Source organism: Odocoileus virginianus, chromosome 8, assembly GCF_023699985.2.
Source record: "Odocoileus virginianus isolate 20LAN1187 ecotype Illinois chromosome 8, Ovbor_1.2, whole genome shotgun sequence".
In the NCBI taxonomy this organism is placed as follows: Eukaryota; Metazoa; Chordata; class Mammalia; order Artiodactyla; family Cervidae; genus Odocoileus; species Odocoileus virginianus.
The window spans coordinates 56,735,657-57,312,372 of NC_069681.1; the positions used below are offsets into that span (position 1 = coordinate 56,735,657).

The window sequence follows — 576,716 nt, forward strand, 5'->3', positions numbered from 1 at the left end:
GATTTCTCACATAGAAACACTCTTATAAACGACAACAACAAAAAACAACCCTCTCTGATCCTGCCCTGAATCCAGCTATGATCCCGTTTTGCTTCTTTTCTCAACCAAGTGCCTTGAAGGTGGTGTCTGTGCTTCCTGAATCTGTATTTTCACCCTCTGTTCATATCCCAACCCACTGCAGGATGGTTCAATCACCTACTGGATATCATCTGGTGTCTACTACATATGAAGCACTGAACCAGACTCAGGATAAAATGATGTACAAGAAACACTGTCTTTGCCTTCGAATGAGTATTTTCAAAATTGTTTTGACATAGATCACCACTGACTCCCTAAATCACCAGTTTCAGTAAGCACTTTTCTTTCATTATTTAGGAGACTCCAGTTGTCTTCCTAGGTCAGACAGCAAAGAGATTTTGCATTTTGTTAAATGCAAAACAATACTACTCTTCTCACTAACTTTTTAAAAGGAAATAGCTATTTTAATCGAAATGTTATCTGTTAACTTGCAAGGTATTTATTTTTACTTTAAAATACATTAATATTCTTAAAATTATGATTTAAATTTATGACTTACAAATCAACTGATATAACTTATAAAGTTCCTCTGGGCTTTCGACTTTCGGCTCAGAGGAGGCAAAGGTGCAACTTTCTTCGGTGGCCCGGAATCTGGGTTCACCTGACACCAGCCGCCTCCACCATACTGGCTAAGCATGTGTTAGTCACTCAGTCGTGTCCAACTCTTTGCGACCCCATGGGGTCACAAAGTAGCCTGCCAGGCTCCTCTGACCATGGAATTTTTCAAGCAAGAATACCAGAGTGAGTTGCCATCCCTTCTCCAAGGCATCTTCCTGACCCAGGGTTTGAACTTAGGTCTCCTGCATTGGGTGCAAATTTTTTACCAACTGAGCCACCAAGCCCAATGAGGTCAAAGTCGTGTACTTGTGGTGTACTGGTGGGGAAGTTGGTGTCGGGTCTGCCCTGGCCCCCAAGATTGGCCCCCTGGGTCTGTCTCCAAAAGAGGTTGATGGTGACACCACCAAGGCAACTGGTGTTTGGAAGGGTCTGAGGATTAAAATGAAAATGACAATTCAGAACAGACAGGCCCAGACTGAGGTGGTACCTTCTGCTTCTGCCCTTATCATCAAAGCCCTCAAGGAACTGCCAAGAGACAGAAGCAGAAAAATGTTAAGCACAGTGGAAATGTCACTTTCGATGAGATGATCAACATTGCCCAGCAGATATGGCATCAGTCTCTACCCAGAGAACTCTCTGGAACCATTAAAGAGATCCTGGCAACTGGTCAGTCTGTGGGCTGCAATACTGATGGTCGCCACCCTCACAACATTAGATGACATCAACAGTGGTGCGGTAGGGTGCCCAACTGGTTAAGAACTACAGAGAAAAGAAAAATAATAAAGAGTTGACAACCAGTGGATAAAAAAAAACAAAGTCCTCTGAGCTCCTCAAAATTTTGCGTGTTAAGGCTTCAAAGATAGAAATGTTCCCATTTTAGATCCCATTTTAGAACCAGGTTAGTTGCTGAAAAAATCCTTAATACCTACATAGCTATCAACTATAGAATTATATTGGAGGGATATGAATAAACTGGCCTAAGCATTTTCCCTCCTATTTTTATTAATTTGGCTAAAGAAGTCACTTTCTCAAGGCATTCCATGCACTGTAAGGAAACACTAGATGATACTAGCCTTGGGAAATTAAGAGCCTCCACTGGGGTCCTTGTATCAAACGAGATACATGGATTCTGAAAATGGAAAAAAGCAAGGCAAAAACAAAAACAGTAAGGTGAATGGCTTTAAACATTCCATGTTGATTTTGCCCACAAGTCATATTTTGTAAAATTCTTAAAGTCAGCACTGCTGTACTCTTATCTTGAATACTTCATATGCAGCTGATTATTAAGTCACACCAGAATATAGCTGTGAAGTCAAATATTCACGTTAAAATGAAGAAATATTTAAGGCATGTGCATTTTGTTTATAAAAGAAGTCAGATCTTCATAAGAATGCATCTTTTAAATTATACCCAGACCACAAAATATTCTTTGGTCTCAGTGGTTAAAATAAAAAAAAAAAGATGGACAATGTAACATTCCCATTAACTGTATACACGATTATCAAATGTGTATACTTCTACAGTGGTGATGGAGGATGGGAGGAACCTCTGCCTTCAAATACTTAGTATGCATGGCAGAATAAAGAAAAATAACTTTCTACTACTGAACCTTAAGGAAAATTCAAATGCAGTTTTTTTGTCCATCGTCTAATATTAAGGTAAACTCTCAATATGCAGTGCAACTTTTCAGCAGATAGGTTTTACAACATTTTAAAATAATAGTCTAAATTGACAACTTTTGAATGTGCTTCAAGTCTTTCATGTTTTGCTTTTGCTCAGTCGTTCAGTCTTATTGGGCTCTTTGTGACCCCATGGACTGCAGGGGGACTACCAGGCCTCCCTGTCCTTCACCATCTCCTGGAGTTTGCTGAAAACTCATGTCCATTGATTCTGTGATGCCATCCAACTATCTCATCCTCTGTCGTCCCCTTCTCCTCCTGCCTTCAATCTTTCCCAGCATCAAGGTCTTTTCCAATGAGTTGGTTCTTTGCATCAGTTGGCCAAAGTATTGAAGCTTCAGCTTCAGCATCAGTCCCTCCAGTGGATAGTCAGAATTGATTTCCTTTAGGATTGACTGGTTTGATCTCCTTGCTGTCCAAGGGACTCTCAACAGTCTTCTCCAATACCACAGGTTGAAAGCAATTCTTCAGTGTTCAGCCTTCCTTATGTTCCAACTCTCATATATGTGTACATAACTACTGGAAAAACCATAGCTTTGACAATACAGACCTTTGTCGGCAAAGAAACATCTCTGCTTTTTAATATGCTGTCTAGGTTTGCCATAGCTTTTCTTCCAAGGAGCAAGTGTCTTAATTTCATGACTGTAGGCACTATCCACAGTGATTATGGAGCCCAAGAAAAGAAAGTCTGTCACTGTCTCCATTGTTTCCCCATCTATTTGCCATGAAGTGATGGGACCTGATGCCATGATATTTGTTTTTTGAATGTTGAATTTTAAGCTAGCTTTTTCACTCTCCTCTTTCACTTTCATTAAGAAGCTTTTTAGTTCTTCTTTGCTTTCTGCCATAATGGAGGTGTCATCTGCATATCTGAGGTTACTGATATTTCTCTGGGCAATCTTGATTCCTGCTTGTGCTTCATCCAGCCTGGCACTTTGCATGATGTACTCTGCATAGAAGTTAAATAAGCAGGGTGACAATATACAGCCTTGACGTATTCCTTTCCCAATTTGGAACCAGTCTGTTGTTCCATGTTTGGTTCTAACTGTTGCTTCTTGACCTGCATACAGATTTCTCAGGAGGCAGGTATGGTATGGTATTTCCTTCTCTTTAAGAATTTTCCACAGTTTGTTGTGATACACACAGTCAAAGGCTTTAGCGTAGTCAAGGAAGCAGAAGTTTTTCAGAATTCTCTTGTTTTTTCTATGATCCAGTTGATGCTGGCAATTTGATCTCTTTCATGTTTTAAGACACAAATAAAACTTCAGGCAATTTGTTTTCATCTTGTCCTCACTGAACATGTGCAGGACAGAGCTCCTATCCTTTAGCTATTAAAGAATAAACTATTGAAAATAACTTATTTAAATACCAACTATGTTTACATGTTATAAAGGCATAATTTCGAATGAACTAAAATGTATCATTCGTATCATTTGGGGCTTATTCTTCAACATGTGGATTTTTATTTTAATTCAATTACACTCATATCTGTTTTATAGATTAGAATGGCTCTACTATATACTTCTATGCATATTAAAATCACTATATTAAATCATTCATTTTGCAAAATAGCTTTTATTATTGATTATGTACATTCAGTGCCTCTAAATCAAGGATTCCCAACCATGCTATCCATTAGACAGGAAATTAATGCTCAAAACTTATAGCATTTGCTGTCTACAAAGCCTCCTGTATAATATCTGGGCATGGAAGACCTCTTGGAGGACGGTGTGGCAACCCACTCCAGTACTCTTGCCTGGAGAATCCCATGAACAGAGGAGCTTGGCGGTCTATGATCCATAGGGTCACAAAGAGTCAGACATGACTGAGCAACTTAGAACATAGACATGCAATGTATGTAAGGGGTCAAAATTTGAAATCAAAAGAAACAATGGAAATGACAAAACTTATTTTCTCCTATCTGAAAACTCAGTATATTCCACATTTGGTTTTTGGTAGTAATCTTGTTGACAGCATAAGGAATCTAAGATTTTACTAGAGAATTTCATAAGTCTAAAACATTACTAACATTTACATGTGGACAAGTCTAAATTAGCTCTAAAAACTTTACAATGATTACACACTTCTCAGAGTGGTTTTACTTTAACTTCAGTCAGGGATTTTCATAATGTACAGAGAGTTTTAGACCAAAGTTAGTTTCCTATTCAAGATATGAATGTGTATGTACATATATACATGCATGTATGTGTATATATACATAAATATATACACATATATACTTGTTAATTCCCAGATAATTTATACACACCCATGCAAATACACCTATGAACATATATATATATATATATATAAAAACTTTCCCTAGAAGAAATAATTTCTATAAATAGAAAAGTATTTTTAAAAGTAACTTAAAGTATTTTTAAAAGTAATTAAACTATGCCTCTTTGCAATTTTCTACAAGCATCAATATATGTCTCTTAAGCCTATAGATGCTTCTTTTGAAAACTACAGTAGTAGTTAAACATTAATGGCTAAAAGTCTCTTTTAAACTATATTATTTTCATTAAATGAAATAAGCAGGTTTGTTGCACACAGCCCAGCTATAAAGCTTACCAAATAAGCACTGTCTGTACACAAATCTAAGATGGAAATTAAATTTAAATCAGATTTCTTTGTTTAAATAACTCATACTGAATTAAAGATATAATTTAATTACATATACTATATATGGTTTTCATTTAAGATATACAGGCTTCCCCTGTGGCTCAGCAGTAAAGAATCCACCTGCAATGCAGGAGATGCAGGATGAGCAGTTTCGATCCTTGGGTCAGGAAGATCCCCTGGAGGAGGGCATGGCAACCCACCGCAGTATTCTTGTCCGGAGAATCCTATGCACAGAGGAGCCTGACGGGCTACAGTGCATGGGGTCACAAAGAGTCAGACACGACTGAAGCAAATGAGCATGCACACACGCAAAGTTTGATTCACCATAGAACACAGATAACTTTTGTTTTAGTCACAAATGAACACAAAATATTAGGAGTTAAACCTTGTAGAGTTCATAAGTTTCCTCTGATTCAGTAATTTAAAGCAAATCACTACGGCCGGTGAAAGGTGATGTTTAGTCAACTCTTAAAAGTCCACCAAGAAAAACATTTAAAGTTTCATTTTAATCTCACTTCCCCAAAACATATTATGGTCCTCAACAGCAACATGCAGAAATGACTCATAACTAGACATACAAATAGACACATGAAGAGGGGCTCCACATTGCTTGCACTGCTGTGCTCAGTCATAGCTTACTCTTTGCAACCCAAGGGACTTTAGCCCAGGCTCCTCTGTCCATGGGAATTTCCAAGGAAAAGTACGGGAGTGGGTAGCTATTTCCTTCTCCAGGGGGTCTTCCTGACCCAGGGATTGAACTCGTGTCTTTTGCATCTCCTGCATTGGTAGGCTGATTCTTCACCACTGGACTACCTGGGAAGCCCAGGGAAATACAATTGAAAACCACAATGAGATATCACCTCATGCCTGTCAGAGTGGCTACCATGAAAAGAACCACAAATGACCAGTGTTGGTGAGGATGTGGAGAAAAGGAAACCCTCATACACTGTTGGTGGGAAAGTAAATTGGTGCAGTCACTATGGAAAACAGTATGGAGGTTCCTCAACTAAAAATAGAACTGCCATATGATCCAGCAAGTCCACTCCTGAATGTATAGCTGAAGAAAACAAAAACACTAATTCAAAAAATAAATGCACCCCAATATCCATAGCAGCTTTATTTACAGTTGCCAAGATATGGAAACAACCAAACTGCATATCAACAGATGAATGGATAAAGAAGATGTGCTATCTATACAACAGAATAATATTCAGCCAAAAAGGATGAGATTTTGCCATCTGCAACAACATGGATGGACCTAGAAGGTATTATGTTTAGGGAAATTTCAGACAGAGAAAAACAAATACTCTGTGTTATAACTGATATGTGGAATCTAAAAAAAATAAAATGAAGGAATGAATATAACAAAACAGGAAAAGATTCACAAAACAAACTAGTGGTTATCAGTCGGGAGTAAGGAAGGAAAGGGAGGAGGGGCGAGACAGGAATAGGGATTAAGAGACTCTCATGTGTAAAATAAATAAGCTATAAGGATACCCTGTACAGCACATGAAATGTAACAAATATCTTAGGATAACTCTAAATGGAGTGTAATCTATGATTTCAAATGATGTTGTACACCTGAAACATGCTCAGTTGCTCAGTCATGTCCGACTCTTTGCAACTCCATGGACTATAGTCACCAGGCTCCTCTGTCCATGGGCTTTCCCAGGCAAGAAAACTAGAGTGGGGTGCCATTTCCGACTCCAGGGCATCTTCCCAACCCAGGGATCAAACCCATGTTTCTTGCATCTCCTGCATTGGCAGGATCTTTACCACTGAGCCACTTGAGAAGCTCCATACACTTAAAACATACTGTAAATTAAATATAACAATAAAAAATATTAAGCTTTTTTTAAAGTTAGTGTTCAACCTAGAAAACTTTGAGAAACTACATAAATTCTTGCTAATATGTCATTAAGAACTAAGAAATTATATAGGAGAAACCCAGCAAGGCAACAGGCAGAACACTGCTTAGGAATATTTAAAATATTTAAGATGATATACAAGACAAATGTGTGTACAAAATGCAAACAGTATAACAACAACAACAAAAAAACCAGAACACTTGGTTGTTGTTATTGGCATGACAAACATCATCTCTATATGCCATCCATTTATAGAACTGTTTCCGATTTTTTCTTCATCCTTACTGCCAACATTTCATTCAGGCCCTCTTCAACATACATGGGTAGTAAATTTAATAGACAGGTCCAAAATGACTTAATAGTCAATTTTTTTCTAATCTGGTGCTTCCCAAACTTAATATGACTCACTCAGGGATCTTAAAACACTGGTTCTGATTCAGTCTCACAAGTTCCCTAGGTAATGTTGATGTAACCACACTTTGAATAACAAAAATTCCATGTACTCAACAAGCCTATCACTTCAAAAAAAAAGGGGGGGGTGTCTTTTTTTAGGTTGTGTCTGGTCTTAGCTGCAGCACGCAGGATATTTTATTGCAGCCCACCGGCTTCTAATCACGGCATGCAGGCCCCGTAGTTGGGCACCTGGGCTTAGCTGCCTTGTGCCATGTGGGATCAGAGTTCCCCGAACAGGGATCAAATCTGTGTCTCCTCCATTGCAAGGTGGATTCCTAACCACTGGACCACCGGGGAAGCCCCTATTACTTTTCTAAGTTATACAATAGATTTAACGTATGTATTGCAAAATCACTACTACCACAGTGTTAGCTAACACCTGCATCAAGTTACCTACCATTTTCTTTAATTTTAATTAACGTATAGTTGGTTTACAATGTTGTATTAGTTTTGCCATGCAGCAAAGTGAACTAATTATACGCATACAAATACCCACACTTTTTTAGCCTTTTTTTTTGGCTGCGCTGTGCAGTATGGAAGATCTTAGTTCCTCAGACCAGGCACCGAACCCTGCCTTGGGAGGGCAAAGTCTTAACCAGTGGACCATCAGGGAAGCCTCTGTTTCATATTTTTAAAACACCACTTATCTCATGTTACAGCCTCAGGAATCCACCCCAACTCAGTGAAGCATGTATCAACATCTACATTCAACTTTATGGGTTCAGAACTTCATTTTGGATCAATTTAATCTGTTTCCTAACTGCTATTCCCATTTCAGTTCATTTCTGCCGTTTTTTGTTTTTTGGGGTAAAATATATATACAATGAAGTAACAATTCAATGAGTTTTGCTAAATGCATACACAGTGTAACCAATGTTCTCCTAAAAAGATGGACCATTACACCAACCCTGTGCCTTGACCTAACTCTACAAATACCTTTCCACCTTCCCCCTATCCTTTTAAGTTCCTTATTAAAAACACACCCAAATTTACCCAGGTATCTTTCTAAATTACTACTAATTTTAAGACCCTAGCCATCATCATCTGTCACTGAACTAAAGCAGTGGGCTTCTCACAAGTCTCTCTACTCCTTTTCTTATCCCCTCCCCCCAATTTATTATCCACAAAGTAATCAATGACCTAAAATTATAAACCAAATCAGGTCTCTTTCCTGTGTAAAACACTCCATGGCTCACCTTCACACCTGTGCCAAGTCCAAATGCCTTTTCCTGTATTCCTGTATCACTAAGCTCTCCAACTCTGACCTCCTCTCTTGGATATTCCCCCTTACTCTCAATGCTCTGGTTATATGAACTTTTTTTTTTTCCTGGTCCTGAAACCCAGCAAGACTTGTCTACTTTAGGAACTCTGCAGGATATAGTCCCTCTACTCTCCCCCACCATCTTCCTATCACTAGCTATGTTTAGCTGCTTAGAGCTCAACTTCAAAGTTACCTCTCACAGAAACCTTCTCTAAACACAATAACCTACAGGATCCACTCAGTCACTAACACAAATCTAACTTTTTCTGCATTGCTGTTATTATTGGTATATATCTTATTAATGTGCTTGTGTGTCTGTGTGTGTGTGTGGGGGGGGGTTCATTCACAAAGTACTGTCTGACTCTTGACAACCCGAAGAATGGTAGCCTGCCAGGCTCCTCTGTCCATGGGATTTTCCAGGCAAGAATACTGGAGTGGGCTGCCATTTCCTCCTCCAGTGGATCCTCCCAACACCAGGATTGAATCTGCATCTCTTGCCTGCGTCTCCTGTGTTAGCAGGTGGGTTCTTTACCATTTGAGCCACCTAGGAAGCCCCATTAATGTGTTTATCATTTGTCTGTTCTCACAGGAACACGAGCTTCATGACTATGGAACTTGCTATTGTGTTCACTGTTAACGCCAGCCCCCAGAACAGTATCCAGCTCATTACAAATAGATGATAATGTCTGTTAAATAAATATGTATGTTCATACTGTGCATATGGAAATTGTGCCTGTGTACCAATACAGACTCTCCTATGAAATTCAAAGAGAATAAGAAAGATACTGTTAGTCATCCAACAAGGCAAATCCTTCACAAGAAAGACAGGGAAGAAAAGAACTGAAGCTTTAATTTGGGGCAAAAAATAATATAAAACACAGATTAAGTCAAAGTTTAGTTCACATAAAGTTTAATCAGTCAAGTTAATGAAAATATCAAAATTTGTGAGTTAGTGTCTGGCAGAGGAAATTTAATTTTGTTGCAAATAATACAGTATTTGGTGTTTCCATTCTGGATGGGCTATGCTGCAGAAAGAGCAATGGCATTGAATCTCAGTTCATCAGGGTCACGTTCCATAAACTTCTTGCAAACTTCTATGGCATCCTAGAGGGAAAAAAGATACATAATCTTTCAGTTTAAAAACATGTGTTTTACTTACAAATGATAAATAAAATGTTTCATAGCTTCCTAATTCATAGTAATTTTATACTGCAGACTTCTTCTCTCAAATGCAAAATAACTCAGAGGACACCAGAAAGTAAATAGCTGGTGGCCTAATTTGCTTAGTACAAAGAAATATGCTAAGTGTTCTTTCTTAAAAAGTTTTTAACCTGAAAATTACATGTTTCATTGATTCTAAGCCTTACTATTTGTTCATAAATTTTAAAATCTTTAAAATCAAGAAACAAATGATGGTACCTTGGATTTAATGAAACATGGGATATGATGTGCAACTGTTTGTTTTCAAATTTGATACTTGTTTACACCAAGAGTTCTCCAAACCTCTTTCATTGGCTGTAAATTTTTAACACTAGTTCAAATTTTTCTTTTTGGATTTTTTTCCAGAAAGCCAGGACAAGAAGATATACAGAGAAAAGTTACACCAGTTCTCTTTAGAGATGTTTTAAAGGTAACAAGAATATTAATAAACTGAAGGTGGGCCAACAGGTTTTACTGTTACCTCTAATAAAGTTTCATCACTAGTTTCCCCATGGTTAATTGGAAATGGTTTCCGTCCATCTGTGGAAAAATAAACAAACAGGTGAATGGTTAGTTGTTTGCATAGGATAATATGTTTTTTTAATAATATAAACAATTAATGACATTTATTTCATTTAGAAATTTTTCCAGCTGACCCAGAGATATCCTTTATTCATGCTGTTTTGTTCTATGTGGGATCTAATCAAGAATCACATATTCTATTCAGTTGTCCTATCTCTTTAGTCTCCATTAATTAAGAATGACAGGATAATGCATTAATACTTTCAACTCCCATTTTCCTCTTCCCATAGTGAGGCAAAAGCTAAAAGGTAAAGTAATATATCCTAGAACAAACCCTTTAAAGGTGCTATATATGAGTATTTTTAACACGAACGGTTATTTAGAACCTTGCTTACATGTTTGAATATCTAAATTAACTTCATAAACAGATGCTATTAGAAATAAACACTATTGGCTTTAATTTCCTAAAAAGAATATGCAAGACAAAATGTCAGCTTTTAAAAAATTACAACCATCAGAAACATAAGAAATCTCAGGACTTCCCTGGTGGTCCAGTGGCTAACTCTCCAGAACACTCCCAATTCAGGAGGTCAGGCTTTGATCCCTGGTCAGGGAACTAGATCCCACAAGTTGCAACCAAGAGTTCATATGCTGCAACTAGAGATCTGGCATAGCCAAATAAATATTTTTTTTAAAAAGGAAATATAAAAAATTTCTTTCTTCACTTTAAAGCCTTCTGATAAAGGCTCCTAAGTATAACTGACATTTATACCAATGAAAGGGAACTACTGCAAGGTTTATATATTACTACTACTAACCATGTACCAAAGTAGGAACACAGAACAACAATCGCAATAACCTAGGATTATTTTATTGAACACCAAGAGCATTATCACCTTGAATAAAGTAGTACTTTTTCAACACTATGAAAAAATTAAAAAGTTCAGAATTACATAAACTCATGCAAACCCAAAGTTAACTGATACTCTATATCCAAGTCTATAATTTCAGATGTTTTATAAGTGGCACTTCAAGTTCAAGCCATAAAACACAATCCCCCCTATAATTTCATGGCTTCTAAACATAATAAAAATTTTTGAATCAGTATGCATGCACAGTGATAGACCTGGACTAAAAGACACTACATTTAAAGAAAAATATGAGTGAAAATGAACCAAACAAACCAAAAAGCAAAACAGGACAGTTATTAAATCCAGAGAAATAAAAAAGTGAAAAAGTACATTAACTATGGCTCATCTGAGAAAAACATTTCTGCAGTCATAAAAATCTAAACAATTATATACTATATAACACAGGGATCTATAGTCAATATCTTGTAATAACCTACAATAAAAAAAAATCTAAAAAATAATATATGTGTGTGTGTATAACTGAATCACCTGAAACACTGTAAGGCAACTATACCCCAATAAAGTCTATATATTAAAAAAAAAGAATCTAAACAACTGTAACAACAGGAAAAAGTAAGTATGTATTTTGTGATTGGGAGACAGAAGTAGGTCAAGAGAGGGACAAAGGAAAGAGATTTGTATCTTCATTGTGGGAGGCCAAGGAGTAACAGTTAGATAACCTCCTTCTCCAGCCAGGATGAAATAATGTCCTGGACTGGGCTTTCCATCGAAAACAACTAAAGACCTTGACAAAATACCTGAAATGGTTGTATTACAGACTGGGAAATATGTAACTCAGAACTGTTAGGTAAGCCTAACAATAATACTAGTTCTCTGCCAGTGAGAGAACTGGCAGAAGGAGGGAGACCCAAGCAGCCTACAGCCACCTTAATTAGGAGACCAAAGAAAAAGAGGGCAGAGTTTGAGGGGAGCAGAGTTCAAGGAGGCCGAGGCAGTTGGAATCTGCACAATGCCAGGAAGAAGGCAGCTACACACTTGGGAGAGCTCCGGCTATTTCTCTGGGCCAGGCCAGGATCAGGGGGCCAGGTGGGGGCGGGAAGCAGTGTATCTGGAACGGAGCTTTAGGCTGAGCAGCCAAGAGCTTGTTTATATATCAGGGAAGGCGTAAGTCAAAAAATACATAAAGGACAATGAGAGCTAGATTTCCTCTGCTCAGGAAAGGAAGTCACAAATATGGTAACACTAGCACAAAATGTATAATATTGGCTTAGAATTAGAAATGTGGATGTAAATAAATGCTCTTTAATATAGAGAAACATGTAACTAATTGATTGTGTGTCCCTGTATATTCTTATTCACATATGGGTGTCTATTTAGATCATACATACAAGTATTTCCTAGCTCTGTCCTCTGAGAAAGCCTAAAAGTGACAGCATCTTAATCACCACGAGCTCACTGAGCACCCAGATCTTGGTTCTAATCATCACCTTCCAACAGAAAGAACCAGGGCTCCTTGGAGAAGGAGCTGAACCCAGGGCTTAGGCACGGAAAATAAAAGATGAGTCAGGAAACGCTGCTCTACTACAAAGTTAGAAAGAGCGCAAAGAATGACAGGGACAAATCAAAAGGACATATACCAGGAACTACTTGAAGCCCTATGGACAAGGAAGGGGTAATAAAAGAAACATGAATAACTCAGTCCCTTCCGTTAGTTAACCTTACAATTGGGTACAGAATGGACATATTAAAGGTCCATTAAAGGTTAATGGACATATTAACCACTACCCTCTGTTATATAATGGTTCTGCAGAAATTCACCTGTACCATGTCTATAATCATGCAGTCTTATTTTAAAAATTAAAGGTATTCAGAAATAATTTTTTCCTTAAAAACCATATGCTGTTCTCTTAACCACTATTTTCTAAGAACTAACTCAATACTTCTCTTGTTCAATGTTCCTTTTAAATTAGGAATTTGCATCAGGGATACCACCAATTCCCCTTGCAATGAGTCAGTAACTGTCCATCTTCATTTGTCTTGTATTAGTATTTATCCCTATCCTCTATGACATCTCAAAGATTCCTGCTATTCTTTAGAACTTGGAAATTCTTTTAAACTCATTTAAAGAATGTAATTCCCAAAGGGCTCTAATTCTCTATCAGCCACATTGATCATTCTTCCTGCTAAAGAATACTTGAACCAAACAAGACCTTAGTAGTTCCTTTCTTTTCTGATGTTCTTACATCAAGCCAATTTCAAGATCCTTTCGTGTTGATCTTGGCGTGCTACAAAAGAGAACCATTCCCGCACATGTAGCCAACCCCTGATATATGTCTTTCCTTCCACTGCCCTTTAGCCTCTGAGCTCAGAGAGCCAGCTCATCAGTCAAACTGGGTTTTCAGACAACGGATTCCTTCCCATCGAGATAATCACAGATTTTTATCCTCTAAGTATCTTTTACTGTTGTTTGTTCTATTATTAAGCCTCCCATTCTGAAAGTCACCATTACATTTTTATAATCTCTGGTTATGGGTCATATTTATCACTCCTCTGGCCTTTCCTAAATCTATGAGAATGTGTCTGATTCAGTCTCAGTGATCTCTTTAAGACCTCCACTTCTACCAGTTATTCTTTAAAAAATACACACACACACACACACACACACACACACTTCTTATTTCTTTTGGCTGTGCTGGGTCTGTTTTTTGTGTGTGCTGGGTCTTCATTGCTGTGTTTCTCTAGTTGTGGCAAGCAAGGGCTACTCTCCAGTTGTGGTGCAAAGGTTTCTCTTGGTGAAGAGCAGAGGCTCTAGGATGCTAGGACTTCGGTAGTTGCAGCACACGGGCGCAACAGTTGTGGCTCCCGAGCTTGAGAGCACAGGCTCAACAGTGGGCGTGCATGGGCGCAGCTGATCTGCGTCATGTGGTATCTTCCCAGATGAGGAATGGAACCTCTGTCTTCTGCACTGGCAGGTGCATCCTTTACCACTGAGACAGCAGGGAAGCCCTACTAGTTACTCTTTAAGAGTGGAAAACTAGCTTCCAGCAATCGGACATTTGAAATCCCCAATTCCTATTACATCTTATCTCTATGTAAGTTCCAGAGGCTGAATTGAGAAAGAATACCTTCTAAATTGCCCAGCAGGTCTGTTATATAATCCCATGACAAGGACTTCATTTTAGCTTGATTCCTACTCAAATCACTCTACTGCTGTAGATGATCCACAGGGTTGTACACTTCTTTCCTTTCCTTGTCCCCTTTAACAGACCCCTCTTTTAAATAACGTATATGATTCTGTTGCTGCATTCCAAATATAGAATCCATCTAAATTTTATGGACCACATTTACAGTCACACTCAGAGTCCTTTCTGAACTTTTCTGTCTTTAAATAAGTTAAAGAAAAGGAAAGTGTGAAAGTGTAAAGTTAATATTTAACAGCAAATGAGAAGAGAACTAAAAATCATGGTATCTAGAAACTGAAAAGGACTTCACTCTTTTATTTTCTTTATTTGGTCTTTTTTCTAATCTAAGAAGTTTTCATAGAGGGCTCATAAGTACTGTAAGTATTATGAAAGAATCATAACAAACTTATTATGCTTGAATGACCCTATTAAAATTAGAAGAATCTCCTCCGAATAGTCCCTGAAGTAGTCCACTGATAGTTAAACTTTTAAAAGATAAATGCAAGTATAGGCCAATACCAAGTAATTAATCATGGGGATTTTGGCACATGCCTGAAGGAACTGTTGCCAGAAAACACAGAGTCCTGTAAAGTCTTTTGAAAAATCAGATGTGATACAAAAGGATGTTACAAAAGCTTGAAAACTAGTGATACTCCTAGTTGAATACAAACACTAATCATTATGAATAATAAACTATGTTTTAAAACTAGTTTCAGGATCAAGAAACTAATTTTAATGGTCATCCAAGATGCTGCTGAAAACCAATTCAAAAATTTAGTAAAGAATTCTGAAGTGATTATAGGAGTTTCCTATAATAATTTTTACTTGCCTGTTTTACAAAGGTGGTTGCAAGCATTCTTGAATTATATTAATAAGTTACTTGAACAACAAAACATTTTTGTTTTTTCTAGTAAGAAATCTTAAACGGAAAACTGTTATTATGCCAACTCAGTGCTGTAAGGTAATCAATTTAAGTGAACACAATAAATATCAGCAGTCATGTTTTCATAAATACAGATTTTCCCATTTACTATTTTTTCCCCAGGATAAATTAAAATAGTTCTTACCTAATTCATAGAGATGCCCATCTACATGAACTAATGCAATAAAATGAAGATCTACTTTTTCATCTATATTTGGTGCCTAGGAGGGGAAAATACATAGTATGTATGTTAGTAGTCAAAACAAATCAATCGACTTACAGGTAAACACATCTAAATAATATTAAATGACATGAAAAAACATTCATTAACAATATGATTCAAGGCTTAGTCTTTGATATGGTGGACAGAGAGTGAACATGCCTACATTTATAACAAATGTGTTCACCCATCAACAAAGAAAACACTGACTCTACATCTCTGAAAACTACACTGAAAACTACATCTCTCTTAATCTCAACTGACCTAAAAACCTAAGGTTCTATTCACTTTGGAAGCTTCAGCTCCTAGCACAATGCCTGGTACACAGTAGACGTACAATGTTTATTTGCTAAATGATATGAATTCATGAACTAATCTGTCTAATTTTTGAAATTCAAATAAACTTTTTAGAAGTTGAATAGCATAAAATGAGTTAAAGAAACTCTCTTCAAGTTAAATTTTAAGACATCAAGAAAGTAAGTTTTTTCCCTTAATGATTTAACCTTAATAATCTCATTTTTTGAATAATGCAATATAGACTTAAGAGTATTTTTTATTCATCCTAGATTCAAAAAGTGTATTCATCCTAGATTAAAAAATCTAACTGGTTTGAAATGAAATATAATCACTGCTAAATGCAAGTACAAATTTTAGAGGTAAAGAGGCAGAAATCAAATTATATCTCATATCATTTAATATCCAGTAAGCAACACAAAGTATATAGGACTGATGCTGAAGCTGAGGCTCTGATACTTTGGCCACCTGATGTGAAGATTTGACTCACTGGAAACACCCTGATACTTGGAAAGATTGAAAACAGGAGGAGAAGGGGACAAGAAAGGATGAGATGGTTGGATAGCATCACCAACTCAATGGACATGAGTCTGAGCAAACTCCAGGAGACAGTGAAGGACAGGGAAGTCTGGCGTGCTGCAGTCCATAGGGCTGCAAAGAGTCAGACACAATGACTGAACAACAACACAAAGTTAACTTCTGCTAACTTTGTTAACTCAAATTTTTATTTTTTCACCCTCAAATAATTATATAATTTTAAGTTTTAAGTAATACAAAGTTTTCAGATAAAGAAATTGAAAGGTACAGAATAAACACCGCTATCCTGGGTTTACTGGGTGGGTACTTAGTCGTGTCTAACTCTGTGACTCCATGGACTGTGACTTGTCAGGCTCCTCTGTCCATGAGATTTTCCAGGCAAGAATACTGGAGTGGGTTGCCAATTCTTCCTCCAGGCAATTTTCCCAACCCAGGGATCGAACCTACGTCTCCTGTGACTCTTGAATTGACAGGTGGATTCTTTACCACTGAATCACCTGGTAAGCCACCTTGGATTTACTGGATGCTTCTAAAAATATTTACAGATAGTGACTCACGTAAACTCACATTATTCTTCAGAGATTACTTCCCTCAAATTTCGAATGGGTGTAACACAACATGCATTGCTGTCGCAAACTGCTGCTGCTGCTGCTGCTAAGTCGCTTCAGTTATGTCCGACTCTGTGCGACCCCATAGACGGCAGCCCACCAGGCTCTGCTGTCCCTGGGATTCTCCAGGCAAGAACACTGGAGTGGGCTGCCATTTCCTTCTCCAATGCATGAAAGTGAAAAGTGAAGGTGAAGTCGCTCAGTCGTGTCCGACTCTTAGCGACCCCATGGACTGAATGAAGCCATGGGGTTTTCCAGGAAGAAGAGTACTGGAGTGGGTTGCCATTGCCTTCTCCAGCTGTGGCAAACTAGCTCTTCTTGAACTTGACCTAGAGCTAAAGAATCCCACAGTTGATAGGAAACACAGTCATGCAGAATCACTGTTGTTCTGACACTAGGCTGCTCTGGACTGCAGCCCATTCATGGCAGCCCCGCCAACAACAGGGACCTGCCACTAGGTTTTCAGGTAGTCATTTCCATTTGGACAGTTTTGTTAGAATTATCCCACCTGCTGAGGCACAAAATGTTTCCCAGTATTTTCCGCCATCTTAAAAAAGACTAATCCCTCTTGAACATGGTATTTCTCCAAACACTTAGATAGTAATAATGAGTTCCCTTATTTTACTGGTCAGAGAATCAAAAATTTTAGTGATCCCTCAAACCTAGTACCCCCATTGTAGCAATGACCAGAGAGAATCCAATTTTTCAAGGCTAAATCTAGGCAATTCGACAAACTATAAATTCAATTCTTTACTAGAAAGAATTCCTTATAAAATCAAGCCCCAGGAAAGGGGCTTGATTTACTTCTTTTAAGATGCAATTCTCCAATAGGACATCAAGTATTTTAAACTTTTAAGCTATTATGTTTTTAAAAATTATCACTTATTTTTACACTGTCTCTTAAGAATAATATCTCTTATATAATAGCTTCTGTTTTTCACATTTTGTAAGTAAATACAACTGTGCTAGAGGTAAAAGTAATGCAACGGAATCAGAGACCTGACTATGTACTCAACCCCCGAGTACTGGGTTTCTTACCCGTTTTCAGGTTTAAATGAAATTCATGAGAGTACTCTGTTAACTGTAACATGCCCTATAAACATTATATATTATTATAATATTAACACTACATTATCACAAATGTAAGAAATCACTAAATCTAAGTGACTCAAAATTGTGAGTCATTGTACCTTTTATCCAAAAGTGCATACTAAAAATCCAAACTGCTAAAAGAAGGTATGAAAAATCTTCAAACCATTATAAAAGATAAGAAATGCTCAAAACTTCTACCCTTTCCACAAAACCTCAGTACCTATTACAAGCCTTTTCCTTTGGTCAGCTTCAATTAATCAGGGTCTTAAATCTATACTTATGCAACTGCTTAAGCATTACTCCAGTAGAAGCAAGACAATCAGTAAAAAACAAATTCCAGATTAGATAATCTTTGCCTACATTTTTATATATTATTTTTACAAAGTTTCTTAATTTAGAACACACTTCTTACTACCATGAAGAATCAAAAAGTGATGTGACAAATCAATTAGATACAAAATTAAATACTAAATAGAAATTTAAAAAGCTAAATAGAAATTTCAAATTATAAGAAATAGCTTAAATTTAATTTATAATTGTGGTACTAAATATATACCAGATATTGTTCTAAGCACTTTATAAGAACTGACTAATTAATAGTCATATGGACCCTATGAGGTAAGTAATACAGTTATATCCACAGTACTCACTGTCACATAGACCCTATGAGGTAGGTAATATAGTCACATCCACTGCACTCATTGTCACATAGGCCCTATGAGGTAGGTAATATAGTTACATCCACTGTACTCTCAATCGACACACAGAAGCATTAAGTAACATGCTCTAGGTCACAAAGCTAGTAAGTGATAGAATCTGGTTTCAAGTCCAGGCAATGTCATTCTAGAATACACATTCTTAGTCACTAGGCTATGAAAACACTTGTAAAATTACAAAGCAGTGATTAATATGGAGCAAACATTAATATTACATAAAAATATAAAACTGGAAATGTCAATTTTTATGACATGTTCATTGATATTTAAAATATTTTTAAGTACAAAGGAATTCATTCCTATTTAGAATCAACTGTGCCCAAGTAAGAATTTATAAATTAGGGTTTTACTCTGATCATCTGATTCACTTGCATCTCTTCCTATTGTGCCAGTGTATGGCATGGTAGGAAAGCAATAAATATCAGGTGGATAAATAAATAAAAATGACAAATGCATGTTTGTGACCCAATGAGGATAATGAAATAGAGAGACACCAGTCTGCTGATCAAAGGCTATTTTGGTGACCATACTGGTATCTGATGGAAGATGTTTAAGGAAAAGTGCCAAGACTCCACTTTATAGGAATAGCTCTAAAACAGTAAATAAGCAGAAGGAAAGAATGTTTGACACCAATTTTTAATTTTCTTAAGCATTAAAGTATGTGTAATCAGACTTCCTCTGGCTTCAAAAGTAACAATGATTTCCTCAAGTGTTAAGTTTCTTATAAATGTATGGCATACACCAAGTCTTTCAGATGTAGCATTTCTAGGTAGGCTCTGCCAAACAACAATCATTACCATTTTCTAAAACATCAGAAAGACAAGAACTATAGTTGCCAATCTTGCATTTTATTTCAATTATGAGAATTACTAGAATTCCATCATCAACCTTCACATTTAAGGTAATCAGCACAATTACAAGAACAAATGTACTTTTTTTTTTTTTTTCACAAATGTACTTTTTAACAGTTTGCTAACATTACCAACTTAAGAAGGAGAAATTATGAAATTTGTGGGAATCCTATATCAATTCACAAGGAGAAAATCTTCATCTCCTGCTTGAGAAAAGATCTTCAGAAACTGAATAGGCAGGGAAGATTGGATCAAGATTAAACCAAGTACCTGAGCCACCTCAGGGAATAAAATAGTTTAGATGAACACCCTACACCACGAAGGATTAGATTAAGGACAGAGTAAGTAAAAGTAACCCCAGAGCATGACAAGAGACCAAAGTCATGGTCAGAAACATGAAAAAAAAAAATAAAGGAAGAGATGGCAAAGAACGCAGAAGGTACACAGCATTTGTTGACCTGAGTCAACTAAATGAAACTGGAAAGATGAAGGGTAAGAGAATACATATTCACCTGAACAACTGACAGGAACTTAAACATTATCATGAATGTCGATCAGCACTCATCAAAAGACAGGGACCTTTATGTTGGCAGGATATGGAGTGGAAAGATGGATGTTCACCAAGGCGCTGGTGAAAGTCAAGCTGAACTGCAAAGCATAGAGGTATGCTTGCAATCTTATCAGGGGAGAAAAAGCTAATGGCTGATGAACCAAGAGAAAAGCACTCTGAAGACTGAAGAAATTTAAGGGAAAAAATGGACTACCCCTGTCACTGGAAGAAGAGATGGAAGATTGACTACACTTACAACAGAATGGAGACCCAAAGGTGGCAGACGTAAGAAGGGTCGCCAGCGACGAAGACGGAGAGATGGACTGGTAGCCTTTGCAGGGCCTACATGGTTACGTTTGACCCAGGGCAGGGATGCATGGTGACACAATGATGAGGCCTTCGTTCTGCAGTGGCTAGAATGAGGCTGTGATGAGGATGGCGAGGAGGACTACATAATTAAAAAAGAGAACATTTTACTTAGACCACGTTACTGGGAGATCAGTTATTCTTAAAAGCAACGTATGGTCATACTTCGATTTATATGGTCTAGTACTTTTAACCAATCATTAATCTAGAAAAGGATTGTCAATGAACATTAGTTAAAGGCATACAAAGTGGAAATACATAACCACGGTATCAGGTTATATTCCACAGCTTCTATTAAATGCACATCTAAAATATTTACATATCCTCATTTGTATAGCACAGATTCATGGAATTACTTAAAAGCCACAAATACCGATTACAGCAAATTCTTTTAAAAAAGAACACACACACAAAACATGTAACATATACAAAGAATTACATGTAAAAGAAAACTGCATGGTGATAGGCACTGGTAAAAAGATTTTCTTAGAAGGAATAAGTGATAAGAAAAAAAGCCACTTCAAAATCCCTCAGAAACAGGATGCCACGCATAAATTATCCTCTTACTCATGCCGACAAGTTAAATGGAAACTATCATGGCTTACTAGTCATCTTTTAGTGATTAGGACTTCTCTGGTGGCTCAGAAGGTAAAGCATCTGCCTATAATGTGGGAGACCCAGGTTCCATCCCTGGGTTAGGAAGATCCCCTGGAGAAGGAAATGGAAACCCACTCCAGTACTCTTACCTGAAAAATCCCATGGACGGAGGAGCCTGGTAGGCTACAGTCCATGGGGTTGCAAAGAGTCGGACACGACTGAGCGACTTCACTTTAGTATTAGTTAAAATATACATCGTTTATTTTTGTGCTAAGCATCCTTTTAAGCACTTTACATGAATTAATTCATTTAAGCTCCCAGTAACCCATGAGATAGTTGTTGTAATTATTTTCATTTTACAAAAGAGGAATCAGGACAAAGAGGTGAAGTAACATAACCCAGGTCACACTGCCAGGAAGTAGCAGGGCTGGGATTCAAACACAGGAAATCTGGTTCTAGAATCCAATGATCTTAATCACCAGGGTGTATTACCTAAGTGGCCAAGAAAAAGATTTTAATACTAAATTATTAGACTAGCTTCCACGAGAGGTGTAATCCTCTTAAAGTTAGATTTTGGGGAGTCATCCTACCACACTACTACTACTGTACCACACTACTGTACCACAAAAGGCAATCTGACCCAAGAGTTTCCCATGAAATGTACATGCTGAATAGTAATTGACTTATTCACGGTAATCCAAATGATAAATTGACAACTGTCACCTCCAATAAATGATGCCAGTACATGAAACTAAGTTTAAAGCAGTATGATAAAGTTACAGTCATTAACAACCATAGTAAGAGGTAAAAAGAGAAGTGGTATAAATCCTGGCTTAGTGATAATGGGTTTCACTAACCACAACTTATTCTCTTAAGGAAAATGAAGGGGTTTTCCCTGAATGATTTCTAAGATTCTTTCAACCCTGAAAATTCTATGATCCTACTTAGCACTTTTGATCTATGTAAACAATACAACAACTGAAAGCTATCATTGTGATGAGGGTTTTAAACTTGTTTGTGAACACTTTAGCTGCTCATAATAATCATCAATCAGTTAGAAATACACAAATGAATGCTTTACTTGGCTCTTCATGGGAACAATGGTGTATATAATAAAGTGTTTGCTCTCACAAACACAGTCTGAGGGCAACACAGAGGGCCCAGACGGATGGCTGCACACACAATGGGCTGCATGCCTAGTATTTACTGAGTTCTTACTGTGGTGGCTCCGGCAGAAAAGAATCTGTCTGCAGTGCAGGAGACACAGGTTCAAGCCCCGGGTTGGGAAGATCCCCTGGAGGAAGGCGCAGGAACCCACTCCAGTGTTCTTGGAGAATCCCATGGACAGATTAGCCTGGCAGGCTACGGTCCATGGGGTCACAAAGAGTTGGACACGACTGAACGACTAACACTTTCATTTTCATAAAACTAAAAAGAGTATACAGGAAACACCTACATCTACCTATGACATTTTATCCTAATTTCCTTCACCATCTGTGCCTACACTCTCTCTTCCTGTCTCTCTACACAGTTCTTTTTCTTTGCTGCACCATTTGAGGGTAAGTTACATATATCATGGTCTTTTACCCTGAAATACTTTTATGTAACAGCAGTTATCATCTGCAAAATTTCATACAGATATGAGCGGTGCTAGGAAGGATTTAAGTTCGGTGTCACATTAGACTTTGGTCTAACCTTCCGGCGACTGGACTGGACTGAGCCTTCCGTCCACATTTTCATTTTTCAGTCGATCCACTCCTGTCCTCTGCAGCAGTTTTCCTCAGGATCAAATCTGGGAGCAGGTACTGGAATTTCTCACGTCTTGTTAGTGTTCTTTAAGGAGGTAGCGCCAGTAGCCCTGACTTTTTGTGACATTAACACACAAACCCTTCCCCCATCTTTTACGTAAAAATTCATGCTCTCTGTGAATACAGACATCTCTCTATTTCTTCCTTTCCGATCCATATGCCCTTTATTTCTTTTTCGTGCCTTACTGCATTGGCTACAGGACCTCTAGAATAATGAATTTCACTGATTTTCACTTTCAATTATTTCTTCCTTTTGCATGCTTTAGGTTTAAGTTGCTCTTTTTTTTTTGCTACCTTAAGGTAAAAACTGACTTGAAGATTTTTTCTTTTCTTCTATAAGCATTTACTGCTATAGACTTTTCTCTAACCCCTGCCTTTTCTTTCCTACTATAAGCACTTAATGTTATAGATTCTTCTCTAAATCCTGCTTTAGCTGTAACTTGCAAATTATTATGTTTAAGTTGTTTTCACTCAAAATGTTTTCTAGAAAATAAATTTATGGTTACCAAAGTGGGAAGGGATAAATCAGGAGTTTGGAATTGGCAGACATGAACTATAAAATACTACATATAAATACAGACACTACATATAAAAAAATAAACAGCAAGATCCTGATGTAGAGCACAGGGAACTCTACTCAGTATTCTGTAATAAACCATAATGGAAAATAGTTTGAAAAAAAAATATGTGTAACTGGACCACTTTGATGTACACCAGAAACTAACACAGCATCATAAATCAACTATAATTCAATTAAAGTAATATTTTTAATATGTTTTCTATTTTTCTTGGTAACTTCCTCTTTGATCTATGAGCTACTTGGAAATGTGCTGTTTAATTTCTAAATATTTGGAAATTTCCCAGACACTTTTTGCTGCTACTAATCTTTAGTTTAATTCCACTGTGGTTAGAAAACATTCTTTGTATAATTTTTTTTAACCTCATTTTTATTTTTTTTACTTTACAATATTGTATTGGTTTTGCCATACACTGACATGAATCTGCCACAGGTGTACATGTGTTCCCCATCCTGAACCCCCCTCCCACCTCCTTCCCCACCCCATCCCTCTGGGTCATCCCAGTGCACCAGCCCCGAGCATCCTGTTTCATGCATGGACTGGCGATTTGTTTCACATGTGATAACTTACATGATTCAGTGCCATTCTTCCATATCATCCTGCCCTCACCCTCTCCCACAGAATTCAAAAGACTGTTCTATACATCTGTGTCTCTTTTGCTGTCTCGCACACAGGGTTTTCGTTACCATCTTTCTAAATTCCATATATATGCGTTAGTATACTGTATTGGTGTTTTTCTTTCTGGCTTACTTCACTCTGTATAATAGGCTCCAGTTTCATTCACCTCATTAGAACTGATTCAAATGTATTCTTTTTAATGGCTGAGTAATATTCCATTGTGTATATGTACCACAGCTTTCTTATCCATTCGTCTGCTGATGGACATCTAGGTTGCTTCCATGTCTTGGCTATTATAAACAGTGCTGAAATGAATACTGGAGTACATGTGTCTCTTTCAATTCTGGCTTCTTACCTTCCAAGGAGCAAGCATCTTTTAATTTCATGGCTGCAGTCACCATCTGCAGTGATTTTGGAGCCCCCCAAAATAAAGTCTTCTCACTATTTCCACTGTTTCCCCATCTATCTGCCATGAAGTGATGGGACCCGATGCCATGATCTTAGTTTTCTGAATGTTGAACTTTAAGCCACTTTTTTCACTCTCCTCTTTCACTTTAGTCAAGAGGCTCTTTAACTCTTCTTCACTTTCTGCCATAAGAGTGGTGTTACCTGCATATCTGAGGTGATTGATATTTCTCCCGGCAATCTTGATTCCAACTTGTGCTTCATCCAGCCCATCGTTTCTCATGATGTACTCTGCATATAAATTAAATAAGCAGGGTGACAATATACAGCCTTTACGTACTCCTTTTACTATTTGATACCAGTCTGTTGTTCCATGTCCGGTTCTAACTGTTGCTTCTTGACCTGCATACAGATTTCTCAAGAGGCAGGTCAGGTGGTCTGGTATTCTCATCTCTTTCAGAATTTTCCAGTTTGTTGTGATCCACACAGTCAAAAACACTTTGGCATAGTCAATAAAGTAGAAATTTCACAATTTATCTTCACATTTACTTCACATCTTTTCTTCTACTTTGTTGAGTCTATTGGCAAACCCATTAAAGGCATTCTTTGTCTCTGCTATTATGCTTTTCATTTCTAGATTTCCACTCGATTCTTTCTTATAGTTTCCAACTCTGTTGCTATTCCCCATCTGTTGGTACATACTGCTACCTTTTCTACTTGAGCCTTTAACATATTAAACCGCTTACCAGTTGGCACTAATCATAAAGAATCCACCTCCAATACAGCAGACACAAGAGACACAGGTTCAATCCCTGGGTCAGGAAATGCCACCCCCCTCCAGTATTCTTGCCTGGAAAATCCCATGGACAGAGGAGCTTGGCTGGCTACAGTCCACGAGGCTGCAGGGAGTTGGACACGACTGCATGACTAAGCACACGCAGCAGTAAATAGTCACACTAGTTCATATGGTCGTTAGGCAACAATATTAACAGCTAACACTGAGCGCTTACCACTGCATACTAAATGTTCTATATAGATTCTTACAATGATCCCACTAAGGTAGAGATTACTATCATTTCTATTTAAAGACGAAGATATGTGCTTCCCTGGTGGCTCAATGGTAAAGAATCTGCCTGCCAAAGCAGGGGATATGGATTCAATCCCTGACCCAGGAACATCCCCCAAGCCTTGGGGCAACGAAACTTGTACACCACAACTACTGAGCTGTGCTCTAGAGCCTGGGGGCTGCAACTACTGAAGCCTGTGTGCCCTAAAGCTTGGACTCCACAACCAGAGAAGCCACTGCAATGAGAAGCCCGCGCACTGCAACTAAAGAGTAGCCCCTGCTCGCTGCAAACAGAGAAAAGCTCGTGCTGCCACAAAGACCCAGGACAGCCAAAAATAAATAAATAAACAAAATTATCTAAAAAAAAAAAAAAAACTGTTAAGGGAAACTTCCTAAGACTCCATGCTCCCAATGAAGGGGGCCCAGATTCAATCCCTGGTCAAGGAACTGTATCCCACGTGTCGCAGCTAAGAGCGAGTGTTAAACAGTGTGTGTGTGTGTGTGTGTGTGTGTGTTTTAAAGAAAAACTGTTTAAAAACTTAAGATACTATTTTCTCCCAAACATGATCAGACTATCTATGGGTAATTTTAGCCCTTTTTGTTCATCATGTTTACCAGATACAAGGGAAAGGAATGAAAAAAAGACAGGATATGTTCAAAAGCACAACCTCCTGAATAAGTTTCATATACTAAAGTTCATGAGTGTATGCATGTATTTCTACTTGGCAAGTATTCTACAGTATCAAAAACGTTACTATATTATGACTGTCTTACTTATAACTGCTTTGTAATGCACTTAGGAAAATCTTTTATCTACTGTCATACTGCTAGCATACTAAATATTGTTTTTGTAAGTAAATGACTATGTTGAGATGTTAGGCATTAGAACCAATAATTTTAAATTTTTACTCATACTTATTTCTACTGCCTAAAGCTATAGGAACACAATATATACACATTTTCTCCAACTGTACAATTTATAAAGATAATTTAACTCATAATACAGATATAACAGTGTGCATCATAAATACTTTCAATTCCAATGAAAAGTTTATATGGTAATTCAGAAAGGACTTTCAAGTATTATTTTAAGAGATGAAAAGACTTTGATATAAAGAATGTTATTACGGCATCTTAAACTTCATAGGCTCGCTCTTAGAATTACAAAGATTAAAGACATATTCACCAACTTTTACACTGTAGTATTAGTTACTTAAGCAATTGCACTGACAGCTAAGTCAGCTTTGCTTTCAAATATGAAAATTTAAACTGTGAGCAGAATCTTCAGAATAAATATCCAATTTCCTTTCCATACTAATTGGAAAAGATCAGATACTGACAACTTATTCTTGAGTCTTTCTGAAGATTTTAATCAAGAGCTCACTTTCTGGAGCACCTGAATAAAGAACTCACTTACTCAGTTTTTCAGCTCTGGTAGAGGAATCCAAAATTGTTAAAAATTATGTACTTCATTAGAATTATTAATAATATCAATGTCTGCCAGAACATTAACACTGAACCCATGCCCTTTCTACTTACTGTGGGGGTTTGCAACAGTATAATGTGACTTCATACATACCACTGCCCATGCAATATAAATCTATCTCTTCATTACAGTTTGGAAAATCCCAGAGTAGCCTTTTCAGAAACCCTAGGAATTAAATGCTTTGTTCTTCAGAAAGAACTCTGAGTTTAACCATTTCTGCATAAAGGAATTAGGTATAGACTTTCATTTTGAGTTTTTTTTTTTTAACCATTCTGATTATGACTTAAACCCTCTGAGTTTTAAAAAAAATTACAGTTAGCTATTTGGATACAGTCCATAAGCATCATGACCGTGTTAGCACTTTTCAGAGGCACAAGGGCTCAGCTGACTTGCCCAAAGCATGTAAGTAGTGACCAAATGTAGAGGCTGAACCTATGACTCTCGACTCCAATTTCAGTGTTTTCATTACGCACAAATCCACCCACCTGTCAACTGCCAAGTACCTTATTCATAGAGGCAAACCTATTACTATCTCTATCTATAGTCCCAATCAATGGCTCAAATCTTTCTATTTTCAAACTCAAGAGTTCAGTTCAGTTGCTCAGTCGTGTCCTACTCTTTGCGACCCCATGGACTGCAGCATGCAAAGCTTCTCTGTCCATCACCAACTGCCAAAGCCTGCTCAAACTCATGTCCATCGAGCCAGTGATGCCATCCAACTATTTTATCCTCTGTGGCCCCCTTCTTCTCCTGCCTTCAATCTTTCCCAGCATCAGGGTCTTTTCAAATGAGTCAGTTATTCACATCAGGTGGGCAAACTATTGGAGTTTCAGCTTCAGCATCAGTCCTTCCAATGAATATTCAGGACTGATTTCCTTTAGGATGGACTGGTTGGACTGCTTTGCAGTCCAAGGGACTCTCAAGGGTCTTCTCCAACACCACAGTTCAAAAGCATCAATTCTTCAGCACTCAGCTTTCTTTATGGTCCAACTCTCACACCCATACATGACTACTGGAAAATCCATAGCTGGTTGACGACAGACCTTGGTTGGCAGAGTAATGTCTCTGCTTTTCAATGTGCTGTCTAGGTTGGTCATAGCTTTTCTTCTAAGGAGCAAGCATCTTTTAATTTCATGGCTGCAGTCACCATCTGCAGTGATTTTGGAACTGAAGAAAATAAAGTCTTCTCACTGTTTCCATTGTTTCCCCTTCTATTTGCTATGAAGTGATGGGACGGGATGCCATGATCCTAGGTTTCTGAATGTTGAGTTTTAAGCCATCTTTTTCACTCTCCTCTTTCACTTTCATCAAGAGGCTCTTTAGTTCCTCTTCACTTTCTGCTATTAGGGTGGTGTCATCTGCCTATTTGAGGTTACTGGCATTTCTCCTGGCAGTCTTGATTCCAGCTTGTGCTTCATCCAGCCCAACATTTTGCACAAGGTACTCTGCATATAAGTTAAATAAGCGGGGTCACAATATACAGCCTTGACGTACTCCTTACCTAATTTGGAACCAGTCTGTTGTTCCATGTCCAGTTCTAACTGTTGCTTCCTGACCTGCACACAGATTTCTCAGGAGGCAGGTAAGGTGGTCTGGTATTTCCATTTATGGAAATTGAAAGAATTTTCCATAGTTTGTTGTGATCCACACAGTCAAAGGATTTGGTGTAGTCAATAAAGCAGAAGTAGAGGTTTTTCTGGAACTCTCTTGCTTTTTCGATGATCCAACGGATGTTGGCAATTTGATCTCCATTCCTCTGCCTCTTCTAAATCCAGCCTGAACACCTGGAAGTTCACAGTTCACGTACTGTTGAAGCCTGGCTTGGAGAATTTTTGAGCATTATTTTGCTAGCATGTGAGATGAGTGCAATTGTGCAGTAGTTTGAACATTCTTTGGCATTGCCTTTCTTTGGGGTTGGAATGAAATACAATCCTTTTCCAGTCCTGTGGCCACTGCTGAGTTTTCCAAATTTGCTGGCATATTGAGTTCAGCACTTTCACAGCATCATCTTTTAGGATTTGAAATAGCTCAACTGGAATTCCATCACCTCCACTAGCTTTGTTCGTAGTGATGTTTCCTAAGGCCCACTTGACTTCACATTCCAGGATGTCTGGTTCTAGGTGAGTGATCACACCGTTGGGGTTATATGGGTCATGAAGGCCTTTTCGGATAGTTCTTCTGTGTATTCTTGCCATCTCTTCTTAACATCTTCTGCTTCTCTGGTCCATATCATTTCTGTCCTTTATTGTGCCCATCTATGCATGAAATGTTCCCTTGGTATCTCTAATTTTCTTGAAGAGATCTCTAGTCTTTTCCATTCTATTGTTATCCTCTATTTCTTTGCACTGATCACTGAGGAAGGCTTTCTTATCTCTCTGTGCTATTCTCTGGAAATCTGCATTCAGACGGGTATATCTTTCCTTTTCTCCTTTGCCTTTAGCTTCTCTTCTTTTCTCAACTATTTGTAATCCCTCCTCAGACAACCATTTTGTCTTTTTGCATTCCTTTTTCTTGGAGATGGTCTTGATAACTGCCTCCTATACAATGTTACAAACCTCTGTCCATAGTTCCTCAGGCACTCTATCAGATCTAATCCCTTAAATCTCTTTGTCACTTCCACTGTGTAATAGTAAGGAATTTGATTTAAGTCATACCTGAATGGTCTAGTGGTTTGCCCTACTTTCTTCACTTTTAAGTCTGAATTTTGCAATAAGGAGTTCAAACTTATAACTAGTTCAGAAAAAAAAAACAACCCAACAAACAAATACCTGGGTTTTAAAAGGTCAGATTACTCTCCCTTCACAGTTAATGCGTATGTCATTTTGTATATGAAAAAATGAGTCAATTACTCTATAAACTGTTTAATAACCACAAAATTAGAAATGCCATGGAGACTTAAAAAATATTTCAAGCCTTTAATAAAAAGGTTTTCTTTCGAGTATGTGATTTAAAAAGTCAAATTACTTTTCCTTCAGTTAGTATACATGTCTCTGTGAGTATGAAAAATAAAGAGATTACTCTTTAAAGTACTTAATAATAACTAAAGAATCAGAAATGCAATCAGCACTAAAAAGAAATGATATGGACCTTTTAACAAAGGGGGCAGAAGGTGGGACTAATGTTAATTCTCTATTAAGACATCAACTGGTAGTTTATCTTAAGTGCTTAAATCTAAATTATTCTAAAATGTTAAAGTAAGTAGATTGTTGGTTTAATGTTTTCCCATTTAAACATTCCCCAAAATGTTTTCCCATTTAAAAGGGGAACATGTTATTAAGAAAAATATCATTATAACCATGTAATTTCCTAAATATAAAGGGATCATTGGTTGGTAGACACTTTAATGACTATTTTCCAAAATACACATAACATAGTTACCAAAATACTGGTTGGTTTATGGGCAAGATTTTAGGTTTAACATAAGGAAAACTCTATTACTGACTAGGAGCTAATTGAGCTATAAAGGCAACAAAGAACAAAGTATTCGGCACAATGCCGAACAGTCATTTATAATTCATTACACAGTGGTATTATTTGCTGTATCTAACCTTGCTTTTAGGAAAACTAAAAATTATAAAAACTTCACTTTGTTTTTGTTTCTTTTAGCAATTTTGATTCACTAATACATTTTGTTGCCTCAAGAGCATGGGCAGTACTTATGAGCTGTGTGACTTTGGCAAGTTAATAATTTCTTAGTCTTTCAGTCTGTAAAAGGGGGTAGTATCTAACTTTCAGAACTGAAAAGATTAGAATAGGATACACACTGCACTGAATATAATGCCCACCACATAAGATGTATTTAGTAAATGGTAACCATCGTTATAAGAAGACAGAAATACTTTTAAAAGCAATGAGATTGAAGAGAATACTTGGAAAATGATATGCATGTCAGCAGTCAGTTTTAATTGTATTTACCCATAAATGACATAAGAATAGTCACGACTGATCCTGTAACATCCCAAAGTGATTCCCAATGTTTCCAGCAACCCCAGGTATCTCATGGTGAGAATCTTTTGGCTTGAATACCTACCTACTAAATCACTCTTTTAATTGCCTTGTTGATAAAATATACACTTAATCGTGAAATTAAATTTATTTCCAGAATAGGACATGTCCTTTCCAGCTTTAAAGACACCACTGAGTCTAAAAAATGGCACATGGAAAGGAAAAAAAAATAAGGAACTTCTCTAGGGCTGTCAAATGCCATGAAAATAAGTAAAATTACAAAGGTGGCCATATGTGTATGAGAATATATACACATATAGAAAACTTTAAAAGTTTAGAATCAAAATTATAAATTAATTCCAAAGGAATTCCTGTAGACTTGAAAAAATTTCAGTGTAATATATTGAATCACACTAAATTTGAGGTACAAATTTAAAACAGGATTAACTAGATTCATTGCAAAAGATGCAAATTTCCTACAAAGTATCCATGTTCAGTTGGCAAAGAAGTCAAAGTGAAACATGGGCTAGATATCAAAATACACAAAATATGACTACCTGTTCCATGGAAAAGGGCAAATGTCTTCATTTTGCTCACCTAATAAATCAAGATACCCACAGATTTCTAGATATTATTTAGAGATTTGTTTCTCTTACTGGTTTAACAACTGTGTTTTCTCACTTCCATTAACAATTCTTCATGTCAGAAATCCCTATCAATATAATGACCTATATATATTACATTAAACAACTCAAACTTACCATAGTTTAGCTGACCAGACTAAGTCCCAGAAATTCCTTTTTTTTTTTTTTTTACAATTTGAGAGTAGCTCCAAATAAGACTCTCACTGACTACAAACAAAAACAAGTAAATCTCAAAATAAGCATTTGCTTTGGAAAGCTGAGGTTTACAATCAAACAAACAGAAAAGCCCCCCATCCTCAAATACAACTTCAAGTCTATTTTTATTGTTGAAGACGTTTTTAAATAGAAGAGTTACTTCTAGTCAGGTCTGGAAGAGTAAACTGACCAAGTTCAATATAAGTTCAATACAAGAACTTGTGCTCGATTAATCATGTCTGATTCTTTGCAACCCCATAGACTGTAGCTCTTCAAGCTCCTCTGTCTATGGAAATTTCTAGGCAAGAATACTGGCATGGCTTGCCATTTCCTACTCCATGTAAGAACTTACTTTAAAGTAATAATAGCAATATATCTCCATTTCCAAAGCCCTGATACTGGAGAAAAAAAGATGATGCAGAAAGCATAAAAAAGAAAAATAGACTACTTTAACTCATTTGAACAAAATACTTGATAACCTAAAAGAAAGGGGAAAAAAGTGTAAACAGGACAGAGTAGTAACTACACTCTGACCCTTTTCATAACAAATTTAATTTACTTAACCATTGTCTATTTTCAAGTGATTTTAGATAAAGAAGAACTGATTACATGTATGGAGGCACAATATCACTGCATGAAAACAAAAGACCAGAAAAAAACAACCATTTCAATATTTCCCCCCAATATGACTAATTTTAATTTGTACTTCCACCTTCAAATTTAGCTCTCCCACTCAACTCCACACATAATCTAAACTGGTTTCTATTTAGGAATGATATACTGAAAAAATGATAACAGAAACAAAGAAAAAAGCAAAAGAGTATGAAATTACAAGTTCCAGAGCAATTCTCAATTTTATGACGTAAAGTTGTTCATGTTTGAATGAAATAAAGAAAAAGGGATATGGGAAATAAATGGGGGGAAAAAAGAAAGATCAGAAAGATGCAATTTCAGATTTCCTGACAAAACAATATAGCTTAAAATGCAAGATACTTTTTATCAGAATTTCATTTACTGTTCCCATCTGATTCTCCCAAGACAATCAGGTATTTAAATTGTACATTATATAAGAACTCAATTTTTTCCTAATATTTTCAGTTTTTTTCAAAGTCAAGGAAAGAAAATAAATCCCTAAAAAAGGAAAATAAATGTAAACATCTTGACTCTTTGTAACTCTAACATAATCAAAATAATGACAAACTATACTTCAGAGTAAAATGAAGTCATGCAAATAATTCTTAAACATCTAATGAAGATAAAACTTGACACAGTCTCTCCCTGCATTGCAGACAGTCTGCACTGACTGGGCCAAAAAAGCCAACTACATACACAGACACACACAATTTATCTTAAATTGATAAATTGTGTATACATACACCTGAAATCAGAATTTACCCACTGCTTACCTAACAGTCAAAAAAACCTTCTAAGACAACACTAACCAAAATAAATTACATTTACAATTTAATTTCATTGTTGAAATTCATTTCAGAAACTTTTAAAACAACAGATCTTCAAATGACCTTAGCAATCAACCATATTATTTCCCTCTATTAAACAAGCCAAAACTTAAAAACAGAGTTCAACATGGACAACAGCTAATTTTGAGACTATTTCCACTGAAATAAGATATCCTGAAGACACAAATTGCATCTTATTTATCTCTGTATATATAGTTTCCAGTACCATACTTGGCATAGTAGGTGCTCAAACAAATCACTTGGTCAATCAAATGAAAGAAGGACAGTAATTTCATATTATGTAACAAAAACTTTAAAAACGTTCATCCCTTTGATTCAAGGTAATTCTATTTACAAGAAATAACCTTAAACAAAGGACCTAGAATGAATACAAGAACAAAGATATTCAATGAAGTTATATTTTTAGCTTAAAAAATTGAAAATAATCTAAATATCAAAAGTTAAGGAAACTAGAAAGTAAATTATGATTCATTCACATGAGAGTACACTGCCATGAGGAATTATTTATTAAAGAGGGTTTTGATGAAATAAGAAAATACTCATGATAAAATATTAAGAAAAAAATCCCACAAAAGTGTTTGATCCCAACTGTTTTTTTAAAAAAAAATCTAAGAAAAGATGTGAAGGAAATATAAACACAAATATTAAAAGCATTTTTGCCACATTTTCCATATTGGCCAGTTTATTTAAATACACAGATAAAGCAACTGTGCCAGTTTCTATTATTTTTCAATATTACTATAAATTTGTATGGAGGTTCCTGGGCAATACAATAATTTTGGTTTTTTTGTGAAAAGCTAAACAAATTATGAGGAGATGTCTACTCATACTTGGGCTGGCTCCTAAATTAATATGGACAAATCACAAACATTAGAAATTGCTTTACCCATGAAATAAAACTGGAGTTTGAAGGCAAATAAAACACTCTTTCGGATTTTTATTTTCTTTGCTTTATATTTGAATTGCAAGTTGTTTCCATTATAGCATCGCTGATATTTCTTCACAATTTAAAAGACACTTTAATCTCCTCATATTCTACTGTTGTTCTTTTACTTTCCCAATCTCAAGTGAAACATGAAAGCAGTAACTTTCAGTATAAGCTAATGAAGCATAAATGAGGTGGGGCTACTGTCCAAATTTCTGGATTAGCCAAAGTGTGCTGGACAATTATGATGGGATGGGAAAAAAAATACAAGGAAACAACTACTCTGTGGCCACAGGTTATGGCCTGTCTTCTAAAAGGACTACTGTGTTTTGGTGGCTCATCTTTACTGATGTCTCAATTAGTCTGTAAATCTCTGCGTGCAATGAGGCTCCTACCTACTCCATTCCCATGAAAATGTTCTGAAAGACAGTATCAATGATGTCCATTGTTATTACACTGCTATTATCAGCTCTTCTTCTACCCACTCCTTTAACATCCAGGTACCCGAGGGGTTCACTACGGTTCACACTATTCTCCCTCAGTAGAATCTCACGGTTCTAACTACTTCCAGACAAGATATTGGGTTGGTCAAAAAGTTTGTTCAGGTTCTTCCATAAACTGTTACAGAAAAACATGAATGAATTTTTTGGCCAACCCAATATAAGACACCAGGTATCTCCCTGGAGCTTTAGACTCCACATTCAATTTCTACACAGGTGATGCGTTAAATCACTTTAAACTTGATATGCTGAACACTAAACATGCCACTTTTGGTGACTCTCCGTTGTTTATAAAATTCAAGCCCTTAAACTGGCTTCACTCTACTGTTCAGCTTCATCCTCTGCCATCCATGTTTGTTTTTCTGAAAGCCTAGTAAAATAAAATTACTACCTAGTATTTATTGAAGGCCCATTAAATACCAGGTACTATTCTAAGCACTTTATACGATTAATTCATGAATCTTCACAGCAATTCCATAAGGTAGATGCTATTATTTTCATTTTATGTTGAGGAAAGTATCTTGCCTAAGCTATCTACATCCTGTGCTCCTTATTTAATACTGTGCAATTTTTCATAAATGCCTGCATAAATGCAGGACACCAAGCATTGTCCTGGAGATTCAAGGTAAATATGACAAAGATGACCCATATCCTCATGGGATCATATTCTAGTAAATATATGGAATAACAAACAAACAAAGAAGTATTGTAGACTTTAAAATCCCAGGAAGAAAATCAAAAGGATTTTATGACAGAAAATTCACTGAGATGGCCCTACTTAACAGTAATGAAAGAAAGCCTCTCTGAAAAATGACTTTTAAGGTGAGAGAGGGTGCCAACTATGCAAACCGGAAGGTATATCCAGACAAAGACTGGACCTTACAAAGCACAAAAGTGGTGTTAAGGACTGAATGGTAATCTCCCGGAATTCATATGCTGAAGCCTGAATCCCCACCATGATTTTGCTTGGAGAAAGGGCTTTTAAGGAGTGATTAAGGTTAAATGAGGTCATAAGGATGAGGCCCTAATCTTATAGAGCTGGTATCCTTACGAAAAGAGGAAGAGACACTAGAGACTTCTCTCTCCAAGTGCACAGAAAAGAAAAGCCACTTAAGGACACAGTGAAAAGGTACCATCCACAAGGCAGGAAGAGTGGCCCCGCCAGAAACCAACCTTTATGGCACCCTGATGTTGAGCTCCAGCCTATGGAACAGTGAGCAAATAAATTTCCGGGACTTCCCTGGTGGTACAGTGGATAAGAATGCACCTGCCAATGCAGGGGACAAGAAGATCACAGAGCCACTAAGCCGCAGAGCAACTAAGCCTGAGAGCTGCAGCCACTGAAGCCCGTGTGCCTAGAGCCGGTGCTTCACAACAGGAGAAGCCACCGCTAGCTGCAACTAGAGAAAGCCCTCGGGCAGCAACAAAGATCCAGTGCAACCAAAAATTTTAAAAATAAAAACTAACTAATTTTTAAAAAAGAAAGAAAATAAGCTTGCTAGGTCATTCAAGTCTACGGTATTTTGTTATGGCAGTCCAACCAAACAAATACAAATGGGAAAGACAGAAGTGCTTTGTAGAAACTGACCAAAAAACAGTGTACTGGAATATAGAGAGCAATGCAGATAATAAGATGTCAAAGACTCTTACGTCCACATATGGTAGATAAACCAGAAATAAAAGATCACAAAAACTGTCCCTGGTGCAGGGGTTTTAGGCTAGCTAATTCCAAAAATTCGGAAATGTATGGTATGGGTTTTTGTTCTCTCAGTGACTAGAAGTCACTGACATATAATGTCTAGAATATAATAATCTATATTCCACCTTGAAATGCACAAAACAACCCCTACAATAAAGAACTGAACTCTTCACAAAATGTTAACTGTGCCCTGTTGAGGAATAGTGGCTAATAGTATGTTTAGTTTTCTCAAGGACTACAGAAGGCCAAGATTCAGCCTTTTTTGGTAGTTCTTACACCACTAAGGATAGTTTTGAGCTAATTCTGGAGAATTAATAAATATGTGTTTTACCTATGCACCAGGAATGGTGTTGGGTACTCTGGAGTGTACTCAAAGGAATCCAACAACAATTCTAGGTCTAAGGACCAGAGTCAGAAGATATGACACCACATTTCAAAGCATATAAGGCACCACTGGCTTGAAGATGTAACAACTTATGTACCACTAAAGAAGGTACTGTCACCAAGTAAATTATGACATCAATGGTAAGATACACCATAACTTTAGAGCTGCTGAAATATGAAAAAATACACATCTTAGAAAAATGAAAAAGAGTATGAAAACAGCTAAAATGCAAATAGTAAGAGTCATATAAAAAAAGCCCATAGAAGGCAAGAAGTTTCAGTCTGGAGAAAGAGATGTGAACATCATCTAAAAGGAGGTATTAAAAATCGTAATTTGGATAAAGGCCAAAAAGAAAGCAAGAAAGGTACTGTAAAGACAACTTTTAAAGTAAACATGTATTAAAGTATTTAATTATTTATTACAAATAATGGTTTTCATATTTTATGATAATCTCATGCTGATCTTCATTGCATTGCTATTTTTAACACTACAAATTTACAAACAAAAGAGCAAAGCATAGTAAAGATGAAGAACATGCTCAAGACCACATCGTTGCTCTTCAGTCGCCCAGTCATGTCTGAGTCTTTGCGATGCCATGGGCTGCAGCACGAGATCATATAAAACAATGCAAAAAGCAGTGTCCCATTTATTTCCAACCTGGTGCCGAAACCCCTTGGACATGCCCTTTGGGTGTGTGCATAAACTTAGTCAAAAAGACAATGGTTCAGGGGCCTCCCTGGGGGCTCAGGTCCCCCACTTGCCGCAACTAGAGAAAAGCCCCCATAGCCATGAAGACCCAGCACAGCCAAAAATAAATAAATAAAATTTAAAAAAATAAAGAGCAATGAATGGTTCACACCTTTGAAAGCAGAACCTGACAGCAACCAAGAAGGTATAATATAATTATAGGGACATAAATTCCTAGGTTTATGTTTATTTATGTTATTATAAACATTCACAGTTAACAGAGCTATAAAAAACTGAAGTCATATCATGGTATCAAACTGTTTTCTCCTTCAAAAAATTTTTTTTGAAGATCATAGGAATATTTATGTTCAATACTCTTAAATCAATAATTTTTAAGTATTTTTAAAGCACAGAGGAAATGTTATCTTTGTAAATAAAAAAGCATGGCTCCAAGTCACACATGGGATAACAATGAAGAAAGTCTATAATTCTCTGGTGTTAACACTTAAATGTTTTTATAAATACACTAAATGATTTTAAGTAAATTTTATTCATTTTGACTGAAAAATCTTCTGATAAACCTCCCCCAAGAGTGGGAGAATGAGGTTTGTAGGGAAGAAAAAGGAGAAATGGAAGGAGGGAATGAGGGAAGCCCTCAGGAAAAAGAGACCCTTGTGAAAAAAGGGGCAAGAGAAGCAGAAAGGTGACCTAGCTCAATAAATGACTAGCTAACAGTAGAGATGGTAAAGTTCATCACATTGCCCAGAACAGATTTCCCGAGTATGCAGAGTATATCATGAGAAACGCTGGGCTGGATGAAGCACAAGCTAGAATCAAGATTGTTGGGAGAAATATCAATTACCTCAGATATGCAGATGACACCAACCTTACGGCAGAAAGCAAAGAGGAACTAAAAGAGTCTCTTGATGAAAGTGAAAAAGAGCGAACAAGTTGGCTTAAAACCCAACATTCAGAAAACTAAGGTAATGGCATCTAGCTCCATCACTTCATGGCAAATAGATGGGGAAACAATGGAAACAGTGACAGACTTTATTTTTGGGGGCTCCAAAATCACTGCAGATGGTGACCGTAGCCATGAAATTAAAAGATGCTTGCTCCTTGGAAGAAAAGCTATGAGCAACCTAGACAGCATATTAAAGAGCAGAGACATACTAGCTATCTACCTTTACTACAGTGCAGGTATTTTTTTTTTTTTTTAATACCTGCAAGTCAAAGGAAACTGATGGGGAAGACTCAGGCCATCTGTTAGCCAAGGCAAAGAACATACAGTTTGCAATCTGTCTCAATGATTAGACTGAAATGGCTATTATCAAAGATCATGTTCATGGTTGGTCAACACACATTCTTGGGCTACTTCGTGACTACTTTTACATAAGCAAATTCCCTCAAAGGAAAAAAAAATATCCAAGTAATTTTCCAAACTGTGTCATACAATAATACTGTGATTAAACTCACACATGGCAGGAAAAGTTTTGAAAAATGTGAAATACCTCAGTCTGACCTTCATGGGCACTGGTCTCATGAGTAACTCGAATGGCCTGTAATAAGAATATAAAGTATTAATAGAAAAAAATGATTATATTCAACTTTTTGAATGAAAAACAACAATACCAAATTTAAACATCTAAAGCCTTGTTAAGAAACAGCAGACTGGAGGAGATTTCTGGAACAGTTTAACACTAAATATTTAAGAATGACTTCTGAGTAACCAAATGAATTGCTCTGCTTTCCAACCCACAAATCTCCAAAGCCTCAGGAAACTGAGTATCTGCTTATTTGCAATTGCCAGTGGTAAGTGGGGGTCATTTATGTTGTTTAACTGTTAGAACTAACATTTAACACTTTATTCAACTGAGACTAAAGTAAGCATCTCACAGATAGAGACTGAAAAAGCTTAGCTCATCTGTTTCTCCAGGTCACATGCTATTCTGCAGCTCTGGCTCTATTTATGCTTAATCATGCAGCATCAGTCAGCACTTTAGAAATATGGAGCAAAAAGCATGCATTTATCAGACGCTAGAGATTTCAGGTTCCTGAACTTGAAAAAAAATGCTCTTGTAATATCCACTATTAGCAAAGATGAAGAGAAACGGACAAAGAAGTAAATTACAGGTGAAAGTAGAACCTTTACGACTGGCAATTTGGCAATAATGTCAAAGCTTTAAAAAAACATGCAATCTGTTTGATCTATCAATTTCTTTTCTAGTTTATATATTTAATTATAACTCTACACAATCATATATAACTAATATTTGCAAAGATTTAGCTACAATGATATACCTTGCAGTATTTTTTCAAATGTTGAAAAAACAGGGAAAAATATTAAACTTCTGACAATAATTTATTGATTAAATAAAATACTACACAATGGAAAGCTAGGCAGCCATTAAATGATGATGTCAAATATATACTTACTGGTATGTAATACGTTTGTGATAAGTGAAAAAAGCAAGTTATAAAATAATATTACAGTGTGATCAAATTTTGTGTATATACTTATATACTCCCTATAAAAAGTAGTAATGATGGCTACCTGTCACTGGTGGGACTATTGGTGAATTTTATATTGTTTACTTTTATGTAAAATAAAGATGTTTCATGAGATCTGCAGGTTTTTTTAAGAAAATAACTTAATCAATGTATATGAGAATGTTAAAACAACATAATCAAATCAATGGATTTACTGGGCTTAAACTCTGCATAACATTGTTCTAGCCAAGTAATTTTTTACACAATACTGTTTACAGTTTCAAAGAATGTACAATCCACTTAATGTCATTAAAAAGTAAAAAGCCTTCAAAAGCAAAATAGATTTCAAATATAATAAATGTAAATACCACTCTTAAAAAAATTCTATGATATGGTATAATCATTTAAAACTAGACTATGTGGCCTGTGTCCTCACACATGAAAAAATATTACTATACTGATAAAATAGGTAGAGAATGTTCTGACATCTACCATTAAACCTTTATTTTTTCCATTCACTGGTCTTCAGCCTTGTTCCAAATTCCCAGTGAAAGACACACAGGGTATTGCCAAAGATATATTTACCATAGGAAGGGAATGGTAAGGAATGGTCAACTATAAGATATTTTATAAATTTGCAAATCAAACTGCCTTTTTCCTCTCATTCAGCTCTGCACATAGAAAAGAAGTGACAATTTATCAACATTTATGGTTATTTCAGATAATGTTACCTGAAAAGTACAAAAGGTCTTTTTTAATGGATACGACCAAATCCTTAATTGCTCAAAACTGTAGTTTCAAGACAAACTCCCAAACAGAATCTACAATTCCACAGAACTTTGCCCACATTATGAGAGCAAGGCAGAAAAAGGTACCGACGTCATAGTTCTCCAGGTATCTGGCTCGTTCTTCAGGGCTCATTGATGCAGACTCCTCCAGGAATTTTTTCAAGGTTGATCCAGATTCTGAGAATATTAAAGATGATAAAACTGAAAAGGCCTGGTATCTCAAAGAGACTGAGACACGAAAATATGAGAAGCAAGCTAACTATTTTTCAGGTTAAAGCCCTTTCATTGGTAAGTAAGGAATGTAAGATAAATGACAGGGCTTAAACCTCTGTTTATCAACAACATAGAAGAATCGGAAGGATTAAAATTTTCCCTAATAGGAAATATGTACATTCCCATTATAAAAGAAAGAAGGGAGGAAAAGCTTTATTTACTATTTCAAAGAAAGAACTAGAGCACCACCTACTGCTCAATAAGTTAACTTACAACTTAAGGAGGGGGAAGAGCGCAGTAATGAAAAACTGTTTATACCAAAGTGCATCTTGTCTTTATTGTTGGCAATAGCATGGATTAGTCCAATTGTCCCACAGGCATTGCTGATTGTTTGCTTCATGAAATATACTGACGATGTAACATCTTGTCCCCGAGATTTTATTTTTTCCTCTTCTTCTGTTCTGAATACTTCATACTATTAAATAAAAAAGGTCTACATGTGAAAAATAATACATTAAAAAGGACTCAAATGTAAATTTGGAAAAACTCTATACATCGGTGGAGATATAATTAACATGGCATATTTTAACGCATTTTAAAAAGAATAAGATGGATTTACATATTCTGACTCAGAAATCTGTCCATTATTATAGAGTAGTTTTAGGTCAGTATATATTAATATGATTCTCAATTATGTTTGCACTGAAAAGTGATTAAGGATATAAACTTAACAGAGGTTATCTCTGGGCTAAGATATTACAGGAGAATTTTTATTTTCTATTTTTCACATTTCTGTATTGTTACATCATATTAACAAAATTCATACTATATTTATAACCATATGATATTCATAACATTAACCATTATCTATAACAACTGACAGTAAAAACAATACGGTACAATTAGGTCAAAAGTGTGTGCTCTACATCTGATTGCCTGAACCTACCACCATTATAAGCTGTGAAACTCCAGCAAGTTATTTTTTTAATTGTAAAAAGCATTAAAAATTATGAGGTTAAAAAATGAGGGGGGACAGAATAAAACGTTGTAAATCAATTACACCTGAAGAAAATGGATTTTTAAAAACTGAGTAAAGAGAACGAAGAGTAGAAAGATAATTTTATTGTTTTGATGTTTTCCTGTAATTTTCAGATTCCAATAGAGTAGGGAGTCTTACTATAGCCCACAAGCTACAGGCCACATCTGGCCCACTGCCTGATTTCATAGATAAAGTTTTAGCTTTGTTTTGTCTATGGCTGTCTTTATACTAAAAGGCAAAGTTAAATATTGATAGCAAGATTATTAGGCTTGCAAAGTTGAAAATATTTACTAGCTGACCCTTCACAGAAAAAGTCTGCTGACCCCTGCAATAACAGAAATAAATGATGCCTATTAAAAACCCATAATTAAGGAACTGCTTTTAACAACAAATGCACCTATGCCTTAAAAAATAATTTCTGTGAATGTGCTTCTAAATCAAACTTTAAAATAATATTTTCTGAATAAATTCTGAACCATTAATTCAGGCATATAGTCCAACTGATAAAATCTGAAAGGTTCAATACAGTAAGGTCTTGTGCTGAAATGTTTATACAATCCTTCCATTTAGTCTGCTATTGTTGTTGTCTAATATCAATTCTCCTTGGTGACAAAGCAAAATGAGATTTGATAACTTCTTAAGATTTAATGTTTAGAAAAAAAATCCTAAAATGACACAGAGCAGGTTTAGGAAAAAAGGAAAAGCAATTGTGGCAGACTACAGTGCAAACAGAGAGTCAAGAGACAACAAAACTATTAATATGAGAGAGAAATGAATTTACAGCTTCTTCACCTGTGATTCATTGGCTGGTAAGCACTACAACGTAGCATATTTAAAACACTGTAACTGACTTTATTTAAAGCATAATGAGGTATCCATGACAGTTCTTTTTCTATTAGTATGCTGAAGCCATTCACAGCTACATAATCAGTTTCTAAATTAAAACACTTTATAGCTCCTAAAATATCCATAGATATCCTCTGTGACTTTATTATGTCACTTCTTATGAGCTGAAAGAGGGATCTACCAAATTGTAAGAGAGACCAAAAAGTGGCAGATCACTATATTCTCTACTTATATAAGTAAGTATAAATACTTACTCATTTCTCTCACATCTTTCCAAGCACTTACTCCATTTTTTACAATGCTGAGCTCATCCTATTATCTCGAAGTTTAAAAAGAAAAATCAGAAGGCTATAGTCTCGAAGTCATTTTAAAATGAGCTTAAAATTTCTGGCTCCACAATACCAACATTTACATGATTATCATTCTAGAAGAAAGGCTGAAATGAGAGATCTGAATTTGGATACCGAGATCTAAGAATAGCTATTTAGAATCCCCAACACATTCTAAATCTGCAGATTAAACTGTATATTAAGCTTAAAGATTTCCACCCAAATCAAGTTTTTTCTGAAAATAATGTAACCCACGTCATTAGTTATATTTGCCTCCTTAAAACAAAGATTTGTTTATACATATATATGATGTGCTGAAAAAATTTACATATTTTATATAGTGAAAATTTGAATAGATGTTCTGTATTCATATACTTTCTAAGACACATTTAAGATTATCCATTTCTAAAGTATATACAACAAAATGTGATTAAATGTCACATCAAAACAGGTAAGGCATATTAACCATATTTTAAAAAAAAACTATCCAAGTTTAAAAGACTTACCCAGGGCTTCTCTGTCAATCTACAAATCAAAATCTAAATATATTTCCTTAATAAAATTAGATTTTTAAGATGTCCCTACTCCTAGATTTCCTCATTTTACGCAAGAATAGAGTTATGTGTGCTCAAAGAAGAGCACAGGTTGAACTCAACAATGAAAAAGAACTCTGCATTTCCCAGAAACTCTCTTACTTAACAGTCACCTTTTCTGTAATAGGGAAGAGAAGTAACACTGCACACACTGGTCTTGGTACCATGCTGAGGAGTTCAGGATCCATTCCATACACATCAACAAACTGCCAGTTAGGATGCAGACCTAATTGTTTGAGAAACTGGGAAAAGAGGAAAAAAACAGGGAAAGTATTTTTATAACAGGGAAATAACCAATGTGTATATACTATGTATCTGATATACAAAAGGGAATGGAAGGTACGAATATTACTGATGTTCAATAAGAATAAAGTAAAGCAGGTTCTTCATGAATTATGTGAGAAGAGATAGCAATTGATTCATTCACTTAACAAACATTTAAAATTTATAACGTATGAAGCAAAACTCCTTCCCTGCCCTCCACCCAATCCATTACTTTGGGATTGAACAGCCAGGACCTCCCCAAACATATACAAGGTGGCTTGGCTGATATCTTAAAACTCATTCTCAACATTTGATTTTTAAGGAAATGCATCTAAGTTCTAGTATATGAAGACTTAGTAGTAAATCAGCAGTTTATCCTAATTATAAAAAATGATCCCTGAGGTTTAAAGAGCAATATCACAAGTTTTATCAATGAGCAAAAGAGTATATAAAGCCAAAAAATTCAAGTGAATTGTGTGAATACCAGAAAGTGCTTGATATAGTCACCTACTGGCTCTCTGACTTCCAGTACACAATGAAACCTACTCAAGTTCACTGTCTCGCTTACATTTGACGAAACAACTGTAACAAAAGAGGAATGGTTTCTTGAGTCGTGGAAAATTCATAGGGAAATAAAATATCAGACCCTAATCTATCTACTGCAGAGAGAAAAAGAGCATAATAATGAGAATGATGTCAATTTCACAATAAACTCATATGTCTGTATGGAATGAAATTGATGATTTTAAAAAGTGCACCATCACAAAATAAATTTTACATGACAGAAATAAAGGAGCAGAGGAAACAAGAAACTTATTAAAAATGCATCATTATACCTTACCTCAAGAATACATTATAGTATCTACTGGTCTAACATTATGTGAGATTTAAAAATAAAAAAGTGCCTTGGGTATTTCTCCCTAAAGAACAATCACAGGTACTTAGATAATGACACTTTGCAAAACCAATGGAAGCCATGCCCTATTACATGAACAGTCTTACTCATCTCAGTCAGGTTCTCCAAGAAATGACTTTTCTGATGAAAAGATGACCACTGTCCACATCCCTCCACCTCCTGGCTTGCAGAAGAAACACTACTTAATGATAATATGGTTGGCCAGAAATAATGTCCTTGATATGTTTAATAAGAAACATACTGAACTTAAAAACTTCTCTCAGCAGAATGTGCTCAATATCCACGGATTCATTAACATGCTCGGCAACAGTCTGGGGCCACAGAAATCAACAGACTCCTCTAGTTAATACCAATTCTTCATCTGATTCTTATTTTTGATTCAAGACTTTAATATAAAGTTCAATGAAGTATTCCAAACTACTTCCTCTCCCTTCTTCACTGCCTCTGAAATTCTTAGTCTCAGCCCTCCTCAATATTCAATTCTATCTATAAACCAAAAAAGGACTAAAATTGACTGCAGAGCCCAGGGAAGGAACTTCGTCTTATTCATCTTTTTAATTCCATACCACAGACACTCAAGTTATATTTATGGAACCAGCAACAAATTTGTTGAATTTGTTGAAAACTGTATATTTTAATCTAGTCATCTGTATGTGGGCATATGTCTGTTAAGCTGTGTTAATAATGAATATTTAACATATATTTGGTTTCATTTGTGCCAAGTTAAAGAGGTAGGAGAGATACATTTGGCTTCTAATCTGAAACCAGACATTTATTTTATCAGCTCCACATACTCCTGATACCAAATACTACCTGCACAGAACTGACAGCTCTAAAAGGCACACTGTCAAGGAAAAGTATCATAAACCCTCATTAGATAATTTAAATTTATTGGTTAATTTTATGTAATCCCAAGTCATATTGCTATAAAGTTATAAAACAAAATGTACATGTAAGACAGGAAATTTTCACATCTGTGCTGTAAACAGAAAGTAACAGTTAAACATTTTAGTGAAAAAACAATCTGGACAAAACTGGCAAATTACCTTGAAGTTGTAGACTTATTCCATGCCAGCCAAAGCTAAAGAGTATAAATATTACCAAGCTCCAAAGGCGGCTGGTTGTAGTGAGTGCTAAGTACTGGACTGAGGACACATTAACGATTAAATTAAATATATTAAAATGATTAAAACTTAACTGTAATCATACTTCTTAACTTTCTACTCATAGTTTATCAAATAAGATTGATCAAAAGAAGTTAAATTTAGTTAATATATATGAAGTACATCAATGCAACCTTTGTTGCAGACATTGTTATGAGTCAGACTCGCCCAGGAAGTCATCACAAGCACAGAAAGAAAGCTTCGCTGTGCTGAGTCGCTCAGTCGTGTCCCACTCTCGGCAACCCCACGGGCTGTAGCCAACCCAGGAATACTGGAGTGGGCTGCCATGCCCTCCTCCAGGGGACTGTCCCAACCCAGGGATCGAACCCAGGTCTCCCGCATCGCAGGCAGATTCTTTAACGTCTGAGCGACCAGGGAAGCCCAACAGAAAGAATAAAAGCAGCTATTTACAGTAACTACCTCTGGGCAGTGGAAAAAAGGTGAGGAAAACGGCTTTCAACTTTGCCGAGTATCCTACTTTTACTATTAAAAGGGGAAAAAAAAAAAAGAACCTACCTGCAATGTGATAATCAAAAACAGAGAAAGATTAAAAAGTAAATATTAACAGCAACTAGCGTGGGCAGTATGAACTCAACTTTTTATTTTCCAGTACTTTCAAAAAGTGTCATTTTTACAATAGTTAGATGTAGTTTCTAAGATAAAATCTATAGAACTGATACGCATGTTATCTTCTTTAAATTTACAAAATTGAGAGAAGACAAAATACCAGTAGTAAAACTACTCCAAAAAACTCTCTTCAGACTACTCATAAAGTAGTCCACATGCTACAGGCACTTGCACAGACCTCTGTACACAATTATTAATAGAAAACATCTTGCTTGTATCAAGTATAATAAAGGGATTTATAACCTCTAACATTAGTCTTTTGGCTTGTTTAAACACTGGATAATAAAATAACAAAAAATTCTGACTGACTAGCACACTGAATCTTCATAATGCCACTAATGTTTGGCTTATCAAGAAAAATAATTAACAAAATAGATTATGTGCCCCCAAAAGGTCTTGGTTAACTCATTCTTTTTATTCTTTGGGCCAAAGAGAGTATTTCCACTAGATGCAGAGTTCTTTAAATTATGTGTCAACATTTTTAGAGAGAATCCTGTAACAGAAACTATGCTGGGAGCTTTAATGCACTTTACTTTTACCGCAACGGGCAAAAGAGGTTTTATTACATCCTTTCACCAACGAGAAAACGGAGCCTGGGAGATTCTGTGACTTTGTGAGGTCATGTCGCCAGGGCTGCCACACGCAGCTCTGGACGCCCTGGCACTTATTTACCTGTCTCTCACGGCTTGAAGTATCTTTTTGTACTTGGTCCTCTAACCACAGCCACAGTGAGCTCGCCTCCAGTTCTCTAAGGGTTGACAACCATCGCTTACCTTGTTTTTGCACGTGAACTGGACTTCTCTCTATTGGAAAAACTGTTAGCCTCTCCTTGCCATTTTTAATGAATTCCTCCTTATTCTTTAGGTGACAGTCAGGTTAGCAAAAACTCTGACTACATATATGTAAAAAAAGAGAGAAAAATTAAAACTACCTTCCTTTTAAATCTGTTCTAAAGCCACTTGCTCTGATCTCTAATGGGCAGTTCAGGACAGCAATATATTCTGCCTCACTACTAATTTACTAATCCTTTAGGTTATGACAGAAATTATACTTATCCAGTAATTGTGTGATATCACCACTAGTAAAAATATACTAGTAGTAACTGCTGGATGTTACTAGGACTAGGAAAATAACCAAGAGCTAAATGAGAAAACAATGGTTCCTAAAGTCTGGAAATGAGTAAAATGAATTTTAATAGATATTCAATAAACAAAGAATAATAAAATTATTTAAGTACAGAATGGGGAAATAGTAAAAATATTTTATGTAGGGACTCGAAAAAAGGGGAGTTCAAGGTTACGTCACTGCAGGCTCAATATGGAGTGACTACACAACTGTCAAAATAATGATGCAATGCTGATCTGCTTTAAAAGTTGGATTACTCAGGATAATGTAGTAATCCACTATTTCAACACAGACTATGCAGAGTGAAACATGAATCAGCTCTGGGAGGCCTATTTTATGAAGGATGATGACAAACAGAAGCAGGCTCAAGGAAAGGTGACCAGGAATAATAAGGTTTTGGAAGACACCACAGCTGGAGAGTCTGGGCATGTTCTGAGAAGACTTAAATTATTATAATCCTTTTCCCCAAATATTTTCAGTAACATCACAAAGGAGCAATTAGATTTACTCTGCATGATTTCAATGGGAGGATGACAGACAACTGGAGGAAGTTACAGAAGAGCAGATTTTGTTTCAATATAAAGAAATATAAATATAATTCTTCTAATTATGTATTATACATTACTTCTCATAATAAAACTAAACCACTTTAATGAGATAGAATACTGTCACTGAAATATTCAAGCCAAAGACTCATGACCACATTAAAGGTAATCTTAAGAAAGATTTTCTGGAGCACAAAAGCAGCTATATAAGATTTAGTCATTCTTCCACCCAGTAACTTATTTGTTGAGAGCCCTCTATGGGCCACACACCACTCTCAGTACTTCAGACATGTCCTTTCTCTCACAGAACTTACATGCTAGGGGTGGGATACATACGATAAACAAGCAGACACAAAGACAAGGTAATTTCACAAGGTGATTAAGTATTATGAAGAAAATAAAACAAGAGATGACGTCAGTGGAGACTCAGGGTGGATGGTGGGAGGAGGAAGGGACATTACCTTAATAATCAGGAAAGACTTATTGAGGAGGTAACTTTAATATACAAACAATAAGAAAGAATCAGCCATGAAATAACTAAGATCGTAATGATTCAAGCAAAGGATGAGCTATACGAAGACTGAAGCAGCAACAGGCTTGGCACTCAAAGGCTGCAGCCCAGCGAAAGCGGGAGACAGGCACAGTACCTCCCTATCAAGTCAGAGTAAGCAGCCTGAATGTATTCTAAGGACAAGCAGAAGAAGGCTGTTTTGTGTTTTCAGTGTTTTAGGCAGGGAAACACAAGTTGTGACTTGCATTTTTATAAAATCTCCCTGGATAAACATTGGGAACAGATTTTAGGGTGGCATATGGAGAAACAGAAAAACTAGTTAGGAAGATACTGCATTGTTCAGACTAAGGACGACAGTGGCTTGGGATGCAGCAGTAGAAATGAACAGAATGGGCAGATTTGGGATAGATTCTGAAAAAAGTCTACCAGAGTTGCAGATCATTGGATCTGAAAGATCAGGAAAAAAGAGAAATTTATTTAATCCTTACAATTTTGCAAGATCAGCAGAGGTTGTGAGAAACTAGGGCTTCCCAGGTGGCACCAGTGGTGAAACGCCCATGGGCCAGTGCAGGAGAGATGCAGGTTCCGTCCCTGGGTCAGGAAGCTCCCCTGGAGAAAAGACAGACCACTCACTCCAGGATTCTTGGGCTTCCCTGGTGGCTCAGATCGTAAAGCATCCACCTGCAATGCCAGAGACCTGGGTTCGATCCCTGGTTTGGGAAGATCCCCTGGAGGAGGGCATGGCAACCCACTCCAGTATCCTTGCCTGGAGAACTCCATGCAGAGGAGCCTGGTGGGCTATGGTCCATAGGGTTGCAAAGAACTGGACATGACTGAAGAGATTTAGCACCCATGAGAAACTAAGAAACTGAGGTACAAAGAGGTTAGATAACTGCCCATGATCTCAGAGCAGAGATTCAAACCGAAGAAATTAAAATCAATACATGAATGGCCTCTCTAAATTAGTATAGCGGTGCAATCAATGACATCGACTTGAGCACTGGATAAATGGCACTACCCTGAAAAGACTCGGGAAGCAGATTTGGAGGAGAGATGAGAGGATGTAAATTCAGATTTCTTTTTCAGCCATGTTAAGTTTGAGATACCTATATCTAAATGGAGATATCAAAGTGGTGGCTGAATATATTAGTTTCCAATTCTGTACAGAAGTCAGGACTTGGGGGAACATTGGATCAAACATGTGACAGCTGATGATATTAATGCTCTACAACAGAAAAGATTAGCAATCTAGACAAGGCCCTGAGGAACTCTTCAGAAATTGGAAGGGAGATGATCCAGCAATAGCAAATCTAGGAAGCAGTCAGAGAAACAGGAGGCAAGCAGAATTATCACAGAAGCCAACGGAGTGGGTACTCTACCAAGTGTTGCTGAGAGATCGAGAAAGTGGTGAGAGAAAAGTGAATGCTAGATCTGACAAAGTGGTGATTAGTAAACTTGAGAAAAGTAGTTACCGTGAAATGGTGAGGATAGGGGTGAATAAAGGAAAAAATTGCAGATAAAAGCAGCGAGAGCATCTATGGACAATTTTTTTGTGGAAATTTTACAAAGAAGGGAAGCAGAAAGGAGACAGTAGCTAGAGGAGGACAGGGTAACAAGCATGTTTTTCCCAAGAAGGGAAACCCCAACTAACAAATGTTTGCATCTTCATGCAAACTATCCAGCACATGACTTCTAATTCTTTTTCCAACACTAAGCAACTAAATACAATAATAATGTTGAAGTAAATTTCTTTTCCTTCAGCCTCTTCTTGGGCTTCCCTTGGGGTTCAGCTGGTAAACAATCTGCCTGCAATGCAGGAGACCTGGGTTCAATCCCTGGGTTGGGACGATCCCCTAGAGAAGGAAAGGCTACTCACTCCAGTATTCTGGCCTGGAGAATTCCATGGACTGTATAATCCATGGGGCTGCAAAGAGTCAGACACAACTGAGTGACTTTCACTTTCTTCACTTTTGGCCTCTTCAATAAAATCCACAATGAGGAATATTTCTAGGAAATTGTCATATCAGAAATCAATGGGTCTAAAACACAACAATATTCAAAACTATAAACTGTGGCCGTGTAATACTCAAATCACAAAACATAATCAAGATGAAAATCTAGTGTGATCATAAAAATAAATGCTATGATTGTCCATAGCACAGAATGTTCTTTGTAAAAAATGTTATAATTCCTGATGCTTAATTACTTGTAACTTTCCACTGGCCTTAAGCTATCAGTTCTGTAAATGCATATATAAACAGAATAGAGCTTAAGTTTTTCCAATGATTTTTTTCTGTCATTGAACTGATTTTATTCTAGGTAAGTTCTACCTAGAGTAAGACAAAATATCCTGAGAAGAGATTGATGATTGCATAGTAAGCAACAAAAGAAATTACTACTTACCACACCTACTGAGACATGTGGTTACCAGTTAACATGCAACAGTTAATAACGATCTTCAAATAGTTGACATGTATTAATCATTCTTATACAAACTAGTCAACATTAAACAGTGTTTGCTGACACCGAGTACAATAATAACACATGCAACCACCAAATGGTAACAGAGTGAAACCAAGATAAGTAAAAGGCCTAGGGTTCCATTAAATTGAGGAAATAAGAAAAGGTGGAGGTGGATATGGTTGTTGGGATTAATCTATGGCTGTGAGTTAATTCAATTTCTATTCATTTTAGATTCTCAGTTCTGCCACTAACACAAAGAGAATAAAGAAACAACTACAAAAATTTTGGTTAAAACTAATCACTTTTTAGATTACTTGTCCATTCTCCCACTAAATGTGCATTACTTCTTTAAATAATAAATTTAAAACAAACGTAATCACACCAAAGCATGCCAGAAACTGTACAATCATATACTAATAATATCTTTCTCTGTTTATGTCACTCAGAATGGCCTCCTGTCACCATTCAACTTAGTATGTTTTCCCTGATGGTCTTCATCACTGTACCGTTAATTTTCTCCACTGCACTTATAATAAGTGCTGTTTCCTTTTTTCTTTTACTTGTTTATTGTCTGTCTTCCCAAAGGACTGAAAAGCAGAAAACGATAAATGTTTTCATCACCAAATATAACCAGCTCCTTCTCAGGTACCTGGTATTCCAAAAGGTGTCCCCCAAATATTAGTTAATTGATGTGAATAAGTGAATGGGTTTCACAGTCTACCAAGATCTAAGTTTCCAATTATAAAAGCTTCCATTTTATTAAGGTAACAATATTGTCTAAAAATGATTGTTTTTAAGTCTGTTGATAGTTAATAGTGAGCCAGCTTTACAATACTAGAATAAACTGTTCTTAGGATATACTATCCTTTTTATACATTGCTACATTCTCTTTGCAAATATTCAGCAGAGGATTTCTACATACATGTTCATGAGGGATATTAGTCTGCAGTTTTTCTTATTATGGCTTGCCTGGGAATGCTGGTCATAAAAAGAGTTGAGAAGTGCCCCTCCTTCTATGTTTTTGTAGGACTGGTATTACTTCTTCCTTAAATGATAACCTCAAGAGACACAGGAAAGCCATTTGAGAAAATTCAACATTGATCCATAATAAAAAATCTCAGCAAATTCAGAAAAGGGAACTTCCTTAACATGATAAAAAATATCTACCAAAACCCTACAACTAACATATCTAAAGACGAAAGATCAAATGTTTTCCCTCTAAGATCCTGAACAAGACAAGGGTGTCCTCTCTCTCCATTCTACTCAATTTTGTATTAAAGGTCCTAATCAGTGCAACAAGAAGAATGAATAAAAGGCATTCAGACTGAAAAGGGAAAAATAAAACAGTCTAATCACAGAGACTATGACTGTCTATTTAGAAAATCTCAAAGCATCTACCAAAAACAGCCACTAAAGTAAATGAATTAGCACAGCATTAGGCTACGAAGTGAATATGCAAAAATAACGTCTATTTCTCTATATAGCAACAGACAACAAGAAAATAAAATTTTAAAACAGTACCATTTACAGTAGTGCCAAAAAGTCATTAAATACTTAGGTATAAACAAACAAAAAGTGCAAGACCAACATGCCAAAACAACATTCTACTTTTGAAAGAAATCAAAGAAGACCCAAACAAATGATGAGATGCACCATCTTCATGAAACGCAAAACTCGATACTGTTAAGATGTTGCTACTGCGGCGGCTAAGTCACATCAGTCGTATCCGACTCTGTGCGACCCCATAGACAGCAGCCCACCAGGCTCCCGTTCCTCGGATTCTCCAGGCAAGAATACTGGAGTGGGTTGCCATCTGTTTCTCCAGTGCATGAAAGTGAAAAGTTAAGTCGCTCAGTCCTGACTCTTCGAGACCCAATGGACTGCAGCCCACCAGGCTCCTCTGTCCATGGGATTTCCCAGGCAAGAATACTGGAGTGGGGGCCATTGCCTTCTCTGGTTAAGATGTTAATTTTCTCCAAAATGTACCTATAGACTTAGTTACACATTCACTATCAAAATCATAGCAGAATTTTTTGTATAAATTTCTTAATTTACACAAATCTTTCCATCAGGTTCTCAGCTGATTCTAAAATTTATACTGAAAGACAAAGAAGCTAAAACAGCCTAAACAATTTTGAAAAGGAGTGAAGTTTGAGAATTCATACTATTATTTTCAAGACTTACTATAAAACTACAATAATGAAAACAGACACATAGATCAACAGAACAGAGTCCAGATATATGGCAAATTGATTTTTCACTAAAGCTATAGAAAAATTGAGGGATTAAGTCTGAGAGAAATATGCTTCTTTCCTATGGCACTAAATCAGAAGTTGGAAATACCAACTTCTTTGGCCTCAAGATTTTTCTTAAAAAAAGCATCAAAATGTTGTAGGGGGGGAAATGAACAACCACCAAAGGAGGTAAAACAAAAGAAAATTAACACTGATTGGAAATGCCACCTTAACAATAATGTAAAAGATATATGCTGTGTTCCAAGCTTTGTACATTTCTAGATTAGTAAAGAAACAAAAGTTGAGGGACAAATGATCATTTCAGAAGTGTAAAATAAAGCTGAATTAAAAAATAAAGGGTTTGATACACACCAAGGAAACCAGATCTGAAAGAGACACGTGCACCCCAATGTTCATCGCAGCACTGTTTATAATAGCCAGGACATGGAAGCAACCCAGATGCCCATCAGCAGACGAATGGATGAGGAAGCTGTGGTACATATACACCATGGAATATTACTCAGCCATTAAAAAGAATTCATTTGAATCAGTTCTAATGAGATGGATGAAACTGGAGCCCATTATACAGAGCGAAGTAAGCCAGAAAGATAAAGACCATTACAGTATACTAACACATATATATGGACTTTAGAAAGATGGTAACGATAACCCTATATGCAAAACAGAAAAAGAGACTCAGATGTATGGAACAGACTTGTGGACTCTGGGAGAAGGAGAGGGTGGGATGTTTCAGGAGAACAGCATTGAAACATGTATATTATCTAGGGTGAAACAGATCACCAGCCTTGGTTGGGTGCATGAGACAAGTGCTTGGACGTGGTGCACTGGGAAGACCCAGAGGGATCGGGTGGAGAGGGAGGTGGGAGGGGGGACTGGGATGGGGAGTACATGTAAATCCATGGCTAATTCATATCAATGTATAACAAAAACTACTGTAATGATGTAAAGTAATTAGCCTCCAACTAATAAAAATTTAAAAAAAAAAAAAAAAAAAAAAAAAAAAAAAAAAAAAAAAAAATAAAGGGTTTGTTGACTACCCTGAGATAAAGCATTCTATCTGCTTTCTTTATATAAGGAATTTTCTACAACCTTTCAAAACCAAAAACTAAGTACCAAAAATAATGAATCATTATTCCTTGGTGATGAATAGGAAGGTTAAGGAGGTGGAAAACTGTACCATATGATAAAATAAGAGGGCAGTAAAAAGTAAACCTGTTGTTGAGAATGAAAAAGAGGATAAGACAAAATACACCTAAGCAAATAAAGTTTATACCTGGTACTACTTATTGTCCTTTTAATCGAGTGGCTGGGAGAGGTTCCCTCTTCCCTCCCCATCCAACACCCAAACGAATTTAAAGAGTTGAAGGTGGCAAAGGATGACGTGGGAACTGAGCTTTCCTATGGCATAAAAAATTGAATTCCACTTTTAAGGAACTGGAAGAGAAAGGGGGTGTGGTGGGAAAGGGATGTTGACTTGATGGGGCAAGAGATGACTGAAGATGGTTTCACAGAGCAGGTGGCGCAGGAAATTACAAGGACTGGGTGGGCGAGTTTACAAAGCTTAGAGTCAGGTACTGGAGGGAAATTAGTCACCTGGAAGGTATAGGGGTGGGACAATTATGGATTCGGCACTAGCAGAAGGCAAGACTTCGAGGAAAGAGAAATAGGATTACAGGGTGAATGTCCCTCAAACCTCCGACCCTGAAATCCCAGGAAACGTGATGACGGGGAATAGGACCAGAGACAGCTGGGAGCATCTTTCCAGGAACCAGGAGGGATGCAGGCAGCCATAAAAAAAAAAAAAAAAAAAAAAAAGCACGCCCGTCTAAAGCTGAGCAAGAGGGACCCGCACGAAGTTAAATCCCAGACTCCAAGGGAGTGCGGGGCTGTAGGCAGCCAAGGAAGGCTCCCGGGTCCAGAGCGACAAGACACCTCACTCACCTGGTTGGTGACCTGAAAACGAAACAGAGAACACAATTTAGCGACAAACTGCCCGGGACGATCTGCAACAGCCCGGTCCCCTCCGCCCCTGCCCGCGGCCTCAGGCCGAGACCGGAGCCGCGCTCACCTCAGGATTGGCCTCCAGCGGCAGCCAGCGCTGACCCTCCATGGCCGCTCCGCCCGGCCCCTCTCCAGTTCTGACAGCCGCCGCCGTCGCCGCCGCCGCTTCCGCCCCCGCGGCCCTGACCTGGGACTGTCCACCCTGCGCCCCCTGGGAGGGGTGTCCGAAGACAAAGAAAAGTTTAATGACACTCTAGGTCCTTTCTAGCTCCATATAGAACCATAATTCAAGACTTAAACTTTAAGTTAAGAAATAATGAGAGATTAAAAGATAGGATCCAGCTTCCTATTGCAGAAGGGAAAAGAATCTTAGCTCGCTCCACAGCTCGCTCCCCTCACGCTTGGACTCTTCTGAGCCCAAGGGTGCGCTCGCGTGCCACGCATGCGCCAAGCGCGAGTCTAAGACCGCGTGCTCACCGGCGCCCTCCCATTCCTGCAGAATCAGCCCGAGGCGCTAGGGGGCGTGCCGCTGAGTCCTATTCATCCACAGAGAAGCCGGGCACTGCCCTCCAGGAGGCCCCACAGCCAGAGGGTGACGGAGTCATGCCAAGAAGCTCCTTTACCACGGTACAGAAGTGATGTCTTGGCCTTGCCTGCTGTTACAGAGTCGGGGGTATTTGTATGTACCTACACAGTTCCTTTTGACAAAAAAATGTCAAGTACCTATTATGATTCAAACGCTGTAATTGGATACAATAAGCTGAGCTCACCATAGTGTGGAAGAAGTGGGCAAAAGAACGAAGAATCACAGTACATGTGATACGTGTTATAATGTTAGCATGAGGTGGGCGAAACTACAGAAAAAGGCAGCTAAAGGGGGGAGTTTCCAGAAGGCTTCCTGGAGGAGGTGGACAGCTGGAGCGAGCCCTTAAAAAAGTAGATGTTAGCCATTCAGAGAAGAGGGTGCTCTGAAGAAGGGAGAGTGTGCACTGTGGCTATGGAACCTGCAAGACTGAAGGGCAGTGGTTAGAAGCGATGCTGGAGAGATAGGCAGGGACTTCCCTGGTGGCTCAGATGGTAAAAAATCCGCCGGCAATGCAGGAGACCAGGCTTGGATCCCTAGGTTTGGAAGATCCCTGGGGAAGGAAATGGCAACCCACTCCAGTATTCTTGCCTGGAGAATTCCATGGACCGAGGAGCTCGGCGGGCTACAGTTCATGGAGTCACAAAAGAGTGGGACAGGACTGACTAACACATTCACTTTCAGCTGGTCCAAACATCAGGGCTTCATCCTGAAAACAAGGGGGAACCTCTGAAAGATTTTAAGAAGGATTTTCATCTCTCTTTTCAGGCTAATTCCGTAAGGCCTGAAGTACTTTTTTTTTTCCCTTCACATTGTTTTCCCCAAAGCCTAACCCAATGCCTGATACACAGTAGATGCTGAATAAATATTTGAGGAATGAATGGAATAATCAGATATGCAGAAATGCTATTTTCAGTAATGTGGGAAATTTGCCAGAGTAAAATGACGAGAGACTTAACTAAGGCAATAGCCATGGAGACGGAGGGGCAGACACAGATTAACGAGATTCTGTTGGAAGGGAGTATCCTTCTGTTGAGCCGTGGTTGTCATTGATGACACCAGAGATCTGACTTGGGATAGAGTGTATTACTGCTGCACCCAAGAGAGGGAAAGCAGGAAGATGAGCAGTTAGGGAGTGGGCAAAAGACTATTACATTGAGTTGGCCTTGCTTGAGGAACTTCTAGTTCTCCCACTTATGTTCTTATGAAGAATGGCCACCATTCTTCAACTTCCAAGGAATTTCCAAGAGTCCCCATTCTCTATCCATCTGAGAGACTGTTGCTATATCCACCCAGCTGCGAGTTGTTAAATCTGAGATGCCCAGCTCATGATGAGCAGCCACAGTTGCATCATCACTTCTGTTGCACAGCCAGGCTCTTAGTGGCATGCCAGGGGCTGTTTTTCAGATGACCTGTTGTCAGGGGAATGATGTTTCTCCAGAATCATGAGGTCCTGCACTCTGACGCTCCTATTATGGCTTGCCTAGGACTCCCAGCAGCATGGACCTCTCTAGTACCATTGGATCTGCTGAGAGATAGGGTCAAACAGAAGGCAGCTTGTATTCCAGCATGGACTTGCTATAGAGCACTGTCTTGCTCAGGGACCTACTGCAACCGGCAGCCAGCCATATCACCCATAAATGTGTTACGCCTGTATTCCCAAATGAGGCATTTGCTGCCTCCAAAAGCCAGAATCCCACCAAGTGCTCCATCTTTGCCTGTTTAAGAGAAATTGCAGGGTGCAATAGCCAATCCTTCACCTTAGAGAGGTTGTCCTCTTATGCCCTAGGCCTTTGGACCCACAAAAGCTTCATGAATGTAGTAGCCTCTGATGTTTGTAGGGTTTAACTCCCAGCCTCTGGCATGCATGTATGTATCCATAAGGCCAGTACTTTTTAAACTTGAATGTGCATACAAATACCTTGGGAATATGAAATGCAAACTTTGATTCAGTAAGTCTAAGATGGGACCCATGATGCATTATTGGCCCCCATGTTTGGGGGTTTTTTGTTTTTGTTTTTTTAATGGAAGTAGAGTTGATTTACAATGTTGTGTTATTTTCTGGTATACAGCAAAGTCATTCAGTTATGCATATATGTAAGGCCCCCATTTTTAAATTCTTCCTTTATCTGTACCCTTTGCCATTTAACATTGGAGTGTTTTCCACTAGGAGCAACGTAGTGTCAATTCTCATTATTCATAGGTTCTGTGTTTTGGTTTATCTATTTGTTTACATTTATTTGTAACCCCCATATCGCTACTCATGTCACTTTCAAGGTCATTTACAGACATGCCTGGAGTAGCAAAAATATTGAGTTCCCAGCTGAGGTGAAGCAAGTCTGTCCTCTGCCATCTTGTTTGAAGTCTTGTATTGGAAATGTATCCTTTATGCAGTCTATTTAATGCCATATATATATATATATATATGCAGTTTTGTGCTTTTTGTTGATGATTTCACTGTACAGAATGGCCCCAGGCATTGTGCTCATGTGCTGTTTTGTGTTCCCACATACAGGAAGACTGTGATGTGCCTTGTAGAGAAAATACAAATATTAGGTAAGTTCTTTCAGGCATGAGTTATAGTGTTGTTAGCCCTGGGATCAGTGTTAATGAATCAATAATATAGATTAAATGTGGTGACTTGAAACAAAAATATACATAAAAATATATTGATCGGTTGATTAAAATGTGACCAGAGGCTCACAAGAACTTAACCTGTTCCCATGAGGAGCACTGGTTCGGCATTTACTAACTCAATGTTCGTGGTTTCTTTATGATGAGAATCAACTGTATATCTTCCTACTTCTTGACTTTGAGTTCAGCCATGTGATCCGCTACAGTCAATGAAGTGGAGAAGAAATAATGGTATCCCAGTTCCAAGTCCAGGCCTAAATAAGCTTCTGCTTGCTGTTTGTACTTGTATCATCAACTAGAGCAGAATGAGCTTGGGCCAGCCTGCTGGTTCCAGGAAGAGTAATAGACACCTGGAACACAGCAGAAGCACCTCGGCTGAGCCCAGCCTCCACTGGCCAGCCCACTGCTAACCCCCAAGACATGTAAGCTAAATAAATGTTTGCTTGTAATATGACGTTGGGAATTTGTGGTGGTGGTGGTGGCAGGGTTTATACAGCAACACCTAATTGCTAGATCTGCCCCAAATTTTCATACTCAAATTCAGAGGAGTAACCAGGTGTCAGTTGATACAGCTGCCCCAAATTCAAATAACCAAATAAAAACATGTAGTTGTTACCTGCAAAAATGTTATTTCCTACATGACTAAACTCATAGTCTCATTTTCCCAGCAATTATTACAAATTTGGCAGCTTCTATTCAAACACATCAGGAAGTTTTTGACAAATTGATGTTTGATGTCTTAATAAAAGTATTTGAGACCCTAAAACTGCTCTTATTTTTATCAAGTTCTTTCTTGTATTGAGGGATCTGGCAACTTCTCCAACCTTGAACTGAAATAAGCAACCTTTTTTTTTTTTTTTAATTATTTATTTAGTTGCAGCATGTGGGATCTAGTTCCTTGACTGGGGATTGAACCCAGGGCCCCTGCATTGGGAGTGAGGAGTCTTAGCCACTGAACCACCAACCTTTTTGTTTTATTTACTTAAGTCTACTCACGTTTTTGGAAATTGTAATTCGGTTGATTTGTAAGAAGACGTGGAATTTTGGTCCTTCTTCCAATAAGCCATATTTGCCTTATTGGTATAAGTTTACAACCAACCCACTGTTCTCTTTCCTGCCTGGTTCCATTCCTGGTAGCTTTCTGTTATGCCAAATCACAGCATAATCTTTTAAAAGGCATTTCACATGGCATTTGAACATGGTATGTACACAGCCAACAATACCCGTAATTCAATAGAAGTGTTGAACAGCTATAACCAAGTGTGTGCATGCACACACATGCAAAGACAGCTGAGTCACACCTGCTGCCTGACTATCTGCCATTGTAAGGAGCCATCTGAAGCAACGTGCAGTATGATTTCTGAGGAGTCAAATTAGAAAAAATATGCAGCTAACAATTGAGGAAATCTGGGATTTCAGCACCTGACTTAATCAAATAAGGTTGACAAAGCAGTCAGAACTAGCCCAGGGAATCTTCTAAGACAAGGCCCCACCCTTCTTTCCCTGGAGCTATTGGAGAGGGTCGGTTTCTCTGCACACCTGTAACTTATTCATGGCACACCACTATGATTGCTGTCTTATTATTATTTATCCCAGTAGGAATACGTCCAGCTTTCTTTATGTGTAGAGACCCTGTCATCTGCCTTTAGCCTGTGTTTCATTGCCAAGCAACCATCCTAAAACGCCTTTTTGCAATTCTTAAGAACATATCAAAACCTAATATAATTTGGCCTCATTTTTCGGCAGTATGGATAAAATAGTGTACCCACAATAAGAAATCATGACTACCCTAATATTATCATGTTTCTATAAGCCAGGCATTTAACCTATCAGGTCTCCTTTTTAAAATGAGACTCTGTAAGGACTGATGCTGAAGCTGAAACTCCAATACTTTGGCCACTTGATGCGAAGAACTAACTCCCTGATGCTGGGAAAGATTGAAGGCGGGAGGAGAAGGGGACGACAGAGGATGAGATAGTTGGATGGCATCACCGACTCAATGGACATGAGTTTGAGTAAACTCCGGGAGTTGGTGATGGACAGGAATGCCTGGCGTGCTGCAGCCCATGGGGTCACAAACAGTCGGACCCGACTGAGGGACTGAACTGAACTAGCATCGATTTCTAACCAGTCTGCGCCGCCACAAGTCTGCGCTTGCGCAGAAGGCGCTGTGGGTGGCAGACAGGATGAGTCCATGTCTATGGGATAGGTAGGGGGCGGCGGCATCCTGAAGATAATCGCTCCTTCCCTTCACAGGTTATATGCCAAATATTAAAACCTTTTCCTTTACAGTATTTTCTTTATTACTGATGGGCTCCATAAAACTAATGTCTGATTGAGACTAAGGAGACGAATACAAAGATGTTTGTATTCCTCCCCCACGTACCCTGCGTGCTCCGGGCCTCGAGGGGCGGGAAGAGGAAGCGGAAGTGTTTGTGGCTCCTGGGAGCGACCACCTGAGTGGATGGTGGGATCTCTGAACCGTGTTATGGAGGAGTCCGGTGAGCCCCAGTTGGATGCTAAGTCCAAGGTAAGGTCTGGCTTGGAAGGAACTGGGGCAGCGGGCTCCGAAACAAGAAAGACTGTTCCCTTAATTGTGTTTTCTGCTTCCATTTCAGGTCACCAACCAGGTGAGTGAGTGGCCATCCAGTCCCGTCCTCCGCCCGGCTCTGCTGGGCACGGGACGGGCGACTGAACCTGGCCCTTCGCCCGCCGCCGGCAGCCGCGCGCGGGACGATGCCACCGTGAGGCTTCTCTAGCACTCCCCTCTGCCAAGGCCTGTGTCCGCGAGCCCCTGAGTTTCACCCCGCCTTCCTGATTGCTCCTTCCACTTTGCTCCTGAGCTTGTAGCCACTAATCGCCCCCAACCACTCCAGCCCAAAGAGCACAGGCCAGATACTGTTCTTTATTGATTAAGCGCCGTTGATGCGACACTAGATGCACAGTATTTGGGCATGTAATATATACAGAGAAGAAATGGTTAAAATTTACAAAGATAGCACCGCAAACATTTTCTTAGCCCCTAAAAAGCAGTTTGTTGAAGATGAAGAGTTTCTCTCTTTAACCTTTCGGTGTTTGTATTTTTTATGCTTGGGATAAGAATTTGAATTTTTAAGTATATCGTAGAACTGTTTCTTTGTTGCAAGAGTTCCTGTCTTGTTTCAACTAATAAATTCTTTCTAGCAAGTAACGTGTAACACTACCCAGAAGAGTACGAAAACTAGAGTGTTTTAAACACAGAAATTACCCAGGACCACAAAAATATAAGAAAGGGCTGAGATAAATAACGAAACCATAGGGACTGAGAGATGTCCTTTGACTGCCCTATGACATCTGGCTCCAGCCGATCTTGCTGTTGTTTCTGAGGATTCCTGAGAGACTGCAGGAAACTCAGATAGTAGTCAACCCCCTGTCTGTCTTTGCTCAGAGTTATTGCTTAATAACTTTGATTCATTGTGTCATAAATCATCTCAACCATTCTCTTGAATTAAATCATATGTTTGTTTGAGTAAGGTATCCTGAGACTGAAGTATACTGGATTTTCAGTTTCAGTTCAGTCGCTCAGTCATGTCTGACTCTTTGCGACCCCATGAACTGCAGCACGGCAGGCCTCCCTGTCCAGCGCCAACTCCCAGAGTCCACCCAAACCCATGTCCATCGAGTCGGTGATGCCATCCAGCCATCTCATCCTCTGTCGTCCCCTTCTCCTGCCCTCAATCTTTCCCTGCATCAGGGTCTTTTCAAATGAGTCAGCTCTCCACATCAGGTGGCCAAAGTGTTGGAGTTTCAGCTTCAACATCAGTCCTTCCAGTGAACACTGATATACTGATATACTGATTATTGATATACTGGACTGATATACTGGATTATTGCAATTTTAAATATTGAACCTTTTTTTGAAGGGGGAGGGTGAAGGGGAAGGTGTGTTTGAAACAACACATTTATTTTTATAGTGCTGGAGATCAGAAGTTCAAAATTATCAAGAGGGAGGGGATATGTGTATAATTATGACTGATTTGCATTGTACGGCAGAAACACAACTTTGTAAAGCAGTTTTACTCCAATTAAAAAATTTTTAAAAAGCCCAAAATTCGTCTTGTGGAACTAAAGTCAAGGTATCAGCAGGGCTGTGTTTCTTCTGGAAGTTTTAGGGGAGAATCTGTTTCCTTGTCTGTTGCAGCTTCCTGCATTCCTTCCCTGTGGCCTCTTCTATCTTCAAAGCGCATCCTTCCGGCCTCTGCTTCTGTCATCACCTGTCTTTCTGCTTTCATCACCATATTGCCTTTTTTGATGCTGACCCTTCTCCACTTTCTTCTAAAGCCCAGCTGGCTAATCCAGAAAAACCTCTCCACATCAAGATCTTTAATTTAGACATATCTACAGAGTCTGTTATGTAAAGTAACATATTCACAGGTTTCTGGGAATTGCAATGTGGACATCTTTGGGGATTGTTATTCAGTCCGCTCCACATCCCTTTCATGCCTTCGTTCACATGTTATATGATTGTGCATAGAAAAAGCCAAGATAATTTACAAGTCAACTATTAGAAATGATATTAGAGTTTAGGAAGATGATTCAGTGTTTTTCTGTAGTTCAAACACAGAGAGTTGAAAAATATTTTTGAAAAGATGTCATTTATAACAGTATGTCAGAAGTGCCTTACAATAAATCTAACAAGAGATGTTTGAACTTTTATGAATAAAATTATAAAAAGTGACTGACTTCTGGTTTCTGGTCCAGTGTGTAAGGAGTTTGGAAGTCATCACTCTTCTTTAAAATAAGTGAAAAGCCGAACAGACTGAAAAATGAACAGCTCTTCCTGGATTTGTCAGAAAAGTGAGGTCACAGGGCAAACTGCTGTGCCTGGAATTGGAGAGACAGGTGAATACAGAGAATCACAGCTTGCCACAACAGAAACCTCCGTAAAATCCAGTGCCAGGGTAGGAAGACCCGAACTGTATTTGATGAATTCTTGGGAGGCTCAGTGTAGACAGGTGTGAGTTAAAAATCTCAGTTACCCCACCTCCTACCCCGAGTCGTTAGGGGGACCTCACACTTCTGTTTTACCTCCAGGAACCCAAATGGAACATTTTTGTTCATAGTTCATGATGTATTTTTTGGTATGTTTTAAAATACAGACAAAATGGTTATGTGTATTTAGTAGTATTGTAAGGAGAAAAATCCTTGACCTAGCAATAAGTCACTTTCTGTTTGTAGTATATGCTACAGTGTACCAGATATAGCTCATTTTTAGGGCTAAAACTAGTTTAAGTTGTTTGAGCTGTAATAAAGTGAAGTCGCTCAGTCATGTCTGACTCTTTGCAACCCCGTGGACTGTAGCCTGCCAAGCTCCTCCGTCCATGGGATTCTCCAGGCAAGAATACTGGAGTGGGTTGCCGTTTCCTTCTCCAATACCTTCTGTCTTTAAATATATCTCACCAATATAAAAATCAGCAAGATTAATTGGGACCATACGTCCAGTGAGAGTTCACACCCCACATAGAGTCCATCAGCAATCATTCTCAGTCATTCTCTAAATTTATCTCCCCTTGCTGCCACCATCTTCTTGCGTAGATGATGTTGTTTAGTCACAAGTCATGTCTAGCTCTTTGTGTCCCTGTGGACTGTAGCCTGCCAGGCTCCTCTGTCCATGGGCTTTCCCAGGCAAAAATACTTGAGTGGGTTTCCATGTTCTCCTCCGGGGGATCTTCATGACCCAGAGATTGAACCCGTGTCTCCTGTATTGCAGGCGGATTCTGTGCCACTGAGCCACCAGGGAAACCCATAGATACTACATTTGGCTCACAGTTTAGTCTTTTTGTTTTTCTTCTTAAAACTTCCATGTGCTATTCATCAATCTGGAGGGACTTTTGCCATCTAGACCAGGTCTTTTCCCTTCTTGAAGCCCATTATAAGAGAGAATTTCTGTCTCACTAGAAAAAAGTCTTAAGTATTTTCCTTGGCCTAAAGGCTCTTCAAAAAATGACTCTGTCTCTTCCACACTCTTCTAGCTCATGCCACTCCAGCCTCGTTGTTCCCTGCACATGCTAGGCGTGCTTCTCCCTCTGTCCAGAATGCTTCTTTCTCCAGGTATCCATCTGGCTTTTTCCTTCTCTTGACTCAGGTGTCTCTGTATTCAGAAATCATCTCCTCATAGACATCTGCCCAAGGCTCTAACTCAATAGCCTTCCTGGTCACTCTGTCCCTTTACGTGCATTTAAAAAACCTCTGGGGACTTTCAGTGATTAAGACTCTGAGTTCCCACTGCAAGGGGTGCAGTTTCCATCCCTGGCTGAGGCACTACGAGACTGTATGCTAGGATGTGTGGCAAAAAAAAATTTTTTTTTTTCACACAACCATATTGTATATGTATTTGCTTATTGGCTGTCTTCCCTACTAGAATGTAAGTTTCTGAGGTCAGGAACTTTTTTTTTTTAATAGTCCCAGTGCCTAGAACATAGTATTGCTATTGTTTCCTAAGTACTTCACTGAATATTGGGGCATAGAGACATAGTAACACGGGTAGAAGGATGCAGAGGTGAAATTCAAACTCAGGTCTGTTGACTTGAGTCTGAACTTGTTAAATTTAACAAACCATCCTATCTTGTCCAGTACCAGGAGGTCTAAGGTTACTCTTTGCTTCACATTCCGATACTTAAAATCATTGTTTTGAACTAATTCACCGTTCCCTTTTATAGATGTCTAATTAGAATTCCTTATCATAGATGAATGATTGTTGCAACATTTTATTGCTTTCCTTCTTGCTAATTTTATACTATAAATCAACAGAAGGATGTATATTGACACATGACATCTAGTGCCATTTTCCCTCTTCCTATTTATGAGATACGTGTGCAAGCTAAGTCGCTTCAGTTGTGTCTGACTCTGTGACCTCATGGATTCTAGCCCACCAGGCTCCTTTGTCCATGGGATGCTCCAGGCAAGAATCCTGGAGTGGGTTACCATTCCCTTCTCCAGGGGATCTTCCCAACCCAGGGATCAAACCTGCATCTCTTGAATCTCCCGCATTGGCAAGTGGGTTCTTTACCACTATCGTCACCTAACATAATATATATGAGACAGTGGCTTAAATTTTTGTACAGTTTGTGTAATAATTTATAAAATGTACGACTGTTCTTGTTCTCCTGTGTGTTGTATTGGGAGCTACAAGTCACTTGAGGATGTATGAACTCCCCTCAGGGACCTACAGTCTGGTAGACGGTGGGGGAGGGACACAGATTCACAGATGAGCACTTTTCAAGGCAGAATGTTCTAAGTGCTGCGGTGTAAAAAGTGACATGAACATTCATAGAAAGGTTGAGTAAACCATGAAGGACTTCACAGAGCAGGGAAAACTGGGAGGCATTTTGAATTTTAGATAGACCTTTGAGAGTTGTATTCTAGAGGAAGGGGCAGCATGAAAAAAGTGTAAAGACTGAAAACGTAAAGAAAGGATGCGGTCAAGCTTGAGCACGAAAGTGATTTGGGAACCATGCTGTGAGGGGACTTAACTGCTAGGGGAAGGGTTGTAACTAGTTCCCAAGGCAGTAGGGTTTTGACCTGTGATGCTAGATTTGGTTCATTTGTAAGTAGTGTTTAGAGTCTCCTCTGGGTTGGAGTTGAGAAAGACCAAATGCAAGAAACTGATTAGGAGGCCTCAGTAAAATTGAAGGCAAGCTTGTTTTTTTTTTTTTAAAGTCATTTGTTTATCTCATTTTTGGCTGCTCTTGAGTCTTCGTTGCTGAATGCAGGCTTTCTCTAGTTGTTGCGAGTGGGGGCTACTCTTCCTTGCGACGCACAGGCTTCTCATTGCGGTGGCTTCTTTTGTGGGGCACGGGCTCTAGGCACACAGGTTTCAGTAGTTGTGGCTCATGGTCTTCGGAGTGTGGGCCTCAGTCGCTGTGCACAGGCTCGGTTGCCCCATGGCTTGTGGGGTCTTCTCCGACCAGGGGTTGCAGCTGTGTCCCCTGCATTGGCAGGTGGTGTCTTAACCAGCGGACCAGCAGGGAAGTCTGAAGGCAGGCTTTTTAAAAGACTTTGTAATGGTGAGATTGGGAAGCAGGGAGTAAATGTCAGTGGCATTGACCGAAATCAGATCTTGAGTACCTAGGAATTCGTAAATGTTTTGTGTTGGAGAGAGAGAAAAATCAAAGTTAACTGAAGTTTCAAACCTGAGCCACTTGGAAAATAGGTGATTAAAACATTGTTTTAATTATTTGTATTTGCTACAGTTTCTATAAATGAATAGAGTTCAGATTAGCTAGTTTTGAGAATTCATTTTTGATAAATCATCATGTATCTTAGTAAGTTTATTAACAAAGCTATTTTCAGCTAGTTGTGTTTGCTCTGTTTGAGTTATCTGTCACCGCATGACAAACCACCCCAAACTTAGTGACTTAAAACAGCTGTTTAATTATTTCTCATGAGTCTGTGGTTTAACTGGGCTTAGCTGGGTGGTGGTTTCTACGCCCTCTCAGGTCAGCTGGGACTCCAGTCATCCAGGAGCCTAACTGGGCCGGAAGTGAAGAGGTCTCACGTGCTAGTCACGACCTGGCCTGAGAGCTCAGTTGGAGCTGATCATAGGCGTGATTTGGTTCTTCCTCATGTGGCTGCTCACATCATGGTGGCTGGGTTCCAAGTGGGTAGGTCCCAAGATCCAGCATTCCATGAAGAAGGAAGCACACACTTCCAGTTCTCCTAAGGCTCAGGCTCACAGGTTCCAGAGCACCTCTTCTGCCACATTCTACTTGTCAGAACAAGCACAGGGACGGCTCAGATCTGTGCAGGGAGAAAATAAGGCCCCCTTCTTGATGTGAGGAGTGACGTGTACTTACAGAGAGGAGTGGAATTAGTTGTTGGAAACTGTCTTTGGAGATCACTTACCATATACCCCTGAATCTCTAAACATATTAGTTCAACAGATAACTTATTTGAACATTCAGTTTGTATCAGATCAGATAATGTTACAGTAGATTCAGTAGTAACTAGATTGATAAGGCCATTTCCCCTTATGGGGACATAGAGGATGAACCATAATTAACATGATTTTAGAAACTGTTCTAAAGGCTTCCCTGGTGCTCAGCAGTAAAGAATCCGCCTGCCAATGTAGGAGACCCAGATACAGTGCCTGGGTCAGGAAGATCCCCAGGAGAAGGAAATGGCAACCCACTCCAATATTCTTGCCTGAGAAATTCCACGGACAGAGGAGCCTGGTGGGCTAACAGTCCATGGGGGTCACAAAGAGTTGGACATGATTTAGCAACTAAACAAAATCAGTAAGTCCTATGAAGAAAATCAAAGCATGGATGAAGGTGCTGCTGAAGAAGATGAGAAAGGCTTAGCAAACATTGTCTGCTTATACTAGAGCTAATAATATTCACAGGTGGCTAGTGGCTACTGTATTGGACAGTTCAGGTCTAGCATTTAGAAGATGCTAAACTTTCTTGCCCCATCCCAGACGTGTCTGCTTTTCTTTACCTATTAGAACTTCATGTAATTCTGAATCATTGTCTTGTTGCAGCTAAGTATTGATAGAATGAAAAGGGCTGGGATATGGAATCAGACAAATTTGGATTTGAATACCAGCTCTATTAGGTTTGTATCCTTGGATGAGTTGCTTAACCAATCTTTTCCTTATAGTACGTTTGAGAGCAATTAATGTGTACAGAATACTTTCCATTTGAAAACTTTCATTTAAGAAAGGAGAGAACATATAAGTGTGTATTTTGTGATTCTGGCTATAAAACTTGCATACAAAAACTAGGAATGAGGATACAGGAATATGACGATAGTTTTTCAGATGACAGAGTTTTGCATAATTATTTTTTAAATGTTCTCCTAGGTTGTGTTTTGAAAAATAAAAGTTAAATTTAAACTGAAATGTTCTTAAAATTTTTTTCTTTGTACACAGTTTTGTGATGTTTTCATGTTACTGATAACTTCAGCCATAATTTCTTGTTATTGTTCAGTTGCTAAGTTGTGTCCAACTCTTTGTGACCCCATGTATTGCAGCATGCTGGGCCTCCCTGTTCTTCATTATCTCCTGCAGTTTGCTCAAACTCATGCCTATTGAGTTGGTGATGGCATCCAACCATCTCATCCTCTGTCAACCCCTTCTCCTCTTGCCCTCAGTATTTTCCCAGCATCACGGCCTTTTCCAATGAGTTGGCTATTTGTGTAAGGTGGCCAAAGCACTGGAGCTTCAGCTTCAGCATCAGTCCTTCCAATGAATATTCAGGGTTGATTTCCTTTAGGATTGACTGGCTTGATTTCCTTGCTGTCCAAGGGACTCTCAAGCATCTTCTCCAGCATCTCAATTCAAAAGCATCAGTTCTTTGATGCTCAGCCTTCTTTATAGTCCAGTTCTCACATCCATACATGACTACTGGAAAAACCATAGCTTTGACTATATGGTCCTTTGTAGGCAAAATGATGTCTCTGCTTTTGAATATTTGAATATGCTGTCTAAGTTTGTCATAGCTTTTCTTCCAAGGAGCAAGTGTCTTTGAATTTCATGGCTGAGGTCACTATCCGCAGTGATTTTGGAGCCCAAGAAAAGAAAATCTGCCACTGTTTTCGTTTTTTCCTCACCTATTTACCATGAAGTCATGGGACCAGATGCCATGATCTTTGTTTTTTGAATGTTGAGATATAAGCCAGCTTGTCAACTAATTTTAGTGTGACAGACTACAGTTAATTTTTTTGTTTATCTTTTTAGCTATACTTGCATCTTGATTTTTTTTTTTCTTTATATTCATGTTACTTATGGATATTCTTTTTTTTTTTTAATTTTTTACTACTGGGTTTTTCTGTATTTTTTCTTTTAAAATTGTTTCCTTCATTCTATAAGAAATTTGAACTATATTGCTTTATTTTTAATATTCTCCATAGCCCTGGTTTTTTTTTTTTCTTTTTTATTCTTTTGAAAATCTTGTCTGCAGCTAATTCCTATTTAAGGCTCAACCACTCTTATTAGAAGTCTTGTTTTTAATTTGCATGTAAATATTCAGTTTATAATTTGGGAAATTCTCATCCCATAAACTTAATCCCAGCTGTTTTCCCCATGTAAAAAGCTCTTTTTCCCCACAGTAAATGACAGCTCTCCCTATTTTCCCATCTGCCAGTTCCACCATCATAATGGTCAGTGAATTCCAACATTGTATTCTTTAATTGCTGTTCTGCTTGAAATGTTCTGGATAATCCAGAGTTTTATTTCAGACTTTTCAATATTTTACTTTATCATTTTATTGTGGCCAGTAAAAATATAACTTCTTGCATCAATGAGTTGTATGGCCAAATACATTTAAAAAATGATTGGTTAGGTTTCTGAATGTCACCATCTAACTGATATACAATGATATCTCTAATCATGAACTCCTTTGAGGTCTGTTCTGGAATTTCTAGCTGCTTAGCGAACATTCTATTTAGATATTCCTTACCCCCTTTTTTTTTGTTAATTTTATTGGAGTATGGTTGATTTACAATATTGTGTTTTGGATGTACAGCAAAGTGATTAAGTTATATATACATATACATATATTCATTGTTTTTTAAATTCTTTTCTCATAAAGATTAATTATCACTTTTTGATAATACTTTTAGACTTAAAATATAAAAAGTCCTGGTTCCTGTATGATATATTCTCCTAGTCATTCAGGCTCAAACTTTTATAGTTGTGTTTGATACCTCCCTTAACCCTGCAGACAATCATCAAGACCTGTCAAGTCATTCTTTTATTGATAAGCTTAATCCTACTTGTCACCACTGTAGTTCCGGTACAGAAAACCTTGAACCTGGATTACTGTGTTCTGCTGCCACCAGATGAATATTTTTAAATCAGTACTTTCATACTGTTCTCTGTACTCAGAAACTTTTAGTGAGTACCCATTGCCAATTGAAAAAGTTTAAATGACTGACATGATAATGTTTTTCATAATAAGATAAAATACAGTTGACTGTTGAATAGTATAGAGATTAGTCAATATGTAATTTATAGTTGGTCCCCCATATCCTGGGTTCCTCTGCTTATATGTGGATTCAACCAGCTGCAGACCATGTAGTACTCTGCTATTTACTATTAAAAAGCATCTGTGTGTAAGTGGATCCCTGCATTCAAACCCACATTTTTAAAGAGTCAACTCTAAATGAGAGTATTTTGAAAACTTGTACAATTTTGCAAAAAGTTATGGCCTCTTGATTCTTGAACTTTTGTCAGCTTTATTTTCCATACTTTCTTATAAGCACCTTTCACTTGAAGACAGATAAATGCTCTGCCCCTTAGCCAGATATCAACTGTCTTCATCTCTAGTTGGTTCAGCTTAATATTTACCAAGCATTAGATCTTTGCTCAGTGTATATTTAAGGAATATATGAAACATTTTTTTCCCTCTCATTTTCAGTTCTGTTATTCTTCAAACCTGAACTTTATCCCCACTAATGCTTTCCTTTCAATAAAATTTTCCTTTCAACCGGAAATGTGGGGCTCACTGACATATCCTCCCCTTCTTCTGCTACGTGTGCAAGGTAACATATATACCAAAACATACATGACATAGGAATTGTTTAATGAATAATTTTATTGTTTCTAGTTGTATTGAGATATAATCGAAATACAGCTCTGCATAATGACTTGACATACATATACTGCAGGACGATTACCACAGTATATTTAATTAACCTCCATCTCCTCAAATAGTTACCAAAAAAATGGGTAATTTAAAGGTGAACATCTATGTAATTACAATCAAAATGCAAGAAATACAACAGTACCACTACCTTTCCCTGGTGGCTCAGAGGTAAAGAATCCTCTTGCAGTGCGGAAGATGCGGGTTCGATCCCTGAGTCAGGAAGACCCCTTGGAGAAGGGAATGGCAGTCCACTCCAGGATTCTTGTCTGGGAAATCCAATGGACAAAGGAGCCTGGCAGGCTACTGTCCATGAGATCGCAGGAGTCGGTCATAACTTAGTGACTAACCCACTGCCACACAGTACTCTAGAAGCTCACCATATGCCCCTCGCCAATCAAATATCCTCCACTTTCCTCCCTGGAGGTAATGATTATTCTTTTGTAATCATCATAGTCTTGCTTTTTTCCATAGTTTTGCCATCTGTGTACGCATCTATAAAAAATCACATTTCCTTTTTTTCAAGTTTTAAGTGAATGGAATAATTAAATTTTTGACTTGTCTCTTTCAAGATTTTTTTGTGTTAAGGGTAGTTGAAGTTCATTCATTTTCATTGCTGTGCAGTATTTTATTTATTACTGATGAACATCTGAGTTATCTGTAGTTTAGGGCTATTTTGAATATAACTTCTGAGAACTTTATTATATAAGTATCTTGTTTTTCTAGGTTTTATCCCTAGTAATTGACTGACTGGATCTCTGGACATGTATAACTTCAGTTTAAGTGAAGCTAATTTTCTGAAAGACTGGCCCAGTTTAGACTACCATCAGTGCACTGTGACACATCCTTCCATTCCAGTTTTAGAATTGTCAAACTTAAAATTGTGCTATTTTGGTGGGTGTGTAGTGATATCTCTTTGTGGTTTAAATGTGCATTTTCCTGTTTCCTTTCCATATATTTATCAGCTTGTAGTTCTTTTCTTGTTTACCCATTATCCTTTCTCTATTTTTGTATGGGAAACTTTTATTTAAAAAGGACCTATACAGTCTTTTTACTTATCAAAGATGTTAACCTTTTATCAGGACCAGCCTGGCCTTCATACTGTAGCTGATTTCGTCTAAAGCCAGTCTAAAGATGGGAGGAAAGTTTGGTCCTTATACTAAACCCACCTTTTATAAAAAGTAAAGCTGTTTGCCCAGTAAGCATTCATTTGGTCGCAAAAGGTATTCGTCAATAGGTATTTTTGGTAAATGCCTACTGTGTCCTACCTATCTGCCTAAGCTTTGGGTACAAGATACAAAATTTTCTTCCGTGTACTGTCTTAAGGTTTGAGCTCTGTGTTAAGGGCTGCATTTCTCCAGTCCTGCTTTGTGTCATGGAAACACTGAGCAATCAGAAAAGAATTAGCTGGAAAGTATTGAGGAACCCAGTAGTCAATAAGCATGTAATCTTTGGAGTCAAAAGACTTTGGTTTCAGCTATGAGTCCAGAAATCTGTGACCTTGTGCGTATTATGTCAGCTCTCTGAAATTCAGTTTTATCATCTGCAAAATGGAAATACTAGCCTGTAATGGTATGATGGTTCAGTGTGGCATTTAATGCATGTAGACTGCCTAGCATATCACCTGACAGGTATCCGTCAGCAGTGATGAAATCTAAAACCACCTTCCCCAGTATTTATGATAGCCTAAGGTTTCAGGTCAAGGACTGAGATGAGGAAGGAAACGAATGGTTCTCATGTGTGCCTCAGTCAAATATGAAGATGGTATATAACGCATGTTCCATTTTAGGACTTCCGGGTTGTGAAATGCGGGAAGGACATATGTGGAACAGGAAAATGAGATAAGAGATGATTCAAAAGTCCCGTTAAGGACAGAAGCAGACTGAAAAAACAGGAAAATGATACTGACACATCTCCCTCCATTACGCATCTGGTGGAAAATTTTGTTTTTGTGTTTTCCCTTCTGTAATCATGACAGTGTTGTTGTTTTCCAACGCCGTTTGTGTCCCTTTGCCTCTCTCCATGCTCATTTGATTATTATCCCCCTAACAATATTAAGTTGAAGGCATTTTGTTTTATTATGATTGGCCTTGAAGTTAAAACTTGAATTCGAGAGCAGTAAATTTGAATAAATGCCTGCATTCAGGGCAATGTTATAACTGGTGTATTATTGTGAATTCTTTCATTACAGCTCATAGATTTTCAGTGGAAGCTGGGTATGGCTGTGAGCTCTGACAGTTGCAGATCCCTTAAGTATCCTTATGTTGCAGTGATGCTGAAAGTGGCAGATCATTCAGGACAAGTGAAGAACAAGTCCTTTGAAATGACAATCCCACAGTTTCAGGTTTGTGATATAACTCATTCAGTTTTAGCTGTTATTCTATAACTACTGCTTAAAAAGATACATAAAATCATTTTTAAGAGAAAATTAAAAATTTTTATTTGCAATTTTAAGTGCTTTACATTTAGTTACATTATTATTGTATGTGTATACACATACAAAAGATCTCAATTTGTTTTATTTGGGAATTATTAATATATTATTTTCAATATAATATGTTCAATTTGTATACTTTGACACTCCATCACTTCCGTAGTACTCATCTGTGAGCGTATTTAAGAAATTCGCATCTTTTCTAGCAGGGTATTTACTTTGTATTTAACTGTTTTATTCTTCTTAGGCTTAATATTCAAGAATGATGAAGCTAAATGAATCTCACCTTTGAACAGTGTTGACCTTGGATTTTCTGACTAATAATGTTTACTAAATGCAGATCAGACCACTAGTACTAGTACTTGATAGCTAATTTTATCCGCTAGGGTTTTGAGTAACTTAGTAGTTTATATTTAGCATCGTGTTATGTATATTATTATTACTTTTAGTACGTGTGTGCACGCGTATACTCAGTTGCTTGGATGTGTCCAATTCTCTGTGGGCCCGTGGAGTAAAGCCCACCAGGCTCCTCTGTCCATGGAATTATCCAGGCAAGAATACTGGAGTGGATTGCCATTTCATCCCCCAGGGGATCTTCCTGACCAAGGGATCAAACCTGTAACTGTTGAGTCTCTTGCATTGGCAGGCAGATTCTTTATCACTGCACCACCTGGGAAGCCCGTTATATATATTATTATTCCACTTCTTTTCTGTAAGCAAGAAAGGGAGAAAGAAGGTAGATGAGAAATCAGATTTTCTTTTCAATGTACACACAGGAAAATGCTTTGTCTTTGGCTAATTTAACTGACCTTAGAGTTTTGTTTTTGTTTGTTCATTTTGATACCTATGGTTAGTGAATAGATAGGAATTCTTACTTATAGCTCCTCCTACTCTAAAAAAGTCAAATAATCTAAGAAAGGCCACCATGATGAGTGAAATGGAAATGTAATGAGAATTCTTTATAAAACTGAAAATATATTGGTCCCAGACTTCTTTTTTTTCTCCTTAATATATATATTTTATAGAAGTATGGTTCACTTACCGTGTTTCAGGTGCACAGCAGGTAATTCAGTTATACACACACAGATATTATTTTTGAGATTATCTTCCATTATAGGTTATTACAAGATATTGACTATTGTTCCCTGTGCTATATGGTATACCTTTGTTGCTTGTTGTATATCTGCTGTTTCTTTTAAATTAGAAACCTAGCGTTCTAGTCATACAAAATCAAGTGGAATCAAAATGTCATAATTTTTTTAGTTAGACAAAATTTATGTTTTCTAAAATATATATATATTACACATACTATATAGATACACACACACATAGGTATGTATACGAAAGCTTTTCTACTGCACTTGGTAAAGACTTGAGAAGGAACTTCAAAAAGAAAAAAAAGAGAAAAGTTGGAGAAATTGGAAAACAGAAACTAAGTGAAATGGGAGCACTGAATATGGAATAGATAAAAATAAAAGATCATCATATAGTCCAGTTGTTTTTAAACATGGCTGCTCATTAGAAACATATCTGGGGTTTTGAAGAAAAAAAGTAGTACCTGGGCATTTGTATTTTTTACCAAATTCCAAGATAATTCTCACATGCATCTGGATTTTAAAAAGTGGTTACAAGTTTTTCTATTAAATAGCAGTTTTGGTGATACAGAATTCTATTATTTTTCTGTTGACCAATCATGATACAATGATGGTATTAAGTGAGTAATAGTTACATAATCACAGTAGTAAAAGATGTTTATCAGTTTTCACAATCAATAGCCAGGCAAAAAATAAAAGATAATTACAGTTGCATGCCATAATGGGAACATGATTAACCTAACAATATAAAATAATTACATACAATTTGGGGGGTCAAGCAGAGTGATGTGGTAAGTTGAAATGCATACATGCATATATTTTCATCTGCCTGGCCAGTCTGTATCTTTTGGTTGGTGCATTCAATCCATTTACATTTAAGGTAATTATCGATATGTATGATCCTATTTCCATTTTCTTTTAGGTGTATTTTCTCTAAGTTTTTTCCTTCTCTTGTGTTTCCTGTCTGGAGAAGTTCCTTTAGCATGTAAAGATGGTTTGGTGGTGCTGAATCCCTTAACACTTGCTTGTCTGGAAAGCTTTTGACTTCTCCATCATATCTGAAGGAGAGTCTTGCTGGGGAAAGTATTCTTGGTTGTAGGTTCTTCCTTTCATCACTTTAAATACTTCGTGCCCTTCTCTTCCAGCTTGTAGAGTTTCTGTTGAGAAATAAGTTGACAACCTGATGGGAGTTCCCTTGTATGTTGCGTGTCATTTTTCCCCTGTTGCTTTTAATATTTTATCTTTGTCAGTTTAATAACTGTGTGTCTTGGGGTGTTCCTCCTTGGGTTCATCCTGCCTGGGACTCTGCTTTTCCTGGACTTGGTTGATTATTTCCTTTCCCATCTTAGGGAAGTTTTCAGCTATTATTTCTTCAAATATTTTTCCAAGTCCTTTCCCTTTCCTCCTCCTGAGACCACTGTAACACGAATGTTGGTGCTTTAATGTTGTCCCAGAGTTCTCTTAGGCTGTTTTCATTTTTTTTTTTTTTTCATTCTTTTTCTGTATTCTGTTCTGTGGTAGTGATTTCTACCATTTTGTCCCTCAGGTCATTTATCCGTTCTGCCTCCATTATTCTGCTATTGATTCCTTCTAGTGTATTGTTCATCTCTGTTTGTTCTTTAGTTCTTCTAGATCTTTGGTAAACACTTCTTGCATTTTCTCTGTTCTGTTTCTGAGATCCTGGATCATCTTCAATATAGTTATTTTGAATTTTTTTTCTAGAAAGCTGCCTATCTCTACTTCATTTAATTGTTTTGGGGGATTTTATCATGTCCCTTCTTCTGGGTTATAACTCTGTGCTTTTTCATCCTGATTAACTTTCTGTAATGCGGTTTTTGTCCTAATCACCGTGGGACTGTGGTGCTTCTTGCTTCGTCTGTCTGCCCTCTGGTGGATGAGGCTAAGAGGCATCTTAAGCTTCCTGACAGGAGGGAGAAGGTGGGAAAAGCTAGGTCTTGCTCTGGTGGGCAGGGCCTTGCTCAGTAAATCTTTAATCCAGTTTTCTGCTGCTGGGTGGAGTTGCACCCTCCCTGTTAGTCATTTGGCCGGAGGTGAGCCAGCCCTGGGGTCTGTGGGCTGTATGGTTGGGTTAGTGGCAGCCTCCAAGAGGGCTTACGCCAAGGGGGGCCTCCCAGGACTGCTGCTGCCAGTGCCTCCGTCCCTGTGGCGAGATGTTGCCAGCCCGTGCATCCACAGAAGACCCTCTGAGACTCGCGGGTAGTTTTGGTTCGGTCTCCTATGGGTTTGCTGCTTCTTTCCTCTGGGTCTAGGTGTGTGGAAGATTTGTTTGTGCCCTCCAAGACTGGAGTCTCTGTTTCCTCCATTCTTATGGAAGTCCTAAAATTTAATCCTGCTGGCCTTCAAGGTCAGATTCCCTGGGAATTCCTAGTCCCTTTATCAGATCCCTAGGCTGGAAACCCTGATGTGGGGCTCAGAAACTCCACAAGTGGGAGAACCTCTTTGGTATTATTGTTCTCCAGTTTCTGGGTTGCCTACCTAATGGGTATGGGATTTGATTTTATTGTGATTGTGCCCCTCCCTCTTCCGTGGCTTCTTTGTCTTTGGATGTGGGGTATTGTTTTTTGGTGCGTTCCAGCGTCCTCCTGTTGAAGGCTGATAGCTGTTGAACAGCTGGTTGCAATTTTGGTGCTCTTGCAAGAGGAGATGAGTGCACATCCTTCTACTCCACCATCTTGAACTGGAACCCCAGACTTCTAAGAAAAGCTCCTCATATACCACTCAAGGATGCTTTTTTTGTAATTTATTTATTTTTGTTGTTGCTCGGGCATTTCTCTATTTGCAGCAAGCGGGGGCTAGATGCAATACATGGGCTTCTCTTGTTATGGAGGACAGGCACATGGGCTTCAGTGGTTGTGACACTTGGCCTTAGTTGCTCCAAGGCATGTGGGATCTCCCTGGACCAGGTATCGAACCCATGTCTCCTGCATTAGCAGGCAGATTCTTTATCACTGAGCCACAAGGGAAAGCCCTCTGGGATGCTTTTGATTTCTTTTACAAACTGTATTTTCCCCCAGCTTCATTGAGGTAAAATTGACAGAAATTACATACACATAAGGTATACTATGTGATGTTTGGGTGTATGTTTACATTATGAAAAGATTCCCACTGTCAAGACTAATTTACATATCCATCATCTCATGTAATTAACATTGTGTGTGTGTGTGGTAAAAACTTGAAATCTCTTCTCCAGCAGATTTCATGTAATACATTATTATATTATTAACTGTGGCCAGCACCTGTGCCTTAGGTCCCCAGAGCTTACTTACCTTGTAACTGAAAAGTTCTGCCTCTTGACCAGCATTTCCTCATGTCTTCCACCTTCCCAGCCTTGGTAACTGCTATCTACTCTCTGTTACCATGAATCCCACTTTTTTTAGATTCTACACATAAGTAAGATCATGCAGTATTTGTCTTTCTGTGTCTGGCTTATTTTACTTAGCAAATTGTCCTCCAGGTTCACCCATATTGTCAAAAATAGCACAACTGCCTTCTTTTCAAAGGATGAATAGTACTGTGTGTGTGTGTGTGTATATATATATATATGTATATATATATATACACACACACACCACATTTTCTTTATCCATTCATCTGTCAGGAGACACTTGGGTTGTTTCCATACCTTGGCTATTGTGAGTAATGCTGCATTGAATCTGAGAGTGCAGCTATCTTTTTGAGGTAGTGATTTTAAGGATTTTCTTTCCTTTTAATTTCTTTCTCTTCGAACTGATATGTCCACTTTAGAACAAAAAAGTGTCATGTTTCAACACTATTAATGGGAAGTCGTGTCTTGGAAGCAATTAAGACTAGGTTGAAAAGAAATAAATGCAGTGTGTTGTGATATATGAGTAGCCTTCAGCTGAATATAAAGGCCAAATCCACTTCAAAAAGGAATACAGATTTCAGTCCTTTTGTAATTTATAATACTGGCCTAATTCTTATTTTTCTTCACTGCATTTTTGCTCCCAGATTCCACCTCTTAAAATTTTCTCAGGAAAAAGATCACAAATGGGATAGCTCTTTTAAAGTTAGTTCTTACATGGTTGATAGCTAACCAGGCAGTCAGAGCCTGTTAGTCCCATTACAGAACTAACGATGAAGGAACAGTCTCTGAGCTTTTCATTAATATCTTTCTAGTAGCTGAAATTATGATCATCAGTATATGTTTTTGAACAAATATTTACTTCCTCCTTCATAATAAATTCACACATGAATTAAAACAAAATACAGATACTCTTTTAAGAAGCAAAATAGATAATTAAGTCCAAAGAAGAGGGAAAATAGGATATAAATCCAGGTGGCGCTAGTGGTAAAGAATCCTCGTGTTAATGCATGAGACGCAAGAGATGCTGGTTCAATCCCTGAGTCAGAAAGATCCCCTGGAGAAGGAAACAGCAATCCACTCCAGTATCCTTGCTTGGAAAATCCTATGGACAGAGGAGCCTGGCAGGCCCCAGTCCATGTGATTGCAAATAGTCAGACGTGACTGAGCACACACGCATATAAGCTGCTATCAGTGTTGGGTCTCTCTTATTGTAATTGACAAGACAGCCTCTATCAATCACCCTGAAATGCAGTCTTTCACTAAATTAAAACTGGTTCAAAACCTGGGACCCAATGTGTCATTTTTTAAAAGTCTTTATTGTCTATGACAGCTCTGGACAGTTAATAAATCTTTCTGGTGTGGTCTCAAAAGAACTTTGTTGGAAGCTTTCAGAAAGTTTATTTATGAGCTAATTATTCAATCCTACAGTAGTATTTTTGCTTGCACCAGATTACACCTTTTGCTTCTTATGGTAACCTTTGAATAATAATAGTTGAGGATTTAACATTAAAATGCAGACTTAATAAGTTATAGACCCTCCGCTGGACAGACATAATTAAAAGAACTAAAGAATCCTCTAAAAGCAAAATTAATATTGTTTCCCCCTTTCTCCTCAGAATTTCTACAGACAATTCAAGGAAATTGCTGCAATTATTGAAACTGTGTGAAAACTGATTCTAAACTGAAAATAATCTAAAATCACGGACTTCACTTTCTGCAACAAAGCTGCTTAAGGATCGAATGATATTTATTGAATGAAAATTATACTTTTGGTTTTCTACTTTTTAAAATAATAATAAAAAAAAATCAGACAAACAGGAATTACAAAGTGGTGATCGATGCACAGCTTCGTGAATGTACCAAGAGCCACTGATTTGGATAGTTTAAAGGGTAAATTCTGTGGTATGTGAATTATATCTTAATAAAAGAATAAATCAAGCAGTTGAATAATAGTAAAAGTAACACAAGTTTATGTATTAAACTAGCAGTTTTAAAAATTGCTGGTAGTGTTACCCATTTTATAAACAAGCTCTTATATAGATGCCTTTATATATACAGTCTTATATATAAAGTATATATAAATGGAAAAAGTAGTATTTGATTAGGATAATATTACTTTACAAATTCAGCTTTATAACATTCACTTGCTATGAAAGCAGTTAGTGAGAAGAGTGAGGCTGCTGCTTCTCAAAAATTTGGAATCAAGTTAGGATTGGCCATTGCTCCCTTGTATTAGCCAAGCATTCAGATGTTTCTGTTATTAATATTGTAGAAAGTTCAAGTATATGCAGACATATTAAGAATTTATATACAAATGAGTTAACCTGGTAACACAGATTATTGTGTTAGGTGATCCTTTGAATTTAGATTTGTAAACCAGTTAAAATATTTTATAAAACCACAGCAGTCAACACTATATGGCATTGCTCAGTTAAACAGATCGCTGGAATAGACTGTGTGGCCTAGAAATAGATCAAGATATTTGAGACAAAGATGGTATTTCAGTTGGATGAGAAAACAATTTAATAAATGATACTAGCAGTTATAGCACATACACAAGTAAATTTCAGATGAGTTAATGATTTAACTATAAAATATAAAAATTAGAAGTGTTATAGAATATGTTAACTAATGCTTGGGAAGACAGCAATTCCACAACTGTAATATGAAACAAATATATTTGAAATTTAAGAATTAAAAAATCATATGTGAGAAAAAAAATGGGTCCTAAGCAAAAATAAAAGACCTGCTGTGTTAATGTGTAAGTTAGCTCCTAGTCTATAAACAAATTGCTTTAAATATTTGAAGAAGAGATTTTTATACAAGAAATGAGATGTTCACGTAACTGTCAGAAAGACTGAGGGAATGAGAAATTATTGCTGGCTTTTAGAAAATCCAGTAGTGCAGGAATTTCAGGGAAAGCCCCTGCCAGTAATCTCTGCATAATGCAGGATGTCACCTGGAAGCCACTATACAGGCCATTTCTGCCATCTGTCAGCAGGTTCGAATGAAATAAAGGCTGCCTGCTTTCTTCACTCTTCTAGTTTCAGTGAGAGTGCCTCTGATTTGTGGAAGTTAAACCAGGATCCTGTTCAATTGAGTTTCTAGTCTTTCAGCGCCTTTGGAAGGGAGATTTAGAAAAGCAAAAATGGTTCTGAGTATTTGTACTCCGCTGACAGGAGTTATGGTCTTTTTCGCAAAGTGATATAGACACACACATTATGTAAAAATTTTGCAACTTAGAAATTGCAGTTGAGAAATACAACCTTTGGAATAAAGCCACTAATCTATATAAAAACATCTGCAAATTTGGCTAAATGTTCACCCAGTTCCAGTTTGGGCACACAGGAAGGCTGCATTTTCCAGCCTCCCTTGCAGTTAGGTTGAGGCCTCTGATTGGGTTGTAGCCAGTGGAATCTGGGGCAGACGTGTCCCAAGTGACATCCAGTCTTTGTCATGAACCTTTCCTTGTCTTCCAAGCTTTCTGTCATGTTGAATGCTGGAAAGGAAGAAATCTGAGATAGTGAACCATTAAGATGGATCCCCTGAATCACGACTGGAGGCACACTCCTCATGGTAACAGGCTGACTTGCACCAGGCAGTGATGTCAGCTAGAAACAAACTCTTGTTGTGGTAAGCTAGTGAGATTTTTAGAGTGTTCATTACAACAGCAAGTGAACATAACTTGAATAACACAAGGTATTTGTATGAAGATTTTTTGTAACATTTCCTCAAGCAGTACAAAGCAAAATAAAGGAAGCAGCGACTGTCTATAATAAAGAATAAATGGTTGAATAAATTCATTGTATCTCTGCTATAGCATATCATTGACCTGCCATTATCAATATGTATTAATACACCTGCTGGTAACACCTACAGTTATTTCATAAAACCATGTAAAATGTACTCAATATATATTTGAATTCTTAATGTAAAATTAGGGAAATCAAGGAAAGATGTTTATTGGATTGTAAGCATTGATGGAGAGGGTATATGAAGAGGGAGAGGAAGAGCAATTAAAAAATTATTTTTAAGTTCATATTGCATTATTAAAAAACACCATTTTATAAAAAATACTTGAGGGACTTTCCTGGCAGTCCAGTGGTTAAGACTCCACTCTCCCAATGCATAGGGCTTAAGTTCCATCCCTGGTTGAGGGACCTAAGATCCAGCATGCTACATGGTGTGGCCAAAAAATACTGAAAAAAATTGTTAAAAGAAATACTCGATAAAAATATTGATTTTTATGTATGCTTCTGAAAAGTCCTTACAATTCTTTTTATGGTATAATGTTGTATCTTTAGTAAATGTGTAGTGCATCCCTAAACCAGGATAGACAAACCTGAAATACATCAAACAGGCCTCACTGTGCTATAGAAATGGTGACCCCAGCTGGGGTCTGACATTTTGGCTGGCACCACTGCCAGAAACTTCATTTCTACCTCTTACCTTTGTTTCCTCTTCTGACCCTCCCTGCTGGGAATTTTATGTCCACTTTACACCTTGTTAGCATACCCGCAGGTCTTTTACGTGAATCCACTTTCTTGGTCCTCTGCTTGGTAGCACACTAGTATGAGGAGCCCAGGTCTGCTGCCTTCGGCTGCCCACCCTTATACTCAGACCCCACCAGCAGGAAGGGTTAGCCGACTGGTCGTTCGTGCTTAGCAGCTGCCCACAGATGTACTCCGTTATCTACCCTTTGCAAAGTAGCACACTAAAGATTGTAGGGTTACGAGAAGGCAAAGCCCTCTTCTGTCCCTGCTTCTGTCCTTTCGGGTACCAACTTCATTTTGTTGTTCAGCTAGCTGCTCAGTTGTCTCCAACCTTGCAACCCCTTGCAACTGCAATGTACCAGGCTCCTCTGTCCTTTACTATCTACTGGAGTTTGTTCAAACTCGTGTCCATTGAGTCATGATGCCATCCAACCATCTCATCCTCTGTTACCCCCTTCTCCTGCCCTCAGTCTTTCTCAGCATCAGGGTCTTTTCCAACGAGTTGGCTCTTTGCAATAGGTGACTAAAGGGTTGAAGCTTCAGCATCAGTCCTTCTAATGATTATTCAAGCAACTTCACTGTACCTGTCCACCCTCCCCCCGCTCCCCAACAAAATCAGAGTAGAAACCTGCCCACCCAATCTTGAGTTAAAACCATACACTTGACTTCCCAGGCTGTGCTTAGAATCTTTCCATCGCCCACCCACTCGAGTTTAACACCCTCCACTCTTCTCTCCCATCCTCATTCTTGGTGTTTTAAGGTTATGTGCAAAGAGGCCCAAAGTAAGCCTCTAATCCAAACACCGGGTGATGAATTTAATGAGAATAAATTTAAATTGCATGTTTAAATTTATCTTTTGAATTTCAAAGGCAAGTTTGTTTTTCTTCCCCCCATAGTACAGTTTTTACACTTTTCATTGAAAACATCTATTTTGCTTATTATGAGTTTAAGGAGCTTCAGTGGTTAGCCTGGGAATTAACCACTGTTTGTAACAACATCTCTGTGGGAAAATGTGTTTCAAGTTTCAAACATTTGACTTAAATGTAAACTTTTGGAAAATTCCTCATTCTCTAGTTAGAAAATGTATAAATGATCATTTCGTTTCCAAAGAGAAACAGATTATCCCCAAGCTCAGTAAGTAAAACTCAAATATTTTCATGTTGTCTTTCATTTCTACTGAGACAGGTTAACATACACACCAGATTTATGTGAGCAGAAGACAAGATAGTTGAAACTTCCAACATGCTTGTGCTTTGTTTTTAAAAGTGCTTAAGCAGAATTTTCAAATAATTTTTAAAATTTATTTTGTATTTAAATTTTTTTAATAAATTTTTTTTAAAGTTTTAAATTTTAGAAAAACTGCAAAGATAGTACAGAGAGTTCCCATATACTCCACACCATTTCCCTTAATATCTTATATTCAATTCAGTTCAGTAGCTCATTAGACTCTGCGACTCCAATGACTGCAGCATGCCAGGCTTTCCTGTCCATCACCAACTCCTGGAGCTTGCCCAAACTCATGTTCATCGAGTCAGTGATGCCATCCAACCATATCATCCTCTGTCGTCCCCTTCTCCTGCCTTCAGTCTTTCCCTGCATCAGGATCTTTTCCAGTGAGTCAGTTCTCTGCATCAGGTGGCCAAGGTGCTGGAGCTTCAGCTTCAGCATCAGTCCTTCCAATGAATATTCAGGACTGATTTCCTTTAGGATGGACTGGTTTGATCTCCTTGCAGTCCAAGGGAAGCCCTAATATCTTACTAGTTTGTGTGGTACATTTGTTACAATTGATGAACCAGTGTTGATACATTAGGTTTCCTTGGTTTATACCTAATATATTTTTCTACTCCAGGATCCTGTATAGGACAGGATGTTACATTTAGTCATCACTTCTCTTTAAGCTTCTCTTATCTGTAACAGTGTTTCAGATTTCCCTTGTTTTTGTTGGCCTTGGCAATTTTGAGGAGTACTCAGACTGGTCAGGGCTTTCCTGGTGGTTCAGTGGTAATGAACCTGCCTGCCAATGCAGGAGACATGAATTCGATCCCTGGGTGGGGAAGATCCCCTGGAGAAGGAAATGGCAACCTACTCTAGTATTCTTGCCTGGGAAAACCAATGGACAGAGCAGCCTGGCAGGCTACCGTCCATAGGGTCACAAACAGTTGGACACGACTTAGTGACTAAACAGCAGCAACATATGCATATAAAAACATAAAAATAAAGGGAATGAAAACCAAAAGCAGAGTCAGTGGTTCCCTCTTGTTTTCAAGCTAGAAGATAGAAGCAGGGTAGAGGAAGAACTAAAGTAGATGTAAACTGGTCGTGTCTAGTTGTTCAGGTTGGGAAGTAAGTTCATGGTCTTTATTATGTCATTAACTAAATACATAAATTAAAAATTTTTAAAAAGAGCTAGATTTAGAACAATGATGAAGTGTGCCACAAACCAAGGACTGCAATTAAATGATTAATCCAGTATTCAAGTCTGCTTCTGAAGTAATAGCAAGCAAACAAACAATAAGTAAACATACAATACACAGCGTTTTCTAGATAATGTAGGTGGGTCGATTAGGCCAACATCTCAAGAAAATCAATTCAATGATCTTGCCTTAGGAGGAATGATTCATGCTGACCAAACTCAGTGAAGATGGGTATATAACTCAAAATATTTATTAATTTACACTGAAAATATAATGGCTAAGTAGTCTGTAATATTCATTCACCAAATATTTTTTTATTATTTATCTATCTTTGGTTGTACTGAGTCTTCACTGCTGCATACGAGCTTTCTCTAGCGGAGAGCAGGGACTCCTTTCACGCTATGGTGCACAGACTTCTCATCGCGGTGCCTTGTTGTGGATCACAGACTGTAAGTGTGCAGGTTCAGTAGTGCTGGCACACGGGCTTAGTTGCTTTTCAGCCCATGGAATCATCCAGGGCCAGGGATTGAACTCATGTCCCCTGCATTGGCAGGTGGATTCCTTTCCACCGTACCACCAGGGAAGTCCCCATTCAGCAAACGTTTCTTGAATATTAGCAAAGTCAGACACTTTGCTAATCACTTGGCCTATAGTGGTGCACAGACAATTTTCACAAAGTTGATAATCTATTGGGGGAGTCAGATAGTTAATAACTAATAACAAACATTAATGGGTCAGCCTCTTACACAGGTGGTAGAGTGGAGAATTTATTTTCTGTCTTGAAATCTGAAGAAACAGTGAGTTATGTGACCTTGGGCAGGAGGTCTTCATAATTTCTTCCTGGCAGGATTTCATTACTGCTGTGGATCAGGAGAGCTGTGTCTCCCATTCATCTTTCAAATAAGTAAGTAGGCAAGCAAGTAAGATAGAGTTTGTTCCTCATCTTTTCCTGTCTCTTCCACCAGTGTGTGTTGGGTGTGGATGGGGCTGGGCAGATATATTGGCTTTTGGTTCCTACATGGGTCTGTATTAGGATATGATGGAGACAACTTTGCACCATATGGCGACTCTACACTTGGATAAAGATTTTTTGTCAATTTTCTGCTTTATTTGTCCTTATATGGGTAGTAAGTGGCAGGTTTATATATCACACTGAAAATTGCGGGTTTTCAGCTGGCTGCTGCTGTGGGGATTGTAGTGGCTGCAGGGAGCATGAGTGTTCCTGAAAGGGAGATGGGAAAATAGACTATTGGTCTTTTAGAAACAGAGCTCCTTTACAAGATAAAGTTCCTTCCCCAGTTAAAAGCCAAATTAAACCCAAATGGTGGTTCTCTCACTACCTGGAGAGTTGCTGAAGAGATGAGCCTCCTCAGATGACTTCGTCAGGTTGAGTGCTGGCACTTCTCTCTTGTCTGTTAACCATGGTTACTATGTTCTTTATGGGGCTTTCCAGGTGGTGCCACTTGTAAAGAACCTGCCTGGAAATGCGAGAGACTTTAAAGATGCAGGTTGAATCCTCTGGGTTGGGAAGATCCCCTGGAGGAGGGCATGGCAACCCACTCCAGTATTCTTGCCTGGAAAATCCCATGGACAGAGAAGCCTGGTGGGCACATGACTGAAGCGACTTAGCACGCACGGATGTTCTTTGGTTTACTCATGAAATGAAGGAGTGACTGAAAAGAAACTGTTGGCCTTCAGTGTCTTCTGTGGTAACCAGAAGGAGACAGCATTTGAGGTTGAACTTCCACGTCAAGCAAGGCCAATGAAAGAAAAGAAACTAAATTGGAAATTCCCCATTCTCACTGCATCTTAGTCTTCACGATGATCCTTTAGTAAGCTAGGTGGAGTTACCCATGGCTTCAAAGTCAACGTTGTTTACAAGAGGCTGTGCTACTAGAGATTATAAGAACTACAAAAGTAAGGAGGGGAAGAGCCACATGGATATTATGGACACATACAAAATTAGTTGTATATTGACTAATTTTCACTTACCGATATTAAGTGCTTACCCTTCTTTTCCCACTATTTTTTCTTTGGATGTATTGTATATTCAGTACTCCCTTCCTTCCTATATGGTTTATCTAAACTGTTTTGAAATGTCTGGCAATTATACTTGCAATAAGAGAGAGAGAGGAACACTGTGGAAGTTAGGACACATAAAAGATGAGTAGGAAAATGGTGGCACAGTGGTAAACAATCCGCTTGTCAGTGCAGGAGACATGGGTTCGATCCCTGGGCTGGGAAGATCTCCTGAAGCAGGAAGTGGTACCCCACTCCAGTATTGCCTGGGAAATTCCTTGGGCAAAGAAGCCTGGTGGGTTATACAGCCCATGAGGTCACAAAGAGTTAGACACAACTGACAGAGCACACACACACAGGAGAGCCATGCAGCTGAATTCAGTGCAGATTCAGTGCAGAGAAACATGTATATAGGATACTATCTTGTACAATGGTTTAGATTAGGTTACAATTAGCTATTAGTTTTCAAAGTTAAAAAACAAAACAAAAACCCCCCCCAAGCATTCTTGAGAGACATGGTTAGGTAAAAGTAAAACACAGAGTTCAAGATAAGCCTAAATAGTTAAAAGAGATCTGAATTTTGTCCTTGGGTCCTGCCTGATCCAGACAGCAGTAATCACGGGTGACTTGTTCTGACAATAACTAGGAAAAAAATCCTTATTAATGGCTTGCAACGTTGTAACCAAAATCAGAACAAATTATAATTACAATTGTTACGTATATCTTGATTCACAATGCTTGCTGCTGCTGCTGCTGAGTCACTTCAGTCATGTCCGACTCTGTGCGACCCCGCAGACGGCAGCCCACCGGGCTCCCCCGCCCCGGGATTCTTCAGGCAAGAACACTGGAGTGTTTCACCCTAGATAATATACATGTTTTGATGCTGTTCTAGGGTGAAACAGATCACCAGCCCAGGTTGGATGCATGAGACAAGTGCTCAGGCCTGGTGCACTGGGAAGACCCAGAGGAATCGGGTGGAGAGGGAGCTGGGAGGGGGGATCGGGATGGGGAACACATGTAAATCCATGGCTGATTCATGTCAATGTATGACAAAAACCACTACAATATTGTAAAGTAATTAGCCTCCAACTAATAAAAATAAATGAAAAAAAAAAAAAAAAGAACATTGGAGTGGGTTGCCATTTCCTTCTCCAATGCATGAAAGTGAAACGTGAAAGTGAAGTCGCTCAGTCATGTGACTTCGTGTTGCCTCTTTGCGACCCCATAGACCACAGCCCACCAGGCTCCTCCATCCATGGGATTTTCCAGGCAAGAGTACTGGAGTGGGGTGCCATTGCCTTCTCTGTTACAATGCTTAGGAAATACTTAAATATTCATTAGTAATGCATTTAGAAGCTATTTCTCATATTGGGGCGCAGATTACTAATTCTCAGATTTAGTGGTTCTTTCCAAGGTAGATTAGGGGATTGTTTGGGGGGGTACTCCAGACTACGTTCAGTTTTAGTGATTCATTAGGAGTAATCACAGGACTCAGCATATAATCATACCAGCAAACCAGCAAAATGAAAAGGCACATGGGGCTAAATCTAGAAATGGTTTGCTGCTCCTTCAGTTACTTTTTAAGTATATATGTATCTTTGAAAGTGTTGCAAGCTTCCAAGATTCCTCCCCCAGTGGAGTCACACAGGATGTGCTTAATCCCTCACCCAACAAGTTGTGTCTAATTGTGTGAAATGTTGCCAACAGCTCATTAGAGACTCAATACCTAGATTTTTTTTTTTTTTTACTGAGAGCTTATCATATGGGCATCCCTGCCTGGCATGTACACGGATTTCAAACTCTCAGAAGGAATGCAGAGGGTTGCATAATTATATTGTTTGTAAAAACAGTTGAGACACAGTGAACCTTTCATATCAGTCAATGGTGGGAATTCTCTTGGAATCCAAGTTCCCAGATGCCAATGAAGGGCCAACCTTGCCAGCTGTCCTTTTTAAGTATAAGCAGTCAGGAGTGCTATGTTAACTCTTTTCTGCAGAGGCATAAGTCAACTCATCTAAAAATTCTAGAGATAACTTACTAATAACTTCTTATATATTGCCTAAAGAAATAATCTACTTACTTTTGTGATCATTCATTAATATTAGTATTAATTCTCCCAAAATGAATGATGCTAGTATAAATTTAGCCTATTCATTTTACTGTTACTATGCATGCTAAATTGCTTAAGTTATGTCTGACTCTTTGCGACCCTATGGACTGTAACCCACCAGGATGCTCTGTCCATGGGATTCTCCAGGTAAGAATACTGGAGTAGGTTGCTATGCCCTCACCCAGGGGATCTTTCCCACCCCGGGACTGACTTGAATCTCTTAGGTTTCCTGAATTGGCAGGAGAGTTCTTTACCACTAGCATCACCTGGAAAGACCTCATTCTACTATATTTATCAAGAATTTCAGAATTTAAGTATTAAGGCCTTCAAATTTGAACAAGAACTTATTCGCCATCATTTAAATGGAATTTTACTATTTTATGTGTTATTTTCCAATGAAGGGTGCTTATTTGACTAGTCCTGTATTTGATAAGGGAGATATTCCAGCCCTTGATTAACCATTTCATAGCACACAGAAATACTGAATATTATGGATTGCATAGCTTGATTAACTTGATCCTGATTTATTCTCTTTTGAATTCCAAGTACCCCAGGAGAAAGTAGCTATTAATCTTCAGCTAGTTACTATTTCAGCATATGAGGAGCATTTGTTAAAGAAAAGTACTTACATATCTCATGTTTCACATTTCTGTGCCAAGGGAAAGGGCAAAGAAATATTTAAGATGTGCTACTAAAGCACTGTTATTATTAAGGATATAACTGCAGGATGTAGGTTGATTTCAGATTCTGACCCATGATGACTAAGCAACAGATTTGAGGAATTCAGACAGATATTAACATTCTGACCCTTAGGAGTTTACAAAGAAATGGCAGGGCATGTGGGAAACCCTGGAGAAGCAGACTGCCTCCTCCCAATATGTGCAAACCCCTTCACACTGTAGAAGCAGTAACTTAGTTTGGGGGATGAGAAAAGAGGGTATTTTTTATTTCTTGCTAAAAATGCCACTCATGGTGGCATGGGTGTGAAAAACCCCTTGCTTTTAATGTAGACATCTAACCATTCATCATTCATATATTTGGTGTCTCCTCTATAGCACACACACCAAGAGTCAAGGATACTGAGAAAGGAGAATGACATTGGTCATGCCCTTGAGGAGATAAGATTTCCTGTGGCAGTGACTTTGAAATTACAGGGTGAGTACAAACAGGCTGAGGAGTTTTTTTCTACCCATAAACATTTAGATATTGGTTGGAGTGTAAGTGAAAGATTAGCCATTTATTAGTAATTGTTGGAGTTGGATGATGTGTATATTTGGGTTCATTATACCATTTCATTGTCCTTTTTATTTGTGTGAAAATTTCCATATAGATTTATATTTTATTTTAAAAATTACATTATGTTTAAATTGTTTAATTTTATAAAATTATAAATAATTTATAATTTTAATTATATATAATTCACAATTGTATTACATTTTAAAATCATATTTTAAAAATTGTATTTTCTTTTTAAAATTTTACTTTTAATTTAATTTTTATTTTATATTGGAATATAGTTGATTCACAATGTTAGTTTCAGATGTACAGCAAAGTGATTCAGTTATGCATATATATATCTCCATATGTATATCTCCATCCTTTTCCAGATTCTTTTCCCATATAGGTTATTACAAAATATTGAGTAGAGTTCCTTGTGCTATACAATAGGTAAGTTGGTTTTTTTTATATCCGGATAATTTACCATGTTTTACTAAAAAATTAAAAAACATTAGCATTTTTAGTCTGTTAATATATTTGTTCTCACTTCAAGATGGGAGACCAGGATACACCATAGAGCAAGTTTTATCATACAGCTGACCTAAATCATACATACTACCACAATTAAAGTATACTTTCAGCCAGATAATGTGCTTTTTATATTCTGATTAGTGATACATGAATTGGTAAGCAGCTTGTTCCATAATAGGCAGTAAAAGATGCTTGATTGACTCTAACAAATTTCTAAAAGTAGTTTTACGTACAAATCATTTGGAAAAACTAATTTGACTAAAATATTTAAAACATTTTAAAAGAAACTGACCATAAGACTGAGGGATATGTTAAGATGAACAGAATAAATAATCTAAACATTAAAACTCTCCCAAGTCATGGTATACATTTCAAGACAGGAATCATACTCTCATATATGTGAAACATGAAAAAGTTTTAAAATAATAAAATAAAATGATCATCCTTTAAAGTGCCTTATTATAAATTATATAATCATTACTAAAACGTCAAACAATAAAACTGAATATTGAATGAATGAATGGCTAAATAAATAAATAGGTGGTTTTTCTTTAGCCTCAGTTTAAGAGTCACACAACTAACTGTCCAGCAGAAATGTGCTTTTGGACTCCACAAAATTTTTCAATTTGAGAGTCTTTTAAAAAATTAGTAGCCCCCAAAATACTGCATGTACATTGTCCATGCCAATAATTGACTAGAGCTGAATGTAATTACCCACTTTGTTTGCTCAAGATAACTTTTCTCAGCTTTTACCTTTTCTTTGCCTTTGCTGCTGTTTTTCTTTCTCATTGGCTTCTTGCTCAATGAAAGCTACCATGTGGTTAACCTGCTATTTCTATCAGCACCACACAGGCCTGTGGCAAACACAGAATTAACCTAGAAAATAATGGGCTAAGTTGATGGGCCAGATGGAAGAAAGGGCAGACAGAAACTCAACAAAGGTCTCAGCTTCCTTGCTTTATGACTCTGGATTCTGCATTTGCTATTTTTGAGTTTTTCTAATGCTAATTTATATTATTCTTTCACAGCTTCTATACTTTTCTTAATTTCTTTTAGCTTGTTTTGAAATATTAGATTTTACAGTTTCACATTTGGTCAGCATGTCTTTTTGAAGTGTTTTTGTCACGGTTTGTGAGGATTTTATTCTGCGCCTTCTCTTTTTTCTGATGAAAATTCTGCATGAGATTTGTCCAGCTTTTTTCTTTGCTTATGTTGAAAATAAGTTTTTCTTTCTTTTTTAAGAGAGGAAGTCCAACAACAGTTTTTCTAGCTTCCCTGTTCCAGGACTTCTTCTTCTATTGTTTTTGCAAAGTAATAAGAAAATAACAGCTTCTTTCAGCCATCTGCCTCTCATTACCTTTTTTATTTTTTAAATAAGGAAGCAATGCACCATTTAACAAGGGAGAATTACTTTAAAACAGGGTGTTCACAATGAATAGTTGAGAGAAGAGTGGAATTTTAATCAAAGGTACAACTGAGTTTAATGATCCAAAACATGACTAGTTCTCCTCTAGAGTTACAGCCATAACCATAAAAAAATACTGTGTTGTCTAAATAACTGTTTCATAGATATTAGAGCAAAATGAAGGAAAAATTTTGTAACTATATAATCCAGAGGTGGTCTCACTCCTTCTAGGAGTATTTTTAACTTTTCAGACGTCATTTTTCCTTTCTTCCACCTCCTCCCTCCACTTTTGCTTAAAATAAATTTCCTAAGCCACGTTCGTCAGTGTTTTCTCTTACATAATCTCAATACTAGATTATCAGTTATTTGGCAAAGTTTTTCATGAAGCTATATATATTATCCAAGACTTTGAATTGCATTCTCTGAAATTTTGTTGAGAACTGACTTAAAATTACCTAGTTTCCAAAAAATACTTTATATATACATTGTTAATTAGTTCAGTTCAGTTGCTCAGCTGTGTCTGACTCTTTGTGACCCCATGGACTGCAGCATGTCAGGCTTCCCTGTCCATCACCAACTCTGGAGCTTACTCAAACTTATGTCCATCAAGTCGGTGATGCCATCCAACCATCTCATCCTCTGTCTTCCCCTTCCTCCTCCTGTCTTCAATCTTTCCTAGCATTAGGGTCTTTTCCAATGAGTGAGTTCCTTGCATCAGGTGGCCAAAGTATTGGAGTTTCAGCTTCAGTATCAGTCCTTCTAATGAATATTCAAGACTAATTTCCTTTATGATGGACTAGTTGGATCTCCTTGCAGTCCAAGGGACTGTCAAGAGTCTTCTCCAATGCCACAGTTCAAAAGCATCAATTCTTCTGCACTCAGCTTTCTTTATAGTCCAACTCTCACATCCATACATGACCACTGGAAAAACCATAGCTTTGACTAGACAAGCCTTTGTTGGCAAAGTAACGTCTCTGCTTTTTAATATGCTGTCTAGGTTGGTCATAGCTTTTCTTCCAAGGAGTAAGCGTCTTTTAATTTCATGGCTGCAGTCATCATCTGCAGTGATTGGGAGCCCCCCAAAATAAAGTCTATCACTGTTTCCATTGTTTCCCCATTATTTGCCATGAAGTGATGGGACCAGATGCCATGATCTTAGTTTTCTGAATATTGAGCTTTAAGCCAACTTTTTTACTCTCCTCTTTGAATTTCATCAAGAGGCTCTTTAGTTCTTTCTCACTTTCTGCCATAAGGGTGATGTCATCTGTGTATCTGAGGTTATTGATATTTCTCTTGGCAATGATTCCAGCTTGTGCTTCATCCAGCCCAGCATTTTGCATGACGTATTCTGCATATAAGTTAAATAAGCAGGGTGACAATATACAGTCTTGATGTACTCCTTTCCCAATCTGGAACCAGTCTGTTGTTTCCTGTCCAGTTCTAACTGTTGCTCTTGACCTGCATACAGATTTCTCAGGAGGCAGGTCAGACGGTCTGGTATTCCCATCTCTTGAAGAATTTTCAATTATAGTTTGTTGTGATCCACACAGTCAAAGGCTTTGGCATAGTCAATAAAACAGAAGTAGATGTTTTTCTGGAACTCTTTTGCTTTTTTGGTGATCCAGCAGATGTTGGCAATTTGGTCTCTGGTTCCTCTGCCTTTTCTATAACCAGCTTGAACATCTGGAAGTTCATGGTTCACATATTGCTGAAGCCAGGCTTGGAGAATTTTGAACATTACTTTGCTAGCATGTGAGATGAGTGCAATTGTGCAGTAGTTTGAACATTCTTTGGCATTGCCTTTCTTTGGGGTTGGAATGAAATCCAATCCTTTTCCAGTCCTGTGGCCACTGCTGAGTTTTCCAAATTTGCTGGCATATTGAGTGCAGCACTTTCACAGCATCATCTTTTAGGATTTGAAATATCTCAACTGGAATTCCATCACCTCCACCAGCTTTGTTCGTAATGATGCTTCCTAAGGCCCACTTGACTTCACAGTCCAGGATGTCTGGTTCTAGGTGAGTGATCACACCATTGTGGTTATCTGGGTCGTGAAGATCTTTTTTTTGCAGTTCTTCTGTGTATTCTTGCCACCTCTTCATGACTACAATTGACATGTAGTTTATGTCTGCTCAACTCTTGTGTTGGACTGTAATATTTAGCTGTATACAGATTTAGGAGTTCCTCTGACTGTTGTAACAAAACTGCTTATCTTATGACTGTTTTCTCTTTTGGGAGCATGTTAGACTTTCTATGTTATATCCTAATAAAGTTTCCTGGTTGAGGCTGTTTGCTAAGGCCATATTGATGTAGATTTCAAGCAGCATCTCCTCTTAAGGGGACAAGTCCTTTCCACTGCCAGGTACCTGGGAGAGTGGAGGGATTGAAGCCCTTAGGACTTAAGCAGGTTAGAGCAAGGGTGTCAGTGCAAAGATGACTCAAGTTCTGTGCGGAGAGACTCAGTAGACAATGAAGTAGGCTTCCGTGCCTTCTTACCAGGTTTCCCTGATAGCTCAGTTGGTAAAGAATATCCCTGCAGTGCAGGAGACCCTGGTTCGATTCCTGGGTCGGGAAGATCTGCTGCAGAAGGGATAGCCTACCTAATCCAGTATTCTTGGGCTTCCCTTGTGACTCAGCTGGTAAAGAATCTGCCTGCAATGCAGGAGACCTGGTTCAATCCCTGGGTTGGAAAGATCCCCTGGAGAAGGGGAAGGCTAACCCACTCCAGTATTCTGGCCTGGAGAATTCCATGGACTCTATAGTCCATGGGTTCACAAAGAGTCGGACATGACCGAGCAAATTTCACTTTGACGTTTTTCCCTGCCTTTTTAGATCTTGTGCCCAGTTTAATCCTTTGAAGACTGGCGGGTACCTTGGTGATAGGGTCATATCTGGCTCAGCAGGTCTCAGAATTGTAATGAGCTATTAAACATGTCCTCCAGTGGAACCATGAAACATTGCCCAGGTTAGGAGGCAGAATGGTCCAAGGTATTGAACTAGCTATGTGTGTGTGTGTGTGTGTGCGCGCGCGCGCGCTCAGGGTCACTCAGTTGTGTCTGAGTCTTTGGGTTGCCATGCCCTCCTCTAGGGGGATCTTCCTTATCCATGGATCAAACCTGAGTCTCCTGCATTTGAGGCAGATTCTTTACTGTCTGATCCCCCAGGGGAGCCCCCAGGGTGCTATCAATATCTACCAAATCTGGTGGAACAGTGACAAGAACAAAGGAGAGAAAAAATACTGAAGACTGTGGCCAAAAATTTCCAGTGAGGGAGGAGCAGGGAAGGATGCCGGGTAATGGTGAGCTGACCTGATGGGGCCCTGAGGCCCGGTACTGGGAGCATGCACTGCAACCCCTTTCACCAGCCACCACGCACACTGCAGAGGCTGGCAGCTGCTTAAAGGGGCTTCTCTCTGAAGCTTCCTTTCAGAATATGATTCAGAAGTCTTTCTCATTCTTCTCAGTCCTTCCAATCTGTTACCCTCGGATTTTATCTCTCAGATGATTTCATCATTCATTTCACAGAGAAAATAGAAATCATTTAATAGAACTTTCTCAAATTCTTGACCTCACACCTACCAAATGACGTGCATCTACAACTGTGTCCTCCTTTTCTGCCTTTTTGATGGAAGAGATCTCATGCCTCATGTCTACAAATAATTCCTTCACTTGGTTTCTGGCTTAAATACCTCCCTACTTATAGAGGAATTCACTCATTTATTTAACAGATACCTACCAAACATCTACTTTGTAACAGATGCTTTGTTCCATTTTTTGAGTAACTGTTTTCTCTTCTGTATATTCAACTTCTCTCATTTCATTTGTTTCTTCCCCGTAGTGTTTAACTGTGCTCAATAGTCTCAATCAAATAGTTGATTTTTTTAGCTAAAAATCAACTAAACTGAACCAAATTGAAAATCATCTCCTGTCCCCCTACCTCCTTCTTCAGCTACAAGCCTTTATTCTTCTCTGCACAGCCAAGCAAGCTCTAAAATTTTGTCTATACTTAGCATTTTAATGTCTGCATTTCTCATTCACTGTCCTGCTCTTACTAAAACTACATTCTCTGTAGTCACCATTAACATGGCATGTGGCTAAATATGGAGGGGGACCAATTCAGTCTTCACCTTATTTGATCTGTATGTACCTTTTTAAAATATGGACCACTTCTTTTTTTCCTGGGTTTCCATGCAAAACCACATTCTTCCTATGTCTCTGGTTCATCCTTCTCAGCCTTTTTGCATGCTACATTTTGGTCTGTATTTCCCTTAAATGTTGATGTTCTTCAGGGTTTCCTACACACCTTTCCTTCTCATTGTCAGCCCTCTGTGGTTGATGTCATCAGCTCTTCAGACTGAAATTATCATCCACATCATGTAAGAAAAATGCTTTGACATGTGTTTAGATATGAAGTTGTTGGGATCACAAAGCCTGTTTTGTGTAAATAGGTCTATAAGAGAAAGCCAAAATAAAGTTTTAATGAATCCCAATTAGCAATCTATTTCATGCTAATTAAATACCAGTGAAGTGACAGAGCAGTTATTAGGTTTATTGTTAGTATCTTAGGCATCACAATGCTCGGTATATATCACAAAGTAGGAGTGTAGAGTCAGTTCTTACAACAAACATTCTAACAGATACAATTTCATGCAATGCTGATATAGTTGATAAAGGTATTATCATAACAAACATGAAAAATAAACTGCAGAATCTATTATTTTCAGTTAATGTTACTTTCTGAAAGAGAAGATGATGATGGTAATCCTTTTGCAATTAAAAATAGCATATCACAAAAAGGTTTTTTTGTCCTGAGCAAACTGCCCAGTGATTCATATTTATGATACAGAACATGCATATATAAATTAGACATGGCCTTTTCCCCACTTGGTTAGTGCTACATACGCTTGCATTTTTGATATTTGAATTATAACCACTTGCCTTAAGCCTTGGAAAATTGTCTTCTGTGAGGACTATATTACTTGTGCCCCTTTGGCTTGTCCAGTGGCATATATACCAGCAGGAGATGTCATACAAAAGGACAGCAAGATCAGGGCATTTCTTCTCTGCTCGCTCCCTTCTCTATGCTGGATCTTTGGCAGAAGCTGCTCTCCCCACCCCCAGTTAGTCCCCTACATGTGGACCTTCAAGTTGTGAGATTCCAAAGACTCAAACATGCATCTACATGTCCAATGCCATGGCAAAGGTGAGTGAAACTGCAGCTTGCCCTCCATCTCCTGTTGCTGATGGTCTCTCAGCTCTGCCATCTCCCAGTCAGTAACTTCTCTCCAGGCAGTAACTCTTCTTGTCAGTTCACACTGTGCCAGTCCCTGTATGCCAGCTGTTGTACTGTGGTTGTTTAGTTGCTAAGTCTTGTCTGACTCTTTTATGATCCCCTGGACTATAGCCCACCAGGCCCCTCTGTCCATGGGATTTCCCAGACAAGAATACAGGAGTGGGTTGCCAACTGTACTTCTCAAGGTCCTGCATTGTAAGATTAAAAATATTTTTTTAAATTTTTTACTTGTTTTTTTATGCATTATTTGTGGGAAAAATATTAAAAACCCATTACAGTACAGTACTATGTAGCTGATAGTGTTAGTTGGGTACCTAGATTAACTGTGCTTGACTTATGAACAAATTGGAGTTATGAACCTGCTCTTGGAGTGGAACTCATTCACATGTAGATTTACTGTATAGGTTCTGGTGGGCAGTGCTCCCTTCAAGTTCCATTAACACCATTTCCTACTCTTGATTTTTCAGTCATAGGTGTAATATGGGTTCCCCACTGCTGTAAGTCTCTCAGTTCAGTTCAGTCGCTCAGTCGTGTCCGACTCTTTGCGACCCCATGAACTGCAGCACGCCAGGCCTCCCTGTCCATCACCAACTCCCGGAGTTTACTCAAACTCATGTCCATCGAGTCGGTGATGCCATCCAGCCATCTCATCCTCTGTCATCCCCTTCTCCTCCTGCCCCCAATCTTTCCCAGCATAAGGGTTTTTTCCAATGAGTCCACTCTTTGCATGAGGTGGCCAAAGAATTGGAGTTTCAGTTTCAGCATCAGTCCTTCCAATGAACACCCAGGACTGACCTCCTTTAGGATGGACTGGCTGGATCCCCTTGCAGTCCAAGGGACTCTCAAGAGTCTTCTCCAACACCACAGTTCAAAAGCATCAATTCTTCGGCACTCAGCTTTCTTTATAGTCCAACTTTCACACCCATACATGACCACTGGAAAAGCCATAGCCTTGACTAGACAGACCTTTGTTGACAGAGTAATGTCTCTGCTTTTTAATATATTGTCTAGGTTGGTCATAACTTTCCTTCCAAGGAGTAAGCATCTTTTAATTTCATGGCTGCAATCACCATCTGCAATGGTTTTGGAGCTCAGAAAAATAAAGTCAGCCCCTTTTTCCACTCTTTCCCCATCTATTTGCCATGAAGTGATGGGACTGGATGCCATGATCTTAGTTTTCTGAATGTTGAGCTTTAAGTCAACTTTTTCAGTCTCCTCTCTCACTTTCACCAAGAGGCTCTTTAGTTCTTCTTCACTTTCTGCCATAAGGGTGGTGTCATCTACACATCTGAGGTTACTGATATTTCTCCCGGCAATCTTGATTCCAGCTTGTGCTTCTTCCAGCCCAGCGTTTCTCATGATGTACTCTGCATATAAGTTAAATAAGCAGGGTGACAATATACAACCTTGACGTACTCCTCTTCCTATTTGGAACCAGTCTGTTGTTCCATGTCCAGTTTTAACTGCTGCTTCCTGACCTGCATACAGGTTTCTCAAGAGGCAGGTCAGGTGGTCTGGTATTCCCATCTCTTTCAGAATTTTCCACAGTTTATTGTGATCCACACAGTCAAAGGCTTTGGCATAGTCAATAATGCAGAAATAGTTGTTTTTCTGGAACTCTCTTGCTTTTTCGATGATCCAGTGGATGTTGGCAATTTGATCTCTGGTTCCTCTGCCTTTCCTAAAACCAGCTTGAACATCTGGAAGTTCATGGTTCACGTATTGCTGAAGCCTGAAGCTTGGAGAATTTTGAGCATTTTTGGCATTGCCTTTCTTTGGTATTGGAATGAAAACTGACCTTTTCCAGTCCTGTGGCAGCTGCTGCGTTTTCCAAATTTGCTGGCATATTGAGTGCAGCACTTTCACAGCATCATCTTTCAGGATTTGAAATATCTCAACTGGAATTCCATCACCTCCACTAGCTTTGTTTGTAGTGATGCTTTCTAAGGCCCACTTGACTTCACATTCCAGGATGTCTGGCTCTAGGTGAATGATCACACCATCATGATTATCTGGGTCATGAAGATCTTTTTTGTACAGTTCTTCTGTGTATTCTTGCCACCTCTTCTTATTATCTTCTGCTTCTGTTAGGTCCATACCATTTCTGTCCTTTATCGAACCCATCTTTGCATGAAATGTTCCCTTGGTGTCTCTAATTTTCTTGAAGAGATCTCTAGTCTTTCCCATTCTGTTGTTTTCCTCTATTTCTTTGCATTGATCACTGAGGAAGGCTTTCTTACCTCTCATTGCTATTCTTTGGAACTCTGCATTCAAATGGGAATATCTTTCCTTTTCGCCTTTTCTTTTTGCTTCTCTTCTTTTCACAGCTATTTGTAAGGCCTCATCAGACAACTGTTTTGCCTTTTTGCATTTCTTTTCCATGGGGATGGTCTTGATCCCTGTCTCCTGTACAATGTCATGAATCTCTGTCCATAGTTCATCAGGCACTCTGTCTATCAGATCTATTCCCTTAAATCTATTTCTCACTTCCACTGTATAGTCATAAGGGATTTGATTTAGGTCATAGATGAATGGTCTAGTGGTTTTCCCTACTTTCTTCAATTTGATTCTGAATTTGGCAAAAAGAAGTTCATGATCTGAGCCACAGTCAGCTCCCGGTCTTGTTTTTGCTGACTGTATAGAGCTTCTCCATTTTTGGCTGCAAATAATATAATCAATCTGATTTCTGTGTTGTCTATGTGTAGAGTCTTCTCCTGTGTTGTTGAAAGAGGGTGTTTACTATGACCAGTGCGTTCTTTTGGCAAAACTCTATTAGCCTTTACCCTGCTTCATTCCATACTCCAAGGCCAAATTTGTCTGTTACCCCAGGTGTTTCTTGACTTCCTACTTTTGCATTCCAGTCCCCTATAATGAAAAGGACATCTTTTTTGGGTGTTAGTTCTAAAAGGTCTTGCAGGTCTTCATAGAACCGTTCAACTTCAGCTTCTTCAGTGTTACTGGTTGGGGCATAGGCTTGGATTGCCATGATATTGAATGGTTTGCCTTGGAAACGAACTTTTGAGATTGCATCCCAGTACTGCATTTCAGACTCTTTTGTTGACCATGATGGCTACTTCATTTCTTCTAAGGGATTCTTGCCCACAGTAGTAGATATAATGGTCATCTGAGTTAAATTCACACATTCCTGTCTATTTTAGTTTGCTGATTCCTGGAATGTCAACATTCACTCTTGCCATCTCCTGTTTGACCACTTCCAGTTTGCCTTGATTCAGGGACCTAACGTTCCAGGGTCCTATGCAATATTGCTCTTTACAGCATCGGACCTTGCTTCTATCACCAGTCATGTCCACAACTGGGTATTGTTTTTGCTTTGGCTCCATCCCTTCATGTTTTCTGGAGTTATTTCTCCACTGATATCCAGTAGCATATTGGGCACCTACCGACCTGGGGAGTTCCTCTTTCAGTATCCTATCATTTTGCCTTTTCATTCTGTTCATGGGGTTCTCAAGGCAAGAATACTGAAGTGGTTTGCCGTTCCCTTCTCCAGTGGACCACATTCTGTCAGACCTCTCCACCATGACCCGTCCGTCTTGGGTGGCCCCACAACGGCATGGCTTAGTTTCACTGAGTTAGACAGGACTGTGGTCCTGTGATCAGAATGGCTAGTTTTCTGTGATTATGATTTCAGTGTCTGCCCTTTGATGCCCTCTCACAACACCTACCATCTTACTTGAGTTTCTCTTACCTTGGACGTGGGGTATCTCTTTACAGCTGCTCCAGCAAAGCGCAGCTGCTGCTCCTTACCTTGGTTGAGGGGTTGCTCCTCTCTGCCGCTGTCCTCTCAATTACCCTATTGTTCAGTTGCTAAATCGTGTCTGACTCTTTGTGACCCCATGGACTGCAGCATGCTAGGCTTCCCTGTTCTTCACTATCAGTTTTTTTTAAAAAGATTTATTTAATTGTCTAATTTATTTTTGGTTGTGCTGGATCTTTGTCGCTGTGTGAGGTCTTTAGTTGCAGTGAGTGGGGGCTACTCTTCCTTGCGGTGTGTGGGCTTCTCATTGTGGTGGCTTCTCTAGTTGCAGAGCATGGGCTCTAGATTGAGGGTTCAGTGGTTGGGGTACATGGATTTAGTAGCTCCACAGCATGTGGGGTCTTCCTGAACCAGGGATCCAACCCACATTCCCGTCATGGGCAGGCAGAATCCTAACCTCTAGACCATCAGGGAAGCCCTCTTGATCAGCTAGTTTCTTCTTAACTGTTTTCTTTAGTATAGTATTTGTTTGAGTACAACCTCTACAAATATGAGTAATGGCCCTTGTTTGAATCAAAATTCTCCTACTTACAAAGCATGACCCTAAAAAAAAAATCTTAATGTTTGTATGACTCAGTTTTCTTATTTGTAAAGTTAGGATAATAATAGTTATCTCATATGATTTTTGTGAGGAACCTTGGTGCAGAATTGAATATTCAACAGATGATGGCTATTATTATTACTTTATTTTTAGATCCATGCATAATAAACTTGTGACAATGGCTGTTTCCAGAAAGAAATGTGTATCTGGGGAAGGGAGTGGAAGGGAGACTTACATTTTGGTGTATTTATCTATTTATACTTTTCAAACTCTCTACCCTCTATATACATTACCAGTTCAAAATTAAGATTGGTTTTAAAACTATTACATGTATATTTGTTCATTTTAATCTCTATTATATTAGTGGCTTGAGTGATGCATTTTAAAATCAGCAAGGAAAATGTGGAATAATTTCCCATGATAGATTTAAAATAGATTTATTTTTAAGCTTTTTAGGGACCATTAGAAATACTAATTAAACCAGATGAATTTTTACAGGGGGATGATTTTATTGCAGCATCAATAACATCAGTGTAAATCCATGTAGTTCTGAAGAACATAAATGTGAAATTTCACTCAATAATAAAAGAGTACATAGTGCAGGAAGTGATTAATCTCTCCATACTAATATCCTCATTCAAATAGTATTTCATAACTTGTGCTTGACTTCATATGTTTGGCTGGTGTGGAGCTGTCTGTTCTGAAAATGTGCATTAAAACAAATGTTCATTTTTAACCCTATGTTTCTTTCTTTTCATCCCTCAAATGGTTTTTATGATAACAGAGTTTTTCAGACCACTTGAGGCACTTCTGAATTATGCAGTAAGACAAAAATGGGTATTATAAAATTATCCCAGCCTTATGGTAGAAGAAAAAAACTGTTTCCTCTGCAGAAATTTTTAACTTCTGAAACTGATTCTGTTCTTTGGCATTCAAGAGAGCTCTAAACATGTTCATTCACCAGACTTCATTAATCACCTTCTGTGTGCCAAGCACTGTGCAACTGATTAGCAATCTTTTGCTATGCATTGTGTTCATTTTCTACAACATTATTCTCATTACTCACTTATTTGATGCCTCAATTACCTAATTAAAAATGTTGCTTTTATAATTCTTGCCATCCATTTATCTATCAAGAGCATTAAGAAGTAGCACTGGTATTTGGGGTGTTAGTTAGTTAGTTCAGTCACTCAGTCGTGTCTGACTCTTTGTGACCCCATGAACTGCAGCACACCAGGCCTCCCTGTCCTACACCAACTCCCGGAGTTTACTCAAACTCGTGCCCATCGAGTCGGTGATGCCATCCAGCCATCTCATCCTCTGTCATCCCCTTCTCCTCCTGCCCCCAATCCCTCCCAGCATCAGGGTCTTTTCCAATGAGTCAGCTCTTTGCATGAGGTGACCAAAGTACTGGAGTTTCAGCTTCAGCATCAGTCCTTCCAATGAACACCCAGGACTGATCTCCTTTAGGATGGACTGGTTGGATCTCCTTGCAGTCCAAGGGACTCTCAAGTGTCTTCTCCAACACCACAGTTCAAAAGTATCAATTCTTCGGTGCTCAGCTTTCTTCACAGTCCAACTCTCACATTCATACATGACCACTGGAAAAACCATAGCCTTGACCAGACGGACCTTTGTTGGCAAAGTAATGTCTCTGCTTTTTAATATGCTGTCTAGGTTGGTCATAACTTTCCTTCCAAGTAAATGAATAATTATCTCAATTTTGTGAAGACATCTTAAACAATGTTAAAAGACAAGGTGCAGTTAATTTCTTTGACTGTTCCATGAGTGTTTGGAAAAAACAACAACAACTGTATTCTTTTTGTCATGTTCCAAAAAGATAATGATAAACTGGGAGAAGTATAGAAAATGTATGTTGAGCAAAATTTTATGCTTCCTAATATGGGGAGGTTCTATGATTCGGCCCTAATTTTAAAAATAGACAAAAGATATGATCACCAAATCCTCTGAAACAACACAGATGCTCAATAGATATGTAAACATTCTTCCTTGCTATTCCTTTCTGTTGTTTTCCCATTCCTGATTTTCCTGTTTTCTAGACTTAACTTTATTCCTTCTTTACTTATTATTTCCTTGGGTTTTTCCATAACATTTTTTTCTAGTTTTTTTTAAGTTGAAGTCTTAGTTCATTTATTTTCATTTATTGTTTATTTTTTATTTTGATAAGTATACTTTAATCAGGCTTCCCTGGTAGCTCAGATGGTAAAGTGTCTGCCTACAATGCGGGAGACCCGGGTTCGATCCCTGGGTCGGGAAGATCCCCTGGAGAAGGAAATGGCAACCCACTCCAGTATTCTTGCCTGGAAAATCCCATGGACTGAGGATCCTGGTAGGCTACAGTCCATGGGGTCGCAAAGAGTCAGACACGACTGAGCGACTTCACTGACTAATACTTTAATCAATACATTTATCTGTATTCTATAAGTTTTGACAGACAATTCTTTTCTAAACTTAATTCTATACATTTTAAATTTTCTTTTTAATCAGGATTATTCAATGCCATGTTTCTTACTTTCCAGATATATGGATTTGTAAACCTTTGTTCTCAATTTCTAATTAACTTGAACACTAATCAGAAAACATATTGTATATAATAGCAATCCTTTGGAATTTATGGGCTTCCTGAGTGATGTGGCTCATATCCATTTTTTAGCTACTTTCACAGGTGTTTTATAAAAAAATTTGTATTATCTATTCATTTATTCATTACATATATTTAAACTGTAAATCATATTATTAAAATTTATAAATTTGTTTCTATTTAGTTTATTTAACCTTATAGTATCTGAGAATGATTTGTTAAAATCACTATTTTTTTTCCTATCATTATTTTTGTTGCTGTTTTTTTGTATCTAACAGCAATTTAGGGTGTAAATGCTTAAGTATAATATCATCTTCTTAATACTTATACTGGCAAATATTTCTTCCTGACCCCCTTCAGTACATTAAATTCTATTTAATCTGACACTGAAACCACAACCCTGATTTTCTTTTCATTCATGTATGCCTAGTATATTTTCTTCTATTTATTTTCAATTGTTTGTATATCCTTTTGTTTTAAAGGTGATTCTGTAGACAACATATTTCTGGATCTTTAAGTGTTTATCTTTTGATCTATTAGAGTAACTAACTTACATTTACTGTAATTACTGTATGGAGATACTGTAGCCATACTATTTTAAGTTTCCTAATTACCACACTTTTATTTTGTTTCCTTTCTCATCTTTTTCTCTTTTTATTCCCTTTCCTTTCCTACTAGATAGATCAATATTCTACTGACTTGAAAACCATACTTTTTATATCTCATTTTCTAGTAACTGTCTTTTATTTATTTCTTCTCCTCCATCTCCGTCTCCCAAATTTGGGAAAACTTTTGTTTTTTTTTTCAATATGAAGAGCAACAGAAACTGACTCTGGGAGCACATAGTATTCAAAACCTTTGGCCTTTGCCAGGTTCTTAGCTTTCTAAACCTGAAAACTAAGAAGGGACTCTTTTCTTATCTGTATTCTGCTGTGTCATCGTTTTCCTGAATAAGCAATACTTAGGTTGCCTGGTTTGGAAAAGGTCACAGGGAACAATAAGGGGAAGGTCCTGATAGTATCTGAAATTGTTATTTAGTCATAAACATTGGTGCTCTGCTTACTATCTCCAGTCAAAATCTACCACAATTTTGGAAAAGAATTATGTTATTTTCTAGTATTTTTAATTATCTGATGGATATAATTAGTACATATAGCTGAAAGTAGCTAATTAGATCATTTTGGCATATCGCCTCTGTGATATTAAAAATCCCCTCTTCAACTTTACATTCTTAAATTCTCATTTGCCATTTATTCAATTCATATATTCACTCAATATTTCAGTTCAGTTCAGTTCAGTTGCTAAGTTGTGTCCAGCTCTTTGCGACCCCGTGAACCGCAGCACTCCAGGCCTCCCTGTCCATCACCAACTCCCAGAGTTTACTCAAACTGATGTCCACTGAGTCAGTGATGTCATCCAATCTCATCCTGTGTTGTCCCCTTCTCCTCCTGCCCTCAATCTTTCCCATCATCAGGGTCTTTTCAAATGAGTCAACTCTTCACATGAGGTGGCCAAAGTATTGGAGTTTCAGCTTCAACCTCAATCCCTCCAATGAACACTCAGGACTGATCTCCTTTAGGATGGACTGGTTGGATCTCCTTGCAGTCCAAGGGACTCTCAAGTGTCTTCTCCAACACCACAGTTCAAATGCATCAGTTCTTTGGTGCTCAGCTTTCTTTATAGTCCAACTCTCACATCCATACACAACCATTGGAAAAGCCATAGCCTTGACTAGATGGACCTTTGTTGACAAAGTAATGCCTCTGCTTTTTAATATATTGTCTAGGTTGCTCATAACTTTCCTTCCAAGGAGTAAGCGTCTTTTAATTTCATGGCTGCAATCACCATCTGCAGTGATTTTGGAGCTCAGAAAAATAAAGTCAGCCACTGTTTCCACTGTCTCCCCATCTATTTCCCATGAAGTGATGGGACTGGATGCCATGATCTTAGTTTTCTGAATGTCGAGTTTTAAGCCAACTTTTTCACTCTCCTCTTTCACTTTCATCAAGAGGCTCTTTAGTTCTTCTTCACTATCTGCCATAAGGGTGGTGTCATCTGCATATCTGAGGTTATTGATATTTCTCCTGGCAATCTTGATTCCAGCTTGTGCTTCATCCAGCCCAGCATTTCTCATGATGTACTCTGCATATAAGTTAAAAAAGCAGGGTGACAATATACAGCCTTGATGTACTCCTTTTCCTATTTGGAACCAGTCTGTTGTTCCATAGTTCATCAGGCACTCTGTCTATCAGATCTATTCCCTTAAATCTATTTCTCACTTCCACTGTATAGTCATAAGGGATTTGATTTAGGTCATAGATGAATGGTCTAGTGGTTTTCCCTACTTTCTTCAATTTGATTCTCAATTTGGCAAAAAGAAGTTCATGATCTGAGCCACAGTCAGCTCCCGGTCTTGTTTTTGCTGACTGTATAGAGCTTCTCCATCTTTGGCTGCAAAGAATATAATCAGTCGGATTTCGGTGTTGACCATCTAGTGATGTCCATGTGTAGAGTCTTCTCCTGTGTTGTTGGAAGAGGGTGTTTGCTATGACTAGTGCGTTCTCTTGGCAAAACTCTATTAGCCTTTGCCCTGCTTCATTCTGTACTCCAAAGCCAAATTTGCCTGTTACTCCAGGTGTTTCTTGACTTCCTGCTTTTGCATTCCAGTCCCCTATAATGCAGGTCAGGAAGCAACAGTTAGAACTGGACATGGAACAACAGACTGGTTCCAAATAGGAAAAGGAGTACATCAAGGCTGTATATTGTCACCCTGCTTTTTTAACTTATATGCAGAGTACATCATGAGAAACACTGGGCTGGAGGAAGCACAGTGGAACCAAGATTGCTGGGAGAAATATCAATAACCTCAGATGTGTAGATGACACCACCCTTATGGCAGAAAGTGAAGAAGAACTAAAGAGCCTCTTGATGAAAGTGAAAGAGGAGAGTGAAAAAGTTGACTTAAAGCTTGACATTCAGAAAATTAAGATCATGGCATCCAGTCCCATCACTTCATGGCAAATAAATGGGGAAAGAGTGGAAACAGGGGCTGACTTTATTTTTCTGAGCTCTAAAATCACTGCAGATGGTGATTGCAGCAATTAAATTAAAAGACGCTTACTCCTTGGAAGGAAAGTTATAACCAACATAGACAGCATATTAAAAAGCAGAGACATTACTCTGTCAACAAAGGTCCGTCTAGTCAAGGCTATGGCTTTTCCAGTGGTCATGTATGGGTGTAAGAGTTGGACTATAAAGAAAGCTGAGCACCGAAGAATTGATGCTTTTGAACTGTGGTGTTGGAGAAGACACTTGAGAGTCCCTTGGACTGCAAGGAGATCCAACCAGTCCATCCTAAAGGAGATCAGTCCTGGGTGTTCATTGGAGGGACTGTGGTTGAAGCTGAAACTCCAGTGCTTGGGCCACCTGATGCGAAGAGCTAACTCATTTGATAAGACCCTAATGCTGGGAAAGATTGAAGGCAGGAGGAGAAGGGGACAAAAGAGGACAAGATGTGTGGATGGCATCACTGACTCAATGGGCATGGGTTTGGGTGGACTCCAGGAGTTGGTGACGGACAGGGAGCCCTGGCATGCTGTGATTCATGGGGTCTCAAAGAGTCAGACATGCCTGAGAGACTGAACTGAACTGTTGTTCCATGTCCAGTTCTAGCTGTTGCTTCCTGACCTGCACACAGGTTTCTCAAAATGCAGGTCAGGTGGTCTGGTATCCCCATCTCTTGAAGAATTTTCCACAGTTTATTGTGATCCAGACAAAGGCTCTGCCATAGTTAATAAGCAGAAATAGATGTTTTTCTGGAACTCTTTTGCTTTTTCAATGATCCAGCGGATGTTGGCAATTTGATCTCTGGTTCCTCTGCCTTTTCTAAAACCAGCTTGAAAATCTGGAAGTTCATGGTTCACGTATTGCTGAAGCCTGGCTTGGAGAATTTTGAGCATTACTTTACTAGCGTGTGAGATGAGTGCAGTTGTGCGGTAGTTTGAGCATTCTTTGGCATTGTCTTTCTTTGGGATTGGAATGAATTTATTAAGACCCTAATAAGTGTCAGCTACTGTAGTTTCGGCTGGAATAAAATACAGCACAAAACCAATAATCCTTTCTCTCAAGATGCTCTCCTCAAGGGGGGCGGGGGGCGGCAGGACACAGACAAATCACCCAGTAATTATAAATGTAATAAGAGCTACAGTAGTAAATGTAGTTAAAAAAAAAAAAAAGAGGGCTAGTAACTCTGTCTGGGGAAGTAAGAAATAACTTCACAGAAGACATGACTCTTGACTTGGGTCATGAACAATAGATGAGTATTTCCTTTGTGAAAGATGACGGAAATTCAAGTTGTGGGCTGCAGAAAGCAAGGGCAATCAGGGAGAAAAAGAAACTTATGAAGCCCCATGAAGAACTGAGCATATAATACATCTGGGAATCGAAGGATTATTTGGCTGAGGGAATGGGGGGACCATGGTCAGCAAATATAAGACTAGAAAGATTTGTGCTTTGAGCTTTAGGAAATATGTATCTTCAGTTAGAGAATTTTAAGCAGGGAAGAAAAAGTAGATGTCTGGGGAGGGCACAGAATGCAAGAGAGAGAAAAGAGAGAGAGAAACAAAGAGAGCACACTAGTGCTTGGAAGAAGGGAAACAAGCTAAGAGATTGCAATGAATCTTTCCAATCTTATATGCTAGCTTGGGCTCTTATAATTCTCATGTAGTATAATTTTTAAACTAGGATTTGACTGAATGTTACAACTTCTAATCAATGCTGAAAGCATTATAATATTGGGGTATTAAAGGAGTACTGTAAAAAAATATATAAGGTACACTTTCAGATACATTGGTAACGGTGCCTACAGAGCTATTTAGTAGGTGCTTCTTCAGATTGTCAGAGTTGCTTCTCATGAACATATGCTTTGGCCTTTTTGAGGGGCAGCAGTGGAAGTGGGAGGGTTGGGGGTGTCAGAGGATGATTTATTACCCCACCATTTAGTAAACATCATATACGTGCAGATTTTTGGTATAATAGCATCAAACATTTTAAATTGTATCTTCATCCTCTTGTCCTTTTCTAAATTCAAACGGTCAAACTGTAACTGAACACCTTTTAATGTGCATACAGTTCTCTAAGTTTCTGTAGGTGATACAATGATAGTAAGAAAGTAATAGTTTACTATGTAGTTCATTCATGCAATAAACCAAATGTATAAATGATAATGTGTGTGTGTCTTACATCGCTTCACTTGTGCCCGACTCTGTGTGACCCCATGGACTGTAGCCTGCCAGGCTCCTCTGTCCATGGGGATTCTCCAGGCAAAAACACTGGAGTGGGAAGCCATGCCCTCCTCCAGGGGGTCTTCCTGACCCAGGGATGGAACTGGAATCTCTTATGGCAGATGGGTTGTTTACCACTAGCACCGTCTGCTGCTGCTGCTAAGTCGCTTCAGTTGTGTCCGACTCTGTTCGACCTGGGAGACCATAAATGACAATAAAGCAAGTTATGCAAGATAAGATATCTTATATACCATAGTATAATAACCTTACTGAACAGGGTAGAATAGATTTACAACAAGGTAGCAAACAATTCCACAATCCCAGTGGCTTAACAAAGTGAGAAAAGTTTATTTCCCACTCATAGGAAGTGTGCTGTGTGCCCGGGAGGTTCTCCAGGACAGCTGTCCTCCGTGTGCTGATGCTATGGTCACAAGGAACCTCCACGGTGGACGTTTCCACCATGATCACTGAAGGGGAAGAGTCGTGCTGGACAGCAAGAGTGAGCTGGGGCCTGGACTACTGGCCATATATGCTTCTACTCAAGATGTGACCCAAGCCACTTCTGATCACATTTTCCTGCCAAAACAAATCTTACGATTTTGCCTGTCTTCCCATGTGTCAGGATACAGAGAGGAAGAAGATCAGATATTGGTAAACAGTAATAATGCTCATTAATGCATGATAAACATCACAGAAAAAAGTCACAAAGAAACAGCCGAGGGCATGCCAGAGTAGGAAGCAATCACACTTAGGATGTTATATAATAAAAGACAGTTCTTCTATGTTTCTGTCAATAAGTAGATGTTGTTTATTGTATTGTGTTCTTTCACCAGTCGGAAATGGCCTGCCGGGACTCCAAATTCAATCCTAGCTCCCAAGCTTGTTGATTTGATAGAACCCATAAGACTTCTGTGCTTTCCCCAGACCTCTGTTCTTTTCTTTCTCTTTTATAGATCTCAAAGATGTGGCCTAGGGAAATGGGATCTGTATAAGAGTTTCTGATAAGGTTCTAGAATGTTTTAATCACATTCCAAGAACTTTTCTCTGCTTCTTAGACATGGTTCTACTTTGCACGAAGGCGTGGTGGTTTGAGTAAACCAGATGAGCAAATCTAACCAATTAATAATGTCTTTATCTTGGAGCTTAAATTCTATTTATGAGAGCTATCGGGGTGCACCCAGAAATTCAGCATAGGAATAATAATTGATCATTGTGATCCTACATAAAGGATAAAAATAGTCCCAGAACTTTATAGAAAGTGAGAATACCATTAAACTGAAAAAAAAATGAGAGAGTGAGAGAGAAACCTAGATTTTCATTTTTCCTGTAAGTTCTTTGGAGAAAATTGAGAACTTTCAGTGTTTTCCCTACTTCTTTTGTTTACTTTTTACCTCTTAATTATAATTCAATGAGTGAAAAGAACAAAAATCCAATTTCCTTTTAAAAAAAGAACCTTCTTTCTTTTAAAAAATTAGAATGGTCAGATTATCCCTACAAGGTTTTTTGTGTTCCTTGGAAATATATTGACATATTACTGCACATAAAAGGGCGAGAAGTCTCTGTACTAGCTCTGAACTGGGGAGATACAATGAATAAAATGGAACTTTTCCATATTTTAAGAAATTGGCTGCACTAAAAGCTACGAAGATGCACGTTTGTCATACCATGTTATATCTTAAAATGAAATTGGGGTTAAAAATACTTTATCGTGATTGTGTTTGCACGCAGTTTGCATGCAACTCTGTTTTCTTTCAGAGAAGTGGTAAAGCAAAATAAGTACAGGGAGATTTTTAAAAAGATAATTCTGAAATACTATTGACAAGCAGTGCAGGTCGCTTTGACTTGAGCAATAACTGTTGATCAGCCATCCCAGGGCTGCTGGTGGGGGTGTAGTTCTGAAGAGGAGTCAGGAAATATGTTCACCTTGGACATGGGCTAGGTAGAAGCACGGGTGGAAGTGGTAGTGCTGGCTCTGTAGGAAGATTTGGAGCATTTTCTGCTTTGTCATCTACAGGCTGCTGGAGGATGTCATGGCTCTCACCTGAGAGCACGCAAGAGCCTATCTGAAGACCAACCAAGTTGTGGATCAAACCTGGGTCTCCTGCATTGCAGGCAGATTCTTTACTGTCTGAGCCTCCTGGGAAGCTGCAAGACAAAGTGTGCCTGTTAGTTGCTCAGTCACGTCCAACTCTGCAATCCCATGGACTGTAGCCCGCCAGGCTCCTCTGTCCATAGGATTCTCAAGAATACTGGAGTGGGTTGCCATTTACTTCTCCAGGGGATCTTCCTGACCCAGGGATTGAACCCGGGTATCCTGCATATTCTTCACCATCTGAGCCGCTGGATGGACAATACTCTCATTCAAACAAAAACGTTGGGGGGGTAGACCTCGGAGGAGAAAGTCTTGAATCACCTTTAGCATCCTAGTGAGGAAGCTGATGAGAGTGTGGGTTGTGCCAGAAGTCAGAGGAGAAGGCCAAGGGAATGTTGGTGGAGCTAGTCTGGCAGGTAGAGAAAAGCAAATTGTCCTGAAGGAGGGTTGACATTCACAGCTGTTGGACTGCACTCAGTTAGTAAGAATGGGTTGACACAAGGAGGAAACTGAAACAGCTCTTCATTTTCTCTATTCTGTTTTTATATGTATTTTTCTTTCACTCATGCAACAGTCTCCCCTCGGCTTCCCTGGTGGCTGAGACGGTAAAGAATTCACCCACAATGCGGGAGACCTGGGTTCCCTCCTTGGGTTGGAAAGATCCCCTGGAGTAACCCACTCCAGGAAAATCCCATGGACAGAGGAGCCTGGCAGGCTCTAGTCCATGGGGTCCCAAAGAGTTGGTCAGGACCGAGCGACTAGGCACAAGCACAATCTCCCCTAGGGTCAGTGATTGGTGACCTTGATATGGGTGTAGATTGTCAAATGTAGTTGGTTCATAAAAAATAACTTTTGTTTTGGAACTGCTCTCACAAGGGAAACAGGACTTAAAACTTTTTTTCAGTTTATTTTTGTTAGTTTGCGGTGTTTTTGAAATGTTGGGCAAGGCCTGTATTTTGCTGTTACCATGTGACCGGACTGTTTTCTGGAATTTTGAAAACTTGGGATCACAATCTTCCAACTTTAGACATGCAGTGGAAGGCACTACTTGGATGTAGTGGGTGAAGAATGTAGGAATGAGACTGCTTTGGATAAGACTGGGAAAAATCAAAAGACAGATGGACGTGGAACATGGTGGGAATATATTTTGGAACTTGAATACCTCTGTGAGAGAAAGGGAGAGATATGTTTTGTGGCAGATTGTCTTGTCCACGCTGTGTAACCTGTCAGGTGTGTTTATTTAGACAACCCATTCCAAACAGATACGGGGTAATAATATTTAAGCATTTTGAATGAGGGGAAGTGGGTTGAGGAGGCAGCAAAGATGTAATCTCACAATAACCCTCTCTTAGTTTCTTCCCTGGTAGCTCAGACAGTAAAGAATCTGCCTGCAATGCAGGAGACCTAGGTTCGATCCCTGGGTTGGGAAGATTCCCTTGAGGAGGACATAGCAACCCATTTCACTATTCTTGCCTGGAGAATCCCCACGGACAGAGGAGCCAGGCGGGCTACTGTCCGGTTTGTGAAAAGTCAGACGCGACTGAGCGACTAAGCGCAACCCTGACCCTAAAGGACAAAGAATGATGGAGTAAACTTTACTCTTGTAATATTCTCACACAATAGAGAGGTTTAAGAGAATAGCATCAAAGAGACAATCTACTAAGAGCCTTGAGAGCCTTGAGAAAGGGAAAAGCGTATCAGAGCCAACAAAGTTCCTTCTAGGTCACCAGGGTAGTAGATCTGATTAGGGCTTGAGGTCAAAATCAAACGTGTAACAAGTGTTCATTTCCCTTGAAAAACAAAGACCTAAAAAACCTTCCTTTAAAAAAAATATTCTTTGTTCAGATGACCAAAGCCCCTGTGTGTGTTAATAAAAGAATCATAAATAAATTTCTTTTGAAACGGAAAAAAATTAATCATAATTTCGTGAGTTAAAACATGAGTGTTTTTTGAGATTATTAGGAAATAAGATTCAGAAATCATGTAGACTTTAGAAAGAATTGAAACCAAGCAAATATGATTACTTAAAAAAAAAAAAAGAAAGTCTTAGGGTCCCATTGAGAGTGGTCCCCTCTCCAGGGGGCAGCAGAGACGCCCAAAAGAAGACGGAGATCTCGGCGACCCGAGAGAGGACGAGTTGGTCCGGCCGGCTCTGGGCGCAGGAGTGCTGCCCGAGGGGCGGGTTGGAGGAGCAGTCGGGACCGTGGCCGGAAAAAGAGGCAAAGAGGTGACTTCTCAGATAAGCTTTCAGAGACGACGCTCTCCGCCCGCCCGCCCGCCCGTCCGGAGGCGGGGTGGCAGCCCGATTAAAGAAGCAGCCAGCCTGGAAGGAAGGAAGAAGCGAGGGAGGGACGGGAACAGTAGGAGGAGTTGCAGCGAGCTGGGCTGCAGCGACCGGAGGAGGAGCGGCCCCGGCGAGGCCACGTTTCGTTTTTGTTATTTTCCACCGAAATAGTTCTCGCAGGCCCTCCGGGAGCACCGATCGCGCCGAAGCCCGGGGCCCCCGACCTTCCAGGTGACAGCCGGTCACCCTGGTAGGAATCAGCTCCGCCCCAAGTCACCCCCTCCCGCCCGCCCACAGCCGGTTCCCCGCCCAGCCTCCCCGTGCCCGCCCGCGGCAAGAGGCGGCCGCAGCGGCTCTGCAGCGCCGGAGAGGGCGGCGAGGGCCCTCGGACCCCGCGGAGTCGCGGACGAGGAACGGGGAGGTCCGACCCCCTGCGCGAGCCCGAGAAAGGCGGATGGCGATTTAACTCGCCCTCTTCAGCCAGTCCTGCTGCCCGGCGCTGCCCGGGTGCCCGCCGCCAAAGCCCGGGAGCCGCGCCCGGAGAAGTGCCGCATGGGGCAGGGCCGCTAGGGCGCGGAGTTCGGGGTCGCGCCGAGGCGGGCGCACGGCTCGGCGCCGCAGTTGGCACAGTTTCCGCGGCGCCTTCAACGCGAGAACTGGGGGGTTGGGGGGCGCGGCGGGCCTCTCCCCCCGCCTCCGTGCCCTCCTCGGGAGGAGTGAGTTATGGAGCCCCCCAGCTGCATTCAGGATGAGCCGTTCCCGCACCCCCTGGAGCCCGAGCCCGGCGCCCCGGCGCAGCCCGGCCCGGGGAAGCCGAGCGACAAAAGGTTCCGGCTGTGGTACGTGGGGGGGTCGTGCCTGGACCGCAGGACCACGCTCCCCATGCTGCCCTGGCTCATGGCCGAGATCCGCCGGCGCAGCCAGAAGCCCGAGGCGGGCGGCTGCGGGGCGCCGGCGGCCCGCGAGGTGCTTCTGGTGCTCAGCGCGCCCTTCCTGCGCTGCGTCCCCGCGCCGGGCCCCGGGGCCACCGGGGGCTCCGGCCCGACGGCCGCGCAGCCCAACCCGGCCGTGTTCATCTTCGAGCACAAGGCGCAACACATCTCGCGCTTCATCCACAACAGCCAGGACCTCACCTACTTTGCTTACCTGATCAAGGCGCAGCCCGACGACCCGGAGTCGCAGATGGCCTGCCACGTTTTCCGTGCAGCAGACCCCAATCAGGCAAGACCGCGCGGCCCCGAGGCCCCGGGGAGGGTCCGGCACACCCGGGAGGAGTGGCGGGGCTGCGGGCGCCGGCGCCCCGCTTTAAGGACCGGCTCTGGTCCGGCTGCTGGCGCGCGCCCTCCACGTGGCGCAGTTGAGCGCTGCTGGTCCCGCTGCTCCGACCCCGAGTCCGGGAGCTGGCTTTTGGGGGCGGATGGGGCGGCGGGAGCAGATGACCTGCAGGAACGAGGAAGAGAGAGGGAGGCCGAGTGGCTTCGAGACGGCGGAGGAGCTAGGACGATGCGGGGAGCAGCGCACACCCTGGCAGGATCCCGACGTCGTGGGGTGTGACTGGAGAGATGGCATGCCCGGCCTTGGGCGAGTGTGTGAGTGCGTGCAGGTGTGTGTTTGAATGAACGCGGGAGACGGTTGGGCTCCTAAAGGCCCCCGCACTCACCCTGAGTCTTGGGCGAGTCCTGTACCTTGGCCTGTTGGATGGTCGCATCTTCGTCCTGATAACACTTGCAGGTCTCCGATGTGGGAAGATGTTTCAGAGCCGGGCTTAGGGAGAAGTTACTAGACATTGTCTGAGTGTCAGCAAAATACGAGCCCGCGATGTTGAGCGGAAAGACTTGTGTGTTTTTTTTTTTGTTTGTTTGTTTTTTGCAGTTTTTTACACACGAAATGGAGACAGAACCAATACCCACTTGGGTGATTTAAAAATCAGTGTCTTAGAAGAGGCGAAAAATCTCTTTTCTAATATCATTTCTCTAGAGTTTACGAAATTGAGGTGCCTGCTACCAAGCAGTACATTTTTACTTCCTTAAGAAAAGGACGCAGCCCTTTTTTCTTCTGGAGAGAGATATTTAAACAATCTTTACCACATTTTGGTTGTGTCTTGAAAAACAGTACCCCCTCCCCTCCTTTAAAAAAATGTGTAAGGAGGTTTTTTTTTTTACCGTGTCAAAAGTTGCTGAGATGCTGTTATTTTTGAGTTATTTATTTGTTTGGGTAAAGTACTTTAGATTCTTTGGGAAAATAGTGATGTCTAAATATAAATCAATAAAGTCTCAGTTGTACTGTGGCCGGTTTCTTTAGCAGCTGGCCAATTAATAGATGAGAAAAACATTCTATAAGTAAGGACTTTAATTTTTGAAAATTCATATATTCTAGTATCATGTTACGTAGTATCTGTAACGGAGAAGGAAATGGCAACCCACTCCAGTGTTCTTGCTTGGAGAATCCCAGGGACACAGGAGCCTGGTGGGCTGCCGTCTATGGGGTCGCACAGAGTCCATCAGGACTCAGTCAACTTAGCAGCAACAGCAGCAGTATCTGTAACAGAAAGACTGTTTAATAGCTTTCCACAAAGGCCTATAGTTCAGCTGAAGAAAATAAAAGTTCAATATCTTCTGATTCCATCAGTTACTTTGTAAGCTATTTAATATGCTCAGAACTCCCAGTGTGAAGAGAGCAATTTTGATTTATGGAACCTCTGTTACATTTTGGTAAAATACCTTGTTACAGATGATCTCAGAATCCTAACCATGGTTAAAATGAATTTCATTTCATACTTATCTGTTCAAAATTTATTTTTAGCTGTCAGCTATGTTGAAGTTGGAGGGCAGCATGCTCTTTATTTCCACTGTTTATCACTATCTTTATTGTTTTAAGATTTGTGGGTTCTTTGAGTAAGATGGAAGTAGTGGCATTTTTCTAGGACTTTAAAGAATGTTTCAAGATTTTTGATGGTTCTTTTCTTCAGGTCTGAAGCATGACGCATCATTGCTAATGTCACTGATGGTCAAAGTTTGTCTCTGGGTTACAGCACCTTAAATTCTCAACAGCAGCTGTTTAGTTTTCCCTGGACTCATTGAAGTTCAATTAAAATATCCCATTTTATTTACCTTCCTTTTTGTATTTAGATTTGAGAGGCTGAATGTGCTGTCACTTTACAAATAATAGCATGTGTAAGCTTATGTACCTGCTCTGTAGGAGCGATGGAAGCCAAATGGCTTTTTGATAAAAGAAGAAACAAATTTTTCCTGTTTATTGTCATTTCCTAGATGAGTCTTTGATCTAAAGATGTAGATTCCTATTTGCCCCAAACCTAGAGAGCCCCTAGCAGAGGATCATTAATTTGAAAGGCCAGATGTTGTCTACTTAAGAATTATCTCCAGCCATAAATCAAGGGTTACAAACCTCAACGGCTGGGCGGATGGTTGAGTGAGGTCCATGGAGGACTAAATAGGGAAGTTCTTTCTTAAGGTGCTGCTCAGTTCCAGATGGAAATTCCATTAACAGAATATAAGCCCAGTGTTAACCAAACTTCTGATTTCTCAAGGGAAAATGGAAATTTGGATTTTTACTTTGAGTCCACATTTTAAAGTATTAGCAAGTATTTTAAACGTTTAAGAATCCTATCTGGGATAAACAAAACACATCTGAAGTTTGGCTTCAGAGATCTAAGGACGGCCACTTTTGATCTTGGGCATAAATATTTGTTGAGTGGCCAAGTGCAGTCATTAGATACTGTGCGCTCTTTGTCACATTTCCTTTTGAAATAGTGAGGAGAGTTAGAATGATTTGGAAGGCAGAACTTATAAGTCAGATTCCCAGTAGTGATGATTCCACAGTTGAACTTGTTTGGATGAATTCATCACATTATTTCCATCTGGCAGTATATCTCATATAGCGTAGAATCTCTGGGTTTTTCTGAGCACCTATGAAATGAGAAGGAAGAAAAGTTGCTGTTTGCTTTGCCACTGAATTATACATTTGAAGTAGAGACTTATTTGTTCTTGTTTAGTCGCTAAATCGTATCTGACTCTTTTGTGACCCCATGAAGTGTAGCCCGCCAGGCTCCTCTGTCCATGGGATGACCAGGCAAGACTACTGGAGTGGGTTGCCATTTCTTTCTCCAGAGGAGCTTCCCAACCCAGGGATTGGACCTGCAACTCCTGCATTGGCAGGCGGGTTCTTTACCACTAAGCCATCCGGAAACCCCAGAGAATTATTTAGTTGGACTTTATGATTATGGCTAAATCTCCTAAGTATTTTCTACAGTCCCTGAACAACATATTGAAGGTAGCCTGGAGCAGAAGTCCTGCAAACATCTCCAAGTAAACTAGCCTCTGCTTTGTCTCTCTTGCCTGTCCCTTTTCTGAAATAGACTTGTCTGTTGGATGACCATATAACTTACTGTTTAATGCAGGACAATTTTTATGGGAAAGGAGGCATCGTTAAACTTACACCAGCATAACAACTATAAAACTGTACCGTTTAGGGCAAACAGGAACATAGATGACCATAGGTAAATGGAAAAGTTTGTGTTTCTGCCAAGTCATTGAAATGGAGGATAGTGGTTTCTGTATATAAAATGATGATGTTTTGCAGCATATCTACTCACACATCTTTTGGGGGATGGATCTCTATGTGTCCTCAAAGATGGGAGTGCTATGTGTATGCAAGTAGCTTGGGTCTGTTGTGGGGAGTTGCCGTAGTGATATGCCCTCTGGCTCCACACCTTCCTGGTGGGTAAGAGTCAGCCTAAGGATGCTAAACCTTAGTCAGCCTGGAGGAGTGTTCTGCCATAATGTTCTGATGCAGAGCTATTTCTCCCAGGTGCAAAGAGAGGTGTGGGCTGGGAGCAAGTGAACTAGTTCCAGTTTAAATATATGCCAATACAGATTGCTTTCCATTTATTCAAGCCTGTGTAGTCTTGCATGGTAGGAATGTCAGTCAGCACGCATCAGCCAAGGTTGAATATTTGAAAAGTGCTTAACTCTGCACAACTTAAAAAAACAATTGCACTGGCATAAATTGAGTCGTAGACTTAAAACTGGTTGGAGAAACCAAGAATCTCTGATTCTATACCTAAAATCTTGGGAAGGTCACTAATACTCTTCAAAGTACTTTATTTACTTTCAGAAAGAGCCTGAAAATACTAGCATTCAGAAAATAGCATTCAGAAAATACTACATATTTAGCATTATCTCCATTTCCCCATTAAAAAGCAGAACTTGTTTTATGTTATATATATATTTTTATGACATTAAAAATAAGAATTGTTAGTGTTTATAATGCTTGTTAGAGATTACATGTTATCATTGCATGAGACTCAACAGCATATGTTTCAGATTATAGAATGAGTAGTCATTTAAAACAAAAACATGATTGCTGTAATTTTCATTGATTTCATTTGTGTTTATGTTCCTTGAAGCTCACAAGAATGTACTTTCAAAGAGATTTTACAAATTGTGTTCTTAAAATTAAAAAGTGAACTCAGTATGGTTTATTTTCAACTCTAAATTCTCTAAGCCTGTGGGTTTTTTGCTTCTTTTAAAATATTTAGTATTTTCTGAACTTTACTCAGATAACCAATTTTCACCCGTATATTTTCAAAAGATCACTTGTAGTGTTGTCAGAGTTGAGGATCAGTGGCTCTGGGAATATACAAGCAAGGAAACCGGAGAAATAGAAATCTGGAAATTTTCACATTTCTCTCTATGCTTTCCAAGTTCTTTGTGGTATTCTAGACAGGTAGATCTCTTCTCTCCTGTTTGCTGTGGTCACTTTTTTTGTTCTCTCCCTTTCTAATCTGAGGCGGATCTATTCTGCCCTGGCTTTGTCGTAGGATCCTGACTGCAATATCTAGGGGATAGATTCGTACCTGGAGACTCCCACTTGTGAATGGCGTGTTATATTGAAGATGGTGGTGTTTGGTATCAAGGCTTGTTTATCATAAACCAGAGGTTCTCCAACTTGAGTGTGTGTCAGAATCACCTGGTGAGCTTGTTCAAACAGACTGGTGGCCCCCACCCTCAGTTTCTGATGTTATCAAGTTCTCTGATGATGCTCAGACTTCTGGTCTGGGGACCACAGTTTGAGACCCACTGCCCTCAATGATTCTGTTCATCTGGTTGGCTATATAATCCCTTCTATTTTCTTGGTTATTTTTGCAGCTGTTTTCAAACTTGAAGTTCACGGTAAATGTGGGGAGGAATAATATCTACAGCAGATTTTTAAGAAACTCTTCATTTTATAGCTTAATAGCTTTGCATATTTTCTTTGCTAGATAGACATTATTCTGCCAGACCTGCTGAGACTAGCCATATGTTTAATGAAAACATTACCTTTCAAGCCAAAGTTTTAGGTTCTTCAGATGGCATAATCAATTTATAAGGAATATATTCTAATGTTCAATTATGATAAATTTTTGAAAAAATCAAAGCTTTATTTAAATCTGCAGACATGAGAAAACATCAGTATGTTTAATATACTGTCTAATAAGAAAAAAATCAGGCAAGAAGAAATAGAATTGACAATTTGCTGAAAAATATTATGACAGCTCTGAGTGATTATTGCAAACTTTTCTTTTCTCTCCTTCTCCTTCCTCCTCCTCCTTCTTCTTTTTCTTTTTTAAATCTTGCGGCTTTTGTTTGTTTAGTTAAAATCACCTAGACAGTGATTTTAGATGCCCATTTCTTTTGGGCTGTGTTGCCATGCTGTTGTGGCTTCCCAGGTGGCGCTGGTGGTAAAGAACCCGCCAGCCAATGTAGGAGACGTAAGAGACACAGGTTCAATCCCTGGGTTGGGAAGATCCCCTGAGGAGGGCATTGCAACCCACTCCAGTATTCTTGCCTGGAGAATCCCTGTGGACGGAGGAGCCTGGTGGGCTAGAGTCCATGCGGTTGCCCAGAGCTGGACACGACTGAAGCGACTTACTATGCACCCCCACATGCCATGTTTTTACTTAGATGTATCCCCCTGTAAAATGAGGGACAGATCAATTATAAACTAATTTTGTAGTGCATTCAGAATCATTGACCAGATAAAGGATTTTGCTTGAATTATGGTCTATATAAAATATTAACACAAATTTAGTAATTCATTGGGAGGCATCAACTAAACATGCCATTGGCTTGTTACTTTAAGGGTGTAATGTGATTACTAACATACACCATAGTATGTCTTATCTAAATGGCTTTTTAATGCTTAAAAGCTAACCTTTGTTGAGCTCTTGCTGGATGATATTACTGCCTTTAGTGCTTGTCCTAGGTTATCACATTTTATCTTCACAATAACAGTGTAAAGTGTATACCAGTCTTCCTCCCATTTTACAGATGAGAAAACTGAGCTAAAGAAAGTTTAAATATTTCCCTAAAGACACAAAGCTTGTAATGGTAGAAGCAGTTTCCAGTCTGCATGAATAGTTCTCTTATCTGCTACTCTAAAAATCTGATTTTAGTTGTTAGTGATAGGAAGCTTTATGCTATCAGTTTTTCCCCATTTTTAAAAAATTTATTTATTTCCATTTATTTTTATTAGTTGGAGGCTAATTACTTTACAATATTGTGGTGGTTTTTGCCATACATTGACGTGAATCAACCATGGATTTACATGTGTTCCCCATCCCGATCCCCCCTCCACCCTCCCTCCCCACCCCATCCCTCTGGGTCTTCCCAGTGCACCAGCCCCGAGCACTTGTCTCATGCATCCAACCTGGACTGGTGATCTGTTTCACCCTTGATAATATACATGTTTCGATGCTGTTCTCTCAAAACATCCCACCCTTGCCTTCTCCCACGGAGTCCAAAAGTCTGTTCTGTACATCTGTGTCTCTTTTTCTGTTTTGCATATAGGGTTATTGTTACCATCTTTCTAAATTCCATATATATGCATTAGTATACTGTATTGGTCTTTGTCTTTCTGGCTTACTTTACTCTGTATAATGGGCTCCAGTTTCATCCATCTCATTAGAACTGATTCAAATGAATTCTTTTTAATGGCTGAGTAATATTCCATGGTGTATATGTACCACAGCTTCCTTATCCTTTCGTCTGCTGATGGGCATCTAGGTTGCTTCCATGTCCTGGCTATTATAAACAGTGCTGCAATTAACCCCATTTTTTTAAAAAAATAAAGTTTTATTTTATTTTTTATTTTGTTTTCCAGTTTTATTGAAGTATAATTAACAAGTGAAAGTGTGTTAGTTGCTTAGTTGTGTCTGACTCTGTGACCCCATGGTCCTGCCAGTCTCCTCTGTCCATGGAATTCTCCAGGCAAGAATACTGCAGTGGGTTACCATTCCCTTCTCCAGGGGATCTTCCAGACCCAGAGATCAAACCGGGTCTTCTGCATTGCAGGCAGATTCTTTACCATCAAAAATTGTACATATTTAAAGGTATATTGTAGTGTTTTGATATACATATCAAATGGAAGGATTACCACATCAAGCTAATTAACATATCCATCAATTTAGATAGGTATTGTTTTCTCTGTGTGTGTTTATGGTGAGAAAACTTAAGATCTACTCTTTTGGCAAATTTCAAGTATACAATATAGTATTATTAACTATAGTCACCATGTTGTCCATTAGATCTTCAGAACTTTCTCATCCTGCATAATTGAAATTTGTTTCTTTTGACCAATATCTCCCCATGTCTCCCATCCCCCTGCTTCTGGCAACCACTATTTTACTCTCTGCATTTATGAGTCTGACTTTTTAAGTTCCATGTATAAGTGAGATCAGGCAGTGTTTGTCCATCCCCCCCCCAACTTTTTAATTAAAAATCTCCACATTTAAATGTACTCATTAAATTTGTAAAATAATAATGAAATGCTGAATGCATGCTTGGATATAATTTTGCCAGTGTGTATTTTTGTTTTAATGGAAAGTGAAAAGTCTGTATGATTTGTTAGACTGGTGAAGCTGAACTCTAGTCTTTTACATAGTGTCTTTCCGAGTGGCAGGAAAGTAAACTGTGAGAGTCTTGTTTGCAACTTTTGTAACCACTTTGAGGGGACGTGTTAGTAGCTCAGTCATGTCCTACTCTTTGGAACCCCATGGACTGTAGCCCACCAGTCTCCTCTGTCCTTGGAATTCTATAGGCAAGAATACTGGAGTGGGTTGCCATTTCCTTTTCCAGGGGATCTTTCCAACCCAGGAATTGAACCTGGGTCTCCTGCATTGCAGGCAGATTCTTTGCTCTCTGAGCCACCAGGGAAGCCCTGATAACTACTTTAGAATAAAGTCTTTAGGCTATGTATTTAAGAATGGGTACAACCATGCATTTGTTTTATTGACCCATAAAGGATATAAATATTGTAGAGTATAACAAAGTAGAAAGTATAAATTATAAAAATGTATTGTAATATCAAAGTATATAATTATAAAGTGTGAGATTATAAAATATAAAAGTAATGCATCTTACTATCATTATAAAACATATACAATAAAGCAAAAAATATTGGTATCAAGTTGTGCTATTTTAATTACCTTGGGTTAAAGGGAAATAATATGTAAATTTTAAGGTTACATTAATCCCAGTGACCTGATGGGCTGATATATGGTTTTGTAGGAACTCAAGTCGGGAAAGGTGGTTCAAAAAAGCATTCATGGGTCCACAGTAACATCAGCCTGCTGAACCCATGCTGTGGCATGGGCCAGTGCCCCAGGCATGTGTTTGGGAAAATAACATCGTTCATCACATTGAATTTAGCTCATTAGTGTAATTGTTACTGGTTTTATACTTGTGTTCGTGGGTATTTTCTAAGTTGGCTTTGGTTTGAAAATTATTTAAAAGCTAGAGCTATAAGTATCTAAAGTTTATGTCTAGATTTTTGTGAACATATTTAAAGTAACAGTAAAATAATTATATTAACATCTTAATTATCTTCAAAAGTATTCTAACAACCAACAGTAAGTTCAGAAAACTCCTGGCTTAAACTTTTAGGTGTTATTTAATATGACTGTAGTCATCTATGATCCTATGACAGAGAGGGAAAAAAATGTGAGATTAAAATTTTGGTGAGTTTAATTTCAGATCATCTTAACACAGGTTTTTGCAGCTCTATGAAAATGATACAGAGGTATTCTCCAAATTACTGATCCTTTTCAAGTTTCATTTCTTGTAAGAGGTTGGGTTGGAAAGAGGATCTCCTAGTAATGGGATCTTCCTGGTTAAATATAGAAGCCTAAATTTGCTGCTTCAGATCTTTTATTTTGTGGATGCCCTTAACTAGTTGGATAGTCCTCACTTTGGAACTCTTGAGAATTTTTACAGGAATTTCTAAAATTGTCAAAGTTAGAACATTGGAACTTTGTACTGTCAGTATTATATAACTTCTGAGTAGTTTGAAATCAATTTCAGATTGCAAGTCAGTGTTTCTGGTTGAGCAAATCAAGTAATATTTTGTATCTCACAATTGTATCTTCATTCACATTTTCCATAATAGGTTATATACAATGTGGCTTAGGGTTTTACAAAGCAATAAACAAATCTGTCTTCTGGCCTCAGACAGCTCCCAGTTTTTTCAGTTCACCTCTTGCCCTGATTTCAGCCATTTAATTCTCATTATCTAGGCAGCTCGAGGGATTTTCTTGAGTTCACCTGAAATTAAACTGATGGCTTTCCTGCTTGGTTCTACAAATACTTCTGTTCCTTAGATTTCCAGTGACATTCTTAATACTGGGCTTCGTAGTGGTAAACAACCTGCCTGCCAATGCAGGAGATGTAAGAGATGTGGGTTCGATCCCTGGGTCGGGAAGATCTCCTGGAGGAGGGCATGGCAGCAACCCACTCCAGGCAAGGCAACTTCTCTTGCCTGGAGAATCCCATGGACAGAGGAGCCAAAGAGTCGGACAGGACTTAAGCAACTTAGCATGCTCGAACATTCTTTATGCCTGGTGGGATGCCCCATTACTCTGCATTGCATGTGCTGCATCCTCCGCTTTGGAGACTACCCAGGGTCTATTGTCGGACTCTAAATATTGTGCACTGCCTGCTTGATCGAATTTCTTTCCACTTTTGGAAGCTAGTCTTCCCCCTTCTGAGGGATGATCTGGTTGTCTGGTCCTTACCCCTTCCTGTTGGTTCCCTCCAAAGCTGTTAGCCATTATTTACTGATTTTATTTTGGTTTTCATGTGGAATTTTGCTAAGATCTACTGTCAGGAACATAGCCTAATGGTGATAGGTAGTAGGCACAATCCCTCTATATTTACCCATAATTCTGTATCTAATTTGAGGAAGATTCAATAGGCTGAATTTAGGAAACTAGATTTCTGTCTAGTTTCTAATAGTATTGGTAAAGCAATATCAAAGTGGGTGGTATATTTTATTGTTTGACAGCCCTTTATATTTTAACTTCCCCCATTGATCCTCAATTCAAATGGCCAGATTGTTCTGTTAAAATAATAATGGCATTTGATAAAATTGCCTGCTCTATGTTACTTTAAAAAAAGTGTGTTAGTTATAGCAATAAACCACTAACCAATAACTAATATGACATGTGGAACCTGGAAGTTAATTGATATTAAACCTTCATTTCTGTTGGAAGTTAGGATGAAGACATATTGAAATTATATTGTTCATTTTAATAACTGGAGTATGAACATGACCAAGTTAAATCTAGCTTAATTAATATATGAGGTAGTATTGAAATTCTTTGGAATAAAAGTATATTAAAAAAAATCTTCAGTTTCTCAACTGTTCTTACCTAAGCCCATCTTGTAGTTTAACAGAGTTAGTTATCTCTCTTTTGCTTGATCCACCACAATTATCCAGCATTTGATTCTATCTTTAGAAAGTACGCTCTAAACTTCTAGGAACAAGGTTAAAAAATAATAGATATACATTCATGATAATATTAGCTCTAAGCAGTATATATGTATTTAGTTTCTTTTTCAACCTTTGATTTCTTTTTTTTCTTTTTTACTTTTTAAATTGTGAAAGTATGATAGCACATTTAATGGGAGACTTGGAAAATACAGAGCAAAGTTATGTATAGTTCCACTATATAATACAATTATATTTTAAGTAGACAAATTAAGATTTTTTTAGTTGGAGTTTCAATATCAAACTCAAAAATTAATAGAATGAACAGACAGAAAAGTAGTAGGTATAGTAGACCTGAAAAGCACTGTGAACCAATTCAACGTAATTAAGATGCATACAGTTTTCACACAACAGCAGGATACAAATATGTTTGTTTTCTTGACTAGAGGGTCTCAAACTTTAGCATGCATCACCTGGAGGATTCATTTTCATGCTGATTGCTGGACCTCCATCCCCAGAGTTTCTGATTCAGTGAGTCTGGGGTGCGGCCAGAATTTATATTTCTAACAATTCCCGGTGATACTGATGCTGCTGGTGCAGAACCACATTCTGACAACCACAGCTGTAGACTGGGGGCTGACACACTCTTCCCTTTGTTTTTGTAAACACAGTTTTCTGTGAACAACACCCCCCCCCCCCCATCTATTTACATATTGTTTAGGGCTGCTTTCATTCTGCAGTGACAGAACTGAGTGTTTTTGACAGAGACTCTGTGATCACCAAGTCCCAGGTTTTTATTATCCAACATTTTATAGGAAATGTTTGCTGACCCCTTCTCTAGCAATCCTGTTAAAAATAGGTATTTTTATCTCCATTTAATAGATGAGAAAATTAAGTCAGTAATTTTCTGAAGGATGCAAGCCAGCAGTAGCAGCAGATCTGGATTTCCAAACCTCATTCCCTTTCTGAAGCCCACTTTGTAAAGTTTTTATTGATGGCCCTTAAGTGTGTCTGTATAGCTCAGCCCTCTCAGAGGGCCAGCTTCGTTCAGCATTTGCATTTTACTTGACATCTGCATGTGAATATGTAGTTGGTGATGTTTATAACCTGGGAATTATATTTGAGACCTAGATTTCACTTCCCAAGTACAGTCCTCATGGAGGACGGTCCTCATTGAAGGAAGTCATCATGTTGACTTTGCTTTCAACACTGACTTTTATTTTTAATTTTTGGCTGCACAGGGCGTGTGAGATCTTAGCTCCCTGGCCAGGGGTGGAACTGTGTCCTCTGCAGTGGAAGCCCAGAGCCAACCACTGGAAGCCCAGAGCCAACCACTGGACTGCAGGGAAGTCCAAAACTTAGTTTTTAGTATGTCCATGTCTTTGAAGACTGCTGCCACTGCCTGGGTCTAAGTCTCGTCAGGTCTTTCTGGGACTATTAGACTCCTCTCAACTATTCTCCCTGCTCTCCTCTTGCTCTCTTATCAGCCCCTTCTTCAGTGGAAGCACACACCAGAGCAGATTCCCTTTGTGCTCGGAGTGATAACCAAATTCTTCTCATGCGACCCTGCATGGCTCCGCCCCTTCATCGCCTGCTCCCTGGCCGCCCGCCTCAGTCTCCTCTTGGACGGCTCCTCTCCACATGCTCCCTGCATCTCCCTCATCCTTAGCCAAGTCCGACTGAGATCACTTCAGAGTCTTCGCAAGTGTGGTTTCCATTCTCAGCCATTCTCAGGTTTCAGTTCTTTGCTTGACTCATAAATAACACATCCTCAGATTGGCTTCTGACAACGCGCTATCTAATAAAGTCGGTAGATATCTCAATTTTTCACTTCTCTCTCAGCCCTTTATTTGTTTTCCTTTTGGCATGCACACATTTAAAATTAATTTTAAAAACTCTTTCTCTGAATACTGTCACCACCTACAGAATGTAAGCTCCAAAGAGACAGCAATCTTGTCTGGTCATGGTTGTATCCTCAGATCTAGTCCTATAGTAAAAGTTCTTGCTAACAAGTTGAAATTAAGCAGAGTAAGAATTGGCCCCTACCCTCAAGGAATTTAAATCCACTGATGAGAACTTAAAGTCTACTGGCAGTAATATGCATGTGCTCTCATACTTGTTGCTTTTCTTTAAGAAGTGTTGATTTTATTGGTTGCACAATATTATTTTTTTTATGAATACTTATAATTTTAAAGACATCATACTCCTTGCAATATTAAATGTGGTTTAAGCAGATATTTTTAAAATAAGTAAATTATGCAGTTTCTGAAAACAAAATTGTAAACTCATTTGAGATGGACCTTTCCCCTCCCATATCAAAACACAGGAAGTTTAGTGAGGCTGCCAGCATGAAAACAGGAGTTTTCACAGCCTCTTCTTTGAATAACGTGAATTAAACATTCAGGCACCTGGAAGATGATCAGCAAGAGTGGTGTTGTGAATATACCCTTGCAAGATTTGGATATATTTTAGTTTCAGTTCAGATGTTATTTAGGCTTCTCCATGGAAATAAGGTCTCATTTGGAAGGCTATTTATTTTCAAAATACTTCGAATGGCTTCTGTGTTTTACTCCCAAATCTAAAATAGACCTTTTACACTTTATTCTTAAAGGGGCAGGGAAGTGCTTAAGAGGTGTCTCAAAAAAAATTTTTTTTTTAAGTCAAAACAGGTAAGTGAATGAATGGCAAAAAGACACCAGGGTAACCAGGGATGGGAAAGAAAAAAATATGGCCCATGTCCACGGTTAACTGTTGACCAGTAATAAAATGTATGATTTGTATTCTGGATTTCTTTATTTGCTTAAACAGCATGCCCTTGTGACAGAGTGTTTTTTGGTTTGTTTGTCTGTTTACTTCCTTTTTATTCTTTTTATCTAATGTTTGTAATAAGAGCAGTTGATAGGTTAGTTTTAGTTTTCAGTGGCCACTTAGGCATGTACCAACCTACACATAAGATTGTATTCATGCTTGGCAGCTGTATCTCCATGGATTGGAGGTCAACTTTAAGGAAAGAACAAGATGACACAAGGAAAGATGATCTTATTTTTCCAGGAAAAATAAAAAGTGCCAAAGTTATTTACCTTTATAGAGATGCCCGTCTCTTCTCTTCCTCAGAAAGGGCATATTCTCCTCATTCCTTCTTCGCCTTCAGGCATAATCTGTCCACCCATGAGCATCTCTGCATTTTTTTGAACGTTTGGTCCCTTGTATGGGGTAGGAGATGCCTCTGCTTCATTGATGGAGCCCTGTGTATTTACTGAATGAGCATTTCTGTTTTGTCATTTCCCTTTTTTTAAGTGATGGAAATGATCTTTGAAAGGCAACTCTTCATTAGTAGGCTTGGCTTGAAGACGTAGATATTGCTGATGGTGCATTTTGCTTTTTCTGTTTTTTTAGCGGTGGGATCTTAGTTCCCTGACCAGGGATTGAAACCATGCCACCTGCAGTGGAAGTGCAGTGTCTTAACCACTGGACCACCAGGGAAGTCGCTGATGGTGCCTCTTTTCAAGATAGCACATGTACCTGCTTATTATGGCAAAAGGCAAACATGTAAATAGTCTAATAGCAGGTTTGCCTATTTAGCATGTTGTTTTTCTTTGCTCCCAGAGTGGAAGAAAAACTCACAAGCCTATTCTGAGGAAGGAGAGGCTGTAATGTACATACTAAGCTTGAAGGCTGGTGCTTGTTTGCAGTGGATTCCCTTTACCCTGTTCACATTACCCCCATTTACTTAGGAACCAGGAAGGTGGATAGCTTTTGTGTGGATGTGGTTGTACCAATTTATTGTCTCTCTGGAGACCTTGTTTGCTGTGATCAGGCCGTGATTTTCTTTCTTTTTTTTTTTTTTTTTGAGTGGAATCGTTTCCGGACATTGACAGTGGGAACTGACATGTGTATGCCCTGTAATTTTTTCTTATCTGTTTACATTTTCCAGATGAATTATTTTTAAATGTCTTGCTGTCACCATGAAAAAGAGTTAAAACAAATGGTCTGCAGATACTCAGGTCTCCCTAAATCAAGTGGAGACTTTGATTACCTTACTAAAATTATTGATTTAAAAATTTTTAAATGTCCTCAGTACCTGATACTACAAAGAACTTTGTTTGTATATGTTTTCAGTTTGGAGGTCTCACTCTTAATGAACAAAGTGTTTGTCTAATGCGGGTAGGCTAAATGTGGGAAAAATCCCATCCTTTACTCAAATCATTCTCTATTTTGGACATGTTCACATATGATCTCTCTCAAAAGAAGTGACTGTCTCCTACTGGAGTTTTCATTTGCTGTTTGGTGACTTTGCAAAGAAGAAAAGATTATTGACTCTGCAGGTGTGACCATGTGGAACAGAGATAACAGACCTACAACTAGAGAAGGCAGATTGGACGCAGGAAATTAAAGCTCTGGGCTCTACTCTTCTGTGATTAATCATGTAACACGAACACTCTGTTAATCTAGTTAGTTAGTTAGTGTTAGTCACTCAGTCATGTCCGACTTTTTGTGACCCCCATGGACTGTAGCCTGCTAAGCTCCTCTGTCCATGGAATTCTCCAGGCAAGAATACTAGAGTGGGTTGCCATTCCCTTCTCCAGAGGATCTTCACAACCCAAGGGTCGAACCCGGGTCTCCTGTATTGTAGGCAGATTCTTTACCATCTGAGCCACCAGGGAAGCCCTCTGTTAATCTGGATCATGACTTTACCACTAGTTCTTTTGTTCATCACCTCGTTCACTCATTTACTCATTCTTTCAACATCTATTCATTTGTTCAGTTATCAGGGGAATTGAATGTTTCCTGTGTTTCTGGCCCTCTGTTGAGACTGATCTATATAAAATAAACACATTCCCTGCTTCATGTTTCTTAGAGTTTTGTGGAGGAGTCAGACAAAACTGTGACTAAAGAGAATAGCACATTGTACACTGAGCGCCTGGCATCTGGAGTCTGATCACTGAGACTCAAGCTGTACCATCGTTGGGCTCCATGCTCTGGGGAAGTTCCTGCCTCTCTCTGTATCTTGGTCTCCTCATCTGTAACATGGGAAGCGTAGCGTTGTGAAAGTTAAGTGAGTCCATTGATATACACTGTTTAAAACAGTGCCACCTCAAAGTACTCTGTAAATGTCAGTTCTGTGTCTACAAGTGTCTAGTTTTGAAGGTGATAGAGGCCATGAAGGAATAAAAGGGGGAAACTTTAGACTGGGTTGTGAAGTAGAGTCTCCAGCTCTCTTTTCCTAATCAAATCTTATAATTTTCTTAAGCTATCTCTCCCTCTGCCACTCAGCCCGTATGCTACAGAAGGCTGGTCTCCTCTGCAGCTCTAGGATTTGTCCAGGAATCTAGTCCCTGGAGAAGGGAATGGCTATCCGCTCCAGTATTCTTGCCTGGAGAATTCCATGGACAGAGGAGCCTCATGGGCTACAGTCCATGGGGTCACAAAGAGTCGGACATGACTAAGCAACTAACGCTGGTCCAAAGCCAATTTATAAGCTTTGTACCTGGAGATCCAGTGGTCCCAAGGAATGCACCCGTTTGTGCCAGGGTAAGATGAGAGAAGTTTTCTCCTCAGTTGTTTTGTGCAGAGTTAAAGCCTGGAACTGTAACTGTTGTTTCACTGCCAGAGTGATGGTGATACAGAAGAAAGTGCTCTGGAGACATCTGGAAAAACTGTCCCTGAACTTTGATAGGAACAAGCCTGATAACCACCGACTTGCAGGCTTTTTCAGTTTAGGTGCGTTGAGTTGTGTTTTTGATGGTGGTGGTGGTTTACTTGCTAAGTTGTTCTGATTCTTTTGAGACCCCCTGGACTCCTTTGTCCATGGGATTCTCCAGGCAAGAACACTGGAGTACGTTGCCATTTCCTTCTCCAGGGGATCTTCCTGACCCAGGGATCAAATCCGTGTCTCCTGCATTGCAGATGGATTCTTTACTGACTGAGCCAGCAGGGAAGCCCATGTTTTCTTCTACTTGTGGTCAAAAGTAAGAGCTGAGTCAAGGAAGGCTTGTTGTGGAGATGATAATTAACGATGATTTCCAAGTATGCTGACTCTGTGTTTTTTTTTTAAAATTTTTGGACTTACCCCATGGCATGTGGGACCTTAGTTCTCTGACCAGGGATCAAACCTACACCTCCTGCATTGGAAGGCAGAGTCTTAACCCTGGACCACCAGGGTTGTCCCCTGACTTTTTTTTTTAAACTAATGGGTGAGTTTGTTAGCATTTACAGATAAGAAGAAGGCTGGTTGGAGGAATTGGGGAGAAATAGGTTTTAGGTCAGAAATCTTATTTGTAAAATGAGAGGGCTGGAATGTTAGCAGTGATTTGCACACCTTTTCTTGATGACATCCTTCCATCAGTATTTGTGATTTCTAGACTATTGGCAACCATTTTGACTAACACTGGGTCTGATCAGAATCTCAGCAGGGGTTATAAAGGGTGATCTGAGGATGTTTTTCAACCCAGTTGTGCATGAGAACCTTGTGGGGAGTTTAAGAGAAGTATACAGTCTACTAGATTCTTGCGCCCCTCTCCAGACACATTGCATCAGAATCTCTAGGGTGAGACTTGGAAAGCTATATCAAAACTGGGAGCTGGGGTGAAGCCAGCTTGGCACTTACTTACAGCTTGGATTTGGGGTGCCAGGTCCCTTCCTTTACTGCAGGGGTCCCAAACCAGGAACTGGACTGCACAGCAGGAGGTGAGTGCTGGGCTAATGAGTGAAGCTTCATCTGTATTTACAGCTGCTCCCCATTGCTCGTATTACAGCTCTGCCTCCTCTCAGACCAGCAGCAACCTAATAAATGTAATGCACTTGAATCATCTTGAAACTCTCCCGTCTCCCCTTGGTCCTTGGAAAAATTGTTTTCCATTAACCCAGTGCCTGGTGCCAAAAAGATTGGGGACTGTTGCTGTGCTGGGTTTTGTTTTTTAATTTTTTTGGTTTTATTTTTGAATTGGTTAACTTTTAATTGGAAGATAATTGCTTTACAATATTGTGTTGGTCTCTGCCCTACATCAGCATGAATTAGCCGTAGGTATACTATGTCCCCTCCCTCTTGAACCTCCCTGCCACCTCCCACCCCATCCCGCTCCTCTAGGTTGTCACCAAGTTTGAGCTCCCGGTATCACACAGTGAATTCCCACAGGTTATCTATTTTACATATGGTGGTGTGTATGTTTCAATGCCCCTCTCTCAGTTCATCTCATCTTCTTCTCCCACTGTGTTCTCAAGTCTGTCCAGGGTTTTTGATGACGACGCCAGGAACCAACTTCAGTTAGCTTAAGCCCAGGAAATAGCGTGTACCATAGTGGTGGCTGCAGCCCCAAATGCCTCAGCTGCCATCAGGACACTATTGCTTCTTGACGCTACCTCTAGTCCAACTGTCATCATGGTTTCTTTCTAGAGTGAGAGTCAGAACACTGTGTCTGGCTGCTGGCACTGTTGTGAGTATATTAACAGTTGCCGGATGCTTAGGTGTTTGATGGATGGTTAGTAGAGCATCTGATACTTGAACAGCAGTTGCAGTATCACTTCACATATCAGTAGCTGGGCAATTCCATGAGAAATCAGGTGGCAGATCAACCTCCAGTCCACAGGCTGTGTTCTATAGTCACTGTGTAGACATTATTACCCATGCTCGGCCAAGTTAGGGGATAGAATAGCAGTGGATGATGCCTGTTGTCAACAATGAGAGGGGGGCTTGGAGAAGAACTGAGTCAGGGACACATTGAAGCACAATTAGGTGCTGCGTTGTAAGCAGTGGGGGGATGAGATGCCTGGGAGTGGGTGAGCCCAGGGAGAGGGTACTGGCTCCAGAGCTGAGACAGGGCCCCCAAATGCCGAGATGCTCTGCAGGAAGCAGTTTCTCTAATTAATGTAATTAAAGCTTTATTTATGGTCATTTGGGGCTGCGCTGGCAGTCAGGCAGTTTGCCCAAGGCAGTAATGATTCTCTCAGCTTTGGAACATGATGCTTCAGGCATTTTGGGGGCGATTCAGCTCTACTTTGCCACATCTTTTTTTTTTCCCCCCTCCAACATATACTGTCAGAGGATTATGAGTGGCAGAGGAGAACATTTAATCCTGGAAGGAGGCAGCATATTAACTCTTCTACCTCCTAAGAGATAGATTTCTACTTTAACTTCCCCAGAAGGAAAACAGGTTGTAAATATAATAACCTTTTCTTTGCTTATTTGAGATATTGGTGGTTGTGTTAAGTGTCATATTATGCTTTAGAACATTGGACACACACATGTTTGTTCCTCTGGCTTCAATTTGCCCTCCCTAATTGAGCTGGCTTTTATATTTAAGCATTCGTCCACTGGAGAAGAGCAAAAGCAATAATGGTGTCAGTGTAGGATTTTTAGAGCATGATTTTGGGTTATGTGTTAGACAGTGGAAGCCGTGAAAATTTCATAGTTGTCAGAGTTTTAGTTTCCTTGTCACCACCATTGTTATCAGCTCCAGCATGGCCATTTACAGATATTGGTTGAGGCTAATCAAGTGTAAGATTAGTGAGTTAGCCACTGGGGATAAAAGGTTTAAGTGATTTCTGCAGAAAGAGATAAACAGATATAGTAGCCTAAGCTTGTGTTGATTACCTGGGAAAGCTCCTTAGAGAATACACAATTGTTGGGCCTCTCTGTATCCCCTGATATGAGATGTGCAGTTAGTCTCCAGGAATGCAGAAATTTCAGGCCCTGGTTTTAGAATTTAAAAAATGGCAAATAATAAGAGAGAGGTTTGGGTTTTGTTTTTTTTTTTTTGATGCATTTATGTTCCTAATGAAATGTGACTGTTAATTTGAGACTTGTTCTATGTAGATGTAGCAATGAAGAACTCAGTGATTAGGAAATTTTAATGACAGTGATTTTTTTTGTCATTCTTAAATTTCTATAAAGAAGGTGGCATTTATGGGTTTAATCAAGTAAAAAATTTGTTTAAATGGCTTCATGGTGATTTCCCAGAGCATTTACATGCTCAGAAATGTAATCACGCCACTTTGAAAGCACAGCTAGAGTTACAGAGTGTATAGCACCTCGTACTTTTTGAAGCTGTAGTATTAAAGAGATTGATAGCCTCATTTTATTAGGAAATGAGAGCTCAAGACTGTATGGTAACAGAAATCCACAGATAGTCCTTCACTTGGAGTCCTTTCTGGAATGTGGTGAGGAACAAATAAACATTGTCTTTAAGTCTGTTTTCTTTTGAGCTATCACTTGCATTTCTTTTAGGCTATAATGTATTATAGATTCCAAGAGGTGTAAAAAACATTTTAAAAAAAAGTAGTAGTAAGGTGATAATGAGCTCCTCATTGCTTTACTGCTTACTTTTTGTGGTACAGACACTCACTGGCCCCCAAACATAGAGCAGAGTTTTATTTTATTTTTGTGGAATCTTAGTTCCCCAACCAGGGATTGAGCCTGGTCTCCTGGCAGTGGAAGCTCAGAGTCTTAACCACTGGACTGTCAGGGAATTCCCATACAGCAGAATTTTAGAGGCACTCTTTTGTAAGCTAGTGACTTAAGAAATCATTGATGGTATTGAAGGTGATGATGAAAAGTCATGTTGATTACTCATGGAAACACTCTGAATGGCTGTGGCTTCATCTTCTAGAATGCTAGGGTCTAGTCCCTAAGACTCTAGTCATCGATGGGGTAAATTTGGTCTGACTGTTGACTTCAATCCTTGTTTCTCTCCTTTTTGATGCCTAACCCAGTTACTCTGAGAATGCCCATCTGCCCTTTCGCATCTCTCTGTTCACAGACTGGTCTTTTTGTTGGGAATGTCCTCTTATCCACTCTCCTGGTGGTGTGGTGTCCTAATCATCACAGATGCTTCTCAACTCATTTCTGCCATAACATCTTTGTGGTCAACCCCCAGCCCGCGGGTCAAGGTTTCTTCTGCCTCTCTGGCTCCCACCCTTCTGTACGATGACAGTTGTCTTACACCCTTAGTGATCCTTTGCAAGCCCTCCTCCACTGCTGGTTTGTAAAGGCTTTGAAGGTGGAGACAATGCCGTTTTTCTACGGTTAGCATCTGACACAGAGACTCATATGTATTTCGCATTCACTGTATGCTTTGTTGAAATGGTTTCAACAAAATGTATACTTTTGTTGTTGTTTGGAGTGGCTCTTTCCTGAGTAGGACTGTGCTGTGTGTCCGTGTGTCTAAGAAGTGTGACAGTTGACCAGGGCCTTAGGGGTTTATGTTGTAATTGGACGAGAAAAGACACAAAGGGAAAACATTAAATAATTAAAGACAGTGAATAGTACTACTTTTATTTTACACAAAGAACATGGAGAAAGCATATAGGTCCTCCATAGAGAACTAGGTAAAAGATGTTATATTTTATACAGAAGAGGAGAGGTATGGGGAAGTGAAATAAAGAGTGTGCATATATTTTGGAGGAAGAAAAGCAAGAAAAAAAGACAGTGCCAGAGTGCAGAGACCGAATGGAATTAGGAGAGCTAGCAAATTCCTTCAAGTCTTTTCCCTTTCTATAAAGTAGGAATAATATTTGTACCTCTCTCACAGAATTATGGAAAAGAAATAGGATGATTCATGTAAAGCATGCAGCATAATGCCTGCAACAGAGGAAGGGTTCTCATGATAGTAATCCATTATTATGATTGTGATTATAGTTGTGATGATTATTTTGGAGTGGCCAGGCATAAAAACACACCTTTATGAGGGAACCATGGAAAACTAAGCCAGACAATCTGTCAGAAACTCAGTTAGAGAAATAAAGGCAAGATAACAGGTCAGGGATCAGATGCAAGTGGGAATGAACACGCTGTCTGGTCAGTGTTGTGGGGAAGGGAAGGCAGAGAAAGGTGAAGGGCAGATGAGAAGGGAACACAGAGAACTGGTGAAAAGATGACCTTGAAGCGAAGCAGTGCTTGCCCCAGGCTGGTTAAAATAAAAAAAGATTTACTTCCTGCTGGGACGGGAGCCCATCACTGAGGGTGCCCAGCCAGAGGGCCTGCTGGTAGGAGCAGGTGTCCCAAAGAAGTGAGCGGCTCATTAGGGGCACTTGTGACAGTGGGGAATTGCTGCAAGGGCAGATTGTGACAAGAGATGGGCCATGGTGGAAGGAGTGGGAGATTGTTGAGGCAAAAGAATGGCCAAAAGCTTTATTGGAAACAGGATCCCATTTTCAGTTTACATTAGGGCTTTCTCTAGAGCTTTTCCCTGGTAGCTCAGTGGTAAAAAATCTGCCTGCCAATGCAAGAGATGCAGGTTTGATCCCTGGGTCAGAAAGACCCCCCTGGAAGAGGAAGTGGCACCCCACTCCAGTGTTCTTGCCTGGAAAATCCCATGGACAGAGGAGCCTGGTGGGCTACAGTCCATGGGGTCGCACAGAGTTAGATGTGACTGAGCTACTGGACAACACAGGGCTTTTTCTTTCTGCTGCTCTAGGTTTGGAAGGCAAGGGCTTGCAGTCCAGATATGCCGCCTGTCTCCTGGGCCCCAGGGGAGTCCTCAGTCATTTGTTTGGTCTTTCTCCAAACATTAGACAGCTCCTATGTCCAGTGTTTCAGCTTTGCGGTCGTGGTTTAGTCGCTAAGTCGTGTCCGACTCTTGTGACCCCATGAGCTGAAGTCTGCCAGGCTCCTCTCTCTGTCCATGGGATTCTCCAGGCAAGAATACTGGAGTGGGTTGCCATTTCCTTCTCCAGGGGATCTTCCCAACCCAGAGATCAAACCCAAGTCTCCTGCATTGCATGCAGATTCTTTTCAGCTTTAGTAGATCTTTATTTTATTATACTTTATATTCTTAAGTATGAGCTGAAAAAGAGAAAGCCTTGTTTATTATGCTTGTGGAAATGTTGAGGATTTTTGTCATGCAGTATAACCAAACATTTTCTACCTAAGGTGTATACAAGAGTCTTAGAGTATGTTTCCAACTTGCATGTTTATAAAAAATCACCTGAGGTTCTGGTTACACAATTTAGATTTCTAAGCCTCACCCCAGACCTACCTTATTTCTAGTGAAAGCATCTTGGAATGCATGTTTATAAGCATCCTAAATATTTCTTTTCATCAGGCAACTTGGATAAATATTGATTGTGACAAATGAAAGTCTTTTAAATTCCCCTGTCCTTGTAGGTTAGGGATTCTAGTTTTCATTTCTAAGTCATAGTCTGATTGTACTCTGATTCAGGTTTTGAGACGTCATAAGAAAGGTTTACTATATTCTTCTAGTTAGACTAGGAATTAAACCTAGTGGTTCTCGGCTGGGGAGGGGGCTGGATTTTTACCCCCAGGCAGCATTTGGTGATGTCTGCAGGCAGGTAGCTCAGTGGTAAAAAATCCACCTGCCAGTGTGGAAGACACGTTTTCGATCCCTGGGTCGAGAAGATCCCCTAGAGGAGGAAATGGCAACCCTCTCCAGTATTCTTGCCTGGAAAATTCCATGGACAGAGGAGCCTGGTGGGCCATAATCCATGGGGTTGCAAACTGTCAGACACGAATGAGCATGCACGGCACAGAGGCATTTTTGGTTGTCATACTGGGGCTGTGGGTGCTATCTGTGTGTGTGTGTGTGTGTGTGTGTGTGTGTGTGTATAGGTCACTTCAGTTGTATCTGACTCTTTTTGACCCCTTGGATTGTAGCCCAGCAGGCTCCTCTGTCCATGGGATTCTGTAGGCACCCACAATCTACAGTGAACAAAACCTCCTCCCACTAAGAATTAACTCGTTGAAAATATCCGTAGTGCTAAGGTCGAGACTCTCTGGTTAACCCTTAAGGTCTGTCTGTATTAATTTAATTAAATTTAATTTAATTAAAGTCAATTAATTTAAGTCTTAAGTTGAGGTGTAATATATGTCTTCTTTGATCACCATCCATATTAAGATGTAGAACATTTCTCCATAAAAGAATGTGTCAAGTAAAAGTAAAGCCGAACACTTGCTAGACGTTGAGGTAGGTCCACCTCAAGGCCCTTGCTTTGTGAATGGGTATGTTAATGGGAGTGGAGTCTTTTTTCTATTTTTTTAAATGAATCATCCTTCAAAGAGTCCTTTAAAATGGAATCAGAATGTAAAAGCACTTATGAATTGGTTTGACTGTTAAGTCATCCTAAAGTTTTACAATTTTTCTCATTTGCCTTTACGGCTGTTTCTTCTGTACTTGATTTGATAGCAGTTTTTTGTTTCAGCAACTTGCCTCAGTCCTGTAAGATATCTTTTTTTTTTTTTCATTTAGAAAAATTTTATCAGTTTTTATATTGTAATTACTTGAATATGATTACAGTTGCAGCTATTGAATAGCTGTATAGTGTGTACGAACAGCACTGGGGACAAACACAGCAGACTTGTAAGATTTAACTAGGGGCATGGATAAGCTTTCCTGCATGGAAGATGGGCCCCTAAATACTAGTTGGCCTGGGTTGTGGGCACGTGGGACTTGCATGTTTTACAGAGGCACTGAAGGTAAGGGTTAATCCATTAACTTATTTATGGGAAGGCTGATTGAGAAAGGTACTTCAGTTTTCAGTGAGTCATGTAGTTTGAAAGACAGGATGGGAGGGAGAGAAAACCAGATATTTTGATCTTTTTGGTTAATATGTAGAAACAGTCTTTACTTTCTCTCACTTCTCTAAATTAGACAATGAAAATTTAAATTTGGATTTCTCACCAGTTCATATTTTCTGAAAAGAATCAGAAGTAGATTAAAAAGGTAGCCATATATTTAATTAGGGAAAACAGGTGTTCATGTTTGCATTTTTCCTAGAGAATACATAATTTTCAAAGTAGAAGGAATAGTTTGGGATTAGATAGATGAATCTGACAAATGTAAAAGACTATATTTGAGTACGTTTTCAATGTAATTATGTAAAGTAGCTTGCAGATATATTTCAAAAGTAAAATATATCTTTTAAAGGTGTGTACCTTTAGGTCAAATCATTGTAAACCCTGGGAAAAAGGACCAGGGACTTGCAGTCTCTTGTCAGGTCTTGCTTGTCTGTATTTGGAGTTAGCCTTGTACCAACATGCCAGATTCCACCCATAAATTCTATTGAAAAGTGGTCTGCCAATTTGAAGCTGCCTGTTGCTTAATAAAGTCTAGCAGCTTCTTGCTATATGTTTTCTGTAGAAGCTGAATAAATATAGCAAGATAAAAGTCTGTGTTAAAAAAAAGTCTGTGTTTAATTTTGGAAATGATAGTATCTTTTACTTAAAATCGTTGAGTTAAAAGTTGGAAACAACTTTTGCATGAAGCTTTAAGTCCACATGAACATGTATCAATTTTAAAAACTAGAAAGTACCATATGAAATAATATAAGTAGATAGTTTAAGCTACATTTTGGAATAGTAGATTATATACTTAAAAAAATCACAATTGAGATTTATTTTATGATTCACTTTTAGAAATAACTATTTCACAAAATATTCCTTTTGTTTTCTTTTTTGCATTATTTATTGCTGGAAATTCAAAGTATCAGAATCCCCTTATGATTTTTTTCTTGTTCACATCATTAAATGAGCATCTTTTAAAACAGAAAAAAAATTTTTTCTCCCTAGTGGAAGCATAGGCATTACTATATTTATAATTAATATTGTTGCAAGAAAATTGAATAACTCGGTTTAAATATGTCTGAGTGGAACTCAGTTATTTGGCAGTATTTGGGAGGAAAAGCAGGAATTGGTACACAATCCAAATTTGAGTTTTAATTGTATAATTTATTGTGTTGAAAATAAAGGTTATGATATATGAAATGTATTGCTTATTAGAGATTCTTAGGGAATTCGGATTTGAATAACCAACAAAATCTTGTAGCCAGCTTAACTCTAACTATGCCTCTCTATGCTTAAAGGATACTTGGAAACAAAATCCAGTCTACCTAAAAATCTTATTTATATTATTTTCTTTTTTTTCCTTTATTTTTATTAGTTGGAGGCTAATTACTTTACAATATTGTAGTGGTTTTTGTCATACATTGACATAAAACAAAAGCAGTGTAATATCGGATTTAATTAATTCAGAAGTCATTCACCATGACTAATTTGTGGCAGGGGCATTGGAGATGTGAATAATAAAACTTGTGCAAGCTAGTAAGAGTTGTAATATATTTGAAAATAATTTTCTTGAAATTTTGCCTTTTTTTTATAGAGAAGACTGTAATTTACTAATGCCAGTATTTTCATAATTCTCATTTTATGCGTTCATTAAACCTGTGTGTATTGAACTGCTACTTTTACATCATAGTGGTCACAGTTGCCATTCATTTCTTGTGCCTTTCCCCCTTGTTTTTTCTTCATTGTTTTGTGCTGTCAGATTTGACATCTGTCCTCTAGAGGTGCACTTCATTTAATGCAATAGCAATGTTCCTAAGACTCTGCATGTATCATATTTTAATATTACTCCTTCCTTTACTTTATAATTTTAGAAAGAATTGTCAAGCCCTTTAGTGCTAAACCTTTTGATAACACCTTGGATATTTCTTTCATCTTTAACATATATATGTTATATTTTTTCCTCCTGGAAAATTGCAAATGGAAGGAATAATATTGGTAACTTTACCTTCTTCTGATATGTGTTCAGAACTCTGATTTACATCCTTAAAAAGTATGTGGCGATACACAGAGGATTGTGTATTGGGGTGAGCCAGGGAAGCTTACCCAGTTGTCTAGAGTTTGCCTTGAGTCTTCACTACATCGGCATGAATGATTGAGCTCAGTCTCCAGCCCCCTCCCCTCTCAGGTTATCACAAAGCCCTACCCTCTAATTATGTGACTGGTCCTTCTCATGAGTTTTCTTGCTGGGTTTACCACCTGTCACCTTAGAAGCGTAAACTATCGAGTCAGGACTGAAGGACCCACTGTGAATAAGGATACTCCTATCACTTGGGAAACTCCAGGAATTTAGAAGCCAGACAAATTCTATTACAGACTCTTTGATTCCCCCCGAAAGTATATGAGTAAATCACTTCACTTGTTTGAGTCTCAGTTTTCTTGTCTGTATTAATGGAGGTAATAGGACTGTTATTAGAGAAGAAGCAAATTGCCTTACAGTGTCTACAAACAAAAGGTAGTCTATAGGATAATAACCATTGTTATGTGCACATTTGCACTGATATCAAGTGCTCTTTTTAAGAATCAATAGGTAATTTTTAATTGCTATGTGTAAACATACAGCTAAGTCTGTCTTTGCATAATTTGTTTCCTATTTGTAATATATATATAAAATCTATGTTATTATATATTTTGCATGTTATATTAAATATGTAAATATATTAATACTTATGCAACACGTTTTATATTATAATGTAAACATATAGTTAGAAATACATATGAAAGTGAAGTGAAAGTGTTATTCACTCAATTGTGTCCGCGACCCCATGGACTGTAACCAGCCAGGCTCTGTCCGTGGAATTCTCCAGGCAAGAATACTGGGGTGGGTTGCCATTCCCTTCTTCAGGGGATCTTGCCAACCCAGGGGTCGAACTCAGGTCTCCTGCATTGCAGGCGATTTCTTTACCATCTGAGCCACCAAGGAATATATACTGGAATGCAACTTATAATGTCTGGAGTTACTCAGAATGTACTATTGTCTGCTCAGAAGTGGGAAATCTGATTACCTTTTGTACCTCCTTCGTAGAATATTTGGAGTTTATGACCAAAATACCCAAATTAATATAAGAAAGCTCCACATGTTCAAACTCTGAGCACATGATATGAGCATATATTTAGGAAACTATGAGCATACCTTCCTAAATCTTATCACATTGATTGGCAAAGCTGAATTAAAATACCAATTTAAAAATGAACTATCATTTCAAATCTTTATTATGTGTAGCAGTAAAAATAATAACAGTGATTTATAGAAAAATCATATTTTTTTTCATGTTTTTCTAAGAACTATTTGGAAATCAGTCCTGAATATTTATCTGAAGGACTGATGCTGAAGCTGAAGCTCCAATACTTTGGCCACTTGATGTGAAGAAATTGACTCCTTGGAAAAGACCCTGATGCTGGGAAAGATTGAAGGCAGGAGGAGGAGACCACAGAGGTTGAGATGGTTGGATGGCATCACCAACTCGATGGACATGAGTTTGAGCAAGCTCCGGGAGCTGGTGATGGACAGGGAGGCCTGCTGTGCTGCAGTTCATGAGGTCGCAAAGAGTTGGACATGACTGAGTGACAGAGCTGAACTGAAGAACTATTAATTAATTTTTTCTGATTAAATATTATTCCACATTCCATTGCCTAACCTGTCTATAAAAGTTGTTGCAAATTGCCAACAAGTAATTTTCACCAGAGAAACTGGTGGAGGCTTCTTCATATGTATGTAAGGTGGAGAGAAGTAATTATCTGGATCGCAGGAGATAACATTTTAGTTGTGGTTTTCTAGAAATGTCATATGAAAGTCCTTCTTCTGCTCATGAAGTGTCTGCTTCAAGCTTTCTATGAGCCTGTGGTTTTAACTTGAGGAGGATCCTCAGGGCTGTACTGTCTAGAGGTCTTAGACCCCCTCACTATCTTCAACTGGAGCAGCTGGTTTTATTTGATTTATGTACTGGGGTTCTATGAAAAAATCTTTGAAAAAAAGAATTCCTTTGAGCCCCCAAAGCAGGCTTATTTAGAAATTGCTGGTCCAAGAGAATGTTTAAGGCTTAACGTAAACTGAGCAACTGAGAATTGTAGTGGAGCGTAACGGAGTAGAAGGGAGGGAGAAACAATACACAGGGCAGAGAACAGATTAGTTTTCTCTCCACACGGTGCAGTGAAAATGGGAAGAAGGTAGTGTGATTATTTGGCAGCTAACTGTATGCTACTTGCAGGGATTATGCTGTACTCTTTTTTAGTTGACATAAAATTTGCAGAAAAAAAGTGAACTATTTTAAATAAAATGTATAATTCAGTAGCATTTAGTACATTGATAATGTGGTGCAACTATCACCTCTGTCTAGCTCTAAAACATTTTCATCACCATGTTGTACATGAAAATTTTATTTATACTGACCTTCTTTCTTAACACTTTCTTCTTCTTACTGGGCATCCCTGGTGGCTCAGCTGGTAAAGAATCCGCCTGCAATGCGGCAGGCCTGGGTTTGATCCCTGGGTTGGGAAGATCCCCTGGAGAAGGGAAAGGCTACCCTCTCCAGTATTCTGGCCTGGAGAATTCCATGGCCTGTGTAGTCCATGGGGTCACAAAGAGTTTGACATGACTGAGTGACTTGCACTTTCTTTCTTAAAAGTGCTAGGAAATGGTATCTAGTAAAGACTGTTAGCATATTAAAAAGCAGAGACATTACTTTGCCAACAAAAGTCCGTCTAGTCAAGGCTATGGTTTTTCCAGTGGTCAGGTATGGATGTGAGAGTTGGACTGTGAAGAAAGCTGAGCGCAGAAAAATTGATGCTTTTGAACTGTGGTGTTGGAGAAGAGTCTTGAGAGTCCCTTGGACTGCAAGGAGATCCAACCAGTCCATCCTGAAGGAGATCAGTCCTGGGTGTTCAATGAAAGGACTGATGCTGAAGCTGAAACTCCAATCCTTTGGCCACCTCATGCAAAGAGTTGACTTATTGGAAAAGACCCTGATGCTGGGAGGGATTGGGAGCAGGAGGAGAAGGGGACGACAGAGGATGAGATGGCTGGATGGCATCACCGACTCGATGGACATGAGTTTGAGTAAACTCCGAGAGTTGGTGATGGACAAGGAGGCCTGGCGTGCTGTGGTTCATGGGGTCGCAAAGAGTCAGACACAACTGAGTGACTGGACTGAACTGAAATGAACTGCAAGACTGTTAATAAAACAGAAGTGGACAGTTGGAACCAAGGAAAGGAGAAGGAGGCTATTATGTAATTTACAGATGTTAATATCATGTTTATTCAGTGTCAGGGTTGATTCTTAGGCTTCCCAGGAGCAGAGCAATAAGGTACATCTGATAAGTAACCTAAAAGCAGAGAAAAATGCCAGCTTCTCAGTGGAAACAGTTTTTCTCAACACTTGGTTCTAAATGAAATTTGTCATTTGAGACTTGATGTGACGTTGGAGTGACTGCAGTTTTACAGTTTTGCATTTTAAATATGACTTTTTGTGAAATAACCTTCAATAAAAGCTAAGGGCACATTTTTATTCTGTGAGAGAGATGATGGTAGGTATAGCAGAATCACATGTATTTGACTTCTACTTTCTTGATCTCCAATTAGTTCAGATACTTTTTTTTTTTTAAACTAGAAAAGGGCCTAATGTGAGGCCTTAAGAAGACTTCTGTCAGTAGGTCCAGAGGGGATGGGAGCCTGGTTGAGCCAGGAGTATTTTGTGGTTTTCTTTTTTAAAGATTTACTTATTTATTTTTGTTGCCCTGGGTCTTTGTTGCTGTGTGTAGGCTTTCTCTAGTTGCGGCGAGCGGGGACTACTCTTGGTTGCAGTGTGCGGGCTTCTCACTTCTCTTGTTAAGCACGGGCTCTAGAGGATGGGCTTCACTAGTCCAGGCTCCGGGGCCTTAGAATGCTGGCTCAGTAGTTGTGGCCCACGGGCTTATTTTCCCCGCAGCATGTGGAGTCTTCTTAGACCAGGCATCGAACCCATGTCCTCTGCATTGGCAGGCAGATTCTTAACCACTAGACCACCAGGGGAGTCCAGAGGTAAGTTTTAAGTGAATAGTAAAATATAGTTTCAAAGCTAAAGTCTTTTTTTTTTTTAATGAGGCATAGATGATATAAAGTATAAACCACGCTGTGCACAAATTTATACTACTACTCCATGTGGTTCCAGAGGTTACTTGTTTCAGCCAATGGATGTGGTGGGTGGCAAACCTAGAAGTAACTGGGAGATATTACAGGCAAAAGTTTCCTTATTTATGTTTGGTTAATTTAAATTTATCACCAGCAGTGAAGCATGAAAGAATTAGAGTAGTTTTGATTGGTTCTGTACACCTACTTTTAAGTTGCTTTTCCTAAAGTTTTGCTAATTTATAGTGCAACTAGGAGTTTGAATCTAGTTTCATTGAATATTTTCATAAGCACCAAGTATGATCATTAACACTTTTTTCTAATTTAATAAAAAAAAAAAAGATTTAGAGGAGGAAACTGAAGGCCATGGTGACATAGTGACATCAGACATAAGCTATATATTTTTTACTTCAATTTTATTTAAAAAAAAAAGTCTATAAAATGTGGAAAAAACGGTACCATGGACACAGTATCCCTTCATGTAAAGTCACCAGTTTTTAACATTTAACATTCCTTTATTTAATGCTGAACCATTTGAAAGTAAGATGTAGACATGGTATGTCAGCATGTATCTTTTAAAAACAAAGACATTTTTAGTCATTGTACAACCACCCTATTGTTATGATAGCTAAGACATTTAACACTGGTATAATAAAGTTAACTGTATACAGTTTGTATTCTAATTTTTTCAGTTGTCCCAGAAATGTCCTTTTCCAGTTTTCCCCAATCCAAATTCAAATAAGGAGCATACCTGGCATTTGGTTGTCATGCCTTTTTAGTCTTCTTTAATCTAGAAAAGCCCCTGCTGCCTTTTATCTTTCATAATATTGATAGTTTTGATGAGTACAGGCTAGTTTTCATATAGAATGCTTCCAGTTTGGTTTTGTCAGATTATATTTCCTGTTACAGTCAGATTAAACCTTACGACTAGAATGTTGTATAAGTGAGACTGTGTTCTTTCCATTTCATCGCACCAGAGACATTCAATGTCTTTTGTTCTGTTTTTGGTGATGCTGCATTTGATAACTAAGTTAGGTAATATTGCCAGATCATTTACAGATGCAATTGTAAATGAGGTTTTTTTTCTTAATTTCTCTTCCAGATAGTTTGTTAGTGTATGTAAATACTACTGATTTTTATTTCAGGGAACTTTACTGAATTCATTTATTAGTTTGATTTCTTCATTTTTAAAAAACATTTTATACTTTATATTGAACATATTAATTAAAATAAGTATTTGATTTATGGTTCTTGGCTAAATAGATGAAGTGCTAAAATGTAATCATAAAGCATGTGAAATGAGTAGGGTTTTTGCAGAGAAACCAAATGTTTTGGTAATGAGAAAATAAGATAATAAACAGGCAGTTTTCTCCAGTGAGCTAAAACACTTTCCCAGGTCATGATTAGTAACTAATAAACTTTATCAAACTACCCCCTCATCTTTTAAAAACAAACTAAGCCAGTGTTTAAAGATGTAACATATTATGTAAATTTTAGTACAAGTTGCTCCAATTATGATTCCTAAAATGTGAAAATGTCACTCATCTCACAGCTTGTGAGATTCCTATCTTTCATAAGAATTTTGCATATGCCTTGGCATATTTGAACTAAATACATATAATTATATATACTCTCTGATTATAATTAGGTACCAGTTCATTGATATTATATAGCATTAACACATATAATATTAACCTATATATTTATATCATAAATAATTTTTAATTTTAACCCCATGGACCGTAGCCTGCCAGGCTCCTCTGTCCATGGAATTCTCCAGGCCAGAATACTGGAGTGAATAGCCATTCCCTTCTGCAGGGGATCTTCCCAATCCAGGGATCAAATCTGGGTCTCCTTCATTGGAGGTAGATTTTTTACCATCTGAGCCACCAGGGAAGCCCCAATATTAATATATATATATTATATGTGTGTGTGTGTATAATAAATAATTTGTAATTTTAACTAAGTGACTGGTGATATAGTAATGCCCTGCCACTGTTCAGATTTTACAAGTATGACCATGGTGCTACTACACTGGACACCCTTTAGTGTTCTGGTTTGTTCTGAAATAAAGACTCTAGTCTTTGACTTAAGTATATTTCATTAGTTCTAAGATACCTGTGTTTTCCCCACTTTAATACCTCTGCAATCTGGATATGTCATTGTCTGTGACATCTTAGATTTGATTGCATTTGTTAGTCGCTCAGTCGTGTCTTTGACACCCCATGGACTGTAGTCCGCCAGGCTCCCGTGTCCATGGAATTCTCTAGGCAAGAATACTAGAGTGGGTAGCCATTCACTTTTCCAGGAGATCTTCCCGACCCAGGGATTGAACCTGGGTCTCTAACATTGCAGGCAGATTCTTTACCATCTGAGCCAGCAGGGAAGCCTGGTTAAGGACAGGCTTATTATTAAGGACAATAATTATAGGAAGGTGAGATTACTGAAATGGTTTTCAAGGCAACCGTGACTCAGGATTACCTGAAATAACTTTTCAAAAATAGAAGTTTCTAGACTTTCAGTTAAGCTTATTGAATTAGCAGTCATTGAACTAAACTGCTAATATGATAGTAAGATGGCAGCAATATTTGAGAACTTTCCGGGAAGCAGTGGTAAGTTCATTTACCACTTGATGGCACTTTTTCAAGGCTTGAAAACTTTTGTGCCATCAATCAACATGCCCTTGCATGTTGTATGTTAATAAATTGTAAATTTGCCAATACAGACTTTTTTCTTTGTTTTTGTACCAATCATAAATCCAAAATTAGATGAAGTGAATATTGGCAGTACTGGATATTACTCTGGGTGAGTAGCTGCTGTGAGCCTGCTGGTTTTAGTGCTTATGTTCATAGATGGTTTAACAGTTCAGAAAGCGTTATGCATATATTATGTCACTGGATGCTTACAGTGGTTTCTGGGAAAAATGCAATAGATGACTAGATGTTATTATGCCTTTTGGTACAAATGAGGCAATAACATGCTCAAGGTCCGTATCTAGTTCATACTCACGTCTCCACAAGAAGTCCACTGGGCCACGTGGACCAGGAAGTGGTCTGTTCTGCACATTTCAAGATGTTAATTATTCTGTAACAGTCTACCACAGAAACTAACACAGTATTGTAAAGTAACTGTACTCCAATAGAAATTAATAAAAAAGAGAATAAAAATTAAGATCATTGCCATTTTGAGTAAAAATGAAGTTATTCAGTAACAACTTGAGCATTTTCCAGAACAGTGGTATGTTCTATGTGCTGTATGGGACACAGAGAACTACAGCATATACCTGAAGATTCTTTCAAATTCTGTAAAGATGTAAAAGTGAGAAATAGAATTATCTGTGTGGTTATATCACAGAAATATCATTTGAAAATTCTAGCTTCAATATAGTATGAGGAAAAAGCATGGATACACAGAATTTTGTTGCCAACATTTAGCTCTTTCATTGGTTAAATGTCTCTGACCTTGAGCAAGTGACTTCTTTCTGTTTAAAAAATAGAGAAGATTGTATCTAGTCACAGATTTTGTGAGGATTAAATGAGATCATGTACAAAAAGGACCTGGAAAATTTTCTGGTTCATTTCATAGGAAGGAATCAGTAAGTGGTTGTCATTAATATAATTTCCTTCCAGTAATGAAATATTAAAAGTCATAATTAATTCACATTATAAATCAATGTATTAACACAATACTAACACAAAACTTGAAATTAGGTTTATAAACAAACATACAGACTGCAGGGATAAAATGATCAACCCTAGAACCAGATACATTTTATTTTTTTTCTCCTTTGAGTTGTGTTACAGGTCTTTAGAAGGCTTATAGAAAAGCTGTAGAATACATTATAGTTTTTTTTTTAAAACCCAAGATTCCAGGTTCCATCAAGGTATTCAATAAAATAAATGAAACATGCACAAAACTTGACTTCTTATTTACAGTATGAAATTATTAAACTTTTAAAGCCTTTTCTCCTATTTTTTTGCACTTTATTATTCTCTTATAAATTGATGATCACAGTATTTATTTACTAAGGAGCACCACTGATACTAGCAGCTAAATATTATTTTATTAGCAACTAAGTATTATTTTACTTCCTTGAGCATTTGGGAATGCCTAAAATCTGTGGTTACTTTGCCTTTGTTCTCTGTTACTCCGACAGCTAGTGCGTTTTTCAGGTGTTTGTTTTTTTCCTAGTTTATCTGCTTATAAATGCTTTACACAAACTTCAAAAGTTACCCCTTCATGCCTCTATGTGTGTACTAAGTCACTTCAGTTGTGTCTGACTCTGTGTGACCCTATGGACTGTAGCCCACAGGCTCCTCTGTCCATGGGATTCTTCAGGCAAGAATAGTGGTGTTGGTTGCCCTGCCCTCCTCCAGGGGATCTTCTTGACCCAGGGATTGAACCCGAGTCTCTTAGGTCTACCTGAAATGGCAGGCAGGTTTTTTTTTTTTCTTTTCTTTCTTTTTTTTTTTTTTTTTACCACCAGCACTGCCTTGGAAGCCCTGTCATGCCTTATGTCCTAATTCCCTCCACCTGGATTTCAGAGTTGGTGGCCTGAAGTGCTTGACGCCCCAGGTGAAGACATGTCTTACCTTTAGATTCATTTTTCCTGGTCTCTGTGATTGCTGATGGCTGTGCAATACAGGAACCTGGGTTTGATCTCTGGGTCGGGAAGATTCCCCTGGAGAAGGGAATGGCTATCCACTCACTCCAGTATTCTTGCCTGGAGAATCCATGGGCAGAGAAGCCTGGTGGGCTACAGTCCATGGGTTGCAAAGAGTCAGACATGACTGAGAGACTAACACTTTCACACATGTGATTCTAAGTAGGGCAAGTTCAGTTCAGTTCAGTCGCTCAGTCGTGTCCAACACTTTGCGACCCCATGGACTGCAGCACGCCAGGCCTCCCTGTCCATCACCAACTCCCAGAGTTTACTCAAACTAATGTTCATCGACTTGGTGATGCCATCCAACCATCTCATTCTCTGTTATCCTCTTCTCCTCCTGCCTTCAATCTTTCCCAGCATCAGGGTCTTTTCCAACGAGTCAGTTCTTCATGCCAGATTGCCAAAGTATTGGAGTTTCAGCTTCAGCATCAGTCCTTCCAATGAGTATTCAGGACTGATTTCCTTTAGGATGGACTGGTTGGATCTCCTTGCAGTCCAAGGAACTCTCAAGAGTCTTTTCCAACACCACAGTTCAAAAAGCATCAATTCTTCGATGCTCAGCCTTATTTATAGTCCAACTCTCACATCATACATGACTATTGGAAAAACCATAGCTTTGACTAAATGGACCTTTGTTGACAAAGCAATGTCTTTGCTTTATAATACACTGTCTAGGTTGGTCATAGCTTTTCTTCCAAGGAGCAAGTGTCTTTTAATTTCATGGCTGCAGTCATCTGCAGTGATTTTGGAGCCCAGAAAAATAAAGTCTCTCACTGTTTCCATTTTTTCCCCATCTATTTGTCATGAAGTGATGGGACTGGATGACATGTCCCATCTTGGTTTTCTGAATATTGAGTTTTAAACCAGCTTTTTTACTCTCATCTTTCTTTCGCTTTCATCAAGGGGTCTTTATTTCTTCTTCACTTTTTTTTTGCCATACGGGTGGTGTCATCTGGGTATCTGAGGTTATTGATATTTCTCGTGGCAATCTTGATTCCAGCTTGTGCTTCCTCCATCCCGACATTTCACCTGATGTACTCTGCATATAAGTTAAATAAGCAGGGTGACAATATTCAGCTTTGATGAGCTCCTTTCTTGATTTGGAATCCGTCTGTTGTTCCATGTCCAGTTCTAACTGTTGCTTCTTGACCTGCATACAGATTTCTCAAGAGGCAGGTAAGGTGGTCTGGTATTCTCATCTCTTTAAAAAATTTCCAGTTTGTTGTGATCCACATAGTCGAAGGTTTTAGGCATAACCAATAAAGCAGAAGCAGATGTTTTCCTGGAACTCTTTTGCTTTTTTGATGATCCAGTGGATGTTGGCAATTTGATCTCTGGTTCCTCTGCCTCTTCTAAATCCAGCTTGAACATCTGGAAGTTCATGGTTCAGGTACTGTTGAAGCCTGTCTTGGAGAATTTTGAGCATTACTTTGCTAGTGCGTGAGATGAGTTCAACTGTGTGGTAGTTTGCTCATTCTTTGGCATTGCCTTTCTGTGGAATTGGAATGAAAACTGACCTTTTCCAGTCCTGTGGCCACTGCTGAGTTTTCCAAATTTGCTGGCATATTGAGTGCAGCACTTTCACAGCATCATCTTTTAGGATTTGAAATAGCTCAACTGGAATTCCATCACCTCCACTAGCTTTGTTCATTGTGATGCTTCCTAAGTCCCACTTGACTTCATACTCCAATATTTCTGGCTCTAGGTGAGTGATCACACCATCATGATTATCTGGGTCGTGAAGATCTTTTTTGTATAGTTCTTCGGGGTATTCTTGTTACCTCTTCTTAATATCTTCTGGGAGAGACTGACTTTGGGGGAAACTGGGTCTTGTTTTGATAGGGCAAGACTCCCTGGCAAATACAAAGTAGTTTCAGGGATGAGGTTCAAGAAGAAGGCATCTCTCTGCTCCGTGAGGGATGGAGCCTCCCTGGGGGTTCTGATGAGCTTTCTTTCTTTCCCCTTAGATGGTAATCACCCATGTAGAAAAAAGAAAGAGCAGCAAGCGCTTCTGCTGCTTCGGTTATGGCTTCAGCTCTAGAATGGTGGCTGAAAGGCAGAGCTTCATAAGTGCTTGGGAAACCCAGCTCCCCCATAATCTGGAAATGCTGTGATGAGAACTTTTCCAGTTATTTCCTTGATCTTGCCTACACTTGGCAGCGTGCTTTCATTTATATATGTTTCATGTAATGCCGTCTTTACTACTTTCAAATGATTCTAACCAAAATACGGAAACATTTTGTGAATTCATATGGAAGTGCAAACATTATCTTGTTAAAAACCAGACATCTGACAAGTCTAACTGCCTTTGTGTCTGTAATTCTAATGTTCATGTTCTTTTAGTAAACTGTAGAAATTCTGTGGTGGAACTTGCCCCTTAATTTCTTGATGGTTAAACTCAACAGGAAACAAAGCGCTTTACAAAGTTATTTGTAAGTGACAAATTGTGGCTACTGTCTCTTTTTCATCTGCCCATGTTCAACTAGGGGCCTCTAAGCCTAAGTAACTAGTTATTTACTTAAGCCCAGAGAAGTTATGATGATATTTATAAAATAAACAGAGAAGTGATTACCTGTAGCAGTTTATTTGCCAAGGTGCTTTCCATCGGGCTGAGTGTTGCTGCTGTTTTTAGCAGAGATCAGGACACCAGCAAAGGGGCCTCCCTGCTGGCTCAGATGATAAAGAATCTGCCTGCATTGCGGAAGACCCAGGTTCCATCTCTGCGTCAGGAAGATCCCCTGGAGAAGGGAGAGGCTATCCACTCACTCCAGTATTCTTGCTTGGAGAATCCCATGGACAGAGGAGCCTGGTGGGCTACAGTTCATAGGGTTGCAAAGAGTAGGGCACGATTGAGGGACTAACGCTTGTATAGGACCCCAGAAAACAGTTCTCAGTGTTGGCAGAATAGGGAGTCTGCACTGTTTTCTGTTTCTCTTTTTTCTTTTTCTGTCACCGTTCACTCTCCTCTCTTCATTTCCATCCCCCTCCCAAATCAGTCATGCTTAAATCTAAATGTTAGTTTTACATTATATTCTCAAACCAAAAATAAGTGACATTACAGTTGTTTTCTATGTTGAGGTATTCTAGTATTGCTGTATTTTGTTACTGGTGATCATTAGACTCTTCATTATAGTAACATTACATTAGGATTTTCATTATAAAAACATTAGTTCTAACAACCACAATGACTAACATTTATTAACATTGATTACATGCTAGATTCTCTACTAAACATTTTATTTTGTTCTAAGACTATTCTGTGGATGGGTATTATTATTAGCACTGTTTCACAGATGAAAAAACTGAGGTTTTAAGAGGTTAAATGTGAAATGGCATTTGGTAAAAGCCAGATACCACTTCCTCTTCTTCGAGACCTGATATTTTTGTTTTGAGGTTACTCATTATATCATTCAGGAAGTTCCAAAAGTATCCAGGTATAGTGTATATTGTGATGTTTATAAAGTATTCAAATGTTTTCTGAAATCATTTTTTAGGTAGCCTTAAAATGGAAATTTTAATAATTATTAGCTATATTTAGTTCTGTTCTCTTTGTCACGTTGATTGAGCTTAAAGACTGAGTGTAGCTACACTGCACCGTTAGGTACACGATGTGTAATGGAGTCTTGTTTGTCTTTTTATGAGTGGAACAGACACATAAACTGTATCACAGATCAGAATGTGGTGGTTGCTGTAATTTGGGGGTGCGTGTGGAAATTACAGTGGGAACAGAGAATGTGATGATTGATTTTTACTGGCAGGATGGGGGAAGGCTGTAGAGTCTGTCTCTGTATTTAACTGGTCTTGTTAAAGCTTGTGATTTTAAATTAGTTCAAATTGTCATGACTCTATAATTTTCCAGCAAAGTCGATGTTGAACGCTATCTGTGCACTGTGTTACACAGGCCCTCTTGAGTTATGGTATATTTTTAATCTCCTTAGAGAGATTAAAAAATATAATGCTTATAAGGTACTTGTGTGTGGGTGGGGGGGAAGCTATTTAAATTTTTTTGTGAGAAAGCAGTTACCTCCGTTTTTATTTTTGAGATTGATTGTGTGTGTGAGTGAAGTCGCTTCAGTTGTGTCCTCCTCTTTGCGACCCTATGGATGGTAGCCTGCCAGGCTCCTTTGTCCATGGGGTTTCCTAGGAAAGAGTCCTGGGAAGCACCATGAGATTGATTAGCTTTTGATTTTTGAAAAGTAAGCACATTATAATCATTGCTTCATATTAATTTGTGGTTCCTGTGGAATGAATTTGGTGCCTACTCTTGAAAATATGATTTCTAGATGAGTCCCTAGAGATATTTCCACTGTATCCATTTTGTATATTGTTGTATATACAGAGGTATAGTTTTTTTTTCTTAAAAGCACTGATTATGTCCTAGTTTCTTTTTTATCACCTAGCACTTAGCAAAGCTCCTGGTTGATAGAAGGTAATCATTTGATCACTGAATGTTTGTGAATGAATATTAAAATATGGTGGTTACAAACATAGGTTCAGGCTTCATTGTACATGTCTTGCTTTTAGGCTAGACTTTGCACTTTCAGAGCACACGTTGTTTTCTTTTTTTCCCTCTAAAATTTAATTCAGGCAGTCATTCCACTACTTAACCCCCCCGTCTGGTTTCTCATCACTTGAAAGGTAAAGTCCAAGTTTACGCATGGCTTACAGCCCACTTCACATGGGACCTGGCTCAGCATAGCCTCAGACTTTCCCAAGGGACCTACTCCTTCTTGGAGATTTAGCCATTTCATTTGTGTACTCCCCACCCTCAATGGAAATGGCCTTCTCTTGTTTCCAAAGTGCCTATCAACTTATTGTAAACGTTCATTCACTTGTGTGACTTTTTGGAAGTACTTGAAGGTGGGAATTTCTGCCTTGATACATTTATATTGTACATCTTTTAAATACCAGGGTTTGGCAAATAGTGGATCAAAAAATGCTTGTCTAAAGATAGTGAACTGTTCTTAGAATTCCTCATAAAATCAGACATTAATTTCAACATTTAGCATATTATTTTCTAAGTAGTTTTGAATGTTGTATACATACAAGTTTCTTTCATACTGACCATTTGTAGGTAATTTTAAAAAAATGAATCTGTTTCCTATTGCTACTGCTGCCAATTAATGAAAACTTCGAGGCTTAAAACAGCACAAATTTATTGAATTATAGTTCTGGAAGTCAGAAGTCTGAAATAGGTCTAAGAGACAAAAGGGCTGCTTTCCTTCTGGAGGTAGAAGAATCTGGAAGGAAGTATCTGTCCTTTGCCTTTTCCAGCTTCTGGAGGCTGCCTGCATTCCTTGGCTCGTGGCTCCCTTCCAGCCATTGCATCATTTCAACATCTGTTTCCACCCTTCTGTCTCTTCTCTGATTCCCTTGCCTGTCTCCTTCCCTTATAAGGACCCTTGTGATTACATTAGTCTCACTGGGGTAATCTAGGATAATCTATCTCAAGATCCTTAATTTAATTACACCTGCAAAGTCCCTTTTGCTTTGTAAGTTAATGGGGATTACAACATGAACATCTTTTTTTGTTTTGTTTTTTTTTCCATTTATTTTTATTAGTTGGAGGCTAATTACTTTACAACATTGCAGTGGGTTTTGTCATACATTGAAATGAATTAGCCATGGATTTACATGTATTCCCCATCCCGGTCCCCCCTCCCACCTCCCTCTCCACCCCATCCCTCTGGGTCTTCCCAGTGCACCAGGCCCGAGCACTTGTCTCATGCACCCAACCTGGGCTGGTGATCTGTTTCACCCTAGATAATATACATGTTTCAATGCTGTTCTCTTGAAACATCCCACCCTCGCCTCCTCCCAGAGTCCACAAGTCTGTTCTATACATCTGAGTCTCTTTTTCTGTTTTGCATATAGGGTTATCATTACCATCTTTCTAAATTCCATATATATGTGTTAGTATACTGTAATGGTCTTTATCTTTCTGGCTTACTTCACTCTGTATAATGGGCTCCAGTTTCATCCATCTCATTAGAACTGATTCAAATGAATTCTTTTTAATGGCTGAGTAATATTCCATGGTGTATATGTACCACAGCTTCCTTATCCATTCGTCTGCTGATGGGCATCTAGGTTGCTTCCATGTCCTGGCTAAACATGAATGTCTTTGAGAGGAGGCATTATTCTGTCTATCACTGGTTAAATTCTCTTAAAAACTTGTTTTCCTAAACAGGCAATAAAGCAGAAATAGTAATTGATAGAAAGAAGACTAGATTCAGAGGTGGATTCTAAGCAACCACAAGTGAAGTCTTTATCTATCCTGAGATTTAGATATAGTCAGCGGTTTATAATTTCTGTTAAACATTCTCCATGTTAGACAACCTTATTATTTTGTATATATATTATCTTTGAGTGACTAAGTAGTATAATTTGTTTATTGGTGACAGAACACAAGGGTAAACAATCAAGCATATTGGTTTTCAGAGTTCCAAGTAACATATCCTGGCTGATGACACAGTATTAAATATGAACTGTTAAAAGTAAAAAACATAAATTTTATCACAATATTTGGCCTTAAATGAATACAAATCAGCATAAGATACTGTAAGAGCTAAAATTTATGTGTAAATTTAGCATGAAGATGGCAAATTTCACTTGAAGTTTCCATCAAGAAACTGGAATTAGCTCTTGGGTGAGGAACAAGACAATTTTTCTAGAGATTTTCTCTTTGGGAAACATATTTATAGAACATTCAAAGAGAAGCATTGATCCTTATGTTGCTTGAGCTTATCTATAGCGGCAGCAGCTAAACTCTTTGCTCTCAAAATGTATGGTGCACAGAATGCTACAGTGTGTTAAATATTTGGTACTAAAAAATGTAGCTCTCCACCTAAATTACCTCAAACCATAAATATTTTTATCTCATCCTATGCCCTTCTTTACTAGACAGGCATATAACTGTGGGAAACTATTTCTACATTTTCTAAAATATGAATCTAAGGGAATTGGATTAGCTACTGTTTATCTATATTAGACGAAGGCAGTATTAAACTGCTACAAAGAGTAAGTGAAGAGACTTGCATGCTTTTGGATGAAAATCTTAACATTGTAAAAATGTTCCAAAATATTTTACTGTTTATAACTTGGATATTGAGTGTTATGTGGCTTTCCACGTGCTTGCCTTTTAGATCTACCATTGTTATAGAATTCAGTTACAAGTTTGATGGCTGTGCTTCCTGAAACTATAGGTGCCAGGGAGGATGTTGTTGGGTTTGCCCCATTTTATACACTGGGGTGAGGCGCTTTCATTTCCCCATCTTTAGGCAGTTACAAGTGACTAGGCTTTCTTAAGGTGGGTATTTTAGGAACAGCTAATATTCAAAGACATGTTTCTAGAGAAAACAGAATGTAAGCATTGCTGAAATAAATTGGAATGTGTTTTTCTTTAATGGTCAAATTAATAGAGGCGCTTATCTGCTTTATTCTTTATCAGTTGTAAGTTTCCAGTAGTTCCAGGAAATTTTAATGAACAGAATATACACAACTTCAAGAGAAAAGTCTGACTATGAAAATTCAGAAGGTGGAAGTTATCTTTTGAAAGAGCAGTTCACCATCACTGTTACTATTGGATGAAGCAGAGTGACAAAAAGTTTATGATGGTAAATTGGAATGTGATGGGAAAGTTTACAGATTTTCCTTTTGCCGTGCTGGGCTGTGCTCAGCTGTGTCTGACTCTTTGCAACCCTTGCGCTGTAACCTGCCAGGCTCCTCTGTCCGTGGGATTTTCCAGGCAAGAATACTGAAGTGGGCTGCCATTTCCTTCTTCAAGGGATCTTCCCAAACCAGGGATTGAACCCACGTCTCCTGTGTCTCCTGCACTGCAGGCAGATTCTTTACCACTGAGCCGTTGGGGAAGCCTTCTGCATATTAGTTTAGCTTTTTTGAGTGTCTTCTAGGCTAACACCATTTCCCACAAATTGCAATCACTGCAGATATATTTTCTCTAAAATTATTTAGAAAAGATTTTAAAAATCAGGTTTATAAATGATTTGTAGCACCAATAGATTCTATTAACTCTTTAGGCAGACCTCTGCTTGCAACCAAAGTTACAGTATCTTCCAATAGTTCACAGGGAATAGTAGCGATTTCTCAGTGATTAGGTCAGGACGTGTGACAGCCTGCTTGGTTTGTAGAGGAGTTAGCTGCTACTGGTGAATTAGCTATTCTCTGGGCTTCTGTTATCCACTGGAGAACTTTTAAAGACATCAGCTGCTTTTTAGGGTATCAAGTCTGAAAAGTTGCATATCGATGTTTTGTAGAAGAGTTAGAAATAACTCCACGTTTTTTATTGACTCTAATGAGAGTATAACTTCAAGGAATTTACTTGAAGGAAATAATATTCCTGTGGACTTCAGGAACGTGTGTACTTCAGCCAACTGAAGTAGAATGTTTAAAAACTACTTTTAAAAAGTTTTTTGTTTGTTCTGAAATAATTTCAAACTTATGAAAACATTAAAAAATTGCAAACAACTTTCCTGTCTCTTTTGCTCAGATTTTCCACTTATTACCTTTTTGCCAAGTTTGCCTTATAATTCTCTCTTTATATATTTTAACATTTTTTAATGACTTTCTGAACTATTTGAGAGCAAGTTGCCCTACCCAATTAATACCTGTGTGTTTTTCCTAAAAACAGACATGCTGATATAACAGAAGTGCTAGCATCACTCTCAGGAAAAACCATTGATATATTATTACTATTTAATCCACAAACTTCGTTCAGATTTCATCAGTGATCTCCATAATATCCTTCATAGGTCCAGGATCCAGATCTAATGTCTCTCTTGTTTCCTTCAATCTGAAGTAGTTCCTTAATCTTTTCTTCTCTTTTCTTACCTTGACATTTTTACACAGCATTGCTTACTTTTTGAAGAGGCCATTTATTTTGTAGGATGTCCCTCAATTTGGACTTGATATTTCCTCCTGATTAGATTCAATTTATACATTTCTGGAAGGAATACCACAGAGGTGTGTCCTTTATCATACCCAGAGACACAGGATGTTGACTTGTCGTGTAGATTTGGTGATGATAGCTTTTATCATTTGGTCAAGATAGTGCCTGCCAGATTTCTCCAGAAAGAGAATTTTGTTAGGAATTTGTACTTGTCAGTTAATTGTTAGTATTTTGTGAGGACTTGAGTTTGAGCAAACTGTGGGAGATGGGGAAGGACAGGGAAGCCTGTGGGCTGCAGTCCATGGGGTCGCAAAGAGTTGGACATGACTGAACAACAACAAATTTTGTGAGGAGATACTTTTCAGGTTCTTATGCATTAGCTTTCATTGATAACTCTTTTTTAAAATTAAATTAATTTTTATTGATGATTCTCACCTGAATCCATTATTACTATGATGGTTGGGAAATGGTATTTTTTTTTATTCCATTATTCTATCTTCTGGAGTTAGTTGACATTCTATATCAAGTAGAGCTATACTCTGTCTGTCTGTCTGTCTGTCTATCTATCTCTATCTTTTTATCTTCCTGTTTTTCTACTGGCAGAAATTCATGGATTCCTATTTTGGGCAATGGGCTATAATCTGTTACTGACATTATTGTTTTGGAGATCAACTTGTCTCAGATTTGGCCATTACAGCTTCTTCACACTGACTTCTGTCTTGTTTTCGATGCCCTCATCATTCTTTGAATGTTTTATTCTGATACGGAAGCACACTTCAGGCTCATTCACCCTGCCCCAGTCTGAGAATCAGCCATTTCTTCAAGAAGCCCCAGATTCCTGTAGTGGAGGGTGGTGTTCAGAAGTCAAGGCCTGGACACTTGGTGTGCTCATTGCTCCTGGGCGTCTTAGCGTCTAGGATCTCTCAGCAGAAAGACTTATAAAGTATATGTATGTATGTGTTGTCTTAGTTAAGTTGGGCTATTATGACAAAATACCATTGACTGGATGGCTTAAACAATAGTTTGTTTCTCAGAGTTCTGGAGACTGGGAAGTCCAGGATCCCAGGGGCTGGTAGATTGGGTGTCTGGTGAGAGAGTTTGTTATATCCTCACATGGTGGATGAGGAGAGGGAGGGAGCACGAGGGAGGGCTTTCTCTTCTTTAAGGGCACAGATCCCATCATGAGGACTTTACCCTCATGCCCTCATCTGTGCTTAACAACCTACTGAAGGTCATATCTCCAAATACCATCACTTTGGAGATTAGGGTGTCAACATAGGAAGTTTCAGGAGATGCAATTCAGTCCATAACATACATACACATTTATATACATCTGTTTCTGTGACTGGACTTCCCTCATGGCTCAGTGGTAAAGAATCCTCCTGCCAATGCAGGAGATGTGAGTTCAACCCCTAAATTGGGAAGATCTCTTGGAGAAGGAAATGGCAACCCACTCCAGTATTCTTACCTGGAAAATCCCATGGATGTAGAAGCCTGGCATATTACAGTCCATGGGATCTCAAAGAGTTGGACACGACTTAGTGACTAAGCAACAATTTCTGTGGTACATATTTTTTATCTGTTAAAACCTTTGAGTTTTTAATATTATTAAAGATATTTACTAATATTAAAACCATGTAGTCACACAAATACTTCCAATTCCAACCCAACACTGCAGATTATTCTATACTTCCACTTTAATTTGTTACTCCCTTTTTAATCAGTAGGAAACTTGTCTTTCCTTATCATCAACTGTTAATATTCTCAAATATTTACATATTTGCTTAATCTCCCTGTATGTAGCAAACCTCGCAATTGAGTTGGCTGCTTTCTTCATTTTTACCATGTAGTCAGTCCCCTGATCACGTGTAATACCTCTTTGGCCACAACCAGACCGGCTGAAGCTTCAGCCTCAATGAACATGTCAGATACGCCAGCCAAGTAGATGATCATCCTGGCAACTTCACATGGATAGGCAAATGCATTAGGAATAAGGGATTATCTCTGTTTTCTGTGGCAGGTTTAAACTTGTTGCATTGAGAAACTTAATCTCATATTTTAAAAGTAAGCAATAGAAACAACATGATACCCCTGTGATATGGTTTATTGCTTGCCTTAACATTTTAATCTCATATTTAAAGATTGTAAAGATCAAATTAGAAACTTCTGTTAGAGTTTTTATTGATGAAATCTTCTTTTGAAGTTATCGTGAAGGAATCATGTCTGTATTTGAAGAGGTTTTGATTATATCAGTGATATCAGACTGTTTTTTTTAGGTGTTGTAATTGTGTATGTTTTCTCTCTCCTCTCTATGTGGTAAATGTAATTAGAAGTATTGAAAGTAACCATTTATAGGTCTGTGAAGTTCTCTGAACTTTTTCATTCTACTGATTAAAAAATATACAGTATTTCATATCCTTTCTTAGATTGAATCTGCATTATTAAAGTGTTTTGCAATCTTATATATTAAGTATCTTTTAGTTATGTTTGAAGCTTTATAATTTGCCAGTGAGTCTTTTCTTTACCTTTTAGTATGAGTCTATGTAAGATAATATTATATATGATATACAAATGAGTCAAATATATTAGGAAAGATCTATCTCTCTTTATTTACTGGATTAAAGGTAATTTATTTACTGGACTAAAGAATGTTCTTTGCCTTTGTGTCACACTCATATACCTCAATGTTTGTAAAAGAGGAAAAAATCTTGGCAATTTCATTTCTTCACAAAAAAAGTTGATTGTTTTTATTTTATGACATACTGTGTGTGCATGCGATGATGAAAATATTAGAACAGAAGTGGGAACAGATTGTGCAAAAAAATCTATAAGTTCTTTTAAAATTCTATTGTGCACTTTATTTCTTATCTAATGTCTCTACCGACCTGACAGGAGGTAGCAGTCTGTGGCCCGGAGGCTGGGGACTCCTGCTACAGGTTAAATCTTCAATCTCAGTTTTGTTGTTTAGTCGCTCAGTCGTGTGGACTCACTGCTGTCCCATGGACTGAAGCCTGCCAGACTATTCTGTCCATGGGATTTCCTAGGCAAGAATCCTGGAGTGGATTGCCATTTCCTTCTCCACAATCTCAGTTTACCCAGCACATGGTTGGTATTACCATTTTCCATTTATGGATAACCCGTCTCAGTTTACTCGTTGGTAAATGGAAGATGATGCTATGTTTATGAGGAGATAGAAAGTACATCCAACTCAAAAACATGAGTTACCTTCTTAAACAGTTTATATGTTAGTGTCACCTTTTGAACTGTTTTCTCTGTGCCATTTGTGTTTTTATCTGAAAGTGGCTGTAAATGCCCACACCTCCCCAGTCCAAACTTCGGCTTCCCATACCGTGCTGAGTGCTGGTACCTCTGTCTTCTTTGTCCTCGCTGATACTCTTCTCTGCCTCATCTGTGATGTTACATTTCACTGGGTGGTTGTTGACATTCCTGCTGTGTCACAGGCATTGCTTTGTCTGTACGGGGCTGCGGTCCACTACAGAAACCCATGCCTCAGGACATGTGGTTTTAGTGAAACTTGCAGTCGTGGGTTCTGCTGGCTCCCAGGCTGGAGAGCCTCTTCTGTGCAGATGGCTCACTTACATCTTGCCCACAGCTCTAGCTCTGGGCATGGGCCAGACCAGATAGAACTCTTCTCTGGATATTTCACTTGCGAGGCTATGCTTTTCTGTGACAGGACTAGAAGGGGCTCCTGCAGTCAAGAGGGAAGGAAGCCAAGGGTGGCAAGAGAATGGAGGGTCCCTGGTTTCAGCTGTCTATAAAGCCAGTACTTCACTGACCCTTTCTGGTTAAACAAAGAAAATGAATTCTCTTTATTTGCTTAAGCCAGTTTAAGTTGGGTTTCTGCCACTTTTCACCAGAGAATATTTGCCTGGAATCTTTCTCTCTTCCACTCTAGTTGACTACATTTTACTCATGCAGTAGGCTCACTTCAGGCTAATTCAGTTCTTTGAAAAAGTCCATTCTTAACCCTGAGACTGAACCAAGTTGCCTTTCTCTTTTCATAGTTCCTCTCAGTACTGCTTTCTTAATGTTTCGCACATTATTTTGAAATTTATATGTGCACAAGTTTATATTTTCCACTGTATTCAGTTCCTGGAACATAGTCTGAAGCCTGTAGTACCAATTCAGATTCAGGTACGCTGTAGATTCTTAATAATTGTTTTTTTTTTTTAATTCACTGAATGACAAGGGAAGGATTTGCTGACTGCTAATTATATGTGGGATTCGATTGCAGAACTCCCACAGGACTGGGCGAAACAGAGACTCTTGGAGGGCACAAACAAAATCTGGTATGCACCAGGACCCAGGGTAAAGAAGCAGAGACCCCACAGGAGACTGAGCCAGACCTGCCCGTGAGTGTTTGAGGGTCTTCTGCGGAGGCGGGGGTTGGCAGTGGCCTGCCATGGAGATGGGGGCACAGCCAGCAGCAGTCTGGGCGTAGTGTGTTGTCATGAGCCCTTTTCGGAGATTGCCAGTAGCCCTACTGTAGAGCTTATAGACCCCTGAACTGGGTCACCTCAGGCCAAATAACTAACCGGGAGGGAGCACTCATCAGCCCCACTCATCAGCAGACAGTTGGATTATATGCAGATAATTCCTTAATAAAGATCTTTGGTAACAAGAATGCAACTTAAAATGCCTTTTGTTTTTGTCATTACAGTTGTTGCCTAACTCTGACCGTTAAAGTAATGATAATCATTTAGAAAATGTACCAAAAATCTTCCTATAATCCTATCACCCATATGCTTGATAGTCTTATGACATGTGTTTCCTCAAAGTTCTCAAGACTGAAAATTGCATAGAAACAAAACCAACATCCAGATTGCTCATAATAATTGGTACATATTGCTTCTACGAATCAACTAGAAAATTCTATGAGTTATCATTTCTAGGCCGTCTTTTATAATTGATTGTTTAGAAGTGTTTAGGAAAGCTGTTCAAAGCCCATTGCAACCTCATTTCCCTTTTATTCTCTCTGGAAAGTGAAAGTGAAGTCGCTCAGTCGTGTCCGACTCTTAGCGACCCCATGGACCGCAGCCTACCAGGCTCTCTATCCATGGGATTTTCCAGGCAAGATTACTGGAGTGGGGGTGCCATTGCCTTCTCCGAACACCCCCAGAATTAGCTCAGCTTAAGCTAGCCACAGGTGTTCGTTTGCCAGTGTTCCCCAGGACCTGACTTTGAGCCCAGCCCATTTTAAGCCACAAGACTTTGGTTCACCTTGTTTTTGAATGAGAATCAGCAAGGATTTTCTCAGTTACATCAGCAGAATTGTGGGAGTAGTGTGGGAAGGCAAGTTTGAGCAAACACACCCAGGGAAGGAACCCAGTTGGCCATATTAAAGGGAGGCGTGGGTGGACAGAGATGGGGTTGCTATGCCTTGAGGGAGCACGTGTTCGCATCTACTCAGATCAAATGGGATCGTACAGGAATGCAAGATTCAAAACAGAAACAGCCATCTGTGTGTATGATAAACATTTGGTAAGTTGTGATTTCTCCATCTGCCTCCTGATGAGCTGGGGTACTAGGCTGGTGTAAGACAACAACACTTCACAAGAAAAGCCCTTGTGATGACCTCTTTCCTAAATTCACGTGGTGACCCTTTGATTCTAGCTGGAAAAAAGATGGGGCTATAAGAAGGAAAAGAGATTTGAAGTGTGTGCTTAGGTGAGGTGAGGGAACAGAGTAGAGAAATGGCTTCTTTAGTTTAGAATTCACAAAATCCCATCTATTTCATTTTGAAGCAATACAATGTATGACAAAAACCACTACAATATAAAAAAAAAATGAAGCAATGGAACCACGCTAAATTAAACTCCATTTGCAGACTAGGAAGTGTTCAGCCTTTAAAGACATGTGCGTTTCACAGTGCGAAAGGAATGTCTTCAAACTTAATTTTTGTCCTCTCTTCATCCAGATAATCAAGTGTTGTAATTTCCAGTTACAGAGTAAATCTGTGATAAGATATAGCTACAGATACTGTGAGAATGTTACCTGTAAACTCAGATTCTCCTCTGTCACATGCATTTGTTCTAATTTTATTTTCACCAGGGTGCTCACTCATAGAATAATGAATAAACTGTTCTGCTCAATCTTTGTCTGGAGATTTAGAATGAAGTACCTTTAGCCACTATTGATCATTCTATATGAACTAAGACTAATTTTAGTTCTCCTCTTTCTCCATATGGGTATTTTGGGGGAGTGAAAGTGAATGTGTTAGTCACTTTGTCATGTCCAGCTCTTTGTGACCCCAAGAACTTTGGCCCAACAGACTCCTCTGTCCATGGGATTGTCCAGGCAAGAATACTGGAGTGGGTTGCCATTCCCTTCTCCAGGGGATCTTCCTCAACCAGGGATTGAACTTGGGTCTCCTGCATTATTGCAGGCAGATCCTGGTATTACCATCTCAGCCAGCAGGAAAGCTCCATTTGGGGGGAAGTTTATTGTGTAGATTACAAGTTCTTCAGGACTACTCCATTCTCTGGATTCTCAACCTGTGGTTTTTCAGGATTTGTCTTTGCATTTCACAGTTGTCTTAGTCCATTCAGGATGCTTTAACAAAACTTTCATATACTGGGTAGCTTAGAAATAACAAATCCTTTTGCAATCTGGTCCCTGTTAAGTCCAAGATCGTCCAAGATCAAGGTGGTGACAGATTCATTGTTGCCATTTCCTGGCTCATAGGTGGCTGTCTTCTTACTATAACCTCCCGTGGCAGAAGGGGTAAGGGACCTCCCTGGGGTGTCTTCACACATGAGGGCAGAGCCTCATGAGGCCTAATCACTTCCCAGATACCATCATGTCGAAGGAGTAGGTTTCAACATATGAATTTGGAGGGGTCACCAGCATTCAGTTTTATAGCAAGTATATTAGAGTGCCCCCCCCCCCCATTTTTTTCTGGTTTGGCCCAGAGATTTTCTTTTTTCATTTTGAGAGCAGTTAACCATAAATAGATTTGGGGATCATTTAAATTGATAACTTTTATTTTACCAGGGACTTCTTTTGAAGAAAAATTGTATAGGCTTTCTTATTTGACAGAAGTGTAAACTCCTGCGCATGGAAGTCCTGGCAGATTGTACCACAGTTGTTCCGCCTTGAAGCCTTGGATGTGCAAGGTCAGACCAGAAGATCCTGAAAGTGCTGGGTTAAGCCTGGATCACTGTTTTATAAACACAGCCCAGAAGTTCTGTTCCATGGTAGGACCTTGGGTTTACTAACTGAGCTGTGTAACTGGACTCTTTTGTGATCAGGTGGAAGTAAGGTTTGCTTTCACTGATGGAGGTTATGGAGGGGGAGGTTTGCTTTATCCTCTCTGGGCTGTTGATTTCCATACTGACTTACTTTAAAGAGTAAGGTAAGACATTTATAAACTTTTAACTTTGTCTGCTATGTTACTTGAAAGAAAACATCATCAAACCTAAGGATATCATAGAGAAGAAATAGTAATGATGACTTAGACATCCCATGTAAAATGTTAAAAGATATTGTTTCTTTTTGATTATGATACTTCACTGACTTTATTGCGCAGTGTGGTTTCCCTGAATCTATTTGCTCTACTCTTATGCAATTTTCTTTAGACATTGGCATGGGATAACAATTTAGTAGTTGCTCAGGCATCAAAATTGGAGTATTTGTCTTTGACAGTCTGTCTTAATCTGCTTTAACTCTAGAAAGAAATGAAAGTAGTAGCTAATATATTTGGATATGATTTTTAAAGCACCTTTTTATAAGTCATGTCATATGAATCTTTCAACTGCCAGGTAAGTAGTCATGACGAATGTCTTTATCTCAATTTTATAGATAGGAAGATAGAGTTTGTCTGAGAGTTAAATTTCATGCTGGAGATCACACAGCAGCTTCAGTGATACAGTTGACATTAGAACACAGAATTCTTGCTTGGCTTGATTTTTTTCTTTAAATCACTGATGTCCCCTCTACAATGGAGACTACTCATTTTATAGAAAGATATTCAAGGTCACCGTAAATTGCTATATAGGATTTCTTTAAATAACCAATTTCCATAAACATTGATAACTTGATTTATTGATGTCTGATTAACAGGGTGGTGGAATTATTTTCACATTGGAGTTTTAAAGGCAGTGTTGATGGCATGATCAGTCTTGAGGTTTGTAGTGAAAATGTGTACCTTTTCTTAAGTAGGACGTCCCCACTCAATCTGGCTTTTAAGATTTTTACCTAATTAATGAAGTGACCAGGGGATGGTGGTAGGAATCCTGATGCAGCGTTGTGGAATGCTGGTGTGACATCTGTAATTGCTGTGTAGCTTTAGAATTGCATTGTTCCACCTTAAAAGAGTTGTCTCTGAAATCTGTCCCTTGACCACTTCATTTGTTCATTTGTTGATCACTTTAAAAGACATTTAATTTTTTTAATCTCATATTTCCTCCAATCAATTTTGTATTTTCTCTTAGGCTTATTTGTTTAAAAAGAAAGGGGGGGCTTTCTTAGTTTCTTTTTAAAATTTTTATATTATTTGGGTATCATTGATTTACAATGTATTCATTTCTGCTGTATAGCAGACTGGTTCAGTTATACATATGTGTGTGTGTTTATACATATATATATATATGTATATATATATATATATTCTTTTTCATATTCTTTTCCACTATGGTTCATCACAGGATATTGAATACAGCTCCCTGTGTGATACGGTAAGACCTTGTTGTTTATCCATTCTGTATATAATAGTTTGTGTCTGCTAATCTCAAGCTCCCAATCCATCCCTTCCCCACCCCACTTCCCTTGGCAACTGCAAGTCTGTTCTCTATGTCTGCGTGTATGTCTCATAGATAAGTTCAGTTGTGTCATATTTTAGATTCCACATATAAATGTTATCATGTGGCATTTGTCTTTCTCTTTCTGACTTACTTCACTTAGTATGGTAATCTCAGTTTCTTCTTTGGTATGGTAATTTTCTCTTGAGACTATCCTTTCTAGTTATAGAGTTCCTCTTCAGAGTATGTAAAACAATAATTAATATTTTAGGTTGCTCAAAATACTCTTAGGTTACTATTAATTAAATTTTACAACCATGAATGTCACACTTATGGTTAGTGAGCCCTCCTGGAAAAGTCACAAAATACCTCAGTTTCAAGAATTAAATTTTTATCACCAGAAAGATAATTTAAACAAAAGTAATACTTAAGAATGTGTATCAAAATTTTATTGTCCTCAAACATTTCAGTTTGCTTTAATTTTGCATTGTTATAGTCTCTGATATATTCTATATATTTTTTATTAAGATGAAAAATGGTATTAGAAAATGAGCATTGGCCATTGAACAGAATAAGAATGATTAGATTTTATTTCTTGTGTACAGTTTTTGTAGAAACCAGTCTAAATTCTTGGGCACAGTGAAATGGAACTGATTCTTCATTGGTCAAATGGTGAAAAAAACAAAAAAAGACATTTACAGCCAGTAGCAAAAGGGAACCTGCAAGTGGAGAGCTAGCATTTGAAGAGGACGCATCTTTATTCAGCTGTCTGTAATTGAATCCAGGTCTCCCGCATTGCAGGAGGATTCTTTACCATCTGAACCACCAGGGAAGCCCTAATTGATATAAAATATTATATAAATTGGCTTCCTAAGTTATAGGGAAGCTAGTGGCTCTAGCTTACTAGGTGGCACCAGTGGTAAAGAACCTGCCAGCAAGTGGAGGAGACATAAGATGCGTGGCTTTGATCCCTGAGTGTGAAGGATCCCCTGGAAGAGGCATGGGAACCCACTCCAGTACTCTTGCCTGGAGAATGTCATGGACAGAGGAGCCTGGTGGGCTCCAGTCCATGGGGTCACAAAGAGTCTGACGTGACTGAGGCGACTTAGCACAGCACAGTATTATATAAATTATAGGAATACAATATAGTGATTTGCAGTTTTTAAAGGTTATACTCCATTTATAGTTATTATAAAATGTTGGCTATATTCCCATTGCTGTACAATATATCCTGTAGCTTGTTTTATTTATACATACTAGTTTATACTTCTTAATCTCTTATCCCTATTTTGCCCTCCTCTTTTCCCTCTCCCCACTGGTAATTACTGGTTTGTTCTCTATATCTCTGAGTTTGCTTGTTTTTAGTTCTAGCCACTAGTTTACTGTATTTTTTATATTCTACATATAAGTGATATCATACATATTTATCTTTCTCTGTCTGATTTATTTCACTTAGAAGAATACCATCAATTCTATCCATGTTACTGCAAATGGCAATATTTCATTCTATTTTATGACTGGTAATATTCCACAGCATATATGTACTTAATCTTTATCCATTCATCTGTTGATTAACACTTAGGTTGCTTTTATACTTTGGCTTCTACGAACTATTTTTGAAATAGTATTTTTGTTTTTTATGGATATATGTGCAAAAGTGGAATTGCTGGATCATATGGTACATCTACTTTTAGTTTTTTGAGAAGCCTCCCTGCTGTTAGATACAGTGGTTGCACCAATTTACATTCCCACCAACAGTGTAGGAGGGTTTTCAATCCTCCACATCCTCACCAACATTTGCTATTTGTGTTCTTTATTCCTTGTGATGGTACTTGATGAAATGGTGAAATGATATAAAGATGTATGCATATCTGCTCTTTTCTATCCATGACCTTTGATAATGGATATTATGAGTAAGTGTCTTATGCCTCTTTGCATTGTTTTCCTCTATGTTTATGCATTTATATGTGCATTCCTCTTCCTAAGTATGCATCCACACACATGCAAAGGCACACAAAATGCTAAGTTTGAGCAAATTACTGCTGTGATATTTCTTGATATTCACAAACTATGAATAGGGACTTGCTGTCTGTTATAGGCTTGATCATTTTTCTCAGTTCAGTTTAGTCACTCATCGTGTCTGACTCTTTGTGACCCCATGGACTGCAGCATGCCAGGCTTCATGTCCATCACCAACTCCCAGAGCTTGCTTAAACTCATGTCCATTGAGTCGGTGATGCCATCCAACCTTCTCATCCTCTGTCGTACCATTTTCCTCCTGCCTTCTATCTTTTCCAGCATCAGGGTCTTTTTCAATGAGTCATTTCTTTGCATCAGATGGCCAAAGATTGGAGTTTAAGCTTCAGCATCAGTTCTTCCGATGAATATTCAGAACTGATTTCCTTTAGGATTGACTGATTTGGTCTCCTTTCAGTCCAAGGGACTCTCAAGAGTCTTCTCCAACACCACAGTTCAAAGTCATCTATTCTTTGGCTCTCAGCTTTCTTTATGGTCCAGCTCTCACATCCATACATGACTACTGGAAAAACCATAGCTTTAAGTGAAGTGGAACTAAAAAGGCTCTTGATGAAAGTGAAAGAGGAGAATGAAAAAGTTGGCTTAAAGCTCAACATTCAGAAAACTAAGATCATGGCATCTGGTCCCATCACTTCATGGGAAATAGATGGGGAAACAGTGGAAACAGTGTCAGACTTTATTTTTTGGGGCTCCAAAATCACCGCAGATGGTGATTGCAGTCATGAAATTAAAAGATGCTTAATCCTTGGAAGGAAAGTTATGACCAACCTAGATAGCATATTAAAAAGCAGAGACATTACTTTGCCAACAAAAGTCCATCTAGTCAAGGCTATGGTTTTTCCAGTGGTCATGTATGGATGTGAGAGTTGGACTGTGAAGAAAGCTGAGCACTGAAAAATTGATGCTTTTGAACTGTGGTGTTGGAGAAGACTCTTGAGAGTCCCTTGGACAGCAAGGAGATCCAACCAGTCCATCCTAAAGGAGATCAGTGTTCATTGGAAGTACTGATGCTGAAACTGAAACTCCAGTACTTTGGCCACCTCATATGACGAGGTGAATAATTGGAAAAGACCCTGATGCTGGGAGGGATTGGGGGCAGGAGGAGAAGGGGACGACAGAGGTTGAGATGGCTGGATGGCATCACCGACTCGATGAACTTGAGTTTGAGTAAACTCCGGGAGTTGATGATGGACAGGGAGGCCTGGAGTGCTGCGATTCATGGGGTGGCAAAGAGTCAGACACAATTGAGCGACTGAACTGAACTGAACTGAACTGACTAGATGGACCTTTGTTGGCAAAGTAATATCTCTGCTTTTTATTATGCTGTCTAGGTTGGTCATAGCTTTTCTTCCAGGAAACAAGTGTCTTTTAATTTCAATTTTAATTTCATGGCTGCAGTCACCATCTGCAGTGATTTTGGAGCCCCCCCAAAATTAAGTGTCTCACTGTTTCGATTGTTTCCCCATCTGTTTGCCGTGAAGTGATGGGACTGGATGCCATGATCTTAGGTTTCTGAATATTGAGTTTTAAGCCAACTTTTTTGCTCTCCTCTTTCACTTTCATCAAGAGACTTTTTAGTTCTTCTTCACTTTCTGAATAAGAGTGGTGCCATCTGCATATCTGAGGTTGTTGATATTTCTCCCAGCAATCTTGATTCCAGCTTGTGCTTCATCCAGCCTGGCATTTCGCATGATATACTTTTCTTATAATTTAAATCAGAAGGGTGACAGTATGCAAACTTGATGTACTCTTTTCCTAATTTGGAACCAGTTTGCTGTTCCATATCCAGTTCTAACTGTTGCTTCTTGACCTGCGTACAGATTTCTCAGGAGGCAGGTCAGGTGGTCTCATATTCCCATCTCTTTAAGAAATTTCCACTGTTTGTTGTGATCCACACAGTCAAAGGCTTTGGCGTAGTCAATAAAGCAGAAGTAGATGTTTTTCTGGAACTCTCTTACTTTTTCAGTGATCCAAAGGATGTTGGCAGTTTGATCTCTGGTTCCTCTGCCTTTTCTAATTCCAGCTTGAGCATCTGGAAGTTCACAGTTCATGTACTGTTGAAGTCTGTCTTGGAGAATTTTGAGCATTACTTTGCTAGTGCGTGAGATGAGTGCAATTGTGTGGTAGTTTGAACATTATTTGGCGTTGCCTTTCTTTGAGGTTGGAATGAAAACTGACCTTTTCCATTCCTGTGGCCACTGCTGAGTTTTCCAAATTTGCTGGCATATTGAGTGCAGCACTTTCACAGCATCATCTTTTAGGATTTGAAATAGCTCAACTGGAATTCCATCACCTCCACTAGCTTTGTTCATAGTTATGCTTCCTAAGGCTCAAATGATTTTGCATTCCAGGATGCCTGGCTCTAGGTGAGTGATCACACCATTGTGATTATCTGGGTCATGAAGATCTTTTTTGTACAGTTCTTCTGTGTATTCTTGCCACCTCTTCTTGATATCTTCTGCTTCTGTGAGGTCCATACCATTGCTGCCCTTTATTGTTCTCATCTTTGCATGAAATATTCCCTTGTTATCAGTAATTTTCTTGAAGATATCTCTGGTCTTTCCCATTCTGTTGTTTTCCTCTATTTCTTTGCATTGATCACTAAGGAAGGCTTTCTTATCTCTCCTTGCTATTCTTTGAAACACTACATTCAAATGGGTATATCTTTCCTTTTCTCCTTTGCTTTTTGCTTCTCTTCTTTTCTCAGCTATTTGTAAGGGCTCCTCAGACAACCATTCTGCCTTTTTGCATTTCTTTTTCTTGGGGATGGTCTTGATCCCTGCCTCGTGTACAGTGTCAGGAACCTCCGTCCATAGTTCTTCAGGCACTCTGTCTATCAGATCTAATCCTTTGAATCTATTTGTCACTTCCTCTGTATAATCATAAGGGATTTGATTTAGGTCATACCTGAATGGTCTCGTGGTTTTCCCTACTTTCTTAAATATAAGTCTGAATTTTGCAGTAAGTAGTTCATGATCTGAGCCACAGTCAGCTCCCCGTCTTGTTTTTGCTGACTATATAGAGCTTCTCCATCTTTGGCTGCAAAGAATATAATCAGTCTGATTTCATTGTTGACCATCTAGTGATGTCCATGTGTAGAGTCTTCTCTTGTGTTGTTGGAAGAGGTGTTTGCTATGACCAGTGCGTTCTCTTGGCAAAACTCTGTTAGCCTTTGACCTACTTCGCTTGTACTCCGAGGCCAAATTTGTCTGTTACTCTAGGTAGCTCTTGACTTCCTACTTTTGCATTTCAGTCCCTTATAACGAAAAGGACATCTTTTTTGGATGTTAGTTCTAGAAGGTCTTGTAGGTTGTCATAGAACCATTCAACTTCAGCTTCTTTAGCATTCCTGGTTGGGGCATAGACTTGGATTACTGTGATATTGAATGGTTTGCTTTGGAAACAAACAGATAACAGTCTGTCATTTTTGAGATTGCACCCAAGCACTGCATTTCAGACTCTTTTGTTGACTATGATGGCTACTCCATTTCTTCTAAGGGATTCTTGCCCACAGTAGTAGATATAATGGTCATCTGAGTTAAATTCACCCATTTCCAGTCCATTTTGTTCACTGATTTCTAAAATGTCGATGTTCACTCTTGCCGTCTCCTGTTTAACCACTTCCAATTAACCTTGCTTCATGGACCTAACATTCTAGGTTCCTATGCAATATTGTTCTTTACAGCTTTGGGCTTTACTTCCATCCCTAGTCACATCCACAGCTAGGTGTTGTTTTTTCTTTGGCTCCATCTCTTCATTCTTTCTGGTGTTATTTCTCCACTTTTCTCCAGTAGCATATTGGGCACTTACTGACCTGGGGAGTTCATCTTTCAGTGTCATCTCTTTTTGCCTTTTCATACTGTTCATGGGGTTCTCAAGGCAAGAATACTGAAGTGGTTTGCCATTCCTGTCTCTAGTGGACCATATTCTGTCAGAACTCTCCACCATGATCCATCCATTTTGGATGGCCCTGCACGGCATGGCTCATAGTTTTCTTGAGTTAGACAGTGCTGTGGTCCATGTGTTCAGTTTAATTAGTTTTTTGTGATTGTGGTTTTCATTATTCCTGCCCTCTGAGGGATAAGGATAAGAGGCTAATGGGAGCTTCCTGATGGGAGAGACTGACTGAGGGGGAAACTGGGGGTCTTGTTCTGATGGGTGGGGCTGTCCTCAGTAAATCTTTAATCCAATTTTCTGTTGATGGGCGGGGCTGTTTTCCCTCCCTGCTCTTTGACCAGAGACCAAAGTATGGTGGAGGTAATGAAGATAATGGTGACCTCCTTCAAAAGGTCCTACGCATGCACTGCCACACTCAGTGCCTCTGACCCTGTAGCAGGCCAACTCTGATGCAAGCCTCCACCGGAGAGTCTGGGACACTCACGGGCAAGTCTGGGTCAGTCTCTTGTGCGGTCACTGCTCCTTTCTCCTGGGTCCTGCTGTGCACAAGGTTTTGTTTGTGCCCTCCAAGAGTCTGTTTCCCCAGTCCTGTGAAAGTTCTGTAATCAAATCCCACTGGCCTTCATACTCAAATTCCCTGGGGATTCTCAGTCCCTTTGCCAGATCCCCAGGTTGGGAAATCTGCTGTGGGTCCTAGAACTTTCTTAACAGTGTGAGAATTTGTTTGGTATAATTGTTTTGCAGTTGGTGGGTCATCAGCTCGGCAGCTCTATGATGGGATTAATGGCAACCTCCTCAAAGAGGGCTTATGCCACACCCAGGAGTGCTGCACCCGGAGTCTCTGCCCCTACGGCAAGCAACTGCTGACCCGTACCTCTGCAGGAGACACTCAGACATGCAAAGGCAGGTCTGCTTCAGTATCTGTGGGGTCTCCTGTGCGCACAAGGTTTTGTTTGATCCCTCCGAGCGTCTCTGGCAGGTATGGGATTTGATTCTAAACACAATTTTGTCCCTCCTACCATCTTGCTGGGGCTTCTCCTGTGCCCTTGGATGTGGGGTATCTTTTTTTGGTGGGATCCAACATTCTCCTGTTGATGATTGTTCAGCAGTGAGTTGTAATTTTGGAGTTTTTGCAGGAGAAGATACCCAGTCTCCTCTTAGTCTTTCCATTGGCAAGCAAATTGTGTGAACCCTTCAAAATATGACTTCACCCTTTCCTTTCTGCCAGTTCTCCCCAAAGCTCTGAGAATCAGGGTAGCAATGAAATGGAGTGAGATCCTATGGGACTCTTCATGTACAAATCCTTTCTGTGTCCCACTTCTTATTTGCAGGAAAAAGACTTCAGCCTCCTTAACCTTCCTTGAGTTCCTTTTTCTAGTGGGTGATTTTATGATATGAAGGCATGGTGTGGTAGTTTTACTTTCTCATTGATGCTTAAGAATGAAAAACCAAAAGTTTCTCATGCAAAGCTAGGATTGTAACCACTTTGACTTCATGTAATGATAATCTGGAACAACAGACTGGTTCCAAATACAAAAAGGAGTATGTCAAGGCTGTTTATTGTTACCCTGGTTATTTAACTTATATGCAGAGTACATCATGAGAATTGCTGAGCTGAAGGAAGCCCAAGCTGCAATCAAGATTGACGGGAGAAATATCAATAACCTCAGATATGCAAATGACACCACCCTTATGGTAGAAAGTGAAGAGGAACTAAAAAGCCTCTTGATGAAAGTGAAAGAGGAGAGTGAAAAAGTTGGCTTAAAGCTCAACATTCAGAAAACTAAGATCATGGCATCCGGTCCCATCACTTCGTAGCAAATGGATGAGGAAACAGTGGAAACAGTGGCTGACTTTATTTTTCTGAGCTCCAAAATCACTGCAGATGGTGGCTGCAGCCATGAAATTAAAAGACACTTATTCCTTGGAAGGAACGTTATGACCAACCTAGACAGAGTATTAAAAAGCAGAGATATTCCTTTGCCAACAAAGGGCTGTCTCGTCAAGGCTATGGTTTTTCCTGTAGTCATATATGGATGTGAGAGTTGGACTATAAAGAAAACTAAGTGCCGAATAATTGATACTTTTGAACTGTGGTGTTGGAGAAGACTCTTGAGAGTCCCTTGGACTGCAAGGAGATCCAACCAGTCCATCCTAAAGGAGATCAGTCCTGGGTGTTCATTGTAAAGACTGATGTTGAAGCTGAAACTCCAGTACTTTTGCCACCTGATGCGAAGAGCTGACTCATTTGAAAATACCCTGATGCTGCGAAAGATTGAGGGCAGGAAGAGAAGGGAACGACAGAGAATGAGATTGTGTTGGATGGCATTACCGACTTAATGGACATGGGTTTGAGTAAACTCTGGGAGTAGGTGATGGACAGGGAGGCCTGGCGTGCTGCGTTTCATGGGGTCGCAAAGAGTAAGACACGACTGAGCGACTGAACTGAACTGAACTGAATGGTAATCTGGACATGTAGTCTGAGAGATTTGGTGATAGGTGCTTCAGCAGTGGCAGTTTCCACAGTTAATGTATTCTTATCTTTAGGACGCTTTGGTTTTTAGCTAGTGGGGGCACCAATCATCATTATTTTTCTTAAAGTTAGCCACTAAAGACCAGAGCTGTAATGGTTGGAAATATGGGAGCCATAGGAAACGTGTGATGGAAAGGGTCTCAGTGACAACATGTGTTCTCCTCTTTACTTCCCTTTCCATCTGCCCTGTGGATGTTTGTGACAGGCTTTATTCCAAGAAGGCAAGGATGCTGTAATACTGCCTCATATGCTGTATGATTCCATTTCAGAATGAACCAGTGAACTCATTCAGGGAACTGTGTCTCCAAAATTACTTTGGAATAAAATTGTTTCTCATTTGCCTATTATGTTTTTGTTTCTGTTCTGGTGGGTCATTGATTCAATACACAGAGTGACTTAGCTTCTAAGAATATTAGTTTTCTTCATAAGAGTTTAATGAAATGGTTATACATCAATTCCTGACTTTTTTTTTTTTTAAAGAAAAGTCTCTTATAGATTCAGATCAGTAAACAGTATTCCAGTTTTCCAATAGTTGTTATCATATACATGATTTTAAAAAGTAAGGATAGAGTAGAAATGTGCTGGAGGGGTATGCAAAACACATGACAGATTCCTAGGTAAGTTTTCAAAATTTTCCCCATTAAAAAGTCTGATTTGGTAGTTAGCATCAGACCTTAGTGTAGAATGGTACAAAACTGATGTATGTTTGAGATCTGTCTCTTGGGATGAAGCTTTTATTCTGTAATGTGTGTGCTTTGCTTATTTTACTCCTTGTCCTCCTTCCCAACTACACACAAAAAAACCCCTCCCAAACTATAATAAACAGTACCAAGGCACTCCTTTAATAAAGGCTGCATTTTAACAATCTCTTTAGTTTTTATACCTATAGAGAATACCAGGTATTAAAAACCAAGCTTTATATTATTTGCTTCCTGACTTTATTTTTGTGGTTCATACTTTTGTTCAGCTCTTTTTCCTATTGCTAAAGAAGGAAATGGCAACCCACTCCATTATTCTTGCCTGGAAAATCCCGTGGACGGAGGAGCCTGGTGGGTTACAGTCCATGTGATCACAAAGAGTCAGACACGACTGAGTGACTAACATACACACACACACACACACACACACACAAACTATTAGGGGTGCATTCTAAGTTACTTCAAAACCATTAGGGGAGTGTTTACCAAAGTGCATCAGCAATTGATGAACAGTTCACAAAATGAATTATTAGGAGAAACATAATTTAGCATTTTCTTTTTGCTCTTCTAAGCAACAGAAAGTTATTTAAATTGTAAATAAAGCACTGTTGTAAATGCTGTAGTGGATGCAAAGATGAATGAGACCAGTGGTTCCAGCCCTTACGTGATCATCAAGTCTGGAGGAGAGTGATGTTTGTGAATAATTTGAGAAGGTAAATGTGGGAGTAAGGGCAAGTACCCATGAGGTCTCTATGCAGCAGGGGTCAGGCTCAAGCTTCCAGAGTGGGTGACAGCAGTGTGAGGTTGATGGGCTTCTTTGAAAGATTTGTCTTAATAATGTTGATATACATGGTACTTCAAAGTTAGTGTTTTGCCGATGTTCACTCTTTATCCTTTTGTTTAAGGATTTTTGATTTGGGGAAGTTTCCCCATTCATGTAGTTTTTGGACAATCAAAAGCCTTTTGTGGTTATTACCAGACGTGGGGTTGAGCAAGATTGCTTTCAAGCCTGTGTAGACATTTGTCCCATGAGGTAAGAACTTGAGCCGGTGGCTGAGTAGTTCCTAGAATCTCAACTAGTGTTGCTTGGAAATAGATTTAAATTTGAGGTGACAAAGAAAAGCATTATTTGATTTATATGTGTTTATTCTAAGATGTCTAGAATCACAGGGTTAGCAGTAGCCAAACATAACACACAAAAAGCTTAGCCTCTACTCAGCTGTTAACTGTATGCCTGATGCTTCTTGTGAAATCATTTAGTGATAGGAATCAATCACTGTGTTAATTCTGAGAAAATGACTTGCCTTAAGCATTATCTAAAATAATTTTTAAAAGGTCATTGCCAAAAAGCCAATATAATTAAAAGATTTAAAATTCATTAAATGACTATGTTCTTGGATCAATGTTTTGTAACTTTAAAAAATTAATTTATGTTGAGAGAGAATAAAACCTGTGGTATAAAAATTGAGCAAACACTTGCTCCCAAAGGAATTATACTAGAAAAGTCTTAAAATGGGACGGAACCGAAGTAGCTGTGGCATTACTGGATCATGTATGTTTTTGTTTATGGTCTCACAGAGAAACCTTCCTTCCCCAGCCTTCAGTACCTAGAATTGTAGAGTAAATAGTGTGTGGAATTGATTGATGTCTTCACCTGCTTGGGTTTATTCCCCCTCCAACTTGGTTATTCAATCTCCTTTCTTTTTTACAGTTTTATTGCCTTTTTATATATTTATTTTTTCAATTTGAAAAGAAAACCCTCTCTCTTTCATAAATTGTAGCAAGTTACTAGTCCTAACAAATCACCTCTTGTTTAAAACAGTGCTTCCTTTTGTTCTTACTGTTGTATTAACCAGGGGAAAAATATACATGTTATTGTGTCCCTTTCTTTTGGAAATCAATTGTATGGAGATTTACTGAGATATTTCCCTAAACTTACCAGTTAGCTTTAAACAGAGAAGAGACCCTTAAATATATTGATATCCATATAAATTAAGCATTAATATAGGTAAAATTACAATAAAATGGTAGCAACTGTCTCTTGACTGAGGACAAATACCAGCTGCCTGTGTAGATCTAGTTTGTGATTATTACTTGGGGCTAATGTTTTTAGTTTCTAATTTAGAGTGTTATTGGTTTTTGAAACTTTCCCTCCAAAGATTAGCTTTGGTATAATGCCATTATAATACATTTTCTCTGTCAATTAGGTCATTTAGTCTAACTAGTAGGGATTGCAGCTCTAAAATTGGCCTGACTTTTTGAAAATATAATTTGAGTTAAAACTATAAGGTAAATTAAAGGAAAACTGGTAAACAGATGGTGGCTAGACCTACAAACTGATGGAACACTAAAGCAAAAATTATTTTAAAACTTAAAAATAGTTGACCGAATTCTGTATTTTCCTTTATAGACAAAGTATCACATTAAATATCTCCTGTTCTGTGACATTTAGAAATGCACTGAAGATCCCTCCATCCTTATTTTTATTAGAAAAGACTATTTTTCTTAGAAGACACATTACATTGATGTTACCTTTAACATAAATGCCCAGAAAAGGTCCTTTTCACTGTCTTCCTGGACAGTTATAAAAGATAACTGAATAAATGTGTAATAGAAGTATAGCAATTTTTAAAATATGGATTTTAACATTGGAAAGGATTGAACTTTTGAAAGAATTTTCTTTGATATTGAATATACAGTAGAAATTCTCAGTACTTTCAAAGGAGCTTCTGATTTTTCTTCTGATCCAAAAGTAATTAATTTTCCATTTGAAATGATTAATGGATCTTGGCTTGAAAAACTAGATAATAACATGCTATCAAAGGTTATTTTAAGATGGAGATAAAGGAAATCGTTATCTGGGATTGTTTGTTATAGCGTCTCATCTTGGTTATGAAAGGAAAAAGGTGCTCTAATATTATCCTGTGGACTTCCCTGGGGGCTCAGATGGTAAAGCGTCTGTCTACAATGCGGGAGACCTGGGTTCAATCCCTGGGTTGGGAAGATCTCCTGGAGAAGGAAATGGCAACCCACTCCAGTATTCTCGCCTGGAAAATCCCATGGATGGAGGAGCCTGGTGGGCTACAGTCAGTGGGGTCGCAAAGACTTGGGCATGACTGACTTCATTTTCACTTTAGTATTATCCTGTAGTTGTCCCAGAAGCAGTGGCTTTCTGATTTCAGGCCTGAATTATTTTGACTTTTTTCCCTTAATCCTGTATTTTTCAGACAGCATCCCAAGGAACTCTGTGAGGTCAGGGGACAGATGGACTCATTCTTGCTCAGTAGTTCGCAGTGGATGTGGATCAGCAGTATTAACCCCCTAAGTGTTAAGGTCTGTGTGTCTTACAATGTGGTTTAGTGGCTCAGTTGTGTCCGACGCTATGCAACCCCACCGACTGTAGCCCACCAGGCTTCTCTGTGCAGAATTCTCCAGTAAGAATGCTGGAGTGGGTTGCCATTCCCTTCTCCAGGGTATCTTCCCGACCCAGGGATTGAACCTAGATCTCCTGCATTATGGGCTTCCCAGGTGGCACTAGTGGTAAAGAACCCGCCTGCTAGTGCAGGAGACATTAGAGACATGGGTTCGATCCCTGGATTGAGACGATCCCCTGGAGGAGGGCCCGGCAACTCACTCGAGTATTCTTGCCTGGAGAATCCCCATGGACACAGGAGCCTGGTGGGCTGCAGCCCAGTGAGTTGCAAAGAGTCAGGCTTATTACGCACCCACGCTCCTGCATTACGGGCAGATTCTTTACTTTCTGAGCCACCAAGGAGGTATTACAATGAAAGTGAAGTGAAAGTCGCTCAGTCGTGTCCAATTCTTTGTGACCCCATGGACTATACAGTCCATGGAATTCTCCAGGCCAGAATACTGGAGGGGGTAGCTGTTCCCTTCTCCAGGGGATCTTCCCAACCCAGGGATGGAACCCAGGTCTCCCACATTGCAGGTGGATTCTCTACCAGCTGAGGCACCAGGGAAGCACAATGGGTGTCATTAAAAACAGCCCTTAGCTTACATATATATGTATGGCTGAGTCCCTTCACCATTCACCTGAAACTATCACACGATTGTTAATCGGCTATACCCCAACTTAAAACAAAAAGTTAAAAAAAAATTAAAAAACAGTCCTTTGTTTACTAACTGTGCATTTTAGTGTACAGTCTTTATAACCCATGAACCTATGCTGGGGGCTTCCCTAGTGGCCTAGTGGTAAAGCGTCCATGTGCCAATGCAGGAGATGTGGGTTCAGTCCCTGAGTCAGGAGGATTCCCTGGAGAAGGAAAAGGCAACCCACTCTAGTATTCTTGCCTGGGAAATCCTGTGGACAGAGGAGCCTGGTGGGCTACAGTCTGTGGGTTCGCAACAGGTCAGATACGACTGAGCCACTAATACTTTCATCTTCTCTTTTGCTCAAAATATTGTCAAAATACTTCCTTACTTGTTTTCGTTTTTTTAAAAATTTTTGCTTGTTTTTAATAATAAAGGAAATGAGGCACATTTCTAAAGCCCACAATTGCTGCATTGAAAACAAGATTTATTAGAGAAGTTCTATTTGTCTAGTCTATGATATGCTGATTCATATCATGTTTTTCTTCCAAGACACTATACACAACCAATGGAATAGCTGTGCTCCTTTGAAGTGTAATTGTTACTAGCAAAAACAATTATTCTGCAATCCTTGTTATAGAACATTTTGTAACAGGAAAGCATGTATAAATCTACTCCAAAGAAATACTTAGCAACAGGGCTTCCAATTCTACAAGAAATCCCCGAAGACTCTATATCAGACCCTCGGGGGTTGCCAAGATGAGTGGGAGTCAATTCCTGTCCTCAAGGACTTTGGTCAACGTGTTTGGGGCTAAGACCCCACAGTTACGGAGACTGAAAATAGGTCAGAGAGACCAAAATCAATGACAGTCACAGACCGAAACCAACGGTGAAGCCAAGGATGAAGAGATTGTATGTGGCCAAATAAAATGGCCAGAAAAGACTGTGAAGTCAAGGGTTTGTTTTATTGTCTGTGTTCTGAGGCATCATTTGTGCCCTCGAAAGATTGGCGGAAGCATCTCCGATGCTTGTGTGGTGCTGCGTTGCCCAGCTGTCCTGTAGCTCATCATTTCTCTGAAAGAAACTTGGAAAGTCAGTGTGACATGGCTGCCAAGATGTTCTTAGGGCCTCATTTGGGGTGAGTGGGTAGGGTTTCTGTTAAGAGGTAAACATCTAAATTTTGAATGAAGAGATTTTTATTTGTTGACTGTCTGAATACCTGAGGTTGGGCTCTTAATAATAGCCAAGTGTGTAAGCCTGCTTAAATCATTCCTACTTTTATTAACTTCTTGGCGTTTTCTATTCACTCAAGTTCCGTGTTCTATTAATAACTAATGGCCTTGTTCAACTCCTGCCTGTGCTGTGTTTTTTCTCTAGAAGTTGTTCACTCCTTCCTGAACGATTCCCTGCTTTTATGTTTTCTTGCTCTTTTCCTTGTCCTCATGGCATCTGGGTACTTCAGTCTATGAGATGTGACTTGTTACTTTCTCATTGGATAGAATTCACAAGGATCTCACAAGGCATAATTGTATGGGGTTATTTGAAACTTTCATTATTTCTGATTATGTTCCAGGGAGCTTTAATAGCCATCTGCTTAAGATTCCCGCTTATCTTCTTGAAAATAGAGGTATCTGCATTTCAGATTGTTTTTAGCGCTTGTGAATTTCTCATTTACTTACCTCATCAAATCCCCCTTGAGACTTGGGTAGTTTCAAACTACAGAAGGAAGGCTGCACATGTAGATTTTGTGACTATGTATGTGCTGCAGCAGCACTCTGAAAAGAAATTCAAACCTTTTAAAATTCAAAACTTATGCTCAAAACCAAAAATTTAAAATCCCAAACTCCATGCTTCGGATTTACACATTATAGATAGGGCCTAGTTGTTGCAGGGCTGGCTGCAGCTGGTGAGGAGTGGCTGGCAGCCCTCAGTCAGTGGAACTTCCTTCTCTGGGATCAAGTGTTTTTCAAATAAGAAGAGTCCCTTTCCTCTTTTTGTTTCCTGCTGCTCCACCCATCACTCACCTCTCACTCTTTTTGGGGGAATTCTCCAGATCCAAGCTCTTTGTCATTCTCTGGTCTATCCTTTCTTCTAAAACGTGTTACGAGCCATTCTTTATTTTCCCCTCTTCCTTTGTGTTTGTTAATGCAATCTTCTTCCCATTTTTGCCCCATGAAATCCTGCTCTTTCCTTTAAAAATCTAGCAAAAAGCCTCTTCCTGTATGAGGTCTTCTAATCCTTTCAGAAAATGTAATCTCGTAGTGGCATATTGTTTTAGTGTTCATCGTATGTGGTATTCTGTGATTATTTGTATATATCTTATCACCCCTGAGGACAGCCACTGTATCATATAATTTTTAAAATATTCTTTATAGCATGTAGCCTGGTATCATGCACATGGTAAGCACTCAGTAAAAATTTTTGAATTTAATGTAATTTGTGAATCCCCAATATACTACCACCTGTAAGGTAGTGATGGCTGGGAGGCCACAGGTAATATATGATGCCAGTTTCAGTCTCATCCTTCAGCAGATTGTAAATAGTTATTCACCCATTTAGCACCATGTGGTTCCCATTCATTTCCTTCATTTGTTTATTTGACTGCACTGGGTCTTAGTTTCAGCATGCAGATCTTTGCTCTTCCATGGGCATGCCTGTTCTTTAGTTGCAGCATGTGGGATCTAGTTCCCTGACCAGGGATCGATGCTGAGCCCCCTTCACTGGCTGTGGGTAGTTTTTGCCACTGGACCACCAGGAAGTCCCTCATTTCCTTTTAAAAATATTTTAAAATTTATTGTTGGCTGTGCTGGGTCTTCGCTGCTGCAGGTGGGCCTTCTCTGTTTGCAGCCAGCAGGGGCCACTTTAGTCACGGCGCATGGGCTTCTCATTGCAGTGGCTTCTCTTGTTGGGGAGCGCGGGCTCTAGGGTGCGTGGGCTTAGTTGCCCAGTGGCATGTGGGATCCTCTCAGACCAGGGATCAAGCCCATGTCCCCCGCATTGGCAGGCAGATTCTTAACTACTGGACCACTGGGAAGTCCCCCCTCATTTCCTTCTGTAATGTAAGAAACAACATCTGTTAGAGTATTTGGAAGAATACTTTGCCTCATTTAATATTATTTTAAATAGCTTTTCCCATATAACATCAGGGGGTGCTTAATCTGAACTAAGATATTTGTCTTCTTCTGGTCTGTTTTTTCTTAAAGCTGGTAATAGGCTATAAGACTACAAAGTTGGTAGAATCTGTGATCTTAACTAGATATATGCATTTTTAGGTAGCAGTCCAAGGAATTAGGGGGGTAAGAATGTTGCAACATCTTCAACAACTTTTTTTTTTTTTTAAATCCAGCACTGGAATTGGAAGAGGTCAGAACTGTAAAGAGGCCAGATGATTGCTTAAAAACACTTCTTAGATTGCAACAGAACTTGACTAGCAGAATAAACTCCATCCAAACTTTCTGAAGCAATTATCTGAGGGAATTAAAGTCAGTTGCATAGTAAAGGGATTCCTTCGGTAAGGTTCATATTCAAATCTGAATTACTGTAAAAGCGCCTTGAGTTATTTATACTTATCCATTTGTGCTTGTGAGAAGAGAGTGAGGGTGGGAAGGAGGGAGGGAGAGAGGAAGAAAGAAAAGGGAGCCTGATATGTGTGCTCTGGAGTTTGGGGAACAGAGAAGACCATGTAACATTTATGCCAGAGGAATCTCGAGGGGAAGAATCTGGCTGATGGAGACAGTGGCAGAGTAGAGAACAGTGGGTGGGACATCTCTTTTCCCACTGACAGTGGGCCAGAGATATTCCATGGAATCGTAAGTGACCATCCAGAGAAGGTATGCTGGTGTTGGTCACAGATGGGTCAGGGAGCCCATATGTGGGTGAAGCAGACATCTCTGGGCATCTGAATGGCCAAGCAATATAGGTATTTGTAGGGCAGTTAAGAATTTCCCTGGTGGCTCAGATGGTAAAGAATCTGCCTGCAATGCAGGAGACCCGGGCTTTATTCCTGGGTCAGGAAGATCCCTGGAGAAGTGAATGGCTGGACTTTCTCCATGGACAGAGGAGCCTGGCAGGCTACAGTCCATGCGGTCACAGAGAGTCAGATACGACTGAATGACCAACACATTAAGACTTTCTCTGCCTCCCCCAAGGGGGTCTCAGGCAACTGCACAGGAGTCAGTAGGATGTGCCAAGGAAAGCTGCTAGTCAAGGGAAGGGACAACAGCAGGTCTGAGCCAGGGGAGGGTCACACTCTACTTTTGAATGAAATACAGAATTTGGTTTCTATGTGAACTGGGTATTTAATTCCTGAATTAACACTCTTTTAGAGACTTTTTATTATCCAGCAACACCTGGCACACACTGTGAGGCCTTAGATTTAAATTCAGAGGAAGATTCAGCCTGCCTGAATAGATTTGCAGGGCTCCTCTGTCCATGGGATTCTCCAGGCAAGAATACTGGAGTGGGTTGCATTTCCTTCTCCAGGAGATCTTCCCAACCCAGGGATTGAACCTGCGTCTCCTGTGGCTCCTGCATTGGCAGGCGGATTCTTTATCACTGAACCACCAGAAGGGAGGAGAAGTTGCTTGATGACTTTTGTGTATTGCACTTTGTATCCTCAGTCTTATCTCTTCTCCTAGATATTAAAGTCCTTGAGGGTGAGACCTTGGAAATTAGAGGGAGATGATGTCTTTCTGGAGAAGGAAATGGCAACCCACTCCAGTATTCTTGCCTCCTCCCAAGGACAGAGGAGCCTGGCAGGCTGCAGTCTGTGGGGTCACAAAGAGTTGAACACAGCTGAGTGACTGAGCATGCATGTCCTGATGGTTTTCTTAGTCCCAGGTCTTAGTCATCTTTATATATTATGCAAAGCTTAATATACTCATTTGTTCAACATGTATGTATCAAATGAATATTTGGTTGTGAGACTAAAGCAAAACATGACCTTTAAAAAGCATAAAAGTAAAGTGATTTTTTAAAAAGAATTTAAAATTTTAGAGTAGTTTTAGATTTACAGAAAAATTACAGAGATAGCACATAGAGTTCCTACATTCCTCATGTTCAGCTTCTCCTTAACATTTTTGATTTTAGCATGGTAATTTTTGTCACTACTGATGAACTAGTGATTGCTTTTTATATGTGCAAATTATACTTCTTACAGTAGGAGGAAATAAAGGAAAACATGCCATAGTATTTATTGCAAAGAGTAGTCATTTTGATTTGTGGATCAAGGGTTTATACCAAGTATTTGTGAAACTTCTTCATGAGTTTGCTTTGTATAAGTAATGTGCTCCTAATTTCAGTTATAAATCAAAATATATTGCAAAATTCCTAGCAAGTCATATCACTCAGTCCCTTGACCCTTGAATTTCACAAAGTAGTTATGCTTTTCTTTTAAAATGGTTAAGGAGGAACTTGATATTTATGTGAGCTGTCATTTTCTTTATTCCATGATGGATTGCTTCCTGTTGCTGCCAGAAATAACACGAATTAAAAGTTAAGATTATTTTTGGTTCAGGTGGCTATATACCAAACCAAAAATATCAGGAGATGATCAAGTAAAACTCTTTAACCTAAGAAATTTTCCATTTTGTATACCAGCCTTAATATTTTTGATCCAAACAAATTGTGTGATCTTCCTCACAAGATAACTGGAAAGGAAAAGTCATTTAATGTAAGAAAAATATTTGAAAAACCAAAGTCTAAAATAAATTCAAGCAACAGAATGAATTTTTTATTCATAATGTGATACACTTTGCTGTTTGCCAGAACTGCATTTGATGATCTGTTATTTAATTTTTTGTATTCATAAACACAGTTTAAAGCATTAAGGTGAAGAGTGCTGGGGTTTGAAGTACTCTCAAATGGTATGTCTATGTAAAAATGGCTTGATAAACTTGGTTTTGCAGACAATGTAATGACCTCTGTGGAAAATTTCATCAATCTAATACTTTTTCCAGTGTTAGCCATTCTCAGCAGTGTGGTAGTCACTGGGTCTCTTACACCATGACTGCCTATGATTGAATGTCTTACATCTCTCCAAACTCAATATGTCTAAAATGAATTCATCTCTTAAAGTCTTGATTATTTCTTCTGACATCCCTCTTTAATCTGTGGTAGTAATTCAGTGACCTCTCCTCAAACCTCATACTTTACCGTTGATTCTCTTTCTTTCCACCCTTGCATTCAAACATTTTTCACAATTTGACTTTGAATAGTCTTTGTATGCATTTCTTCCCCTCTACTTCCAAATCCTTAGTCCCGGGCTGGATCACCTCATATCTGGATTATTGATGCATCCTAACTAGTCTAACTGTGTCTATTTTCTCTAAGTACTTCCATCATTTCAACATACTAAAAATCTTTCAGGGAATGGTTCTTCCTTCTTCTAGAATGTGATATGGGTTTCTCAGTCTGATTTTGTAGGCAGTTCACCTCTTAGTCCACTTCATTGAGAACCCTTCTTTTGCCATGCCCCTGAGTTTTTTCATATGTAGAAGGAGATTTCAGTGCTCTTTATTGAGACTTTCTACAGTGAACTAGTGTTTATTTAATAAAGTCAGCTCTTTTAACAGCATCATCCAAGACTCAGTTGGAATTGTCCACTGGCTTAGGTGTAGAATCCTCCTTGTCTCACAAAAAAAACTGAGAATATACTCAGGCAAGCGGACTGATTTATCCTTGCTGTTCTGTGCTCAGTCACTTCACTTCTGCCTGACTCTTTGCGATCCCAACTGCAGCCCTCCAGGCTCCTCTGTCCACAGGATTCTCCAGGCAAGAATACTGGAGTGGGTTGCCATGCCCTTCTCCAGAGGATCTTCCTGACCCAGGGATTGAACACAGGTCTCTTTTGTCTCCTGTATTTCATGCAGATTCTTTACCCACTGAGTTACCTGGGAAACCACCCTTAGTCTTCTGAACATTTTTAGGATTAAAGAAATTTAGTATTGCAAGTAGAGGTAATACTTTTTGAGCCTTAAGGGTCTTAACACTGTTAACATCCTGTGGTTGGGGCTATTATTACAGTATTATACAACAACTCCAGTATTCTTTCTAAACACTTTCTTTGTTCAAAATGTCCCAGCATCTGAAGCATTTTTGGAAAATGCTTTCCCTCAAATGTTTGTAAGTTTGAGAGGGATCCTCATGGGGCAAAGGCTTTTGTTGGTATATCACATATTGATATATTATATCAGTTATGGTACTGATAATGTTAATTGGGTTTTACGGAAGACCTCACATTTCCTACCATGTGATAACTAGTTTCATTTCGTTACATTACATTGTAAAGGTGGGAAGAATGATAGTGTGTATTTTATTTACTCTAATTATCTGCATTAAAATTTGAGTTGTTGTCATGTTTACCATCTGCTTGCCTTTTGGGCTCAGTAAAGCAAAGTAAAGCACAGCTTTGAAGAAGAAAATTTAAATGACTTGCAAAATACATTGCACAGCATTAGGGTAATTTTGGCTTCTTTATCTCTGTGGACTTATATAGCCTTTGCCACTTGGAGTCATGGTCTGGCATTTGAGATTGGTGAAAATATTTTATATCTATGCTTGAAATATAGGTTGTGAACTTCCCCTTTCAGGAGTTCTAAGGCAATTGATTTCACTATTAATTTCCATGTGGTTGTTCTGAAACAAACAAAACAGGTGTTTAATTTTTTGGTCACCAAATATAGGACTGCACATCATGTAGTAGTCTTCTTCGTGGTGTGCCACGACCCATCTGCTTAAGCAAATAGAGCACGTGTGGAGTTTATTTATAGCTTGGACCTCTAGCCTGCATTGGCTCCTAGTTTATTTGGGGTGTAATTCACTAGGGCTATGGCTTGCAGTTGTTATGGAGTCAGCTGAGGTGAAGGAGACAGAAGGCGCATTGTCCTACTGTGTGTAACACTGAGGTGTGCCCACCCTCGGATTACTATACACGTTAAGGGAGGGTGTGGTTTCAGCAGACCATGGAGGAAGACAGACTGAGGAACTCTGAGTATGAGAGGGGGAGATAATATAGAAAAGTTTTGAAAATGTATTAATAGAGCTAATTGGAGCTACCATTTATTGAGTGATTATCACGAGCATATACTGTGTTAAGAGCTTTATGTATATCAGCTTATTTAAAGCTCACAACAGTATTCCCAGAAGACCTTGATTTCCTTTGAACAAAATAGGCAACTGAAGTTTAGGTCTGTGGCAATTAGGGATAAAGTAAACAAGAATGAATTTGGGGAACAAATATTAAAATCCTGGAACTGAGGAAATTTTTTAAAAATTCTGTGAAGTAGATAGGAACATTTAAAAGTTCTGCATCAGATTCATTTCCCCTAGAGGTGACAGAACAAGATAAGGATAAATTGACAGTAGTATCTTAACATCCTAAGATTAGAAGGGACTTTTATAGCTATCTGGGAAAGGGGGTTGTAAAATTCATTAATTGATGTTGTACAGATATCTAAAAGATGGATTACAGAGAACATTTATGCCCTCTTTGAAGGTGTTTCTAGGCGGCAGAATATTAGTTTGTTAAAGAGATTTATGGTTTTGTCCCTTAAAGTTATATTTAGGATTTTGCTTCTGTGAAACTTCACCAAGGATTAATCTGAATCAAACCATGCACTTCAAGCTGGAGTGAACTAACCAACTTGTAAAATTCAGGAAGGGCTCAAATACTTTGAATTATCTATCAACTAGAGTATTTTGAAGGAAAAAAGTCTCATGAGTATTTTTGAATGAATCTACACTGGAAAAGAATCAAATGTTTTCTAAGACTACCGAAATGAATTTATACTGACTGAAATTATAGTCATTATTTTCTTAGTCTTAAGTTGGGGCAGTTGATAAACTTCCTTGACAGAAGTGAAAAAAACACTTAAAAATGAATTTAAAAAATAGAAACAAATTGTACATATTAATTATAGAAAAAAATTTGAAAACAAATTGAGCAGTGATGAAAAAAATTGCCCATACCCTACCATCATTGTAATATGAATGTTGGTAAGATTCTGTTTGTAGATACATTAACTGTAAAAAGAAACACATATGTGTATAATTATGTACACACACATGCTTATATTCAAAGTAAAACCTCTAATAAAAGTTTTCTTGAGGGTAAGACTAATAACTTACCAGGTGCTCTTTCTGAAAAACTGGAATTTTAATATATTTGGATGCAAGGGAGTGAGAAATGGAGAGAGAGAATCTAGAGTTTGCTCTAGGTGAAATGATTAAGGTCAGAAATTTCCATTTGGCAATAAACAAGCCAAAAATGATGTTAAAAATCAATTACATTTGCACTAGTATGAAAAAGAACAAAATAGAAATAAATTTAGGAAAAGAAGTACAAGACTTGTTCACTAAAAACTACAAAATGTCATTGAAAAACAATGAAGTCTACTAAATGGCAATTCATCTTTGTTCGTAGATTGAAAGAATTAATATGGCTAAAATGGCATCCTCAAGTTGATTAACATATTCAATGCAATCCCTTTTGTAATCCCGAGGGCTTGTTTTGTTTTTTTTTTTTTGCAGAAATTGGCAAGCTTATCCTGAAATTCAGGAGACCTAGGATATCAAAGCATTAAAAAAAATTACAAAGTTGGAGGACTCACATTTATCAGTTTCAGAATTTCCTACAAAGTTATAGTAATCAAGACAGTGTGGTACTCTGGATATATGGATCTATAGAACAGAGTTCCAAGACAAGAAATAAACTCTTACATTTTTTGTAAATTAACTTTTGGCCAGAATGCTAAAACAATTCAGTGGGGAAATAAATTATCTTTCCAATGAGTGGTGTTGGGAAAGCTGTATTGTTTTTGTTTTAGTTGCTCAGTCAACGTCCAACTCTTTAGTGATCCCATGGACTGTAGCCACGAGGATGAACTTGCAGCCTATTTCACACACTATCCAAAAATTAACTTAAAGTGGATCATAGATCTAAATGTAAGAGGTAAAACTATAAAACTCCTACAATAAATGTGGGAACAAATCTTCATGACCTCGGATTTAGTCAATGTTTTTTTAGATATGGACTCCAAAATATAAAGGTCAAAAGAGAAGACTAAGCTGGACTTTATCAAAATTAAAAGGTTGTGCACTTTTCCCTTCAAGAAAATGAAAGGACAATTCATAAAATGAGAGAAAATATTTGCAAATCATATATCTAAAGGGACTTATAATCAGAATATATAAGAACTATTATCACTCAATAATAAAGACAAATCATGCAATTAAAAATGGGCAAAGAATTTGAATGGCATTTTCCCCAAGGAGATATGCAAATGGTAAAATGCTTAATATCTTTCGCCATTATTGAAATGCAAATAAAACCCACAAATTATTACTTGACACCACCTGAACAGCAAGGACAAAAAAGACAGACAATAACAAGTGTTGACAAAGAAGTAGAGTCATTGGAACCTTCATACACTATTGACAGGAATGTAAAACATTAATCATACAGCCACTGTGGGAAGTAGTCTGGAATTGCTCAAAAGGTTAAACATAGAGTTACCATATGACTCAACAGTTCCAAGAGAAATGAAAACATAGTGTATGCAAAACTTATAGATGAATGTTCATAACAGCATTATTCATAGCAGCTGAAAAGTGTAAACCACTCAAATGCCCTTTAAGTGATAAACAGAGAAACAAAAGTGGTATGCTTATACAATGGAATATTATTTGACAATAAAAAGGAATGAAGTTTATGAATTACTAATACATGTTATGACATAGATGGGTCTCAAAAAGTGCTAAGTGAAAGGAACCAGTCATAAAAGACCATATTGTGTAACAACCATTTATGTAAAATAATCAAAACTGTGAATAGAGAAAATAAATTAGTGGTTTCTAGGAGTTGGGTGAGAGGAGGAAGGCTGAGGATTTGGAAGTGTGACTGGTAACAGGTACAAGGTTTCTTTCTGGGGAGTTTAAAATGTTCTAAAATTGGGTAATGGTGATGATTGCAGTGAAAGAGGAGAGTGAAAAAGCTGGCTTAAAGCTCAATATTAAAAAAACTAAGATCATGGCATCCAGTCCCATCACTTCGTGGCAAATAGATGGGGAAACAATGGAAACAGCGAGAAACTTTATTTTCTTGGGCTCCAAAATCACTGCAGATGGTGAGTGCAGCCATGAAATTAAAAGATGCTTACTCCTTGGAAGAAAAGCTGTGATCAACATAGACAGCATGTTAAAAAGCAGAGACATTACTTTGCTGACAAAGGTCTGTCTAGTCAAGGCTATGGTTTTTCCAGTAGTCATGTATGGATGTGAGAGTTTGACCATAAAGAAAGCTGAACGTCAAAGAACTGATGCTTTTGAACTGTGGTATAGGAGAAGACTCTTGAGAGTCCCTTAGACTGCAAGGAGATCCAACCAGTCAATCCTAAAGGAAATTAGTCCTGAATATTCGTTGGAAGGACTGATGCTAAAGCTGAAGCCCCAATACTTTGATGTGAAGAACTGACTCACTGGAAAAGACCCTGATGCTGGGAAAGGAGGAGGAGAAGGGGACAACAGAGAATGAAATGGTTGGATGGCATCACCGACTCGATGGACATAAGTTTGAGCCAGCTCCCAGAGTTGGTGATGGACCGGAAAGTCTGGCATGCTGCAGTCCATGGGGTTGCAAAGTGTCAGACGACTGAGCCACTGAACTGAACTGACCTAATGACTGTGTAACTTTGTCAGTATACTAAAAATGAATGAATTGTATGCTTTAAAAAGGCAAAATCTGGGATATGTAAATTCTATATTCATAAGACTGTTGAAAAATGCAATAGCTTATTTTGTGAGATTTCCTGGCTTATTCTCTTCTTCTTTTCTCCAGACCTCTTTCCTTTTCCTGTTCTACTCAAGTTTGATTTCATGTCTAGTAGTTTCTTGTCAGTCTGAGTTCCCATCTTGAGTGTGAGTGCTGAGGGTAGCAGTTTCCAGAGTTTAGCCCCTTAGACTTGGCCATCAGCTTTCTCATTCGTCTGTTTTTGGAGTAGCCAAAAGCCTTCCAGTTTCAGCTGCTGCTCTGACGTTGGCAAGATAGGCTTTACAGTAAGTACCTGTTACTCTGGTTCTCAGGCTCCTTAGTCACCTTACTGCTTCATTTTCTTTCTTTCTTTAGAGATTCAGGGACTGTGAAAGTCTTGTAGTTGCAAGTGATTTCTACCAAATGATTTGTATTATGGGATTCAAGAAGATACTCTCCCACCTGGTTTTGTTGGGGATGTTGTCCAGGGGTTTTGGTTTTGGTATCAGCTGTTCTGTTTTCATGTGGAGATCTGGGAAGTTTCAAAGCTATGCTTCCATTGCTATGACTACCATTTTTCTAGAATTCAGAAATGTAACCTTTCTGACTACTTGAGGAGGATATTTGGAAAGAATTAGTCTGGCAAAAACAGGACATCCTCCTGGAGATTTAAATATCCTTGAAGGATGAGCCTGTGGCTCATTGGCCTTCTAAATCCAGCACCTAGCACAGGCCGTGGCATAGGATAACACCCAGATAAACATGTGTTGAGTGAATAGAAGTGCAGAGTGATGAACGACTTCTTGAAGGAGAGCACACTAGAATTTGTAGCCAGCACCCTCTTACCAGTGTTGACATATGGGGGCCTGTTTGGGTGGCTTCCTCTCCTTACACATGTAGATCAGAAACATGTCTGAAGCTTTGGGCAGCTATTCAACTGCATTACCTGCTTCAGTTTATCAAGAACTATTGTGAAATGATAAGAATTCTCATGATATGTTTTCAGTATTCTTTAGGGTGTTGATGATCTAGGTTGCCTGGATTCTAGATGTACCTGAATGAAGGTGTTAAATCCTTCATTGTCCCCGAGGTGTTGGGTCTCTGTCCCAGAAGTCTTAGATTCCCTTAGGTCCTTCATAGCCTTAGATTCCTCTTCTAACCGTAAACTACCCTAACTAACCTTTCTTGTGGGTAAATAAACCACATGTATGAGATAGTATCTTGCCATGCAGGACTTTTCAATCTGATACAGGGGCAAACTGCCTGATCTTTCCTGAGCTCTCTGCTTCTCTAATAAATCACTTTTATTTATTCTATTCTCCTAGGAACTTTGAAAACTTAGTAAATAGAGCTATATATCTTAAAAAGAAGAATTTCCTCAGGTCCCATCATTCTTCTGAAATTTCTGTGTTGCCTTGGGCTGGCCATGCCACGTCTTTCCCGAGTCTCTTAGCCTCGTCACCACTTGCTCCCCAGGGTTCCATTTTCTCGGTACTCTGTCTTTCACTGCATTTAGTTTGATGAAATTGTGCCGAGACAGAAATGGAGTTTCAAGGCATAAAATGTGCTGTCTGTTATTTGTGTTTTTACAAGACCTGCATGCTTTAACTCAGAGCAGTTGAGTTGAGTAGAAACATGGATACCTTTGCCATTTTTCAAGTCCAGATGATGTCCGATGATCTTCGACATAATAAAAAATGTAAAAAATACAATTATAAGGAGCACAGCGTTCACTGTGAGTAGCTGTGAAGATGATTGGGTTACATCATCTGGGTTGGACTCTTGGATAGGTTTCTTCACAGATTCTCTTGAGATATGTGTATCAAATCAGCTTATTAAAATATGAAGGAAGATGTGGGCATATTGCCCGAACAGTTGGCTGTCTTTAGACACTGCAGCTGTTGGAAAGGCCTGAGTGAACTAATTAAATTATGGCTGAAAAGCCTCTCTCTGACGTTAGCTAGTACTTGCCATGAACATCCTTCTTAAAATACTGGTGGTTTGGGAGAGAAAGATGTGCAAAGAATACAGACAGCTGCATTTATTTTCAATTTGAAAAAGGAACTGAACACACACAAATGGCATTTACATTCTTAAAAGTTGAGTGAATCTTTGTTACCCTGGTATGCCACTTCTGAAACTTTTTGAAACTTCCTTCTTTTGGTTTATTCCTTGCAACTCTGCCCAATTTTGTATATGGTGGTTAGTTTAACTCTTTAAATAGATTAATTTTTGGCTTAAAGCTTCTCTATATTTTAAAGTGCTTTTTAAAATGATGAAAGATGCTTATGGTAAAGTTGATATAATATGAAAAAGTGAAATGAAAGTGTTAGTCATTTCAGTTTTTCATATTATATAAACTTTCCATAAGCATCTTTTATCATTTTTAAAGAGCATTTTAAAATATAGAGAAGCTTTATGGTGAAGTTTACATAATATATCAATGTATAAGCAGTAAGAAAGCCAAAAATCAACTTCCCTTTTAATTCTCTTTTCCTTCAGGAAGTTGCAGACTGATGCACACCTTTCTAGGCTTAAAAAATACATATATATTTTATATATACATTTATATATCCTATTTATAAAAATTGTGCCTACCATTTACACTGTTCTGCAACTTGAATTTTTTTCATCTAGTAGTTCATGATCTTTTCTCCACATAGATTAGATGGGCTGAATTCTCCCTTTTCATATACCATAATGGTATATTGCATGTTGGCCTGTATATAAGAAAGATGTCAGAAAGAATGACAGCCCTCCCCAGACAGTTTGCCCTTCTCTGTCTCTAGCCTGAATAGATGCACCAGTACCTAGAAGTCATTCAACAGCTGTCAGATCAATTACACGGCTGCTGGTGACAAGAGGAGAAGCAGCAGCTGGTAGGCAAGTGTAGCCACCCCACTTCTGAGCATGGGAGGAGGGACAGCAGATGACATATTTCTGCTATTGTTCCATTTTTGACTAGATGATTTCTTTTTAGGTGTTTCCTTTTGTAATAATAAAAATGGTTTCAGTGAAGCATTTAAGAAAGTGATTTAGGTCAATGACAGAAGAAAAAAATTACTCACAAACTCTCATCACTCAACTTAATTATTGTTAACATTCTGGTTAACATTTTGTTATATTTCTTTTTTCCCATGTCTTCTCTTAAATATGTTGTTGGAAACAGTACTTTGCTTCTGTGACCTTTCTCCTCAAAACCCATCATAACCATGAGAAAAAAATAAGGAAAGTCCCAGTTAAGGAATATTTTACAAAATGCCTTGTATGTCTTAAAACTATAAATAACAAGGAAAATATGAGATACTGTCACAACCAAGGGATGCTTAAGAAAATATGACTGCTAAATGTGATGTGAGATCCTGGAACAGAAAAGGACATTTGGGAAAAGCTAAGGACATCTGAATAAAGCATGTAGTGTTAGTCGCTTAGTTGTGTCCAACTCTTTGCAACCCCATGGACTGTAGCCCGCCAGGCTCCTCTGTCCATGGGATTCTCCAGGCAAGAATACTGGAGTAGGTTGCCATTCTGTTTTCCATGGAATCTTCCCGACCCAGGGATTACATACGGGTGTCCCACATTGCAGGCACCAGGGAAGCCCCTGAATAAAGCATGGATTTTGGTTAATAAAAATGTATCATTATGGGCTCATTAATAGTGATAAGTTCACCATGCTGTAGGAAGATGTTAACCACAGGAGAAATTGGTTTTAAATTATATGGAAAGCCTTCATACTAGCTTTACATTTTTTCTGTAAATCTGAAACTATTCTAGAATAAAAGAAAAAAGAATTATGTTGTAATAATACCATGTATACAGTTTTGTATTCTACTTTTTCTTACTGTGTCGTCTTTTCAAAAACTAATGATTGTTTTTATTACTCAGAATGAGTGCACTGTAATTCACGTAACTATTCTTTCATGTGGGATATATATCATATAAATTGTTTCTAATAATTAGTAATGCTCTGATGAATGGCTGTATCATTTGCTTATACCTTGTTCTAAAAGGATTTTTGAAAGAATAATTTATTTTTAAGATGAATTTAATAATTTTCAGAAATATTTCTATATTTAATTTGAAGTGGTGGTGGCTAGAGTCCTCAAAGTGGAGTTAAAAAGTTAAAAAGTCAAGTTGTATGAAGGTATTAAATATTTTGCCCAACTGTTTTATGAAAGCCTATTCTTATTTAGTTATACCATCAATGGCTCATTTTGCTGGATCTTCTCCAGCACTGTGTATAATTTTTTTAAATAATCTTTTCCAAAACTAACATCTGCTTGATTTAATCTATATTTCTTTATTTTTCAATTATCTTTATTTTACCACTTCTCCTAAGTATTATCTGCTCATGATTAGAAAATTGGCAGAAGACCTGAATAGACATTTTTTTCAAAGAAGACATCAGATGGCCAAGAGGCACATGAAAAGATGCTCAACATCACTAATCATCAGAGAAATGCAAATCAAAACCACAATAAGATAGTGCCTTGCACCTGTCAGAATGTCTATCATCCAAAAGACCACAAATAACAAATATTGGCAAGATTGTAGGGAAAGGGAACCTTAGTGCACTGTTGGTGAGACTAAATTGGTGCCATCACTCTGGAAAACATTATGGATGTTTCTCAAAAAATTAAAAATAGAGCAACTATATGATCTAGCATTTCTGTGATTGGGTATGTCTGAAGGAAATGAAAACATTACTTCAAAAAGACACACGCACCCCAGTGTTCATAGCAGCATTTTTTCCAATAGCTAAGATGTGGAAGCAACCTAAGTGTCTATCAACAGATGAATGGATAAAGAAAATATGGTATATATACATAGTGGAATACTACTCAGTTGTAAAAGAGAATGAAATTCTGCCATTTGCAGCAACATGGATGGACCTACAGGGTATTATGTTTAGTGAAGTAAGTCATGCAGAGAAAGATAAATACTGTTTGTTATCATTTATGTGTGGAATCTAAACATAAAGCAAATGAAACAAAACCAAAACAGACTCACAGAGAACAAACTAGTGGTTACCAGTTGGAAGAGAGAAAGGGGAAGAGGCAAATAGAAGTAGGGATAAAGAGGCACAAACTAATGGGTATTAAAAAATAAGCTACAGGGATATATTGTACAGCACAGGGAAATGTAGTCAATATTTTATAACAGTTTCAGTTCAATTCAGTTCAATTGCTCAGTCGTGTCCGACTCTTTGCGACCCCATGAACTGCAGCACATTAGGCCTCCCTGTCCATCACCAACTCCTGGAGTCCACCCAAATCCATGTCTATTAAATGGAGTATAATCTATAAAAATATTGAATCACAATGTTATACACCTGTAACTAATATAACAGTAAATCAACTATACGTCAGTAAAAAAAGGATTATACATTCTTATCCTTTGTCCCACTCAAATATGTGTTTTCCTTGTCAATTTGAGTTCTTTAAATGGTAAGCAAAACAAATTTAACAGAAAACACAGAAAGATGAAGTATTGGGTTCTTTTATAATGATGTCATAGTACACCTAGGAAGAGGAAAAAGTGTAAGTTCCCATGATAAAATCTAATGCAATTGAAATTTGTATCATAAGAGATATAGAAATGATAGTAATCAAATCATGTTGTAAATCTAAAACAGTGTTGTATATCAATTATATCTCAATATAGATATCTCAAAACTAGGTAAAAAGCAAATAGTAGTAAGTAGTAAATCACTTTTTTTGTATATGTATGTATTAATTATTTTGCACAGCATGTGAATTTTGAAAATGCTGGAGTATTTAGCAAAATTCTTTACACTTGTCTTTATTCATTAAGGTATCTACTAGATCAAAATTAGTAAAAACTTAAACTGTGAACATGGTAATATGCAAAAAAAAAAAAAAAAAAACCAACCCACAGAACCCTCATAGTCTTTCAGAATGTATTTTAAGCAGTATAAATAATGGATATCATAATAAAAACATTTTGTTTAGCAATGATAAAAACCAGTTGTTAGCGAGCAGTTTTATTACTACCTGTGAAATCAGAACTAATAATTATTTTCATGCTGTTTTCCCACCGAAAGAATCCACACATTTTTCTCTGAAAAATAGTGATGATGTGAAGCTGAGGATGTGGTGGACAGGGAGGAATTAAAACTGTTGATTTTGGATCTAAGATACCTGGCCAGGTATAGGAGTAGGTCGTCATCCATGGGTGAAAGGCAGTTCAGTGTCTAGTTTAGTTTATTTTGGACCTGCATTCCTGGAGCAGGCCTTAGGAGAGGGGCTCTGAAGCATGGGAGCTGTGTGCTCTTTCCTCATGACTGCAAATGCCAGAAATTCTGTGACACTGGACTGCACACTTCATTCACCCAAGGCCCAGTGGCTGGCATGCTTCACACTTCTTATGCTTTTGGCTGGAGGCAGAAGTTCAGACTTCTTGTGTGTGTAACTTTACCTCTCTGTGAGTTCTGTTTTTCTTTTTTGTTCTTAGGCAGTGTATGTTTTTAGGTATAAAAGCGTCCTGTATCTCTCTTACTTTTACATTTTTTGGGTCAGTCTATTGGGGTACCTTTATTCTGTGCTCATCTGAATTAAAAGTGCTATGTAAAATGACTTACAGAAATCTTTTTATCATAGATTATAATATTTTGTGTGTGAGTATATGTTTACTCCTGGAGGAGGGCATGGCAACCCACTCCAGTGTTCTTGCCTGTAGAATCCCATGGACAGAGGAGCTTGGCAGGCTACAGTCCATAGGGTTAAGAAGAGTCGGGCACGACCGAAGTGACTGAGCGAGCACTCATGCCTGCATGTGTTAATGACAGAGTGGAAGACCACATGGGACATGTTTTGTAAAGGTAAGGTTTTAGGTACCAAATATAAATCAGGTAGGCAGATGACCTTTAAAATAGGGAATGTGATCAGGCAAGTGAAGTGAAGTCGCTCAGTCGTGTCCGACTCTTCCTGACTCCATGGAATGTAGCCTCCCAGGCTCCTCTGTCCATGGAATGTAGCCTACCAGGCTCCTCTGTCCGTGGGATTTTCCAGGCAAGGGTACTGTAGTGGGTTGCCACTTCCTTCTCCAATGATAGAAGTTTACCTTTAAATATTTTATCCTTTGCTGCCATTACCTGAGAATGGAAGCATTTTGTTAGGGCAGAGTCATTATTATGTAATGGATCTTTCCTGTATTGAAAGAATGCTGAAATGTTCTATTCAATCTTTTTGAACTTTTCAACCAAAACTTAAGGTCAGAGGAAAGTGAAGCTGTACATGTGGAGAGAATGGGGGTGACAACTTTTCAGTCTGCTACAAGCTCTAAATTTCTTTGAAGCTTTGCTTATGTTAAGAATTAATGCAGATTTTTAGTCTATTTTTTAATACATCCTGTTTATTTTAATATAAAAATGTTTTAAATTGCTTACTAGTAAAATTATTCAACGCCTTCCCTCCAATCTATAAGTAAGATAGATTCTGCTAAAACTCATGTCATGTATATCCTTAACTTTGGGCACCCCTTGACTGACATCATTAGACATCTCTTAGACATCCTACAGAATACGCAGAGCTGTGTTTAAGTAGCTTTATAAGAGATAGAAGAAGAACAGTTCCAGATCTACATGTTTTCAGAGGTGCTAGTCTGAATTTTTTTGTGAAGTGTCCTTTTGAGCAAAAGTCCACAAGTTCTCATAATTTGAGTAACACCTCACTGCTTCATGTTCTCTTTCATTAACTTGTTCATTAATTTCATAAATAGCCTAGTCTCCAGAACTAAAAAAGTGTCTTATCTTCATGGAGCTTACAATGTAGTTTTATTTACGACTTCAAGTATTATAGACATATTCTAAAGTAGTTTGAATTTGTTGCCTTTACTTTCTAGGAGTTTAAAAAAAAAGTAATGTATAAAAACATCTTCCTTAATCTGGCAAATAAATATGCTGCATTCTGTGGGTGAGAAATTATAGATTAATCTGCAAATGCTACTAATTATTTTTAAGAAGAAAATGTCTCCTTGCCAGAGCATTGTATTTTAAAACTTTATACATAACTCTTGATAGAAAAGAATTGATTATGTCTCTGAAGTTAAAATATTGTGTTCTTTCTGATTGTACTTTACTTTCAGCTATTGAAATACTGCCTAATGTCAAGATCACTCAGTATCATATACTGACTGGAAATATTTCTAGAGGTGATTCTTGCCTGTGAGGTGCGTGACTCATAAACAGTCATGCGTACAAATTCCAGCAGGTACCCTCCCCCACTCCGCTCACTGCAATATCATGAGAGTGACCATGAGAAGGAAGCTTGGGCTTTGTGAAGATAACAGGACTCAGACAAAGTAAAGGCAGAGTTAAGAACAGATAAGGAGAGCTGATCCTGGAGACAAGCAGGCAGGAGGGTAGGGCTTGGGGCCAAGGAGAAGGATGTTATGTATAAGTTCCCCTTTGAAACACATTTTCTTTCTTTCTAATTTCCAAAATGCAAGTCCATGGGTTGTAAAGAGTTGGACACAACTGAGAGATTGAATAGCAACAGCAGCAAAAAATTGGGGGAATTACAGCACACAGAGATGGAAAGTGAAGGAAAAATCATCTAGTTCTTGTCTAACACTAGTGTGTATGTCAGCTCAGTTCAGTGGCTCAGTTGTGTCCGACTCTGCGACCCCATGGACTGAAGCATGCTACATTTCCCTGTCTATCACCAATTCCTGGAACTTGCTCAAACTCATGTTCATTGATTTGGTGATGCCATCCAACCATCTTATCCTCTGTGGCCCCCTTCTCCTGCTGCTTTCAATCTTTCCCAGCATCAGGTCTTTTCTAATGAGTGAGTTCTTTGCATCAGGTGGCCAAAGTATTGGAGTTTCAGCTTCAGCATCAGTCTTTCCAGTGAATATTCAGGACTGATTTCCTTTAGGATTGACTGGTTTGTTCTCCTTGAAGTCCAAGTGACTCTCAAGAGTCTTCTTCAGTACCACAGTTCAAAAGCATCAATTCTTCTGCGCTCAGCTTTCTTTATAGTCCAAGTCTCACTCCATACATGACTACCGGAAAAACCATAGCCTTGACTAGGTGGGCTTTTGTTGGCAAAGTAATGTCTCTAGTTTTTAGTATGTCGTCTAGGTTGGTCATAGCTTTTCTTCCAAGGAGCAAGTGTCTTTTAACTTCATGGCTGAACTCACCATCTGCAGTGATTTTGGAGCCCAAGAAGATAAAGTCTGTCACTGTTTCCACTGTTTCCCCATTTATTTGCCATGAAGTGATGGGACCTGATGGCATGATCTTAGTTTTTTGAAATGTTGAGTTTTAAGCCAACTTTTTCCCTCTCCTTTTTCCCTTTTAATGTGTATTTAAGGAAGCTAAAGTTTATTTCAAGTGATTGCCCAAGTTCATAGGGTCAGTTGGTAGCAGCCTATGTAACATCTGTGACTTCCCTGGTGGCTCAGCGATAAAGAATCCACCTGCCAATGCAGGAGACATGGGTTCGATCCTTGGGTTGGGAAGATCCCTGGAGAGGGACATGGCCACCCATGGACAGGGGAACCTGGTGGGCTGTGGTCCATGGGGCTGCAGAGTCGGACATGACTTAGCTACTGAGCAACAACATTTATGCCTCCAGGTTCCAGAACCTTTGCTTGGATTTTTCACACTTGACTTATTCTTTTTCTGGAGTGCTCTTTGCCTGTGGGAGACGTTGGGCTATGGAGCTGAAGAGGTGGTCTGAATCCAAATTGTGGAAAGTTTTGTATGCACACTGAGACGTCTCTTGTGGGTGTGGGAGAGCTAGTGATAATTTTAAGCATGGGCGTGACATTAGATTTGCATCTAGAAAGGCAACTTTGACTGTAATTTGGAGAATGATTAATGTCCAGGGTGGTGGTGAGTGGTAAAGGGGTATTAGAAAGTTGCTGGAGTAATTCATTCAAAAGGTGCTGAGACTGAATATAAACAGTGGGAGTAAAGAGGAGGGTGAACTCGTTATAACAATATTGGGGAGGTAGAGAGGGAGAAATTAATGATATTTTGTATATAGTTGGTGGTTGTCATTCAGTTACTAAGTCATGTCCAACTCTGCAACCCCACGAACTGCAGGGTGAAGGGAGAGGGAGAAATTAGGCGTTTTTTACTTTCTTGGGTGCATAGCAGGTCACCTTACAATTGGCTTAAGCCGATACCTATTATTTAGTTGTCACTATTGCTCAGTTTGGGCAGGACTTAGTAAAGATAGCTCTCTCTACTCCATGTGGCGTCTGACAGAGTTGGAATTTTCAGCATGGCTTCTTCTCTGTCTGGTGCCTCAGCTGAGGTCACTGTCAACTCGGAGCTGGCCAGGAATCTCTCTGTGGTGTCTCCGAATGGCCAGTTTTAGCTTCCTCATAGCGCGTCAGCCTCATGGTAGTCTGACTTCTTATATGGCAACTGGTTTTTCATCAGCGTACAAAAATAGAAGCTGAAGGCTTTCTTAATACATGGGTGTAGAAATCTTAGGATGTTATTTCTACTGCATTCTATTGGTCAGAGAAGTCATAGGTCCAGGCAAGATTTAAGACATGGGAAATAGCCCCATGAAATAATTTATGAACGTATATTTAATCCACCACAGTCTGAACTCTGGCCACAAATTATTTACATCCTTTGACAGGAAAAATATACTCACCCATTTCTAAGATGCCCAGCAGTCTCATTCTATCACGACAGATAGAATGTTGTGACTCAGACTCAAATAGCAGAATCTCATTTGCTAAATCATGTCTAGGTGCAGATGAAGTGTGTTGGGTATGATTTCTCAGATGCAGAAAGCTGTGAACTAAGAGAAGTTACCTGATCTTTGATCTTCCTCTCCAATATAAAATGAATTTCACTTATAAGTGGTATCATATAGTATTTGTCTTTCTTTTTAAGTCTTATTTCACTTAGCATGAACTAAGTGGGAGTAAAGAGTCCACCCATGTCATTGCAAATGGGAAAATTTTATTCTTTTTTAATATATTCATTCATTCTTTTTTACATAACTTATATATTGCACTTATAGGTAATAAAATGCAAAAATGTTGGAAGTATCCCTCTTGTCTTTAAGAGTCTCTTTGTTTTTTACTCTAGTGAGATAAAGGGAAATTGTTCATAGCTTGTTTTAAGACAGTTTGTCTCTGAACTTTATCTTTTTAAAAAAATTGATTAATTTATTTTAATTGGAGGCTAATTACTTTATGATATTGTGGTGGTTTTTGTCATACATTGACATGAGTCAGCCATGGGTGTACATGTGTTCCCCATCCTGAACTCCCCTCCCACCTCCCTCCCCATCCCATCCCTCTGGGTCATCCCAGTGCACCAGCCCTGAGCACCGTCTCATGCATCAAACCTGGACTGGCGATCTATTTCACATATGGTAGTATACATGTTTCAAAGCTATTCTCTCAAATCATCTCACCTTCACCTTTTCCCACCGAGTCCAAAAGTCTTTTCTTTACATCTGTGTCTCTTTTGCTGTCTCGCATATAGGGTCATCGTTACCATTTTTCTAAATTCCATATATATGTTAATATGCTGTATTGGTGTTTTTCTTTCTGACTTACTTCACTCTGTGTAATAGGCTCCAGTTTTATCCACCTCATTAGAACTGATTCAAATGCATTCTTTTTAATAGCTGAGTAATATTCCATTGGAGAGGGTGTGGAGAAAAGGGAACCCTCTTACACTGTTGGTGTATGAATGCAAACTATGGAGAACAGTGTGGAGATTCCTTAAAAAACTGGAAATAGAACTGCCATACGACCCAGCAATCCTACTGCTGGGCATACACACCAAGGAAACCAGAATTGAAAGAGACATATTTACCCCAATGTTCATCGCAGCACTGTTTACAATAGCTGGGACATGGAAGCAACCTCGATGTCTATCGGCAGATGAAGGGATAAGAAAGCTGTGAACTTTATCTTTTTAAAGCACTTCTTTATCCATTCATCTGTTGATGGACTCAGGTTGCTTCCATATCTTGGCATTTGTAAATAATGTTCTATGTGCATTGGGGTACATGTATCTTTTCAAATTAGTGTTTCTTTAACAGTAATTTATTAAGATTTCTATGTCAATTCTACAACCTTTGCCTTTTAAAAATCTCTTCTTCTACTTCCACTTTCTAGTTTCTGGTGTCTGTACTTTTTGATGTTGATAAAATTGATATCATTACTGCATGATGTGCCCATAGTTAATTTCATGCTTTGTTTTTAGATTGACTCTAAGATTTGGTCATTAGTAGTAGGTCATGCTGTCGTAACTCTGTAAACATTCACCAAAGCATCAATGTGCCGTAAGTATACGTCTTTTGTTTAACAGCTTTTCTTGGTTTGCTTTTTGTTTTCCTGGAATCTCTACCAATTTTTTCTTGCCCTCTCTGCTGTAGTTATATCCTTAAATTCTTCTAAGACTTCAAGCCTCCTAGCCAGTCTGGAAGCCTTCCCTTCCTAGGTACTCCTCTCCCAGTAGAACCCTCTGCTCTCCTGTTCGGTGGGACAGATGGCACCCGTGCCAGTGCCACAGCCTTGAGGCTGGAGTCACTGTTTCCTTCATCCCGTGACTTCCTGTTTCTTATTTTACTGTGTTGTTTCGTTCAAATGTAGTTTAAAATAGCTTCTCCAAAACATTTGTATGGGTGAACCTTCTGAATCTTTTTTGGGTGGGTGGGGATCAAGACATATGATTGAGGGGCATTGGGGGAGGGTTGAAGGACCCGGAAGACAATGAGATCCAATGTCCTCCAAAGCTGGGATCTTTCCAGATTCAGTTGCTGAAAACCCAACTCTTCTCATCTGAAAATGTGTCTATTCTTTGACAAGAATATTTTTGCAACACTGTAGAAAAATACCTGAGTACTCAGAACACTCTATGCTCTAAATGCCTTGCAGTTATGCTCTTAATAAATGTAAAGGATGTGCTACTTGGTTTTGTGTTTTTTCCTCCAAGATCTATGTTATAATTGTCTATTTCGTCATTGTTTAGTTTTTCTTTTTGGTACTCATATTTTTGAATTGTGGGAATTGCATTCAGACATTCATTGTTGTGTTTATTTATTGATAATTAATTCTGTTAGATGACAAACTTGTAAAAATTTTTCCTCTATGGAAATCATTCTTGTGAAGCAAATAGATAAGCCTCTTTTAGGGGGGGAAAATGCCAAAAGGTTTGAAGTATCCTTTTTCAGTCTTTATTTAAGAATCTCTTTACTTTTTTCCTTGGTGAGATAAAGGCACATTGTTCAGAGCTTGTTTCACAACAGTTTGTCTCTGTAGATGAACTTGAACTTGAACTTTATCTTTTTAAAACACAGTTAACAAGATCTGAAAAGATTTCTGAGCGGTGGTAGTGGTGCTGCTCTTGGGTCAATTCTATTATCCCTCCTTTGAAAACAGCTGTTCAGATGGTAAAAGGTTGAGATATAAACTCCATTAACAGCATTCATGCCTGCAAGAAAAATGCATTTTATTGTTTTAGTACAAGTGACTGGAACGTCTGTGACTCTGTACTGAATTTTTTCTGCACCTGTGGAGGTGTGAGATTTGAAGCTTGTGATTTTTAATGAAGGAGACTGGATTAAGCATTTACCCTTTACCTAGGTTATCAGCCTGGGAAATAGCCCTGTGGAAAACATTGCCTGAAAGCAGGAACTACATTAATAGCAGGTCATGAGACAAACAAGGTGCCCCATTGGAAAGTGCAGAGGCAGTGCGTTGCAAAAACAATCTGATCCTGTACACAAATGAGGACACTTAAAGAGGCCAACCAATGAAAATGGAAGTAACACAAAAAATTAACTGGATCTGGAGTGATCCAGGATGCATACCAAGGTGTCATTTTTTTTTTTTCTTTAGTGGATTGTGAACTGCTTTAACTGTTTGTAGGTTTGCTATTTCTAGTAACTCATCATGTAATACAAAGACTCTTTATATACATAGCCTATAACAGGGTAAGGGGCTCCCCTGGTGGCTCAGATGGTAAAGAATCTGCCTGCAATGCAGTAGACCCAGGTTTGGTCCCTAAGTCAGGAAGACCCCCTGGAGAAGGGAATGGCCACCCACTTCAGTATTCTTGCCTGGAAAATCCCATGGACAAAAGAGCCTGATGGGCTACAGTCCATGGGAGTTGGACAGGACTGAGCAGCTAACACTTGATAGGATAAAGCTATTTTTATTATAATGTTGGAAGAATGCATTTCATATTATGACTACTGAACTTCACTACTCACAAGTGTGAAAGAGGTCTTATAGTGTGCTGTGCTTATTTGGTCAGTTGTATCCAACTCTTTGCATGTGTCTCAAAGGCTTAGTTGCTTCATCACACGTGGGATCTTCCTGGATCAGGGATTGAACCCGTGTCTCCTGCATTGGCAGGCAGATTCTTTACCACTAAGCCACCAGGGAAGCTCTCTTTGGATTTTAGAAAACTTATACTTTGTCCTTTAACTTCCCTCACAAGACTACTTTAATACTTAAAGGAATGACAGTATGTTTTTAAGAAAATAAATTAAAATTTGATAAATTCATTTGTTAATTCACACACTTCTGTGTGCAAAATCTCCTCTTTTAGTGCCTCTCCTCTGTAAATGGTTTTTTGTGTACTTGGCAAGCTTTATACTGAATCTAATAATGCAATCTTTTGTTTTTTTCCTCCTGAGATAATCATCTTTTAAAACTTATTCTTTAAAATTGAGGTAACATTTGTTTATAGCTGGATGCAATCTTTTTGAATGTGGTGATATTTCCACCCACTGTACACTCTGCCAAATCTAACGAGAGTTTTGCACATAGCAACTGCTTGATACTGTTTGTTGAATGAAATTAATTAGATATAGTCCTGTTTCTATTGTTGTTTCTCTTCCATTTACAGTCTACATTATGTTTGTGTAGTAAAAGCACAGCAGTGTTGCTTCCAGGGTTCAGAGTCACTGGCAAAAACATATTTGATTTGACTTATACTGAGAAATAAAATAGGAACTAGACAAAACAGCTAGCTACACTCTTTTTAATTTTTCTTTTTAAAGATTGGCTGGCAAATCTGGCTTCTATTGTATTTGAAATATGAAACATAATTATTTGTGTTATTTAGTAATACTCTAGCAAGTATTTGACATATAGGTGATTCTTGCTGAGCACTCATTTTTTCTTTTCTGATTTTTCTAAACTATCACACTTGAAACGTCTAACAAACTGATTTCATAAACAGCCAAACTTACCATTGTTCTTTTCATGAATGTCAGTGGTTTTGATGACCTTCTGTGTTTGATGATGTTGTTTATTTTTCAGAGTTGATAAGGACCATGGCAAGATCTAAAATCTGTGTAATCTATATGATGATTCTGCTAAAGCTAGGTTAATAAGTAAGAAAATAATATGGTAGTATAAATTTGAGCTCAAAATAAGCGGGTCTGAGATGATAGTAAACTTGTGTTTGGTTCTGTAAATTAATTATAACATGTTGTCCTTATAAGGTAATTTTACAAGTCGACTTAGAATTAGTTGAAAAGCACTTTATAAGGTATTGGTATGTCTACACTTTGTAGACCTGGCCTGTTCATAGCAACCAAATGGGTGGTAGTGGGCATTATATTACCTGGTGGATCTGATAAGCTAAGCCTGTCCATCAGTTGATATTTGTCAAAATGTTTGGAACAGGGCCTGGCACACAATAAGCCTTATATACTTTTTATTATATAAATATTGAAAACCAAGAAAGCCTTAATTGCTGTAGTTAAAAATAGTTAAGTGTAGCATTCCAGAGACCAACTTAGTAGGCTGAGTGTAAAAAACTCAGAAGGCACAGGTTTCAGGAGTAAGCAAGAAGTGATGGCATCTGATGTCCAAGGTGTGTGTGTGTATGTGTGTTTCTGCCTTCACCAGCAGTGTGTTCATTCATAGTGTGGGTGCCAAGGCAGAATATAAAGGCACAAACATGCAGATATGTGATTAGATGTGGAAAGAGGAACTGGTGAAAGCTTTTTTTTTATATATATACAAAGATAATGTGTATTTTGTCTATTTATCTATCCATCTATCTACACACACATACACTCACATACACATATACAATGATTCTGACAAAACAAGCCATAGAGAAAGATGAGGCTTTGTCTTTTGATAACTGCTGATTCATATATTAATACTTCAAGATCTGCTGTAATTTTCTGATCTCTTTGTAAATCTCTTTGAAGTTCATGTGCAGCATCTTTAAACTTTCACTCCAAGCCTTGATATCCTTGAGGAATATCTACAACCCTGGAAATACATCTTATGATTTCAGCTGTCAGAAAGACAGGATTCAAGTAGGCATATTGCTTTCCTGTTTTAAATATAAGAAAAAGAATCTGTAATATTGGAATCTGTCCATTAAAAAACCAAAATATTTGAACCCAGAATAGATGATGAGAAACAATGGCTACCATTTAATGAGCATTTATGTGCCAACCATATATATTCTCTCATTTAATCCTTACAATAATCATTTGAAGCAGGTCTCATTAAGCCATTTTATACATGAAAAAAAGATTAAAGTTTTACAGAAGTTAATAATACATTTGTAAAAGGCCACAGAGCCATAAATTGGAGAGCAGGTATTGGAGCCTGTTTGAACAATTTTGGAAGGCATTAAAATTTGATTATAACCTATATGTCCTTAAGTTTAACAGATAATTGAATTCAGTGGAGATAACTTAGGTTAATATTTTTATACTTTATTGCTGTGGGCATGGTAGAATACTCTATTAACCCTGATTCTCAAATGTGGTTGTAGATCTCTGGGTTCCCTGAGATGCTTTCAGTGGGTCAGCAAAACTACTTTCATCATAACGTTAAAATGTAATGTGTCCTTTTCACTATGTTACCATTTTTACCACTTGTCTGAAAGCAGTGCAGATGAAACTACTGATGACTTAGCATGAACCAGTGTAGTGGCACCAAACTTTACTAGTAGTCATTCTATTTGTCAGTACCAAGAATTCACAGTTAAAAAAAAGGCCAGGGTCATTTGAGAATATCCTTGATGGATCAGTAGAAATTACTCAATTTATTGAATTTTGCCCATTGAGAGCACATCTTTTTAATATATGTGACAAAATGGGAACCGCATACCACAAATACAGTAGTTGTCTAGAGGAAAAGCATTTGTGCATTTGTATGGGTTGTATGGTGGACAGAATAATGACCCCAAATATTTTGTTGCCCTATTCCTCGGGACCTCTGACTATATCACCTTTAGGTTGAAAACTGATTTTGCAGATGTGGTTAAGGTTAAGGATCTTGAGATGGGGAGCTTATCCTGAATTATACAGGTGGGCCCAGTGTAGTCACATGTGTCCCTAAAAGGAAACAAAGAAGGCAGAAGAAGGGCTTACAAAATGCGATATAAGAGGGACTGGATCCCTGTTGTTGGCTTTGTAGGTGGAGGAAGGAGCCACAAGCCAAGGAGTGGGATTATTCATTATTTTTAGTGAAATTACATCATTTAAGTTCATGTGCAAATGATTTGTTGTTATTTTAAATGTACTTTATTTAAATGTATTTAATTTAAATATATTAAAAGGTAATTTTAAGTGTATTTTATTTAAATGTATTTTAAATGAATTAAAAATATTTAAAATTTTCTCAACTGTAATTTCTAAAATGACAAATATTAACATAACCACAAGCACAAAAGTTCTTTGAAGTCTCTCATTTTAAAGAATGAGAATTGCTGTTCTAGAGAGCACTTAAAAAAGGATGATAAAGATCTATAATTATTAACATGGAAAATGCTTAGGGCATGTTTTCAAGCACAAAGGAGGTCGCAAAACTGATGCTTAGAGCCATCCTATTTATTCAAAATATTGTTCCTTAATTATATATGCATAAGAGAGATCTGGAGGATGTTCACTAAAGTTTCAGTCATTTTTGGATGAGTTTTTTCTCATTTGTACTTATCTTTATTATTTTATTATTTTAGAGCGAACGTGTATCATTCAAAAAACAACAAAGCTATATAAACCCACATTTTATTACTTTACAGCAGATGTTTTTGTAAAAACATATTCCTGACCCAGGGATCAACCCTGGGTCTTCTACATTGCAGGAGGATTCTTCATCATCTGAGCCACCAGGGAAGCCCAATAGGAAACCATGTAAAGCGTGAATAGTGTGTTCGCAAAAACTGTTCTTATAGTGCATTCTTTTTAGACATGCAAAACAATAGTTGCGGTTTGTGGTCCAAATTTATTGTCCTAAACTTTAATGTAGTCATTTGAATCGACATGTTTAATTAAGGTGGTATTATTGGTAGCTTGACTTAGTAGATACTGATATTAGATATTTGGTAATGTGACTATACATTAGCAATTTTACTAATCTTTTTGTTTTCTGTCTAGTATTTGTAGATAATCCTTGTAAGAGAGAATTAGACTGATGATGTTTATAAAAACACTGCAGATTGTTTAAGATCATAGCAGGTTGCAGCGACTTTGTAGTGTACACAGTTAATCGTAAGAAACCCAGTGTTTGATATCAACTTACTGTTAATCATGAAATCACCTTTGATCTTATCCTTCTCTTAAGGTTGGAGAGAAGGATATCTTCTCTGTCTTGATCCAATTAGCATGATTTAGAGTGTGGGTTTTGTAAATCTACAGAATCTAGGACAGTTTCTTATCAGTAAAATGAGGATAATAATGGAATTAACCTCCGAGATGGTTGTGAGGATTAAAGGGATAAAATATGTAAAGCATTTAGAACAGTGCCTGACACTGTTTTCAAGTACTTGATAAAAGTTACTGTTTTCTAGAAAGTGCACAAAGTAAGTAGGAAGCAAATAGTACTTACAAAGAGCTGACTTCTCCCAATATTCATTTGCAAGTTGTTCCTGTATTTACTTTAGTGATGGCTGTGCAAAGCCTCTTATCAGCTTTTCCTTTTAGAGTGGGCACCTGCTTTTAGAGTAGGTGGCATTCATAATTTAATTAGTACTGTTTCCCCAAGTGAAGACACTCTGGTTTTGAGCAAGAACTTATTTAGTATTCTGATCTAGGAAGGTGGGCACAACCACCATTTTTTTCTTTGTTCATTCATTTGTACACTCACTTTTGCAAACATACATTGATTGTGAGCCATATGTGCTAGGGTTTGTGCTGTGCTAGAGACAGAGAAAAAGGCATGAGACACATCTGGGCAGAAGCCATTGGTAACTGAAAACGGTATGTTAAGTGTCCTGCATGGGGGGGGACACAGTGAATGCTGTGGGCAATTTGAAGGGCTGTGTTATGGCTACTGGGCTCTTGGGCCAGGCACCCATTGGAAAGGGCTCTGGAGGGAAATTTTCTCCAGGGGAATTGTGTTAGTCAGAAGGGAATGTAGGCAAAGGACCCCCCAGGCTGAAGAACAGCATAGCTTTGCTCTTGGTCTCACTTGTTCCAATTCTCTGAGGACATCTTATCTCTGCTGATATGGCAGTTATGCCCTAGAGGCAGTGTGCAGGGAAGATTTATTTGTGATGTGGTTGTGTTCCTCACATTCTGTTCACTGGGCTAAAAGACAGCATTTGTGTTTATCCAATATTTATAGGTCATCAAAATCTTTAGGACTATTTCAGAAAGGCAAGGAGGTTTCTGAAAGATTTTTCCATAGGTTTTTTTAATCATACCATAACTTGAGGGGTTTTTAAAAAAAAATATAATTTAGTGATTAATTTTATTTCAGAAATGTTGAAGAAATGCCTCTCTTAAAATTTTTTTTTCCTGAATCAGTCCACAAACTCATAGATGAATCACAAGAAAACCATTCAACTGGCATTAGTATAAGAAAATATTTTTTATTATAATTGAGTTTTCATAAACGTGGGCTCATATTCTTATCTTTCTCAATTGTATGTCTTTTTACTGTTTTTTTTTCCCCTTCATCTTTTCATGTTGACAAACTGAAGTAGAGTTTTCAAGAAACTGGAGACTTCCTGCCAAGTTGATTTGAAGCAGTGCTGCAGGGGTGTCCAGGAAGGAATATAACTCACTGGAGATAAGTTTCAAAGTGACTTAAGAGCTGGACAGCAGGAGATGGGAAAGAACAGTTCAGGGAGGTGGACAGACGGTGTGTCCAGGAAATAGATTATGAGATAAGAGAGAGTTTTAAGCAAGGAATTTCAGAATCTTGTAGGAGACACATGGAAGAAGACAGATTACACACGAGTCAGAATTTAAGTACCATGAGGCTAAAAACGAAGTGTTCGTGCAGTTTATTCAGTAGGTATTTGTTGAGTGCCTAGTCTATGCCATGAGTGGGAGGGAGATAATTTCCATTTGAAGAATTCAGGATAGGCTTTTGATCAAGTTTGTAAAATTTAACTTGCCCATGAATGATATACAGAGGACAGAATTCTAACGCAGTGCTGTTCAATTGAAATAAAATGTAAGCCACATATGTCATTTTAAAAGTTCTAGTAACCACTTTACAAGAAGTAAAAAGGAGGTTAAAAAGTACAAACTTGCAGCTGTAAGATAAATGTTGTGTGGATGTGATGTATAGCATGGACATTGTAGTTCATAATACTGTATTATTGAAAGTTGCTTAAAGAGTAGATCTGAAAAGTTTTCATCACTAGAGAAAGACATTTTGTAATTTATGGTGATGGGTGTTAACTAGACTTGTTGTTGGGATCATGTCACGATATATGCAAACATCAAATCATTATGTTTTATCAGTTCAGTTCAGTCACTCAATCATGTCCGACTCTTTGTGACCCCATGAACCGCAGCACACCAGGCCTCCCTGTCCATCACCAACTCCCGGAGTCCACCCAAACTCATGTCCATTGAGTCGGTGATGCCATCTAACCATCTCATCCTCTGTCATTCCCTTCTCCTCCTGCTCTCAATCTTTCCCAACATCAGGGTCTTTTCAAATGAGTCAGGTCTTCGCATCAGGTAGCCAAAGTATTGGAGTTTCAGCTTTAGCATCAGTCCTTCCAATGAACGCCCAGGACTGATCTCCTTTAGGATGGACTGGTTGGATCTCCTTGTAGTCCAAGGGACTCTCAAGAGTCTTCTCCAACACCACAGTTCAAAAGCATCAATTCTTGGGTGCTCAGCTTTCTTTATAGTCCAACTCTCACATCCATACATGACTACTGGAAAAACCATAGCCTTGACTAGACAGACCTTTGTTGACAAAGTAATGTCTCTGCTTTTTAATATGCTGTCTAGGTTGGTCATAACTTTCCTTCTAAGGAGCAAGTGTCTTGTAATTTCATGGCTGCAATCACCATCTGCAGGGATTTTGGAGCCCCCAAAAATAAAGTCAGCCACTGTTTCCACTGTTTCCCCATCTATTTGCCATGAAATGATGGGACTGGATGCCATGATCTTAGGTTTCTGAATGTTGAGCTTTAAGCCAACTTTTTCACTCTCCTCTTTCACTTTCATCAAGAGACTTTTTAGTTCTTCTTCACTTTCTGCCATAAGGGTGGTGTCATCTGCATATCTGAGGTTGTTGATTATGTTATATACCTGAAACTAATATGATATGTTAATATATCAGTACCTCCTTGCTTATAACATTTGTTCAATAAAATTTTTCTGAATCAAGGGATTTTAAAAAAGAAGTAAAAAGAAATAGGTGAAATTAGTTTTAATAGTATACTTTAGTATATCTAAAATATTTTAATTTCAGCATATAATCAGTAGAAAAATTATTAATGAGTTCTATTACATTTTTATACTACATGCTTGAAGTCTTCTATGTGACTGCACCAGAATAATATGAAAGGGTTAGGTTCAGGTTGAAATAAGATTTATATGGTTATTTTGTACATTGGTGCCCCATTGCTACCTCTGAAGAACTGTAAAAGTTGACTTTGAAACCACCAGCCAACATGGTTCTATTTGGAAAAAAATATTTATAAATTGCAGTATTGGCTTTGGATGGGATTTACTGTCATGGCCATCAGAAGTGCTCTGTTATCTTTGAGTGAAAAGCTGTAATCTCATGATTGTCTGGGAGGGTTGGTCAGAAGATTTTCTGCTTCTTCCCTTTGGGAAAGTTTTTGAAACACCTTGTCCACCCTTAAGTATGTATTTCTTCAGTTTTGACATAAGATCCTTCTTTTTCGAACCGTTGCATGATTTAAACACTCTGACCTAGCTAACCTCCACTTTTCTTTTTTGATCAGCTCTGACTGATGCCCTTTTTCCTGATGAATCATTGATGATTATGAAAAGAATGCAGATTGTTCTTAATTTCTGTTCTCTCTTCTTTTTTGATAAACAGAATTTTAATTAGGCATGTGGCCATCCAGAAGCAGAACTACATTTCTTGGCTTTTCTTACTGCCAGAGCTTTCTCTAAGTTTTGGCCAGTGGGGTGTAAGTAGATTGTTTTGAGGGGGCAACTTCCTTAAGAAACCTTAAGAGTGTCCATTATATTTGTGTGTGTGTGTGTGTGTGTGTGTGTGTGTACATACCTCTTGCTCTGTTTTTCTGTTATGTACTTCTTACTCCTGCTGCCGGCAATACAGTTGCCACTGTTTTGGACAATGGGGTTGAGTCCCCCAGGGCATAACAGTAAGAGAGAAGGAACTTGAGTCTTTGATGTTTAATGACACAATGTCAAAACAAAACAGCCCTGTACTGTCAACTGACTTTTTTTTATGAGAGAGAAAAAAACTTCTGTTTTGTGTAATCAGCTGTTGTTTTGGGTTTCAGTCACAGCAGATGAACCCCATCCCAACAGGTTATACGTGATATTAACAGCTTTTTAACACCTATGTTAATGTATATTCTCATAGACTTATATACTAGTCGGACTCCTAGAGGCAAAGGGTGAAAACTCTCCACCCTATGAAAAGATCCTGGGTGACCCCAGAATTGAGGAGAACAAGAGCACATTTGGGCTTCCTTTGTGGCTCAGCTGGTAAAGAATCCACCTGCAATGTGGGAGAGCTGGGTTTAATCCCTGGGTTGGGAAGATCCTCTGGAGAAGGGAAGGGCTACCCACTCCAGTATTCTGGCCTGGAGAATTCCATGGACTGTATAGTCCATGGGGTCACAAAGGGTCAGACGCAACTGAGTGACTTTTGCTTTTCACTTTCCCAGGTGGCGCTAAGTGGTAAAGAACCCACCAGTGCAGGAGATGTAAGAGACGTGGATTCAATCCCTGGGTCAGGAAGATAAACTGGAGGAGGGCATGGCAAACCCACTCCAGTATTCTTACCTGGAGAATCCCATGGACAGAGGAGCCTGGCAGGCTACAGTCCATTGGGTTGCAAAGAGTTGGACATGACCAAAGCGACTTAGCATGCATGCAACAACACTTCAGTGACATCTCCAAGGATGTCTATAGCCAGAGATCCTAGGCTCTCTTTCTCTAAGTCTTGGCTTTAATTCTGTTTTTCTCTAGGTTTCATTTTGTGTTACTCTAGACTGATTTTCTCCAATAAAGTGGTATGGCCATCTGTTTAACCAGACTAATTTCCTCAACAGCTTGAGAACTCACATGGAAAGCAGTTGTGTTAATATCTCACCTCCTGTTTGAAAAATACTAGGAGTTACTCAGATTGACCTGGCCTGGGTCACGTGCCCACCCCTATATCTGTCACTGGATCCACTGAGATTACATGCTCTGCACTGTGGTCTGCTTTGTGGGGGGTGGGGAGATTGGGCTGGGGAAGAGTGCAAACATTGACAGCATCCACTAGAACCATTTGTTCTAAATTGAGGTGGGTGCTATTTAGATAAAACAGTGCCTGTTTCAGCTGATAAGTGATAAGAATCATCTTATTCTTTCTTGAAAGCCATCACATGTATGAAGAATGAGGACTTCTAGTATGAGGACTGCTAGTTTGCTTTGAATTTGCTTTCTGACTTTGAAGTTGTGAATTTTTGCAAGATATAACACAGGTAGATCCCATGGAAAATTTTAATGAAAATTAATTCTGGCCAATTATCACACTATACAGGCTAATTATTAGTTGCCACCAAACAGATTTCCTTAATTTCTTTTATCTGCAGTCAAGTTGATTATAATGTCAGCCATGAAGCATTGCTGTAACTATTAATCTTTTTGAAATAGATATGAAAATGCATTTGGGGTATTAAAAAATTAAGACTATTACATTATTACTATTACTGAAGAATATTTCAGTGCCAAACCTTCTATTTAGAATTCTCAAATGAGGGTTTCCTTCAAAGAATTAAAATTTACCAGTTAAACATTTTACATACATGAAATCTGGTAGGTAAAAATAATTTTGGGGGTAGAGGCTTTGAGTTACCAATGTTTACTTGATATCTTAACAAATTTATGAAAGATCAATTAATTGAAAGGTAACAGTGTCATGTGATTGAGTTCTGAAGGGGAGAAGGGATGTCTGTCCACAGGTCATGTCCAAGGGTGGATAGGACTGTGCTTTTGCTGGGCAAAGGCTGGTCATGTCACAATGCACTCATCCAGGTGGTTTTCAAGCAATCTGGTGACATTTCAGAGAGCTCAAAGGTAAAGGTTGGGAGTACTATATTTATTAATTTGATTTTAAGTTAGATGCCTATAAGGTGCATAGTCAGAAAGTGTTTCTTCTCTAGGTCTGAAAGACTCAAGCTTTTCATTGTTTTCTGTAATCAAAGATGACAGGAACCTGGAATGGTTTGCATTCCCTTAATCATTACATGAATTTGAGCAAACCTGGGGAGACGGTGAAGGACAGGGAAGCCTGGTGTGCTGCAGTCCATGGGGTCACAAAAAGTCGGGCATGACTTAGAGACTGATCAACAGCGATCATTATATGGTTTCCTTTGGTATCATTTAGCCAGATCACACAGAGAAGGGCAAGGGGGAGATCTCTGATATTTACTGAACAAAGAAGTGTATCTTTAAACAGCTTATATAAGCTCTGAAAATTTTTTTTTTCTGGTGAGAAACTTTTCTAGGTACAATCACCATGTCCTTAACAGAGAAAGAAGGAATGATTGTCCCAAAGGCGAGTCTTGATGCAAGATTTTGTTGTACCAATTTTTCATTTCTCTGAGCGAAAGAATGCCTCATGACACATTGTTTTCAGGAGTTTACCTCCCCTGGGAGCGTTGGAGAGCGCAGAGAGCACTCCAAGGTGTACCGTTGCTACGCGGAGACATGCTTTTCCTTTCATCCACAGAGAGGACAGGTCAGATCAGAGATCCAGAATCTGGTTGCTTGTTGCTTTTGACTGTGCTGGGTCTGCATCGCTGTCCACAGGCTTAGCTGCAGTCTGTGGACTCAGCTGCAGCATGTAGGATCATAGTTCCCTGACCAGGGACGGAACCTGGGCCCTCTGCATGGGGAACCTGGAACCTTAACCACTGGGCCACCAGGGAAGTGCCCTGGATGCTTGTGATTGCCTTTCCTTCAAGCTTAATTTTGGAGAGTAGCAGAAGTACATTTCCCTTTTTGTCCTTGAATGGCAGGCGGCCCGGACTTTTCCTCCTGTGTAAGGAAGACATTTGCACAGTTAGGGGTTAATGACAAGGTCTACAAGTCACCGATGCCTCTGAACACAAGTTCAGGAATGTTGGATCTTTCTCCTTCACAAGATGCTCATTCATCACTGCTGTGGGGTATAAATATCTTAAGTAATAAGGAAGGCCAGGACAAAAATAGGTTTCTGAGAAACTCATGACACTTTTTGCTTTTTGATAACACTACAGCTCTATCGTCTAATCTCAGCTGGAGCTGGTCCCGTCCAGGTCCCTCTGGGTTTAACCTCTTGTCTCTGGCCTCTTTTCCAGAGTTCATTCTGTTTCACAACCCAGCATTGCTCAGAAAAGCTCTCTTCTCAAGAGTTCAGACATTTCATAAGTTAAAACTACTTATCAAGTGTCCAGTTTTAGCGTTTTTTTAGATGACTATACTTTCATATGTTACGATAAAGAACCAAGACTTATCTTTTTTATTAGCTTTATTATGTCCTGTTTGAAAATATCTAACAGATTAAATGTACTGAAGGGTTGATATTGACATACTCTAATTTTTTCCATTTATTAACTTATTAATTTATCTAATCAGTTAAAATTCCAGTTAATTTACTAGCCAATGGTTAATGGTCTAAGACTAAAATGGGAGCAGTGGTAATAAGTGGTATTTCATGAACAGTGGTATTTTTCAGTATTATAAAAAACTTAAAATTTTTTCTTTTTCTTTTTTTTTGCTTAGGTAAACTAGTTCATGTGGGAAAGCTCCCTCTAGTGTTTACTGTAGTAAATACAAATGATGTTGAACTGTATACTTTTTGAAAACAGATTTTATTTCTTTAGGGCAATTTAAGGTCCAGACATTTCCTGTATGCTCCTGCCTCACCACATTCATAGGCTCCTTCACTATCAGCATCACTTATCAGAATTGTCCATTTGTGCCTACACTGACACCTCATAGTCACCCAAAGTCCCTAGTTTACCTTAGGCCTCACTCTTGGTGTTGTACATTTTGGGTTTGGACACATTTAGAATGACATACAGCCACCATTATAATCTCACGCAGAGTATTTTCACTGTTGCAAAATTCTCTGTGCTTTGTCTCCACTATCTCCATTCCTGCAACCATTGAAACTTTTTATTGTCCCCATAGTCTTTGCCTTTTCTAAAGCATCATATAATTGGAATCATGCAACAGGTAGCCTTTTCAGGTTGGCTTCTTTTACTTAGTAATATGCTTTTAATTTTCTTCCATGTCTTTTCATAGTTTGATGGCTCATTTCTTTTTAGCCCTGCATAACGTTCCATTGTCTGAATGTATGACAGTTTATTTATTCATTCACCTACATAAGGACATCTTGGTTGCTTCCATGTTTTGGTAATTTTGAATTCACCAGCTTAAAACATCAGCACGCCAGTTTTTGTGCTGGTAGAAGTTTTCAATTCCTCAATACCAAGGAGCAAGTTTGCTGGATTGTATAGTAAGAGTATGTTTAGTTTTGTAAAAAGAAACCCAATATATTCGATTTCCCTGTGGCTCAATAGTAAAGAATCTGCCTTTCAATGCAGGAGACATGGGTTCGGTCCCTGGTCCATGAAGATGCAACATGCCCTGGAGCAGCTAAGCCCACGTGCCACAATTATCGAGCCTGTGCTCTAGAGCCGAGAACCTGCAACTACTAAAGTCCGCACCCCCTCGCCCCCTGCCAGAGCCTGTGCTCCGCAACAAGAGGAGCCACAGCACTGAGAAGCCAGCACTTTGCAACTAGAGAGTAGCCCCTGCTTGCTGCAGCTAGAGAAAAGCCCACACAGCAACAAAGACCCAGCACAGCCAATAAATAAGTCAAATTGTTTTAAAAACACATATGTTTAGTTTTGCAAGAAATCACCAAACTGTCTTCCAAAGTGAGTGAACCATTTTTCACTCCCACCACCAGTGTGTGGAAAGTTCCTTTTGCTCCATATCCTCATAGCATTTGGTGTTGTTACTGCTCCAGTTTTGGCCATTCTAATAGGTGTGTAATGGTATGTCGTTTTCATTTGCATTTCCCTGATGACATATGCTGTGGAGTATCTTTTCATAATGCTTATTTGACATCTGAATATCTTTTGGGGGGAGGTGTCTGTTCAGGTCTTCAGTTTATGTTTTAATCAGGTCTTCGTTTATTGTTGAGTTTTAAGAGTCTTTGTGTATTGTGGATAGCAAGACTTTATCAGCTGTGTCTTTGGCAAAGGTTTTCTCCTAAACTGTGGCTTGTCTTCCAATTCTCTTGATATTGTCCTTTATAGAGCAGAAGTTTTTAATTTGAGTCAAGTCCAGCTCTCAATTTTTTCATAGATTGCTTCTTTGGTTTTGTATCTAAAAAAGCATCACCCTACCCAAGGCCATCTGAGTTTTCTAGATTTTGAGTTAATTTTTATAAAGAGTGTAAGGTCTGTGTCTAGATTAATGTTTTCTGGCATGTAGATGTTCAGTTGTTCCAGAACCATTTAATGAAGAGACTATCTTTGCTCTGTTGTACTGTCCTCTGTCAAAGTTCAGTTAACTATGTTTATGTGAGCCTATTTCTGGGCTGTCTATTTTGTTTCATGAATCTATTTCTCTATTCTTTTGCCAATTCCATACTGTCTTGATTATCATAGCTTTACAGTCAGTCTTGAAGCCAGATAGCACCAGTCCTCCAACTTTGTTCTTTTCCTTCAACATTGTGTTAGCTATTCTGAGTTGCTTGCCTCTAGATATAAATTTAAAATAAATTTTCAGTATCTGTAAAATAACCTGCTGGGATTTGACTGTGATTGCATTGAATTTACAGATCAAGTTGATATCTGGATAACAGAGAGTCTTCCTACTCATGAACATGGAATATTTCTCCATTTATGTAGTTTTTTGTTGATCATGTCCATCAGAGTTGTGTAAATCTCATATAGATCTTATACATATTTTATTAGATTTATGCCTAAGTATTCATTGTTGGGTTGCTAATATAAATGATATTGGGCTTTTAATTTCAAAATTCACTTGCTCGTTGCTCACATATAGAAAAGCAGTTGGCTTTTTTATATTAACTGTGTATCATGCAACTTTTTTTTTTTTTTTTATACTCTCCCACCTGGCCTGTGGGATCCTAGTTCCCCAGCCAGGGATAGAACTTGCATCCCTAAGGTGGAACTGCTGAGTCTCAATCTTTGGATGCCAGGGAAGTCCCTTGTGCAACCTTGCTATAATCACTTAGTAGTTCCAGGAGGGTTGTTTTGGTAAATTTTTATTTCATATTTTCTGCAGACAATCATGTCATCAGAACAGTTTTATTTCTTCCTTTCCAATCTGTATACTTTCTGTTTCCTTTTCTTGACTATTAGCAAGGACTTCTAATATGTTGAAAAGAATGGTGAGAGGAACACCCTTGCATGTACTTGGCCTCAGTGGGAATGCCTTGAATTTCTCACCATTAAGTATGATCCTAGCTGTAGTTTTTTTTTTCCTAAATCATTGACGAAATTTCCCTCTATTCTTTATTTGTTGAGACTTTTTACCATCATTGGGTGAGGGATTTTATCACATGCTTTTTCTGCTTCTATTGATATGATCATGTGATTTTTCTTTTTTAGTCTGTTGATGTGATGTGACATTAATTGATTTTTAAAATGTTGAACCACTTACATACTTGTGTAATTCTTGTCTTGGTGTGTAATTCTTATTATACATTTTTTTGATTTGTTATGCTAGTATTTTGTTAATTTTTGCATCTATATTCATGAGAGATATTGTTTGTAATTTTCTTATGATGTCTGTGCCTGGTTTTGATATTAGGGTAATGCTGGCCTCATAGAATGAGTTAGGAAGTATTTTCTCTGCTTCTGTCTTCTGAAACGGAGAAGGCAATGTCAACCCACTCCAGTACTCTCACCTGGAAAATCCCATGGACAAAGGAGCCTGGTAGGCTGCAGTCCATGGGGTCATTAAGAGTTGGACATGACTGAAGTGACTTAGCAGCAGCAGCAGCATCTTCTGAAAGAGATTATGGAGCATTGGTGTCAAACCCTTAAGAAAAAAACTTAAGGGTTTGACAGAATCCACCAGTGTATCCATCTGAGCCATGCGCTTTCTGTTTTAGAAGATTAGTGACTAGTTATTCCATTTAGGCCTATTCAGATTATTTATTCTTGTCTGTATTGTGGCAGCTTGTGTCATTTAAGGAAATTTTTCCTTTCATCTAGGATATCAAATTTCTGGTCATGAAGTGATTCATAGTATTCTTTTATTATGCTTTTGTTTTCCATAGGATCTGTAGTGCTGTCCCCTCTTTCATTTCTAATATTGGTAATTTGTGTCCTCTCTCTTATCTTAGTTAGCCTTGCTAGAGACTCATTGATTATGAACTGTATATTTAAAAAAATGTCAGCATTAAGCAAATAATAGGACTGATTTGATGAATAGAAAGTCTTCTGTTGAATAAACACGTAGTGGGTTCATCTCACCTTGGACATGTTTTGTGGTTGGGTGGAAGGTTATGCTGCATTTGGAAGTGGGCATATTTCATAGTGCCAGCATAAGTAAATAAATAGCAACTTTCAGGATTGTTTCTTAGATGCCTCATTCTGTTTTTCTACAGTTTAAAAATGAAAGATTAACTTTCTTGATGACATGGTTGTAATAAGTTTGATTTTCTTGCATTGATGACTTCACTTACTTCACCTTTTTTGGTTTTATCTGTATAAATATCCATTTCTGAAAAAAAAGAAATATAAAGTTATTTTTCACAAGTGGCACAAATATTCTATATTCACACTGTGTTATTCTTATTTTGTAAGGTACAGAACACTTTTTTCCCCCTATCACATGCAAACCTTTTCCAAAATTTATTTCTTATACATTCCTATGTGCCTGCTTAGTTGCTTCAGTCATGTCTAACTCTTTGGAGTCAGACATGGACTCTAGCCCTCCAGGATCCTCTGTCCATGGGGTTTTCCAGGCAAGAATTTTGGAGTGGGTTGCCATTTCTTCCTCCAAGGGATCTTCCCAACCCAGGGATCAAACCCCGGTCTCCTGCATTGGCAGGTGGATTCTTTATCATCTGAGTCAGGCAAAGGGATTCTTTAAACATGTAACTCAGCACTCCGCAATGGCGTTCTGCCTCACCAAGGGGTCAAAGCCAAAGTCCTTTCAAGGCCCTGCAGGATGTAGATGCCCCCTGCTCCCCACAAGAGCCTCCAATCATCTTCTGCCCCCTCACTCACATCCAGCCGCACTGACTCCTCACTGTTCCCTGAACACACCAGATGAATCTCTGCTTCATGGCCTTTGTACCTGGTGTTCTATCTGCCCGGAATGTTCCTCCCCCAGATACCTGTAAGGCTTGACTTCTTGCTGACTTCAGCTTTTTACTCAAATGTATTATACAGATTCTTTTCTTTAAAATTGCAACTATCCTGACACCTCCTCCTAATTTTCTGTACCCTTTTCCTTGCATTATTTTTTTCATTGGCAATTTTCACTATCTCAGATCCTTTATGATTCACTTATCCACTCTATACCCCCTACTACAATTTAACTTTCATAAAGATATTTTTTTTTTAAGCAGCAGCTTCTCACTTCCTCCATCTCCTTGCACAGCACATATCAGACTTACATGTTAGATTTAATTAAACATTGTTGAATGCTCTCACTGTCTCAGCACTGTGTCAGGCACTTTGCACATTTAGTTTAATTTTCCCAGTTTACTTTTTTTTTTCCAGTTTACTTTTGAAATAAACATTATGATTCTTATTTTACAGATGAAAAACCAAGACTATGAAAGATATGGCATCTTTTCTACAGACAGTCATAGCTACTAGAATGAGCTTTAAATGCTAGACCTCTAACTGCATGTTATATATTTTTCTAATATGCTATGCTATGGACTAATCCATAAGGGTGATGTTTTTGAAATGGAATTTGAAAAGGACTGTTCTTGTCTATCCTTTGCCATCTAACTTCTCACCCATCCCATCTTCTGCCTTATTTCCCTGTTTATTTATTCCCTTTCTTATTTCTGTAAAGTCAGCCACTACAAAGGATATTCCATTAGCTTAATCAAAATTGTGAGTCCCTGCAGGGAGGTCAGACTGGTGCTCTGTGACAACCTAGAGCAGTGGGATGGGGTGGGAAGTGGGAGGGAGGGGACATAGATATACCTATGGCTAATTCATGTTGGTGTATGGCAGAAACCAACACAGTATTGTTAATTATCCTTCAATTAAAAATAAATGAAAAAATATATCTGTATAAAACATGAGTCCTTGGATTTCCTGTGAGTTACCCTTATTTATTTTACATCTGATCACTTTTTCAAATTTTGAATGGTCATAGAGGCACAAGTCATATCTTTTGGGGAAGGAATTCAAAGATATGCACAGTGAGACGGAATGGAAGGGGAGCCCTTGGTAGGAAGTTTAAGGACTTTCTGTCTCTGATGCTTGAGCTAATGCAGAGCACCAGGAAAGCAGCAGAGGTGAGCCAAAAATCCGTTTGGAGCAAAGAGCTGAGAATATCTAAGAACCAAAGTCTAGTCTGAGAGGAAACTGCCTTGGCTGAAGCCCAAGATTCCAATTCAAGCAACTTGTCTGACTGCTGTGTAAGTGGTGGAGATATTCTTGCTTTCTTTGGCTCCAAAGAGTCTCGTTACTTGTAATCTCATTATTTCCTTCTTTCTTGGTTTAACTTTTAATGTAAACCGTTTCTTTCCACATCTGTAAAATAAGATAGTAGGGTCTGGTGATTCTATAAGGGAGCTTTTAAGTTTAAAATTCTGTGATTTTAAAATCACTGCATTTTTCTAGTCAATTTTGACTCTAGACCTAGTAATAATCAGATACCTTTTTTACTGTGCCAAATTTACCGTAGACTAATAACATATGTTTAACCAAACACAAAGAATCACTGAAATACTTTTGGATAAAAGTTAAAATGGTTTAAAAATCAGTTTTATTTCTTAGTGAGATTATCAGACAATCTCACCTTAAGTATGATAACACAGACTGAGCAGGCTTCCCAAGTAACTAGAGCTGGAACATCTTCATGGGTTCTTCAATAATGGTGATTTTTTCCCTTGATGTAAGTAAGCTATTTCAGGACACATATATACCTTCCAAAATTACTTTCCATTGGTTGAAGATGAAGTTTTAAAAGCCACAGAGAAATTATGATATTTAACGACCAAATTAGTCTTTTCTTAAAATGCTGAACTAATCTTAATAGTTCCTTAAGTGAGACAGAATTAGACAGAAAATCTACCTGTTCCCTAAGGGCATATACTAGTTTCAGAGCAAATACATTTTCTTTTCCTTACTGTCTCTCTTTGATTGGGTCTAGTTTAAATGATCAGTTCTTCTCATTTGTCAGGTTTTTTCAGTTTACTTGAAATGTTTCCTAGTATTCTTCTTCATCTTTTCTTAAATACCCTTCCCCTATTCTTTGTGAGGGCTTCCCATGCCATGCTAGAGGTAAAGAACCCATCTGCCAATATAGGAGAGACATGGGTTCGATCCCGAGATCAGGAAGATCCCCTGGGGAAGGGAATGGCAACCTGCTCCAGTATTCTTGCCTGGAGAATTCCACGGATAGAGGAGTCTGGTGGGCTGCAGTCCATGGGTTAGTAAAGAGTCGGATATGACTGAAGAAACTTAGCACACACCTCTTTTTTGTGCTGACAGAAATCTTGCTGTGCCTACTATAATTATTATAAAAAGATTGATAATGAATCAAGCAGCTAAGATCATTTTAGTTGTGAAACAATTTACCCAGTTATTTTTTTTTACTTTGAATATTTTTTTACTTCAAGAAGCTTATTTTCATATTCAAATTTGTATCCACTTTTTAAATGTTTGCTGAAGTTCATCTGTTTATCAGTGAATTCTATGAGGAAAGAAGACATTGTAGATTAATTTTCTCCTACTTTCATAACTAATAAGCCTTGGACACTTACGGTTATTTAAACAGCATAAGAAAGACAATGGTACTCAAATTTAAAATGCTTCTTTTTAAAGAAAGCTAGAGAGTCTATTCTTTAGCCCTGAACAATCAGTGTGTTTCCTGACTGCACAGTCAGGAAATACTTTACTTTTGAAGCAATAACGGTTATTCCCGGGAAGTTTTATAATTGGCTGCACAGTGATAACGTGGACTTGAACAAATACAGCAAAATTACTGCTGGCTTATCTAGAATGAAAGAGAACTTCTTAAGTGCGACAGAGTGCTAATACTGAGGATTGTATCAGTTTGGCATATTCACAGCTCTTAGAGAACTGCTCCAATTTTCTGCTGGCTTCCTGACCAAAGGTATCTTTTCCTTTGTGTTTTTCAGTATCCAGATGATTTTTTCACTCCTGGGTTTGGGTAGGCCTTTAGACATCAGCATGGGGTAGCTGTGGAATTTATTTTATTTTGAAATTAAGTGGAGAGTTATTTTTACAATACCATTGGATTTCTTGGAGTGCGATAACTAATTCTAGTAATTAATTAATGAGAAACAACATTCTGAGATCCAGGGACCTAGTGGCAATTTTTTTTCTCTAGAGTGAGGAATTGCTTTAATGTTTGAATTTTGACATTTGAGCTTATATATTTTTTTCCTCTTAGAAATTATACTTTTAATAAATTTCTATTTTCTTTTTTAAATTAATTTATTTTAATAGAGCATAATTACTTTACAGTATTGTGATGGTTTTGCCATACATCTACATGAGATCACTGAAAATGTAATGACAAAACACTTGCTAAAGGTGGCACTGTGCTTTTTCTAAATATCATGAGGCATTTGAAAAAAGCCCAATTTATTTTATCACCTGTTGAATTGGTTATTGTGTGTTAATGGAAATGAATAATGTCAATAACTTGCAATATTTCTGGCTTAATGACAGAGATGATTTTCCATCTCCTTTTAATATATATTATTTTGTTCCTATATTGGCATCAATGCAAAAATGAGCCCACAGAAATCTGGATTTAGATGAGATCTTATTAAGCATCTATCTAGTCTTCCATTTTATTGGGGAAGAAATTCGGGTGCAGAATGACACAAATTCCTGGCAGATCTGGGATAGAGTATAAACCTCTTAATTCCTGGGTAGAGGGATTATTCATTCTTTTTAAAATATTGTTATTGTGCGCTGCCATACAATAAAACTTTTGATTGAATTGGCATTGAATCTGCATCAGACTCCTTGCAACCCCGTGGACTGTAGCCCACCAGGCTCCTCTGATCATGGAATTCTCAGGGTAAGAATACTGGAGTGGGTAACCATTCCCTTCCAATCAATTCCCTTCCAATCTTAGGTATGAGATTGAACCTGGGTCTCCTACATTACAGGCAGATTCTTTACCCTCTGAGCCACCAGGGAAGCCCATAAATCTTTTAATTCCTGAGTAGAGGGATTATTTATTCCCTTTTTAATATTGTTTTTTTTTGTGTGTGTGTGTGTGTATTAAAATTATGTGCTGCCATAAAATAAACCGTTCGCCTTGAATTGGCATTGAATCTGCATCAGACTCTGTGATATGTAGGCAGATTCTGAGCAGTGGTGTGTCCACGACAAGAGTAAGAATAACTAGAGTTATACTTTTAACGAGGTGTCTCAGCATCTGGAGCCGTTCCTGCCACACACATTCACTTCCTAGCTGGAGTGAGCGCTGAGGAAAGTAGAAAGCTCTTCATTTTGGGGAGCGCCAGATTTCCCATGAATTAGCAACAGGAATGGACTAAACCCATCTCAATCCTGGAGGACTTTCATCAGGGTTCTTGGTAGCTGTTCACTATTTGTATACTTCTGTTTGCTGACAGCTGTCACGCAGTTTCTTCTGAGCATGAAATTCTCTCCCATTGGTCACGTGGAAAAAACTCTAGTTAAGACACAAAGTCATCCCAACTCAGTCTTTCACTTAAGGGCTTATAGTATAATGTTAGAAAAAGTGATGTTGTAAGATGCAATACATGCAAGGAGTCAAATTCATTCAAAAGCACATATAAATCTAAATATATGTCAATTAACACTCTCAGTGGTACAAAATCCGCCTACTAATGCAGGAGATACTGCTTCAATCCCTGGGTCAGGAAGATCCCTTGGAGAAGGAAATCCACTCTGGTATTCTTGCCTGAAAAAGTCCATGGACAGAGGAGCCTGGCAGGCTACAGTCCAGGGAGTCGCAAAGAGTCGGACATGACCGAGCACTCATATAACATGGAAGAATACTGTTTTCCCCAAATGCCTTGTCTACGTGCAAGTACTGGATAGAGATTTTTTTCTCTTGTGTTGCTTCTGATTGATCTCTTAAATAAACGTCTCAGCAAAAAGTTTTCATGGCCCTCTGATAACTCTTTTCCTCACCAAGGACATTTTGCTGTCCTTGCTTTATCAGTGTGTTCCTTTGGCATGGGTTCTGAGTGTGCAGGCAGGGGCTGTATAATATTAACTTACATGTATGTCTTCCACTTAGAAGAAAAAAACAGAGTGGAAAGTTGTCAGATCAGTTTCATAGTTAGAGCCTCTTTGCAGCCCAGATCATTGAAAGCTGCATTTATTCATGACCTCAGAGAGGATATTAAAGGCAACTAGAATCTATGTCTTATGGTACAATTAATAATTCAAATTATTGGAGCATTAAATTACCTACTCAGCTTAGTCAAAGTGATAAGCTTTGCTTCTATCAACTGGATCATTAGCTGGATTATATTTAGATGTTGAGCTTTTACTTGTGGTCACAGGGAAGTGTCCTGTGGGACTATAGAAATTCAAGCACTAATCAGTTCTTCACATAATAGCTCTCAATATAATAGTAGAGAAAAAGTACAAACATATAATATTGAGGAATAGGTACAACTAAGGTCGAACTCACTATATTTTCAGTCTCAGTGATAGGATATAACTAGTCATCATTAAAATATTTGTCACAAGATAAAAATTCTGCAGGTTCAAAAACATCCTACAGATAATTTTTTTCTTATTCTGCACTCCATAGAGGGACTTTGGAAATATAAGTGCACTAGAGTTGCAAAATCGGATGCAAAGTATTAGATGAAATACAGTTAGTGAGGAAGGAGGGGACTATCTGTTTTAGGGTTTTGCCTAATCCACTAGAGTCACTGTATAGACATTCTACAGGGTTGAATGTCTAGGTCAGTCTCCATAGTTGTGGCCCTTGTCAGATACTAAGACAAAAAGAAAATGACAGAGGGCTAAGGTTGCTGACCATGTGTTAGTATAAGGCATCTGACTTCCCTGGAGATATGTCAAGTGTTCAGGATGAGTCACTGAAACTATAGCATTTGGACTTTATTCTTTCCTAGGAAATATTCTGCTAGCAAATGGAAAGTCTTGTAATTTTAAACCATGAATACTCTGGCCATATATCCCAAATAATTATGTGAAAAAGAAGAAATTCTGGTTTTAGAATGGTTGCTGGTAGATTTAAAGAAATACCATATACCCTGCGTATAAAATGATCTCTGTTTCCCAAAGGTAAAAACTACCAAAAAAGGTTTCCCTTGTCCTAAGTCCACATACTGAGGATCTACTTTGTACTGGAACTTATTCTAGGCTTTGGGGATACAAGGAAAAATGTGGGAAAACCCCCCAGAAATCACCACCCTCCTAGGGCTTACATTCTAGCAAATCAGTTACACAAAATGTTCAAAGGGGTGAGTGCTATAGAGAGTAATAAAATGCAGGAGAGGGGGTGGAATTCCAGGGGAATGCTGGCTGTCAGAGCATGTGTGTGTGTCTTTCGGGGTAGGGGACAGATGCCACCTCAAGGTGACTCTAGAGCATGGATTTAAAGGAGGTGAGGAGTGACTGTCCAGTTATCTAGGGGAGGAGCTTGGAGTTCAGAGACCTTCAGGGAAGAGTGTGCCTGGCATGTCCAGAGAGTAGCCAGGAGGCCAGTGAGGGAGAGGGGTGGGAGGAGTAAGGTCAGAGGAAACGAGGCGAGGATGAAAAGCTGAAATGCAAGTTGACCATCTAAAGGTCACACGGAGGATGTGTCGCCACAGTGCACATTTAATCTTTCTTATGTGCAGAGAGTGAGGGCCCTGCAGGACATGGCAAGGATTTTGTCTTTTACTCAAGAAATGGGGAGCTTGGAGGATTTGCAGATGAGCACCATGACAAGTTTAAAAAGGATCCTTTTTATTTTTGAGAGTTCTTTAAAGGGGGCAAGGGATACCAGTTAAAAGACTATTGCAGAAAACCAGATGGGAGATAATGAGTTGTATTCCATTTTATGTGAATGTATCATCTTTGGGCTTCCTTTGTGGGCCCCGCTGGTAAAGAATCCGGCTGCAATGCGGATCGACCTGGCTTCGAGCCTTGGATTGGGAAGACCCCCTGGAGAAGGGCAAGGCTACCCACTCCAGTATTCTGGCCTGGAGAATTCCATGGACTGTGTAGTCAGTACATGGGGTCACAAACAGTATGATTGAGCGACTTTCAATTCAGTTCAATTCAATTAGCTCAGTGATAAAGAATTGGCCTGTCAATATAGGAGATGCAGATTCGATCCTTGGGTTGGGAAGATCCTCTGGAGAAGGAAGTGGCAACCCATCCCAGTATTCCATGAGAAGTCCCATGGACCGAGGAGCCTGGCAGGCTACAGTTGATGGGATCGAAAAAAAGTCAGACATGACAGAGTGACTAAATAGTAACAGTACCACCTTTAGTTTATCTGTTCACTTTTTTCCTTCAGTTTTATTGAGATATAATTGACATATAGCATTGTACTTAGGTCAAGGGGTACAACATAATGACTTGATATGATATATATTGCCAAATGATTAATGTAAGTTTTAACACTACTCACCTCAAATGGTTACAGATTTTTTTTTTCTTGTGAGAAGAACTTTTAAGATCTACTCTCTTAGCAACTTTCAATATACAATATGGTATTATTAACTCTAGTCACCATGCTGTACATAATATGCCAAGAACTTACTTTTCTTGTAACTGGAAGTTTGTACTTTATATTTTCAAGTTTCTATTGAGCTTTCTGCTTTCATATCCCAAAATATTTGTTCATCTCAGATTTTTTTAATCATAGCTATTTAAACAAAATTTGATGAGTGACTTAGCTTCTTGTTCAAGTCATATAGTAATATATATATATATATAATTATTACTATTTTAAGGCTACCCACTCTAGTATTCTTGGGCTTCCCTTGTGACTCAGCTGGTAAAGAATCTGCCTGCAATGTAGGAGACCTGGGTTTGATCCCTGGGTTGGGAAGATCCTTGGAGAAGGGAAAGGCTACCTACTCCAGTATTCTGGCCTGGTGAAGTCCACGGGGTCACAAAGAGTCAGACACAACTGAGCAACTTTCACTCACTTTCACTATGTTAACTTACGTTGTTTTTACTATTGTGAATAATTCTGTGATGAACATGAAGGTGTAGGTATCTTTTTGAGAGAGTAACTTTGTTTCTTTTGAATATACACACAGAAGTGGAATTGCTGGATCATATGATAGTTCCATTTTTAATATTTTAGGAATCTCTATACTGTTTTCCATAGTGACTGCACTGATTTACATTCCTACCAACAGTGCTCAAGGGTTTCCTTTTTTCCACATCCTTCCCAGCACTTGTTATCACTTATTTTTTTGATAATTATCTTTCTATCAGGTATAAGCTGATATTTCATTGTGTTGTGCTTTACATTTCCTTAGCAATTAGCGATCATCCACCTGTTGATGAATATTTGAGTCATTTCGAGTTTGGGAATGTTGTGACAAAGGCATCTGTTAATATTTGTGAACAAGGCTTTCTGTGAACATGTATTTTCAGGGCTTTCACCTAAATATCTAGGAGTGGAATGACTGGGTTGTGAGATAGATCTGTTTAACTTCTAAGCAACTGCCAAATTCCTGAGGTGCTTGCACCATTTTACATTTCTGCACACAGTATGGGCGTTCCAATTGCTCCATATTCTAGTGGGTACTTGGTCTTTTTGATTTTAGCCATTCTATTAGGTGTGTAATAGTGTCTTTCTATGGTTTAAAGGTGCATTTTCTCTTCATTCAGAAAGTTAATTTTAGTCTTATTGTTGAAACTTTGATTCCTTTCAGCTGAAGCTCATAATAACTTAATTAGTTTATCTCTGTGGTGGTTGGTACATTAACCATGTTACACTTTATTTTTAAAATTTAATTTTAACCTTTTGCTTCCTTATAATACCTTTTTGTTGTTGTCCAGTCGCCAAGTTGTGTCTGACACTTTGCGAGCCTGTGTACTGCAGCATGCCAGGCCTGTCTGTCCCTCACCATCTCCTGGAGTTTGCCAGAGTTCATGTCCATTGAATCAGTGATAATAATACCTTTTAGAAGAACTCAAAGGCTATATTGTGGTAATTTATTAAAGGTTGCTTGTAGAGTCTCATGGCTTTGTTTTGGGGAAATGAATACATTTAAAAGGGGAAATTATAAAAGTGATAAAAAAATTTCAATCTGTGTATATCACTTATATCCAATAGTGTAATTTCAGTTTATGCTTTGTCTTGTGTGCTTAGCTGATCAGTCAAGAGCGACTCTTTGTGACCCCATGAACTGTAGCCCATCAGGCTCCTTTCTCCATGGGGATTCTCCAGGCAGGAATACTGGAGTGGGTTGCCATTTCCTCCTCCAGGGGATCTTCCCAACCCAGGAATCGAACCCAGGTCCCCCGCATTGCAGATGGATTCTTTACTGACTAAGCCACCAGGGAAGCCCATACTTTATCTTATGTAGGGCCTATTACTTGCAGTATTTTATCATTTACCATCAGAATGCATTCCGTGTGATAATAATAATTGTTCTGAATTCTTTTCCAGGTTCCCGATGTTATCAGCAGCATAAGGCAGTTATCGAAAGCTGCCATGAAAGAGGATGCCAAACCCAGCAAAGACAACGAGGACGCCTTTTACAACTCTCAGAAGTTCGAGGTTCTGTACTGTGGCAGGGTGACCGTGACCCACAAGAAGGCGCCGTCCAGCCTCATCGACGACTGCATCGAGAAGTTCAGCCTGCACGAGCAGCAGCGCCTGCGGCTCCAGGGCGAGCCGCGCGCGGGGGACTCGGGCGAGGACCAGGCGGGATCCGAGGCCCGGACGCCGGCCTCCCCCGCGGACGTTCTGTTGGAGGAAGGGGCTGGCGTCGCGGACATCCACCCCGTCTTCCCTGCCGCGCCCAGCCAGCCTGGGCCATCCAGCTCGCGAGTCTGCTTACCCGAGAGGATTTTGGAAGATTCGGGCTTCGATGAACAGCAGGAGTTCCGGTCTCGGTGCAGCAGCGTCACGGGGGTCCTGCAAAGGAAAGTTCACGAGAACAGCCAGAAGCCGCAGCCGCGGAGGAGGCACGCCAGCGCGCCCAGCCACGTGCAGCCCTCGGACTCGGAGAAGAACAGAACCATGCTGTTTCAGGTGCTGTCCTGGCCGCCAGCTCTCCCGGTGTTTCCCCATCTTTTGCCATAGCCGGAAGTAGCCCGGCCGCCAGCTTCTCCCTGGTCCTCAGTCTGGAAGCCTCCAACTTTTCTGTCATGTCCCCCAGGCAGCAGAGAAGGCAGGTCGGAGAAAGAGAGCCAAGGACAGTAGTGAAGGGGTGAGAGGCAGACGGGGAATGTAAGAGAAAAGGGAGCAGGACAGGGAGGGAAAGAGAGAGACGCGCTTGAAGGAGCATCAGGGAAAGTTGCTTGGGGAAGTTAGCAGAGATGGAGAAGGCAATGGCACCCCACTCCAGTCCTCTTGCCTGGAAAATCCCATGGACAGAGGAGCCTGGTGGGCTGCAGTCCGTGGGGTCGCGAAGAGTCGGACACGACTGAGCGACTTCACTTTCACTTTTCACTTTCATGCATTGGAGGAGGAAATGGCACCCCACTCCAGTGTTCTTGCCTGGAGAATCCCAGGGACGGGGGAGCCTGGTGGGCTGCCGTCTATGGGGTCGCACAGAGTCGGACACGATTGAAGCGACTTAGCAGCAGCAGCAACCCAGATGGCGCTAGTTGTGAACAAACAAACAAACAAACAACAAAAAACCTGCCTGCCAATGCAGGAGACCTGAGAGAAGGGGTTCCATCCCCGAGTGGGGAAGATCTCCTGGAGGGTTACATGGCAACCCACTCCAGTGTTCTTGCCTGGAGAATCCCATGGACAGAGGAGCCTGGCAGGCTACAGTTCATAGGGTCTCAAAGAGTTGGTAACTACTGAAGCAGTCTTAGCATCACCAGCGTTTGCCTTAGGTTGATTCTTCACTAGGGCTTCCCAAGTGGCTCAGTGGTAAAGAATCCTCCCTGCCAGTGCAGGAAACACAGGAGATGCAGGTTCAATCCTTGGGTGGGAAGATTCCCTGGCGTAGGAAATGGCAACCCACTCCAGTATTCATGCCTGGAAATTCCATGGACAGAGGAGCCTGGCAGGCTACAGTCCATGGTGTGGCAAAGAGTTGGACATGACTCAGCCCACACATGATTCTTCAGTAAATGTTGCTATTTATTATTATTATCTTTTAATGACTGCAGAAAGTCAGAAGGGTTTGAAGATGTGAATCTAGAAGAGTGAATCTTCTTGAAGGAGAGAGAATTTTCTAAAGAAAAAAAAGAAAAGTCCAGAGACTCATGGTTGTATCTTCAGATGAGGATACACCAATTTACTCTGTCATACAAAGGAGAGGTTTAGGAAACATCATAAGCCTGATGATTTATTGGATCAGTTGTTAAAATGATTGGGTGCAAGCTATATTATAGGTGTAAAACACGATTCTTAATTCTAAAAAGTAGTTTTGGAAGTTGTACAGGGTATAGAAAGTGTCCAGTTCCACTTGAAAGAACTGAATTCCTAACAATGCCCTGTAGAGATTCTTTAATTAATCCTCAGCTTTGAGGATTAGAGTTTCCCTCAGATTTGAGCTTTCTTGAAAAAAGGAGTGACGGTCCTTTTATCCCATTGCAAAGAGTCCTTAAGAAGGAAATTGCACTGTGTACCTTGGTAAATAGTCCCAGGATGTAATATTTGCTTTATCAGAAGTTCGTGGTTGTTTTGTTCTGTTTTGTTCTTGATAACTCGAGGCATGTGATTAAAGTGTCTATAGTCTTTTCTTTGGTAATATATTAACTGAGTTTCCTCTCTTTCTTTAAAGATTTTTTTTTTATGTGAATGATTTTTAAAGTTTTTATTGAATTTGTTACAATATTCCTTCTGTTTTATGTTTTGGCTTTCTGGCTGCAAGGTGTGTGGTATCTTAGTTCCCCATCCAGGGAGCAAACCAGCATCCTCTGCATTAGAAGGTGAAATCTTAACCACTGGACAACCAGGGAAGTCCCCTGAGTTTCCTCTCTTGATTTGTTCTTTTTCTTAGCTAGCCAGAGTCCACGTTGTTAATTTTTTTCTAAATGGTTGTTTATTTAAAAAACTAAAAAAAATTATCTGCCAATTGCAAGTATATCTTTCTGTTGATCCTTTGTGAGAAAGTAAGATTTTAAATTCTAATTAAATAATTGGTATTTTTAGAAAACATAAAGTGAGGAGAGATTGCATTTTTTTTGAAAAGACAATTTTTAATTTGGAAAAAAATGGTTTATTTTAAATTAAGAGCAGCTTATTTCATGATTTCTAGATGAAAGGAAGAAATGTTTTCAGATGACTGATAACTGAGGTTGTAAATTTGATGGGGTTGGGCATTGACACTGTATATTCCTATACAGTCCATGGTTCCTATTCGGCCATGGAATTCTCCAGGCCAGAATACTGGAGTGGGTAGTTTTTCCCTTCTCCAGGGGATCTTCCCAACCCAGGGATCCAACCCAGGTCTCCTGCATTGCAGGTGGATTCTTTACCAGCGAGCCACAAGGGCACCCCCAAAATACTGGAGTGGGTAGCCTATCCCTTCTCCACTGGATCTTCCCAACACAGGAATCAAACCAGGGTCTCCTGCATTGTAGGCAGAATCTTTACCAGCTGAGCTACCGGGGAAGCCCATATATCCTGTATAGAGCATTTGAATCTGTATTATTAGTCAAATATTTAATTGTAAAGTAAAATATTAGGTTCTTGGTAAGTTGAAATTAATTGGAATGCTTTATTTTTAAGGTTGGACGGTTTGAGATTAACCTTATCAGTCCAGACACTAAATCAGTTGTGCTTGAGAAGAATTTTAAAGACATCTCTTCTTGTTCCCAGGTATGTATTGAAGTAGATTATAGTATTTGAGGAAACCAATTAAGGCTTGTTTCTCAATTAACCATAAAGTAACTGGGATTGAATCCCTTCAAATTTTATTTATTTTTTAAAAACTAATTTATTTTAATTGGAAGCTAATTACTTTACAATATTGTAGTGGTTTTTGCCAAGTGGATTTATCTTAAGAGTGTTCATGTGTTTGGGTCTCTGCCAGTAACAGAATCCTGTCCAGGTCTCTCAGTATCATAATATTTTGTCCTCACTGTCATCAACCCGGTCTCCTCGTGGCATCCCTTCATCAAAGGGGTGAGTGGAATTTTTGTGGTGGTGAGTTCTTTTGGAAATATCTTCTCAGTTAGTTTTCCTCAGAATCTTGGGCAGTGGGTTTTGGCATCACTGAGTCATGTTTGCTCTTTATACCGTAATAGGTAATGAAAGGAGAACTAGTACTTTCAAGTTTATTGATGTAAATGTTAAAGTTTGAAAAGAAGGTTTGTATGTGTATCATTGGCCTTTTACGTGTTGTTAATTCTTATACTGTGTATATGAAAGTTTTAAAAATAATCAATACAATTATATGTGGTTGAGGTCATATCAGGCATAAAGTAGTATTCTAAGTACCATAGTAATATAATAATTTAGTACAGCTATCCAAAAGTTAGAGCTGCCTAACTATATGGCAAACCTAGGAAGAACTTCTGAAGATGTTGGAATGGAGGGAGTATCTAAATCCGAATATGAGAAAGTTAAAAATGCAAGGATGCCTCTGAGGAGGTCCCTGGAATAGAGATGCAATAACTTATTTCCTAATAGGTGTACCTTAGATGTACCTTCAGGGTCTTGGATCTTGCCAAGGCCCTTTCCTACATTTTAATGTTGAAAATCAAGGCTGCTTATTTAAAAAAATTTTTTTTTGAATTTTTAAGTTAACACTGCCATAAGTAGGATGTTCAGATAGTCTTCTGTTGGAAAATGACAACCTTTTGTACATCTTGTTAATTACTCTCCTTAGACTCAGCTAATGTAGTTTCACTTCTAGTGTTTTATTTTAATATTTGTTCTATTATATGGAGACCTAAAATTATATTCTGAAGATAAAAGCTTTCTACTCTAATAATTGAGAAAGGCAGAATCTGACTCTAGGGTGAATATATTGAAAATTTCTAAATTCCTATTTAAGGGACAAAAAGTTTGGTAGAAAGATGATTCATTTTAACTGAAAAATAGTATTTACTAAGCATTCGTGTAACGACATGTTTCCTGGGGGGTCTTTGCATGATCGTAAAGCCTGTGAGGGTGGGTGTCTTATGCTGTAGGGCATCAGAGAATAAGATGTGTTAAGACAGAGCTTAATGCTTAGGTGTTCAATAAATGTTGAATGAATATTTCTGCAGGGCCTCAGGCCCAGTGTTGAGAGTTGTGTGCAAAGCTGTGTATTTCCTATTTCCCAGAGCAAGAGTCGCCATTGGAAAAGGCTGTGCGCCTCCCTAGCCCCACCCCAAGTCTTGCAGGAAGAAAACTAGCAATGCTCATTGAATGTTTAAGGGAAAAAAAAAGATTGAAAAAGAAGAAAACAAGAAGCAGCCAAACCAAATATATAAACTGGCAGTTCAAACAAGATTTTTCCTTTTTTTCTTTTTTTTTTTTTAAAGCAAGCTTTGTATTGACATTAAGCATTAAGAAAAAGAATTGACTGAAATGTGAGGAAATTTTGTGTAAAGGCCTTTGATCAGAATAATTGTCAGGTTAATCTCTGCCCCTCACTGCATGGCCAACTCCTATTACTTTTCCACAGAATTGCACTGATAGAATTGGCCACATTTGGGAACAGGCATACTTTTTAACACACGACATGACGTGACTTTTTGCGACCCCATGAACTGTAGCCTACCAGGCTCCTCACATGTACCCCTATGTAAGTTTCTTTCTTCAAACTCAGTAGGATTGGATTTTTGGCAAGCATGAGGAATAAGGGAGTGGTTTTCTTTACTGGAACATTGCCACTGCCTGAAAACTTGGTGAGCTGATGCGGTACTATGCATTTTTCCCATTTAATGCCAAGTTAGTCAAAGATTTTTTTTTTTCTTAAGATGATGCTATTTCTCCACTTTATTTTATTTATTTATTTGGTTTTGGCTTCACTGTGCAGGCATGTGGGATCTTAGTTCCCCAGTCAGGGATTGAACCCATGCCTCATGCAGTAGAAGCACAGATTCTTAACCTTGATCTCCTGGGAAGTCTCAGGTCAAAGAAATTCTATAATCATGAATGAGTTGTATCAGATGGTATTTACTTTCACCTCATGGACTGTATGTGAAAGTTGTACTGTGAAGAAAGCTGAGTGCTGAAAAATTGATGCCTTTGCACTGTGGTGTTGGAGAAGACTCTTGAGAGTCCCTTGGACTGCAAGGAGATCCAACCAGTCCATCCTAAAGGAGATCAGTCCTGGGTGTTCATTGGAAGGACTGATGCTGAAGCTGAAACTCCAATACTTTGGCCACCTCATGCGAAGAGTTGACTCATTGGAAAAGACCCTGATGCTGGGAGGGATTGGGAGCAGGAGGAGAAGGGGACGACAGAGGAGGAGATGGCTGGATGGCATCACCGACTTGATGGACATGAGTTTGAGTAAACTCCGGGAGTTGGTGATGGACAGGGAGGCCTGGTGTGCTGCGATTCATGGGGTAGCAAAGAGTCGGACACGACTGAGCGACTGAACTGAACTGAACATGGACTGTATAACTTCATTCCTCCTATTAACTTTTTATTTTTATAGAGTTGATTTCCTTTTTCCATATCCATTGGATGGTGAAGCTTATTAATACAAGAATTGTGGTTACTGTTTATCAAACATGCAAGGAACTAAGATGTTTCTTAGTTCTGAATCTCAAAAATTTCTGGGAATAGGTGCCATGACTACTATTTTATAATGAGAGGTGGAACTTCCAAGATACTTTTTATCAACACATCACAATATCTTATACCTAGTAAGTTGCTTGAACCGAGGTGGAAGCACAAATCTGATTCCAAAGCCTGTTTTCTTTTCCCTGTAATTTAAGTGATTGCAGGACAACTTTAAATTTTTGGTTTTCCTGACTTTTCAAAGTACCATGCTTTCTGTTAAAGAAACTAGGTGCTCAGTTCAGTTCAGTTCAGTTCAGTTGCTTAGTCGTGTCCGACTCTTTGTGACCCCATGGACTGCAGCACGCCAGGCCACAGGGTGTTACTGGCTGCTAATTGGTGTGTATGTAATTTAGGCTGATTGAAGTTCTCAAATGATTCAGAATTTTTCTTATAAAGTGTAACTGAGGTTAATTAGCCTGTGTTCAGAAAGTACAGATTGGTGAATTTGGATCACTGACATCTGCAGTAATTTCTTTAATGTATTCATCTTCTAACAGTTGTGACTTCTTGAATGTCTATAAATAGACAAATATTCTAGTAGTTCTAATGCATACTTTAGGGAATTGCATGCCATTTCAGTAGAGCATTGTCAGTTTTATGATTCTTAATCTCTAGTAAATAAGAACAGGGCTTATGATGAATCATCAGACTGCTTGCTCAATGATGACCAATAAATTGAAAACTCCATTACTGCCAAACACTCGGTAGTGGTTTTATTACAGGAGACAATGGATCGTGCCATCCTGTTTTTCCTTCTGTGGCCCCGAGTCACAGAGTGTTTGCCAGAAAGAAAGTAATCTGAGCTGGTTTCACCCTTTATTTTATGTATCAAAAGTCTGCCATATATGTTTGCTCTGCCATTATGTCCCCTACCACAGTGCTGTGAGGGAGATATTTATGAAAGTGTGAAAGCACAGAACTGTTTCCATAATGTTGGTTAAATGGACATAATCTTGTAAACAGCCCACTTCTTCCCTCTCCAGGGTATAAAGCATGTTGATCACTTTGGCTTTATTTGTCGGGAGTCTGCGGAGCCTGGACTGAGCCAGTATATCTGCTACGTGTTCCAATGTGCCAGTGAATCTCTGGTAAGTGGGGTCACTGCTGTCCACAGGCTCCTTCCCAAACCCCTGACTCATGGGAGACTCATCCCTGACAGACCCAAGCCTCACAGAATGGCCATCAGAGGAAAAAGCAGAGGGCAACCGGGAATGAGTTTCTGCTCTTTGAGGCAGAACCACAGTAGAAGAACAAAACCAGATTATCTTGGTAATTTTTCAGCCTAGATAATTTTATTGAGTTTAACAAATCCAGAAATACTACTGGGAGTATTTTTCAAAGGTGGTGGTTGCTCTTGTTCTGTCCCTGTCGTGTCTGACTCTTTTGAGTCCCCATTGACTGCAGCATGCCAGGCCTCCTTGTCCCTCACCATCTCCCGGAGTTTGCCCAAGTTCATGTCCATTGAATCAATGATGCCATCCAATCATCTCATCCTCTGCCACCCCCTTCTCCTTTTGCCTTTAATCTTTCCCAGCATCAGGGTCTTTTCCAATGAGTTGGCTATTTTTTTAAAAAGGTAGGAAAAGCCTGATCGTGGAAGAAGAGTGGTTACTTTTTCCATTGCTCATGTAAGAAGATAAAGAAGACCTTTTATCCTCTCAGTTGCTCTAACATCTCAGAGTAGATAATGCTTATTTCAACAGGGTAGACAATGATTTTGTTTTTTTCTCTGTATTTCATCAGCCCCTGTCCTCTTTATGGTCTGTTTTTAGCCTTGATTTTCTTTCTTTGGAATTTAGAAGCCAGTTTTTCTCTCCAGCATTCTCACTCCCTCACCCCACCCCTCTTTAATGGGAACAGTTAGAATTTTCGAAGAAATATGCAAGGCGAAGTTGGAAATGGTTCTGAGTGACTAAAAATATGTCAGTGTTTTCCCCTAAATTTTTTTTTTTACATATTCTTCCACTTGAGTTACCTCTCCTAACCATTTTAGCACAAATCTTTAGATGTATACATTACCATTCTTGGAAGCACAGCATTTATTAGACGTACGTCTTCCCCCTCGATTTTCCCCAGGGAAATACCACCACTTAAAACAGAGTAAGCCAGGCTGCATTCTCCTCATTTCCTTAATGCATGTTGCCATCCTCTTTGCTAACTCCTTTTTAAAACTTTTTGTTTTGTATTGGGATATAGCCGATTAACAACGTTGTGATAGTTTCAGATGAACAGCGAAGGAACCCAGCTATACATATACGTGTATCCTTGCTCTCCCAAACTCCCCTTTCTTCCAGGCTGCCATATAACATTGAGCAGAGTTCCCTGTGCTATACAACAGGACCTTGTTGGTCATCCAATTTAAATCTTCCCTAGTAACTCTTGCCTTCTGTGTTCCCAGCGTGGACACTGACTGAGTTGAGGAATAATGAAGAAATGGAGATGAATTGGTGCCAAGACACTTTCTGACTAGGAAATGTAGCACTCAACAGGTTTTACCCAAAAGGGATCCTTTTAAAGTTTTGTTCTCACTTTAGGCAATTAGCCATACCAATGAAAACCACATGTTGATATCCAAGTGGCCACTGTATTATATAGGTTTAGTTTAGGGCTTGGGATAGAAATTTAAGAGTTATTGTGTAAAGAATGATGATTTGATGAGCACGCAGGGGGAAGAAAAAGAGAGAAGGCTAAAGAGCGCCAAGGACACAATCCTGGAAAATACCAACTGAATAAGACTTAGGTTGAAAATGAGAATGTAGGGTAATCTTGCCCCCTTTCCCACCCATCCACTGCCCCACTTGCCCCTCTTCCTTCCTTCCTCAGTCCCTCCTCCTAAGACTGATTCTTCCTCCAGTGCAGATCCTTGCTCTCCTACCTTTCCAAAACCTGTCATAGTTTGTTTTGACTGTTCCATTTACACAACTTCCATATTTAGAAATCAGAATGCATCCTTTTGCACCATCTATATCCACCTGTTTACCAAATCCTACAAACCAGCCATCCCCGACCTTTTTGGCACCAGGGACTGGTTTCATGGGAGACAGTTTTTCATGGATGGAGGCTAGAATTGGTTTGGGGATAATTCTTTAAGGACCTTGTATCTGACAGGTGATATATGTATAATTATGACTGATTTTCATTGTTGTATGGCAGGAACCAACACAACATTGTAAAGCAATTTTCATCCAACTGAAAAAAAAAGGAAGGAGCATGCAATCTAGATCCCTCATCTGTAGTTCACAGTAGGGTTTGTGCTCCTATGAGAATCTCTTGCCACCACTGATCTGATAGGAGGCAGAACTCAGGCAGTAATGCGAGTGATGGGGGACAGCTGTAAATACAGATGAAGTTTTGCTCACTTGCCCACCATTCACCTGCTGCTGTGAGGTCCAGTTCCTACCAGGCCATGGACCGGTATTGGTCTGTGGCCCCACAGTTGGGGACCCTTGCTATAAACTCGAAGGTAGGATGTCCCTTATGTCCATCTCACTTTCCTTTTTCCCTCTGTCTGGTATCTAAGTCTGGACCTTCTTTAGAAAGATAATTGCCTTAGTGTCCTAACTAGTCTCCCTGCCACTGGTTTAACCTGTTATCTGTCTATATCCTACCTTATGTTGTAGTTTTTTTTCTCACAAAATTTTCTCACTAAGGACCAGTTTATGCCTCCTTATTAAGAGACAAAATCTACATGGTCTAGGATGGCAGAAGGGTCTACCTCATGCTTCCCCAGTTCCCGCAAAAGCTCTCCCTCTCACCACTGCGTCCTCCCACATGCTGTCGCCTGCGCTCAGCTGTCTCTAGGCCAGATTCCAGAGACTGCTGTGACTTCTGATGTGAGGTTGCGTTTATTTGGCTTGCTACTGAAGCAACAAATGGTTCATGCACAGGACACAAGAGATCAAGGAGATACGTGGGTGGTGCGGCTCGCAGAAGTGCTGCTGACATTCTGAGCTAACTGTTGGCTGCATGGAGTGAGGGGCCTGCCTGTCAGAGGAGGCCAGAGCCGGGGCTCACTGCTTTCATACCGTCAGGTGGGGAATGCAACTGTGCCAGCCTTGAGGGTCCACCCGGCTACTATACAAGGAGACGGTGTATGTGTTCTTTCTGTATCTGTTTTCACATTCTCTTCCTGCCTGCCTCATTGCATGGGAAGCAGGCCTCCTTTGTTCCGACTTGAGTCCCCTCCCCCTTCTTTTCTACTGTGTACTTTTTTAGGACCCTGTTTAAAGATAAATTCCTAGTAAGACCTTTTCTGACACCCTTTTCCAGGATTTGACCCATTTTCCTTGCTTTATTGTCAGTGCTTTTGCTATACCTTGTTCATAGATCTTTAATAGTTCCTGCAAATCCATTATCTTGTGTGTTTGTTCACATAACTTTCCACCCCACTGGATGGTGAATCCTACAAGGTTAGGCTGTCCTTACTGTTGTTGTATCCCCCAATAGTTTCTAGAAGAGCAGGGGCTTATTAAATGTATTTTTGAGTGATAGAGTGTGTTACTCTTAACTTCAGGTAATCTTTTTATAGGTGCTGGTTAATCTCTGATTAGGGCATCCTTAGTGGCTCATATTGTAAAGAGTCTGTCTGCAATGCAGGAGACCCAGGTTTGATCCCTGGGTCAGGAAGATCCCCTGGAGGAGGGCATGGCAACCCACTCCAGTATTCTTGCCTGGAGAATTCCATGGACAGAGGAGCCTGGTAGGCTACAGTCCATGGGGTCACAAAGAGTTGGACACGACTGAGCAGCTAACAAGAACAACAACAAATCTCTGGTTACTGGATAACCTCCACCAAGAGGAAACCTGTAAAACCTTCTGATTTCCAACCTCTTTTACAAGTTTTGTTTTGTTTGTATTTTTTAGTACTTTTATTTTTCCCTCACGTATGCAGGATGAATTTTCAGAACAGGGAGTCAGAGTCGAAAGACTAGGAACATGCTGCCTTTTTCCGTCTTGAGAAGTTCTGTGGCCCAGGCAACAGACGAGACTGGCTGAGAATGTCTTCATATTACATTGAAGTTGCATCAGAATATTAGTGCTGGCATCATTATTCTTAACAAGGGGCCTATGCTGGGATTTTTGAAATCCTTTTTACTTTTTTTATCAATAACCATCTTAACTGAATGGTGAGGCATCAGAATTGCAAGCTACAGGAAAAATTAAATGTAAATTTCCTGTATAAAGGAGGATGGTTCAAGCAGCTGACATGTAGAATAAAGCAGTCAAATATTATATCGGTCTAAGCAATGTTATGATTGATGTGGCTTGGTAGTTGTGAAAGACAAAATATTGCAAAACTGCACATGCTGACTTATCTACTCTGAGCACAGAGAATATGCAACTAGCTTTTTCTCTTATTTCTTTGTAGAGATTGTTATGAATTGATAAACAGTACAGTAAGTCCCACACATATGAGTTTCGTTTTGAGGGCGTGTTTGTAAGTCCAACTTGTTCCTAAGTCCAACAAAGTTAACCTATGTACCCAACAAGCACAATCGGCTATATGGTAATGTACTGTGATAGGTTTCTAATACTTTCCACACAAATAATACATAAAAAAAGACAAAGAACAATGAAGAAAACACTTTTTATCTTACAGTATGGTAGTACAGTACAATAGCTGGCACACAGGGGCTGGCATCGAGTGGACAGGCAAGAAGAGTTACTGTCTGGAGGAAGGAGGGGAGGTGGGAGATGGCAGAGCTGAAGGATGTCAGCAATAGGAGACGGAGGGCAAGCTGCAGTTTCATTCATGCCTGATGCTGATGGCACAGGTTCTGCCTCCTTGCTGGATTCAATTCCATCTACCCTCTTGAAAAAACAATCCAGACAATCCAGTGATGTCTGTGTAGTAGCTCTTTTTTTTCTCACCATAGATAACACAGTAACACTGGATTGCATCTCTCAACGGCTGCTGCAATCTTTGTGTACCGGTCTACATTTGGGTCCTGGGTCTCAAAAACGAACAGTGCCTCCTCAGATAAAGAAAATACCCTTGCCATTTCCGGTGTCATGAATCTCTTTGGTTCTTCAGTTACTTCTTCCTTTCGTCTTTGTCTTTCTTCTGGGCCTGCAGTTCTATCTGGTCTTCACTAGGTAGCTCCCCTTGTTGCTCACAACAGTATTGGGCAGTAAAGTACACAAAAGCAAAACCACTTGTGGAGGGTGGACACGTGTGACAGTGTACGCCAGGCGTGTGTGCTCACTGCACATGATTTGACATGTGAACGCATGTTCCTGTCTTTGAAAGTTCCCACGTTGAAGGGTTCCTGTCTAGGGGACTTACTGTATGGAGTTCAGATGGGTGCTGGAGGGTTCCTCGGGAAGTTTAGATGCTCTTCCCTCCCTCCTTCCCTTGCTTCCTCCTTCCCTCCCTTCCTTCTTTTGTAAAATAATGCAAAGCAAGTGGCTTAATCTTGTTTTACCACATTTGAGATTTCTGGAAAATAACATTTCTGCTTTCTCCAAAAGTGGTTTAAAAGGTATGAAAAAAATGGAAGTGACTACTGTTCATAGACAGAAAAAGTAGAACTCCTCAGATCCACAGATCCACACAACAGTATCCAGGGAAAGTAAAACTAGTAAAACGAAGCAACCCCCCCCAAAATCCACTTTACCAAGCCCCAGGCTTTGTGTGGAGTTAAGAGTGTAGATTTTCCCAGATAATTAGGCTAGATAATCTTTTGAAGTCCTTATATATTCTGTGATTCTCATTCTTAAATGCTATAGAGAACTTAAGTTTGGTAGGGAAATGTTTATGAGCACTATTTTCATTATGGAATTCCCCCTTAATATCATAAATTAGCTTTCTTTGTTCCATCTCATAATTTTCTCTGGAAATTTAATTTTCCTTGATGGTCACACTAAGTATACTTTCTTTTTTGTTCCATATGGTTGATTTCTCGTTACTCATTCCTTTACTGTTAACCTTTTAACACTTCCTAGGATTTTTTGTTGCTGCTGAATCTAAATTAAAACAATTAAGTTATTTGCAGTACTAATTTAACTCCCTAGAGTTTGAGCGAACTCAGGGAGTTGGTGATGGACAAGGAAACCTGGCGTGCTGCAATCCATGGGCTTGCAAAGAGTTGGACACGACTGAGTGACTGAACTGAAAGGAATTTAACTTCACAGTACTAATTTAACTTTTAGTTGTTCTGATACCATCATTGAATTTATAAACCATCTAAAAAATGGTAGATTAAAACAAACTAAAACACTTAAAATTTTAGAAGTAATATTTTAGTAATATTTGTGGCTGGGAGAAATCAATAGCTACTTTTCAGTCACCATTGAAATGATCTCATTTCATCTAGAAATGGATGAAAAAATCATGAAAGTTCAGTATTTCCATTGGACACCTTTTACATCACATTATTACCAAATAACAAATAATAAACCTACCTGAAAGTTAAACAGATGACTAACCCCTTCACTACCTTAAATAAATGAGAAACAAGAAAATAACTAATAAAAATAAATGGAAAAAAATATATATATTAAAAAAAAGAAAATAGTGAATATCTGTAAGTCATTGAAATTGCTTTTGAATACATAAGAAGGCAAATGAAATGAAAATGCAAAGTCACTAAAACATGTAGTACTTTTATTTTTGAGCATTAGAAATCTTTATTTTTTTAAATTATAGTATAAAAGCAGATTATGAATAATTCATTTTTATGCATAGAATGATATGAAATCATTGATAAGCTTTTTAAAAAGTTATGGTAAAACATAACTGACTAATCACTGGCTACTTGGTGCTTGAGCTGTCCTTTAAGCAATATCAGAAGAATAAAATGTCTTTTTAAATTTTTTATTGGAGGATAATTGCTTTACAATGTTTTGTTGATTTCTGCCATGCAACAATGTGAATCAACTATATATATACATATATCCCCTCCCTCTTGAATCTCACCCACATCCCACCCCTCTAGGTTGTCACAGAGCACCAGGCTGAGCTCTGTGTTATGTAGCAATTTCCCACTAGCTTTTTATTTTACTCATGATATTGTATCAGGTGTCGCTAATGATAAAGAACCCACCTGCTAGTGCAGGAGGTAAGAGACTTGGGTTTGATCCCTGGGTCAGGCAGATTCCCCTGGAGGAGAGCAAGGCAACGCACTCCAGTATTCTTGCCTAGAGAATCCCATGGACAGAGGGTCCTGGCAGGCTACAATCCATAGGGTCGCACAGAGTCAGACACGACTGAAGCAACTTAGCATGCATGCATGCATTGTATTTCAGTGCTACTCTCTCAGTTGTCCTACCTTCTCCTTCCCCCACTATGTCCAGATGAATGGATATAGAAGTTGTGGTACATATATACAGTGGAATATTACTCAGTCATAAAAAGGAGCAAATCTGAGTTAGTTGAACTGAGGTGGAAAAACCTAGAGTCTGTTATACAGAGTGAAGTAAGAGAAAAACAAATATTTTATATTAATGCATATATATGGAATCTAGGAAAATGGTACTGATGAACCCATTTGCAGGGCAGAAATAGAGATACAGAGAATGGACTTGTGGATAAAGTTTCTTTTTATTCCAGGTTCTTCATACACTCAGATGCAGCAGTGGAGTAACTCCTTTAAGTAATAACTTTTTTTAAAACCAGGCCATAAGGGAAGGGAGAAAAAGGTCTTTAAAAATGGCTTATGTGTGAGGGTTCTTTTTTCTTAACATCCTCTCCAACACTTGTTATTAAATATTTCTTATCTTTTGGGTAATAGCTATTCTGATATGTGTGTGAGGTGATATCTTAGTTGTGGTTTTGATTTGCATTTCCCTAAAAATTAGTAATGTTAAGCATCTTTTCACGTGCCTGTTAGCCTTTTGTTTTGGTAGAAATATAAATCGGTGCTGTCACTATGGAAAATAATATGGAGATTCCTCAAAAAATTAAGAATAGAATTACCATGTGGTCTAGCAATTCCATTTCTGGGTATTTATCTGAAAAAACTAAAAACACTAATTTGAAAAGATAGGCACCACTCTGTTCATTGTGGTATTATTTACGAGAGACAAGATATGGTATCAGTGGAAGTGCCCATCAATGGGTGAATGGATAAAGAAGATGTGATGTGTGTGTATATATAGACATGTATGTGCTATGCTTAGTTGCTCAGTCGTGTCTGACTCTTTGTGACCCTATGGACTGTGGCCTGCTAGGCTCCTCTCTCCATGAGATTTCCCAGGCAAGAATATTGCCATTTCCTTCTCCAGGGGATCTTCCCAATGCAGAGATAAAACCCAGGTCTCCTGCATTGCAGGTAGATTCTTTACCATCTGAGCCACCAGGGAATATATATATATATACACACATACATGTAATGGATTATTATTCAGCCATAGAAAAGCATGAAATCTTGCCATTAATGACAACATGACTGGACCTAGACCTTGAGGGTGTTATGCTATGAGAAATAAGTATGATTTCCCTCATATGCAGAGTATAAAAAATAAAACAAAAACAAACACATACACTCAAAGAACAGATTGGTGGTTCCCAGAGGGACCAGGGGTGGGAGGGAGAGCAGAATGGTAAAGGGGTCAACTGTATGGTGACAGATGGAAGTGAGACTTTGGTGCTAAGCGCACTGTGTAGACAGAAGTTGAATTAGATGTTGTACCATGAAACTTATATAATGTTATAAGCAAATTTACCTCAATAAAAACAGAACAAAACAAAGCATGGTTTATAAAGCATGTAAATGATTTTGAGTATCAGAGATAGTTTGGACGAGGCCCTGGTGCTTCACAGCTCCCCATGCAGGTTTTAGAACCCTCATTTCTACAGTGGGTGAGAATACTACACTTTACTCTGATGATTGTGCCACAGAGGAGGAAACCTGGCCTGAAGTTGGCTTAGCAATGCCTGGAGGATGAGTGTTGGGTGACCTCAAAGAGGCAACCAGGATCCAACTCCTTGACTAAGTCATTGGAAGAGCAAGGACGAAACAGGCTGGCAGTTTTCAAGCTCTTGACCTAGTGGTGAGACCCAGCTATTAGACAGGAAGATGTCAAAAGTTCTTAGTATCACAAATCAGAAGCAAAATGCTAGTAAATAGAAGCTGTAGAGAAAAGATAGGAGTTCTCATCACAAGGAAAAAAAAATTCTGTTTATTTAATCTTGCATCTATGTGAGATGATGACATTCACTAAACTTACTGTGATAACTATTTCATGATGCATGTAAGTCAAGTCATACTGTACATCTCAGACTCATACCGTGCTGCATATTGATTATATCTCAGTAGCACTCTAGGAAAAGAAACTTCAGCAGCCTTCAAAGAATTTCCCCAAGATTATTTTTTTAATTTTTAAAAAATATATTTATTTTTAATTGGAGGATGATTGCTTTACAATATTGTGCTGGTTTCTGCCATGCATCAGCATGAATTAGCCATAGGTGTACATATGTTTTCTCCCTCTTGAACCTCCCTCCCACTTACCATGTTATTTATTGAGCTCGTTTCTCCCCAGAACTTTGGTTAAACACATGTTCACTTGTTGTTGCAGTAAAAATAATCCAAAAGGATAAAGTCAACAAGATACCTATTAACACAAGTGAATGTTAAACTTACTTTGTTGCTCGGTATGTATTGCAGGCAGAACTTCCAAAGAGATCTTTATCTGATAAAGTACTTTAATTAAACAAAGACCCTAGATAACCAACAATGACCTCCTGTATAGTACAGGGAACTCTACTCAATATTTTTCGATAACCTATATGAGAAAAGAATCTGATAAAGAATGAATATATATATGTATAACTGAATCACTTTGCTGCTTCCTGAAACTAAACTAAATCAACTATAATTCTATAAAATTAAAAAAAAACAAAGTTCTGATTGACTATCATTTAACTGATAGCATAGTACTCAGTGGGATTCAAAAACAGCATTCAAATAACAGGTCAGTATTGTTGTATTATACACATTAAAATAGTCTTATTTCATCCAGTTTCCAATTTTATGTATAATTAATTGAAGGTCTAACTTCAAGACAATGTTTTTTCTCTATCATCAAAATTACATTATTAAGATTTAGTAGGCATCAACAAAGCCTCACATTGGGCTTTTAATATGTTACCCTGAAGGCAAATGATTGCAGACCTGGCCTCTGTTTTTCTTGTAGGTTGATGAGGTAATGCTGACTCTGAAGCAGGCTTTCAGCACGGCTGCTGCCCTGCAGAGTGCCAAGACCCAGATTAAGCTGTGTGAGGCCTGCCCCATGCACTCTTTGCATAAGCTCTGTGAAAGGATCGAAGGTACAGTATAAGTTGGCCTTGGCAGAGAGGAGTTTGCTTTGGCGTTGAGGAAGTGAGAAAGTTGCTACTGTCTTTGAATGCTTCTTTGTTTCGAGGTGAACCAAGAGCCCTAAGAATCATTTCTCACATCTAGTCAAATTTGTGCGGTCAGTCTCTCCTAGGTGCTTGGCTCTTTTTCCTTTTTTTTTATTTTTTAACTTTTTTTCCAGAGGCAGACTCCAGGGAGGAACTTGCATTTCCCACAGTTCTTAAGACTACTGTGTGCACAGTGGGAACTGACCAAATATTTGTTGAATGAATGAAGAGAGACAAACCCTCCCAGAATGTTGACTGTAGATTTTTTTCTCTTCTCACTTGATGATGTGTCCTTTTTTTCCTAAAGGTTTAGAACAGGAATGAAACTTTCCTAACTTTTGAGGGACATTTGAAAATCACCCAGATAATAGACATGATGTCATAAAGCACATTGAAAAAAAAATGTGTTTTGAAGAGGGGGAGGGACATGAGGAAAAGGTGATTCTGACTCAGTTTTCCTTTCTTCTCCTTGTCCCCTAATAAAAAAGATTGAAAGCTACTGCACCCGAGAGGACACACAATTTAATAGACACTTGTTAGATTCAAGTTTTTCTAAATCTGCTTATGGAAAAACCCAAATGAACTTTTTGGGCTACCCAAAGTCATGTGCTGGGTAATGTGCTCAGCACTGGGGATGCAGAGATGATTGAGATGCGGACTGTGCCTTCAGGAAGCTTATAGTCTGAAGGGAAGGCAGGCTTGGGAGCAAGTACATGTAATTCAGTATGATAGATGTTAGTGTTGATGGGGAGAGGTTGTAGAATAAAGCAGAGAATGTATGAGCCATCATAAGTGTAAATTGTGATATCTGTTAAGTAGGTGGGAAAATCATAGGCACATGGCAAAATTTATTGAGTGCCCACTCAACTGTGTGAATAAGGACTATTTAAATGTAATAGTCAAATTTAAAAATTTATAATATTTTACAGAACATGCCTTATTTAAATGTAATAGTCAAATTTAAAAATTTATAATATTTTACAGAACATGCCTTATTTTCAAACATATATATATAGCCTTTACAAAAATGGAACAGTTTTTGGTGTATGGGAAAGGGAATATAAATCTGGGGAGGAAAGGCTGAGTGATTCAAGAGATGGTGTTGGATCAGTTTGCCATCCAAAGAGACAAAGATTCTTTCCACATATCTACTGAAAATACATTCTAGAGGGATCAAAGACTTCAATGTAAACTAGCAAAATACTAAAACCATTAAAAGAAAATAAAAATGTTATTTTGTCCGTAAACAAGAAAACCTTTATTAAGACACAGAAATGCAGAAACTACCAAAGAAGACATTGACAGATTTGATTTCATAAAATCTTAACATTTTTACAAAACAACAACTGCTTACTTGGACGTTAAATGATAAGCAACAAATGAGGAGATAACAGATTGCTGTTCGGAATTTGTAAGGACTGTTATTATCTATAAGAAAAAGATAAAACCAGTAGGAAATTATGCAAATCATATTAAAACAAATTTCCTTTAAAAATTTTAGTTTTAGACACCTGTGTAAAGAAAGAGAATGCAAACTATACATCCAGAATTAGTAGGGCCCTCCCAAGATCTTGAATGGACTGAAATTTAAGGTCCCCAACCTTCAAAGTATGTATGTATCTGAAAGGTGCAAAGGAAAGGTTCATATTGACTGAGAAAGATTCACACAGATTCTTTTCCTAAGGCCTTGGCTAACACCTTCTGATATGATTTTTTACCCTTGTCATTGACATTAGGCCAAGAGAACATAAGATAAGGCAGTGCTCTGACAGTAAAAATGAAAGGAATAACAGTAAGACAGATACTCTCATAAGACTTACATAAGACTTACCGTGTCTCAGCACTATTGTGTTTTCCATATCTTAGACCACTTCATCTGTATAGAAATCCCACAAGATAGGTGCTGTTTTTAATCCTCATTTTACTCAAGAGGAACAGGCACTGAGATGCACAGTGGGTAATAACTGTCACATCCTCACTGCCTAGGAGGGGCAAAATCAGGATTTGAACTTGTTCAATCTGATTCCACAGCAACTTGGTGCTTCCCTCTGGAAGAATATCGGAAAGCAAGGATTTTCAGGGTCACACTGTCCTGAAGCCGTGACATCAGTGTGTTTCCCCAAAAGCTGTTTTCATCTGGGCAAGATAACTGTGGATTCTGAACTTGTGTTATGTACAAAGTATAATACTGGAAAAAAGGACTGTATTCAGATTCAACACAAATTAATAGGAGTAGAAAGTGAGAAAAATAGTACATACGAGTATTTAGCAGTATCTAGATATTAGTATTTCACATAACTTACTCAGAATTATAGAGTCCTGTCAATACATTTGGCTGCATTAATATGGAGTTCTTTTTGTACTAAAAAAGAAAGAAAGAAAGGGAGTAGATATGTATGCTAACATAATCTATGCCTATGTTAAGGGCATAGACCAGGAAGAGTAGCACAGTCATGTTGGTGGACCAGAGTGAATCTAGGAAGCAGTGTCTGAGGGCACCATCTCTCGAGGACCCATCCACAGCATGTGAAACTAAAGTGATGCTGAGTATTGTGGAGATGGAACAATTATCCTCAATCTTGTTTTCCTATAATAACTTGTGTGAGGGCTAAATAATATACTTACCTCTCAGGACTGGTTAATTCACTAGTCAGTGATTCCAAATTGGAAGTCAAATAAGATTCAAGGTAGTGTAGGGTGCATGCATAGTTTGAAAATAAATAATATACAGCTGTTTACAATTCTTCTACTGAAATAAAAGACTGAGGAAACTTCCTGGGCTATAGATTTAGTTACATACTTCAAGTAAGTACCCTCTTTACTTTTCTCCTTTTTAATCTTTTATCCTCCTACCCATGCTAGTAACATACTGGAATAATAAGCAACATAAAGCAAACAAACAAAAAAACCCTACTCATGTGAATCAGTTTCTTAATATATATCCTCAGGAGACTTTGCCAGCAAATAATAAGCTGTGGTAGTGGGTGACATCACACTGTCAAATGAATTTTAGTGTTTCTGAATGTGATTACAGATTTTCACAGCATTTGTTGTATATTGCACAAAGAAATGTAGAGCTGAGAAGTTTCTAGAAGCTTTTCTTCTTTCCAGTTCCTATCATACTAACTACATAGTGGTTTAAAACAGGTCCAGCGGTGTCCCTATACATGTTATACACACCATGGTAGGAATTCTAGTTTTCTTTTTTTAAAACAATGCCTATTTTGAGGTAAACCTCTGCTAGGGATTTTAGAGTGCAGTCTACCTATAAGATATATTACATATGAATAGCCAGATATCCTTTTTCTAATCAGAGTACAGTAGAAATATTACAAGTGACCCCTAACTATGTAGATCTGTTTCTTAAAAATGGATGGTCAGGCAAATCATTATTAATATGAATTTCACTTCCCCTTTTAAAAAATTAAAGTGGAAATGTTTTTATGGAAAAGATGTTTGCCTGAGGATTTAATCTAAATTATGTGTAGAAGTGCAACAGATATATGAATAACATAGGAATATAAACAGTTTATTGGGAAAATTGTAACACTAAAAAATGTCCCTAAGTACTAATGATGGCCTTGAAGTTTCATTACCAAGACCTGCATAAAGGGGAGAGCTTCCTACCTAATAAGCTCCAGCTCTGCATTTTAATATTAGTAGTTATTTTTTCCTTTTTAAATGTCCAGTTTTAAGCTTAGAGATTTTGGGCAAGGCTAATACTCACCTAAGAGTTAGAAACTCTTAGGATGGCTAAGTTTATTAGGACCTTCAGTGGTGTCTGGTTAACTGTTAATTTGGTATCATGTACATGTACATGATACCAAATTAACAGCTAACCATGGCAACTATTTTTCATGGCAAATAGATGGGGAAACAGTGGAAACAGTGGCTGACCTTATTTTTCTGGGCTTCAAAATCACTGCAGATGGTGATTGCAGCCATGAAATTAAAAGACGCTTACTCCTTGGAAGGAAAGTTATGACCAACCTAGACAGCATATTAAAAAGCAGAGACATTACTTTGCCAACAAAGGTCCATCTAGTCAAGGCTATGGTTTTTCCAGTAGTCATGTATGGATGTGAGAGTTGGACTATAAAGAAAGCTGAGCACCCAAGAATTGATGCTTTTGAACTGTGGTGTTGGAGAAGACTCTTGAGAGTCCCTTGGACTGCAAGGAGATCCAACCAGTCCATCCTAAAGGAGTCCTGGGCGTTCATTTGGAAGGACTGATGTTGAAGCTGAAACTCCAATACTTTGGCCACCTTATGCAAAGAGCTGACTCATTGGAAAAGACCCTGATGCTGGGAAAGATTGAGGGTAGGAGGAGAAGGGGACGCCGGAGGATGAGATGGTTGGATGGCACCACTGACACAATGGACATGGGTTTGGGTGGACTCCGGGAGTTGGTGATGGACAGGGAGGCCTGGTGTGCTGTGGTTCATGGGGTCACAAAGAGTCAGACATGACTGAGTGACTGAACTGAGCTGAGCTGAACTGAGACATTTTTTGTTAATAAGTCTGACTTCAAAATCGCTCATAGGGGTCATTGTTTTTGATGAGGAGACTTTCCATTTAATTATTTCATTGCAGTGTTCCAAGGTTTGTTGTAGGCAGGAACACAACTCCTTGAGAAGGTTTAACTTCAGAGCCTGCTGGTGAAGGGACAAGCTGCAGTGCGTTTTGTATGTAAACATGAGTGGTAAAGAATCTGCCTCCCAGTGCAGGGTTCAGTCCCCAGGGTTAGTGTTTCTGAACATGATCACAGATTTTCCCAGCATTTTGTTGTATATTGCACAAAGAAATGTAGAGCTGAGAAGTTCCTAGAAGCTTTTCTTTTTTCTAATTCCCTGGGTCAATCCCTGGGTTGGGAATATCCCCAGGAGAAGGAAATGGCAACCCATTCCAGTATTCTTGCCAGGAAAATCCCATGGACAGAAAAGCCTGGTAGGCTACAGTCCACGGGGTTGCAAAGAATCAGACACAACTGAGTGACTAACATATGTATCTCTGTGGCTGGAACCTGTTTTTAACACGGATCCCCATCATTTCCCTTAGGTCTCTACCCACCAAGAGCCAAGCTGGTAATACAGAGGCATCTCTCATCCCTGACAGATAATGAGCAAGCTGACATCTTTGAACGTGTTCAGGTAACATGATTTATAATCCTCACAAATAAGATATGAGAATTGGATCCTGTTTTTCGAGTTCCTTTTTCCATTTCTCTATCTGAAATGAAAGATAGGTATCCCACTATATTCTCTGATAGTTAGTAGAACTCCCTTTTGTTCCTAAGAGCAGCTAAGTGCTTAGCTTTATTTATGTTTGTCTACCAGATAGATAAAATTAAATGAGAATAAAACAGTAGACGCTGTCTTCCCATAATGTGCTGTTGGTCTGTCTTCAACAGAAAATGAAGGCAGTCAATGACCAAGAGGAGAATGAACTTGTGATTTTACACCTGAGGCAGCTATGTGAAGCCAAGCAGAAGACACACGTTCATATTGGGGAAGGCCCATCGGTGAGATGTTTGCTCCCTAATGGATTTTTGTTTTTTTCATATATTCAGTCAAAATTTCATAGAAGTTGTAAAATGAGTTTCTTTGCTTTGTGTTCTCATCTTTAGGGTTAAGCCCTAATCATCCTTTTCCTCCTAGCATCTTAGAAATTTTATAGTAAATTTTAGCAAGCATTGGCACATGGAGATAAAATTGTGATGCTTTTAAAATGTAAACAAATTGTGAATTTTGATAGAAAACCAGTGATAGCAAATGCTCATGATTTAGAATGAATGTACATATTTTAGTAATACTAATCCATTATTTTATTTCAAATCCATATGAACATCTTATTTCATTAAAAACTTACACAGCCTTGAGTGGTAGAAGGCAAACATGCAAACAAGAAGTAATGTCATGGAAACGGCTCTCCTGACTGCAAATGAAGGGATGATATTTCCGTGCACATGGTTTAGAATGTGTTCTCAGCTGCATGTAGATAAAGCCAGACCACCGGCAATGACATCTAAGGAAATTATGACATATTTACCTCAGTAACACTAATTCAGGTTATATTTTTATTTCATTCTATTCAGAACAAATCACATGCCATGTGATAAGTGATTCCTTAATTATTTATTGTACAAGTACTTCTAGAGGACCTTCTATGAGCCAAGCTATATGATAATGTGACAAAAAGACATCAATGGATGATGTAGCCTGCAGAGAAGAGCTCAAATAATCCAAAAGGGAATGCAAATTAAAAGTGAAAAGTGTTAGTTGCTCAGTCCTGACTGACTCTTTGTGACCATAAATATTAATAGATACATGTAGTAGAGGCAACAAAATAGCTTTTTAAAAGAATGTGCAGTGAACACATAAGTAGCTACATGTTTGCTTTCCAGCTGGAGCAGAGAGTGAGGGCAGAGGAAAGCATGAAAGAATTGGAGAGGAAGAGATTTTGGGGGGAGGGTGGGGCTGGAGTTTTAGGGGAGATAAAGTGTTCTAACCAGAACAGTTGAGGATTTGTATTTTAAGAAGGAACACTGAGCAGTTAAGTGGTAACTTCGTGACCATGAGTGAATATACTCCTTGCAGGCCCTCCAAGGACATGCTGGCTTTTTAGGGTTTGCTTGGGGATTGATGGGGAATAAGGCTGAGGCTAAGCAGTGGTGAGATGATAAAGAGCCTTAAGTGCTATGCCTGACTTTGTCATTGAAGGATTTCAGGTAAGAGCAAGAGAAAATCAGATTTGTACTTTAAAGAGATAATTCTTCTGTCATAGTGATGGTTGGTTTGTGGGGCTGGTTGGTGAGTGCCAGGACTGAAGTCACATTTTCTAATTGGGAGACTCTGGTAATAGACTATGTGAGAAGTGATTCATTTATCAAGTGCATACTATGAACTAGGCAATGGAGATGAATAGTGACAGCTCTTTTCTGACCTCTGTTTAGAAGGAAAAACCAACATGTAATCAAATGAAGTGAAAATGGAAGTACAGTGTGATTGGCACGGTGATATACGTGTGTTCTAGACAGAGATAGCACTGGGACATAAATAGATTGAATGATTCTATCTTGAAAATTTTATTTTGTCTTAGAGAGCGGCTAAACTGGAGCCCTGGAGATGTAAGGGAGGCACTGAGTCAAGAGCGATTTGGGAAGCATGATCCTTAGGATTTGGTGACTGACTGGATAGATACGTTTAGGATGGGAGAGGGTGTTGCTGGGAGAGACTTCAAGGTTTCAGATTTGGAAGAACTGGGTGCAATAGCTAAGAAATACACAAAGAAGACAAGAGTAGGGCAGAAGATGGAAATAAGAAAGAAGAATTCAATTTTGCAAGTGTGTTTGAGATATAATTAGAAAATGGATTTGGTGCTCATAGAATTTGAGTTGACATTATAAATACAGAAGACAGTGAGCTTTGGCACAGGTTTGAAGTCAAAGACGGGTGTTCTGAGGGATACCCACATTTTAGGCAATGAGTAAATTAAAAGGGAGCCAGTAATAAAAAACTGAAAGGGAATAATGAGGAAGAAAGATTTATTATGGTATGACCAAGGTAGGAGAAAAGTTCATGTAAGAAGATCAGTGATGTCCAATGACACAGGAAGGTCAAGAAACTTAAAGAGTAAAATCTGTCAATGGGTTTGCTTATATCAGTCATTGATGGTAATAGTCATGTTGGCCAGAAGGCCAAAGGCAGTATGTGAGTAGTGATACAAATTTTCTATATGATGGAGAGAACTCAAGGTCACAGAGGAGGTTTTAACAATTTATGTATGAAATTCCTCCCCTTCTCTCTGCCTTCCTCTTTCTTTTCCTTTCTTCCTTCCATTTATTCACCTAGTACTCCCTGAGTGGGCTTCCCAGGTGGTTCAGTGGTAAAGAACTGAACGTATAGGAGGCGTGTGTTCGATCCCTGGGTTGGGAACATCCCCTGGAGAAGGAAACAGCAACCCACTCCAGTATTCCTGCCTGGGAAATCCCATGGACAGAGAAGCCTGGCAGGCTCCAATCCATGGGGTAGCAAAGCGTGGGACGTGGCTGAGAGACTAAACAGCAAGTTCACTGAGGAGCTGCTTTGCCAGGCAGTGTGCTCAGGACATTGTGCTCAATACAATTTCCCTATTTCAGTCGCGTCATTCATCCCAAAGCCGTAGAGTAATGAGTCATCCTAGTCCCTATACACAGCCGGAGCCCAGTCCAGCCCACATTCCTGTCCATTGTTTTCTCTCCTTTTGGATGGCAGCCGTGTTTCTTTTATCAGGAACTCCTTAGACGATCCTGTGGTGCCAGCTCCACTATGGACCTTTATTGCCTCCTGCGTAGACTGTGCTGAAGCCTCCCATGTGATCCTCCAGTCTCTGATTTCCCAGTTCTTTGAGTGACTTTGAACACTTTTCACATAGATCTTCCCCAAACATTACTTTCACAGTGATGCCCCTCTGCTTATAAATTGTAATCAGTGATTCTTCCTAATTACCCAGCATTTAAGATCAAGGTTTTATCTCCAGCTACACTTTCCCACTTTCCACTCACTTCCTTCTGTTTTAGTCAACTATCTGTATTGCTATCCCGTTCTGTGAGCATCCCAGCCGTTACGATTTTGCAGCATCATCCCCAGTGTTGGGAAAGTGTTCACCTTTTTTTCCTGCCTACATTAAATCCTGTGTATCTTTTTCTTCCTAACCATTGAGAGCCACAGCTCATGGTTCCATGTTTGATACTTATGTGTTGCTTCTTTTCACTGTTACATGTGAAGATATTTAGTCCACAAGCAAAGGATGAGTTTTCTCTTTTGGAAGTTTTCTGGCACTAAGAATCATGTGATATACATAGTAGCTTTTTATGTCTGTATAGGATAAATTATTTAGAGAATCTCACTTTATATAGTGGACACATTGTAGGTTCTCATGTAGTTTAGTACTATCAGGGAGTACTTGTTGATCGAAAAGATAAATGACCCATTCGCAAATGAAAAGGGAATTATAACAAAGGCATTAACAGAATCCAGCTTTACTAAAAGAGTCTTTGTTTTTTGAAAACTGTTTCTTGTGTTTTCCTTGGTCATTTGGATATAAAGTATGCAATTTGGAAAGGGATGATTATAGTTATTAATCAAAATAACAACAGCAAAAAAGTGACATCTTTAGTTTTTGTTAAATGCAGCAAGAATATATTAGCAGAGAGGAAAGGCATAAAGGAAAGATCTTATTTCTGTCTTTTTTATTACTTATAATATTTAAAATTAAACCCATTTGCTTATAATCTGTGTGCTTATGATGTGGAACCTAAATTATTACTTCTTTAATAGAGCTCCAGATGAATTCTTGTGCTTTTTAATGGCTTAATCATAAGCCTGTCTTTAAAGCTTCATTTAATCTTGAGTTTTGCCAAACCAAAATTTATGTTTTTCTTTCCATAGACTATTTCAAATAGTACAATCCCGGAAAATGCGACAAGCAGTGGAAGGTTCAAACTTGACATTCTGAAAAATAAAGCTAAGAGATCCTTAACTAGCTCCCTGGAAAATATCTTCTCAAGGGTAAGATTAAACTGAGGCTCTTCAAGGTATTATGTGTTTTCTAATTACTCTGCTTCATTCTCAACTGGCTTACAGAAGATTTCCTTTAAAAAGAACTAGCAAGTTAACTTTGAGTTAGTTAATGCTTATTTAAAATAATCTCTCAAAATAAGTTTTATTCTCAGAACTGGATTTATTCTTCTGCGTCTTCTATCTGAATTTGAACAGCAGACATTTAGTAGTTGAGATATATGTATAGAAGAGGGGAAATAGAATATTGATGTACAATCCTGTATGAACTTTTTATCATTTACCACTTAAAGTTATAATGGGGGTCTTTCTCTTACTGATTCTTAGGAGCTGAGAGGGAATGCTGAAAACTTTTAAGCGTTTTGAGATTCCATATATATGCATTAATACAACAAAGCTCTAGGTTCATCCGCCTCATTAGAACTGACTCAAATGCATTTCACTTTATAGCTGAGTAATACTCCATTGTGTACATCTACCACAGCTTGTTTATCCTTTCTTTTTCTTTTGTTTTTTTTTTCATTTATTTTTATTAGTTGGAGGCTGATTACTTTACAACATTGCAGTGGGTTTTGTCATACATTGACATGAATCAGCCATGGATTTACATGTATTCCCCATCCTGATTTCCCCTCCCACCTCCCTCTCTACCCGATCCCTCTGGGTCTTCCCAGTGCAGCAGGCCCGAGCACTTGTCTCATGCATCCAACCTGGGCTGGTGATCTGTTTCACCATAGATAATATACATGTTTCGATGCTGTTCTCTCGAAACATCCCACCCTCGCCTTCTCCCATAGAGTCCAGAAGTCTGTTCTGTACATCTGTGTCTCTTTTTCTGTTTTGCATATAGGGTTATCGTTACCATCTTTCTAAATTCCATATATATGTATTAGTATACTGTAATGGTCTTTATCTTTCTGGCTTACTTTGCTCTGTATAATGGGCTCCAGTTTCATCCATCTCATTAGAACTGATTCAAATGCATTCTTTTTAATGGCTGAGTAATATTCCATGTTGTATATGTACCACAGCTTCCTTATCCATTCGGCTGCTGATGGGCATCTAGGTTGCTTCCATGTCCTGGCTATGATAAACAGTGCTGCGATGAACATTGGGGTGCACGTGTCTCTTTCAGATCTGGCTTCCTTGGTGTGTATGCCCAGAAGTGGGATTGCTGGGTCATATGGCAGTTCTATTTCCAGTTTTTTAAGAAATCTCCACACTGGTTTCCATAGTGGCAGTACTAGTTTTCATTCCCACCAACAGTGTAAGAGGGTTCCCTTTTCTCCACACCCTCTCCAGCATTTATTGCTTGTAGACTTTTGGATAGCAGCCATCCTGACTGGCGTGTAATGGTACCTCATTGTGGTTTTGATTTGCATTTCTCTGATAATGAGTGATGTTGAGCATCTTTTCATGTGTTTGTTGGCCATCTGTATGTCTTCCTTGGAGAAATGTCTGTTTAGTTCTTTGGCCCATTTTTTGATTGGGTCATTTATTTTTCTGGAATTGATCTGCAGGAGTTGCTTGTATATTTTTGAGATTAATCCTTTGTCTGTTGCTTCGTTTGCTATTATTTTCTCCCAATCTGAGGGCTGTCTTTTCACCTTGCTTATAGTTTCCTTTGATATGCAAAAGCTTTTAAGTTTCATTAGGTCCCACTTGTTTATTTTTGCTTTTATTTCCAATATTCTGGGAGGTGGGTCATAGAGGATCCTGCTGTGATTTATGTCGCAGAGTGTTTTGCCTATGTTCTCCTCTAGGAGTTTTATAGTTTCTGGTCTTACATTTAGATCTTTAATCCATTTTGAGTTTATTTTTGTGTATGGTGTTAGAAAGTGTTCTAGTTTCATTCTTTTACAAGTGGTTATCCTTTCTTTTTCGATGGACTTTTAGGTTGCTTCCATGGAAGGATACCATCACAATATGATAATTATCCTCCACTTTAAAATGAAAAAACATTAGGTGTAGATTAACAAAAAATAGCATAGTGATTTCTCTTCCTCCTCATTTTCCTCTTCCTGAACAGTTCACTCCTGAAGCTACTAGACAAGACATAGCAAGGTATATGTCGGGTCTGTAAGGCAGAGGAGACAGTGGCTCAGGGCGAGGAGACAGCCTGAATGGGTGCTGTATGTGGTGGCGGGAGTGGGTGGCCCAATGCAGCGTGCAGAAACCTGAGTGTGGTGAGGAGGGTGTCAGCCCATGGGGCGATTGGTTTCTACAAGTGGAGCAGGGGCAGGTGAAGAGGGTGCCCTGAAGCAGGATGGCTCAGCCTGGGGTGTCAGAGGTGGAATGGAGGGGAGAAAGCGTTCCAGGTGCCCAGTACAAGGATGGCACTGATGTGTGGGGCTGCTGGAGCTGGGGGGAGGTGAGAAGAGGGTGAGTTACCAATTGTGGAGATTGGTTACATACAGGGAACTGGTCAAATGTGTAAATGTTGAAGGATAGTGGGATTCTGGGAGAAGGGAATTACAAAGTTAAAAGGGGGTTGGGAATTAGAATGAATTCTGCTGCTGTTGAATTCAACTCAGAGGTAGCAGTATGGAATCTTGGTTTCTCTGCTTTGAGCAATAGAATAATATATACATATATTATACACATACGTATAATATGTATGTAATATATGTATTAATATATGTGTATGTGTGTGAATGTGTATATATGGTCCACTGATAGGCACTGGGAACAGCTTTTCTATGCATGTCAGATAATAAATTAAGCCTGGTTGGGTGACCAGGTTAAAGTCTGTTTGGGTGACCAGATTTTTGATTTAGGACTTGGATTTCAGTTTCTGTACAGAAACAAAGAGGGAACATTTTTTCCTGGCAGAAATGGCTAGTTCCAGGACTATATGGAAATTACGAGATAAGTCCAGAGCACCTTGGCATTCTAGATAATAAAGAAGTTGTCAAAGAGAGATGGCAGGCTGTCACCAAGACATAAACACCTTGAAGGATTCCAGTGGTGACATCTGAGACAATTTGAGCACCATAATAATTGACAGCAACAGACAGGAGCCTGTTGTATAATAGGAAGGTACTAAGGCGCTTAGTTGCCCACTGTGTCCAACTCCCAGTGACCCCATGGACTGCAGCCTGCCAGGCTCCTCTGTCCATGGAATTCTCCAGGCAAGAATGCTAGAGTGGGTATCCATTTCCTGTATGAAAGGAAACAGTCTATTCGGATGTGAAAAATAAAGTGACAATTTGGTCATTATCAGGATATTTACTGGATAAAATGAATACTTAGTAATTACAAAGCCTAACTTTATGATGAAAAAGGCTGACAGGTACCTTCTTAATCAAATGATAAATTAGACGTTGTCAACAAGGGACAAAATTGAAATTCTGTGCTACAAAGAATACAGAAGAACTTCTGTGGTATTCCCGCCAGAGGGGCAATACTTGAATCTAATCATAAGGAAACAATCAACAAACCCACTTTGAGATACAGACTACAAAATAACTACCTGTTATCTTCCAAAGTATTAAAGGCAGGAAAGTCAACGCAGTAGTGCATTGGAACAGTGACTTCTGGTGTTCACAGTGATGTCTGGTGTTCTTGTTTTTATTTCTCTGCTAGAAATCAAAATCCTTTATGGGTATTTCTATTAATGATGGAGAGTCTTCTAATTTTAACAAAAGCCCTACCACAGTCATGGTCGTCTGACAATGTTGTTATTTTATTAGCAGAAAACAGAACCTAGGAAAAAGCCTTTAGAAGATTTGTCAGAAGTGTGTTAATGTGACTTCTCATAAAACATCCTTATCTCCTTGTCTTCAACATTTATAAATCAGTTAGGTTCTTTCTTTCTCTCTCAGTCCTCCCCTCTCTCCTTTTCTCCCTCTCTCCCATAGTGTTTAGTGAGAATTTTAGTAGACTGATCATTTATGGGGTGGTCAGGGGATCTGAATTCAAGATCTTGCCCAAGCACGTTTTATATTTATGACCTTGGACAAATTATTTACCTTTTCTAAACAGTTTTTTCTCCACTTGTGAAATGGGAAAACATTTCCCATCCGTTCTGATTAGGGCCCACTGCCGTGAGGATGAAATGTCAGTGTTAGGGAACTGTCTCACTGTGAATGTGAGGTGGTACATAGAGCAGTGGTAAGCCCTGGAACCTGTCATTGACAAATGACACAAGGATATTATCCTACTGAGTACCTTGGCATTCCACACAGTACTTACGTAACTGACTTTGAAGTGCCGCTCCATAGCCTTGATCAGCTGTAATGAATTTCCAGCAAGGGCACTGCCGGTCTATTCTGGTCAAGGTGGATACTGTGGCTTTTGTGTCCTAAAGTGCTGCCAAATGCCATAAATTATGTGACCTAACAAGGTCTTACTTGCAACATATGCAGAAGAATGGACTTCTTGGAAAGGCTGGCAGCTAACCATGTTGTTTCAGAGGTTACATGGAAAATGGGTTTTGCCTACTTCTAAAACTTGTCAGTTTATTTATTTATTTTTCTCTCTGAGTGATATAGTAGAAAGTTGACCCTCCAGTCATAGTTTGGCTCATAATTGCTGCTATTTTTAAATGTTGGAATATTACATTTAATGAACTATAGCTATTTATGAAATAGGATACATTTTCAAAATGCTTTAAAGCTCAGTCTATAAACAATTAAAAAGTGAGTCCAAAGGAAAAGGCTTGACACATGCGTTACTAAATCATAATGTAGTAAAACTGAAAAAGCTGTCTGTTCAAAGATGAGAGGATGGAGTCTTGTATGCTTGTTGTTTGTCTGTTGCTTTTTCTCAAATTGAAGTTTTTCAAAAGAGGAATATTTACTAATATATTAATTATTACATGCATATTTTCTAAAAGAGGACTGTCTATTAATACAAAGTGTGAGTCCGAAAAAAGTCCTTATTTTACGTTTTCTTCAGAGTAATAGCCATTGTCCTTATTTGTTAAAATGTGTGATTTAACAATTGTGGTAGAGTAAATTTTAAAGTAAGTTTATTTTTCTTTGTGTTTAAGAAAAACTTGTGGATAAAACACTCCTACGAATAATATGTGTGACAATGCTTTTTAATGATGGAAATGGTTTGATATCCATCTGAATGCATTCTCTATGGTGAGCAAATAGCCTGTTTGAAATAACCAGGCAGGTTGGCATATAAGTAGCAGCTAAAAAAATAGCAGAAAGCAACATGGCCCATTTTTCTTGCCCACAAACTCGAACCCCATAATTTATCAGCCACATGTATAGTTTATCATTGGAAGTATGTCATATTATAGTATAGAACTGAAGAACTGAAAGAGCCTTGATCAAATTCTAGGACATTTACAAAATAACACAACTAATGTAGGCTGATTGATTTTATTCGTAATTTTACTTTCACAAAGCTCTATTTTTAGGAAGTAGTATTGAGCTCAAGAGCCTCACTTTAAAGTTGTCCTCTCTGAATTCAAATTGCTGCTCAGTTCTTTAACTGTGTAAATATTGGCTGCTTCAGCTATCAGAACTTCAGTCTCCTTATCTATAAAGTTGAGCCAAATTAAGTATCTACTTCATTAGAACTGTTGTGGGAATTAATGAGGTAATGCATGATAGAGTACATAATACATGGCACATGGTAAGCATTTGGTAATATTAGATGCAGCTATTAGTTTTATGATTGATATAGTTGGTATTGACAGAGCCACCAGAGGTAGAAAACTGTAATTGATATATATAGACACTTATATATATGTGATATATATACACATAAGTATTGCTTCTATGAGACAAGATGGGCTACCATAAATACAAAAGAGTCAGTTAAGAACAGAACTTTTATAACTTTCTGATAGTGAACATTAAAAGAGAAATTCAATAGGAGGCCATGAATCTAAGTTGAAAAAAATCTTCCAGAAAGTAAGGCAAAGTGAGAAAGAAATGGAAAAGAAGAGAACAATGTAAACAGTTAAAGAATCTGTCTGGAGGTCCAAAAGCCAAGGGGTAGGAGTTCCAGAAAGAAAATACATGCAGAAATTTTCATAGAAATCATTTAAAAAATTTCTCAGAGCTAATGGACATGTTTCAAAATTTAATGGACTCAGGGAATACACAATAGAAAGACGGAACAAAGCCATGCCAAGGCACTTCATTGTGAAATTTCATAATGCCCAAGGGTCAACTTAGATTCTGCTCCATAGAGAAATAACAGGGTAGTACGGGTCAGGAATCACAATGACATTAGACTTCTATACCAGAAGACGCTTGAGCAGTGCTCACATAGCCTGAAGGAATGTTTCCAAGCAGAACTGTATTCAGCCCAACTATTAATGTAGTATAAATAAAGAACAAAGGCATTTACAGACATATGCTGATAAATTAAAAAAAATACTTCCCAGTCTCCCTTTCTCAGAAAGCACCTGGAATCTATGTTCCACTAAAATGAAGAAGTAAGCTGAAAAAGAGGAAGACATGGCCCAGGGAAACAGAAATTTCAACATAGGATAGCATCAAAGGAAATTTCTAGGTTGATAGTGAAGGAGAATACTGGAAACATCTGTTTGGCAAACCTGAATTTCTACCAGTCCAGACTGGGACAGGAAGACAGAAGTCTCAAAAATGGTTTGCTCAAAGAGAAAGAAAAAATGTAATTGATGGATTATGTGATGGATGCCCATAATGTGGTTTGTTGGTGTTATCGCCTCAGTTGTGTCCAACTCTCTGCGACCCCATGGACTGTAGCTCTCCAGGCTCCTCTGTCCATGGGATCCTCCAGGCAAGAATACTGGAGTGGTAGCCATTCCCTCCCCCAGAAGATCTTTCTGACCGAGGGATTGAACCTGCCTCCTTTATATCTCCTACACTGGCAGGCAAGTTATTTATGACTAGCACCACCTGGGAAGCCCTGTTGGTGATAAATAAATGATAAATAAATTAGTAGTAATAAATTAGTGATTGTTTAGGTAGTTATAGGGCTTCCCTGGTGGTTCAAATGGTAAAGAGTCTGCTCTCAATGCAGGAGATCTGGGTTCAATCCCTGGGTCGGGAAGATCCTCTGGAGAAGGGAATGGCTACTCACTCCCGTATTCTTGCCTGGAGAATTCTATGGACAGAGGAGGCTGGTGGAGTTGGACTACAGTCCATGGGATTGCAAAGAGTTGGACACAACTGAATGACTAACACTTTCACACATTTCAGGTGACTAACTGATGTGAATTGTATTAATTGTGAAATATGTGTGTAGCTCAGGTGCAGACAGTATTTACAAGGCCATAAAAATCTAAGAAGGAAATATCAGTTTAACTGAAACTTGTGATCTAAGTCTACTGGGAAAAGAAGGGAAGAGAGAATTGTGTATGGTGATGGGTAATGAAGTTAGAATTCTAAAGTCTCATCTTCCAGAGTAGGAGGTCAATACATAGTGCCTGAAGCTCCAATACTTTGGCCACCTGATGCAAACAGCTGACTCATTGGAAAAAACCCTGATGCTGGGAAGGATTGAAGGCAGGAGGAGAAGGGGATGACAGAGGATGAGATGGTTGGAAGGCATCACCGATTCAATGGTGAGGGACAGGGAAGCCTGGCGTGCTGCAAGTCCATGGGGTTGCAAAGAGTTGGACACGACGACTGAACAACAACTGTAATTTAGTAAACTGAACAACAGAAGCATTAACATAAATTTAATTTCAAGTGCTTACTTTTGAAGAATGGGATTCAGTATGTGAGAGACAGATCTGGTGATTGTGCTTTATAAGTTTTGTAGTACAGTTTGACCTTTTTTTTGGCTGTGCTGGGTCTTCGTTGAAGCACATGGTGGCCTCTCCAGTTGTGATACGTGGGTTTAGGTGCCCCTTGGCGTTGTGGGATCTTAGTTCCCCAACTGGGGATCAAACTTGTGTCCCTGGCATTGGAAGGTGGATTCTTAACCTCTAGACCATCAGGGAAGTCCCCAGTTTGACTTTTGAAATTTTATGTAGGTATTGCATGCATGCCTGCTAAGTCGCTTCAGTTATGTCCAACTCTGTGCAACGCTATGGACAGCAGCCCGCTAGGCTCCTCTGTCCACGGGATTCTCCAGGCAAGAATACTGGCGTGGGTTGCCATTTCTTTGATTAAAAATTAAAGTGAAGCTTAATGCCTTTTCCCTCCCCAGCAAATGAAACCCAAGAATGTTTGGAGACACTCTTTAATATTGTACAACTTTATAAAAATATTGTATGTTTTTTCATTGTGCAGAGTCACTATCACACCGACTTGATGTATTTCTAGTTATTCTTTTCAGAACTTTCCCATGTGTTTTAGTTATGTAGAACTTCTTAGTCTGTTATTATGTCTCCTAAGACCTTTTATGTGATGTGGTTCCCAACCTGCATTTCCATCTTCTTTCCTTCAATACTTGTCTTCAGTTTCTTCCTATGTAAAGTTAGGGAAATAGATGAGATTATCTCTTTGGTTCTTTTCTCAGATCATCTGTGAAATCCATATGAAGGGACTGTGTAAAAAGAAAGTCAAGAACCAATTCTCCAATATCAAAAAAGACTTTTATCTAGTGTCTTCTGGAGGGAAATGCTTTCCTGAAATAGTTTTGTTTTATGGAATAATGAATGAAAATAAATCCATACATTTTAGGATGCAACTTTCTTTTTTTAGCCTGTGCTTATTATCATCCTATAATGTAAGTTATGATCTAGTTTATAGGGAGCTGTATGTAATAAACCATTGTCTTTATAACTGTTGTGGTTTGTTCTGCTTTACTTTCCATGTGTGTTTATCTGTATGTGACATCAAGTTCATGGTCCTCTCTCATATGTGAATAATGTTTAACCTTGTAAACAAAGTCACTTCAGTAGCTTGGTCTGAGTATTTGGTTCTCTGATGGCTGATTTAGAAATAACGGAAATAGATGGTGAACAGTTCTATTTATCTTGCTGGAATGGCTGTTAATCAGTTCAGTTCAGTTCAGTCACTCAGTCGTGTCCAACTCTTTGCGACCCCATGGACTGCAGCATGCCAATCTTCCCTGTCCATCACCAGCTCCCAGAGCTTACTCAAACACATGTCCTTCAAGTCAGTGATGCCGTCCAACCATCTCATCCTCTTGTCCCCTTCTCCTCCCGCCTTCAATCATTCCCAGCATCAGGGTCTTTTCCAATGAATTAGTTCTTCACATCAGGTGGCCAAAATATTGGAGTTTCAGCTTCAGCATCAGTCCTTCCAATGAATATTCAGGACTGATTTCCTTTAGGATGGACTGGTTGGATCTCCTTGCAGTCCAAGGGACTTTTAAGGGTCTTCTCCAACACCACAGTTCAAAAGCATCAATTCTTCTGTGCTCAGCTTTCTTCATAGTACAACTTTCACATCCGTACATGACTACATAGCCTTGACGAGACGGACCTTTGTTGGCAAAGGAATGTCTCTGCTTTTTAATATGTTGTCTAGTTTGGTCATAACTTTTCTTCCATGGAGTAAGCGTCTTTTAATATCATGGCTTCAGTGATTTTGGAGCCACCAAAAAGAAAATCTGTCACTCTTTCCACTGTTTCCCCATCTATTTGCCATGAAGTGAGGGGACCAAATGCCATGATCTTAGTTTTCTGAATGTTGAGTTTTAAGCCAACTTTTTCACTCTCCTCTTTTGCTTTCATCAAGAGGCTCTTTAGTTCTTCTTCACTTTCTGCCATAAATGTGGTGTCATCTGCATATATGAGGTTTTCGATATTTCTCCTGGCAGTCTTGATTCCAGCTTGTGCTTCACCCAGCCCAGTATTTCTCATGATGTACTCTGCATGTAAGTTAAATAAGAAGGGTGACAGTATACAACCTTGATGAACTCCTTTCCCGATTTGGAACCAGCCTGTTTTTCCATGTCCAGTTCTAACTGTTGCTCTTGACCTGCATACAAATTTTTCAGGAGGCAGGTCAGGTGGTCTGGTATTCCCATCTCTTTAAGAATTTTCCACAGTTTGGTGTGATCCACACAGTCAAAGGCTTTGGCATAGTCAATAAAGAAGTAGATATTTTTCTGGAACTCTCTCTTGATTTTTCAATGATCCAGTGGATGTTGGCAATTTGATCGCTGGTTCCTCTGCCTTTTCTAATTCTAGCTTGAACATCTGGAAGTTCATGGTTCACGTACTGTTGAAGCCTGACTTGGAGAATTTTGAGCATTACTTTGCTAGCATGTGAGATGAATGAAATTGTGCAGTAGTTTGAACATTCTTTGGCATTGCCTTTCTTTGGGATTGGAATGAAAAGTGACCTTTTCCAGTCCTGTGGCCACTGCTGCATTTTCCAAATTTGCTGGCATGTTGAGGGCAGCACTTCCACAGCATCATCTTTTAGGATTTAAAATAGCTCAACTGGAATTCTATCACCTCCACTAGCTTTGTTCATAGTGGTGTTTCCTAAGGCCGACATGACCTCACATTCCAGGATATCTGGCTCTAGGTGAGTGATCACACCATCATGATTATCTGGGTAATGAAAATCTTTTTTGTACAGTTCTGTGTATTCTTGTCACCTCTTCTTAACATCTTCTGCTTCTGTTAGGTCCATACCATTTCTGTCCCTTACTGTGCTCATTTTTACATGAAATGTTCCCTTGGTATCTCTAATATTCTTGAAGAGATCTCTAGCCTTTTCCATTCTATTGTTTTCTTCTATTTCTTTGCATTGATCACTGAAGAAGGCTTTCTTATTTCTCCTTGCTATTCTTTGGAACTCTGCATTCAAATGGGTATATCTTTCCTTTTCTCCTTTGCCTTTCACTTCTCTTCTTTTCTCAGTTATTTGTAAGGCTTCCTTAGACAAGCATTTTGCCTTTTTCATTTCTTTTTCTTGGGGATGGTCTTGATCACTGCCTCTTGTACAGTATCACAAACTCCGTCCATAGTTCTTCAGGCACTCTGTCTATGAGATCTAATCCCTTGAATCTGTTTGTCACTTCCACTGTATAATTGTAAGGGATTTGATTTAGGTCATACCTGAATGGTCTAGTGGTTTTCCCTACTTTCTTCAATTTTGAAGTCTGACTTTGGCAATAAGGAGTTCATGACCTGAGCCACAGTCAGCTCCCGGTCTTGTTTCTGCTGACTGTATAGAGCTTCTCCATCTTTGGCTGCAAAGAATATAATGTCTGATTTCTGTATGGACCATCTGGTGATGTCCATGTGTAGAGTCTTCTCTTTTGTTGTTGGAAGAGGGTGTTTGCTATGACCAGTGCTGCCAACAAATTTGAGTGAACCCCCAAAGGGTGGATTCATGTTAACACAAATGGATAGCTGCCTTTTATAATTTTAATGTAAAAATTTGAACCATGTGAATGATTTAATTTTATTCTCTTCACACAGGGAGCTAACAGAATGAGAGGTCGGCTTGGAAGTGTGGACAGCTTTGAACGATCCAACAGTGTTGCTTCAGAGAAGGTATGTAAGTAGAGCTCTCCTTTTTTCTGCTATTGCAACTTGGCAAAAACAAACATTAATATGGTATTATGCCTGCTTAGTTATTTTGTTATGAGTCCTTTATGACTTCTAAAAAATAACTCATGAGCCTTTATTATTTCAAAGAAGATTCTGTATATTAGCTCGTTTCCGTCGACTGAAAAAAGATGTACAACTTGAGAGTTGTGGGTTAAGTTTTATTTGGGGTAAAATGAGGACTCCAGCCTGGGAGGCAGCATCTCAGATAGCTCTGAGAGATGCTCCAAAGCAGCAGTGGGGGAAAGTCGATATATAAGGTTTTGGTGAAGGGGGAGTTCAATACCATGAAGCACTCATTTTACAAAAGGATTTTTGTTAGTCAGGAAGATCTGATGTCACCATAAGGGTGATTTAGTGCTTCTCTAGATATGAGGAGATGCAAGGATTGAGATCATAAAATCTGTTCCAAAAAACATCCAACTATCTAAAGACCTGTCCCACCCAATTCCCTGGAGCACAGAGCGCCTCACTCCACCCTGACCTCCCTCGGGGGGTGTTGAAGGTCAGCAGCTCTAGCAGCCTGGGGTTCAATCTCCATTGAGGCAGATGGCAAATGCCTTTGTTGTTCAGTCCTTGGCAATGCTGGTGGTAAGTGCCAATTTGTAGTTGACACGGCCCCCTTGTGGTCATAAATCCGACCATATTTTAAGGGGCATTTCATGACCATTTTGTCCCGCATTGCTGGGAAGGCTTGTTCCCAGTTCTGAAGAAGGTTTTTGTTCCTAAGACACTCATTGGGCTATTCCTGGACTAGGTCTTAATAGTTACAGATCTCTGGACACCTGTCTTCTAGTTACGGTCCAGGAAAGTATTCCCTCTCATTGCATCTTTTCATACCTAGAGTTACACTGTTACAATCATTGATCATATATTGAGCTATACATTTGATCAACTGCTTCAAGTCTAGTCATCATTTTCATTGGAGGCTCAGCCATACACTTAGCAATACAAGAAATAATAATCTTGTAAACAAGCAAAATACTAATGGTATAATTAATAACATTAGTGGAATTAAAAGTAAATATTTTAGCCATGAGCCTCCCACACCAACCAGTTTTTTTTTTTTTTTTTTTTTTTTAAGATCGTCAAGACTAGGGAATGGGTCACTTAAAGCAGAAATCTGATTTTTCATGTGAGTCATCAAATGTGTTACATTAAAGGATTGATCAGGTATGAAAATATAGCATTGTTTGAATTGTAGCACAGATATCTCCCTGAGATGCTGTAAGGTGTCAATGGCCTTGCAGGTATGTAGCACTGCCTTTCTCATCATAAAGATCTCAGAATTCAATAGGCTAATAGCCTGATTACTGTCATTTAAAGCTTATGAAAGTTGTTAAGGCTTAGATATGGTCAATTACATCCTCTAACCCCATTGAAGACACATGCACACACACACACAAAAGCTGCTAAATGGTCATACTAGTAGAATACAGATCTTTGACCCACTGGGATCATACCAATGATAGATTGGTTGGGGTTACCTCTAATTTGTTAACATGTATGACCTAAAATTCATGGGAATCCCAGGTTTCACCTTCATATCCATCCCTGTAGATGTCAAGGCCATAAATTAGTGCCACAAATCCACTGAGTTCTATACCAATCACTCTCTTTAAGGGGAATAACAGGCATAGTTCATAAAGTACCCAGCCTTGACTCATAATTACCAGATTGATCATTTTTAGTATGATTTAACCGTTCCCAACTTAAATGACCATAGCCTGGTGTAAACCATGAATTTAAGGTCACACATCTCAGATGCTGCTTCTGGCTGCAGTCTTCATTTTGCCCCAAATAAAACTTAATTCACAGCTCTCAAGTTGTACATCTTTTTTTAGTCGACATTTCTGTCTATTCAACCGAAACTTTCTCTTGGTGGGACAGAGCACATTCTTGGCTGTTCTCTCAGGGTTTTGACTGTTTGGAGATAGTATATACTTTGGGGGACAGTATTTGAGCAACTATTGATCCAAAGCCATAGAAAAAGGAACCATATAATTACTGTACTTATATGGCGATCTTTTTCTTTTGTTCTTTCCTCATGTTACTTCCCCCTCCCCTATGTTTAACCCTTTTAACTGCAACATTAGTCTCTTCTTTATCTCATAGACAATTCTCACTAGGTTTGGTTTCCTGTTTCCTGTAACATGTAACCTGAGGCAGATGCAACCTATTTGTTTTTAATGGAAAAATACTAAAATATTTTCATTAAACTTTTTGTCGGTAGAATTGAGGACAGTTATGAGTCCATGAGCCCTAACCCATGTTTATCAAGCTACAGATTTCTACAGCGGAGCCTGTTCTGGAGAGTATAAACAGCATACTTGTCTAAATTGAAAGATTTATGTTGTCGACCCATGCAGTATGAGAGGCATTCCGGCATAGCTCACTTTTCATTCATTTCCTGTTTTTCATGTCTTTAAAATTTTTTTTACCTCAGGGACCACGTAGTTAGATAGAAACATCCACTGTGAGGGAGAATACTTAACAGGCTTTATTTTATTTTCCTGACGTATTTGCCATGAGACTTGGACACTTAAGCGTTGTTATATTGTTTGACAGTACAGGAAGCGTGCAACTGAGATGTCACGGAAATCAGTAGATATGTGAATACAGACTCCACCCTCTTTTGGTCAGGATCTCTTTTCATCTTTCTGGTAACAGTGAGAAGAGTACGGTAGCTTTGTAGCATTTTACCATAAGGGGTGAGAGGGAAGAATACCTTTTCTTATCATCCCTTTCACTTTCTGGCCTATCTTTACGGATGCTGTCTTACAGCTGCTTATCAGTAGAAGTGGGCTGTGGTGATAGTGATTAGGCTTCAGCATAGATTGAGTTAAAAAAACACACACACACACACACCAGTTTGTCATGACTCAGGAGGCAGAAGAGACACCCTGTCCCTTCTGAGCTGTGTCTGAACAGGTCTGCTATGATCCATGTAGGAAAGAAAGGCCTGACTTCTTGCTTTTCAGGACTACTCGCCAGGAGACTCTCCGCCAGGGACCCCGCCAGCCTCCCCCCTGTCCTCAGCTTGGCAGACGTTCCCTGAGGAGGATTCCGACTCCCCGCAGTTTCGAAGACGGGCCCACACATTCAGCCACCCACCTTCAAGCACGAAGAGGAAGCTGAATTTGCAGGATGGGAAGGCCCATGGGGTTCGCTCCCCTCTTCTGAGGCAGAGCTCCAGCGAACAGTGCAGGTGAGTCCAAGCCTCTCTCCAGAAACTGGAACCGAATTCTCCTGTCCCTGTGTTCTGACCACTGTGGAGTCAAGAGTTTTTGTGACTTCATGCTGTAGCCAGTATTTAGTTTTCAGGAAGACCAGAAAAATAAATTATCAAAACCTTCGTCACTAAGGGAAGCAGGCAAGCTTTAAGGCACCCCCAAAGAGCAGGGCTCAAACGTTTTGGATGCAAGTATTTTTTTTTCCCTAGAAAAAAATGGAGAAAACAAGGTATCATGCCATTGTTTTATCTGAAAAACCTGCTGACAATACATGTTCCTCCTTGTCTCCTTGATGAAGGAGTTCATGAAGCAGCAAATTTGAAAATAACATAGCAGAGCTTCCTGTAAGCTTACAATGAAAAACACAAGGGTTAAAAAGAATCACTCATATTACCTTTATACATGGGGTAAAATTTTGCTGTTATTTAATTTCATAAAAAATTATCACCAAATGTGAAAATTGTTAAAAATTTTATCTAGAATAAAGTGATGTTTATAAAGAAGAATGCATATACCATAATTGACAGGAAGCATCCTTTAGAAATTATCTCATGATATTTAGGAAATACTTTTACAAAATAATTTAGCATTTGATAAGAGATGATAAAGTTTGCAAAAATTGTAGAATGATTATACTTCTTACTGTGTAGTACAAATCAGAATTTATATCCTAGAACTAATTTTATTTCTCTTCTTTACCTATGAGTTTGGTTTAGGAAATAGTTTGATGGGGATTCCAGTCAGAGGGAAAAAAATAAAATCAGAACTCTAAGTAAAAAAGAAGATTAATTTTTAAATTAGTTGCTATTAAATTTACCAGTATTTCTTTTAAAAATATAATTGAATCCTCATTGTTTTGTTTAATAATTTCATATTATAAACAAGATATTTAAGATATATAAAAATAGTAGAACTAATTATCCTCAGATTTTTCTTTTATGAAAAAGAACTAAGTATTCATGTATATAGCAAACATTTTTTATGGTCATTTATATTTACCCAAGGCATTAAATATCTTTTTCCAGGAAAAGTTATTTTCAAGAGTTTAAAATATTAAAGGATAAATGATGTCTGTATTTTCTTATGTTTTCCACGTTTTGTAATGTATATACTCAAAGAATTTCTGTCAATATGAGAAGATGCTATTTATATCATGGTAAAAATTTGCTATGAAAAGAATCTTCTGGAAAAAAAATCTTTGTAGGTGACTTAAGGATTCAGATAAAACCATGGCTACACAATTCCACAGGCTGCAAGAAAGAACATGGACATTAGCATTCATTAAGCCAAAGGTATTATGATGACTCCCAACAACCAAACATGTTGTTCTTAAAATTTTAGAAGTGTTTATATCTTTAAAATAATTGAGTCTTTGAACTACTGATAATCAGTTTTTCCTTCTGGAGCTTGTTTCCTGTAATTATTTGTGCTTTCCTACTTTTTCCCCTTGAAGTATCTTTTGCAAGTCAAAATAAACACATTTTGTCCTAAAATTTTAGAGCATTTTAGAGACAAACACTTATGCTGAGAAACGCTGCCTAGATGAGGAATTCAGTTTGAGAAACAATGAACCAGGTCATCATCATCTAATAGAGAACTGCATGCATATAATTTTTTTCCATATAAATTCAACCTTGATTACATTAATAGCAAGAACCTGTGTATATGCTATTTCATAGTGAATGAAGATTGTTCCAGACTGTAACTTAAGACGAATTTGCTGTATTTTCTGTACTCAGCATCCTTCCACCAGCTCGGCGCATGCACAAGGAGTGTATTTCTTCCTCCAGTCTTCCAAGTCTTCACACTTCCTTCTCTGCCCCTTCCTTCACTGCCCCCTCTTTCCTGAAAAGCTTTTACCAGAATTCAGGTAGACTGTCCCCACAGTATGAGAATGAAATCAGGTGAGATCAGTGTCCTGTTTGCAAAGCAACCTTTCTGCAGTGATATACTGACATGTTACTAAAAAGTGGCTAATTAATTTGAGTGACATGAATGCATCTGTGTGTTGTGCCTGTTCTAATCAGTTCCTAATATGTTGGTTTCAGTTCCAGTTAATTTGAAGAAAACCTTTACAAACAGTGTTTCAAAGCTTTTTAATAACATGTTTATCTTACTTTGGAGACTATATTTTTGTACTCTTTGTGTGTTTCTTTGCCTTGGGTCCCAGAGTCTGAGGTTTATTTTGTTTGGGGCAAGACCTATGCAAATACATACTAAGCGAACCTCCCCCATCATGTCTTTCTCTTTTTTTATTTTTAGCTTCTCTGGACATATAAAGCCACTTATTTAAACAGCTGTACTAAAGTAATGGATATTATATATTTTTATTATTAAGTATATAGAATATTTCCTAGGTGTTTCACTGGTTTTTCAATGACATAGACTTGCTTTTCTGAATCTCAGTGTAAGTCACATAATGGCTACAGGAACATATTGATAACAACTCTTTCTGGCAGCATGAGGGATCTCTTGAATTGTGTAGACATTCAGTTTTATTTTGTTTTTGTCCCCAGTATTGAAAATGCATAACCTATTAAATCTTGTTCCTTGCTCTTATAACTATACAAAATTAAGCGTGGTGATTTTTTGAGAATTACCATTAGATAATTTTTGAAATTCTGAATTCTTATGATCTTGCAGATTCTCAGTGGGATATTCTAGCCTTTGGAAAGCAGTAGATTAAGCTGGAAATTCTCAAGGGGTTGTTGTTGGCTTAGAATTTTCTGGAGATTCATTTTTATGTGCAGCTTGAGCCATTCTTTTTTATTGCTGTATAGTATTCCATTTACTACATCACAATTTATCCATTCTCTTGCTAATGGATACTTGGATTGTTTCTGTTTTTTGCTAATTAATAATTCTTGCAGTCAAGGAGAGGAATATGTGCTGTCAACCAGTCTGCATGCCACTAAAATCTTCTTGGGTGTTCTTCTGTCCTCCTTTCTTTTAGGCATATGGAATTCAAAAAGTTAGTATAATTAGGCAATGTGCACTGACTTGTTAAACTATAATAACCTTTGAATTATCTCTGAATGTCTTTTGTCCGTGTATGTCAAGCTCTTTTCATCCCAAGGCAGACAAGTAATATTGGATTAATAAAATTTTGAATTTGAACTGTCCTTTGAGTTAGTACAAAATTATGCTGAAATATTGAATTTCTATTGAAGGAAGTTGACAAAGAATTGATTTTAAAAGGTTTTTACAGGATCAGCCTTATGTGAGAAGAAGAAAGCCATAAAAATTGCATTATGTATATGGAATATGCAATGAATTTATAGAACGATAGTTTAGATAATTGAGAACTGATAAAACATTTTACACGTTAACATTAAAAATTTCAGTCTACCTCAGCCCTATAGTTCTACCTATTGATAAGAATACAGCACTTTCAGTGATACTCATTTTCAGTTTCCTGCTATTATGTTAAAGAGAACATCTGGAGAATTCCTGTTTTCTTCCAGAAGCAGAACCATGTCTGAAGGTGACTATTAGGGACAGCCACCAAGAAGGTCAAGGATTAGCTGTGAATAGGTTATAGAGTACAAAAACAGTGACTATAAAAGATTATTATAGTTGTTAATTTCTGCTAAAGTGTATGTATTATTCTTGTGCCAAGCTTCCCTTAACCCTCTAGACCTCCTTCTAATAGGAGCATTGAAAAAAATGTCCCTCTTTGTGGTGATCTTATTTTAAATGCTATATTTAGACATGTGGAGAACTTTTAAGTTCATAGGATCATTAAAAACATCCTATCTTCTGAAATTTGTAGTGTTTTCTTGGTTCTGAGAAATTCTAAAAAATCAGAGAGCACTTTCTGGTATATTTTTGTTTCCTTTTGGTGCAGTGTTTTGTAATTTGACAGCTTAGAATCAGTAGGCCAAAAAGACACTTAGAATTTCATTAAAGATGATGCCAGTTGTAAGCATCTGGCTCCATGGATTATCACAGAGTGAACATCCCACATCACTCCACTCAGTCAGCACATGGAATGCTGCTGGTACCCTGGCAGCTCCTCCCATTTTCCCACCCAATCTCTACCCCTCATCCTGATCTCAGATACCATAGTGTAGTTTTGCCTGGTTTTGAACTTTCTATACATGGAATGATACAGCATAAATTCTTTCATATCTGGCTTTTTTCACTGAATAATGGTTTATGAGATGTATTCTTTTATGTGTACTTCAGTTTATTCATTTGTATTGCTGACTAGTATTTCATTTACTACATCACAATTCATTCCTTTTCCAGTGGACATGTAGGTTATTTCTAGTTTTTTGGTTTTTATAGAGTACTCTCCCTGAATAGGGGTTTCACAGGTGACTCAGTAGTAAAGAATCCACCTGCGAATGCAGGAGATGCAGGAGACACGGGTTCTATCCCGGGGTCGGAAAGATATCCTGGAGGAGGAAATGGCAACCCACTCCAGTATTTGTGCCTGGAGAATTTCACGGACACAGGATCCCGGGGGGGCTACCATCCATGGGATCACAGAGTGTTGGACACCACTGCGTGGCTGAGCATGCACGCATGCTCCTTGGATATTATCCATGTCTACATTGGTACATACTTGTGCATTGTTAGTAACTATCTACACAGTAGCAAAATTGTTGGACAGAATTCACTCTTAATAGGTTTACTTAAATTAGTCACTTTGACATAAATTTACTACAGATTGGAGAGAGTGTTTTTTTTTTAATTAGTATTTTAAAATAGCTTCAGATTTATAGGAAAATTGCAAAACTGTTATGGAGAACTGCTAACCCTTTATCCAGATTCATCCATTTTTAACATTTGCCACATTTGCTTTATCACTCTGTTTTGTTTTCCATTCTGTTTCCATACATGCATACGTATATGCATATATATTTTGTTATTTTAAGCCATTTGTGAATAGATTCCTGATAACATGTCCCTTTACTCTGAATCCTTCAGTGTGTGTTTGCTAAGAATGAAGATATTCAAGAGTGTGGCTTTAAGCCAGGAATTTCTGAACTCCTACATCTCTCATTATCACTGGTTTCAGAGAAAACTTCATATGCACACAATTACCATGATATCTGCAACTATTCAGAACAGAAAGGAAGAGGTCTATAAAACTATGTAATATAATTTTCTTTTCACTTGGGTAGCTCATATCTTATTAGAGCCATAGTGTGGATCTATAAATATTCATAGTTAAGTATTTAGAGTAGGTTAGCACATAGGTTAGCAAATACTATTTAAAGAGCATGATCATTTGAAATTTGAAATTCAGATTAGGCATCCTTCTCCAGGACCACTATTTTGAATTATTAAAAACATGTAGATTATTGTTGTTAAGCAAGCCGAGAAAAAGAAGCCAAGATATTTTTAATATCCTGGTTTACTTAGTAGTAGGTTCATTTGTACAGCAGTGAAATGCTAAAGGAAAGGGAGTACATATATGTTTTGTTTTACCTTCAAGTTAATTCTTAAAAATTTAACGTTATTTCATTGTGGAGTAGCTGAAATATAATTATGCATAATCGGATGGTATATTTACATAACATCCATTTAGCAAATATAATATATCCTTTTATAAACAAGCATCTGTTTCCTCCTTATTGTTGCTTCTCAGATTTTGAGCCTATATTTAAAAAATATTTATATTGAAATTCACTGGTCAAATGATAGTCATTACATCTACTTCTAAAACTTTTCAGTGACAAAATAGGTTTTTGCTGATAAGTACTTTGTGGTATAGTTTGGTTCTATAGTTTTCTCATATTATCTGATAAAAATAGTGTAATTACACATGGTACAATATTGAAATTATTTATACTTTATTGATGTCTTATGGGAATGCCTTTTTATTCTAAATGCTGGTTTTGGGCATCACTCTTTTTCTGTGCTAATGCCGTTCCTTGTTTTCCTGTGGTACTAGACAAGACACTGCTTCAGAATCAAGGTGATTAGAGGTCTAAATATTTTCATTTACAAATTTTTTAATTCTTCCAGCTGATTATTACCATTCATTTAAAAATCAGTTTTGGCTGTCTTCATGCATGCCATCTTTCTGGTGATGTGAGCGGGATATAGTAGGGGAAAAATGACTCCTGGTGTAATCAAAGATTATGAATGATCATATAAAAGATTGATTGTAAACAAGTCCTGTTTCTACTCTGTTCCACATTGACATTTCCTTAGGACTGTGCTGTGGCCTTCAGCAGAGATTAATTCAAATTTGGAACTAATGGAAGTAAATTAATTTGGAGGTACATATGTACATTTAAGGAGTTTATTTCAAATCCCAAGTAGATGCAAAAATAAGAATCCTAAAAGAAACTTACTCATAAAATCAAATCTGGTTTTCACTGAAAAATATTCTTAGTCTGTTTCTGTTCATCTTACTTGCTGGCACATGGGTTACTTTGAGACACTGCTGTGGCCTTCCAGACCTCCCACTGGGCTGGACGCAGGAAAACACCTACTTCCTTCTTATGGAAGTCTGACCACATCTGTGATGACATTTCTTCCTCCTGACACACATGCTTTTTGTGGTGAATGTCCAGAATCACTGCTGAATGGCTTAACTGAAAATGATTATTCTTTCCTAGTTTATATGCTTTGCTCATATCACAAGCCCAGTGGAAAACAGACATTCCTATCTTCCTGTTGGGGTCACTGACATTTAGATTTCTTTCTAATGGGAGTTAAAATCCAGTATGAAAGATTGGGCTAGCATGAGATGTTCAAAGAGAAAAAATTATTTGGGACCACATTGATAAGATAAAAAGTGACTGAGACTTTTAATTGATCTACATTTTTTAACGGTTGCATGTAAGACCATTTCAGTAATATTTCTTATCTACTTCCAAAAGCCCAACAGAAATGTTAAGATTTTCTGTGTTCTTCTAGAAGGTTCTACTATAGGCATGGAGCTAGGTCTGTGTTTTACCTTAGTGGTCATCTTACCTATTATTTTATATATGATTAGACTGAACCCCAGAAATGTTTAATATCTTGCTTGATATAATTTATATAACATTAAGTTATAAGAATGTAAGTAAGCAAATGAGCTCTCCAGAGATATTTTAAATTCCAATGCAAAGAACTTAATTCAAAAATTTTTTTTCATTCAGTATATAGTTTAGGAAATAAAATTCTTTGTTCTTGTTCTTTTTTTGTTTTACACATTGATGAATCTATCTCATTTGATTCAGCTTAATTGATTTCCACTCAATTAGCTCATTCTCAGTTTTATTTAATTAGTGAAGATATTCCATAGGATGATAGATGGGTACCCAGTTGAAACCAGGGTTTACATAAGCTGTTAGTCCACCTAAAGTAATTATGAATTAAATGGTACTATGGGCCTTGTGGGAAAAACTCTCAAATTGCAACACTGTGTTATTCCACGTCAGCCTTTCTTGAGGCATTTACAAAGAGAAAGCCTTTTCAGATTTCTGTTAAATGGTTTTCTTTTTGTTGTTATTGTTTAGTGGATTAGTTGTGTCCTTCTCTTTTGTGACCCCATGGACCTGCCGGGATCCTCTGTCTGTGGGATTTCTCAGGCAAAAATACTGGAGTAGGTTGCCATTTCCTTCTCCAATATATGTTGGTATACATATTAATGTGTTTCTATTTGATCCTCCTATTTAAAAATAAAAAAGTGTTTACATTTTGAAATCCAATGGTTTCAAAAGAAAATGAAGTGAGACATTTACATAAATGAACACATAATATAATGCTCTATAATAATGTAAAATGACATTATTCCATTTAAAAAAAGGAAAGAGAAGTACTGACCTAAAGACTTAATGCTAATTACAGACTTATTTTTTACCCTAGAAATACAGGGGACCCTGGGAGTCCTGGCAGCTTTATTTTTATGAACCAATAGGGCTTTGTCTGAACTAATGCAAAGGGTATTTACCTTGACATAGTAAACTACAGAGCCTAAGTGTCTGGATTTTGGATTGCCTGGGTTTGAATCCTGACTCCCCCACTATATCCCTGAGACTGTGGGCAAATGACTTAGCTTCTTTCTGCCTCAGTTTTCTCACTAAAAATAGGAATTGTAATACCATCTACTCCATAAAGTTGCTGTGAGGTTCAAATGAGTTCATACTTATGAAATGTCTTGAACAGTGCCTGGCACATGGTATGTCTATTTGTGTTAGCTTTATTATTACTATAAAAAAAATACCACATGTTGTTTTGTTTTTAATTTTACTCCAAAGGTGGACATTGCCTAGGATTACTTAAAGGAGAAATTGAAGTGAAAACTAATATTGTAGCAAAAAACAAACAAAAATTAAAAACTTCAAACAAAAACTTACCCCCTCAGCCCAGTGAAGTTTCCAGAGTGAGAAAAAAATTAAAAAAAAAAAAAATTTTCTTTTCACCTGTGGTTTTGGTGACATATTTAAGGAGCTTTAATCTAACTCAAAATCTTGACGATTTACTCATATATTTTCTTCTATGAGTTTCATAATTGTTTTACATTTTTTAATTGAAGGATAATTGCTTTACAGAATTTTGTGGTTTTCTGTCATACATCAACAAGAATCAACCATAGGGAGATTAAGAACTTTGATGCACACGGTTTTGATTCTTAAAATTACTGCCTTAGGAAGGTTAGGTTGCTGATTAAGTCTGAATCAAAAAGTAAACTGCCAGAAATTGCACAAACACACTGCCTGTTGAAACCCTTTTCTGGACCTGGACTTCTGGATACACGTTTTTCTTAGTAGATGAAGCACGGCAATTTTTGCCTTATCTCGGCCACCAAACTGCTTTATCAGGATGTCGTTTTCTAGCACATGATAAAGGGTCAATGGTCTGTTATGTAAGTTCTTCCTTTTCATATAACATTATCTTATATTTTGACGGTTAATTTTTGGCTTATTAAATTCCAGACAAATGAGGAAAATGTGTCTTTTTGGCAGTTTGTTTGCATTCCAGAATTTTAAGTTTTAGATGTTATGAAATTTTAAAATTTGTAACAGCGAGCTGATATAAGGGTACCTTATGCACCAGTTTTATAACCTATTCCCCCAAAATTGTATATTTTATAGGCAATAATGAAAATGACATGGGTTCTTCTCAATTGTACTTTTAGTACTACCCAGACACTTGCTATGTTATTAACACTGAATTTGAAAAGATCTTTTTAATTCCAGCATTAAAATACAAAAGTTTCAGAATCCCTTTGCTTTGGTTTATTGTAATTTTGTTGTTAGATATACTAAGAGTTAAAAGAAACTACTATTTATTGAAAACTTACCCTGTGAGGCATTGAAATTGTTGCTTTTACATAAGTCACTTAGCTTCCTAGGATTAACTTATAAATTGGATACTCTTATGTCAATGTGTTACTATCTGGAAAAAAAAGATGCCTTATGTTGTTTATTATGTATTGTCATTGTTAGTACCTACTAACAATGACACCTTAGTCTGTGCTTTTGGGAAATGAAGCTATTAGAACTTTTTGCCAGAAAAACTTGAAAATCATGACTATCAACAAAAGGTTTTAAGAAGGTAGATCTTTTATTTATTCCTGAGCTGTCAAGGAATTTATTCCTGACAAGCCAAGCCAATATTTTTTGTCCATTTTACTTAACCTTCTGAGTTCATGTTTTTATGGTTTTACAGTATCAATTTCCAATAATCTGGCCACCTGATGTGAAGAGCTGACTCACTGGAAAAGACCCTGATGCTGGGAAAGATTGAGGGCAGGAGGAGAAGGGGACGACATAAGATGAGATGGTTGGATGGCATCACTGATTCAATGAACATGAGTTTGATTAAACTCCGGGAGATAGTGAAGTCCAGTCCATGGGGTCGCAAAGAGTTGGAGACTGCTGAGCTACTGAACAACAACAGCAATATCAGTGTATTCCACAGATATTTGTTGAGTTTGTTGTTCAGTTGCTAAGTCGTGTCCAATTCTTTGTGACCTCATGGACTGTAGCACGCCAGGCTCCTCCGTCCATGAAATTTACCAGGCAAGAATACAGGAGTGGATTGCCATTTCCTTCTCCAGGGAGTCTTCCTGCCCCAGAAATTGAACCTGCGTCTCTTGCATTGGCAGTCGGGTCTTTACCACTGAGCCACCAGGGAAACCCCTTTTACTGAGTGCTTACCATTAATTACCAGTTGCTATACTAGGAGCTAGAAATACATCCTTGAGTTGGGCATTTAGCATACAATTGCCAAACCGTTATACAAATAGGGTTATACAAATGAAGATACAGGGTACATTAAGAGTGTTTCTTAGGATATAGCTATTATATATAGAATGAATTATAGTTCCCAAAAGGAAAATATTGAATTAAGGCTTTCCAAAGGGGAAGTAAAGGTGGACATATTCAGTCAGTATTACAGAGAGTGGTGAATTGTGGAAACATATTAAGGTTATGACATTATCCAGGATACGTAACAAAATGGGCTTGACTCTACTGGGATGTGCATCAGCTACCTCCTGAAGTATCGTGGTACAGTGTGCCACTTGCTGTCTGTGAGCTAGCTCAAAAGTATGTCTTTTTCCTAACCTTAATTTACCTAATCTAGAAAGATAGATCAAGATTAGGAACAACTGAATGACCTGATAACTGTGAGTATGGATATGCAAAGTAAATACAAATACGACAGACAAGGCTGACTGGCTCTTCTGAATTCTGATTGTCTCAGACTTAGGGAGTTTGTTCTTCTGAGTATGTGAGTGAGGTGATGGCTTTTCTAGCTGAGTTTTATTTCTGCCCTAACTACTAACACTGCTTGGTTTCGTCAGAAATCTCACACCTTCACTTGCAGGGATCACCACATGCAAATATTGTTCATTTTCAGGAAGCTCGGAGACTTTAAAATGTAAAAAAGCAAAATATTCCCACCACCATGAGTGGCAACAGTTATTGCATGGTGTTTCAGCTGCTAACATAATTGGTCTCAAAATTTAAGTTTGAGTCATAATGACCTTTTAAAAAAAATGACCTTTTCCTGCAGATAGCCCCAGCAGAATTCAGAGTACTCTTTTCTAGAAAATGAACTTCTTAGAGCAGACCAGCATTACTGTATGTTCATATTACAAAGCATTAAAGTAGAAAGATGTGACATCCCCAACTGCCTGCCTCACCTCGCCCCCCTCAAGAAAGTTAAGGAAGGTGATTCTAGGGTCAAATAATTTAAGCAAGTTAGGGAATTTCTGTATACTGTTTGCCTTTGGAGAGTCACAGGGCATGCCTGCATATTATGGTCTCTAAGAAGTGAAGTGAAGTTGCTCAGTCGTGTCTGACTTTGCGACTGGTGGACTGCAGCCCGCCAGGCTCCTCCATCCATGGAATTTTCTAGGCAAGAGTACTGGAGTGGGTTGCCATTTCCTTCTCCTAAGAAGGTCTCTAAGAAGTCCGGCTCTAAAGAAATCTGTTTAGTATTTTAAAATGCAACCTATCCAGTTGATTTGGCCACACTTTTTTCTTTAATATATCACTTAACAGTAATCCCAAGGTTGACTGTCCTGTCTTTGTTCAGGTTACTTTCTATCATGATCCAACTATTGGTGGTTAACACTTTCTAGATGGATTGTAACAGTTACAGGCAACTAGAAGCTATCTTATCAGTCCATTCTATAAAAGCTATAAGAAAAGCTCTTTATGATCTTTTAATAAAGTATTTACAATGTTTAAAATATACTAGTAATTAAAATTCTTTTATCAAGTGTTGAGGTCATTAGTCAAGCAGCCTTTGCCCCTCTGTGTAAGCGCTTCTCTTGCTCAGGATAGAACTTGGAGTGGTTGGCTCCTGCGGAAAGAGTAGAAACAGGTGAGCTTCTGATAGGTGGGCTGTGCCTGAATGCACCCGTCCCGGGATGTCGGGGCCTGGTGAGCCGTGTGCCTCGCGATGCATCGCTCCATGTTGCCTGTGGCTTGTGCTTGCTCCTGGTAGATCTTGTGAATGGCTTGTGCTACCGTTTTGTTAGGAAAGATCACGTCACGCAGTTTCCTTTGCAAGTTGTCTATTTCTGTGCTTTCCACAGCGATGGAGAGGGGAGAAAAAGGACCTCGTCCACCTGCAGCAACGAGTCCCTAAACACCGGGGGAACCCCTGTGACTCCTCGCCGAGTTTCCTGGCGGCAGCGCATCTTCCTCAGGGTTGCCTCGCCCATGAGCAAATCTCCCTCCGCGATGCAGCAGGGTTCGTTCGCCAGCCCCTTACCCCTCACTACTTGGGAATGGACGGCGGTGCTTTTTGTACGGAGAATTAACTGATTACACTAGAGAAGTAACGTCTCTTTTTTGCATCCCAGATAGTGGATATCGAGATAGTCAGGTATCATTAGAACTTGTTAGACATAGTGAATGCTGTCGAATGAATGAAGGAAGGAAGGAAGGAAGGAATTTCCAAAACCTGTCTGGGGGCCTACTTCATCATGCAGAGGGAACTAGTGTAGTGATAGAAAAGAAGTCGGAGATCTTTTTATTTTTGGAAAAGCAGCATTGTTTTACGAGTCACGTAAAACAAAGTCACATAGAACGATAAGGAAGTGGATGTAGGTATGCTCGGCAGACATCAGCCAGCAGAGAGCCCCTGCGGCTCTCTTTCCATATTAGACCTATAAGAAGTTAAATCAAAATATACAAGGGGGCAAAGTAAGTGTAACAAGGAACAGAAAGATGTACCAATGATGAGAACACTAAAATAATACTAAAGAGAGTTTGAGAGAGAAATGAATAACTTTCATGGGCGGTTTTAACATACTCCTCTCTTAAATCTAGAGAAATTAAATATAGATAATATTTGAGAAACACAATTGAACAAGCTTGATCTGATATTTGAATAGAACCTTGTCATCTATAGAGAAAATTTGTTCATTTCCAGCACACATGGAATAGTTGTAAAAATTATTTATGTACTTGGCTGTAAAGATTTTAAAATGAATTCCAGATAATCTTGATTATTCATACTATATTCTCTGATCACACTGCAGAAGGAAGAAAGGAAGGAAAGGAGGAAAAGAAGAGGAAGAATTGGGAGGATAACTAAAAAATTTCATGTGTTTAGAAACTGAAAATTGTTTTCCTAGAAACTAGAAGGAAGAAAATATGATTGGAACCCTATGTGTCAAAATTGAGTGGTATTTAGAGGGCAGTTCTAAAACCAAGAAAGCAAAATTCAAATGTACTAAGTTTTGAATTCATACAGTAAGATTTCTAAAAAATAATTAAGGAAATAAATAATAAGAGTAGGGAAGAGGTCAATTAATAAAGAAAACAACCCAAGAAAATAACATTTCAGGAGGAAAAATTAACTCTGCTGGGGTGGTCAGAGAATGTTTTTCAATAAAAGTTCCTGGGAGAAGCATCTTTGGAAAAGAGGGACCAGAAAAGCTCTGGAGTCGTTGCAGAGGACTTTGTGGGTCAGGAAGTCATGAGGAAATCAGCATCATGAGAGCAGAAGATGGAGGATGGAGACAAGAGGTTGGAAAGATTGAGGCCAAAGTCTGAAGCGATCAATGTGCTATTCCCAGGAGTTTGGACTTTGGGACATATGCAACCATTGAAATGTTTTAAGACACAGAATCATGCTTGTTAATAGGAAAATAAATTGGCAACAGTGCAAAAGATGGCCTGGAATGGAGGGTGAGAATGAACTCCGGAAATTGGGTAATAGTGTTGCAGAGGCTTCCTGAGTGGCTCAGTGATAAGAATCCACCTGCCAATGCAGGAGACATGGGTTCAGCCCCTGAGTCAGGAAGATCCCCTGGAGAAGGGAATAGCAACCCACTCCAGTATTCTTGCCTGGAAAATCTCATGGACAGCGGAGCCTGGAGGGCTACAGGTTGCAAAGGGTTGGACACGACTGAGTCCCTCGTTTCAGGAGTGAGCCGAGTTCTGAGCCAGGCCTGTGCCCAGAGTCACTCAGTTATTTTTTGTTTTGTTTTGCACACTCAGAGAATATACGTAGATGTTGTCAATTATGGAAGTGTTGAACCCTGGGGAAAGGCCAGGTCATTTTGGAGCACCTATCTTATAGGTCATTTTGTGCAGAAAGAAGAAGTAGTGACATCATACATGCTTTCATTTCACCAGAGAGGGAAATCTGAAAGGGGAATTCAGTCTAGTGAAATGACTCAAATCATTAGTTCCAGAAACTGACAGTTTGCCGGGAGGGCAGCTTTGTGTACAGATTTAAAGGTGGAACGCAGGAGGAGAGAGCGTCAAGTCCAGGGAGAACTTGTGTGGTCTGGGTTACGACTCCGGAATGCCTCTCACTGTTTTCTTCTCTGCAGATGGCCTGGACAGGAGCGAGCTGCTGCCTCTGTCCCCTCTTGCTCCAACCATGGAGGAGGAGCCGCTGATGATATTCATGTCTGATGAGGAGGACCCAGAACAGGGCGACGAGAGAAACAAGTCGGAGGAACTGAGGTGTTTGTGGAGAAAGGCCATACATCAGCAGATCCTGTTGCTTCGAATGGAAAAAGAAAACCAGAAACTTGAAGGTTAGCTATTCAAACGGGGCTAGAGGGCATGATATGATGCTGCAATTTAAAGGTGTAGTTTGTTAACACTCAACCCCACAGTCATTCTCCAACTGTATACACACTTTTACTAGAATAGCTACTGATGAAAATTGTTTCTAGTTCATGAAGTGGTTATGACCGAGGAAAGGTTAGCCTAAGAAATGTGTATTTCTCTTTGACAGATTTAAAACATCAGATGTCTTTTGAGTATATTTGGGTGATAGAATAATAGAAGGTAATAGAATGTATATAATATGAAGTCAGTGGCTTTAATATGACTGAAAGTTTAACTTCTTGGTGTGTTAAAAACATACATGAAAACATACATGAAAGAACATACATGAAAAAGTATGTTCTCTTCAAATATGATTTTCAAACTTCAGGCCAATGTTATTCATAATATGAGAACTATTCCTATTTCAAATAAATTATATTGTATCCAGTTCAACTAATTACCTATTAACAAATCAAAAGTGCTATGTTTTATTACTGTTTTATACATTTTCTATTTAAAAATCATATTGAAGTCATTAAAATTTTAATTGGACAGTTTATGACAGCTATTGTGCTCTTCATAGTGCTTGACTATTAAATTTATGAATACTAAATGCTTTAGAATGTGTTTTCCAGACTCTGAAATAATGATGTCATTTACCCCAGTGCTGATAGAATCACACACAGAGAGGTGTGTAGACAGTAGCAAAATCTGAAAAAGGTATTAAAGCCCTTATCTTGAGCAAATCACTTAATATAAAGGGTCTTTTTTTCACATTTATAAAATGAATGGTTTAGCTTATGTGGGCCTTTGACTTTTAAGATTATTGGAAAATATCTAGGTTTTTCTCTGACTTGCTTTTACTATGTTGTCTTTCAATAAAGCTTTTAGTATAGACAGGTATTCACATTTCTGTATTCACCATCTAAAGATTCCTCTTACTATATCTATTGTTCAACTAATTTTTTTACTTTTTAGTTTGCTAGGGCACAATTTATTTTTGCTTAACACTATATTCTTAGCAGAATGAAAAGTTTGTAAGACTTTTAAATATCTGTAGGAAACAAACCTTTTCTTTCAAAATTAAAAAAGCAATTAATTGTTATTAACATAGATTTTAAAAGTTTGATGTGATAAATGATATACTCACTCAAGCGTCCATAGATTTTGAAAGGAATTGAATTCATATTTTTTGTAGTTGATTATATCTTGAACTAACTCATAAACAGAGGAAGAGGTTGGAAAAAGATGGTTGTCACTTTCTTAAAACATTTAAAGCATGAAATTGGATTTCATTAACAGGAGTATGTGCCGTAGAGTATTATATTAAATATTAATGGCTAATTTTAGAATCATAGACTGTTTGAACTGGAAATGGTCTTAGAGATTATTTAGCTCCCCTCTTCATTCTGCAGCTGAGTTAGTGACTAGCTTGGGGACACTAAGAAAATTAACCTAAGGTCAAACTGTGTTATACTGGCGAACAAGTATGAAAATTCCAGTTTATTTACCACAGTTTTTAGGCTTTTTCCAAGTACATCATATAGTATTTCTCAAATATATATGTTAATATAAAGAAGTGGAATATTTTACTATAAATGACTGCATATTCTGTGTATTATATATGGCTGTATAAATTGACAGAATAAGAGAAGAGGTGACATTTAGAATATATGATCAGAAACCTTTGTCAGTTCTGTTTTTATCTCTGTACTTAAGTAACAAAGACAAAAATAAATAGCTTAACACATTACAAATGCTAGTCAATGGATAAGCATTTTTTCACAGTTCTTTGTTCTTGCCTGGTTAACCAAGGCAGATATTAACTGTTCTTACTTAGCACTTTATCCTCAGGGTGTAGATGATGGTGATTATTATTTTAAATGAATAATGATCCAGAGAAGGTTGGAGAAAAAAAAATCTGAGGAAATATTATGCTTCATCCATTATGAAAAATATAATTAGTAAACTTATATGTAGGATTATGTTAATTATTAGCTTCTCTATGATGATCCTAGAGAAATATAAAACAAATTGTTGCCATTCAGTCGCCAAGTCATGTCCAACTTTTTGCAGTACCCCAGGCTTCCCTGTCCCTCACTGTCTCCCAGAATTTGCCCAAGTTCATGTCCATTGAGTTGGTGATACCATCCAACCATCCTATCCTCTGTTGCCCTCTTCTCCTTCTGCCTTCAATCTTTCCCAGCATCAGGGTCTTTTCCAGTGAGTCGGCTGTTCGCATCAGGTGGCCAAAATATTGGAACTTCAGCTTTAGCATCAGTGCTTCCAATGAATGTTCAGGGTTGATTTCCTTTAGGATTGACTGGTTTGATCTCCTTGCTGTCCAAGGGAATCTAAAGAGTCTTCTTCAGCATCAGAGTTCGAAAGCATCAGTTCTTCGGCAGATATTGAAAAGCAAAATTAAACTATGCTAGAAAGCCATCTAGTGGTATCTAGGAGGAATTTTTGGTAGTTTGATTTATCTTTTGATTATGTGTGGACTTTTAAGTAGAAATTTTTGCTGCCCTGCCAGAATAGTAGTCTATTATAAGATGGTTTAATTCTTTTGAAATGGCTTCGAACACTGAGTAAAGAGTAATACTGATTCTGCTATTGTTTTCGTGCTGTCGAGGACTTTGGATGCCTGACAGAGATTTGTGTTGCAGGAGGTAAGATGGCTGAGCCATGGAGCTTCAGTGATTACAGATTACATTTAGAGCTTCTGTTCCATGTGGTCCTAATGAGAGAGAAGAAATATGCTTCCATGTTTTTTCACCTTTCTCCCCTTTTGGCATCAATTCTTCAAGATAAAGCTGATGTGTAGATACTGGTCGCTTTTATAACCATTTCTTTTAATGACCTCTGGGCTTAGATTTTAGACAATCAAGTCAGAGGAAATTTTGTATTTTGAAAAATGCAAATGTTAACTTCAGTAAAATGGACTTTCCTCTTAAAGATTATTAAAAATGGACACAGGAATATGTAACCTAGTGTCAATGTGGTTAAAGACAGTGTGGGTAACTCTGGAAATAGTTATAGAAATGTATCAGGCTATCATGATCAGATATTTCTCAAATCAAGGTTAGCATGAGGTGTTATTTTCTCATAGATATAGGATATAAAATATTAACATTTTAATGGTAGTAACAGTGATGCAAACTGTCACTTTTGTAGTTATCTATCACATTTGTCAAATATTTGAAATTTCTAGCCTGGAAAACATGGCTTGTTTTTTATGTTTAGGATACTTGTCATCTATAACATATAGAGTAAAACCTCCTTAGAATTTATTCATTTTTCTTTTTTTTTTTAATATAGGAAATGACTCAAAATTTGAGAACTTTTCAAGTATCTTCCACTTTTTACAAAAATTTTCATTTTGAGAAAATGTTAGTGGTTGATTCCTAAAAGTCATATGCTGAGGTTTTACAAAGGCAATAAAACATTACAAATTCTGAGTTTTAAAACGTATTAGTCTTAATGCAAACTCTTTCTTTCTTAGCAAGCAGAGATGAACTGCAGTCCAGAAAAGTTAAACTGGATTATGAAGAAGTTGGTGCATGTCAGAAGGAGGTCGTAACAATCTGGGATAAGAAGTTGTTAAATTGCAGAGCTAAAATCAGATGCGATATGGAAGATATTCATACTTCTCTTAAAGAAGGTATTCTGGATCATCTTAATCATCTTTTTTTTTTCTTTTTTTGAAAAGTTTCAGAGATTGTTTTGACTCGTCCAGCTTAAGCACAATTTTCTCTTTGTCTTTGCCTGTAAAAAAAAAAGGAAAGTAGTTTGTTTCCTCCTGTAGTTAGTGACTATGTTGGTAGGAACGTGGTGCTAATGGCAGTCCTATCCCTGAGGAGATAGCAGGCACATTTTCTACAGTTTCCTGCCTCTTCAGTCAGCTATTTTCAACTCAAGAGTTATCATTTACTGAGGAAAGAGCATATACATTAGTACAAAGCTTTGATCATATCTATAAAAATACCTTGAACTTATAAACTTGACTCGTTCCCATTATTTGCTCAGAAGTATTTGTTTATATATATGTTCACCTACATGTATGTGTTTATACAAATCTATATTATTAGCTAGCAATCAGTTGTCCTACCATCTATTTTTTCTTTTATTTATTTTTGAAATATTGCTTTTATTCAGCCTTATATTACACTGTAGCTTTGTCATATAAAATGACATTTAAACATCTTAAATTTAAAATTAACTTGTAAATTGCTTACTTGCAGTTTCTGTGACTCAGATTCAATATATTAAAATGAGAATCTCTATGACCTGCTGGGTATAAAATAAAGATCCCAGTGTAACTTGATCATGAATCTTAAAAGCCTATGATAATGTGAAACTGTTGCATAATTAAGTTAAAATTAAGATTAATTTTGTAAGATGCTGTGTTTATAAACCTGGTACATGTTCTTTTTCCTTGAAGATATGGAAATCCCAAAGATTTCCACTGAATGCATTGCTTGGGAGACAAAGTAGTGGCTAATCAAATGTGTAAAACAGAGTTGAAACTTCTTAGCACTGTGCCCAAAGCTCTCCTTGATCTCTCCTTCTTTCATTTCTCATCTCATTTTCTACCTTTCCTTACATTGTAGCCTGTGCTCCGAAGATGCTAACTAATCTGCATCCCAGTATGGCACAGGCCATTTCTCTCTTTCTTTTTTTTTTAAAATAAATATATTCTATATTTTTAAAAAGCTTTAAGTTTTTGCTTTTCATATTAACCCCTAGTCTTTTTAAAAAATAATTTTTATTTATTTATTTTTGGTTGCTCTGGGTCTTCATTGCTGCGCACAGGCTTTCTCTAGTTGTGGTGAGCAGGGACTATTCTCTAACTGTAGTGCATGGGCTTATTGTTCTGGCTTCCCGTTGCAGGGCGTGGGCTCTAGGGTACTGGGCATCAGTAGTTGTGGCACATGGACTGAGTTACCTCTCAGCAGGTGGGGTCTTCCTGGACCCGGGATCCAACCCAGGTCTCCTGCATTGGCAGGTGGATTCTTAACACTGGACCACCAGGGAAATCTCACCGGCTCTTTCTTGATTAGATGCTCCAGCTTCCCTTCCCTCCCTCTTCTGTCCTGTCTACCTTCTCCCTATTTCCCAGCTCCCCTTTCTTTCCATCACATCTTCTCACTCCTCCTTTGTGCCCCCTTTCTCTGCTCCTCTCAGGGCCTCCATACATTTCTTCTTGCCAAAGTGATTGCTGCCTACACTCCCAGCCTGGACAATCCTGTTCTCCCTCAGCTCTCAGTTTAAATACCATTTCCTCACAGTTCCCTCCCCCCAAACCCCAAATAAATTAGTTTTGCTTTGTTATTCTTTCTCATGATTTTTCCCTTTAATTGTGCTTATCATAGTTTATAATTTTGTATCGATGTGTTTATCTGTTAAATGTTTTCTCACCACCCCCCACACTCCTAGCACCTAAGACAGCATCTTACATGTTATTTACTAAACGAATGAATGAAAGAGTGAGACTAATTTTCCTGAGAATGGATTTATTCATCTCTCGATGAGGTTTCTTCAAGGCCATACTCTATGCTCTGCTATATGTTAGATGCTCAATAAATCTTTAATTAAGGTGAATGACCAGACTTCTCTGCTGGTCCAGTGGTTAAGAATGCCTGCCTGTGCAGGGGCACGGATCTGTCCCCTACTCTGGGAAGATTTTACAGTGTGTGGGGCAACTAAGCCCACCCACCACAACTACCGAGCCCACGCTATAGAGCTAATGCTCTGCAGAAAGAGTAGCAGCCACAATTAGCAGTGGACACATTGCAACAAAGAGAAAACAACTGCTTTCTTGCTGCAGCTAGAGAAAGCCTGCATGCCGCAGTGAAGACCCAACACAGCCAAAAATAAATAAATGAAGTGAATTACCTTTTTTAAATTGTTATTGGATGGTTAGCATAACAGCCCTCTCCTTAACAGTGACCCTTTTAATGGGCTAATGAAAGTTACCCTCTAAAAATGACTTCTTATGTAAGATCATTCATTCATTCAACAAATGTATCAGTAGCAAGGTATATTCTTGAATTTCATCATTCAGAGATGAACATATGCTGATTATTCTCGGGGAGTTCACTGTCTAAGTGAGGAAACTAGACAGACATACAGTATAACACTACCTCTAATCCAGTATGCTAATGTTATAGTCTGAGTCACATAGTATGTGAGAAGGGAGTCTTACTCCTAGAGATGTTAGGGAGAGTTTCTGCAGAAGAATGACATTCAGGCTCATCCGTAAAAGACAAATAGAGATATACTAGGCGATCAACTGGAGGAGCTTGGAATTCCATAAAGGTAACAATAGAAACAAGAAACTGGAGGTCTGAAAATAAGCTTCTTGAGGATGTGAATACTTAGTGTATACTTAATATGGCAGGGAATGGGAGGTAATGGAACTAAAAATAGTAGTTTCAAGGCATACATGTTCAGGAGCCTGAGGTGTAGTTTTTGGACAAGAATACTTTCATTTCTGCAGACTGTGACATTGCATCCCAAAAATATTAGTGTCATTAAACCTTCCTCTACCCAGCTGGGACTCAGGAACCGATCCCATATCTAGTCTTTTTGGACTGAAAGCAGCGAAATAAAATTACCTTTCCTGCAGAGAATTGAATTATGTCCCTCCCAGTGCTTTACTTCATGTCCCTTCAGCATAAAAAACAGTTTTAACATACTTTGAATTGCTTGTTTTTGGTTTTCAAGCACACTGGAGTTAGTATTTCATTATACATGAATGAAGCATTATATAGCCTAGCTCCTTTCTTCTCAAAGGCTGAGTGACGTTCTGGAGCACTCCCTTTGTATTGCATTTACCATTTTTATTTCATTTTTTTGTGGACCGTAAAAATGCTATTTAATTCTCTTTTACAAAGTTACTTTTTAATGACAGATATTTAGAAATCAGAGTATGAATATTAGCATTTGTTGCTGCTGCTGCTAAGTCGCTTCAGTCGTGTCTGACTCTGTGCGACTCCAAAGACGGCAGCCCACCAGGCTCCCCCGTCCCTGGGATTCTCCAGGCAAGAACACTGGAGTGGGTTGCCATTTCCTTCTCCAGTGCATGAAAGTGAAAAGTGAAAGTGAAGTCGCTCAGTCGTGTCTGACTCTTAGGGACCCCATGGACTGCAGCCTACCAGGCTCCTCCGTCCATGGGACTTTCCAGGCAAGAGTACTGGAGTGGGGTGCCAGTGCCTTCTCCTCTGTAAAGTATAGATAGTAGTAACTACCTGTCTCTTTAAGTTATTTTCTGAGCACCTGTGAATAGTTGAGGTGCAGTTTCTGTAATTGTAATGCTCAAAAGCACGACCTCAATACATGTTGTATTAGGTTCTCAATCAGTAGTGGCTGGTGTTCTTGTTAATATTGCCATTATTTTCCTCATTATTTGAAGGTTTTTTTTTTTTTTTTTTTTTTTAGTAAGGCAGCGGCTAGAGGATTAAACTTGTCAAAATATGCTTGCATACTGTGTGGTTGTAGCGTGGCAGGACACGTGTATGTGTGGCTGTCTGTGTGTAGTTGCATGGCTGCCTATTTGAAGCATTATAGTTAATCAGTTGTGATTTAGCAGCTTCATTCCAGTCTTCAAGGCCTTGCTTTCTTATCTCTTTGATTGCAGGTGTTCCCAAAAGTCGACGGGGAGAAATCTGGCAGTTCCTAGCTTTGCAATATCGTCTGAGACACAGATTGCCTAATAAACAACAACCTCCCGACATATCCTATAAAGAGCTTTTAAAACAGCTCACGGCTCAGCAGCATGCTATCCTCGTGGATTTAGGTATGTCTGCCGTATTGACTCTAATTTATGAAAGTAAACAATAGGTCCTTTTGCTGAGTTTTTTTTTTTTTAATTTGGTTTTTGGTGATGATAAAGATGATCTATTGGTCTGCAGAGCTGCTGACTTTGTCCTTTCCTGAGGGCATATCGGCCTTACGTCTGGTTGAAGACACCCTAAACGCCTGCATGTGGAGTGAAGTCTTTGTCCTCAGACTTGTACTCTGGAAAGAGTCATCTTGTATTTGAATCGTTATGAGGTCATGTTCTCAGGTGCTCTCCGTTCTTGTTTTTTGAGCAACTGATTTTTCTTTGGGATAGACAATTATTATTTCAGTCAGCACTGGTCTTGAAATAAGCTAGAGCAGGTTTAAAGGGGCACCAGAAAATTTAACAAAGCCTGCTACGTATTCCTGGACATATTGCTGAAAACAAGCTTTTGAATAAGGCTTTAGAAAGCAATACAGTATGTGGTTAGGTCGTGGAAAATCATGAATACATCTTTGGAGGATGAAATAAGAATTATTATTTCATAATTTCATAACAATTATTTCATAACAGCTGTCCCTACTGTTATGTGACTTTCCAGTGGCAGCATTATAAAGAAACCCTTTTAAAAGCTGAGTTTCAAATAACTTATGGAAAGTAAAAATGGTGTAATAATTTAAAAAATTATGTTGTCTCTAATTTTTCTGTAAGTTAATGTTATATTCTATTATTTAAAAATATGTAACTTACTGAATTAAATTGACATTGACATTTGAATTATCTTATATATATCCCTAAAAGTTGATTTATTTAAGGTGGCCGGATATGTTATTTCAGCCCATATGGGAAAACAAGGAATTACTTTACATTGAGAGGTCACTTCATTTCAGGTTATATAAAAATTACAGGGCAAAACTGAGCTCTGCTTGGTTGGATGACAAACAACTTCTGTTGGGAAAAGGCCAATTAAGTTAAAATTTTTGGAGCCCAGTAGAATTGAAAAGGAGAATTTTACTGAGAAACTGGATACTTCGGGTTTTGTCCTGTTGCTACCACTGAACAGTTGTTTTAGGCAAATTACTTTGCTTCTGAGTTTCAATACTCTCTCTTAAATGAGGACAATGAACCAATCAATCACTGTGAATCCCCGCAGATGTGTGGTTCTGTGACCGGAAATGGATAATGAGTCTAGAAATTGAGATGTCAAATTTAGAGCTAGTCAAGATATCCTAAAAGATAAGGAGATGATGAGATCATGTTACAGGGGAAAAAAAAGCCTGGTCAGAAAAAAATGGAACCAGAATTAATGTCTTGGATGGACAACATATTTATAGTTTTCTGTAGCAAGCATTTTAAGTGAAAAAGTAAGATGATAATTTTAAAAATTGCTTATTTGACTTTGCTCATAGTCATCTGTGTTTCCTCAGCATGTTCTTGTTATTTTCTCATGTCTTCCCCTTTATTTGCTCTGCAGAAATAATCTTATCATTTCTCGGGGGTGTGTGTGGGCAAATCACTCTTAAGCAAATCTGGTGGAAAACATTAAAAAATCTGGCCTACTTACAAGTTCTAACCGTCATGAGTAATCATTGCACAAGGAAGCTAACACTCCCTTCATTTTCATGACACAAGGAAAGTCCCAAACCACTGTATACAGCTTTAGGGGTGAAGATGGGTTTGTTTCAGTGGTTAGTACCAACTTTTTAGTGATCCAGGACTAACTTGCTTGCTGAAGTGTCTCTTTGGTAATTTTGTACACAGAACTGAATTTTAGAGGGGAATTTATTTTAAATCAGCTTGGCCCTTCACTATCCTTGGCCTTTTGGATTATACTGAAAAGAAAAGAGGTCTGCATGGCTCATGGTTCAGTTCAGTTCAGTTCAATCACTCAGTCGTGTCTGACTCATGCATGGAGGTAGTTTAAGAAACAAAAAGTCAAGAATACTTGAAAAACAAACAAACAAACAAAAGCTGGGGTATTTCCTGAATGATAGACTGATTGTAAAAGAAAACAACCCGAAAAAGTCCCTCATCTGTCATAACATAAGAAAAGCAGGAAGGAATCTGCTATGGACTACTAAGATTTCTTCTTTAATTATATGATACCATCTGTAGAATTCTGATTTCAGTTGTAGTTCATCGATAAATTGTGTTCAACTCTTTGTGACCCCGTGGACTGTGGCACACCAGACTCCTTTGTCTTCCTGTATCTCCCGGACTTTGCTCAAATTCATGTCCATTAAGTCGGGGATGCTATCAAATCATCTCATCCCCAATCTTCCCCTTCTCCTTTTGCCTTCAGTCTTTCCCAGCATCAGGGTCTTTTCCAATAAGTCAGCTCTTTGCATCAGCTGACTAAAGTACTGGAGCTTCAGCTTCAGTCCTTTCAGTGGATATTCAGGATTGATTTCCTTTAGGATTGACTGGTTTGGTTTCAGTCAGTGGGTGGTTTCTATATGAATTTAGAATTAGCCTTGATTTACAATCAGAATAAGTTTTATATTCTATTCCCTGAGATCTTTCCTGAATGTCTTTGATTTGTTTATGAACTTTTTTCCCCCCTAAAAATAAGTGCTTAATAGCATCAGTTTTTGCTCCTCTATCATATACATGGAGATGGGGTGATGGTCTGGCAGGCAGGACTTGGGACTCTCTAGAGGGAGAAAGACTCAGTTAGAGGGGTAAGTACTCCAGGCGGTATTCAGTATTGGAAAAGAGCGTTGATTTATTCCTTGAAATTGCTTAATTGCAGTTTCACTCTGGACTCCAAAGCATCAGGGCATCTCAAAAATATTTTTCTTTTTTCTTCTGCAGGGAGAACATTTCCTACTCATCCTTACTTTTCAGCACAGCTTGGGGCAGGGCAGCTGTCACTCTTTAATCTCTTGAAAGCCTACTCATTACTGGACAAAGAAGTGGGTTACTGTCAGGGGATCAGCTTTGTGGCTGGAGTCTTGCTTCTGCACATGAGTGAAGAGCAAGCCTTTGAGATGCTGAAGTTCCTCATGTATGATCTGGGCTTCCGCAAGCAGTACCGACCTGACATGATGTCGCTGCAGGTGAGTGGTGGTTCTTCACAAGAAGCGGGTAAAAATCTCAGCGGAGCCCTCTTCTCATTTACAGTGAAGATTTAAAGAAATTCGGGCCCATTGTCTCAGAACGTGGATAAATGAAGAGGCGTGTCTTAGTTCATGGTTTTAGTGTGGGATTTGCGATTTTGCTAAACCTGTAAGTGTCTGACATCCAGATGCAGAGTAACTTTCCCACAGTTTCTGAAGCAGATAAATAAGCCATTCGAGTGTGTCCTCAAGTCCCTATTTCCTAAATCTACTGGTTGCCTGGAGAAAGTATCATCTTTACTCACTTTCCCTCACCTTATCAGTTGAAAACAATCATAGATCTTTTATTTAAAAATCTTAACTTATAATGTCTTATTCTTTTGAGTGCATCAATGGTAGATATCTATATCGTGTTTCTTCTCAAACTTTCTGTCTCCCCCCCACCTTAACTTAATAGTAGACAGGCCTTTATAGAGGAAAAGGTGTTCAGTATCCAGTGGTGTTTTCTCAGTCTGCTTTTCTTCTGTTCTGAAGAAGAACATTAAGATTTTTCAGTTAGGTAGTGTGTTCACTGCCATTGTTACATTTCAAGCATTCTGTTTATGTATTTCTCCTCTCCAGTTTAAACTTCACTTTCCTTAGTGTGCTGTTTTCAAACAAAAAGTTCAAAATTTCACTGTAGATACGGTATCTTAAACAACCACTACCTTGAATTTAAAGCTTTCAGACATAAAAATGTAAAGGAATACTTTAAAGAGGAAAATATGTCAGTGTTGTCCTCCCGTGAAATGAGGTAGACATGATGCCGAGTTCGTCATAATATTATACTTTAGATAAGAACTAAAATATTTTAAAGTGCTTTTTTTTTTTTTTTAGTTGGAGGCTAATTACTTTACAATATTACAGTGGTTCTTGTCATACATTGACAAGAATCAGCCATGGTTTTACTTGTATTCCCCCTCCCGATCCCCCCTCCCACCTCCCTCTCCACCCGATCCCTCTGGGTCTTCCCAGTGCACCAGGCCCAAGCACTTGTCTCATGCACCCAACCTGGGCTGGTGATCTGTTTCACTATAGATAATATACATGCTGTTCTTTCGAAACATCCCACCCTTGCCTTCTCCCACAGAGTCCAAAAGTCTGTTCTATACATCTGAGTCTCTTTTTCTGTTTTGCATATAGGGTTATCGTTACCATCTTTCTAAATTCCATATATATGTGTTAGTATGCTGTAATGTTCTTTATCTTTCTGGCTTACTTCACTCTGTATAATGGGCTCCAGTTTCATCCATCTCATTAGAACTGATTCAAATGAATTCTTTTTAATGGCTGAGTAATATTCCATGGTGTATATGTACCACAGCTTCCTCATCCATTCATCTGCTGATGGGCATCTAGGTTGCTTCCATGTCCTGGCTGTGATAAACAGTGCTGTGATGAACATTGGGGTGCACGTGTCTCTTTCAGATCTGGTTTCCTCGGTGTGTATGCCCAGAAGTGGGATTGCTGGGTCATATGGCAGTTCTATTTCCAGTTTTTAAAGAAATCTCCACACTGTTTTCCATAGTGGCTGTACTAGTTTGCATTCCCACCAACAGTGTAAGACGGTTCCCTTTTCTCCACACCCTCTCCAGCATTTATTGCTTGTAGACTTTTGGATAGCAGCCATCCTGACTGGAGTGTATCAGAGAAATGCAAATTAAAGTGCTTTTAAATTATACATTTTCCTGGTTCCCAGTGATCAGTTTTTACATGTAGTATTTCAATCTTACCAATCCTTGGGCAAAACGGGACTTTATTTTCACTTTGTGAATGTTATAGTAAGTGGCATTTTCTTGAGTGAATGAGTGGAGAGGGAGTGCTCCATTTTTTATTATTAATACTTCTTCAAGATAGAATTTTTGGCAGGGAGATAGGGCTTTGCTCTCAATGTTGGGTTTCACCTGTGAGTTCTTATGAAGGCTGTACAGAAATCCTGATTTCAGGGTCAGTTCAGTTCAGTCGCTCAGTCGTGTCCGACTCTTTGCGACCCCATGAATCGCAGCAAGCCAGGCCTTCCTGTCCATCACCAACTCCTGGGGTTTACTCAAACTCGTGTCCATTGAGTCGGTGATGCCAGCCAGCCATCTCATCCTCTATTGTCCCCTTCTCCTGCCCCCAATCCCTCCCAGCATCAGGGTCTTTTCCAGTGAGTCGACTCTTCACATGAGGTGGCCAAAGTATTGGAGTTTCAGCTTCAGCATCAGTCCTTCCAATGAACACCCAGGACTTATCTCCTTCAGGATGGACTGGTTGGATCTCCTTGCAGTCCAAGGGACTCTCAAGAATCTTCTCCAGCACCACAGTTCAAAAGCATCAATTCTTTGGTACTCAGCTTTCTTCACAGTCCAATTCTCACATCCATACATGACTACTGGAAAAACCATATTCTTGACTAGATGGACCTTTGTTGGCAAAGTAATGTCTTTGCTTTTTAATATGCTATCTAGGTTGGTCATAACTTTCCTTCCAAGGAGTACGCGTCTTTTAATTTCATGGCTGCAATCACCATCTGCAGTGATTTTGGAGCCCCCCAAAATTAAGTCTGACACTGTTTCCACTGTTTCCCCATCTATTTCCCATGAAGTGGTGGGACCAGATGCCATGATCTTAGTTTCCTGAATGTTGAGCTTTAAGCCAACTTCTTCACTCTCCTCCTTCACTTTCATCAAGAGGCTTTTTAGTTCCTCTTCACTTTCTGCCATATGTATAGTGTCATCTGCATATTTGAGGTTATTGATATTTCTCCTGGAAATCTTTATTCTAGCTTGTGCTTCTTCCAGCCCAGCATTTCTCATGATGTATTCTGCATATAAGTTAAATAAGCAGGGTGACAATATACAGCTTTGACATACTCCTTTTCCTATTTGGAACCAGTCTGTTGGTCCATGTCCAGTTCTAACTGTTGCTTCCTGACCTGTGTTTTGGTTTCTCAAGAGGCAGGTCAGGTGGTCTGGTATTCCCATCTCTTTCAGAATTTTCCACAGTTTATTGTGATCCACACAGTCAAAGGCTTTGGTACAGTCAGTAAAGCATAAATAGATATTTTTCTGGAACTCTCTTACTTTTTCAATGATCCAGTGAATGGTGGCAATTTGATCTTTGGTTCCTCTGCCTTTTCTATAACCAGCTTGAACATCTGGAAGCTCAAGGTTCACTTATTGCTGAAGCCTGGCTTGGAGAATTTTGAGCATTACTTTACTAGCGTGTGAGATGAGTGCAATTGTGTGGTAGTTTGAGCATTCTTTGGCATTGCCTTTCTTTGGGATTGGAATGAAAACTGACCTTTTCCAGTCCTGTGGCCACTACTGAGTTTTCCAAATTTGCTGGCATATTGAGTGCAACACTTTCACAGCATCATCTTTCAGGATTTGAAATAGCTCAGCTGGAATTCCATCACCTCCGCTAGCTTTGTTCGTAGTGATGCTTTCTATGGCCCACTTGACTTCGCATTCCAGGATGTCTGGCTCTAGGTGAGTGATCACACATCGTGATTATCTGGGTTGTGAAGATCTTTTTTGTACAGTTCTTCTGTGTATTCTTGCGACTTCTTAATATCTTCTGCTTCTGTTAGGTCCATACCATTTCTGTCCTTTATTGAGCTCATCTTTGCATGAAATGTTCCCTTGGTATCTCTAATTTTCTTGAAGAGATCTCTAGTCTTTTCCATTCTGTTGTTTTCCTCTATTTTTTGCTTTGCTCACTGAGGAAGGCTTTATTATCTCTCCTTGCTATTCTTTGGAACTCCGCATTCAAATGGGAATATCTTTCCTTTTCGCTTCTCTTCTTTTCACAGCTATTTGTAAGGCCTCCTCAGACAGCCAATTTGCTTTTTTGCATTTCTTTTCCTTGGAGATGGTCTTGATCCCTGTCTCCTGTACAATGTCATGAACCTCCATCCATAGTTCATCAGGCACTCTATCAGATCTAGTCTCTTAAATCTATTTCTCACTTCTACTGTATAGTCATAAGGGATTTGATTTAGGTCATAGCTGAATGGTCTAGTGGTTTTCCCCACTTTCTTCAATTTAAGTCTGAATTTGGCAATAAGGAGTTCATGATCTGAGCCACAGTCAGCTCCCAGTCTTGGTTTTGCTGACTGTATAGAGCTTCTCCATTTTTGGCTGCAAAGAACATAATCAATCTGATTTCAGTGTTCACCATCTGGTGATGTCCATGTGTAGATTCTTCTTTTATGTTGTTGAAAGAGGGTGTTTGCTATGACCAGTGCGTTTTGTTGGCAAAACTCTATTAGCCTTTGCCCTGCTTCATTCTGTACTCCAAGGCCAAATTTGCCTGTTACTCTGGGTGTTTCTTGACTTCCTACTTTCGCATTCCAGTCCCCTATAATGAAAAGGGCATCTTTTTTGCGTGTTACTTCTAAAAGATCTTGCATGTCTTCATAGAACCATTCAACTTCAGCTTCTTCAGCATTACTGGTTGGGGCATAGGCGTGGATTACCATGATATTGAATGGTTTGCCTTGGAAACGAACAGAGATCATTCTGTCGTTTTTGAGATTGCATCCAAGTACTGCATTTCGGACTCTTTTGTTGACCATGATGGCTACTCCATTTCTTCTAAGGGATTCCTGTCCACAGTAGTAGATATAATGGTCATCTGAGTTAAATTCACCCATTCTAGTCCATTTTAGTTCGCTGATTCTTAGAATGTCGACGTTCAGTCTTGCCATCTCCTGTTTGACCACTTCCAATTTGCCTTGATTCATGGACCTAACATTCCAGGTTCCTATGCAATATTGCTCTTTACGTCATCAGACCTTGCTTCTATCACAGTCACATCCACAACTAGGTATTGTTTTTGCTTTGGCTCCATCCCTTCATACTTTCTGGAGTTATTTTTCCACTGATCTCCAGTGGCATATCGGGCACCTACCAACCTGGGGAGTTCCTCTTTCAGTATCCTATCATTTTGCCTTTGCATGCTGTTCAACGTGGAGTAGCTCCTCTCAGCCCTTCTGCGCCCGCGCAGCCGCTGCTCCTTGGAGGTGGGTTTGCTCCTCTCGGCCGCCGCCCCTGACCTCGGGCGTGGGGCAGCTCATGAAAGTGAAAGTCTCTCAATCGTGTCCAACTCTGTGACCCCATGTGCTTAACACAATTCATGGAATTCTCAAGGCCAGGATACTGGAGTTGGTAGCCTTTCCCTTTCCCAGGGGACCTTCCCAACCCAGGGATTGAACCCAGGTTTCCCGCCTTGCAGGCGAATTCTTTAGCAGCTGACAGTTGATTCCTAGTTGAGGACTATTTGTAGGTCTATAAACTTTCTGCAACTGAAATAGTAATGACTATGGAAGGTTTTATTTTTTACTTTATTTCTAAACAGTTTACTGTGCCATATTGGATAGGAAGCATTTCATACCCTTTTAAGAATGTAGTAGCTTTGATTTTCAGAAGTAACAGTTTAGAATCTGCCATTAAAATTTCAAAGAAAGGAGTCGCATGGTCTTGATTCATAAATTAAGAGGGTAGATACTGATATCACTTTAAAAATGCAACCTTTTTCCAATTTGAAGAAATTCCTCATCAATTTGACATTATAAAAATTCATATACACTGGATTTATATGTTGATTTAATATCACCTGCAATTACCAAGAAATATTTCCTGTCCATAGTTATGAAAATGAAGATGTTTAAGAATCTTTTGGGGGCAGTGTTCTTAGAGGCCATGAGACTGGGAATCTTAACTGGAAAATAGAGCCTTTTGGTTTGTAAACTGAGAAGCAACACTTTTCTACTTTTAGAACAGAAAGTCTTTCTTTTCCAATCAATATGATGTTCGGGACTGGAAGTGGCAACATGTTTAGGATCACTTGATAGGATTTCTGATTACCTGCATGGTGTGAGCTTGGGCACAGCAGTTCAGTTCAGTTCAGTCGCTCAGTCATGTCTGACTCTTGCAAACCCATGGACTGCAGTATGCCAGGCTTCTCTGTCCATCACCAAGTCCTGGAACTTACTCAAACTCATGACCATTGAGTCATTGATACTATCCAACCATCTCAAAATCTGTCATCCCCTTTTCCTCCCACCTTCAATCATTCCCAGTATCAGGGTCTTTTCCAATGAGTCAGTTCTTCACATCAGGTGGATAAAGTTTTGGAGTTTCAGCTTTAGCATCAATCTTCCAGTGAATATTCAGGACTGATTTCCTTTACGATGGACTGGTTGGATCTCCTTGCAGTCCAAGGGACTCTCAAGAAGGTTCTCCAACACCACAGTTCAGAAGCATAAATTTTTCAGTGTTCAGCTCATTATAGTCCAACTCTCACATCCATACATGACTATTGGAAAAACCAAAGCTTTGACTAGATGGACCTTTGTTGGAAAAAAGAAATGTCTCTTCTTTTTAATATGCTAAGTTGGTCATAACTTTTCTTCCAAGGAGCAAGCATCTTTTAATTTCATGGCTGCAGTCACCATCTGCAGTGATTTTAGAGCCCCCCAAATAAAGTCTCTCACTGTTTCCATTGTTTCCCCATCTATTTGCCATGAAGTGTTGGGACCAAATACAATGATCTTAGTTTTCCGAATGTTGAGTTTTAAACCAACTTTTCCACTGTCTTTCACTTTCATCAAGAGGCTCTTTAGTTCTTCTTCACTTTCTGCCGTAAGAGTGGCATCACTTGCATATCTGAGGTTATTGATATTTTTCTGAGCAGTCTTGATTCCAGCTTGTGCCTCATTTATTCCAGCATTTCTCATGATTTATTATGCATATAAATTAAATAAGCAGAATGACAATATACAGGCTTGATGTACTCCTTTCCTGATTTGGAATCAGTCTGTTGTTCCATGTCCAGTTCTAACTGTTGCTTCTTGAGCTGCATACAGATTTCTCAGGAGGCAGGTCAGGTGGTCTGGTATTCCCATCTCTTGAAGAATTTTCCAGTTTGTTGTGATCCACACAGTCAAAGGCTTTGGTGTAGTCAATAAAGCAGAAGTAGATGTTTTTCTGGAACTCTCTCATTTTTTCAGTGATCCAACAGATGTTGGCAATTTGATCTCTGGTTCCTCTGCCTTTTCTAAATCCAGCTTGAACATCTGAAAGTTCATGGTTCACATACTGTTGAAGCCTGGCATGGAGAATTTTGATCATTACTTTGCTAGCGTGTGAGATGAGTGCAATTGTGTGGTAGTTTGAGCATTCTTTGGCATTGTTGTTCTTTGGGATTGGAATGAAAACTGACCTTTTCCAGTCCTGTGGCCACTGCTGAGTTTTCCAAATTTGCTGGCATATTGAGTCCAGCACTTTCACGGCATCATCTTTTAGGATTTAAAATAGCTCAACTCGAATTCCATCACCTTCACTAGCTTTGTTCATAGTGATGCCTCCTAAGGCCCACTTGACTTTGCATTCCAGGATGTCTGGCTCTAGGTGAGTGATCACACGTCGTGATTATCTGGGTCATGAACATCTTTTTTGTATATTTCTTCTGTGTATTCTTGTTACCTCTTCTTAACATCTTCTGCTTCTGTTAGGTCCATACCATTTCTGTCCTTTAATGAGCCCACCTTTGCATGAAATGTTCCCTTGGTATCTCTTAATTTTCTTGAGATATCTGGTCTTTCCCTGTTCTTTCTCTGTATTGGGTTTCTTCTATTTCTTTGCATTGATAACTGAGGAAGGCTTTCTTATCTCTCCTAGATATTCTTTGGAACTGTGCCTTCAAATGGGTATATCTTTCCTTCTCTCCAGCAGGCACTCACCTTTTCTGTAAAATGAGGAGATTGGGGGCTCTTTTAACTATGGACAGCCCATGATATTTGTGTCTTCTGTTTTCTGTGCTAAGTGTAAAGCATCTTTTTATCTGAAGTCTTTGGTCTCTGTTTTTTCTCCCCCAGTCTCTGCATCTCCCTTCCTCCAGTTCTGTCTCTTCCATTGGAAGATTTTCATGTTTTCTCTAAGATAGAGTTGAAAAATTATAGCAAATGGCATGTTGTTATGAAAGTTTCTTTGGAAGGAAGACTGAATTATATTTTATTTGTCAAAAGAAATTTAATGTAAATATACATTGATGGAAGAAATATTCTTAATCCCCAGTTTAGAATGTAGGGAAAAAATAAGATTCTACTAAAAAAAAAAAAATATTGCTTCTGTGTTAAGATATTGGATGAACAAGGACAGAATGTTTTTGATGATAGGCTTTCTTTTTATTCTGCTAATTAGATGTTTTTGATTTTTGTACTACCAACAACACCAATACTTAGAGCCAGTATGTCTAGTTTCTAAACTGTAAGTGGCCTAATGGAAATAAATATATGATGTTTTTTCAACATGACTTAATGAGATTATAATCTCATTTTTTAAACCTCTTTGCTTGACTGCTGCTAAACTTATTTTATATTTATGACTTCCAGTGGCTCTTTACTTCTTTCCTTTTACAGCTTGTGTGGAACCTTAGTTTCCACAGATAGAGATCAAACATCAGCTATATTTATGTAGAGTACTTTGATTTTTAGTTTTGTGCTCTTAAAAACAGTTGAATTTATAATATAGTTGGTTATTTTAAGCCATTTTTATACTACTTAAGAATGATATTTTGATGACATCTAGATATCTGCTAGATATAAGAAAATGTTGAATGTATTTCACACCAAAAAGTTAAGCTGATATAACTGATTAAGGACTCATGACTCAATCTGTTACTGTGTAGATAAAAATTTAAAGCACAAATCATAGATTTGTTTATTATTTGCTACTGCTGTACTTTTAACTACCCAGATGTAAGACTTTAAAAGTTACTATAAGCTGTCTTTATAATTTTTTTAAATATGAGTAATCAGCTCAGTAGCCAAGTAAAATAATTTCTTTCAGTACTATAAACATTCGGACTGCACTTTTTGCTTTAATCTCCTTTGTCAAGAGAAAATATGCTGCTGGAATATCTTAGAAATCACAGCTCAGGTTTCTGGCTCCTTAACCTTCTAAGCCTGACAGTATCCTAGCAGTGCAGATTGCCTGGTGGGTTCTGTCATAAATTCAATGCTGGACCCAGCAAAGAGAGACAAGGTCTTGCCTCTGAACTAGAATGTGGTAGATTCTTTTAAATGGAAGCTTTTCTGGAACTGATCTGAAATTAGAATGGACCTTCCATGAGAGTCCTGAGCCAGGACAGTTCTGATTAAATTGCAAAAGCCATACTTTCCTACAGGAGGAATAATTACCATTTCCATGTATACATGGCAATACCAAAACACACGTGATAGAGAAATGTGCTCTCTAGTCATAGGTGGACTTACAGTGACTTGCTTTATGATCTCAGTTAAATGAACTTGGATCTGTCAACTTTAACGTAATAAGAAAACAATACTGCTTTTGTTTCTCTAATATACATGAATTAGTTATTAAATATTAGAGTAATGAAATTAAACAGTATTTTATGTGTACTCAGATAAATGCATAATATTTTGTTTTCCTTCTCCAAATAAACTTTAGATTCAAATGTACCAGCTGTCCAGGCTCCTTCATGATTATCACAGAGATCTCTACAATCATCTTGAAGAAAATGAAATCAGCCCCAGTCTTTATGCTGCCCCCTGGTTCCTCACATTGTTTGCCTCTCAATTTCCATTAGGATTTGTAGCCAGAGTGTTTGGTAAGAGATGCCAATGATCAATTGGAACAGTGTTATTTATTCCAAGGGGTATGCTTCTAGCCATAAGGTGCTCCAGTTGTTTTATCTAGCATCACACAGAATCACAAATTGCTAATGGAATTTAATAAATATGCCTGGCTCCATTCTGAGAGTAATTTGAAACCATATTGGTCTTAAATTGAAATGCAAAGGGAAAGAAGAGTTGAGCTCCTGTATTTGAGTAAACTGTAATGGAATTCTTATTTTCATTTATACCTAAAACATCACAGTATAATTTTTAAAAAATATGAACTAAGAATTTCTACTGTATAATTTTTTCAGATTTTTATACACATCTTTCCTACCGCTTTTGTTTTTCCTTCCCCATTGTCCTCTTCACCCTGGATTCAAAACACAGAGAAACATGTTCTCTGATTGGGTTAATGGAAGCACATCTTTCAATGTTGTTTCTAATGGCACTTGTTAATGTGACTTTTTATTGTTAACAAGGTAATTGGAATTCCTGTTTTATTGCTTTAAGCACCCGCCTATCATGCCAGTACAGGGGTGGTGCCCATCTCCAACACTGGGTGCACAGCTGGTTGGACCCAGGGCAAGTTGTTGAGCTGCCACTTTGCTCCACAGTGCAGTAAAAAGAGAGTGTAACACAGCTTATGTTACCTTATGAGGCTTTTAAATCTATCATGCCTCTTTAGTTAGGTTTGTCTAAATCTGTTATTTAAAAAGCAAACCAGCTTTTAAAAAAACTACTCTTTACCAGAGGTTTATTCTAATGGTAAGAGCTTGATGACCTCAGAAGAGGCTTCCAGTTTTTATGTTCCACTCATCTATCTGGTACCCATAGTGCAAGTAGACAGTGTTTATAACTGTGCTTTTGCCAAATTAGAGCTCTTGGTCAAATTGTAAGTATTGGACTGATTGTAGGTCATTACCAGGATTTAAAAAAATGAACTAAAATAGAATAAAGAGAATATATCAGTTATAGGGGAAAAAAATGTTATTTGGAGAAACTTCAAATTTGAAGATATATCCTCCTCCAGAGGATCTTCCCAACCCAGGGATTGAACCCAGGTCTCCTGCACTGTGGCCAGATTCTTCACCATCTGAGCCACAGGGAAGCCTGAAGATATATTAATACATGTAATATGTATACATAACACCAGATTACAGTGTACCGTGTCATTCTTACTGGGGGCTGTGGTTTTACAAATTAGACACTGCATTAGCGCTAATGCAATTTATAGACAAAATGCAACAAAAGAGTAAAACGAGGATGCCCAGAATCAAATATTTAGCAAATTTCCATTTTTTTATTGAGTGTACACGATTGCTTTTTCTCCAGGGAAGTCTTCTTTGGAGCTTGGGTTCCTATTTATAGGACTCTATATTTATAGGATTTATAATTTATAGGACTCTATAAATCCTTTCATTTATATATTTTCTTATCAGGAAATAGCTTATCAAATCTAAAATGATATTTAGGGTATCTCTCTCTGACTTAACCTAGGAAGCTTGAATTCAGGAAACATATCTCCCCAGTCATCTGTTTTTTGCTAAGAGAATATGAATGATGCTGTATGGCCAGTGACATGGCCACTCCATTCTTAGAACTGAGCGAAGAACAGAGACTGTCAGCAAAGGGAAAGATGTGTGAACAAGAAGAATGACTATGTTTGAAGTGACTGTTTCATGGTTCCCTCATTTTTAACAACCCCCTCTTGTTTATTGCTGACTACAGAATGGCATGGATTGAGAGGAACGCTCATACAAAACTATTTAGTACTTTTCAAAACTATTGTGTGTTTACATTTGTTTGGAGCAAAGTTCAGAGTTAGGGTGAGGCTCTGGTGGTTCAGATGTAAAGCGTTTGCCTGCATTGCAGGATACTTGGGTTCGATCCCTGGGTCAGGCAGATCTCCTAGAGAAGGACATGGCAACCCACTCCAGTACTCTTGCCTGGAAAATCCCAAGGACAGAGGAGCCTGGTAGGCTACGGTCCATGGGGTCGCAAAGAGTTGGACAAGACAGAGCACCTTTATTTTCACTTTCAGAGTTAGGGTAGCCTTTCTTTTTCTCTTCTGATTTAGGTTATACACTGATTTTGATTTTTCTTTTAAAGTTTTTTTTTCTTTAGTTTTTTTCTTTAGTACAGGTTTAATTACATATTAATTGGTTCTTGTAGTTTTTTATTATAGTAATGAGAGTTTAAATAATCCTAAGCTATTGATAATGTTGATTTGTTTTTGTAGTCTCCTCATGAAGAAAATCTAAATATCAGTCTCCATTAAATTTGCAACTAAAAATTATAAGCACGTGGACAAACAAATACATAATTTATCTTTTTCTTTTTACCCTGACCTTATCTGAGGTTCTTAAATAAGTAAGAAGAATAGTTAAACAACTGTTTATTTGTTTTGGTCATATTATTATTTATTTCAAATTTAGGCTAATTTGACCAGTTTTATTTTGCATAAATATTCTGTGGTTCTGTTGTGGTAATTAAAACAACCACTATACACTCACACACACACACACACACACACACACACAGCCACTCAAAAAAACCCATTAACACACAGAGGTCACTTTTTACAATAGTAGAGGCTTAATTTTGATCATGAAAATTATATATCTTTTTTTTTTTCAGATATTATTTTTCTTCAGGGAACTGAAGTTATATTTAAGGTTGCCCTAAGCCTGCTGAGCAACCAAGAGACACTCATAATGGAATGTGAAAACTTTGAAAATATTGTTGAATTCCTTAAAGTCACACTCCCCGATATGAATTCATCTGAAATGGAAAAAATAATCACCCAGGTATGATTTAAATGACAATAATAAGGTATAAAATTATATAGCAGTTTCTCTACTAATTATATTACTAAATGTTTTAGCATAAGCATGTATTTTGCTTGACCGTTTTTAAATTTGATCAGATACATTTTATCTAGAAATGAAGCTATTGCATAGTTTCTCCTTGTGACATTGTGTGGCTGTGCCCAGGCAAGGTGATTCAGTCCTTGCCTGTGATGATTCATGAGTTTTTCAGTTTAGATCGGTGGTAAGACTGAATGTAGAACTGAGAGAATTAGGAAGACCTAATAAATGAATAAGCTGAGACTCACTTAACTTTGTAATATTGTTGAGTGTGTTAGTCACTTAATTGTGTCCGACTCTTTATGATTCCGTGGACTGCAGCCCACTAGGCTTCTCTGTCCATGGGATTTCCCAGGTAAGAATACTGGAGTGGGTTGCCATTCCCTTCTCTAGGCGATCTTCCCTACACAGGGATCGAACCTGAGTCTTCTGCATTGGCAGGCGGATTCTTTACTGTCTGAACCACCAGTTCTGTTTTAAAATATATAAGGAGTACACATGATAGGAATTAAGACTGGAATTAGACAATCTTGGATTCCCCATCAACTTCCAGATCTTTTATTAGTGTTCTGTCTTGTCACTATAACCTTCTGAACCCCAGTGTTCTCACCTGCAAAATGGGACAGTTCTGACCCAAGAGGTTTTGTGAGGCTTGAATGAGACTTGCTTTATTAGTCAGGGTCCCTTGCAGGAAACAGAGTCTACCTCCAGTAACTCAAGGGAGGGTACCATTTACAGGAGTGCAGGCAAGGTTAAGGGAACAAGACACGATGTCCAGGTGCTTAGGAACCAGTGACAGAGGGAACTGTTCATATCCCTGGCACTGCATCAGGAGAAGGAGGATATGATAGTGCTGACAGGCCCCATGAGTGCCGGAAGTCTGGAGGCAGGCTCTCTGGAGGTTACTGTGCTCTTGGTGAGCAAGACAGGGAAGGAGCGGGGAAGAAGTTACCCACCTCTTTCTTCTGCCCCATTTGATCTCCTGATGACCTTCGCCATTGGCTGTACCCAACCAGAAGTCATGCGAAACGCTGGGCTGGATGAAGCACAAGCTGGAATAAGATTGTCAGGGGAATTATCAATAACCTCAGATATGCAGATGACACCACCCTTATGGCAGAAAGCGAAGAAGAACTCAAGAGCCTCTTGATGAAAGTGAAAGAGGAGAGTGAAAAAGCTGGCTTAAAACTCAACATTCAGAAAACTAAGACCATGGCATCTGGTCCCATCACTTCATGGCAAATAGATGGGGAATCAGTGGAAACAGTGACAGACTTTATTTTGGGGGGCTCCAAAATCACTGCAGATGGTGATTGCAACCGTGAAATTAAAAGATGCTTGCTCCTTGGAAGAAAAGCTATGACCAACCTAGATAGCATATTAAAAAGCAGAGACATTACTTTGCCAACAAAGGTCCATCTAGTCAAAGCCATGGTTTTTCCAGTGGTCATATATGGATGTGAGAGTTGGACTATAGAGAAAGCTGAGTGCTGAAGAATTGATATTTTTGAACTGTGGTGTTGGAGAAGACTCTTGAGAGTCTCTCAGACTACAAGGAGATCCAACCAGTCCATCCTAAAGGAAATTGGTCCTGAATATTCATTGGAAGGACTGATGCTGAAGCTGAAACTCAAAACTTTGGCCATCTGATGGGAAGAACTGACTCACTGGAAAAGACCCTGATGCTGAGAAGGATTGAAGGCAGGAGGAGAAGGGGACGGCAGAGGATGAGATGGTTGGATGGCATCACCGACTCAATGGACATGAGTTTAAGTAAACTCCCGGAGTTGGTGATGGACAGGGAGGCCTGATGTGCTGCAGTCCATGGGGTCACAAAGAGTCGGACATGACTGAACAACTGAACTGAACTGAACTGAACCAGAAGTCAGCAGGAAGGAAAGTGTGGGGAATGCAGGTCAGAGCGGTCTGCCTTGTAGGGTACCAAGAATGGCTGAGGGCAGAGAATGGAAGCAAATGGAGGGTAATCAGCATATCATATACCTAGTCCCTGTTTCTTCATAGGGACCAGGTAAGTGGCAGTTATATATTGTTGTTCAGATAACATGAATATACTCAAGACCAGATTTGTAAATAAAGCAATCATGCCTTATGAGTACTCATAAAATTTACCACTTTCCAGGAGGCCCTTGGGATAGCAGATAAAAGACAGAGTTTATTTCTTCTTCCTTTTTTTTTTCTTCTTTCTTCTTGCATGTCACTAACCTGGTGACTGACTATGCCATAAGGGCCACAGCCAGTGAATGAGGTCAGCAGTTACTCTTCGAGAACTCTAGCACACTAAGGCAACAGTGGATACCCAAGCGTGACTCTAGCCTCGACAAAAGACAGAGCTTAAAGTAAGAGAAAGGGAGCCTGAGATCTTGTGCTACTGTTCAGCTCTCTGCTAGCTGTGTGACTTTGGGCAAGTGAGGGCATCCTCTCTGAGTCTCAACTTCCTTCTCTACAGAATGGAAATGACATTGTTTTTAGGGGTAAATGTAACCAACTCAGCTGAAGAATTTTGTATCATTCAGTCTATAACAAGAACTCATTTTATTACATGTGAAACTTTCTTTCTATCACATATGTGGAATTGAAATCACAAGTAGATTATTCTGTAAATACCTGTGAATATTTTTTATTTGTTAAGATGCTCTGGAAATAGAAAAATACAAATTTTATTTACATATTCACTTACTCCTTACTCAGGAATATCTTCTGGGGCTGGCAAGTCGTCAGAGATTGTGGTTTTAGAGAGAGATGAGGTCTGATTTGAAATTAGATCACCTCTCTTTTCTAAGATTAATGAGGGAATTGCCTAGCTTTAGAGATTATTACTATGGTTATTTGATAGAAGTTATAGGCTGGTAGATTTGGACTTGATATTAGAGATAACTTTCTAGCCAATAGAATTGATTAACTAGGGCATAATACTTTGGCCAGGTGATGTGAAGAGCTGACTCATTGGAAAAGACCCTGATGCTGTGAAAGATTGAAGGCAAGAGGTGAAGGGGACAGCAGAGGATGAGATGGTTAAATAGCATCACTGACTCAATGGACATGAATCTGAGCAAACTCTGGGAGATAGTAAAGGACAGGGGCACCTAGCATACTGCAAAGAGTAGGTTTCAAAGAGTAGGACACAACTTAGCAATTGAACAAAAATGAACTGTTAATATTCAAGGAGACTTTGATGAGTTTTATTTACTGTAAAAATGCAAATAATGCAGAACAACACAAAGAAGAAAGTAAAGTTACAAATCTCAATAACTTGAGATTTAAAACATCTTAAACATACTCTTAGAATCTCTAATTATACCGTACTGCTGTTGTGTAATGACTTTTTATTAAAATATTTGTAGAGTATTGGACATTTTTGCATGCCAATAAATATATCCATGCTCTCATTTTTAATGGTTGTATAGTAGTCCGCTGTGTTCATAGTCACTGGGTAGGGGGAAAAAAAGATACTTATTTAAAAAGAATAACCATATTGTCTGGAAATATCAGTTCAATTCTAAGATTTGAGTATCTCTAATAGTAGTAGTGCAAGTAAGTCAGTGAGATTTTTTTGTGTGGCTTCTTCTCTCCCAGCAGTGTTAGTGTGGCTACCAATGCTTAAATGGCAGCTGACTTTCTCTTGCAAGTTTAGACTAAGGAGGAGTTACTTGTTCTCTAACTTCGAAGCAGACTGTCTTCCTAATGGGTGACAATATGGGACAGCAGGGGCAGCTGCAATTAAACAGCTCTGTACAGTGCCCACTTCCCAAGTGGCTCAGTGCTACAGAATGCACCTGCCAATGCAAGAGACGTGGGTTTGAGCCCTGGGTCGGGAAGATCCCCTGGAGAAGGAAATGGCAACCCACTCCAGTATTGTTGCCTGGAAAATCCCATGGACAGAGGAGCAGTCTATGGTGTCACAGAGTTGGACACGACTGAGTGATTGAATACGTATGTATAGTTCCCATGGTGCGCAATTTTAAAGATTCTCTCTCTGTTATGATAGTGAATTCTAGGAGACTTGCATGGATTAGAAAATGGATGAAAATATTTAGTACAAGCCCTTTCTACCTCTTTGACAAATAATTAGAAGGGCTTTTGATCTTATTATTATAGAAATACCCTATGCAGTTTTTGTTATTAACCAGCAAAGATGATCTTCAACTTGTATAAGAGTTACTCAGTAACTCATGTTTATCTGGTAGGCTACACTTTGGGAGACCATTCCTAGATTATGTATGTTTTGGTTGCAAAATATCTTTGGGCATTAACTTTCTCTAGTGTCTTGGCCTCCTCATGAGAATGTTTCAATTGTATAGAAATCATCTGTTTGTCCTTATTTGACAGTCACACTTGTTACAATTCCCTTTGTTTGGTATGTCATGCAGTTCCTTATTAAGAAGTATTGGGAAATGTACCTTAGATACACAGATGTATCTTTGTGAACATCCTGAAGGTCAGACTGACCCCTGTGTTCACTGCAGGTTTTTGAGATGGATATTTCTAAACAGTTACATGCCTATGAGGTGGAGTATCACGTGCTGCAGGATGAACTCCAAGAATCTTCCTATGCCTGCGAGGAGAGCGAACCCATGGAGAAGCTAGAGAGGGCCAACAGCCAACTGAAAAGACAAAACATGGACCTTCTGGAAAAATTACAGGTAAAGAGATAACGATTGGACCAAAAAAGCTCTTGAGTGCCTCCTTTCCTGCACAGAACCATACCAGGAAGGATGGAGCTGTGGTGTCCTTGAGCCATTGCTGACTGTTGACCTGTGTATCACATTGTGTCCAAGTGCCCTGGGGGCTGCAAATGCACAGGCTGCTTTAAGTATCAGTTAGGAGAGAAAATCTGCTCTCACAAAATAATTAAATGGCAGTTCCAAGCAGAATCTGATTCAAAACTTAACTGGGTATTGCACATGTTTGGTTTAAGTTCAAGTTGGGAGGGATTGACTTGAGGAAACTGGAAAAGCTCTGGGGGTCTTGGGGCTTCAGCTGGACTCTAGAGGCTTTGTGGGAGGAATGAGTGAGGAGTGGGGAGTGTTGAAAGCCGGATGGTTAAGGCAGAACTTAAGAGGAAACTTAAATCCATTTAAAATTTACCTTGGGGAGAAGCGGGGTAAACATGATGGAGGCAGATTTGTAAATAACTTTCAGGGTCAAGGAGAAGAACACAGCTTTTAATCATGTTGAGAAAGAAATCTCTCAGAATTTTTCAACCATACTTTCGAAAGATAAATCTGGAAAAAACCTTGATGAGGACAGATTAGAATGGGGAGAGAAGGTAGGGAGACCAGCTAGCAATTATTTCATAGAAATCTGATTGGGGAAGCTGAGAACTGTCTAGAGTAAAACAGAAATGGAATGGAGAAAATTGAATGAAAACAGGTAACATGTAACCCTTGCCGTGAAGGAATTTACAGTTGATAGCTTAATGTTGTGATCTCCAGAGAAGATTCAGCCAGGGACCAGGCTTCATCACTCAAGAGCTTTTGTGTAGCAGAGTTTTATTAAAGTGAAAAACGGACAGAGAAAGCTTCTGACATAGACATCAGAAGGGGGGCGGAGAGTGCCCCCCTCACTAGCCTCATCAAGGGAGTTATATACTTTTTCAATTGGTTATTACAGTAAATCAAAAGAATGTCCCAAGGTTATAAAGGTCTTACCAGACCCACTCCCACAATTTACATTTTAAGATAACAGGATTGGAGCTAACAATAGGAAGAAAGGTCTTATCAGACCCACTCCCATAATATACATCTTAAAATAACAAGATTAGTCATTAGGTTCTTGTTAAGGAGAAACATGTCCTTGAGCAAGATACATTGTTGTATTGACTAAGACAAAGCAATGTAGAAAAAAATGTTTGTCCTTTTCTGCTCTTTGAGAGCCTTGGACCCCTTTCTCCTTCTCCAAGGCCTTGGACCCCTTCTTCCTCAAGGGCCCCGGACTCCTTATCAACCTACCTAAGGATGAGCTCTCTCACAGTTACTTCAGAATATAAACTATGTATTTATTTATCAGTGCACTCTTACAAATGTGATAAGTGATTTAGTGTAAAGTAATATTGCACATCTGTAACCTATATGAAGTGTGCTGTGTATCTAAGCCCCAAGGAGTGGGGTTTCAGTGTGATCAGAGGAGGGGGAGGTGAGAAAGTAAAGCTTCTGGTGGGGAGTGTGGGGGGAGAGATTCTGAGTTAGAACTTAAGGACCCAGTGGCTCCTTGGTTTCTGCTTACCTGTCACTTCGTTAACACTGCACGTCTCCAAACTAGGGAACACTAAAACCCTGCTTTGATGTGTGGTAACTCCTCTGAAGGATAGCTGGGAGAGAAAAAGCTTAGAAATGAGGGGTTCCTAGAATAATTGCTCCCCAAGAAGAAACACTGGCCTCCTTCCTTTCATCTACATTAGCTCTGGCCCATAGAATATTTTATGTCTTTTCCTATTCAAAACAAAGCCAACAATGTTGTTAGCACATTGCTAAAGATAATTTTTTATTATTTATTTATTTACTTATTTTTCATTTATTTTTATTAGTTGGAGGCTAATTACTTTACAATATTGTAGTGGTTTTTGCCATACATTGACATGAATCAGTCATGGATTTACATGTGTTCCCCATCCCGATCCCCCCTCCCACCTCCCTCTCCACCCGATCCCTCTGGGTCTTCCCAGTGCACCAGGCCCGAGCACTTGTCTCATGCATCCAACCTGGGCTGGTGATCTGTTTCACCCTAGATAATATACATGTTTCGATGCTGTTCTCTTGAAACATCCCACCCTTGCCTTCTCCCACAGAGTCTAAAAGTCTGTTCTGTACATCTGTGTCTCTTTTTCTGTTTTGCATATAGGGTTATCATTACCATCTTTTTCAATTCCATATATATGCGTTAGTATACTGTATTGGTGTTTATCTTTCTGGCTTACTTCACTCTGTATAATGGGCTCCAGTTTCATCCATCTCATTAGAACTGGTTCAAATGAATTCTTTTTAATGGCTGAGTAATATTCCATGGTGTATATGTACCATAGCTTCCTCATCCATTTGTCTGCTGATGGGCATCTAGGTTGCTTCCATGTCCTGGCTATTATAAACAGTGCTGCGATGAACGCTGGGGTGCACGTGTCTCTTTCAGATCTAGTTTCCTCGGTGTGTATGCCCAGGAGTGGGATTGCTGGGTCATATGGCAGTTCTATTTCCAGTTTTTTAAGCAGTCTCCACACTGTTTTCCATAGTGGCTGTACTAGTTTGCACTCCCACCAACAGTGTAAGAGGGTTCCCTTTTCTCCACACCCTCTCCAGCATTTATTGCTTGTAGACTTTTGGATAGCAGCCATCCTGACTGGCGTGTAACCAAGCCACTGGGTACTTAAGTTCTAACTCAGAATCTCTCTCCCCACACTCCCTACCCCCCTACCCCTCTGCTCCCTTGAAGCTTTACTGACTTTTGAACTGACTTCACTCTGTATGGCAGTCTTGAGGTCCATCCACATCTCTGCAAATGGTACTATTTAGTTCCTTTTTATGGCATTGTATACAGGTGACACATCTTTATCCATTGCTCCGCTGATGGACATCTGGGTTGCTTCCATGTTCAGGCTATTGTGAATAGTGCTGCAATGAACATTGTGGTGTATGTATCTTTTTGAATTATGCCCTGGATATATGCCCAGGAGTAGGATTGATGGATCATATGGAGGCTCTATTTTTCAGTGTTTTAAGGAACCTCTGTACTTTTTTTCATAGTGCCTGTACGAATTTACATTCCCACCAACAGTGTGGGAGGGTTCTATTTTCTCCACATCCTCTCCAGCATTTACTTACCAAATTATATCTTTGTTTGTGGTGTTAATTATATGAAAGTGAAAGTTGCTCAGTTGTGTCTGACTCTGCGACCCCATGGACTGTAGCTGCCAGGCTCCTCTGTCCATGGAATTCTCTAGGCAAGAATACTGGCAATGGATAGCCTGTCCCTTCTCCAGGGGATCTTCCACACCCGGGAATTGAGCCGGAGTCTCCTGCATTGCAGGCGGATTCTTTAATCAGCTGAGCTGCCAGGGAAGCCCTCCAGCATTTATCGTTTGTAGATATTGTGTGTGTGTGTGTGTGTGTGTGATGGATTCCAAGGTGGAGGAGGGGGAGGGGGATGAACTGGGAGATTGGGATTGACATGTATACACTTCGGGTACTGTGTACAAAACAGGTAACTAATGAGAACCTACTGTATAGCACAGGGGACTCCACTCAGTGCTCTGTGGAGACCCAAAAGGGAAGGAAATCTTAAAAAGAGGGGATATATGTATATGTATCACTGATTCACTTTACAGCAGAAACTAACATAACATTGTAATCCAACTATACTCCAATAAACATTTTTTAAAAAGAGACAACAGTGTCTATTTTCAGAAAGAAAAATAAACAGGCTATTGTCCTTTATTACTAGGATGTTTCAGTGATGATTAGTTGAACATTTCTTTATTTAGGGAAAGTGGGTTTGCACCTGCTTTATGTTATAATGATTTTTATTAATGATTACAGATTTTTTCATTCACAGTCCAATGTTGTCATCACCTCTGGGTTCCCAAGTTATGTGGTCACATTCAACACATGTAAAAATGGATAAGATCCCATTAATGTGTTGAGCAAACCCTGTATTTCCACTCAGAGGGCAAAAAAAAAAAAAAAAAAAACCTCTTTTAATACCTTAGGGCAGTGTCAGGAATCTCCTGTTTTTCCCTGTCAGATCCCAGTCCCTCGAGGAGAAGACCTGTGTGTGGAGTGAGTACCCTCACTACTGAGGGATGATGGTTTAATATTGCATTTTTGGTGTATTCAGTGAAATGAGATGTATTTTGTTAGAATTCTAGTTATATTTTTGAGAACCATAAAAAATCGCCATGTCAGGGATGGTTTCAGAGCATTTGCTTCTATACTATTATACTAAGTAATATGATATGATTAGCTAATATATGTAAGTTCTGACTGCTGCTGTGATGATGAACCAAAACCTTCAGATTTTTGATTTGGTGGATTTTGTGTTTTTGTTTTGGCCCAAACAGATAGCTCATGCTAAAATTCAGACCTTGGAGTCCAACCTGGAAAATTTGTTAACTAGAGAGACCAAAATGAAGTCTTTGATCCGGACCCTGGAACAGGAGAAGACAGCTTATCAGAAGGCAGTGGAACAGATCCGGAAGCTGCTGCCTGCAGATATTCTAGCTAACTGCGAACCACTGCTGAGAGACTTAAACTGCAACCCTAACAACAAAGCCAAGACAGGAAACAAGCCATAACGGAACACTCGCCACCCCAGCAGGACATGACCATTCAAGGATGCTGCAGTCTGGAGGACTCTGCATGCTGCTGGCCCAGCGCTGGACACCAGAGCTGACAATCACTGAATTGGTTGTGAGCCCACGTCAGATCCAGTGGCCCTTGCTCTCCTCAGAGCATGCCAGTTCTAAACCATTGTACATATGTGGACTGTTTTTTGCTGTCCTTGTTGACTATGTACATATATATAAAATGGACAAAGAGTTCATGCTTTCAGATAAAAGTAGATGCATATTTAGAGCAATTTTTTAAAAAAAGAAATCAAAACTTCATGAAATCCACACCAAAGGGAAGTTAAAGTGAAGTTCCCCTTGGACTCATGTGAAATCAGCTTGTCTTTGTAGTGAAACAAAGCTAGAACATCTTTGTATATTGAAATATACTTGAAAAAAATGAATGTATTTTTTTCTCCAAAGAATGGCATGTTTCACTCAGTGGTGGGGAGGTGGAAACATTTGTGTAACTTTATGTGCATCTGTCTTAAAATCTCCTGACATTGTATATATATGAGGAAAATGACTGATTGCCAGTAAAGCTCCTCTGAGTTTTTCAGGAAAGTAGGGGCCTTCCCCTGCTGCCTGCTTTGTACCAATGAGCATGTCGCATCTACATGCATTTTGAGTCTGGTCAGGCATTACTTCAGTTGTGTGTAAGAAGGAACCAAGACGGTGGCTGAGTCTGCCCATCCAGCTCAAGGTGAAAGAGAATATTACTAATTTTCTAGTAAATTAGACCAGCATTTTGTTAAACTAAATGTATCAGTCCTTAAAAATTAAATTAGGACCTAAATTGTCTAGCTCTGGAGGAGGAAATGGCAACCCACTCCAGTATTCTTGCCTGGAAAATCCCATGTACTGAGGAGCCTGGCAGACTACAGTCCATGGGGTCATAAAGAGTTGGACACAGCTGAGCGACTGAGCATACATAAATTGTCTAGATTAATTTTATACCTTTTTGTTGAAATTTCTCATGAATGAACTACTTGGTGCCATAGTCAGTGACAAGGATTTGCCACTTCCCACTAAAATGTGGGAGTTCTTGTCTTAGCTCTCTCTAGCTTAAATGGAGGGTAAGGAAATGCAATTATGATTGGTTTTCTAAAGATGAGATACTGTGTTGAGATACTTTTTTTTTTTGTCAATAAGGTGGTAATCATTCTCCCCTTCCACATGAGAGTTTATGAGAACTGTGGAATGTTTAAAACAAACTTGAAATCCATGGGAAGGGAAGGAGAAAGCCTTTCTACAACCTACAATTCTGCATTTGGACTTCTGACTTTCTGTCTACAGAGAGATTATTAGAAGACATTCATGCATGCTGGGTGAATGGAAGGAAAGCAGTTTTTAACTTACACATGGAATTTCTCCATTTCAGAGATGATTCTATGACAGTGCCTCAGAAAGTAGATGCAGCAATTTTGCCTTTCCAAACAATATTTTTCATCACTACTTTTTGCAGTACTTGTATTGTCACAGATGGATTATCTGGGATAATTTTCTTCAAAGGGAGTTTGTTATACACAAGCTACAATGTATTACAGAGTAGAAAAGTAAAGCTCTAAAGGTTTCAGAAACATTTGATGAGTGGATAAGCATCTGAACACCCCCTCCCACCCCCAACCGCCCAGTTACTTGTGGAATGTAGTGACTCAGTGTACTGTAGTTAATGTAATGTTACAATCAGCACGGCCTCTCATCCAGGCAGTTTCTCAGAAGACAGTGAAGTCTTACTAGTAAAGTTAATGTAATTTCTAGATTCTAGAAAATGCTGACCTAATCAGTTGGGGCCACCAACTGTTTTGTTGCTTGGATTTCCCTCAAATTTCTCTATTTGTAGGAGAGGTATTTTTCTTATGAGGAATATGATAAATATCATCTGGTTACTGTCTGGTGATGAAAATTACCTGGTGTGTATGATAACACAGGTGGTAGCCGGGGAACCTTCAAGTTGGGAAAAGAAACTTTTTCTTTCAGTTTAGTTTAAATTTTATTTTGGATCTTCACAGTCAATGTTATCAGTTGTATTATGGTGTTCAGGGCTCACCTTGGATACAATATTTCTTTTGAAAATGAATTTTCTTTTTATTTTGTGATCTTTTAAATGTTGCACCGACTATGCTTCATGCATTGTTACATCTTCATTTGGTTAATGTAATGTCTAGTTCATTTCCAATAAATACATTGCTGCCTGTTTCCTTGGCTTATTGGTCTTACCTTTGTAATAAGAGAGAAGACCTTGGTTAGAGTCCTTTACAAAATCTGCATGGGTTGGATTGTTGCTACTTAAAATTTGTTCACTGATAATTTTTTGAATCGGAGACAACAAAGATAATTTTTAGAAACATTTATGAAAGTACATTCAGTTCAGTTCAGTTGCTTAGTTGTGTCCAACTCTTTGGGATCCCGTGAACTGCAGCACACCTATCCATCATCTACTCTCGGAGCTTGCTCAAACTCATGTCCATCAAGTAGGTGATGCCATCCAGCCATCTCATCCTCTTGTTGTTCCCTTCTCTTCCCACCTTCAATCTTTCCCAGCTTCAGGGTCTTTTCAAATGAGTCAGTTCTTTGCATCAGGTGGCCAAAGTATTGGAGTTTCAGCTTCAGCATCAGTCTTTTCAATGAATATTCAGGACTGATTTTTTTTAGAATTGACTTGTTGGATCTCCTTGCAGTCCAAGGGACTCAAGAGTCTTCTCCAACACCACAGTTCAAAAGCATCAATTCTTTGGTGCTCATCTTTCTTTATAGTCCAGCTGTCACATACATACGTGACTACTGGAAAAACCATAGCTTTGACTAGACGGACCTTTGTTGGCAAAGTAATATCTCTGCTTTTTAGTATGATGTCTAGGTTGGTCATAGCTTTTCTTCCAAGGAGCAAGCGTCTTTTAATTTCATGGCTCCAATGAAAGTACATTGTCCATTATTAATTTTCAGCTGCTTTCCCAAAGGAACCTTTTGCTGATAGGTATAAAAAGACAAAAGATAACCATACAGACAGATCTGCATTTACCTCTTTTGTTTTCTGTTTACCCACATAGATAGCAAGTGAGAGAAAGAGAATAAGAAAATACAAAATTAAAATTGAGTTAACTCCTCAATAAAAAGATTAAGGGCATTTATTGATAGATATGATATGAATGTGTTTACATAAAATAGGTATCATCAGAGTATTTTCAAGTGTGTCTGTAATTCAATAAATGAATACTGTATCTTCTTGCTAACTTTAGGACTAAAACTTTGAAATATTTTGCACTACATGTAATTAAGCATTTTGAGGAGTCAGTGTAGGTGTAAGTATGAATAAAATGGTCTCTTAATATCCAGATTAATTTACCCATTCTACCAGTATGTCACCATTTTACTCTGCTAGATTATGGAAAGGAAATCTGCCCTCTGAATTATTTAGTACTCTACCATGATGTATCACTCTTATTTCCTGTGATATGTGAGAAAAGCAGTAGATTTAAAGTGGGGGTGGAGTCTTGGCTCTACCCCTTTTATTTTTTCATTCAACAAATAGTTTTTGTAAGCCAAGCTAGATGCTGAGTATTCAGAGGTGGAGAAGATACAGTCCTTGACCTCCACGAGCTTGTGGTGTAGTTGCAAGGAGTTAATAGAAAACAAGAGAATTTACACTCTAACAGGTAAGCTGGGTAATCCAGACCAGCCTCACTACACGGAAGCTGCCAGGAGGGGCTCACAGCGCTTTGGAGTGGGTGGCAAGTCCTCAAAGGAGGTGATGCCTTCCCTGAGCCTGGAAAAGCCAGTAGAAGTGGAGTGGGCTCTGTTGAACAATAGATGAATGAGAAAGGATGGCGTATTTCTGAGATCACAACTCATTCCCTAATCCCAAAGTATGGTTAGTGTTCCCAAGGTAGGGGGTCGAAGAGGAGCAAGGTGGTGGTGGAGACAAGTCTCCTGACAAGCAAGGGCTCTCCTCATGAAGGTCTTAGCCGATAGTTTGAAAAGTTTGAACTTCACCCATTGAGAAATGGGAGCCATTAAGGTCAGTAACCTGGCAAGAGACATGCTTCGATTTGCTCCAATCCACCTAGTATATTTGGACAGAAACTGGGGACTGGGAGACTGCAGTTAAGTGAATGCATTCAAAATCTAGGCCAAAAAATAGTAAAAGCCTGGTCTGTGGCAGTGACCTTGGGAAAGCAAGTCAGCCTAGACTTCTCTCTTTGATATAGTTGGTCACTGAAATCTGCTAGCTTTGTCTGCTAAATATTCATCCATTTCCTCCTGAAATCCCTGAAACCAAGGGTAGTCACCAGACAGATCCCTTATACTGTGCCTGCCTGCTGAATTGCTTCAGTGGTGTCTGACTCTTTGCGACCTCAAGGACTATAGCCCACCAGGCTCCTTTGTCCATGGGATTCTCCAGGCAAGAATACTGGAGTGGGTTGCCAAGCCCTCCTCCAAGGGATCTTCCCCACCCTGGGATCCAACCGTGTTTCTTATGTCTCCTGCTTTGGTAGGTGGGTTCTTTACCACTAGCGCCACCTGGGAAGCCTGATCCGTTAAACAACTTACTTCATAACAAATTTAACGTGCCTACACTAATCAAGGTAAATTTAATTGTTTTTACAAAAACTTGCTTGTCCTCCAAGCGTCAGGTAGCCTAAACAATATGACATTTGTGCAAACTCGTTTTCAGGAACTTCGAATCAGCTCTGTCCAGTTAGAGCTCCAGCTGCTTAGGGCTTGCTGGGATCAACGCTCCTCCAATTGGGCATGCGCGACTGTCAGATGGGTGACTTTCAGAGGGCCAAAAACTCCGCCCACAGAGCACGGGTACCCTGTTAAGCGTGCAGCTTAGCTGCGCCTGCGCAGAATGACAATTACCGCACGTTTTCCTTCTCTCAAATTGGCTTTCCACGCTCCCCACGTCTCAGCTTCATCCCGAGCCCCTCACCTGCGAGGCACATTTGAAGTCTGTTCTGCCATCTCCTCTTTTGGCGGTATCAGGGACAAGCGCTTTCTCTGGTGCAAACCTCAGCGTTTCAGCGTTTGGCTCGCTGTGAATCCAAGAAGAACGTGGTTCATTGACAACAACCCCATCGCTCTTGCAGGTAGGTTCCTTGTTCATGTCCTTGTTGGAGTTTAAACTGAGACCAGCCCCCATTTCGAGGGGTTCCAGAGTCACAGATATTGAGCTCTTTGTTGTTTCTTTGATCCATGAAGAACCAGGTTTGCCACAAATCCTACTTAGAGGGCATGGCAAAGGGAGCCTGTCCAGATATGGGTTGTTACCACGTACCCGAACTGTGCTCACCTCGGGCAGAGGGACCTTCCTAAAACGTGACTCTCATCAAGTTTATCCTCAGTTTAAAACCCTTCCAAGGCTCCTCCTTCTTCCCGGGATCATCTGGTCTTTGAGGTCACACACTTGGGGTTCCATGAGTGTGTCCCTGTCACCTGTCCAGCTTGTCCTCCGCTCTAGTCGAATGGCTAAGCTCCATCTCGTTTCCTGAACCAGCCGCCCTTTAGCTTTGCACTGGCCACTTCTTGTCCTGGGCGGTCCAGAAGTGGACCTGTACTCTGTCCGGCTCACTCCTTCAGGACATGTTTCCATCTGTACTGTATTGTGGGAGGAACTGAACTCCCCCACTATAGCTCAGGGTGTAAGGTCATTGGTTACCCTGAGGGTCCTGCTGACCTTCACGTAGGACTCAGTGCCCCCAGAGGGGATTATGTATGTATATATTTTAAAAGTTAGCATCATCATTACTCTGTTATTAAAAAAAAAAAACATGTTAATGGATTTTAGGTCCATTGAGAGGTAGGCTTAATATTATTTAGCATTTGTGTTCCTTGGTGGTGTAGTATGGGTCACGTATTTTGCTAGATGTTGGAACCTCAAAAATGTCTCTCTCTTAGCTTCTTTGAGTAATTTCTTACCTGACAAATTCACAGTTCCTATGGGAAAAAAAATCAGAATATATGGAGTGATATTTCATTAAGTTGTAAGGGGACTCTGGTGCTTTACATTTATCATAAATATATGCTAAATGGTATGTGCTATAAATAATTTAGGTCATATGCAGTGTATTAGACTCTACCTTAAACTTGTTTCAATACATACTACAGCTATAATAGGGCTCTCACATTGCTTAATTCAGAAACATTATTTACCAGATGATATGGACAGTGGTCCCTGGAGCTGTGTAATATAGCAGTTGATAAAGTATATTGCATATTAAATATTTACACAAATATGTATTATACTGAGAACTGAGATCATGTACCCTCCACAGCTTATGGGCTACATGAGCATGATTTTACTATTGCATTGCTTTCATTGGCATAATTTTACTATTCTGGGAGACTCTTATTCAGCCAAATTAATTTATTTTTCATTACAGGAACTTCCCAAAAGTCCCTCCAGCATTTCAATAGAAAATTTATACCCCAAAACACTTTGAATTTCTTGCTTCAGAATTCTCACCTTGCTTTTTCACCAGTCTCAAACTATTATATCCCAATCTTTATCAGTCTTAATCAAGTTCTACATTGAAATACTTACCTGAAACTAAACTTGGCTTCTGAGATACAAACAAAGCTCTATAGAGCTGATGTTCTCCCTTACTGTGATAATAAGCTCAGCTCTATTTAGCAACAGGTTATGTTGGTGAGAGTTGGGAGCTGCTGGGCATTCAGTAAAATTATCTGTTCTATACGCATTTACTCCATAACACACACAGTTTTATTTTCTCTCTATCCTTTTGTGTTGTATCTCATGCTTCATTTCTATTTTTTACTCTGGTCCCCCTTTCCCTAAGCTGTGTTTTGTCTCAGATTTCCTGGTAATTCCCATCAACATTTCATACCATAATTGGTGGCTCCTGAGAATAGAACTTAAGTGTTGACCTTCAGTACCAATAGTATAAAACAGAGGAAAAAGTTTGCTTTGAACTAAATATTTGGTTTACTACCATGGGTAAAATCTATTAATGTCAATACCTGGGCATTCCAAGGAAATATCCCCCGAAACCTCATATAAGGAAACATGAGATCTTTTAAAGTGAAATCAACAGTTTTTGCTCTCATCTGTAAGGTTACTTTGGACTGAATAGCACTTGAGTCTGAAAGCTTCAACTGTGATCTAACTGAATATAATTTATGGAGCTTAAGAGGGCTTTCCTGGTGGTTCAGACGGTAAAGAATCCACCTGCAATGCAGGAGACCTGAGTTCGATCCCTGGGTTGGGAAGATCTCCTGGAGGAGGGCATGGCAACCCACTCCAGTATTCTTGTCTGGAGAATTCCATGGACAGAGAAGCCTGGAGGGCTACAGTCTTTGGGCTCGCAGAGTCGGATGTGACTGAGTGACTAAGAACACACATACATAGAGCTAAAGAATGATAGGGTTAATCAGAAGAGGACTGATTAGTCTTGGAAAGACAGAAGAAAGAAAACCAGGCAGGTTTAGGCAGTCCAGAGGAGACACCCTTAGCCAACACCCCTGGCAAAGCTGTCCTTGCTGTTAAAATGGACACAGCAAGTCCTGACCTCCAGAATCCTAGTGTTCTGGTCGACTCTCACAAATCTGTTCCCAATGTGAGAATGATGTGTCTGTGTTGGACAGAGGCCCCAAATGTACAGTTCATTGTACTCCCCTTGTGTGAATGTATGTCCTGAGAGCAGTCTTTCATTTATGATTTAGCGATTCACTGTGTTATAGAAGCCAGTCTAGTTACACAGCACACATAGTGGAGCCCCTGCCAGAATCTGTTTTTCTGTGTAAGTTAAAAACAGGAATTCTGAATTTTTAAAATTATAAAATATACGTAACAAATTTAGCATCAATAATTTTTAAGTGTATAGTTCAGTGGCATGAAGTATTCACCTCCTGCCACCATCACCACCATCCATACATCTTTTCATCTTGCAAATCCAAAACTCTGTACCTTTGAAATGGTAATTTCGCATTCCCTCCTCCCAGTCACTGGCAACCATTGTGCTTTCAGACCATAGGATTTCAACTACTCTAGTACCTCACTTCAGTGGATTCAGTGTATTTTTGCTTGTTTGTTTGTTACTGGCTTATTTTAGTCAGCATAATGTCTTCAAGGATCTTTCATATGTAGTATACATCAGAATCGCCTTCCTTTCTAAGGCTAATATTGCATTGTATGCATGCACTACATTTTGTTTACCCATTTACCAGTCAGTGTATTGCAACCTGGGTTGCTTCTACCTTTGGCTATTGTGAGTAATGCTCCTAGGAACATGGGTGTATAAATCTCTCTTCAGCCTTCTGATTTTCAACATCAGTCTCAGGACTGAATTTTTGGAAGTCCACCCATGAGAGGTGAATCTGTGGTTTGTGTGCTAATGAATTCAATTGCTGAACCTCAGGGCCCTGAACTAGAGCAAACTCATTAAGGAAAGTGACATGTTTTAACCATTAAATTTTTTTTTATATTGGAGTATTATTGTTTTTCCCATCCCACCCCACCTCCATCCCACCTGTCTAGGTCATCAGAGAACACCAAGCCGAGCTCCCTGTGGTATACAGCAGGTTCATACTAGCTATTAGTTTTACACATGGAAGTGTATATATCTACAAACTAAGTGTGTATATCTAAAAACTAAGATCATGGTATCCGGTCCCATCACTTCATGGCAAGTAGATGGGGAAACAATGGAAACAGTGAGAGACTTTATTTTCTTGGGCTCCAAAATTGCTGTAGATGGTGACTACAGCCATGAAATTAAAAGATGCTTGCTCCTTGAAAGAAAAGATATAACCAACCTAGACAGCATATTAAAAAGCAGAGACATTACTTTGCCAACAAAGGTCCGTCTTGTCAAAGCTATGGTTTTCCCAGTAGTCATGTATGGATGTGAGAATTAGACTATAAAGAAAGCTGAGTGCTGAAGAATTGATACTTTTGAATGTGGTGTTGGAGAAGACTCTTGAGAGTCCCTTGGACTGCAAGGAGAACCAGTCAATTCTAAAGGAAGTCAGTCCTGAATATTCATTGGAAGGACTGATGCTGAAGCTGAAACTCCAATACTTTGGCCACCTAATGTGAAGAACGACGCATTGGAAAAGACCTTGATGCTGGGAACGATTGAAGGCAGGAGTAGAAGGGGACAACAGAGGGTGAGATGGTTGGATGGTATCACCAACTCGATGGACATGAGTTTGAGTAAACTCTGGGAGTTGGTGATGGACAGGGAGACCTGGCGTGCTGCAGTCCATGGGGTTCCAGAGAGTTGGACACGACTGAGCGACTGAGCTGACTGCCAATCCTAATCTCCCGGTTCATCCCACCCTCCCCTTCCCACCTGTTTTAGATGATTGTTTTCATTATAGAGAAAGAACCCTAGAATGTGTAGGTTGGATGTTGAGCAGATTCAGTTCAGTTCAATTGCTCAGTCGTGTCCGACTCTTTGCAACCCCATGAACCACAGCACGCCAGGCCTCCCTGTCCATCACCAACTCCCAGAGTCCATCCAAACCCATGTCCATCGAGTCGGTGATGCCATCCAACCATCTCATCCTCTGTCATCCCCTTCTCCTCCTGCCTTCAATCTTTCCCAGCATCAGGGTCTTTTCAAATGAGTCAGCTCTTCGCATCAGGTGGCCAAAGTATTGGAGTTTCAGCTTCAACATCAGTCCTTCCAATGAACACCCACGACTGATCTCCTTTAGGATGGGCTGGTTGGATCTCCTTGCAGTCCAAGGGACTCTCAAGAGTCTTCTCCAACACCACAGTTCATAAGCGTCAATTCTTCGGCAGATTGGTTTTCTTAAAAATTCTACTGCTTTACAAAACACAAGGAAAGAGTATTTTTTCTAAGAGATACCCAAATATTGCTAACATTCAAGTTGTCTTTTACAAAGTAAAATTCTTATATAGTCTTATATTGTTTCCCTTCTCAAACTGAGTTAATTTGTACATTCACAAATGTTATTTTCAGTACAACATGATATTACTCAGAAATAACCATTTCAGTTAAACACATATCTTACAGTCTAAGTTCAGGAACATCTCAGGGATTTTATAAAATGAAATGTGGAAATTACTTGGGCACGCTCAGTTTTCCTTATACATTTATATTCTGTTTTATTTGGCCAATAGTCGCTCTATCTGAGTCCTCTCTGGCCTCAAATTTATTAGTTTTTCTGTAGTAAATTGGGTACTTATGAGAAGAAATCACCATTTACTGTTTAATAAGTCTATTAAAGCTATGTAATTAGAACATTCATTAGTACTTTTGGTGTTTATCTTTCTGGCTTACTTCACTCTGTATAATGGGCTCCAGTTTCATCCATCTCATTAGAACTGATTCAAATGAATTCTTTTTAATGGCTGAGTAATATTCCATGGTGTATATGTACCACAGCTTCCTTATCCATTCGTCTGCTGATGGGCATCTAGGTTGCTTCCATGTCCTGGCTGTGATAAACAGTGCTGCGATGAACATTGGGGTGCACGTGTCTCTTTCAGATCTGGTTTCCTGGGTGTGTATGCCCAGAAGTGGGATTGCTGGGTCATATGGCAGTTCTATTTCCAGCTTTTTAAGAAATCTCCACACTGTTTTCCATAGTGGCTGTACTAGTTTGCATTCCCACCAACAGTGTAAGAGGGTTCCCTTTTCTCCACACCCTCTCCAGCATTTATTGCTTGTAGACTTTTTGGATAGCAGCCATCCTGACTGGCGTGTAATGGTACCTCATTGTGGTTTTGATTTGCATTTCTCTGATACTGAGTGATGTTGAGCATCTTTTCATGTGTTTCATTAGTACTTTAATAGCAGTTATTTTAAAGTCACTGGGCAAGGCAGGAAGGGATGTACCAGTGACATGAATGGGTTAATATGCTTGGTTTTTCTTCCCATTTCTTCTGAAGCTAAGTTTATTATCAAACATGTATGCCTTTGAATAAACTGTCCTAGATATGAAAAAAGTCAAATGAATACACTGTGTATGCTGTTTCTATGAAAGGATTGCTGACCAGAAGACAAGCACAAATTTGGAAAATATACTTGCTTACAGATGTATTTTTCTGTTCCTCTGCGCTTCCTAAACCTGGAGGAAGTGGGCAAGACTTATTAAGAGCAGAGTCCTCTGCTTAGAAAGTCCTTGTCACAAGCAAAACACCACTTCCTGAGAGAGGGCACCAATGCTCTGAAGGATTGTTGGAAGGCATGACAGCTGTGCCCCGTTTCGTTGTGGGGGGTGCCTTTTCCCGTGTCTGGCACAGTCTGATAGCCCAAGTCCACCTTATGCTTTCGTAGGTATTTTATTGAGCTGAATTGTCAGTGGCCTAAGTGTATGTGTGTCCATGGCAAGTCACATAGAAGAAATGGTTCCCCCAATGCATTTTGGTATCAGTAACCACATGAACTGCTGGTAGCATCTGTGAGATCTAGTCCCTGTATTTCTGTAGCTGGTATCCTTGGACTATCTCAGGATTGCCTGAAATTTATTCCCAGAGAACGTTTATAGCTGCTAAAAGGTAAAAAGTTTCTATGGCCAAGTAAGTTTGGGAGACAAGAAACTGAGCAACATTACCCAGAATTCTCTACCACAAGGCTTCCTAGAAGCCCTTAAACCTGCCTTGACTGTACAGGAGGAGTGTGGACTAGACAAAGAGGATGAATCACCCAATGTCAGGAGCATGGATTTGTCAACATGTAAGCCTGGCTGAGTTCTGGCTCCTCCACTGAGTACTTGTTGACCTGAGGCCAGTGAGCAAACTCACTAGAGCTGAGTTTTCTCGTTTGTAGGAGGGTGGACTTCATCTGGAGCTTAATCAGCTTCCACAGTGGCTCAGCAGTACAGAATCTGCCTTCAGTGCAGATGTGGTAAGAGTTGTGGGTTCGATCCCTAAGTCAGGAAGATCCCCTAGAGAAGGGAATAGCAACCCACTCCATATTCTTGCCTGGAGAATCCCATTGACAGAGGAGCCTGGCAGATTACAGTCCATGGGGTCACAAAGAGTTGGACACAATTTAGCAACAAGACAATAACAAACTAGAACTTAATGGTCTGCTCAATTGTTTGATTTCTTTGGTAACTGATTTTCCAAAACTCCAACCAAATTAAGGCACATGGAAAGAGAATTCTAGTTTTTCTATTTAGTCTGTCATAATCCATTTTCATCTCATAGATGGCTTTCTAAAAAATTACTATGAAACTAATGACCCTAGTAAAAATTTTTTTTTAACTAATATTACAAGTCAAGTAGTTGAATCTGTATGGTTAGCCTTGTTTTTTAAAAAAGATGAATAAGTTATTTTCCCCTCTTTATTCTTGGTGTTGGCATATAGATACTTTATTTTCTCTATCGTCTTGCCTTTTTTCATTGGAATGGTAAAAGTAGAAGAATGCTACATATTTTCTGGTTTAATCAAGAAAATAAATTTCATTTGAAGATTCTAGTTTATTTTTTAAAAGTCTATAATCTGAACAGATAAATGCTGTATCTTCAAGTGTATTTCTACAAATTCTTAATTCTTAACTGTTGCCCTCATGAATCTATACTCTGTCATGTGGGTGATCATCATTCTGTGAATGAATAAGTTTGGCAAATAGAGAAAGGCCCATGTGTTTAAGGAAAGCATCCCTGTGTTTCTCCTTTACTCACAACATTTCCAAACTCCTCTAACACTTCTAATGCCAGATTTGTGGGTTTTCTACAAACGCAGCAATCAATTCTGTGACAACAACTGAGAATCCTATGATTTAATTCCATTCTGACACAATTTACTTGGAGTTAGTGTTTGATTCTCCAGCCTAGGGCTTCAGGCCTGTAAGTCTATCCACTGAACACAACAATGCAGGTCCCAGTCTGTCACCTGTACTGGGAGATCCCATGAACTGCAGCCTGCTAGACTCCTCTGTCAGTGGGATTTCCCAGGCAAGAATACTGGAGTGGGTTGTCATTTCCTTTTCCAGGGGATCTTCCTGACTCAGCTTCCAACAGGGATCAAACCCAGGCCTCCTGCATTGCAGGCAGATTCTTTACTGTCTGAACCACCAGAGAAGCCCTTAGTTGGTATAGGGGACTACAAAACCCTGAAAATTTTTAATAAAATTTACTTCACTACTGCCATCTACAAATAACTATTAGTACATTGATATATTAATATTCCTTTTGTCATCACTTCTGTGCATTATAACATATAGTCATAAACACAATTCTATACCTGGTATTGTTAGTATTATGTACATAGGTCTTTAGAAATCTCTAAAATCTATAAGCTTAATATTTAAATGGCTACTAAAATTAACCACATTTTACTAACATTTTCCATACTTACATAGTTTTATACATTCTTCAGATAGACTCATGTAATATTAGTCTTTCAACTACCTACTAAGAATGAATTAAAAATAACCAACTGTTTCCTATTTCCTAAAATCTATGCCTTAGAGATTATATTGTATTTGGGATTTCCTTCATTATTAAGTAAAACAATGCTTACACGTCACCTCCTAGAAGTATATAGTGAATTAAGCTTATCTGTAGGTTATCTCGGGCTTTCCAGCTGGCATTAGTGGTAAAGAACACACCTACCAATGCAGGAGATGCAAGAGACATGGGTTTGATCCCTGGGTCAGGAAGATCCCCTGGAGGAGGGCATGGCAATCCACTCCAGTGTTCTTGCCTTGAGAATCCCATGTACAGAGGAGCCTGGCGGACTACAGTCCACAGGGTCTCAAAGAGTCAGACTGAAGTGACTTGGCATACACACGCATAGGTTATCTAGGTAGAGAAATGTAAACTAAATATTTTTTCTTTTATTTTCTAACAGAATTTCAGTGTTCCATGCATGTTAGATGCGGTTTGGCCCCTAGATCATAAGGCAACATCTGGAAAATAATTTTTAATCTAGTTCAGTGTCTCCCTGGAAAGACTAGAGAATTTATGTACAGTGGGTAAAATAATAAAATTTGCTGAATATATACAAGGTCATACTTCTATTGAAACTGTAATAATTTTCCACTTTAGGCAGTATAACCCAAATTTTTGCCAGAGCCCTGTGTAATCCATTCTTACCTCACTGTAGGTTTCAAATTTCACACTGAAATCATTTCTTGGAAAAAAAATAAAAAAGACCCAGTTTATAAACCACAGCTCTACTTCTTAAATTCTCTTGACTCTCCTACAGCTGGAATCATTCACTCTCAGCTGTCTACCCCAAATCTCCCCAACCCTCATCATGAGCTTTCCAGTTCTCTATTTTAGAGATCACACTGTCCTCTCTGCTTCTTTCAGTTTTTCCCTGTCTTCTTCCCTTGTGGCTCAGACGGTAAAGCATCTGCCTACAATGTGGGAGACCCTGGTTCGATCCCTGGGTCGGGAAGATCCTTTGGAGAAGGAAATGGCACCCCACTCCAGTACTCTTGCCTGGAAGATCCCATGGATGGAGGAGCCCGGTAGGCTGCAGTCCATAGGGTCGCAGAGACTTGGACACGAATGAGCGACTTCACTTCACTTCATCCAGTAAGCAAGAAGCCTTCCCTCCAGAAGCCCAAGGAGAGGGAAGAGAAGGATATTTTAGTATGGTTGGTTCTGTTACATAGTTGTGTGTCTGTGTGTGTGTGTGTCTGTTATGTGGCTAGTGACTCATGGATAATTGGAGAGATTCTCACTTCATTCAGATTAATGAATGTAATAGGACACCATTCAAAGGGCCAAGGGTCAGCATGCCTGATGTTCTCAAGAAGTTTGACACTGTTCTTAACTCTGTCTCTCATTCAGTTGAGAGTCAACTAGTTTAGTTGTTCCAGTCAAAAGACAGAAAAGATGTGTTAAAATAAAGGATTAGGCAGATTTGTTAAAAATTAAGTCTATAGCTAACCATAACACATTCAGTTCAGTTCAGTTGCTCAGTCATGTCCGACTCTTTGTGACCCCATGGACTGCAGCACGCCAGGCATTCCTGTCTATCACTAACTCCCGGAGTTTACTCAGACTCGTGTCCATTGAGTCAGTGATGCCATCCAACCATCTCATCCTCTGTTGTCCCCTTCTCCTCCTGCCCTCAATCTTTCCCAGCATCAGGGTCTTTTCAAATGAGTCAGCTCTTCGTATCAGATGGCCAAAGTTTTGGAGTTTTAGTTTCACCATCAGTCCTTCCAATGAATATTCAGGACCGATTTCCTCTAGAATTGACTGGTTTGATCTCCTTGCACTCCTAGGGACTCAGAGCAGTCTTCTCCAACACCACAGTTCAAAAGCATCAATTCTTCGGTACTCAGCTTTCTTTATAGTCCAACTCTCACATCCATACATGACCACTGGAAAAACCATAGCCTTGACTAGACAGACCTTTGTTGGCAAAGTAATGTCTCTGCTTTTTCATATGTTGTCTAGGCTGGTCATAACTTTCCTTCCAAGGAGTAAGCGTCTTTTAATTTCATGGCTGCACCCACCATCTGCAGTGATTTTGGAGCCCCCCAAAATAAAGTCTGACACTGTTTCCACTGTTTCGCCATCTATTTGCCATGAAGTGATGGGATTGGATGACATGATCTTAGTTTTCTGAATGTTGAGCTTTAAGCCAACATTTCTGTCTTCTTTCACTTTCATCAAGAGGCTCTTTAGTTCTTCTTCACTTTCTGCCATAAGGCTGGTATCATCTGCATGTCTGAGGTGATTGATATTCTCCTGGAAATCTTGATTCCAGCTTGTGCTTCCTCCAGCCCAGCATTTCTCATGATGTGTACTCCTTTTCCTATTTGGAACCAATCTGTTGTTCCATGTCCAGTTCTGACTGTTGCTTCCTGACCTGCATACAGGTTTCTCAAGAGGCAGATCAGGTGGTCTGGTATTCCATCTCTTTCAGAATTTTCCACAGTTTATTGTGATCCACACAGTCAAAGGCTTTGACATAGTCAATAAAGCAGAAGTAGATGTTTTTCTGGAACTCTCTTGCTTTTTCGATGATCTAGTGAATGTTGGCAAGTTGATCTCTGGTTCCCCTGCCTTTTCTATAACCAGCTTGAACATCTGGAAGTTCAAGGTTCACGTATTGCTGAAGCCTGGCTTGGAGAATTTTGAGCATTACTTTACTAGTGTGTGAGATGAGTGCAATTGTGTGGTAGTTTGAGCATTCTTTGGCATTGCCTTTCTTAGGGATTAGAATGAAAATGGACCTTTTCCAGTCCTGTGGTCACTGCTGAGTTTTCCAAATTTGCTGGCATATTGAGTGCAGCACTTTCACAGCATCATCTTTTAGGATTTGAAATAGCTCAACTGGAATTCCATCACCTCCACTAGCTTTATTCATAGTGGTGTTTCCTAAGGCCCACTTGACTTCACAGTCCAGGATGTCTGGTTCTAGGTGAGTGATCACACCATCATGATTGTCTGGGTCATTAAGATCTTTTTTGTACAGATCTTCTGTGTAGTCTTGTCACCTCTCCTTAATATCTTCTGCTTCTGTTAAGTCCCTATCATTTCTTTCCTTTAATGAGCCCATCTTTGCATGAAGTGTTCCTTGGTATCTCTAATTTTCTTGAAGAGTCTCTAGTCTTTCCCATTCTATTGTTTTCTTCTCTTTCTTTACACTGATCACTGAGGGTTTCTCATCTCTCCTTGCTATTCTTTGGAAATCTGCTCTCAAATGGGTATATCTTTCCTTTTCTCCTTTGCTTTTCACTTCTCTTCTTTTCACAACTATTTGTAAGGCCTCCTCAGACAGTCATTTTTATTTTTTGTATTTCTTTTTCTTGGGGATGGTCTTGATCCCTGTCTCCTGTACAATGTCAGGAACCTCCATCCATAGTTCATCAGGCTCTCTGTCTGTCAGATCTAGTCCCTTAAATCTATTTCTCACTTCCACCGAATAATTGTAAGGGATTTGATTTAGGTCATACCTGAATGGTCTAGTGATTTTCCACACTTTATTCAATTTCAGTCTGAATTTGGCAATAAGGAGTTCATGATCTGAGCCACAGTCAGCTCCCAGCCTTGTTTTTGCTGACTCTATAGAGCTTCTCCATCTTTGGCTGCAAAGAATATAATCAATCTGATTTTGGTGTTGACCATCTGCTGATGTCCATCTGTAGAGTCTTCTCTTATGTTGTTGGAAAAGGGTGTTTGCTATGACCAGTGTGTTTTCTTGGCCAAACTCTATTAGCCTTTGCCCTGCTTCATTCTGTACTCCAAGGCCAAATTTGCCTGTTACTCCAGGTGTTTCTTGACCTCCTACTTTTGCATTCCAGTCCCCTATAATGAAAAGGACATCTTTTTTGGGTGTTAATTCTAGAAGGTCTTGTAGTTCTTCATAGAACCGTTCAACTTCAGCTTCTTCAGCAGTGCTGGTCAGGGCATAGGCTTGGATTACCATGGTATTGAATGGTTTGCCTTGGAAATGAACAAAGATCATTCTGTCATTTTTGAGACCACATCCAAGTATTGCATTTCGGACTTTTGTTGACTGTGATGGCTACTCCATTTCTTCTAAGGGATTCTTGCCCATAGTAGTAGATATAATGGTCATCTGAGTTAAATTCACCCATTCCAGTCCATTTCAATTTGCTGATTTCTAAAATGTCAATGCTCACTCTTGCCATCTCCAGTTTGAGCACTTCCAATTTGCCTTGATTCATGGACTTCACATTCCAGCTTCCTATGCAATATTGCTCTTCACAGCATTGGACTTTGATTCCATCACCAGTCACATCCATGACTGGGTATTGTTTTTGCTTTGGCTCCATCCCTTCATTCTTTCTGGAGTTATTTATCCACCAGTTTCCAGTAGCATATTGGGCACCTACCAACCTGGGGAGTTCATCTTTCGGTGTCCTTTCTTTTTGCCTTTTCATATTGTTCATGGGGTTCTCAAGGCAAGAATACTGAAGTGGTTTGCCATTCCCTTCTCCAGTGGACCACAGTCTGTCAGACCTCTCCACCGTGACCTGTACATCTTGGGTGGCCCTACACAGCTCATAGTTTCACTGAGTTAGACAAGGCTGTGGTCCATGTGATTAGATTGGTTAGTTTTCTGTGATTGTGGTTTTCAGTCTGTCTGCCCTCTGATGGATAAGGATAAGAGGCTTATGCAAGCTTCCTGTTGGGAGAGACTGACAGAGGGGGAAACTGGGTTTTGTTCTGATGTGGGGGCCATACTCCATAAATCTTTAATCCAATTTTCTGTTGATGGGTGGAGCTGTGTTCCCTCCCTGTTATTTACCTGGGGCCAGACTATGGGGGAGGTAATGAAGATAATGGCGACCTCCTTCAAAAGGTCCCAGGCATGTACTGCTACACTCAGTGCCCTCAACCCTGCAGCAGGCCACCGCTGACCCACGCCTCTGCTGGAGACTCCTGGACACTCCTAGGCAAGTCTGGGTCAGTCTTCCATGGGGTCACTGCTCCCTTCTTCTGGGTCCTGGTGCACAAGGTTCTGTTTGTGCCCTCCAAGAAGTTTTTTCCCAGTTCTGTCTTAAGTTCTGGCAGTTCTGTGATGGGGTTAATGGCGACCTCCTCCAAGAGGGCTTCTGCCATACCCAAGTCTGCTGCATCCAGAGCCCCTGTCCCTGCGGCAGTCCACTGCTGACCCGTTCCTCCACAGGAGATGCTCAAACACATTTCTCTCTCAGTCTCTGTGAAGTCCCTGAGTCCTGGTGTGCACAAGGTTTGTTTGAGCCCTATTAGCGTGTCTGGCAGGAATGGGGTTTGATTCTAAACGCAAATTTGCCCCTCCCACCATCTTGCTAGGGCTTCTCCTTTGCCCTTGGATGTGGGGTATCTCCTCACAGTCGCTCCAGCGCCTACCATCTTACTGGGGTTTCTCTGACCTTGGATGTGGGTTAGCTCCTCATGGCTGGTCCAGTGAAGCACAGCTGCCGCTCCTGACCTTGAACGTGGAGTATCTCCTCACGACTGCTGCTCCTGACCTTGTACGTGGGGTATCTCCTCTCGGCCGCCCCAGCGCCACGCAGCCACCACTCACCACTCCAAAGGCATAAAAGTTAGGAATCATGAAGGTGTTTGTTGTTTGTATCCAGGGAGTCATGTCACCTGCAAATTAGGAAGCTGTGTTTTCTACTCGGGACCCCTTCTTCCCGAATTACCAACTCCCTCATCACCCACTGTGCTCTTAAATAATTAATATTCATAGCCACAAGAAGTAAAATCTGTAAAATAGTCTTTTTGTAACCTAGACCACAGAAAGAGAAGAGATTCATGATCTGTAAATGCAGCTTTATTAAAGAGTGAAAGTGAAAATTGCTCAGTCCTGTCAGACTCTACTGGAGTCGGTAGCCTTTCCCTTCTCCAGGGGATCTTCCCAACCCAGGGGTCGAACCCAGGTCTCCCGCATTGCAGGCGGATTCTTTCCCAGCTGAGCCACAAGGGAAGCAGCTTTATTAAATGCAGTTGTGAAATATCTGATGTTTCTAGTTTGTCCTGTCTCTACAGAGGGCTGTCTCTGCCTCTCCTGAAACAGTTGGTCCTTGTAGCAGATGACCACTGAACAACTGGGAGAGAACAATGAAGGATGCTCTGATCCATGAACAGTTATACTATGAAAAAGTACCGCAGGAAAATAAGAAAAAAATCATAGTTAAACTCACCTTAGAGCGTCTCCCTGGAATGAAAAGCTTCTTACAGAAGAACAAGCACATTAGCAAAATTAACTATCACTGTTGATAAGTAACCATATCAATGCACTTCATATGCATTATCTCATTTAATTTTTGTGATATTTCTATGAACTAAAGTGTAATTTTATCTTTATTTTACAGAAGAAAAAAATAAAATTACACATCTAGTAAGTGATGGAGTTGGGGCTCAAATGCTACATGTTCTGACTGCAGAATTTTCCCTGTCAGTTTTTTGACAATCCACTGTAGACCTCCTTGGGTCAGCTTGCAGTCTTCCCAGGTTTATTTATATTACATTATCTTCAAGGCTCAGAAAATCTTGCAGTGTGGGGTTTCTTGTTCAAGTTGAGAATGCTTCTTATAATGGTTTACTGAGGTAATCAATTTGGGAATGAGCCATAGAACAAAGACGGGCTTCCCAGGTAGTGTTAGTGGTAAAGTACCCATCTGCCAATGCAGGAGACATAAGAAATGTGGGTTCGATCCTTGGGTTGAGAAGATCCCTGGAGGAGGGCATAGCAACCCACTCCAATATTCTTGCCTGGAGAATCCCATGGACAAAGGAGCCTGGTGGGCTGTAGTCCATGGTGTCTCAAAGAGATGGACAGGCTAACTGAATGACTTAGCACTCATGCCCACTAGGCGGGGATGAACCCACCTGGTGCCTTTATAACAAAGGATATTTAAAGATTGGAGGGTGGGCTCAAGTTGTGGGGGGTGAATAAGGAAAGAAGGGAGAGAGAATTAATTTTTCTGGTCTCTGACCTTAGTCTTCAAAGGTTATGTGAAGAGGACCTTAAAGAAAGCCAGAAAGGGACTGTGAAGTCCTCTTGACTTCTTACTGGATTCCTATGTCTGAACTAACTCACAACCCTTAGGAATTGTTTTTTTTTTCCTTGTAGCTACACAATTAATTAAAGAAATATCCACCTCCATCCTAATGGATTTCCCTTAAACGTTAAGAAAATTCCTGGGTAGGAATCTGTATCCCCCAAATGCCACCCCCACTCAAAAGCCCACATGGTGGTCTACTTTGGGGACTTGGGGGGAAGGTCAAGAAGAGGAACTATCTTCATGTTCTCCAGCTCTGCTCCTCATCTTTTTCTCTAGTTTTGCCCTCTGGCTCTGACTTGAAAAGATGGTCATTGTAGGAAGGAATCAGAGTTCCAGTGTTTTGTTCTAATGAGCTTATGGATGGGAAGTGAAACTGTGGAAACATTCTGAATACAGAGACTCAAGATGGGCCATAAATCAAATTTATCTGTCATGATTCCAGATTTTATGTGTATGACTGAAAAGAAACTTGTCTGACTTGATCAAATCTGAATCTATCTAGGGATTTCTAGGGACATGGATGTGTGAGGTAGTAAATAAATTTTGCTTTACTTCAAGAAACAATGTGGAAAAAGAAGGGGCCAATTAGATCAGATGTGGGATTTCTGAGATTAGACCTGTGCTTAGCATCGTTCTGACTGGTTGGATGACTTGTTGGGTGGAAGGAAGAAATGGCAATGTTTTGCCTCACTGGTGTTTGATTAAGTAATTAAGCAGTATTGTTAGAAAATATCGGGGAAAAGAAAAGAAAATATTGGGTCATTTTCCCTCAATAGAATGATCTAAACTTTCTACAGAATGGACTTCCTTTTTATTGGGAGAATACAAGATGGAAAATGATTGATTGTGGCTGTAACTTCTGTGTTAATATCATTAAATGAAAGCCATTTCAAAACACTGTGTTGATGTGTCCGATTCTTTGATACCTAGTTTGTCTTCAAATCATCTTTGGGGGAATTGATTTTGTTATATTAACACATGCATTATGCAATGTAGAATTAATGTCTATAAAATTGAAATTGGAAAATAGTACCTTACTTCATATTAACAATCTCATTGTCAGAACTTTGAATAGAAGGAATCATCACTCACAAGGTTTGATTTAAAGAGTGATGACTAATCTCAGGTGTTTTTTTTTTAACATCTGAAATTGGAATCATTTAATTCAACTTGCATTTAGGGAATATCTAATATGTGCACTGTACTTGGAGAGAGAGACACAGAAAATACTTACATTTTAGTTTGGTGAGTTCCATAATAAGATATGTTTTAAGATTTATTTGTGCAGAAGTAAGGAAAGAATTACTTGAGCCTAAGGGCAGGTAGAAAAGCAGTTGAGTGGAAAAGCCTTGAAGAGTCGGAAAAGGAGCAGCAGAGATAGTTTGGGGTGGTGGGGGGAAGACACGTGGAAACATGAAGACAGGCTGTTGGGCAGGTCTTGACATTTCTTGATGAGCAGTTCCTCAAAACACACTACATGTGAAATGTGAAAGTGAAGTCGATCAGTCGTGTCCAACTCTTTGTGACCCCATGGACGGTAGCCCACCAGGCTCCTCCATCCATGGAATTTTCCAGGCAAGAATACTGGAGTGGGTTGCCATTTCCTTCTCCAGGGGATCTCCCCTACCCAGGGATCAAACCCGGGGCTCCTGTATTGCAGGCAGATGCTTTACCTGTCTGAGCCACAAGGGAGCTGACTCTACATGTGACGTGTCCAGGTAACTAATTCTGCTTCTTCAACATTATGATGCTGAGGAAGAAGGTCACTTGAGACACATATATTCCACACATGTTTCCCTTAAGAAGACAATTGCCACTCAGTGGTGGACTTACTGGGGCTTCCCTGGTGGCTCAGATGGTAAAGAATCCACCTGCAGTGCCGGAGACCCTGGTTTGATCCTTGGGTCGGAAGATACCCTGGAGAAGGGAATGGCAACCCACTCCAGTATTCTTGCCTGGAGAATCCCCATGGACAGAGGAGCCTGGCGGGCTACAGTCTTTACTGTGAAGCCTGTGTTTCAGAGTCCCTTATTTGCATGAGATCCCCCCAAAATTGCGTACTTAATTTTCTATTAGTAATTTCATATTATTTCTTTTGAAGGGGAAATCCCATGTTATAGAAACTCCAGATTGCACAAAAAAATGATAGGTCCCTGTGTGTGTGTGTGTCGTGTTGTCGCTCAGTCGTGTCCGAATCTTTGTGACCCCATGGACTGTAGCCCACCAGGCTCCTCTGCCCATGGGATTTTCCAGGCAAGAATGCTGGAGTGGGTTGCCATTTCCTTCTCCAGGGGATCTTCCCAACCCAGGGATCGAACCTGGGTCTCCCGCATAGCAGGCAGACGCTTTACCCTCTAAGCCACCAGGGAAACCCCTAGCTACCACTTATTGAATAGTGTATCCATTAGGGTCCAGTCAGGACACGTAAACCACAAGTAATTTGACTAGGGACCACGTAAAACAGACATTTGGGGCTTCCCACGTGACTCAGTGAGTAAAGAATCTGCCTGCAATGCAGGAGACACAGGCAGCAATGCAGGAGACACAGGCAGACACCAGTTCGATCCCCGGATCCAGAAGATCGCCTGGAGGAGGGCATGACAAACCACTCCAGTATTCTTGCCTGGAGAATCCCAAGGACCCAGGAACCTGGCATGCTACGGTCCATGGGATCACAAAGAGTCAGACATGACCGAAGGGACTGAGCATGCATGCTTGCAATATAGACATGTATTAACTGGAACAGGGAATTAGAGTGATGGGAATTGCCTAGTAAAGGGTAAAAAGAACTGTTGAGAATCAAAGAAGGGCAGATACAGGGGGCACCCACTGAAGGCTACAGAGAGCACCAGCGAAGGAACAAATCTGGAAAAGCCTGCTGCTGCCATCACCCCCTCATCTCAGAACTGAAATCCAGCTTCACTGGAGGAGGCATGGCTGAGGCTTCCTGGGCGAGCTCTGTGCAAAGCTCCCGGAGGGGGTCCCAGGGAAGGCTCTTACGGAAAGTGCCAAGCCAGTGGCCCTCCACAGAGAAGCGCTCCTAGGGAGTGTGGGGAAGACCATGCGTGGGAGGTGCCAGGTACTGGTGGCCAGCTAGCGCTGCGGCAGGGGGGCCTGTGAAAGCTTCATCTACTGCAGGAGCAGACCCAGAGCGGTACCTGCAACCAGGAGGCAGAGCCCCTTCCTACCCTAATGTCCTCCCAGCACCCTCTGTGACAAAGTTACAATTTTATCATTATGCAAGCTGCAAAGGTTATATATAAGATCCAGTTTGATTATTGCCAAGCAAAGAATACAGGGTACATTTAGATCTCAGAAGCAATCCACTGGTAACTGGAACCTTTCTGCCTGTGTTAACAAGGTGGCTCAGGGCTTCCCTGGTGGCTCAGAAGGTGAAGTATCTGCCTGCCATGCAGGAGACCCGGGTTCAATCCCTAGGTCGGGGAGATCCCCTGGAGAAGGGCATGGCAACCCACTCCAGTATTCTTGCCTGGGAAATCCCATGGATGGAGGAGCCTGGCAGACTACGGTCCACAGGATCACAGAGAGTCAGACATGATTGAGCGACTTAACATATACCTGAACTCGTTCTCTTTGGACAAGATCTTGTATGTCCCACGTATGTTTTCCTGGCATGAGGCACTGCTGGCGTCTTAGTCTGTCTGGGCTGCTGTAACAGAAATGCCACAGACTGAGTGGAATATAAACACCATTTACTTCTCATAGTTCTGGAGGCTGGGAAGTCCAAGATCAAAGGGTTGGCAGATTCAGTGTCTGGTGAGAACCCACCTCCAGGTTCATAGATGAGCTGTACTATGTCCTCAAATGGCAGGAGGGGAAAGGAGCTCTGTGGTCTTTTTTTTTTTTAAGATTTTTTCAAATTAATCATTTTATTTAACTTGGATGAACTTGTGGGATCTTAGTTTTCTGACCAGGGATTGAACTGATGCCTCGGCCGTGAAAGCAGAGTCCTAACCACTGGACCATCAGGGAATTCCCTGGGGTCTCTTTTATAAGGTAGTGATCTTATTTCTAGTCAACCCTAAAGGAAATCAATCCTGAATATTCACTGGATGGAATGAGGTGGAAGCTCCAATACTTTGGCCATTTGATGCAAAGAGCTGATTCATTGGAAAGACCCTGATGCTGGGTAAGATTGAAGGCAAAAGAAAAGGGTGGCAGAGGATGAGATGGTTTAGATAGCATTACTGACTCAGTGGATGTGAATCTGAGCAAACTCCCGGAGATGGTGAAGGACAGGGAAGCCTGGCGTGCTACAGTCCATGGGGTCGCAAAGAGTCAGACAGGACTCAACAAGTGAACAGCAATGAGAGTCTTATTTCTGAGAGCTGCACCTATGACCTCATCACATCCCCAGGGCTCCATGTCCAAATACCATCACGTTAGGGATTAGGTTGCAACCTTGGAATTTTGGTGGGACACATTCAATCTGTAGTGTCTTGTGAACCTAAGCTTTCTGACTGACAACAAAGCAGGGGTGAGGAAAACCACCAAAAACAATGCGGCATTTCCCAGAAGGTTTACTGAGAGAGGTCACCTGGAAGAGGCTAACAGAAGGGCCGCCAAAAGGTCTTGTCAGTCATTTTAGTTTCTGATCCTTTTCATCAGCAGTCACCCTTTAATCTCAGCAACAGAGATTTGTACTCGTCTTGAAATCTGGAAAACCCAAGACATGAATGAGGAGTGTAGCTGTTAAGAATTTAATTAAAACATTCCTTTTCTGTTGGGTTTAGCCTTTAAACTGTCACTCTCAAACTACTTATATTACTGTCTGTGAGCCCCTCTGGAAGGTTTAGACATCCATTGGCCTGAGGATCTGGGGCTTGTTTTTCCCTTAAGCATATGTGGCTGAGGCATGAATTGGAAAATATGATCTTGAAACAGGTTTGCGTCTAGGTTTAAAAAAATTAATTAGTTTGAAAGTTCAGAGTATATAGGGAATTTTTCTATCATAGATTGGTATTGAATATATTGAGTGCTATTACTGAGCTTTCCGCTAGATGACACTGTTGTTTCAATTTTATTTGCATTGATCTTAACTTTGCATTGCATTGATCTTAACTTTATTTGCATTGATCTTAACTTTCCTTTTTTTTTTTTTTTTTTTGGAGAAGGAAATGGCAATCCACTCCAGTGTTCTTGCCTGGAGAATCCCATGGACAGAGGAGCCTGGCAGACTACAGTCCACGGGGTCGCAAAGAGTCGGACACGACTGAGCGACTTCACTTCACTTAACTTCCTTTGGAATGAACTTTATGGCAAGCTGCTTCAAGAAATCATGTAGTTTCTGCTTCCAGGTAAAATATCTTCAGTATAGGGAAATCTAGCTTATTTAGAAATGTCTTCAGGGACACCACTTAAGTCCCCCTAAAGAAAGCTAAAGAACCTAGTTTTCTTTTCTATTAGACCTATATATATTTTGAATTTTTAAAAATATTTATTTACTTGGCAGTACATGGCCTTAGCTGCAGCATGCAGGTTCTTTAGTTGTGATAAGTGAACTCTTAGTTATGGCATGTGGGATCTAGTTCCCTGGTCAGGGATGGAACCTGGGCCCCCTGCATTGAGAGCGCAGAGTATTAGCCACTGGATGATCAGGAAAGACCCCAGACCTGTGTTTTGAAGATTGCTCTCTAAATACATTTCTTCTTTCTCTGTTCTCAATGGAGATGAAGAAAAACAGATTATCTTCATGTATATAAAAACCTTTCAAATATAGAAGACCAATATAAGATTGGTTTTGGGAAATTGCCTAGCCATCCAATAGTTAGGACTCTGTGCTTTCACTGCCAGGGCGTGGGTTCAATCCCTGGTTTGGGAACTAAGATCCCACAAACCTTGTGGGAGAAAAAAAGATTGGCTTTCACCTTTCTTTCCTTAAGGCAAAAATAATTTCTTTAAAATTTTTATTGCCTGTCTTTGTCATTTGTTCTGCCTAATTTTTTTGACGAGATTTGGAATCCGAATGGGATCCAAAATACTCCAAGGGCTTTGGACTTGTGTTCATGGCTGAATCACTTGTTAATTTCCCAAGGCTTCGGCAGTATGAGCTAAAAATAGTTTCTGGGGTTCTTAGAGAATAAAGCTAATTTTAGTTTAAGTGCTAAGTTGCTTCAGTCATGTCCAACTCTTTGCGACCCAGTGGACTGTGGCCCGTCAGCCTCCTCTGTCCATGGAGTTCTCCAGGCAAGAATACTGAAATGGGTTGCCATTTCCTCCTCCAGGGCATCTTCCCTACCCAGGGAGCGAACCCGTGTCTCTTTGGTCTTCTGCATTGGCAGGTGGGTTCTTTACCACTAGTACCACCTATGTCACCCTATTTCATTCTGTTGCTGATAGAGACTAGTGGTCTTGGGTGTTCAACTTTGATTTGTCCTGGCCAGACTATCCTCGAATCCACCATACTCCTTTCCACCTTTGGACCTTGTTATTCCCTCTACATGAGATGACTGCAACATCCCCACCCCATGCTCTTGTCACATCTTTGGTCTCAAGATCATTTCTCAGGAGTCTTGCTCTGTCCCTGCCAGCATCTGCTGCTCCTGTCGACCATGTGATGGATCTCAGATTTATCTCCTTAGCACCTTGCACTTCTTTCTTATAGAATTTTGCACCCACATAGTAATCTAATTATTCGCGACCATTTGTTTGGTGTCTTTACTTCTACCTCTTATTAGGTAAGGTAAGGTCTTTTTTTTTTTTTTTTTTAAACCTACAAGCCCCAGCCATTTCCTGGGGACACGGTGGACACATGGTAATAGCTGCTATTTTGACTAGTAGACTGATTTCTGATTTATTTTGCAGTCTTTTTTCCAAAGATACAATCTTTCTTAGAAGGGCAATTATCAGGAATCAGGAGGTAGACAGAAACATGGCTCATTCAAAACTCAAACAAGAAAACAGGGACATAGATGGGGAGGGAGAAGGCTGTAGTAACAGTTTGGTGAGGAAGGAAAAGCCTGATTTCAGACTCCGTACTGTGGGTAATTAAAACAATTGATGTGTTTTTAAAAAGAGAAATGATACAGTCAGGTGGTTGCAATTTATTTGGAATGTTGAATGTTTCATGAGGACAAAGACCATTTGTCCTCATAATTGTAGTAGTAATCTTGACATTGAACTTGCTCTTTCTGGCTGGTTGTAATTTCATTTCCAGCTGTTATTTTGAAAGTTATTTTACCATGGTTTGGAAGCCTTTTACACAAGTGTGGATGACATCCATGATGTTGACAATAACAACATAATAATATGTGTGGTTAGTACATCCTGTGTACAGGACACTGGGCTAGTCACATTATAAACATTATGTCAGTGAGCAGACTTTAGCATGCATAATAGTCACCTGGGTAGGAGGGGGGTGGTTTTTGTTAAAGGCTGATAAAACCTTACTCTCAGAGTTTCTGATTCAATAGGTGTGGGTGTAATGATAATTTTTGTGTTTCTGACAACATCCTCAGTTATGCTGATGTTGCTAGTCCAGACACCACACTTGGACTATTGCTGCATTATTTCATTTAATCATCAAGACAGCTATAAAAGAAAAGTGGTACTATCACTTCCTCTTTGTGCTCAGTTATGTCCTATTGTTTGTCACTGCATGGACTATAGCCCGCCAGGCTCCTCTGTCCATGGAATTTTCCAGGCCAGAATACTGCTGTGGGTTGTCATGCCCTCCTCCAGGAGATATAGATGAGGAAACCGAAGCTTTGAGAGATTCACTAACTTATCTGTAGTTGTAGATTTGCTAACTTATCTATACTGTACCAGGTGGCACAGTAATAAAGAATCCTCCTGCCAATGCAAGAGGTGTGAGAGACACATGTTTGATCCCTGGGTAGGGAAGATCCCCTGGAAGAGGAAATGGCAACCTGCACTAGTATTCTTGCCTGAAAAATTCCACGGACAGAGGAGCCTGGCGGGCTACAGTCCATGTGGTTGAAAAGAACTGGGCCCCACTGAGCAATTGAGCACAAGAGCTGTCAAAACATGTGTTCTAAAGCTGAACTTCCTACCCACTAAAGCAGTTGTTCTTAAACTTTGCATGCATCAGGATCACTGGAAGAGCTTTTTAAAAATTTCAAGTCCTTGAGTTCTACCTCTATCTAAATGAAGACACATCTCCTGGGCTAGGATGGGCTATATATTGTTTGAAACGCTTCTGGGGAGATTTCCAGGGCTCAGTGATTTTTGGAAGTAGTGTAATTGACTGCCCACTGTAATCTCTTGGGAGTTGAAAAGAGTACTGACATCTGGTCCCACCCCCAGATATTCTGATGTATTTGAGATAGGGTGTGGCTTGGGAATTGGGATTGTCGGAAGCTCCTGAGAAGTGTGGGTTGCACTTGAGAAGTGTGTGAAGTGCTGCACTGAGAGTCTGCCTCTTGAACTTGCCGTCTCATCTTTTTGAACCAAATGAATTTATTATGCAAAAGATGTTAAGGCAAGAGAAGACTCAAGAGCAGTCTTAAGCAGGAGGAGCTTTGGAGATACAAGCTGGGGTTAGGTGGTTCTGTTGTTTACCAACTCTGTTGTAACTTTGGGTAAGTCACCAAACATGTCCTAAGTCTCCCTTTTCTCATAGGTAAAATGAGAATAAGGATGTGACTACGTGCTCTACCAAGGCATCGTAATATTGTAAAAATTAAATGACATTATTTCTCTTTAAGTCTTGATGAACTGTTGAATACTAAACAAAGGTGACAGATAACTTTTGCCCTATTCAAAGAGAGATTTCTCACCAAGGATGCATCATAGCTGGTAATAAATAAGGCTTTTGATTTTTTTTTTCCATCTGCATCAGCCCTAATGTCTAGCTCATATTCAGGTAGTTATGTCAAAAACATTTTCTTGGATTTTTTTCCCTAACAAGCATAAACAGGGACGGAATCTTTTTTTATGTCATCTATAGGCTTTCCTGAAAACATCAAATTATGGGCAGGACTGATGTGTTGAGAACGCTTAGTGCCAGTTTATTGTGACTGGCTTATGGCTCATCACCATCTGAAAGGCCATCACAGAGGGAAAAAAAAGTCATTCACAGCCTAATTTAAATAAGGACCGCAACTTTGCAATGATGACAGACTGTGACAGTTTATAGGTTTTAGATGGTGACTCCTTCACTTTGTAAAAACAGATGAGCTTCCAGTGGACCTACAATTATTGCCACACACATTTGTGGATTTTGAAAGAGAAGTTGAGTGGACAGCTGCCATTTCAACCAGGTAGAGTTAGATAAATGAACATATCCATCAAGTAATGTTTTAAAAGAAATATCCTCCTTCTCTGTGGGAGGAGAGGGTGGGATGATTTGAGAGAATGGCATTGAAACATGTATATTACCATATGTGAAATAGATGACCAGTCCAAGTTTGATGCATGAAACAGGGCACTCAAAACTGATGCATTGGGATAACCCAGAGGGATGAGATGGGGAGGGAGGTGGGAGGGGGGCTCAGGACGGTGGGGGCGGGGGGCAGCGGGTGTGGGGGGGGTGCATGTACACCTGTGGCTGATTCATGTCAATGTATGGCAAAAACCACCACAGTATAGTAAAGTAATTAGCCTCCAATTTAAAAAAAAAAGAAAAGAAATATCAACAGCTTGTAGAGCTCCAAGTCCCTGAAGCCAGTTTTCCCATTTTAAAATTTGTATAATGTATCCTTGCGAAGAGGTGGAAAGTCACTAAGTGAAGCTGAAGGAATAATTCTAAGGATGGAATTGGGAAAACTGTAAATCCCTTTCTGTCTTCCTCATCCTCAGTACACAGGTACCATATTGAATCTGGAAAGTCAGAGGAACACAGTCTAGAGAGGTTGGTTGACAGAGAGAAGTAATGGTTAGAGTGAAAAAAGAAAAAAATTCCCTTTGTTTTTTTTTCCAAGGCTGAGCTCTAACCCCTTAAACTCCTTAGACAAAACCTTCTTCACATATGCAAACTATATCAACTAGAGTGGAGGGGCCATGTCTGCCCAGGAAGAGGGGAGTGGGGTCCTTTGAGTGAGGCAAGACCATCCCTTCCTTTGCCCTGGGAAACAAAGGAGGTTTCCAAAAGCAGTGAACAAAGTGAAAGTGTCAGTCACATCCAACTCTTTGCCAGCCTACCAGGCTTCCTCTGTCCATGGGATTTTCCGGGCAAGAATACTGGGGTGGGTCGCCATTACTTTCTCCAGGGCATCTTCCCAACCCAGAGATTGAACCCAGGTCTCCTGCATTGCAGGCAGATTCTTTACATCTGCGCCACCAGGGAAGCCCTTCCAGAAGGAGAGGGTAGATGATTCCCATTGCTCTGATGGAGAGGGAAGGTGGAAGATACAGAAGCAGACTAATAAGAACTACTATTTGCATAAATCTCTAGAATTAACAACATTTCTTTATTAAATTCTACCAAAAGACACCTTTATTTTAGGTCCTAACTCACTGAGATGCAAAGATTGCAGTGTTCAAAAAAAGGTTTTTTGAAAGATTTGCCAGTGACCTTCTAAGTACCAAATCCACTGATGTCATCAAGGCATCAGTCTTCATCTGACTTGACCATTTGACATGCAGATTATCCTACTCTCATTCCTTCTGTGGCTTCCCTGCTTATGGGCAAATCAGAAAAGAAGAGAGATTGGGCAGTAGTCAGAGAAAAAGGAATATAAATCACTTGTATATAGTATTAATCTGGCCTTCCACGATGCTTTGTTTATTTCTCAATGAAAGCACACTTATCAAATTGTGCTATAATTTATTGTTGTTGCCTGTGAAACACACACTACACAGTGCCTTATTCAACACAATATACACAGTGCCTTGTATATTACAAGTGTTTTATAAATGCTTATTGAATGGATATCTGAGTCAATGTATAATAAGCCTAACAGAAAATCAGTAATTGATAAGGATTTATGTTTCATGTGATGCTCTATTTCAAAACACACACACACACACATATATATGCATTCATGTTACTGGTATGGTCAATTTGTCAGCTTGAGTTACAGATCGAGTCACATCCTTCTCATTTCTAAGACAGTTTGGGACTCCAGAGATATAATTTCAGAAGTTTCATAGTTTCTTGAGGATTATTTCACCCGAAATTGTTCAAGAACCTCAGTGGCTTATTCGGTCTAAAACAGTCTGTGCACAGTCTGATTGGTTCCGTGTTGGGCCTTGTCTTAGCAGTCATTGGCTTGGTTGACTGGGTCCATATGCCTGCCTACCTCCCTGATCCTTTATTGAGTTCCATCTCTAGGTCACATGTCTCTGTACTCGCCTGTATGCCTCTGTCCCCTGGGAGGCAGCATGTGTCTATAGCTTTAGATATCTCCCTTGGTCACATGGGGTTCTAAGCTCAGAATCTCAAGGTGGCCTCTTTTGCATCTAATTAGATTCACTTGTTGAGTCTCCTGGCTCTTCTGAGTTCAACCGCACGCCATGCCGAGGACAAGCTTTTCCCCTGGAAAGTAAAGCTTTCCCCCTGGACCTCAGGCTCTCGTTTTGAGAGAATGGGTTACCCCACAATTTCCCTGCCAGCCTGAGAACTCCATTTAGAACCCTGTAGTCTGTTCCTATCACCAGACCATTGTCAGGATCATCCCAAGTATTCTAACATTTGAACTTCAAACAGGAAAATACCATGCTCACATTCTTTCCCTCCCAGGAGGCGCCTACACTTGTATGCAGATTTGTCTACCTTCCCCATAGAGGATGACTCTGCACATCAAAGGATATGGGGAGGGCAAGACTGTCAGATTCCAGAAGGTCCTGCTGTATCTCTCCTTCAGGCAGTAGGTGATTTACTTTCAAGTAGCTGTGAGAAGTCAGTCTAGTGACTCTTTCCTGAAAAAGGAAAATTTACTCCAAGATACTTTGTTATGTTCATCTATAGATAAAAGAGTTTTTGGAATAAATGCTGTTTTAAAATTTCTTCTCAACACACATACATGTGTGCACACATGTCCATACTCTTAAAGTGCACTTTAGAGAGTGTTACCAAGAACCATCTCTAGATAACAAGATTTCAAAGCATGGCTTTATTTTTTTTTATTTTCCTCAAAAAATACATGTAATTTATTGTTGTTGTTTAGTTGTTAAATCGTGTCCAACTCTTTGTGACCCCATGGACTGTGGCCTGCCAGACTCCTCTGTCCATGGGATTTCCCAGGCAAGAATACTGGAGTGGGTTGCCATTTCCTTCTCCAGGGGACCTGGAGATTGAACCCACATCTGGACTGAACTCACATCTCTTGCATTGACAGATGAATTATTTACAGTTGACCCACCAGGGAAGTCTACACCCCTGCCTCCCGCCCCAAGCTCCAGCACCCACCTTCCCCATAGGATCTTAGTTCCCAGACCAGGGATTGGACCTATACCCTCTGCATTGCAGGTGGATTCTTTACCACTGAGCCATCAAGGAAATCCAATAAAATATTAATCTAGAAAAATAAAAATATATAAGAAGATAAATCTGTAACTTTATAATAAAAATATAAACCAAGTATGCTAGAACTAGAATATCTTTGAAAAAACAATGTGACTTGTCTATATGTTTTTCCTCTGTTTCACTTCAAACTCAATTACAGGTAACTTTACAGAAAGATCTACTCAGGTGGTTCAGTGCTAAAGAATCCGCCTGCCATTGCAGGAGACATCAGAGATGCAGGATTGATCCCTGGGTTGGGAAGATGCCCTGGATAAGGAAATGGCAACCCACTCCAGTATTCTTGCCTGCAAAAATTCCATGCACAGAGTAGCATGGAGGGCTACAGTCCATGGGGTGGCAAAGAGCAGACACGACTGAGTGTGCATGCTCTAGTTACCTACAGTTCTTGCTTACTTTCTGAAAAGTAGGTGTTGGTGACAAGCCATGCATTCAATTTAGTGACACTGGGTTATATATTATTTTTGTTATGGTACTCTGAATATAAATTTTAATTATATTTTGTCCTCCATTTTGGAATTTATTTGTTTTATAAAGCATATACATGAAAAAGCTATTTCAAAACTTCTATTGCAGAAAGTGAACAAAAGTGTTGTCTCCATTTGTGCTTACATATCATTTTACTGTCAATCTAAAATTTTCTAAGATAGATGGCTCACCCATTGGCATCTTTTCAGAAAGCCTGGCAAAATCTTTCAGGCAATCTCTTTCACACATTATTATTTAGAAATGCAATTTTTAGCTAGAGATGTAATCTCAGAATGTAGCCTCAAAACAAAATAATCCTGAAGCAACACTTGACTCTATAAATGCAAAGTGGAAAAGAGGAACACTATCAACCCTTTATTGGTTGAACTGCCACTTGTCAGTCACCCTGTCATATATGCTGACTGGTGTCCAAACATTTGAGACAGACAACATACGCAGAATGTGCTCTGGCTGATGAAAATTCCAGACCTCCTAAATTCAATATGGGGGGAGAGAGGCCTCAGCGACTGCTCTGGGTTCAGTGGGACTGGAGCTTGACAGCGGGGACTGTGACAACTCACTCTCCTGCCTGCACAGCTGGGAGGATGAGAAAAATGATTTCATTAGCAAGAAGAGTCCAAATTGGAAGCGAGCTGCTTTTACAAATTTCATAATAAAAACTGATTTTTGTACTTTCCTATGTGCTTATTCTGCAAATGTTTAGCACATTTCTGTCTGCTAGGTTTAATTTTCTAATTTGGCTCTGGTTTGCATGTGAAACTGATTTGAATAAGTTAAGGGGAGGATGTTAAGGGTATTTTAAAAGAGGGGGCAGTGGGAGTGTGTGATCACAGGGACTTCATTGACCTCCACAGGCTAGCTGCAGTCATATGTCACTGAGTTCGGTGGGCAAGAGATGCTATGTATTATCCCATATCTATTAGATTCTTTTATGATTCAATAAGCCATAGAATCAGGAATTATTTTAGTTGGCTGGGTAGTATGGTGAGGGGTGGGGCACTTAAGTGGTGCAGCCTATGGGACTCAGCCAGGAAGTTCTTCTCAAAATCATTTTTTGTGACAATTTTGAACCACGCAATTCCTCTTCCTCATCACCCTCAGTCTCTCCCCAGCCATGGAGGGCAAGAATCCCCCAAAGATGGGAATGTGCACTTAGCAAAATTTCTTAGGGGATTCTGACAGGATCCTCAGGCTGAGAACCATTGATTTCATAATATGAGAAAAGGAAAGAAAGAGAGGTCAAATAACATCCATCTGTGATAGGGTGAAGTCTCGTACCTTATTCTCAGGCCCTTTTTCTTTAAAGTCTATTGAGGATAGTCCACATAGTAAAAGCTATGCTTTTCCAGTAGTCATGTATGGATGTGAGAGTTGAACCATAAAGAAAGCTGAGCACTGAAGAATTGATGCTTTTGAACTGTGGTGTTGGAGAAGACTCTTGAGAGTCCTTTGGACTGCAAGGACATCCAACCAGTCAATCCTAAAGGAGATCAGTCCTGTGTGTTCATTGGAAGGACTGATGCTGAGTCTAAAGCTCTAATACTTTGGCCACCTAATGTGAAGAACCAACTTGTTGGAAAAGACCCTGATGCTGGGAAAGATTGAAGGCAGGAGGCGAAGGGGACAACAGAGGATGAGATGGTTGGATGGCATCACTGACTCAGTGGACATGAGTTTGAGCAAACTCTGGGAGATAGTGAAGGACAGGGAAGCCTGGTGTTCTGCAGTCCATGGCGTTGCAGAGTCAGACACGCCTTAGTGAGTGAACAGTAACAACCACCTCAGGAGTTCTGGTACAGAGGGCAAGAGAGATGGAAACAGAGGCAGAAAAACCACTTCTGGTTAGTAGGTGGCATGATTAATAAGCAAGGGAACATACGTGCCAGGCTTGTCCCAGGCAGCCACAAGGCAAAGATCTCTACTAGCATTCACAGTATCTTAAGAGTTTCATTTGAGGCCTTAACGGAGTTGTCTCCAGCGCCATCACCATGCAGGTGGTCTCAGCAACACAGTGTTCACCCGAGCCCACATCCTTCATGTGGTTCCTAGTTCAGAGAAGCATCAATTTAACTTTGAAGTCAAATAGGAGTTTTGAAGTGACATCTGTGCAGGTTACGTAAATTCACTAACTCTTGTGTCAGTGTAATATTGTTAACATTGAATTCAAAGAGGAAATTATATAAATTGAGAAGCAACTCTAAATTTATCAATATCAGCAAAGTGTTCTTTACATTTTCCTTGTATTTTTCACAGAAAATTTACATAATACTGCTAATCACAATTAAAACCTTCTGCATATTGATTCATGATAAAAATGTATAGAATTATTACTTATGTGTAGTATGAAACATTTCAACTTTACCATAGATTTTGGCACTTGTATAGCTAGTTTTGGTTACAAATAAGATTTTCCTTTCCTTGGTGCTTCAAATTTAGCTCATTCATATGCAGTGTGATATCTATGAGTAGCCATAAATCACATTATCTCTTTGTTTTTGATTATTGAATATTTGACAAGTGTTTCTTTGAACAGGAAAATCTTGAATAGGAGTTAAGAATACAGTAATTTTTGTGAAGTGCTTTCATGATTCAAAGAGTGTTTGCCAAGAACGCAAGATCATTTAATCTTTTGCCTGCTGTTTAATAATTCTATTAAGTAACAATAATTAATAATCTGCATGTATTTACTGAACGATTTTTAACAACTGTATTTGTGACACTTTGTATAGTCTGCTTCAGAAAACCCAGCACAATTATTTTCAATATGTATCATACAATGGAACGAAGTAATAAAATGAGGAATGTCAGTCTATCATTTTAAAATTTTAATAAATACAGACTTTTGACCTAACCTAACTGGAGCACCATCTGTCATGATAAAAGCAAATTATTTCATATCTAGTTGGGATTCTTCTTTAGCAGATGTTAAAGATTAAAAAATATTCTCTGAATTTTAGTCTGCAAATTGATGATGTTTTCCTCATACATTTGGAAATCCTTCAGGACAAAAGTATTCTTGGGGAACTCATCAAAGAATATGATTTTAAATACCATCCATGTGGTGATGACTTTCACAAATATAATATGTTCAGCCCTAACCTCTTTCCTAAATTCTAGACTCAAATATCCAATGTCTATCTAACATTTCCAAATTCTTGACTCTCCTGCCAAACTACTTTTTTCTTAGTCTTTAATAAATGACAACTCCAGGCCAAAAATTTGGGAGTTATTTTGACTTCTCTGTTTTCATCACACCCCATGTTCAATCCATCAGCGAATTGTGTCAACTCTACCTTTTGAATGTATCCTAAATAGAACCATTTCTCTCCAACTCTACTTGTTACCACACTAATTCCAGATGATCACTTGCCAAAACTCCTGGGCAGTGTCCTTGCTTCCATTTGTGAGTTTTGTGGTTCATTTGCAATCAGCAGTAAGTCATATCATTCCATGCGTCTCTCCAGCAAGATTCCATCTCGTTAGAATGGCAGAACAGGAGGCCCGGGTTCGATCCCTGGGTTGGGAAGTTACCCTGTAGAAGGAAATGGTAACCCGCTGCAGTATTCTTACCTGGAGAATTCCATGGACAGAGAAGCCTGGTGGGCTCTAAACCACAGGCTCGCAAAGAGTAGGACAGGACTGAGTGACTAAAACAGAATAAAATCCAAGTCTTTACCATGACCTGCCTAAACTTGCTGCCATCTACCTCTCTGTCCTCAACTCCTTTCACGCTCTGCCCTTGATCATTTGTTCTTCTCCTAGTGGCTTCCTTTCTGCTTTTCAAATAGGCCAAGAACATTCATACTTTTGGGTTTTCCAACTCATTCTTCCCTCCACCTGGCACACTCTTTGATAGCCAGTAGATTGTTCCTGTTTTATTCATGACTCTGTTCAAATTTTCCCCAGAATTCTCACCTAACATATATTACTATATCTCCCTTTACCTTGTTCTGTTTTTCTTTAGTACATATCATATTATATATTCATTTATTTGGGGGAAGTTATGTCTGTCTCTCTTTCTAGACCATAAACATCAGGAAGGCAAGATATTAACCCACTTGAAATTTCTTTGTCTCTGGTGCCTAGACCAGCATCTAGCACATGAAATGCTCAGTGGACAGTCATTGAATTTATGTATGATTGATTGATTTATTATTTGGAGTATAATTGCTTCACAGTGTAGTGTTAGGTTCGGCTGTACAACAACGGGAATTAGCTATAAGTATACATAAAACCCCTCCCTCTTGAGTCTCCCACCCCACTTCCTATCCTACCCTGTCCCTTTCCCAGGCCTCTAGGTCATCACATAGCACAGAACTGAGCTTCCTGGGCTAGTCAGCAGCTTCCCGTTAGCTATCTGTTTTACACATGGTAGTGTATATATGTTAGTGTTTCTCTCTATATATATGATTTACATTTCTAATTGGATCTCCATCAGTAGATTGGACTCTTGGAATTTCTGTTTTCCAGATGTTCCTATTTTCTGAAAATAACTCATTTGTTTGTGAGATAGTGGCCAAGAAGGATGAGAAAGAAAGAATCTAGAAAAATAACCAGCTGTTATTTACATTGTATGCTGCCGGCATTTTGTGAGAGTTCACAACCGTGCAATGCGCATTAGCCAATGGCTTCAACAGTTTCGGAGCATGGTTCAGTTCCTAGAGGGGCCAGATTTTTCTGCTGGTTCAGTCTTAACTGAGCAAGTTTCATGCCTATCTGAGGAAAAACCTCAGGTTTCTCATCAGTCCAGGGACTAGCTTTCCTATGCCTGTACTGGCACAGATTTTATAGTCACCAACCTGAGTGTGCAAAAATAAAATGTTATTGTCTATAAAATTTTATTATGGTCCCCTGAACTCCCAGTCTGAATGTAGAGTAGAACTCAATCCAGACTCTCCTGGGAATTTCAGTCACATTTAGTGATTTTTGAGTCTGTTCAGACTTGACCCAGTCACAGGACATTTTGGGGTTTGTTTTCCTTTCCCCATGAACTTCAGGCTACATTCTATGGTAAACACTTCAACTTATGCTTTCTGACTCAATCTCTCTCGACCAAAGCTAGGTCCCAATTTGTGTTTGAACTCTTAGATCTCATCAGACTCAAGGGGTTGTCTCCAGCTCTCCCTTGCCTAGGTGAATCCTCTGGTATTTCTACTCTTCACGGCATAGGTGGGAAACTTTTCTCAGAGGTGGGCTCTTTCCCTGAACTATACCTGTGAGAAAACCTTCAGGTTCTCTCTCCTCCAAAATCCTTTAAATTTTTTTAAATTTTATTTTGGAGTATAATTAACAATGCTGTGTTCATTTCAAGTGTACAGCAAAATGATTCAGTTATACATAGACATGCATCTATTCTTTTTCAAATTCTTTTCCCATTGAGATTATTACAGAGTATTGAGCAGAGTTCCCTGTGCTATCCAGTAGGTCCTGTTGGTTTTCTGTTTTAAATATAGAAGTGTGTGCATGTCAATCCCAAATACCCTTCCCCTGCTGGTAACTGTAAGTTCATTCTCTAAATGTGCGAGTCTGTTTCTGTTTTATAGACAAGTTTGTTTGCATCATTTTTTAGATTTCACATATAAGTCATAGCATATGATATTTGTCTTTCTCTGTCTGACTGACTTTACTTAGTATGATAATCTCCAGGTCCATCCATGTTGCTGTGAATGACCTTATTTCATTCTTTTTAATGGCTGGATAATATTCCATTGTATCTATATTTCACATCTTCTTTATCCATTCATCTGTCAGTGGACATTTATTTATTTTTAAAAATTAATTAATTAATTTATTTTACTTTACAATATTGTATCAGTTTATCCATTCATCTGTCAATGGACATTTAAATTGCTTTCATGTCTTGACTATTATGGACAGTGCTGCAGTGAACATGGGGTGCATGTATTCTTTCAAGCCATGTTTTTCTCCTGATATATGCCCAGATTGCTGGGCCATATGGTAGCTCTACTTTTAGTTTTTTCAGGACCCTCAACACTGTTCTTCAGAGTAGCTAATTTACATTGCCACCAACACTATAGGAGGGTTCCCTTTTTTCTGCACCCTCTCTAGCTTTAATTGTTTGTAAAATTTTTGATGATGACTATTCTGACTGGTGTGAGGTGGTATCTCATAGTTTTGATTTGCATTTCTATAATAATTAGTGATGCTGAACATCTTTTCATGTGCATCTTGTCCATCTGTATGTCTTCTTTGGAGAGATGTCTGTTTAGGTCTTCTGCACATTTTTTGATTGTGTTTTATTTTTTTGATATTGAGCTGCATAAACTGTTTGTAAGTTTTGGAGATAATTCCCTTGTTGGTTGCATTGTTTACAAATATTTTTCTCCCACTCTGTGGGTTGTCTTTTCATTTTTTAAAACTGTTTCCTTTGCTATGCAAAAGCTTCTGAGTTTAATTAGGGCTATTTGTTTATTTTTGTTTTTATTTCCATTACTCCAGGAGAAGGATAGAAAAAGATATTGCTGCTATTTATGCCAAAAGGTGTTCTGCTTGTGTTTTCTTCTTAGAGTTTTATAGTATACGGTCTTACATTTAGGTCTTTATGGCATTTTTTCATAGAATTAAAACAAAAAATCTTAAAATTTGTAGGGAGATACAAAAGACCCCGAATAGCGAAAGCAATCTTGAGAAAGAAAAATGGAGTTGGAGAGAATAGGGTCCCTGACTTCAGACTATACTATAAAGTTACTGTCATCAAAGCAGTATGGTACTGCTATAAAAACAGACATGTAGGTCAATGGAATAGGGTAGAAAGCCCAGAAATGAACCCATGCATCTATGGTCAATTAATCTACGGCAAAGGAGGCAAGAATATGCAATGGAAAAAAGACAGTCTATTCAATAAATGGTGCTGTGGGAAAACTGGAGATAGTTTTGAAACTGTTGAAACTAGAACATTCTTTAATATCATATACAAAAATAAACTCAAAATGGATTAAAGATTTAATGTAGCACTGAATCCTTTTACTTAAAGGTCGTTGCACTTTCCCTTGTCCCAGTCCTGGTTATTAACACAAGAGAGTGGGAATTCAGTGTATTTCTGGCTTTCTTTGAGGACTCTCTCTACTTTAGAAAGTAGCTTCTAGTGTAGATAGTGAGTACAAAAGACAGGGGAAGATTTGGTTTTGACTTGTCAGGAAACATTGTCTAGGACTTGGAATTGGCAAAAGAAACTACTACATGTATTTTAAATGGAGTATGGAGCATTGTCTAAAGAGGGATTTTCATTTGGTGATGTCTGGAGACATTTTCCCCCTCAGTTTTACCGAGATATAATTGACATACAGCACTAAGTTCAATGTATGCAGAACAAGGACTTAATTTTTGTATGTATAGTGAAATGATTAAGTTTTGTTAATAAGTTTTGTTAATATCCATTGTCTTACACACACACACACACACACACACACACACACACACAGAAAAAAAGAAAAAGTATTTTTCCTTGTGATGAGAACTCTTAGGATCTACCTGGAGACATTTAAAAAAATTATTTACTTTTAATTGGAGGATGACTGCTTTACAATGTTGTGTTGGCCTCTGCTATACATCAAGGTGAATCAGCCATAGGTATACACATATTCTTTCCCTCTTGAACCTCCCTCCCACTTCTTACTTCATCCCTCCCCTCTAGGTTGTCACAAAGCACCACGTTGAACTCCTTGTGTTATATAGCAACTTTCCATTAATCTGTTTTATATATGGTAATATATATATATTTCAATGCTACTTTCTCAATCTGTCCCACCCTCTCCTGCCCCTGCAGTGTCCATAAGTCTGTTCTCTATGTCTCAGTCTCTATTCCTGGCCTGCAGATCGGTTCATCAGTATCCTAGATACATTTTCCTAGATTCCATATGTATTTGTGTTACTATATGATACTTGTTTTTCTCTTTCAAACTTACTTCACTCTGTATAACAGGCTTTAGGTTCATCTGCCTCAAATTCATTCCATTTTTATGGCTGAATAATGTTTCACTGTATATATGTACCACAATACCCATTTATCTGTCAATGGACCTCTAGATTACTTCTGTATCCTGGCTACTGCAAATAGTGCTGCTGTGTTTCCTCAGGGTGTATGCCCAGTAGTGGTATTGTTGCATCATATGGTAATTTATTCCTGGTTCTTTAAGAAATGTCCATACTGTTCCTGGAGACATTTTTGATTGTCACCGCTGGGCATGGCATGTGCTACTGGCATCCAGTGGTAGAGGCCAGGCAGCCTGCTAAACATCAGACAAGGCATAGGACAGATTCTCAAAACAAAGAGTTGCCTGGGCCAAAGTATTAATGGTGCTAAGTTTGAGAAATTGTGGTCTGGTGGACCCTATGGGGATGGCATGATGTATAAGGGTGTGATTCTTGATCGCCTCTCTATTGACTTATCTCTTTTATGTCACTGTAGGGAAGAAGTTAACTTGTTAGAAAGCTATTAGAATGCAAATTATTCTTGTCCAAGGCAATACAAATGCTTTTTTATCACTAGACAAACCTAGAGCAACTGCTAGTCTTGGCTTACAGAAACATGACCCCAAATATTTTATTTTATTGCTCGATACAATAATAGTTTTGTATCTGTGAGCAAATTTATTTCAGCATTCCTGATTGTGTTTGTATACATGTACATATATGTATTGTTGTTGTTTAGTCACTCAGTCATGTTCAACTCTTTTGCGACCCCACCAACTGTAGCCTGCCAGGCTCCTCTGTCTATGGATTTCCCAGGCAAGATTACTGGAGTGGCTTGCCATTTCCTTCTCCAGGGGATCTTCCCAACCCAGGGATCAAACCATCATTTTCTGTGTCTCCTGCCTATCAGGCGGATTCTTTAACACTGAGCTAGTGGGGAAGCCCACATATATGTATAAATATACATATATTTGTTCCTCAGATTCTGTTTAGAACTGGTTTTAACATCTTTGTGGTTCCCTCATTAATGAATTAGTTGAATCAAATATTTGACACATGTTGATTTGCATCATGTTTTAAATAATTGGAGAACTAGCCTTTAACATTTTTGTATCCACTTTCAAATATTTGCTCTCTTACACTAGGATTGTGCCTTTTGATTTTAGAAGTCAAGAACTTATTGCTTTTTTCTTGGGTTCTACATTGATATCCGTAAGCTGTGGGGTCTCACTGTTGGGGTGGCATGAGTTTAGTGGAGTGAGGAGTCAAATGAGACTCTAAGAGTCCTTTTTTGAAACATAGCCATAACAACATGTGTTGTTTAATTGCTAAGTCATCTAGCTCTTTGTGACCTGATGACCTGTAGTGTTCCACTCTCCTCTGTCCATGGAGTTTTCCAGGCAAGAATATTGAAGTGGGTTGCATTTCCTTCTCCAGGGGATCTTCTCCAGGGATCAAACTCCAGTCTACTGCATCGGCAAGTAGATTCTTTACTGCTAAACCAACAAAGGAGCCCATAACACCAATACTCACCCCTTAAAAATGAATAACAATTGCTTAATATCAACAAATATCCAACATTCACAGATTCCTGATGTTTTACATATCTTTAAACAGTTTGTTTGACTTTCCAAATAAAGTCCATGCATTGCAATTGGCTTAGATGTCTTTTAGGTCTCTTTTAATTTGAAACGTTCCTGCCATGTCTCTTAATTTCCTTGTTATTACATTGTTGACAAAATGTGATCCTTCATTTTGTAGACTTTCCCATAACTTGACTTTTATTGATTACATCCTCATGCTGTTGTTGGCTGTGTTTCCTGTAGCATAGACTTTAGATCTAAGGGATTGATCAGATGTGGGTTGAATTTTTTGGCAAGAATCCTTATGAAGGTGGTGCTGTGTACTTCTATCAAAATCTGGTTCACTCAATTTTTGTGATACTGTTAGTCATTAGTTATCACTTCCTAGGGGCTTCCCAGGAAGTGTTAGTGGTAAAGAATCTGCCTCCCAATGCAGGAGATGTGGGTTCAATCCCTGGGTTGGGAGGATCCCCTGAAGGAGGAAAAGGCAACCCATTCCAGTGCTCTTGCCTGGAGAAATTCCATGGACAGAGCAACCCACTCCAGTATTCTTGCCTGGAAAAATTCCATGATCAAAGGAACCCAGTGGGCTATAGTCCATGGGGTCACAAAGAGTCAGATACAACTGATCACAGATACATATCCTTACCTAGATTGATTTAAAAAAAAAAAAAAGAAAAATAAAGGATGAGCCCTGCGTTTAAAAAAGATATTCTTGGCTTCACTTGCTTTTAGGCTTCCTCTTTCAATAAGTGACTAGGTTGGATTTGGTTATAGTATTCTACAAGTTCCTAAGCACACATTCCTGAAAACAAAAGGACTCCACACAGAGGGTAAAACAGAAGCCCCACCAGGTCATTGGCCTGCCCCATACTCATGCCCTCAGAGCCTTTTCCTTCCCTTCTTGAGGAATGAATCAGTGAGTTCAGGTCATCAAAGGAAATATACAAGTAGAAATCAAATCCAACATTGCTCTTTTCAGAGTCTTTGCTGCTTCTGTTGAGAGAATAATCAAGAGCCTTCAGACCCCTCACCCTTATTGTGGGATGGGAGAAGGAGAAATCAGGCATGCATCCATTATATTATTTTTCTTGTCATTTTAAATTACTAGGTGGCACTTTTGAAATACTGTACATGGCTGAATATGGCTTGAAGTAAATACCATGTCTGATGCTGGCAGACAATAGATTTCCACAAACCTGAAGCATGCAGTTTTTAAAGCTCCTCTTTTCTCCTCCTCTTTCATGAGGTTGAGAGTATTTTTCACACACAAAATAATAAGATTTAAGTATATAAACATATCCAATATATTTTAAAATCCAATCTACATTTAGGGGTTTTGCTGTAGTCACTTCTTTTTTCTTGGACATAATTTCAGTCACTATCTTAGCTTTTTCTATTCCTTCCTACACCCTACTGATGACTGTTTTTATCCTCTTTGATGTGTCTATTTTCTCATTTGTCTTCTTTAAAATATAACTCATTTAGTGCTTGAAAAGAGACACTCCACTCTCCATCATTGCTTTTTATGGCTCTCAGGATCCCCTATTTCCTATTTTACATGTGGATTTAGAGTTAAATGACGTGCATGACTAAGATGACTCAGTTTTGGTTTATTTGCAGCCTTTTTCACTGACTCAGTACTATTCTTGGGCACAGAAGTCCCATGTTTTTTTTTTTTTTTTTTTTTCTTACATATTTTACTAATATTCCCTGTTGGAGTCCTTCTCATTCAATCATATTAATTGAGAGCTTGTCATGACTCAGGCTTGGTGAATACAGAGTTAAAAAAGAGAAACAAATTTCCAGCAAACATGGAATAGAAAATTTCCATATCTGATATCCACCCCGTTACCTTTCTCCCTCTGCTCTGCCTGTTTCTCTCAGCCATGAAACTTTTCACCAGAAACCAGGCTCTAAACCATATCTCATACCTTTTCCCTTGGCATCTTCATAAGTTCAGTCAGTAAAAAATTTCTGCTAACTCCAGCCAATAGTTTCTACTAATTTTTACTCTTTTCCATTCTTACTAGAGCCCCCTTGGCCTGGATCTGTACCCCTTGATCTCGACTTTTTCCTAATCCTCTTTGAGGATCTCTCTCTCCCTTCCCTTCTCTAGTACGTCCTGCACTTCAAATTAATTTACCAGTTGGATTAGTTATGTCAGTTTCCTCTTTCAGCCATCTTCGGTTACTAATGCCTAACTTAGGCCAACATTTCCCAAAGCATGCTCCCACAGAATGTGGAAATTGCCTTTAACTAATATAAAGGTTTCACAGATGTGAAAGCAGTGGGGAAAACAAGTAAAACAGATTAGTTTTGGGGTTGGTAGTTTCTATGAGCCTCAAACATGTTTGAGAAGATGTTGGTTTTGCTGATTCTGTTTCCCATGCTTTATTTGGCCATAGAACACTCCTGTCTGCACCTCTAGAGGTTTCTCTCCCCATATCTCAGTAGAGAGACTGTCACTTCAGTTGTGTCTGACTCTTTGGGACCCCATAGACTGTAACTCAACCAGGCTCTTCTGTCCATGGGATTCTCCAGGCAAGAGTACTGGAGTGGGTTGCCATTTCCTCCTCCAGGGGATCTTCCTGACCCAGGGATCAAACCACAAATTCTCCTGCATTGCAGGCAGATTTTTTTTTTTTTTTTAACCACTGAGCCACCAGGGAAGCCCTAGCTATTGGTCTATAGGCAGATCTCGTCTTTTCCTGCAGAAATGGTGGGACCAGATTGCAGAGCAGGGGTTTTCCAAATGTTGGTAAATAAAAGGGCAGCAGTCTCAGCAGCAGCCCAGGATGGTGAAGAGTGGACATTGGATCCTCTTAGCTTTTGGGGGTGCAGGGCCACCATTTTGTGTCTGATTTACTGTAATGCACCCAAAGGGTGGGGTTACCATGTCAAACATTTAAGTAGTAACCCCTGGTTTGCAAACTATAACTCATTTACTTTATAGTAACTCTGCTTCAAGTTGCAAACTTTCAAAGATGTGAATGTGCATTTCATCAGTGTCAGTCATGAATGAAATTGCAGCTTGCCCTCCATCTCCTATTGCTGATGATCTTTCAGCTCTACCATCTCTCCCCTCCCCTCCTTTCTCCAGGCAGTACCTCTTCTTGCCTGTTCACTCGATGCCAGCCCCAGTATTCCAGTTGGCATACTTTACTAGTGTACCCTTCAAGATACTCTACTGTAAGATTAAAAATGTCTTTATTTTTTAAATTTATTTTTATTTGGAGGTTAATTGCTTTACAATATTGCGTTGGTTTCTGCCATACACCAAGATCAATCAGCCATACATATATATATATCCTCTCCCTGTTGAATCTCCCTCCTACACCCCCGGCCCCTCTTTTGTGTTTGATTTTTTTTGTGAAAAGTATTACAAACCTATTACAGTACAGTACTACATAGCCAGATTGTGTTGGTTGGGTACCTAGGCTAACTTTGTTGGATTTATGAACAAATTGGCCTAACAAATGTGATCTCACGATGCAAGTCGTTCATAGGGGACTTACTGTTTCTCCTTTTTTGCAGCATTTTTGGAAGTAGACTCTGAGGTTGGCAGGCAGGCAGGGAATTCAGAGAGTGAGGAAGGAAGCTGGAGCCGAGAGGAGCCCGGCTGCAGTGCAGTGAGGACCTGGTACCCCGCTCCCCACCCAGCTCTGGGGCTGGGATGGTTCTGCAGAGCTGCAGGAAGTTGGGGCAGGAATTTGGACTTGAATATTTCCCAGGTGGCTCAGTGGTAAAGAACGCCACTGCCAATGCAAGAGATGTAAGAGATGTGGGTTCCATCCCTAGGTGGGGAAGATCCCTTGGAGGAGGGCATGGACACCACTCCAGTATTCTTGCCAGCGGAGCCTGGCGGGCTACAGTCCATAGGGTCACAAAGAGCCGGACACGACTGAAGCGCCTTAGCACTCAGCATGCACACAGCGTGTGCACACACACATACACACAGTCTCTTCTTAATGAATGCACGTTGCTTAGTCCCCCTGTCCTCAGTCCCCCCAGAGCAGCTGTCTTCAGCCCAGGACAGTCTCTGGATGAGATGTCAGTTCTACACTCTTAGCACCTGAGGAAACTCATAAGTGCTTCCATCTTGAGGGGAAGGGAGGAGGTAGGGGCAGTGCACCCAGCATCCGCTAAGTCCTCTGATCCTCAGAAGAACCCATAGAGGAGCTCCATTTCACAGATAAGGAACTGGAGCTCAGGGCCCTTAAGGGAATTTTGCAATTTTACATAATCATTAAATACCCAGCAAACCATAATACTTAGAATTCCAGTTCAGGACTTCAGAATCTGCATCTAGTGTTCAGTACCCTGGTGCATGGCTTGGCCCATCTCTCCTGTAACCACAAGGCCAAATTCTCCCTCACAGACTTGGCTTCTGCAGATAGGCAGGGACTGTGCATTCTGGGGCTTCCCTGTGGCTCAGCTGGTAAAGCATCCGCCTGCAATGCGGGAGACCTGGGTTCGATCCCTGGGTTAAGAAGATCCCCTGGAGAAGGGAACAGCTGCCCACTCCAGTATTCTGGCTGGTGAATTCCATGGACTATATAGTCCAAGAGGTTGCAAAGAATTGGACATGACTGAGTGATTTTCACTTCGCATTCTGGTGGCACTGTTATTTGTTCGTTATATTTATGCTTAAGCTGTATCTGTGGGGGAGTAGGGAACAGAGGAACTCTCTTCTTGAAATGGGGAAATGTAACAGACTTTCCACTTAAAGAGGTGTCACATTGACTTGGAGGAAAAGTTCCCTTTCTTTAGCTTCAAAAATTAGGCATTCAGTAAGTTTCTTGTGATTGTACATTAAGCAATGTTATAATTCTCTGTTTCTGTTAAACTGTGTCACTCAGAGGCAGCCATTTTCATAGGATGTATGCTTTTACCTTAGTTTTATGTGAGATAAAGGTCTTCAGGGAGCTCAGCTTGGTGCTCTGTGATGTCCTAGAGGGTGGGATCGGGTGGGTGAAAGGAAGGTTCCCGAGGATAGGGATATATGTAGACATATAGCTGATTCACTTTGTTGTGCAGCAGAAACCAGCATAACATTGTAAAAGCAATGATGCTCCAATTTTAAAAAAGATCTACATTGCTTGCTGCTGTTGTTTTGTTGCTAAGTCATGTCTGACTCTCTTGTGACCGCATGAACTCTAGCTCGCCAGGCTCCTCCGTCCATGTGATTTCCCAGGCAAGAATACTGGAGTTGGTTGCCATTTTCTTCTTCAGGGGATCTTCCCGACCCAGAGATCAAACTCACATGTCCTGCATTGCAGGTGGACCACTGGGCCACCAGGGAAGCTCCTACATTCCTTACGCTTGTAAATATGTAGATGCTAGAAAGTTAAATTTCTGCTTGCACACTGATTCTGTACCTGAAGAAGGAGCTTGTGCCATGCCTTTGGAGCTGAGATGTTCAGTGTTTTATACTAAAGGTCATGAGATTCCAGACACTTACAGAGAGAAGATAGTCAAGGACTGCAGAAGATAATGGTTTTTGAACTTGAGGTGAAGTTTTTGAATCCTCCAGCTCTTCTGATAATAACCTATTCTTCCAATAATTATAATTATGAAGAAGGACCAGAAACTGGTAGACAAGTGTGAAATATTTCCCTGGGGGATAGGGTTCCTTATGACCTAAGTAAATTTTGGTCAGTAATGTACTCTATAAGCTAGGCTTTCTTTTCTTGTGAAGCATCTTGAGTATAACTAAATGTCTATACTCTCAGCCTGATCTTTGCTTAAATTACCCCTGATGACTCCAAAGGCCATGACTAATGACAGAGAATCTTAGGACTGGGGACACATTATCCAATATTATTTGATAACCTCCTGAGGGTAAGGACAGTGTCTTTTACATTTTATAGATTTTAAATATATGAATTGTTCTGTAATAGCAGTGTATCTAAAAACTGCATGTAGGGCTATTAAAAATGTAGATTCTGGTCTCTCTTTGTATCTGTTTTCTTTGGACTTTACATGTTTACCAGGCACTTGGGATATTCTTATGCAGAAGGCCCTTGTCATCTAACAGTTGCTTTTAATGTATGTAGAATGAGTATAGGTCTTATTGCTTTCTTTGCCCCTATTTAAAAAAATAACATTTTATTGAGATATAATTCACATCCCATAACTTCCAGCTTTTAAGTATACACATTGGTTGTTTTCATAGTATATTCACAAAGTTGTGCAATTATTAGAGTATCAAACTGCAGAACATTTTCATAAGCCCCAAAAGAAACTCCTTACCTATTAACAGTCATTCCCCAGCCCCCTGTTTTAGTTTTCAGTGGGCAAGTCTGGCATTTCTTTTTTTGAACTTATTCCTAAGTATTTTATTCTGTTTTACGCTATTGTGAATAGAATATTTTTCTTAATTTCATTTTTGGATAATTAATTGCCAGTGTTTAAAAGATAATTGATTTTTGTATTCTATAGCCTTGCTGAAATTGTTTATTGGTTCTAATAGCATTTCATGGACTCCTTGGGTATTTTTATGTGTAAGATCATGTCATTTGTGAATAGAGATAGTTTTACTTCTTCCTTTACACTCTGGATGCTTTTTTTCCCCTTTTGCCTAATTACCCTGACTGGAACTTTCAGTAAAAATGTTGAGTAGAAGAATTAAATGGAGAGAGTGAACATCTTTGTCTTTTCCATAACTTAGGGGCAAAGTGTTCAGCCTTTCACCATGATATATGAAGATCAGCTGAGAAGCTATTGAGATACGTGTGTGTGTGCGCGTGTGGGTGTGTGTGTATACATTTTGAGTGGTGGCCGGCCCCAAGCCCTGTCAGCAATATTCACCTTCCATAAGTTTTCTATACTTCACTCTTCATGTATTAATCCAGTATTTCTAAATACAAACTCCCCTACATACTAACGAGTTCTGTTCCAAGAGCACATTCATGAGTTCAATTTGTTCATAAGTGCAACAAAGTTGGCCAAGGTACCCAGTCAACACAATGGCTATATAGTACTGTACTGTAATAGGTTTATAATACTTTTCACATAAAAAATAAACATACACAATAAGGAAAACATTTTTAATTTTACAATATAGCACCTTGAAAAGTACACTAGTACAGTACAATAGCTGGCACACAGGGGCTGGCATCGAGTGGACAGGCAAGAAGAGTTCTGTCTGGAGGAGGGAGAAGAGGTGGGCGATGGTAGAGCTGAAGGAGCATTAGCAATAGGAGGCGGAGGGCAAGCTGCGATTTCACTCATGCCTGATGCTGATGGCACAGGTTCTGGCTCCTTGCTGGATTCAATTCTATCCACCCTTTTGAAAAAACGATCCAGTGATGTCTGGATACATCCTGAGCTTGAAATAAAGATACTGCACTACAGCACTATCTAAGTACTCTATAGTAAAAGTACATGAAAGGACAACCACTCGTCCGGGATGCACCCATGTGACAGTGTATGCCAGACATGGGAGCTAATTTAGGTGATTTGACATGTAAACACTCATTCCTGTCTTTGAAAGTTTGCTACTTGAGGTTTCGTATGTAGGGGACGTACTGTGTCAGGCAGTCCTCATCTGTCTCTGTGTGTGTGCCCAGTCGCTTCAGTCGTGTCTGACTTTTGATGACCCCATGGACTGTAGCCCGCCAGGCTCCTCTGTCCCTGGGATTCTCCAGGCAAGAGTACTGTAGTGGGTTGCCATGCCCTTCTCCAGGGGATCTTCCTGACCCAGGGATCAAACCCGCATCTCCTGCATTGGCAGGTGATTTACCACCAGTGACCACTGGGAAGCCCCTCATCTGTCTAGGATGAGTTAAGCCAGTAATAAGGCTTGCCGTTCATCCACAGGCCTTTGATGAAATGTTGCTGACTTGCCGTGTATCTGCAAAGCCATGGACCCCCCACGCTCAGAGCACTTTTATCTCCATGAGTGAAGTGGTGCCATCCCTTTGACCTGGGTCACAGTTCTGCAGCCAGTGGTGTACCAGAGACAGCTCACACTGGCTTATGAGATCTGATTGTTAACTTTTCAAGAACTTTACAAACTAGTTAACATCACATTGGGTAGATTGAAATGAGCTAATATGGAAGTATCTATACCACGGAAAAGTGGCAAATACTACAATCAAAATGCTGCAAATCAGCAGGTGCCCCCAGCCCAGCTAGTTGCTAACATTTATCAGCCTTCACTTGAATGAATCGAGAAGAAAGGGGCACGATGGTGTCTCTGAGCCTCTGACCCAGTCCTGCGTGGCTTGCTTCTAGTCTTCTTATTAGATAAATGACTAATGTTTTTGTGGTTAAGCCCTTGCTACTTAAAAACATGGTTGGCGAACCAGCAGTACTGGCATCACCAGGCAGCTTGTTAAAAATGTGGAATCTCAGGCTTCATTCTGGACCCACTGAATCAGACTCTGCACTTCCACAGGCTCTCCCATTAATGCATTGGGTTGGCCAAAAAGTTCGTTTGAGTCTTTCCATAAGATGGTGTGGAAAAATCCAAATGAACTTTTTGGCCAACCCAGTACATGAACATATATTCATGTATTCATGCTGGGCCCAACCCTTGCTTTTCCACTTTGGATTCAAAGGCTCTAACTAAGGTAAGCCCTGAGAATTTTTACTTTTAACACATTCCCAGATGCTGTTCATGCTTCTAGTCTGGGACCGTGTTTTGAGATGTACTATCATCAGTCGTGTTTTCTATTTCTTGCAGCCAAGTTTATCCTAACTGACCTAGGCAGGACTGGGATGTAAATATTTAACAACTGGCTTTCCAATTAAAAAAAAAAAAAAAGGAAGCCCTCAATTTGTAGCACTGGTCGATTTCCTGTGGTGTGAATATTCCCACCTGGATCAGTTACAAGCTACCAACTGGTGTCATGGATTGCAGAGTTGAGACAAACAGCCATGTGAGCTGGCTCCTGCAGAGCGCTGAGGCACATCGTCAGAGCAAGGAGTCGTCAAAGATCTTTAAGCAAAGCGACTCAATTAGATTTGGATTTTAGATGAATCTGTCTCCAGGCTCACTTTAATAGGGTCACATGGAGGTGGAGATCCACTTAGAAGACTGTGGCAATATTTTGTCTAAGAGACTTGAACAGTGCAACAGAAGGAAGGGGTGACTTCAAAAGCTATTTAGGAGGTGGATTTTTAGTCTAATGAGAGTTGGGGTTAACAGCAAGGGCCGAGTCTAGGATGGCTCCCAGAATTTCAGACTGGGTGATTGATAGTGCCTTTCATTAAGATGAAGAAAACAGAAAGAAGAGGAGATTCTGGCAGTGCTTGAAAGGATATGATTCCCAGTCCTTTATAAAATTACATTCATCAGTAGTTTATTAATATTATTATTTGCTTTTCCTGTAGACTCTTGTACATTGTAGGTGATTTTTTTCCAGCCCTAAAGCTGTCAAAATACACACTATTTGGAGATCTACTGGGTTTCCAGATAAAGTACAGAATGCCCAGTTAGCTTGAATATCAGGTGAACAACAAATAATTTCTTAGTATACATATGTTCAATGATTGCAGAAGATCTTCTGATACTAAAAAGAATTCATGGTTTATTTGAAATTCAGATTTAACTGGGCTTTCTGTATTTTTATTTTTGGCAACCCTGTCCTCCTACGTACTTATTACAGAGTCACCTTTGATTGGCTGCCCTTAAATTAGAGTATCCCTGGTGTAGCTCCTGCTGATAGAACACTGGAATGGCCACAGGTTGTAACAGGAAGTGTGGGTCTAGACTTCATGTGAGTTCCCAGTGAGGCTGGAGTCGGGAAATCAAGGGATGGGGAGGCCATGACGGCAAAGAGTTGAGTGTGAGTCTGTGGAAAATTGGCTAAATGTGATTGCATGATACCAACCATGGAAGTAAGTCTGTTGTGTATCATCTACAGTGAAATATCTCTTCAAGAAGGGGATTTCTGAGTTGTTCCGCCCTAATATTCTTCTGGGTTTCCCTAGTGGCTCAGAGAGTAAAGAATCTGCCTGCAATTCAGCAGATGGGAGTTCGATCCCTGAGTCCAGAAGATTCTCCTGGAGAAGGGAATGGCAATCCACTACGGTATTCTTACCTGGAGAATTCCATGGACAGAGGAGGCTGGCGGGCTGTAGTCCATGGGGTTGCACAGAGTGCTTCTGTACCATTTGTCGCTTTCACTGACCACCAACTGAAGTCTTAGGGGAGATTCACAGGCATCTAATATTAGACCTTGTGATGTCTTTACTCCAAATTCTTTACTCATACTTTAAATCAATTTTTTAACCTCCTGAGTCACTCTGAGCAGGGCCCAGCTGGCGCTCTCTGTCCTGGGCGAGGTTCAGACAGCATCTGTGCTTGCTTTCCACACCTGGGGCCTGCCTGCCAGGCATTCCCCAGACACAGCCTGGTTTCCCAGAGGCCTCCTGGGGAGAAGAGCAGAATCTGGAGGGCAGATGGGACCCTGCCCCCCTGGGCTACCCTGGCCAGAAGTATGCCCTTGACATTGGGGGGGTAATCAGGTCCATGTGGAAGTTTGAAATTGTGAAGTCACATGTGAAGCTGTGTGCAAATGAGTGCGTTCAGTGATAAATTGGGTCGAGACTGTGAGCAGAACATAATGAAATTTTAGGTAAATGGACATTTCTGTGGGTCTGAGGTGTTTTCAGATTGTTTTGCAGTTCTGTAAAGGCTCTATTTTTATAGTCTTTGTGATTTTTTGGAAAAGCATGTCTTAATCTTCTGTGTGTTTCTCAGACTATATAAAAGTAAGTCATTACTTCCACTCCTGCTCTGTCAAAACTCACTCTTTTCACTGTATTCCTAATCTTTATTAAAAGTGCCGCCGTGTACAGTCAACAGTACTAAGAATGCTGGAGACATTCTAGGCTTTGCTTTCTCCCTCTTAACTCCTACCCCAAACAAATCATCGTATCCTTAAATTTTTATTCCTTGAAGGACATCTGCTCTTCTTCTGAGTGCCTACTTATACTTACCTACTTAGTCTCTACCTTAGAGTTACCTCTCCCCAGAAATGGTCATGGCTTAGACCCATTTCTGAGTTAAATAGTACTTTGTTGGGGGCAGAGAACAGATGAAAGACCAGCTTGTTGTTTGGTTTTTCTTGTAATTAGGCTTGTGTCAGATTGTCCTTGTCTTCTTGACAGGGCTTCTAGAATAGTCATAGGGTGGTCACAGAATGGAGAGCCAGAGAATAAAAACATGGGCTCTAGAGTCAGTCTGCGAAAGTTCAGTGCCTAGCCTTGACACTGTGTGGACTTGGACAGGTAATAATATCGATGTGTCTCAGTTTTCACCTGGGTCAAATGAGATGATAACCATTTATCATCAGGATTCAATGAAGATCTTGCACAAAGGAGACTTCCCAGGTGGCTTAGACCATAAAGAATGTGCCTGCAATGTGGGAGACTCGGGTTTGATCCCTGGGTCAGAAAGATCGCCTGGAGGAGGGCATGGCTATTCAGTCCAATATTCTTGTCTGGAGAACTCCATGGACAGAGGAGCCTGGCAGGCTACAGTCCATGGGGTCGCAAAGAGTTGGACATGACTGAGTGACTGAACTGAGTGGCTAAACTTTCACTTTTCACTTGCACAAAGAAGTAAGTTCTCTATATGTGGTAGTTAAATACAATGGTGGTCTTTAGGGATGACCTAAATGACCTAAAAATGATCTTTAGGGATTATCATCCTAAAGGAGATCAGTCCTGGGTGTTCATTGGAGGGACTGATGTTGAAGCTGAAACTCCAGTACCATGGCCACCTCATGCAAAGAATTGACTCATTGGAAAAGACCCTGATGCTGGGAGGGATTGGGGGCAGGAGGAGAAGGGGCCGACAGAGGGTGAGATGGCTGGATGGCATCACCGACTTAATGGACATGAGTTTGAGTAAACTCTGGGAGTTGGTGTTGGACAGGGAGGCCTGGTGTATTGCAATTCATGGGGTTGCAAAGAGTTGGACACAACTGAGCGACTGAACTGAGTGACTAAACTTTCACTTTTCACTTGCACAAAGAAGTAAGTTCTCTATATGTGGTAGTTAAATACAATGGTGGTCTTTAGAGATGCGGGGTCTGAACCTGTCTCTCATCACATCTGCCCCAAGTTGGGAACCCACCAGGGATATGGCTGCCTTCTTGTAACTGGATGATGTTTCTGAAAGACCCAGAACTTGGATCACCATCCACCACAGGCTCTGGGGAGGAAGACTTAGAACACTAACTTAGATTCAATCCGTATTCAATATCTACACAAGGAAGGCAGGGGCCGGGGACCCCAGGACCAGGCACACTATGTACCTATTGGGATGAATTGGTTCTGGAGAGCTGCCCATGGGGTGATGTCAGTTGGGTCATACCACTATCATCTATTTATTAATTTGTACATTTCTTTTCCCATATTTCCTGTACATGTATCTCTTGTGTGTGCCAGGCACTTGGGCACACTGTACAAAGAACCACAGCATTATCAGTCAAAATCAACAAATCACTTACACACATGGAGATCAAGATGAGATGAAAGTGGCCAGGGGCCCCAGTCAGAGAGAGAAGGGCATTTAGTGTTTAGTGGTCCAGGTACGCAGATGGTTGATCAGCATTCAGGAATGGAGCTCAGTGATCCTGGAGTGCAAGATGAAATTCCATGCTCAGGAATGATAGAAATTCAGGCTGCAGTTACCAGCCAGAACCTAGGACAAGACCCAGAGCAGGAGTGCATTGATGGCCCGGTCACCGTGGGGAGGTCACTGTAGGGAGGTGGTGGTGGGGGCCTGTGGGCCCTGGGGCCACAGGAAAGATTTTATCAACATCACTACACACCCATCCACATACAGGCATGTTGCTTCATTAAGGGAACCTACTTGCATCATTGACTCAATGGACATAAGTCTGAGCAAACTCCAGGAGATAGTGAAGGACAGGAAAGTCTGGCATACTGCAGTTCATGGGGTTGCAAAGAGTCAGACACAACTGAGCGAGTGAACAACAGTGCTACTACAGGTAGCTCAGATTTAGTTTCCTAAAAAGGGTCTGAAATATTGCAGTTTTTGTGAGAAGGGACATGGTGTCACATAAGGAATAGGTGTTTTCATCTCATTCTTTACATCCTAGACATACTAGATATTACTTTATGTTATAACCACCATTCTTAGAATCATTCCTGCTTAATTCTTTCACATAGAGACTGCTCCTTGGTTAAAAGTAATTTAAAACCCAAACCCAAGCAATTAGATTGTATGGGCCTTTCTGCTAAGTTTTGTAAGGCTAAAAACATACATCAGCAGTATACTTCTCTGCTTTGTTTCTTGGGGTGACTTTTAAGAGTATTTGGCAAAATGAAGACACCCTAATGCAGTGTCTCTTGCATCATGTTTTGAAAAAGTCATCACATCCTTTAAAAACCCGGGTGTTGGGTTCTCTTTAAAATTTTTGTTTTAGGAAGCTAAATCTTAGTCACCTCTAGTAGGTTCATTTAATGAAGCCACATGTAAGTGTGGATGTGCGTGTAGGGATGTTGATGAAATGAGAAAGTGGTCCGGCAGGAAGGACACAGATGTGTCCTGACATATGTGTCCATTTGTGGCCTCTCTGAGATGACTGCCCCATCTATGGAGTCAGAGGTGCTAGCCTCTGAGACTGATTCAGAGGGACTTTGCTGAAGGGTAGGGAGCTGAGGAGGGCTGGCTTTCGCCTTCTCTGAGGAGTCTTCCTCCTGAGGAGTCTGAAGACACGAGGGAAGGGCAGACTGAGGACACGATGGATATGAACTCCCTTGCTCATGTCATACCTGCTAACTTGACATCATTGTCCCTAATTTGGGGCTAATTGTGAATTATGGCTTCACTTATGCCAGCCCTTTGAAATGGCGAATTCTGTGGGTCTTCGAACTCTTGGGAAGTGAGGCCTCTGTAATGGAACTTCAGTAAGCTGGAGGGGGTGGGGTGGAGGGGTGGCTGCTTGTGGTGGAGCAGCCCCTCCTGTAGCTGGGACTTCCCGGTGGTCCAGTGGTTAGGAATCTGCCTGCCAGCGCAGGAGACATGGATTCAATCCCTGGTTGGGGAAGATTCCACGAGCTACAGGGCAACTAAGCCTGTGGGCTGCAACTACTGAGCCCACTTGCTCTAGAGCCCGGTCCTCTGAAACAAGAGAAGCCACTGCAATAAGCATGTGCAATGCAACTAGAGAGTAGCCCCCCATCACTGCAGCTAGAGAAAGTCCACAGGCAGCAAGGAAGATCCAGCACAGCCAAAAATAAGTAAATAAATAAATACTAGAACAAAATAAGAAAAGGAATCAAGGAATGCCCTGAAGGTCAAACTATTTTAAGGTCTGAAAATAGGTCCCTCTGCGGAGATACACAGCTCTTGGGGGCAGATGAGCTCCTGGTATTCTAGCAGAGACACTGGGGTTGTCCTTCAATCCAGCAGAAATCTGCAACGCTCAGGAAGGTGGGGCTTTCGTTCCGTTTGGGAGTGAAAACTCCTCTGGTCCAGGGTTCGACAAGGCTCACGATGCAGCCCCCGCCCATCTGCCTGCAGCCCTGTCCCACTGTCTCTTTGCTCCAGGTCACCCCGATCCCTCTCTCAGTTAACCAGCAACCTCACTAGCTCTCTGAGATGAGCCTGGGGAGGAGATTTAAGCCTTTTTTACAGACAGGAATCTGCTCTCTTTTATCCTCTCCCCCAGAGAAACCAAAGCTGGTCACGCCTTGCTTCTCCAAGGGAACGTTTCTGTTTCTTTTCTTCTTCCCAAGGATATCTGGAGAAGGAGAGCTCGGGAAGGGATGGAAAGAGTGTGCACTTCCTCCTTTCTCTTTGGCTCCTAACTTTGGAGCAGCGGGTTCCAAAAGTCCTCTAGACAAAAGGATGCGGGGCGTGCCTTGCACCTGCCGCCATTAGGTGGCGCTCGGCCCCTTCTCAGCCGCTCAGGAGCCGAGGCACCGCGCGGGCTCTGAGGTCCAAGCCTAAAGCCGGTGTTACCCGTGCAGGCAGGAGGCAAATATTAAACCCAGTATTTTATGCATGTTGAGAAAGAAAGCCTTTCTGTTTGGGTTCACTCCACATTCTCTGGAGATGTGTTTGGAAACCCCCTCTGCCACTGAATTCATCACTGTGGCCTTTAATTCACTTACAAAATGCTTCCCCCAGAATCCCAGCTCAATTACCTTTTGTCTCCCTGCTGTCCTAATACTTCGGTTGAATGTGGGGGGTGGAGGTGGGGAACAAAGCTGCAAGGTCAGACATCCCCTTTCTCACCCAGAATGGTTTGTCTTTCTTATTTTCCAGAACCAAATGGAATGAGTGCCCCTGCCACCCACAGGAGAAAGTGCACACCATTTCCATTCCTTCCCTAGTTCTTTTTCCACATATCCTTGGGAAGAAGACCTAGAGGATAGACACACAGACACAGGCTAGGTGGTTGACTCTAGGTGAACATATTCCACAAACATTTACTTTTGCCCCAAAGGAAGAAATACATAAATGAAGAAAAATAATTCTATACATTTTTTCCTTCCGGCAAAAACAAATGTTTGTGGGCAATGTATTTACCCTTCTTCTCAAAGCATATGCTTATAATGTGTTTCAGAGGTCCAATATCTGAAAAACTATCATGAATATCTGATGGTTAATCAACTCCACAACTAGGTACTGACGGCTGTGATGTGCAAAGTTGTATAGTCTGTGTTGTTGGGAATACTTAGACGAGTAAGTTCTTTATGCTCAAACAATTTATCATCTAGTTCTGGAAAAAAGGGCTTCCCTGGTGGCTCAGTGGTAAAGAATCTGCCTGCCAATGCAGGATATGTGAGTTTAATCTCTGGGTCGGGAAGATCCCCTGGAGAAGGGAATGGCAGCTCACTCCAGTATTTTTGCCTGGAAAATTCCATGGACAGAGGAGCTTGGAAGGCTACAGTCCAGGGGCTTGCAAGAGTCAGAAACAACTTAGCTACTAAACAACAAACTGGGAGAAAAAGCCTTTGGACAAGGAAGCCGAAGTATCATGTGTATGGATTTGAATATGTGCACACAAGCTGTGTGTGCACGTTCAAGCGTGTGCTGTATTCCGTCAAGGTTGAGGTCTAGGGTTATTACTGACTTAGAGCAAAATATCTCGATAAGTAGATTTGGTTGCCTCGTGCCTGGAGTGAGTAGGTACTCAGTTTTATTGATGAAGATGTGAATTAGGCTCCAAATGGATCTAAGGTTACCTTCAATACATAGAACAACTTACTTTTCCCAAAGTACTTTCACACATGTATTATTTCAGGAGTGATACTTCACAAGTATTTTATGTTATGACTTACGTTTAACAACATGTGAGCAAGAGATGAACAGATACAGATATCAAGGAACAATGCATGACCAGATCCTGGAATACCAGCCATAGCATCATCTATTTTGCTTTCTAGTGCCTGTATTTTTCTCCCAGCAAATATTTAGTAGATCTGGATGGAAAGGAAAAATTCTTTCAGTGGGAAAGCAAGTGGACTCTGTGTGTGTGTGTGTAGGCGTGTGTGTGTGTGTGTGTGCTATTAAATGTCTTTCCAGAGGTCTTGGTCTGTTGCAACAGCCTTGCCAATCCTTCAATTACTGTTTTCTTTCATGAGAAATTGTTACTGGAATGCACTTACCCTTTTAGGGAGCTGTGAATCTGGTTATAATTGCCTGTTTCTAAGATAATTGGCCTGACTGCATAGCCCTGGAAAAGTTACTTGAACAAAAGGAATGTGGAGGGAGCCTGAGTTGCATTCGGACTCAATCTTGGCTGGGAGACCTGGCTGCCAACCTCGCCCATTGGCCTGGAGTAACCAAAGTAGATTGCAAGAGAGACGAAGCCGGAAATTTCTGTAAATAAGGCCATTTCAAAAGCAATGGCCACTTGAGTTTTGACATTTTCTTGCAGAAAGAGGTTTTTTTTTTTTTTTTTTTTTTTTTTTTTTACTGTAAAGTTTATCCCTTGTAACTTTCAGGGACTTCAAATCAGTAGCTATAGAAAAGTAGACCCTCCAGTGGGTCCCACTCCCTTCCTGGAAATGGGGGAGCTAAATGTTCTAAGTCTGCAAGAGCAACGGAAGGGAAACAGAATGGTGAAAAGTTGATTGATTTCAGACATTAAATCAATGCAAAATTTTCTAACGTCTATATTATTGGTGCTATCAATGGCCTTTGATGCCATTGATCAAAGGATTGTGTTAATTCATTACAAACTGTCATGAAATGACCGTGTTCTTAGCTCCCGGGGAGAAACTAAAATACGCTTGCTCTTAAAAGTGTGGGATCCTAGTGTGTTACAGGATGCAATTAGTTTTTTTCTCTCTCTCTCTTTTCCCTTAAACTTCAGGCTCTCATGTTGCTTTTCTGAAAAAGGAACTTTTCACTAGAAAACTCCTATAGGTGCAAGTCTGCTGCCAGAACTGAAACTTGGTTACCAAAAAGGTTAAGGGATCTTTCACTTGCTCAGAGCAGGAGAGTAATCATTCATGGGGAAAAGAGAAACCAATGTTGTCAGGAGTTGAGTTACCCAATTGAGAACACCTGATTTGGGAATTCCCCAGTGGTCTGGTGGTTAGGCCTCCGTGCGTTCACTGCTGAGGGCCTGGGTCCAATCCCTGGAAAAAGAGAACACCTAAGATTCCCTGGAGAAGGAAATGGTGATCCATTCCAGTATCCTTGCCTGGAAAATCTCATGGACAGAGGAGACTGAAGGGTTTCAGTCCACGGGGCTGCAAGAGCCAGACACGACTTAGTGACTAAACCACCACCAATTTATTGAAAGATTGTCCAGTCATTCCAAGATTTATGGAAAGCAAGTAAGCACTGTGAGAAAAATCAATGTAACACATCACCATTGCTCTTCTTCCATTTCTCATTTTGATTTTTCCCACCAACAACCTTCTCTTTGGGTTAAGGACTCATAGGGTTACAGGGTAATATGGAAAGTTGGAAAGCAGTGTCAAGATTGGCAGTTACTTGAACTCGATATGTTTGGAGGAGGAATAGCAGAGAAGTGCTGCCCAAGAGATCCCTCCCTCCAGACCCAGGCAGATGCAAGGCAGGGTCCATGCCAGCCTGCCTTCCCAGGGCAGTGAGTTCTATGGTTCATTTCGCTGAATGTTTTTCCAGTGACGAGCAATTTGAGCATACCTCTGCAAGTTCCCACTTAATTTTTCAAAAAGTTAGTGTAAGTTCAGGCAAATCAAACACTTGTTTTTCAAAATTCTTTTTAGCCATGGGGACACAATTAGAATTTTCTTCTGTATCAAAGCACCACAACTCTGCAGCCAAGCCATTAAAGGCCATGAGGCAGACCTATAGACATTCACATGGAAGGACCTAAAAGATACACTGTTCTGTGAAAAAAGCAACTGGCAGAAAAGATTGTTCAGGAAAAATGTGTTATTTAAGCAGAAGCAACTACAGCAAACTGTAAATCTGGTTACCTTCGAGGAGAAAACAGGAGTGGGTGAAGGGTGAAAAATGGACTTGTATCTTTCACTCTAAGTTTACGCATTGCTTCAATCTTTTTTGCTCTGATATATGAATGAATTATTTCTGTAATAAAATTGTTTTTAAAGAATGATTCTAAATATGGTCAAAGTGCTTCAAACACACTGAGAAAAACACCTATTTTTGTCTTTTACCCTGTGTCAGAGTATATACATAATATTTTTGTTATTCTATCACTTACTGTAACACAGATAAGAAGGGGTTAAGCCTTCTAGGTCATTTTTAAACGCCCGGATTCTTGCAATCAAGGCAATCAAAACCTGCTTCCACCTTAGCCCTCTGCCACCATTCATCAAATAGGTCTTGTTCTGCTGGGAAGACAGTCTTGTTTCACAAGGAGGAAAATACCCAGCTGCAAACAGTTTGTACAGAGAGCTGGGAAGAAATCTACTGAAAATTCCAGGAGGAGGTCAGCAGTGTCCTGCTCCTACACAGGTCACCGTGTGTGCTTTCTCTTCCCAGAATGAAACCACTGAATAGCCGGATGTCCCGGAGATGAATGAAAATTGTCCTGGCAGGCAGAGACCTTAGAAATGAGGGCTAAACACATCCTGACATGGAAGAAATCAGCATTGGGAATTCTCTTGGAATGAATGGGAAGTGAAATTCCAAAGGAGCCAGTCTGATTTAATTTGTGTTGTCTGAGCTTCGCCATCACACCTTGTAAAGTCTCACTTTCCTTCGGTGTTTGTCCCCAAATCACATTTTTTTAGAAGACTGGGGGAGTTCACTGCTGGCCTTGGTGCATAGGGTTCTTGATGAGCGCAGGAGATGTTTTCTCTCTTATTTCTTCTTTTATTCTAGCCATTCCAATCTCTCACCATCCTTCAGTCAAAGCCTTCTTTTTTAAATTAAAAATTTTTTTTGATATGAACCATTTTTTAAAAAGACTTTATTGAATTTGTTACAGTACTGCTTCAGTCTTATGTTTTGTTTTTTTGTTTTTTTTTTAGCCACCAGACATGCGGGATCTTAACTGCCCGACCAGGGACTGAACCCACACCCCCTGCCCTGGAAGGTGAAATCTTAATGACTGGACCACCAGGGAAGTCCCTACTCTCAGTCAAAGCTTTCTGTCTGAAAGCTACCACCACCATTAGGGATATGAAGCATCATAAAAAGGGACATATAGCACTGCAGACCTTGAATTTTGCTGGGAAAAAGCTGATTACTTTGTCAGTATTTAGCTACATCTTTTGTCTTCTCCTTCCTGAATGTTACTGTGAGAGTCACAGGTTTGACCAGATCATTTCCTGGTATAGGTGAGCATAATGACTGGTAGACAAATTTGGGAAGTGGGGGAAGGAATCACTTCTCTGTCAAGCTAGCCTCCTTTTGATAGATTTGCTTATTTTTTCCTTTATGGATTCCAGTGAGGGGGAGGCCACATGCCTATCAATGTGACAATATCCTAAAAGGTGTGCTTGCTATTAGGAACTGAAAACAGGCGCAGATCACAAGTCACTGTCATTTCCCCCCCTGTGTCTTTACCAAAATGCTTACAAAGCCTCTCAGTTTCACACCTAAGTGAAGTGAAGTCACTCGGTTGTGTCTGACTCTGTGACCCCATGGACTGTAGCCCACCAGGCTTCTCCATCCATGGGGTTTTCCAGGCAAGAGTACTGGAGTGGGTTGCCATTTCCTTCTCCAGGGGATCTTCCCCACCCAGGGATTGAACCCAGGTCTCCTGCATTGTAGGCAGACGCTTTACCCTCTGAGCCACCAGGGAAGTCCCTTCATACCTAAAAGGAGACTTTAAACTCAAACAAGGTTATAGATGAAAATTATAGTCCAAAGAGTTGGGATATAAAATCCAATGAGAACAGTTAAAGAGGGAGGGTTTCTTTAAATCACGTAAAAATTGTTATTCTCAAGGCTAGAGAGCCATAGTCGATTTCTCAGGGTGGGTCTGCCTAGATGGAGTTCTCTTCCATTAAGAACAGATAACCCTCTGCCCACAGCCAGCGGTCAGCCCCTTGTGCATCCTGTAACCTCACCCTCTTCTCCCTGGCTGTGTTGAGTGACCAAAAAGAATGACTTTTGGCCCAAGAATGCTCTACCCAGAGGCTGGATTATGCCAATCAATTCTGTAACAGGAATTTTATTTTGGAAATATACCTGGCCATGTTTCCACTTCTCAGCAGTCCTGTTTCCTTTCCTGAAACCCTTCTGCTGCTTTCTGCCAAGAAAAGAGGAGGAAGGAAAAGCCTTTCTAGCCTCTCCAGGCTAACAGGTTCAGGCTCAAGTATGTTGAACAGAAGCCCTTTCTTTATGTCACCAGAGCCACAAGGCCCTTTCTGGCAAGTCTAGTGGAAGAAACTGGGCAAGGGGTCCAAGGCTGATGGTCCAAGGGTAGGAGAATCCAGGGGTCCAAGGCATGGGGTCCAAGGCTGATGAAGCAGGGTAGGAGAAACTGATAGGGTGGCTGTCTGAGAGGTAGAGAAAGACATCCTCCGTGCATGGAGGGAGAGAAGGAGAAACAGACTTGGCCAGTCCACCAGGAAAAGTCAAAAGACCTTTTTTGTTTATTTGTTTGTTTTGCAGAAGCCAAAGACTGTTCTCCTCCAGACAGACAGCACGATGCCAGGACCCATGGTTTGGTGAGCATAACACAGACTAGATTTTGGGTCCCATCGCTCAGCTGTACACAGAAGCCCTGTGCCCGGGAATCACGTCCCAGGGTCTCCACATTCCAGCACAGTGTTTACAAAGTGACTATGATTTCCTAGGCTGAAGAAGGCGAGGCATGCTCAGGGCAGTGGTGGAAGGGTGTAGGAACCCGACGCTCTGCACAGGCATCCAGGGACTGGGCAATACAGCTTTCACAGAGAACTCATGCAGGTGGTCAGGGCTCCAGGAATACGTGTTTGAGGAGCCCTTGCCTGTAGCTCTCACTGGGTTCTTGAATTCTCATTGTTTCCTGGCCTTTGAAATTTGCTTTCATTGCAGCTCTCCATTTTCACACAAGGTTTCAGTTTCAGTTCAGTCGCTCAGTCGTGTCCGACTCTTTGCGACCCCGTGAACTGCAGCACGCCAGGCCTCCCTGTCCATCACCAACTCCCGGGGTTCACCCAAATTCATCTCCATTGAGTTGGTGATGCCATGCAAATCTCATCCTCTGTTGTCCCCTTCTCTTCCTGCCCTCAATCTTTCCCAGCATCAGGGTCTTTACAAATGAGTCAGCTCTTCACGTCAGGTGGCCAAAGTATTGGAGTTTCAGCTTCAGCATCAGACCTTCCAATGAACACCCAGGACTGATCTCCTTTAGGATGGACTGGTTGGATCTCCTTGCAGTCCAGGGGATTCTCAAGAGTCTTCTCCAACACCACAGTTGAAAAGGTGGATTTCACTAAAAAGGCGTTGTTTGGCCAACTTAATAGCAACTCTTACTCTCTCAATTCGCTCTGCCATTTAGACACACGCTTCTTCTTTGTTTCTCTGTAACCAGACCCTTTTTCTGCAGTGCTCCTGTTATGCAGTGCATTGGTAATCAGTAATCTTAGTCACTCACACCAACATGGTCAAAGTTACTGCTGTGTTTTTGCCAGCTTGATATACCATGATGTTCATCAGTTCAGTTCAGTCGCTCAGTTGTGTCTGACTCTTTGCGACCCCATGAGTCGCAGTACACCAGGCCTCCGTGTCCATCACCAACTCCCGGAGTTTACTCAAACTCATGTCCATCAAGTCGGTGATGTCATCCAGCCATCTCACCCTCTGTCGGCCCCTTCTCCTCCTGCCGCCAATCCCTCCCGGCATCAGGGTCTTTTCCAATGAGTCAACTCTTTGCATGAGGTGGCCAAAGTACTGGAGTTTCAGCTTCAGCATCAGTCCTTCCAATGAACACCTGGGACTGATCTCCTTTAGGATGGACTGGTTGGATCTCCTTGCAGTCCAAGGGACTCTCAAATTCATCAGGGTTCCTGAATTCCTAAATCACCTGTATTGGTTCATTCATGCTGTTTCTAGTTAAGGACTGACCATGTTAGTGGATGCAAGCTCGGAGGTAAACCAGAAATAGTTTATTTGAGGATAGCAGAGGAATCCCAATTTATTGGAAATAGGCAGACTTCAACAAGTGGCTTGGAGTCCCATGAGGTGCTGGGGCAGGTGGCTTTTACCTACTGCAGTGCAGAGAAAGGAACGGCCCCTTGTGGTCGACCCAGCGAGTTCACTGGCTCCCAGATGGGAGAGAGATTCTTGGCGGCTGCTCATTGATGGGAAGATGTTCCTATCTTTTGTAAATCAGCCATTCACTCAGCCTTTGTTTCCTTTTCTGGAGGCCACATGCATGAAATTCTCTATTTCTTATCCCTCACCTTATTCATTTGAAAATGAAATTCTTTCACAGACCCAGAACAGGCCTTGAGACAAAAATAATTATTGTCAAATAAGTTTGAAAGCACTGCATATTTTTCTCTGTTCCTATTATCCTCTCTTTCATATTGTTATCAGAGTTTATGAAAATCACTGGAATAGCCTTTTAAATTTAACTCAGAGTGACTGAGACTTACTTGACTCAGAAACTATTTGTTCCTGTGAACCATCTATGAAAACATTTTGTTCTAGATATTGGAGTCTTGCATTTAAGATATTGAGGGAACATTTTGTTCTGGCCCTTTAAAAAAATGGAATACTTTTGGAAAGATTTATTTTCCTACTTAGGAAATCATCTCACCCTATTTTAAGACTCTGGCCTTCCCCTTTCTTAAATGACCTAGGCCAATCTAATTTTGATTTTTAATGCTTCCTGTATTTGAGTAAGTGATGATTGTTTACTATCCATTCTATTTTCAAATGACAGATAGCTTTGAAATATTTTTATCTCTTCCCTTATGCTCAGGTAGCCCTTTGCTATGTACAGAGTAGTTTCACATTCATTATCTTATTGATCGCTACTATGACACAGTCATTTTAAACAACCTTGCAACTAGTATTTAAAAATCATTAGGGCCATTAATATTCTATTTAGTCTGCAAAAATTTGAAATGGCTGACTCCTCCATATTGCAGAACTAAGGATATAAAATTTTGACTATAGCTAAAGTGTTTAGAGCCTTTACTTACACACAGATTGCTAAACTCCAGTGAAAACTACACAGAAAGGAAGTTAAAGAGTGGGAGAGTTGTTTACTAATGTTATTGTTAGAAATAACTGCCTTTAAAACAATTATGCTTCTTCTGATTTATTTTAATTTCTGGTCATGGCAGCTTTCAAAGTCATTATGTATAATATATTCTCAAAGATTCCGGGTCTAAAGTCATGATAGTCTCCAATAACTCCTAGCAAATAAATATCTAAGTAGAAATATTTTGTTTGATATCCTAAATTTGAAGTGAAGTGAAGTTGCTCAGTTGTATCAGACTCTTTGAGACCCCATGGACTGTAGCCTACCAGGCTCCTCTATTCATCAGCTTTTCCAGGCAAGGGTCCTGGAGTGGGTTGCCATTGCTTTCCCCAGGGGATCTTCCCAACCCAGGGATCGAACCCAGGTCTACCCTCATTGTGGGCAGACGCTTTACCGTCTGAACCACTAGGGAAGCCCTATCCTGAATTTACTCAAAGCTTGTCCTCCTAAAAGGGAGGACATAATATTTTTATAGTTGCTTTCTAGTTACATATTCTAAGATTTCTTAGTTTTATTTTCTTGGTTCCTATTAGGAATCTTACATATTTGTTGAATAATTAAATAATGAAGCAATAGTAAACTCCTGGAATTTATATTCCTTTTTTATCCCCACATCTTTCCTTTGCTACTGTAAATTTATATACTTGTAAATTTATGTAAATCTTTTATGTAAGATTTAAGTCTCATATATAAGATTGAAGTCTGACCAGTGTACTATTGATGGTTTTTCACATATGTGTAGACACATGAAAGAGCCAACACAATCAAGATAATGAACATTTTGTTTAGTCCTCCAAAGCCCCCAACATCCTCTCCTGTTGCTTTGTAATCATCTTTCCCTCCCCACTGTCCCCAGGCAACCATTACCTGTATTTTTGTCCTTATAGTTTAGTTTGCATTTTCTAGAACTTGGTAAAAATGGAATCATACAGGATGCACATACTTTTTGTGCATGTCTTCTTTAAGTCAGCATAAAGATTTTGAGATTCATTATGTTGTTATGTGTATCAGCAGTTCATTTTTTAAAAAAAGACCTCTTTTGAGCATAAAAGCTATCCTCAAGCGTATATTGTTGCTAATTAGTATTTTATTATATATTTCACATTTTGTTTATTCTACTGTTGTGCAATGGATTGTTTCTAGTTCTTTTTTTTTTGGCTATTGGGAATAACGCTGCTATGAAAAAGTACCTAGCAGTGGAAGGGTGAAATGGTGTGGATTGGTGGTAGATGTTGTTATTGTTGGTTAGTTACTAAGTTGTGTCTGACATTTTTGTGACCCCATGAACTGTAGTCCATCAAGCTCCTCTGTCCATGGGATTTCCCAGGGAAGAATACTGAATTTGGTAGCCATTTTCTTCTCCAGTGGAGGTCTTTTCAACCCAGGGATTGAATCCACATCTGCATTGGCAGGCAGACTCTTTACCACTGAGCCACCAGGGAAGCCTGGCTGGTAGGTGTATGTTTACCTTTTTTAAAAAATAAAAATAGTTTTTGCAATGTCACTTGTGATTACATGTCAATGATTTGCAATTAGAATGTCAATCATAAATTTAAAAACTCTCTTGAGCACATAGTATGTGCTGGGTGCTGTGCCAAGAGCTTAGGAGACCCTGGAAACAAAAGTAGATATCTTGTCTGTTTCCATGTAGCTTAGAGTTATGTCAATAACTATAATTAGCTAAATGGCTATTATAATAATTGTACACTTGTACTTTGACATGTGCTTTGAAGGGAAGGAATGTGATTCTGTGAAGGATTATAATAGGGTAAATAGGTGACTTATAAACCTGGAGTCAGGGAAGGCTCCCCAGGGGAAGTGACATCTAAAGATGAATGAGGATATAAACTAGGTAAAGCGTGGAGGGTACAGAGGGTGGAAGAATGTTTCATAAAGTGGGAACAGCATGGGAAAAGTCCCTGAGGTGAAAGGAAACAAGTGTATTTGGAAACCTGAAAAAGTCTGAGTGGCTGGAATACAAAAAAGAGGCAAAGTCTAGGGAGTTAAAAAAATTTTTTTTAATTTTAAACTGAAATTTCATCTTCAATGAAGCTAAAACAAATTTATTATTCTCAATATATTAAAAAAGGCTGCAAATGCAGTGAAGACCAAACAGATAAGGAAAGTGTACCTGCAGCTACAGATTTCAGAACAAAGGCATCAGAATATAATTCTTCAAAATTGATGATAAACCACGAGGGGACCAAACTAATGACTTCTTATTTTATGCAACAGGAATGAAATTTACCAGTCAGCAGTGGAGTCCTCACAAGCTTCAACTTATTGTTGTTAATTTTTAGTAGAGTTTAGTTGCTTTATGATGTGTTCATTTCTGCTGTATAGCAAAGCGAATCAGCTGTATGTGTACATATGTCTCCTTTTTTTCTTTTGGATTTCCTTCCCATTTAGGTCACCCATTTAGAGCATGAGTTATCCGTGCTCTTCAGTAGGTTCTCATTAGTTACCTATATTATACATCACAACCAGAGTTTTATTACAAGAGAATGTGGAAGTGTTTTAAGCAGGAAGATAATATGTTCCGATTTGGATTTTGAAAAGATTCCCCTGGCTGCAGCATAGACTACAGGTTACAGAAGATTAGAATGGATGCGGAAGGTCAGTTCTGAGACCCTTGCAGTGGTTGCTGGTGTGAGCTGTGGTGGTGTGCATGCCGTGTTTGTGCTCAGTTGCCCAGACGTGTCCAACTCTTTGTGATCCCATGGACTATATAGCCCGCCAGGCTCCTCTGTCTATGAGATTTCCCAGGGCAAGAATACTGGAGTGGGTTGCCATTTCCTGCTCCAGGGGATCTTCCTGACTCAGGGATCAAACTTGTGTCTTCTGTGTCTCCTGTATTGACAGGTAGATTCTTTACCACTGAGCCACCTGAGTATACATGGTAAAATCATCAGATAGATGGATTTGAGAGCTGGATGGGAGATAAAATTGACTGGTACTAGAGAAAGATAGTATGTGTGGCACATAAAGGGTCTAGATTCCTGGCTTGTATCATGGTGCCATTTGCTGACACACAGACCCCTGGGATAGGGCCAAATTTAGGGGAAGAGGACAAATTTTATTTTCAGAAGTTGAGTCTGAGATGCATTTGAGTCATCCAAATGGGCACACCATGCAAAATGTATCTGTGTGAGTGAGTCGTGAGCTCAGAGGAGAGGTCAGGGCTAGGAATACAGTTACGAGTTACAATATAGAGGTGGTACTTGAAGCTGTGGATTTGGATGAGAATTGGGGTGGGGGAATTGTACAGAGAAGGGATGAGGGCTTTGATGAACACTGAGGAGGCTTGGGGAACTCCAGTATTTAATGATCAAGTCGGAAACGATGAATCTGAAAAGAGAAGACTTGGAGAAGAACTGTGAAAGTGTGGCAGTGAAAGTTCACGAGGTTACTGACATTAGGATGAAGGCCAAACCCAGAATAAACAATGAAGCTATTACAGAGCTCTTCAGACACTAGACCGTGTTGTGGCTTAAGGAGGATTAGATTGAGGGTCAGGAGTCAGGAAGGTACTTATGGTTCCTGTGCTTGTATTATGTGCTAGGGTCTTAGGTTAACTCTTGTCTCTGCCACAGTCCCTGTGAAGAATGTTTTATACAAATAGAAAGAGATAAGAATCAAAATGACTGTATCACACAAGGGGGCCTTGGTGCCATGCACCAGAAAGAGCAAAATACAAAATGATTACTTCTGGGGATTCACGAATCTGAGAGTAATGTTTTTCTTTTGATCTTCAAAATTTTATTTTTTAATTCAATCACCAATTATTTTCCATTTACTTTTCCAAAGTGATATAAAATTCCTGCTCAAAAGTGATATCAAGGGAATTCCTTAGTGGTCCAGTGGTTAGGACTCCATGCTTTTACTGCCAAGGGCCTGGGTTCAATCCCTGGTTGGGGAACTAAGATCCCACAGGCTGTGTGGTGTGGCAAAAAAAAAAAAAAAAGTAATATTGAATTCCTACTAAAAATGAGATTAAAGTCCATTAGGTAGGAAAAAACTCCAAAGGCAACATTTCAAGCCATTCTCTTCTCAACAGTTTGGAGACCATAACTTGAAAATTCAAACTCTGGTCCAAGGTATTCATGTTGACTTGAAAGAACAGAAGTTTTAGCTCATGAAGGGCATGGAAGTCCACTGATTTTGTCATGGTCACACAGTGATTACTGGTAAAAGAAGTCAGAGGTCATATGTTAGAACCTTCATGGGTAGCATGCTAGGCAGTTTTCTGGCTTAGATTAGAGGACTTGAACCCATATAAAAGCTTTCATTCTCCCTATAAATATGCTTTTCCCTTGTCCCTCCAGCTAATTACCAGAAGCACTTGTACCATTCCTTTCAAACACCTCATCATCTTTTCCTCCTTGATCCTGCTGAAAAGTTGAAATGCTGAATTTATGACACTGCAATCATTTTCATGGTAACAGACTGTGGCGTCGTAAACACAAGAGTGGGATGACTACATTGCAGGATCCAGGAGAAGAAGAAACCAGGTTCTATGCAGGAGAAGCTCTTTTTCAGACCCAAATTGCTTTGATGATGGCAGAGGAAAACACAGATTATTATTGCTAGTGTAGGAAAAGGTCCCCAAACCCATCACACAAATGTTTCCATCAGTCGTGCCCAAGTGCCAGGTACATTTGAAAGATGTGAGTCGAACATTTGATGTTTTTGAAAACAGATGCCCAGCCATTGAAACCTGTGTGGATATTGGAAATTTTAAGTGGTGATCTTTCTAAAGTAGGTTTTCCGTAGTTACTGTTTGACCAGTTTTTGAAAAGTGAGCAAAAATATTTTCTCATGTTTCTGAGGTCTGAAAATTATAGTATATTTGAAAGTTGAAGTTCCGAAATGCTTGTTGATTTATAACTAAAGTTGAATTTTTGGTTCAATTTGAAAAAAAAAAAGTGCTTCAGATCAATTGTCATGAAAACCATGTAGTAGGCTACAACTATACTTGAATAAAATTATATCCTCTGTGTTCACAGTAATGTATCAAGTATATTTCTATCACATTAACTGCAGCAGTGCCTTTTTTTAAAAAAATATTCGAGTCAATTTATCTTTTATACTTGATTTTTATTGAGACATATAGTATATTTCATACCCCAACAGTGCTTTGAGGCATAATGACTTCTCTGGGTGCCCTGTAGCTGAATTTAACTCTCAGTGTTGACTGCTTTCTTAGAGACAGGCTTTGTCCATGACCTCGGATAGCTTACTGTCTAATCTTGCATATCATCATGTATCACATCCCTCTGGAAGGGTGTATTTGTATGCACAATAACTGGAGAGGAGAGAAAGACACTCCCTCACTTGTCCTCCTTATTTTCATCAGACAGATAGCTAAGAGGACATTGCCTCATGGTATTTTTTGAGATATTGCCAAAATGGATGTTTAGGCAGTGTATGAGTGCTTAGTCACTAAGTTGTATCCCAAGTCTTTCGTGACCCCATACACTTTAGCCCACCAGGCTCCTCTATCCATAGGATTTCTCAGGCAAGAATAGTGGTGTGATTACTGTTTCCTACTCCAGGGGTTCTTCCAGACCTAGGAGTTAAACCTGCATCTCTTGAGTTTCCTGCATTAGCAGGCAGGTTATTTTCCACTGTGCCACCTGGGAAGTCTGTTTAGGCAGTAGGATCTCGAAATTACTGGGAGTTCGTGTTACCAACCTGCTTCTACTGAACTATCCTGATGTCTGACTATACCCTGAGATTTTTGCCTGAAAGTTCCAGAAGAAACAAGGCACATGTAAGAGCTACGTTTATTCCTCTCATCTTTACCTACTTTTAGACATCATATGCAAAGGAGCTTATAACATAGAGGTTCAGAGAATAGACCTGGTGGACCAAATTGATAAACATTTTGTCAGATAATGAAGATGGTGAGCCAAATTTCTTTGGGTACATATTTTCTTATCTTGTTGCCTCCTGGGAGTGTCTCGGTTTAATCACAAATTTGTACTCCAGCACTTTCCATCCTACTGTTTATCCTGTTGCTCTGTTTAAAAATCCAACTCTTACATGTTTTTTCATACGTAGTATTTCCAGTGGATTCCTTTCCTTATGGCTTCCTGTTGATGTTTCAAGTTACCAATGCTTTCTCTTATCTTCTCAAAGATATTGAAAGCCATGCTTATTTTAAATTCTTTGTCACTCCTGTAATTCTGCATCAGATATTGTTCCTTTTGTTGTCTGTATAGTAATTGTGCGCCTCAGATGTCTAGTTATTGTGATCTCATGTCCCAGCCCTGATTCCACCCAGTCACCAATGATGGCATTTTACCTAAGTCTTGGGTTAAGTTTTCATCTTTAAACCCTCAGAGGAGCAGCCATGGGAGGAGGCAGAGAGGCATTGCCTTAGATGAGAGGACTGAGGAGTGAGGAAGGTTCCCGGGTACCTTCATTAACATTCCAGGCATCTGCGGTGTTTGCTTTAAGCTGATGTTACCAAGAGGCCCGTGCTGGGATCAATTTCTACAGTAAAGTACCAGGCAAAGACGGTCCCTGAGCAAGGCTTGGGAGAGATAAAACCAGAATTTAAGAGCTTACCTTCTAGTCACCCAGCCCTCCTCCTCCAATTCAAGTCAGTTCAGCTTCTTCCTTACTTCTCACAGTTTTTGATCTTGGTCGTTGAATAATTCCCTTCCTCTCTAAGACTTTTGCTAGGGTTAATTTTGAGACAGGAAGCAAGCAGTGTGTTGGTAACTACTTTCTCTCTTTGACCCAGAATGTAACCAACACATGTGTCTCAAGTGTTTATGCCTCCAGACCACACATTTCTTGAAGGTAGGATCATAATTTGCCTCGGGGCCTATTCTCTTGTTTCTGCCCTTCTCCCTATCTTGTTGATTCTATTAGTTAGAATGAAGGTTTAACTGTGACTCTCAGACAAGGTTGAAGTTACTTTCCTTTCATGCAAGAAGCCAATGGTAAGTTATCTAGGTCTGCTACATGCAAGAAGCCAATGGTAAGTTATTGAGGTCTGCTACATGCAAGAAGCCAATGGTAAGTTATCTAGGTCTGCTACAGTGGCTTTGCTTCACAAAGTCCCTAGCGAGGATGATCGCGGAGGTATGGAAGGATTGTTGTTTAGTCGCCAAGTCATGTCTGACTCTTTCTGACCCTGTGGAAAGTAGCCTGCCAGCCTCTTCTGTCCTTGAGATTTACTGGGCAGGAACACTGGAGTGGGTTGCCATTTCCTTCTCCCGTGGGAGAAGAAATCTTCTCGTGATTCCTTCTTGTGTCCAGGGGATCTTCCCATGTCTCCTGCATTGGCAGGTGGATTCTTTACCACTGTGTCAGTTGGGAAGCCATGGAAGATTTATAGAAGGATATATTCTAGTGGTTTTTTTGTTGCTGTTTTTTTTGGAAAATGTTGCAGGAAGATGGCCCACAAAAACTTGTTTTTGCATATCAGCCACTGTGTAAACGCATGGTTATATCCAACTGCAAGGAAATCAGAAAATAAGTCTTTACTCTAGCCAGCCATGTTTACTCAGCGAAAAATTTTATTCTTGTGGATTAAGGGAAGAATAGGTATTGGGAACAATGAATTGTCTTTGTTTACATCTTCCTTTCTGCTTTAATTGATTTCATCTTCCTATTTTTACTTGTTTCTTCCTTACCTTCATTCATTCCCCCAATATTATTTAGGGCTGAGTATACACCAGGGACTGCATTAAATGTTTTATAACCTCAGTACTTTATTCTGCATTACCATCACTTATCTGGAGGACAAAGATGCTTTACTATATTAGGAAATCTTAGGGAGAAAGTACAGGTTGGGTGGAGAAGTTTTATTTGTTGTATGAAAAGTGTTTCCTTCCAGAGAGAAAAAAAGACCCAAGGAAACTGTGTCAAAAATTTAGGTTGAATTGTGCTTCTGCAACTTACTTGGCAGATACAGACATGCAGCATTTATTCATTCACCTGCTCTGTCAAACACTCTGTCAGGTGGTAGGAATTCAACAGTACATAGGTGGTCAGAATCCATGCTCTCAACTAGACTGGCAATTGCCTGGCAATTGGCTCCTTGAGCAGCCAGGCAATAAAACAAGCAACTAAAGAGAACTTGTGATCTCCAATGTGGTAGGTTGGGAAGGTCCATGCTTTTCCTGCTAGACTACAATATATCCCGAACAAAACAAAGTAAAACCTTTCTTTTATTTATGTAGCTTCCTCAGTGTAGGAAATGTTGTCAACAAAGCAAGTAAATAAAATGAAAGATCAAGGGCAAATTGTGACTTCAGTCACAGAGGACTGTGACAAAATAGTTTGGAGCAAAGAGGTCAATTTGACCAAAGCCTCCCTGTATCTCACAGAATGGGGGAGATAAATTTGAAAATGTGGGTATCAAGCCATGAAGAATTTTTAGTGGCAAATTAGAGTGTTTGTAGCTAGACCACAGGAACCCTTTTCAAGTTTACACCTGGAAAAATGACTTCTGAACACAGTATTTTGGTAATCAGATGGCAAGGCAGGAGCCTTGAGGACTGGAATATTGACAGTGGGAGGGGAAGCGGTTACTGGTCGATGTGATCTGTGAGCTCTTAGGAAGGAAGGCTGGGGTTGGCGGGCAGTGTGATGCTCATCAGCGAGGGCCTCTGCTGTTATAGAGCAGAACATCTGGTGTGTTTCTTGGGGGAGAGGAGGACTTTCAAATGTTCCCTGAAGACTTTTCAGCAATTATATGGGCTCCAGTGAATGTTTTTGGCTGGAGGGGAAAGGGTAGAGGGATCTGAAGAAGAGGACCCTGTACCACCCCAGGCTTGCAGGAAAAATGGGAGGCTGGTGTGGCTTGGGGTCAGATCATGGAAATGTTATGCTATGTGCATCTGTTATGTTATGCTCATTTGTTTCCTGGACACTATGTCTATGGGAGCCCTGACATAAATATGCTTTGGGAAATTCATCATTTAATACCGGGACTGACTATTTATTTATTATTTTTATTGCTGATGTCCATGACAAACCCACTCTGTAACTTGGAAAACATATTTTCTTCATACATGATTAAGGAGGTAGACAACTGGCTTGAGTGCCTTACTCAGAGATGAAGAAAAATAAAACGTTCAGAATCAACTGAAAAGATGGCCAATCCATGTACAGAAATATTTTCCATCTCAGTTTATTTTGGACATTGAATTGTCCATGGAAAATTCCGATAAATGAAACAATGGTCAAGTTCAAATGTAAGACTGGGTGGAGTCAGAGGAAGGATGAAACAGCCCAAGAAGTGTCAGGGTATTTGTGTGGAAAGCATGTACTGGATAAGATAACCTGAAAATGCTTTTCCTTCTGGATATGCTATTTTTGTTGTTGTTGTTCCGTATTTTAAAAAATTGAATCATTTATAAAATAACTGTAGAAAAAAGTTCTGTTTAGTTAAAAATGAGAATCTACCTTTAAATTCATCTGTCTTTTGTACCACTTAGAAATTGTGTTCAACTGCAAGTTATAGAGATTTAAAAATACAATAGGCTAAACACTCAAGGAGTCTTTTATTTTGCACAAAGAATTCTTTGTAGGCAGTTTCATGAAATCTCTAAGGACTCAGTCTCTTTTGGGCACCACCATATTGAGAAAATGGCTTCCATCCTTGCGTTTACCTCAGGGTCTGATGTAGCCGCTGGAGATCTAGGTATCCTCTTCACATTCCAGGCAGGAGGAAAAATGAGGATATTCTGAAGCACTTCCTTTAAGTATACTTCTTAAAAGTTACCCACAATACTTCTGCTTTTATCTCATTGGCCAGAATTTAGTTATGTGACCACATGTTGTGTCTGCAAAATAAACCCTGAGGAATATAATATTTTGTTCTTGGAGGCATTGTGCTCAGCTAAAGTATCAGCATTCTATAATTAATAGGGTGGAATCCAACCTTATTATTGAGAAAGAAAGGAGTGAATATTGGAAGGCAACGAGCAGTCTCTATTCCCCTCTTGGAATAACTTAATTATGGGAAATATGTCCAAAGCTCCATTGCTAGCAAAGCAGGAGAGAGGTACCAGACTTTGTGTCCCATGAATGTTACAAAAGAGAAATTTGTACAGTAAGAAGGAAAAAAACAAAAACAAAAACAGGGATTTCAGAGTTTGAGGGTTAGAATATTTTCGAATTTGACCCATCTGGAAAATCTCCATCTATAATGTCAACAATTGAGCATTGGCCATGTGACAGGTTCACACCAAGGGAGGTTGGTAGAGCGGGTGCACGCTCCATCCTTCCAGGGAACACCATTCATGTAGAATATACCTCTGAGTGATGCCCTTGAAACCAACACACAACAGCCCTGCCTGCTGTCACCTGGGGTTTCTGACAGTGTGATCTGGCGCTATTCTTTAAGGGACCTAACAGAAGCAGGTAGCTTAAAATGAGCTTCTAAGGGTTTAGTTCACTGTATCCTGTTTCTTCAGCAAGTATCTATGAGTATTCATTTCCTTATCTATGTGAAGTATGATAAAGTCATAATCCCAAGGTTGTTGCAAAGAATAAAGAATTCAGTGTATAATGTACACTAAGGCAGCTGGTATAATAGGAAAATTGAAGGGCTAGTGTAAAAATCTGACATTTGTGATAACCTGATTCAGTACTTCCTTACCAATATCCTCAGTCCCTCTCTAGTTAACCTTCCATCCCATGTGCCTCATGGAGCCCAAACTTTGCCTCTGCCATTCCTGCATCTCTGTGCTGAGTGGAACTGGGAAAAATCACTGACAGTAAATATTACAGCCCCAAAATGTTATGAACACCAACCTCAGTTTCCCATGTTGTATGATTCCAAGTTCAGTAGACATTTTTCCCACCACAGCATTGTTATTTCTCCTTTCTTTCTCCTTCCTTCCTTCTGTCTCAATAATACCCCTCAGTTTAAGACTAAAGTTACCTGTAATAAAAGGCACAGTCTTTTCTGTGCCTTTCTCTTTCTGGTTTTCTAGGGTATCTTAAAAAAAAAGCAAAAATAGCAAAAAACATTTGTCCACCATTCTCCCCAGATACCACTTCCCTTTTCCCATGCTGGCCTATCTTTACCCTATCCCTCATCAAGTGAGTTTGAGGAGACATTAGATATCATCTTGACTCTGTGCCAGCTCTTAATCTGCAGACTTATTTTTTTTCACACCCATCCTTTCCTCCTTATTTCTTGTGAATGGGAGAGGTGAGTTTCCTCCAATGGGCAAGTCATCTTCATTCTTCCTGGAGGTCAATCTCTGCCTTCTCAAGATTCTTGCTACATTAATGATCTCATCTCTTCTGTATCTTTAAGCATGCATTTAAAAAAGTATTTATTTATTTGGCTGGGGCTTCCCTGGTGGCTCACGTGGTAAAGAATCTGCCTGTAATGTGGGAAACGTGGGTTCGATACCTGGGTTGAGAAGATCCGCTGGAGGAGGGCATGGCAGCCACTCCACCATCCTTGCCTGGAGAATCCCATGGACAAGAGGAGCCTGGTGGGTGACAGAACATAGAATCACAGAGTCAGACATGACTGAAATGACTTTGCAGGCACTCACACATTTATTTGGCTGTGTTAGGTCTTAGCTGCAGCATGTGGGATCTTTCCTTGTGGCTGGAGGGCTTCTCTTTAGTTGTGATGTGCAGGCTCTCCAGTTGGGGCGTGAGGGCTCCAGGGAGGGAGGGCGGACTCAGTAGTTGTGATTCATGGGCTTAGTTGCCCCATGACATTGGGGCTTCCCTGGAGGCTCAACTGGTAGAGAATCCACCTGCAATGCAGGAGACCTGGGTTTGATCCCTGGGTTGGGAAGATTCCCCAGAGAAGGGAATGGTGATTACCCACTCCTGTATCCTGGCCTGGAGAATTCCATGGACTGTATAGTCTATGGGGTCTCAAAGAGTTGGACACGACTGAACGACTTTTACTATGTAGTATCTTAGTCCCTGGACCAGGGATGGAACTCATGTCCCTTGCATTGGAAGGTAACCAGGTAACCCCTGGACAACCAGGGATGTCCCTTCCTATTTGCATTTAAACATGCCTTACACTTTCCCCTCATAGGAAAAAGAGAAATCTTGGTGGGAAAATTTCCTATTCTAACTATTCCCTCCTGCTCTACTCACACTTGGTTTCCCAAAGCCAACTATTTGACTGGGCACAGGCTCGATAGGATGGAGAGATACCCTCCTCCTATAGGGAAGCACTGCAAGTTACAAGTTAATGGGTAGGGATGCACAGTCATCCTCTAATAAGGGAAGTGAATGATTCCAAATACAATCTACCACATCCTCTTTAATTGCCAGACTTTTTGAAAAAGTTGTTTACTCTTAAGCATCTCTACTGCTAGACATTTTAAAAAGTCAGTCCCTTAGATATAGTTTCTGCCTGTACCACACTAGTCAAATTGTTCTTGTCAAAGCCACTGACTCTATTTTCTGTTCCTAAACCGAGAGGACATTTTTCAGTTCATACAGTTCTTGGACTTTGGCCAGCATTTGAGGATGTAGACCACTCTCTTTTAGAAATTCTTTCCTTGGAATCCATGCCTTTACTTTTTCTCCTATCTGATAGCTGCTTAATCTCACTCTTACAAGTGGGCTCTTCTTGGGGGGCAGCCCCTTAGATGTTGGTGCTGTTGTCTCTTGTCCATCCCTTTCTCCAATTGGAGAAGATGTAGATACACCTTCCTCAATGACCTCATCACTTTCAATTCTCCAGTCATGCTCCACATGCTTGTAGTAACTTAGGAGTGTAACCTCAATGTACAAACGTGTAGCTTTCCTTATTTCTAGTAAGTGATGCAATTGTTCTACATCTTCTTTCTGCCGATCCTCGTATTGGTGGTAGAGAAAATTAAACTAGCTCATTCAGTGAACTCATTCTCTTCCAGTTCTGATGTCTCTTTCAGATAAATAGTAAGCCAACTCACTTCCCCCCCTTTTTTTTAAAAACTCAGTTTCCTTTTAATGCTGTCTTTTCCCTCACAAAGAGCCTTCCCTCCTCTTTACTGCTTGCCTCACGAGTGAGTCCAGATGTAGTGGGTGCCTGTAAGTCTTTTCCTGCTGATGGAAGCATATAACAATGTATTGATCAAGGATATATTAGATACAATAGAGTAGAAGAGGAAAGTTTCTCATCACTACCTTATTCATTTGGACTGTTTCTTCTAATCTCTATTCACTGAAGGAAATTTGGTAAGGACTCAAGGTGTTTTCTGGTCATACTTAGATAATAAAATGTCCAGTCTAGTTTTTTAATCATATTAACACCAGACTCCAATCCAATTTGTTTCTCCTAGTGGTTATGCTTTGATCAGTGATCCTTGAGAATTACGAGAACATACTTCAGAAGAAATTTTCTAAATACACAGTACCTTATGATCACAAGACATAAAAAATAAATTTTAATATGTATTTTTGCATATTAAATATAATAAGGTAAAATGAGAATAAAAGCTGGAACCTTTTTGAATCTTTTTATTGAATTTTTTTCTTTTTCTTCTTTAAAATTAGTTTAGTTAATTGGAGGATAATTACAATATTGTGATGGTTTTTGCCATACATCAGCATGAATTGGCCACAGGTATACATGTGTCCCCCCCATCCTGAACACTCCTCCCACCTCCCCTCCCCCCTTCCCCACTGGGTTGTCCCAGACCACTGGCTTTGGGCACCCTGCTTCATGCATCGAACTTGCACTGGTCATCTGTTTTACACATGGTAATGTACATATTTCATTGCTATTCTCTCAAATCATCTCACCCGCACCTTCTCCCACTGAGTCCAAAAGTCTGTTCTTTACATCTGTGTCTTCTTTCCTGCCCTGTATGTGGTATCATCGGTACCTTCTTTCTAAATTCCATATGTACGTGTTAATATGCAGTATTTGTCTTTCTCTTTCTGACTTACTTCACTCTGTTTAATAGGCTCCAGTTTCAAGCACCTCATTAGAACTGACTCAAATGCATTCCTTTTTATAGCTGAGTAATATTCCATTGTGTATGTATACCACAACTTTCTTATCCATTCCTCTGCCAATGGACATCTAGGTTGCTTCCATGGGCTCTCTGTTGTAAGTAATGCTGCAATGAACGTTAGGGCACATGTGTCTCTTTAAATTCTGTTTTCCTTGGGGTGTATGCCTAGCAGTGGGATTGCTGGTTGTATGGCAGTTCTGTTCCCAGTTTTAAAAGGAATCTCCACACTGTTCTCCATGTTGGCTGTACCAGTTTGAATTCCCACCAACAGTGTAAGAAGGTTCCCTTTTCTCCACACCCTCTCAAACATTTGTTTGTAGACTTTTTTGATGAGGGTCATCCTGACTGGTGTGATACAGTACCTCATTGTGGTTTTGATTTGCATTTCTTTAATAGTAAGTGATGTTGAGCATCGTTTCATGTATTTGTTAGCCATCTGTGTGTGTTCTTTGGAGAAAGTTCTGTTTAGATCTTCTGCCCACTTTTTGATTGGGTTGTTCATTTTTCTGGTATTGAGCTGCATGAGCTACTTATATATTTTGGGGATTAATTCTTTGTCAGTTGCTTCATTTGCTGTTATTTTCTCCCATTTGGAGGGGTTTCTTTTCACCTTGCTTGTACTTTTCTTTGGTGTACAAAAGCTTTTAAGTTTAATTAGGTCCCATTTGTTTATTTTTGCTTTTATTTCCATTACTCTGGGAGGTGGGTTATGGAAGATCCTGGCTGTGATTTATGTTGGAGAGTGTTCTGCCTAAGTTTCCTCTAGGAGTTTAATAGTTTCTGGTCTTACATTTAGGTCTTCCAGTGGGAGGAAGGATTGGTTACTTCTCTATTTTTTTTCATTCTTGGCCAGCTGTTTTTGAAGGGTCTTCAGGGAAGGAAAGAGGTAAGAAAAAGAAAAGAGATTTTACCTTGGATTCATTTTTTATTTGGTGTTGATGTCCTCCAGCTGTGAGAGAGATCAGAAGTTGGCCCTTTTCTCATGGGGCTCTTTTGTGTGTGTTTAGAGACCTCCCCATGGCTGGTTGCCAAGTTGCATTCTGCTTGCCTTCAAGCTTGCTTGCTCTGGTGGCCACATCTGATCATCACTGTTACCCCTATTTCCCCAGGTCCCCTGGGTCCTGAGACTTGCCTCTCTATGTTGTTCTTCCAACAGTTTCTTGGGATAATTTCTCTCAAGATGATCCAGCTCAGCTCTCCCATGAGGCATACCTCTGGCCCATTTGAGAATCCATACAGCATTTGCATGTCAAGTTCTGGAAGCGTGGCTGTTCCAACACTGCCCTTCCTCTTCTCTCCACTGTAGTTGGAACCGTAAGTTCTTTCTTGCTCAGGTGAGGAAGGTCCTCTACTCTCCCCTGCAAGGGTGAGAATGAAGCCCATCACACTGAAATCTCTCCAAGCAAACCTCAGTCTCTTCACTTTCTCTCAATAGCCTGGTGGGTGTTCATGGGTGGACTTTGCACCACTATTCACCCATCTTAGGTCACTGATCTGCCAGCTCTTTGACTTACCACTGAAACTTATTTTGAAAATTCAACTGTGTGCTTCTTCTACATTTTTATGTTCTATCTAAACATTTTAGTCATAAATTTAAATATCAAAGGATGTAATTTTTTACTTATTACAAATATGATTATTTTAAAATAAAGCTACTACATTGTTGTTTTAAATGTAACTAGTGGATACATAGTAATTTGATGCCCTCTGCCATCTTTTAGATAAATCACAATGACCTATTCCCACCTCAATAAATAAAATATCTCCCACAAATAAAATGGATAACTCTTTGTTTCTTGAACAGAGATTTTACATTGTTCTATTTTGCCCCTAGAAGTCTCTTTTTTTTTTTTAAATTTCACTTCACCTGAAGAATTTTTCCTCTTGTAATAAGTTTTAAAGCTTTCCAGTCCATTATTCTCATCATTTTCTTCAATAAAAATGCATATTTAAGTTTGAAATTTTAAATTCTTGTAATCATAAGATACTTTTAGAAAATTTCTTCTAAAATGTGTTATCACAACAATTATTAGTACTCACTTGATAAAAGCATAAAAATATTACAAATTCTTATAAATGCATCCTAACCATAAAAATAAACTGCTATCAGACATGAGCTTTCTAAAAAAAGATGAGGCCTTTCTTCTTTTTCTTCTCCTTTTCCTTCACAACCTCCTTCACTTTCTTCTGTGTCTTTCAGTTTTGAGGATGAGCAAGGATTTAGTGGAAACCAGCGAGAACAATAAAAGAAAGTATTGGACCCTGAGTAAGTGTGGGGTCACACAAGATTCATTTCAACTCTTAATTGCATTATTGCACTGAAATGGACAATGCCTTCCCATTAAGTAAATCCAGACCAAAGTACAGGGTAGTAGTGAGTAATTGAGAAGAGACAGAATGAGAGAAAGCAATAAAAAATTGAATAGATATTTGGCACAAGTTAAAAAAATCTTTTGGCACAGTTAAAAAAAAAATCAGCAATCTGAATACATGTTCAAGAAAACACAATACTCTAAATTCTTTTAACACAAAAATATAATATTCATCTATTAGCAGTAAACTTGAAATTTTCCACTTTTTCATTCTTAAAATCATGTAAAGTATGCTGCTGAGATCCAAACCTGGGGCATAGTGAAGGGCAGCTTAACAGATGTGAATATATATATATATATATATATATAGTCTCTTTGGAATCATGGAGTTGCTCGCAGCCCAGATAGAACACCAAAGTTGAGCTAGAGATGGGTGAGACATTTGCCTTTCTCATGGAACAGTAGTGAAGGGATAGTGTGGAAAGAGATATATATATTTATATATCTAGATATATAAAATCTAGAACTTAATTTCCTAAAGCCATCTGTGGCCATGTGCTTCTTTAGAAGTTTTAGTGTACCTTCATGTGTTCCCATACTTTAGGAGTTACTGTTTTAGGGAATGATTTCCCTATTTAGGATGTGCAAAGTTCTTTTTTTCCTTTTTATTTAGTGAGAATGAAAGAATAAAGAGCATATTATTAAGTATATATTCAAAATAAATGCAAGAATTTCTATTTTAGTATTAACCGGAAAGAATCTTTTCTATCCAGTCTATCAAGCCTCACACACACATACACACAGACACACATGCAACATATACTTTATAATTTGGGAAACATGCTATTGTTTATCTGTGTATACTTAGAATCTATACATAATTTATCTAAACTGGAAGAACTTTCTATTTTTTAATTTTTTTTTATTGGAGTGTAATTGCTTTACAGTGTTGTGTTAGCTTCTGCTATACAACAAAGCGAATCAGCTATAAGTATATATATATCCCCTCTCTCTTGAACCTCCCTGCTCTGCCATCCTACCCCTCTAGGTCATCACAGAGAACATGCCAAGTTCTTGATGTGAACTGTATACTCATCCTTTGAGGTTTCTGCCCAAACTCGAACAACAGGAAATGCCATGTAACTTCCCATTTCACACATATATACATCCTTCTGGGTGGAGAATCTATAGCTATTATTGGTTTCATAAGGGGTCTCCTTTACTGCAAAGGGTTAAGAAATGCTGACTGGCAGATTGCCTTCGTTTTATAATCCTACTGGGCAACTATGGACGCAACATAAGTCTCTAGATTGTGTACTGTACATAATATTACTGTCTCATTTTGATTCAGCAGACCTAATTGTTTGCTTCTGTCAAGTCTCCCCATTTCCAGTGGGGACTCAACTGCCATTCTACAGGGCATGGAGTGCAAATTAGTTATTCAGGCTCCATTGGCAAACAACGAGAGTACTACACAATCTGCTACCCCGTCTAAGTGTCTGTGGCACAAACAATCACTTAGACATAGACATGATTATAGTTATTTGATGCTACAACTTAATTTCATGACAAAATTATTATCTCTCTGCTGGTTTTTATAAGATCTTGTTTCACAAAGGACTTGGTTTGCTCAAAATCAGATATCTGTTGTCATTTGCATAACATGCACATCAAATGAGGGATGTTTTTGTAGGAAGGTAAAAAGACCCATAGCAGGATGATGCTATGTTTTATTTCAGAAAAATGCTGCCAAGCCAGGATGGTTTAAGGAGCTGGCTTCAAGGTAGGGGCAAAAGTAGCTGGAAGCGGGGGGAGATACCCATCTGAAAAATCCCTTAACCTTGGCCAAGACCTGCCCAGGTAAAAAGATGACACAAAGGAAGGGAGAAAAGGGTCTCCTAATCTAATGGAACTGAGGGAACCACCAAGCTGTCAATTCGCTGAGCTGTAGATGTAGAAACAGAATGGAGCCTTTCAATTTTGTTGCCTTCTCCCTGGGGTTAGAGACCGGTTGCCATGGATATTCTGGATTCCTGCAGCTAATGGGAGGGAGATCTGTAGCTGGGTATCCTGGGGACCCGCCAGGGTGAAACATGAAATGGAGGCCTGTGGGTGTGGTGGTGGAGGACTGGGAAGCAAGGGGTCAGAGGGTCAGTTTCCAGCAGAGCCAAGCTGATTTTATTTCAAGTCACATTCATTTGGCCATCTATATTTTCCTGAAAAGCCAGACCTTTCCATCCCTCCCCTACTGAGCAAAAAGAATCTTCATCTCCTTAAAATGGTTCCGATCACAGTACTAAGTGGTGTGTGCCATAATTAGATGTGCAGGAATGGTTCAGGAAGGATTTTTTTTTTTCAAGATCACTTTTTTTTTTTTTTTAAGGGGAGATGAAGAGGGAAAATAATTTTAGTTTGGTTCAGAGATGGAGTTGTTTCAAAAGATCCCATACCCATAGCAAATCAGGTGAATGAATGTGAAAGTTTCAGGTTTATTCTGTTTCACCTGAAAATATCAGTTGCTGTCTGGCTCCTCCTTTCTTTCCAGTATCTCATGGCAGGTTCAGCCCTTTCTCTCCTGCCCATGTCTGCCTTTCATTCTGCCTCAGTTTTTAACCAGGGCACAGCAAAACCACTTTCCCTCTCCATAATCTCTTGGAGAATTTCTTGCTCTGGCTGGATAATGGAGCACTTTAAAGCCAAGTTCTTGGACAGTGGTTGCTAATCCTGATAAGCAGGTGGTGACTGCCCTGACCTCCCGAGCTTTCTTCAGCACAGTGTGGAGACAGCTTTGCAGCCCTCATTAGATGATTTCAGTGAGCAGAGGATGCGGCAGTTACTGTTGGTGCCACATTTATCTGCAGATGCCTTCCGCCTTCACTGAAAGAGTTGCTCCAATGCAGATTAAATCAATCTTAATCACCACTGCTGTCTGATGAGGTGGACAGGTGTTGGTTAAAAAATAGGGCTGTTCTTGGTATTTAATGTGTCTTGCTTCTAAAATACCATGTAATCTTTGCTCGGCACTCACCCTGTAGCTGGTTGGCAAGGGCAACAGAGGATGGTTGGCTTCTACTAATCCCCAAATCCCAAGAAAAGAACTGCAGTTTTAATATTATCAGCCTGATGGAAAGCATGAAGACTTGGAAACATTTCCTTTAAGACAAACTTAAGGAAGTTCAGTGGTTTGGGGTCTGAGAGAAGCAGCTTGTGTGTGTGTGTGTTAGTTGCTCAGTCATGTCTGACTCTTTGTGACACCATGGACTGTAGCTTGCCAGGTTCCTCTGTCCTTGGGATTCTCCAGGCAAGAATACTGGAGTGGGTTGCCATTCCCTCCTCCAGGGGTTCTTCCTGATCTAGGGATCACACCCTGGTCTCCCACATTGCAGGCAGATTCTTTACTGTGTGAGTAAAGAATCTTCCCACCAGGGAAGAAGTAGCTTGCCAGAACCAAATGGGCATGTGTTGGCCGAGGAAACACATCAGAGTTCTTCCGATCGCCAAGAATCCCTGCAATTTGTCATTGTAAATCACCTTCTTCCTATTGCCCAATCCAAAAGACATGGACCACATCTAACAGATGTTAAAAATAAATACCTGTGATCATCTCCAAGCCGCCTTTTTTTTTTTTAAATTTAATTGAGGAAACTGCAGTGGACATCTGCAAAACTCCAGTCTTCACATCTCTCAGCATTCCGCACCGTTCAGTGGCCATTAGAAGACTGTACCTTTCTTCACCCATGAACTGTTTCATGGTCTTCTTGGGTCTCTGAATCAATCACCTTTCAGAGGATTTGAAAGCAGAGCCTGAGTTGGGGTAGAGAGTGTGGGAGGTGAGCAAGGAGACTTCCTCCCAACTTGACCCCCCTCCATTATCAACAGCCAAAGCATCTCATTCTCGCTCTTTCAGAAGGAAGTAGACCATTCATCTGCTTAGTTCTCCAACAGCCAGAGGGACAAAGACTTGGATTCTAGTCCTGACAGTAGCAGAAATTAAAGGCATTGCCTTAGGACATTCATGAAAAGGTTATATTTTCCTTAACTGTAAACTGATGGGGTTTATTGCAACAAAAAGAATAAAATACTTAGGAGTATATCTACCTAAAGAAACAAAAGACTTATACATAGAAAACTATAAATCACTGATGAAAGAAATCAAAGAGGACACAAACAGATGGAGAAATATACCGTGTTCATGGATTGGAAGAATCAATATTGACAAAATGGCTATACTACCCAAAGCAATCTATAGATTCAATGCAATCCCTATCAAGCTACCAACGGTATTTTTCACAGAACTAGAACAAATAATTTCACAATTTGTATGGAAATACAAAAAACCTCAAATAGCCAAAGTAATCTTGAGAAAGAAGAATGGAACTGGAGGAATCAACCTGCCTGACTTCAGACTATACTACAAAGCCACAGTCATCAAGACAGTATGGTACTGGCACAAAGACAGAAATATAGATCAATGGAACAGAATAGAAAGCCCAGAGATAAATCCACGAACCTATGAACACCTTATCTTCGACAAAGGAGGCAAGGATATGTAATGGAAAAAAGACAACCTCTTTAACAAGTGGTGCTGGGAAAACTGGTCAACCACTTGTAAAAGAATGAAACTAGAACACTTTCTAACACCATACACAAAAATAAACTCAAAATGGATTAAAGATCTAAATGTAAGACCAGAAACTATAAAACTCCTAGAGGAGAACATAGGCAAAACACTCTCCAACATAAATCACAGCAGGATCCTCTATGATCCACATCCCAGAATATTAGAAACAAAAGCAAAAATAAACAAATGGGACCTAATGAAACTTAAAAGCTTTTGCACAACAAAGGAAACTATAAGCAAGGTGAAAAGACAGCCCTCAGATTGGGAGAAAATAATAGCAAATGAAGCAACAAAGGATTAATCTCAAAAATATACAAGCAACTCCTCCAGCTCAACTCCAGAAAAATAAATGACCCAATCAAAAACTGGGCCAAAGAACTAAACAGACATTTCTCCAAGGAAGACATACAGATGGCTAACAAACACATGAAAAGATGCTCAACATCACTCATTATCAGAGAAATGCAAATCAAAACCACAATGAGGTACCATTACACGCCAGTCAGGATGGCTGCTATCCAAAAGTCTACAAGCAATAAATGCTGGAGAGGGTGTGGAGAAAAGGGAACCCTCTTACACTGTTGGTGGGAATGCAAACTAGTACAGCCGCTATGGAAAACAGTGTGGAGATTTCTTAAAAAACTGGAAATAGAACTGCCATATGACCCAGCAGTACCACTTCTGGGCATACACACCGAGGAAACCAGATCTGAAAGAGATACGTGCACCCCAATGTTCATCGCAGCACTGTTTGTAATAGCCAGGACATGGAAGCAACCCAGATGCCCATCAGCAGACGAATGGATGAGGAAGCTGTGGTACATATACACCATGGAATACTACTCAGCCATTAAAAAGAATTCATTTGAATCAGTTCTAATGAGATGGATGAAACTGGAGCCCATTATACAGAGTGAAGTAAGCCAGAAAGATAAAGACCATTACAGTATACTAACACATATATATGGAATTTATAAAGATGGTAATGATAACCCTATATGCAAAACAGAAAAAGAGACACAGATGTATAGAACAGACTTTTGGACTCTGTGGGAGAAGGCGAGGGTGGGATGTTTCAAGAGAACAGCATCGAAACATGTATATTATCTAGGGTGAAACAGATCACCATCCCAGGTTGGATGCATGAGACAAGTGCTCGGACCTGGTGCACTGGGAAGACCCAGAGGGATCGGGTGGAGAGGGAGGTGGGAGGGGGGATCGGGATGGGGAATACATGTAAATCCATGGCTAATTCATGTCAATGTATGACAAAAACCACTGCAATGTTGTAAAGTAATTAGCCTCCAACTAATAAAAATAAATGAAAAAAAAATTAAAAAAAATAAAATGATGGGGTTAAACTATATAGTGTCTCAGTGTGGCTTCCAATTCCTGATTTTCTATATGAGAGCATTTATATAACTAGAAACAAGGAAGAACTTGCCTCATCTGAAGAAGAAATCCAAAGAGAAAATATGATAGACTTGATAGCACAAAACAGAAAAACATCTGTATATTCAATAAATATCCAAATGGTAGAAATAAAAATTAAATGTTAAATATGCATAACATGTGACAAAGTATTAATGTCTTCATTATATGAAACACTTAAAATCTTTAAGATGTTGTTTAAGAATACAGTCAAAAAAGTATTGAAAAATCCAATGCACAAGGGAAAATAATGTTCAACTTTATTAATAATTAAAATAAAAACAATGTGGTATTTCTAGCCTTTATATTGGCAGCCATAAATTATACATATATATACACACATATATATGGTGATGGTAAGGATACCATTACCTTATCAGTGTCCTTACTGGTGAAGGTAGGGACAGAGTTATTCTCCATCTCTGGCCTTCTGAAAAAAATCACTGGTGTTATTACAAATTGCTATACTCTTTCTGCTAGTTATTTTGTCACCAGGTTATAAAGTAATTCCATTTTTAGCAATTTATCCTAAGGAAATAAATAATGTTGTGTAAAATATTTAGCTCTAGTTCTGTTGATCATAGCAAACTAATGAAAAAGCCTACATGTCCAATCATTGGGGATTGGTTAAATTAAAGATGTATTATCTAACAGAATACTATATAAATAGTTGAGATGGTACTTCTTTTGAGTGGAAGTATGTTTTATATTGTATTGCTATTTGAAAGAAATTATCAAATAATATACAAGACATTATTAAATTGTTTTTAAAATAATGATGGATACATGTACACACAGGCATAAAAATAATCTTGAATTATAGAGACCAATGCAGCAGTGGTGTCTTTCTATGGGTAGAAAAATTTCTGGATTTCTTTGCACTTTAATTTTTTACTTGTGTTTCCTGTAATGAGAATTTACTGCTTTTGTACTTGAAAGCAAAAATTTCATTTAGTAAAAGACTTAACATTCTGCCATTTTAGGGGAATGCATGGTTAAATAACTGATTTCTCAACTGGCACTCATCTATGTATAAAGTTGTGACAGTAGTGGCAGATTAATTAACAACTCTGCAGTAATGATGTCAATGAAAGCAGTGCATTTTTGTTTAGATTGATATACTCAAGAGATAGACATAATTGATGTTCATTTAGCAATTTTAAAAACACATAAGGGGATGTGTGAACAAGTATTCCCTATGTCAAGTGTGAGAAGAAATAGGTTCCCAACAGTTATAAGTGTTCTCAGATCTGCAAGACAACTGCGTAGGTGGGAGGAGCAAAAATGAAAGATGATTTCTTAGATTTGATTCTAAATAAAAATTAAAAACTAATCATGTAGCAGAGTGCATATATAGTATTAATATTCAAATAGTAAGTGCTATGAGAGTTTCAAAAAATCCTTCAAAAGATTTATTTTATTTGACAGCAGACATCTATTAGAAGGAATTTAATTGATGTAAATTCACTACAAAGCAAAATGATGGGTGACTCTCACAGTCTAGTAAAATTTATCTATGTAGCTTGATAAATGACTTCAGAATACTCACTAGAGTTACATTATCCAGATTGCTTTTCTTTTTAAACAATTTCTATTTATTGTAAAATATTTTTATTTGGAAGTTCCAAGTCTTGCCTTTTTATCACCGTATCTCCCTCCCTCCTTTCCCCTTGGGGTCACCCTCTCCCCACCTTAACCCTTGGCAGGCATCAGTCTGTTCTCCACTTCTAAAATATTGTCGTTTCAAAATGTTATACCAATAGAATCACACGGTATGCAACTTTCTGGAACTGGCTTTTTTCACTGCAGCCTAACCCCTGGAGAGTCATCAAGATTGTTGTGTAAATCAATAGTTCTTTTTGTTTTTTTTTTTTTCTGCTGAATACTACACCTTGGAATTCATGTACCACAGTTTAACCATTCACCCTTTGAAGGACATCTGGGCTATTTCCAGATTTTGACTGTTATGAAGAAAGCTTCTACAAACATTCATGTGTTGCTTTTGGTGCAATATAGATTTTCATTTTTTATGAATAAAAGTCAAATGGTCCAGTTGCTGGGCCATGTAGTAATTGGATGTTTAGATTGGTAAGAAATCGCTGACTGTTTTCTAGAGCAACTGTATCATTTTACATTTCTACCTGCAATGTATGAATGATCTAGATTCTCTTCATCCTCAAAAGCATGTGGTACTAACACTATTCTTTATTTTAGCCTTTCTGATAGGTGTGTAGCAGTATCTCTTAATTTGTATTTCCCTAATTGCTAATGATATTGAAATACTTTCATGTGATTATTTGTCATCTATACATTCTCTTTGGTTTAATGCCTGTAACTTTGATGTATTTTCTAATTGGATTTTTTAAAAAATGGTTGAACTTTCAGAATCCTTTCTTTTCTAGATACTAGTCTTTTGTTGAATATGTGGTTTACACATATATTCTCTGAGCCTGTAGCTTATTTTTTCACTCTCTTTACCTGGGTATTTGTAGATCAAAAGTTTTTAATTTTGATGATTCAATTTATCAATTTTCTGATTAGAAAGGGACTTTCCTGGTGGCTCAGATAGTAAAGAATCTGCCTGCAATGCAGGAGACCCGGGTTCGATCCTTGGGTGGGGAAGATCCCCTGTAGAAGGGAATGGCTACCCACTCCAGTGTTCTTGCCTGGAGAATTCCACGCACAGAGGAGCCTGACAGGCTATACAGTCTATGGGGTCACAAAGAGTTGGACATGACTAAGTGACTAACACACGCGCATGATTAGAAAATACTCTTTTATGGATAGTGTTTTTGATATCACATCTAAAAACTTGTTATTGTTGTCCAGTCGCCCAGTCAGTTCAACTCTTTGTGACCCCAGGGACCACGGCACACAGGCTTTCCTGTCCTTCGCTATCTCCCCAGGGCGGCCAGCGGCAATGGTCGGGGCGGGGAGCTCTCTACCCCACACGACTCCTGGGTGGCAGACCATCTCAGGATGGCCAGCAACAGCAGAGGGGCCGGGGAGCCGCCCTCTCCTGGGTGTCCTCCAACATTGCTCTGTTCCAGCCAACAACTACAGCAGGGTCTTTGCCCAGGCCCCTGGTTGGCACATTGACCAGGGTTTACATACTCAAGAGGATCACCAGTGAGACAACCAGGCTGCTGGGCATGTCTTCTGGCTACGCGGAACAGTTGAAGGGTATGTCCCTGCTAGTCAGAGCCTGAGAAAACATGGTCCACTGGAGAAGGCAATGGAAAACCAGTATTCTTGCCCTGAGAACCCCATGAACAGTGTGAAAAGAATTTGTTGCTTAGCCCTAAATCCCAAAGATTTTCTCTTACTCATTTGTCTGAAAGTTTTGTAGTTTACATTTAATCCCATAATCCATTTTGAGTTAATTTTTGTCTATGATGTGAAGTTTAAGTCAAGGTTCCTGTTTTGTCTCTAAATGTCCAGTTACTTTGGCACCATTTCTTAAAAAGGCTCTTCTTGCTCCATTAAATTGTTTTTGCACCTTTGTCCAAAATCAGTTGAGCATATTCATATTTGTATGAATCTATTCATGGAATTCTCTATATTCCCCTGATCTATATTTCTATCCTTCTGTCTACATCACACCTTCTTGATTACTATAGCCATATAGTAAGTCTTAATGTCATGTATTAATTTCATGGGGCCACACTTCATGGCTGAAAACAATAGGAAAGTGTTCTTTCACAGTCCTGGAGGCCAGAGTCTGAAATCATAGTGTAGGTAGGTAGTGTTTGCTCCTTCTGCAGGCTCTAGGCAAGAATTATTCCTACCCTCTTTTAGCTTCTGGTGGTTATTGGTTCTTGGCTTCCTTGTACTGTAGCTGCATCACTTCAATCTCTAACTCTGTCTTCACATCATGTTTCCTCTGAATATGTCTTCTCCTCTGTGTGTCTGTCCCTCTCTCTCTTTTTTTTTTTTTCTTTGTCCCTCTCTCTTATAAGGATATGTGTAATTGTAGTTAGAGCCCATTCATATAAACCAGGGCTTCCCTGGTGGCTCAGAGGTAAAGAATCTGCCTGCCAGGATTCGATCCCTGGATTGGGAAGATCCCCTGGAGGAGGATATGGCAACCCACTCCAGTACTCTTTGCCTGAAAAATTCCATGGACAGAGGAACCTGGCGGGCTACAGAGTTGGAAACACCTGAGTATGCACAAATGCAGGCATATGCTCCAGGTTGAGCTCTTTCTCTCAAGATTTCTAACTTCATTACATCTTCTGAAATGTAAAATAATATTTGCTTATTTCTCTATATAGTATCTTCAGGGACATGGACATATATTCAGTATTTTGGGAGCTAATAATCTGCCCAGTAAAATTAGGTAGAGTAATTCCTCCTACTTGCTACTTCTCTATCATGATTGTAGATTGTTGAGCTTGTCAGGGGCTTGTGGCTTTTCATATAAATTTTGGAACAAGCTCATCTATGACTACAAAAGGCCTTGTAGGAATTGTGGTGTTATATTAAGCCTATAGATCTATTTTGGAAGAATTGACAACTTTGCTAAGTTTTCCAACCCATGAACTTGGTATATCTCTCCATTTACTTGGATCTTTTAAAATTTCTTTCTTTCCCATTTTGTAACATGTTAGGCTATACAGTGGGCTTCCCTGGTGGCTAAGCTAGTAAAGAATTCACCTGCAGTGCAGGAGATATGGGTTCAATCCCTGGGTTGGGAAGATCCTCTGGAGAAGAGAAAGGCTACCCACTGCAGTTTTCTGGCCTGGAGAATTCCATGGACTGTATAGTCCATGGGGTCCCAAAGAGTCAAACATGACTGAGCTACTTTCACTTTCAGTCTGTACAGTTAAGTGTATATCTAAGTATTTCATATGCTTTAGAAAGATAGTAAATGGTATTGTGTTTTTATTTCTACATGTTCAAAGATAGTTCATAGAAATGTGACTGACTGTGTTGATCTTGTTTACCATGAACCTGCTGTAATCATTTATTAGTTCTGGGAATTTTTCTTTAATGTAGTATTTTTGGAGTTTTGTACATAAACAGTCATATCATCTGCAAATGGAATCGGTTTTATTTCTTCCTTTCTCATCTGCAGGCCTTTTATTTCTTTCCCTTGTCTTATTGCAATGACTGGAGCTCAGTATTATATAGAATAAGAGTAGTGGGAGTAAATATTCTTGCTTTGCTCCCAAACTTGTTGGGAAAGCATTCGGTCTTTCACTAATAAGTGTGATATTACCTTTACTATTTGGTTTTATCAAGTTGAAATATTAGCACTATGTTTGTTAGTTGCTGAAGATTTTATCATTGACAGGTATTAGATTTTGTCAAATGCTTTTCCAGTATCAATTGATATGACTCAGACTATTGTTTTTTAAGGATTTCTGCATCTATGTTTATGAGATCTATTGACCTACAGTGTTCTTTGTTCTTTCTGTCTTTGTTTTTGTTATCTATTTTATCTTGATTGAGGTTTGATAGTTCTGTTTTGTTTTCTTTTAAGGAACTGGTTCCTTTCTTTGAAGTTTTGAAGTTATGTGCAGAAAGTTATTCATAATATTCCCTAATTATCTTTCTGTTGACTACAGAATCTGTAATAATAGTCTGATATTTAGTGATTTGTGTAATTTCTCTTTTTATTTTTGTCCTCTTAGGGTATTACCGATTTTATTGATGTTTTGGGAAGTAGCTTGCTATTTCATTGGTTTTGTTTGTTGTTTTTCTGTTTCTAATTTTATTAATATCTTCATCTGTTATTCCCTTCCTCCTACTTATTTTAAGTTTTTTGCTCTTTGCGTTTTGTTTCTTTTAGGTAGGAAGTTAGCTTACTAATTTAAGACCTCTCCTCATTTCTAATACAAGCATTTAATACTATAAATCTCCTTCTTAACATCGCTTTAGAAACTATATGTTGCATTTTTGTTTTCATTAAATTCTATATATATTTAAATTTTTGAGACTTCCTCTTTTATTCATAGCGTATTTAGAAGTATGTTTAAATTTTTTCTTTTTCTTTCCATTTATTTTTATTAGTTGGAGGCTAATTAGTTTACAATATTGTAGTGGTTTTTGCCATACATTGACATGAATCAACCATGGATTTACATGTATTCCCCATCCCGAACCCCCCTCCCACCTCCCTCTCCACCCGATCCTAGGATATGGTCTAGATGAGAAAGATATATATATATATATAGCTGTTTTTGAGTAGTTGTTGTTTAGCTAAGTTGTGTTTGACTCTTTCGCAACCCCATGGACTATAGCCCACCAGCCTCCTCTGTCCATGGGATTTCCCAGGCAAGAATACTGGAGCGGGTGCCACTTCCTTTCCACGTACATTGATTTCCACGTACATTGATTAGGTTCAGTTGGTTGAAAGTGTTCTGATTTCCTATATCATTGCCAATTATCTGTCTAGTAAGTCTGTCAGTTTTTGGTTCAAGTATTTTGAGACTCTGCTATTTGCTGAGTATGTATTTAGGGTTGTGTCTTTCTGGTGTATTGATACTTGTATCATTATGTCCTTCTCTGTCTCTAGGTATTTTTTTGTTTTGCTCTAAAATCTACTTTATCAAATGTTAATATAGCCATTCCTTTTAAATGTAATGTTTATATGATTCTGTATCTTTTATGTAACTTTATCCATCCTTTTACTTTCAGTATACCTGTCATTGAATTTGAAGTAAGTTTCTTTTAAACAGCACTTGTCAGATCATTTTGAAAAATCTATTCTGCCAATTGCTGTCTTTCAATTGGTGCATTTAGGCCATTTATATATAAGGTAGTATTGATATGTTAGTGTTTGTCTGCCTTTTAAATTTTTTTTTTCCATTTCTTTCCTTCTTGTTTTTATTCTGTTTCTCTGTTTTGTTTTATTGTAGATTACTTGACTGTTTTTTAGGATAGCATTTTGGTTTACTTATAGTGTTTCCAAGTATATCTTTTTATGTCTGTTTATTGTGGTTCTGAATGTATTTCTTTATATGGTTTTTATAGTGGTTGCTTTCAGTATTATGATATACAGAATGTCTTATCACAATCTGTTGGTATGGAAAGCAGAATGCTCCTCACACCCCATCCTCCAAAGATATCCATGTTCAAATCCTTGAGACCTGTGAGTAAGTAAGGGATTTTGAAGATGTGATTAAGTTAAGGCTCTTGAGATGGGAAGAACACCATGCATTAACCAGTGGGTCCAATATAAAAACAAAAGTTCTTATTGAAGGAGGCAGAGAATTATATAAAGAGATGTGATGACAGAAGCAGCTGGAGAGTCAGAGAGTTTTGAAGATGCAATGCTACTGTCTTTAAAGATGGAAGAAGGGGCCATGAGCCAAGGAATGCAGTTGTACCTTGGAAATTTTTTTTTAGTGGCAGGCTGTCTTGCTGTTTAGCATGCATATCCTAGCCTTCTTTTAGGGAAGCTGTTGTTATAATCACAGCTTAATTTTCAGAGTTGTTGCACTGTTATTTTGGTCAGCTTGACTTATCTTTCACTGCTGGGGCTGGTACCTGCTGGTGCTTGCTGAGGGGATGGAGAGGGTTCCCCAGGCTGGGATGCCAGGTATATTCTAGCCTGGGGAGGAGTCTCAGGCCTCTGGGGTCAAGGGGGCATCCTGGACCATGCTACCTACTGTGCCTGGCTTCCTTTTTCAGCACTTCTGGGTGTCTGGAACCTTCCAGCACCCTTGGGTATCTTTCAGTGGGGAAGGGGAATTTTATTTGTATTATTTTCTTATTTTAAAATTATTTATGTATTTGTTTGGCAGTGCTGGGTCTTAGTTGCAGCATGCAGAATCTTTGATCTTTGTTGTGGCATGCAGGTTCTTTAGTTGTGGCATGTGAACACTTAGTTGTGGCATGTGGGGTCTAGTTCCCTGACCAGGGATTGAACCTGGGCCTCTGCACTGGGAGTATGGAATCTTACTCACTGGACCACCAAGGAAGTCCCAGAAAGGTGAGGTTTAGGCCCAGTGGAAAAGGAAAATGGCTTCTCAGGCCACTAAATGCTAATTGAGCTCCTGATGGGTCTCTCTTGCCCATTCTTCTGGTTTTGCTTGATATTGTTGGAAGGACTCTCTTTGCTTCAAGGGGAGGAGGGAGACTACCTGGCTTTTGGGGCTGGATAGGAAGTCAAAGCTGCCTCTTTCACTCTCCTCCTTCATCCTCATCAAGAGACTCTTTAGTTCCTCTTGGCTTTCTGCCATTACAGTGGTATCGTCCGCATATCTGAGGTTGTTGATGTTTCTCCTGCCTATCTTGATTCCAGCTTGTAACTCATCTAGCTCAGCATTTCTCACGATGTGAAGGAGATGGCTTAAGACTAAATATTAAAAAAACTAAGATCATGGGCATCTGACCCCATTACTGCATGGCAAATAGAAGGGGAAAAGGTGGAAGTAATGACAGATTTCCTCCTCGTGGGCTTCAAAATCACTGTGGATGGTGACTGCAGCCATTAAATCAGAAGATGATTGCTTCTTGGCAGGAAAGTGATGACAAATGTAGACAGTGTGTTGAAAAGCAGAGACATTACTCTGCTGACAAAGGTCCGTATGGTCAAGAAGATGGTCTTCCCAGTGGTCATATATGGTTGTGAGAACTGGACTTTAAAGAAGGCAGAATGCCAAAAAATTGATGCCTTTGAACTGTGGTGCTCGAGAAGACTCCTGAAAGTCCCTTTGACAGCAAGGAGATCAGACCAGTCAATCTTAAGAGAGCAACCCTGACTACTCACTGAAAGGACTGATGTGCTGAAGCTGAAGTTCCAGTATTTTGCTTATCTAGTACAAACAGACGACTCATTGGAAAAGTTCCTGATGCTGGGAAAGACTGAGGACAGAAGGAGAAGAGGGCGTCAGAGGATGAGATGGCTGGATGGCATCCCTAATGCAATGAGCATGAACTTGGGCAAACTCCAGGAGATGGTGAGAGACAGAGAGGTCTGGCGTGCTGTAGTTCATGGGGTTGCAAAGAGTCAGACACGACTGGGCAGCTGAACAACAACAGAAGGTCAAAACATGCTAGGTCTGGGTGACTTACAAATTGTGCTGTGCAGGGAGATGCACACAGCGTCAAACCTCTGTGTTTTTCCTCCAGGCTTGGGGGGAACCTGTCTGCCTTATTTCCCTGCCTTATTTCCAGGTTTATATTGTCTCTTGGGAAGGAAGAGAGAGAAACAGATTTGTGCCTTCTTGTCCAGATTGGAAGCCACTGTTAAACTTTTGATAATACAGAATTGTTTTTCTTTATTTGGAGAGGGTCCTCTGTGTCTGAGGAACTGGAAGAAGGTATCTTAAAAGGAGCAAACTGAATATGGAGTGAAATGAGTTTGGAGAAGTAGGAAAGGCTGATCATATAAAACAACATGGATTGTGTTAAGGAGTTTGGAGTGTATTCTGGGTGCAGTGGGAAACCATGGTAAGGTTTTAAGCAATGGAATGACTTGATCTGTTTTTATTTTAGAAAGATTCTCTCAGTTTCTATTTGGAAAAATATGTGACATAAAGCTATTGCTTGCTAGCGACTTCCCTGGTGGTCCAGTGGCTAAGACTCTGTGCTCCCAAGGGTTCAATCCCTGGTCAGGGAACTAGATCCCACATGCCACAACTAAAAATTCTGCATGCCACAACTAAGACCTGGCACAGCCAAATTAATAATTGAATATTTTTTAAAAAGCTGTTGCCTCCTAGACTGAGATAACATGGTTACTTGATCAAAGATAGACCTAGAGAGATCTAGAGAGATGTAGACAGATTCAAGATGGATTTTGAAGGCATTAGATATAGACTGTAGGAATGCTTGGCTTTGAAATAGGAATGAAAGGGACATGCCACAAATGAGTCTTAAAGCTCAGGCTTAATGAACTGCACTAGTGAGTAAAGACAAGAAGGAGAAAGGAGGTAAGGGGCACTGTAAGAGCTGGCTTTGAGATGGACTTTACATCGCCAGCTAGAGATGTCAAGGAGGTGTTTGCAGATATCAGAGCTTGCGCTCAGAGGAGAGGAATGGGCTAGAAATACAAATGAGGGAAATATCAGATCATAAGTAATATGGAAACTGCAGGAGTGAATCAGGTCACCTTGGAGAAAATACAGAGTAAAAAGAGTTGAGTGCTCAATGCAGAGCCCTGAGGCAAACCAGCATTTAATTGTTAGAGGAGGAGGAATGTGCCAAAGAAAATCAGAGGCAGCAGCCAGAGAGAGATAGGAACAAAGCCAAGATATGTTTCCCATCTCGGTAAGAACTTATTTCAAATTCTCATCACATTAGTCACCCATAAGGATGATAAACAAAGCACAAAGTCACCAAAACACTCCTCCTCATAATATCATGAAGTACCCTAATTATTTGATTACATTATTGCCAATTCACATTAAAAACATTACCTGTAGGAGGAATTCCTCTATGCACACAAACACTCAAAAATTTGGAAGATATTATATAAGAATGTTAGCAGAGATTGTATCTACTAATGGATCTATAGATAATTTTTCCTATTTTCATTTCACTTTTATAAATTTAGAATTTTTCTGTAATCACAAAATTGTCTAAATTTATCTTAATTGTTTTCTTTGTGAGGAAAATAGTTTTCTATTGTTTAGAACAAGGGTAGTTAATCTGAGTGTTATGGCACCCCATGATTCTTTGAAGCATGCCAACTGATTTTTGAGTTTTATATATATATATATATATATATATATATATTTAAATATGTATATGTTTGCAATATAGTATATATTATTAGCTTCTCTGCTGATTTCAGGGATTTTCCTTACACATTTGTACATGCTAATTTATAGATAATACCGTGAGATAGTGATAAAAACATGAAAACTTAAGTTAAATAATCTGTATTTGAATTTCCACTTCATATCTCTGTGACATGACATACACTGTAAAATGGGGCTATTAATATATATCTTTAAGTGTTATTTGAGGATCAAAATTAACTACACTATATGAATGGCACAGTCCAGTTCCTAGGACATGATAAGTTATTGATATACAATGGTGGCTAATAACTTGGGTTAATAGCCTGGGACAGCCTGGATTTGAGTTTTATCCATCACTTACCCAATGGGTCACCTTCTAGAAATTGTTTTACCTCTTTGTGCTTCATTTTTTTTTGCATGACAAGTGAAGGTCTTACTAGTACTTATGAAATAATATGTGCATAACACTTAGATTTGGCTTCCCTGGTGGCTCAGTGGTAAAGAATCCACCTGCCAAGGCAGGAGACACGAGTTTGATCCTTGGATCAGGAGGAGACCCTGGAGTAGGAAATGACAACCCATTCCAGTATTCTTGCCTGGAGAAATCCCATGGACAGAGAAGCCTGGCGGGCTACAGTCCATGGGGTCACAAAGACTAGGACATGCCTTAGCAGCTAAACAATAGGAACAACACTTAGAATAGTGCCTGGGATATTCAACAGATATTAGTTTACATACTTTTATGATTAAGGGTCTTTCAGGCCAAGGACTAGATTTTAAATTCCCCATAGGGTATTCTTTTTTTTTTTTTTTTTTTTAGTATACAATGATTTATGTGCTGAAAATATTTATAATTTAGGATCATCATTCCAAATATTAATTCTCATGCCATAAGGCTGGAGTAGGAGCACTCTGAGCAGATTTTTGCTGAACTGCCTCACCAGCTTGACTATACTCTCATTCTCTTATGGTATATAACTCCTGTTGTGCAGGTAATACTGGGCACCCCTTGAACACTGCAGGCCACAATTTTCATGTATGTCAATACATTTTTGCTTCTAATAGTTGATTTGTCTTCTTATCCGCAACTTGTGTTTATTTCTAGACCAGTTAATTCTGGTTGTATTGTACTTGCTATGTGACATATTTATTTAAATATTGAATAAACTGTTAAACTTTGAGTACAGAAAAGAAAAGTTCTGAAAATTTTCTTATGAAAAATTCTTATTTTCTTCTGAAAATTAAGTTGAATGTTCGGAAAGATTTGATAAACCTGACTTCCTAAAAATTGCTGTCAAAATAGGTGTGGGAAATATAACAGAAGTATATTGGGAAAACCATCTGTACTCATTTTGCTTCACAAATGTCTTTAGGTTCTCTTTCTTCTGTAAGAAATACAAACTGGAAATCATAGACAATGAGGATGGATGTGATTGATGGGTATGATTTATGGAGGTGTGTTTCTCCATCGAGGTTCCCTGGTAGCTCAGATGGTAAAGAATCTGCCTGCAATGCGGGAGACATGAGTTAAATCCATTGGAGGAGGGAAGATCCCCTGGAGGAAGGCATGGCAACCCACTCCAGTATTCTGGCCTGGAGAATACCATAGTCAGTGGAGCCTGTTGGGCTAGAGTCCATGGGATTCTCTAGGCCAGAATACTGGAATGGGTAGCCTTTCTCTTGTCCAGGGGATCTTCCGACCCAGGGATTGAACCCAGGTCTCTCACATTGCAGGCAGAGTCTTTACCAGCTGAGCTGCAAGAGAACATGGAACATGAGACTGGTTCCAAATCAGTAAAGGAGTACGTCACGGCTGTATATTGTCACCCTGCTTATTTAACTTATATGCAGAGTACATCATGAGAAATACTGGGCTGGTTGAAGCACAAGCTGGAATCAAGATTGCCAGGAGAAATATCAATAACCTCAGATATGCAGATGATACCACCCTTATGGCAGAAAGCGAAGAACTAAAGAGCCTCTTGATGAAAGTGAAAGAGGAGAGTGAAAAAGTTGGCTTAAAGCTCAATATTCAGAAAACTAAAATCATGGCATTTGGTCCCATCACTTTATGGTAAATAGATGGGGATACAATGGAAATAGTGACAGACTTTAGTTTTGGGGGGCTCCAAAATCACTGCAGGTGGTGACTGCAGCCATGAAATTAAAAGACGCTTGCTCCTTGGAAAAAAAGTTATTACCAACCTAGACAGCATATTAAAAAACAGAGACATTACTTTGCTAACAAAGGTCCGTCTAGTTGAGGCTATGGTTTTTCCAGTGGTCATGTATGGATGTGAGAGTTGGACTATAAAGAAAACTGAGCACCGAAGAATTGATGCTTTTGAACTGTGGTGTTGGAGAAGACTCTTGAGAGTCCCTTGAACTGCAAGGAGATCCAACCAGTCCATCCTAAAGGATATCAGTTCTGAATATTCATTGGAAGGCCTGATGCTGAAGCTGAAACTCCAAAACTATGGCCACCTGATTCGAAAAACTGACTCATTGGAAAAGACGCTGATGCTGGGAAAGATTGCAGGCAGGAGGAGAAGGGGACGACAGAGGATGAGATGGCATAACCGACACGATGGACATGAGTTTGAGTAGGCTCTGGGAGTTGGTGATGGACAGGGAAGCCTGGGGTGCTGCAGTCCATGGGGTCCCAAAGAGTCGGACATGATTGAACAATTGAACTGAACTGAGTGACTAACACTTTCACTTCTTTTCATATATATATGAAGAGCATATATATATATATATAAAATTACCTTTATATATACAGATATGAAGTATGAAGTCTGTATATACATATATACTTTAAGTTAAAATGAACTATTTAAGGTTTATGTGCAACATTTTTTACCATACATTATTTATTTTTTAAACTTTATTTTTAATTGGAGGATAATTGCTTTACAATGTTGTGTTGATTTCTGCCATATAGCAACACGAATCAGTCATAGGTATATGTATGTCCTAACCTCTTGACCCTCCCTTCCACCTCCCACCCCATTTTACTCCTCTAGGTTGTCACAGAGCACTGGATTTGAGCTCCTTGTATCATACAGCAACATTAAAAAAAAATAATTCTCTGATTTAACTAACAGCTATTCATCCTGAAAGAGTGATCCCTTCTAACATACTTAGAAAAATTAACTCGGCAGAAATTAAGATGGATTCAGCAGAAATTAAGCTGAATATCCACTGATTTGGTATTCTAGCTTAATCACTTGATAACCTTAGGATTTTGAGGAAGTTACTTGTCTTCCTGAATCTTGGTAGTTCATTTGTGAAAGGTAATTTTTCATTAATGAGTTTTTTAAAAAAAAGATTAAATGAGACCACGTATAGAAAGAAGATAGCAGAGGTCCTAGAAGGGGATGCTTGTATTAAGACTGAGGGCAGGCCTCCCCAAAATATGCCAAAGTAGCATAGTGATTATTTTGAATTAAAGTTACTTAAGAAACAGCTGGTTCAAGAGGGGCACTCTGTTCCCCTTCTGCCCCACTGAAATCAGGAAATAAATTTCTCATGTGAAGGTACCCTTTGTTCTAGAAGGATAGAAGGCACCCTTATCACCAGAAGTTAGAGAGATTAGGGCCGAGAAGCTGCATGAACAGTCCTATTACTTCTTCCCTAATTTACTACTCCCAGGTGGAAAAGTCTTTGTCTTGATGGTTCTTCACAAATGTGTTGTTTCTTTGTCTGAAATGTATAGAAGTTGCCTGCTTTGGTCACTTCTCTGATCCTCCAAGTGCTGCCAATTCCCCTATGGCCAAAATTAAAATTTGATTTTTCCTGTTAATCTGTCTTGTCTCAATTTAGTTATTAGAGCAGCCAGAAGAACCTAGAAAGGTAGAGAAAATCTTTTCCTCCCAATAAATGCTTACTACAAGGAGCTTTCTGTTTTTTCATGATGACTAAATCTTTCCTCTTTAACCCGGACCTCTCCTAAGCCCCAGAACTGCATTTTCAATTGCAGACTGCGTATATCCAACTACATCTCCTTAAGATACCTTTACCATTCTCTTAGACTAATTATCAAGACATAGTGTTTCTATCTTTTCACTCATTCTCAAAAAAGTTGACCACCAGATATGTTTGATTTTAAATTTTAGAAATCTCCCCATTCTGTTCCTTTTCCCCATTAATACTGTTCCTTTCCTTCCTCTTCCTTCTCCTATTGTCTTTCCTCCCTCCCACCCTTCTTAATTGCTCTGGATTATTTAGTTTAATAAGAGCTGTTTTCATTATTCAAAAATAGGTTTAAGTAAAGTCTTTCTGTTTACTTAACATTCCCAATTATTTATTTGGCTTGTTTATTCTCATGGTATATCCTCATCTCTTCTTCTCGTTGCCAGTATTATCTTTCTAAGAGACAAATCTGATCTGCCCACCAACACACACATACACACCCCACACCAAAGCACACCCCACACATAACACACATATATACATTCATGCTGTGCCCTTATATCCAACTTGGAATCCAGCCTCCTTGACTTCACATATAAGCCCATCACAGTCCTACTGGAATCACTCTAGATTCAGTTCCTGCCCCCTCTAACCAGACTCCATTTCCTGCTGTTCTGACGTACCTCTGATCTTTCCACAATTCTCTCGTCCTGTGTCTACACACACATGTGAATTGCTCCATCACTTGGAGCACTCCCTCGAGTGGGTCAACTTTTTCTGGCCGGGAATTAATTGTCCCCATTCCCAAACACACAGCTTTGAAGGAATATAGGTGGTTTTGAAGGCTAAAACTGTGTCTCTGTCTCTGTCTACACACACACACAAACACACACACACCCCGCCCAATGATTTGCACATCTGTGGGCAGAATGTAATTCTACCAGAGTTCTCTTGGGTTGACTTGATGTCTTCTCACTAATTACTCCACACAGGGCCTCAAGTGACAATAACAGCTGGTTGTGCAATTAAAACCTCTGGGCCGTGAGTGGAGAGCTCAGTTAGGATGACTGGAAGGGCACAGTGGATAATGTACTCATTGGCTTAATAAGATGGAAAGTATTCAGCTGTTCAGTTATGCAATTCATTTTAACTTGAATGGAGAAATCAAATTAACTTCAGGCAGGTATTATAAGAGCCGACAGCAGCTCCGACAACGTCAGTGTTCCATGAAACTGGAGGGTGTCCTTGTAGTCACAGGTGTTCTTTTTTACCTTCCTTTTTCTTGGAACATTTCTACATGCTAAAATAAATGTTCAGTATATACTATTTAGCAGCAAAAAGAATATTTTGACTTTGTCAGTGACAGACTTTGCAAAAAAGTAGTGAGAACCTCAGAGGTAGGTGCTAAAAAAAAAAACAAAAAAACAAAAAAACCAACCCTGCAGAAACTTATTGTACTGATCAGTGTTCTTAATTGTTGGATATCTTGGCTCAAAAATATCAGAGATATATATGGATGTGGTGTTTCTGTCTCATTGACTCATCTGGATGATTTTGATTCATGTTTCACAACAAAAAAATAGTCCTGGTTTCCAGTGTTACTTTGGTAAAACCTGGTGTGGTAGATTCATTTTTGAATGACTCATAAGATATGGAGAAAATAAAGAGCACAATAAGCTTCCTTTAAAAGTATTCCTCATTTTACCTTTTGAGTGCTTTTGAATGTTTTTTAAAAGACTTCAACATGTGACTTAAAGATAGAGAGTGCAGAAATTAATAGTATAAATTAACAATGGCAATTTTAATATTCAAAGCTCCTTGAAAACACCAATTGCAAGTTATTAATACATGGAGACATGACCTAGTCTTAATTTATTTGGTGTATAATTTAAGGGGACAAGTAAGTAGAAGTGAGAGAAAAACAATTACAGGAAAATTAAACTACTTGGCACATTCATTTTAATTGTTGAAACATTTTATGTTGATATAAATTTACTGAAATATGTACATTTTAATGGCTTATTAAATCTTCCATACGTTTGACTGTTTCTCAAATTCATTTGCAGCTGTGCTGTGCAAAACACATCAGTTGTGCATATGTTAATTTCCCCTGCCCCCTCAATGTGAGCTACTTGTGGGCAGGGAATATGTGTTTGTCATCTTTGTAATCTCCTCACCTATGAGGATCCAGTTCATGATGTGATGTGACATGCGTGCTCAGCCATGTCTGACTCTTGGCAGCCCCATGGACTGTAGTCCACCAGGTTCCTCTGTCCTTGGGATTATCCAGGCAAGAATACTGGAGTGGGTTGCCATTTCCTTTTCCAGGGGATCTTCCCTGCATTAGCAGGTGGATTGTTTATCACTGTGCCACCTGGGAATCCAGTTCATAGCATCCATATTTTTTAATGAACCCTTAAAATAATGCCTACCATATGCCATGTACTATTTTAAGTACCCTTTATATTGGTTAAAATATTAACTAATTTTATTCTCATAACAAGTGTGTTATCTATTGCTGTGTAATTAATGACTGTTAGCTTAAACTTATCACAGATACTGATTGTCTTACCCAATTTCTGAGGGTCAGGCCTTTGGGAGAACTTAGCCTGGTGGTTCAGAGAAGGCAACGGCACCCCACTCCAGTACTCTTGCCTGGAAAATCCCATGGATGGAGGAGCCTGGTAGGCTGCAGTCCATGAGGTTGCTAAGAGTCGGACGTGACTGAGCGACTTCACTTTCACTTTTCACTTTCATGCATTGGAGAAGGAAATGGCAACCCACTCCAGTGTTCTTGCCTGGAGAGTCCCAGGGACGGGGGAGCCTGGTGGGCTGCCGTCTATGGGGTCGCACAGAGTCGGACACGACTGAAGCGACTCAGCAGCAGCAGCAGCAGCCTGGAGGTTCTGGTCTCAGGTTCTCTCGTGAGGTGATCGTCAAGATCTTGCCTGTGGAGACAGTCATCTCAGGGCCTCGCCAGGGCTGAAGGACCAACTTCTAAGGTGGTTCACTCACACACTGGATGAATTAGTGCTGGTTGTTGGCTGGAGGCCTCAGTTCTGACCACACCATTTTTAGGTTCAGGTGGTTACCTGTGCTTCTGATTGGCTATAAATTGGACGTTTCCACTATCCCCTTCTCCACTTCCATTCATTTGCTAGAACTCAGGAAAGCTAGAACTCAGGTAAGCTAGATTTCTTACTAGATTTAGTAATTGAATAAAGGGCTGAAACTTAGGAGCAGTCAGCTGGAGGAGATGCATAGAGCAAGGAATGTGGCAAGGGATGCAGAGCTCCTAGGCCCTCTCTGGGCACCACCCTCCCAACACTGCCACATACTCACTGATCTGGAAGCTGTCTGAACCCTGTCTTTTTGGATATTTCTGGAGGCTTTATTATATAGGCACAGTGATAAAATCATTGGCCATGGATGATCTCTTCCACTTCAAGCATCCTCTCTGCAGGTGGGAAAGAATTGGAGAAGGTGTGAAATTTTCAACCCTCTAATCCATTCGGTTTCCCTGGCAACCACCTCCCATCCTTAAGGGCTTTCCAAAAGTCACTCCATTAACATAAACTTAGATGTAATTGTGAGGGGCTTGCTATGATGAACAAAAGTCTTTTTTTTTTTTCCACTCTCAAGCTATTATATGAACTGAGGACAAAACCCAAGTATTATACAAAAAAAAAAGATTACCTTATTGCTCTAATCAATTAGGAAATTCTGAGTGTTTTGGGAGCTCTGTGCCAGGGAAGGGGACAAAGATCAAATATGTATTTCATATTATAAATCACAGTATCACTGTGATCACTGGGGGCCAGGTTGGGAGACTGATCACCATGACAGAGAATATGAAAAAGGTGCTTTTGTTGTACCCACTTTATATTGGGGGGAGGTGAGGCACAGAAAGCTTAAGTAACTTGGTTTATGGCGAGGATTCAGTGAGATGATGCACACACACAGATTCTAGGACACCAAATGTCCCCTCAGTTCAGTTCAGCCACTCAGTCATGTCCAGCTCTTTGTGACCCCATGGACTGCAGCATGTCAGGCTTCCCTGTCCGTTATCAACTCCCGGAGCCTGCTCAAACTCATGTACATCGCATCGGTGATGCCATCCAACCATCTCATCCTCTGCCACCCTCTTCTCCTTTTGCCTTCAATCTTTCCCAGCATCAGGGTCTTTTCCAGTGAGTCTGTTCTTTGCATCAGGTGGCCAAAGTATTGGAGTTTTAGCTTCAACATCAGTCCTTCCAATGAACACCCAGGACTGATCTCCTTTAGGATGGACTGGTTGGATCTCCTTGCAGTCCAAGGGACTCTCAAAGAGTCTTCTCCAATACCACAGTTCAAAAGCATCAATCTTTCGTCACTCAGTCTTCTTTATGGTCCAGCTCTCACATCCATACATGACCACTGGGAAAGCCATAGCTTTGACTAGATGGACCATATGGTCCATACTAAGCAATAAATCCAACCAGTCCATTCTAAAGGAAATCAGTTATTTCTTGTAAGTAAAAATCATTACCTCTTGCAGTTGTTTTCTAATGTCAGTGGGTCAAGATGGCGAGTTGTGGGTTTAGTTCCAGTTTCACAGAAACACAAGGGCCTCCCTTGTGGCTCAGCTGGTAGAAGAATCCACATGTAATGCGGGAGACCTGGGTTTGATGCCTGGGTTGGGAAGATCCCCTGGAGGAGGGAAAGGCTACTGTAGGGGGAGTATGTAATTTCCTTGGTTCCGTCTCGTCGCAATAAGAATTTGAAGCAACAGACCAGTGTTACAGCCCTTGGACGGACCAGTGTTACAGCTCCATGTTACAACTCCGTTTTATTTAGAAAGTAAAGGAAAATATATCCTCGAGGTGTAAGGGCATGCCAACCCAAAAGACACAAAGAGAAGGGAGGCCTCCTGCCCACGTTTGGCTCCTCTTTTTATGTTTTTTGTCCTCCCCCCTGAGCCTGCTCTATGTAAACTGGGCTAGCCAGGAGGGCTGTTTGTTTTACCCGAGGTCCTCACTCTGGTCCTCAGACCTTCCTTTGTCCTATTTTCAAGGGCTTTTCCCTTCCTTGTCTTTTAGCCACTGCTATTCTGGACTCCTTTTTCCTATTCTAATTACCTAACGGTACCAACTCCAGTATTCTAGCCTAGAGAGATCTATGGACTGTATAGTCCATGGGGTAGCAAAGAGTTGTACATGACTGTGTGACTTTCACTTCGCTCATGGAAATACATTTTGTTTATACTAAGAGGGAACATTGACACATGGTGTGTATTGGTTTCCTGTTGCTTTGGTCACAAATTACCTCAAATTTCTTGAATTAGTACAATACTAATTTATGATATTAGGGGCTTCCCTCATAGCTCAGTTGGCAAAGAATCGCAATGCAGGAGACCTGGGTTCAATTCCTGGGTTGGGAAGATCCCCTGGAGAACAAACTGGCAACCCACTCCAGTATTCTTGCCTAGAGAATCCCCATGGACAGAGGAGGTTGGTAGGCAATAGTCCATGGTGTCACAAGAGTCGGACATGACTTAGTGACTGCACCACCACCATCAATTTATGATATTACAGTTCTGCAGATCACAAGTTTGACAGAGATATTGATGGATTAAAGTCAACATGTTGGTGGGGGTACATTTGTTCTGGAGGCTGTGGGGAAAAATCCATTTTCTTGCCTTTTCCATCATCTCGAGGCTGCCTGGGTTTCTTGGCTCTTGGCTCCTTCCTTCCTCCATCTTCAGAGCTAGCATCTTCCAGTCCCTTCTTCTCTCATATCTTTCCAGGGTCTGCTACCTTGGTTACATGGCCTCCTCTGATCTTTGCACCTCCCTCTTAAAGGACCCTTGTGAATACATTCCAGTATTCATTAACATGGGGCTTCCTGGGTGGCGCAGTAAAGATTCTGCCTGCCAATGCAGGAGACGCAAGAGACCAGAATTCGATCCCTGTGTCAGGAAGATCCCCTGGAGGAAGAAACGGCAACGCACTCCAATATTCTTGCCTAGAAAATCCCATGGACAGAGGAGTCTGGCAGGCTACAGTTCACGGGGTCGCACAGAGTCGGACACGACTGAACAGCTAACACTTTCACTTTCTTTTGTTATGGCCACTGAACTTTCTCAGGAAGAGAGACAAAATTCAGTCCATCTGCCTCGCTCTCCTACAGGAGAGCTTGTTCTCTCTGTGTCCTGAGAGTAGTTCAAGCCTCCTCTTGTAGACTGTGGGAAGCAAAAGTGAAAATGAAAGTCATTCAGTTGTGTCCAACTCTTTGGGACCCCATGGACTAGTCCACGGAATTCTCCAGGCCAGAAGACTGGAGTGGGTAGCCTTCCCCTTCTTCAGGGAATCTTCCCAACCCAGGGATCGAACACAGGTCTCCCACATTGCAGGTGGATTCTTTACCAGCTGAGTTACCAGGGAAGCCCAAGAATACTGGAGGTGGTAGCCTATCCCTTCTCCATTGAATTTTCCCCACCCAGGAATCAAACTGGAGTCTCCTGCATTGCAGGCAGATTCTTTACCAACTGAGCTATAAGGGCGAGCCTGTAGGCAAAACCACACTGGACCGCGTATCAGAGCCTGGGTTCTGCAGCAGACTCTGCCTCAGCTGTGGTGCCTTAGGGGAAACACTTAGCATTTTAAGGAATATGTAAATTATGTGGTCAGCAAAAATACCTGCCCTGCCTACCTTGAGGATTGCTTTGTTCATCAGTTGGATAGTATGAAAAGACAAGCTTTGTACGATGCCTGGAGCCAAACTGGAGATGCACATTGGTAATCAGATGTGCTGTTTGAGGGGTTTACCATAATGTATACTATCCATAGGTTTGCAAAGAGTCTGACACAACTGAAGAGACTTAGCAGGCATGCAAGGCACCTGGGGCAGGCCAGACACAGTGAGGCCAACACACTCTCTTCTAAAGAGCCCTCATGGTGCCAGACCCCAGGCCCCCCACTCTCACCCCAGAGGGAGCAGGCAGAGCTGTGAACAGGGGCTAGGACAGATTTGAACCTTTCTGAGCGTTTCTGTGAGCGGACAGGACTGCCTTTGGGAGTCACATCATTTCCTCTTCTGAGGAATTGTATGGAACACAGGAGAGATTTTTCCAGCCCAAAGATATTTATCTCTCTGAGGATCATCAATGTGCTAATAAAAATAAAGGCCTTAATTTGTGGGGCTGGGTTTACAAAGCATGTACATCTAGTTAAAATGTTATTAGGGGGCTTTTCTGTGTCATTGGGAAGGGATTTCAATGCTGAGTGTTCTTCAGAATTTGTTCTTCATTCACTTACATGCATGTCTTGAAAATAGGTATTTCGGGGGCCAGTGGTGTAACACATGATGCCTGGATGGCCGCAGACATGGAGGAGAAAATCTTCAATGATTACAGTGTTTGTGTCCTTCCTTCTTTTGTAAAAATGTCTCTGGGCTGCTGTGTGTGTGTGTGTGTGTGTGTCTGTGTGTGTGTGTCTGTGTCTGTGTGTGTGTCTGTGTCTGTGTGTGTGTGTGTGTGGCCCTGACAGCAGAACCCTAGGACTTTCATTTAGTAATTCTTTCAAAGCCCACAGATACAAATAAAAGATAACCCAGGTCCACCTCCATTTACTTCTCTTCTCTGAGCAATTGTTTCTACTGTGAGGGCCCAGAACCCTGTCATCTGAGATAATGAGCTGATAAGGAGTTAGAGAAAGTCCACATGGAATCAAAGTGCTGGTGACTGGGAAAAAAAACAACAAAAAACTCAAAACACCAAGGGGTCCTAAATTTAACCCCCTTCTCTGCTACTTAGAGCCTTAGGGCTTTCAAAGGGGCTTTTCACCCCTTTTCAGCCCAGGTTTAATTTTCTTAAAATCATTATTGATTTGTCTCCACCATCAGTCTGTTTTCTATAGCTGTCGATTTTTTCTACCCACAAATCCATCCTGTTCCAAGGCGCTGCAGGGTGGGAGCTGCGGGCTCCTCCCGAGCCGCGAGCCTGCCTGTCAGCCTACCAGGCCACACACGCTGCCGTGACATCAATCACCCGATGGGAGGTGGCCACAGATGACAGCAGCCTCTACTCCATCAGTATCTTTTAACAAAGGACACAGAATGCTTTGAGTTTGCAGGAAACAACCTGGATTTTTGCCTTGTCCTCCTTGATGTATAGATTTCCCAGAACTAAATCTCTTTCAAAGAGGGCAATTACTGCCCATTCCCAAAGGGGGAGTCTGGGAGACTCCTACTCACCTGTTCGTTTGTCCCTCCATATCAAGGAGGGGAGGAAAGACCACATCTCAGTCTTGAGCAGCCATGTAAAGATATGTTGGCAAAGAAATCCGTTCTTTGCAAAGCCTGCCTTTCATACTGAATGTCACTCCTTAATTTTTCAGGGAGCAAAAGTCTTGATGAGAATTTTCCTCATCTTAATTTTTCCCTCTTCCTTTTGGCTGCCTGACTTTGAGAGACATTTCTGTACTCATTAACGCTTCTCTTTCATACAGAAGAGAGAAAATAGATTGTACTCGATCCAGGCAATTTGACTCTGTGTTTTGAGAGAGTTGATATATGCACAGATATAAGATGTTCATTTAATTTCTCACCTATCATTGTTTGAATAGAATTTTAAGAAAGTCAAATCAGGTTTTCTTTTATTCAGTACTCAACAGAATTCATTGCTGTACATTATTAGAAAAATTCTAATGTACCTGCTAAATAATTCATCCCTAATGGAGGCATTCAAAAAACTCTGAAGCTTGCGATGCAAACTTCAGTTTCTAGGAAGAAAAGTCCACCTTTCTTGGCTAAAAGGTTAAATCTTTTACTGGCTGCAGTGCTTGCCCTGTCAGACATCTCTCAAAACAAAGGATGTGATACCCAAGGGACGATCCCATTGGCTATGCAGGAAAAGTAACCTCATATCTGAGGTACTTAGGAAGGAGATATCCTGTGCATAGATAAGGCGACGAGGCCTTTAGTTAGTAAAATAAGGAGAAGATTTAAGTAAAACTGAGAGTTAACTAGCAGTATGGCAGGAGACCTACCCTGCTCAATTGCTGTTTTGTATTAGTTTGTTTCTGTGCTTTGTAATTCCCCATAGTCAAATTTAAGACTTAGAATCAAAGTATCCAGGAAGTAGTGTGTGTGCACATGTGTGCATTTATGTGTATAAGGAGGGTCAGAGCAGCTGACCTAATGAACGGTAAGAAAAGAAGAGAAAGTAGTCAAGGTGTGGAGTAGGAGGAGATACGTTTTCATGGTTATGGAGGATAATATCCTGCATGTATTGAACCATGAATGCTACAAATCTTTACCAAGAACTTAAATACATAGTTACCTAGAAATTTGAAACTACGATTGATAAGGTGAAGTGGATATGCTTATTAATGCTCCATTCATGTGGAATAGCAGTGTGAAGTAAACCATTACCCAGAAGGCAATTAAGAAGTTTCACAGAGCACCTCTGGCTCTAAGACTGGGCAATCTTGAGACGAATTCAATACAATATCTTCCTGAAAGTGTTTGAGAGTGTGGTATCTCATTCACAGGCTTATCTTGAGCATTGTGTTGTGAAATGGGCAAAATTAATTTATTCTCCATTTCCTCCATTCTACAAATTTTTACCCTGCCCTTACTAGGACCAGCATAGCACCAGGTATTAGGGTTACAGGAAGCAATTTGAGTAAACTTTGCTGTCACCTCAAGGGGTGCACAGATTAAACGTATCGATCTGAGCAAATTGCTTGGCATATAAGAGGCTCAACAAGTACGACTTTCTGTTACATTCTCAATTTTTATAATCTGAGCCATCTTTTAAAAATAACTTTTTAAAATTGTAAAGCTGCAAATGATCCTGATGTACGGAAATGAAATGTTTCTTTTATGAAGTGGAAGGTTCTAAATGACACAGGAAAGGACTTTGAATTGTACATATCAAGGATTTTACTGTAGCTGGGTGCTGGGGAGTGTCTTGGATATAGCAGATCCATTGTTCCTATAGCTATATGGCTTGGTAATAATCTGTATAAATAAACAAATGGAGTTTTGTGCATTCCTAAAAATAGTTATTGAATGCCTATTGTGTGAATATAGCTTTATTACTAGTACCTCTGTGAAATACAGTTTTATGTTTTGTTTAAAATTCATAATGTGTCTATGATATGCCTGGCATAGTTAAGTGATGAAGAAAACAACAAATTATTTGAAATGGTCTCTGTCTTTAAGATTGTCTACTCTCCTTTTGCAGAGGTTTGTTGAGTTGTTAAACGCATTAGTGGGCTGTCATGAGTTTTGTGTTTCGAGTCCGCAGAAGCACTTACTATCAGTTCTTCATCTTTCATCTTTGCATGCATCTTGCCTTTCCCCTTGTTCTGAGCCAACATCCGATGGATGTACTTGCTGTTGCTGCCTCATTGGGCTGGAAGAAGCCTTCCCGGTGAGAGGCCTTACCTGGTCTCCAGACGAGGTGAGCTCTCACTAATCAGAAAGACTTCTACAGACAACACCCACAGGCAAATGCTGACTCCAGGGTAGCACTCATTGCATTTCATTATAAATACCTCTTTAATGTATATCTTTCTGGTTTGAGTATAACCTATGGCCATGTGACTTAGATTGCTTGTACCTGGCCCCGTGGTGGGGTCAGCAGGGCCATGGTGAATATTTCTTGAAATGAAGAAAAGAAGAATAAATGAATTCTGCCCATCTCATAAAATACATGCCGTATTCTGACAACCACAAAAAATAAAAGAAATGGAAGACATTTGTCCTCTTTTGTGCGGCTCTCTCTGGCTGCCCCAAGGCTACCAAGGCCTTTTGATGATTGATTGTGCCTTGCTGTATTCTGATGATCACTTCTCTGGGAGCAAGCTACACTCTTTACATGTTGCCATGTAGCTGAATAAAGTTGAAATTCTGTGTCCTTCTAAATTTGGGAAATACTGGATTAAGCCATGTTAAAGAGATTTTTAAAATATGTATTTGTTTGATTTTTTGGCTGTGTCGAGTCTAAGTTGCAGCTCACAGGATACTTCTGTGTGGAGCACAGGCTCCTCATTACAGCTTGCAGGTTTTTCTCTAGTTGAGGCATGTGGGCCTCGTTGCCCCACAGCATGTGGGCCTTGTTGCCCCACAGCATGTGGGATCCTCCTGGACCAGGGATCGAACTCCCGTCCCCTGCATTGGGAGGCAGGTTCCTAACCACTGGGCCACTGAAGTCCCTAAAGGGATTGTTTTTAACTGTAGGGGCATTACTACTGAATGTGCATGGTGAATCTCTAAGAAGGAGATGTGATAGGCAGCATTTTCAAGCTTTTGGACCTTTTTTTTCTTGGAGCATTTTGTGAAAACTTGAGGTCTGCAGTACACCCTTTCAGGCACATTGCATTTGACTCTCCTAAGGAAGAAATATGAATCTTCCAGGAGTCAAATTGAAGTCAAAGTGTTAGTCGCTCAGTCGTGTCTGACTCTTTGTGGCCCCATGGACTGTAGCCCACTGGGCTCCTCTGTCCATGGGATTTCCCAGGCAAGAACACTGGAGTGGGTTGTGGTTCCCTTCCCCAGGGGATCTTCCTGACCCACGGATCAAACCCTGGTCTCCCACACTGCAGGCAGATTCTTTACCACCTGAGCCACTAGGGAAGCCCCAAAGGGAGAAACATGATTCTCCCAATAGTAAGGAGAGAGAACTGAGCTCACTTTTACTTTCTGTTAAGTTCCTGCTAAGGAAAACCCAACAGTCTGCTATTGTCCTGAAAGAAAGAAGTCTAGTCAAATGCTGACTCTGGTAGATGATAGGAAATGAGCTCTCAAGTGTTGAGAAAAGTTTTGACAGCCTCCCAGCAATATGCTCCCCACAGGGCCAATCTCACTGCCACCCTGAAGCTGCCAACCCAGCGCCTGGGGAGATTCCCATGCAAACAGATGGTGCTGCCTGGAGACGACTGTCTGAAGCTTGCATCTGGGCTCCTGAGCGCTGTCCAGCTGAGCACCCTGCAGACAGAATGCCCGGCAGTGGGCTTCCCGCTGCAATCCATTAGTGCCCCAGCACAGCCCATTCCTCTTTCCTTAAAAAGGGACTTGTGCTCCTTGAAATCATATCAGAAATACCTGCCCATGAATATGTGCAAGGCAAATTGTAGCCTTTAAAACAATTAATATAAGGATGGAATACTGTCGATAAAGATGGGGTCACCTATTTAATGAAAGCTGGTAGTAGGAACCAGTATCAGTATATTAGCATGTAGTATTCAGAGACGGGAGTTTTCCATGTTGTTTCTCTCCATTAATTATCTTCTGACCAAAACATACCTCTCCTTGGCCAAACTTTAGTTAGGCTCCTTTATGCTTTCTTCAGGGCTTCCCAGGTGGTGCTAGTGGTAAAGAACCCGCTTGCCAATGCAGGAGATATAAGAGACATGCCTTTGATCTCTGGGGCAGGAAGATCCCCTGGAGGAGGGCATGGCAACCCATTCCAGTATTCTTGCCTAGAGGATCCCACAGATAGAGGAACCTGGCAGGGTATGGTCTATAGGGTCACAAAGAGTTGGACATGACTGAAGTGACTTAGCACACACACATGCACACAAGTGTTCTTGACTGGATCTTCATCTCAGGTTTCCACATCTGTCCTTTCCAAGACCAGTCTTAGCAGGCACGCTGCCAAGTCTGTTTGGAGAAAATACCCCTACTCTTGCTTTCTGATCACATTTGATACCTGGTCATGCTGATCTGCTCTCAGCAAGGATCCTGTTAAGTAGATTTATCAAAACTCTTGCTACTTTTGATGTCTTCTCTTGTAATTTTTCACCCACCGACCCCTTTACTCAGCTCCTTGGCTATAAATCTCCACTTGTCCTTGTTGTAGTTGGAGTTGAGCCCCACCTGTCTCTTCCGTGGTGATAACCCCATTGCAGTAGTCCCGAGAAAGTCTTCCTAACCATCTTGAAAAGTGAAAGTGAAGTCGCTCAGTCGTGTCCGACTTTTTGTGACCCCATGGACTGTAGCCCACCAGGTTCCTCCGTTCATGGGATTCTCCAGCCAAGAATACTGGAGTGGGTTGCCATTTCCTTCTCCAGGGGATCTTCCCGACCCAGGGATCGAACCCAGGCCTCCCACATTGTGGGCAGACGCTTTAACCTCTGAACCACCAGGGAGCACACAGGTGTCAAAATGCTTTTTGTCCTTTAACATTAAACATGCCTTTCCCACTGTGGGCTCTCTGCTTGGGATCATTTGTGCTTAGTTGCTGTTTAGCCACTAAGTCGTGTCCGATTCTTTTGTGACTTCATGAACCGGAGCCCACCAGGCTCCTCTGTCCATGGGATTTCCAAGGCAAGAATACTGAAGTGAGTTGCCATTTTCTTCTCCAGGGGAATCTTCCCGACCCAGGGATAGAACCTGAGCCTCCTGCCTTGGCAGGTGGATTCTTTACAACTGAGCCACCAGGGTAGTAATTAACAAAAGTTTAAAAAAATAATAAAAAAGAATGTATTTAGAAGGAAACTACAGAGGTGCTAGCCTTCTCTGGATGATTCAGAAACAGCTAGTCTTTAGTGAAAGTTCCTCGGTCATGTCCAACTCTCTTTGACCCATGGACTGTAGCCTGCCAGGTTCCTCTGTCCATGGGATTCTCCAGGCCAGAATACTGGAGTGGGTAGTTGTTCCCTTCTCCAAGAGATCTTCCTGCCCCAGGGATTGAAGCAGGGTCTCCTGCATTGTAGGTGGATTCTTTACCAGCTGAGCTACCAGGGAAGCGCTCAGAATTAGGAGGCAGGATCATGAGAAGGTGAATTATATTAATAGCCAGAAAACATCTGTATTGTTCCTAATATGAGGGCCAAGGATGTCAATAAATACAGAATAGTATAAATAGGGCCTATCATCTCCATAACTTTATCTGCATAATGACAATTTTACAAAACTAACGTTAAAGTAAAATTTATTAAAAAGAAAACCTATTTAAAAACCTTTCCTCTGCCTCATCTAAACAAAAATTCAGTTTTTACATTCTGCTAGCTATACCTAAAGAAACCAGACTGTCCAGTTTGTCTGGAGCAGCCACGGTTTATGGCATTTATCCCAGAGCCCTGTCTAGCTTAGCTCAATGTCTGGTTTGGACTGTGAATCATATGTGTTCCTCTAGCCCTGCCTGATGTTGGATATACCCAAATACTGAAGCACATACACCTGTGTGAAGGCCCCTGCTCACCACTGACCACTTAGATGCTTCTGCACCCCCTTGGTTCTCCAACTGTCTTTGAGCCTCTGGCCGCTTGGTTTATAGCAGCCACAGTTAAGGTCTTAGTGTGTATCTCTTCATGACCACATCTGAAGCAAAAGATTTTGCTTGAGTACAACCCAGTGGTGCCTGTCCCCTCCAGCCTTGTTTTTCTCTGTTGCCCTTGTTGCCTGAAAACAAATAAATTGCAGGTTATTTATCCAGCAAAAAATGGGTCTATTTGTCATCAGTAGAGAATTACCATTTAGGGTTTGCCGCCACAGTGAGCTATGCACAAATCCCTCATGGGAAGGGAAGAAACATCCTTTTATAACAAGGGGAAGAACGTTGCGAGGGCTCTAGTCAACAAAGAGTCCACGGCTTTCCATTGGCTGAGCTGTTGCCAGGAGGTAAGAGGAATCTCTTGTCTTCCTTCGCTGGGCTGCATTCATAGGGCACGAGAGCGCCCCCTTCTGGCCTCCCAAATCTTTTCCTTTATTTCTGCCTGCTCTGGGTCTTCCACGCTGGCCTGTGGGATCTAGTTCCCAGACCAGGGATTGAACCTAGGCCGCCTGCCTCCCTGCCTTGGGAACGTGTAGTCTTTTCCACTGGACCACCAGGGAAGTCCCCCAATTCTGTTTGATTTGGATTTCTGTTTATTAATTTTTAGCACCCTTGAGGCAAGAGATTCTGCAAAACCCACTCTGTCCCTGTGCTTGGGCAATGTGGCATCATGTGGGGAGTTTACGCTCATGTGGCCAAGACTTGACCAATGCAAGACAGGAGAAAGCAGATACACTTTACTTCTTTTCTCCTCCTGAGACCCAACAGCTCATAGGCTTCTTGGAAGATAGTTCCAGGAGATGGAGTGACCTGTTGCATGTGATCCCAAGTGGTGGGCAACCTGCAGACACGCTGCCGTTTCCTCTCTCTTTTGTCCTGCCTTATCCTGTCCTGCTGTATCCCTCGTGTTTTCCTAGGATTGAATGTTGTAAGAACATAGCAGCGCATAAGATTTTGCTTCGGGCTCTGGCTTCTCAGGAACCTGTGCTAATAAATGCTCCCCCAGATCTTTCAGCTCACTGCCTACCTTTCTACTCTCCTCTGAGATCCTGGAGCAGGGACTCTGCAGGGTGCATTTCCCAGACTTCTTTGCCAGTTTGTTTACAGGTTCTGCCCATAGGAAAACAGGAGGGCAGTTCGAATTGAAAAAGCAGCGGCAGGAAGAAGGGATTTCTTCTTCTTTTTGTTGTTATGGTTGACAGTATAGCCACAGCAGGGGCAGTTAATTCCAACAGTGGTTAAAGACCCCAGCCTCCACTTATTGCTATCTGCTGTACCTGCCGGGGCTTCCCTGGTGGCTTAGATGGTAAAGAATCTGCCTGCAGTGCTGGAGACCTGGATTTGATCCCTGAATCGGGAAGATTTCCTCGAGAAGGGAATGGCTACCTACTCCAGTATTCTTGTCTGGAGAACTGCTTGGACAGAGGAGCCTGGCGGACTACAGTCCACGGGGTCACAAGGAGTCGGCCATGACCGACCAGCTAACATTTCTTTCACCTCATGCCGGCCTTGGGTGAGGACAGGCAGTGTGCCTGGGTGGTAGCTCCTTCTTCTATCGGGGGCTCTCCTCCAGCTCCTAGGTGGACCCTGCAGTCATGCGTCCCTTCCGTCCCCTTCCCACAGCCTTGGGGGAGGTAGCTGTTTCCCCCAGTTTTTATCTCTGTATTGTTTCAGAGGATTACAGGAGTCAACACACAAACATCTGACTCCTGTCATTTGTGGTAATTAGATCCTGTAAAGTCCCTGGAACACTCCATGGACGAATACTGAACCATCACCCCTGGGGGAGACACATATACACCCACACATGTGCCATACTTCTCTCACATAGATTGTAATCTTAAATCCTGAAAACAGCTCATCATGGAAGATGCAATTTTTTTAAGTTTTCAAGAGAAAAAATATTACAGATTCATATGACTTGCCTGGACTTACCCCAGGCCACCCCATTAACAGTTGCTACAAGTGAGACTCAAATCCCCTCCCACTGGCCCCAGATCCCAAGCTCCTTGCCCAGCCTGCACTGTCCCCTTACCATCTCCATTCTTTGCTTGCCTTCTGTCAGAGCCGAATAGGAAGGCTAAGCAGCAATTTTCAGGGACATTTGCTTTGCTCTGCCCATGTCTGCCAATGATCTTGAAAGCTCCAGGAATATTAATTTGAGGGGTCACGAATGTTATGGAATAGGAAGATTATCAACGCAAAATCTCATGCACAATGAAGGTCTACCGTAATCCATTTAGAACATTACTTGGCACACCATGTGTTCAACACTGTGGCCCCCCCGCCCCCTTTTTTCCACTTTACAGTTGAGTAAATTTAGTTCACATTATTTGTGTGTTGCAAAGATAGGATTCAATTCTTGCTGGAGTTCATCTGATTTCAACACTTGTGTTTTCAACCATTATTCTATATTGTTTCTAAGTCTCTCAAAGATCTTTAAAGTTATAACCTTTTGTGAACATATAATGGCTTCCCAGCTGGTGATAGAGATGCAAGAGACACATGTTTGATCCCTGGGACAGGAAGAGCCCCTGGAGGAGGAAAGGGCAACTCACTCCAGTATTCTTGCCTGGAATCTTGCCTGGAGAATCCCGTGGACTGAGGAGCCTGGTGGGCTACAATCCATGGAGTTGAAAAGAGTCAGAAGTGTCTGAGCACGAACAACCATATAATATTTTATCATCCTGATATATAATTTCTTTAAATTATTTCTTTAATATTAAGATGTAGGTAGGTTTCTTTCTGTTTAATTAAACTGTGATGAGTTGTATGTTTTTTTTTTTTTTATCATTTTGCTTCTGTTGAAATTCTAAGGAATAATAATCTAACTCAGGTGATTAAACATCATTAGGGCTCCTGCTACATGTTGTAATTTTGTTTTCCACAAAGGGACTGTTTTGATTCATTTCACAATCATTTCATTGATTCATTGTATCAATTAACCCAAATCACATCAGCATGTTCTAAAATTGTTACTACTGTTATCAGCGTAAGTAATTTCTTGAATTTGTTTTAATTTTAATTTCTTCATTTTGGAGAAATATCTTGTCATATGTATGTTTTTTCTATTTGTATTTGAATATCTGTAATATCTTTTCCTCCTATAATGTTTGAAATTTTTCTATTTTCTATACATTTATATTTTCTATATGTTGAAGAAAAACTTAGTGGGCATGAGTTTGAGGAAGCTCTGGCAGATGGTGAGGGACAGGGAAGCCTGGCATAATGCAGTCCATGGGGTTACAAAAAGTTGGACATGACTGAGCGACCAGCACTTTCTTTTCCCTTTTGTAAAATGGGTTTCAGGTAGAGCAACTGTGTTAGTCTTCCTGAGCTGCCACAACAAAATACCACAGACTGGATGGCTTACACAACACAAATTTATATTTTCACAGCTCGGAGGCTGGATGTTTAACACCAAGGTGCCAGCAGGGTAGGTTTTGGTGAGGCATATCCTTCTGGCTTGCAGACAGGTGCCTCTTCTCCATCTCCTCACATGGTCTTTTCTCTATAAGCTTGCAGACAGCAAGAGTGAGCGAGAGAGCTCTCTGTTGTCCCTCCCTCTTTTTGTTTTTATTTATTTCAAAAAATATTTACTTATTTATTTGGCTGCGTCGAGTCTTAGCAGTGGCACACAGGAGCTTTGTTGTGCTATGCTGGATCTTTGGCTCCGCACACGGCCTCTTTAGTTGCCGGGCATAAGCCCCAGAGTGCTTAGGGCTTCAGTTGCTGTAGCACATGGGCTTAGTTGCTCCTCGGCAAGTGGGATCTCAGTTCCGGACCAGGGGTTGAACCCACCTCATCTGCATTGCAAAGCGGATTCTTAACCCCTGGGCCACCAGAGAAGTCCCTCTTCCTTCTTTTCATAAGGATACCGGTCCTGTGGAATGAGGACCTCATTTAACTTTGCCTCCTTAGAGGCCCTGTCTCCCAAATGGTCATTCTGGGGATTAGGGCTTCCATATGTGGATTTTGCAGGGACACAACTCCCATCTATAGTAGTCCACAACTGCCTTCAGTGATTGCTGCCACAGTAGTACAAGAAATGCTGTTGGAACTCTGACTTCAGTGAAGCTGGGGAGTGAAGATCATGAAACTTGAGGACCTTTCCCGTCTCTTTCCCTCGCTTTCACACCATGCTCTAGGCACACTGGCTTTCTTCTATCTTTCCTCCAGCAGACACCACATTCCTACCTTGGGCCCTCCCGATTCCATGAGACACTCCTCCTCTTGTTCTTTGAGGGGCCAGCTCCTTTATCATCAAAGCCTTAACTCTGCAGCCCAACCAAAAGCTCCCTTCTGTCACTGTGCTGTTTTGTTCTCTGCATGGCACTTTTACCGTCTCCGGAAATTGGCTTCCTAATTTATTTGCTTGTTTACTGTCTGTCTTCCTCTCAGTAGGATATGATCCGTGTAAGAACAAGGGCCTTCTCTGGCATGCTTCTCCTGCTCCTACAATATTGCTTGTCACATACGAGGCTCTCTAAATTATTTGTTCAATGATGGAAGCCAATACAGAAATTTCAGATTGTCTCAAAAACAAAATGAAAAGGAGTAGCTTTGCCACAAATGTAACAGATATCGAGGTGATCATTTACACCAAAACAAGGTTCCTGTTTGAGATTTAACCTGGTTAGTGACATGCAACATGCAAGGAGTGAAGACTTTGAGTTACCCGTTAGCGATTCTACTGCACTTTCTGAAACATCAAGCATTATGCTCAATTTGTGTGCTACACAATTTCTCCTGCTTTGGCTGTTATCTGGGACAGCAAGAAGGAATTAATTTCTCAGGTTAAGATTTAAGAAAATGAAACTTTTCTTAAGATCAGAGATACTGCCACACTAAGATTTAAGATGATTTGAATTCTGCAGCAAGCTTTGTACCATACAAGGAAGAGTTCTAGCCCACAGGAGCCATTCACTGGCCAATGATTCCTTTTATTTTTTACTGAATGTGGGGAATGCAGTTCATCCTATTGAAAACATTAACAGAGGCTTGTCTCTGTTTGATGGCTGTTCCCTATTTGGTGGCTGTTCCTTCTAGACAGAAAATACAAAACAATTAAGGTGGAAGCATACAGCTCCTAAAGGAAGAAAACAATTTAAAGGTGCACAACTCGTTAGCTGGCATTTCTCTTATTCGTACCAAACAGGTAAACAATTGGCCCTATTAGTTGTTGATGTACAGAATCAGCTTGTCCCTTCTTCTAATCTCATCAAGATTTCAGTGGTACACTTGCTTTATTTTGTTATATATATTAAAAGGAATTATGTTTTGAAGACTAAGCTATATATATACATAGAATTAATAAGGTATGTCATCAAAATCTTTGGTTTACATTATATCCAGTTTTGCCTATGCATTTTAAAGATTTTGTCTGCCAGGAGGGTAAAAAATAGAATAAAACATACATGCAATATATTGAACCAGTATGTGGAAACATCCCAGGTGAGATATTTAACTCCAACTTCTATCACTCTTGTGTTGGTTATAAGCTTTTACTAATCTAAATTAGGTTCACAAGCAAGCTGAAATACATGTCTTATTTTATGAAAATAAACTATGCTTAAGGAAGCACTTGTTTTCCCTAAATAGGTTTCTTGAGGTGATAAAATAAGGACATAAGTTGAATATCTTTATTTTGTTGTCTTTAAATGCATTTTATGTTGAGAAGGAAAGTGTTAGTTGCTCAGTTGTGGCTGACTCTTTGTGATTCCCTGGGCTATACAGTCCATGGAATTCTCCAGAACCGAATGCTGGAGTTGGTAGCCCTTTCCTTCTCCAGGGGATCTTCCCAACCCAGGGATCGAACCCGGTCTCCCATACTACAGGCAGATTCTTTACCATCTGAACCTCCAGGAAAGCCCAATTGAGTAATAAATGTGAAAATACTGAGTGAAATATTAACATTTCGCTTGATCTTAACCAGAATAGTTTCCTTAGAACAAGTTCTGACCTCTCTCTTTGTCATTGACTTGTTGGGAACTCAAGGATAACCATTTCACCAATTTTCTTTCAATTTGTCTCAAGTAATACAGGAAGAAGTGTGGCAGCAGAAAGATTTAAGAGCTCAGGGGAAAAAATATCTTGCCCTGGAGTGTGAGGGACTTGAAAAGTCTGAGGAACATTAAGAAGCCTAAAAGGTTTCTCCCCTTATACTTCTTCATCCTGATAGGCTAAATCTGCAAACCTTTAAGAGAACCAGTTAATAAAATAAGTTTAAACAAACAACAGGCCAGCTCAATAGGAAAAGAAAGACTAAATTGTAGCTTGACTAAATTGAATCATCTGGTAAAATTGGTTAAAACAGCAGTTAAATTGTTTAATTTCTTATGAGTTCGCCAGTGGATACCTGGAGTTCCTTGACTTCAACCCACAGAGCTTGCTTGCTTACTGCGGGTATTTCTCCTCCTCCGAGGACCAAAGCTGGTGCAATCACTCTGGCTGTGTGTGTGCTTGCCCTTCTGTAAGAAAGCCGCACTCGAAGTGTAAGGTCAGTCAGTTCAGTGGTGTCGGTCAATTCAGTTGCTTAGTGGTGTCCGACTCTTTGTGACCCAATGGACTGCAGCACACCGGGCTTCCCTGTCATCACCAAAACCTGGAGCTTGCTCAAACTCATGTCCATCGAGCTGGTGATGCCATCCAACCACTTTATCCTTTGTGGTCCCCTTCTCCTCCTGCCTTCCATCTTTGCCAGCATCAGGGCCTTTTCCATTGAATCAGTTCTTGGCATCCATTAAGCTCTTCTTTATCCTCTAGTGGGCAGTGGAGATTAGGCTGTAACTCTACCCAGCCCCCAAAGTTGCAGGGGCTTGGAAAGAGAAAATCTAGACAGAGAATAACTTATCACAATTACACAGTTTTAGACACCATCTGGCTGCCGCCTGGCTGGATCTATGTGGTAGAGACCAGCATTCCATTTCTGTGACCTTTCCTTCCACCAGAAGTATGCCAGGTATCTTCATAACTTGGAATTCCAGCCTTACTGACTTCCACACCCAGATAAATGGGCATGGTATTCCCTTAATCTAATCACATTCCACTGAATTTCATTTTATCCTATGATAGACCTCCTCCCAGGAAGACTGGCAGTAGGCTTCCTTTCCCTAGAGAAGGTCCTGTCCTCACCCTTAAAAGATTGATTTGGCTTCCAGCAACACAATTTTTAAAAAATCTGCATCAACACATTTTTGCAAAATATGTTTCATTCATACTGGAATGGTACCATGTGTGGGATACCATTACCCATCTACATTATCTGGGTTGTAATTTAGTCATCAAATTTTCCAAAAAAATCTCAGTGTACAACTGACCCATCTAGATAAGACTGTTCGAAAAATCAGCGTATATTTGTATATTTTACTGAGTTAATGTGTACATCCTATCCAAACCACACACTTTCAATTTTTTATTACACTCTATCAAAAAGTTCTTAAAGAACTCTTGTATTTTAATTAATGTTTCTATTATGATTCTTTTAAAATGGGATACTCTTCTAATTCAGGGGGTGATGCCTAAAAAAGATTGTCTTTTGATTCAATATGGCAGGGCAAGGAAGATAATTATTGAAGTAATAGTATCCCAAGATGCTGACTTTAACTTTTGTATTGACAGTTGAAATTTCTTATCAGTTTAGAAAATGGGTAGTGATGATTCTTTCATACTCAAATAGGCTAATATTGCTTTAATAAAAGATATTTGGGAACAAGATGTTGGAACAAAATAAAATAGACTAGAACATAAATAACAAGAGCATATCAGGGAATGTCATCACCTTGAACAACCAGTCTGGGAGCTATAAATAACACAAATAACCGGAGCAGAACTGAATGCTCTTTACAGCCTATGAAATAAGATCTAAGATCAGAACCCCATGATTGTGGTGGATAAAATCAATTTAACTGCTTGAATTTGAAATTAAGTGACCTCGAATGGATTCAGATTCCTTTAAAGTGGAGTAAACATGATTCACTTACAAAAACTTAATTGTCAATCCAAATAAAAACTAAAGAAAGAAGCATCTTTTCAAGTCCTTTGTCGTTTGGCCCTGTTCAGTGTTCCCTGAGGGTGTTAGTGACTCTGGTTAAGACATCATAGAACTAAATACCTGCTGAGGTTTAAAGATGCTTTTAGATCTGTCTGCTCCAGAAGGAAGGTAGGATAGGGCATATGCACATTACATTTCTCATGTCCAAGGCCAGGGAACTGGAAGCCACTTGAGAAGATAAGGAACCTAGGTTGGAAGAGCAAACCCTAACATGCAGAAGGTCAGTCAGCGAAGTCCAAGAGGAGATCTGAGACTTTTGGTGAAGGGCAAGGAAGCAAATATATGAGCCATGTCTCATGATGACAAGTGTCTGAGGCCGTCTAGGTTGCTTCCCTGATGGCTAAGATGGTAAAGAATCTGCCTGCAGTGCAAGTTCCATCCCTGGGACTGAGAAGATCTCTGGAGGACGGCATGACTACCCACTCTGATATTCTTGCCTGGAGAATCCCATGGGCAGAGGAACCTGGACGGCTATAGTCCATGGGGTTGCAAAGAGTCTGACACAACTGAGTAAATAACACTTTCATCTTTTTAATTCATGTTTCTTCCTGCCTCTGTTCTCAGCCAGCAGGAGAGAGATGTCACCTGTTGGAACCCGTATGAAAAGGGATGTGAGTCTCCCAGAGCCTCTGCATCCTTCCCATGCCAAGGGAGTTTAGCTTCCAGTCTTTTCCTACAGCCCAGCCCTAGAAGATAGTGGGAGGAGACTAGTGTATGGGCTGTGGTTGGAAAATATTTATTAAAACAGCTTGAGTAATAATGATAGCTAACATTTACTGTTTACTGTTAAGTGCTTTACAGACATCATTTAATTTAACTTTCCTAACAACTCCATGAGGTTGGTTTGATGATCCTTTTTAAGATGGAGAAATCTGGGCTTATAGAGGTTAGAAGCATGTATCTGTAGTACAATATGGGGTAGAGATTTAAATCTAGATCTGATTCTAAATTCTTCGTCCTTAACAATGATCTACTGCCTGTCAAGTAGCAACTAGACAAGTCAATGAACTTGACCACTTATCTGATTCCAGAGTGTATTTCCTCTTCTAGGAGTCTTTTAGTTGCACCATTGGTTTCTGGAAGCCCCTCTGTTCTTTTGTTTGAACCAGGTATAAACCTAGGTAATTAAGAGCATATGAAATCAATGGGAAAGTAATTTATCTGTCACCCAGGGTTACTAGGAAAAGAAAAGTTTCAAAATTGATTACAGCCTTATGAATTTTTATAAATCCATTAGTATAGTGATTGGAAAAAAATTAAGACCATAATATTGTTCATAAATAAGAACTAAATGACTAAAAAGACATCTGATGGTATCATTACTGCAGTTGCAAAGTTTAATACAGTTATTAAAGCATAGACAACTTTTATGGATGGGTAATGATTTTAATCCTACTTTGTAAGTCTCTTATCATAGTACCAAACCACTCAAGGTAATAATAGTTGTTTCTTTTGCTGAATTCATATAAGCACATTTTTTGTGACAAATTATACATTACTTTGTGTCATCTCTTGTGGGTGTAAACAGACATCTCCCTTTTGATTGCTGATTGAAATCCCAATTTTCTTAAGGAGTCCATCCCTTCCCTAGCAATGACAGACATTTTAGTTCCCTCTTCAGAGTTTAATTTAGGACATGTTTTATGACCCAATTTTGGTCACTGAGATGCAGAGGGAAGTAGTTGGATGCTTCTGGGGATGGTTTCTTTGCTGTTAAAGGAGAGACACATAAGAAGAGATATGCTTTTCTCTCATTGGATATTCTTGTATCTGGATGTGATTACTGGAATAGTTGCAGCCTCTTTGCAACCATGAGTGAGCTATTCTGAGAAGAGCTGGGTAGAAAGACAGGAAAATATTGGGTCCTTGATGTCCTACTAAATTTTAAATCTTGAAAGCCAACAGAGTTATAATGTATGAAATAAACACATTCCTGCTGTGAATCACAAGTTCCTTTTTTTGTTGTTGTTATTTGCAGCTCAAAGCCTCCTAACTGGTATTGAGGACATCTCTATCCCTTTTATCATTGAAGGGCATTTATTTTATCAGAGAAACTTGTATTTGTTTGGTATAATCTTTCAAAAATAAATTGAAGTTTGCTACTGTTTATCATTCTATGACCTATGCATTCCCTTAGTTAAGTAGATGGTAAGATGACCTGAACACATCTCTGCTAAAAGCAGAAAAAAGTAAATCAGAGGGAGTAGAGAAATAGGCAAAAATCAAAACAGAGGGTCTGACATTAAAGGACAGTATAAACTTTATATGTAATCCACATGTTTAGAAAGAGTTAAATGATATTTACTTTCTACAATTGGGAAAATTGGGCTTGTTTTGAAAAAGTCCTTTGTTCAGTCATCTTGTCAATTAGCATTTAACACACATGAGCATTTTCTCTGCATTAACATTTACTTTGGGTACGCTGCTCACGCCTAGCTTTACCATTCAGTTTCTGCTTAGGGAAGGCTACAGTTAAGCAGATGAAGTAAGATGTGTGTATTTTATTTATTTCTGTGTAACAATTTACCTAAAATTTATCAGCTTAGAGTGCTTATCTCTGTCTTTGTGGGTCATGCTTTAGCTGGGTCCTAAGTTTCAGGGTCCCTCACAAGGCTGAAATCAGGCGTCAGCCAAAGCTTGGTGGCATCTGAAAGTTTGATTGGGAAGAAAGTTCCACTTCCAAGCTTACTCACATGGTTGCCAGCAGAATTCAGTTCTTTCAAAGCTTTTGGATTGAAGGCTTCAGTTCCTAGTTGGAGCTTAGCCTTAGGCTACCCACAGTGCCTGCCCTGTGGTCCTTTTCATTGGGACATCCCACTCTATCAAAGTGTGCAGTCTGAGAAGGCAATCGAGAGAGCCTGCCAGCAAGACTGTGTTCTCACTCTTTTATAACTAAGAAATGATACCACATTGCTTTGTTACCTCATATTCTGTTCCTAGAAGCAAGTTGCTATGTCTAGCCCACACTCAAGGAAAGAGAATTAAACAAGATCATGAATATTGAGAAATGGGACTCATTGGAGGTCATTTTCTAAATCTGCCTTCTATATATGATACATATATAAATATGTTTGATACAGAGCAATGAATGATGCATTTCAAGGGAATAAAGCAAAATAGGAATGCACAGGGGTGAGGAACTCATTCTGGCTGGAGGCACAGAATGAAGGTGGGACGTAAAGACTTGACTGCTGGTGCCAGACTACTTATCTTACATTCCAGCTTGTATGGCGCATACATATGTCATGTGGAAAAGCAATGGTAAAATTGCTGTTTTGGGTAAGGAAGGCTCACTGAAGCATTACGAATAGAGGAGTAACCCCTCACAGAAGATTCGTGTGGGAATTCTTAAGGCAGAATGGAGGGGTAATCTGCAGGCAGGGAGGACAAGTGAAGGAGAGGCTGCAGGAATGAGAATGAGGGATAATGACAAACTGTCTTTGGGTTGTGAGGTGTCAAAGGATGGGCTGTGTGAGAGAGACATTGAAAGGAAGGAACAGCTCTCTTAGTGAGAACTGAAGTGTCTGTTACCTGAAAAGGACAACTCGAAGATAACACATTCTGACCCTGGAAGCCTGGGCTAATGGCTAGTCCTGTTAGTGAAATCGGGCAATCAAAACGTTGATTTTGTTGAGACTCTGCTAGAGAGTCTAACAAATTACTACTTAGTAATAGCTTTATCTCCTGACCAAACATATATTAGAAGGAGTCTTGTTTTCAGGCAAATGGGCAAAGACAAAGATTAGTAAGCCACACTAATATTGGCTATTCCAGAAGACTGTAAATTGGATCACCATCATCATTGCAAAGCTGGGATTTTGTTTCTCAAATTCCCTAGACTGAATTTCTGCCTAAATAAATAGCCATCAGATGACATTATGGGGCAATTTATCATAGGGTATTATAGATAATCAATTTACAAAGCATTTGGGAAAATTTTCCTGAAGCTGTTTTATTGGCTACTAGTAGTGTCACATGTCAACCATCTATTATCTTGGATTTGCAACGGCAGCTAGTCTTTTATAAGAAATCTAATCAGTTTGGTGCACAGAGGCTTATCATTGAGGTAAAATTCACACAGCGCAGATTCTTTTGTTCCAATAAGACTACACCATGGTTTTAGGTTCCATTAATGTACCAATATATGGTTACAATGGTACGTAAGGAGGGAGAGCGGCTTTGATCGATAAACTATGATGGTTTAGTTCAACACTTTGTTAGAAAATGAGAAAAATGGAGTTTTGGAAAATGGCATTTTGTCTTTATAGTTGTAGGACTGTATGTACATGGAAATAATCATCTCAGCTTTTTCTGAGAGACAAAACCGTCAGCCAGACTACACGCATTCCTCAGACTCACAGCGGAACCTCTACAAAGGGTCAACATTAGAGCAAACGCTCAAACATCTTGTTCCCAGGTTGGTAACAAAGTCTAGTCTGTGTGTTTGTTGGAACTTTGCCTCAGCCAAAGCTAGGATTCTTTGGAATATGTAACACAGGCTGTTCTTAAAATAAGCTTAACGAAATGGCAATAAATGAAACTAATAGGATATAGCTTTTGGTTATGCGAATTAACTGCCATGTAAGTAATAAAAGGAGGCCAGAGACCTAGAAATAGTCTGGAAAAGGCAATCAAGACCTTGGGTTTAGACGTCTATATGGTTGAGTTCAGGTCGGGAAGATACCCTGGAGAAGGGAATGGCAACCCACTCCAGTATTCTTGCCTGGAAAATTCCACAGACAGAGGAGCCTGGAGGGCTGCAGTCCATGGGTTGCAAAGAGTTGGACTCGGAGTGACTCAACATTTTCACTTTCCTTTCTGTGCGGTTACCCGTTGGTGTGGTGCAGGGGAGATCCGGAACAGCAGAGGGCGCTGTGGACACTTGAAGAGGGGAGAGGCCTGGGGGGAAGGGAAGAAGGAAGTGGCCCTGGATACCCATGGAAGGCAGGTCGGCTGCGAGGCCTCTAGTGTTGACGTCTGCTTGCAGAGCAATGCTCTTGATTCACTTTTGTTCACGGTTCTCATTTGACCACCCTAATCCATTCAGTTCTCGTGAAATTGTCTCTGAAGATGGGAGCATTAGTATTCACCGTCTTCTAAAACTTGTTTCTTAAGGAGGTAACACAAAATCTTGACATCTGAGAGATTTATATGTTCCTGAAGTTTTGCTGCTGCTATTAAGTCGCTTCAGTCGTGTCCAACTCTGGGCGACACCATAGACGGCAGCCCACCAAGCCTCCTCCGTCCATGGGATTTTCCAGGCAAGAGTACTGGAGTGGGGTGCTGTTGCCTTCTCTGGAAGTTTCGCTGTAAGAGGCAAATGTGTCCCACTCCTTGCAACCATATCAACTGTAGCCCGCCAGGCTCCTCTGTCCATGAAATTCTCCAGGCAAGAATACTGGAGTGGCTGTTCCCTTCTCCAGGGGATCTTCCCTACCCAGTGATTGAACCCAGATCCTAGATTGCAGGCAGATTCTTTACTATCTGAGCAACCAGGAAAGCTCAAGAAGAAAATATTATCTTACAAAAGGAGAAGTCTCATTATTTTGTCTTTCTGTCTGTCTTTTTGAGATTCTCAATGCTTTGCAGGATTTAAACTGGTGAAATAGATGTGAAAACAAGCGTGTCTAATGCATTTGCTGGTTAGTCTTAGGTGAGGAGGCTCAGAAGTCTGACAGCTGTGAACTTGACGCAATATCTTTGCCTACTTTCAGTTCAGTCTTGCCCTATCTTCCCCTCCGTGACTTTTAAAAATACAACTTCTCCAAATTGTTGTTCGGTTGCTAAGTCATGTCCAACTCTTTGAGACTCTATGGACTCCTGCATGCCAGGCCTTCCTGTCTCTCACCATATCCTGAAGTTGGCCCAAGTTCATGTGCATTGAATCGGTGATGCCATCCAACCATCTCATCTTCTTCCACCTTCTTCTCCTTTTCCTTTTTCCTCAAATTCAGGGCATGTTATGACTTGATTGTAAATTGTGATGAGATCCTTAATTACTAAAATATATTTAAGCATTTTCAAACTAGAGAGAAAGGAAGAGTTAATTTCTCAAAAGTTTGCTTTTATTTTTTAATGATAATTTTTTGTTTTTAGTCGTGCTATAGAAAGTGTAGTTTCACTCTAGACTATTTGGAAAATGCATAGCACTGACAAGATGAAAATTAAGTTTAGTCATCATCATCCCTCCTCCATCAGAGATAGAGTGTTAGCACATTTTCATGTTTTCCTCTAGTTCTCTTCTCTCTGTTACATCAAGTTTGTGAATAGTTAGAAAAGTTAGCTCCATGTCTTCTAAATATTTTTGTGCCCTACTTCCTATGAGCACTTTCCAACATCATTACAAAGCTTTGTAAAAATCTGTTGCATAGAAGTAATGCAACTTATCTAAGTATTTCCCTTTCTGTTGGGTACTAGTTAGTTTTAATATTTCACATTTATAAATATAGCTGCCTGTTTTCTTTGATTGCCAATATTCCTGATTGTAAACTGGAGACCGTATTATTTCCTGGTAGATTCCTTAAACTAGATTACTGTGTGAAAGGGTGTAATCATGTTTAAGGATCTGAATATATGCTGTGCTGTGCTAAGTTGCTTCAGTTGTGTCCAACTCTCTGCCATCCTATGGACTGCAGCCCAGCAGTTTCCTCTGTCCAAGGGGTTTGGATTCTCTAGGCAAGAATACTGGAATGGGTGGCCATGTTTTCCTCTAGGGGATCTTCCCAACCAAGGGATCGGACCCATGTCTCCTGCTTTGGCAGACAGGTCCCACTAGTGCCACCTGGGAAGCCCAAGGATCTAGATACCTATTGCCAAATTTCTGTGCAGATAGATTGCATCTGGTTCTTCTTCATTTCTAGTGCATGAGAATTTTCATCTCACTGTACTCATCTCAGGATTTATTATTAAAATGTTAGAAGAAAATCATGCTTATTTTGGTTTAATTTCTATTTCTTTAATGAGAAGCAAAATGGAACATTCTTTTTCCATAAAAATGTACCATTCATATTTCTTCTCTAATTTAAATGTCTTGCATACTTCCAAAGGCTCCATTTTATCCTCCTTCTGTTAAGAGTGATTGAGAAGGTAAAATCCATTGGGCCCCTTGTTCCTAAATGTGAATTGGATTGTGCCAGTTAGCTGCATAAGTTTTGAAAGGTGAAAATGGGAGCTGATGCTACCTTTCTGTGGCGGCTGGTGGAAAGTGGCCTCCAGCATGTGGGTGTTGGGAATGCCCAGATTCCACATTCCATAGTCAGAAGAGCCTGGCAGGCTATGGCCAATGGGGTTGCAAAGAGTTGGACATGACTGAGTATGCACACATGCTCATTTCACAGTCTAGTCACCAGTTTCATGGATGTAGGGTGCTTATGGTGTTAGCAGCTAAGGTCTCAGCAGAGCAGAATTTGGGTCCTGGCTGCACTAGTATTTATGATCTTCAAGGGGAAAGCCTTATTGTGGCTCTCTGATTTCCTTTTCTTCAGCCATTCCAAAGATTTTGAAGGTATATAATATCCTCTTTTAAACTTCCTTCTTTTAGAAATATACAAAGTGGGTACTGTTTACTGCATGGAAACATGGCTGATACATCATCTGTTCCTCAAGTCTTCAGGGTTCTTTCCTTGTGGCATGATTGTATGGGTCTATGTGCACATTCTACTGAGGACTTTTAGTGATTTTTTTGCACAACAATGCAAAAAAATAAAAGTATTTAATAGCCCTCTTCATAAAGGGTTTTTAGTTACTATACCCTAGTCTTAGTATTAATATATCTATTAGTATCCTTTATTTTCCCCTTCCATGGGGTCACAAAGACTCAGATATGACTGAGGCACACACAAGGATCACAGTCTTGTAGTGCGAAAGGGGCTTGTGTAACTCAGTGAAGCTACGAGTCATGCTGTGCGGGGCCACCCAAGACAGCTGGTCATAGTGAAGAGTTCTGACAAGACATGGTTCCCTGGAGAAGGAAATGGAAACCCACCCCAGTATTCTTGCCCCATGGATGGCATAAAAATGCATAAAGATATGACTCCAGAAGATGAGCACCCTCAGGTTGGAAGGTGTCCAATATGCTATTGAGGTCAAGTACAGATGTAAGAGTTGGTCCATAAAGAAGGCTGAGGACCATAGAATTGATGCTTTTGAATTGTGGTGTTAGAGAAGACTCTTGAGAGTCCCTTGGACAGCAAGGAGATCAAAAAAGCCAGTCAAAAAGGGTATCAACCCTGAATATTCATTGAAAGGATTGATGCTGAAGCTGAAGCTCCAATACTTTGGCCACTTGATGGGAAGATCCAACTCATTGGAAAAGACCCTGATGCTGGGAAATATTGAAGGCAAAAGGAGAAGAGGGTGGCAGAGGATGAGATAATTCGATAGCATCATTGGTTCAATGGACATGACTTTGAGCAAACCCTGGTAGATAGCAGAGGACAGAGGAGCCTGGTGTGCTGCAGTCCATTAGGTCGCCAAGAGTTGGACATGACTTAGCAACTATACAACAACAACAACAATCCTTTATTTACTTCATGATTTTTAAAAATTTCTATTTTCTAGATTCTATGTCTTCTCTTTAGGCTATGTCTTAATTGCCCTTATGATTTAAAAATTATGAAACTTATTTTGGCTTTTGACATGTTTTAGAAAACAAAGATCATAGTCATTTTAGAATCTAAACTTTTTACCTTTATCATTAGTATGTTTTCATATCTGTTAGGGAAGCTCCTCCTTGTTTTTCTTTAACAGTCTCTTTTGGGTATTCATATCATTTATTTTCTTCAGATGAGCTTGAGAAATACGTTGTCAAGTACTTAAAAATAACCCCTAAACTAGTTTTGGAATTATTGACTTTTTTACATTGCTGAATCTTTCCATCCATTAATATGGCTTATTCATCATTATTCAAATCTTTTTTTCATCAGAAAAGAAAGTCAGAAAGTGAAAGTCACTCAGTTGTGTCCAACTCTTTGCAACCCCGTGGACTATACAGTCCATGGAATTCTCCAGGCCAGAATACTGGAGTGGGTATCATTTCCCTTCTCCAGGGGATCTTCCTGACCCAGGAATTGAACTGGGGTCTCCTGCATTCCAGGCAGATTCTTTACCAACTGAGCTATCAGGGAAGCCCAAAGCATCAATTCTTCACACTGAGCCTTCTTTATGTTCCAGCTCTCACATCCATACATGAAAGTGAAAGTCACCCAGTCATGACTGACTCTTTGAAACGCCATGGACTATACAGTCCATGGACTTCTGTGGGCCAGAATACTGGAGTGGGTAGCCTTTCCCTTCTCCGGTGGGTCTTCCCAACCCAGGGATCGAATCCAGGTCTCCCGCATTGCAGGCATATTCTTTACCAACTGGGCCACAAGAGAAGTCCCCTTTTCTCATGCCTCCCCATAAATTATCAGTTGCAATTTTCTTAAGATATTGAAATTTCTTGTTAATATTATTCACAGATTTCCCCACTGTATTTTTAATGTTTGTTTCTGTCACCTGTTGGCTTTAGTGTATTTTATCCTCATCTGCTGACTTTTTTTTTGTTGTTGCTCATTTTGTCTGGTAGGATTTCTTTTCTTTATCTTTAACAACCATTATCTGTCTCATACTGGAAAGGCAATTCTCCACTTCAAAATATAGGTATCTTAATAATTTTCCTAGAGATAAAAGATAATTCCAAGTTCATTTAAATAAAATCAGCGCATACTTATTAAGGTCTACAGGCACGTGGCTCTTTCTCTAGCAAATGCTAATGGATATATAATGAGAAATTTCCCATCTGTTTGAGGAAGTAGGAAACAAGTGCATGAACTTTTAAACAGTAGTGAGATTTAGAAATAGCTGAATAAGGCGTTCCTGAAAAGGCAAAACTATGGAAACAGTAAAAATATCAGTGGTTGCCAAGGGTTCAGATGGGGAGTAAGGAGGGGTAAACAGGTGAAGAACAGGGGAATTTTTAGGGCAGTGAAAAACTCTTCTGTATGAGAATGTAATGGGAAACACAGGACGTTGTGCAGTTGTCAAAATTCAGAGAACTAGACAACACAAAGAGTGAAATCTAATGTAAACTAATAGATTACTTTGGCTCGGTATTTGTTCCACAGTTGTGACAAGTGTACCACACAAATATAAGTTGATGATAATGGAAATTGAAGTCAGAGGAGACAGGGAATATATGGAAGCTCTCTACTTTTCTTCTCTGTTTTTCTATAAACTTAAAACTAGCCTAAAAAATGAAGTCTGTTATTTAAAATCAGTGAAGAACTTCAAAGGAAAGATTTCACAGGATAGTATTGTCAAATGCATAGTTCAGACAAAACTAGTAATGGTAACTCAGAGGACAAGGTATTATTTTAAGTAAATGTGATCAGAAAGGGTTGTGCCAAATAACACACCATAAGTGAGATTTTGCAAGGTTGACTTGGGTGGATGGAGATTTGCTGATTAGGCAGTGCTGGGAGGTTGGTTGGCTTCAGTAAAGGATGGAGGTAGAAAGGTGTCAGATGTAAGAGAGATGGCTAATGCTTTGCTTCAAACACAGCTTTCCTCATTTTTGGTACCTAGCCTCTAAGTAGAGTTTAGGATAATGTCTTTGAAAACCTTGACTATCGGGCTGAAGTGTTTGGACTTGAATCTCTAAACAACAGGGAGCCACAGCAGGCAAGTAGCATGATTAAGGTGAAATCTGAGTTTGATATTTTGCATGTAGAATACTAGAAGGTCATTGCACAAGCCCGAGGAGCGGACCAAAGGGGCAAATACCCTTCTCCCGTCCTGCTGTGATAGGATGAGGTGACATTATGGAGCCGGAGACAATGCCTGCAGCAGACCCTGTTGATGCTTTGCTTGGGATCTCTTTTCCTTCTGAGTGTGGTGGCCTCGGCTCCTATGAGCCTTTGCTTCTTTGTCTTTGGAAATTTATTTTTAAATTTTATTGTTGGAGTATAAATGCTTACCAGTGTTGTGTTAGCTTCCTCCATGCTGTGCTCAGTCGCCCTACTGTGTCCGACTCTTTGCGACCCCGTGGACCGTAGCCCCAGGCTCCTCTGTCCATGGGGATTCTCCAGGCAAGAATACCGGAGAGGGTTGCCATGCCCTCCTCCAGGGAGTTTCTGTTGTACACTGCGCAACAACACAAATCAGCGTTAAGTTTACACAGAACGCCTCCCTCTTGAGCCTCCTTCCCAACCCACCCCCACCCCACCCCTCCAGGGAACCTAGCTGAGCTCCACGTGCTATCCAGCAACTTCCCACTAGCTATCTGTTGTACACGTGGTCGTGTATATATGTCAATGCTCCTCTTCCATTCTGTCCCACTCTCCTCTTCCCCTGCTGTGTCTGTGTGTCTATTCTCTATGAAAAATGGTACAGGTGAGCTTTTGCTTATAATGGCCTGTTCCTCATGGTTGCTTTCAGCCTGCTGCCTGTGGGCTTCTGGACTGCTTTGCCCGCACTCGTGGAGAGAGCCAGAGGCCCTGGAAGAGTTCAATACTTCCTACCCCTCACCAGCCAGACCTTAGTTACTGACCTCACCACTTCTCCTGGGAAAATTACTTTGTCATTTGCATATAAATCCTTGTCCCAGAATCTTTTCTGGGGTCTCTGACCAAAAAATATTACCTAGTAAAAACTTTTGTGAGAGTTCAGCTTTAAAACTCTGGACAAAAATCTCTCCAGCTCTTCTGGCCATCCATCTCATTATCAGCATGCGGAGGTGTTGGTGTGTGTCAGTCCTTTCTAAATTTCACTCAGATTTTAACATCCTAAGATCTCAGCTCTAACCCTTCTGTTGAGTTTAAGGTTGTGAACTGCAGTCCTGAGAAGATTAATTTCTGTCCTGTTCCAAGTTTGGCCTCAATCCCTCCACCTGATTTTTTAAGGAATTATCTCTATTACTAGTTGAGAAGAGGGTAATCAATATACCAGAAATTAAGAATACATTGGTTTTATTAGGACATTTTGCATGGACTGTCCCTGGCGATCCAGTGGTTAAGATTCCATCCTTCCAGTGTAGGAGGTGTGGGTTCGATTGCAGGTCAGGGAACTAAAATCCACATGCTTACTGGTGAGGCCAAAAAAAAAAAAAAGTAAAAGAAAAACCCAAGCAAACAAAACAGCCATATTTGCTTAAGCAGTACAGGTAATCAGGTAATTTGGGGAAAATAATATACATGTGAATGGAAAATGTTGAACTAGAGAATAATAAGTTGGAAGGTGGAGAACTTTCATCATCCTATAAAGAGAGGCAACATTAGAGCAAAATAAATGGATACTAGACACAAAGACCAAAAGAGGGGAGGAAGGATGCATTTAAAATGTAGGGAATATACATTTAAATGGGAAAAAGATGAGGCAAAGCCAATTCAAGTCAACAAATATAACCTACTTTATTGTTCCTTGACTCAAAATAGGTATTATAAGGTTCTGCGAGCTATCATTTCTATCAGAATGTAATCTCTTAGGAGCTTAAAAATAAGACAGTATCCTTGAGAGGCAAGAATGAAGGTCAAGCATCTTAAAGGCAGGATTACTCTTGAGCAAAAGTGTTCAGAAAGCTGAGCGTGTCCGTATTCTTCTGCCCCTTCTTTCTATGTCTTGTCTTCACATCCTTTGGTGGTGTTGGCTCCTTAGAGGCCATGGCCAGCGAACTCTCTCTCCAAGTGACAGCCCCCCTCACTCCTTACCAGGACCTCATGCCACTAGGGTTCTTCCTCTCTCCCAATCTCTTTTCCCTCCTCTGGACCTTGTTCTCTGATATGTGTTAATGAACGTCAATCACTTATTAAGTACCTTAAGAATCTGTTAATGTGATGGCTAGGTAACTGATAGATTTATTGGACAGCAACATTTTAACCCTTAAAGATGAATACTTAACAAATGTAGTCAGTTATAGGCCTGGCTAGTGGAGGGGAATATTTTGAACAAAAGCAGTAGTTTTCTTCTGACCCTTTTTCCTAAGAGAGACAGTGACACAAATCTGTTCAAATAAATTAATGTTGCCTTTTTGACGACTGCCCCATATGGCAGGAAGAGGTTTAGATGCCAGCTGACATGCCCCACCAATCCCTTCACTGTGTATGTACACAAGAGGCAGGGAGTGGAGTAAATTCAATTTTGTGTTATTCAGGGTGATATTCATTGACCTATATACCTGCTAATTTGTGTAATGTTTGTTCAGGAAATTGTAGTTGAACTAAGATCTTGCATCACAGGGGGAGCAGAGGACCCAGAGACGTAATCTTCAATTTATCAAGATGGATGATGGTTTCTTTCATTGTTTCTCAATTCCCAGAACTGGCTTGTGTATTGACAAGGACGGACCTCAAAGATTTGGGCAATATGCTGCTGCTGCTGCTAAGTCACTTCAGTCATGTCCGACTCTGTGCAACCCCATAGACGGCAGCCCACGAGGCTCCCCTGTCCCTGGGATTCTCCAGGCAAGAACACTGGAGTGGGTTGCCACTTCCTTCTCCAATGCATGAAAGTGAAAAATGTAGTAGAACATAAAGGTGACAATAATAAGTACATTTTTTTGTGTGCAGTTGTAGGAGCAAAAAGTCGATAACATAGGCTAAGAGCAAACAGAATTGCGGGCAGTGAGGTTCGACAACTAATTGAAGGAATTCTGCTCCAAAGGGAGGAGGAAAGACATGGGCAGTGGCTGAAGGGTGAAGTGGGATTGTGAGAGGGTTGTTTTTAGTTTACAATGGGAGAAATATGAGTATTCCTAGGCTAATGGGAAAAATCAGTGAGAGTGATGAATTGATGATGCAAGAGAAAGAGAAATGTTAGAGTGATAATGCTGGATAAATGAGAATGCGGTTCAGCATATACGTTGGTTGTCTGACTTTGAAAATGAAAGTCTCTCAGTTGTGTTCGACTTTTTGTGAACCTATGGACCATACAGTCCATGGAATTAAGTGGGTAGCCTTTCCCTTCTCCAGGGGATCTTCCCAACCCAGGGATCGAACCCAGGTCTTCCGCGTTTCAGGTGGGTTCTTTACCAGCTGAGCCACAACTTTAGGGGTATGGAAAGAGCACAGAAGACAGGGACAAGAGCAGAGGATCTGGACCCCGATACAGGAGGGCGTTTGGATGTGATGATGGGAGCAATGGAGTTCTCTTCAAATTGTTTCAACTAACAGTGAAATTGGAAGCCAGGTGATTGCAGAGAAGGAGGATGGGGAAAAGATGTGGGAACTTTGAGGAGAAGACAGTGCAGGAAAGAGCCATCTGGTGATGAGGGTCTTGGGAGGGAGGGATGGCCTGGAGTTCTGAAACTGACGTCATGTGATGATCCTATGGTCAGTTCATGGTGTCCAGGTGCTTTAATTGTGGCCAGGCTGTGAGTGTTGGCCGCGAGAATTTCCCAGGGTTCTGAGTGTCCATCATGATCATGGAGACTGGAGGCTGTCAGACAGATGGGTTACATTCAGTGCAGACTCCCGCTGGACATCACATTGGCACGTTACACACGGTATCATTTCCCATTAGACTGAGATGGAGATGAAAGTCCGTTCTGCTGACCTAATGATTTTGGTCAGACACACACTGATTCTCCAGGCTGGCTGCTCTGTGGCTCTCTGAATAATGAATGCAAATTAAATTAATAAAAGACCTTTCTTACTAAATCATGAGATAGCCACTAAATGCAACTCAACTTTTACTAATTTCATGAAACTTTGACTAGAGATAATTATTACAGTTAATAATAAAAATGAATTCTGCCATCCCAAGGGGATGTATTTGTAGGTACAATTCTCCAAGTCATATGTACTCAGTTTATTAAAATATTTATTTTTTACTTTTTGGTTGTGCTGGGTCTTTGTTGCTGCGCAGGCTTTATCTCTAGTTGTTGAGGTGGGGGTTGCTTTCTAGTTGCAGTGTGAGGGCTTCTCAGCAGTGGCATCTCTTGTTGTGGAGGACAGACTATAGAGCGCAGGCTCATAACTGTGGTACACTGGCTTAGTTGCTTCACAGCACGTGGGATCTTCCCAGACCAGGGATCGAACCCATGTCTCCTGCATTGTCAGGCGGCTTCTTTCCCATTGAGCCAACAGGGAAGCCCCCACACATACTTATTGATTCATGTCCTGAAGCCATGTCTCTGATGGAAATCTCTCATCACTTCCCTGCCACATACTGTAAGTTCCTTCAGATGAAGGCTGGATGGTTCTTTGAGTGAGTGAGCGAGTGAAAGTCACTCAGTCATGTCTGATTTTTTGTGACCCCATGGACTATACAGTTCATGGAATTCTCTAGGCAAGAATACCAGATTGAGTAGCCTTTCCCTTCTTCAGGGTATCTTCCCAACCCAGGGGTCAAACCCACGTCTCCTGCATTGCAGGCGGATTCTTTACCAGCGGATCCACAGTTAAGCCAAAGAGTACTGGAGTGGGTGGCCTATCCGTTCTCCAGCAGGTCTTCTAGACCCAGGAATTGAACCGGGGTCTCCTGCAATGCAGGTGGATTCTTTGCCAACTGAGCTATCACGGAAGTCTGGATGGTTCTTTAGGCCATTCATTTGGGTACTGAGAAGGGTCATGGGAAGAACATTTTGAAAGCACTCTTAGACCTGAGGGGAGATTTTAATCCAGAAACAACTGTCAGTAACATCTTTCTTCTGGAAGGTGAGCTTCCTGTTTTATGTCTTTAAATACAGTGTTCATTCCAACCATGGGTGATGTTTTGGCTGGCTGAGGAATGTTAGTCGCCACTGACCTGAGAGCCCCAAGGAGACCCTATGAGCCCTTGGCTGGAGTGAGCGGAAAGGAAACTTGAGAGCAAATGCCTTTAGGGTGACATTTTCAACACATCCAGAATTCTTCTAGTGAGGCTGATAGTTTTACACCATCTGCTCTAAGTTATTTAACACATCATCATCCACTAAAGGAAAGTAGGGCCTTCCTAAGCCAAAAGCAGGGAGGAGATACATCTTCATGAGAACAGTTCAAATGATTGCTGGCTGCTCCTGTCACTTTGACAGGATCTGGAAGGAATAAACACGCAAATGCCTCAGAGACCCGTTTTCCTCTGCGCTCCCAAAAGACTAGGGAGAGAGGTTAGGTAGAAAAAGACACTACAAACTACTGATGAAGAATGCTTACCCTTTCTGAAACATGTTCAGTCTCTGGGAACATTTTTGTCCTGTTGGTAGGTGGAGTGACGCTGGCAGTGAGCACGGTCCGTGTTTCCAGCTACCCTGCATACTTGAGGCATGTAGCCAGGGACTGTAACACATTGTGAAACTAAAAGGATTTTGTACTTTTGTTGGAGGACTCCCCTCTTTCCATTTTCATGGGGCTGCTAGTATTCATTTTTGCTTTTCTGCACTTTTTGAAACAAAGCATTACTAGTTGAAATTTTTCAGAGATGTAATAAAATGTTCGAGAAACAGTTCTCGTTAAGAATATACTGAGTCATTGCAACTGAGTCTCATGGTTCTTAATGGAGTATATTTTTAAAGTTAAGTAAGTGGAAAATTTAGGTGAAAGAGAACAATTTCCATCTAAATTCAACTACAAACTACTAAGTTGATATAGAGCAAAACGAATATTTGTAAGCTATTCATAGGTGTTAAGATGTATTCATCACAATAATTAAATAAGCATGTTATACTTATTTCCCCTAATGGGATGGGTAAGTTTGAAGGATCAATGTATGAGGATGCTTATATCAATTCAATGACATATTATTTACTTACATAGTCTCAAAATCAAATGATCATAGTGAAGCAAAAATTTAGTTCAAGCACCCTGAACATCTGTGATGGTATTTAGCTTATTTGTAGTTTTGTTCATTCATTCACTCTTCTATCCCTCCATCCAATAGTATGGCACTTGTGCCATTTTTCAGGAGGTATACAGAGCCCCAGGGTTGGCGTGGCAACTAAGACAGACGTGGGCTCAATGCTTACAGGCCATACCAGAGTAGTCAACTAGTAGTAAATTAGTAGTAAACTGGAGAAGGCAATGGCACCCCACTCCAGTACTCTTGCCTGGAAAATCCCATGGATGGAGGAGCCTGGTAGGCTGTAGCCCATGGAGTCGGGAAGAGTCGGACACGACTGAGCGACTTCACTTTCACTTTTCACTTTCCTGCATTGGAGATGGAAATGGCAACCCACTCCAGTGTTCTTGCCTGGAGAATCCCAGGGACGGGGGAGCCTGGTGGGCTGCCGTCTATGAGGTCACACAGAGTCGGACACGACTGAAGTGACTTAGCTTAGCTTAGCTTAGTAGTAAACTAGTGTTAAACAAGCAGTTATTATAACACACAATCACTCTTTTAACAAGGCAAGAAGGGTTTTATTAGAACATATAAGAAGAAATATGTAAGGAATGAAACAGGGATGGTGGCTGGTCAAGGAAGCCCTCTCTAGGGAAATAATAGCCTGGACTAAATAGACGGGCAGGCACAGTGAGCTTCAGCCCCCTATTCTCTTCATTTATCTTACTGGAGGCATTTCTCCTCAGAGGTCATCAGTGAACTACCTGTGGACCAAATTTCTGTAACCTCCCATTCTTTAACCTAGAGTCTTTGTACCAGAATTCATTTTCCTTATTATTGCACATATTGGGATGTGTGGCACTCATCAGACAGACACCTTCAGATTCATTTTTTAAAATCTTATTCTGCTGGCTTTTATTTTAAAACAATGTATTGAAATATATTTGACATGCAATATTGTATTAGTTTCCTGTGTACAATGTAGTGATTCAACATTCGTATAGATTGTGACATGACCTTGACATTCTTGTTCTCTTTTTGGCCTCATAGAGGAGATTGGGGTCACTATGGCATCAGCTTGTGTTAAGGATGATTGAAGAAAATGCATCGTTATACTGCCCGCTATGCATGTGAGCTCTGGCATCAGCTCTTTTGCATATTACAGCCTTCATAAAGTCATATGTGAAATTTAGATTATCTTCATCTGGCTGCAACCCAATGAACTGAAGTTTTTTTGATTACTGATATTTTGTGGTTTTATGTTAGTACTGCCTAGGAAGACCTGTGTGCTCAAATACAACTCCTGGAGTAGTGGCATCCTGAGCGGGGGTATGATCACTTTGGAGAGGTCAGCGGGAACCATTGCTAATGAGAATGATGCTGAGGTGGGTAACTGGAACACATGAGGGTTTTTCTCTGCATGCAGAAGCAAATAGAACTTGGGAAGAATCAGGAAGAGTTGTTTCTGGTTGGCAGGATCTGAGCAATCAGCCTACTAGAAAAAAAAAAATTCTAAAGCAGGAACAGATGTGCAGGGTTGAAGGGACAAAGTCATGGGATGTGGGGATTTGGCTAGGAGCCCAGGATAAGAGAGGTAGAAGAATTTCATGAGGGGTGTCCAGGGAACACTGCAGTTTGGGCCCTTGGAATCTCTAGTGTGAGTCTGGGCTGGGGTAGCAAAAGGCTTCAAGTTTTTAGAATGAAAATGGCAGTGAGAAATAGTGCAGCCTTTGACTGATGGTGGAATTTTAAGGGAATTTGCAAGTTAGTCCCAGAGACCCAAGTGTCAACTATAGTTCTAGCAGAGCTATTTTACTAGCTGCATGAGAAAAAGAGTAGCTGAATGAGGCATCTTTTTTTTTTTTTTTTTTCTTTCCCCACTTCAGCTAAGCTTAGTAATGATATGAAATGGAAAGAGCTGGGAATCCTTGGTCTGTGGAGAAAAAATTATTTGTGGAACTCTAGATGGTGGCACTGAACTGTTATCCATATAAATAGAGTCTCTGTCATGTGTTTGCACCATGTGTCATCTCCAGCACCAAGTCCAGTTTCTTGCCATAGTGAGCCTGGTGCCAAGTTGACTTGCTGGGGTCTGCTGAGTTGTTCTGTGCCACCCAAGGAGGCACTTTGGATGGACACTTCATGATCCACACTAGGTTCTCAAGCATTGTCATTTTCACTGCTATATAGCTGGAAAGGAGACGTATAGCTCTGGAGAGTAGGCACCTTTTTTTCAGGAAGGGATCATGGGTGAGGCCCAGAGGTGTGTGTTGCTTATAATAGTAGTAGCAGTGTTAGTTGCTCAGTCGTGTCTGACTCTCATGATCTCGTGGACTGTAGCCCATCAGGCTGCTCTGTCTATGGGATTCTCCAGTCAAGAATACTGGAGTGGGTAACCATACACTTCTCCAGGGGATCTTCCCCACCCAGGGATCGAACCTGAGTCTCTTGTGTTGCAGGTAAATTCTTTACCATCTGGGCCACTAGGGAAGCCCACTGGAATGGGTATGTTGCTTACAGCTTCCTGAATTTGAAAGAGGGAGTCTGTGTCATACAAATTAAACAAGATGTAAGCTTTCCACTTTGGAGAAGGCAATGGCACCCCACTCCAGTACTCTTGCCTGGAAAATCCCATGGACAGAGGAGCCTGGTGGGCTGCAGTCCATGGGGTTGCTAAGAGTCGGACACGACTGAGCGACTTCCCTTTCACTTTTCACTTTCATGCATTGGAGATGGAAATGGCAACCCACTCCAGTGTTCTTGCCTGGAGAATCCCAGGGACGGGGGAGCCTGGTGGGCTTCCATCTATGGCGTTGCACAGAGTCGGACACAACTGAAGCGACTTAGCAGCAGCAGCAGCAAGCTTTCCACTTAATTGAACTTAATTGGAAATAAATCCTCAGGAAGATGCTTTCAACACATCAGTTCACCAGTGAGGGTAATCTTAGAAACCGAGAGCCTCCCTGGAACCCTGGTAGCTTCTCCTTGTGGGTGTGTGAGATGTGCCCTCTGACTTAGCAGAGAGGGGTGCTACCTTCTATTCTCAAACAAGAGGATCTTCAAAAGGATTTCCTTGAGTTTTCAAAGCCAGGCTTTGTGGTTAGGAGACACACAGGAACTAGTACCAGGCTTAGGACCGAGAAGGCTCAAGTACATGGCATCCTTGGGTGGGTTTGACTGTCGGAGGCCATCAGAGGGTGAGAAGCAGAGGTACATCCAAGGAAACCTGATGCTAGGGTCTCAGTTTGCCCAGGACTGCGAGACTTCCTGATTCGTGGCACTTTCAGTAGTAAAAGCAGGCTTGGCTTGGGCAAACTAGGATGCTGGATCATCTTTGATGTCCCATTGAAACTGATCTGTAATTCCTGATTTTAAGGGAAGGCAGGCCTGGGTGTCTCACCTCCTGCAGTCTAGATGTGGGCTATGAGGGACAGAGATCGGCCAGAATCTCACTGAGGGTCCAGTAGGCCAGCGGGAAGAGTGGGGGCAATGTGAGCAGAAAGCCTTCTGAAGCATAGCCGAGGCTGAGAAAGGATTCCAAGAGGCCTATTGGAATGGATATTTACGTGGCCAGGGACAGAGTATCTGTAGGCCAGCAAGTCTAGCAGGGAGTTTCTGAGGAGCCAGTGCAAGTATCCCTGGAGAGAAGATGTCACCTTTATCTGTCCGCTGAATACCACTTGCTCAGTCGCTCAGTCTTGTCTGACTCTTTGTAGCCCTATGGACTGCAGCATGCCAGGCTTCCCTGTCCTTCACCACGTTCTGGAGTTTGCTCAAACTCATGTTGATTGAGTTGGTGATGCCATCCAACTGTCTTATCCTCTGTCACCCTCTTCTCCTCCTGCCCTCAATCTTTCCCAGCATCAGGGTCTTGGGGATGCAGCTTTCACCATGTGGCAGGACCAGAGCATGCAAAGCCTCCTCCCTGGGGAAGAACAGATCCACTCTCACCCCTCCTGCTTCAGCTTGTGACCCAGCACCTGGGACTTAAGTAGGGCCAGAAGCTTGAGGGATAAGATTACAGATCTAGAACACTAAGTCAGGTCTGGAGGTGTTTTGGTGTTTTTTTTTTTTTTTTGGCTGCACCATGGGACTTATGGGATCTCAGTTCCCCAACCACCACAGATTGAACCCAGGCCATGGCTGTGAAAGTGCCAAATCCCAACCACTAGACCAGTAGGGAGCTTCCAAGTCTGGAATTTGGATATCTTGAACTGGACATTCTTATGACTGCATTTACCACTGCATTGTCTTAAAGTGATCAGAGTGAAGCAAATACCCAAGAATAAGCCATAATACCTTGCAATAGACTTTTCATCCAGAGGCAAAGAAGGATCATATATACTGAATGCAGTTAAAAGGGACCTTGGAGACAAAAATAAAGATGTATAACATTTGTAAAACAATGCAGTTATAGAAATCAGTCTATTGGTAACAAAACGAGAGGGGCTTCCCAGATGGTGCAGTGGTAAAGAATCTGGCTGCTAATGCAGGAAACATGTGCTTGATTCCTGGCTCAGGAAGATGCCCTGGAGGGGAAAATGGCAACCACTCCAGTATTCTTGCCTGGAAAATTCCATGGACAGAGGAGACTGGAGGGCTACAATCCATGGGGCCACAAAGAGTTGAACATGACTGAACACACACAACATAATGGGAACACACAGAAAATAAGCCCCCAAAAGTCAGGCTTGTTCTGTGATAGTAACTCCTCACCAGGTTAGTATCATTTGTCCTGGCTACCAAGCATGCTTCTGATTCAGCTTCCTGTTTTCCTTTTGGAAGAATCCAGAGTTGATGTCTGTGTGTGCTGCTCTTTGATCTCCTTACATTGGGAGAGTCTGATATTTTCAAGACTCCATAGCAGTCTGCAAATTTGAACTTGTCATGGAACCAGATATGCAGGCATCTAAAAGGCCCACACTGCAAGAACAACAGCTAAAAATCTTCTTTCTTTCCCAAAGAAGAGTTCAGACCATTTATCACAGTCAGAGGCAATGCATGAGATGACTGTAACAAACAAATGAATGAGTGCCTGATAAATCACAGTAGCTTGATTAATCAATAAAGATATTGATTTTTTAAAAGTGATCTTTCGCATCCCCTCCCCACCCTCCACCAAGGGATTTGCACAGGCCACTGAAAGATAAATGTGTCTCCCATTCTTTGGGGCTTATATTTGACCCAGTGTAATAGGAATTGATCATTATCTAAATGTTGTTTTGGCTGAAACATTGTAATTTGCTGTATTACAATGTTTATAGAGTTGCTTGTACAGGTGCCATCCTCTGTAGTTGCATCTTTTTATTATAAAGACTCATACCTCTGATCAGGAATACCCCTGGAGCTCTCTTTTCCCTGTTATGTGTTGATGAGGAACCAGAAAACCAATAACGGAAAGTTTCCTAACTAACCAGAGGCTACATGTGTGAAGACTGTTGTTTGCCAGAGGCTGGTGTTTTCTATCAGAAACTTACAGGAGTGAGTAGGCCAGATGAGGTGCTAAGATGCCCAGTGCTTTATGTTTTTCTCAAGAAAGGAAAGATTTCCCATTCCCCAGTAGGAAGCGTGGATTCTTCTCATACCACTGATACTCAAGGTCATGGTTATGGAGAATGTTGGCATGCTTTTCTTGGTGGAAGGAGATGGGAGCCAGTCCCCCATCCCTGGCACGTTCCCAGCTTCCTTCTGTCTCCTCTCTGCCCCCCACTGAGGAGCTCTCAGCCACTTAATACATCAGAGGGAGTGGACAGCTTTCTCATCTTCTCTGTGGTCCAAGGTGACCTCAGAGGACAACACCATTTCGCCCAAAGTCTGAAGTAATGAAATCTAAAAGGTCAAAACACTGACCACATGATCCGAGCCCCCAAAGTATACATGCCAGTGCTAATGTTGCATCTTCACTTGGACGTTTCACGAACACTTCTACCTTCGTTTGTCAATGCGTGCATGCCAAGTCACTTCAGTCGTGTCTGACTCTTTGTGACCCTATGAACCGTAGCCTGCCACGCTCCTCTGTCCATAGGATTCTCCAGGCAAGAATACTGGAGTGGGTTGCCGTGCCCTCTCTAGGGGATCTTCCCAAACCAGGGATTGAACCCACTTCTCTTGCATCTCTTGCATTGGCAGGTGGGTCTGTTACCACTAGCGCCACTGGGGAAGCCACCTTCACACATGTAAAATGGCTATTTATCTACACTCAAACCTATTCTCACCCGGGCCTACCCATTTCAGTGAGTAGTATCACTCTTTACTCACCTCTCTAAGCCAAGAATCACTCAACTAATCTTCAGAGAGTTGAAAATGAGACTTTGTACAAAGTGTATTTAATTCTATCCTATTTAAAGTCCTTTAGCATCTTCCCACAGTACTTAGAAGATAGCTAGGAGTCTTCACTGTAGTCTTCAAGGCTGTGCCTGGCCTGGTTCCTGCCTTCCCCTCAGGTCTCCCTTTATTCTGCTATTCTCTAGCTGTGCAGACCTCCCTGCTTTCCTTGAATATACTTTCTTTCTTGCCTTAGAATCTTTTCTGGCCTTAGATCCATTTTGGGTGGTTCCCTCTGCTTTAGGACCTATTTTGCTCCATATTTCTTACCTCAGGTTAGGCATCACTTCTTCAGAGATGCAGTTTCCAACTCTTCTGTCCAAAGGAGGTCCTTCTCCTGTTGTTCTTAAAATACCTTAGTTTCCTGCCAACCACTAATCTCAACATGAGATTATTTTCTTGTCATTCATTTGTTAATTTAGTGTCTTCCCACCCCTCTCAGGAAATGTTTTTTTTGAGACCAGTGACCACACCTCTCTCATTAATTATTGACTATAAGCAGTGGTTAGGCCCGGCCCAACTTCTGGTACCTATGGGCACTTAATATATTATTTCTTGAATAAATAAATGTTAAAAATGATGAGTAAAGTTAATACACAGTTGGCCTTAACCTTTCTCAAGTCATTGTCTGCTACCAGACAACTGACAATACCATGGGCTGGTGAGGGTGTGAGGCGATTGTTTCTCAAGCATAGTTGATAGAACTATAAATAGGCATAACCCCTGGTGGCTCAGACTGTAAAGAATCCAGCTTCAATGCAGGAGACTTGGGTTCGATCCCTGGGTAGGCAAGATCCCCTAGAGAAGGGAATGGTGACCCACTCCAGTATTCTTGCCTGGAGAATTCCATAGACAGAGGAGCCTGGCAGGTTACAGTCTGTGGGGCTGCAGACTCAGACACGACTGAGCAACTAACACTTTCACTTTCCTAGCTTTTCCAGAGGGCAATCTAGTAGTAGAAAAGTATTAGACATATATGCTATATGATTCAGCAGCGTTTTACTTTTAAATTCAATTTTATTTTTAATTAATTTTTATTGGCATATAGTTGATTTACAATGTGTTAGATTTAGGTGTATAGCAAAGTGAATCATTTATATATATATATAACTGATTCTTTTCCCATATAGCTCATTACAAAGTATTGAGTAGAGTTCCCTGCAGCAACCTTATTTTTAAAGAGTAATCACAAAATGGGGAGAGATTTATGCCCAAGGAGTGTATCATAGAGCTATTCATAATAGCACCAAATTGGGAACAACCCATACATCCATTAAACTGCTTAAATAAATTATGGTACATAAAAACAATTGAATAATAGGTGACCATTACAAATGGTGCAGATCTATATTTATTGACATGGATGAATGTCTATGACATATTGTTGAGTAAAATGATCAGTTTTCATTTATTATGTACATATATAATGATTCCCTTCACACAAAATGGTTTACACTCAACTATATGTATGTATATATAGAGAGAAAATGGAGGAATGTTTATCCAAATGTTGGCAGTGGTTGTACCTTGCTAATGGAAATTCAAGTGATTTTTGTTTTGTTTTTTTGAGTTGTTTGGTTTCTATAAGGAGAATGTATATCTTTTATACTAACAGTAAAACTATCTGCCAATCTACCTACCTATCAATCTATACCTACTTTGCTGCTAGACACCATTGATAATAGTTTGGAAATATTTAATATGTACCCACAAATGAAGTTGCTCTGTAGTTTTATTTTATGTTTTTTTTTTTTTTTTTTTTTTTTGGTTTTTGGTAGTAGGCTTAGCCAGTTAACTAAATAAAAACAATTGTAATTATTTATGTTTTGTTTTCTGTGCTCCAGAACAGTAATACTACAGGAATGATCAGATTTTTAAATCACTAAAATATCTAGATTAGATGAATAGAGGTGGGGAAGGTGTTATTTCTTTGGCAACTTAAAATCTGTGATTATTGGACCATTCTGAATTACTATCTATTTAATTAGTCATATCAAACCATATTAGTCAAATCAAAACCATAGTTTTGATATATCATATTTTCCTGGAAGATTCTTTATTTTTAAATATATTGAGATAAATTTTAAATAATTATATTTCAGAAATAAGATAATTCTGGTTATATTTCTGTTTTTCCTCCTTTTGATCAGTTAGCCTTATCAAGGCTTTATTCACTAGATTGTTTGCTTCAAAGTAATAGCTCTTTGATTAGTTGATTTTATTGATTTCTATTTTCTAATTAATTTTGTTCAGCTTTTAATCTTTATTAATAAAGATAAATATGAAATACATTGGTATTTAAGCAGAAAAGTCATATCACCTATGAAGGTGGAATCAGAAGGGCAAAATTCTCCCTTTCTTTCATTGGCTGAGGATACTTCCTTAGTCTCCTGAAGGTAACTGCTCCAACAGGGAAATGGATCCATATTGGGAACAATAATGTCCCCAACTGCTCAACTGACCATTTTGCTCAGTGCCAGGCAGAAGCCAGAGATGCTTAAGTGGATCTACGAGGATTCTGGAGTCTGGCTACTTCCTGACATTTTGTGTGACTGATTAGATTATCACTGCCTTCTAGGAGATAATAACCCTCTTCCTCTTCTATTTTGAGGAGTGAAAGTGAAAATCTCTAAATCGTTTCTGATTCTTTGCCACCCCATGGATTATATAGTCTGTGGAATTCCCTAGAACAGAATACTGGAGTGGGTAGCCGTTCCCTTCTCCAGGGGACCTTCCCAACCCAGGAATTGAATCCAGGTCTTCAGCATTGCAGGTGGATTCTTTACTAGCTGAGCCACAAGAAAAGCCCAACAATACTGGAGTGGGTAGCCTATCCCTTCTCTAGCAGATTTTCCTGATCCGGGAATTGACCTGGGGTCTCCTGCATTGCAGGCAGATACTTTACTAGCTGAGCTACAGGGTGGGGTGGGGGGTTAATTAAGTTATGATGGGGTTCTCTCAACTACTCCCTGCACAGGTTTTTTTCTTTTTTTAAATCACTTTTAGCAGTTGTAGTTTGGTAGGCCTATGCCTCAATCTTGTTCTTTTGGAAAGCCGTTGAAACTTTCTAGTAAGTGGGTGGTGCTCCTATCTAATTTCCAGCAGTAGTTGCTGGTTATATTTCTTTAGATATTTGAATGGGAATCTGTAGAGGAAGTGGAATTAGAGATGTGACTTCAGATGCTATCTTGAATCAAATGCCTTTAAGATGACTTTTCATGGAGACACTTTGTCCCTTCTGTCTGCACAATAAGATGCATGTGATTGTACTTGGAGGAACATTTGGAGAGGGAAAGGGTAGATTTAAATTTGGATATATGTCCCTGAGACTTTTTTTTTCCAGTGAAGTTACCTAATTATCATTTTAGCTTTTACACTAGGTGCTATAACATATAATTTATTATATATTTGAGAATTTATGAAAGCTAGTGAGTACTTTTTGTAACAAATGCTTACTAATCAATCTTGGTTTAATCATAAGCCTTTTATAAATTATTCTTACCTAAGTCAATGTTTTCTACTTAACCCAGAGTTTGGGGGGTGTGTCTGTATGTGTGTGTTTGGTACTAAGAGAGGTAGTGACTACAAGGAAGGAGGAGTTCTAACCAAAGTTATGGAAGTCTCAAGTTTGGTTTTTGTGTTTTCTGATTTAAAGCCGATACAATGATGAAAACATAGTTCAGCAGACTAACAGTGATGAGCAAACACTATCTTTCGCTCCTATCTGATGTATCTGGAAAAAAAAAAATAAAAATAAAGATAAGGTTCATATGGCAAAGTCAGTCAAAGTTTTCATGCTTCACAATTTTGCTGTGGGAAGGGTCCCCCAATTTTTTTGAACCCTTGGGAAGATTTCTCAACATGCATATTAAGGAACAAGAATAAACAAAAAGCTTTTCTTAATAGCTAAAAAATAGCTACTCTACCTTGTGTCTTTAAAATACTGTTTATAAAAGAAAATGACAGCAGGTTAATCTGGATCCTCCCTGTGAACTTGGAACTATTTGGATGAAGATACAGAGAATTTTCTGTCATGTAGTTCTAGGTGTGAAATCTGCTATCATGTCGAGAAAATATATATATTGTGTTTTGGGAAAGAACTATCAGAAACCGTCAGTCAGAAGAGACACAGCCGCTATATTTAGTATCCTGAAGGCATTCTTCAGGTAGTATGATTCTGATGAAACCAGTTGTTTACACACAGCTTACACACACATACTGATTCTAGTGGTTTTAGAAGAAGAAAATTTGTGACTTTACAGAAGTGAATGTGATATATTTTGGGTGTTATTTTCACTGACTTTGATTGCTCTGTCCTCACGTCTGTTGCAGCTGCCTTCTATGGCAATGGTGCTTCTCTGCATTAATTCCCTTCAAAATGAAAAATACTAGGACAGGTAAGACTGAATTGTTGCCTGTAGGAGTTTTTACATCAGATTCCCTTGATCTCTACTGTGCCTGTTTTCTGGGAAAACTTTTGCTTGAATCTTTATCAACCTGATTGAAAATTTTGTGATGAAGAAGTCCACATTAGCATCCCTCTGGTGTGAGGCATCCATTTCTATTTTCTATATGGATCTCTTTTCATTTCTAGTTTTTACAAGTTGAAAAAGTAGAGCAACCAGTAGTAGTTGATAAAGAGCAACAAAATCAGCAATAAACACCTGTAAGGATCATGTCTTCATCTAACCCATCTTGTAACTGTTTGAAGATAGCATCTTAAAATACAGTGCATTGCCATTAGAATCACTGAATTTAGGCTCATGACTAGATCACAAGGACACCCACCCATAAGCTCACAAGGAGGAATGAAAGGGGAACCACAGTTGCCTGTGTCTGGAGTGGCCTTACAGTATAGATATGAAGAGTTGTGATAGTCTGGATATAAAACTAATGCTCCTGAGGATATTGAAATGAGGCATCTTGTTAACAGCAAAATTTTCTGTACCCTTGTGTATGAAGTCTATCACGAATGTCACAGTGCCTTTCTATTATCTTCTTTAGAAATCAGTTCGATGTCTCTGCCCTTGGTGAGACTTCAGGTTCTCCCAATACCTCATCTTCCTTCTTCTGACAAATGTGGATTCATCTTTGTCCATTTCAGTTTCTTCATTTTTGTTATTGAATCTTTCCCTTGTTCTTCATCCATTCTCAGGTCTTCAGCCACTGGTCATGAGTTTCCAGACCCCTCTCCTTGCAAGAGGGAAGCAAACGAGACCATCAAGTCTGGCAGAAGAAGGTGAGAGAAGAGTCTTACTGTGTAATCAGCTGAGCATCCCATTCCTGCCCATGGTTCTTGGGCCCCTGGCAGCCACAGCAGCAATTTTCTTCATGTAGGCTTTGGGTTAAGAGGGCTCCTCTGTGGCTATGCTTCTCTGTGTAAGAGTTACTCTATAATCAATTTGGAAAGAAAAGAAATCAAAGTCATTTGAAACTCTTCTGATTAAATAGCCTATTTTGTGCCTGTAGACCAAAACTTTTATATCACAACCCTCTTCTGTGTGGGGGAGTTTTACATTACATTTCTCTGCTCTTTTATTTAAAGAATATTTTTTAATTAACTTTTAAATGGGAATGAGGTGAGGTAGTCTTTAGAATTCCTACTATCCACAATAAATTGCAATGATTATTATTCTTCAAAATGTAAGTATTAATTCACTTATGACATACATTTTTATAATATGTTTGCTCCTTGGGCTTTGCTCAAAGGGTTATTTGGGGTCTAAATATTGTGACGAGTGAAACACTAGGAGCCAAGGCAAGTTCTCCTGAGATTCAAAACTTTGGCGAGCACGGATTAAATTCTCTGCAGAGATTTTAGCCTAGAAATGACACTAATTCAGTCCCTGACACAGATAAGTTGGTTCCTGGCCTTCAGATTTCTTCATCACTCCTCGGCGGTCTCCGTTAACTGCTTCCATCTTTGCAAGGTGTTTCCTTCTCCACACTCTGATCAACCACCTTTTAGAACTTGCCAATTGTTTCCTACTGGGTCCCTGACTGATACACCTCTCTTCCTCTGCCAAGGGCAGGAGAACTATGACAGGATATTCTTATTTAATTTTCAATGAGTTCCATGTGGGCAAGGACAATGGGCTTTGTTTTGCTCTGTCTGTTTTTATAAATGGATTAATTAATGTAGGAACATTGTTGGTCTGTCTTCGGGAAGAGTATCAGTGAAGCAAGGAACAAGGGATCTTAAAATAATGTTTATGCAAACATATCATAGGGTCGGAGCTATATGTGTCTTACGTAAGCTTTTTATATATTGTCAAAGCCAACTTTTACCTTGCTGATCACAATATGAGAATGAAATAACCCACACTGGAAGAATTAATTCTTAAAATGTTTCAAGTAGTAGGTGTGCTTTTTGAACACAGGTTTTCTTAAAATCTTTTCTTTTTCATTGCTGTTTCATGAGTACCCAGCCTGGAAAGTAAGGATTTTCAGATATTATTTCACACGCAAAGTCTAGTAGTTTATTATACGGAGATAGTGAAGGACAGGGAAGCCTGATGTGCTGCAGTCTGTGGGGTCACAAAGAGTTGGACACAATTTGGCAACTGAACAACAAAGACATTAAAAGTTAGTTAGTGGATTTGCAACTCTAGAACAGAAATATGTTAAGTGATAATATGCTGAAGCCCAGAATCAGTCTGTACACTTACTGTTCAGTTGCTCAGTCATGTCCGCCTCTGCGACCCCGTGGACTGCAGCATGCCAAGCTTCCATGTCCTTCACCAGCTCCCGGAGTTGAACTTTTATGCTCATCCTCATATAGAATAACAAAAATGTGTTATCCTCTAGCACATTGATTTAATAGCTTTTTATAGATCTCAGCCAAGCAATTATTCCCAAACCCCAGCTATTCTGACCTTTCCCATCATTGTTTTTCCTGCTATAAAAAGCATTTTGTACATAGTACTGGGTACTGATTAGGAATCTTAAGCACACACTATCCCTAAATTTTAAGCTTTAATCTTTTGCTGTAGCTCTTCTGTTCTGAAGAGAAAGAAGGTTTGCTCAGAGAAACTAAAAGCAGCAGGCAGGACTTTGAAGATATAAAAAAGGATGTTTTCTAAGTGTTCAGTGAAATACTTATTTATCTTTCTTTTTACTTATGGGACTCTTGATTGATTAATTTTTTACAGTTCTCCAAATAACAAAGTTTCCACTCTTAACACTGGCAATTATCTTTCACCCAGAACTCCTTCTAAGTAAATTTTATTTTCTTTATAACCCTTATTATATGCAAAATTATCTTTAATATATTTATTAAAAAAATCTTTCTTCTCCATAAGAATATAAACTCCATGAAGAATGGTACCAGCTTTATTCCTAGATCTTGGAAAGTATTTGACATGTAATAGGGATGGAAAAAAAATATTTATGAAATAAATCATGATGTCATTAGCATTGGGCCTTTAGGTGGTAAAGTTGATCGTGTCACAGGTTATTTGGTGACAGCTATGTTTATAATGCTATGTATTTTCTCTGAAAAGATATTCACTGGAAGAAAAAAATACCTTAGCATTTGGGGCCAAAAAACCCCAGACAGATTTGATTATCAAAGTGGATGTAGATTCAAGGCTATGTGCCATCCATCAAGAGGTGGTCCATTGCTCAGGAGAAAGGGATAAATACTTGTTAACAACGATGCTTTACTTTAAACAATTTCAAAATATGCTGTAACTCCCTTGTGCTCCCAGAGTAAGATTTAGGATTAAAAAGCTCCAGGAGTTTCCAATCTCAGTGGAAAATTGGCTGTCCCATGGAACGAGATACATACTAACTGATTTCACCATGCAATTGGGTTCTTAATGAAAGCAGCATAAAACAAAATTTCACCCCTCTGTGTTCCATTTGTACATCTTGTACCTGAAATAAAATGTAACTGTTGTAAATCTTCAAGTTGGATTCAATAAAGCAATAATACTGTACTGTACAAAGTGACCATTTAGCTTAACGACTGATTTGCTATACCATTAACTTGTCTCACGCCTTGTGTTAGGGCTCCCGGCTAACTGACTAGTTGCTAACTACTGTAATGAACAGATTCTTCCAAGGGGAAAAACCTCTTACCTGGGGAAGTTGGTGATATCCCTGACTGATGGTGTAAAGGTGGCCATGGAATAATGAATAGATTTTAAACTTATTAAGGTTTTACTGTAGAGGCGTTGTAGGACCTCAAAAAATTTGCTTTAGAAATGAAATAAGTGAAAGAAAAAGCATGTAATATCTTGTCAAGGCTTTGTAATTTGCACATTACATGTTGGTTTCTTAGCTGCTACTTAAAAAAATCTCTGTAGTCAAATTACATGGTTTGGAAATAGAGTGCTATTATTAGTGCCATGGCACTTATTTTCTCTTTTGACCAGTGTACCCTCTGATTAAAAATATCTTTCCCATCCTCTGAAGAAATAGATAAAACTGTGGAGGTAGTCAACTCTGAATTATAATAAGCTGGTGGGAAGGCAAGGCATCCACAGAGACACCTTAGACGTGGAGAAGAGAAGGGATGACTTCAAGCCAGTTTTTCCAATTGATGAAGGGAATGGATATACCTGTTAGTCATAGGTGGTCCAGCCACACCTATACTGGACATAATAGTCCATGTCTCTAGGATAACATGATAAAGGATTTCCACAGTTTTATCAACTTTTATGGCAATGTAATCTAAATTCTTCATTTTGCAGAAGAAGCTCCAATGTCTTCTACTTTGAGTTTTGTATTATACAAGGGCCCCTTTCTCCTGCAAGGCAGATTCATCTTTGTATTTTTCTTAGAAAGCAAGCAATCTGTCAGTTTTTGATATGTGATTTTCCACAATTATATTATCAGTAGTATCCACTCCTTCAGAAATATATTAACTGAAAAAATTAAAGTCATGAAGATGTTGGAGGAAAACAGCTATGTATGTTTATATAATCAAGGGTGGGGAGGAGTGTTCTTTTTTTTGAAAGGCTTTCTCAGCATGGTGCAAAAAGGCAGAATTCACAATTGAAATGTTCATGTGTTGCAACTAAATCAAAATGAAAAACAAACTTCTGAATGAAAGCCCACAATAGAGTCAAAAGGCACACTGGAAACTGAAACAACATTTTTGCATGATAGTTAAATGTTAATTTGCTAAATGTGTGATGCATTTTTAGAAAGAAATAGGGGAAATTGGAAACCTAAGTACCCAACCATGGGGGACTGATGAAATAGGTTATGGGCATCCATCAAGCAAAATAAAAATATGTAGTCATAAAAATATAATTTCATATAGAACATGGGAAGATATTCAGAATACAGTTAAATAAGAGAGGCAGTTACACAAAAGAAATATGATAAATATATTTCTATTTTTACTAAATGTTAAAGGATTAGGACAAAACTTTAGAAGGCAAAAACATAAAGTATAATAATCAACTGTGGTTGGTAATATTTTAGGTGATTTTAGATGATCTAATTTGTCTAAAATGAGCATGAATTACTCATGTAGAAGTACAAAGAATTACATCAAAGTGTATAAAATACATCCCGGATATATAAAGAGTGTCACGCTGCTGCTTAAAATATTCTTTCATTTTTATTTTATTTTAGTGAATACCATCAAAAGTCCTTTTAAGTGGATGCCTTTGGAAATCATATGAAACCTTTCAGATGCTTGGGAAGGGGCATAAGCTGATATTTAAAGTGTCGACAGGTTGTATGATGATCTAATATGTGGAATTTACAGATCAAGGGAAAAATGATGTAGCTGCTGCTTGTATGTGTATAGCACAGAGGACCACCACCCAGAAATGATGCTGGCCAAACACTGTCATTGCTCATGATGGGTAATAAAAAGTCCCTGGCCATAAACTCCCTGCTCCTGTCATGGCTGTGCTGAAAGAGTGCCGTGAGGAGCAGAGCCAGGAAAACAATTACTGGAAAAACTTATATGAAAAGGACCTGCCATGGTTAGACTACTTTTACTAGTGTCTCATTGTGGTTTACCACTGGTATTCCAAATAGAGATTGAATGAACCAGTTCTTGCTCTTGCATAGTTTTCTCTATTCCGCGCCCGACCCCCATGGTGCAAGTATGGTGTTACGTGTAGCTAAACTATTAGTAGAGCTCCTCTGAGCCTATATTAAAATCCTGCTATGCTACTCACTAATGTATAATCTTGGGTAGGTCACTTAACTTCCCTGTTTTTCCCTGATGACTCAACTAGTAAAGAATCCTCCTGCAATATGGGAGATGTTGCGTTCGATCCCTGGATTGGGAAGATTCCCTGGAGGAGGGCATGGAAACCCACTCCAGTATGCTTGCCTGGAGAATCCCATGGACAGTGGAGCCTGACAGGCTACAGTCCATGGGGTTGGCCAAGAGTTGGACACGGCTGAGTGACTAAGCAGCAGCAGAGTAGAGTTGGTCCTACTACGCACCTCCTCAGGTTGAGAAGATGAAATGGGATAATGCTTGTAAAGAACCAAGACAGTCATTGGCTCATGATAAGTACACAGTGAATGTCAGCTACTGTTGTCACGATGTTCACAACCTTTTGAAAGCTCCCAAATTTAGAGGATGGTTTTGGTCATAGTATAGTTCTATGAGTAGCTGATATGGCTGGTTTACCCATATCCTTGGAGTTCTAACTCTGAGCTAATCATTTTGCATTCAGTCATTTTAACAACTCTAGGAGTTGATATTATATCTTAGTTTTCAGATGATGGCAATGAGGTTCATCAGGACCCATTCTTTTCCAATCCTGCATAGTCCCTTCACCTATACCTTCTGTCTGCTTTTCTGTTATAGAGTCCCCTAGAATTCACAGGGCTAAATTCCAGCAACCCTTTTAGCCATCCACCCCCCAAAGACCAGGTACTACTCTTCAGCAGGTATTTGAAGAATTCCAAATAAGTAGTCCAGAAGAATTTCTGGTGTTTTGCTATGGCCCTTTATTGCATTCTGTGAGTAGGTTTTGCTCAGTCTTGGTGATTGAGCTTAGAATTTATTGTCCTCTCAGTTGGAGTACTGCCTCCATTCAGTCATCTCAGGATAGGAGAATTGCTGAACTCTCAATTTCTGTCTCCTTTTGCTGCAAGACATCCATAGAGACTGCCTCAAACCTCTACCTCTTGTGCACCTATTGTCTTCTTTTCCTCCCCTGAATTCTGTTTTGTCCACTTGTAGGCCATCCATTGACAGAAACCACCTGCTTACTTGAGCCTTTGCCTAATGGCATGTTGGCTTCTTCAACGTGCCACTGGCCAAGGCAGATTTGGTCCCTGCCGGAGAATCACTGGATCAACAGCATGCTTTCTATATTAGCTCTGTTAGGCCTGTGGGTTCTTCCAAATCTGTTCCTCTTGCCAAAAACAAAGCTCCAGCATTGAATCTGTAGTCTGTTCATGTCAGAATCCACTTCTCAACTCTTCATGGTCATTAACGCCAGCCAATAAATGAAATCTCCATTCCCACTCTATGAGGACAGAGGAAGGTGCCATCGTTGACCTGAGTTACCATCACCACAGAGCATCTTCCCGTCTGTCCATGTGGGGAGCCTGGGAATTATCCAGCCTCTTGCCTTCGAATGGAGGAAGAGGTCCACTGACCATCTCAGCTCATGCTCAAAATGCCAAAATGAGCTCATTTCATTTTGAAATAATGAAATCATTTACCAAATTGTATTGATTTCTCAAGACTTTAATGTTTAAATATTTTTCATCAGCTGTCAAGAGAGAAAGCTGCCTGCAGAAAGCAGAAAATAGAAAAGTCAATTCTCTGACTAGAGTGGAAAACTGCATTACTTGAAATTCTCTTGCCTGTCTCCTATAAAACCAAAAACATGCAAAAATAACCTCCTATTTGCATATAAAATAGCTACATAAAATTGGTCTACAGCTTATCTCATGCTGTAAACACAAGGAAAGGAGAAAATACACATTTGTATGTACAGCTTATGTTGAAAAGTCTTATTAAACCTAAATTATGCATTTCCATTCAGGAAAAACGTGTCCACTAATAGAAAACTGCAGCCATTTTGCTGGCAAAACACACCAAAGGTTCACATGGTGGGAAGCAGTTCTCTATCTTATACAAGCTGTTGGTGACAGGCATAGTGAAGTATTTGATTAAAATACTATTTCTTAGGCTCCTGTGGAATGTGGCTGCACTACCACGGAAGTGTCATCATTTGTGAGGTTGGTGAATGTGCATCATATGGTGGAGAGAGCAGGAGTGAATGGACAGACCACAAGGCGGGTCTGATGCCTATGAGAGCAGAGGAGAAAGCAAAGAAGATGAGTAGGAAGTGTCTCAGACCAGAACAGCTTCCAGATAGGCTCAGCTAGGTTGCTAAGGAGCTTCAGGCTAAGGAGAGTGCCCATCAGGAGACTTCCATGTTGGACAGGAGTAGCCAGGAGAGGATATGGCCCGAGCATGAGTGCTTCCCTAGACTCCACATTGTGATGTGGCAACTGTTGGCTAACTGCATTCTTTGCACCTTGTTCTCTTTTTCCCCAGTAGATTTTGTTTTCATTAAAAAAAATTATATTGAAGTGTAGCTGATTTACAGTTTTCACAGGTGGTTCAGTGGTAAAGAATCCCACTACCAATGCAGGAGACCAAGGAGAGGCCAGTTCGATGTTAGGGTTGGGAAGATCTTGTAGGGTAGGATCTTGTAGAGTTGCCTTTTACTCCAGAAATTCTCTACTGGAGTAGAGAATACACCAGTATTTGTCTGGAAAATTCCATGGAGAGAGGAGCCTGGTAGGCTGCAGTCCATGGGATGGCAAAGGATCAGACACGACTGAGCATGCATACACACATGCAAACACATAGCTGATTTACAACATTGTATTTACTTTCTGCTATATGGCAGAGTGACTCTAAGTGGGCTTCTTTGGTAACTCAGTGGTAAAGAACCCACCTGCTAATGCAGGAGATGCAGGAGATATGGGTTTGATCCCTGGGTTGGGAAGATCCCATGGAGGAGGAAATGGCAACCCACTCCAGTATTCTTGAAATCCCATGGATAGAGGAGTCTGGCAGGCTACATATAGTCCATGGAATAGCAAAAGAGTTGGACAAATTTTCATATCTTTTTTCTATTTTGGTGTACCACAGGATAATAAATATAGTTTTCTATGCAATACAGTAGGACCTTGATGTTTATCCTTTCTATATATAATATTCTGTATCTGCTGATCCTAAATTTCCAATTCTTATCTTCCCCACCTACCCCTCCCTTGGCAACCATAAGTCTTTTCTCTACATCTGTGAGTCTGATTTTATTTCACAGGTGTGTTCATTTGTTTCAGTTTAGATTCCACATATAGGTAATATCATGTGGTATTTGTCTTACTCTTTCTGATTTACTTCTCCTAGTATGATAATCTCTAGGTCCATCCGTGTTGCTGCAAGTAGCATTATTTTATTCTTTTTTTTATGGCTGAATAATATTTCCATGTGCCATATCTTCTTTACCATTCATTTGTTGATAGACATTTAGGCTGTTTCTTTTCTCTGTTGAAGCAGATTGGAGTGCTTATCACCATAGCTGTCCTTGTTGCCATGGTAGCCATTTGTTGCCTTCAAGCAGATGTTCTTATATTTTATCCTTATGTATAGCTTCCTGATGGGAAGATTAATTTGATGTACTCTGATGTTCTGTAGGCTTAAACACTCTTGAATCATACTTGTTTTAACAAAAGTTTTACTATAGTTTGGTAGCAAGGATTGGCAGTCACGAACCATTTCTGTTTAGAAGTTCTTTGCAAAATGACATAAACTTAAAGAAGAAAGGGTAAAGACAGTATTTCTTCTGATAAATTGGTTTTACTGGGGCAGAGCTCCTTGGTGCCTACTACTCAACATGGCCTAGAAGTGAAGGACCCACCAGAAATGAAACTCCAGCGAGGAGAAGTAACTGCTCAGTTATCAAGTCTTTGGCCCTCAAATAACTTCTTTTAGTCTTTCCCAGTTTTTGCGCCACCCCCCCCCATTTCAGATTGATTTTCTCACTATTGAGGTTACTCATGGCTACCTAATGACTTGATGGGTGAGAGAAGATAGGAAGGTAATGGATGTGGAAGTAATCTCTACCCAACTTTAGATTGAATCACCTAAAATCAAGAATTCTTTTTTACAATTAACCTTGTGTATAGGTTAAAGTGCATAACAGGTACCACTTCTTGAATAACTGAACAAATAACAGTGTAGATATTATACAGGAGCCAAGCACAGTTCAACTGGGATATATCTATCTAGTGATAGATGGATCTTGTGGTGCCTGCTAGGCTGTGATGCTCTCCCTTGCCTGAGTTTCTAAGCAGGAAATTTTTATCATGGTGGTTAGTTGCAAACTGAAAGATACAGAAAGACTTACTATAATGCAAGGAGAAATTGGAAGATAGGTTTTGAAGACAGGAAGCATAATTATAAAAATTATGGAGAATCAGAGGGGCATTGAGTGATGGGGCAAAGCTTAGCAGTTAAGTGGTAAAGGGAGCAATACAATATAGCTAAATTGGAACACTATGGGCTGATTAGACAAATATGTCCTCCTGCCTGTTTTTGTAAATAAAGTTTTATTGGAACACAGCCATAGCTATTTGCTTATACACTGTCCATGTCTGCTTTTGTGCCAGAAGGGCAGAGTTGAGTAGTTCCTAAAGCCAAGACCATTTATTTTCAGTCCCTTTAAGAAGATACTTGTGATCCATGAAATACAGGCTTAGAGTAGGCATGAGGAAGACCACCATCATTGATTTTACAATTTTGTCTGGAAGCGGGAAAACCTTTTTGGGGATTTTGTTTAATATTGTTGTTTAGTCTATAAGTTGTGTCCGACTCTTGCCACCCCATGGATTGTAACCCACTAGGCTGCTCTGTCCTTGGGATTCTCCAGGCAAGAATACTGGAGTGGGTTGCCTTCCTACTCCAGTTTGATTAATACAGTTTCAACATTTTGGAGGTGGTGGACCCACCTTCTTTTACCTGTCTCCTAGATATGTCTCCTTGCCATAGTCTTCACTTGTTCCCCCTGCCTTTTCATTTTTTGTTAGCCCCTTACACTGCACTGCTTTCCTGTCATCTTCTTGTCTCGTGTTTTCTTTTCCTTTGCCCTTCCAGCTTTGCTTTCTCTTTCTCCTATAAGAATCTTCATTTCCACATTTTCTGCCTAGTTGTTAATAGTCTTAGACAGGGTTGGGATTATAGATCTAGGGCACTCAGCCTTTAATTTGCCTTCTTTCAAGGTTTGCATTTCCAGCACTGCATTCTCCTAAGGCAGAACATACCTGTACCTCCTGTCAAGTCCAGGATTCCACAGTGTATTTCACACTAAATCCCTCACACCATTTGCTTTTAGATGCATCTTGCTACACCAGTTTATGTGAGTGTCACCACATGCAGTTTAAATAATGGACAGTTTCACTGGCTCAGCATAGCCTCTGGCTTTCATGTCATATTTCTCCCTTGCCTCCTATAAAGAAATGCCTATTTTTTCCTCCCCCAGGTTATTACAAATCTTGTCACTATTACAGAAGCACAATTTTCTAGTCCCTTCAGTTTTGCCTGTATTGATTTTTAGCTCGATTTTATTTACATTGCTTTTAATGTAATATGTGGGCATTTTCATTCATACAGGTGACTTGATGAAGGAACAGGGTGCCCTTTGTACTCAGCAAGTAATTTTTCTCATTTGAGAGCTCTAGTTTTAATTAAGTAGTGCTGTGATTTAAGTAGTAGGTGCTTCCTGTAAGAAATTTTATTATTGTGTGACTTCTACCATGATTACTATCATTTACCATGAGCAAAGTAAAATAAAGAGGATTTATGGACTGTCAATTAAGGTAACCTACATTCAACCATATAAACTCTATTCCCACATGTCTGGGACCTACATTCAATTCAGTGGACATTTACTTCCTGCTTAATGTATTCGAAGGAAATCACAGTTAAGATCACAAATTTTTCTTTAAATCATTTGTGGAAAAGTTAAGTTCTGAATAAAGAAAAAGCGAAATATATAGTATTCAAGAACATTAATGTAATTTAAAGTAATGGCAACATAATTACCTTTAGTAGAATGCCCCTATTGAGATTGTAGTGCAGTCCACATTGAAATGTTAAATGGGAATTTCAGTTACTTCGGTAATAATGACATGTAAGATTTCTTAATTATCTTATTGGAAACTAATTTTGAAACTCTTCATGAAGAGGCTCAAATGATGGTGGTTCTTGTGAGTAAGGGGACATCAGGTTAGCAAAGACTGGGAATTTCATGATCACAGTGAGAAGGAAGGTAATGCAGCATGACAATTCAAAACTTCTTACTTCCTTTTTTTGTGTGTTTCTGGACCTGCTTTGACTAATTCTGCAAAAGTGACTTTTAAACAAGCTGACAGGAGAGTTTCAGACATCCAGTATAAACCAGCCTTGATCCTGAGAACCCCTTGAACTCTTTTGCATTAAACAAGGTCACAAAAATATTGCTAACATTTATATAATTTCTAATTTTATATTGATATAATGCTATAATGAACTGTATCATGTACTTTTTTTCCTGAGGGTCCATTAATAGAAATGGGACTTTAAGGTCAAAGGTAAACATATGTTTGAAGCTCTTGACACTTTGCAAAAATGCACGTATGAAAACTTATAACAGTTTACACTCCACTGTCATTGTATTAATGATCCTATTCCCCACTCATTCTTCATCCAACTCTCCAACATGTGTTACTTTTCAGAAATATCTATCAGCTTGATAGATAAAAATGGCAATTTACTGTATTCATTTATGTCTCTTTGATATTAGAAAGGGAGCCAATTTTTCATATTTTATAGTACATAAATATTTCCTACTCATGGTATTTGTTCAATTTGTTTAACTTTTCCATCTCTCTCATGTCATTCATCTGTGTCTACCTGGTCCTAATCTATGTTTACATAGAAGAACTTGTCCAACAGATAAGAGTGACAAAGCTGTTCAGACCAGCAAAGAACTTCCTCACAGGATTATTCATAAGTAGAATAGGTTATCTTTTGAGGCAGTGGGGTCCTTACTGCAAACATATATCTTTGGAGATTCTTTTGGTTGCTTGAAGTTCGGAATAGAACTCAGTTATCTGTTCTGAAACTGTGGGATCCCTTTGAACTTTTGTTCAAAGCATTTTGTATTATGGTTCCTTGTTTGTTCTCTGCTGAAATTAAAAAAAAAAAAAAACTTTTGTCTTCATAGTTGATTACAGGTAGAAGACAGCTGCCCATTATAGATAGTAAGGACCAGTAAGGTAACTTTTGATAACTTATGTGAGCCTAAAGTCAAATATCTACCCACAAAGAAAGAATAGCGAGAGGGAGGTTCTTCCTCAGTGGAAACTCAGATAATGACTCAGCGTGGGCAAACTTTGGCTTTCATACACATTCTTTTAAAATAATACAGTAAGGAAACAGCAATAGCAGTAATTGTTTCGACATGAAACGTGACATTAGCTTTTTTCCACTTTCAATGTAAACAGCGCATTTATAGTCCACTTAACACTAACAGATAATTTTCTCCTAATGAATGTAAGAGTGGTTAAAAAAAAATCATGATGTATGAGGAGCGGTGACTGTTTTTAATGGAATTATGCATGCTTGATTCTTATTACCATAATTAGGTTTTCCCATATTATGTGTTTTGCAGGATTGTATTCTAGTAGAGTACTAAATCAATAGCAGCCTCCTTGGGGTCTGAAAAAAGCTCAAGCAAAATGAACTTTCCCATATGTATGTAAAATAAACAGCCATAAATTAATGGGAGGGTTTTTTTTTCATGCTCTTGTAGTCTGAAATCATGAAGAATACATCCTTTCAGACATATAATTATATCACATTTGGGGGAAAAATAAGATACCAAGTGAAGTAAAAATATGAAAGCATGTGCTATTGTCACCTTTTCTTATTTCTTCTTCTACTATTCTTATTTCTCATGGGGTAACTGGGGAATACTGACTATTTAATAAGATGGAATATTTTATCAATTGAGACAATTAAAGAAGGAAATAGAAAAGGTGCAATATACAAAACCAGGAAGTGTAAGGGCAAGGCTTTGTTCTTAACTCCCATTGTATTCAGTGGGCTATTGTGAACTGTCTTCCAATTACACTTTAAACAATTTCTTTTGAGACATTTTCTCCATCTGGTTGGTTCTTGGAGTGTCATCATCTTGTATCGTTAATATCATCAAACATCACATAAGATTCTGTTCTGTATAAAATATATTTGCATCACTGCAATTTTGAGCTCACGATTTGATGCTGATGCCAATGTTGATGATGCATGTTAGGTACATAGAATGTCCAGAATCCTGGGCTCTGTCCTTTGGAGGTGTTTCATAATCTCATTTGATCCTTGTAACAGTCTAATGAAGTAGATGCTATTATTAGAATCCCTTTTATAGTTGAGGAACTGGAAGCTCAGAGAGGTTAAATAACTCCCCACAAAGTTATCCATTTAATTAGAAACATAACTGGAATAGAGACTCAAGATCCTACACTCTTCATCAGTATGATCTGTTATCTACCCTCCAACCATCTCAAAAAAAGTTTCAAAACTGACAAGTATAAAGGAAGTGTGGACAATTTAAACCTTGTATGCATATTTAAAGCTAATGGCTAGTGTACTACAGGTGAGAGTATAGAGGAGAGCTCTGAGTAGTGGGATGATGGTAATGATGAGGTATCACATGGAATAAGAATTATCATTGGTTGGGACTTCCCTGGTGGTCCAGTGGTTGAGAATCCACCTTCCAATGCAGGGGATGAGGGTGTGATCCCCTGTCGAGGAACTAAGATCCTACATGCTAAAGGGCAACTAAGCCTGTGCACCTCAACTAGAGAGCCCGTGTGCCACAAGGAAACATGCCCTATGCTGCGACTAAGACCGACTGAGCCAAAAATGAATAAATATTAAAAAATGAATTATCATTGGCAATCTTGTTCAGCAGGCCTGGTTTCAGTTTGGAATCCTGCAAAATTTTCCTTTCATTTTTTCCAACCTGTTCCTCTGCTTTTCTCTATTTCTCTATTCCCTTCATCTGTGAGATGCCCACTAGAGTTCAACAGTCTTTACTGAGTTTTAGGGACAAGATTTAAGGTTAATCCCATGGCAGTCACCATTTTAATGTATTATTCTTACAATATATACACAAACCACAAAGGTTTCCATATCATAAAACTCAGAACTTTTTAATCACTTCTGCTAATGCAGAAGCTAATTCAAATTTTACAAAATAAAAGAAGGGATTTGCTCAAGGAAGCATTAAAAATTCATTAGAGTTCAAAGGCACCAACTTTCAGCTCTCTGAAAATGGGCTGTGAACTCTACAGGCCCCTGCAACTAAAACAGGAGTTGGAGGGAGAGATTGCAGGCCAGTTTTTAGGTTAAACTGTTAAACCAGGGAGAAGGGGTGCAGGCAATTGTTCTTGCCATGAGGGGAATGGAGTAAAGGCATGTGGATAAGGGAGCCCACGGAGATAGGCCCTCACCCTGGTTCTGTTAGTGACCCATGGAATGACCTGCAGCAGTGTGACTGCGCTGTTTTCTTCTCTCTAAAATGCAGTTAACGGTGCCTTCCTCTCTGTATTGCCTGGGGATGGAATGTTTGAATACCTGTAAAACTCTTGGTACTGGGCGTGCGTGCATACTAAGTTGCTTCAGTCGTGTCTGACTCTGGGCAACTATATGGACTGCAGCCTGCTAGGCTCCTCTGTCCATGGCATTCTCCAGGCAAGAATACTGGAGTGGGTTGCCATTTCCTTCTCCAGGGGCTCTTTGTGACCCAGGAATCGAACCCAAGTCTCTTACATCTACCTGTATTGACAGGCAGGTTCTTTACCACTAGCCACCTAGGAAGCCCTGGTACTGGACAATGCTTGTGCTTAGTCGCTAAGTCATGTCTGACTCTTTGCAATCCCATGGACCATAGCCAGCCAGGCTCCTCTGTACATGGGGCTTCTCCAGGCAAGAATACCAGAGTGGGTTGCCATGCTCTCCTCCAGGAAATCTTCCAAACCCAGGGATTGAACCCAGGTCTCCTGCATTGCAGGTGGATTCTTTACCATCTGAGCCTCCAGGGAAGCCCAATAGTAAATGTTCAGTAAATAGTAATTCCCACCATCTTCGCTCCTCCTGCTTTCTGGTAGTGAAAATAAGATGTTCCCCATCACTTGGAGACTGACCACTGCTTGGTGTCTCAATTAGCATCAATAAAATGATAGCTACCAGGGACTGAACATACCGCATTCTTCCTGAGTGGCTCTGGGTCAGCTGCTCTTCTGTTTGCTTCATAATTCAGTCTTCCAACATACTTGTGAGGGAGGTGCAGTTCCTCCGTACTTACAGAGGAGGAAGCTGAATGTGTATAACTCTTATCCAGAATCACCGAGCACTTAACTGGCATTCCCAGGGCCAAGATTAATATCCAAATATTATTCAACTCTAACACTAGTGTTCTTTTTGCTCAAATATTTGCTTGCATGAAAGGTCAGTTTACTGAGATGATTACTGGGAAATTGAGATTACAAGTCTCCATTTTGTTCTTTACCTTAAATCTTTTTCCTCTAAGCTTTGAACTCTTTTAAACTCTGATGTCATAGTATCTGATTTGTATTTCTTTGTGTAATTTTCAGCATGTCGTTTCTGCATGTACTCTGGCTTGCATATACCTAAGTATTTTATTTACTTTTGGGGGAAATTATAAATGGCATTTGTGACTTTAATTGTGGTTCTGCTTGTGTATTGTTGGTATGTGGAAATGTGATTGATTTTGTGTTGATTTGGTATTCTTTGATCTTGCTGAGCTTACTTGTTCTAGGATGATTTCTATAAACTATTAATACTTGGGGCACTCTATGTAGATAATCATGTCATATGCAAAGACAGACAGTTTTATTTCTTCCTTTCCAATTTTATGCTTTTTATTTATTTATTTATTTGACCTTATTGCAGTGACCAGGATTTTCAGTAGTGCCCTGAGTAAGAGTGGTAAAAGTAGATGTCAGACTTCCTCGCCTCATTTCTGATGTTACAAAGCAGTCAGTCTTTCACTATGAAGTATGATATTAGGCACAGGTTTTTTGTAGATGCTTTTTATCAAGTGGAGGCTTTGCTGCTGTTGTTTTAGTCACTAAGTCATGTCTGACTTTTTGCGACCCCATGGACAGTAGCCCACCAGGCTCCTCTGTCCATGGTATTTCCCAGGCAAGAATGCTGGAGTTGGTTGCCATTTCCTTCTCCAGGGGATCTTCCCGACCCAGGGATCAAACTCACATCTGAATTGGCAGGTGGATTCTTTACATTTGAGCCATCAGGGAAGCCCCAAGTGGAGGCTAACACCTCTCTATTCCCAACTTGTTGAGAGTTTCTATCATGAATGGTCTTGGATTTTGTCCAGTGCTTTTTCTACATCAAATAACATGACCATATAATTCGATTAGTTTTTTTTTTTTTTTTGTCTTCAGAGGCAAAGGAAAAGAATCAGAGTCTGCATTGGGTTCTGTGAGTTTCAGCTGAGAATAACAGTGGTTTATTGCAGTTGCTGAACACGTTAGAAAGTAAATCTCTATTGTAGATAGCCCTGCAAATCCAAAGCTGTAGGAGGTTTAGAAAAAGATGGGTTTTAGCAGCATGTGTAACAATGATGACAGCACTGTAAGTCTAATGTTGAATTTTTCTAACTCCCTTAAACATGACATTGGGCATGAGTCAATCATATGTTTCAATCTTTAGAGAGAAGAAAAAGGTATTTTGTCTCCAAGTTCTTTTCTATTACCCTGTTTGTACTGTAGAATAACATAATGGGTAGATTGTGTAGAAAGTAATCTAGATTTTTATTGTCATCAACTGTTTATAATCCAAGTTCCCATTCTTAGGAAGATAAGACAATAAGACATAAAACAAATGGTTAGCAAAAATTCTCCACAGCCTGACATAAAATGGACTTTTGGGGTCCATTTGTCCTGGAATTAGGCAATGCATGCTAGAGAAAGTATCTTCCAGATCGACTTCAGGTCTTGAAAAAGTTGCATAGAAAGGACTTCATTTACATTCTGTGTTATTCATCATCGTTCATTCAGGCAACATTCTTGGTCCCTCTTCTGGGCAGGGCTTGGGCTGGGAAGTGGAAAGAATGTGGAGGGAAGCGTGCAGTGGGCTTTGATATTAGGGAGGAAGAGAGGCTCATAAACAACTGTGAGTTTGACGCTAAAGCACAGCCAAGATGTGGATGAAAAGTGATAAAGAAAAGCATCCAAATGCTTCACTGATGTGACAACATCTGCCCATACGTTTGAAATAATCGGCGTGACAATCAAAACCTTTCCGTTTCCATCTGGATATTTGTTGTATTGTCAACAGGGCCCAATTTGGAAGAGAAAGTCTTCATTTGGTTTTGTAGTGTGATAGATGCTTTCAAGTTCTTTTGTTTCTTTCCCTGTAACATGTGTTGTAGCTGCTCCTGTAATATACTTTTGATGATGTCACAGAGGCGGCACCCTGGTGTCTTCTATCACTCGTGCACCAGGCCACACTGGCTGGCACTAATCCTCATTGCATTTACGCTGCCTAATTTAAAAACTACTGTCTAATACCCTGAGGACAGAGAAACTCCAGGAGAATTAAGTGATAATATTATTCAGTGATATCTTTTGAGAGCATTTACCTAATCAAAACAAAATTGGGAAACCTGGTATGAATCTGTCCCTCTCCCCGGATGGTGCAGAGCGAGGCAGCCGTCTGGAGCTAGCTATGAAATGCCTTCCACTGTAGTCCCTAAATGGAAATTTGAGCAAGGAGGTGAGAGGAGAAGGGGGCCAGCCCAGCTCAGCAAGATCTCAGGGCTTCCTGGCAAGTCCCTTTGATGTGCTGTGCCTTTGAAGTAAATCCTTGCAGAGTGGGCACCCCTATCCTGCAATCTCATCATTAGCCCCTGCAGTTTATCAGAGGGAGGCGAGTCCTCTGGTAATTGCTTCTTTGAGGGAGTCAGAGAGAAGTGAGACAGAGAAGGAGATAACAAAGACAAGGAGAGGGTGAGAGAGCAAGAACTCCAGAAGGTGGCGAGAACTGGAATGTGAGCTTGAAAGTCACTGGCATTTGAATCTAACTCCCTGGGTCGGGAAGATTCCCCTGGAGGAGGGCATGGCAACCCACTCCAGTATTCTTGCCTGGACAATCTCGTGGACAGAGGAGCCTGGTGGGCTACAGTCCATGGGGTCTCAAAGAGTCAGACATGACTGGAGTGACAACATGCATGCACACACACCTATATTTTAGTTGCAGTCTGTAACATTAAAATAATTAGGGCTTGGCTTTATAGAGGATTTTTGGGGGGCTATTTTATACTTTTGTCTCCAGATTCCTGAGCCTGTTTTATGCTGATAGGACTACTAATTACTTATTTGTGTTTTAAAATGTCACTTTTAGAGAAATCTAAGTCATCCTGAATATCTTTATTTCACCCATTTTAAACTTTTTTAGAAATTCAAGGCACATAACTGCCAGCATCAACAAGCTGCAAAATGAAGATGACAATTGTGTTTATTTCATAAGGTTATTATGAGGAGAAAATGAGCTAATATTTGGAAAGTGCTTAGAAGTATGCCTGGCAAAGTAACTGTTTTGATGTAAGTGTTTATTAAACAGAATAATAGAACCATAGAAGGGAATAATAAAATATTGAATAAAATATACCATGGTATCATTAAATGATGATCATCTGTCATCATTTAATATTGATCTATGTTGAATTATTTCCAAACTCCATTGATTAATCTAGAGAAGTCAGAGTTGGTTTTGTCCTCTCTTGCTATAATTCAGTTCAGTTTAGTTCAGTCACTCAGTCGTGTCTGACTCTTTGCGACCCCATGAACTGCAGCATGCCAGGCCTCCCTGTCTATCACCAACTCCCGGAGTTTACCCAAACCCATGTCCATCGAGTCGGTGATGCCATCAAACCATCTCATCCTCTGTCGTTCCTTTCTCCTACCCTCAATCTTTCCCAGCATCAGGGTCTTTTCAAATGAGTCAGCTCTTTGCATCAGGTGGCCAAAGTATTGGAGTTTCAGCTTCAACATCAGTCCTTCCAATGAACACCCAGGACTGATCTCCTTTAGGATGGACTGGTTGGATCTCCTTGCAGTCCAAGGGACTCTCAAGAGTCTTCTCCCAACACCACAGTTCAAAAGCATCAATTCTTTGACGCTCAGCTTTCTTTATAGTCCAACTCTCACATCCATACATGACCACTGGAAAAACCATAGCCTTGACTAGATGGAACTTTGTTGGCAAAGTAATGTTTCTGCTTTTTAATATGCTATCTAAGTTAGTCATAACTTTTCTTCCAAGGAGTAAGCGTCTTTTAATTTCATGGCTGCAATCACCATCTGCAGTGATTTTGGAGCCCAGAAAAACAAAGTCAGCCATTGTTTCCACTGTTTACCCATCTATTTGCCATGAAGTGATGGGACCAGATGCCATAATCTTAGTTTTCTGAATGTTGAGCTTTAAGCCAGCTTTTTCACTCTCCTCTTTCACTTTCATCAAGAGGCTCTTTACTTCCTCTTCACTTTCTGCCATAAGGGTGGTGTCATCTGCATATCTGAGGTTACTGATATTTCTTCCAGCAATCTTGATTTCAGCTTGTGCTTCCTCCAGCCCAGCGTTTCTCATGATGTACTCTGCATATAAGTTAAATAAGCAGGGTGACAATATACAGCCTTGGCGTACTCCTTTCCCAATTTGCAACCAGTCTGTTGTTCCATGTCCAGTTCTAACTGTTGCTTTCTGACCTGCATACAGGTTTCTCAAGAGGCAGATCAGGTGGGCTGGTATGCCCATCTCTTTCAGAACTTTCCACAGTTTATTGTGATCCACACAGTCAAAGGCTTTGGGATAGTCAATAAAGCAGAAATAGATGTTTTTCTGGAACTCTCTTGCTTTTTTGATGATCCAGCGGATGTTGTCAATTTGATCTCTGGTTCCTCTTCCTCTTCCAAAACCAGCCAGAACATCTGGAAGTTCACAGTTCACGTATTGCTGAAGCCTGGCTTGGAGTATTTTAGGCATTACTTTACTAGCGTGTGAGATGAGTGCAATTTTGAGTTCGTTTGAGCATTCTTTGGCATTGCCTTTCTTTGGGATTGGAATGAAAACTGACCTTTTCCAGCCCTGTGGCTGATGCTAAAAGTCCATCTTTGGAACCATTCGGTGTCGTTTAGGGTCTCCAAAGATGTCTGGTCTGTAAGCCTTTATGTGTCAGTGCAGAGAAGAATTCAGGGAGAGCAAAGTGATAGCTAAGAAATGCTTTATTGGCATAGGCTTACAAGCAGGCACGTGAGAAATGCTGTGCCCTGAGAACTTACTGGGCTACAGGTTTATAATCAGAGGATAACCAGGGAGGTGGAGAAGACCTTCTTTGTCTCTCTTGAGTAAACATCATGCCTCCATCATCAGCTCCTCCTCCAGGTTGACCGGGGGAGTTTTCTTGTCCTTGTATGCCAAGCTAGGTCCACAAATTGTTGCATTTTATGTGTGCAGAGGCCATGTCTAAGGGATCATTAGCTTTCTGAGCTCACTGGGCAGTATGTGAGTCTCAGGCCACCATTGTTTTACTGTTTGCGGGCATGTCTCATGCTTCTAGAGTTATGTGCTTTTGTTGCTAAGGCAAGCCTGCTCGGTTTTATAGTTAAGTGAACCTGCTCTTTTGAGTAATCATGAACTTACAGGGGTCTTCCATATTTTTTCTAAGTATAATACCCTAGTGGGATTAACTATTTAATCACCTACTTTGTCCCTATCATCTTGGTGCTACCTGTTATAGATATCACAGGAGACACTGATTAAATTATTTCTAAGCCCTAGGCTTTTGACTTCTATGGTGTTAAGGAGAACACTTGTCCTCAGTTACTTAGGCTTTGTCAGGATTATTGCCAAATTTGGCAGATTATGACATTGTCTTGAGGTTTGGCTGAGCTGTGGCTCAAGGTAGCCAGATGGTGACTGACTTTATCAAGGTGAAAGTTTCTCTGGTTTGATATCTGATAAGCAACATCCTTTGGCCCCTCTTCCAGGAAAAAATTAAAAGTTCTTTCAGTTTCCATGTTTTCTCTCCATATTTCTGTGGAGTCTTTCACCAGGAATTTCAGAAGCAATGCCAGAAGAAAGCACTTGTCTCCTTTGACTGATGTATTTATATTAATCATCACTCTTTTAGCAGAGCCTGATCTAGAACATCCCAGTGACACATTTTTCTGTTGCTTTTGCAGCAAACTTAGAACATCAAGGCTAAAAATCTACCCAGGGCCAGGACTGTTGATGACATCACTGCTAGTCCCAGGATAGTGCTTGACATTTCAGTTTATGGGTTACATTCAGGCTATGGGGATGGTATGGTGACCATCCATGGTTGTAGATGGACATTGGCTGAAAGTCTACTTAGGGTTTGCAAAATAATTGCAGTTTTCTGGTTACCAATTTTTAAAGTTTATAGACAGATGTCTGCAAATTCGTTTGAGGTCTCAATACAGAAGAAATTGTACCATATCTGTGCATTCAGAATACCAAGGGTGTATCTAGTCTATTTAAAATAAAGCTCTATAGCTGTTTTCATGTTTTAGACCATCATGTGTGCGTGCATGCCAAGTCGCTTTAGTTGTGCCCAACTCTGTGCAACCCTATGGACTGTAGCCCACCAGGCTGGGATTCTGGAGAAAATTCTCATTCTTTACTGCTGAGCCACAGGGAAGCCCCTTAGATCATCATCTTAGGAGCAAATATAATAGTTACTCTTTACTTTGTGGAACTGAATGCTTAGAGCCACATCTAAATGTAATCTGAGGGCTTAGGTACTAGGTCTGTGCTCAATGGATGTGCTGACATTACATGAATTAAATGTATTACACTTTTAGGGGCTACCTGATATCTCAGCATCCTGTGATTGAAAATTACTGTGAAATGGGATCCTGTGTTTCAAACCTAGCTAGATAACTGATTCCCTACTCATTGCATTGTCCTCTGTAAACAATTACAAGAAAAACTGAAGCAGTCACTTGTGTGTTTTTAGTGATGGCTGGGTGTCTGACATTGTTGAAAGTACATTAGTAATGTAATCTGTCAATTAACACTCACATCCTCCTCCTAAGGTTTTTATATTTCTCTCCACCAACAAAAGACAGCCTATGGAATAGGAGAAAATATTTGTAAATGATATGAGCAACAAACTGTACATGAATGAACTTATTCACTTTAGACATAAACACAAGGTCCTACTCCGTACCCATTGTCAAGAGTGAGTTCATCACTGTTTGGACAGACACTCGTAAGAATGACAAAAGTTCCTGAAGGTCATAATCAGCCTTGAAATCTTAGTGCTTTTCACTTAGATAAGTATCTCCTTGACCTTTAATTTCCATACTTTCTTTCATATATTTTATGATAATGAAGCTAAACATAGAAATGCTTATTTAAATTTCTCTAGAAAATATATAAAAACAAACTGCTGTGCATAAAAGTGATGCACAAAATGTGCATTAAAAATGGTATCAAAACTGTCACCTCACAATCACGTTTTTTTCACCTGCTTAGGGAATTGTCCATCTCTGGCCTGTTGAACAAATTTTTGACTGCAAAATTGAAGACTGCCAGATCAAAAATGCTGCTTTAAGCATGTTATTTCTTAGCTTATATTTTACACTTGGGAGAAAAAAGCATTAAACTACACGTTAAAGCTTAATAGAATGGTGTTAAAGAATAGGACTGATTTTAAGAAGATGTAAGTTGCAGAAATGTTTTTGTAGGTCAATCAAGATTTATTTATATAGCACTATTTATAATGTCTAGATTTTAATGAGCTTGAATGGTATAAGCCAAACTGCAATACTTAGTCTCTTATACCACAGGTCCCCATAATCCTAAGAATATTTCTAAATTTGAGAAACTAGCTACAGCTTTCACTGCTTAATTTTCAATCCAATGAGGAAGGAAAAAAAATTTTTGTTAAAAGACTTAATTTCCCCTTGTCTCTAAAATTCTGGCTTATACATTGTTATGTTAAATGAACTGTTAAAGTAGTTTGGCAAAATTGAAAAAATATGTCTTGTATCCATATAGAAATAATTCTAAATTTTTGGAACCTAAAAATACTACAGGAACTAAAAACAGGGCTTCCCAGGTGGCCCAATGGTAAAGAATCCACCTGTCAATGCAGGAGACGCAAGAGACTTGGGTTCAATCTCTGGGTTGGGAAGATCCCCTGGAGAAGGAAATGGCAACCCACTCCAGTATTCTTGCCTGGAAAATCCCATGGACAGAGGAGCCTGGTGGGGAGTCCATGGGGCCACAAACAGCCAGACACGACTGAGCAACTGAGTAGGCACACACCCATGCATCCAGAACTAAAAACGGTTTTCAAGTAAAGCAATCTATAACTGACATTTATTTATCAAGGGCTGTATGCCCAATGTGCCCAGGATGCCCTGTGAACCATCTCACTGAATCATCACCTTCATCCTAAGAGGCAGACATTTTCATCGACCCCATTTTTCAAACAGGGAAGCTGAGGCCTAGAGAAGCTGAAAAGTGAAAGAGAAAGTGTTAGTCACTCAGCCGTGTCTAATTTTTTGCAAGCTCATGCCATAGACTGTGGCTCACCAGTCTCCTCTGTCCATGGGAATTTCCCAGCAAGCATACTGGAATGGGTAGCCATTCCCTTCTCCAGGGGATTTTCCCAACCCAGGAGTCGAACCTGGGTCTCCCACATTGCAGGTGGATTCTTTACCCTCTGAGCCACCAGGGAAGGAACTGGTGGATGATGGAGCAGAGGTTAGAACTCTTCTGATCAATGGTCATGCTCTTAACCCTTGGGTAGCAGATGCCTGAGGGACCAGAAAAATAAGTAGAACCCAGAATCTTCAAAAATGCTGTTACTCTGCTTATGCTAAATTGATCACACTCAATCAGAGTAAGATCATAGAAGGAAAAATTGTCATTTCCCCAAGTTCTCTGACCTGTTGATCCCTGTTGTTTGGTCGCTAAATCGTGTCTGCTCTTTTGTGACCCCATGGACTGTAGCCTGCCAGACTCCTCTTCCATGAGATTTCCCAAGCAAGAATCCTGAAGTGGGTTGCCATTTCTTTCTCCAGGGTATCTTCCCACCCCAGGGATCAAACCTGTGTCTCCTGCATTGGCGGAGGATTCTTTACGACTGAACCCCTAGGAAGCAATTGAAGACAATATTGCTGAGTTAGAATTTAGCTATCCAAGGCAATTGGGGAACATGTGAGAGACAGCTTGGCCTCGGTGGTCCTTACTCCTATTCTGGCTCTGGATCCCTGCTGCCTCTTCCCACCAGTCAGTTCCAGCTTGATACTCACTCTAGTTAAGAGCATGGATTCTGGAGTCAGACACACCTAAATCCTCGTCCTGGATGGAGATCTGTCCCTAGGAGATTTTGGAAAAGTGACAACTTTTCTGAGCTCCATTTTTCCATTCATGAAAAAAAAAAGGTATATAAGAATATAACATGTTATAGTGTTGTCTGGGGACAAAATGAGTTAATTCCAGCACATAATGTGCTCAGTCTTTCTCTTGCTCCCCTCCCACTCCTGTTCCTTTTTCCCTGTTGCTGACCACTGACTGTCTAAAGTCCTTGTTATTTATTTATTTATTTATTTTTAACATTCTATGATGAGGTCTTGTTTGCTGCAAAATCTGTTCTCTTCTTCCCGCATCCATATTCATGTTTTATGTGTGAAGGTGGATCTCAGCTTGAGTTTAGGAATAAAGCAATTGAATGAGCCTCCTGGAAGTGTTGGCATCTTGAAAGCAAATGCTAGTAACCCAAACAAATCTAGTTTGCAGACTCTCAAGCTGTGTGACAATATGAAAGGATGTTAGGCAGAGTAGGAGAGACATTTTTGGTAAGCCTTTTCAAACCAAATTGTATTAGCCATAGTCTATTCTGCTAGAGAGGACTGGCCTCCAGCATATTTGTGCACTGCCCTCAATCCGAAGGCCCTCTTGAAAGCAGAAACCCTTCCTGCTCCGAAGTGGGAACAAGAGGGTGTACAGATATGCTGGCTTGACAGTGTCAAAGGCTGACTGTCCCCACCTTAGAGGCACACTTGGTAGAGTTTATAGTTTGTTAGAGTACTCAGAGCATTCGATTCAACAATTGTAATCAAATGCTCTGCTGGTTGAGATGCATAGATGTGAGGAAAGAGAAGAACTCAAACAGTTAATAGAGAATTTCAGAAGAAGTGTTGAAATGGCAACCCACTCCAGTATTCTTACCTGGGAAATCCAACGATCGGAGGCGCCTGGCGAGCTACATACAGTCTTTGGGGTTACAAAAGAGTCAGCCTTGACTTAGCGACTAAGCAACCAACCAATATAGTTGATTTATAATGTGTCAATTTCTGCTGTAGAGCAAAGTGGTTTAGTTATACATATATATTCTTTGTCACGTTCGTTTCCACCATGGTTTATCACAGGATATTGAATATAGTGCCTTGCGCCATATAGTGGGACTTTGCTGTTTATCCATTCTCTATATAACGGTTTGCATCTGCTAATCCCAAACTCCCGATCCTTCACTTGCCTACTGCCCCTCCCCCATGGAAACCACACGTCTGTTCTCTATACCTGTGAGTCTGTTTCTGTTTCATAGATATGTTCATTTGTGTTGTATTTTAGGTTCCATGTGTAAGTGATATCATGTGGTATTTGTATTTCTCTTTCTGACTTCTCTTAGTATGACACTCTCTAGGTCCATCCATGTTTCTGAAAATAGCATTAGTTCATTCTTCTTTATGACTGAGTAACATCCCCCCCCCCCCCCCCCCACACACACACAAGCACTATGGTAGGGATTATCTTCTGAAGATAAGAGGTGCTGAAAGTAAGAGTACTTAAGAGTAGGATTCACTTAGCTTAAGTCCTGAAATATACACAAAATGGGATCTCTTGTAGTATCATGAGAACTGTTGCTAGAATCATTGTTAGTCACAGTATGAAACAGGTTATTCTTCCTTCTTGAAGAATCAACTCTCAAGTGGCACTTAGAGGTTCACATACTTCCAGTGACATGCATGTTGACCACTAATATAACCAATAGAGTGGGTTAGTGGAAAGAATCCAGAGCTTCTTCCCACATATCATTTAGTAATAAGAGTTAGTATAGCTGAACAAAATTTACCCTCCCTCTTCTTTTTTCCTGACTTGAACTCTATCTGTAGGGATTGTTTCTTTATATTTGTTCTCTGTGATTTTATGCTACTGCTGCTAAGTCACGTCAGTTGTGTCTGACTCTGTGCGACCCCATAGACGGCAGCCCACTAGGCTCCTGTCCCTGGGATTCTCCGGGTGAGAATACTGGAGTGGGTTGCCATTTCCTTCTCCAGCCCATGAAAGTGAATTCTATAAGAAGTAATTTAAAGGGTGATTTTCTTAGTTTCCAGGCCAGAGAGAAATATTTTCCAAAGGTCAGTGATCTTTAACACTGTTTGATCTTTCTTATAAATTCAACATAAGCCCTTATACAATATAGATTTTCTTGAAGTTTCAGAGCCTATAAGAAAGTGCAGCTTCTCCCCAGGTCAGGACTGTCAAGGCTGTGACTTCAACCACCAGAGTCATACAGCTGATTAGGACCTTGCAGAGCAAGGATAAAGAGACTTGGGAAATGAAAATCCATTGTAGGAAAATAAAGGAATACAGATTCACCCCCAAAGTGGGGTGAGGTTGTGCCCTTTTAAAAAAAATTTTAAATCTGGAACTTTGTTCATCAACCATGAGATTGACTACCAGGCCATAGCTTCAGAATGAAAAATGAGAAGAGTCTGCATATTAGACAGTGCTAAATGGACTAGGTTATTTTGGTTGTCTGAGAAAATAGAGATGCCAATTCCTGATGAGCATGGTCTGTGGGGAAAGACTCTGTTAGGAGCAGCATCTTTGATTTTTGTCCATAGGATTCTTCTTATTTTATAACCTCAGTGAGAAGACAGTGACTACTTGTGGCTTCAGATTTCACTTCTCTTATTCCTGATTTGGTCTCTCTGCTTGTGTGGTCAGGGGTTTTATTGTTTAGGATGAGGCATGTTGGTTTGTAGAATTATCTGTCTAATATCCCCATCATTTCCCCTGCTTAGTATTCCTGGCCTTCCTCGCTGTGTTCTGTGAATCGTTATCTGACTCTGTTTATGTCACTACCAACTGCTCTCATGATTATATTTGTGACCTTGGTTATATAGCTCACCCTGTCTGTCTCAACACCCACCTTTGATGAAGAAGAATGACAGTTACTTTTAAGTTCTTTAGAGAAAGATGTGTGTCCTTATTTGTAAGATATTTATCAGAATCCAGGGAACTGTAAAACTGTAAAGGTTCTTAAGCAAAAAATGTGGTGTTGGAACATCTATTTTTTTGTTATTGTTTGCTTTTCAAACACCAGGCAGGTAGCCTAAGTGTAACAAAGTTGTGAACAGTTGCTATGTATTTGAACATAGCTTGATCTGACAGGCTGTACATAAGTCATGGTTCCTTTCCACCAGGTCAGGTGAGACTGATGTGCCCAGGATATTGGTGACATAAAAATGAAGAAGATAGATATTATACAAGTCATGATCTAATTGCTCCAAAGTCAAGGACATTAAAACATCTTTGAATAAAACATACAGTCAAATCCTAAGATTCATCCATTAATTTCAACCAATATTTAAACAAATCCAACCAATATGTTTTATCAAATATTTGGGTCCCAGGCTCTTTACTGAGGTTACAAAAGGAAGATGAAGCTTTTGTTAATGAGCTTATAGTCTAATGAGGAAGACAAATTTTGTTCTAAAAGTAAAGGGGAGTAATATTTTAAACCAGGGCATGACTTATATAGCCCTATAGTTTAGAAATATTATTTTGAGTTTCTAATGAAGAACAGCTTGGGGTGGGAGTCAGCAAAACTGAAGACAGATCAGTTCATAGACTATGGCAAAATCAAATGACCACAACATGCAAGATTCTCTGTTAAGCGCTGACAGTTCTAGAATAATGTGTATGACATGGTTCTTGCATCCAAGGTATAGAGTATACTTAGAGTATAATTAGAGATATATGGCATAAAATCTAAAATTAAATAATTATGTGGTCTTGTTTTTCCTTAAAGGCATGGGGTATTTTGTTTGTTCAGTATTTCATACCTAGAACAGAACTGTTGCTCAGTAAATGTTTGAAAGACTAAATGAATTGAAAGACTGTCTGATGAATACATGATATAGACTTTTAAAGGAGTGAGAATTTTACATAAGGAAATAATTACTGTGCATGTTGATGACCTCAGATACCAGGAATAGACAGCAGAGAAGAAGGATGTGTGTATGTGTGTCCCATCACATCAGACTGGACATCTGATTTAAAATGAATTTTGAAGGCTAAGTGGCTGTTTTCCAGAAGGGCACAAGGAGGAAGGATATTTTACAGAGAAAATCGTGTGCAAAGGCATAAAGGTTGTGCAAGTATTTGCAGTTCTCTGACTGCATGTGTATTAATCTGGCCAGAGTATAAATAAGATGGGATTTGGGCTAAAGGAGAAGAGGAACTTGGTAGACAGAGACCACATCTTGATAAACTATCACACAAAGTAACACATTATACCTTATAGTCTTTTAAGGAATTTTGAGCAGGAGGGGGAGATAGTTGTGTTGCTAGTTCATACCAAGAGCAATGAGGTGGATGCACTGGAGGACTTGAGGCAAATCAGGAGGTTCTGTTAAACAGAGATTGGGAAACTGCCATTTAAATGAAGTTGATTATGCTCAACTTAATTTCAATAGTATATAATTGTATTTTCTCTTTGGCTTGGTTCCCTTTCCCATTCTTTGTGTTACTATGCTTATGCTGTTTTAAGCTGTGAATCTCTTGGAATTTATCCAATTTGAATTGTATTGAGCTTCTAGGATGTGTAGGTAAAGGTCCTTTATCAAATTTGGGAAGTTTTTGACCATTATTTTCTTAAATATTCTTTCTGCCTTTTCTCTTCTGTCCCCTGGGTATCCCATTATGCATATGTTGGTATGCTTGAATAGTATTCCACAGGTTTCTGAAGATTTGTTCATTTTTTTTCACTCTTATTTTTTTCCTGTTCCTAAGACTAGACAATCCCAGTCCAAGTTTGCTAATTCTTCCTTCTGCTGGCTCAAATATGGTATTGGGTACCTCTAGTGAATTTATTCTATAATGTATTTCAGAATTTCTATTTGGTTCTTTTTATAATTTCTATCTCTTTATTGGCATTCTATATTTGCCAAGATATTGTTCTCATACTTTATTTTCCTTTTGTTGCTGTTGTTCAGTTGCTCAGTTGTGTCCAACTCTTTGTGACCCCTATGGACTGCAGCAGGCCTGGCTTCCCTGTCCTTCACCATCTCTTGGAGCTTGCTCAACCTCATGTACATTGAGTCAGTGATGCCATCCAACTATCTCATCCTCTGTCATCCCCTTCTCCTCCTGCCTTTGATCTTTCCCAGCATCGGGGTCTTTGGCATTGGCTCTTTGCATCAGGTGGCCAAAGTATTGGAACTTCAGCCTCCGCATCAGTCCCTTCAATGAATATTCAGGGTTGATTTCCTTTAGGATTGGCTGGTTTGATCTCCTTGCAGTCCCAGAGACTCTCAAGAGTCTTCTCCTATACTACAGTTCACAAGCATCAATTCTTTGGTGCTCAGCCTTCTTTGTGGTCCAATTCTCACATCCATATATGACTTCTGGAAAAGCCATAGCTTTGACTAAATGGACCTTTGTTGGCAAAGTAGTGTCTCTGCTTTCTTTTCTTTTTTAATTGAAGGATAATTGCTTTACAGAATTGTGTTGCTTTCTGTCAAACCTCAACATGAATCAGCCATAGGTATACATATGTCCCCTCCCTTTTGAATCTCCCTCCCATCTCCCTCCCCATCCCACCCCTCTAGGTTGATACAGAGCCTCTGTTTGTGTTACCTGAGACATACAGCAAATTCCCATTGGCTATCTATTTTACATATGGTGATGGAACTTTCCATATAACTCTTTCCATATAACTCTCTCCATACATCCCACCCTTTCCTCCTCTCTCCCTGTGCCCATAACTCTGTTCTCTATGTCTGTTTCTCCATTGCTGCGCTGCAAATAAATTCTTTGGTACCATCTTCCTAGATTCCATACATATGTGTTAGTGTATGATATTTATCTTTCTTTTTCCGACTTACTTCACTCTGTATAATAATCTCAAGGTTCATTCACCTCATTAGAACTGACTCACATGTGCTCCTTTTTTATGGCTGAGTAATGTTCCTTTGTGTATATGTACCACAACTTCTTTATCGATGCATCTGTCGATGGACATCTAGGTTGCTTCCATGTTCTAGCTATTATGAATAGTGCTGCAATGAACATTGGGGTACGTGTGTCTTTTTCAATTTTGTTTACCTCAGGGTATATGTGTAGGAGTGGGATTACTGGATCATATGGCGGTTTTATTCCTAGTTTTTTAAGGAGTCTCCATACTGTCTTCCATAGTGACTGTATCAATTTACATTCCCACCAACAGTGCAGGAGAGTTCCATTTTCACCACACCCTCTCCAGCATTTCTTGTTTGTAGACTTTTTGATGGCCACTCTGCTTGTGTGAGGTAATATCTCATTGTAGTTTTGATCTGCTTTTCTCTAATAATGAGTGATGTTGAGCATCTTTTCATGTGTTTGTTAGCCATCTGTATGTCTTTTTTGGAGAAATGTCTGCTTAGGTCTTCTATCCATTTTTGATTGAGCTGTTTGTTTTTCTGGTATTGAGTTGTATGAGCTGCTTTTATATTTTGGAATTTCTAATATGCTGTCTAGGTTTCTCATAGCTTTTCTTCAAAGGAGCAAGTGCCTTTTAATTTCATGGCTGCAATCATCATCCACAGTGGTTTTGGAGACCAAGAAAATAAGGTCTGTGACTGATTCCATTGTTTCCCCGTCTATTTGTCATGAAGTGATGGGACTGAATGCCATGACCTTAGTTTTTTGAATGTTGAGTTTTAAACCAGCTTTTTCACTCTCCTGTTTCAACTTCATCAAGAGACTCTTTAGTTCTTCTTTGCTTTCTGCCATAAGGGTGGTGTCATCTGCATATCTGAGGTTATTGATATTTCTCCCAGCAATTTTGATTCCAGCTTGTGCTTCATCCAGCCTGGCATGTTGCATATGTACTCTGCATATAAGTTAAATAAGCAGGGTGACAGTATACAGCCTTGACGTACTCCTTTCCAAATTTTGAACCAGGTTCAAATTTTATTTATTTTCCTTTAGCTTTTCTTTTTAAAAAAGATATGGTTTCTTTTAGTTCTTTGAAAATGTTTAAAATAGTTGATTTAATTTCTTTGTCTACTAAGTTAATCATCTTCAGATCCTTAACGGTAGTTTCTATTTCTACTTCTTCTGTGTATGGGCCACATTTTCTTGTATTTTTGTGTGTCTCATCATCTTTTGTTGAAAATGAGACTTTTAAAATAATATAATTTGACAACTTGGGAAATCAAATTCTTCCTCTCTACTCAGATTTGTTGTTGCTATTTCTTTATTTAGTAATCCTCATCGGCTAATTCTGTAGTAAACTAATGATTGAATAAAGATTTTCTTAAATGCCTTAGTTCAATAAGACTCACAACCTTTGCAACAGGCTCTGATTGTGTTTTGGAACATTCATTCAATGCTCAGTTAGGCAGTCTACATTTCTGCTTTCACTGCTTTTGCAATGTGTCAAGATCAATTTAGGACCTTCTCAAGTTCTTTCCTGGATATATGCATGACTCTGTGACCATGTCTAGTTCTACATATACCCATGGCTTTCTAGATTTCCAGTAATAAAATGTTCAAAGTTTGAACATCTCATTCCCCAGATTTTTCCTTTAAGCCTCTTATTTACCCCAACTGGTAATGCTGCCTCAGGCAGCTGTGATGTTAAACAATTGCTGCTGATTGTTTTTGACAAATGCTTCATAGAAAAGGCTGCAGGCACTGAATGAGGTCTGAGTCAGGTCAAATAAAAACAAATTCTGAGAATAGGTTTTTCCCTTAAATGACAGACATGTCAAATAATGGCAGTTCTCTGAATATGGTATTTGGAGGGTCTCTAAACCTATTCTACCCACAAGTGACTGCTGCTTGCTTTACTATGATTATGGAGTGGTTGATTTTGAAGGATATCATAGAGCTGGGAAGAGAGGGATAGGATTAGAATACATTAAATTAGATACATTAAAATGCTATAAAGATCATTAAAAAAATTTTTTTTTCATTTATTTTTATTAGTTGGAGGCTAATTACTTTACAGCATTGCAGTGGTTTTTGTCATACATTGAAATGAATTAGCCATGGATTTACACGTATTCCCCATCCCGGTCCCCCCTCCCACCTCCCTCTCCACCCGATCCCTCTGGGTCTTCCCAGTGCACCAGGCCCGAGCACTTGTCTCATGCATCCAACCTGGGCTGGTGAAGATCATTGTTATTACTGAGATTCAGTCATTTTTTTCTTGAACACTCATTATATTGTTACTAGCCTTTGGTTAGTTTTCAGACTGCTGGAAAGTTGATTTTGACAATTTTGTGGGTGTTTTCATTGCTCTTATGGAGGAAAATGACTTCTTCTTTTCAGGAGTCTTTAATCCTTCATTCCCAGTTTCCATAAGAAAAAAAAAATTCCTTTGGATTGGGTGAGGACTTGTAATGTCACTGGTCCTTTCAACATATCATTTGATTAAAACACGTAAGAAGCAATGTCTTCAAAATACTGAGCACCGAGAATTTTGCACAAAATCAAATTAAAAGACACTTTCAGATATGTAACATCTTAAAATTTGCCTCCTAAGTAACCTTTCTCAAGTATATTCTCATATATTGGAATATAGACTTTGTGAAAATGAGAGAGCAAACCAAGAAAAAGAATGACATGAAATGCTGGAAAGAGACAATTCTATGAGAAGTTGCAAATCAATTGCTATATAGTGAACTAGTCTATTGTGGAATAACTAGCCCAGGTTGGAGGAAAAGGACCGAGTGCTCTAAGAGGAATTTCTCAGAAGAAATAAGAATTTATGAAAAAATGTAAAGTTTTATGACGAAAAAGTCTGTTAGAAGAGACTTCTTACAGTGATGGTAAGGTTGAGATGTTACCCAAGATACAGAGAAAATGAGCAAATGAAAACATTAGGAATTTTTAAAATTTTTAAAATTGTTTTAAAACAAAACAAAAGTTGTTCAAGAAAGATCTAGTTTTAGTTTGTTACTTGGCTCAATATGAAATAACAGCTTGTATAACTGTAGAAATATAAATACTGAAATGAAAATAACCAAATTTGTGTTATAACTGTGTAACAAGATAAGGTGAAGAGTGTAAATTCTCATAATAACAATTTAACAAATACTGTCTGAAATTGATAAAGTGATGGCACCATGGGCATATTATTTAGGAGTTTTGAACTAAAATTCCAAGAGTAAAATTTGAAGATGGTTGCCCTTTGGAATATAAAGAAGACAGATGATATGTGTATGTTATAATGCTATTTGTGTTTTCAACTATACCTGTTTATACTGGATGAAGGTAAACACTGACAACTTTAAGCCTAGTTTTAGTGAAGTGTTTTAAATATGAGGCTGGAGTGTAGGTCAGTATAATACATTTTCTAGGAAATTTTCAAGGAAGTTGACTGGGAAGGGAGAAGAAAAATAGAGGGTAGGGAGAATGTTGGATTAGTGATTGGACCAAGTCATTTACCCAATATTTATATAAAAAAAAACTTTATAGAGTGTATGTAAGCTGAGAGAATAATAGATGATAAGAAAATTTGAGGGAATAGAGCTTGATTACTCTGAAAAGATGCTTCTTTGAGCCTGGAAGGAGGGCTATAAGAATGGGAATGTAAGTAGGTTTTTATGAAGAGAGATGAGAGGCTGAGGATTTTTCTTCTTTTTGATAAACCTCTTAGCTGAGAATGAGACAGGGTCATCTTCTATGAAATGTGTTGATTGGTTCTTTAGGAGAAAGGTGAAGGTTTGAAATAGCAGCTTGAGGGTTTAGAAGTTAGTATTGACATGCATCAAATTAACAAGTGGTACTGAAGAGCTCAGTGATATTTAAGCCACTAAGTAATATAACTATTCCCACCATTACCATAAGGTGATCTCCCTTTCTGAACAGAACAGTAGCACTCAGTAGTCTGGGTAGGAGAATGGAGAAGAGGGATGATTAGTTAAGATTAGGGTTGAGGAGTTTAGAATTGATTTGGATAAAAGGACCCCACTGCAGGTATTAGAAAGAGATAAACCCAAAAGACTATGCCTGGAGAGGGAGGGGAATGACATCTAGAAAATGGAATGTTCAAGAGGCTCATAGTATCTGTGGACTTAAAAATATTCACAACCTAAAATTTGAATGTTATGTTTTATTTGGTGGGAATTTTTGAGACTTCCAGCCCAGGAGATAGCATCTCAAGTAACCCTGAGAGAATGCTCTGAGGAGGCTAGGGGGCAAGCCAGGTTATGTAGAATTTTTGCAATAAAGGGCAGATAGTCTGAAAGCCAAAAGATTATTTTGAATTAGAGGAAAACTAGATATCTCAAGTTAAAGAATTTAGTGCTTTTCTATGTATGGGAAGATGCAAGAGTCTGGTTTCACTGAAATCATTTCTTTTGATATGTACTCACCTCTTTATGACAAGTATCCTGTATTTTCATATCTTGAGTTTTTTCAGGGCTCATTGTGAGGAGTGGTTGCAGTCTGGATGGTGGATATTCTTTCCTGAGATCTCTTAGGACTCCCCAGCTCACCATCCATGGTGGCTGCAATTGCTAATGACTGTGAAATCCTTTGTTAACTGATAGGGCAGGAAATATTCCATTTCTCATATCCACAAGCTTGAAGAAAAATTTTAGGTAAAAGAGATTTTAGAAGCTTGCTAGTAAAAAAAAGGTTGAGATGTAAACTTTTAGTCAATGAAATAACTTGCATTGCCCAGTCCGTTTGAGATTTGTTGTAAGTATGTTTAGTTTTTATTTGAGTAACTGTATTACCTATAAGGAAAAGGTATAAACATATTTAGAATGGGGAATAATGTATTGAAAGTTGAATATCAGGACATATGACCTCTACTGCTTCAAAGTTGAGGGAGATTTTCTTAAGAAAATGTGCAGATTTCAGGAAGGTTTGAAGGATGACAAAGGAAGATGTTTTGAGATGGTGGAGTGAAGAGAGTACTCCAATATTTGTATAGGAGAAACTGACTGAGATTGCATGAAGGGAATCATATTTTTTCTGAATATTTATTTATTTACTTGACTGCACCAGGTCCTAGTTGTGGCATGTTGGTCTTCGATCTTTCAAATCTTTCAATCCTGTGGCATGTAAGATCTTTAGTTGCAGCCTGTGAGACCTAGTTCCCTGACCAGGGATTGAACCCGGGTCCCCTGCTTTGGGAGCATGGAGTGTTAGCCATTGCACCACCAGGGAACTCCCAGAAGCTTGAGTTTTAATTCTCGACATCCAAAATGTCTTTCCAGGAAAAATGAGATCAAGATGGGCCTTGACCAGTTAGCCAGTGTGTGCTTAATCTCTTCTTGGATTAAATCTCTTCATGTCATCTCCCCCAACACTGCCTGTGTTGTAAGCTCAAGCTAACAAGCTCTCTTGAATGACATATTCATACAGCTCATCAGCTTTGTTTCATTCTGCCTCTTCCTGCCCAGTCTCTCAGCCACAACTGCTACTTTCTGCTGCCTCCACTCCCCAGTGGGGGTTGGAGAGTGGGGTGAGTAGGAAGCAAGAAAAACATGGGAAAGAAAAGGAAACTCTAAAAGGGTGGAAGATGAACACACATAAACACACACAAAAGAGTTCAAATGGAAAGGGAAATTTGGAAAGAAATGGAGTTTGTGAAAGGTTTAAAATGATATTGGAGGGAGAGGAAAGGATGAGGGAAAACATGAAGAGGAAGGATGAGAATGCCAGAGAGTCTCTTAGTTGTTTTGAAATTGCTTTTTTTGCTGGTTTGTTATGAGGAGTGGAAAATATGGGGTCTTTATTTGACTATAAGTTCTTTTTTTTTCACTGTGAACCCATGTGGGAATGGTGGTCACATGCAAGGCACACTCTCAGGGATGTTCCCAGGTTTATGAGAAATTTCCAACACACTAATTTTAGTTCTGCTCCTTTCTCTTTCAGCTAAGAAGGTATGTTATAAGCAAACAGGTAAAAGTGATCTTGTTATAAAAATAATGCATTTAATTTATCTTAAAAATCCTTGAACATTTGACTGTTATTATTGTAAATTACTTTTCAGAATTCTCATAACCAATTATGATACTTGGGTTGAGGACATCTTCAGTAAGTTACATATGGAATTTTATATGCCAGTTTGGTACAAAATAAAGAATAGTTTCTATATGTAAATGAGTAGCTGGGGGAATGCAATCAATTCAGCAAATAACTATTGAGCATCTCTAATGTGCTGGGTATATTGATCTCGATCACTTATCATAAGCTCTGCAAGAGCCATATCCTTCTTGATCCTGTTCTTTCTATCTCCACTCTTCCTCCCCACCTCCTCCTTCTCCTTTGTCTACTTCTGAAATCTCAGTTTCTATCATTACTGTATGACATATACTACATGCTCTACAAATAAATGCATAAATTTTGGGTGCTTTGGTGTCATAAGAATGCAAAACCTTTAAGTGCTGCTTTAAATTAAGGAGAATGAAACTTAGAATTAAAATTGGGATGTTGTAATTTCTTCCTATGTGAGTGCTATCAGTTTTCTTTTTGTCCTACATTTGTATCATCCACATCTACTTTTTCCAGGGAATTTCCAAGCTTTGGGATATATATTATCAGGAGTATCTGAAGACTGGTACACACACAAAAAAACTCACAAATAAATGAGGCTAATTTAGAGAGAAATTCTATGGTAAAGCAAGAAATTCTATGGGAAACTCACAGGTTGAATGGAAGAATTTTGGAAGGTTTAGCATTTGAATTGTTCTAGAGAAGTTGGAGATAATGGGAAAGAACTTAGAAGTAGCAAAAGAACTTGAGAAGACTTATTGTGGGTTGTAAATTGGACAGCAAGTACAAATGGAGAAATGAAAATACAAATTGGAATTATATTTTAAATATTTTGATTGTTGGATTACTCTTTGAATGTACTTCACATGGAACTCTGGCTATTTAACAGTCTCCATTATAACTGGAGACATAAAGCAACTAGTTAATGGAGGGAACGGCACACTCTATGGGTCCAAAGTAAACTTTTATTGGGATGTTGAGAAAGGAGAAGGTAATATTTAAACAGATTTTTGGAGGCTGTAAGAAATCCTTGTGTGAGGAGGCAAGACACACCATGAGGAAAATAATGTCTTAGGAAACACCAGCTTTTTTGTTGGAAAGTATAAAATCTGTGTATTGGAACATAGATTTTATGACCAAGTACAGCAGGAGGCTAAGTGGGAAAGATTTGTTAAAACAATTGCTATTTATTGAATGTTTAGTGTCAGATATTGTGGGCTTCCCAGGTGGCTCAGTGGTAAAGAATTTGCCTGCCAATGCAGGATTGTCAGGATCCAATGTGGGTTTGATTCCTGGGTCAGGAAGATGCCCTGGAGAAGAAAAGGCAACCCACTCCAGTATTCTTGTCTGGAGAATCCCATGGACAGAGGAGGCTTATGGGCTGCAGTCTATCGGGTTGCAAAGAGATGGACATGATTGAGCGACTGAGCACATGCATGCATGTCAGGTATTGTGCAACTATCTTAATTGCTGCAACTAAGTTGTGACTATGTTCATAATTATAGTCAAGGAAAATAATTAGAAGAAGGCTGAGGATAGAATGCTGGTAAATACTGACAGTAAAGGCTAGGCAGAGACAGAGAAGAATAAAGTATAGATGGTCACAAGTAAGTCGAGAATCAGCAGAAATCATCCCAAAGCAGAGGAGAAATATTCCAAGAAGGTGGCTGTGGCAAAGGGCCAAATTTCAACAGTCTGATGTCTGAGAAGAGGGAGTAGGAGCTCACATTTTAGTGATCATGGTTTGCATTTGGGGAGAGCATTTTCAGTGGAATATTGGAAATGAAATGATATTAGAGGAGGCATCAGTGAATGTTGATGAGAAGATAGAAGCCGCAGAGAATCAGCTGCTATTGAGGATTACTGGACCTTGAAGGAAGCAAATGGGGACTAACTCGAGGGGTCAATAGGACCCGAGAATCTTCTTATAGACAAAGAGAGAGGAATAATAAAGACAGCAGGATTGATCTACTGGAGATAAAACATCCCTGATGTGGGAAAGCTGAAGGGAGGGGATGAGCTCCAAAAGCTAGTGGGGAGGGAGGGAGGGAGGGAGCCCACCACCAGGCCGAACTGGAGGGAGGGCTTCCATGTTGATCTGACTCTGCATTGAAGTTTTGTCGACTGTTGCGTACCATACATGTCTCCCTATTTCTGTAGTGGTAAATAAGTCAGACCTGACACTGGATCACTGGATCACTGGGATCATGCCCCCATGCACCCGTGGGTCCCTAAGCTCGTTCCCAGTATTTGGCCACAATCAATAGTTCCAGGACTACTTTATAAAATAGCTATGGCTTTTCTGAATGTAGGAACATTTCAGACTAATGTAAAAACATGACCTGTTTCTACAGGTCAGCTTTATTTGTATCTTAGTCTAGCATGGGCAAGAGAGCAGAGGCTGAAACACAGGTGATGCAGGGCCTTATGTACATGCTAACTCCACCTTCTCACCCATCCTCAGGCAAATCTTCCTCAGTGGATCCTATCATTATAGCACCAATCATAATAAGCTGTTTCAGCAATTATCCCACACTCTTCCTGGAGTGTAAGTTTTCTCAGGAGCACAGAATTCTGTCCAGGCATAGGTACACTGCAGTCAGTGTTAGCAGCACATAATTTATGCTGGACCCTATTTCCAGTATGCTTCAGTTCATTTATATTTTTTGTATTTTGGTAGGGAACCATTTTCCCCTAGTTAATTGAGATCTACTCTTTAGGCAAGAAAAGGAACCAGTAGTTTTCAGACCATAGAAACAGATGCACTCTTAGGTCTGGCTTCATGAATTGGGAAGCAGATATACTGACGTGGGATTATCTGAGGGCCTCACCTCCACTTGGCTGTCTTCTTAACACTACCTGTTGATATCTAAGCTATATATCTAAGTTATACTTTTTTCTTTCCAGCTTTCCTATTTTAGTTTCTTGTTTATTCTATTAAACTGAGCATTTCTGAGGTGGTGGTATGAGGGAGTTCTAATCAGTTAATCCCTATAAGAGAGAATCCTTGATATGTGGGCCTTTCAAAAATATTCTGCTTTATGTAATCAGACCCTCAGAAACCCCAATGAATTTGTAAAGGAAGGTCCTCCAAACTCCTCACTTTATAGATGAAGAAACTGAAATTCAAAGGTTAAATGACAAGCCTGTCTTAACAAGTGGCTAAGGGCTTTGTAATTCTTACCGCCATCTTCTTTATTTCCTTCCTAAATGGAGAAATTAACCGCTCAAGAGGCAGGACATCATGGGGACCCAGGCTTTATAAGTAGGCTTGAAGCCTGGTGTCATCAGATCATCTTGAGTTACCATTTATTGAACAAGTACTGTGAGCCAGTTACCATGCTGTTTATCCAAATTCTCACCTACCAATCATACACAGTGCTGCAAGGCTGGTAGTATTATCCACATTTTAATAAATACTAAACTGCTATTTATAATGAGGAATTGGCTGGCAATGGGCCAGCTAATAGATGACAGAGTCAGGAGTTGAACCCTTGTCTGCCTGGCTTCCTCCATGCTGCCCCATTGGAGTTCACAGCTTCCATGCCAAGTAAGCATGAGACATTCAGTTTCAGTTTATCTTTTAAAAAATATTTAATTGTTTATTTGGCTGCATCAGGAATTAATTGTGCAATGCAGGATCTTCGTTGCATCATTGGATCTTTCCTTTAGGTGCAGAGGACTCTCGAGTTGCGTTGCATAGGCTCAGGAGTTGCAGCGTGTGGGATCTTAGTTCCCTGACCAGGGATCAAACCTGCATTCCCTGCATTACAAGGCAGATTGTTAACCACTGGATCATCAGGGAAATTCCTCCTTATCTTTAAAATGGATATATTCATACGTACCTTGCAGGGTGTTTTGACCATTAAATCAGAACACAAGGGAAACAGCTAATACGATAACATTAGCTGTTTCAACAGCAGTGATGGGTGCTCTTGTTACTCCAAGTGATTCTGTTGGTTGGGCTTCCCTGGTAGCTTAGCTGGTAAAGAATCTGCCTGCAATGCAGGAGACCCCGGTTTGATACCTGGGTGGGGAAGATCCCCTGGAGAAGGGATAGGCTACTCACTCCAGTATTCATGGACTTCCCTGGTGTCTCAGATGGCAAAGAATCTGCTGGCAATGTGGAAGACCAGGGTTTGATCCCTGGGTTGGGAAGATCCCCTCGAAGAAGGCATGGTATCCCTCTCTAGTATTCTTGTCTGCAGTATCTTCACAAACAGGAGCCTGGAAGGCTGCAGTCCGTGGGGTTGCAAAGTGTGGGTTGGGGCTAAGCACACATTCTGTTGGTTACTGTGGGCCTGGGTCTGCAATCTAGGTTTTCTGATTCCCGCCTCCTCCTCATGTTGCCATGTGATACAGAGAGAAGGGCCTTGTGGGGCAAACAAAAAACAGGCAGAGGAGGAAGAGCAAAGGGGAGAGAGAGCGGGAGCAGTCAGCAGTGACAGGCATACTTGTAATGATGGGTACGTGGCTGATCAAGGAGGGCCCCTCGGGAGGATGCAGTGATGTGTGCAGGGGAATGGCCATGAAGCGGAACCAGCCCCAGTGGGAAGGGAGGCGTTGATGGATGTGAAAGTGAGCAGAGCCATCTTTTGGCTTAATTTACCATTTATTTGACTTGAGGTAAACTAGGAGAAGAGATCTATTTAAAATGGATTTCAAATTATGAAATTAAAGAAGCTTCACATTGCAGGTATAGAAATTGCGGATGATCTGACCACATCCAACTATGGAAAGGATCAAATAAATATGATTAAAGCATAATTGGAGTTTAACATGGATAGAGAGGTTATGAGAAAGGAGCAGGCTGTTTTGAATGAACTCATCCATCTATTTCCTCGTTCGTTAAGTGCTGCTCAGCCCTGGCCAGGTGGGAGGCACTGTGATAGCAATTAGAGACACACAGCTGAAGAAAGAAAAGCTTTTTTTCTCAAGGAGTTCGAGGAACATGTATAAATGAGTGACTAGAATATGACATTGAAAGTCCCACTGAAGAGCCTTGTGTGGAATGTTCCTGGAATACAGAATAGGACCACTTCATGTAGCCTTGAAGAACACTAAAGGACTGCTTAACAAATTAAATGATCATCTTCTTGGAGGATCAATAGCAGTGATTCTGACTGAAAAGTGGGTGAGGGTCATTCTGGAAAGAAGTAAGTAAAAGATACAGAGACAGCCTCTGCTCAAGGAGATAACGGTGTGTTATGATTGGAGTGTTGGGCCTGTGGGAGAAGTGATAGATTATAACACTGAGAGCAATGCCTTAGAATGTTTGGGATTGTACTTGCGGGTGGTGAGGAAACTGGAGAGGATCTGAAGCATTAAGAGCTTCCTAGGGTAGTGTGGCAGAAACACATGCTTCAGAGGTCACTGTGTTAGTGTAGGTGAGAGATGAAGGTGTGAAGTAAGGTAGCAGAATGCAGAAGGAGGCCCAGAATAGTAGTCTTCAACTATTTCATGATTGTTTTTTAATTTTATTTATTTATTTAGCTGCACCAGGTCTTAGATGCAGCATGTTGAATCTTTTTTAAGTTGCGGCCTGGAAGTTGTTTAGTTTCAGCCTGTGAACTCTTAGTTGTAGCATGTGCGATCTAGTTCCCTGACCTGGAATTGAACCCCGGCTCCCTGCATTGGGACTGCAGAGTCTTAGCTACTGGACCACCATGGAAGCCTCTCATGATTGTTTTTTAAAGTTCCAATATGGCTTGCTATTTTAAAGTACCTAAATAAAAGTCTTCATATACTTTTAACTCACTGTTTTTAAGGACCCAAGTGAAAGAACTTTCCTTGGTGTGATATCATTTTTCCAACCACTGGTCAGTAGTTTCCTCCACTGTTTGATTTCTTTTTCCAGTCATCCACTCCTCTCCCCTACTTGTCACAAATTCATATTCTTTCTTTCCCTCAGCTCTGGCAACAACTCCAGGCCCTCACATTTCCCCAGCCTGATTCCTGACTCAAAAATAGGAGGAATATTTGTTTTTCTCTTTCTGACTTACTTCACTCTGTGTAATAGTCTCTAGGTCCATCCATGTTTCTGCAAATGACCTAATTCCATTCCTTGTTATGACTGAGTAATAGTCCATTGTATATATGTACCACAAATATATTTTAATGCATCTATGTGGAATCTGAAGAAAATTTGTATAGACAATCTTATTACAAAGCAGAAATAGAGACACAGACATAGAGAAAGATATATGAATACCAAATGGGAATGGTGGGGGTGGGATGATTTGGGAGTTTGGGATTGGCATATATACACTACTATTTATAAAATGAGGAATCTTAGTAATTGCTCAGTGATAAAGAATCTGCCTGCAGTGTGGGAGACTCAGGTTCAGTTCCTGGGTTGGGAAGATCCCCTGGAGAAGGGAATGGCAACCAACATTAATATTCTTAATTGGAAAATTCCATGGACAGAGGAGCTTGGGTGGGCTACAGTCCTTGGGGTCACAAAGAGTTGGACACAACTGAGTGACTAACACATGTATAAAATAGGCAACTAAGGAGAGTCACTGTATAGCACAGGGAACTCAACTCAATGCTCTGTGTGAAGAAAATATGAAAGAGGGGAAATATATGTATACATATAGCTGATTTACTTTGCTGTACAGTAGAAAACTAACAGAACATTGTAAATCAACTATACTCCAATAAAAACATTTTAAAAAATATGGGGTAGAGTAAGCATTGAGCTGGTAGAAGAAATCCTCTGATATGGGTAGATATTTCTTTTGGGGGAAAATGTAGACTAAACTAATACCAGAACTGATGGGCTGGTGGGAAGATGAATAATAATTACATCAACAAGTCCCCACTTTGCAGAGCAGAATTCTGTTGGAAGGTAGCAGTCCTGAGACCTCTGTGAGGGAGTCAGCTCAGCTCAAACTTCTGAAACCCATTCAGACCTACATGAACGATAGCAACCCAAGAGCCCCCTCTTAGAGGTGGGTAAGGATTGACAGGCATCAGAGCCAGGAGAAGATAATAATTTATGTTAAAAGGATAATGCTTGTGTAATACACACATTTATACATTTATCTTTTTGTCTTCTTGTTTCATAACATTTAGAAAATTTTATATTTTATAAATGCACAATTCAGTTGATTGGTTAAATTTCACAACATTAAATAATTTTGAAAGGTAAAGCACTGATATTGCTATCAGTACTTTGGTATTAAATATAGAAATAGCACAGGAGTTATTTTGCTCTAGTGTTGCAATAGCTAAATGCAATGTCTTTCCTATCTGATTGTGGAACCCCTGTATATTATCATGGAGAGTGGTAGACTTTCCAGAGAAGTAGGGTAAGCTCAACTTTTATAAATGTTTAATAAAAAAACACTTATTAAACCACTTAAAAGTTTATTATTTAGATACCTATTAAACTATCTAATTAAACCATTAAACTCATTTACATGTTTATTAAGCCATTGCTATAATTTCCATCCTGACCATTTTTTGGGTCATAGTTTCATATTAGGTTCATCATTGTTAAAAATTGGAGTAGAGTTGCTTTACAGTGTTGAGTTTGTTTCTGCTACGCAGCAAGTGAGAGCCAGAGACTATTTCGGCTTTGTGGTCCATGGTCGCTGTTGCAACTTCTCCACTATGCCTTTGTAGCATGAAATCAGCCATAGGTAGACACACATGAATGAATGGCAGAGGTTCCAATAAATCTTCCTCTGTGGAAAGATTGCCAGTCCAATTTGGCCCATAGGCTGTGGTTCACTGATCCCTGGATTATGGTGTTAAATAACTGGTTAAGATCAGCCTGGACTGAAGTCTCTAATAGCGTGCTGTTGGGTCCCATCTGTGAATATGCTTTGTTCAAAAATGTTGTCAGCAGTGTTGATGAGATAGAAGGCAAGTCATGAGCAATAAGAACTGATGAGACATAGCTAACATTTTGGACAATAGGGATTCAAATGGTATTTTGATGGATGAATAGTGAGAAAAAGTGAGAAAGATGAAATTTAGTAGAATAAATCTAAAGTTGGGCCTAAAGCTGAAAAAGCACTCTGGAAGTACAGAGGGGGACTTTGCCTGGCAGTTATTCATGTGGAAAATTCTCAGAGCAACTGCCTAAAGTGTTTACAGCTGCCCAGTGATATGAGGTGGTTACCAAGAATGCTAGTGGTATTTTAGGTTACTTTAACAATCTGAAGTGTCTGAGGCAAGTGGGGTTGTGATCCTACTCAGTTGGGTGTGGACCAGAGTCTACTGAAGAGCATATGTAGTTTTAGGGATCATGTCTTATTAAATATTTTGTCACATAAGCCAGGACACATATCTATTGGTTTGGAGAAGGATGTAAAAATTCAAAGCATTTATTTCTAGAACTACTGAAAATATTTGATAGATATGTATTCGGTTCTAAACAGACCAGTAAAGCACACTTTTTCAAGGTGAGAGGAACTTTCCCTGTTTGCAGAAAAGTAAGTACAGAACCTGTGGGCATGAAATTTGGAGCATGAAGTATTTCTCTGTGGAGAAGGCAGGGCCGAGTGGGGAATCACACAGACAAACCATACTGACTTGAAGCAATCTGGTCAGCGGGGAGAAATCTTGGTGCAGGAAGAAGAATCTTTCTACGGTGAATATCTGTAGTGTTTCCTGCCTCTCTCAATTGGATGGGAAGAGTAAATTCTCTCCCCTATTGTTAGAGAGACTATAAAATGGTACAATCATTTTGGGAAAAGTTTGTCAATTTCTTAAGTAGTTAAACATATACCTACCATATGATCCTGTCATTCCCCTCCCAAATAATAATAATTATCCCAAACAACTGAAGGTCTATGTCCAAATAAAGACTTGGACAGCTTGGCTTCTGTCAGCCCCAAATTGACAACAACCCAAATGTCTGTCAACATGTGAATGGATAAACAAATTGTGATATATTTTGAAAATATCAATAGAATAGCACTCAGTGATAGAAGGAATGATAGTCCCCCAACATGGATAAATCTCACGTTGGCGTGGGATGTAGGATATGAAGATGGGAAGAGGGACTACGAAGCAGCAAGAGGAAAATTTTATGGGTGATTATTTTGTTCATTGTCTTTATTTTTAGGACGGTTTCACATGTGTACATTATGTGAAAACTTATCAAATTGTACACTTCAAATGTGTATAGCTTACTGAATATAAATTATACCTCAATAGCACTAATAAAATAATATACAAAAAAGGCTGTGATGCCTGAAAACTGTAAAATGTGATGACTGGTTATGATTCAAAGAAAAGCAAGTAATCCAATTTCCTGCATTGTTTTAGGGTAACTAACATTCATTAGAATCCCTGTAATAACGAAATTTAAATTGACTTTAAATGCTGTTTTTCACAAATAATCTCATATTTCAGGAGGCCTCATGCTATGAGAACTACAGCAATTTTAGTTTTATTGCTTGCTTGGCTGAGGAGAATAAACAAAACTAAGAGGCAAGAATCATTTCCCTCAATTTTGTGTGGTTTTAGCTTTTAATTCCCCTGCCCAGCCTCCATACCCTCAGTGCTTAGAACAATAAGGCCATGATGATAGTGGATGTTTAATAAATGCCTTGACTTAATGTATAATTAAAAGGCCCGAACAATGTACTCTCAGTTGCTTATTAAAATATCTGTTGATGGAGAAAACCCTTCTATGGGTATAGAATAATTTAAAAGCACTAGGTAGAAGACATTCAAAGTAACAGACTATCTAAGTATTTTTAGACTTCAGATAAATAGCAGTTTCTTCTTGATAAATTTAACTCTCCAGATGTGAGGACATTTTTTTTTTTTCTTTAGTAAGTTCCATCTAGTCAAAGCTATGGTTTTTCCATACTCATGTATGGATGTGAGAGCTGGACTATAAAAAAAGATGAGAGCCGAAGAATTGATGCTTTTGAACTATGGTGTTGGAGAAGACTCCCGAGAGTCCCTTGAACAGCAAGGAGATCAAACCAGTCAATCCTAAAGGGAATCAGTACTGAATATTCATTGGAAGGATTGATGTTGAAGCTGAAACTCCAATACTTTGACCACCTGATGCGAAGAACTGACTCACTGAAAAAGACCCTGATGCGGGGAAAGATTGAAGGCAGGAGGAGAAGGGGACGACAGAGGATGAGATGGTTGGATGGCATCACCGACTTGATGTACACGAGTATGAGCAAGCTCCGGGAGTTGGTGATGGACAGGGAAGCCTGGCATGCTGCAGTCCATGGGGTCTCAAAGAGTCAGACACGACTGAGCGACTGAACTGAAGTTTGATTAAAAGGATGTATGCATTCATCAATTTTACCTTAGTCATAATGAGGGGTAAATAGTATAGGTTTTATTTTATTGTACAGGTACAATTCTGGATAAATGGTTTAACTGCTGTTTATTTTCTGCACTGGCCATTTGAAAATAAAAGCACTTTTCTTGTAGAGTTGTTGTAAGAAATAAATGAAATTGTGCATGTAATGTACTGTAGTGGACGCTGTGGTATGTCCCTGCATGTTCCTCCTTCAGGACTGAGGCACTTATTCCCCCAAATGCCTGGAATGTTGGCTGCTGAGGGCTTATAGCTGAGGTTCTCAAGAATTTCTCTGGAACAAAGAAAGCTGTCTAACCCAAGAATACACCCTCTTCCTTAGGGGTATCCTGTATCTAGTGATGGGTCCTGGCAGGAGTAAAAGATCTAGCTATCCTGCCACAGTTGGAGGGATTATGACTGGGCATCCCAGCTCCAGAACTCCCTTAGGCTGAGTTCAGTTCAGTTCAGTAGCTCAGTCATGTCCGACTCTTCGCGACCCCATGGACTGCAGCATGCCAGGTCTCTCTGTCCATCACCAACTCCTGGAGTTTACTCAAACTCATCTCCATTGAGTTGGTGATGCCATCCAACCATCTCATCCTCTGTTGTCCCCTTCTCCTCCTGCCTTCAATCTTTCCCAGCATCAGGGTCTTTTCAAATCAGGTGTCAAAAGTATTAGAATTTCAGTTTCAACATCAATCCTTTCAATGAACACTCAGGACTGATCTCCTTTAGGATGGACTGGTTGGATCTCCTTGCAGTCCAAGGGACTCTCATGAGTCTTCTCCAACACCACAGTTCAAAAGCATCAATTCTTTGGTGCTCAGCTTTCTTTATAGTCCAACTCTCACATCCATACATGACTACTGGAAAAACCATAGCCTTGACTAGATGGACCTTTGTTGGCAAAGTAATGTCTCTGCTTTTTAATATGTTGTCTAGGTTGGTCATAACTTTCCTTCCAAGGAGTAAGCACTTTTTAATATCATGGCTGCAGTCACCATCTGCAATGATTTTGGAGCCCCTCAAAATAGTCAGCCACTGTTTCCACTGTTTCCCCATCTATTTGCCATGAAGTGACAGGACTGGATGCCATGATCTTAGTTTTCTGAATGTCGAGCTTTAAAAAGCCAGCTTTTTCACTCTCCTCTTTCACTTTCATCAAGAGGTTTTTTAGTTCTTCACTTTCTGCCATAAAATGTCATCTGCATATCTGAGGTTACTGATACTTCTCCTGGCAATCTTGATTCCAGCTTGTGCTTCTTCCAGCCCAGCGTTTCTTATGATGTACTCTGCATATAAGTTAAATAAGCAGGGTGACATTATACAGCCTTGACGTACTCCTTTTCCTATTTGGAACCAGTCTGTTGTTCCATGTCCAGTTCTAATTATTGCTTCCTGACTTGCATACAGATTTCTCAAGAGTCAGGTCAGGTGGCCTGGTAGTCCCATCTCATTCAGAATTTTCCACAGGTTGTTGTGATCCACACAGTCAAAGGCTTTGGCATGGTCAATAAAGCAGAAATAGATGTTTTTCTGGTACTCTCTTGCTTTTTCAATGACCCAGTGGATGTTGGGAATTTGATCTCTGGTTCCTCTGCCTTTTCTCCCATCCAAGTACTAACCAGGCCCAGCCCTGCTTAGCTTCCGAGATCAGATGAGATCGGGCGCGTTCAGGGTGGTATGGCCGTAGACTACTCTGCCTTTTCTAAAACCAGCATGAAGGCGCTGGGGTGGTGAGTGGCAGAGAGGAGCCCACATCCAAGGTAAGAAAAGCCCCAGTAAGACGGCAGGCACTGAGAGAGGGCATCAGAGGGCAAACAGACTGAAACCAGAATCACAGGATTGACTGAGTCTGGTGCTATTGCATTGCAATTGAACCCATTCCTGTGCCCCATATTGTGGCGTTCATTCCTCAGAGTTGTTCCTGAGAGCACTGCCCAAAAGTCTACTGCCTGCAAATCTTTAAGAATTTAAGTTTCTGTTTTCAAGGAATCCTTACTGACAACTGTTGGTACTGGCAGTTGGTCTAGAAAACAGATGCTTTAATACTGCTAGGATTTTTATTGGGATTGCTTTGAATCAATCAGTCATATTACTGGAGAGTTATGTTTATATATTGTCCAGTTTATGAGGATGATACATACCACGTCTATTTTTTGTCTTTAATTTCTCTTAACAAAGTTGTGTGTGTGTGTAAAAACTTGAGACGTGTAAGTACATTTATTCTATTTTGGTTTGATATTCTTAGAAATATACTGCTTTTGCTATATATTGATTGTGCATCTCACATTGTTAAATTCATTACCTAATTCTCACAATTTTTCTGTAGTTTAGAATTTCCTTCATCTTGTCTGTGAATAATGATACTTTTATTTCTTGCTTTCCAATCCTTGTAATTTAAATCTTTTTCTTGACCTATTTCATCCGCAAGGACTTCTATATAATGACAGAAGGAATAATGCAGAGGAACACCTTTGTTTCATTCTTGATTGCAAGGGGAAATCTTCTAATATGTTATCATAAGTATGTCTTCTCTATATTTTTTTGTAAATACTTTTTATACATTAAGGAAGATCATTTATATGCCTAGTTTTTGAAGGATTTTTGGCATGATGTAGAGTGGATTTTAATTAAAGTTTTTTTTTTTTTTATCTGTTAAGAAGACCATATAGCATTTTTTTCTTTATTCTGTTAATGTGGTGAATTTCACTGGTTGAATTTCCTAAGATTGCTGTTATATCACCCTAATATTTTCCTTGTGAAAAATGTTAATTACAGATTTAATTTCTTAAACAAAGAGTTATTCAGATTTTCTATTTTTTCCTCTTTCAGTTTAGGTTGTATTTTCTGATCATTTCGACTAAATTTTAAATTTATTGTCTCAAAGTTGTTTATCCACTATATCGTTCCAATATCCTTAGAGTAAGAATCCATTTTTTTTAAACACTCGATAATGGTAATTTGTTTTTTTTCCCCTATTCCCCTGCTTTCTCCATCCCTCCTTCTCTCTCAGGCTTGGTAGTGTTTATTAGTCATTTATTAATTTTATTAATCTTTTTAAAGAAACTTTAAAAATTCTCCCTATTGTATATTTGATTTTTATTTTGTTAAATTCTGATCTTTATTACTTCCTCCATACTTTCCCCAGATTTAATATACTGTTCTTTTCTAGCTTCCCTGGGGCTTCCCTGGTGGCTCAGATGGTAAAGCGTCTGCCTGCAATGCGGGAGACCCGGGTTCAATCCCTGAGTGGGGAAGATCCCCTGGAGAAGGATATGACAACCCACTCCAGTACTCTTGCTTGGAAAATTCCATGGAAGAACCTGGTAGGGCTACAGTCCATGGGGTCTCAAAGAGTCGGACGCGACAGAGCGACTTCACTTTCACTTTCTTTTAGCATCTATTGCTGAATACTTAGATCATTAGTTTTAAGCATTTTTTCCCTTTGTAATATAGTCATTTAAGTCTATATATTCCCTTCTAACTATGAGTTTAGCTATATCCTGTAATTCTTGTTATATCTTCAATTTCATTTAGTTCAAAGGACTTAATAACTTTCATCACGATTTCTTCTTTTACTCATGGGTTAACTAGAAGTCTATTGCTTATTTTCCAGATATCTCTGGATCTTCTATCTTCTTAAAAATATTGATTTCTAGCTTAATTCCACTGTGTTTAGAAAGTGTGCTCTATATGAATTGAAGCCTTTAAATTTTTTTAGTATTAGTTTATGGCCCATACATGGTCAGTCTTCCCTGGTAGTTCAGCTGGTAAAGAATCCACCTGCAACACAGGAGACCCCAGTTCGATTCCTGGGTCAGGAAGATCCCCTGGAGAAGGGATAGGCTCCCACTCTAGTATTCATGGGCTTCCCTGGTGGCTCAGATAGTAAAGAATCCGCCTGCAATGCAGGAGACCTGGGTTCAATCCCTGGGTTGGGAAGATCCCCTGAAGAAGGCATGGCAACCCACTCCAGTAATCTTGTCTGGAGAATCCCCATGGACAGAGGAGCCTGGCGGGCTACTATCCATGGGGTGGTAGAGTCGGACACGGCTAAGCACAGTGCAGCACATGGGCAGTTTTGGTAACTGTTCTGTGTTTGAAAAGATTGTGCCTTCCTCAGCTGCTAGGTATGCTATTCTGTATGTGCCAGTTCAATCAAATTTGTTGGTCACATTGTGCTGTGTGCTTAGCCCTCAGTCGTGTCATTTATCTTAATTATTGCTACTAATTTCTGTTAGCTTTTTTTCCAGTTGCTGAATGAAATTCTCCAACTATGATTGTAGATATGTCAATTTCTTCTTTATATCCAGCAATTTTTGCTTAATATTTGTTGAGAATGTGCTGATAGACATTTACACACTGAGAATTGTCATTTTTTTTCCTGTAGAATCGATCATTTTATTGGTATGAAATGTACCACTGGTTCTCCTGTTATCTTAAAGACTATTTTGTCTAATATTATTATAGTAATATCAGTTTTCTTTTGGTTAGTGTTTGTATGGCAGATGTTTTTCCATCATTTTATTTTTAACTTTTCTGTATCTTCATATTTAAAGTGTCTCTAATAAGCAGCATATATTTTATTTTATCTGGTCTAATAAGTTTTTTAATTGTGGCATTTAGTTCATTTACAATTAATATAATCAGTGTATTTAAACCCACATATTTATTATTTTTCCTATTTGACCCATAGCCTGTTAGGTGTATACTCATTTACTGTCCAATTTCTTCTTACCCTAGAGACTGCAACTTGTATACTTGACCCAGTATGTAATAAGTACTTTTGTTCTTCACAAACTTTGTGCAATTGTTGTCATTTATTTTAACCAACAAGTATTTTTCAACCCCAGAAAAAATTATCATTGCTTTTTAAATACTAAGTATTCACGTATATTTACCCACATTTTAATTTTTTCCAAAGATTTTCATTGTTTTTATTACCATGTTTCTAACTGCTATCCTTTTGCCAGAAGAACTTCTTTTAGGATTTATTTTGGGGCACACCTGCTGGCAATAATTTTTCTCTGTTTTTGTCTAAAGGATTTCTATTTACTTCGTCTTCACTATTTAAGGGTATTTCACTGGATAAAGAATTCTTGATTTATAGTTATTTTCTTTCAACACTTTACATATTTCTTTCCCTTGTCTCCTGCCTTCTGTCATTTCTGTTGACAGGGTAGCTTTAGACCTTACTGCTGCTCCTTTGAAGGGGATGCATCTCCTTTTTTAAAATTTTTTCCCTGCTGGATCTGTTTTTCTTCAGGTCATTACCTCTTTGAATACTTCTCATGTCACATTTTTTCTCTTCTCTTGCTTCTCTGGTGTCTCAGATGGTTAAAGAGTCTGCCTGCAATGCAGGGGACCTGGGCCGATAACTGAGTTGGGAAGATCCCCTGGAAGAGGGTATGGCAACCCACTCAAGTATTCTTGCTTGGAGAATTCCCATGGACAGAAGAGCCCCGTGTGTATAGTCCATGGGGTCACAAAAAGCCGGACATGACTGACTAAGCACAGCACAGGTAATTTTTCCTTGCCCCATATGTTCTTTACACACTTCTTTTCTCTTTAGAATCCAGCTGTGATTTAGTTTTGATATTTTATACTGATGTATCTTCCAGTTCATTAATATCCCCTTGCCTGCTCAGTTAGTCATTCGGGTCCAACTCTTTGCGAACCTATTGGACTGTAGCCCACCAGGATCCTCTGTCCATGGGATTTTCTGGGCAAGAATATTAGAGTGTGTCACCATTTTCTCTTTCAGGGAATCTTCCTGACCCAGGGATCAAACCCACATCTCCTGTGTCTTCTGCATTGCAGGAGATTCTTTCCCGCTGAGCTGAACTTCCCTTATACTGTGTCTAATTAGTTATTAAACTCATTTCTTAATTTATTAATTTTAGTTCTAGATAATTATTTTTATAGATTCAGTTCTTTTTGAAGTTTTCTATATTTTATACTTTTTCTTTAATGTACAAATCAGTCATTCTAATGTCTTCTCATGGTCACTCTAATACCTGTATCACTATGGGTCTGTTACAGTTATCTGTTTTTTCTTTGTCTCATTTGACCTACTTCCAGTCATATTTGGAAGTTTTGGATTGCATGCTTGATACTATGTATCTAAATTGAAGATATTAATAATATTATGTTTTTCTGAGATAATTTTTTTTTTCCTAGAAGGCAGTTAAAGTAAAGGCCAATCATTTACTTCCAATCAATGATGAGATGAACTGGGAGTGGGGGTGGTGATTTTCAGACAGGTCTCTTTCTGATTTGTTCCTCCTACTAGTGTGTTATCTTTCTGAGGTCTTACTTGAAAGCCTGGGAAATTTACCATAACCCTGGTACTTTGGAGGTCTCTAAATTCACAGTTTGGCTTCCAAGCTCTGTGAGGATGTGAAATTCCACTTAGCTTTCAAAGATCTTAGCAGCTTTATGCTGGCTTTTTCTACCTGTCACTCTGTTCTGCCATTATCTGAAAGGCCAAAACTCAAGCTGAACTTCAGTTTAGTTCTCTATAGTTCTCTTTTTTCCTGAATTTTGGCTTCCCAAGTCCAGGTTGCCTTGAGAATTTACCTACAAGCCCAGTGTGACTGCCATAAACTTGAAGCTGTAGCTTTTTGTTTGGTTTATTTATCAAAGCTAAAAAAGGTAGTGAATGTGGGGTTTACCTCAATGTTCTTCCCTCCTGGATGTTAATTCTTTAAGCCAACATTGTTTGGTTGCTTTTACTGTACACATGCCTTTGTACAGCTGTTTAGGGTTTTATGTTTTAAACATCTTTTATGGTTGTCTGTGCAGAAAGTTTGATTTCATACACGCTATTCCATTGTTGAGAGCTTCCCGGTGGCTCAGATGGTAAAGCATGTGCCTACAATGCTGGAGACCTGGGTTCAATCCCTGGTTTTGAGTAGAAGATCTCTTGTTTCTTAAAGATTAGTGACAATGACAATCTTTTGAAGTGTTTGAAAAACATAGTTCTGGGTCCCATTTCTCAAGATTCTGATTTTTATCTGCATTTTCAACAAAGATCTAAATAATTTTGACATAATTTTGGTCCTGCAGTCAAACCCTGTATTTTTTTAGAGTCTATAGGTTGAAAACGCCTATATACCTATTCCCTTGTGATAAAATAAATTTACTTTTTATTGAAAACAACATTAAACAGCAAGAAGATGGCTAGCATTAGCCCAGACTTTTCAATTCCTTGTTTGAGGCGTAAGAAGATATAAAAGCCAAAGAGTAGAAACCTAGGAAAGGAAGAAAAGAGAAGATTCTATTTTCTGGGGGTGCAAAACTGCCTAAGTTTGAAGAGAATACATATCCACTAGTTATGATCTTGTCAATAAGACTACATGGTTGCTCCATAGAAGATCCATATTTTCAGGCAATTGGGATTCATTCTACATCACCCTGCCTTAAATGTAATTATCATTGAATTGATTCACATTCTATCATTCTATCAAGACACATTCTCAGATGAACCCTTTTGATGTATAGATCTTGCAACTTCTTTCTTTATTATGATCTGCAAGATGAGATTGTCCAAGTCTGGAATGATTCCCAAGTGTGTGTGTGTGTTTTGATTTTGTTTTAGAATTATTGTAATGGTAGCTCTCCTGGGCTATTTCTATCAATATGTAATCTCTCTAATTTTCTATTTACTCTTCTGTTACATGGAAAGGAAAATGCCTAGTTTACAGCTCTAATGTTTGGGGGATAAATTGAGATTATCCTTGTGATATTGTTTTATAAATAATAAAACACTAAATGTTTTTATTATTTAAAGAGATATAATGCAGGCTACAGCATAGAAGAATGAGAGCACAAGATTTGCTAGAAGTCATTTATTGTTCAATGTGGCTAGGGTGAGAGGAAGGTAACAATATCATGTTCAGTGAAACACTGGATAATAGGGTTGGGTCTAAGTCATGAAAGTTTGATTGCCAGGCCAGATTTATACTTAAGGCAAATGATTGCTTTATGGATAGAGACTTGCTGTGATAAGAAAAAATTGTATGATATTAGGTATAAGATGTCCTTGACTAGATCTATGAAGAATTAAGTGGTTATTGACATAATCTAGGTGAGAAGTACTGAGACTCTGAACTGGAGAAGTGGAGATGGAAAGAGGGGACATTTGAGAGAGAGAGAAGTTGAGGGACAGACTCAGTGAACCTCATATATGAAGAGTGGGTCATTAGGAATATTTGTACTATCTTCACTCCTTCTGACTTTTCTTGACTGGAAAAATAGAACTAGGGAACACAGGTTTGGCCCCAAATCTCAAACTTACATCTGGTTCAGTACTTGCTTTTTTATTTTAACTGTACAATTTCAAAAGACATTTTTGTGTTACTAGGCAGTTTCTTTTTTCTTGAGTTGCCCCTACATGTGTGCATGCATTGTTTAAAATTATACTATTAGGTATTCAGTAGTATTTATGAGCCAAGATTCCAACTTCCATGTGTTCACTTTTATATAAAACACATTGACAGAATTTTTTCTGACATGACATTATATCACATATGTAAGGGCTAAATCTGGAAAAGTTTAATAGATAAAATTCATTCTTCCAGTTATGCACAAGGGATTAACACGGGCAACTCCCATTAAAGCTAAACATTCAACTTCTTGGTCATTAAAGTTTCACCACATTCAGAGGAAGAGGTCACACATGAAGAGGAAGAAGAGAGGCATGTAAATCATTTCCATACAGTGTATTATATGAGCCATTAAAGAACGTCTAGAAGACATTTGTGAAGTGAAGGGTTTTTTTTTTTTTTTTTTTTTCTGTCATAAAAGCTACAGAGCAGCACTTCCTTCTTAAATCTCTCAGCATTGCTCTGGCTGAGACGACCTTCCATCTGTGCTCTGACTTGGCAGGACTTGTACTCTTAGTTATATTATCTGTGTATATTCAATATCTTCTCCGTCATCGAGTATTTCATTAAACTGCTTTCCATGCTTCAGAAATAATCATAGCCACTGATTATTGAATATCTAATCTATGTTAGTTGCTTTAGACCAAAGCTCTTCGAACTGTGGTACCTAGACCTTCAGTATCAGCATCACCTGAGAATTTATTGGAAATTCTAATTCTTGGCTGCTACTCCTGAGCTGCAAAATCAGAACAGTGAGGGCCGGAGCCCAGAAACACATCTTAAGAAGGCTGTGGGTGACTCTAATGGACTCTGATGTTTGAGAACCACTGTTTGAGACATATCTCCAATTATAATGGGTTTCCCTGGTGACTCAGTAGAAAAGAACCTGCCTGCCGATGTAAGGAGATGTGGGCTCAATCCCTGGGTCAGGAAGATCCCTTGAAGAATGAAATGGCAATCCACTCCAGTATTCTTGCTTGGGAAATCCCATGGCCAGAGGAGCCTGGTGGGCTACAATTCATGGGGTTGCAAAGAGTTGGACAGGACTTAGTGACTATGCACTCACACACACACTCCTGAGCTACAGGATTAGAACACTGAGTGCTGGCAGGTCCAGGAACCTGTGATTTAACAAGTCTATGGGTGATTCTAATGGATTCTGAAGTTTAAGAGCCATTGATTTAGATGTGTCTCTAATACATCTGCTTGTTAGGAATTGTCTTCTTTTATGATGTCAAAACTGGATGGGAGATAAATAAAGTGAGTTGCCCCAAATCAGGCAGATCTAGGATCTCAGAAAGAGGTCTGTAACATGCTTCGCACCTGTGCAGTATGTTTTGACTGAAGACTAAATATACACCACGTCACAGAAGAGCAAGGCTCAGTTCGTAACTTCTGCTGTTATGTTTTGAGGCCCTGAGCTACGTATTTGACCCTTTTGTGAATGTTTCTTCATACACAAATTAAGGTTCAGGATCATTTACCACTGTGCCTGTGAGATCAGCCAACCAATACGTTAGCACCCAGGGCTATGAGACAAGAGACTAAGCTGTCCTAGGTGACTAGGAAGATAAATGACTAGAAAGTACATTTCCAAAAGAAAGTCATGCAAATAATAAAATAACGTGCCTTGAAAAATTGATTTGTCTTCTCTTTATCATCTCTAATATGTAACTCTCCATTGAGTAATATTAAGAGTTTTCCATGGCCTCGGCTAAATTAAGACATTTGGTTTTAGCAATGAATGCACCATGCACAGTGAATTTTCAGCCCCTGATCCCTAGCTTGGGGTTCCCCCAGTGGCTCAGTCTTAAAGAATCAACCTGCAATGCAGGAGACACAGGAGTTGCAGGTTTGATCCCTGGGTTGGGAAGATCCCCTGGAGGAGGGCATGGCAACCCACTCTCATATTCTTGCCTGGAAAATCCCATGGACAGAGGAGCCTCACAGGCTACAGTTTATGGGGTCATGAAGAGTCAGGCATGACTGACTCTTTCCTATCCCTCTTTCCCTTAAAGGAATTATGTTTATCTCTGGGAAACCCTAGATACATCTTAGCTAATCTCTTCCTCTAAGAAAAATGTTTTATTCTAAAATAAGTTTTTGCTTCACTAGTATGTCTTGAAAATCTGTTATGTTCCTAGCGCTGTGTGCAGGAAGGAATCTAGGTGGTAACCAGGGAATCACACACATTCTCCCCATTATGGCTTTAACCTGGTCGAGAAAGTCATGTACACCCGATACATGGAAAAGCAAAGCAACAGTATGAGAAATCTCATGTAGGAGGATGTTGCTCTTAGAGTTACTCTGAATTTGGGGATCACAGTGAGATGCTTGGGTTCATATGATCTTGGAATAATTTGTTCTGAAAGTTGAAAGCCTAGGGAGGAACCAGAGACAAAGAGAAGAGAGGAAACGGGGTAGGGGTCCCATTACATTGGGCAGCGACTCTTTCCCCCATCTCTGCCCCTAGATTTTCTCTTGTCCAATTCTCAGGGAAACACTGAAATGTCCTTGCTCATCTGTGCAGCCCAGCAGTTGAGAGCTAGTGCTAATTGATACATCGATTCTATTCTTTTTTTTTTTTTTTTTTAATTCTTGTTTTCCATTTACTTAGCCTGGGATCTATATTCAGAGGTAAAGGAAAGAGTTATCCATTTCTCTAAGAGCACTGCTGATTTGTGCACAATACTAACCTGACTTCACGGGACAGGCATGAAACGGGTAAGGGAAATGCCATTTGCTGAGAAAGCAGCAGAGGCAGGATTTTAAGCTGGTGTGGCTTCGTCCTGCCCTGGGAAAACTCTGCAGCCAGGAGGCTCTCCAGGCCCTGTGATCATCTGTATGCAGTGGCATCTGCATTCCCGCCACGGGCAAACTGAAGAAACTGCAGCTCATGCCAAGAGCTCCTCCTGAAAGCAATTGTCAGGATTCACCATATGATTTCAATTCTTTGTGGACTATAAAAGAGACACTCCACCATTTTTTGAAAGGGATATGAGCAGGCATGTTAGTAGCTTATGCATTATTTAGAACCTGCCATCCCGCCTCGGTCTCACAAAGGAGAATGACAGCATTGTCACGGCTGGTTTCAATGCCTGGGAGGGAGGAAATAGAGATGTTGGGTTTTATAGCTCTTCTGCATTACCTGTAATCTGGTGACCTGTAATTAGCTTGCTGAAAATCAGAAGCCCTCAATTCTTTTTTTTTCACCCATCACTGAAGATAGGTGTCAGGTATCTAATTATATTTTAAAAAATCACATTGCTTATACATTTGAGAAATGTAGTCTAATGATAACAAAATTATTAACTTCAGCTCATATTTTATCCAAAGTCATGTATATGAAAGATTACGGGACATTGTGTGGACATAGCTGATAGCAGCATTTGACTCATTCTTATTTCCAACAGTGCCACATAGAATTATTTTACTTTGTTTGGAAACATTTTCAGTGAGGTATTTGGACTTTTGGATAAGATTGTTTCATCAAGATATGCTCATGAAATTGCTTGGCAGCCACATCATCTTATAGTTTAATAGCTCCTATCCTTCCTTTCCTGTGGCCATTTATGGATCTTTTTATCTGTTTTTGAGCGGTAAGAAGGCTGGGTTTTAAAACTTCAAATCATTTATGTCCTTCCATGTTAAGCACCTGATAAGCTCTTTCACTTCCACTTGTGAAAACGTTTCTGGAAACTTCTCCCACGACAATTCCTCCTTCCCTCTCCTCTAACTCAACCCTTTATTACCTAAGTTGCTCTAGTTCCTGTGGGCTTTCTCCTTTCTCCAACATAATATTTAGACATTGTATTTCCAGAATCATCTTCTCTGAAGACCATCTGGTCACATCACTGCCAGTTCAAAGATCTTCAGTGACTTCTAGTTGCTCTTCGAATGAATTACAAAGTCTTCAGTGTAATAATTAAGGTTACCCTGCAGAGAGCGCTGAGCTTCTCAGGTGGCTCAGTGGTAAAGAATCTGCCTGCCAATGTGGGTTTGGTCACTGGTTGGGGAATTTCCCTGGAGAAGGAAATGACAACTCCACTCAAGTCTTCTTGCCTGGGAAATCCCATGGACAGAGGAGCCTGGAGGGCTACAGAGGCCATAGGGTTGCAAAGAGTTGGACAGGACTTAGCAATTGAACAACAAAAATTTTAATTTTTAGGTGCAAATATACATGGTGTTGTATTTTAAAATCACTTTCCTCTTGTTCATTGTTGGTATATAGGAACACAATCAACTTTTATAGATTAACCTTACATCTTGAAACCTTGCTAGAATGGCTAATTAGTTCCCAGAGTTTTATTTTTCTGATTCTTTAAGGTTTTCCATGTAGATGGTCTCATGTCATCTGAGAAAAAGACAGTTTTTTGTCTTCCTTCACAATATGTATATCTTTTCTTTTCTGCCATATTGCATTAGCAAGGAGTTACAGTAGAATGTTCAAATGGAATGGATGTTGAAAGAGGACATCCTTGCCTTGTATCTAATCTTAGTGGGAAATCTTTGAGTTTGTCACCATTAAGTATGAGCTGTTCCTTATGTACATGACATACTTTCATTAATTTAACATTTTAAATTTAACAGCTCCCTGAAATTGATTATATTCTTTGCAGCCAATGATGGAGAAGCTTTATACAGTCAGCAAAAACAAGATCGGGAGCTGACTGTGGCTCAGGTTATGAACTCCTTATTGCCAAATGCAGACTGAAATTGAAGAAAGTAGGGAAAACCACTAGACCATTCAGGTATGACCTAAATCAAAACCTTATGATTATACAGTGGAAGTGGGAAATAGATTTAAGGGACTAGATCTGATAGACAGAGTGCCCGAGTAACTATGGACAGAGCTTTGTGACATTGTACAGGAGATAGGGAGCAAGACCATCCCCGAGAAAAAGAAATGCAAGAAAGCAAAAAGGCTGTCTGAGGAGGCCTTACAAAAAGCTGTGAAGAGAAGAGAAGTGAAAAGCAAAGGAGAAAAGGAAAGATATACCCATCTGAATGCAGAGTTCCAAAGAATAGCAAGGAGAGATAAGAAAGCCTTCCTCCAACCCAGATGCCCATCAGCAGACGAATGGATGAGGAAGCTGTGGTACATATACACCATGGAATACTACTCAGCCATTAAAAAGAATTCATTTGAATCAGTTCTAATGAGATGGATGAAACTGGAGCCCATTATACAGAGCGAAGTAAGCCAGAAAGATAAAGACCATTACAGTATACTAACACATATATATGGACTTTAGAAAGATGGTAACGATAACCCTATATGCAAAACAGAAAAAGAGACTCAGATGAATGGAACAGACTTGTGGACTCTGGGAGAAGGCGAGGGTGGGATGTTTCAGGAGAACAGCATTGAAACATGTATATTATCTAGGGTGAAACGGATAACCAGCTCAGGTTGGGTACATGAGACAAGTGCTCGGGCCTGGTGCACTGGGAAGACCCAGAGGGATCGGGTGGAGAGGGAGGTGGGAGGGGGGACTGGGATGAGGAATACATGTAAATCCATGGCTAATTCATATCAATGTATAACAAAAACTACTGTAATGATGTAAAGTAATTAGCCTCCAACTAATAAAAATTAAAAAAAAAAAAAAAAGAAAGCCTTCCTCAGTGATCAGTGCAAAGAAATAAAGGAAAATAATAGGATGGGAAAGACTAGAGATCTCTTCAAGAAAACTAGAGATACCAAGGGAATATTTCATGGAAAGATGGGCACAATAAAGGACAGAAATGGTATGGACCTAACAGAAGCAGAAGATATTAAGAAGAGGTGGCAAGAATACACAAAAGAACTGTACAAAAAAGATCTTCATGACTCAGATGATCACGGTGGTGTGATCACTCACCTAGAGCCAGACATCCTGGAATGTGAAGTCAAGTGGGCCTTAGGAAGCATCTCTAGGAACAAAGCTAGTGGAGGTGATGGAATTCCAGCTGAGTTATTTCAAATCCTAAAATGATTCTGTGCAAGTGCTGCACTCAATATGCCAGCCAATTTGGAAAACTCAGCAGTGGCCACAGGACTGGAAAAGGTCAGTTTTCATTCCTATCCCAAAGAAAGGCAATGCCAAAGAATGTTCAAACTACTGCACAATTGCACTCATCTCACATGCTAGTAAAGTAATGCTCAAAATTCTCCAAGCCAGGCTTCAGCAATATTGAACCATGAACTTCCAGATGCTCAAACTGGTTTTAGAAAAGGCAAAGGAACCAGAGATCAAATTGCCAACATCCACTGGATCATCGAGAAAGCAAAAGAGTTCCAGAAAAACATCTATTTCTGCTTTATTGACTATGCCAAAGCCTTTGATTGTGTGGATCACAACAAACTGTGGAAAATTCTGAAAGAGATGGGAATACCAGACCCCTGACCTGCCTTTTGAGAAATCTGTATGCAGGTCAGGAAGCAACGGTTAGTACTGGACATGGAACAACAGACTGGTTCCAAATGGGGAAAGGAGTACGTCAAGGCTGTATATTGTCACCCTGCTTATTTAACTTATATGCAGAGTGCATCATGAGAAACACTGAGCTAGATGAAGCACAAGCTGGAATCAAGATTGCCAGGAGAAATATCAATAACCTCAGATATGCAGATGACACTACCCTATGGCAGAAAGTGAAGAAGAACTAAAGAGCCTCTTGATGAAAGTGAAAGAGGACAGTGAAAAAGTTGGCTTAAAGCTCAACATTCAGAAAACTAAGATCATGGCATCTGGTCCCATCACTTCATGGGAAGCAGTGTCAGACTTTGTTTTTTTGGTTTCCAAAATCACTGCAGATAGTGACTGCAGCCATGAAATTAAAAGACACTTACTCCTTAGAAGGAAAGTTATGACCAACCTAGATAGCATATTAAAAAGCAGAGCTTTGCCAACAAAGGTCTGTCTAGTCAAGGCTATGGTTTTTCCAGTAGTCATGTATGGATGTGAGAGTTGTATTATAAAGAAAGCTAAGTGCCGAAGAATTGATGCTTTTGAACTGTGGTGTTGGAGAAGACTCATGAGAGTCCCTTGGACTACAAGGAGATCCAATCAGTCCATCCTAAAGGTGATCAGTCCTGAGTGTTCATTGGAAGGAGTGATGTTGAAGTTGAAGCTCCAATACTTTTGCCACCTGATGTGAAGAGCTGACTCAGGAAAAGACCCTGATGCTGGGAAAGATTGAAGGCAGGAGGAGAAGGGGATGACAGAGGGTGAGATGGCTGGATGGCATCACCGACTCAATGGACATGAGTCTGGGTAAACTCCAGGAGTTGGTGATGAACAGGGAAGCCTGGAGTGCTGCACTCCATGGGGTTGCAAAGAGTCGGACATGACTGAGCGACTGAACTGAACTGAACTGAACTGAAATTGAGACACTTAATGCTTGCTCTCTAAGGGCTCAAATCATAATCATTCCTTAACATTGGTTGCATCTGTAACAAGGCTACCTCCTCTGTCAAAACAGTCCTATTGTTTTCAATCATGTATTATTCTCTATGAACTTCTGTGTGTTGGTTATCTTTTGCTTAACAAATTACCACCATCTTCATAGCTTAAAACAACATGCATAGACTGTCTTACAGTTTCTGTAGATCAGGAGTTCCAGCACAACCCAGTTGATCCTCTGGTTAGGGTCTTATAAAGATATAGGTAAGATGTCAGCCTGTATGAATTGAGTTCTCATCTAGAGGGTTAACTGAGGCTGGATCTGTTTCCAGGCTCCCTCAGATTGTTGACAGAGTTTATTCCTTATAGTTGCAGGATTCATGGCAGGTTGCTCCTTCCAAGCAAGCAACAGAGAGAAAGGGATTCGAATAAATGGGCTCTATGTGCTCCTGTAATCATGCACATCCAATCAACTTTGCCACTTTTCAGTGGTTAGAAGTAAGCCACAGGTCGTTTCCACTCTCAAGAGGAAGGAATTACACAAAGGGGCATGGCTACCCACTCCAGTATTCTTTCCTAGAGAATCCAATGGACAGAGGAGCCTGGCAGGCTCTAGTCCATGGGGTCACAAAGAGTTGGATATGACTGAGCAACTAAGCATGTGAATACCTTAAGGACCATGGGAGCCTTCTTAGAATGTCTGCCACACTCTGTTTTATACTTCCCATTCTCTTATGATATAGTTTATGTCTCTCAAAGAATCTGACTTTCTCTTTACAAGATTTTTTAGCTCCATGATCTCAGTAGTTTATGCTACTGGGGTCTCAAAGAGTTGGACACAACTGAAGTGACTTAGTGCACACATGTGGGTTAAGTAACTTATGATTTCAGTTGATCACTGAATGCTTATATTATTCTGTAGAGTCTGTGTTTTTATCTATCTCACAAATTGTAAGCTTTTTGAAGATGAGAACAGTATTTGTAACTTATTTTGTCTAGTACCTAAATAAGTAAAAATCACCATTTAACAGTATGCTCATTGTTTACTGAGTAAACCTTTTAAAGCATGAAACTATTGAGCAATTGAATTTGTAAGATGGATGTAATCCTGCCCTAAAGATGACAAATGTGTCATGCCTTGTGAAATGTGTTGTATGAGGGATGTCATAATGTACTCAGTTCTCCAGGAACATCATGCCTCTGATATAAGGTCACTCTGTTTTTCTTCATTTTCTTTTCTTAGCTTTGCATGAAACATTAGCTGTGTGAAAAGCTGCCAAACATCTTGAAATAGGGGCACTGGATGTGAGGTTCATTTCTGGGGTACAGAAGAGCAGTTGGCCGTGATCAGAAGGTGATGGAGAAGTTCTAGGAAGGAAGGATCAGTAAGTAAAAGAATCCAAACCTTAGGGAAAAGGTTTCCCAAAGGGTTTTCCTTCAAGCTCTTGTTCATTGGATATCTTGAAGGTGTTGCTTGAAAAGAGATTTCTATTGTCCAAGGATGTTAAGTGATGTTAAACAGATTCTTGGAAGTATATTCTTCAGACTTCCTAATGAACATCATATTCTTCCAGTGGGGAGATTTCAGATGTGATTTCTCTGAAATTTGTTTTTCTTGGAGCTGTGTGTGTGTAAAATACAGAGAATTGCTTGATTAGTTTAAAAAGATAAGTTTAAAAAAAAAAAACAAAATGACATCTTGAGTCCCATAATGACTTTGGGGAGGGAACAAAATATTGACTAGAGCTGTGTGAGTATGGGTGGCTGGTGGGGGAGTGCCTGTGTCATTGAAGAAAGAATGGAGGCATCTTTAAGCATTCTTGCTTGCATCTTGAGTTTAGATAGCCTGAGCAAAGCTTTCCTATTAGTTAGCAAATCTGTGAGGGAAAGCCCCGTGGTTAATATAGTCAGTTGATCAAGTTTTCACTAAGTTACTTGAAAAAGCATCAAAAATACATTTATTTTTGTTAGTGACTGAATAGATAATATCCATGGTATATGCTTAGTCACTCAGTCATGTCCAACTCTGTGACCCCATGGACTCTAACCTGCCAGGCTCCTCTGTCCATGGAATTTTCCAGGCAAGAATACTGGAATGGGTTGCCATTTCCTACTCTGGGGACCTTCCCAACCCAGGGGTTGAACCCACATCTCCTGCACTGGCAGGCGGGTTCTTTGCTACAGAACTACCAGGGCTTCTCCAATATCCATAGGTACCATACAGAAATAGAACCTAAACACATTGCCTCACACATGTAAGCTAAATGTACTTCTTTATCTTGTCATTCTAAAGTTGACTTTCTGTCAATTTGTGTACTACAAACAGGGTTTCCCTGTAAGAGTCAACAGTTTGTTTTACCAGGTTCAAGGACTGATATTTTAATAAACTTCAGATTGATTGTTTTTAAGAAACCAAACAACTACATTTGTTAGGATGTTTACTCTAGAGAATTATGTTTATTCTCTTGGTGGAATAAACTGTATTTACCATGGGAGTCTGAATCTGTTCAACCACCTTTTGAAATTTACCTGTTGAATATAGTTTTCTTGATCTAGTTATAGTTAACTGATAAGTGAAATCTGTTTTCATTCCAATCCCAAAGCAGAGTAATGCCAAAGAATGTTCAAACTGTTGCACAGTAGCACCCATTTCACATGCTAGCAAGGTAACGCTCAAAATCCCTCAAGCTCAGCTTCAACAGTATGTGAACTGAGAAATTCCAGATATACAAGCTGGATTTAGAAAAGGCAGAGGAACCAGAGATAAAATTGCCAACAGCCTTTGGGTCATAGAAAGAGCAAGGGAATTCCAGAAAAACATCTGCTTCACTGACTACATACGCTAAAGCCTTTGATTGTGTGAATTGCAACAAACTGGGAAGTTTTTAAATAGATGGCAGACCACCTCACCTAACCTCTGAGAAACCTGTATGCATGTCAAGAAGCAACAGTTAAAACTGAACATGGACAACAGACTGGTTCCAAATTGGGAAAGGAGTATGTCAAGGCTATATATTATCACCCTGCTTGTTTTACTTATATGCAGAGCATATCATGAGAAATGCCAGGCTGAATGAAGCAGAAGCTAGAATCAAGGTTGCCAGGCAAAATACTATCAATAACTTCAGATATGCAGATGACACCACCCTTATGGCAGAAAGTGAAGAGAAACTAAAGAGTCTCTTGATGAAGGTGAAAGAGAAGAGTGAAAAAGCTGGCTTAAAGCTCAACATTCAAAAAATAAGATCATGGCATCCGGTCCCATCACTTCATAGCAAATAGATGGTGAAACAATGGAAACAGTGAGAGGCTTAATTTTCTTGGGGCCCAAAATCACAACAGATGGTGATTGCAGCCATGAAATTAAAATAATCTTGCTCCTTGGAAGGAAAGCTATGACAAACATAGACAGCCTATTAAAAAGCAGAGACATCATTTTGCTAACAAAGGTTCGTATAGTCAAAGCTATGGTTTTTCCAATAGCCATGTTTGGATATGAGAGTTGGGCCATAAAGAAGGCTGAGTTCCAAAGAATTGATGCTTTCAAATTGTGGTGCTGATGAAGACTTCTGGAGTCCCTTGACTGCAAGGAGATCAATCCAGTCAATCCTAAAGGAAATCAACCCTGAATATTCATTGGAAGGACTGATGCTGAAGCTGAAACTCCAATATTTTTGCCACCTGATGCGAGGAGCTGATTCATTGGAAAAGACTCTGATGCTGGGAAAGATTGAAGGCAGGAGGAGAAGGGTACGACAGAGGACGAGTTGGTTGGATGGCATCACCAACTCAATGAACATGAGTTTGAGCAAGCTCTGAGAGATAGTGAAGGACAGGGAAGCCTGGAGTGCTACCGTCCATGCAGTGTCAAAGAATCAGACATAACTTAGCAGTTGAATAACAACAACTCTAAGAGTAAGTTTATATAAGCAAATATTAAATGTGTTTCTAATGGAATAACTTTACACACACCCATAGACACAGAAAAGCAACAACTTGAAGTGCCATTCTTCCTCAAAGGTGTCTCAGAAGTTCTAAATCTCAGTGAAAGGGATAATGGTGATTCCATTAACAGAAACAACAAAATAAAGCTGGAATATGTAGTTCGGAAGGATGGTGGAGGATAGGGTGGTATATTTAATTTTAGGAATGTTGAATTAGGGGGTAAGATGAATTTGAAAGTCATGATGTTCTGATGTCACAGCTCTGGGAATCGATTTCTCAGAAAAAGACTGGGGAACAGAGAGAAACTATTAATTTTAGTAAATTCTGGAAGCATATCAATAAGCACTGGGTTAAAGGGTCAGAGGTGTGAAGAGCCGACTCATTGGAAAAGACCCTGATGCTGGGAAAACTTGAGGGCAAGAGGGGAAGGGGGTGAGAGAGGATGAGATGGTTGGACGGCATCACCCACTCACTGGACATGGGTTTGAGAAAACTCTGGGAGATAGTGAAGGACAGGGAAGCGTGGAGTGCTGCAATTCATGGGGTGGCAAAGAGACACAACTTAGTGACTAAACCACAAAGGGTCAAAGAAAATCTTTAGAGATCTCCTTGAAACAAACAGTTAAAAATTTTTTTGTTTAAGTATAGTTTATTTTTTTATTTTTTAAATTTTTTATCAGACAAAATAAACTTTATTTATTTATTTATTTTTTACTTTTTTTTCATTTATTTTTATTAGTTGGAGGCTAATTATTACAATATTGTAGTGGTTTTTTGTCATACATTGACATGAATTAGCCATGGATTTACATGTATTCCCCATATAGTTTATATATAATGTTGTGTTTATTTCTTCTGTACAGCAGAGTGATTCAGTTACACATGCATATATGTTCTTTTTTTCATATTCTTTTCCATTAATGGCTTATCATAGGATATTAAATAATCCCCAGTGCTACACAGTAGGACGTTGTTGTTTATCCATGCTGTGAAATAGTTGCATCTACTAATCCCAAATTCCCAAATCATACTGCCTCTACCCTGCTTCCCCCTTGGCTTCCATAATTCTGTTCTCTATGTCCGTGAGTCTGTTTCATAGAGAGCTTCATTTGTGTCACATTTTAGATCACACATATAAGTGATATTATATTGTATTTGTCTTTCTCTTTCTGACTTACTTAGTATGGTGATCCACAGGTCAATCCAAGTTGCTGCAAATGGCACTATTTCATTCTTTTTTATGACTGAGTAGTATTCCATTATATATATGCACCACATTTTCTATATCCACTCATCTGTCAGTGGATATTTAGGATGTGTCCTTGTCTTGGCTATAGTGAATACTGTTGCTGTGAATATAGGGTGCCTGTGTCTTTCTGAGTTATAGTTTTATCCAGGGGTGTGCTCAAGAGTGGGATTGCTGGATCATAATGGCAACTTTATTTTTAGCTTTGTCAGGATCCTTGATACTGTTTTTCATAGTGGCTGTTCCAGCTTACATTCCCACAGGCAGTGTAGGAGAGTTCCCTTGTCTCTACACCCTCTCCAATATTTGTTATTGGTAGACTTTTTAATGATGCCATATTGGCTTGAGTGGAGTGATATACTTCATTGCATTTTTGATTTATAGTTCTCTAATAACTATCAATGTTGATCATCTTTTCATGTACCTTTTGGCCATCATTAGAATAAATATTTCAATTAAGTGGAACCAAGCAGGCAAATCTTGCCGAATACATAAGAGTTTCTTAGGAAAATATTATAAATGAAAAATCTGGGAGGGAGTCACTTTTTCAACTAATGTTAAAAGAACTGATGAAAAAATGAAACTTTTATGTAAGTTAATGTCAAAGTTGAAAAATATATCTATATGATGTGATGACTTAGGAAAAATTCTTTGAAGACCTGAGTAACTAGAACAAACAAAAAATAAAAAAGATTAACTAGAACAAACAAATGCTTCATATAATTCTTATTATAAGTGGCTCATTCTCAGCAAAATCTCTGACCATCTGTATTCAGATTAGCAGCACTCGCTCATTCTCTTCCTAACCCATGAAATCAATCAAGTTATCATTATATGGGTATTTATTAGTCATTTATTTTTCTGTCTCTCCGTCTCCCCATGTTTGAATATAAGCTCCATGAAGGGATATCATAGCAGCTCAATAAATATTGTTGAACAAATGAATGAATCTGTCTTATATTCAGAATGACTTAGAATGGTGAGCACATATATGCAACCACCACCACCATAAATTCCAGGTTATCTTAGAGATCCAAGAAGGCTTTTGCTTGGAGCTGTAATTCTTCCAAGTGTATCCTGGCTTGGAAGGGAGTGTATACAAGACCTAAACTTAACAGCTATTTTGTTTCACTGTGACACTCATGTGAAGTGATCCCCAATTAAGTTTTGAACACCATTTGGAAGACTCTGCAGCAGCCATATTGTGAATGTAAGTTCTCACGGAGGCTGAAAGTTAGCCCAGTATCTGGGTGGGCCGTGTCACTCAGACTGGATTATTTTTTTATAGGGCCCTCTTGAGGAAGGCATTCTGGTCCTATGGAGTTTTTAGACTGGCTTGGGACCAGATTGCCTTCCGAATGCCTGGGCAGAGTCCTGGGCCTCACCTTCTGGCAGTCACCCTCCTGGCAGACTTCCAATCACATTATTCTACTAATAGTTTAGTGAAAAATGCTGAGAGTGTCTCTTCATCTTTATCTTGTGTTCCTGCTAAAGCGAGTTCAATAGCAGCTTCTGGAAAGCATTCTAATAATCTCCAAAGTGTTAAAGAAGCATTACTCACATTATCACAGAAACATGTCTTGCTCCAGAAATGTATTTACTGTTCTTTTTTAGAAACACAGATGCAGTCTAGGTAAATAATACAAAACAGTTACGCTCTTGCCAAGGGAAAAATGCTGTTTTTGTATTTATCTATTTAAAAAGCAAATGAAATCATTCATAGTGAAGGAAGATGTATGATAGATCAGGATCTTAGACTTGCTCTCTTCTTATTCATCTGTGTGTTTATTCAGCACTGTCCTTTCAAGTTTATCTCTATCTGGTTTAACTGCAGAGGGCCTATTTTCTTTTAAGTCAGCCTGTGTATAATAAACAAAAATTTATTGTTTAACTCTTTCATGGTTTGCAGACATGGCTTGTGTTAATTTACCATCTAACAGTATGCTGCAAAAAAAAAAACAAAACAAAAAACAATAATGTGGGGGTTGTGTAAATTGGGAAATGAAGATTTTAAAGTCCTAGTATTTAGAGGTTGGGGCTTCCAGAGTAGCTCAGTAGTAAAGAATTCGACTGCCAAGCAGGAGACATGGTTCGATCCTTGGGTCAGAAATATCCTCTGGAGATGTAAACAACAACTCACTCCAGTACTTTTGCCTGGGAAATCCCATAGACAGAGGAACCTGGTGGGCTACAGTCTATGGGATCGCAAGGAGTCAGACACAACTTAGCGATTAAACAACAGCAACAATTTAAGAGGTTATCTATTAAAAAAATTATTTATTTTTAATGTATTTGTCTGTACCAGGTCTTTGTTGTAGTATGTGGGATCTAGTTCCCTGACCAGGGTTCGACCTAGGCTCCCTGCACTGGTAGCATGGAGACTTAGCCACTGGACCACCAGGGAAGTCCTAAGGTTATCTGTTTTTTAATGAAGTTTTAACTTATTTGGAATATTGAATCATTGATTAGCCCTTAAATGAGAGAATATGAATGAATGCAAGCAGCAATGAGCAAGTTTCTTTCTCTTGCTTCAGTTCAGTTCAGTTGCTCAGTTGTGTCTGACTCTTTGTAACCCCAGGGACTGCAGCATGGACTTTGTGACTCGCTGTCCGTCACCAGCTCCCAAAGTTTACTCAATCTCATGTCCATTGAGTTGGGTAAGGCCATTCAACCATCTCATCCTCTGTCATCCCCTACTCCTGCCATCTTCAATCTTTCTCAGCATCAGGGTCTTTTCTGGTGAGTCAGTTCTTCGCATCAGGTGGCCAAATATTGGGGTTTCAGCTTCAGCATCAGACCTTCCAATGAACACCCAGGACTGATCTCCTTTAGGATGGACTGGTTGGATCTCCTTGCAGTCCAAGGGACTCTCAAGAGTCTTCTCCAACACCACAGTTCAAAAGCATCAATTCTTCAGCTCTCAGCTTTCTTTATAGTCCAATTCTCACATCCATACATGACTATTGGAAAAACCATAGCTTTGACTACACAGACTTTTGTCAGCAAAATAATGTCTCTGCTTTTTAATATGCTGTTTAGGTTGGTCATAACATTCCTTCCAAGGAGTAAGCAACTTTTGATTTCATGGCTGCAGTCACCATCTGCAATGATTTTGGAGCTACAAAAAATAAAGTCTGCCACTGTTTCCCCATCTATTTACATGAAGTGAAGGGACCAGATGCCATAATCTTAGTTTTCTGAATGTTGAGCTTTAAGCCAGCTTTTTTACTCCCCTCTTTCACTTTCATCAAGAGGCTCCTTAGTTCTTCTTCACTTTATGCCATAAGGGTGGTGTCATCTGCATATCTGAGGTTATTAATTTTTCTCTTATAATCTTGATCGTGCTTCACCCAGCCCAGTGTTTCTCATGATGTATTCTGCATATAAGTTAAAGCATATAAGCAGGGTGACAATATACAGCCTTGACGTACTCCTTTTCCTATTTGGAACCAGTCTGTTGTTCCATGTCCAGTTCTAACTGTTTCTTCCTGACCTGCATACAGGTTTCTCAAGAGGCAGGTAAGGTGGTCTGGTATTCCCATCTCTTACAGAATTTTCCACAGTTTGTTGTGATCCACACAATCAAAGTCTTTGGCATAGTCAATAAAGCAGAAGTAGATGTTTTTCTGGAACTGTCTTGCTTTCTCGATGATCCAGTGGATGTTGGCAATTTGATCTCTTGTTCCTCTGCCTTTTCTAAATCCAGTTCGAACATCTGGAAGTTCATGGTTCATATACTGTTGAAGCCTGACTTGGAGAATTTTGAGCATTACTTTACTAGTGTGTGAGATGAGTGCAATTGTGTAGTAGTTTGAACATTCTTTGGCATTTCCTTTCTTTGGGATAGGAATGAAAACTGACCTTTTCCAGTCCTGTGGCCACTGCTGAGTTTTCCAAATTAGCTGGCATATTGAGTGCAGCACTTTCACAGCATCATCTTTCAGGATTTGAAATAACTCAGCTGGAATTGCATCATCTCCACTAGCTTTGTTCCTAGAGATGCTTCCTAAGGCCCATTTGACTTCTCATTCCAGGATGTCTGGCTCTAGGTGAGTGATCATATTATCATGATTATCTGGGTCATGAAGATCTTTTTTGTATAGTTCTTGTCTGTATTCTTGCCACACCTTCTTAAAATCTTATGCTTCTGTGAGGTCCATACCATTTCTGTCCTTTATTGTGCCCATATTTCCATGAAATGTTCCCTTGGTATCTCAAATTTTCTTGAAGAGATCTCTAGTCTTTCCCATTCTATTGTTTTCCTCTATTTCTTTGCACTGATCACTGAGGCAGGCTTTTTTATCTCTCCCTGCTGTTCTTTGGAACTCTGGATTCAAATGGGTATATGTTTCCTTTTCTCCTTTGCTTTTGGCCTCTCTTCTTTTCACAGCTATTTGTAAGGCCTCCTCGGACAGACATTTTGCTTTTTTGCATTTCTTTTTCTTGGGGATGGTCTTGATTCCTGTCTCCTGTACAATGTCATGAACCTCCATCCATAGTTTTTCAGGCACTCTGTCTATCAGATCTAATCCCTTGAATCTATTTGTCACTTCCAGTGTATACATACATATATACTGGAAGTGTATACACTTCCAGTGTATAATCATAAGGGATTGGATTTAGGATATACCTGAATGGTCTAGCAGTTTTCCCTACTTTCTTCAATTTCAATCTGCATTTGGCAATAAGGAGTTCATGATCTGAGCCACAGTCCACTCCTGGTCTTGTTTTTGCTGACTGTATAGAACTTCTCCATCTTTGACTGCAAAGAATATAATCAAGCTGATTTCAGTATTGACCATCTGGTGATGTCCATGTGTAGAGTCTTCTCTTGTTTTGTTGAAAGAGGGTATTTATTATGACCAGTGTATTCTCTTGGCAAAACTCTATTAGCCTTTGCCCTGTTTCATTCCGTACTCCAAGTCCAAATTTGCCTGTTATTCCAGATGTTTCTTGACTTTCTACTTTTGCATTCTAGTCCCCTATAGTGAAAGGACATCTTTTTTGGGTGTTAGTTATAGAAAGTCTTGTAGGTCTTCATAGAACTGTTCAACTTCAGCTTCTTCAGCGTTACTGGTCTGGGCACAGTCTTGGATTACTGTGATAATGAATGGTTTGCCTTGGAAACGAACAGAGAAAATTCTGTCATTTTTGAGATTGCATCCAAGTATTGCATTTCAGACTCTTTTGTTGACCATGATGGCTACTCCACTTCTTCTAAGGGATTCTTGCCCACAGTAGTAGTCTCTTGCTTTCCTCCTTCCAATTCGTGATGTAAAAGCTACACCATTTGCAGTTAGATGGTCATTTTCTGAATGGCAGTTTGTTTTAAGAGTCATGACTCTTTCTTATTGTACCTCAGCTGCACGTGCATGATTTAACATGTGTTTGAAATGATTCAAGTTGGATGTAAATCTGTAAAATACTTAGTGTGAGCACAGTGCCTGGCTCATGGTATACACTCAATAAATGAATATTGAATGAGTATGTCCTTTTTACTTTAATTCTTTTGCCTGTATTGTATATATTACAGATTTTGCTGAAAACCATGGCTCATGAGACTAAGACGAAAGGCAGTTTCAATCTGGGTCTCCACAGTCCGTTTGCCCCAGAGTTCCAAGTGCAGCTGAAGCAGATGGCTAAGGGATAAACCCTGGCGAGTGCGATTGGATTCACCTTGGATCTAATAGGAGAGGAAATCATTTAATGAGGGAGTTCTGCTGTCTCTCTTCTGTGTGAACACCGAGAGTCAGTGGACACCCAGGTGTCTGAGCTGGTCTGGAATGAGTTGTGTGGAGTTCTTACCCCCAGGCATTTCTTGTTCTGCTCTGTGATCTCATAGAGAAAACCCAAGAATGAGTCAGCCGGAGGTTTCAAGGGTGACAGGGGCCCTGTCTTGGGCTCCACTGTATGGGGGTGTGAGGCAGAATGACCTGCTGGCCCACCAGTGTGGTGCAAAGTCTGTGTGGCATATATTCTCTGACTTCACAGCCCTGGAATGCTGCTAATGGCTGCTCACAAAAAAATCTAATGGAAAATAGTCTACCAAAACAGAGTGAATCAGCTGTTCCTTCCCTGTTGGAATTTAAACATTAAAATCAAGCGTGAATTTATAAAATTTTATAACTCTTACTCTAGAAATAAGAAACCTCTGGAAGAGTCATTAATCTGTCTCTCCTACCTATCTAGTAAGTTACAGGAAAGGGAAAGTGTTAGTCGCTCAGCCATGTCTGACTCTTTGTGACACTATGGACCATAGCCTGTCAAGCTCCTCTGTCCATGGGATTCTCCAGGCAAGAATACTGGAGTGGGTTGCTATTCCCTTCTCCAGGGGATCTTCCTGACCCAGGGAGCAAACCCAGGTCTCCTGCATTGAAGGCAGATTCTTTACCATCTAAAGAAATCTGCCACCGTCTAAAGAATGGCCACCAGGGAAGCCCATTGTCAGTTATACAGAGTTTTATAAAGAAATTTGGAATTTAGGGACTTCCCTGGTAGTCCAGTGGCTAAGACTCCACACTTCCAATTTGGGGAACCTAGGTTCAATCCCTAGTCAGGGACCTAGATCTCACATATCACAACTAACTCTTCACTTGCTACAACTGGAATAAAAAAATAAAAAGACCCCCTGATGTGGCAAGTAAGACATGACATGGCCAATATATGTAAGAAATTTGGAATTTAGACGAATCTTAAACTTTCCTTTTGTCTTGTTGGGTGGCTCAGTTGTTCTCATCTAAGTGGTTCAGCATTTCATTGACCTTTTTCATTCCTGTCACAGTCCTTTGACTTAGGTAAGTGGAAAATTTTTTCTCCCATTTTCACAGCAGAGTTCCATCATGAACTCCTCTGTGAATTTCCACATCTGTTTTATATACTTCCTCTGGGTGTTAACTTCCTACAAGTTTCCATATCAGTCTACCATGCAGGCCCCCACCTCTCTACTGAAGCGTGGACATTTCACTTTTATGCAATCTAGTTTTTGCATGGGGTCATGTTTAACATATTTTCATAATTATTGTTGGCACAGAACATAGACTCTGCCTTTACCTCTTATGAAAGCTTGGATAGCATGAATGTCATCTTCATAGTACTGAAGTGAGGATTAAATTGGATTTATAGAAAACATCAAAGTTCCTGGCATATTGCAAGTGTTTCCATTCTATCGATACTGTGTAGAGCTGACTGTGCTTTGAAATATGTTACTTGGCTTTTAAAATTGTAAATATTTTTTAAGTTATGAAAATGAGACACTTCTTCACGTGAATATAACACATAGGGAGCACATCACATCAGGATATGAAGCTTCTTTTCTTGATATTGTGTCCTTTATTCTCTTTCACCATTTCTATGATTGAGGATGTGTTGTTGTTCAGAAGCTGAGTCATGTCTGACTCTCTGCGACCCATGGACTGCATGCAGCATGCCAGGCTTCCCTGTCCTTCCCAATCTCATAGAGTTTGCTCAAACTCATGTTCATTAAGTCAGTGATGCCATCCAACCATCTCATCCTCTGTTGCCCCCTTTTCCTCCTGTTCTCAATCTTTCCCAGCATCAGGTCTTTCCCAGTGAGTCAGCTCTTCACATCAGCTGGCCAAAGTATTGGAGTTTCAGCTTCAGCATCAGTCCTTCCGATGAATATGTTTCTTCCCCAGATTCCAATGGAAAGAAGTGAGTAGTGAACTTGAGAGTACAGTAAAATTGTTAGTTTTTTTTAAAAAAAATAGTTATTTATTTGATTGTGCCAGATCCTAGTTGTGGCATGTGGGGTTAGTCTAGTTCCCTGAAGAGGGATCAAACCTGTTGGGCCCCCTGCATTGGGAGCAGGGAGTCTTAGCCACTGGACCAGTTGGGAAGTCTCAAGAGCAAAGAACAATTATAAGTAACTGTTAATTCTTTGGGTGCTAGTAGGTACTAGCACCATATAGGAAAGCATATGGTCTGGTCTTAATCTCAGCTCTGCTGTGAGTGTCTGGGTCAATCACTTATCAGGTTGAAATCTCAAGCTAGCTTTTCATCTGTAAAGTAGGAACAATACTAATGCTATATAAACCTAACCGGGTTGCTGTGATGTCCTGATGGAATGATGTATGTGAAAAAGGTTTAAAAATTTGGAAGATTTTACACAAGTATAAGGTATTAAAACTGCCAAGGGATTGTCTAGATTTTCCTAACCATTTCAAAGCTAAAATAATCACTGTGGCTGGAGACCCACATGTGGATTCTTCTCAAAAAGCATAGTGGAAAATAAGCAGTTGTTTTATAAAAACTTCCACATTTAATGATAATATTTACCACTCTTATTTGAAATTCTAAAGAAGGACAAGTTATTGGTTCCTTGATACATTTAGCAATTTTAATCCCTTTTCTACTTCTGAGGTCCAAACTCAGTGCTTTTTTTTTTTTAAAACCCAGAAACCTGCATAATATTATTCTGGAAGAAGGTGAGAAATCTAGTCTATGGAATAAAACAACTTTGTACCACACCTAAATTTGGAATGCAGAGATACACGAGAAATGTCAGTCTAAGCTGTCCAATATCTAGAATTAGAGAGAAAATGTTCATTTGAAACCAAAGTCCTTGACAGTATATTAATAGTGAAGTAAAGCTTGATCTGTGACAAAATACATAAGAGTATTAGACAGTGCAGAAGACAGTGAGGGGATTAATAAATGAAATTGAGCAATCATACCACAAAACAAAACAAACTTCTGTGGTTTCTGGAGACACAAATGTCACAAGCTTGTACATGTTGAAAGTCATATTTAACGTGTTCATTCAACTGATATTTTCAGATCATAGCCTACATACCAGGTACTGTGTAAAGTTGTAGGACACAGAGACAAACATATAGTCCCTTCCACTAGACCGATGGTTCTGAAGAAGGTAAATCTTGCTGTATTTTTAAAAATCTTGCATTCCACTCCTAGAGATTTAGATTTAGAAGCCCTGCAGTGGAACCTGAGCAAGTAGATTAAGAAACTCCGTCATCAATAACAAAACGAGTTCCCTGGGGTTTTGATGTGTCACTCTAGTTAATAATCCCTCAACATTGTTAATGGGCTTCCCTGGTGGCCCAGCAGTAAAGAATCTGCCTGCCAATGCAGGAGACGGGGGTTCAATCCCTGGGTCAGGAAGATATTCTGGAGAAGGAAATGGAAACTCGCTTCAGTATTCTTGCCTGGGAAATCCCATGGACAGAGGAGCCTGGTGGGCTACAGTCAGGGTTCCCAAAGAGTTGGACAAGACAGCAACAACATACAACAACACACACCAACATGCTAACAGGTGGGGATAGATGCAGCATGGTAAGAAGAGCTTCTGAGATGTGAACAGGATACTATGAAATGCAAAAATAGGGACACTTAATCTGTCCTCAGAGGGAGATGGATAGGGAAGGATTTCTGGAGAAAGTGATCCCTAACCTTCCCAAATATTTTTGCATTGTTTTCTAATCATAAATTTAATGTAGGAAACCAATGAAAAACACAAAAAAGCAAAATCATCCATTGCCTATGAATTTGATGTTCTTATATTTTGCTATAAAATGTGCATGCTAAGTCGCTTCCATCATGTCCAACTCTTTGTGACCCTGTAGACTGTAGCCCACCAGGCTCCTCTGTTCATGGGGATTCTCCAGGCAAGAATACTGGAGTGGGTTGCCAGACCCTCCTCCATTGGATCTTCCCAACCCAGGGATTGAACTCCATCACTTACATCTCCTGCACTGGCAGGTGGGTTCCTTACCACTAGTGCCACCTGGGAGGCCCCTGCTATAACATGTATATAGTGTTTTTTCCCTTAACTATCAATTTTGTATTGTATAGACTTTTGGATTTATGATCTTTAATTATTCTGTAATTTAGGGAAACATACATACCCTTTACACATCTCTCTCGTCTTTTTCTTTGTAATTTTCTGGGATATCTATTATCTGTATCCTGGCATCTTATTCTATCCTTTCTTTCTGCAAATTTTCATTTCTTTATCCCTCCTTTGTTTTTGTAGATTCTTTATTTCATTATTACTGTTGGTATTTCAACTATTATATTTTCAATATCCAGTAATTCCACTTGGTTCTTCCTTTTGACTTGTGCCTTGTGGTCTGTTTCATATTATTTAAAACTTACCCTAGTTCTTTGAGACTTTTATTCTTGCTCTTAATTCTGCTTTATGCAATAAAACTCTTCTTTGTAGTGAATGCAATACAGAGTTAGTAATCTATTGCCCTATAAAAAATTCTTGACAAATTACCCCAAAACTTAATGATTTTAAAAACAATAATTTTTTTTTTTGGTCTCTCATGGTTTCTGTGGTTCATGAATTCAGACGTACAACATACGTCTCTGCCTCATGTCGTCTGCGCCCTCGGCTGGGAAGACCTGAATGTTGGGGACTGGAATTATGTGAATTACAATGTCTCACATTTCTGGTGGTTGATGTAGGTGTTGGCTCAAGGCCTGGCTGTGGCTGTCTGCAGAAAAACCCACACGTGGCTTCTTCACTTGGCTTGAGATTCCTTGTAACATGGTGGCTTGGTTCCAAGAGAGACAGAGACAGAGAGAAAGAACCAGGCAGAGTTGTATTTTTTCCTCTTCCTAACCTTAGAAGTCGTAGAGCATCACTTCTGTTCTACTCCTCTGTTTGAGGCAGGCATGAGTTTGCTCAAATTCAAGAGGAAAGAACATAAGACTGTGTATTTTGGGCAGAGAGAGAATGTCAATTACATTGCAAGAAGAGTGTGGGACTGGATGAACATATTGGTGTGGGCATCTTTGTAAGATAGAATTTGTCATGTTCTCATTGTCTAGCTGTTTTGTTTTTTTTTTTTTAACCTGTGAGCTCAGGATCCCTTCGGGCTGTAATTGTCTTCTTGTTATATGTAAGGAAGTGTGGTGAACCCGAGCACTAGCTTCTACATCTTTTAGTGAGCTTAAGAAAATCAACAGGGCTGGCTTCTTCTTTGTCCAGGTGAAAGATTTCAGGAGATTATTCCTTTGTTTCTCTACCAGGGGTTCTTGCAGATGAGTTCTTGGATGTGAGCTCTTCTTTCATTACTATTTACTTCTTAATTTTTTCTTTGAGGCACCCAGGAGCTGAAGCAAAATCATCATCTGTCGGGAACCAGGATTTCCCTATTAGTATCCTTATTTTCTAAATAGTCTGTAATTAGATCTTGGATGTCTTCTTTGCCCCAGGAATTATATAGAACAATGTAGTTTTATTTCCCCCAATTTCTATTTGATTTGGTTTAAAAATTTACACTTTAAAATCTTTTCCTTCTTTTATTGCTTCTTGGTCAAAACACACTGTACTGTTTCTACTTTTCAGAATTTGAAGTTATTTTTATTACTTAATTATACAGTCAGTTTTTGTTACTGCTCAAAGAAATCTTAAATAAAATGTATTCTCTTCTTTGGGAAACTTTTTTTTTTTCCTGCTTGAATTCCTTTTAGAATTCTCTCCTTATCCTTGGAATTCAGAAAATATTAAAGGCATTTCTAGATGCTGGCCTTTTATCATCACTATGCTTGCTACAAAGGACGCCATTTAAATTTGCATGTTCAGGTTTTTACTTCAGGAGTTTTTCCTATGTTATATCTATAATTATGCCTATTATTCCTGCTTTCAAGTTCACCTTAGAAAGTCTTTTCCACCTTTTTCATCTCAATATTACTAACCTATTTTAAGTACAGTTAGATCTTTAATCTTATCTGGAATATTTTCTTTATTGATGTGAAGTAAGTAGCTAATCGGAGAAGGCAATAGCACCCCACTCTTGCCTGGAAAATCCCATGGATGGAGGAGCCTGGTAGGCTGCAGTCCATGGGGTCTCGAAGAGTCAGACACGACTGAGAGACTTCACTCACTTCTCACTAAGTAGCTAATAATTATTTTACTTTATTCCAGAATTTCTATCCAGTTTTTCCAATATCAGTGATTTGAAGTGACATATTTTATGATTTTAAAACTCCCACTTCTTTCAGAAGTGCCTGAGTCTGACTAATAAATTCATAGTGCGTGCGTGTATGCTAAGTCACTTCAGTTGTGTCCGACTCTTTGTGACCTCATGGACTGTAGCCCACCAGGCTCTTCTGTCCATGGGATACTCTAGGCAAGAATACTGGAGTGGGTTGCCATACCCTTCTCCAATAAATTCATAGATTAAACAGCAATCTGTGTGGTGGCATTAAAAAAATAAATTGAACCTATTTGTTTATGTTTCAAGTAAGAAAATCTAAGCAAACGATCCAGGTAAGTCTTGCAATCATTGGCTGAGAGTTTACCAAAAAAGAATCAGCTAGAGAGATAGGTCTTGACCTGGTGTCTCACAGGCCAAGTAATGAAGGGTCAGAAACTACGAGTAAGCAGAGGGAACAAGTTGGTCGTTAAGGGACAGTCTGTGGAGGAGACAGCAGACCACTCGATTCCAGCGTGGGTAACTGGGTATGGAGCTACTTTATCATTAAGATAAAAAAGACAGGAGGTTAGCAGAGTTGGTCATATTGTGATATGAGAGAGCTGGTCATACTGTGACAATGAAATACTGAGAAAGTGCTGTTTAGGAGGGAGTTGGACACTTGAAGGATTCTGAGTCAAAATAATGATGTAGGTTGGTGCAGTGGAAGGCAGGGCATTGAAATTATTGGCAAATGTATTCAGCTAATCCTTGGGAAGAGAAGACGTTTTGGCAGAGTCAGAGCTGAAAACAAGGTAATAGAGGGGGGTTCTGAAAATCTTCACTAATCTAATGTCACAGAGACATATGCTGCTAATGTTTCAAGTAATTTTGTTTTGTTCCTTAAAAGTAAATACTTTCATTATAAGTGAAAAAATTCCTGCACATGTGTTTGGCATTAAATTAGCTCCATGGAATAATTACACTACACTGAAATATTTAGTGGTCACATACATTTGTGAAATGCTGTAATATGTATACCTAATTGGAGATTCATGTTGCCCATTACCCTAAGTTTCTGAGAATTCCTGCTACAAATAAGAAGCCAGTTTAACCTACTATTGCTCAATCTTCACTTACTAGGAAACTAATTTTGGTGTATGTAACATCTGTTAATACTCCTCTAGAATGATTGTTACCAAAAACATATCCTGGAAGACATGGGAATAAATCTTGTTTATCATTAGGCAGCTGAGTAACGGTCAAATGTTAAAATAATTGGTCTAAAAGGAAATCATTTCAGAGAGCTGGTAGGTGTCCATCTGTTGGACTTCCCTGGTGGCTCAGTAGTAAAGAATCCTCCTGCTAATGCAGGAGATGCGGGTTCAATCCCCAGCTCAGGAATATCCCTGGAGTAGGAAATGGCAACCCACTCCAGTATGCTTGCCTGGGAAGTCCCATGGACAGAGGAGCCTGGCAGCCTAAAGTCTATGGGGTTGCAAAAATTTTTGGCATGACTTAGTGACTAAATAGCAACAACAATTTCTTTGTTGTTCCACCACAAAAATAACTAACTGAAGATGACTGCTTAAGATTTTTGTTGTATTTTGTATCTACCATAGTACTATTTTCTTCATGCTTTATCTTCCTCTTCATCTCCCATCTCCTTTACTGTTTTCCTCTCATCCTCTTTTTATCCCTCCTTTCTCTTCTCTCCTTCTCTATGTCCTATGCAGTAAAAATGCTTGTTACAGTATTATAAAAATCTTCATGAAAATGTCAATGGTTGTATCACATTTCATCATGTAGCTTTATAATAATAGTTCTTCTTTTGGATCTTGGCGTCAAAGGCGTTCTTATACATTATGCTGTGATAGATATTTTTACATTGAGCTATTCATATGTTTTGAGTCATTTCCTCAATAATTTTAAATGTTTTAGTTAACCTTTTCATAAGCTGTCTTGGGATAGCTTACCATTTTACCTTAAGATTTCAGTGATGCAATGGAAGGCAATAAGGCAATAAAAATCCATCAGTATCTTATTATGAATGATACTAATGATTAAAATATTATATTTTCACACTTTGACCAGGACTTGGTAAATAAAAGTGTGTTTGTCACTCCCCGTCACTTCTCTTCTTTATTTAAATTCTCTGTTACTCTTTTCAATAGCTCCTGGTATTCTGGCCTGGAGAACTCCATGGACAGAGGAGTCCATGGGGTCACAAGGAGTCGGACATGACTGAGCAACTAACACACACACACATGCAACACACATGCATCTTCTTTACCCACTTAAATCTTCCTTTATCTTTATTCTGCTAATCTATCTCACACCTATCAGTCCTCAGCAAACACCTCAAAAAATATTCCAGCCTCACTTTCTCATCTCCCGATCTCCCATTAACCTCCTGTAAGCAAGCGTCTGATGCCATAACTTAAAACACTCGAGGCATTGTACTGTAGTTTATTTTCTGTTAGACTCTGTGTGCTTTAGCTGCAGTCTTGGCATACATAGCATCTGCCACCAGAATGTGTACACAGGAAAATGAATTCATTCAACAAACACTGTATGACGAAGCCTCATCCATTCTTCACCTACACTTACCTAAGATGAATTCATCTTTCTTTGGCTCTGAGAGTAACAGAAATTCAATACACCTTTTCCTAGGAGTTATTCACTATTACTTTTCCTTTCCCTTAGCATTCATTAAGATTGTCTATCTTTCATGTACACACTACTATATTTAAGATGAATAACCAAGAAGGACCTTCTGTATAGCACAGGGAACTCCGCTCAACATTATGTAACAACCTAAATGGGAAAAGAATTGGAAAGAGAATAGATACAAGTATTTGTATAGCTGAATCACTTTGCTATACACCTGAGGCTAATGCAACATTGTTAATCAACTATACTGAATATAAAATAAAAAGTTATAAAGAGATTGCCTTTCTGGCTGTCTCTGTACCTGTCTACCTAATTGTCTATCACCTAACTATCCACCTATCTATATATTCTTACTTCTTGAAATTTTATCAAGTTTATATACATTAACTTAATATTTTTATGCTCTAGTTTTCAACCCAAAATATTTTGTACTCTGTGTTGTGTTTAGTCATTCAGTTGTGTCCGACTCTTTGCAACCCCATGGACTGTGGTCCACCAGGCTCTCTGTCCTTGGGATTTCCCCAGGCAAGAATACTAAGTGGGTTGCCATGCCCTCCTCCAGGGGATCTTTCCAACCCAGGGATTGAACCCACATCTCCCACATTGCAGGCGGATTCTTTACTATCTGAGCCACCAGGGAAGTGGTTTTTTGTTCTTTAAAAGCAGGTAAATGGCATTAGGATAATATTTCCTGTAATTGCAGTAATAGAGCTTGTGACAAGGGTCACAAGAGGCCTGTGGGTCCAGGGGGATTGGATGGAACAAAAGAGTCACTTGCATGAGTGTTTGTGCCACTTTGTGTGTGTGTGCTAAACTGCTTCAGTCGTGTCCGACTCTTTGCGACCCTATGTACTGTAACCCACCAGGCTCCTCTGTCCATGGAATTCTCCAGGCAAGAATACTGGAGTTACACTAGTCCATCTCTAAACGAAGATGCTTCTGAGAATCTCCTGGCAGTCCAGTGGTTAAGACTCCACACTTCCACTGCAGGGGGTGCTGGTTCCATCCCTGGTTTGGGGAACTAAAATCCTTCACGCCACACAGACCAAAAAAAAAAAAAAAAGATGCTTCTAATTACTTGACACAGTTGTCTGGTCAGAATCCTGTCCATGGTACCAGTAACAAAGGAAGTAAGGAAGGAGTCCCTTACCTGGAGAAATTTTCTAGTTGAATTAGGCAACATCACCAGAAACATGTACACACAAATATGTTTGGGTTGTGTGCACTATCAAAGAATTGCTAAAGTTATTACAGGATCTTGAGTTGGGTCCAGAAAATCTTTGCAGGAGAGGTCAGTTTTTTAAGTCATGTTAAGAGCTTTCATCTTAGGAAACAGAGGGGCTCACTTTGAAGAAGAGGATCAAGGCTTCCAGATGGAGAGAGTGGCATGTTAGCAGGGTTAACAATGGAAGTGAGCAAGATGCTGGATGGCTTTGAAGCTGACAATTAATAGATGTAACAAATGTAAGAAGCAGTTCTGAATCATTTCTCAACTGAGGAAAAAAGTGCTGGAAATGAGTAAGGACTGAGAGGCAGGAAGTATTGTCTTCCTACTTAACAGAATAATTTTTAGTCTTGGCATACAATTATGGATATGAGACTGAAAAGGCAAAAGAGTAAGTATATGACCCGCCAGGAAGACGGAAAGAGGTTGAGGAGATTACAGGTCTCTGATCTAATCGTGATGCTCATGGAAACAGTGTGCTGGGTCCTGACCAAATCTTTTTACCTAAAAATGGGAAGGATAGATATGACATCCTTAGAGAACCAAAGATACCATCCCATGAGGCAAAAAGGGAGAAATGGGAGAGAGAGAGAAAGAGACGATGGCTTTGATTTTGTGGAATCACTGTTTAAAAAGTGAGCAAGAGAAAAAAAAAATGAGTGTCTAGCACAATACTGTGGTGACTAGAACCCTCTTTCCTAGTTAAGTAAGCAAAAGGGCCCCCAAATAAATGGTTGTCTTTGAGGTTTGAGTGAGATTGGCTTGAGAGCTCTTGATAAATGACTCAGAAGTGGAATTTAGGGCCATGGTTCTTAAACTGTGGTCCTTGGATCAGCAGCCTTATTACACCTGGGAACTTGTGAGAAATACAGGTTGTTTGGCCCCTTGCAGAGATTCTGAATCAGAAACTCTGGAGGAGGGGTGGGTCAGAAATCTCTTTCTCTCTCTTTTTTTTTTTTTGGCGATGATAGTGTTAGTAGCTCAGTCGTTTCTGACTCTGCGATCCCTCGAACTGTAACCCACCAGGCTCCTCTGTCCATGGGATTTTCCAGGCAAGAATACTGGAGTGACTTGTCATTCCCTTCTTCAGAGGATCTTTATGACCCAGTGATCGAACCCAGGTCTCCTGCACTGCAGGCAGATTCTCTACCCAACTTGTTTATTACATTACATTACATTACATGTATTCCATATTATCATCTTCTTTTTTGTCTTTTTTGCTTATTTTTATTTTGGAAGATAATTGCTTTACAGTGTTGTGTTAGTTTCTGCTATACAGCAACATGAATCAGCTATAAGTTACATGTATCCCCTCTTTCTTGCACCTCCCTCTCACCCACCCCCATCTAACCCCCCCGCCCCCATCATCACAGAGCACTCGGCTAAGCTCCCTCTGCTATCCAGTTGCTCCCCTCTAGCTATCTGTTTTACACATGGTACAGTATATATGGACTTCCCTGATAGCTCAGTTGGTAAAGAATCTGCCTGCAATACAGGAGACCCTGGTTTGATTCTGGGTCAGGAAGATCTGCTGGAGAAGGGACAGGCTACCCACTCCAGTATTCTTGGGCTTCTCTTGTGGCTCAGCTGGTAAAGAATCCTCCTGCAATGCAGGAGACCTGGGTTCGATCCCTGGGTTGGGAAGATACCCTGGCGAAGGAAAAGGCTTCCCACACCAGTATTCTGGTCTGGAGAATTCCATGGGCTTTATAGTCCATGGGGTCGCAAAGACTCAGACACCAGACACGGCCAAGTGACTTTCACTTTCACTTTTCATAGTATATATGACAATTCTGCTCTCCCAATTCACCCCATCTTCCCCTTCCCCTACTGTGTCCTCAAGGCTGTGTCTGTTCCTGCCCTGCAAACAGGTTCATAAGTACCATTTTTTAGATTCTATATATGTGCCTAATTATACGATATTTGTTTCTCTCTTTCTGACTTACTTCACACTGTATACTAGGCTCTAGGTTCATCTACATCACTACAGCTAATTCAAATGCATTCCTTTTTATGGCTGGTAATATTACACTGTATATATGTACCACCTCTTCTTTATCCATTCATCTGTTGATGGTAGCCAGGATGTAGAAGCAATCTTGGTTTTAACAAGGTTTCCAGGTGATTGTGAAGCTTGGAAAGTTTGAGAAATACTGATTTAGGAGATAATCTGTGCTTGCCCCTATTTCAACACCTCACTATGAAAAACACTCTGTAGAGACAGGAAGTTTGCAGGATATTAATGTCAGCAACTCTGCAAAGAGAACAAATTCATGAGAGCCAATTTGGAGGAAACTTTGTGAAGGAATATGGCAAAATGTTTCTCTTGTGAAAGTGCCTTTGTTCAACCTTAAGAGTGATGATTAACATTATTACATTAAGTTTACTGATGTAAATTTAAGTTTAAATTTATTTTGTTGTAATGTCATTAAAAAGTAATTTGTGAATGTTAACAAGAGGATGTATAAAAATTTCTTTCTCTTCCCTTCCTTAAACATTTTCTCAGCATTGTGAGGCAGAAGATTTTTTTTTTGTTTTGTTTTGCTTTCAGAGATTCCTTTTGCGAATTGCAAGGGAGTAATGCTTTCTGTCCCTAATACACTGTTGCCTATTTAAAGCTCTTCTAAGATTAGAAGATAACAATAGTTGGTATATTAATCCTTTGCAAAGGCCCTATGCAAAAATGGGAAACATTTGAGTCTGCAGATTTAATTGAACATAAGTCAAGTTTTGCTTTTTCTAGAATGAGGAAATGGAATTGTGAAGGCCAAAATATTCTTTGAATCTTTTAAACTTGGTTTTTGATAAAGTATGAGATTTAAACTGATCTTTGATTTTTGATGACAGACTATTGCAGTGTTTACATGAGTTTTAGAAGTAAGAACTCAATTGTGTGATTTGAAAAGCTTGGAAACCTTCTTTGCTTGCAAACAGAAGGAGTATTACAATGTATAAAATTCTTTATGTATTTTTAATTTCCTCTTTTACTCTCTGGAAGGTGTTTGGAGACTGCCCATGAACACTACATATTCATGGTTATCTGTAAAGGGTAAGCTTAGAATTTGGTTATAAACTACTGCTCCTGGTTTACATATTCTCCCAGCTTCCACTTCGTTCATCAGAACTACTCAAAGATGAATACAGTTCTAAGAAGCGAGGTAACATTTTAAGCTCATTTTTTAAGTCATAGACTTCCTTTGAGGCAGCCTGCTGTGTTTTCATACAGGTAAATGGAAATTAATCTTCATGTTCTTACTCACGCTCCTCCACCTTCACACAGAGCCAGGTCAGAACACTTCCTGCAGATCAGGCACAGAAATGTGACTCGCCTCCTCTTCCTTTCCCATTAAATGATCTGTTTTTAGGCTGATCCTTGATTTGTTCATAAGGACCTGATTCTGAATCCTCTCTTCTTGCTTTGAGTGAGTGAGTGTTAGTCACTCAGTTATGTCCGATTCTTTGCGACCACCTGGAGCCTGCTAGGCTCCTCTGTCCATGGGATTCTCTAGGCCAGAATACTGGAGTGGATTACTGCTCCCTTCTCCAGGGGATCTTCCTGACCCAGGGATTGAACCTGGGTCTCCCGCACTGCAGGGAGATTCTTTACCACCTGAGCCACCAGGGAAGTCCTTTCTTTTCTTTCTGCTTTGGTGGTGTTCAAACTGCTATTTGTTGATGATGTTTAGGCAGTACATTATCTAGAGCTGCACTCAATACGTGCTGCGATTCATGGGGTCACAAAGAATTGGACACGACCGAGCGACTGTACTGAACTGAACTGAACTGAACTCAATACTCTAGGCGTGCTCCTTGTATGGGACATAGTAGAAATCTTTACTCTCATATTTTTCTCTTGATACAGTTGAATCAGGATATCTTTGGTTGGAGACAGATTGCAGTAAAGTTTGACATGTTCTGTGTGCATGAGGAATCGAGAGGTTTTAAGGGGGAAATTGTAAAATCAGGTTCAAGTTTTATAAAAGTAACTTTGATCTATAGGCAGTCAATGTCTACATCTAAGGCATAGCATTATAATTTGGATACTGAGCAGAAAATGGAGAAAGATACAGTCCCACAGGTTGGACCAAGCTCCCCCTTCCAAGTCATTACACCTTCTTCAGTATGATAATTCAGACACTCACATCTTCACCTAGTGCAAATTTATCTTGTACACAGGACTGCTATTAAAAATGATGATAGCTGTATTCTAAGAGAGACAGCAGTCTTGAAGTAGGATCTTATTTCCCTGCCCACAAATTGAACCTAGCTGCTAGTTCACCAGGGGCTAGAAGCTAGAAGCAAAGCTCCCTGACTCTTGCCCTGTTTGAAAGCAAGAATGTTTCAAGGAGGCAGAAATGCAAAACCAAGTACAAAGTTTATAATTAGAGATATAACACAACATCTAGGAGACCACACAGAAAAACAAAGTCACAAGCAAGGCAGAAATACACAACCAGAGAGGCACCAGGTGCCTTGACAGAGGACCACAGGAAGAGGTAATTTAAATCACTTATGTAGGACCGTTCTTCTGGGTCTTTCGTTACCTCTGGCCAATTATCTTGTTTCTTCTTTCACACCCACCCTGTTTTGGGACCCTCTTCAACAAGTATGCACAACGTTTTGCTAAGATGGATTCCACCATAGAGACCTGTAGGGTCTTAGCATCACCTATTATGGAGTCACACCCCTGCTTTTTGACCCCCAAGGAGTCTTTCTGTTCCTGTGCAATTGGGGAAGTTTCCTTAACCTCTGGAGTGGTCCTCTTACCTCTTTATTTCAGCAGAGCTCATCTTATGCCACTAGATTTGTTCTTGACATGTCTGGGAGAAAGCAAAGCTCCCATTTTACTCCATGTGACAAACACCAGCAACCCAGCCTAGGGAGTCTATCTCCTACCTCAGTTGAGCCATTTTTATCATGTATGATTTGCAGACACTCTTCTATGTGCTATAGAAATGTTAATTATTTAATTATCTTCCTAACTCTTTGAGATAATACTAGTTTCATCATGATTTATAAATGAAGAAACTCAAGGACACATAATTTAAGTAGTATATCCAACATTAGGGTTTCCCTTGAGGCTTAGATGGTAAAGAGTCTGCCTGCAATGCAGGAGACCTGGGTTCAATCGCTGAGTTATGAAGATCCCCTGGAGAACGGAATGGCTACCCACTTCAGTATTCTTCCCTGGAGAGTTTCATGGACAGCAGAGCCTGGTGAGCTACTGTCCATGGGGTGGCAAAGAGTTGGACACAACTGAGCGACTAACACACACACACACATGTCTAAGTGAAAAGGTAAGTGAAAGGGTAAGCTGGTAAGTGAAAGGGATACACTCCAGCTCAGAGGTCTGGCCTTAGAGTACGGTCTCTGAACCTCTTTCCTACACTATTCCCAAAGAGCCAAAACAATGTAGAATGAATATCACCTAATATGACCATGTACAAAGTAACCTCTACTTCATCGGTTGTCATAGATGCTCCTCATGTCACTTGTTTTTCAGTCGCTAAATCGTGTCTAACTCTGTGACCCCCATGGACTGCAGCATGCCAGGCTTCCCTGTCCATTACCAACTCCTGGAGCTTGCTCAAACTTATGTCCATTGCGTCAGTGATGCCATTCAACCATTTCACCCTCTGTCGCCCCTTTCTCCTCCTACGCTCAATCTTTCCCAGCATCAGGGTCTTTTCCAGTAAGTTGCTCTTTACATCAGGTGGCCAAAATATTGGAGCTTCAGGTTCAGCATCAGTCCTTCCAATGAATATGCAGGGCTGATTTCCTTTAGGATTGACTGGTTTGATATCCTGTTGTCCAAGAGACTCTCAAGAGTCTTCTTCAGCAACACAATTTGAAAGTATTGATTCTACGGCATTCAGCTTTCTTTATGGTCCAACTCTCACATCCTTACATGGCCACTGGAAAAACCATAGCTTAAGCTATACAGACCTTGTAAAGCTCAGTCTATGGGAAGAAGGACTGAAAGATAGACATAGCAAGTCCAGGTGTTGTTGGCATTTTGAGAGAGAATGTATTTCCATTCAGAAATATATTAAAAACCTAAGGAAGTCCACTTCCTCCAAAAATAAGTTACAAATGAGGTTTAATTTCGTTTTTTTTCTTCAGAAAATACTCAATTGTGTATGCTTGCAGAGTCTTTTAATAATAGTTGAACTTCACCAGTTCATAACTAGAGAGTGTTTTTTAAATCTGTGAATATTTATATTCTGCTTGATGTTCAATTTTACTACTTCTCTCAAAACTTTTCTACTTATAGTTAATTCTTATTATTCTTGGTAGTTGTGTTCCATTAAGTCATCATGAACACTGAATTAGGGGACATATAGAATTATGCTCTTGTGAGCTTCTGGATACAATATTTTTTGTCATTCAATCAACATGTAATCTTATGTGTATGTGTTTTTTTCCTTTTTAAAGATATAAATAAATATATATTAAAGACAAAAATAAATATATATTTTATATATTTTGTTGATTCACTAACATCGAACTCACAATCAAAAGCACTAAATTCATGCCTTAACAAATCTTATTTAACACATATATTCTCTCTATTAGACACATCCTAGCCTTTGTGTGTTTAAGAACCCTAGACAGTACTTAAGTGTTATGCCTGAGGACCATTTTAAATAGCACAATAAGCAAAATGTGCACAAAATAGCATAATATCACAAAAAGCAAAAAAGCCCCAAAATGCAAAAGAAAGAAAGTGAAGTTGCTCAGTCGTGTCCAACTCTTTGCAACTACATGGACTGTAGCTGGCCAGGCTCCTCCATCCCTGGGATTTTCCAGGCAAAAGTACTGGAGTGGGTTACCATTTCCTTCTCCAGAGGATCTTCCTGACCCAGGGATCGAACCCGGGTCTCCTGCATTGGAGTCAGACGCTTTACTGTCTAAGCCACCATGGAGGAAGCTGTCAAAAATCCTCACACTAAATAGACCAAGAAAATGACACCTGCTCACAGTCTGAGAGATGAAACATGGCAGAGGTTCACCATTTCTGATCTCCACTGGGAATGTACACAGTGGGTGACTCATGTTTCATCACTCTGCACATGCCCATAAATGACAATGAAAACACCATAGCTATTGATTTTGAGGTTATAAATAAATTTCAATGGGTAGGCAAATTAAAAAAATACAGATCCATGAATAATGAGGGCCAACTCTATATATTTGCCTTTGTATATGATTAAAATAGTAGTTGCTACTTCTGCCAAGGTATGAATTGAGGATGGACTTGAAGATGACTTTGACTACTGAAAGGATTCAGAAGTTTCTAGTATTTTTCTTAAGGTGACTATTTTTCCAAATGTCACAATTTTTTTAGATCTTTTCAAAATGAGATTTAGAAGTACAGTTCTCAATGGTTAGGAATTCTTTTGCTGAAAAAGGATAATGGAATTAACTGAGTTTGAGGTCTACATTTTTCCTTTTCCTTATCTTGTGGTCAGCTTGATTAGAGGTATTACAATTAGATAAAGTTTTATAAAATAGTTTAAAACATCTTCATATAAAAAACTTTCACAAAAGCTGAATTTGTCAAATTTCCAGACACCAGAGACAAATCTAAAAAAGTAGGGAGGAAAAAAATAAGACATTTTACCCAAAAAACAGCAATAATAAAATTGATGACCAACTTTGCTGCAGGCAAGATGAAAACCAGAAGACAATTTCATGACAATTTTACAAAGATGAAAGGATGGACTGCCAACCTGGAATCATATACATTGTGGAAATATCCTTCGAAATTGATTGCTAAATACTCTTTAAGACAAGGAAAATATTAGACAATTCGACACCAGCAAACCTATAATACAAAAATATACACAGAAGTTTGGATTAAAGAAAAGTAATTTTTGACAGAAATTGTAGGAAGGAATAAATCAATAAACAGTAAAATGCAACTGAAAGATACATGTGTGGGTAGAGATAATATAATATTGAATTTTTAAAGCAACAACAATTATAATGTCTTGTAAGTTTCTAACAAATGTTAGAGTAAGATATACAAAAACAGTAAGGAAAAGGGCAGAAGGATATCAGTGGAATCAAATGCTTGTAAGTTCCTTACATTGTTTGGGAATTTTAATTAATATAAAATGTAATAAGTGAACCATGTGCATAGTAAACTCTAGGGTAATCACTAAATAATAATGCAAAAGTGTTTAAGAGAAGTGAAAGACACTAATAGGAAGTACTTGACTCATTAAAATGAGGATTAGAAGAGTAAAGCAACAAAGAAAAAACAAAAAAGTAAAAAATAAATAATAAGGTTCTAGGCATAATCTCAATTATTTTCTTAAATTGTATAAATATAAATAAACTAAGCAATCCAATTTAGCAAATATCAATCTGAATAATATTTTAAAAACCCCTCAAAACACAAAAATATACTCTTTATTAAAAAACATACTGAAAATAGTTTGGCAGAAAAATAGGTGGAAGGCAAAGCATGGAAAAAATATATTCAAACACTAACACCACTAATATATTAATATCTCTATTAAGATAGAATATTACTTGAGATAAGATTTCATAGTTCTTAATTTCAATTCCACCAGAAGATACAAAAGTCCTAAGTTTGTACATCATCAATAACAATATTCAAAATATTTAAAACAAAAGTTAACAAAAATGGAAAGATAAATACATAATCAGAAATGAAATTTAATATACCTATTGGTTATGAACAAAAGAGTCAGACAGAAAAAATCATTAAAGATATAGAAGATTCTCATTTTATAAATAAGAAATTGAATTATAGAACACATATAGGACTTTACATCAACAAATTCAGAATGAGTATTTTTTCCAATGTCAATGAGAAATTTACAAAATATATCCTATGCTGGACCATAGTTAAGACACAACAATTTTCAAAGAATGGAAATAATACGGAAGAAATTCTTGAACTGTACTATAATTAAAGTAGATATTAATAATATAAATGTGATTATAAAATTTTCCAGATATTTAGAAATTGATTATTAGTAAAAGAAGAAGTCACATTGGACATTAGACCATAATGCATGATCTTGAGAATAAATTATGAAAATACAATATATCAAAACTACCTCAGGTAGGAGTCTTAAAAGTTGGGGCATTAGATATTGGGTCTTATGGGCTTCCCTTCTGGCTCAGATTATAAAGAATATGCCTGTAACGTGGTAGACCACGTTCGATCCCTGGGTCGTGATAAACCCCTGGAGAAGAGAATGGCAACCCACTCCAGTAATCTTGTCACGAGAATTCCATGGCCAGAGGAACCTGGTGGGCTACAGTCCATGGGGTTGCAAAGAGTCAGACACAACTGAACGACTAACACTTTCACTTTTTTACAACACTTAACTCTCTGAAGGGGGGGTCAGAGTTGTATAATCATATGTATACATATGACTGTATGTTGCTGTGCAAGGTGGGGTTTATGCCGAGTGTGTCTCAGACTTTTCTACCCATTTCAGTGTTTTTTTTTTTTTTTTTTTTCATTCTTCAATTCTGTAGAAATTGCTCTTCAGCTAGTTTCTGGATTTTTTTCAGGAATTGTGCTGTATATGGCTATAGATTGTGTGCATGGGAAGAGGCCTTTTGGAATTTTAAACTTTTCTTTGTCATTTGTCTATTTCCTATTTCATTGACTTCTGCTTTTGATTATTTCCTTTCTTTTTCCTTTGTTTTCCTTTTTATAGGTAGAATTTTAAATCATAGATTGTTTGACTTTTCTTATTTTCTAATATGTGTTTAAACCTTCATATTTTCTTTGAGATACATAGATTTTGATATGTATTTTGATATGTGTTTTGATATATATTTCACTATCCTTCTATTCAAAGTTTTTTTTTTTAAAAATGTGTTTTCATTGTGATTTCTTGTTTGATCCATGGATTATTTAGTAGTGTGTTGTTTGACTTCCAAATTCTGTTTGTGTGTGTATATATATATATATATATTTGTATTACAGTATAGTTGATTTACAATGTTGTGTTAGTTTCAGGTGAATAGCAATGTGAATCAGTTATGATATATACTTATATTCACTCTTTTTATGGTTCTTTTCCCATATAGGCCGTTATAGAGTATTGAGTAGAGTTTCCTGCGCTATACAGGAAATCCTTACTAGTTATCTGTTTTATATATGGTAGTGTGTTTATCAGAGAAGGCAATGGCACCCCACTCCAGTACTCTTGCCTGGAAAATCCCATGGGCAGAGGAGCCTGGTAGGCTGCAGTCCATGGGGTCGCTAAGAGTTGAGCATGACTGAGCGACTTCACTTTCACTTTTCACTTTCATGCATTGGAGAAGGAAATGGCAACCCACTCCAGTGTTCTTGCCTGGAGAATCCCAGGGACAGGGGAGCCTGGTGGGCTGCCGTCTATGGGGTCGCACAGAGTTGGACACGACTGAAGCGACTTAGCAGCAGCAGTGTGTTTATGTCAATCCCAATCTTCCAATTTATCCCTCTCCCTCTTACCCCCTGGTAACCATAAATTTGTTTTCTACATCTGTAACTCTATTTCTCTTATAGTGAGAACATATGAACATATGACCATAATCCTCTTGAACTTTCTTTATGACTTACTATATCGTGTAGCTTGGTTAATGTACTATGTGTGTGGGTGCTTAGTCGCTCAGTCGTGTCTGACCCCTGCGACCCCACAGACTGTAGCCTGCCAGGCTCCTCTGTCCATGGGATTCTCCAGGAAAGAATACTGGAGTGGGTTGCCATTTCCTACTCCAGGGTATCTTCCCAACCCAGGTATCTAACCTAGGTCTGCTGCGTTGCAGTCAAACTCTTTACCGACTGATCTATGAGGGAAGCCCATGTACTCTTTAAAATTACATGTATTCAGAAGTTACTAAGGGTAGTACTAGTAGTGTTAGTTGCTCAGTTGTGTCCAAGTCTCTGTGACCCCATGGACTGCAGCTGCCAGGTTCCTCCATCCGTGGGGATTCTCCAAGCAAGAATACTGAAGAGGGTTTCATTCCCTTCTCCAGAGGATCTTCCCGACCCAGGGATCAAACCTGGGTCTCTGGCACTGCAGCCAAATTCTTTACCATCTGAGCTACAAGGAAGCAGTGCTAAGGGTAGTGCTACATAAATATTAGGTCAAAGTTTTGATGGTGTTCAGGTTTTCTGGTTTGAACGTAGAATATGCAGCAGGACCATTTATCTTACTAAATTTTCCTACTTAATTCATCAGTTTTTGATGAATTAAACTCATCAACTATGCTTTTGGTCTTGCCAATTTTTCCCTTTAATTCTTTCTATTTTTGCTTTATGTATATTAGTGTTGTTGTTCAGTTGCTAAGTCATGTCTGACTCTGTGACTCCATCGACTGCAGCATGCCAGGCCTCCCTGTCCCTTTCCATCTCCCTGCCTGTCTGTCAGCATTTCCTGGAGTTTGTGCAAGTTCATGTCCATTGAATAGGTGAGTCCATCCATGTATATTTATACATGACTATTTTTCCCTTTTTAAACTAACCCAATTATTGTTATTATTAAAATTTTCTTTTTATGTCTGAATTATCTGATATTAATATAATCAACCCAGCTTTCTTTTACTATTTCAGCAGGAAGAATCCCAAGACATTTTCCAAAGGTTTACTGTCTTCTCCCCAGGATTGTGAATATGACGAGATATCATTTTCATAAATATGCTGCAGTATATGGGAAAAGTTAGGTAACTGGGTGGCCCTAATCTGTTCACTAGCTGACTAATGCAGATAGCTTCCTCTGGCTGGTCACAGATGTCAGAGAGATTTGAAGAAGGAAGGGGACTTGACATAAGGAATGTTCCCCTTTGCTCAGATGGAGGGAAATCACATGGGAGAGCCTGAGAGAGGCCTCACATCACTGAATGTGACCTCTAGCTCATTGCCAGGGAGAAGATGGAACTTCAGTTTTAAAATTGTAAGAAACAATTCAGCCAACCACCTGCATGAGTTTGGTGGCCAACTCTCCCTGGAATCTCCAGATAAGAACCTAGCCTGGGTGACTCCTTGATTTTGGCTTTGTGAGACTCTGAGCAAAGAATCCAATTGAGCCTGCCTAGTCCTGGGTGTTCATTGGAAGGACTGATGCTGAAGCTGAAACTCCAGTACTTTGGCCACCTCATGCAAAGAGTTCACTCATTGGAAAAGACCCTGATGCTGGGAGGGATTGGGGGCAGGAGGAGAAGGGGACAACAGAGGATGAGATGGTTGGATGGCATCACCAACTCGATGGACATGAGTTTGAGTAAACTCCGGGAGTTGGTGATGGACAGGGAGGCCTGGCGTGCTGTGATTCGTGGGGTCGCAAAGAGTTGGACACGACTGAGTGACTGAACTGGACAGAGACGTTGCACTTAAAAAACTGTGAGATAGTAAATGTGTGTTGTTGTAAGCTGCTAAGATTGTGGTAATTTGTAATGCAGAAATTAAAATTAATGGACTTTGCCCTGATACATCATTCTTCCATCCGTTTATTTTAATGTAGTTTTGTTTTTGTTTTTTTTCTCCCATCACTCTCTTATCTCCTTCTGGGACTCCATTTACACATATAGCAGATCAGTTCATATTATTTTTAAAACCTTATCATTTTTTAAATCTATTTTTCAGACCAGATAATTTCTATATCTTCATTGTTAATTTGCTGATATTCTCTCCTTTCCTCTCAAATTTCTTGTTAAGCCAATCTGATGACTTTTTAAAGTTTTACATATGATATTTTCAGTTCTAATTTTTTTTTTATTTTTTGTAGTTCTTATTTCTCTCTTGATTACATTTCTCTGTATGTCATTTACACATGCTTACACAGCTGCTTTACATATTTACAGGGCATACTTTCACAGCTGCTTTAAAATCATTATCTGCCAAATATTACTTCCAGATCATCTTATGGTATGTTTATGTTGACTGTCTTTTCTCTTGAGAATGGATCACATTTTCTTAGTATTGAGTAATTTGGAGCTGTACAGTGGACATTGTGAACATTATGTAGTAGCACTTTAGACTCTGTTACTTACCTCCAAAGAGTGTTGTGGGCTTCTTCTTTTTGGAACATTAAACTTGGTTAATTTGGCTGGACTCAAACTGTAATACTGTGTCTTGGACAACAGCTCAAATCTCAGCCCAATTCTGTCTTTAGCTGAGCTTCTTTTGAGTCTGATGTTTACATGTGTGGTTCATGGTTGGCCAGATATTTGGACACACCTTAGATGTGGATTCCTGTGGAATTCTCTTTTCTGAGCTTTTAGTCCAGAGAAATTATTGGCTTTTTATTGAAATTTTCATTACCATGTATGGTGCCTATTTTTGTCTGTCCTCTGGCTTTCAGTTGCTTAAAACAAAAAAATAGTTAAACTTCATATATGCTGTACTCTTCTGAATGTCAACTTCCTACTAAAATCTGCTATTTTTGTTCTCACTCTCTAGTACTTTTAAGTACTATTTATTTTTATTGTACTTTGTCCAGGGTTTAAACCTGTTATCTATGAAAGGGTCAGTCTGACAGGAATTACTTTATAATTATCAGAAATGAAATCTTTCTATATTTATCTTTAAAATAGCAAATCTCTATTTAAAAGCATTTTCATAAAAGGAACAACAACAAGGAAAACAATAAAAATTCCTGGTCTGGATATTTCCACTGGCAAATTCTTTCAAATATGTAAAGAAGAAATAATATCAGATTAAAAAAAACTCTTCCAGAAAAGTTGGAAAGGAAATACTTTGTAACTAATTTTCTATATCCAGCAAAACACTGAGATAAAAGCCTGATAAAGATAAGAATGGAAAATTATGGGATAATTTCTTTCACAAATATAGACACACACAAATAATCCTAAAAAGTCATTAACAAATCAATTCCAGAGATATATTAATAGTAAATTATACCATGATCTAGCTGGGTTTATTTTAGAAATGCCAAGTTGATTTAACTATTATGTATCAATAAATCAGTGTAATTTTTCATATTTGCACAAATATGGAAAAAAACCACGATTTTCTCAAATTACGCCAAAAAAGCACTTTTTAAAAATTTAATGCTCATAAGTTTTAAAAATGCTTATCAGTTTACAAATAGGAACATTCCAAATGTGATATAGTATACCTACATAAGCCAGTTATTAGTGGTAAAGTGTTGATTGCTTTATTTGAGTTCAGAAGCAAGACAAGGATGTCTGTTGCCTCTAGTTCTGTTCAATGTACTGCATTGTATCCAGTGTAATGAGGTAATAAATAATAACAACATTTAATAATTTAATAAAATAATAATAAAATTTATAAAGGTTGAGAAGGAAAAATAACACTACAATTATTGGCAGGTGATATTATTATATAAAAGACGAGTATATAAATTCAAAGAATGTACAAATTACTAGAACTATTGAGTGAATTTAGTAAGATTACTGGGCACACCATCAATATCAAAATAAAAATCAGTTTTATTCCTGTAAACTAACATCAGCCAAGTAGAAGTTATAATTAAAAATAGCAAGAATCTTTAGTTTCTGGGAATAAATCTAATAAAAATAAAAAGAATCTTTAGTACTAATGAATAAGTCTGCAGAAAGAACTATTAGATCTCTACACTGCAAACTATGTTAAGAGGAATTTAGATGACCTGATTAAAAGGAAGAACTTTCATGAAGACTCAATGTTATTAAGATATCAAGTCTTCCTAAGTTGGCCTATAAGTTCAATGCATGTGTGCTCAGTCATGTCTGACTCTTTGCGACCCCATGGACTGCAGCCTGCTGGGCTCCTATGTCTATGAAATTTTCCAGGTGAGAATACCGGAGCGGGTTGCCATTTCCTTCTCCAGGGAGCTTCCCTACCCAGGGATCGAACCAGCGGCTCCTGAGTCTCCTACATTGGCAGGCATATGCTTCACTACTATTCATAAGTTACCATAAGTTTAGTTTCCCATTAAAAATCTCAGTGGTGTGTATATGTGTATGATATTGACAATCTAATTCTAAAACACATATGAGACCTTACAAGACCTAGAATATTCAAGGCAAATTTGAAAAAGAATAAAGATGGAGAACTTACACTAGCAGACATAAAGATTTATTTATTATGCTGTCATAGAAATGAATGTATTAGCCCCAAAACAGGCCCATGCATATATGTTCATCTGATTTATGACAGAGGAGCCACAGCAATATGTGGGAGGAAGGAGGTCTGGGAGGATAGGGTCAGTTGGATAACCACATGGAAAAAAAATTAACACTGACCACCATTTCATGTTATGTGCAGAAATTCATGTAAGATGTATTATAGACCCAAATGTATAAGGTAAAAAACAAAGCTTAGAGAATAAGATGTAGAAGGATATCTTCTTGAATTTAGGGTAGAAATGATTTCCTAAAGTTTACATCAGAATATATTAATCACAAAAGAGAGCTTCCCAGGTAGTGCTAGTGATAAAGAAACTGCCTGCCAGTTCCAGAGACATAAGAGACAGGAGTTTGATCCCTGAGTTGGGAAGATCCCCTATAGAAGGAAATGGCCACCTGCCCCAGTATTCTTGCCTGGAAAATTTCATGGACAGAGGAGCCTGGTGGCTACTGTCCATAGGGTCCCAAAGAGTTGGACACGACTGAAGTGACTTTCCTGCAATCACAAAAGAATATATTAGTAAATTTTAGACTAATGAGATGGATGAAACTGGAGCCCATTATACAGAGCGAAGTAAGCCAGAAAGATAAAGACCATTACAGTATACTAACACATATATATGGACTTTAGAAAGATGGTAATGATAACCCTATATGCAAATCAGAAAAAGAGACTCAGATGTATAGAACAGACTTGTGGACTCTGGGAGAAGGCGAGGGTGGGATGTTTCAAGAGAACAGCATTGAAACATGTATATTATCTAGGGTGAAACAGATCACCAGCCCAGGTTGGGTGCATGAGACAGGTGCACGGGCCTGGTGCACTGGGAAGACCCAGAGGGATCAGGTGGAGAGGGAGGTGGGAGGGGGGACTTGGATGGGGAATACATGTAAATCCATGGCTGATTCATTTCAATGTATGGCAAAAACTACTGTAATGATGTAAAGTAATTAGCCTATAAAAAAAAAAATCTAAAAAAAAAAAATTAGACATTCTGGTTAAAACAATAAGAGGCAAGTCACATATTTGGAGAAGACTAGGAATGCATAATGTTAGATGCATGTTTTGTTAAATATCTTTATCAGTAGATATCTGTTTATCCACTCTATCATCTATCTATCCATTCTATCATCTTCTATAAGTCCATAAAAAATGACTGAAAACTAGAGACAAATAGTGACTTTATGAAGGAGAACATTCTAATGAAGCATTACCAAAAGATGCTCCATATCATAAGTTCAAACACATTTAAATTACACTGACATTATAAAACTATTACAACCGAGTAGAATGGCTAAAAGAAAAAGAACCAACAATACAAGATATTGGCACCCATGCAAGGTGGTGGAAGTTTAAAACTGTTAAAAACCACTTTGTAAACACATATTAGACATTAAAAGACCTAGAATAGTCAAGGTAAAGGTATCCATTAAAGGTATAAGTATCGATTCTTTCTAATCCTTAGCACCAGTTCTGAGCATATACCCCTCAGAAGCTGAGTGTTAATATCCACCAAACAACATGTATAACAGTAGTATACTGTTGTTTATTATACCCCCCAAGTGAGAACAACTAAAATGTCCATGATCATTAGAATGGGTAAATACATTTTTATATATTTATATCACAGAATGCCTCACAACAATAAAAAGAATGCAGTAACCTGACGAATCTCAGTGACAATCATGGAGCAAAAAAAGCCAGACACAAAAAGATCACATATGGTATAATTCAATTCATAGAAAGTACAATTTCAGGCAAAGCTACTTTATAGTGATGAAAGCTGGAATAGTGTTTACCTTTGGGAGAACAGAGAGTTTTGCCCAGAAATATTCTATGTCTTGATCTAGATTATGGTTATATGGATGTGTCCATATTTGATAACTTTCTATTTAAGATTTGTGTACCTTTCAAAATGAAATGTGTCCAAAAAAATGCTTGCTTCATTAAAAATGAGTAGAAATAAGCTCTAATCAGGG

General features: G+C 39.4%; 3 protein-coding genes, 1 long non-coding RNA gene, 4 other non-coding genes and 1 pseudogene across 17 annotated transcripts; 5 read left to right on the forward strand and 4 right to left on the reverse strand.

The window, feature by feature from the left end:
• Positions 1-568: 568 nt before the first annotated feature.
• Positions 569-1,392, forward strand: LOC110128502 (large ribosomal subunit protein uL11 pseudogene; annotated as a pseudogene).
• Positions 1,393-9,415: 8,023 nt separating this feature from the next.
• UCHL3 (ubiquitin C-terminal hydrolase L3) lies at positions 9,416-44,013 on the reverse strand. Of its 2 annotated transcripts, XM_070471570.1 has the most exons (8): positions 43,885-44,013; positions 41,283-41,439; positions 40,843-40,928; positions 38,985-39,032; positions 20,345-20,536; positions 15,366-15,441; positions 10,204-10,262; positions 9,416-9,626 (listed from the first exon to the last, which is right to left on the reverse strand). In XM_070471570.1, exons 1-8 carry the CDS (start codon positions 43,957-43,959, stop codon positions 9,543-9,545), a joined length of 777 nt encoding a protein of 258 aa, XP_070327671.1. In that variant the 5' UTR covers positions 43,960-44,013; the 3' UTR covers positions 9,416-9,542. The 2 variants fall into 2 exon arrangements, with proteins under 2 accessions (XP_070327671.1, XP_020734991.2); XM_020879332.2 differs by lacking the exon at positions 20,345-20,536.
• A 17,242-nt stretch (positions 44,014-61,255) lies between these two features.
• Positions 61,256-80,176, forward strand: COMMD6 (COMM domain containing 6). Its single transcript, XM_070471572.1, has 4 exons — positions 61,256-61,388; positions 61,477-61,488; positions 73,673-73,825; positions 79,972-80,176. Exons 1-4 carry the CDS (start codon positions 61,323-61,325, stop codon positions 80,020-80,022), a joined length of 282 nt encoding a protein of 93 aa, XP_070327673.1. The 5' UTR covers positions 61,256-61,322; the 3' UTR covers positions 80,023-80,176.
• TBC1D4 (TBC1 domain family member 4) lies at positions 80,171-324,599 on the forward strand. Of its 9 annotated transcripts, none has more exons than XM_070471565.1 (21): positions 80,171-80,257; positions 90,447-90,546; positions 233,400-233,987; positions 236,649-236,738; positions 240,626-240,730; positions 250,782-250,914; positions 256,048-256,139; positions 256,400-256,510; positions 260,418-260,537; positions 271,852-271,926; positions 274,962-275,188; positions 281,119-281,142; positions 287,212-287,369; positions 289,465-289,674; positions 293,193-293,351; positions 297,330-297,488; positions 300,288-300,532; positions 310,030-310,189; positions 312,837-313,006; positions 317,551-317,727; positions 322,134-324,599. In XM_070471565.1, the coding sequence occupies exons 3-21, from the start codon at positions 233,445-233,447 to the stop codon at positions 322,365-322,367; spliced, it is 3,192 nt and encodes a 1,063-aa protein (XP_070327666.1). In that variant the 5' UTR covers positions 80,171-80,257; positions 90,447-90,546; positions 233,400-233,444; the 3' UTR covers positions 322,368-324,599. The 9 variants fall into 9 exon arrangements, with proteins under 9 accessions (XP_070327666.1, XP_070327665.1, XP_070327670.1 ...); XM_070471569.1 differs by lacking the exons at positions 80,171-80,257; positions 90,447-90,546 and adding exons at positions 114,342-115,634; positions 276,953-277,117; XM_070471561.1 differs by lacking the exons at positions 80,171-80,257; positions 90,447-90,546 and adding an exon at positions 114,345-115,634.
• LOC139036339 (uncharacterized) lies at positions 109,916-115,646 on the reverse strand. The gene is made up of 2 exons (XR_011489074.1): positions 115,560-115,646; positions 109,916-110,231 (listed from the first exon to the last, which is right to left on the reverse strand). It is a non-coding gene; the product is annotated as an uncharacterized lncRNA (long non-coding RNA).
• Positions 315,277-315,406, reverse strand: LOC139036381 (small nucleolar RNA SNORA3/SNORA45 family). The gene has a single exon (XR_011489177.1). It is a non-coding gene; the product is annotated as a small nucleolar RNA SNORA3/SNORA45 family (small nucleolar RNA).
• Positions 324,600-345,127: 20,528 nt separating the features above from the next.
• Positions 345,128-345,199, reverse strand: TRNAS-GCU (transfer RNA serine (anticodon GCU)). Its single transcript has one exon. It is a non-coding gene; the product is annotated as a tRNA-Ser (tRNA).
• Positions 345,200-474,845: 129,646 nt separating this feature from the next.
• LOC139036425 (small nucleolar RNA snR60/Z15/Z230/Z193/J17) lies at positions 474,846-474,926 on the forward strand. The gene has a single exon (XR_011489213.1). It is a non-coding gene; the product is annotated as a small nucleolar RNA snR60/Z15/Z230/Z193/J17 (small nucleolar RNA).
• A 75,374-nt stretch (positions 474,927-550,300) lies between these two features.
• Positions 550,301-550,373, forward strand: TRNAG-UCC (transfer RNA glycine (anticodon UCC)). The gene has a single exon. It is a non-coding gene; the product is annotated as a tRNA-Gly (tRNA).
• Positions 550,374-576,716: the final 26,343 nt, after the last annotated feature.

Coding starts and splice junctions, on each gene's coding strand:
- UCHL3 (XM_070471570.1), bottom strand. CDS start 43,959: ATGGATCCTGAACTCCTCAGCATGGTACCAAGACCAGTGTGTGCAGTG. Junction 20,537..38,984: donor CCCATGAAGGTCAGACTGAG/GTATTTCACATT, acceptor TTAATTATGTAG/TCCTCCTCGCCATCCTCATC. Junction 15,442..20,344: donor CTTTGGGTCTCCATTCTGTT/GTAAGTGTAGTC, acceptor TTCCCCTCCTAG/GCACCAAATATAGATGAAAA.
- COMMD6 (XM_070471572.1), top strand. CDS start 61,323: ATGGTGGGATCTCTGAACCGTGTTATGGAGGAGTCCGGTGAGCCCCAG. Junction 73,826..79,971: donor TGACAATCCCACAGTTTCAG/GTTTGTGATATA, acceptor CTTTCTCCTCAG/AATTTCTACAGACAATTCAA.
- TBC1D4 (XM_070471569.1), top strand. CDS start 115,137: ATGGAGCCCCCCAGCTGCATTCAGGATGAGCCGTTCCCGCACCCCCTG. Junction 271,927..274,961: donor ACAGTGTTGCTTCAGAGAAG/GTATGTAAGTAG, acceptor CTTGCTTTTCAG/GACTACTCGCCAGGAGACTC. Junction 289,675..293,192: donor AGAAAACCAGAAACTTGAAG/GTTAGCTATTCA, acceptor TTTCTTTCTTAG/CAAGCAGAGATGAACTGCAG.